Source organism: Eublepharis macularius, chromosome 16 (assembly GCF_028583425.1).
Source record: "Eublepharis macularius isolate TG4126 chromosome 16, MPM_Emac_v1.0, whole genome shotgun sequence".
NCBI lineage: Eukaryota > Metazoa > Chordata > Lepidosauria > Squamata > Eublepharidae > Eublepharis > Eublepharis macularius.
Window position 1 is genome coordinate 2,768,964 of NC_072805.1, and position 527,206 is coordinate 3,296,169.

Sequence of the window (527,206 nt, forward strand, 5' to 3'; positions counted from 1 at the left end):
TTTTGCCTTCCTCTGGGCATTGAGTAGGAAGGGCTCCGGGGTAGAGGAGGTAGCTTTGAATTTCTGGCATTATGCAGGTAGTTGTACTAGATGACCCTGGGGGAGGTCCCTTCCAGCTCTGTGTAAAAGACCCTGACCCGTCACTCCAGAGACTGTTGCCAGTCAGAGTAGGCAATACTGACCTTGGTAGACCAGGGGTCAGATTCACTATAAGGCCGCTTCCTGTGTTCACGGCTACACTCAAACCCTCTATTTATGGCATGCAGCAAATTATTATTTAGAGAACTTGTATTCTGCCTTCCCAGAACCTGCTTGAGGTGGCATTTGGCTGATTTTGCCATCAACATCTTCAATAAAATCTACTTGATATTTGGGAGGAAATAAAAATAGTTTACTGATATTTTGCTAAAACAGTAAGTGCAGTGTTCAAGGGAGGTTAAATAAGTGTTAAAGGTACAACTTTTTAAACAAACATAGGATCCAATTAAAGATGTTTTCTTTTGCTTTAATGGAAGAGTTATGCATGTAGTTAATTGATTCAGATAATGAGGCTTAAAATTGTTTAACTACATCTGGATCCTGTGCAACATTTGCGAATTAAAAAAGCAGCTGATTTAAAGCCATCATATCAAGCCTCAAGAAAATTATCTCCGATTGCCCTGCAGGAACCATAGACGCAAAGGCAACTTTGCTCATTAAATAAATCAGATCTAGATATACTTTCTATTTAGATTTAGATATAAGCAACATTTTATCCTTGCAACTTGCAACTTTTACAATCAAGGTGGTTTACTTTGATCATAGCTGGGTTGAAGTATAGAACTAGATTTCCAAGAAGCTATTCTTGATTCTCTGGTTCACACAATTTTCTGCTAGTGAACAGATAATAAACATAGAGGGGTGTGCGAGTGAGCCTTGGACTAGTAGCCTCTGCATGCCCACTGACTGACTGTGATTTGTGCATAATGCATTTTGATAGTATGCCCCACCCATGTCATTGGTCTACTCTGTATGCAACTGACAGGTCACATGTATACATCCTTCACATCTTAAGAAGTGTGTGCATGACTCAGAGACTTGTGCCTATTCTCCCCGTTGTATAGCCCTGACACACTGCAGGAACTATGTGGACGAGACCCCCGTTTTACTCACGTGTATGAATTATATGAAAATGCCTACGTTCACATATGACAGCTGGCATGGTGCTCAGCTCGCACCACTTAAAGAACATTCACCTCATGTGCCCAGTGCAGAAGCTCAGGGGCATGAGAAGAAAAAATCAGAGCTTTGAGAGGATCCTCAGGTTGTTTTTTTAAGTGGATGGTGAACTGGAGAAGCGTCCCTGTGCTCCTCCAACCACATGAAAACAAACATTAAGCCACTAGTAATGTAAGAACAAGGGCTACACTGCTGCTACTTAGAACATGAAACCATTTTTGCACCATTAACAATGTGGTTCCCCAATCCACTTTGATCACGCATTTCCAGTAAGAACATATTTTCATATAAATTCCCTCTCTGGTCCCCCTTCCCGGAAATGCCTGTCAGGCCATTTGCAGGGCAGAACCAGAAGACAGGAAGCAGGGGTTATGCTCCCCTCCCCACTGCCATCCCTAAATTTTCCCTTCAAAGGATCCCTGCTTCTGGATTTGCATGAATTAGGAAAACAAGAGGTTGGGAGCCCTCTATTAACCAGTCTCCACGGACAAGAGATCACCTCCCAGATTTCCCTTTTTTATTTCCTTTTATTGCAATACGTTGGGTGCCTCCGTGCCTATATCTTAGCAATTAGTTCCTCCTCTAGTGAGTAGGCTGTTCCTAAACATATAATACAAAAAAGGTCAGGCAAGTGACAGTCTCATCTGATGCTAACTGCAACCTATTTTTCTGCCATCTTCATCAAGAAGGGCATGCAGAATTTCTTACTGCTGTGTATACTAAAATATTAACACAGTATGGCATTTATGATGGCCTTGGCAGGTTTTTGACCTGAGCTAGGAAAAGCTCTGTAACAACCACAACATGCTTTCCTGAGCATCGTCAGCATTGTCAATTTTATCTAAAGAGCTGAACAGAATAGTAAGCACAGAGTTGGTTTGTCTATTATGTGTACTTGGGTCATTGTCTAGGGAGCCACAGCTAGAAGGCCACCAAAAGGGGCTTGTGGCAGGCGTGGATATCAGTTGTCAGGTCTCTGCAAGAGCAAACCGGAGGAGCTGTGGGTGTGGAGGATGGCGGACACTTACCTATGCACATGCACAAAGTGCATGCGTGCACAATACTGGCAAATCATGCCATTTTTGGTGCAATGCGGAAGATACAGTTCATGCTGGGGGATGATTCTCTAAAAATTGGCCCAAACTGATTTTTAGAGAATCAGCCCCTGGCACAACTCGTGGCTTCTGCATTGGGTTCGAAAATTATGTCATTTGCTGGCGCCACAGGTAGGCTCATGTGCACTTCATGCACCTGGCTCCAGCCTGCCTCCCCGTTTCCCAGTGCCTTGTCCCCACCCCCAGCATGGGACTGGCATCCCAACCCAATATCCAGAGTCCGTCTGTGGGGCCAGGCCAGGCTTTCCGCGGCACCAGAACCAGCCTCGTTGACAGGTAGTGCCACCAGCCCTACTGAGAAAAGAGGACTGCTTGGTGGCTTCCTAGCCAGCAAAAGCTGCCAATGCACCGGGGGTGGGTGGGGTGGGGGGAGGCCTACTCTCCTGGCCTGTTAGGCTTCCCAGCTGCCTGCCGATGGTGGGCAATCTTCCGGGGCTTTGCCCCCTTGCTTGCTGGTTGCTAGTGATGGGTGGGGGGCTGCAAACCTCCCTGGTGGTCACCTGCCACTGGCAAGCAACCCAGGAAGCACACGCTGGGCTCACTCCCTGAGGGGCGTGGCCATGCTCCCGTGCTTTACTGGGGCCAATTTTGGGCCCCCATTGGGCTGCATTGGCAGTGACCTGCATAATTACATCCCTTCCCGGAAGGGATGCCATCGCAGGAGCATCGGCAGCGTACGCACGCACACACAGAAGACTCTCCCAGTTACTGCCAGTTACTGGGAGGGCATAGTGACCTGGCAACCCTATGGCTGCTCTCCCCCAACACTAGGATCAGTGGTATTACAGCAGCGGCAGGGTCTAACCTGCAGTGCCAATCTCTGAGGATGGTTTGGCCTCAACAGAGAGCACGGCAGCCCTGGGCATGCCTATGCATCCGCTGCCAAGTGGGGTTCAACCTGCTTATTCAACCTGCTTCCCCATCACTGGGATTTGTGACATTACAACTGCAGGCCCCCTAACATCCAGCCTCTGCCCGCTGGGCCTGTCCATGGGGCTCAGCAGCTGTGTCACCCCTGAGAGGGGGGAGAAGAAGGGTGAGAGGAGCGAAGAGCTGCTGGTGCCTGCCTAGCCAGCTGCTAAGGCCAGGGGCCCCACGTGGCGGGAGGGCACACTTTATTGGGTCCAGAGGGGCCCAGCCCAGGCTGCAACCCCCATTACTGAGAGGAAAAAGCGAGAATAAACTGGATACATCATCGTGCCTAAAGATATTTATAGAAACACATTTCCTTGTATCTATATATCTATTTTGAGATTTGGTAGAGCCAATCAGAAGCAGTGTTAGCACAGCAATCTCAAGCCTCCTGGGCCTATCAAGAACTACCAGTCCCAGAATTACATTTGCATGGGCAGGAGGCAGGACATGGTGTTGTCAGATCCCAGCAGGAGGGGGGAAAACCCACACTCACCTTTCCATTGCTCCAGAGCAGTGTGATGATGTCACTTGCGGGAAGTGACATCATTGCGCAGGCCCAGGACCGAGCATGTGCGCTTCACAACAGGCTGTTTGGGGCCAAAATGGGCTGCTGAGAAGAGTGCACATGCTCTTAGTGTAGCACGATGATGGAGTGATGTCGTCATGCTGCCCTGGAAGTGCGCTCGGGAGGCCTGATTCCCTGTCTTTCCCCTGCTGGCCAGGTGAGTGGTGGCAGGGGGGAAGGAGGGAACGGGGGATCCCCTGCCGCCCCCAAGGAACCTGGGATCCCTAGGGGGACACCTGGTGAGAAGGGCAAAGCAAAGCACCATGAGATAGTGGGAGCAAGTGCTGTTGCTTCTTCTGGTAGGATATGCAGGCCCAAAACATATGTCTCTAATTCACATACAGTCATTAACATACATGCTCCTTGCTGTCATGTCTGGTGATGGCTATAAAGGCAAACCAGGCAGCCAGAAATGTAATGGGGTAAAAGAAATGGAACAAAAAGAAGCAAAAAGACACCAATCTATCTTCCAGTTTCTCACATCAGAAAAGGCAACAGTACATTAACTGAGGAAGTGGATGAACAAAATCGAGATGAAAATGATTTCAATACAGACACTGAATCAGTGACAACTAATTTTTAGTGAAGTGTGTATAGCTCTTCTTTGCACACTGCCAGTGACTGTGGAAGAAGCGGAAAGAAGTTTTAGCAACCCAGCACTCATCTAAAGCTGCAGGCCGTCTTCTACGATGGGACAAGAAGGGCTATGCCAAATAGCGAGCCAGTTCTGCCAAAGCAATGGCGGTATGGATTTAAGCCATATACCTGTTGCCTCTATTAATCTTAAGCTGGGACTTAGTCAGAAAAAATTGTGTTTAAGGTTTACTGGACACAACAGTACCTTTTTAGCAAAGGACAGTGTCCAATTGCTGGAATTGTAACTTACAAAGATGCATCTTTTAAGCATATGCATTGGATATATCCAGTTATTTGTTCCTTTTGGGAGGAAGTCATTACTTACATTAATTTTGTATTAAAATTCTCATTTATTTTTTAGGTGGTTTATGTACTTTTAGGCTATTTACCTATCTCATGGAACCTAATCAACGGTCCACAAAAATGAACCCTCCGTGTCCCTACCGTTGCTAAAAGACTACAGCATTGGAAAGACAAAAACCAACTTCCCGTAACTCATTGGACTGAGGACCTTATAAATTTATGAGCATTTGAATGCGTCACATATAGATGACAGTTTTTAGGTATCTGGAGATCTTTTATAGAAGATTACGTATAGAACAGCTAGCATTGCGGGTTTTTGTTCTCTTTCTTTTTTTGCCTAAAATTTTTAAAAATAGACACCTTGAGAAATTGACTGAGGGGTATAGTTCATGATTTTGCAATGAAAAATGCCAAGAAAATAAAATTTTAAGTGGACTAATTTTTGCAGCCGTGTTTGTCCATTATAATTTTTGTTAAGACATTGATAGGATAACCCCCTTTTAAGTTACAAAATAGTTAGCAGATTTTTAGGATTCACAGAGTGAGTTTTATTATTAAACAAAAATTGCAAAGCAGGCATTTTTCAGAAAAGTAGAATATGTAACAGCAACATCATAACTAAAACGTCCTTTTTCACAGTTCATGATATTGTATGTATGGGAAGACGGGCTATGTTAGTGCATGTGTTGTGTGTGTGTGATTTTAAAAGTTTGTAGAGGGCCCCAAAATGATGCTTGGGCCCTGGCTGAGCCACACCCTCCTGGGGGCAATCTGCCGGTAGCCTGTGCTGTTGCGTGCGGCACGTGAGCAGAGAAGCTGTACAAGGAGGCCCTGCTACTTTAAATACTATTCAGTCAGTGAGAGAAACATATTCCTGTCATGTTTTTGATGTTTTTAATTGTCACTTTTCTCTTTGTTGAATTGGACACCAAAGTCATAATTTACCTGAGGCACTGAAAACCCTTGGGCCAGCCCTGAATAAGCACTAGGCTTGTCAACTTCCTGGAGAAAGGATTTGGCTCCTTTTACTAGAAGCTTAATGGGATGCTATTTACCCTGTGCTGTTATTTACTTCCATACCACGAAAAGATTCAACTGCCCATTCCCACTAATTAAGCCTCTATTAAAGGGATAGGGCCCATTCCTCCTGGCCTGTTGGCAACCCTAATAAGCATTCCTTCCTTTATACTTCTTTTTAGATTGCAGTGGAGAGTCCCTTTAGCATTCAGGGGACTTTTGAAATCACTCTGTGGAATTTTTGCCGTACGTACTGGGATTTTTCTCCTTCTAACGGAGACTGTTACTGTAGTTTTGGGGAACTCCAGTATTATAGAGAAAGGCTTTAATTGACTGGGGCGGGGGGATTTATCTGTAGTCCTATGAATTAAGGGCATTTTTGTGGCTTTCTTTTTATTCTGATAAGTTAATATAAAAGGAATTTAAAAACAACATTAAAGAAAGATGGGCTCTCTCCTCACTGGCAACAGGGAACTTTTGTATTGTTCCCACTTATGTTAAAATATCAAAAGTCCAGCTGATATTGTGATAATACATGGGTTTCTTTAATTGCTTAATTGGGTAAAACGCATATGGTTAATCAACTTTAAAACATTTATGATTTTAATATAATAAATCCCCAGTCCTGGAAGCTTCTTTCCTGCTTATCTTTTTAGTAGGAAGTAGGAGGGGAGCTTTTGTTGCATCATCTTGACAAATATATTTGCAAACTGGAATTTAGAAGGAAACTGTGTCATTCTAAGGCTGCATAATTAGGGTTAAATAGTTCACCTTGAAACACTGTGGTTCTTTGCAGTAATGTTAGCTTTTGTATTGGTGCAATGTGTACATACCAAAACAACTGCATGTGCTCCAAGAGAAAGAAAAGCCAAAAACTGAAGAAGTTATCCATAAACCACGTCAAGCCAACAGACCTGAGCACTAATGCCGTGGATGCAAAAGACAACACAAAATGCCATTAAGCAACAAAACACACAAGTATAAAATTAAAATGTCTAGGTGCACTCAATTATATTAAATCATTCATGGTTATTACAAGCAGTTGATTCCTATCAAGCATGGAAGTCCTATTTGACTACTGAAGACTCAAATGTCTTAATTAACCATCTGTCAAAGCACCAGAGAGCAACACCTGGAAAACAGAGACACATCATGTACTTGGGTGATTCCATGTTTTTGATGTGCTGAGTCAAATCTATTATCCAACCACCCCTTGGTCAGCTTGATCCAATATACCCAACCTCTCTGTTGTTATATGTTGTTCCTTGATTGTAACTGTTTCCAACTGTCAACATTATTCGTTTTGAAAAGACCTGATATAATAGGTTATATTACAGATTTAATGATGAACATTTGGGACATAACTTGTCAGGAATAGCTGGTCTGCAAATGTCACTGGTGAGGAACTTTAAGATCATTCAGGTCAGTTTCCAGTCAGGTACATGTTCTTGGTTGGACCACTGAAGGCATTAATGAACTTCCAGGTTTAAAGGAAGAAGTGTGCTGAGACGACCTGCCCGCAACCACTCCAGCAGCTGTCTTAGAAGAGACATTTCAGACCCCTCCCAGAGGCAGATGGCCTCGGCTCCAAGGCTAACTCCTTATTTGACTGTATAATCCTTTTGCACACTCTCTGCCAGAAACCCCAGGTCTCTTCAGGGATCGTCTGCCACTCCAACCACTATACACACACAGAGGCAAAGAAAAACTTACTTGTAATCATCTCTTAGATTCATAGTCATCTGTACACATACTAATATTTGACGACTATATGACAGAAATACCCCTTCTGAACCTGGAGCATTTGGCTAAGCCCCGATTATGATAGGTTCAAATCTCAGGGCTTAAACAGACATGAAAAAGATAATAGATCTTGGTCTGTCTGGAACACGCAGGCTGCAGGCTCTTCACCTTGACAGTGCTAATAGTGGAGGAGGGTGGGAGGCAGGGTGGCCAGTCCCACCATCTTAAATCCAGGGGGCAGAGGGTTGGGGTGGGGGGAAGGCCCCATTTGTCTTCAGTTACACTGTGCAAGGCTTCCAGTAAGATCACTTCCAGTTCAAACCAGAAGCAATTTTGTTTGGGGCTGAGTCCTGCTGGTGTCATTGGAAGCGCTGCAGAGTACACACGTGCCATTTCGCCATGTATTCTGGCCAGCCTCCCCGCACCTTCCCCCCCTCCCCAGCTGGCCAGGTGAGTGGTGGCAGGGGGCTCCTCCACCCCCAGTAGGGGGTCTAGCAATGCAAGTGGCATGACTGGTTTTGAAGAGCAAAACTGAGTGGAGGTTGACGGCTTAAACGCCTTATTTCTTCCCCACAGAAAACCATGGCAAACTGAGGCTACAGGAACCTGCTATTTGCACTTTATGGACAGAGGGATCTTGTCTGATCTTTATCTTTTCTGTTTGAGTCATATAGCTCCCTTGGTGACCTTGGCTGAGTTTCTCTCAGCCTAACTTATCTCATAAGGTTGATGTAAGGACAGAACAGGGAAAGGAGGCCACAACACACCACCCTGAGTGACTTAAAGTCAATGAGCAGGAAATTATATAAATAAATCATAAATAAATGTATAAATAATTTTTTTTTAAAATTCTGCTCTGAGGTCTGTAATGTTCCTCTTCAAAAGGGTTTTCAGACAACATTTGAACGAAGTGTAATATTAGTACTTCATTATGTTCAAGAAATGCATATATAGTAACATAGAAGCATAGTCATCGTGGCCATAAATTAATAATTGAAATTGTTCAGAGCCAACCAATTAATTTGTACTCAGCACATCAAAAACACATAGAAATAAGAAAACAATTATTTGATCTATTTTCTATCACCATCAAAACCCCCAGCATTTTGCACCCCAAATACCAATCTTTTATCACACAATTTCAATTTACTACAAGTGTGGGATAAATAGAAGTTACAATTGTAAAGTGATGTAGCAATCCAGTAAAGAAGAAGTGAGTTTGCAAACAGAACATTTCTGGTTGTGGGAGAAAAAAGCTCTGAGGATAACCCCCGTTTCCCAAAGCAAGCACAGATCTACTCCCCCACCCCGTACAAACAGAGCTCTGGACCATGGCTTCTGTCTTAGAAAAGACAGTATGAGCTGAATGGTATTTATATTAACTACAGAGATAATAGGAATATTTCCACAAATAGAATCATACACCTGTATATTTATACATTGTACTTTTTAAGATATTTCACCAAGGCAAGAAAACTGATTACTCTTTTTTTTCTTTGAATCTCTTCTATCTTATTTAACAATTATTAGAAAAACCAAAACTGTCTATAGTTCCCTCATTGTACTTGTAGAATTATAAACTATGAGAATTTTGAATAATGTTATAGCAGGATGGATAAAATATTAGACCATGGAATTAGATCTTGCCTAAACCATTAAACAAAAGAATTAAATACCTAGTAAAATAGGTATGTTTATTATAATTATCCCTATTCCTCCCTCCCTTCTTTTGGTTTATGCCTAGAACAATGTCTCCACAAAAATATCAATGGGAAACAATGAAATTTAGGTTTTCCACATAAAATCTCACATATTCAAGTGCAATTCAAAATCCAAACATTATTTATACTATGCGCTCCCTTCTGTCTTCACTCTTCTTTGCAGGTAGTTTCTTTGACCATAATTAATAGCTTTCTTCTTTGCTTAGAAGAAAATCTTTCCTACCTTAGAGAAGTTTAAGAAAATACATTTTCTAAAATGAATGCTTTCTAATGATAAACTGAAGAAAAACTAGTGCTGACACAAATTTGGATCATAATCTAGACGAACTCTGGAATCCAAAATTATTTTTCTCTGATATAAAAAAAATCTCATTCAGCATACTTTAGATCATCAAACATTACAGTTATTCTTCAAAATAACAATTTAAAATAAAGACCGCAGAAGAGCCTCCAAATTAGCAAAATTTTTCTACTGTCAGAGTTCATACAATATTTGAAAGGAATGCAAAGAACAATAAAAAAATTTTAAAGCATGAGGAAAACTACTTGTATGGACGTAGAAATCTAGAAACTTTTGATCGCAATAACTTTATAAATGATCTTGGAAACATTTCCTTTGATTCTTGAGCAGTGTACTTGAAATAGTTTTGTGGATGTGCCAAGACATCAAAAAGCGCTTTAATCAGTTTCTTGTCCTGTAGGAGAAAATAGAGACTTGTATTGATAGAGAGAAAGTGTGAGCACGTACGTGGCTCCATGTTTAATAGTGATCAGCAGCACAGAGATTTGGTTCCACCCCCCACCCCCTTCAGCTGGCCATATGATGCACATGCTCCTCCCATCGTGAATTTTAGACAGCTCTCCAATCCCATATTGGTTCATAGCCATCATAGCTAAAACAATTAGATCTAATCAATTTAAAAAGTTGGCAGCTTGGCATTGCTGAATTATGGAGGTTTACCAACTTTTAAAATTTCTTGATGATTTTCCGATGCATATAATCGACCGTCTCGAACAATGTCCTCTATTAACTGTTGATAATCTTCTGAAAAGCAAACAAGGAGAAACATTCCAGTATGTTCAATCAGTTTCAATCACCACATGGAAAACAAGTGACTGGCAAGTATCCTTTCCTACTGATCCTTAAATGAATAAATAATCCTCCAGAGAAACTAATGGCCCCTAGTTTGTATTCAGAAAAGAGATAAGCGACTAATTCTTATGGGAGGGAGTCAGCAGTTAAAGAAGGTTCTCTCAATTTTTAACCATAGCTAAAAGATTAAGAAACACTGCCTCTATACAAGGCCTTACTAAAGTCCACGAGATTTATCCAGAGTAACTGTTCTGTGAAGAAAAGGGCTGTTATATATAATTTGAGATAAATAAAGTACAATAAAGTATTTTATATTAAAATCATCATGAGTACACTCTGTGTTACACAGAAGTAATATCCTATTTTTTTAAAAAAACCTTAATATTAAAAAGTTAAACAATAACACTAAGAGTAGGAAACTTCTCAGATAGTGATACATATATATATATACATATGGAAATACACACATGCACATACACAGATTACTGATACTGGTGCAATAAAAATCAAATAAAGAATAGAAAATATTTGGTCATCCACATATCTAACCAATAAGGACACAAGTACATACCACTGTGTGAATTTTTATCCCTAGCACTATTTTTCTTCTTGTGAGTATTTATTATTAGTGCATGGACATATATAACAGAAAGACAGAAAAGGATGCCAACGTTACCATCATAAGTCACATAAGGCACTTGGAATCCTTTGCCGCTGTTCCCTTCATTGGATCTGAACTGAATCCACAACTTTCGTGAACGGGAGGTGAATGCTATCGGTCTCTCGTAAGTCTGGCATGTTTCATAGGTGGTAACTGATGTGGGTGAAGCTACAATATAAAAACAAATGTACGAAAAATATTATCTTCTCATTTCCAAGGAATGCTGTGTATCAGCTCTCTCAAACCCTAGCATTTTTAGTAAACAAACGTACAGAGCTGCCTTCTGTTTCAGGCTATTACTCCAACTAGCCCAGGGCTGCATATTCTGACGAGCAGCACTCTTCAAAGTATCAACAAAGGTCTTTGCTAGCCCTGCTAGCTAAGATCCTTTAACAGGAGATACTGGAAAAAGAACAGCTGGGGCCTTCTTTGTGCAGAGCAGGTCCTCTCTCACTGACCTAAGAGGTCTCTCCAGTCAGAGACCAGATCTCTAATCCACAACCAGCCACCCTGCAATTAATAACTGATGAGGAAGACACGTTACTTTCCTGGAACTGGTGTTACTTGACTGGTCATCATCACTGCCATCACACAGGCTCTGTGCCTGTACAGAACAGCTTCGGAATAATCCAGAGCTCTAGTCAGAGAATCAGCACTTAACTTCCTTCTCTTGAAGGAGAGCTTTGACCTGTGATTGTGTAACTTTTGTACTGTTTGGTTTAAGGCTCAGGTCGAGTGAATTTATTGTTAATAAAAAAGGAGAACGTTGCCTTACCCTGCAGGTCCCAAGGTGGGTAGAAATGAGCACCTCAAGCTAGTTTCATTGAATTAGGTGGGGATCTTTAAAAAACCTATTATTTTATTAATGTGAAAAAGAATTAAAAAAACAGAAGAAAAGAGAACAGAAGAAAAAAAAGAGAAAAAAGAGAACAGCGATGGCTACAAAAACACTATTGGAAACAACTACAGGAGAAACTCCTCCAAGGACAAAACAAAAGTAATAAACTCTCCAACAATCATATATAAAGTGCAAGTGCTCAAGGTGAAAATATTGCTCTCAATAAATATATCATAAATAACACCAAAATCATGAGATATTAATTATATAAAAATTCAGTTCCCCAATGCGTAAATACCAACTCTCACAGCCCGTTACTCAGCCTGATCTAAGAATCCACTCCCTCAGAGCCTCTGTCCTTCTGGTAGTTAAGTCTAGATGTTCTAATAATCTTCAAAGAACTACTGAAGCTAGAAGCCCAATAGATTTTTAGATTGTCTAAGCCCACGAGGACTCAGTGATGACGAGATAGATTTTACATGCTTTTTATGAGTGGGCGTTTCCCCCTTTAAGTTTCAAGAGAGCGGTAACGAGCGTTCCCTTTAAATACTGAGGAAATGGGCATATTGGTACGGATTTTGACTATCAGCCTTTTACCAACATGGTTAAGCAGTGAATGAGTCCACAATAGAGTCAGTTTAACAACTCAGGATTTCATTGATACTTTATTGTTCTTAGGCATAGAGTTTGATTGAAAATATGCTCTTTTGTAATGTTATTTTGTAAGTATTTTCTGTGGCTCCTGAGGAAGCACATTGAAACAGGCCGAGTACAAGCTGGCTGGCTCGTTGGCCGCTAGCTTTCTGATTTCACAAGGCAACTGCTACACTGGATGTACAAACTGCCACATCGTTCATGGGTTGCAGGATTGCATCTGTAAAACAAGAACAAAGAATAATATTATTGTATGGACTTGATTATTATACTTACCTTAAGCGCATCTCAGAATCACTGGATATGTGATTTATTGTGATAGTTGGTATTTATGTATTGTGGAACTGCATTTTTATATAATGCCTCATGATATTGGTGTTATTTATGATATATTTATTGAGAGTGATATTTTCACCGTGAGCACTTACATTTTAAATATATATGATTGTTGGAGAGTTTACTATTGTTTTGTCCTTGAAGGAGTTTCTCCTGTAGTTGTTTCCATCTTGGGGTCCAGGACTGCCTTTTGTCTATATAGAATGTTACAAAAACATTGCTGGCAAATTTATACCATAATAGCTATAAAAGACTTGCAAATATCTAAAAATAAGTCCATACGCAATTGCCTTCTATATGTGATACGTTCAAATGATATTAAGTTTATAAGCTATTCAATCCAATGATTTACCAAAGGTGGGCTTTTGTCTTTCCAAGGCTGAAGTATAAATCTTTTAGCAACAGTAAGGGCACAGAGGGTCAATTTCCAGTGACTATCGGTTAGATTCCAAGAGACAGGCAAGTAGTTTAACAGTGCATGAACATCCTCAAAAATAAGCAAATTTCTTAACACAATATTAATATAACTAATAACTTCCTCCCCAAAGGGCTGAATGACTAAACATGTCCAGAGAATATGCTCAAGAGATGCATTTTGTGAATTACACCACCAGTAGTTAGACACTGTGCTTAAGTCTTTAGTAAAGAGATGCTGTGGTGTCCAATATACCCTAAACATAATTTTTGCTGAATAAGATGCAACTTAAGATCCATAGCAGCAGCAGGTACATGACTTGAAACCGTACCCTATTGCTTTAGCAAAACTGGACGCTCCAGATCATTATTCCATTCATCTCTAAGGCTCTGTGTATCATATTTATTAACCGAATTCAAATATCTATATACAAATATTGTAGATTTTACTTTCTGTATTGATTAAATAAGAATCTCCAAAAGTGGGGGAGATTCTGAAGCACTCAAAGCACAAATGTTGCAAATATAAATATTGCCATTCAGTAAAAGTCAGCAATACAGAGGGCAGTTACAGGTAGAGAATGACAACCAAAGCAACAATCGCCCACAACAACACTTTACCTACTATTACTCAATGTTCTTCACACAAGTGCAAATGCAACCGTGTAACTGTTTATGATTATCGTACAAAAGCCCCTAGTATCGGGCAAAGAAACCTCGATACAATGTTTCAATGTTTGCAAATTTACAGAACAGAGTACATAACGTAATATACATAAACATATAGGAGGTTATGCACGAATAACAATCTTCTGTTATATCCCAATTCCTTGGGGGAAACAATATATATTCCCAATTCCTTGGGGAAAACAATATATATACAGTTCTTTCTTAGTAGGGTGACCACTGTAAATTAATCCATGTAAGGCTTGTCTTCAGCCCAACGATAAGTTTCAAAAACCGAAGAACTTGTAACTTGGGGAATCCCGTAGAAATTGACTCGGGTAAATCCCCCTCCAAAATTTCCCAACAGGACTCCGGATACTCTCCTGTTTCGGCACACGTCTTTTTCACGGGAAATTTATGTTCTTCTGTAAAATAAAGATCAATATATACAATACCACCAAGATTATCTCTAAAGTATATGTTACATCCCCCTACAAAATTCCACTCACTAATACACAGCACATCAATTTCACGACCACTTTTCTCACTTGGTCTTAAGCTGGTGTGGAACAACCCCAAGGGCGTATACTTAAAAGGGCAGTCGTTTCTCTCATTAGTCAGGAACTAAATATACTTAAAGGTACAGGTTCCCTTCATGCACTTGAAGGAAAGAAACACTTCACAAAAAGCATGAGTAGTCTATCGAGGCATTCAGACCCTCATTCCCAGTACTGTCCAGTTCAAAAATCCAGAACGCCTCCTTCCTGAGTAATTCTTTATTAAAGTCCTTGGACCGAACCACCTGAACAACTTGCAGCACTGAGAATCTGAATTGTCTCTCATTAGTATGTCAATCCAAAAAGTGCTGCATGAGTGGAGCCTCTAGACACCTATTTCTTGTCCTAGAAATATGCTCCTGGATCTGAACCTTGACTGACCTATTCGTGCTCCCTATGTAAATCCTGGGTCAACTACAATCAATAATAGAAACCACCCCCACAGTACTACAGGTCGAGAAGTGATCCAGGTGAACTATCCTATCAGACAAAGCAACTTTAAAGACAGGTCCCGTGGCAGCCAGGTCACAAATGTTACAATGCCCTAGGGGGCATTTCCGATGCGGGAATTGTAACATTTGTGACCTGGCTGCCACTGGACAGTACTGGGAATGAGGGTCTGAATGCCTCGATAGACTACTCATGCTTTTTGTGAAGTGTTTCTTTCCTTCAAGTGCATGAAGGGAACCTGTACCTTTAAGTATATTTAGTTCCTGACTAATGAGAGAAACGACTGCCCTTTTAAGTATACGCCCTTGGGGTTGTTCCACACCAGCTTAAGACCAAGTGAGAAAAGTGGTCGTGAAATTGATGTGCTGTGTATAAGTGAGTGGAATTTTGTAGGGGGATGTAACATATACTTTAGAGATAATCTTGGTGGTATTGTATATATTGATCTTTATTTTACAGAAGAACATAAATTTCCCATGAAAAAGACGTGTGCCGAAACAGGAGAGTATCCGGAGTCCTGTTGGGAAATTTTGGAGGGGGATTTACCCGAGTCAATTTCTACGGGATTCCCCAAGTTACAAGTTCTTCGGTTTTTGAAACTCATCGTTGGGCTGAAGACAAGCCTTACATGGATTAATTTACAGAGGGCTGAAGACAAGCCTTACATGGATTAATTTACAGTGGTCACCCTACTAAGAAAGAACTGTATATATATTGTTTTCCCCAAGGAATTGGGAATATATATTGTTTTCCCCAAGGAATTGGGATATAACAGAAGATTGTTATTCGTGCATAACCTCCTATATGTTTATGTATATTACGTTATGTACTCTGTTCTGTAAATCTGCAAACATTGAACCATTGTATCGAGGTTTCTTTGCCCGATACTAGGGGCTTTTGTACGATAATCATAAACAGTTACACTGTTGCATTTGCACTTGTGTGAAGAACATTGAGTAATAGTTGGTAAAGTGTTGTTGTGGGGATTGTTGCTTTGGTTGTCATTCAGTAAAAGTTGGCAAATCATATTTAGACCTCAGTTGAAAAAATGACAAGAACTCATCATCGTAACCTATCAATTGATCTAAAGTAAAAATTCCCTTATATGTCCAAGCCTTCCATAATAAAGATTTATTCCCATTTTTTAAGTCTGCATTTGACCATAATGTTAGTTTAGCTTGTGAGAACAGTTGTGATATTATATGCCATACTTCTCTAGCTGCAGAAATTGTTGGAGGAACAAAATTCATTTTAACATAAGTAGACTGTAATGCACTTAAAAAGTGGTTCCAAAAAAGAGGCCTCCAAAAGAACCCACGATGGATGCTCCAATTGAGGGGCGGGATCCCATAATTTGTACACGCTAACAAATATGCCTGATGGATAAGCACTAAGGTTCAGAAGACCGCGTCCTCATTTATTGAAAGTTTCTTCCTCTTTAAAGAAATCTTGGGTGTGTTGAACCCCACATAAATTTCTGAAACAAAGTATTAATTTTATGAAGGTATCTACAAGGTATACAAAAAGGGACTGCACGCATAACATATATAATTCAAGGTATAATATTCATTTTGAGGTGATTCATCAGTCCCTCTACCTCTTGCCTTTGAATTGCACTGAAAGACAAACCAAATAGAGGTTTGTCATCCAAAATGAGCTCACACCTCCCCTCCCCTGGGGCCATAACTGGAGAGGCAAACTTCTTCTTTGCGGCAGGTTTGTCAGACATGGAGGTGGATTGTAAGCCAGGTTCTATAGAGGAGCGAAAAGCCAAGGTAAGGTTCAGAGACAGGCAAAAAAATCCATAGGGTGTGTCATAGTCAGGAATCCATAATGCATCCTAGGGGTGCACTGGGAGGCAAAAACAGCCCTAGAGAGGCAACACCCTCAGATAGGGTTACCTGTCTTCAGTAGGGCTAGGAGTTCTCTCAGCAGTGCCAGCTGCTGAAGTGGTTCCTCCAAGTAGTGGATCCTGAGCCCACCTGTTGCCTCAGTGGTGCTGCTCCATGTGGCGGGGGGGGGGAGAGCGAAGAGGCATTAGAGAACCAGCAGCTGCTACTCTAAGCTGAAGGATTCTGGGCATCCATTCCTTCTTCCCTTTTTGCCCATCTCCAGAGCCACCTCACTTGGCTTCCATTCTCTGCTCATCTCACTTTCCCTCAACAGCAGTGACGCCCCCTCTTTCCCAACATATTTCCCAATAGAAGATAGCCACACATTGGCCCATTGTGATGGCAGTGCTGGTGGGCTACGGAGCCTCCACCTCTGAGAAGAGCCCCACTAGACCTGATGTGGGGCTTGGGCAGTTGACTTGCAGTAGTGGCGGCTGCTGGGCTTAGACAATTGACTCACGATGGCTGCTCCCACCAGCCCCATGTAGGACTTCATTCACCAGCTTGCAGAGACGGCCTGCCTTGTGTATGGCAAGCCCCCTTGCTTGGGGCTGGGGTGGCCTTAGCAGGGGCAGCAACCCAAAAAGGCTCCAAAGGACCAGCATAGTCTTAACATTGCCAACACCTTGCTCAGACCGAAGGGCTGACCCTGGAGGCGGCAGCGTCATAGTTCCAGTTCAGCTCTTATTGGACCTTCTAGTCAACTGATCCCTGCCATTCCCACAGGTAGGTGCGCCTCAAGCTGCTGATGTGCGTCACCCGACTCCATGCTTCCCTTGCTGACCGCCTTGAGAGAGCTGCTGACCCTGAAGTCAAGCAGCTCCGACAACACAGAGAACGAGGCTCCAGGTCTTGGGCTGAGCCCCCAGAACTCCTGAGTGCCAGCTGTTTGGCTGGAGCTCTGGACTACTCTGATGTTGCTCTGGTGCAGGTGCAAAACCCATATGTGGTACTGACAGAGACTATGAAGAAAACAAAGGGATGCCAAAGCCACTGGAAAAATTAGGACCAAATATTACAGAGCTAAATTGAGCCTGTGGCAATTTAGTTCTATCTGCTGCCAGTCTCAAAGATATATGCATACACCATAGATTTGCTTTGTTTTGGAGCAATGTCTATTCCAGTTCCTCAGCTGAGAAATAAGCATCTCTATCTGCTTGTTTGGGATCCAAATGAGATTATTTGGGGGAGGGTGGAAATTAAGTTGGAGAATGGTCACACCAGGTCTCCTACAGGGTTGGAGGCTACAGATGACCATGGTAATGATAACTGGGGAGAGCTAAGAAACGGCCGCATGGCAGAAAGAGGTTCTGGGGAATGCTTAGCAGCAGCCATTCAACACATCACTGGGAGAGCAGCTCAGCCTCAGTCAAGCTCCTCCATTGCACATTCCCATCTCCTGCGTGCATCAGAGGCTGAGCTGGCATTGCACCACTGGCTCTCCTTCCCCTTGCAGCCCCAAATACCCAGCCTCTTCATGGGCTAGGAGTGGCCTGCTGGGGCACTGAAATGGGTCGAGTCCATTCCTGGGTCGCGTCCGTTATGGATCCACATTCTCCTTGGGCGCTGGTCTGGTTTCTGGGGACATTACACCGACTCACCGCTTTTCCTCATTACTAAGACGTCACCACATTCATCTTCAATGGGAAGAAATATCTCAGGAACCACAATGAGAATCCGCCTCTTGGGTGGTGGGCTGATGTTCCAAGTACATTCAACATTGGCTGGATAATCCCCAGGGTAGTTGGGAGACTCAACGTAACCTGTGTAGTCTCCAAGTTCCCCTCCACACTGCTGATCTATGAAGGAGAAAAGAGAAGAGGGTCAGTTCTGGGGGCAGCTGGGCTGCTCTGCTGGTTTTTCAGGCCTCTCTTTGAAAGGACGGTTGTGCTCAGAATGAGTAGAATTAAGTGCACTGATCTTTAAAAATTATTATAAATAATAACAATCACAATAACTTCTCTGGGTGCCTTACATTTTTACAGTTGATTAATCCATCAAAACAATCTATTTAAAAACTTTTGATTGCTTGAACAGTTATCCCTGATAATAAGGCAGCACATTATAAAATAATATTAATTATCTTTAGGACTAAGCCTAACTGGGAAGAGAGAAATTTCCTTCCATCTCTCTCTTTCCCTTCCTGCTGCCTGGCAATGATGTTCCGGAAAGAGCCCCCCCCCCAGCCCCGCCCCACCCCCCGGCCGACGCCCTCAGCGGCATCGTCATGTCATCTCCATATATTGAGGGACAGAAAGTGTTTTCATTCCAAAACACAGCAAGACCTGTTTGAAAATTAAACATGTCTGCTCAGGGCTGCAAAGAGCAGCAGACTGGAACAACTGAGAAAAGCTATCCTGAAAGTGCTAGAAATGTTTGCCCTGGAACAGTCAGCATAACTCCTGTAATTTTTAGTACAATTACTTACAATATTCTTGTGTTTCAGGCACACTCTTAGAAAAGGCATGACTCGGCACTCACACACAAGACAGAATGCCTCTTGTAAGACTGCGCTTGCGGAAACTTTACAGAGGGATTATCTGAAAACACAGAAAATGCTTCTCCTGAACTACTATTCTATTTGCATGTATTTTAGTCATTGCTTATACAAGTAATTAACTATGATCACTTAATCAAGTGACAAGACTGTATATGTACATACTGTAAGGATCTGCCAAGCAATGCTCAAGTAAGCTGCCATCTTTGCCAGGAATAACGGTTATATGAAGCAGTTAGAGGTTCCAAAGCATGGCTAACTTCCAAGCCCCCTCCCCCCCAATCTCACAGGCGGGACGGAGTTTGGACATGACAAGGGGCACCAGACACTTGACACACATAAACAAAGAGAAGCACCCACACCCCTGATACTAGTTTTATATGGTCATGTAAAAGGTTCCGCTGAGAATATCTATCCACCACCACAGAGACTGACCATGCACAGCATTCAACCCTCTTAAAGACGTAGATTCCAATTTATGTTTTAGGGAATGTTTGTTTTCTTCAGAATTTTACTACGTTTCCCCTAGAAGATCAATTAGGTGAACAAACTCTCTGATAGCTTGCCTCCCATTATAGTTCTTCAACCTGCACTGTTAGGCGTGTTGGCATAGCCTACAGCACACGATCCAATGGTGAGGCTAACAGGTAGAGATGGGCACGGACCGCATTACGAACCCATGAAATTGGCAATTTTGAAAAAGCGGATTTTAAGCAGATTTTTCAGGTCATGATGTTAGTAAGACTTCCTCATGAAAACCGATAGATTTTCTGACAGGCATGGATTGTGTTTTTTGCTTTTTGGTGTTTCTATTCAGACCAACAGCTGTAAACAATATCTAGTTACACAGTCAATAAAACTTTGTCTTCCAGATGGTCTATGACTGTGTGACCAGGTTTCAGTTTTATCAGTTTAGGGGTTCTATTTTTTGAAGGACAAAAACATAGGAGTATAACTTACTTTTACAGTGTGTAACATTAGTAGAGCCATCAAAGTCAGTACTGGTGTTCCCAGGGCAGGTGAGGCAGTAGTTCTGCCCGAATTCGGGTTGGTAGGCTCCGACAGGGCACCGGATACATCTGTGGGTCGTAGAATCGTAGTGGTGGCCAGGAGAACAATGAACTGTGTGGTGGGAAGTCATGTTATTTCCCGTTTTTCAATACATTAAAGATGAAACCACAAAGAATGGAGTAAAAATTAGCAGTTACGTGTTATATGAAATACAGGGCGCTACTGTGGAAAAGAGCCGTCCCGTTTTGAGTGACCCCTGCTCCCTTGTCATGATTACTGTAATATTTGCTTCACATCCTAAACTCAACTTATTATTCTTTGCACTTGCCTCCGGGCCGTTTCTCCAGTTGCAGCTGGCAGAAGCAGGGAAATGGTCAGGGTAAAAGTGCCAAGCCTGAAAGGTGCTGTATTTCCTGACTTGCATGTGTCTGTGAACTCCTGAAAGCCCTGTGTGTTTCTTACAAATGGGGGGCCCAGACTTACCTGTGCCACCCGTTGCCGCCGGCGGACGGAGGAGCGGGGATCGCGCCGGCTGCATTGCTTGCTGACTCGCCCGGCATGCCCCGGGTGAGCCAGCGACCAATCGGTTCAAACTTCGGGCCAGCCAATCGCGGCGGCCCGGAGTCAAACCGACGGTGGGCGGGGCTGGCCATGGGGGGCTCCTGCGGCGGTCTCCTCCAAGGTCCGGCGGCTGGGTATTTAGCTGGCCGCTGGACCTGCTCCCGCCCACTTCGTCTTCGGAAAGCGGACACCCATCCTCCTCTCCCTGTTCTTTTGATTGTTTATTGTCACAGCTTTTAGGCGGTTGGGCATTGGGTCGGATCCCATTTGTTGGGGAGCCGGGCCCTCAGTCGCAGGCTCCCCAGGGAGGGGATTCCCATAAGGAATCTTGGGAGGGAATTATGAAGGCACGCCCAGCTCGGGGGCTGCCGGGGCATTCTCCCTCCCAGGTGGCAGGGGGATCACCAAGGGTGTACACCAGGTGACCTCCCCCCCTTTACAATGCCACTCCTTGGTTCCCCCCCCTCAGCCGGTGTCTGGGGGGGGCGGGGGGTCATCGGCTGGCAGGCGGGTCAGCCGATGCAGTTCAGAGGATCCGATCCACATGCTGCGCCAATACTCCTGTTGCTTTGTCATGTTAATAAAGTTGTGGCCATTTTTTACCCAGCCGGTGTGTGTGTGTTGTTATTTAGCTGCGCGTCCCTTCCTGCTCCTCTTCCTCTCAGCCATAGGCGGTAACTTGTAGTCCACCACAAGTCCTTATATTTTTTACCCACAAATGCAAGATACCATCTAAGGCATCTACTTAATACCAAGTTACAAACTGCAGCTGCTACAGAATGTCACAATCACATCGTTCACTGCTTCCAGCTACAGAGACCTCAGTTCACTGGTGTCGGTGTCAGAATAACTCCATCGGTTTCTCCCTGTTCAGGGCTCCATTCAAAGTGCAAACTAGAAACTTGAATATCATAAAAAGTTTCAGAACAGGATGTGCATTTTCTGTATTTTCCTGTCTTTGGCATTCATGGCCTGAGGCCTGGATTCATCTCCTCCCACTTCCCGTTTTTATCTGCTTGGAAGCGCACAGCGTGCCAAACAGACAGTCTTTCTGGTTCTGGGTAAAGATGTTTTTCTTCCTTTAGGCTTTTAGATGAGTTGTTTTCTCCCGTACCCTTTTGGTCTGGGGTCTTTGGCTTTAGACGGTGGGTTTTTTTCTTGTGGTTTGCATTTTTTTATTCCTTGCTTCTTAGGATGTACACACACACACACACACACACAATAAATATATAGATATAGATATAGATATAGATATAGATATAGATATAGATATAGATATAGATATAGATATAGATATAGATATAGATATAGATATAGATATAGATAAAAATCAGGATAATCAATTGCTAAATATATACATATAACAATTGATTATCATTCTTATTTTCATTGTTGTAGTTATTTTTTTAGCTGTCCAGGAACTGGGTTGTTGACTAAGGAGCTGAGTATTTAAATTATGAATTTTTAAAATAATTTATTGTTTATTTGAGCAGTTGTTGTAAAATTGCTTGCGCACAAGAAAAAGGGCATATAAAGTTTTAAATAAATCTCAAATAAGTATCACCTCAGGTTTCTTCAAAATCCAGTGCTATCGTATAGTCAGTACACATGTCTGAGATGCCATGCACGAAGGGTCAAACTAAGTGTGACAGTGAACTCATGGGTACCACAGGTTCGCTGTCGCCATTTTGAAGTGATTGTAAAATGCTGTGAGGCCACAGCACAGAGCGCTTCCCCTCCCGTGTGCTTTTTCAAGGGCCAAAATAGCTGCGTGTGTGTATGCGCATGTGTGCAGGCTCCCATGGCTGTTGAACAGCACTTGAAAAGGCACAGGGGAGGAAGAGCTCTGCGCCGTGGGCCTGTTCAGGATGGAGCCCTTACAACACTTTAAAATCACTTTAAAAGGGCAACAGTGAACCTGTGGCAGCACAAGTTTGCAGTCATATTTAGTTTAGCTCTGGTTGCCAGGTCTCCTTACCCTCCCGAAGTGCGTGCGTGCGTGCTCCTGGCAGGCGTGATGATGTCACTTCCAGAAGTGACGCCTTTGTGCTGGTGGTGGGCGTGCTCCTGCCAATCTGGGCCCCTGTGAAGCGCGGGAGTTTGCCTGCTGCTGGGCCTGATGACGTCACTTAAGGAAGTGAGGTCATTTGCCCAGCAGTGGGAGTCCACCTGCTGCTCACTGGTGCGAGAGGTTTTTTGCCTCCTGGACCCTTTCACCTGCCAGCCAGGTGAGTAGCAGTGGGGGGGGGGGCAGGCAGAGGCTGTGAGCGGGGATCCTCCGCCCCAGCTGAGGGACCTGGTAGCCCTAAGTTTGGCCCTAAGTGTCTGTGACAGATTTGAACATGCCTTTTATAGAAGACACACGTCACAAAGCCCCTGCTTACACTCATTCCTGGAGTATGCGAACAGGCAAGTATTGCGTGGGACTGGCGCAATGACAGGCAAGAGGGAGTAAGTGTGCATTTTTCTACCTGAAGCTGTTTGCTTATTGAATTGTTTGAGGTTTGTCTTTCTGAAGCTTGTTTGCTGTGTGCTTATTGTCCTGGAGGGAGGGGCATCTTCCGCTAGAGCTGAATCACTGCCAAGTTGTCTGGACCTTGGAGGTGCAAACTCCTTGGCAGATAAAACCTCTGTGAAAAGTAGCGCTTGGGCAATAAATAACCCCTGTGAAAGTAAAGGAGTAATCCCAGCTGAGTGTGTATTTGAGAGTACACACACCAGGACTTTCCTCATGCGCTTTAAACCTTTATTTTTGCAGAGGAGGGTAGAAGGAAAATAAAACGTTAGACATGGAACAGAACAAAATACTAGGGGCGGGTAGGAGCGGCTGGTGAATCCTGGGCTTGGACTGAGCCTCAGAGGTCCAGGCTGAGTCACCAGAAATCTATTTGCCGGTCTTACTTCCAAACCTACCTTTTGTTTCACAATCCTGAAACGTCACTGCACCTTCATATTTTGTCAGTAGTCCTCCACCACAAGGAAAACAGAGGGTCCTTCCTGGCTCAGGTTGGTATGTGCCAAGTGGGCAGAGTCTACAAGGTTTAAAGCCATCAGAAGAAAAATATCCAGGAGAACACTGCCCTAGAAATTAAAAATGTTCTGTTGCATTATTCAGCCTAACTTTGTATGGAAATATAACACAGATATTCATTATACCATGAATGTTTTTGAATGTCATAATTACCATTTATTGCACTGGCATAAAATGGTCGAAGCTCTTTATTTTCTGTTTAAAGGGAATTTCTTTTATGAAGGAGTACTCCATCATGTAAGCTTCTATCTGTATTCCAAAGCGAATAGCCCAAACACTTATCATATCAATGAGAACTAGATCTTTATTTGCATGGATATGATTTTAAGACATGATATTTTAAGACACACAGTTTAACCTACATGTGTACAAGACTGCTGCACTCCCCCCATAACTTACAACATTCATCTTGAAGGTTGTTCAAATGCCAATCATTTCCAAGTAATGTCAGAAATGTCCAATGTAGTCAACGCTCAATGTTCCCAAACACTCACTTTTCTTTTAAAAAGTAAATGTAAAAGTATTTTACATACACCAAATGATAGTCACACACCCCTCCCCCACCCAAAGTATGATTGTTCCAAGTAACATTAAAAAGACTATAAAGATGAGTGGTTCTCTCTCTCTCATATTAGGATCATGGCTGCCAAAAGCCATCCCTGGATGTTTATCAAGGACTTCTTAATAAGAAGCAGAGCAAAGCTGTCAAGAGCCATCAGAAATCCCCAGGCCTCTAGCCAGACCTAACCCAAACATATGAAACCACGTTATATGATCAATTCAACACCACGAACATCCCAAGGTAAACAAGTCCCTTGCAAGAGTGTTACTCTGAGGACCCTCCCTTCTTGGCATCCCTGAAGAAGAGTAATGGCAGATAATTCTTCTTGACCACAACAAGTGATCTCTCTTTGGAATGCACGGCTGGAGGAAAGTGTGGCGTACATTCTAGGGCAGACATCTTGTTTCTGGGAGCTGCTATGACAGTTTTAAAGGGAAGGATAGAAACAGAGAGCTGGAAAGTACACCAAGCTTCATCTATTCCAAACCCCTGCACATTGCAGGAAATTCACAGCTACCTCCCCCAGTGGCCATTTCTCTATGCCCAGAAAACCTCCAGGAATCCCAGCCAATCTGATCTGGAGGAAAATTCCTTCTTGGCCCCCTAAGTGGCCATCGAGCATGTAAGAAATGGCTCATCCCTTCACACCCTCCCTCTCCCAATCTGCCTAAATTCATACTGAGTTATCATCCACAGGCCCTTGTGGATGATGTTGTCATCATCATCATTGTTGTTATTATTATCATCATCATGTGGATGATGATGATAATAACAACAATAATTGCACTCTTCTAAACAGAGTAGTGCCTCACCCAGAGCGGTGAACAAGTTAATGTTATTATTATCCCCATAAAACAGCAGAGGAGTTGGGTCTTAGAGGAGTGGCTTCCCCAAGGCCACCTGCTGAGCTCATGGCAGTAGTGGGATTTGAACCAGTAGAGTGCTGATTTGGAGCCGGACCGCTTAACCACTGTGCTACAGCAGCTCTGACAGGACCCGCTCCTGGAGCAAGTGAAAAGGAGGAGCAAACAGGAAGCTTTGTGTGGGGGTAAACAAATGGTAATACCAAGGGTGTCGCTTGTGCTTGGTTTGATTTGGTAGTTTCCCCCCCCCCTTTCCCTGTGTCTGTTGAGTGAGGTGAGTCACCTACTTTGAGTTGGTTGGGGTGGGATCTGAAGTTACACAACTGTATAAATAGCCTCACAAACCTAGTGAGCTTGTGATCTGGAATGAGTCAACAGGGAGTTTTGTGTGGAAGTATGGAAGGGAGTTTGGAAGGAGTGCAGGAAAGACTAGTCGACTTCCTATGTGGATTGAAACAACATGGCGGAGGTAGCTGAGGTAGTCTGTGCCATGTGTGTCTTCTTATCTGAGGGTAGTGGAAATCATATTCTTAGCAAGTGTAAGCTGGTAGCCCTCCTGGAGGAGAAGATACAAGGGCCCGAGGCATGCCTATCCACACTCCAGCTTATCAGGGATGGTGAGGAGAAGTTTTTGGGGAAAACACATGAAGCACTTTTGGGAGGGCAACAGGAGGAGGAAGTGATAGGAAAAGGAAGAACACCAAATACGGGAAGAAGGCAAGCAGAAGAAAGGGAGTCACAGGAGCAGGAAAATCAGGAGGACCTCCCCTCAGATACTGACTCTGGACTATTGGAACGAGGACTGCTGCCCAAGGCTCCACAAAGCAGCACTGAAGGAGAGCAGAGAGCGACTTCTAACTGAATGGAGTGACGGGTCACTGGCAAGTGACCTTCTGCCTACCCCTGCTCAAGGGGACACCCAGTTCATACAAAAACGTACGTGGCCCAACAGACCTGGTTAGTGCTGTATTTAACTGACTATGCATCCTAGGACATGTCCCAGAATCTTCTACAATGCGTAGAGTTTCCAGAGCAGATGTGCCAAGATTTCTTGGCAGGCAATAAACGAAAACTGACAGAAAGTTTGATCTACAAGGCAGGCCATTGCATAATACCTCCTCACCGTCCATCCCTTATTTCTGCATGTACTTTTTATAAACAAATGACACTTGCCTCCACATTCTGACATGTGCTGTGCACCGGCCACTCCCTGTCCCTCACTGCTTGGGCATGGCTCACAAGAGAGTTGGCCTTCGGTCTCCTGGAAAGTTCCAGGTGAGCAAGGAATGCATTGATCGTGTTCTCCACTGTAATAGGTGCCCGTGCGGCAGGTAACTGGGAATATAAAATGTAAATAAAAATCAAGCATCTTCATTCCTTCTACTAAGGCTTTACTTAACCTTTCCTTTGGGGCAGAAGATCTTAAACCAGACTGGAGTCCCTTTGAATTCTCTGCAAAAGATGGAAAGCTCACACGTAAGTGTTGCCCTCCTGCCTGTGCTGGCTGTACTGTGAAAATGGTCATTGTATCTAGGATGAGTCTGGTGCCTCCCATCTGCCTTAGATTTTGCAGGGAAGATCTCGGGGCTTGGAACAAGACTGTTTGAGACTGGCATCGAAATTTATTGGTTTTTTAAAATTTTTAAATTTATTTATGTCATTTATGGTCCTCCTTTCTCACTGAGACTCAAGGTGGATTACACAACAGGGTGGGGGACTAAAAAGAAGGCTCCTTTTGAAATCTATGGAAATGAATGAACAAGAGAATCTGAAAAAGAAGAAGAAATGAGCTGAAGAAGTAAGCTGTGGCTCACGAAGCTCGTACCCTACCACAAATTTTGTTAGCTTTGTAGGTGCTACGGGACTCTCACTCTTTTCTGCTGCAAGAGAATAAAGACTCTGAAGAGGTATACTAACTTTAAGAAAGAAAATGAATATTATGGAACAAAATGACACACATACAACGGAATAAAAGTTCCGTGTACATTTGCTATTGATGCTGCATGGGGAAATCTGTATGCCAGTTAGACCTGGAGAACACAGAAGAAGCCTGCAAATGTCTCTGTTTGGTGGCGGTTGTGCCCAAGCGGCCCCTCAGTGCCAAGCACTGTGCTTTGGATCTTACCACACTTGCCGTCCTGTTGCATTTGCCCTGTCCTGCATGGTCCATGTCCTTCAGGGACTACTTTGGCTGCCTTCTGAGCCACTTCATACTCTGTCCCAGAAAATTCAATGTAAAATTGCTGCTTGGTGATAGATTTCCTCAAGGTTTTGATTGCTGTTTGTAGCTTCTGCTCCATCTTTTTCCGCAAACAATCAACATTACAAGTGTCTAGGTGGAGAAATGATAAGAAAACTAGAAACAACTGATTTCAGAGGGGACAAATTGAGATAGATCCAAGTATGACTTGACAGAAAATATTTATTTCATTATTTGGAAAATTTCTATGTCACCTCTCCAGGGAACCTGCTAGTGAGCTAGCTAAACAAACAAACAAATAAATCCTCCTCTGAAGTTTGCTTCCTTCCAATCAGCTTTCTGCTATGGCAGTTATTCTGTTGTATATCAGGACTGAATCCAGGGCTTTTTTTCAGCAGGAACGTGGTGGAACGGAGTTCCGGCACTTCTTGAAAATAGTCACATGGCCAGTGGCCCCGCCCCCTGATCTCCAGACAGAGGGGAGTTTAGCTGGCATGGAGGGCAATCTAAACTCCCCTCTGTCTGGAGATCAGGGGGCGGGGCCACTGGCCATGTGACCATTTTCACCGAGGGCGATTGAAACTTTAAAAAACTCCCCCCTTGTTCCAGTTGACCCAAAGTGACATCATTGTGTGGTCCTGGGAGCGTGCATGCACTTTGTGCATGCGCATGTGGTAACAGGGGTACCACTTCCTGCCAAGAGTTGCCCCTTGTGCTGGCAAACCGACTGAGTTCCACCACCTCTTTTCCCAGAAAAAAAGCCTTGATTGAATCACATCTGATCTAGAGATCTGCCAGCATTTCCTGTCCTCTAACATCACCAATTGTGTCTTTGCATGAGTTACATGAGAAAGCTTGAATCCATGGATGATTCAGAAAAAAAAGCCTCGGCTGTCAGAAGTCTGGGGAATAACAAGCTGTGGGGACACTTCCCTGATCACGCCCCACTGAACCAAAATGCACTTGTACTTTCGTAGTACTTTTGCGGCTCCCATTCATTTCAACGGAGCCTGTGCAGAGGCATTCTTGGTTGGTTGAGAACTTTTTTAAAAAGTCTCTTTGTGTTACTTATTGGGGTGTTTTTTCATTTAACTTTTAGCCTTAACTGTGCATAATGTTCCATGAGTATATTTTTTAAAAAATCAAGTAATGGCAAAGATTACAGGCAGTCCATGTGCACATTTCTTTCTTAAATCAGGCCCACCCCCCTAACATTTTTTAGCCTGTGGGCACCCTTGGAATTCTGACACTAGGTGTATGATGGACAGGACCGGCTCCAGCTCTGCCTCTCTGAGAACCAACCAATGAGAAGGGGCAGAATGCTGAGCCAATGACAGTTGGAATCAGTTGGAGAGAATGAGAAGAAGAGAGGTGGGTTTGGGATACTGCTAGAAAGGTTTACAGCCAGAAAGATAGTTGGCTGTAAATCCACTTTGATACATCGTAACCTTCCCTGTTTAACTGCAGTTTATTTATGAGTTAAATATATTTTGCTTCTGTTTTAACTCTGGATGGAATGAAGTTGTTGGCTGAGGGGAATAAAAGCACACACACAAACCTCAGACACTCTGGTCATGACAAATGCACCAATATAGTTTAAATAAATGGTGGCAGTGCTTAAAGAGAAAATAAACTCTAAGCTCACTTTCCCCAATAGCACTGGGCAGTAGCTGGGTGAGGGGAAGTAAATACAGGGAAAGGGCTGCCTGTCTGGTTGAGCCTCTGGAAGAGGAGGGAGGGGACCCTGTGAGGATTTGGGTCAGGGCTCTCTGCCTGCTAAATTGGAGGTTAGACAGGTGGTGTGTGCACTGCCCATTACTGCCTGGGAAACCCCCAAACCTGTGCAGGGAGTTTTAGAGTGAATAGCGAGGTGGGAAAGGCAGGTCTCCATAAGGTGGTAAGAACAACCACATGTCAGGCAGGCCTGTGACCTGCCTGCCATACTCAGTGTTGTCTTTTATGGGGGGGGGGGGGCGGGATGGACGGTTTGTAGTTGCTTTGCTGTTCTCTTGCTATTTTCTCTGCTGCTGCTGCTGCTCTGCACTCAACTGTCTTATCTGTAGGTGTGGTGGGGTATGGAGCTTGAGACGCCTGGGAACCAGCCGAATGACCTTGGAGCCTCGGTGCTTGCATCTCTTCCCCCTTCCAGCTTTCCTGCTAGGAAACACGTGCCAAGCCTAATGGACTTCTGATTTAAAAAAAGGGGTAGGAGAGTATAACTAGCCCACTGCCCCTTGCCCTGGTATTCCTGGCATTTGCTTTGTACTGTGGTAATCTCATAATAAAGACCTTTTACTCATTCAGCCTGGTCTGATGACGTGAAGCAGTCTAAGAGAATCCCAGGCAGAGCCTGACACCACAAAATGGGTGCCATGGGAGGTGGAGCCAACCACAAAATGGCTTCCATGAGATAAAAGCTACAAGTGCAGTGGATAAGAGGAGTAATTTTTTAAAAAACGCACTAGGAAAGAGCAATGAGGGAGAGAATAAAACCAGCACTGTAGTCATAGCTGCTACTGAAACAATGTTATTTTAATTTGCCCAGCCAATCAGGTCTCCAATGGCAAGTCAGAAGCCCTGCTGGCAACAGCCCCGCCTGGCCCCACCCACTTTCTAAAAACACTTGGTGGACACCAGGAAAGGTGTTGGTGGGTGCCATGGCGCCCATGGGGCACCATGTTGGGGACCCCTGGCTTAGATTGTATAACAAGAGAAAGACTTGTAAAGCTGGGTTCAGACAACACTTTTTGCCAGACAGCAAGTCTCACAGAGCTTAAGCTGTTTGAACTCAGGCCTCTTTGTAAACGACTTCTTTCCTCACCTTCCAACTCCAGCCATCTTTTGGCGCATAGACTCTGCTTGGCAGCCCACAGATGTGTGCATCAGGAGATGTGGATTGGGGAATGAAGAGAAGACACAAACAGGGCCTCTCGAGGTCACTCCCCAGACCCTCCAGCCAGACACACCTCTCTCAGTCCTGCCTCTCTGCTGTTTCTGCACTTTGCTTTGGCCTCCCTCTGCTGCATGCTTTTGAAGATGTGCCGCCACTTTATTCTGCGTTAGACCATGGGCCATTGGGGTCACTCTTGTCTACTCTACCTGGCAGTGGATTTCCAGAGAGTCTTTCCCAGTTCTGCTACTTGAGATGCTTTTAACTGGAAATGCTAGGGAATAAAGCTGGGATCTTCTGCCTTCCAAGCTTGACCATTGAGCTACAGCCATTCTTCTCAATGGAACTTTGCGTTCTTCTCCAGGGATTCCTTCCCTTCCCACCAGTATAGTGAGTCCACTAATCTCTGGCTCAGGTGGTCATCACTGACATGTTTTTATACATTAATTTTGGTGACTGCATCAATTCAAAAGGTCTCCCAAATTCGAGGGCTTATTGTTTTGGGATTCTCTCCCCCTCCCTTTTCTCTAAGAAATCGTATTTTATACAAACCTGGAAGTTTCCTGTGTTCTGAACATTAAATTATAGCTGTGATTTGGCCCCCGTGTGTAGCAGAATCAGAATCTAGGAGGCAGCTGTACAGACTGGAGCAAGTTCAGGCCTTAATGGTCCAGAAGGACAGGATGTGTCCCTTCACTTTCTCTCACACAACTGACTGGTTATCATTCATTCCAGTGGGGAAATCTGCATGGCTAGATGGGGGAACAAACACTGCTCTCTCCTCCTGAGTTTCAACTGCTCAGCTCTCACCAGCAGAGGAGGCAAGATGTAAGTGCAGTACATGCGTGCCCCCACGCGATCCATCCCATGACAGGCATGACACTCTGGTGACAATCACGAGAACAAGCATACTTGATCTGCAGTGGCTGCATATGCCATTCTTTTTGCAGGAAGCCTAACCTGAGACTTCCTCAGACTTCAGCTCCATTTCAAACTCAGCGGTGATATGGGACACTTCCTTGGACGGGGATTTTCGGCCACGGCGTTTCTTCTTTGAAGAGTCACACTTGAGGTTCACAAAAGTCACCTGGCAGTTGTCTGTGCAAGGGAATTGCCCTCCTTTGCATCACAGAAGCAACATAGAAAAGAAAACAAGGCAGGAAGTGGCAGCAGGGACATTATGGGACACGGAGTGCCAATGCCATAGGATCTGGGTGAGCCAAACCATGCTTATCCAAAACGTCTGCTCATCCACATGCAGTGCATCCTCACAAGAAATTCATACCCCAACGCATCCTACTGGGGAGGGAATATGTGTACTGGAATGTTTTCCTCTGTGGGCACATAGCAATCTGCAGCAGTACTGTGGTCAGGAAACTGGGTGGGGGGAGGATTAACCCCCCCGACACACACCATTGTCCAAATCCAAACCACCCCACCCCACAAGTACTGTTCTCACTTAAAGTTATGATAGAAAACCCATTCCTATAGCCCAACATGTCTGTTCCTCTCTTCCCAGACTCTGCAATGTCCAGTTATCTGTTCCCACTGCCAGCCGCCAGCCGAGACCTAACAAGCAACACCCACCACCTTCACTGGCCTAAACAGGGCGGATTATCTGAAGATTACCTGTCATGACTGGCATCTTCGTTCATTTTCAGCAGGACAGTCCCATGCAAAATGGAAGTCACATTGTATTGCCAATCTAGCCTGAAAATGGCAAGTCCCCCCCCCCAAAGAAAAGGAAATTTTTTATGCATATGTGTTTTGAACTCCCCCCTCACACATACACATACCTGTAGCTACCTGCTGCTTCCCAGCATCTTTATTTTTTTCTTTGATACGTGGCTTTAAGTGACACTTTGCATCCTTGATTTTAAAACGAACCTTCTGCTTGATAGGTGGGGACAATATGTCTGAGAACAGAAAATAAAATATGTTATAATTTGTGCTATGTTTTAGGAAACCTGAAGACAGGTCTAGACTTTTATTTTTTTTGCTGTTTGTTTGTTTGTTTGTTTGTTTGTTTTTTGCAGAGTAAGGGGAGGTACTCTACAGAGCTTGCTCTACTCCATCGTTCCTTTGTTCTGAATGGAACTCTTCCACATTAAGCAACATTTGTTTGTTTCATGTATTGTCGAAGGCTTTCACGGCCGGAGAACGATGGTTGTTGGGGGTTTTCCGGGCTGTATTGCCAAGACCACGGCAATACAGCCCGGAAAACCCCCAACAACCATTTGTTTGTTTGTTTGTTTGTTTGTGTTATTTATAGTCCACCTTCCTGACTGAGAGTCAAGACTGATTACACAGAGTACATTATTACAATCAATAACTTGGATGTTCAAAAAACAATAAAATATGATATGGATTGCAGAAATTTGAAAAAAGTAGAAATCCAATACAGAGCTGAAATAATGGTGAAATAAATCCTAAGCAATTTAACATGACATATTAAACAATGTGGAATTATCCAGTAGGAACATACTTAGAGCTACAAACAGTACATAGTAGCATAGTCCCTATGTTATCTGGAATGGTCTCCTTGCGAGTGAATAGAGTGGGGGAATTAGCAAGCAAGGAAGGTAGCTATGTGAGAGGCCGGTAACCATGGGATCTTTCTCACCAATAATTTACGGAGTCCTTTCCCAAGGATACACACACATGAAGCCGGTGTTCTTAATTAAAGGATAGTTGTTTTATTTGAGAGGCAAATGCATACACACATGATTGCACGCAAACACACAAGAGGCCTAGGAAAAGCAGTAGTGAAGGTGGAATAGATCTGGGGGTTGCAAGGCGATAATTACCTATCTGGAGAGCAGCGAAGTCTGTGGAGGGAGAGCTTCAAATGCCAGCTTTCTTGGCCAGGAGAGCAAGAGGCTTAGGGCAAACCTCAATGGAACAGTGCTTTGGATCCGATAAGTGCGTACAATTTGAATGGGGCTGGGTCACTACCTTTATAGGTAAAACGTGCCCTGAGGTGGGAGAACCTACCTAGTTGTTAGAACAATGACTCCAACGGCCAGTTCCTGGGATCAACAAAAGGGTTGATTACCTTGATTGGTAGCTGCCGGGGTGTGTGAAAGAGAATGCAAAATTTGTTCTAGCGCTGCACAAAGGGGCAGTTTGTTAATGAAGTCCACTGGAGCTAAGTTGATGAATTTAGTTGGGGAATTTACCTGCCCAGGAACGAACTGTGAATACTTATGAATGTCATTTGATTAGCTCCTCAATCAAGGACAGGAGATATATCATCACAGAAGGAGGGAAAGGAATGTGTTAAGTGGGGTGACTCTACAAGACCTTTGTTGAACTGGATTCCTTTAGGGGCTGAGGAGACTGCAAAACTAATCACCGCAAATCTCTCTGCATTCCTATGCAGCATTCTATTCATGCCTGGGTCTCCCGGGTGGGACTCAGCAACTGTTAGCTGGAGATCCTCTGGCTGCAATGCAAACTGCCATTTTAAATCCAGCGGCCTGGTGCCGTTTAATATCACAGGCAGCCATGTCAAAATGGCTATTAAAAATAGCAGAGGCCGGGCCGACTGCTTACACCTATCCCTTTATCGAAGCATCTCTGTGAAACATTTCCCATTACCTGTGTAAAAAGCTCTCCTGAATAATTTGGTTTTGCAGAGTTTATGGACAACCAGGATAGTGAGAGCTTTCCTGGCCTCTTCAGGCAGGCTATTCCATAACATGGGGTCACCAGAGAGAATGTGCGTGCACGAGCAGCCGTTGATTTTGCCCATTTACAGGATGGCAGTAAAAAAAGCGGAGAGAGATGTCATGCTGGCTATGATGGTCCCAATCAGAGCAGATGTTTGATTACATCACCTCCTGGGAAGAGAATCCCGGTGTTAGATAGACATTCCGTTATTTTGAATGTCTATCCCTATCAGAGTAAATATATAAATTGGACCCCTAAGTGGAGAGCTAGGCAAAACCTCCAATTTCTTCTGAATCTATCTCATGTTGACCTAAAGTGTGTTGGGCGAATGCCTGGTGTTGTTTGTTCTGGCAGGATTTTCCACTCACCTAGAATACCATCATTGCTTCAGGCAGAAGAGGAAAGACTTAGGACTTTTGGTATAGTGGTAACAAACTTTTTCCGGGACCCCACGGTCAGGCCCCTGATCTGGTACAAGAACTCTTTAAAGCTACCAACTTTAAGTAATAATTCAGGGAAGGAAGCTAGAAGGTTCAGGAGAAAACCAGATGACCATTTAACCTTGATTGGAGAAGGCATGGTTGAGCAGAGATCCCAGGGACATATCAGGGGTCCCCGGTCGGAGTGCATCTAACCACCCCTGTTGCCCCTGACCCCAAGCTGGAGATCCATGTGGGCTCAGGTGAAGTGGTATTGGACACGACCGAAGCCAGCCGCTTCTCCTCCTTTAGCTTCCACGCTCCCTCTGAGCAGGATAAAATGATTAAAAGGGTTTGCTATTCGCAGGAAAATCTGGAGAAATTCAGGGAGAAACCTAATAGTGAATCCTGTTGAAGTTGTTTCTACCCTTCTCCAGTCAATTCAACTCCATCTCCAACTCATGGAATCTGAGGAGTGCCAATGCAGGATTCCACGCCCCTAGAATCTAAGGTTACAATCCAGAAGGGGAACGGTTGCATTACGACAGATTCTAGCACCATTACACAGATCCCTCAGCAATGACTGGAGAATTCTATTAAGCGGGATACCTGGAATACTGCAAGGGGAGGAGCTCAAATGCAAATTCCAGGAGCTGAACATGAGCATTTTATTATTCTGCTCCAGGAAACTTGGTGCCTGCCTGCTTAGTTTCAAATGGGTTGCCCCTAGGAGACATTCAGGTTTATGAACTTCCTCCTCTGGCACTTGCAGTGTACCTGAAGTCTCTTGTTGTAGTGTCAACTTATCTTCCCTCCTTTTCAAGCAATGATAGGCTGAATAATTGTTCGACTAGTCTGGGGAACTTTCTCCGTGACTAGCTTAATAATTGCTGGCAATTTCAATGCATGTATTGGCATTCGAGATGAGGTTTGGCTGCTGAAAGGAGAGACGGAAAATCCCTTTGGAGATAGGTTACCCTTTATTCTATGATAGAAGCTCTAAGGACAGTAAAATCAACCAGTCAGGACTGAGGAGGCTGCATTTAAAATTGGAACATGATCTGGTAGTGCTCAATGATAGAAAGGGAATGGATAAATTCTGAGACTGTTTTTCTCCCCTCAAGGATGTAGCCTGATTATTTTCTTATTTCTCCTGCACTACTCACTTTTGCTGCTAATTTACAGGTGGTCCTTATCTTGGTAGCAACCACCTGTCGGTTACACTTTCCTTGGTGGGTTTGTCAGGGGAATTTTTTCCAGAGCACCAGGCTCCCCTCTTGAGGGCCCAGAATACACTCAGACCAGTCCGATGGAACAGGTGCCAAGGAAAAGTGGTTGTTCTTTTGGACTTGTTAGATTTTCTGGAATTTACCACACACCAGGAATGCTCCCTTGGAATTCCTTCTGGGCATGTCGGACAGGATTGTGGAACTACTGAAGCCAACCGTAGCCAGTGACCAAAGGGTGAACATGAAACTACCTCTGCCTGGCAGTAAGAACTGGTTTGATAGAGAATGTTAATCTCTCAAATGCCTAATAACTCAAGATCATTATAAGCTGAGGAGAACCAAAGCTCCCAAACATACATTGAGCTGACCCAGATAAAAAGGAAATTTTAAAAAGTGGTAGGAGATAAAAAGTATGAAGAAATTAGACAGGGATGAAACTCTCTAATTCTTGCCTCTCAAAAAAAAGATTCAAAATTTTTACGGCCCGTGGTCTCCACTGCTATGGGAGGAAGGAAGGAAGGAAGGAAGGAAGGAAGGAAGGAAGGAAGGAAGGAAGGAGAGGGACTTCTGCATCCCTCCAGCTCTTTGGGAAGAATATTATGCTAACTTGTTCTATGATCCACCAATGAACGAAGAGCCCCTGTGGGAGCAAGGGACACTCCCAGCCTGGCTTAGAGTCTTGCCTGAGGAGATAGAGACCTTCAGTTAGAAACTTAAGCCAGGGAAGACCCCTGGGCCTCATTTGATTACCTCTGAAGTCCTTTGCTCTAATACTGGATGGTGGGCCCAATGTCTGGCACCTATTTTTACATTGATTAACAACACCTACCTAACAACACAGGCAATATGCCTAGATCTTGGCACCAAGCCATAATTGTGTCAGTTCATGAAAAAGGAGACAAACTCAATCCAGCCAACCAATTAGCCAATTGGACTTCCTGTTTGGGATCCATGGAGGTCTAACGCAGCTCCACTTGCGGAGCTGACCGGACTGCCGTTTTAACCGGCCGGCGGGGTGAAAATAGCCCGCGGCCGACTGCTCTCAGGCGGGGAGCAGGCAAAGAACGCTCAAGACCCTAGGGTGAGCTAGATCTCGGACGAGGGGGGGCTCTATACAACGAGTCTCCCCCCGATCCTTGAGGTCCCACCTTGCGACGGGTCGGCTATAATCTCTGCGGCAGTTTTGGGGCCAATTCGGCTGGCATAAGACCTACATACCCAAGCATCGATTGGGGGAAGAAGCTGAGAGGAGAACTTAAAATCGAAACAGCGATTACAACCCGAGAAAAGTGAAGAGAAGGTAAAGATCATTATCTTCTGAGACGGGACAGATTGATAAAAACAGAGAGGAAAAAAAGTAGATTTTTAAACTGCAACAGACTAGTGAAAAGGAGGGGAAGACTCGGCAGGAATCGAATTTAAAAAGAGACTAAGTTTAAAGAAGTTATTAAAGAAATGGGACTATTGTTTTGAATACCTGTGGCTTTGGAGCTGTGAGAAAAAGACACCATCGCGAGATCTGCTGTGGGAAGACGGGAGACAGGAAGTGCGTAATAACAATAGAGTGGCTGGAGAGAAGCGGCCCTTGCTGGAGGGCAGGAAGTAGGGAATCGCCATTTTTGAAAGGGGAAGGGTCGCGGCTTCAGCGGAAGAGGAAGTAGGCCATCTTGGATTACAAAATCATAGAGAAACCATAGAGAAAAGACGCCCGACATTTTGGACTCTTTAAAATTTAATTTCTATAAGAAGACCGGGACATTTAAAATAGAAAAACGTTAAATTTTACGCCACGGAGTTAAGGAAGAGAGCGGATTCGTGGGAGCGAGCTAAAGCAAGCCCCACGATGTCAAAAAAAGAGTGGCAATCGGCAATAGAAAACCTGGATAAAAACCTGGACAAAAAACTTTTAGATATGATTAAAGAAAAACAGGTTTTTACTTACCATAACTGTTGTTCATCTAGGTCTTCCGTGCAGGCACACATGGGACTGCGCACGCGCAGGCCTGCCGATCCGGACATTTCCAAGCTCAAAAAATTCACCACCAGGGGGCGCTCTCGCCTCCCACCGCGCAAGCGCGGCAATTTCCCGCCGAAAAACGGCTCCCAAGAGGCAGAGCGTCCCCCCACATACCCTCAGTTCCTTTCTCGCCGCTGTCTACAAGGAAAAAATACCAAAAGACTCAGCGGGGAAGGAGGGAGGGCATGTGTGCCTGCACGGAAGACCTAGATGAACAACAGTTATGGTAAGTAAAAACCTGTTTTTCATCTACGGTCTTCCAGTGCAGTCCCACATGGGAAGATTACAAAGCTTAACGCCAGGGAGGTGGCATTACCTAAGAAAAAACACAATTAGACACTGTATTCATGTCCTTTATTAATCTATTCAGTTATTTATTTATTTATTTTTAATGAAATTCACAAAAACATGGATTGCAACACTGCAGTTCCCACTAAAGATTCCTTCCTATCCAGGATATCCAAAGCGTAGTGCTTTATAAACGTGTCAGCCGAGGCCCACGTTGCTGCCCTGCAAATATCATGGAGAGGGACCCCCCTCAGCAGGGCCGCAGAAGACGCCTGCGCCCTAGTAGAGTGAGCACGTACACCCAGAGGGCAAGGTTGATTTGCTGCAGCATAGCAGGTCCAAATTGTTTGAACCACCCAACGAGAAATGGTGCAAGATGACGCTTTCTTACCCTTATTGGGCCCTGCATAACACACAAATAAATTAGAGTCACGCCTAAATGGTTTCACCCTGTCCAGATAAAACAGGAGTGCCCTGCGAACATCCAAGGAATGCAACGCCCTATCAGCTTCCGTAGATTGGTCAGGGAAAAACACCGGTAAAGTAATATCTTGGGAAAGATGAAACCTTGATACCACCTTTGGCAAAAACTCCACCTTCGTCCTCAAAACAACCTTCTCTTTATGGACCTTTAGGTAAGGGGGTTCATGAGACAAAGCTGCCAATTCCCCCACCCTCCTGGCCGAGGTGATAGCCACCAGAAAAACGACCTTCTGAGACAAAAGTCGAAGAGGACAAGTGGCCAAGGGCTCAAACGGTTTTCCCATCAATCGAGACAACACCAGAGGCAATGACCACTGGGGAACGATAGCTGTCACTGGGGGGAAGAGGTTATTCAGACCCTTCAGGAACATCTTCGCAATCGGATGAGAAAAAACCGATCTCTGATCAATGGGAGGATGAAAGGCTGAGATAGCCGCCAAATAGACTTTTACGGAGCTATTAGCCAAACCCCTCTGTTTGACCTCCCACAAAAAATCTAATATTTCCGGCAACGAAGCCTGAAATGGATGCGATCCCTTTTGTTGACACCACAAAGAAAACTTTTCCCACTTAAACACATATGACTGTCTGGTGGAAAAACGCCTAGCGTTCTCTAAAACATTAGTTACATCAACCGAAAAAAAGGGCCTTGTGTGATCAGCCAAGCTGTGAGCTTGAGCCTCTCGATATCGTGATGTAACACTCCCCTCCAAATCAGCAGGTCCGGCACCGCCGGCAACTGAATCCACTGCGCCTGGAGCCTCCAGAGGGCGTGAAACCACGGTTGGCGTGGCCAAAAAGGGGCTATCAGTATGACCGACGCTCCGTCTCTCTGAATCTTGCTGACGACTCTGGTCAACAGCGGAAACGGGGGGAACGCATACATCAGGGGACCCGACCACCCAAGTTGAAATGCGTCCCCACGAGACCCTAGGCCTACTCCTCCCCTGGAGCAATACTTTTGGACTTTGCAATTCTCTTCCGAGGCGAAGAGATCCACTTCCGGGAACCCCCATCGGGAGAAAACAGCGAGCAGATATTTGTCCTGCAGGGACCACTCGTGATTGTCCCTGTCCAATCTGCTCAGATGATCCGCCATAGAATTCTCGGCCCCTGGTATGTGTATTGCCTGGAGCCACACCGAATGTTCTATGGCCCAAGTCCACAACTTCTTTGCCTCTGCACACAGGGACATGGACGCCGTGCCCCCCTGTTTGTTCACGTAAAACATTGCTGTCGTATTGTCCGTCAAGATCTGGACGGACTTGTTCTGTACCGTATCTGAAAAGGAAATCAAAGCGAGTAAGATCGCTCTCAACTCAAGCAGATTAATATGCTCAATACATTCTAGTTCAGACCATACCCCATGGGCATACAATCCCTCACAATGAGCACCCCACCCCAACAGTGAGGCATCCGTTGTAATAGTGATTTGAGGTTGTTTATAACCAAACTCAACACCCTTCATAAGATTGGCGTCAGACAACCACCAATCCAGCGACCGCAGAACCTGTCTGGGGACGGAAAATTTCCTGTCCTGGGAATCCCGTTCAGGGGAGTAAACAGAATTGAACCACGTCTGTAGGTCTCTCATAAAAAGCCTGGCAAGGGGGACCACAGCCGTCGTGGACGCCATGCATCCCAACAAACCCTGAAGGAACCGTGCCGGCTGGTAACGGCATCTCCTCAATTTACGAACAAGGGTCTTAATCTTTGATGCCCTCTCCTCAGGTAGGAAACCCATGTTCCTAACACCATCTAGTACCACTCCTATAAAAAGGAGGGACCTTACCGGGGTCAATTTAGATTTCTTCTGGTTGACAACAAGACCCAACTGAAGACATACAGATAAGGTGAGAGCGATCTGCCTATCGACCTCCTCAGGGGAGTGTCCCACCAATAACCAATCGTCTAAATACGGGAAAATGCAACATCCCTGGAGTCTCAAATGGGCCACCACAACCGCCATGCATTTTGTAAATACCCTCGGTGCGGTAGCCAAACCGAAGGGCAAGACCCTGTATTGAAAAACCTTGGTACCACACGTAAACCGGAGGTACCTCTTGTGATCGGAAAAAATTGAAATGTGAAAATAAGCGTCCTTGAGGTCAAGGACGGCAAACCATGAATACGAGGGTAACAGTGTTAAGACCGTCTGTAATGTTACCATCTTAAACTTCCTAGTTCGAACCAGCTTATTTAGTTTTCTGAGATCTAGGATAGGCCGGAGACCTCCATCCTTTTTCTCAACCATAAAAAGGGGAGAATAAAACCCCAACCAGGATGATGTGCCAGGGACTTCCTCAATAGCCCCTTTAATCAACAATGCAGAAATCTCAGATAACACCTCTTGTGAAGGTGGTTGAGAAATAAACACAGGGAGACTCAAGGAAGGTAAATCCAAAAATTCAACTTTATAACCTTTTTCAACTATTGATAAAACCCAACTGTCCGAACAAATAGAACACCATGCAGCCTTGTAAGTGCTCAGCCTGGTCCCGAAAATGGGGTCAGGGCTCTGTAACTGTCAGAATTGTTTATTTGCTTGAGGTAGGTCTTTAGCCTGTCGCTGTTGTGAACTGGCTCTACCCCTCTGATTTTGCCGGCGCCGGTAAAAAGAAGGCTGAGGACTTTGATAATTTCTGCGGGATTGGTACGCATACCCGAAGTATGGTTGGTATCTTTGCTGCCGATTTCGTTGAAAAGGCCTATAATATGGACGAGAGGCCTGCTGAGGATTCTGGTGGAGCACGCCGTAAGAACGTGCAGTCAGGCGGTCCGTCCTCTTCTTTGAAAGGAACTCATCCGTTTTTTCAGAAAACAGTAACGTTCCTTCAAAGGGGAGATCTTCTACTCTATTCCTAGTCTCAGGAGGCAGCGCCGTGGTCCTCAACCAGGCGTGACGACGCAAAACTACTGCCGAGAGGAGTGACCTGGCCGAGGTGTCCGCCATGCTTCTGCTTGCATTGATCTGGTGGCGAGACAGCCGTACCGCCTCCTCCTGTATTACCCGCAGGAAGATCCTCTGATCTTCTGGGAGCTTTGGTACGAAGGCAGCTACTTTTTTCCAAAGCAACAATTGGTATGCGGCCATCATCGCTGCATAGTTTGCTATCTTGATCCCAAAGGCAGCCGAAGTATAGAATTTTCTGCCTAAAGCATCAATCTTTCGGCTGTCCTTATCGACTGGTGTGGAAACAGAACCTTGTCTAGGTCTAGTTTGCATCTCTTCAGTAACTAGAGATGATGGAGGTGGATGTGTCGATAGAAAAGGATGAGCGTCATCTCTAAGACGATAGAGATTTTCAACCTTACGATTAGTGGCGGGCGTAGAGGCCGGTTTAGACTGAAGGCCCTTCCACAAATCCACAAATCCATCAATCAAAGGAAAAGCCACTGTCGGAGTGGATCCTGAGTAGATGTGCTGTAAAATCTTGTCCGTAAATTTGGACTCGGTTGCAGAAATTTCAAGGTCCAGAGCTTTGGCCATGCGCTGTAACAGGTCATTATACGCCCTGAAATCATCCGTAGGAGAAGCCTCATCAGTGGGGCCAATTTCTCTGTCAGGCGAATCAGAGATTGGTGAATCACTATAATGCCGACGAGACCTATGGAAGTCGGTATCAGAAGGGAGAGGTGTTCTGCGATAGTCCCCATAAGACCTCCACGAAGGCGACCTGGGGCTCTCCTGATAAGGTCGGTCCGAGATTGGGGAGGCTCTCTCACTGTAATACGATCCAGCCGGATCATCGCTGAGGCGATCGTCCCGCGACCGACTTCGATAGGAACGTGGACTGCGCCTGCGGGGTCGACCCCTGCGACTGCCCGATGAAGCAGATGATCGTGCCTCTCTCGAAGTCGACCTCGGGCGCCCCGTCGGAGTGGAGGGTTTGTCCAAAACGATAACATCACCCACTGGACTGGAACGCTGAATGAAACCTCGGGGCGAGCCACGATCAGCCGAATCCGCACGTCGGTCCTCAGCCGGAACCGCTTGCAACGGTTCCGAAGAGGGAGCGGTAGGAGTCACAATAAGACTTTCCAAGACTGCCGTGTCCTTTTTAGAAGAGTGTTTCCGCTTCTTCTTTTTCTTTTCAATAGTCGGTTCCGGAGCCTTCGACGCCGAGGATGGTTCCGATGTTCTCGGAACCGACAAAGGCACAGCCGGCGCGGATGTTGGAACCGTTTTCGGAACCGAAGGAGGTCGGTGTCGCTCCGAGGGTTTATGAGCCGATGGCGCCGAGGCCACAGATGAAGTCGAGGGTCGACGGTTCCGACTCGCCTTCGAGCCCGACGATCTCCGACCAGAAGCTGCCGGTTCCGACGCGCTCCGGGATGACGTGGTCGGGGGCTCAGAAGCCCTCGGTTCCGAGCGGCTGGGAGAAGGACGGGAACGCGAAGTTCTCGAAGATGTGGAACCCGGGCCAGATCTATGGGCCGCAGAACTCGGGCCTGGCCTAATGGAATCACCAGTCGCGCCCGGTGGATCGTGGACTTCCATTGCCCGCTTCCAAAGAGAAGCATGCAGCCGGCCTGCTCTCTCCGCCCTAGCCTTGGAGGTGAAGGCTCGGCAGTGTTTGCAAGCCTGCGTATTATGGGTTTCCCCCAGGCAGTACAAACAATGAGCGTGGCCATCAGACCGAGTCATTTTTCTATCGCATGACTCACATCTCTTGAAGAGGGCAGTGTCCGACATAGCGAAGAGCTGGAAAGAACCTTCTCGATCGGCGGCGAAAAAGGAACTGAGGGTATGTGGGGGGACGCTCTGCCTCTTGGGAGCCGTTTTTCGGCGGGAAATTGCCGCGCTTGCGCGGTGGGAGGCGAGAGCGCCCCCTGGTGGTGAATTTTTTGAGCTTGGAAATGTCTGGATCGGCAGGCCTGCGCGTGCGCAGTCCCATGTGGGACTGCACTGGAAGACCGTAGATGAACTTAAGGACACGATTTTTTACCATCTGGCAGAAAAATATATGATTTCAAATTGTTCCTTATATGTTGCTTTTCTTGATCTACGAGCAGCTTTTGATTCTGTACCAAGAAACCAGCTATGGAGCAAGTTGAGAACCACTTCCATCAATTGCAGACTGTTGTGGTTAATCAAAAGACTGTATGAGGCCTCTTATGCACGTGTTCGCTATAGCAAATGGGGTCATTTGTCTGGATCCTTCCCTTTGTAGAGAGGAGCCTGTCAGGGTTCAGATGGGATTCTCTGGTTTGATGTTGGTTCCCTTGCTTTAGCTTGGTTCTCTTGGGTTTTGTTGGTTCAGCTTGCATGGGACTTGCATTGGGATGGGCTTTTGGCCAGGCTTTGGGGTTGCCCCTTTGCTTAAGGTTTCTTGGCCTTTGAAAGCTTTGGAATGTTTTCCCTCATAGGAAACAACAGCAAGTGGCTCAGGGCACCTTGTTCAGGATCGTATAGAATTGGACCCTTGGCTCCAATCTTTCTGAAACATGGGGGAGTCTTTAGTGGACAGGCAGGACTAGGGTTGCTTGAAAAATGCCACCCCCAGCCCCTTGGATAGTTTTCTTCATACAGAATAATGCCTAAATATATTCAGGATTCTCTAATAAAATCAAAGCCAATTAGAGAATCTGACCCAGATATCAGGAATACCAAATATTTAAGGCATTCCTGATATTTGGATCTTAATTATACCATTTTTTTCGCTGCACACAGTAGGGAATATCTATGTAGAGTGCATTACAGTAGTCTAGTCGAGATTTTACCATAGCATGGATCCAGGCATGGATTCAGATGATACAAAATCAATTACAACACTCATAACCTGGTGCCAAAACTCAAAATATTCTGAAATGTGCAAAATTACTGCTACACCCAATACATATACAGCCACAGGAGCTGTAAGCTCAGTTCATACAATTTTCAAGGGACTGTGCCTTTCAAGGAAGCACAGTTCAAAGTGCTCACTTGCATCCAAAGATCCTTAATTAGCAGTGCAGGAAATATACAATGTTCCTTTATTTTGATTCTGCAAGTCTCTAGTTTCAAAACGGGTGTGGTCCTTCAAGCTCCAATCATCCAGTCCCCAAAAGTGGAGAAAAATTTTGGGGTAGCCCAACAGGCTGCTAGCTCTGTTAAATCCTGTTTCGTCAATTCTTTTTCAAGGAGATGACACATATTCCATATTTCATTTCCAATATACGTTGAGTCTGTATCATACAAGATGTTTCCCATATTGTCTTCTCCACTAACAGGAAGCACTCTGCCTACAGACCTTAGTCTGTATGAAATGAAATATGGAAATGTGTAATCTCCTTGAAAAAGAGATTATCTTTGAACCCACCAAGCTTAAGAAATAGTGTGAAATAGTGTGAAACCAATATGCGTCATGTACTAATAAAGGGGGGGGGGTGTTCACCCCAGAGTATATGTGATTTCTATATATCTCAAACTTATCCTCAGGGCCACATAGTCCCACAAAGGAGTCTAATGCTACTCATTAGCCTACTCATGGCAGTCATGGGATTCAAACAAGCAGGGTCCCCATTAGGTAAAGTAAAAAAATAGATACATTAATTAAATAAATGGACTGCAGACACAAACCAAGGATAGTGGCTCCTGGAGGTGTATATGGAAATAAGAGCCTCTGAGTGCAGCACACAATGAGTCTGTCTTGCCACTAAAGATCAACTGCGGGGGGGGGGGTTGGTGGGGAGAAAATAACTTGGGGACTGAATTCTCCAGGCTCCTGAATTCCACAAGAGCTCTCAGCCTTAGGGGGTATCATCTATGACACCCGAGACTATAGGTGGCGGGGAGTCTCTTCTCTCATCAGAGACAGCCTGCACTTACCTGCACAGCTGGGAAATGTCATGTTTCGTTTCTGGCTTGACTTGCTCTGGTGGACTGGTATGCCACAGCTCACTGAATAACTGTTTTCAGAATCTGAGCAGAAATTGAAACAAAAAGAAAATTTCAAAAGTACACACATGGGAAATCCACTAACTACTTTTCTTGGTATTTTCTGCCTGAGCTATGACACCAGTTTTGTCCAACTGCATTCACTGTAACCATGCATGAAGCACCTACTTTGTCATCACAGAAGATTCTGTAAACATTTCAGGGTATTGAATGTTGTTATCCACCCTGAGCCTGCTTGCGGGGAGGGTGGAATATAAATACGATAAAATAAATAAATAAATAAACGTACCCGACTTGTTTTGTGACAGCTAAATCCGTCAACATTGCAAACCACAAATAATAAGCCATGATGTCCCAGAAATAATTTACCTACCTTATTCTTATTTCCTTTTTTCAGACATAATAAGCCGATCGACAGAAAACCAAGATGGTACAAACAAGAGAGTATCGCGATTGTGAGTAGCTAGCAATAAGTTTACCCCGCAAAATCGTACTAAGTATTGTTTATAATGTTCACTAAAAACAACAGTATGAAAACAGTTAAATCAAAATCTTATATTTACTTGTAACAATTGTGTGCATACTTCTATATTGGCATATATATTTAAATCCAACTATAAAGTTTATATTCCATACCAACAAGGAGAAAGCCTCTTAAAGTGCCATGTACATAAATAAACTGCTCATACAGAGGTAACATATATTCAAATAGTAAAGTGCTAGTGCTCCAATATTTGCTCCAATAGAAGGTCCTCAATTCATCGACAACATATTGCACAAAAGCCAATAAAGTGCAAATGCATAGACTATAAATAACAAATAAAATTAATAAAATAAATTGTAGGATATGGGTTAGTTGAGGGAAATACGTGGCTCATCTCTCAACTACCAGGATGTGGAGCCACTTGAACAAGCATTACTAGAATTGCTTCTTTGGGGGTACAGACAGTTGGGTGTAGCACGGCTGCCGGCAAGCCAGGAGCAGGGTTCTCCCACTACCACCTCTGGTGTTTTCCCCCACAGGTGTCTGGCCAGAAAGGGGCAACGAGCATCTCTGATGAAGATGTTTGTTGTGGGTGGCACTAGTGTGCCAAGAGGGAGAGCTAGTTTGGTGTAGTGGTTCAGAGCGCAGGACGCTAATCTGGAGAAACGGGGTTTGATCCCCCACTCCTCCACTTGAAGCCAGCTGGGTGACCTTGGGCCAGTCACAGCTTTCTCAGAGCTCTCTCAGCCCCACCCACCTCACAGGGTGATTGTCGTGAGGATAATCAAAACACACTTTGCAAACTGCTCTGAGTGGATGTTAAGTTGTCCTGAAGGACGGTATATAGATCAAATGTTGTTATTATTATTACTCTTGTCACTATTGATGACCACAAGGGGCCAGCCCCCAACAGCCACACTTCTACCTGCCTTTTACTCAGGAGGGAGATTGTTCCATGGTTCCTACACAAATATATGGAGGTTTTAGAAAAGTTTTTTTATGATATTCCTGTGCGTGGCCCCCAAAATAACAAGAAACAAGGTGAGTAGAGAATCTTGATGGTCCTGTGAGAAAACAGTCAACTGTGGAAGGGAAACCAGTTAACAATGGAGAGAAAATCGATCACCCTCTGCCACCTGCAATCTCTGTTGCCAGGGCAATTTCACACACAATCACACCAGCAACCGGATCTCCACAGAAGAACACGGAAGCAGCCCTGAAGAGGGTATCTGCGTGCCAATTCCACTCCCTCTGCTTGTCAGCTTAAAATGCCTCCTCCCTCCCAGGAAATGTAGCTTGCTCTGAAACAGATCTGGCCTGTTTTATCATAAAATTATATGAATTGGCCTGTAATAGCGGGGGACAAACTCCAGTTTGCCAAGGTACATTTAGATGTACCAGAATCTTAAGAGCTAAGGTAAATCAGAAAGCATTCAAACAAACTCCATGAGCCAGAGGCAGTGGGGGGAATAGGGCCGCACATGAGCACAGCAGCTAAGTGACTTTGTGCCCGGTCAGAGTCTGACTGGAGCTTGGCATGCTGTCTGAACGCAGCTGAAGTGCCTCCATTCTGCCACCTTTCATCTGAGGAAGTGTGAGAGAATTTTCAGTTTGCATAACCGGTGCCTACTGAGGGGGCCTTGCTCAGAGCTCCCAAATCCTGAAGCGAGGAACTGCCTGGAACTACTTCGTTCCAAACCAGGCTAAAGTATAAATGAAATCAACAACTGATTTATATTTCCCTGGTAACAAGAAATCTCAGGATGAGTGGTGGAGTATTGCTATTCTCCTGAAAAAGGGGGGAAGATGAAGAAGCATTCCCTGTGCAAAGTATGATAATGTGGTATCGTGGTCAGTCTTTGCCACTTAGGGCATTTATACAAGTTTTCACAGAATCACAGAGTTGGAAGGGGCCATACAGACCTCCTAGTCCAACCCCCTGCCCAATGCAGGATGAGCCTAAAGCATCCCTGACCAATATTCATCCAGCCTCTTCTTGAAAACTGCCAGTGAACGGGAGCTCACCACCTCCCTAGGCAGCTGATTCCACCTTTGCACTACTCTGACCGTGAAAAAGTTTTTCCTAGTATGCAGCCAGTACCTTTCTGCATGTAATTTAAGCCTGTTGCTTCAAGTCCTATTGTCTATTGCCAGCTGGAACAGCTCCTTGCCCTCCTCCAAATGACAGCCTTTCAAATATTTAAAGAGAGCAATCATGTTCCCCCTCAATCTTGGTGGTTCCTGGCCCCAAGGAGGCCCGCCTAGCCTCGACTAGAGCCAGGGCCTTTTTGGTCCTGGCTCCCACCTGGTGGAACGCTCTGTCTGCTGAGATCAGGGCCCGGCAGGACCTACTTCCTCCGGGCCTGCAAGACAGAGTTGTTCCTCCAGGCATATGGCTGAGGCTGGGCCTCTGCCAGTCTGAAAAAAGGGGTGTATAAATCTTAACCCTCCCTGTGAAGGCTATCCACCATCCTGTTTTAAATGTGCATTAAAAGAAATATACTGCTGTTTTAATGTAGATTAATTTTTATTGTATTTTAATATGTTGTTATCCGCCCTGAGCCTGCTCGGGGGGAGGGCGGAATAGAAATTTGAAAACAAACAAACAAACAAATAAATAAATCTCCTCTTCTCCAAACAAAACATTCCCAAGGCCCTCAGCCTCTCCTCGTAGGGCTCAGTCTCCAGACCCCTGATCATCCTTGTTGCTCTCTCAATTTTTTCCACATCCTTTTTGAAGTGAGGCCTCCAGAACTGCACACAGCACTCCAGGTGCAGCCTGACCAAGGCGGTATAGAGAGGGACTGTGACCTCCTGCCATTTCAAAGCACTGGCCAACACCAACAGTTTTGGTGTTAAGTAAGCCATTCTTTATACTCAATGAATGCTTAAGACATTAGGCAAGGAAGGGATTAATTCTGTCAATTAGGGAAACAAACAAAAATGTTCTGTACCAACCTGGAACAAAAAGTGCATTAGATGGGCATGATAAGAAACAGCTCTCAAGTCCTCCAGATTTGCTGCACACCAACCAAGCGCTTGGAGCCACCTTGCTGTTCGGAAGGCATTTCACCATCTCTGAGGAAAAAGCAAAAGGAGGTCTGATACAGCTCAGGTGAAATAGGAGTGTTACAGGCCAGCTCTGCCCAGTTTGCAAGCCAAGCCAGGCTGAACTCTGCCCACCAGGCATGCTGCAGCCTGCCAACTGCCACCCCTTTTCTCAGCTTGTCCAGCAACCTATTTCACACAATGGCCAGTCAGTTGCCGTAGAGGGCCAATGAACAGGGCAGAGAGGCCCTGATGCTATCTCCTATGAGTACTCGGTCCCGGAGCTTTACTGTCTCGACAAACGGAGGTTCCCTTTAGTTACTACAGCTAGCAGCCACTGTCGGGCCTGTCCTCCATGAATCTAATAGACCCCTGTTCAAGCAATCCATGCTTGCGGCCCCTACTACATCCTCTGGCAGTGAATTTCATAATTTAATTACTCATACAGTGAAGAAGCATTTCCTTTTCCAGTCCTGAATCTATGGCTCATCAACTTGTTTGGGAGATCCTGAGTGCTAGAATTTGGAGAAGGGGAGGAGGACTTGTATCCTCTTTCTCTTCTCTATGCATGATTTTATAAACCTCTGTCATGCCCCCTTTAGTCGTGGTTTTCCTAGACTAAAAAATTCTCAAACTCTTCAGCCTTTCCTCACAGAAAAGGTGTTCCATATCCCATAAACAACTTTGTCATAGTTTTTCCAGCTTTGTAATATCTTTTTCAAGATCCAGCAACCAGACCCAGTATTCCAAATGGGTTTATAGAGCATGGGCTGTTTTATTTTCAATTCCTTCCCTAATTCCTAACATGGAGTTTGCCTTTTCACCACTCTTCACACTGAGTTGACATTTTCATTGAGCTACAACCCCCAAGATTTCTTTCTCTCTCAGTCCTCGCTAGTTCAGACCTCATCAGCATTTATGTATTTATTTGACTTCTGTGCTGCCTCTCCATCATGGTTAGGGCTCGAGGCAGTCTACAACATAAGATATAAAATAAACAATACTTAAAAATAAATAGTCTAAAGTACAACAAACAATATTAAAGCAGCATAAATACAAACATTAAAATCGATAATAGAATGTAAAACCAATACAAACATTAAAACCCATAAATCCCAAAGAACAGCACCATCACTATGTCAAATTCATGACCGTTGCCCAAAATAGATCAGTCGTGCAGTCAAGCCAATGACAACATCAATACCAGCATCCAAATGCCAGACAAAACATCTCTGCTTTAAAGTTAGAATTTTTTTATTCTAATGAACTTCACCTCATACTCAACATTGAACTTAATTTGCCAGATCCATATAGAAAAGTTCCTGCATGTGAAAAGTTAACATCAAGGAAATTTTTCTAGTCTCTCTTTCTCCTTAGTCAGCTTGGTGTCCATGCTGGGCAGGAAGAAGTCTTCAGCACTTTTGGAGTTGCTCTTTATAAATATCAGCCATAGAGTTTTACTCTGCTTTACAATGATCTAAAAACAACAACAGCAACACCCAGTGTTTGGTGGTGTGTGATAAGCAGGACAATGAGCAAGGGAAGATTCAGATCTCAGGCTGTAACAAACAACCTTAAGAAGCAAGGAAGTAGGATATACTAATGCCACAACAACTCTGAGATGCCAAGTCCAGTAATAAAAGTTGGTGCATGTGGCACTTGCTTGAGGAACATTGAACCTGTTACATGAAATGTTATCAATTTAGGAAAGAAACATTGGCCACCGGACTCACCTGGGGGCCAGGTTGCTGCCATGGAGGAGGTTGGAGCATGGCAGCCACCAGGCACCTGGGCGAGCCTGCAAGCCAATCAAATGTGAAATTCCAGCCGTCCTATCAAAGGACAAGCTGGTGGGGGGTGGGGCCAGGACCAGACCTCAGAGAGGCAGTCTTCTCTCTGGTCCGGCAGCCAAGTATTTAAGAAGCTGCAACCCCGCCTCCCTGTACTTTGCTCTCCAGCAAAGGGAGCACACAGGAAGAGAAGCTCTCAGTGGAGGCAAGAGCAAGTGCAGGAAGGCCAAGTGGAGCGTCCAAACTTCGGGAAGCTGCTGAAAGCAGGAGCGAGGAGGAAGGGGATAGGGGCTTGCACAACTCCTTGTGGAGAGGCGCAAATGGGAGACCGGGTGTTTGGGCCCAGGACAAGCAGCAGGGCCCCCTCAAAACATGTCGGAGCTCCCAGGGCTGGAGCCCGTTCCAGGGCTGGGGTATCTAGTGTCTCTTCCTCATCTTCCTCCCCCGCCAGGAGGGGGAGTAGGCCAAAGGAACCCCCACCCCCTTGGAGACCACTCTCCTGGCAGCAAGCCTTCCAGGGTTTGGCCTACCTCCAGGGGGCCTGGGGGTGCTGGGCAGGCAATCAGGGCTGGGAGGCAGCAAAAGGATTCTGAGGGGCGGGGGAGGTTACATAGGGCCTCTCCAGTGGTCACTAAGGCTACTAATCAAGAACTCTCTCCCAGTTTGTTGCAGAGTGTCACCAGGGCAATCAAGGTGCTCACAGCTCAGGTAGAGCACTTGGGGAACTCCAGGCCTGTGGTGGCCTTGCCCACCTTGGAGCCTGTTGAAGTCCCCCAACTCAAGATTAGCAAGCCAACAAAGCGAGGGAGATCAGCAGTCGGGCAGAGGGCCACGAGGTCTCCTAGCCACAGTGCAAACAGCTCCTGCAGCCAGGAACAGCAGCGCCCCTCCAAGAGAAGGAAAGCATCTCAAAGGAAGTCACAGTGGCACAGGCGGTGTGAGGAGGAATCAGACAGCGAAGGAAGCTCAGGTGAGTCCTCATCTTCTGAGGAAGAGGCCCCTGGGGACGAGTATTGGGAGGTAGCAGCTATGGTTCCTGGCCTCCCAGCCTTTGTCCAGCAGCATTGGTTAGGCAGCCAAAAAGGGGATGATCCTCAGGTGTAGGAAGCCACTCAGTCACAGGACCCCCCCCCACTTCTCACCCTTCACAGATTATGAGGACCCCCCCCCTCCAGATTCATCTGTTGTGTAAGGTGCGGGAAAGAATCCTTGACTGCTTTCCCTAATCAGACCAGAAGCAGAGGATGGGAGGTGCGCACTCCAGGCAGGACAAAAAAGGAGCAAAAAGGTCGCAGTTGAGCGCACTTTCCATAACTGGTTGGAGGGTTTCACAGTATACATGGGGGTGCTACAGGCGGCCTACCCCAAAAGGGGCTGGCACTTGACTAACCATCTGGAGAATGTCCTGCGGGCCCAGGCCCTGGCTGGAGATATAGCTACCATGGATTATGATGAGGTTTCTGTAAGAGGGCCTCTCATAGTCCCAGGGCCAGGTGCGACCTCATCAACCAAAAGCTGTGGTTCTGGCTGGTAGGGCCCCACATGAAAGGGAAGAGTGATGGTTCCCGCGGGGGACGGTGGATGGGGCGCAGGGATAAACCCAAGGGCTTGTGCTGGGAGTTCAACTACGTAGGTACCAGCAGCCAAAATGCCGCTATGAACATATTTGTGATGTTTGCGGAGGCCTCCATTCCCATCCCTCGTGCCCACGCAGCTCTTTGCCTTCCCAGTCCTTTCAGGGTGGTCAATCCTCCAACAGGGAGGGAGGATCAAACACCACCGCTGCCCAACTTACTGGCGGCAGTAATTAACCCAGGCTCTGGTGCTTTGAACTTAGCACACACCCCAGTAAGGCTGGACGCTCTCCGCCCCCTCCTCTCGTTACCCCAACAGAGAGGCTGCCCACTATCTTCTGCAGGGTTTTTAGGCTGGGTTTCATATTCCGTTTTCTGGCCCCCACTTAGGTATGACCTCCGGCAATCTTAAATCCGCCTTGGAATTGCCGGAGATCATGGCAGCCAAGATAGCCAAAGAAGTAGCTGCTGGCCACGTCGCAGGCCCGTTCTTACACCCTCCCCTACCTAACCTTAGAGTCTCTCCATTAGGAATAGTTCCCAAAAAAGCCCCTGGGGAGTATCGGCTAATTCATCACCTGTCATACCCTAGGGGTCCATCGGTCAACGAGTCCATCCCCCCTGAATTTTGCTTGGTAAAATATGCCTCCTTTGATCATGCTGTACGTTTGGTTAGATCATGCGGTCCTGGGGCACTTATAGCCAAGTGTGATGTGCAGTTGGCCTTTCGCCTGCTGCCTGTCCACCCCCTCAATCATTGCTTGCTAGGTTTTAAATTTCGGAGCAGTTGGTATGTGGACAAGGCCATGCCCACGGGGTGCTCGGTGGCTTGTGCTGCCTTTGAGACTTTCAGAACTTTTATTGAATGGGCTGCCAAGGATCATATGGGTTCTCCACATATCACTCATTACCTGGACGATTTTCTGATCATGGCCTCTTCTGGCAGCTCAGCTTGCGCTAATAATCTTGCCACATTGCAGGCCCTGGCCAATGATTTGGGGGTCCCTCTTGCCCGCGAGAAAATTGAAGGCACGTCTTCCTGTCTCACTTACCTGGGGATCAAGTTGACTTGATGGCTGGGCTTTCCTGGCTCCCCGCTGACAAGCTAAGTTGCTTGCAAGATCTCATTACTCTGACCCTATTTCTCAAAAAATGCACCTTAAGGGAGCTTCAGTCCAATATCGGTCATCTGAATTTTGCATGCAGGGTGGTTTCTCCTGAGTAGGCCTTTTGTGCTCAGCTTTCCAGGGCCTGTGGGGGGGGGGCTTTCTCCCTGCATCACCACATCAGACTCTCCAGGGGCATCAAAGAGGATCTTTCAGTCTGGCTTGATTTTCTGGCAGGCTATAATGGCGTTTCCTTATAGCAGGATTCATGGGACTTGGGTGCTGAGTTACAAGTCCATTCTGATGCTGCAGGCAGCCTTGGGTTCAAGGTTTACTTCAAGGGGCACTGGTGCACCCAGGGCTGGCCCCCCTCTTGGGCAGAGATGGGTATTCTCAGGGACCTCACCTTTTTAGAGCTGTTCCTCATCCTGGTGGCTGTGGCTGTCTGGCGGGAGCACCTCCTGGATCATCTTTTGGTGCAACAATCAAGCCACGGTCAGGATAATTAACAAACAGTCCTCTTGCTTTGAGCGGGTCATGCGCCTGGTTTGCTGTTTCGTGTTAATCTGCTTGGCATCTAACATCACATTTTCAGCCCATCATGTAGCAGGTGTGGATAATGGCATTGTGGATGCCTTGTCTCGATTCAAGATGGAAAGGTTCTTTGCCCTCACCCCCTCAGACCTCTCTTGACGGGGGGAACCAAGGAGCGACATTAAGGGGAAGATCACACACGTCAGCTAAATAAGGGCAGTTGTGCGCTGCTGATTTTTAATAGATCTGTTGGCAGCGTTTGACACAGTTGACCATTTGGTCCTGGTCAACCAACTCGCCTCACTGGGGATAAGAGCTACCGCTTGATGGTAAGAGCTACCGCTCGCTCCATCCAACCCACCCTAGTAAAAAAGCTCATTATGGGGAAAAAAGATACAACAGGCTCTAATAAGGGGAGGGTGGGCAGGTGGGCATTCCCTCCTACTCCCATCACTGATCCTGGCTGGATGAAAGTGGGGAGGGGGCCGGGCATGGCCACCTCCTCTGTGCCTGATCTCTGCCAAGTGAAGGGGGTAGGCACTGCCACCTGCTCTGCACCTGCTCCCGGTTGGGTGAAAGAGAGGCAGGCATTGTTACCTGCTCTGCTCCTGATCCTGGCTGGGTGAAGTAGCGGGGGGCATTGCCTCCTGCTTCGCACCTGATTCCAGATGGGTGAAGTGGGAGGGGGCATTGCCACTTGCTCTGTGTCTGATCCCAGCCAGGTGAAGGTGGGAAGGCATTACCTTCTGCTTTGCGCCTGATCCAGGCCAGATGAAGGGGGGCAGGCATTGGCTCATGCTCTGCTCCTGATCCCGGCCAGGTGAATGGGGCAGGCTTGCCACCTGCTCTTAGTCTGATCTCAACCAGGTTAAGGGGGGCAGGCATTGCCTCCTGCTCCACTGCTGATCTCGGCCGGGTGAAGGGGGGAGCAGGCATTGCCACTTGCTTTGCTCCTGATCTGAGCTTGGTGAAGGAGAATGGACATTGCCACCTGCTCCACTCATGATCCCAGCTGAGTGATGGTGGAGGGTGGGCATTGCTACCTACTCCATTCCTGATCCTAGCTGGGTAAAGGGTGGGTCAGCATTGCAACCTGCTCCGCATCTGATCCCAGCCAGGTGAAGGGGGCAGGCATTACCTCCTGCTCTGTGCCTGATCCAGGCCAGGTGAAGTTGGGCAGGCATTGCCTCATGCTCTGCTCCTGATGCCAGCCAGGTGACGGGGGCAGGCATTGCCACCTGCTCCTTGTCTGATCTCAACCGGGTTAAGGGGGGCAGGCATTACCACTTGCTCTACTCCTGATCCCAGCAGGATGAAGGGGGGGGTGAGCATTTCCTCCTGCTCCATGGCTGATCCCAGCCGGGTGAAGGGGGGAAGGCATTACCCCCTGCTCTGTGCATGATCCAGGCCAGGTGAAGGGGATAGGCATTGCCTCATGCTCCGCTCCTGATCCCAGCTGGATGAAAGGGGGCATTTCCTTCTGCTCTGTGGCTGATCCTGGCCAAGTGAAGGGGTGGGTGGGCATTGTTGCCTGCTCCACGGTTAATCCCAGCCGTGTGAAGACAGGGGGTGGGCATTGCCACCTGCTTTGCTCCTGATCCCAGCTGGTTTAAGATGGGGGTCGGGGATTGCCACCTGCTCCACTCCTAATTCCAGCTAGGTGAAGGTGGGGGTGAGCATTGCCACCTGCTCCATGCCTAATACCACCTGGATGAAGATGGGGTGCAGGCATTGCTACCTGCTCTGCTTCTAATCTCGTCTGGGTGAAGGGGGATGGGCATTGCCACCTTCTCCACTCCTGATCCCAGCTGGGTAAACGGTGGGCCAGCATTGCCACCTTTTCTGCTCCTGATCTCAGCTGGGTGAAGGCAGCGGGTGGGCATTGCCCCCTGCTCCACTTCTGATCTCAGCTAGGTGAAGATGGGAAATGGGCGTTGCCACCTGCTTTTCTTCTGATCCCAGCTGGGTTAAGTGGGACCAGGCATTGCCACTTGCTCCACTCCTGATCCCAGCTGGGTGAAGATGGGAGATGGGCATTGCCACCTGCATTGCTTCTGATCCCAGCTGGGTTAATTGGGACCAGGCATTGCCACTTGCTCCACTCCTGATCTCAGCTAGGTGAAGACGGGAAATGGGTGTTGCCACCTGCTTTTCTTCTGATCCCAGCTGGGTTAAGTGGGACCAGGCATTGCCACTTGCTCCACTCCTGATCCCAGCTGGGTGAAGATGGGAGATGGGCATTGCCACCTGCATTGCTTCTGATCCCAGCTGGGTTAATTGGGACCAGGCATTGCCACTTGCTCCACTCCTGATCCCAGCTAGGTGAAGATGGGAGATGGGCATTGCCACCTGCTTTGTTTCCGATCCCAGATGGGTTAAGATGGGAGTCTGGCATTGCCAGCTGCTCCACTCCTGATCCCAGCTGGGTGAAGGTGGAGGTGGGGATTGCCACCTGCTCTGCTTCTGATCTCAGCTGGGTGAAAGTGGTGGGCAGGCATTGCCGCCTGCTCCATGCCTGATCCCAGCCTGAGCTTCCTGCTGTGGTGTGCTCTCTGGAGATCTGGCTGCCTTATCTGGGCTTCCCTTCTCAACAGCGCCCTCTGAAGGCATGCCAGGGTTAGAAGTGAGTTGTCTTGAATATGCTTAACCTTTTATATAGTAGGATATATGCATCCCCTAGCAGATGTTAGGAGGTTTGGGACTGGATGACACCAATATGCTGATAACACCCAACTATACCTTCTACTTGATAGGCACCCAGAAGTAGATATCTCTTCCTTGGCCCAATACCTGGATGCTGTGGTAGAATGGCTATGGGGTAGCTGGCTGAAGTTAAATTCTTTGAAAACTGAAGTCCTGTGGCTGTGAATAATTTCAACTGTGGGGAATTTGCCACTCCCATTACTCAATGGAGCCCAGGTTTCTGCTGCAGACTCTTGAGATGGGGGGGGGCTTGATTCTAAGCTTTCCAAGGAGAAAAAAGGTGTCCATGGTGGCTAAAACAGCACTTTTTCATCTTTCAACTCTTCCCATATCATCTCAATCCAACTTTGCCACACTGACCCATGTGACAGTCACCTCTTGTTTAGACTACTGCAAATTTGTCTATCTAGGGCTATCACTGAAGATGCTCCAGAGACTTCAGGTAGTGCAGAATGTGGCTACTAGCTTGCTGACCAAGTCACCACGGTCAGCTTATATAAGACTGATTTTGAAGCAGCTGCATGGGTTACCCATTAGACTCCAGATCCAATTCAAGGTGGGTCTTTAATGTCCTTCATGGTCTGAGACCCGCATACCTTTTGGTACACCTCTCCCACTCCCAGAGGCAGTGAAGGATTGTGAGAGAATCCGTCCCCTCTGGAGCAATCTCCACTGCCTCAGGCATGCAAGACTATCTCCCCTTCCAGAGCTTTTACCCTGCTGCCCTCGCTGCTTAAAACTTTAAATTAACCGCACCTCTGCGGGGCAAAGACTCTGGAAGGAGAGATGACAGAGGTGGTGGAGGACTGTGAGAGAATCTGTTCCCTCTGGAGTGATCTCCTTCGGCTCTGTCATTTAAAACTAAGCTTCCTGGCTAACACTGTCTCTCCCAACACGTGAAGAATGTGTGTCAAAAGTATTGTGTAGAGAGACTCTCAGTGTGAGAAACAAAAGCAAATTACTGATGGCACACTTGCATGGAGTGTGCCATCTTTGTTTTCCTCCCGGAAGAGAAAATGGACTTCACTATCAGGCTTTTGGAGGAGAAGATTCAGAGCCTAGAGGATCATCAACCTTCAGGAAATCAAGGAAGGAGAGGATTTTATTGAGAAGAGCCTGGGGGCTCTGCACAAGCATCAAGAAATAAGTTGAACTTTAAAGGGTCTGCACTATCTAGCTTTGTAAGACTTATTCTTGTTAGCTGTGTAGCAACAGAGACCTTATCAGATCTATCTAAAGATAAAACCTGCTGAGAGAGATTTATCTTTTATAATACAATGAATATATAGTAGGTTTGATATTTGATCACTTAACAGCAAACCAAGAAGAAACTTTTTAGAGAGTTAATGATGTTTAATAAGAAATAACCCTTTTAATTTTAAGAAGTGAAGAACTTTATGTTGCCCCTTGTCTCAGGTTACAGAAGGGGATATGGTATAGAGGCAGAGAGGTAGAGATGACAGGGTATGTGCATCCCCACCTTCCTACTCTGCTGGGGCTATCCCTTTGATCCCTTTGTTACTCTCAGGGACTTCCTTCTTCTCTCTCACTTGAACACACCCTTATTCTCCATCTAGCAACCATGGAGGATGCAAGGGTTGCTTCCTGCATTCGCCAGCATCCTAGTTTAGATAGAATAGACTAGATCTCTTCTCTTTCCTATCCTATCCTAACTGGAGCTCCTGAATAAAGGACTCTTAATTTCTTTACTGTCTCAGAATGCTATGAAAGGTTTGGAAGCCCAATATACACTCAAAAAATCTAGAACTCCTCTGACAGACCCTTCAACAAAAGCCTAGCTACTGTTTAACATGCCACTTTTACAGAGAAAGTGACAGATACAAACAGATTAATATAACTTTAACATGAGCCCCGTGGCACAGAGTGGTAAGCAGCAGTACTGCAGCCCAAGCTCTGCTCACGACCTGAGTTCAATCCTGGCGGAAGCTAGATTCAGGTAGTCGGCTCAAGGTTGACTCAGCCTTCCATCCTTCCGAGGTCAGTAAAATGAGTACCCAGTTTCCTGGGGGCAAAGTGTAGATGACTGGGGAAGGCAGTAGCAAACCACCCCATAAAAAGTCTGCCAAAAAAAGTTGTGATGTGACATCCCCCCATGGGTCAGTAATGACTCGGTGCTTGCACAGGGGACTACCTTTACCTTTAACATGTTATTAGGGATGTGCGTTTCGGCATTCTGAATGCCGAAAGAATGCCGAAACAAAAGTGTTTCGGCATTCTTCAAGAATCCCGAAACGTTTCGGGGAATGCCGAAACGTTTCGGGATTGCCGAAAGAAAAACCCGAAACGTTTCGGGATTCTTTCGGCATTCTTTCGGCATTCGAGAATCGCCATTTTGATTTTGCTAGCCGTTTGCCTTAGCAAGCGGCTAGCAAAATCCTGCTGGAAGCAAAGGCTTCCTGCAGGCTCTTAGAAGAGGGGAGGGGGGGAGAAGGAGTGAATCACTCACTCCTTCTGTCACCCCCCACCCCTCTTGCAAAGGAGGATAGGGAATCCTGCTTTGCCTTGCAAATGCAAGGTGCAAGCATTGCATTGCACTTTGCATTTGCAAAGCAGCAGAGATTCCCGCCAAAACTAACAGGTAGGGGAGGGGGAGCAGGAGGAGGGTGGCTCTTGGAGTGTGGGTGGGGAAAGGCAGGGGACTGGGGACTTTAGGAGTCACCAATCCCACTGCTGCATTCTCATGCCAGCCAATAGATTTAAATCTTTGGCTGAGGCTGCAGCAGGGGATTTAAATTTGGAGCAAGACTGTCTGGAACACTTCTGTTGCTGCTGCTGCTGAGCTGTGACCGAGAGAGGAGAAGAAGAGAGACTGCACCTGGAGCCTGGAGGACATCTGCCTGGAGGATCAACTGTGCTGGACATCCTGAGAGGACACCTGGTAGGCCTTTTTAAAATTTTTGTAAATTTTTTTGATGCTGGGCAATGTGCTGCTGTGGCCTGCCTCTGCAAAAAGGTGTTGCAGTTTATTCTTGGCATGGCCTGGGGGACAGGTTGGGCAGACAATGTTTGATGGTGGGGTGGGGGTTTCAGCATTGGTTGTTGTGCTTGCCTTCTTTAAGCTTGATCCACTGTTTTAAGATTAAAACAAGAGTGTGCCAGCTTTGGGCCTACACAGGCCAGAAGCCTTTCTTCTGGCTGGCTCTCACAGTTGTGCTCCACAATCTGGAATGGTGTGGCTTGCTTTTCTGTGTCTGGTCCCCTGCTTGCAAGGATTCCCAACAGGCTCCGTCCTGATCAACTGTGCCAGCCTGTGGGCCACACACAGGTATGGCCTGGGGGACAGGTTGGGCAGACAATGTTTGATGGTGGGGGGGGGGGTTTCAGCATTGGTTGTTGTGCTTGCCTTCTTTAAGCTTGATCCACTGTTTGAAGATTAAAACAAGAGTGTGCCAGCTTTGGGCCTACACAGGCCAGAAGCCTTTCTTCTGGCTGGCTCTCACAGTTGTGCTTCACAATCTGGAATGGTGTGGCTTGCCTTTCTGTGTCTGGTCCCCTGCTTGCAAGGATTCCCAACAGGCTCCGTCCTGATCAACTGTGCCAGCCTGTGGGCCACACACAGGTATGGCCTGGGGGACAGGTTGGGCAGACAATGTTTGATGGTGGGGGGGGGGGGTTTCAGCATTGGTTGTTGTGCTTGCCTTCTTTAAGCTTGATCCACTGTTTTAAGATTAAAAACAGAGTGTGCCAGCTTTGGGCCTACACAGGCCAGAAGCCTTTCTTCTGGCTGGCTCTCACAGTTGTGCCTCACAATCTGGAATGGTGTGGCTTGCCTTTCTGTGTCTGGTCCCCTGCTAGCAAGGATTCCCAACAGGCTCCGTCCTGATCAACTGTGCCAGCCTGTGGGCCACACACAGGTATGGCCTGGGGGACAGGTTGGGCAGACAATGTTTGATGGTGGGGGGGGGGGGTTTCAGCATTGGTTGTTGTGCTTGCCTTCTTTAAGCTTGATCCACTGTTTGAAGATTAAAACCAGAGTGTGCCAGCTTCGGGCCTACACAGGCCAGAAGCCTTTCTTCTGGCTGGCTCTCACAGTTGTGCTTCACAATCTGGAATGGTGTGGCTTGCCTTTCTGTGTCTGGTCCCCTGCTAGCAAGGATTCCCAACAGGCTCCGTCCTGATCAACTGTGCCAGCCTGTGGGCCACACACAGGTATGGCCTGGGGGACAGGTTGGGCAGACAATCTTTGATGGTGGGGGGGGGGGGTTTCAGCATTGGTTGCTGTGCTTGCCTTCTTTAAGCTTGATCCACTGTTTTAAGATTAAAACCAGAGTGTGCCAGCTTCGGGCCTACACAGGCCAGAAGCCTTTCTTCTGGCTGGCTCTCACAGTTGTGCTTCACAATCTGGAATGGTGTGGCTTGCCTTTCTGTGTCTGGTCCCCTGCTAGCAAGGATTCCCAACAGGCTCCGTCCTGATCAACTGTGCCAGCCTGTGGGCCACACACAGGTATGGCCTGGGGGACAGGTTGGGCAGACAATCTTTGATGGTGGGGGGGGGGGGGTTCAGCATTGGTTGTTGTGCTTGCCTTCTTTAAGCTTGATCCACTGTTTGAAGATTAAAACCAGAGTGTGCCAGCTTCGGGCCTACACAGGCCAGAAGCCTTTCTTCTGGCTGGCTCTCACAGTTGTGCTTCACAATCTGGAATGGTGTGGCTTGCCTTTCTGTGTCTGGTCCCCTGCTAGCAAGGATTCCCAACAGGCTCCGTCCTGATCAACTGTGCCAGCCTGTGGGCCACACACAGGTATGGCCTGGGGGACAGGTTGGGCAGACAATGTTTGATGGTGGGGGGGGGGTTTTCAGCATTGGTTGTTGTGCTTGCCTTCTTTAAGCTTGATCCACTGTTTTAAGATTAAAACCAGAGTGTGCCAGCTTTGGGCCTACACAGGCCAGAAGCCTTTCTTCTGGCTGGCTCTCACAGTTGTGCTTCACAATCTGGAATGGTGTGGCTTGCCTTTCTGTGTCTGGTCCCCTGCTAGCAAGGATTCCCAACAGGCTCCGTCCTGATCAACTGTGCCAGCCTGTGGGCCACACACAGGTATGGCCTGGGGGACAGGTTGGGCAGACAATGTTTGATGGTGGGGGGGGGGGGGTTTCAGCATTGGTTGTTGTGCTTGCCTTCTTTAAGCTTGATCCACTGTTTGAAGATTAAAACCAGAGTGTGCCAGCTTCGGGCCTACACAGGCCAGAAGCCTTTCTTCTGGCTGGCTCTCACAGTTGTGCTTCACAATCTGGAATGGTGTGGCTTGCCTTTCTGTGTCTGGTCCCCTGCTAGCAAGGATTCCCAACAGGCTCCGTCCTGATCAACTGTGCCAGCCTGTGGGCCACACACAGGTATGGCCTGGGGGACAGGTTGGGCAGACAATGTTTGATGGTGGGGGGGGGGGGTTTCAGCATTGGTTGTTGTGCTTGCCTTCTTTAAGCTTGATCCACTGTTTTAAGATTAAAACCAGAGTGTGCCAGCTTTGGGCCTACACAGGCCAGAAGCCTTTCTTCTGGCTGGCTCTCACAGTTGTGCTTCACAATCTGGAATGGTGTGGCTTGCCTTTCTGTGTCTGGTCCCCTGCTAGCAAGGATTCCCAACAGGCTCCGTCCTGATCAACTGTGCCAGCCTGTGGGCCACACACAGGTATGGCCTGGGGGACAGGTTGGGCAGACAATCTTTGATGGTGGGGGGGGGGGGGTTTCAGCATTGGTTGTTGTGCTTGCCTTCTTTAAGCTTGATCCACTGTTTTAAGATTAAAACCAGAGTGTGCCAGCTTTGGGCCTACACAGGCCAGAAGCCTTTCTTCTGGCTGGCTCTCACAGTTGTGCTTCACAATCTGGAATGGTGTGGCTTGCCTTTCTGTGTCTGGTCCCCTGCTAGCAAGGATTCCCAACAGGCTCCGTCCTGATCAACTGTGCCAGCCTGTGGGCCACACACAGGTATGGCCTGGGGGACAGGTTGGGCAGACAATGTTTGATGGTGGGGGGGGGGGGTTCAGCATTGGTTGTTGTGCTTGCCTTCTTTAAGCTTGATCCACTGTTTGAAGATTAAAACCAGAGTGTGCCAGCTTCGGGCCTACACAGGCCAGAAGCCTTTCTTCTGGCTGGCTCTCACAGTTGTGCTTCACAATCTGGAATGGTGTGGCTTGCTGTTCTGTGTCTGGTCCCCTGCTAGCAAGGATTCCCAACAGGCTCCGTCCTGATCAACTGTGCCAGCCTGTGGGCCACACACAGGTATGCTGCTTTGGCCAAGGTAACCCTTTTTGGTTGCTGGCCTGGCACTCACAGTTGTGCTCCACAATCTGGAATGGTGTGGCTTGCGTTTCTGTGTCTGGTCCCCTGCTTGCAAGGATTCCCAACAGGCTCCGTCCTGATCAACTGTGCCAGCCTTCGGCCCACACACAGGCCTGCTGCTCCGGCTTTGGTAACCCTTCCCGTTTGCTGGCCTGGCACTCACTGTTTTGCTTCACATTCAGGTTGTTTATCGTTGGTGGACCTCTTCTGGACTGGACTGCACTTGGTGGACATCGGCCTGCAGATCTCTGCGTGGAGGATCAACATTGCTGGACATCTGCACTGGTGGACTGGTAGGGTTGTTGTTAAATTTGGTTTTTGAGCTTATGTCTGCTGCTGTGCCTACCTGCGAGCATATGCTTTGGCTCTGTCTTTATGGCTTGGGCCGGGGGGGGGGGCATTTTCTGGTTGGGCAAGAGGATATTGTTTGGGGGTTAGGGGGGCCAGCATTGATCGCAGTGCCAGCTTTCTTTCATGTTTCATTTTTCAAGTTTGAGTGTGGGGTGGGCATGAACTGCTGTTTCACAGGACTAAAAAATGAGTGTGCCAGCTTCTGGCCTGCACAGGCCAGAAGCTCTGCTGGGTGGATGTGTTTTGTTTTGCTGCTGGTTGGCCCTAGCCTTTAAGGGGGGGGGGCTGACTTGGCTTGTGCAACGGGGCCTTGAATTTTGGGGTTGCGTGTGCGGCGTGTGGTGTTGACTCTGCTAACATTTCCAATTTTCTTGACAGCATCGTGGAGGAGAGGAGGACCAGCTGCAAGACCGCCTGAACATCGCTGGACTGCAGGACTGGTGTTAGTGTGAGCGAGTCCGGGTTGACATTTGGGTGGCCTTGGGGGTGGGTTCTTGCTAGCTTGGGAGGGGGGAGGCTCATCTTCAAAACACCACATCCACACCCCACACCGACATACCACAGATACATCGGTCCCGCTAAATAGTGTCTCTTAGGTAGGTAGGCCAGTTGGTAGGTGATCAGTGGATAATTGCCCTCAACATAATTATTAGGGAAACCGAGCCTAGTTTTTTTTAAAAAACTAAATAGGGACTCAGCAGGGAAAGCATTAGTGAGTGAGTGTTAGGTTTGAATTCTATATATATATATATATATATATAAAAATTTGTAATAGCTGTCAATAGGCTTCCCATTAGTGCCCCCATAACTAGGGTTCCACTGCCCATCTCTGGCACACGTGGTGGTGCCAGGCCGGCCCGGGCATACTAGTGTGTGAGTGTTTAAGGCTTCGTCACCTGTTATTGGGGTTTAGGGCCAGCTCAATTCCAGAGGAATTCAGCTGATTGGCAGGCTCAGGTTCCCTGACATAAATAGGGTTGCTTAAAAAGGCACTTGATTGTTCATCTCCAAGTCACAGAGCCACTAGAAACACAGATTTATAGCAGGTTAGTTAGGTCTTGAAAACAAAGTTGACCTTTGTTTTCTAAATCTTTTCTGATTAGTTAGGGTTGAATTTGGGAGGGGAAAGTATGTCAGAGAGGAAAGCAGAGAGGGGACCCGGGGGAAAGGCTAGGGAGAAATCTAGAGGGGAGGAGGGGAGGGGGGACTGCTGCGGCAGCCCCTCCATCTGAGCGGAGGAGGCCCTCCCCTGCGCTGCTGCCGTTCACCAGCCTGGCTTCTGGTGACAGGAAGAGGGTTCGCAAGACTCTCTTTCCTGAGGCAGCTGCTGGAGGGCCACCCCCAACCCGGGTGCGTGAGGCAGGGGCTGGCACTGGGCAGGGGCCTGCTGCTGAGGCTCCTCCTCCTCCAGTGGTTGCGAGCCAGCTGCTGGAGGAGGGGCAGCATGTGGTGTCTCCTGGGATGGGCGCGGAGCACATGACTTTCCCTGCGCTCCCGCTCACCCCAGGAACCCGGAGGATGTTGGAGGAACTGCCCGTGAGACCCCCCCTGGGGCGGTCCACCCCAGTTTCCTCTGAGGCCAGCAGCAGGCCTCTCGCGGCTGTGCAGGAGGAGAGGACGCGGGAGGAAGAGGCAGAGACTGTGGTGGAAGAGCCCACATCTCTGCCCCTTCAGCCTCGTCCATCCCCACCTGCCCGGCCGAGAGTGGGACACGGTGTGTCCGGCCAGAGCACCTCACAGGAGGTGCCGCAGGGTGGTCCCGAACGCGCTTCTCCTGGGAAGCGTGGGATGCCCTTTTCCTCCGAACTCTGGAAGCACTTCCAGACAACGGAGGATCCCCGAGCAGCCCTGTGCCTGCATTGTAGGCAGCGCGTCAGCCGTGGCAAAGATGTGTGGCATCTCTCCACGTCTGGGATGAGGTACCATATGAAGAGGCACCACCAGGCGGTGCTTCTTCGGGAGGAGGGTTCGAGTGGCGCCGCACGGCCGCCAGCTAGCCAGAAGGAGGCAGGCTCCTCTGGTGCTCTCCCCCCAAGGGTACCTGCAGGAAAGGGACGCCAAGCCTCTCTCCCGGAGATGCTTGGTATGCAGGGCGCTAGTGTGCCCAGAGAGGGGATCCGGAGGGCGAGCAGGCGCATCACGCGCCACATCGTCAACATGATAGCAGTGGATGGGCAACCGTATTCCGTAGTTGAAGACTTCGGCTTCTCAGGGCTGCTCCAAGATTGCTTTCCCTGGTACGCCGTCCCTGCTCGCACGTCGTTGAGCAGATCGGTGGTGCCCTCGTTTTACAGGGCTGCCAGGGATCATGTGAAGGCACAGCTGTCCCGGGTTGCCGGGAGAACTGTGCACTTCACATCGGACATCTGGACCTGCCCAAGTGTGCAGCAAGCGTACCTCTCGCTTACTGCTCACTGGTGGGAACCCGAGTCGGTTCTGGGTGGGGGCCGGGGGGAGGTGCCTAGCACAGCTAGACAGGGAAGGATGCGAGACCGCCAGGCCGGCTACTGCAAGGCCTTGCTTCACGCCGAGGTGCTCGACGTGTCCCACACGGCGGAGAACATCGCTGCCACCTTAAGGAGACAGTTGGACGAGTGGATAGGCCAGGGACCCGCCACCGTGGGATGCATGGTGACGGACGGTGGCAAGAACATGAGGGCAGCGGCGCATCTAGTGAGCCGAGAGAGCGTCTACTGTGCCGCTCACAAGCTTCACCTAGTGGTGAGAGATGCGCTGGGGTTGGGCTCCTCGAAGGAACCCGTGGATACCCGGACCCGTGAACTCCAGTTACTTGTCCAGAAATGTCGGAGGCTCACGGGTCACTTCTCGCGCAGCGTGAAGGCCACGCACGAACTGCGCCAGACACAGGTCAGGACAGGTGTGCCAGAGCACGCTCTGATCACTGACGTCAGCACTCGCTGGAACTCCACCTGCGCCATGCTTGAGCGCTTGGTGGAGCAGCAGGCCGCACTCCACGCGTGGCTCTCCGAGCACCGCGGTGCGAGTCAGGTGGGTGAGTTCAACCGGGAGGATTGGCTCACCATCACCCAGACAGTGGAGGTCCTGAAGCCCTTCAAGGACTTCACTGTGGCGGTCTCGTCAGACACGGCGACCCTCGGTCTGGTCATTCCCCTGGTGCACACGCTCCAGAGGAATCTGGCCACCCTTGCAGACCGGGTCGCGCCCCGTGCTGACCTTGTTCCAGCGGTGCGCGCATTAGTGAGAAGGCTGCAGCAGGGCATAGCTGCCAGGCTAACTCCTCTCACTAAGGAAGAGTCATACATGTTGGCGACCATGTGTGACCCGCGCATAAAGGGCACTTTCGCCGAGCGGGACGGGAACCTCACCCAAGCCAGAGACGGGCTCTGCTCTTGGGTGAGGCGCAGGCAGGCCAAGAGGGGACGCCTGTCGACAGGGGGGACGCAAGAGGGGCCCTGCCGTGCGGGTCCCTCTGACGCCCCCTCTGCGCAGGCCCCCCCCGAGGCCACCACCGGAGTGCCGATGGAGATGGAGATGCTCCGGTGGGCCCTCGTCCCCTCTGGGGTCGTGAGGACCGTGAGAGAGGATCCGGCGGAGGCGATGGTCAGGGACTACCTCGCGGAGCCCTGCGAGTCGCTCTCCACCGATCCGCTCAGCTACTGGGCCAGGAAGGAGTCGGTCTGGCCGGACCTCTCCCTCGAGGCGCAGCGGCTGCTCTCATGCCCTCCGACGAGCGTGGAGAGCGAGCGCGTCTTTTCACATGCGGGCGACATTGTCGGCCCACATCGCACTCGCCTTCTCCCATGGAGAGTCGAGCGTACCTTGAAGGCTCATTCACTGACTTTCCCCCTTCGGGGTGATAGGTGAGAGTGGGGGATCCCCCACCAAGGGGAAACGGATCCCTAATTGTGTCTGAGGTTGTGGAAATCAAATGGGTCATATTGCTTCTGTCTTTGAGGGACTTACATGCACATTATATTTAACTCCAGATTTCTTGATTGTCAAGGAATGCATGTGGTGGGGGGTGGGGGGAAGGGTGGGAGAAGGGCCCCTGAGGGTGAGGGTGGCATTTGGCATGCAAAATGCCACCCCTGGCAAGACAAGCCTCTCCCAGCTGTCAGTGGTAGAGATGAGAGCAGAGCACCCACTTGGGGAGGCCATGAAATGGCCCCCCCAAGTGGGAGCAGGCTGAGCCTTGGTGGGGGGATGGGAGGAAGGGTGGGAGAAGGGCCCCAGAGGGTTGGGGGGGGGATTTTGTTGCAGTGGTTCCCCCCCATTAAGTCGTTTTATGGAGGGAGAGTTGTATTAGGCTGGTAGTTATTATGATCATCTTCTGTTTCCATGCCCTGTTGTGCCCGCTCACTATGTGACCTGTTGTAATGTTCAAAACTTTACTGTTTGTCCATTTCAAAAAAAAAAATGTGTTTAAGATTCTCTGATGTGTAGTTAATTGTGTTGTGTTGTGCTATGAGGGACAATAAGTGTAATATGTTGTGATTTGTTGACCACTTGTAATTTGAAAATGAGAAAATAAAGGTTTTTTAAACTTAATGATTGTGTGTCTGTGTTCCCTTCTTTGATGGGAGGTTGGTTCCCAGCATAGGGAACAATGGGGCAGGCTGGCCAGCCTTCTCTGCGGGTGGTGGGGGGGTCAGGGGGGTGGTTGTCTGTGTGCCAGGGCAGGTGCTCTTTCCCAGGGACGATTTGGCACTGCCACCATTGTGGCACCCCTTGTCTGTGCAGAACTGCCCTGGGAAAGAGAGTTTAGGGGTTCCCAAAAGGGGAGGGCAGGCCAGCCTGTTCCTGGGGTTATGGTGGGTGTGGGGCAGGTGGGGGTTGATTTGGGTCTGTGAGGGGCTACTGGGGGGATTTGGGTCTGTGTGTGGCAGCTGGGGGGGAATTGGGTTTGTGTGGGGCTGTGAAGGGTGGACTTTAGGGGCTGAGAGCACCTACTTGGGGAGGCCATGAAATGGCCCCCCCAAGTGGGAGCAGGCTGAGCCTTGGTGGGGGGTGGGAGGAGGGGTGGGAGAAGGGCCCCAGAGGGTTGGGGGGCATTTTGCATGCAAAATGCCACCCCTGGCAACACAAGCCTCCCCCAGCTGTCAGTGGTAGAGATTAGAGCACCTACTTGGGGAGGCCATGAAATGGCCCCCCCAAGTGGGAGCAGGCTGAGCCTCGGTGGGGGGTGGGAGGAGGGGTGGGAGAAGGGCCCCTGAGGGCTGGGGGGCATTTTGCATGCAAAATGCCACCCCTGGCAAAGGAAGCCTGCTTCTTCATTTTTTCCCCATAGGAAATAATGAAGAAGATGCTCCTTTATGGGAGGATGGGGGGACCTGCTTTGGGGGGCCATAACATGGCCCCCCAAAGTCCAATCTGTCTGAAACTTGGGTGGGTGTTAGAGAAGGGTTAGAGGAAGGTCCCCACCAATTTTGGGCTTATTTGGTGGGAAAATGCCTCCTCCAGGCGTCCTGAAAGACGGAGGCATTTTCCCAGCAAAAAAACCCGAAAGAATCCCGAAAGAATGCCGAAATAATGCCGAATCCCGAATCCCGAAAGAGATTCTTGTTTCGGCATTCGGCTAATGCCGGTAGAGAATCTTGTTTCGGGTAATCCCGAAACAAGAAAGCCGAAAGTTTTTTCCTTGCACACCCCTACATGTTATTGTCCTGTCCTCTAGATAAAATATTTGGTCTCCACAATATGTCAGGTCTTGCCAGGTACTTCTCCCAAACACTTTTCTGCATCACTCCAGTGTATGAGTTAAAAATGTTTATTTAGAGTAAATACCAGTTTCAAGATATTGTAACAAGGGAATTGACTGGAATGACCAAAGGTGAGAAAGTTAGATCCATTATAGGCTAATGTCTCCTCCCACCCAGCAGGAAGAAGAGGCAGTTAGGAGTTTTGGCACACATCGCCTGGGAAGAAGGGAGGGAGAAGAAGAGGAGCTAGGTTCAGTCTCTGCAGTGGACCCAAGGTCACTTTCCCAGGCATCTGCAGGAGCTCGTAACCAAAACACCTTGCCTGGAAGATAAGCAGTTAGCAACAGGTTTACATGGTTCTGGTACTCACTGCATCCACTCAGAGGCAGCGGAAGATAAGCAGTTAGCAACAGGTTTACACAGTTCTGGTGCTCTCTGCACCCCCTCAGAGGCACTGAGACAAAATACATATGATGCATGACAGATATGCTGAAAGCCTATCTGACAAAACGTAATAGTAAAATGTAAAATGGAATATACTTGGAAGGTGATGGTGTCGACAGAAGGCCCCTTTCCAGTCACCTGCATGGAATGTGCCATGTTTGTTTTCCTCCCGAAAGAGAAGATGGACTTCACTTGTCAGAAGTGTAAGCTGGTCAGTCTTTTGGAGGAGAAGATTCAGAGCCTAGAGGAGAGGATCACCACCCTTCAGGAAATCAAGGAAGGGGAGGATTTTATTGAGAAGAGCCTGGGGGCTCTGCACAAGCATGAAGAAATAAGTCCAACAGAAGAAGGAAGAGTTGATCTCACTTCTGAGCCTCCTCTCAGTTCTGCAGTACAAACTGGAAGACATGGGCTAAGGCGACACTCTGGTCCACTGGAGCTTAAGAATCATTTTGAGGTGCTTGAGATGGTGACGGAGATGCGAGTGGAAGGAAAACCACAAAAACCTTGAGAAGGGAGAGAAGAGGGCATGGAGCCACATGGAACTGGAAGAAAACAGGAGGTGGCGGTCATTGGGGACTCTCTGTTCATGGGTATGGAAAACAGAGTTGCGCTTACCGTAACTACTGTTCATTGACGTCTTCTGTGCAGACACACATGGGACTGCGCCTGCGCAGGCCTGCCGACCAGATTTTTCTTTACTAGTCAATGTCCACTAGGGGGCGCACGTCCGATCCAATGCGCATGCGCGGCAGTTTCCCGCCCGAGCGACATTGGGTGACGTCGCCCCCTTCCCCTCAGTTTCTCCTTTGCCGCCGAATGTCTTCACAATACCTGGAAGAACACAGCGGGGTAGGAGGGAGGGTTGTGTGTCTGCACAGAAGACGTCAATGAACAGTAGCTACAGTAAGCGCAACTCTGTTTTCACTGTCCGTCTTCTGTGCAGCCCCACATGGGAGACTCACAAGCCACTTAACCAGGAGGTGGGCATGTCTTCTCACTGAAAAAGACTGAAGCACTGCTTGACCCACAGCAGCCTCTTTCCGTTCCCACACATCTAGTGCGTAATGTTTGACAAACGTGTCAGAAGACGACCACGTTGCAGCCCTGCAGATGTCTTGCAAGGGCACGCCCCTGAGGAAGGCCGCAGATGCAGCTTGCGCCCTGGTGGAATGAGCTTTTATTTCCAAGGTGCAAGGTAACTTAGCATGAGAGTAGCATGCCCTAATAGCTTGGGTAACCCAGCGAGAAATTGATTGAGCTGTAGCAGCCCTTCCCTTCCTGGGCCCATAGTAGCACACAAATAGTTGTTTGGCACATCTAAACTGTGACGTACGGTGTAGGTAAAATAAAATAGCCCTTCTCACATCTAAGGAATGCAGGGCTCTTTCAGGATTATCAGAAGGATCAAGAAACAAAGTAGGTAGGACAATGTCCTGTGAGGTATGGAACTGAGTGGAGACTTTAGGTCTAAAACGAAGGTCAGGTCTCAGGACCACTTTATTTTGATGGACCTTCAAGAAGGGGGGATCACATCTTAGGGCCACCAGTTCGCTAACCCTACGGGCAGAAGTAACAGCTATCAAAAAGGCCACCTTCCAAAACAACCATTTCAATTCACAAGTAGCCAGTGGTTCGAAAGGCAACTTCATAAGCCCAGTCAACACCACCTGCAGTGACCACTGGGGAACAATATCTTTAACTTGTGGGTACATGTTATATAACCCCCTTAAGAAAGACTTTGACAAACTGTGGGAGAACACAGTCTTCCCATCGATCTTAGGGTGGAAGGCCGAAATGGCAGCCAAATAAACTTTAATAGAGGAATTAGAGAGTCCTCCGTCCTTTAGAGACAGGAGGAACTCAAACACAGAAGACAATTGGCAATCCCAAACATTTAAGCCGATGTCAGTAGCCCAGGCCTCAAAACGCTTCCATTTAGCTGAATAGGACCTCCGAGTGGTGTCTCTCCGCGCGTTTAACAAGATTTCAGCTACCCTGTCAGACATCCCTTCCGCCCCTGAATGTGCCAAGCAGTGAGGTTGAGTTTGGGTAGGTCGTGATACCACACCCCTTCATCGGACAGAAGGTCCGGATTCAGAGGGAACTGACAATATGACCCTTGAGACAGCTGCATGACATGCTGGAACCAAGTTTGTCTGTGTCGCGCACAGGGCTGGGCACAGCAGGCAGGAGGCTCACTGGTACTGCAGGGCTGAACACAGCAGGCAGGAGTTCAGTATTGCAAGACAGCAAACCAGGGTCCAGGAGTCAGGCCAGGTGCCAGGGTCAGGCTATCAGTCAGGGAGTGAGAGAGCGGCAGGCAGAAGAGTAGTCAATAGGCAGGCCAAGGTCAAGTCCAAACAAGCAGTAGAGCAAGGTACACGAACGTCCAGGTAGCAGGGAGTGGCGAGCTGAGTTGCTTCCACGCTTGGTCTTCTCAGCGTCTTCCTTTATTGCTGTTCTAATGAGGGCCAGCTGTTGCCTCTCCCTCGAACAGCTCTGCCCGGCGTTGTGCTATTAGCCGGCTACTCCTCCGCCTTTCCAGAAACGCTGCCTTATCTCTAAGTTTCCTCCTTTCAGCTGGCCCCAGAGGCTCGGATTTCGCTCTAGCCCTGGGGGAGTCTTTGTCTCTTACAGCCTCTGTGGAGGTTTCTGGCTGTTCCTCGTCCCTGACAGTCTCTGCAGAAGCTCCAGGCTGTTCCTGCTGAATTCCCTCTGGAGCAGCAGCAGTAGTTTCTGACTGCTCCTCCTCTCCCATAGCTTCTGCAGGGGCTTCCGACTCCAGAGGAGATTCTGCTGGCCCTTCCTGCTCATCCTCTGAGGAGGACTCTGAGGCAGTAGGTAAGGTGGCCAGTCGGGGCTGGGGCTGACTCATGACACCATCCCCCCTCCCAAGGCCCCCTCCACCCAAGGGTCCGGGTTTGCTAGGGTAGGTCCGATGGAATTGGCGGATGAAGCGGGGTGCGTGGAGGTTCTCGGCCGGTTCCCATGATCTATCCTCGGGTCCATAGCCCTTCCATTCCACCAGGTACTGCAGACGGCCCTGGTGCCAGCGAGAGTCCACGAGCCGTTCTACCTCGTACTCTTCCTGTCCGTCCACCAGGACCGGGGGAGGCGGTGGTACAGGTTCACGGAGGGGGTGTGGAGGTGCTACCGGGGTGAGCAGGGAGCGATGGAACACGGGGTGGATCCGGAGTGTCGGCGGGAGCTCCAATTGGTAGGCAACAGGATTGATCTGGGCAGTAATTCGGTAGGGCCCGATGAACCGGTGGTCCAATTTCTGGGAGGGCCGCTGTGACCGAATGTGCCGAGTGGAAAGCCACACCGAGTCCCCCACCTTCAAAGGGTCCCCTTCCCGCCGTCGCCGGTCCGCGGTTGCTTTGTAGGCCCGTTTGGCGCGGTCTAACTGTTCCCGCAGAACCAGGTGTAGGGCCTGCAGCTCCTGGACAAAGTCATCTGCTGACGGTACTGATGAGTTTGGCGTTGTTCTGGGAAAGTAACGTGGGTGGCGTCCGTAGGTGGCCAGGAACGGGGTCTGGCGTGTGGAGGCGTGCACTGAATTGTTATACGCAAACTCGGCCATGGCTAGGAGGTCTGCCCAATCATCCTGCTGGTAGTTTATATAGCAGCGCAGGTATTGCTCCAACGTGGCATTGGTCCGCTCCGTCTGCCCATCGGACTGTGGATGATGGGCCGAGGACAGGTGAACCTGGGTTCCGAGCAGTGTCTGGAGGGCCTTCCAGAAACGTGAAGTAAATTGCACCCCCCGATCTGAGACCAGGTGCCAGGGAATCCCATGGTGCCGGAACACGTTTTGGACATACTGGTATGCCAAATCTTTGGCTGTAGGCAGCGATGGGCAAGGTACGAAGTGGGCCAGCTTGGTGAACAGGTCAACAAACACCGCAATGCATGTATGCCCTTTAGAGGGTGGCAGGTCCGTGACAAAATCCATGGAAACAGTTTCCCAGGGCCCCTCGGGTGTGGGCAGCGGTTGTAACAGTCCTGTTGGCTTCCCTGGAAGGTCTTTGGCCCGCCGGCATGTATCGCAGGACTGCACGTAGCGAAACACGTCCACCTGCATACGGGGCCACCAGAAATCCCTGGACAATAGGTGCAAGGTCTTGTATCTCCCAAAGTGACCAGCTGCTAGGGTGTCATGAGCAAGCTGCAGTGCCTCCCCTCGTAGAGCACCTGGGGGAACATAGACTCGGCCTTCATATGTAAGGAGGCTCTGTTGCAGGAGGTAGCCTGGGGGGTCTGGCTGCGCGGGGTCCTGTAGTCCCTGGGTGATGCGTTGTGTCCAGGGGTCCGTGCTTTGAGCTTGCCGGATCCGATCCCGCAGGGCATCTGGGGCATTGGTGGCTGCAAAGCACTCAGGAGCCAGAATGGTTGTGGCTGGCGGCTTCTCTCCTGCCTGCCGGCTGAATTCAGGTTTCCGGGACAGGGCATCCGCCAACTTGTTCTGTGAGCCAGGGATGTATTGGATAGTAAATTGAAAGAGGGAGAAGAACAACGCCCATCGGATTTGGCGTTGCGTTAGGTTTCGGGTGGTTTGCAGATGTTCTAGGTTACGGTGGTCTGTATATACCACCACCGGGTGCCGAGCTCCCTCCAAATGGTGCCGCCAGGTCTCAAAGGCAGCCTTGATGGCCAACAGCTCCCTCTCCCAGATAGTGTAATTCCGCTCGGCTGGGGTGAGCTGTCGGGAGTAGAAGGCACATGGTTGGGACACCTCGTGGGAGGAGCGTTTTTGTGCTAAGACTGCCCCCAAAGCGGTGTCAGAGGCGTCAGCCTGCACTATGAACGGGAGGCTCGGATCTGGGTATACAAGGACCGGTCCAGTCGTAAACCGGGTCTTCAGGGTTTGAAAGGCCTGTTGGGCTTCCGGGGTCCATTGGAATGGCAGGCGGGGCCGTGTCAATCGGGTCAAGGGGACGGCTAGTGCAGCAAAGTCAGGGATGAACTGTCGGTAGTAGTTTGCAAACCCTAAGAAGCGCTGAACCTCTTTACGGTTTCGGGGAGCCTGCCAGGAGAGTACCGCCTCGACCTTAGCGGGATCCATCTGTACTCCTTGGTTGGACACTCGGTGTCCCAGGAACTCAACTTCTTCCCGGTCAAATTCGCATTTCTCGAGCTTGGCATACAACCCATGCTGTCTAAGTCTCTCCAACACAGAACACACATGCTCCCCATGCCTGGCAGGGTTGCGGGAGTAAATCAGAATGTCATCCAGGTACACGATGACATAGTGGTCGAGGAGGTCCCGGAACACGTCGTTGATGAAACGATGGAAGACCGCTGGCGCGTTACATAGGCCAAAGGGCATTACCAGGTACTCGAACTGGCCGCAACGAGTCCCAAAAGCTGTCTTCCATTCATCCCCTGACCGTATCCGGATGAGGTTATATGCTCCCCGCAGGTCTAGTTTAGTGAACCGAGTTGCTCCTCGGAGCCGCTCTAAGAGGTCAGGGATCAGAGGTAGTGGGTAGCGGTCTCTGACTGTAATCTGGTTAAGGGCCCGGTAATCGTTGCATAACCGCAAGTCCCCTCCCTTCTTTTTGACAAACAGGACTGGTGCAGATGTCGGAGAGGCTGAGGGTCGGATAAACCTCCGCGCTAGGTTTTTTGCCAAAAAGTCCTTGAGGGCCACTCGTTCTGGCTCCGACAACGAGTACAGGCGTCCGCTGGGGAGGGGTTTATCAGGAATCAGGTTGATGGCACAATCGTAGGGTCTGTGCGGAGGTAGTTGATCAGCCTTCTCCTCGAACACGTCTGCGAACTCTGCATAGCGGGGCGGCAGCAGGGATCCCTGGACCTTGGCATCTGCGCTGGCGAGCAGCTTCGGGAGGGGATCCGGCTTCCTGGTCGGGAACTGGACGACTTGGCGCTTCCAGTCGATGAGCGGGTTGCTGCCCACGAGCCAGGTCAGCCCCAGCACCACCGAGAAGTGCGGCATGCAGACTACGTCGAACTGGACGCGGTCCCGGTGGCCTTCCACAACTACCTCCACCAGCTCAGTCTCGTGGGTTACTGGACCGGATTTCAGTAGCCGCCCGTCGATGGCCTCCACTAGGGCAGCAACGGGTTTTTCATGCAACAGGATGTGGTGCTGATGGGCAAACTGCCGGTCCATGAAACTCCGGGAAGCGCCGGAGTCGACCATGGCGCGGGTTTCCACGCGCCGCCCGTCTGGCAACTGGATTTCTAGGTGGAGGAGGAGGTGTCCCCCTCCAACGTCAAGGGCCCCATTGGTGTAAACCTCTCGCCCCGGTCCGCGTGGGTCCGCGAGCCTGGGCCGGTCTTTTGCGGCACCTTCTGGGTGGCGCTTTTCCGGGCAGGCGTTGGCATAGTGGCCGGCCCCGCCGCAGTACAAGCACAGCCCCTGGGTGCGTCGCCTTGCTTTCTCTGCGGCCGTAAGACGGGGTCGGGCGCCGCCCAGCTGCATGGGCTCCTCCCCTTCCGCCCCCTTAGGAGCAGTGGGGGCGGAGGAGGGGCCTGCAGGCACCGGCCGGGGCACCCTTCCCCACCAGGCCCCTTCACTGCGCGCCTGTCTCCGGGCTTCCAGGCGCTGGTCAATGCGCTGGCACAGCACAACAAGGTTTTGAAGGGAACTGGGGCGTTCCGTTTGGGCTAGCTCATCTGCAACCTCATCAGACAAGCCCTCTATGAACTGGTCCTGCAGCGCTGCCTCGTTCCACGCAAGGTCCTGAGCCAGTAACTGGAATTCCGTCGCGTAGGTGGCCACGGACCCCCGTCCCTGACGGAGCCGTCGGATGCGCCGGTTGGCGCTCTCAGCCTTAACGGGGTTGGCGAAAGTTTGCTGGAGCCGCTCCACAAACCCAGTGTAGTCTTGCAGCAGCGGCGATGATTCCAGGAGCAGAGGGGTAGACCATTTGGCCGCCTGGCCTTTCAAGAGACTCAGGATGAAGCCCACCTTGGTCTTATCATCAGGAAAGTCTCGGGGGCGCAGGCTGATGTACAGCTGGCACTGGGCTAGGAAGACAGGAAACTCCTCCACATTGCCCGCAAACTTTTCTGGTGGACTCACCGGGCACTTGGGCGTGGCCGGCGGCGGCACTGCCGCAGCTTGCTGCTGAAGCTGTTGCTGGAGCTGAGCCACAGCATTGCTCAGTTGGGTTACCGTCTGCTGCAGCGTCTGGTTCTGAGCTACAAGTGCAGCAGCTGTGGCTGCATTCATGCTGCCAGTATCTGCTGAGTTGTGGGTGGAAGCAACGTGTCGCGCACAGGGCTGGGCACAGCAGGCAGGAGGCTCACTGGTACTGCAGGGCTGAACACAGCAGGCAGGAGTTCAGTATTGCAAGACAGCAAACCAGGGTCCAGGAGTCAGGCCAGGTGCCAGGGTCAGGCTATCAGTCAGGGAGTGAGAGAGCGGCAGGCAGAAGAGTAGTCAATAGGCAGGCCAAGGTCAAGTCCAAACAAGCAGTAGAGCAAGGTACACGAACGTCCAGGTAGCAGGGAGTGGCGAGCTGAGTTGCTTCCACGCTTGGTCTTCTCAGCGTCTTCCTTTATTGCTGTTCTAATGAGGGCCAGCTGTTGCCTCTCCCTCGAACAGCTCTGCCCGGCGTTGTGCTATTAGCCGGCTACTCCTCCGCCTTTCCAGAAACGCTGCCTTATCTCTAAGTTTCCTCCTTTCAGCTGGCCCCAGAGGCTCGGATTTCGCTCTAGCCCTGGGGGAGTCTTTGTCTCTTACAGCCTCTGTGGAGGTTTCTGGCTGTTCCTCGTCCCTGACAGTCTCTGCAGAAGCTCCAGGCTGTTCCTGCTGAATTCCCTCTGGAGCAGCAGCAGTAGTTTCTGACTGCTCCTCCTCTCCCATAGCTTCTGCAGGGGCTTCCGACTCCAGAGGAGATTCTGCTGGCCCTTCCTGCTCATCCTCTGAGGAGGACTCTGAGGCAGTAGGTAAGGTGGCCAGTCGGGGCTGGGGCTGACTCATGACAGTCTGGGCCAAAAGGGAGCTACTAGAATTATGCGAGGCCCATCCCTTTGAATTTTGCTGACCACTCGGGCTAACAGTGGGAAAGGAGGGAAGGCATAAAACAGGTGCCCTGTCCAGCGTATCTGAAACGCGTCCCCTAGGGAATGATAACCGAGACCTCCCCTGGAACAAAACTGCAGGGCCTTCTTGTTGGCCACTGAAGCAAAAAGGTCTACGTCTGGGAACCCCCAGTCCAAAAAGATGGTATTCAGGTAGGAGTCTGCTATGGTCCACTCGTAATTGTCGGATCGCATTCAACTCAATTTGTCTGCGATCACATTCGTGGTGCCTGGAATATGGACTGCATGAAGAAATATGTCCCTCTCCATGGCCCAGTTCCAAATTCGACTGGTCTCGTCGCAGAGTGCCTTGGAAGTAGTGCCCCCTTGCTTGTTCAGGTAGAACATCGTGGTGCAATTGTCCGTGAGCACCTGAACGGACTTCTGCCGTAGCGTGTCTGCGAAAGCAATAAGGGCATAACGTACCGCTTTCAGTTCTAGCAGGTTAATATGATCACTCCTATCCTGCTCTGACCAAATCCCATGTGCCCTCAGGGACCCACACTGGGCCCCCCATCCTATCGTGGAGGCGTCGGTCGAAATGGTAATATCAGTGTGGACCGAACCAAAACCCACTCCACGTAAAAGATTAGGCTCACTAAGCCACCATTGCAATGAACGAAGGACCCCTCTGGGAATGGAATACCGTTTGTTCTGGGACCCATGTTCAAAATCGTGAACAGAAAGGAACCATAACTGAAGAGGTCGCATGTGCAACCGGGCCATAGGGGTAACTGCCGTAGAAGAAGCCATAAGGCCGAGCAGCTTCTGTATAGCTGTGACCGACTGAAACCTACACCTCAAAAAGAGGTTTACCATTCTGCCAATTTTTAATGCACGGTCCCTGGGTAGAAAGCCCCTATTTACCACGCCATCCAGTTCCATACCAATAAAAAGTATTCTCCTGGATGGCGTAAGGTTAGATTTCTTTAGGTTGACCAAAAGTCCCAACCGGAAACAGGTACAGAGGGCAGTATCAATTTGGGCCCGAAGGGCATCAGCAGAGGGAGCCGCCAACAGCCAATCATCAAGGTAGGGATAGATGGTACACCCTTGTTCCCTCAAATAGGCCACCACCACAGCCATACATTTCGAAAAGACTCGAGGGGCTGATGATAGGCCGAACGGAAGCACCTGGTAGTGGTAGATCCTATTATTACAAAGGAATCTAAGGTACTTCCTATGGTCAGGATGGATGGCGATGTGAAAGTACGCGTCCCTGAGGTCCAGAACAGCGAACCACATGCCCTCCGGCATTAATTGGAGGACTGTATTCAAGGTAAGCATCCGGAACGGTTTAAAGAGAACGAATTTATTCAATTCTCTTAGATCTAAGATGGGCCGGACACCTCCGTCCTTCTTGTCTACAAGGAACATCCTAGAATAAAACCCCCAGGAGGAGTCTTGTGAAAGCACCTCCTGCACCGCTCCTTTATGCAGAAGTTCTACAACCTCCGCCTGTAACTTATCAGAAAAGGAGTGCACTGCATAATCAGGAAGAGACAACACGGGGTAAGCATCAAACTGAATTTTATATCCAACAGCTATAACGTTAAGAACCCAACTATCACGGGTAATTTCTGCCCAAGCAGAGGCAAAACGAGCCAACCTGCTCCCAAAAACAACAGACTGTTCCACTTCTAGTCAGAACTGCTTGGGTTGAGTTGCTGACTCTTTGGCATCAGAGCCCTGATGCCCGCGTCGTGGACGGTAACTAGGCCTTCTGCGCTGAAAAGTATTCGCAGGTGGCTGGGGCAGTCTGTAGGACCCATAACGCGGATACGGCTGGTATCTGTGTTGCCGACCACGGTAGCCTTGGAACGAGCGGTACTGGTAACGATTATCGTTGAACTGCCTGGGTGGAAGGATCCCGTAGGAACGAGCCGTCAGCCGGTCTTTACGCTTCTGCGAAAGATACTCATCCGTTCTGGCGGAAAAGAGGGATTGGCCCTCAAAAGGCAGGTTCTCCACTTTGTTACGCGTCTCCACAGGGAGTGCCGTAGTGCGGAGCCACGAATGCCTGCGAAGCACGATGGAGGATGCCAACGCCCTTGCAGAGGTGTCCACCGTGTCACGGCCAGCGTTGATTTGCTGTCGTGATAGCCGAAGCGCTTCATCAAGCACCACCTTGGCCAAAACCTTTTGATCGGTAGGAAGCTTCTCCATGAAGACTGCCATACGATTCCATAGGAAGATCTGATAAGCCCCCATAATGGCCGAATAATTAGAGATTTTTAAGGTGAGAGCCGCAGACGAGTACAACTTCTTGCCCAGTGAATCCAGCTTCCTGCTTTCCTTGTCAGTCGGCACAATGTGGGGACCCTGGCGATGACGGATTTGCATTTCTTCAGTAACAAGGGAAGAGGGAGGTGGGTGAGCAAAAAGATACGTACAGACGTCATCTCTGGTTTTATATAAGGCTTCCAGTTTCCGAGATGTCGGGTAAACCGTTGATGGTTTCTCACAGATTGTGTTAATTATGTCCACCAAACCCTCTGTAAACGGGAACGAGATGCTCTGCGGATTCCCAGATTGGACATATTGCAGGATCTTATCCTTTGGTTTCGGGTCCACTGACGAAATGTCGATGTCCAGGGAACGGGCCATACGGACCATCTGTTCCGTATAGAGCCTATAATCATCCGTTGGTGAAATACGACCAGTCCCGATAACAATGTCCTCTGGCAATGGGTCAGATGGAGGACTAGGACTCGGATCTTGATAAGGATCGCCCTGCTGACAAGGGGACCCCCGTCCGGGGGACCCATAATGGGAGAATTCACTTCGTACGTCACCCCAATACTCTCTGCCAAGGGATGGAGAATACGACCAGTGCGATCTCGCATAGAGGGAACCTTCTCCCTCAAAGCCTCTCCAAGGTGAACGATAGAGTAGATCCTCTCCACTGGTGGGCCCACCGTGCACCCAGGCACGGGAAGGAAGAGGTGAAGCATCAGGCAGGTCACCATCCTCACCTGCAGAATGGGGAGACGGAGGAGACAGGTGTGGAGATGGAGTCGTAGGCCTCTCCCAGAACACCTCGTCAGTTTGGGCAGAAGTCGATTGTATGTGCTTCGATTTCTTCTTGGTCTTTTTGCCAGTCGGAGCCGGTAGGGCACGTTCGCAGTCACGACTCCGAGGCATCGGATCCGAAGATGTTAATGGATCGGAAGCATTTGGATCCGGCCGAGCAGGAAGGTTCGCAGCGAGGCTGGGGCGAGTCGGGTCGGCTTGCTTCAGAACCGACGACGACGATTGCCGTGTCGGATCCGATGGTTCAGGAACCGACCCAGCAGGGATGTTCGGAACCGACGATGTCCTCTTCTGCACCTTCGGTGCCGATGGAGGAGGTGGTTCCGACCTCGAGGGAGACCTGGACCGATGACGACGCTTCCGAGTCGGATCCGACTTCAACAGCCTCCCGCGATCAGAGGTGGATCCGACGGTGGTGTTCGGATCTGAGGTCGGAGCCGGCGCTTGACGGGGCTGATCAGGAGAACGGGAGCGGGGAGTGGAGATGGAGCTACGGGCAGGTTGTAGGGGCACCGATGTCTCGACCGTCCCGCTAACTGGCGATGGCCCTTTTTGAGGGGTACTCGGGGCCCCAGACGCATTCATAGCCCTTTTCCAAAGCAGGGCGTTCAACCTATTTGCCCTCTCAGCCCTGGCCTTAGGCGTAAAGCGCCAGCAATGCTCACACTTCTCCACGATATGACCTTCTCCCAAACACTCCAGGCAAACGGAGTGACTATCCGTCCTCGTCATCTTCATAGCACAAGTCGAACAGCGTTTGAACAAGGTCTTGTCAGCCATCTCTTCAAACAACGATTCTCCTCACAGAAAAGTAACTTCTTCACAGCGGACAGCTAGCTGCTAACCGGTCGGCGGCAAAGAAGAAACTGAGGGGAAGGGGGCGACGTCACCCAATGTCGCTCGGGCGGGAAACTGCCGCGCATGCGCATTGGATCAGACGTGCGCCCCCTAGTGGACATTGACTAGTAAAGAAAAATCCGGTCAGCAGGCCTGCGCAGGCGCAGTCCCATGTGGGGCTGCACAGAAGACGGACAGTGAACGTCAAGTGTCCAGGCCAGATCCCCTACTCCGACAGATGTGTTGTTTGCCAGGAGCCAGAATTCAGGATATTACAGACAGACTGCCGAAACTGATCAGACTGACTGATCAGTACCCATTTGTGCTGGTTCATGTGGGAACTAATGACATGGCCGTGAATACCATCACAAAAATTAAAGAGGACTATGAAGCTCTTGGAAGGCAGTTGAAGACAGTGGAGGCACAAGTGGTATTCTCTTCTATCCTTCCTGTCAAAGGAAGAGGAATGCAAAGGGAGCAAACTATACTTGAGGTGAATTGTTGGCTGAGGTTGTGGCACCGGCAGGAGTGCTTTGGGTTCTGGGACCACAGGATAAGTTTCCTTAGAGAAGGCCTTCTAGCACATGATGGGATTCACCTCTCAAAGTGAGGGAAGAAAATGTTTGGAAAGAACCTGGAGAGTTTCATCAGGAGAGCTTTAAACTGATGCCACAAGGGGAAGGGGATGATCAACAAGGGGATTTCAATGAAGAAGTGATAACAGCGGGGGCCCACCTGAGTAGGACAGATCAAACAAAGGTACAAGGCTACAAGTGCCTATATACTAATGTCCGAAGTATTGGTAATAAGAAGGAAGAGCTTGAGCTTCTCCTGCAAACAGAGGGCAACAACATACTAGGAATTACTGAGACTTGGTGGGATGATTCCTATAACTGGAATGTGGTAGTGGATGGGTACGAGTTGTTCAAGAAAAACTGGAAGGATAGAAGAGGAAGCAGAGTAGTATTGTATGTGAGGAGAGGGCTTGATTGTCAGCAAGTTCTGGAGAATGTGGTTGACAGCCTGATGGAAAGTATATGGGTGGAAATAAGGGGAGGAAGGACAAAGGGCATTGTTGTTGGAGTCTGCTACAGACCGCCTGACCAGGGAGAGGAAATGGATGCTGTCCTCCTTGAACAGATTGGTATCCAGACATCAGAACCTTATAATTATGGGTGACTTCAACTTCCCGATGTGTGCTGGGAGACAAGCTCAGCAAAGTGACAAGACTCATGAAACTTCCTGACTTGCTTGGCTGATAACTTCCTTTTTCAAAAGGTGGAGGAAGCTACAAGGGGCTCAGCCATACTAGACTTAATATTAACCAATAGGGAAAAATTGGCAGAGGGGGTGAAGGTGGTGAGGCCCTTAGGGGGAATTGACCATGTCCTCCTTGAATTCCAGATGCTGTGGGGGGCCAAAGAAGTTCATAGCCAGACTCATAGGTTAGATGTTTGTAGGGTCAACTTCAATGAACTCAGAGGCTTGATGAAAGTCATTCCATGGGGGAGTGTGCTGGAAGGAAAAGGAGCAAGTGAAGGGTGGGCTCTTCTCAAACATGAGCTTTTGCAAGCTCAAGCCCTCACTATTCCAGCAAGATGAAAACATGGTAAGGGCTCCAAGAAACCAATGTGGATGAACAGAGAACTCCAGAATAAGCTAATGGAGAAAAAGGAAATGTTCAGGAAACTGAGAGAAGGAAAGACCTCTAAAGAGGAATATATGAGGGTTACCAGATACTGCAGATCAGCCATTAGAGAAGCCAAAGCTCAGTATGAGCTGGGTCTGGCCAGGGGGCTTGCTACAATAAGAAAAAACTTCTACAGATATGTGAGAAGCAAACACAAGGTAAAAGAGGCAATTGGACCGCTGTCGGGAGTAGAATAAGAAAGTCTGATGGAGGACAGAGAAAAAGCAGACAAGCTTAATGACTTTTTTGTCTTTGTTTTCTCCCTGAAGAATTTGAGCCCATCTAGAGATGGTAGTAGATATGACAGGACACCTGGGGGGCTAGTTGACATTGACAGAGAGGTTGTGGAGAGGCACCTGGCTGCACTGGATGAATATAAATCCCCTGGGCCGGATGGTGTGCACCCAAGAGTGCTAAAAGAACTTTCTAGAGAACTTGCAGAGCTTCTGTCCATCATCTTCAAGGCCTCCTGGAGGACTAGGGATGTGCCACAAGATTGGAGAATGTTAACCCAATCTTTAAGAAAGGTAAGAAGGATGACCTGGGAAACTACAGGCCGGTCAGTCTGACTTCTGTTGCTGGGAAGATATTAGAGCAGATTTTAAAGGGATCGAACTGTAAGCATCTGAAGGACCACTTAGTGATCCGGGGAAGTCAACATGGTTTTGTCCCCAACAGATCTTGTCAAACCAACCTGGTTTCCTTTACCTAGATTTCAGTAAAGCTTTTGATAAGGTCTCCCATGACATTCTAATGGGTAAACTGGAAGACTGTGGACTGGACTATAGGACAGTTTGGTGGACAGGGAACTGGTTTTTTGCCACTGCATCATACTGAACTGGTTCTTTGATCAAGTGATGAGCTTACTGGATCGTGGAAACTCTGTCAACATCGAGGGACTTCTGGCTTGGGATCCATGAAGGTCTAACGCAGTTCAGGGAGCTGAGCTGTCTGTGCTGCTGTTTGTAGGGGCTGGAGGGGCGCAAATTGCCCATAGCCCCCTGTTCTCAGGCGGAGAACAAGCAAGTACGCTCAAGACCTCGAGAGTGCATTGACCTTGGGTGTGAGGGGGGGGGGTCTACGCAATGATCCCCCACCCACCCTTGAGGTCCCACTCGAAGACAGGCAGCCAAGATCTCTGCAGTGGCTCTGGAGTCATTTTCTGACATAAGACCCTCATGCCCAAGCTTCAGCAACACAAAGAAGTACTTTGAATCGATTGGATAATTGAAGCAGTGATTACAACCCAAGAAAAACGTCTAAGAAGGTAAAGATTGCTATCTCTCAGTACGGGACAGATTACAATAAGAAATAAAGTGATAAAGAGAATTAGAAAGCTGTGAGAGACTTAATAAATAATTGAGAAAGTTCCGGCAAATAAATTGCTAAGAAGTGACTTTTTAAAGAGAAGTTAGAGCGGAAAAATGAATATTGTTTACATACCTGCGGCTTGGAGGAGATAGTGGACTGTGAGAAAGTTTCAGTATCGTGAGAGCTGCTGTGCAACGGAGAGGAACAGGAAGTGCGTCACAACCATAAAGAGACGGGTGAGAAGCGGCTTGTAACCAACGGAAGTGGAATATCACCATTTTGAAGAAGGGCAGAGTTTTGACTTCAAGGAAAAAGGAAGTAGGACATCTTGGACAAGGGTAATGGCGGCTGCCTCAAATAAGATCATAGAGAAAAGACGCCCGCCATTTTGGATTTAGTAAACACTAACTTTTGGAAAAACAATTTAAATTTGGACTTTTAAAAAGAAAAGAAAAGAACAAATTTGTGCCACGGAGTTAAGGAAAAGAGCAGACTTGTGGGAGCGAAGTAAAGCTAGCCCCACGATGTCGAAAAAGGACTGGCAGACGGCACTGGAAAATTTAGATAGAAAAGTTACAGAGGGAAATAAAGAGATGGAGAAAAAAGTCATGGAAGGAAATAAAGAGCTTAAAGATATGATGCAAGAGATGGCAAAAAATTTGAAGGACTTTAAAGAGGCATTTAAATCGGAGAAGGCAGAGCTATCTAAAAATATGGACCAAGTCCAAACAGACCTACAAGTCACACAGCAGAGAGCTATTGCAGTAGAAAACGCGGCTGACACTTTGGCGGATGTGCACAGAACGGAGATGAGAGGAGTGAAGGGAAGAATGGCCGTAGCTGAATGTAAACAAATGGAAAAACAACTCAGATTTCATGGAATCCCGGAAGTTTTGGAAAAATCAACCCAAGAGCATATTACAGAAATTTTGGCAGGTTACCTGGACAAAGAGGAAGTGGAAATAGCAGCTCTTCTGGATGTGGCATACAGGATTAATTCAAAATTTGCGGCTCAAAAGAACCTACCAAGAGATATGATTGTGCAATTTACAACTAGAAGCATCAGAGAGTCAATTGTGAGTAAACAATTTCAAGATCCATTAGAAGTCGACGGGAAAGCGGTGAGAATCATGAAAGACCTGCCCAGATCGGTGTTGCTGGAGAGGAAAAAGTACAGAGAGCTGGTCCAGATGTTAAAAGACTTGAAAATTAGATATAGATGGGAAATACCTGAAGGGCTGGCTTTCGAATTTGGTGGAACTAGGAGGAATATCAGATCTGGTCAGGAGATGGAAACGTTTATTAAAGACAATGAAAAAGACTTACCAAAGAGTGCTAAAATTTGATCATGGAGTGTAAAATTATATCTTGGAATGTAAATGGACTAACTTCACCTTCTAAACGCTAGATTATATTCCACTGGCTTTTAAAACAAAAATGTAATATAGTATGTTTGCAAGAGACACATATTAAAAAGCAGGATGTAAAATATTTAAAACTTGCAAAACTTGGAAACGAATTTGCAGCGGCTTCCAAAAAGAAGAAGAGGGGAGTTGTATTGTATATAAAGGAAGAGCTGCAGCCTAAATTAGTTTTATGTGATACAGAAGCCAGGTTTATATCAGTGGAAATAATTTGGAATTCAAAGAAGACCTTGGTGATTGGAATTTATGTGCCTAACGGTGCAAAAGAAAAATTTTTCAAGGATTTACAGAAACAGTTAGACGAACTGACCTATGATCAAATAATTCTGGCAGGTGACTTCAATGGAGTTACAAACTTGGAAGAAGACAAGAAATCTAAAAGTGCACATAAAAAAAGAGGACTTTTGCCAAAATCTTTTTTTGCGATTAAAGAACAAGAAAGTCTGGAGGATGTATGGAGGAGACAAAACCCCAAACATAGACAATATACATTTTATTCAGTAAGACACTTTACATTATCAAGAATTGACATGATCTGGGCCTCCAAGGAACTGGCGTTATGGACTAAGGATGTGGAGATAATGCACAAGGTAGGCTCAGATCATAATCCAGTTATGTGGAAATTTGGGAAAAATACTAAAAGAAGAGGATGGAGGATAAATGAGGATTTGATGCAGATAGAAGATAATATGGCATTGCTACGAAGATAGACCAAGTTCTTTATACAATATAACATGAATAAGGACGTGCCAACTCACAAGGTATGGGACACATACAAAGCTGTGACAAGAGGAATATTAATGGACTTAAATGCAAGAGACAGAAGGAGAAAGGAAGAAAAGAGACATGAAATTATGGAAAAAATTAAAGCCAAAGAGATACAACTTAAGAAAAGACCAGGGAAGAAGAAAATATACCAGGATATAAAAATTCTGCAAGAACAACTGACGGCAATGAATAATAAAGAATTGGAGTGGAATTTGAAAAAAATGAATCAAAAACTATTTGAGGGTGCAAACAAACCTGGGAAATATCTAGCTTGGCAATTAAAAAAGAAAAAAGAGAAGAAAACTATAATTAAAATCCGAGAAGAGGATAAAATACTGTTGGATCAACCAGCTATTAGTAAAGCTTTTTTAAAACTCTATGCAAAATTGTACCAAAAAAAGGAGGTGAACAGAGACTCAATAGCGGAATATTTGGAGAAAATGAAGCTTCCAATGATGTCAGAGGAATGGAAAGAAAAGTTAAACAGAGAAGTGACAGAGGAAGAAATAAAAGAAGCTATACAATCAACTAAATTAGGGAAAGCACCAGGTCCGGATGGAATAACGGCAAAGTTCTATAAAATGATGGCTAATGAATTGGCACCTTTTTAAAGAGAGGTAATGAATGAAATCTTGCAAGGCCAAAGGATTCCTGACTCATGGAACGAAGCCAACATATCGTTGATTCCGAAAGATGGACAAGATCTGACTAATGTCAAAAATTATTGGCCAATTTTGTTGTTGAATAATAATTACAAGATATTTGCAAAAATTTGGGCGGAGAGGTTAAAGGGATGGCTGTTGGAATTTATTGCAGAAGAACAGGCTGGATTTTTACCTAATAGACAAATTAAGGATAACCTAAGGACAGTAATAAACGCTACTGAATACTATGAAAAGCATTGTGATAGGGAAGTTGGTTTCTTCTTCGTGGACGCGGAAAAAGCATTTGACAATCTGAATTGGGACTTTATGTTTGCCACTATGGAAAAGCTGCAAATGGGAGAAAAGTTCATACAAGCAGTGAAAGAAATGTATAAAGACCAGTGTGCAGCGATTGTAGTGAATGATGATTTGACCAAAAAACTGAAAATAAGCAAAGGTACAAGACAGGGCTGCCCTTTGTCTCCATTGTTGTTTATTCTGATTTTGGAAATGTTGTTGATTCAAATACGAGAGGACGATACAATTCGAGGCATAAAAATAAAGGAATTTTCCTACAAAGTCAGAGCATTTGCGGATGATGTAATGGTAATAGTAGAAGATCCAATAGACAACATGCCAAAAATAATAGATAAAATAAAGGAATTTGGAGACTTGGCTGGATTTTATGTGAATAAAAAGAAGTCGAAGATATTGTGTAAGAATATGACAAAGCAAAAACAGCAAGAACTAATGGAGATAATGGATTGTGAAGTAACCAATAAAGTGAAGTATCTAGGTATTGAGCTGACTGCGAAAAATATAGACTTATTTAAAAATAATTATGAGAAACTGTGGCTACAAATAGAAAGAGATTTGATAAAATGGAATAAATTAAACTTGTCATGGTTGGGAAGAATAGCAGCAATCAAGATGAATGTGTTACCACGTGTGATGTTTTTGTTGCAAACAATCCCAATTATCCAAGACTTCAAACAATTTGATAAATGGCAAAGGAAAATCTCAGACTTTGTGTGGGCAGGCAAGAAACCCCGTGTGAAAATGAAAGTATTACAAGATTCGAAAGAAAGAGGTGGACTGCAACTGCCAAATATAAGATTATACTACGAAGCAATATGTTTGGTATGGTTAAAAGATTGGATAATACTAAAAGTCCGTAAATTGCTGGCTTTGGAGGGACATAAAAAACTGTTTGGATGGCATGCATATCTGTGGTATGACAAAGTAAAAGCGGACTCTATGTTTTTGCATCATTATATTAGAAGAAGCCTTTTCACAATCTGGAAGAAATACAAGGACTATATGGAAGATGGTATCCCCTCATGGGTGGTACCATACGAAGTAATAGATCCGAGAGCTGTTTATAATGAACAACAATGTTTAACCTATAAAGAGATAACAATAATGGAACATAAAAGTTTAAAAATAAAAACGCAAGAAGAGTTATCTCCTCATTATGGATGGTTTCAATATAGGCAAATCAGAGATCTTTACAACTCGGACTGTTCAAAAGGAGGAATAAGATTGGAAAAGTCGGAAGTAGAAGAAGTGATTTTACAAGAAGGTAAAAAAGAAATCTCGAAAATTTATAAAATACTTCTAAAATGGCACACGGAAGATGAAACAGTTAAAGTCCAGATGGTGAAATGGGCAATAAATTTTCATAAAGAAATAACAATGGAAGCTTGGGAGCATTTGTGGAAAAATACACTGAAGATTTCAACTTGTACAAATATTAAAGAGAATGTATGTAAAATGATGTACAGGTGGTATCTAACACCAAAGAAAATTGCGCGAGGAAATACTAATATGTCAGACAGATGCTGGAAATGTAAAAAGCATGAAGGATCATTATACCATATGTGGTGGACTTGTGAGGTAGCTAAGCAATACTGGGGAGATATAATTGAAGTAATTAATGAGGTTTTGCAAACCCAAATAAATAAGAACCCAGAATTGCTGCTACTGAACTTGGGAATGGAAGATGTTCCAATGCAGTACAGAACATTGTTATTTTACATGACTACAGCAGCAAGACTTTTATATGCGCAGAAATGGAAAGTACAAGAAATACCAACTACAGAAGATTGGATTTACAAATTGCTGTACATGGCTGAGATGGATAAAATGACAAGAAAACTCAAAGACCTTGATCCAGGAGAATATATTGCAGATTGGGGGAAATTGAAACAATATCTAGAAAAAAAATGGGATGTGAAAGGAGGACTGTGGCAGTTTGAGAACTATTAATTTGTGATTTCTTAAATAGAAGAGAGAAGTAACTTTACCATTAATGGGAAAATTTAGCTATTAATTAACCTAAGCTAGTATTACTATTAAGAGACTATCAAAAATATACAGTTTAAACAGTGATGCAGAGAATGGATATATTAGTGGATTTGATAGAGTATATATAAGAGAATTTGAATATGCTTAGAGTAAGAGATATAATACATATATGATTTAGAAGAATTTAATGGAAAATAAGTTAAGTAATAAAATAGGTTAAGGGTTGGAAAGCTGTTGGAAGTCTATAAAGAGGGGGGAGGGAAAGGGTGGGGGCTGAAATAAATAAGGTATGATGGGGAGTGTATGTAATAACTATGTACTCACCAACAAAAAAATTTTTAAAAAAAGAAACTCTGTCAATGTGATTTACCTGGATTTCAGTAAAGCTTTTGATAAGGTTTCCCATGACATTCTAATGGGTAAACTGGAAGACTGTGGACTGGACTATAGGACAGTTTGGTGGATAAAGAACTGGTTAGAGGACCACACCCAAAGAGCGGTGGTCAATGCCGTTTCATCAGATTGGAGGGAGGTGTCCAGTGAGGTGCCACAGGACTTGGTTTTGGGCCCAGTACTTTTCAATATTTTTATCAATGATCTGGATGAAGGGGCAAAAGGGCTACTCATTAAATTTGCTGATGATACCAAATTGGGAGGAATGGCAAACACCCAAGAAGACAGAGTTAAAATTCAACAAGACCTGAATACTCTGGAGAAGTGGGTGGTTGTGAACAGGATGCAATTCAACATAGGTAAGCGCACAGTGTGACATCTGGGCCACAAAAATGTGAAGCACAAATATAGGATGGGGGATACATTTCAAGAGAGTAGTGTATGCAAAAGAGATCTTGGAGTAAGAGTGGACTGTAAACTAAATATGAGCAGTCAGTGTGATGCGGTGACAAAAAAGGCAAACTCAGTCTTGGGTTGTATCAAAAGGACCATTGCATCGAAATCACAGGAGGTCATAGTCACTCTCTATATTGCCTTGGTCAGGCCACACCTGGAGTACTATATGCAGTTCTGGAGGCCTCCCTTCAAAAAGGATGTAGACAAAATTGAGAGGGTGCAGAAAAGAGCGACGAGAATGATGAGGGGTCTGGAGACTGAGCCCTACGAGGAAAGGCTGACGGCCTCGGGAACGTTTAGTTTGGAGAAGAGGAGGTTGAGGGGGGACATGATTGCTCTGTTTAAATATTTGAAAGACTGTCATTTGGAAGAGGGCAAGGAGCTGTTCCAGTTAGCAGCAGAGGATAGGAGTCAAAGCAACAGGCTTAAATTACATGCAGAAAGGTACTGGCTGGATACTAGGAAAAACTTTTTCACAGTCAGAGGTGAAAGGTGGAATCAGCTGCCTAAGGAGGTGGAGAGCTCCCCTTCCCTGGCAGTTTTCAAGAAAAGGCTGGATGAATATTTTCCAGGGATGTTTTAGGCTCATCCTGCATTGGGCAGGAGGTTGGACTAGAAGGTCTGTATGGCCCCTCCCAACTCTGTGATTCTGTAATAGTAAGATAACGTGTGCAGTAAAAATACAGCTTGATATGTCTCATTAATTTTTCCAGCAAGATTAAATTTGGCTCTCATTCACAATTAAAAGAGCAATAAATCTATGTTTCTTCAGCTACACTAATGAACTGCCAGGATAAAAGCAAAGTTGTACTTTCATCCTGACCAGCTGGTGAACTTCTACAGTGGTTATCAGAGCCACCTAAGAACATACATGATTAGCATGAATATATATATATGATTTAAAAATCAAATATGTTGAAGATCTAATGAAGCCTAAATAATACATGCAAATGAAAAAGCCTCAAATATTTCCAGTACTGCAGCATGTCAGACTATGCAGTGTACTTGCCTGACGTTCTGGACTGAGTCTGTTACCTTTCAAAAATGGAGATTTTTGAAATCTGAGCATACACTGTGCGCTTATGGGATATTCCATCACCCACCCATGAATGCTTCCATCTTTTTCATTTCTGCAGCTAAATACGGTGCATGATGATGATTTGTAGCTCACCATGGTTAGAGAAAGTGCCAGTTAGAAGTACCTTTGGAAAGTGCCATTGGTGCTAACCACGTTTAGTATACCTGCCAAAAGAGGTCATCTGTGCCATGAATTAAGGGCAGGGGGGGGGATTTTCATGTGATGGGAGGGAAGGGAGGAAGAAAGAGGGACCTTGTGAACCTCTGAGGCACTCCAATCCCCTAGCCTGGATTACAAGAGTGCATAGCAAGTCTTCTTTCTATGAGCATTTTTTAAAGTAAAGCAGGGAAAATGCCAACTATGAAATATTGCATACCAACACAATCCTTTTTATTCCAGTGTAATTTCTTCCCAGGTGGACAAACACATTCATAATTTCCCATTGTGTTCAGGCACCCATATTCACAGCTCCCATTGTTGATGCTGCATTCATCGATATCTGAAAGAATATTGAAATGAATTAATGTTATATTGAGATGATGTACTATAATATACATGAACGATACTGGAAAAGTAACATATGCTACCTGTGGGTATCCCCTCACATGATACATCACCTTGGGAGTCTTTCAAATTAAATGCCTGTTTATGCTATCGAAAATTTCTGTAACATGCTCTTTTACCTGGGCAACCTCACAATAAAGGGAACAGCTGCACGGTCCATTTTGACTTTTTCAAAATTGGTGTTAACTGTCAGGATTTTCCTCAAAAAAGTGCTGAGCTCAAGACACTTCATCAATTCCCATGTTCCTTTATTGGGAGCTGTGAACTTTAAATGTATCTGAAATTGGTTTATGTTGATAGTGGAGCCATGCTCATGGGCTTCTGCTTGGCAAAGATAAATTTTAAGAAAGGAGTTTGACATCTCAGTGGAAAAAGCCTTAAACCTTATATGAGCCCCTCAACTCACCATAAAATATCTCAGTCAGGTTTTTTTTATTATGGCTCACAAGCCATACAGAAGGAGAAAAAAAAAACAAGAAGAAAACCCAGTTATATGAATACCAAGAATACTCTTTCAACATAAATCATCAGTCTAATACAACTGACAGTCTAGCAAAAACATTAATAACACCATCTCTGCCCATATTTCCATTGCAGAGTATAGAAACTTCCTACAGATACAGTAGTTTTCTATTCATCCATGTCAATATAATTCTCAGAGTCTGCTGCTCAGAAAAACAGGATTTTTTAATCAGCCGACAGAGGTTCCAATAATTCAAGGTGTGTCTGTAATGTAAAATCTACAATGGAATAGCACATAAACCAGAGATCCTATTGAGTTATTAGAGCAGGGATAGATGGAATATTTTTGTATCTTCCTATCATCAGTGTAGATGGTAGCACATTAAATCTACCTCTCATGAAAGCTTGGCAGACAGTCGTATCTTGGGATGGTTAATATTGATAGATAACATGCATATTGATGTGGGATCATTGGTGCCAAACTAAATAGAAGAACACACTCCATTGTTTGACCAATGTTTCTTGAAAATCCATATCCATACCCTTTATGTGGTCAATAATTGCTAGAGTAGCTTTACTTAGCTCCATGGATTGTAAAATAAGGGGAAAGACTGAAACAGGTCCACTTCTTGTGGGTTAAGCCAAGCTGAAATGTAAGAATTTGTCATTAGACTGTTTAATCACCAAGGAACAGAAACGGACCCTACATCTAAGGACTGTTGGCCAAACCAGATTTATAAGTATGGTTTGAGAGCCATGCATGATACACACCTAGGCACTTTGAGAACTGTTCTCAAAATTTTAGATTATATTAATTCAATAGAAGAAGTAACTGCTTGTAGACAAACTGGTGCTGCATATAAAATCTGATTTCAGAATCAGAATCAATTTATAGGTATGTATTGTTGAAGGCTTTCACGGCCGGAGAACGATGGTTGTTGTGGGTTTTCCGGGCTGTATTGCCGTGGTCTTGGCATTGTAGTTCCTGACGTTTCGCCAGCAGCTGTGGCTGGCATCTTCAGAGGTGTAGCACCAAAAGACAGAGATCTCTCAGTGTCACAGTGTCACACATCTTTTCCACACTGTGACACTGAGAGATCTCTGTCTTTTGGTGCTACACCTCTGAAGATGCCAGCCACAGCTGCTGGCGAAACGTCAGGAACTACAATGCCAAGACCACGGCAATACAGCCCAGAAAACCCACAACAACCAATTTATAGGTAGTTACAAAATTACAAAAATCCCACTAAATGAAATACAGTACAGATTTACCAATACACAAAGAGAGATCAACTAAAACAAAAGTTAATTAGAACCAAAATTGAATATGCTGACTACAGATTCAGGTAACATCCTCTTTCTTTAGTGTTAGATCTTATCATAATAGCAATGGTGAAGAGTAAAACTCTATACGTTACATGTACATCAGTATTAGAAAGCAGAAATATAATTTTCTCAGCGTCTGTATATGAGGCTAGACAAGATAAAATTCCTGCCAAAAACTTAGGGTCAGAATATACGGAGCAAAAGAGGATATAATGAGGTAAATCCTCTAATGAGCGAGAGCCACAAATACAGCCTTTGTGCAATGAGTTTGAGAATAGTGACTGAACAATATTGCTGAGGGCATAAATTGGCATAAATTGCTGAGGGCATAAATTGGAACTGCAATAAAGTAATGGACACTCCAAGGTTATGTTTGGAAATGTTAACAACATATGGAGTTTGAAAGTGATCAAATTTAATATATTTAAACCACAGTACTGCTTTTGAGTTTAGAATTAAAGAGTGATCAATCAATCATTGGAGTTAAAAATCCAGTCCCTAAGTTGGGGATAGGTAGCTGGTGATCTTATAAGATAGTCAGGGTTAGAGTACCTTAAAAATATCATTAAGGCTGAAGATCATTGGTCAACAAAATATTAAAAGATTGTTGACTAAGTGAATCATGTCGAAGATTTTTGTTCTTTAACCAATATTTTATAATGGTCAAATGCACCCAAGCTCTACAGGAGGCAATACCAGATTCAGCTCTCAACAAGGCCATGGGAGCCTCCGTGAGGAGAGCTAGGATATGTCTTAAGAATTTATTCTGAACTTCAATACTAGATAGATTTCTCTCACTCCATCCCCAAACTTTAACTCCATAAAGGAGATGGCCAATGACTTTGCTCTGAAATAATGTAAAAACTGGGTCAATAAGGTGTCTACTCTTTGAACAGTAGAAACTCAAAACAGACCCTATCATTCTTAGCGCTGAAGATTTTACCATTGCCAAATGAGGTTCCAGTTTAAGGTCTCTCTAAATGTAACACCAAGATATTTAAAGGAATTGCATTGATTAATAGGGTTACCATGGATACTCCAGGAGGACAATTTTGCCCTTTTCCTAAAGACTATTACTTTTGTCTTTTCAAAGTTGATATTAAGAGTTTCTTCCTTGCAATAAAGCCCTAATTGATGTAATAATAATAACCTTCATAGACCAATTTTGGTCTGAGAGATTAATACCATATTGTCTTCATAGAGCAAGATAAAGATTTTTTGTTGACCCAGAGAAGGGGGAACAAAATGGGGAGCCGGATAAATTCTCAATTATATTATTAATATACAAATTAAATAGTAAAGGGGCCAGCACACATTCCTGCTTCACACCCTTACCAATAACGATTCTATCTGTTAGCGAGCCAGAAGTTCCAATTCTAATTTGGGTGGAAGTGCCGCTGTGTAATTCCTGTAGTAAAAAAAGTAAACGTATTCAAGCCTGTCAACTTTACCCACAGGCAGAATCTATCGATAGAATCAAATGCTGTGGCCAAATTGATGAATGCTGCATATAAAGCCTTCAAATGACCATGAATAACCAAATATGCCAATTGATAGTGTTTGGCAATGGTCGGTAGTCCCTAGGCCCTTTCTAAAACCTACTTGAACTGGGTGAATAATGTGCTTCTGAGCTATTCTGTCTTCTAGGTTAGAAAGCAAGCATTTGCGATTTAATTTAGCCGCAATATCAAGCAAACTTCTGGGTCTGTAATTTTGTGGAATTGATCTGTCCCCTTTTTTATGAATGGGAACAATAATGCTTCATTTCCAACCAGAGGGAATTAAACCTGTGTCAAACCTGATTTACAATCTTAGTGGTAAATAATAGGAGGAGACAGGGGATATACTATGCATCTGCCATAAAAAGGAATTTCATGATCGCTCCAATTTCCCTTTTAGCCTTTGCTACCATTGATTCAATATGCAATTTCCTTCATAATTCTTCATCAAAAATAACCCCTATTTATATTAAATAATCATTGAGTTGTAAGGGCCTTACACATCATATAGTCCAACCCCCTAACCAATGCAAGAACAGCCTAAAGCATCCCCGACAAGTACAGTTGGATCATTTTGAAAAGTAAATTAGGTTTTATATAGTACAAATCAATTAATGGACATACAGTAAAATATGTAAGCAGAGTTACTCCAGTCTAAGCCCATTGACTTCAATGGGCTTAAATTAGAGTAACTCTTTTTAGGATTTCACTGATAAAGTGAACAAGTGAAAAATTTGCCACTTGAGAAACCGCATATTAATGAAAAGTGAATATAAACTAGATTAACTGTTCCCATCCCCAACCTAAAGTTTGTATGGCAGAGAAATGAATGTTATTAGGAAAAACGTTGAAAATATTTCGGAACACATCAAAATTAATTTAAATGAGCATGCAATCCAGAGCGGGCAGGAATATGTGTGGCATTCTGTATGGCTGTCTAATAAAGAGACTGTCCTTTATGTTGGAAGAGAAGGACTTAACGCTGTCTCTTAGCCTCAGACTCCAGAAGGGTATTATAGAGAGACAGAGAGATCAGGACGTCTGTATCCCTTTCTACTGCTCTGCTGCTGTCCTTTGATGTTTAGATGGCTACTCTCAGGGGACCTGTCCTTCCTTCTGGTCCTTCACTGTCTCTCTTCTCCATTTTCCCTCCAATATAGAAAAAACTGATTAAGTTGTATTTCCTGGAAGTAGGCAAGTATAACACCTACTTTCTGTATCTCCTCAGTTGGGGCCGACATATCAGGAGAGAAAGCTGAGATTGACAGAGCTCTGTAAATAAGTTGTTACCATAAAGTTTAAAGTTTGTTCAAAGACTGTGTGTGTGTTGAATATAAAAATAGAGAGATAACACACTTTAAAACACGGTGGCAATACTGACTGAATCCAAGGTGGAAGACTGGCAAGCAATCTGTGAGTACACCTATAAAAAGGGAAAAAAGAAAGGGAAAATGGATGTCTGAAACCACCAGGGACATTGAACCTCCAAGCCTTGAACTTAGCCCAGGCATGGAAGACCTGGAAAGAGGAATTTAATTTGTATGTGGATATTGATATGGCAGATAGGAGAAGGATGTGAAAGTGAAACTGTTTTCATACCTTATTGGAGAAAAAGGGAGGGAAGTAAGGTAAACATTGTGTGCAAATATTCCCCAAGCACAGTGTAATTTGATTACAATATTGGCCTGTTTTGATGCCTATTGCAACTCCAGAAAGAAAGAAACGGTAAAAAGGTACAATTTTTTTTACCCATAATCAAGCAATGGAGGAAGGCATTAATGAGTATTGCACATATTTCAAAATACTTGCAGCCAGCTGCAACTTTGGAGATACACAACAACAACAACATTCGATTTATATACTGCCCTTCAGGACAACTTAATCCCCTCTCAGAGTGGTTTACAAAGCATGTTATTATTTTTTTTTTTTGAAAAATTTTTATTGGGTTAGAATCCATTATTTCCACATTTACATTCAATTTTCCCCAATTTTTTCATCTCTAACCCCCTCCCTTTCCCCCCCTTTTTGTTGACTTCCAACAGCTTTCCAACCCTTTGTCCCCTTTCCCTTACTTTTATTAGCTTCCTCTATCTAAAACAAATATATATTCTCCATTATTCTAAGCAGTACATCCTTAACTATTTTTAACATTATATGCCCAAACTGTAAGCCTTTGTTTCCATCTTAGATAAACAATTTATCCCAATTTTTCAATTTCAGGTATTTCTATATATCATAAACCATATAGATCATACATTCATTTATATCAAACAATTTGACTTATTCTCTATATATATTACTCATTCTATCTTTTTATAATAGTTCTATATATCTCTCCTCACGTAGTCAATCAATTTGACCCATCTATATCTTCAGACATTCAGTTTGGTACAAAACTTGTCAGAAAAAAAAAAAGAAAATATTGTTAGTTAATCGCTCCTTATATTTAGTCCTTATAATTAATTATTTTCTCTATGTTCTGTTTGTTAACCTATATATATCTATATATATGTCAATCTATTAATCTGACTGCTTATTAATTCACATTTATCTCTTCTCCCCCCGGTAAAGTCTCCCCCCTCTACTTCAATACTTCAGTAGTTCTCAAACTGCCACAGTTTTCCTCCCACCTCCCATTTCTTCTCCAGGTATTGTTTCAGCTTCTCCCAGTCTGTGTTGAACTGCCCTGAGTCCAGATCTCTCAATTTTCTTGTCATCTTGTCCATTTCAGCCATATACAGCAATTTGTAAGTCCAATCTTCAATAGTTGGCACTTCTTGTACTTTCCATTTTTGCGCATACAAGAGTCTAGCTGCTGCTGTCATATAAAATATCAACGTCCTGTGTTGGGCTGGAATTCCCTCCATTCCCAAGTTCAGTAGCAGGAGTTCTGGGTTCTTATTAATTTGAAATTGTAAAATTTCACTCATTTCTCTTATTATTTCCCCCCAGTACTGCCTGGCTACCTCACACGACCACCACATATGATAGAGGGAGCCCTCATGCTTCTTACATTTCCAGCATTTATTAGAAGTATTCGAATTCCCTAGCGCAATCTTCTTTGGTGTCATGTACCAACGATAGATCATTTTATAAATGTTCTCTTTGATATTAATACATGTCGTTGTCTTCATTGTAGTTTTCCACAAGTATTCCCATGCCTCCATTGTTATTTCTTTATTAAAGTTTATAGCCCATTTCACCATTTGTGTTTTAACTATCTCATCCTCGGTATACCACTTCAACAGTACTTGGTATACCTTGGATATTCTTTTCTTATCTTCTTTAAGAAGGGTCTGCTCTAGTTCCGAATTCTCTATTCGTATACCTCCCTTTACAGAGTCCGAATTATATAAGTCTCTGATCTGTCTATACTGGAACCAATCGTAGTTAGGTGATAGTTCCTCTTGTGTCTTTATTCTAAGTTTGGATGCTTCAGTTTTAGTTATTTCTTTATACGTTAAACATTGTTGTTCATTATCAACAGCTCTCGGGTCTATCACCTCATATGGAACCACCCACAAAGGGGTTCCTTCTTGTAGATAAATTCTGTACTTCTTCCAGATTATGTATAGACTTCTCCGAACAAAGTGATGCAGGAACATCGAGTTGACCTTTACTTTGTCATGCCATAAATATGCGTGCCATCCAAATATTTTTTTATATCCCTCTAGGGCTAATAGTTTCTTGTTCTTTAATGTCATCCATTCTTTCAACCAAACTAGGCAGATTGCATCATGATAAAGTCTCAGATTGGGCAGTTGCATTCCGCCTCTTTCCTTTGCATCTTGTAAAACTTTCACTTTCACTCGAGGCTTCTTGCCTGCCCAAACAAAATCTGATATTTTCCTCTGCCATTTTTCAAATTGTTTGGAGTCTCTGATGATTGGTATTGTCTGTAGCAAAAACATTACTCTTGGTAACACATTCATCTTAACTGCTGCAATCCTGCCCAACCATGACAAATTCAATCTATTCCATTTAATCAAGTCTCTCTCTATCTGAGTCCATAGTTTTTCATAATTGTTTTTGAATAGATCTATGTTCTTTGCAGTTAATTCGACTCCCAAATATTTCACTTTACTTGTTACTTCACAATCCGTTGTTTCCATTAACAATTGTTGTTTCTGCTTAGTCATATTTTTGCATAATATCTTTGACTTCTTTTTGTTAATGAAGAAACCTGCCAAGTCTCCAAACTCCTTGATCTTATCTATCACTCTTGGCATGTTCTCCAATGGGTCCTCTACAATTAACATTATGTCATCCGCAAATGCTCTGACCTTGTATGAATAGTCCTTTATTTTTATTCCACGAATTTCATCATCTTGACGTATTTGTATCATCAGAATCTCCAATACTAAAATGAACAACAATGGAGATAACGGGCAACCTTGTCTTGTTCCTTTACTTATCGTCAATTTCTTGGTCAATTCATCATTCACCACAATTGCTGCAGTCTGGTCTCTATAAATTTCCTTAATTGCTCTGATGAATCTTTCTCCCAATTGTAGCTTTTCCATAGTGGCAAACATAAAGTCCCAGTTTAAATTGTCAAACGCTTTTTCAGCGTCAACAAAGAAGAAACCAACCTCTTTGTCACAACGCTTGTCATAATATTCAATAGCATTGATCACTGTCCTTAAGTTGTCTCTTATTTGTCTGTCTGGCAAAAAGCCTGCTTGTTCCTCCTCTATGACTTCCGAGAGCCACCCCTTCAATCTCTCCGCCAATATCTTCGCAAAAATTTTGTAGTCATTGTTGAGTAGCGATATAGGTCTATAATTTTTCACATTAGTCAGGTCTTGGCCCTCTTTTGGGATCAATGATATATTCGCTTCACTCCAAGTTTCTGGAATCCTTTGATCCCTTAAAACCCCATTCATCACCTCTTTTAGGAATGGTGCCAGTTCATTAGCCATTGTCTTATAGAATTTAGCCGTAAGTCCATCTGGCCCTGGCGCCGTTCCTAGATTTGCAGATTGTATTGCCTTACTTATTTCCTCGTCAGTTACTTCACTATTCAACTTATTTCTCCAAGCTTCCGAGATTTCTGGAAGTTTGGTTTTCTCCAAATATGACGCTATTGATTCTTTGTTTACTTCTTTTTTATTATACAGCTTAGCGTAAAATTTATAAAAGGCTCTACTAATGGTAGCCTGCTCCAAATACGTTTTGTTATCTTCGCAAATTTTATTTATTATCTTCTTTTCCCTTTTCTTCTTCAATTGCCATGCCAGGTACTTCCCAGGTTTATTAGCACCCTCAAACGCTTTTTGATTCAGTCTTTTGAGATTCCACTCCAATTCTTTATTGCTCATTGCTGTTAGCTGTTCTTGAAGTATTTTAATTTCCTGGTATACCTTCTTTTTCCCTGGTCTCTTTTTTAGCTGTATTTCTTTGGCTTTTATTTTCTCCTCAATCTCTTGTCTTTTCTCCTCTTTCTTCTTTCTTGCTCTACCATTTAAGTCCATTAGTATGCCCCTTACAACCGCCTTGTAAGCATCCCAAACTTTATTGGTTGGTACTTCTTTATTCACGTTGTATTGTATAAAAAACTTTGTCTCTCTTCTCAGTATTTCCATATTCTCTCTTTCCTGTAACAAGTCCTCATTTATTCTCCATGCTTTCCTTTTTCTCTTTTTTCCAAATTTCCACATAATTGGGTTGTGATCTGAGCCTACCATAGGCATTATTTCTACCTCCTTAGTCCATAATGCTAAGTCTTTTGAGGCCCAGATCATATCAATTCTTGATAATGTAGAATGCCTTGCAGAATAAAAGGTAAACTGTCTGCTTTTAGGATATTCTCTCCTCCATACATCTTCAAGAGTCTCTTGTTGAATCAACTCAAAAAAAAGCTTTGGTAATAGTCCTCTTTTCTTTTGTGCCGTTGTAGTCTTTTTGTCTAGTTCCAAGTCTGTCACTCCATTGAAGTCTCCAGCAAGAATTATCTGGTCGTATGCAAGATCGTCTAAATGCTTCCTTAAATCCTCAAAGAAGCTTTCTTTTGCACCGTTAGGTGCATAAAGTCCGACTACCAACACTCTCTTTGAATTCCAAATACATTCCACTGCTACAAATCTAGCTTCCACATCTCTCATAACAAATTTTGGCTGTAGCTCCTCTTTTATGTACAACACCACTCCTCTTTTTTTCTTGTTGGAGGCCGCTACATATTCTTTGCCCAATTTTCCAGATTTTAAATATTTTACATCCTGCTTTCTGATATGGGTCTCTTGCAAACAAACAATGTCACATTTTTGTTTTAGTAGCCAGTGAAAAGTATTTTTCCTCTTATTCGGTGAGTTTAGTCCATTTACATTCCAAGATAATACTTTACACTCCATACTCATGATCTTGTTGGTAAGTCTTTTTCATTGTCCTTAATAAATCGCTCCATCTCTCGCTCAGATCTGATGCGTTTTTTGGCCCCTCCAAACTCAAAGGACACTCCTTCCGGTAACTCCTATCTGTACCTGATTTTCATGTCCTTCAAAATCTGAATTAGCACTTTATATTTTTTCCGGTCCAGTAACACTGATCTGGGCAGTTCCTTCATTATAATAATCGTCTTGCCATCAATCTCCAATGGATCTTGAAACTGTTTTGTCACAATCCTCTCTTTCATATTTCGTGTTGTAAACTGCACAATCACATCTCTTGGTAGTTTCCTCTGGGTTGCTATTCTCGAATTCACACGGTATGCCACATCTAGGATAGCCACAACTTCCTCCTCCTCCTTCCCCAGGTACTCAGCCAACACCTCAGTCATCTGTTCTTGCGCTGACTTTCCTTCCACTTCTGGCAAGCCACGAAAACGTAGCTGCTTCTCCATATGTTTAGTTTCTGCAACTGACATTCTCCCCTTCACCAATCTCATCTCTGTTTGTTGCGTGTCTGCTAAATTCTCCATCGCGTCTTCTACTGTTTTAACTCTCTGCTGCGTTCCTTGTAATTCATTTCGTATTGTTTCCATACCTTTTTTCACTTCTGACAGCTCCGATTTTACTGTCTGTGTAACCTCTTTAACCTCTTTTATCAGCTCCAATTTCGTGTCCTTAAGTTCTTTAATCATATCTAAAAGTTTTTTGTCCAGGTTTTTATCCAGGTTTTCTATTGCCGATTGCCACTCTTTTTTTGACATTGTGGGGCTTGCTTTAGCTCGCTCCCACGAATCCGCTCTCTTCCTTAACTCCGTGGCGTAAAATTTAACGTTTTTCTATTTTAAATGTCCCGGTCTTCTTATAGAAATTAAGTTTTAAAGAGTCCAAAATGTCGGGCGTCTTTTCTCTATGGTTTCTCTATGATTTTGTAATCCAAGATGGCCTACTTCCTCTTCCGCTGAAGCCGCGACCCTTCCCCTTTCAAAAATGGCGATTCCCTACTTCCTGCCCTCCAGCAAGGGCCGCTTCTCTCCAGCCACTCTATTGTTATTACGCACTTCCTGTCTCCCGTCTTCCCACAGCAGATCTCGCGATGGTGTCTTTTTCTCACAGCTCCAAAGCCACAGGTATTCAAAACAATAGTCCCATTTCTTTAATAACTTCTTTAAACTTAGTCTCTTTTTAAATTCGATTCCTGCCGAGTCTTCCCCTCCTTTTCACTAGTCTGTTGCAGTTTAAAAATCTACTTTTTTTCCTCTCTGTTTTTATCAATCTGTCCCGTCTCAGAAGATAATGATCTTTACCTTCTCTTCACTTTTCTCGGGTTGTAATCGCTGTTTCGATTTTAAGTTCTCCTCTCAGCTTCTTCCCCCAATCGATGCTTGGGTATGTAGGTCTTATGCCAGCCGAATTGGCCCCAAAACTGCCGCAGAGATTATAGCCGACCCGTCGCAAGGTGGGACCTCAAGGATCGGGGGGAGACTCGTTGTGTAAAGCCCCCCCTCGTCCGAGATCTAGCTCACCCTAGGGTCTTGAGCGTTCTTTGCCTGCTCCCCGCCTGAGAGCAGTCGGCCGCGGGCTATTTTCACCCCGCCGGCCGGTTAAAACGGCAGTCCGGTCAGCTCCGCAAGTGGAGCTGCGTTAGACCTCCATGGATCCCAAACAGGAAGTCCCCACAAAGCATGTTATTATTATCTCCATAACAAAACACCCTGTGAGGTGGGTGGGGCTGAGAGAGCTCCTAGAAGCTGTGACTGACCCAAGGACACCCAGCTGACTACAAGTGGAGGAGTGGGGAATCAAACTCAGTTCTCCAGTGCTCTTAACCACTACACTAAACTGGCTCTCTGACACACAGCAGTAAAGAATTGAGCAGTAAACCACCGTAAATACTAAACATAGTGGAGAGGTTATATAGAAGTTAAATAAATAAAAATAAAATATATAACTGATAGAAGATAGAATAGTATGTGGCGTTCAGGACACATGAGTACGAGAATGATTGCTGAGGGAAGCTGATTTGACCTTAGAGAAAAGTTTGGAGATAAGTAGGGCTGCTGCATAGTCTAAAGACAGGACCAGAATCCTGGAGGAAGAGATACTGGAGCCAGCACATGAAGTCCAACAGAGAGAGAGAGGGAGAAACCAAACACAAGAACAACAGAGAGAGTCAAGCAAAGGCACAGACTGTAACCACTTCTGCACTGGGGACATAACTCCACCCTCTCCCAGAAGTCAAGCCGAAATGCATGGAATTGGCTTGTCTGGGTCATTGTCTGGGTTAGTATGGTGCCCTTCTTTAAAGTCTGCACTGTGTCAAAATGCATCGGGATCCATGAATGTTGCCACTTTTGTCACTGATACCATCATTGGTGACGTCACAGCATCACCCTTTCCCCTTTTTTTTGCCCATGTGCTGAACTGATGCATCACTGGAATGCTGGATAAACCTGTTTCCCAGATTTCTCCCTTTCTGCCTCTCTCTTTGTTGATCTTGACTGGCTGGTTGAGCTGCGTCCTCTTTTTTAAATTTTTAAAGCCAGAATTTCTAGAAGCCCTACCCGCCTCCCATTGCCCACAAACAAGCCTTGGTACCATTCTTTAAAAAAAAAAAAAGCTAAATTGATGCGTCAGTGGTTTTGAACACAAATGTTATGGACAAGAAGAAGTTGCTCTCAAAGTGTGGACTTTTCAGACTTGCAGGTGCTGATGGTGTGCGAGCCAGGCTCTTTAAAAAAATTCCTCTGAGCAGCTTGCAAAGTGCCTCAAACACCTTCAAACTTCTGCTATATCTCTCTCTGCAGTGCCTTCGGTGGGGATAATGGGGGGGGGAGGGACCGACAAACCAAAATGCTTGTTCAAAAGCTTTATTCAAAAAGCACAAATAACGGCTGTGTGTGTGTGGGGGGGGCAGAATAAGCAACAAAAAAGCAATGGGGAATCCTTCTCCTCCTGTGCACTTCGAAACCATCAGTGCATCAATCCAACGCTAGATTTAAAAAAAACAGATGGAAGAGGAAAGAGGAGCGGAGGGACAGAAAGGAGGGGAGAGTGAGTGGCTGGATTGACAGCAGTGGCCAATCACAATGAAGTGAGCTGGTGGAGAATGGGAGGGGGCAGAAGGGGATGGAACACTAAAAGACAGAACGAAGAGTGTACATGGGAAAACAGCAGACTGGGAAATTGATTTTTTTTAAAGAAGTAAGAGTATAAGTGCTCCTAGGAAAGCTGCAAAAAATGCATGATAGCCAGAATGACTTCTCATGGCAACAAATAGGGTGCAGATGGTCACAAAGAAATCGGCTGCAGTATGGGCACTAAACTGGCAAAACTGGCCCATGCAGAAGAGGTTTATAATAAGAGGCATGCCAGCAACCAGCAGAGATCACAGGAGGGGACAGGACTGGAGTCTATGCCACCTGCAGAAAGTAATGAATAAATATTGCAATACAGTCCATCTTTAAGGAAAAAAACAGGGTTGCACCTACCTGTAACTTGTTCATTGAGTGTTCTTCTGTGCAGGCACAGGGAACTGCGCATGCACAGGCTAGCCACGGACATATTAAAGCTCCAAAAGGCGCGAGACACTCACCCCGCCTTTTCGCATGCTTTTTTGAGTGGTCACGGCTATAAAAGGCAGGGCAAGTAGATCCCTCCCTCAATTCACTTGGCTGCTGGTGAAGAAGGAGAAATTAGCATATTTAAAGGGCACATGGCAGGGAAAGGAGGGAGGGATGTGTGCCTGCAGAGAAGAATACTTGATGAACAACAGTTACAGGTAGGTGCAATCCTGTTTTCATCTTTGTGTCTTCTGTGCAGTCCCACATGGGAGAGTAGTGAGCTAATTTACACAGGAGGCGGGCCTGTTGCTCATCATAATCGAAAAAACTTTTCAGGACTGCTTTGCTGACTGCAGCATCCCTTCTGGATTCTATGTCAATTGCATAATGTCTAATAAAAGTGGATGGCGTTGACCAAGCGGCCGCTTTGCATAAGTCCAAAAGTGGAACGCCTAAACTAAATGCTGATGAAGTAGATTGTGCTCTAGTAGAATGTGCCCTAATATTCAAAGGGCAGGGTTGTTTGGATTGTTTATAACACTCTTTAATGAGCCGTCATCAGTCAGTCAATCTTTATTACGGTCATAGACTGTAATATCATAATGAGCCATACCAACCAGTTGGAGATGGTTTGAGCAGTGGCCTTCTGTCCTTTTTCAGCTCCCCTGAAGGAGACAAATAGGTTAGAGTCCTTTCTGAAGGCAAAAGTCCTGTCCAGGAAAAAAACAGTGCACGTTTGATGTCCAGTGTGTGTAGGTGTCTATCAGCCTCCATAGATGGTGAAGGACAAAACACTGGCAGAGTGATGTCTTGGTTGAGGTGAAAAGCAGAAATTACCTTGGGACAGAACTGGAGGCTGGGGCAAAGAACCACTTTGTTTGCAAACATTCTGAAGAAAGGTGGATCGTACTTCAGTGCTTGCAGTTCACTCACCCTTTTAGCTAATGTTACGGCCACTAAGAAGGCCGTTTTAGCTATCAGGAATTTGAGAGGACAGGTAGCTAAAGGCTCAAAATGTTTATGCATGAGAATTGCTAAAACCAAAGACAAGCTTCACTGGGGAGTGGAGGATAAACATTAGCCAACCCCTTAAGGAAGGATTTGCATTCCGGCTGGAAGAAGAGGGACCTCCCCTTCACCCCATTATGTGAGGCCAAGATGGCCGATGAATTAGAGTCCCTGGTCCTTTAAGAGAATCAGATAGTTGAAGGGACTTCCGGTTGCATCGTGGTGAAGATCAGTTCAGCCTTGGAGGTGCTCTCCAGAGGTAAACTGAGCTGCCCCGTCAGGGAGATTTTTACATCTTAAACAGGCACCTGGAGGGTGCTTGTCAGCTGGGGATCAATTATTTGGTCACTTTTGTCAGTTACAGCTGATAGGCCAACAAGCTGGGAACGCTGGAATTGTGTAGTTAAAATTAGCAATCTTTCTGCTGCTTGAGATGTGATTTACATCTACATCTCAACATCTGATCTGTGAGTTTAATTGTCAAGAACTGCCAAGATAGGGACTCTACATCACTGTTACTCGAAAGAAGTTAAAAAAGGGGAAGGAGGAGGGAGTGAAACCCCCCTCCCCCCCTTTTTGGAGTGGCTTTCAGCTGAATAGAGATACATTTTTGCTTTTACTTTCCCTTTCCTTATGGATTAAATTTTTACCCTGAAATAGAGGAAGCATAGAGTTATCTACTCAGAAGATTTTGAAGTGGGTACAGCTTTTTGTTTTTTCTTCTCCTTGTTCTTTACTTAAACTTTCCCTTTTGGAGATTGAGGACCCATGGAGCCTTTTCTATGGGCTGTGTTAGATCGGTTGGAACATTAAGTGTCTGAACTGCTACTATATTTGTATACCCTGGGAGAAATCCTAGTTTCATTCCTTTTTTCTTTGGCTGGAATAAAAGAAGATTGTGAAAAGATTTGTGATTGAACGCTTTGGTTCTTACATTAGGAGGGATCTAGGATGGCATTTCCTTGCATGAGAAAGAAATATTATGGAGTGAAGACCTTCCTTTTGTGATCCTACACTGCCCCCTTCTGGACAATTTTTAAATTGGTAGAAATAATTTTTTCCTGTTCTATCTTTAAAATTGCCATGGATGGGGGTGAATTATGCTTTTGGTAACAATGGGGGAGATGAAATAACAGAAGTGGTTTAAATATTGAATATTTGAACACCTAATATTAATAACTGAAAGAGTGATGAAATAAGAATTAAGAGTTTAAGTTAATTGATGATAGGCTGACTAAAAATAATTGTGTGACATAAAGTGTTCCTATTTAGAGATAATAAGTAAGCAAGGGAAAAAAGTAGGTTCTTCATCTTCTGCTCCCCTCTCTTCTACACAGGCAAAATCAACCATGTTAATGACCAGTGAAATAGAGACAGAATTGCAGAAGAATTTGAAAACTATGTTTCAGACAAGTATGAAGAAAATTAATAGTACACCAGCTCAGGTGGTTGAACAAATGAAGAATTTAAATACAGAAGTGGTGGAACTTAAAGGGAAAATGAATAATTTCCAGACACAACTGGCTGAAAGTAAACACATAACTCAGGATATGGCTGAGCAAATTAAAGCAGTGGATATAAAGAGTGAGACAACCATGCAGAGTAGAAGAAGTAGCCTCTCAACAAGACACCACTTGGAAATCCTTAATGGGTTTAGAAATGGAAAGAGCTGCACACATGTTAAGATGTCAGAATGTAACAGAACATAGAGATGAAGATCTGAGGGTGGAATTGACTGAGACGCTGGCTGAGCTTTTGGAAGAAAACTCAGAGGAGATTGCCAGAGAAATCAATTTAATATATAGAGTTAACTCATTGTATGCAAATAAGAAAAATGTTCCAAGAAAAGTCCATATTAAATTCACAAGACGCACAACCAGAGACCGCATTCTGAGAACATTGTGTGATAAACCACTCAAGATTCAAGAGAAGGAGATAAGAGTCCTGAAAGAAGTTCCATGGAAAATAAGACAAAAACGGACAAAAACAGAAGTATATACCTCTAACTTCTAAATTAAATGAAGACTCAATCACTTTTTTAAAATTGACTCGATTCACAAGATGGAGAATTTTATGGAAAGATATGGAAGGAAATGTAAGCAAGTAGACAGCAGGAAAATGAGACCAAGGGCTGGAAAAGGAGCAGAGAAAGATGGAGAAACCTCAACACAAGATTACTCAACAGCATCAGAGGAAGAAGAAGGGTCCCCAAAGACAAAAACCTCAAGTTACAAACCAAAATCGCAGAGAGTGACAAGAAGAAATAAAGAAGATAGTAACAAAGAAAGCATATAATGGAGGGGAAACCTATAAAAATCTTTTCAATCAACATTAATGGACTAAACTCACCAGAAAAAAGGAAAAGTTTCAAACAATTAAAAATTCTGAATCCGGATGTTACCTGTCTGCAAGAAACACATGTAAGAAAGAAAGATCAGCATTATTTGACATGTAAAAAGCTTGGCGATACCTTTTTTACTGCAGATTCAATTAAGAAAAGAGGCATAGTAGCCTATGTTAAAAAAGACCTGAAACCAAATTTGATATATTTGGCTGAAGATGGAAGACTATTAATGGCTGAGATGGTTGGTGTGGATTTTCCGGGCTGTATTGCCGTGGTCTTGGCATTGTAGTTCCTGATGGAAATGTCACAGGAACTACAATGCCAAGACCACGGCAATACAGCCCGGAAAATCCACAACAATCATTGTTCTCTGGCCATGAAAGCCTTCGACAATAATGGCTGAGATGTTTATTAGAGAGAAGAAGATGCTACTGGTAATGATATATGCACCAAATAACCACCAGGAAATTTTTTTATCAGAATTTAAATGAAGTCTTGACAAGATTTGACTATATGGACATATACTTAATAGGAGATTTTAATGCGGTATTTGACCAAGACTTGGATAGGAAGACAACAAAGAAATGTAAGAATTCAAAAGGCTTTCTCCCAAGATCTGTTTTTAGATTGGCAGAATATAAATTGATTGATGCACGGAGACTAAGAAACCCAACAGGAAGAGACTGTACATTTTTTCAGACTGTCATAAGTCTTGGTCTACAGTAGATATGTGTTGGACCTCAAGAAGCCTAGTGTAAGAAGTTAGAGATGTTGATATACTTCCCAGAACACATGCGGATCATAATCCCTTATTACTGAAAACAGCAGATGTACCAGAGAGATTTAGATGGGAGATTAAATATACAACTGCTGAAGAATAAAAAATTTCTGCAAGATGTAAAGGAAGAAATGAAGCACCATCTCCATCAAAACATAAACCCGGAAACTCACTTGAATATAATTTGGGATGCAAGCAAAGCATACTGCAGAGGGCTGGCGATAAGGTATGCAGCAAAGCGAAGAAGGGAGAAGCAGCAACGATATAAAGAGATAATGGAAAACTCGGAAAAGAAAGAAAAAGATTTTTTAAAAGACCCCTCGAATGTAAACTTAAAAAGTAATATTAAGGTTTTGCAAAATCAAATAAATTTACTATTAATGGAAGAGACTGCACAAAACATTAAATTTGCTAAACAAAATTTTTTTGAACATGCAAATAAATCAGGGAGATGGTTAGCTTATAAACTTAGAAAGGAGAAAGAAAGGAGACTTATCCATAGTTTGTATGATGATACAAAGAGAGAAAAGACGTGAAAGGAAGAAATAAAGAAAGTGGTGGAAACCTTCTATAAACAACTATACAGTAAAGATGAAATCTCAGTAGAAATCCAAAAACAGTATCTACAGAAACAAAAGTTACCTAAGATATCAGAGGAAAAGAGGAAATGGTTGAATGATCTGTTCACAAGTGATGGAAATAGTGGAGGCAATACAGAAACAAAATAATGGGAAAACTCCTGGACCAGATGGACTTCCAGCAGAGTACTATAAAGCACTATATGTTATTATTTTGCCTTATAAAAATATGATTACCATAGCACTAGAAGAAACATCTCTGCCTGAAACATGAATGGAGGCAACGATTTCATTAATACATAAAGAAGGAACAGACATGAAGGAAATTAAGAACTACAGACCTATCTCCCTGCTCAATTGTGATTACAAAATATTTGCTACAATACTAGCTACAAGATTGAAAAAAGTATTACCTGATATAATACATCCGGATCAGACAGGTTTTCTTCCCAAAAGACAATTGAGAAACAATATTAGAATGGCTTTAAATTTATTGGAATATTATGAAGCTCATCTGGAAAAGTAAATGGCTATGGTGTTTTTGGATGCTGAAAAAGCTTTTGATAATGTTAATTGGCAATTCTTTATTGAACAAATGAAATAAATGGATTTTGGAACAGGATTTATAAAAGCTATTGAAGCTATATATAAGAAACAGAAGGCAAAAATAATTATTAATAATGAACTGACAGAAGCGATATCAATAGAAAAAGGAACAAGACAAGGCTGTCCTCTCTCACCATTAATATTTATCTTGATGCAGGAAATATTGGCAAGAACAGCAAGAAAAGACCCTGAAATAAATGGAACATCCATCAAAGGCCATAAATACAAACTACAAGCCCCATCGTAAGAATATGGGTTGAAGGAAATCCATGTGTAGCAACAAGCTGGGGGTTCTAAGGCTACTGAAGGTAAGAAGAACCCTTTGTGCCTGGTGATGATGATTCTTCATTACAGCACTTAGCCAGTACATTTACCATAGGAATTTGTGCCTGGTGTGTATTATTAAGAGGCTCGACTGAAATTAAGTCATTAACTGGTATGTTCTCATGTAGAAGGGCCTTTAGATGACGATTGGCCCATCTTACTGAGTTCCAAGGTAACATTTTGCTTCTATAGCTGTGAAGAGTCAGGCACGCTTTGCAAGACTGTAGCTTTAACAGAGCTTGTGCCTTCTCAGTTCGCGTCCACCAAGCCTTGCCCTTGTTAACACTCCTTTTTTGGAGAAGAGGCCGTTTTTCAGTCATGGACCCAACAGAGACTGCTTTAGCCTTAGTGTGCCATGACAATTTCTGGGTTAAGTTGAATAAGTTGGTCAATTTTACTTTCAGATATTTCCAGTCTTTCAAAAATAAGCCCCACAGTTTTCACTGTTAGTTGCATAGAATCAGAGAGCATATCATTAGGATTTCTGTTGTTAATGAGTCCAGAGTCTTTTACTGATATTTGGGGCCTGTAAGATTTAACTCCCTTCTCAGCTGCGCAATTAGTATCTTCTAAGTTTACAAGGGGAATGAAGTGATTAGAGGTTGGGAAGACAGATCAGTGGAGGTGAGCTCGGCATAAAAAAATCATCCATTTTGGTCTGTTTGCTTGGTAGGAGAGAGGAAACATCCTTTGCACCATGGGCTCTTTTTATTGTTCCCATCACTTGGAGGAAGCAACTCCCACAAACTCCGGCTGGTGAGAGGAGTCAAAACAAACCACTAACGACTGGCCAAGCTCTCAATGAGAGTATTTTAGCTTCAGTTAATAAGCCACAGCACTCTCAGCTGCAGGCTCTCAGAGCTAGCCCAGGCTGACTGTCGGAAAAGAAAAGCACACCAATGAACTAGAGCCACTAATCATTGTCTCAACGTCCTTGAGATTTAACGAGCAACTAAGCTCGACTCAGGCACTTACCTTACAGCTTGAAGAAAACAGGAGTATGAGCAGCATGCCAGTGCTACCACTTAAGACACCATCTTGACTCTTCATCAGGAAATCCATGTAAATGGACCATTCATAATTCTGGTCTTTGGACCGACTCAGGGCATCTTCTAGAGTGTTGTCTTCTCCCGCAATATAGATAGCTATAAGGGAGATCTGATATTGACTAGCCCATTCCCAAATCAGGTGGATTCTCAGGAGAGGGACAGAGAAACCGTGCCTCCCTGCTTGTTCAGATAATACATGGCAGTTGTGTTGTCCGTGAACATTCTTGCCCCTGACAAGGTATAGAAAGGCTTTCAGAGCAAACCGTATAGCCCTTAGTTCCAGAAGGTTGATGTGTAACTTTGACTTGTGTTGAGACTAGAGACTATTCACTTGACTGTCTCTGGAATAAACCCCCAACCCAACAGAGAAGTGTCTGTGTAGATGGAGAGGTGAATGGGGCTGGAACAGAATGGAGTCCCCACCATTAGGTTCCATTTGTTGTTCCACCAAGCCAGGGATCTTTGTACAATCCTCGGAACCGAAAACTGCTTCTACGGGTTCTGGTATTGTGGATGGAAAACCCTAACAAACCAATTTTGCAACAGCTAGAGCTGGAGTCTGTCACACGGAACTATCAATGTCAGAGAGGCCATAAAACCTAACAGTTTGGGGAGTTCTTTTACACGTTGGAGTCTGAAAAAGCACACTTTGTTCAGTTATTCGGAACCGAGTTATTCATTCCTTGGCGGGAAAGCCCAAGCTAGTATGGAGTCCAACACTGTACTGGTATCTTTCGGAACTGCATTGGAACTGAAGGTACTTTCTATAAGAAGCATGGATTGGGACATGGAAATATGTGTCCTTTAGATCCACAGTAACGAACCAACAGTGTTTTTCCAAAAGAGGCAAAACATCTTTTAATGATAACATTTGGAACTTTTTCTGAACCAGAAACATATTTACAAAGTGAAGATCTAAGATGGGCAAGAGCGCCCTGACTTTTTGTCTATCATAAAATAATGGGAGTAAACCCCCTCAGAACCGGGGGATGTCACCCTCTCTATAACCGGTTTCAGTAGTAGGCTCTGCACTTTGTTCACCAAAAGTGCTTGAGACAAGGGGAGGAGGGTTGGGCTGCGGAGGAATGTTCAGGGGAATGGATTTGAACTCTAGGGAGTAACCTTCCTGAACTACTGACAGTACCCAGAGTTCTTGGGTAATTTTCTCCCATGCACGTAGGGGCAAGGATTGACCAACCAGGAGGGGGAAAGATGGCTTGGCGTCAAAAACACTGGTGGTGCGTGACTGCTCTCTTGGGAAATTAGAACCCTCTTTAGACTTATGATGGTAGTATCTCCATCTGAGCTGATTGGAAGAAACGGTAGATGGAGCATGCTGCTGGTTCCGAGGTAGGTGTTGGTTAGGTTGAGACAGGAACTGATTGTACCTGGGGTTGTAATGAGGGTAGGGTCTAGGAGGGAACTGGTGTTTGTATGGAACAATCGGGGTAATCCCTAAGGACTAAGACTAAGGTAGGGCCCAATCTTGTCCCACAGGAACAGTTGGTATCTGGCCATAATGGCCTCATAATTACCAATATGGAAATTTAGGGCAGAAGAAGCATAAACCTTTCTCTCTAATATATCTAGCTTTCTGCCTTCTTTATCTGTAGGGGCAGAATGACCAGCATCTCGTGGGAGGACCTTGCTCTGTAAGATCTCCATAACAATGGAGTTAGCAGGAGGGTGAATGAACAGAAAACCAGCCCTGTCTTGCTTGGTTCTATATAAGTTGTCTAACTTTTTTGAAGTTGCTGGCGCAGATGCTGAAGTCAACCAAATGTCCTTCGTGACATCTATCATTCCCTGCATAATAGGGAATGCCACAGGGCCCGTTGCCTCAGAGTGGAGAACTTTGAAGACTGGATCTGGTGAAGTTGGAGCTGAACAAGTCACCTCAATCTCCAATGACCTTGCTATTCTGACTAGTTGTTCAGAGTAGAGGTGAATGTCCTCAGTGGGAGAAACAGCAGAGTCCTCTGTTATACATTCAGGAGGTGATGGCTCAGATGTGAAGTTGGAACCACAGTTGGAGCTGTCATCAGGATGCGTTGGTGGATCAAGTGTTGGTTCCGCAGCCCTGGTGTCTTTGGGAACCATTGGAAGAACTGAGGGTGGTCTCATCTTTGTGATCGAGGAGCAAGGATCCGGAGGGTAGTACTCATCATGAAGGAAGTAGTGAGGCAGCAGGTAAAGGCCCAGAGATATTTCAATTCTGGAGGCATAATAATGATAGGGCGACTCATAAGGGTATGGAACAACTGTGATTTTTAATGACCTCCATACAACTCTCGTGTCAGTCGGAGCCAAAGAAACTGCTTCCTTCTGTGTAGTTCGTATTGGAGAAGGCGCAAGTGGGGATAATGGCATTCCCAGTTTTGAGAGGTCTGGGATTTCACTGTTTAGTATAGCAGGAATGGAGGCTGAATGTTTCCTTGGAGTTGGAGAAGGAGTTCTTTGAACCACAGGTGGGCTGGAAGCTGCAGAGGTGGAAGGAACCAAAGCTGAAGATCACTTTTTCTTGTATGGCTTCAAAGTTGGGTGTGTTTCAGTATGCCTCAACTTGGCCTTTTTTGACAGTGGCTCAGAAGAAAACCGAGATGGGCCAGAATCGTTCTGAACCGACTGGTTTGTATTGATGGCACTTGTAGCCGAAGTAGAAGGAACCAACTGGTTCTTATTGTCGGCACTTTTAGCCGAAATTGGAGGTACTGAGGAGGCCTTTCTGGGCACTGTGGTCCTTTATTAGCAGCCTTTGAGATTTTGGAGTTGGAAACACCATGGATGGCTGACTTCCATAATGCTGCTTTTAGGCACGATGCCCTCTCATGCCTGGCTTTCGGCGTGAACTGTTTGCAGATACCATAGCGCAAGGTTATCGTTTGCCTCTCCTAGGCATGTTAGGCATTTATCGTGTCCATCGGACTGGGCCATCTTGGAACTACACTTGAGACACTTCTTGAAAAGTGCCTTCAAAGACATCTTTTCGCTTTCTATCTTCTTGCTCGGATTCAAAGAGGAGCTTGAAGCATGTCCTTTGGCGGCGGCTAAAGAAGAACTAAGAGAGGGATCCACTTGCCCTACCTTTTATAGTTGTGCCCACTCAAAAAAGCACACAAAAAGGTCGGACAAGCATCTCGCTGCTTTTTGAGCTTTGATATGTCTACAGCTGGCCTGCGCATGTGCAGTTCCCATGTGGGACTGCACAGAAGACACGACAAAGAACAAGAGATTGCACCAAAGACATGTCTTGAGAACAGATGAAACTTCCAGTGGCTATGTAATTAAGAGACTAGCAACAAAGCCCGTTTTTTCAAAAAGGCCCTAGAAAACCCAGGAACACTGTGGCACCCTCCAGAGGGATGGGCCGGCTTGCCTGGCCTGCCCCCTGCAGCAGCGCCCTTCAGAGGGCTGGGCTGGCTCTCCTGGCCTCCTCCCTGCGGTGCTCCTGTGCTGCCAGTACAGCTTGTCTTTTATATAGAAAATTTAGTACACCCTAAAGATTATGTCTAATATAATAAAGAAAATGGACGTAGCAATAGAGAAAAAACTGATCAAATTGTTGTTTCTGGGAGGAACCAGGAAGTAGACAAGTGTAACACCCACTTTTTGTATCTCTTAAGTCAGGGCCTGTGTAGGAGAGTACAAGACTGACAGAGCTCTGTTAATGTTAATGTCATAACGTTTAAAGTTTGTTCAAAGACTGAGTGTGTTTAATATAAACACAGAGATAACTAGGGATTCCAGATCTTCCAGTTGGGGGTGGGGATCTCCTGCTCCCACCCTCCACTTCCTGCCACCACTCACCTGGTTGGCTGGCAGAGAGGAAAGGTGGGCCTCTTGGGCACTGCCCCGAGAGTGCTCCCACGCTTCACAGTGGGCCCAAATCAGCCCACTACAAAGCATGTGCGTGCTCCCGCACCTGTGTGATTACATCACTTCCCAGAACTGACTTCATTGCATGGGAGCGTGCACTGTGCACACACAAGGAGCATTATGGGGGTGGCACGAAGATGAGTGCTGGGTCCCCAGCCACCGAGAGGGTAAAAGGACCTGGCAACCCCAGAGATAACACTCTTTGAAACAACCATGACAGCAGGATATGCTTCCGGCATCTCTCTCCATTCTAGCACAGCTAGTTCGATTACAATGCTATCTATCTTATTCTAATCTATACGATTCTGAATGGAGCTCCTTTAAATAAAGGTCTCGTACTGCTTTACTAAAAATAAAAGTAGGCTCCGTGAGATTCTTTGTTCCTCAGCAGCCAACACATGGTTCTGCTGTGCTGGGTGCATCTCTACAAATACTTTATGAGCGTATTAATGTCAGAGGTGAATTAGCTAGGACAATGGTACAAATCCTGGGCATTTCCCATCACCCTACAGTTCCTCATGATTAGAAATAAAATGTAAGAAAAGGCTGAGAGTTTTTAATAGCGGCTTTAATAGTGGCTTCTTATGTGGAAATGGACTGCTGAAGCTCTTCATGGGATGGAGGTAAGTAACGTCACCTGGCAAAAAACATGCAATTAAGCCTCTACTAAAGGGACAGGACATTTTTCTCCAAGCTGGTTGGCAACTACAGCTAAATGGTAATTCTTCTTCAGATATAATTAATTCTATCCTATAGCAAGTGCTAAGTGCTGATCTATGAAACGAAAGCTGCTGTTTGTCAGCCCTGATTCTGACTGTCTAGTTGATGCTTGGCTGTTTACCATCCTTGGCACAACTTGCTGTAATTTCCTACGAGCTTTTAGTTGATAATTACTGGCTTTTAGCACTGATCTGTGGTAACAACTGAGGAAAACAGTTGTATTAAGGAGCTCACTCCATGCAGAAAGGTGTCTCTATAGCCTTTTAAATCCTTATTTTCCAGGTAGCAAAAATCTTGTTAAAAGGAATCTACCCACTGATTGAGAATTTTGCTTATGCTATTGTCTTCTATGAATATCTAGAAAAACTGAGGCATGATCCACTTAGAAGAGATCTTTAGAGGCAACTAGAAAGATCCCTATAATTGTGATCAACTTCAGCCAAAGGAGTAGGCTGGAAGTGCCATACTACCCCATGCTTTTGAAACAGTGCTAGATTTAGTTTCCAACCCGCAGGCACCTCATCTTTCCGCCCTTGTTGGGCATGGGGTCTGTATTCAAGTTTTGTCCCTTCATAGCTGCATCTAATACCACTGCACATTTACTTTCCCCATGGAACTGAAGGGGGCCAGTGAGAACTGAGCCAGCTCTAACTTGCATGCCCATATTTTCGGTTCGATTACTTACATTTATTTAGTTGGGTAGCTATATATTCTGCTTTTCTCCACAATGGAATTTACAACATTCTTCCTTCCTTTTAACCTGACATTTTACTCCCTGTGAGGTAGGTTAGTCCAAGATTCCTGTCATCTTTGGAGGCCCTGTTCCTCTGAGGCTAGACGCAATGTGGCAACCTGAGAATTGGCTTTCCTAGTCGTAGTGTCAAAACACTGGAGACTTGACTGCCTCCTTCTATTGCTGTCTTCTGCCAATGGGTGAAGACTTTTTGTTCAGTTTGGTGTGCTCCTAACAACTGTTATTGCCCTCCCCCACTCTATTCTTGGTGTTGTGGTTTGTATGTGAGTTTTTATTTAATTGTTTTTATACAATCTTAAATATTTTAAATTTCAATTGTTTAAAATGTTGTTTTCATTTTTTAATGTTCTTTCTATCCCTATTTGGATAGAAAGGAGGCACATAAATGTTTTAGACAGACAGGTAAGAGTAACTGGTCCAAGGTCATCCCCCGATCTTCATGGCAGAATGGGAATTTACACCTGGGTCTCCTGGATCCCAGTTTGACACTCTACTTGCTTCACCATACTGGTTCACATGCTTTATTCTGTCATTTGGTCATACTGGTATGTGATAGGACCTAGGAACTAGGTTTTATGCATATAAATGTAGTAGAATTTCCAGGATAATGAGACCAGCCCAGAGATTCTGGGTTCTTTTCTTTGAGACACTTGGTAAAAAGACCCATAATCTTAGATAAATATGAAGGACTGCTCAATAGGCAGATTATTCATACTTGAGCAGCCATTCCAGCTGCTTCTGGCTGTGAAATATGCAGCCCACAACAACTTCCTCATTCTAATCAGCATCAGATGAGGCGGCTGAGAGAGCCCTTCTTAGCAAAGGGAGTTAACAGAGCTGCTCCAGAAGGTCTGAAAGGGCTTTGTTTCTTTTGGGACCACCGTGGCATACTAGGAGGACCGTAGGCGTGGGTCAGTCCATTCCCTTTTCTGCTGCATACACTTAGCCAGCTTTACTAACCCACTCTTGTTATTTCAATTTGGAGTGATAACAGCTGAAACAATTATTTGCAAATATTCAGAATGTCAAATGAGACATTCAGTTTTGCTTTTTAGTTTTATCTCAATGTTTGTAAGTTAAGGCCTAGATCTTCTAAGTGGATCTTCCTCACTTTCCCCTTCTCCCAGCAACAACTTATGACCCCTGAAAAGGCTGGAGGGGGGGGGTGGATTGAGGGACCATGCTTGGTGAAAGAGGCTTTACTGAAGAAAGAGGGAGGACTATTTCCCCCCATTCCCCCTCCTCCTGGTTCCCCCATGCCATCTGTTTTTTTAGCCATGAGCCCTCTCTGCCTCAGAAATCAAAGGGGACAGATAGGAAAGGAGAATCCGCCCCTGCCGCTCTCATGCTCCAGGCTGCTTAACATCTCTCAATCATTTCAATACTGGCAGCCACAAATAATCACATTCTTGCATATTATTTTCAGATATCTTCAAATACTAGGTAGCATTACTTTTCAACTAATAAATACTTTAATATATCCAGTGTTAAATATAAAAGAGGGGCCTTGTGGGGAAGGGCCTTATCCCTGTGCCTGACACACATCCCCCCCCGCCGCACCCCCCCAGTTTTGTCAACCCCTTTCCTTGCCACCCTTCCCCCTGCTGGGCTTTGTTTTTGCCTCACCTCTACCCTTTTTGTCCACTTTTCCTCCCTCATGCCCTGCTGGCTCCCCTTCTTCTCTCCCCCTTCATCTCCTCATCTGCTATTGTGTGCCTTGATGATGTTGTTTTAGGTTGTTTAGGTCAGTAAAGTAGCTTTGCAAGATCTCAAACATTGCAGATTTTATTGGCCAATGGAAATTAAATAGTAGGATATCAAGTATTTGGGGAAGATTAATTTAAGCATTAAAAGAATATCTGGCAAATACGTTACATTTGCACAGGAGAATGTTGAGGAGAAGTGTCAGTCCCTGGCAGTTGGGTCCCCAAGTTCTCCACAGTTAACACACAGGTGTTCCAATTGAAGTAATTTTCAGTACAAGGTGTATCGACAGTTGAAAATTGGCAGAAGTGATGTATGTGGGGTTGGCAATATTAGTTATAGGGAATCTTCCCACCTTAGGACAGATGACCGTTAAGGGGGGTTAGTTGGAGTAAAAACCTTATTTAGATCAAGCAGTGAGAAAGAGGGACTTATCTTTGGTTCCCAGGCAGAGCACACCAAGAGCCAGCTTTGGCTGGCTGTCAAGGACACTAACTCAGCGGAGCGAGAAAGAGAAAGTAAACATTGCAAGAGAACAGGCACGGAGCAATAAAAAACTTCCCCCACTCTCAGGAGCCATAGACAGAACACACATACATTCATGGCAGATATACAGGGGCATATATGACAAGAAATATTGGGATTAAATTAATTTTCCATCTCCGTTTCTTGACTTGCAGAGGTTTCCAGGATTAGTTAGCAATTACAGCATCCACGTTGTGTGTCAAAGCTCTTCTGGCATCCCCCCTCCCCCTGGCCAAAACAATGTTTTAAGAAAAGATATGGCATAGTAAAGTACATGCAAATGGATGTATTAAAAAAGACTCTCCAAACCTCCACAGTGTGTCATTCCATACAACGTATAACCTTTATGGCAGAGGCACTCAAAAGTTCCTGGGTAGTTGATGCAGATGTGGTCACAGGTCCTTTCAAATGAACATTCATCTATGTCTTGGTTCAGAGTAAAAGAAAAAAAATGTGAGAAACTGTGTGATGCTGACAGGTGAAATTAAACACTTGTTGCCACACACACACACCCCAATCAGCATTTTTCAACTACCTGTCAAGAATATATTACAAATTGGAAAGATGTGAACAAGGTTTCTTAAAGGGAATGCTTGTGGCAACACATAATAAAACAACTGAGACATGAGTTCTTCACATGAGGCAGTGAACATGTCTATTCCTTCTCAGAGAGAAATAGCATGTTAATGAAAAAAGAGAACTGAACAAGTCATGTCTTTAGGGTGGCAATACATATTTTAACCACAGGGTGTCACTATTGGATTTCTTTTCTGTATCGGACATGAGATGCAATTTCAGAAGGTTGTTTGATTCTTAGTATTCATAAGGATTCATAAAAAGCAACACGGTTATTTTTGTGTTGCAAGTCAACAACCTGCACTAAAACAATAATGCTTTCCATACATTTATGATTCTCAAATAGTGCTTTCCCCATCCTGAAAAATGATGCCTCTCTCTCAGGAGCCCTGGGTGGAAGACCTTTCCTTGCCTACAGACAGACCCCCAACCTGAAACGACTTCTCACCCACAATCATGAATCGGCCAGCAGAGTCACCAGCACAGGTACCAGGCCCTGCAACAGACCCAGATGCCAGCTCTGCCCCTATATCTACCCAGGGAATACAATTACAGGACCCAAAGCCGTCAACTGTGCTATCTCTGGCTCTTACAGCTGCTCATCCTCCAACGTGATATATGCCCTCATGTGCCAACAATGTCCATCTGCTCTGTACATTGGACAAACCAGCCAACCTCTGCGCAAAAGAATAAATGGACACAAATCTGACATTAAAAATGGCAACGTCCAGAAACCAGTGGGAGGACACTTCAATCTACCAGGACATTCCATAAAGGACTTAAAGGTCACTGTAGTTCAACAGAAACCTTTCAAAAACAGAATCCAACAGGAAGCTGCTGAATTGGAATTCATATGTAAATTTGACTCAGTCAGGCTGGGATTGAATAGAGACTATGAATGGTTATCTCATTATCAGAAGTGACTGATTTCATTATCAGAAGCAAACTGATCTCCATATCAGAAGCTACTGTTTGCATCTACTCCCCCCTCCCCTCTCCACCTATATATCTGACCAGTTTCTTCTTGCCCTCCATGCATCTGACGAAGAGAACTGTGATTCTCGAAAGCTTATGCTACAATAAAGTGGGTTAGTCTTAAAGGTGCTACTGGACTCTTTTTGATTTTGCTACTACAGACTAACACGGCTCACTCCTCTGCATCTCTGCTTTCCCCACGTGTTTGACATGATCCTCAGACACTCTCAAGCTTACCTTCACAGTGTCCATGCAAGGAAAACTGGTGTTGATGATGATCTGCCTGCTGCAGGTCAGAGCTGAGACTGAGAGATCCCCTCTAATAACAGACTGGTTACTAAGTTGATGGCTGGGACTGGAGAGCTTCTTGGTACTCAGCTCTCAACCACTGATTATGATTAGCTTTTAATTATACAGGCAAGACTTCAATTTGTTTCATGTTGCTTTCCTTTCCATAGAGAACCTTGGGAGTTATGGCACTATATGTATGTGTGCCCGTGTGTGTGTGTGTAAAAATCATTCAGTTTTCATTAATCTTTAGTATTTTCTGAGAGAAGTGATGATAAAATTAAACTAGTAAAAGAAATAAAATTTGTAGTGTAGAGAAGACAGTGGGGCAGAACCTGCCAGCTGGTTATGGACTGGAGGCCCCCCATTGAAGCTGCCTATCTGGAACGGCCTGCTGGGTAGACAGCACAGGTGCCCAGCCATGAGGGCCGCCGTGGGGTTTCAACAAAATACTGATCAGACTTCATTGATCAAAAACATTTTATTTGTTTGTTTAAAGCAGTTGTATGCCATTTTCCTACCCAAATAGGGTCCTCAAGACAGCAAACATTAAAATGTTTTTTAAAATTTAAAGCATTTTAAAATAATTTAAATTTAGAATAACATTTTAAATAGTATAAAATCACATTCAATAAACACACACTCATACAAATACAATACGGGAAGTTCGCTGTGTATTCTACTTGCAGGGATCATAGCATGCGCACGTGGGTTCTGCCTTGCAGAATCTAGTTTCTGACAGAATTTAATTTTTTCTCAGACTCAGAGGCTGTTGTGCTCCCCCTTGGGCAAACAAAAGGGGCTAAAGATACGTAGAGTTGCTGGCTCTCCACTTTTGAACTAGACTGTCCAGTATTTAAGCTATCTGTCCAGGAAATAAATTTAGAAAATAACGAACGGAACTCCAGGCCTCAGCCTCCAGTTAGCAATAGCCGGGGACAACAGTTGTGGCTCAGGCTGGGGTTGGCTCCGTTGCCTCTCTTTTTGCTGTCCTGGCCACTGCCGCTGGCAAGAGCATGGGACGGGGCTGCTGCTGCTCAGATGGTGAGAGGAGTGGGCTCCAGTGGCTGCCCCTCTCTTCCCTTGTCCCATGCCGCAAGCCGTCTGTCCCTCATGTGCAAGGCTGGCTGCCACTGCTTCTGTCTACTACAAGGCAGTACATGCACCACATGCTCTTTGGGCCAAACTAGATGTGATAAAGAGTTTTAAAAATGCTGTGAGGGCCCAACCCCTACACAGTGGCAGGCTAAGGTGCTCCCTCCCCCCGCCTTTTTCAAGTGCTGAAATGGCCGGTCTCCCATTTTTGGGGAGCAGCCTGTCATGTCTGTACCCCTACATCCATAACATTGCTCTATGTGTTAAACATTGCTAATACTGTACCTTGTTGAACCATTGCTAATGCTGTAATGCTGTACCTTGTTTGCATTTTGCAAATGCATTAACACTTGTTTCTCTAACAGCCTGAGAACCCGGCTGTGTTATCTCGTTTCTTTGAAGCTCACAGAAGTGACCTTGTACTGTCTGAAGTGTTACAGTTTACTTTCATGCATTCCCAGACCCTTTCCCGCACAAACCTGTGGTCTAGCTGGGAGTGGGGGGGAATGAGTGGGTATTTAGAGTTGTACTTTCCTCAAGTCTCTATTCCTATCAAGGAAGTATGTACTGCTGAGATGCTTTTTTGTTTCTGAGTAACTCTATGGAAATATATATGGAAAAGATTGGATTTCTGAATAAAACCATTTAACCAAGAGCTTGGACTTGTTGCAATGGTGCAGAGATCTGTCTACCATATCCTGTCATCCATAGCCTGACACAGCCATTCATGAGTTATATGTGTTAGAGAACAATAATACATTGGCATGTTGTCTCATGACTAGCCAGAGGGAGAAGGGTTTGCTTTATTTATTTAAAACATTTCTATGCTGTCTTTCCACCCATTTCAGTGTCTCTAAGGTAGGTGAGAGGAGCTTAATTGGAACAACCAACCTGGAACCATGAATTAACATTTGCATATCTCTTTAACACCACAGAGATCAGTTAAGACATAGGGGAAGAGGATTGCTTGTTTCAACCTATCTGATTTTCCCAGTGCTTAGATGCTATACTAATGTGTGGTTCTTTTTACTTCTGTATCGTTTCTATACTTGAAGATAACCCCTCCCCCCAAAATTGGAGTTATTGGATCTTTGTAACCATGAAATCAACTCATGCCTGAATCATGCTTACCGAAGTATAAGAGAAGCAAGGAGCACTGGCTTAACTAAGAGTACCTCCAAAATGGCTGATGCAAGAAGATTCAAATTGTTTAGATAGAGTCTGGCTCAGGCTGACAGACTGCAATTCCAGTAGAGGCCTGTGGTGGCAGCAGAGAGCCAGGATCTTGAGCTTGAGCAGGATCAAGTAGGGATGTGCGCTTCGGGTATCCAATTTGGGTTTTTTACCCGAATCGGGCTCGGTTTAGAAAGATTCAGAAATACCGAAGCAAAGCTTTCTGAAGCGATTCGGATTGCTTCAGAAAGCTTCGGGGCAGCTGGGAGCAGTACTTTGCCAGCTGTTTGCATTTGCAAACAGCCAGTAAAATTCTGAGGCTAAATCAAGCTTCCCGCGCTTTCTTAGGAGAGGGGAGGGGGGAGAAGGAGTGAGTGACTCACTACAACCTCCTCCTTACCCCTCCCATCTTGTAAAAAAAGGCAGGAAGCTTTGAATTAGCTTCAGAAATTTGCTGGCTGTTTGCAATGCAAGCAGGCAGCCTGCAAAGTTTGCAGAGATTCCTGCCTAATTTATAGGATGGAAGGGGTGAGAAGGGGTGAGTGAGTCCTAGAGGGAGGAGGGAGGGGGATCAGGGAAGGGAGGGGGGAGTTAGGAGTGTCCCATCCTACTGCTGCATCCTCCTTCCAGCCAATGGATTCTCTGGAAGGAGATGCAACAAGGGATTTAAATTGGAGGCTTGCCTTTTGGCCAGGCCACAATTTTCCTTGGCTTACATAGAAACTTGAGAGCACTTCCACTGGGACTCTCTGTCTCCATTGTTGGCTGGCCTGCTGGTGCTGGAGGACTTCACTGAGGAAGAGAAGACTTCACCTGGAGGATTCCTGCCTGCCTGTCTGACCATCGCTGGACTGCAGGACTGGTAAGAGATTCAATGACTCACAGGGTTTTCTCGGGGGGGGGGGTTGGTTGGTTGTCTGGGTGGATGGGGGGAAGGGGAGGGATTGTTTTTAAAAAGTTAATTTAAATTAATCTTTATTGGGGGGAGGGATTCTTGCATCTTTGTGTGTGCGTGTGTGGGAGGGCCTTTATTTAAAGGTTTATAGTTTAGTTGGGGCTTTTATTTTCCAGTTGCTGTTGGGGGTGGGGGTTAAAGGTTTAAAGGGTTTGGGGCTTGACGGGGGGGGGAACCGTTCCTGTTTAGTGTGTTTTAAAAGTTTGCTGTTGGGGGAGTTTGAAGTTTTTTTTACTGTTTTTGGTGGTGGTGTGGGAGACTGTTCCTGGTTTGATTTGGTTTTAAAGTTCACTGTCAGTGGTTTGAGTGGTGTTCCAACTGTTGTTGTGGGGAGGGAACTGTTCCTGCTTTGATTTTGTTTTAAAGTTCATTGTTGGGGGGGTTGAGTTCTGTTCCAGCTGTTGGTGAGAGGGGGGAACAGGTATTGTTTTAAGTGTGTGTGTGTGTGTGTGTGTGTGTGTTTGGGAGTTGTAGGTAGGGTTCAGGTGGGGGCTTGCTTGTGGGTTCTGATTTTATTTGCTGTGTTTAAGTGGTTGGGCCTGAGTTTTTAATTTCAATTTAATTTGGTTATTGCTTCTTTGCTCTCTCTCTCTCTCTCTCTCTGTTGGGGAGTTGTGGGTGTGATTAAGAGGGGGCTTGCTTGGGGGTTCTGGTTTAAATTGGTGTGGTTAACTGGTTGGGCCTGAGTTTTTAATTTCAATTTAATTTGGATATTGCTTCTTTGCTCCGTGTGTGTAAGTGTGTGTGTGTGTAGGGGATTTGGGGTTCAGAGGGGGCTTGCTTGGGCATTTTGATGGCTTTTACTGTTGTTAGTTGTATTGCAGATTTACAGTTGTTGTTAGAGTTGGTGTTATTTACAGCTGGTGTTTTACAGTTAAGGTTTGTTGTTTGCTACTGTTGTTCTATTGGTTTGTAGTTATAGCAGTGTTTGGTAAGTTTGGTTTGGTTTCCTTAGAGAAATTAGTTTTGATTTAAATAGTGGACTTGGGAGTTAGGTAGGCTACTGGTAGGCTTCTGTCATTTAATAATATTGCCCTCTAAAATAAATTGTTAGGGAACGAAGGCTAGTTCTCCCCATTAAATAGGCTTCTGTAGGAGAAGATTATATAAATAGGCTGCCCAATAGTAGTTCCTTAAGTAGGGTTTCCCTGCCCACCTCTGGCCCCCTTGGAGCCAGGCTGGGCATGGGCTTTCCTTTATATTGGGGTTTAGGGCCAGCTTCATTCCTGAAGAGGAATTCAGCTGTTGTTGTGTAGGTTTAGGTTCCCAAAACTAAATAGGGCCGTTTAAAAAAATATTTGACTGACCATCTCCAGTAGTAACAGAGCCACAAGAAACATAGATTTAGAAATAGGTAGATAGGTTTTGAAATTAAATTGTAAATTTGGGTTTTTTTTATAGAAACTTAAAAACAGGTAGTTAGTGTAGGTTCAAGGAGGGGAAAGAATGACAGATAGGAAAGCTGAGAGGGGCCCTGGGGGAAAAGCTAGAGGTAAGTCTAGAGGGGTGGAGGGGAGGGGGTGGGGGAGTGCTGCAGCTATCCCCCCATCTGAGCGGAGGATGGGGTATCCCCCCTGAGCTGCTGCCATTCACTAGCCTGGCTTCTGGTGACAGGAAGAGGGTTTGCAAGGCCCTCTTTCCTGAGGCAGCTGCTGGAGGGGCGCCCCAGGTGACTGAGGCAGGGGCTGGCACTGGGTGGGGGGCTGCTGCTGAGGCTCCCCCTTCTCCAGCTGTTGAGACCCAGGAGCTGAAGGAGTGGCACCATGTGGTGTCTCCTGGGATGGGTGTGGGGCACGTGACTTTTCCTGCGCTCCTGCTCACCCCAGGGACCCATCAGATGTTGGAGGAACTGCAGGAGGAACCCCCTGCTGGGCAGTCCTCCCCTGTTTTCTCTGAGGCCAGCAGCAGGCCTATCATGGCTGTGCAGGAGGAGAGGGTGCTAAAGGAAGAGGAAGAGAGTGTGGTGGAAGAGCCCACATCTCTGCCCCTTCATCCTCATCCATCTCCAACTGCCCAGCTGAGAGCGTGACATGGTGTGTCTGCCCCGAGCACTTCACAGGAGGTGTCTACGGGGGGGGGCATAAGCACCTCCCCTGCGTGGCATAGGGCCCCCATTACCTCCGTTATCTGGAGTCATTTTCAGAGAAAGGAGGACCCCTGGTTTGCCCAATGCCAGCATTGTAGACAACAGATCAGTCGCAGGAGGGATATGAAACACCTCTCCACGTCTGGAATGCAGAACCACCTGAAGAGGCAACACCAGGTGGTGCTTCTTTGGGGGGATAGTTCAAGTGGCACCACATGGATGCCAGCTAGCTAGAAGGAGGCAGGCTCCTCTGGTGCTCTCCCTCCATGGGTTCCTGTAGGGCAGGGACGCCAAGCCTCTCTGACGGAAATGCTTGGGGGGATCCAGAAGGCAAGCCAGCAGATCACGCGCCACATCATCAACATGATAGCAGTAGATGGTGAGCCATTCTCCTTAGCTGACCACTTTGGCTTCCAGGGGCTGCTCTGTGATGCCTATCCCTGGTACACAATCCCTGCTCGCACTATGTTGAGCAGGACCGTGGTGCCCTTTTTTCAGGGCTGCCAGGGACCACATGAAGGCACATGCTGCCGGGAGAACTGTGCACTTCATGTCCAACAGCTGGACCTGCTCTAGTGTGTAGCATGAGTACCTCTCGCTTACTTCTTACTGGTGGCAACCTGAAGACCTTCAGGGTGGGGACGAGGTGTCCAGTGTTAGGCAGGGACGGATGGGAGACTGCTGGGCTGGCTACTGCAAGGCCTTGCTCCACGCTGAGGTTCTTGACATGTCACACATGGTGGAGAACATCATGGCCACCTTCAGGAGGGAGTTAGACGGCTGGATAGGCGAGGGCACTGTCACCATGGGATTCACGGTGATGGATGGTAGCCAAAACATGAGGGCAGCGGCACGGCAGGTGAGCCATGTGTGCATTTACTGTGTGACTCACAAACTTCACCTAGTGAAGTTTGTGAGCTGCGCTTGGGGTGGGCTCCTCCCTGGAACCCCAGGACCCCACAACTTGTGGCCTCCAGCATCTCCTACAGAAATGTCGGAGGCTCACGGGTCACTTTTTGCACAGTGTGAAGTCCACTCAAACTGCGCAAGAAGCAGGCCAGCACAGGCGTGCTGGAGCATGTCCTGATCTCTGACATAGTCACTCGCTGGAACTCCACCTGTGCCATGCTGGAGCGCTTGGTGGAGCAGCAGGCCGCTCTCGAGGCGTGGCTCTCAGAGAGCGACGCTTGGAGGCAGGAAGGTGAATTCAGCCAGGAGGATTGGCTCACTGTCTCCCAGACAGTGGAGATCTTGAAGCCCTTTAGGGTCTTCACTGTAGTGGTCTCGTCTGACACAGCGACCCTGGGTCTGGTCATTCCTCTGGTGCACATGCTCCAGAGTTCATTGGCTTTCTTTGTGGACACAGATGCACCATGTGCAGACACTGTTCCAGCGGTGCACATGCGCACTCATGAGAAGGCTGCAGCAGGGCATAGCCGCCAGGCTAATGCCTCTCATGCAGAAGGAGTCGTACATGTTGGCGACCATGTGTGACCTGCGCATTAAGGGCACTTTCGCCGAGTGGAACGGGAACCTCACCCAAGCCAGAGATGCCCTCTGTGAGGGGGTGAGGCATAGGCAGGCCAATAGGGGCTGCCTGTCATCAGAGGGGACGGGCGAGGAGCTCAGCTCTGCGGGTCCCTCTCGTGCCCCTTCTGAGCAAGCGCCCCCTGTGGCCACCGCTGGGATGTCCATAAAGATGAGATGCTCCAGCGGGCCCTCAGCCCCACTGGGATCATGAGTCGTGTGAGAGAGGATTCAGCGGAGGCAGTGGTCAGGGATTACCTTGTGGAGCCCTGCAAGTTGCTGTCCACCGATCCGCTGAGCTACTGAGCCAAGAAGGAGGTGGTCTGACCGGACCTCTCCCTCGAGGCGCAGTGGCTCCTCTCATGCCCTCCGATGAGTGTGGAGAACAAGCACGTCTTTTCCTATGTGGCAACATTGTCAGCCCACATCGCACTCGCCTTCTCCCACAGAGAGTTGAGCAGTTGGTCTTCCTGAAGGTCAACTCTCGGCTCTTCGATTTCTCAGGAGTGGACTTCCAGAGTGACTGAGGTGAGCCCTCCTTGTGGCCTGCATCCTCTGCGAGTCTGGCATCTGGGGAATCGTGCTCTTCCCTACATGTAGAAGTAGATTAAAAAATCCAGCAGAAGGAGAGTGGAACTCAGTGGCAGAGGGAATGTACCCTGCAATTTGGCCTCTCCCCCTCCCCCAACCAGGAATTAAAAAAATGACCCAAATCTGTCACAGACCCTGTAGGCACAAATTTATTTTGATAATTAACAACATGCCCCAGAAATGTTGATTGTCATTGGAGGGAGAAATAGATTAGATAGGGACTGGTTAGGTTAGGGAGACTTATAGCACACTAGCTATGCTGCTGTTTAATGTTGTTGCTTGCTGTTAAACTGTTCATGTTGAAGGAGGGGGGGAGGAGTGGAGCAGGTAGGGATGGTGCGGGTGGGGGCCAGCTGATGATGAAGGCTACATCACTGCCTCACAGGTGGCTTCCAGTTCAGCCTGAAGCTGGCGGGGGGGGGGAACCTCCGCAACCGTGCTCCGCAAATGCCATTGTGTTGTGCTTGTGGCTAGGTACTGTTCTGCTCTGTGGTGTTTCCACACTGGCTGGACTGAAAGCCCAGCTGCAGGAAATGACAATGGTTCTGCTGGACTAAGTTGCAAGAGTGTCCCCCAGTTCAGTTGGTTTGGGTGGAATGGATGTGTGACACTATGGTTTGGTTCCCTTGAAGTCACTATAGTTATGTTCGGGGTGGGGTATAAATGTTGTACTGCTGTAGTTGTATGCTGTCTCCCACCCTCAGTCCAGGAACTCCAAGAAATAAATTGTTTTTGCAAGCAGTTGTGTGTGTGTTTGATTCTCTGGCGTGAGGATAGTTGTGGTACTGTCTAGGAGACTGTTATGATGTGACATTAGTGTCACGTGCCTTTAATGCTGTCACTGAAAGCTAAAAAATAAAAAAAATTGAACTTAATTCAATGTGTGTGTGTGTGCTATTCTCTGGTGTGAAGGTAAGTTCCCATCATAGGGAACAATGGGGAGTGGCTGGCCAGCCTGCCCTGGGGGGGGGTGGGGGTGGAACTTGGGGATGCATGTATGTGGTTCAGGTGAGCTTTCCCAGGGACGAGTTTGCACTCAGGAGTGTGCCTCCTGCTGAGGCACCCCTGGCCTGTGCATAATTGCCCTGGGAAAGAAATTTTAAAAGTTCTCGTCATACAGAACAATGGGGTGTGACTGGCCAGCCTGCCCTGGGGGTGGTGGGGAACTTGGGGGTGCATGTCTTTGGGTCTGTGGGCCTGCTAGGGGGTAGATTGAATGGGGGATTATGCCTGTGGCCATGGATGCCACGTTCCATGTGTTCCTGGTGTGGGAGTCTGCATTTTCCTACAACAGGAACCAATGGAGAGTGGCTGGCCAGTTACTGCAGGGGTGGTTAATTTGGGGGGGGGCAGGTGTAGTTCTGAGGGGCTGCTTGGGGTGTGTAGTAGCTGGACTGTGGCTGCGGCCAATGGCAGCCACAATCCATGTGTTTCTGCTGTGTGGGAGTTTTCCCCACAGTAGAAATAAAATGGTGTGGTGGGAGAACCACGTTTCAGGGGCCATAACATGCCCCCCCAAAGTGCTATCTCCCTGAAACTTGGGGAGAGCATGGTAGGACAGGTAGGAGCAGGTCCGCTGAAAATTAGGTGCATTTTGTTTTCAAAGTGCCACCCAAAGCCACATAGAAAGGCTCTTTGTTTTTCCCCATAGGGAATAGTGAGAGTGGAGGAGGATAGGGGCACCTTCTTTGGGAGGCCATAAAATGGCCCCCCAAAGTGCAATCTCCCTGAAACTTGGGGGTTGGTGGGAGGAGAGGTAGCAGCAGATCCCCTGAAAATCGGGGGCATTTTGCTTGCAAAATGTGATCCCAAGCCACCTAGAAAGCCTCCTTGTTTTTCCCCATAGGGAATAATGGAGAGTGGAGGAGGATGGGGCACCTTCTTTGGGGGGCCATAACATGGCCCCTCGAGGTCCAATCGTTCTGAAACTTGGGGGGTCGTTAGAGGAGAGTTAGGAGAAGGTCCCCACCAAGTTTGGTTTGCTTCGTAAAGAAAATGCCCCCCCCCAGGCTCCCGGAAAGCCGGGAGCATGTTCCCCATTGAAAATAACAGCCAAATGCCCAATCTGAGACTTTATCATGATGCAATCTGCCTAGTTTGGCTAAAAGACTGGATGACATTAAAGAATAAGAAACTATTAGCCCTAGAGGGATATAAAAAATTTTTTGGATGGCACGCATACCTATGGCATGACAAAGTAAAGGTCAACTCGATGTTCCTGCATCATTTTGTAAGGAGAAGTCTATATACAATCTGGAAGAAGTACAGAACTTACCTACAAGAGGGAACCCCCTTGTGGGTGGTTCCATATGAGGTGATAGATCCGAGAGCTGTGGATAATGAACAACAATGTTTAACGTACAAAGAAATAACTAAGATTGAAGTATCTAAACTTAGAATAAAGACGCAAGAGGAACTATCACCTAACTATGATTGGTTCCAGTATAGACAGATTAGAGACTTATACAACTCGGACTTTGCAAAAGGGGGCATACGAACAGAGAACTCGGAACTAGAGCAGACCCTTCTTAAAGAAGACAAGAAAAGAATATCCAAGGTATACCAAGTACTGTTGAAATGGTATACTGAGGATGAGATAGTTAAAACACAGATGGTGAAATGGGCTATAAATTTCAATAAAGAAATAACAATGGAGGCATGGGGATACTTGTGGAAAACTACAATGAAGACAACGACATGCATTAATATTAAAGAGAACATTTTCAAAATGATCTATCGTTGGTACATGACACCAAAGAAGATTGCGCTAGGGAACTTGAATACTTCTAATAAATGCTGGAAATGTAAGAAACATGAGGGCTCCCTCTATCATATGTGGTGGTCGTGTGAGGTAGCTAGGCAGTTCTGGGGGGAAATAATAAGAGAAATGAGTGAAATTTTACAGTTTCAAATAAATAAGAACCCAGAACTCCTGCTGCTAAACTTGGGAATGGAGGGAATTCCAGCCCATCATAGGACGTTGATTTTTTATATGACTGCAGCAGCTAGACTTTTGTACGCGCAGAAATGGAAAGTACAAGAAGTGCCAACTATTGAAGATTGGATTTACAAATTGCTGTATATGGCTGAAATGGACAAGATGACAAGAAAACTGAGAGATCTGGACTCAGGGCAGTTTAACACAGACTGGGAGAAGCTGAAACAATATCTGGAGAAGAAATGGGAGGTGGGAGGAAAACTGTGGCAGTTTGAGAACTACTGAAGTATAATAAAAGTATAAAAGAGAGGGGTGACTTTACCGGGGGAGGAAGAGAAATGTGAATTTATAAGCAGTTAGATTAATTGATTGAGATATATATAGATATGTATAGGTTAACTGATAGAACATTGATAGAGAATAATTAATGATAAGGTTTAAACATGAGGATTGAGTAAATAACAATATTTTCTTTCTTTGATAAGATTTATATGCACCAAACTGAATGTACAGAAGAGTTAAATTGATTGATTATGCGAGGAGTTATATAGAATTACCATAAAAAGTTGAAATGAGTAATATATAGAGAACAAATCAAATTGTTTGATTTAAATGTGGGAAATTTTTATGGTTTATGATATATAGGTTTATATAGAAATATTCAAAACTGGAAAATGGGATAAATTGTTTATCTAAAGACGTATAGTTTGGGTGTATAATAAGTAAAGGAGTTAAAGATGTACTGCTTAATATAATGGAGAATGTATATCTGTTTTAGACAGAGGAATTTAATAGAAGTAAGGGAAAAGGGACAGAGGGTGGGAAAGCTGTTGGAAGTCAACAAAAGGGGGGGAAAGGGAGGGGGTTAGAAACGAAAAATTAGGGGAAAATTGACTGTAATGTAAAAATAAAAATGTTCTAACCCAATAAAAAAATTTTCAAAAAAAAAAAAAGAAAAGAAAATAACAGCCAAATCTTTACAAAGCAAACCCAAATTCCCTGTATTCTGAATTTTTTTCCTGATTCGGGTAATCCAAATTGGGAAATCCAAATCACCCTGGCTCTGCACGCCCCTAGGATCAAGTGGTGAGGAGGCATCTCCATCCTGGGGCCTAGCAGATTATGACCAATTCCAAAAGTATAAGCCCCTCATTCCCAGTGATTAAAAAAGGGCACCATACCATCTTTATCACCTTTTAGTCTGACCCGTTTACCTCAGTCTTTCGTGGCTAATATGACTGCTAACCTCCAGGTGGTGGCTGAAGATCTCCCAGAATTACAACTGATCTCCAGATTAAGGAGATCCATTCCCTTGGAGAAAATGGAGGCCGTGGAGGGTGGAGTCTATGGCATTAGATCTCTGCTGAGGTCCCTCCCCTCCCCAAACCCCACCTTCTCCAGGCCCACCTCCAAGTCTCCTGGAATTTTCCTAACTGGAGGTGGTAACCCTACTGACTGAGTTTTGTTTTATTGACTTGTATTGGTTTTAATTGTTTCTGGAATTGTAGTTTTTATCATCTTGGAATTTTACTGCTGTTGTTGAATTCTTGTAATTAATGTGACTTTATGATGTTTCCTTCTGTTTGCTTTTTATTGTTTTTGCTTGTGTCTCTTTGAATGCCCCTTGAGGCAGGAAAGTGGCATATACATTTTTTAAAAAATAAATAAACCAACTTCTAGAAGTGACCTTTCCCTGTAAAGTTGCCAACTCCAGCCTGGAAGATTTCTGTATATTTGAGGGCAGTGCCAGGGGAGCGCACAGTTTTGGGGACAGAACTCAGCAGGGATGTGGTACCACAGAGTCTGCCCTTTCCTTTAGGGAACGGATCTCTGTAAATTGGAAATCTGTTGGAATTTCAGGACAACTCCTGGCCCCACCTGGAAGCTGGCAAGCCTACTCTCTTGGCCAATATGCAAAGAAATACTTGGCTATGCCCTGCGACGTGGACATGTCTGGTAAGATTCCCCCCCATTCCCCCCCCCCATTTCTCAGAGTGCTTTTGAAAGTCGAAATCTATTTGCCACAAGGCACAGAGAGAGGCTGGCTAAGAAACCTAAGCCTGGAGCCACCCTGGGCATGCAGAAGTAGTTGTGGGTCTATATTTTGCACAGAAAAACATCATGTTTATTTTCAGCCTGGTTTGGAAAAAAAACTGACACCCCCAATGCATAGAGTCCTCTGCAGAGACAGCATTAATCAAGTAATAAGATAATTTCTTTATAAGTTACATTGTGTTGACAACGACGACATTTTTATGGCTGCAATCTGTGACAGTCGTTTTTTAAAAATCACCTGATTAGTTTTGCACTGAATGGAGTCATGTGAATTTGATGTTACACACATGCTAAAATAAAAACATGAATTTTGTGCATACCCCATTAAAGAAACAACTTCGTTCAGAATTGCTACATATCTTCACGAGCTCCTATTAATAGCAATAGATTGAAGTGAAGAATTTGTTAGCATGAATAGATTTCTTATCCTCAGAAGGTTTTTTTGTTTTACTTGAAAAAAAGTTTTCACCTTTCATGAGTATTTTTTAGTCTGTGACAACATCTATTGAAGCATAAAGGCCAGAACAAGAGCCCATAGGCAGGCAGAAAGGAACTGGGCGCTGGGATCTTTCCTTCTGGCTCTACTTTTTATGCAAATATACAGGGATTTCTTCCCTAAAGTTTACAGCACAATCCTACACATGTTTACTCCAATGTAAATCCTACTATGTAAAGTTGGACTTGTACCAAGAAAGCATGTAGAAGGACTGAAGCCAAAATTATTACCAAATTCTGGAAAAGTCCATGTTTTGCATAACAGCACCAAAGACCATTCCTGTTAATTTCATTACTCTATTATTATGGAATTAAACATTTAGAACACATTCTGGAAAATAAATCATCCATCTTATAGGCAGAAAAAGTTCAAGATTCTTTAGCTAATAATAAGATAATAAATGAACTCAAAACTCACGCAGAGCAGATGTATCAAAAAAGTGAGCCATGCTGCAGGAGAATTGAAACATTGGAAGAGTGTTCAAAATACTTCTGAAACAGCTGATCGTGAAAGATCACATGCATCATCGTCTCTATTTAATGTGGACAGAGGCCCAAGATGATGGCCATTTCCACGTGCGTTATCTGCCCCACTGCTGTCGGGATGTGTGTTCCCCCCCCACCCTGCTTCCCCTCAGCACCTTCCAGGGTTCCCCCTGCTTTACCTACTGTCCAGGGATGACTTCCTGGCTCCTCAGATGTGGCCACAGCCCGGCTGCCAGACCACCTCCAACAGAGCAGGGAAGTGCCCCAGTTGAGAACTGGGGGAGGGATACAAGGGGGGCTCCAACTGCAGGCCAGGGAGGCGTAGAGACGTTGTCAGAGGTGGGTGTGTGAGTGTGGGAGAGAGAGGGACCGGTGGTCTCTGAGGGAGCATGGGGGCCTGGGTAATATTACCTGGCCTCTTGCCCCTTTATCTGAGGCCTGCAGGAGCCCCCTGCAAGATGGCTGACAGGCAAGGGGCAGCCCCCCACCCCTCCTTAAAGCTCACATTACTTTTCTGTGAAACTTTGGGAAGGATTGTTGTAAAACCTGGATGTCTGCTGTGTGGCTGGGAAAGTTTCGATTTTCCCACCCACGTGGCAGCCATTTTCCTTGGCCTTGTGCCTGTGGTAGTCATCTCCTCTCACCACCACTTGGCACCTTTTTTGTTTTCAAATGAGAAAGCAAATGCTGTTATATTGTATAACACAGTATCTGTAACACTTTATCAGAATTACCAGTTCTCTCTCTCTCTCTTTTTTTAAAGTAAGCCCCGGCTTCTTTCACTGTGGAGATATGAGGGGAAAGGCTTATCTCTACAAAAAAAAGGGCTATATACTTACTTTTTCTAAAAAAGGGAGAAAGAGAAAACTGTGGAATTAGGGTACCTGATATATTACATTATATCACTATTATAATATTTAATTGATTTTTTAAAAAAAACTGTGAAAAGGCCCTGTTGGCTGGGAATGGTGGTTATTGTTGCTGCCAAGAAACTGGGGCAGGGAAACGGCAGGGAAACCTGCCACAGATATTGCCAGCCAGACCACCTGAACTTGTCCCTGTGTAGAGACCTCCAGTGTGAGAAAAGCAAAGCAGTACTCAGGAGATAAAACATTTTGCATGGGTTTGGGAGCGAGTGGAGAAGAAATGCCTGAAGGTGGCTCCTCTGCTGCCTACCTTCTGGGCCCACAGGTGACCCAGTCCTAAGAATGTCTCTTTCTGAAAAAGAAGGGGGGACTAAATACTTTAAGCTATGTTTTTATAATAACCAGTGAATACTTTCACCGCATACTTGGAACCGTGCAATATTTATTTAGGCTGTTTATCAGTTCCCTTTCCACCTTGGAAAAGGGCTAGAAGCAGATAGGAGCTATGAACACGACAAACAAGTCAAGCAAAGCCAGTTATGAAGCCCGTTGCTCTGAGTGCTTTCTTGTTATTTAAGTTGCACAAAGAGGTATGAAGAATGAAAGTCAACACCAAATCAATACAAGTTGTCTTCTTAGCCTTAAGAACGGAACTATACAGTTGACTGTCAATCAAGGTATTGAGGCATCCACAATCCAGGGATTTTAATCAAAGAAAACGTTTTAAGGCATGTAGACTTGAATTAAAGGAGAAAAGATACTGGCTAACAACCGTTGTAGTGACTTGTCTTTTTAGGGTAAGTGTATGTATGTGTTTCTGTTCACTGGACAGATGTATCTGGTCTGGTTTTTATAATAATGAGGATATTAAAAGAAGCATTTTAATCTTTCAAAAGCAGCACTGACTTGCCTTGTTCATTCTCTCTCTCTCTCTCTCTCTCTCTCTCTCTCTCTCTCTCTCTCACTCACACACACACACACAGAGCAGCTCTTTGGCTAGTGCCCTGATATCTGGCAATGCTGTCTAGGCTATACCCGGTGCCAAGCATTTTCTGCAGTCTATTGTGAAATTCAGCAGTGACCATAGAAAAAAGAAAACTATTTCAAGCATTTACTCAACAGTAAAGGAAGGCCATTAGGGATTAAAGGAAGGACACTGGAATTTCTCTTCCACCCCTCTTTGGATTTTAGTACACACATTTAGTACATTGATTTTAGTCAATGCTGATTTCAAGCACCTCTTAGATTTATTCAGGGATTTGATTGCCACTTAAAAAAACCCGCCACCTCATGACCCTTTTAACCTTACCTCCCCGGCTTTCTCCCTCTGAAGTCATTTTCCTCTGCTAGGCTAAAGGGTGTTTACCGGAATTTCATCTGGCTGTGAGGAAGACCTCTGATGAGAAGGGAAGGCAGAGGTGGCCGAAGGCTTTGAAGCTCGTCCCCCTGCTTCACCAGAGACGGGGTCAGGCTCTCTTTTCAAGCCAACCACCTTGCTGCCCACAGGGGCAGCTCAACCCTTCTGTGTGGGCTTATCAAAAAGCCCTGCCTGGCTCTCTGACAGAGCATCTGCCTTCCCCCCCCCCAAGCCCCCAAGCCCTGCGAGACCCGCTCCCTTTCAGGGAGTAGCTGCAGACGCTCCAGTTAATTGTGCCTGGGCACCAGTAAACGCCCCCCCCCCACACACACACACTGTGGACTTCTGCTCAGTGTTGTTCAGTGCTTGGAAGGGGCCTTGGTCTGAATATGCTGGGTGGTGACTACCTACCAAGAACCTGCCGGATGGTTCCCGGCCTGCCATGAGACACACGGCACAGGAAATGAGAAGCCTGGGAGGGAGGGAGGGGTTGGCCACTGGCTGAGGACAGACCAATGGGAGACCTCTTTTAGCAAAGCAGAGAGGATGAAGGGGAAGATGCGGCTTCGAGATGAGAGTGCACGCATGAAAAAAGGAGGGAGGACAACAGTATTCTAAAAATATATTTTACAAATAGTGTGGCCATAAGCTAGACAGGGGAACTGGTGTAGCCTCCAGTATGCAGCTTTCTATGGGACATACTAGTGACTTAGATGTGATATCCCACTCCCAGTGCAGCAACACGGAAGATGTGTGTGCTTGCATTTGAGGGAGAGAGAAAACATCCAAGAAAATATATGGTTTCACCATAGCAACATCCTTGTCATTTTGGTTTGGCTCTTGTAGTTGTGACTTAATGATTCATTAGAGGAGATTAGAGGGGAGAAGGGGGGCACAGCACTGGAAACCTGGACTGGGCACAAAATGTCTTCTGATGACTCCGAGTTCTGACCGAGGGGTCCGGACTCACGGCAGCTGGTGTGACAAGGCCCCCGAAAAGACCAGCGTTACCTTTGCTCCTTCTCATGCTGCTGTTTACCTTAAATGCTAACAGCTTTGACTCATCAGTAGCCTGCAAGGTGCTAAATGGAAGGACTAATAGTGAGAACAGAGAGCCTTTCACGTCTGAGACGGTGGTGGGTCTCCAGACCGATCTGAGACTGGCCAAAAATCATTACCGTCTGACGGCTGCTTTGTGGCCTGAGCTGTCAGTCCACAAGCAGGCAAGTCACCAAAACCACGAGCATAATTAGTGTTGCTGCTGTGACTGGAAAGGATAGAGGCTTCAATAAAGGAGGTTCAAGGTCATGGACTTAGACTGATGGCCAGGGAAAAATGAGAACCTACCCTCTTGTTCCCAGGAGTGGCTTCTTTAGTTCACTGCTAAGGAAACTCACATGTAGATAGTGGTACCCTAGCAATATTTCTGCCTTTCTAAAAAAACCCCAGGACTTTAAAGAAGCCCTCAGAGGTGTGTGTGAGGAGAGTGGTGCCTGTGTGGGCTGGATCTCAAGAGAAGAACACGCCGTCCAGTCCATCTCTTGTCCCCGCCGTTCCCCTTTCTCGGTGGCCCTTGTGCTGAAAGGGTTTTAGGTTCATGAATCTTTAGGTTAAAGAGAGAAGCTGTCATGGAATCTAAAGTAAGATAATATGCCATCAGAAAGTTCCTTTAGGAAAAAAAATGGTCAGTCCACTTGAAGTGAATGTGTAATTTTTTCTTCCATTAGAAGCCGCAAACACACCTTCCGATTACATACAAAAAACTGGCATGACTTTTTTGTACACATTCAGTTTTAAAATAGTTATTTTCTGTTTTCCTTCCTTCCTCTCAAGTTTTACCTGCTATTTGTGCCACCCACAGAGTGCTGGGCCACAGTGGAAATCTTTGCCAGAGGTTCTCTGAGGGGCATTCCAGAAACCCATCCATCCACGGTTCGTGAGCAGCATCAGGAGTCCATAGTGCAAGTTATCCCCCTCCCCGCCAAATTCACCCTTAAAAAACTGTAGGCACATAATATAGTTTCCCTGTATACTTGAGGTAACAACTGTTATTTTTAGATAATTTATTTTGTATATTCAGATACCTCATGATTAACAAGGCAATCTTCAAATATCACTATAACCCAATCCAACAAAATAGCTGCATTAAAAATTAAACTGCCTCTCAAAGGCCCCAGCAGCAATAATAAACAAATAATGACATTTAATAAACAAGTGAAATTAAACAATAGGTATCAGCAATCAAATCTGGGATTCATGGATAGACCGATATTGGTGTTCCCAGTTAATCTCTTGTTCCGTTGCAGGGTGGCACCCCGAAAGGCCCTGCTCAGATGAATGAAGCTGTAGTGGCAGAGCATAGCAAGAGGAGTGATCCCGAAGATATGTCCAAAGCCAAAGAAGGCTTAAGGCCCAGAAGTATGTGATAATCAGTACCTTGAATTGAAATAATGCACAGTCAACTGACCAATAGGCATGCTCCATCTAACTCTTGATAACACTGGTGACTCTGGGTTGGCTTCAAGGGCAGACCCTACCTTATAGGGCTAGATCCCAGACCATCACTCCCCCAGGTTCTCCCCCTGCATTTGAGAGCAGCAGAGATGGCAGCCCTGTGATGATGACATGAGGGATTGCCAGCCCTTTTTGCAGCTTCTGGGCCTGAGCACATACAGTGCTTTGCAGGATTGAGGCTCAATCAATTCCTGGCTAGAGGAAGCCCAGAAACAGGTGGGGACTCTTGCTTTCTAGGATCCTTAGCCCTATTTTGGTCTATCAGAGTCTTATATTAGCAGGATTGTGGCCTCAGCCATTGTCTTACTCAGAAAGACAGATACAGCCTTCAGCTATAGTGCAGACTCCTGCTCATGAAGAGTCTGTAGCTCACCCAGCTGCCAAAGCCAGAACATGAGGAAGATCTGAACTGATAAGCTGGAATGTATGGGAAGAGTATCCAGACATCAGGACCTTATAATTATGGGTGACTTCAACTTCCCCGGTGTGTGCTGGGAGACAAGCTCAGCAAAGCGACAAGAATCACACAACTTCCTGACCTGCCTGGCTGATATATTCCTTTTTCAAATGGTGGAGGAAGCTACAAGGGGCTCGGCCATACTAGACTTGATATTAACCAACAGGGAAGAATTGGTAGATGGGATGAAGGTGGTGGGGACCTCAGGGGGAAGTGACCATGTCCTCCTTGAATTCCAGTTGCTGGGGGGGGGGCAAGGAAGTTTGCAGCCAGACTCGTAGGTTAGATTTTTGTAGGGCCGACTTCAATGAACTCAGAGGCTTGATGAGACTCATTCCGTGGGGGAGTGTGCTGGAAGGGAAAGGAGCGAGTGAAGGGTGAGCTCTTCTCAAACATGAGCTTTTGCAAGCTCAAGCCCTCACTATTCCAGCAAGACAGAAACATGGGCCGTTTCCACACGGCTTACTGTTGCTCGTAACAACCCGGAAGATCACGCAAAAACCACGGAAGATCACATTTTCTCGCGCGAGATTTGTGCGATGTCACATGATGTCGCGCAAATCTCACGTGAGAAAACGCAATCTTCTGCGTTTTTTGTGCCATCTTCCGGGTTGTTACGAGCAGTGGTAAGCCGTGTGGAAACGGCCATGGTAAGGGCTCCAAGAAACCGATGTGGAGGAATAGAGAACTCCAGAATACGCTAAGGGAGAAAAAGGGAGGACAGACCTCTAAAGAGGAGTATATGAGGATTACTAGGCACAACAGATCCGCCATCAGAGAAGCCAAAGATCAGTGCTGGGTCTGGCCGGGGGGGGGGGCTCGCTACAATAAGAAAAACTTTTACAGATATGCGAGAAGCAAATGCAAGGTAAAGAGGCAATTGGACCACTGTTGGGTGGAAAAGGAGAAACTGTGAGATAGAACAGAAGCAGACAGGCCGAATGACTTTTTTGCCTCTGTTTTCTCCCTGAAGAACTCGAGCCTGTCTAGATATGGTAGAAGACAAGATAGGACACCTGGGGGGCTAGTTGACATTGACAGAGAGATTGTGGAGAGGCACCTGGCTGCACTGGATGAATACAAATCCCCTGAGCCAGATGGTGTGCACCCAAGAGTGCTCACAGAAATTTCTAGAGAACTTGCAGAGCCTCTGTCCATCATCTTCAAGGACTCCTGGAGGACTGGGGATGTGCCATAAGATTGGAGAAGAGCGAATGTTATCCCACTTCAGAGCCAATATGCTGATAGGTCAACAAACAATATTCAGTTTTGTGTCCTGCATCACCACATGACACATCCACTCATCCTATGGTTAAGAATCTGAGACGTGGGTCAAGCCAGTTCTGAATTTACAGAAAATGTTTATACTTTCAGAACCTGCCAAATTTAGAATTTATCATCTTTGGCCTTAGAATGCCACATCACTGGAGATCTTAGTAGGAATTTTGCCTGAACAAATGAGGTGTATCATTATGCAGTCTTAAATGCTGATCGACAGGAAAGAAATGTTTTAAAATGCCTTTTTCTTCTTGCTTCCAATATAAATAAGCTGCTGATTTGTTTTGTTATTTTAAAAATAGCATTAATAAAGAGGTAATTAAAACATTATCCAATGATTTAAAGTAGATTTCCCAGAACAGAATCCAGTTTGTTCTGGTTCCAAAATTTGCTGCTCTGACACCCAAGCACCAAGTTTATTCGTTAAGCGTCCTGCACAAAGTTTCCCAGCAATAGACAGGAGGCGAATGGGACTGTAATTACTTGGGAGTTGGGAATTCCCTTTTTTTAATATTGGCACCTATATCGCATTCGTCCAAGCATCCGGCATTAACCCTGTCTTGTCTATTTCAGTAAACAGAGTGGCCAAAGAGGGAGCCCACCACTCTGAGAATGCCTTGAAAAATTCAAAAAGAGTCCAGTAGCACCTTTAAGACTAACCAATTTTATTATAGCATAAGCTTTCGAGAATCAAGTTCTCTTCGTCAGATGCCTGATCAGGCATCTGACGAAGAGAACTTGATTCTCGAAAGCTTATGCTATAATAAAATTGGTTAGTCTTAAAGGTGCTACTGGACTCTTTTTGATTTTGCTACTACAGACTAACACGGCTAACTCCTCTGGATCTATGACCTTGAAAAATTCAGGTGGATTTGCGCCCGGCCCGGGGGCCTTCCTGGGCTTAAGGTGCTCAGTGTGGGATTCTGCCTACTCAGGCTGTACCGGAGGCCATTCAGGGCAATCACCCAGATTGAGAGGAGTTTCCTCTGATAAGCTAGCTCCTCTTTTATAGAAGATTGACAGGAAGTAATTATGCCACTTATTTGCAGTAATAGGACTATTTAAGGCCACCTTCTTATCCAAAGAGTCTGAGACCAAAGCCCAGAATATCTTTTTGTCATTATTTGTGGCCTGAAGAAGATCCCAACATTTTTGTGTAAAAGCTCTTTGTTTGTTTCTAAGGGTTTGTTCTCAGATGACAGCTGATGCGGGAATGTGGGACCAGGATATTCTCTGCCACCCCACCCTCCGAGCTCCTGCTTAATCCCACTGGCTGTGAGACCTTGTTCATTACATCTTCAACCTGCTGAAATTTGTATGAAAGGCTCAGGAGTGAGCTTTGGAAGTTGGAGCAACATGGAGTTGGATGAGGACTCTTAGCACAAAAGGTCTCCATGAATGCTGCATGGCACAGAGTCCCACTAGCACCTTCCTCTGTCAGGTCATGGTTCTTGACACACTTAGAACGTTTTAATTCGATAGAAAGGTCCAGCAAAAGAGAAGCTCACATGACTAGGAGATAAAAAGAAAACGGGTGTTTGTTTAAATGTGTGACTGCAACAAAGAACACTACCTTCTCTTTAGAAAAGAATACAAACACATCCCTTTCCCCTTGTTCAACACAATTCCATCTGAATACAAAGTGAAACACGGGCCCCCTTGTCACCTTCTGGATGGGACAGAATCCCCTCTCATCCTTGAGTTTCTTCCCCTGAGTAATTCATGCAAATATAAAAGAGTTATGGTTGAGGAGAAAAGAATGTGTGTGTACGTGTGTGTGTGTGTGTATGGAGTGGGGGTGGTGACGACTCCATATTAGGACAGTGGGAATGAGGCGAAGGAAGGGTGTGGCAGGGCAGGGATGGAGAGGAAACATCCCAGACTAGGAACACCAAGAGGTTTTCCTCATCAGGAGATCCTGGGGGACTCACTCTGGTTTGGCACTTACTTCCCATCAACATGACTGTAGATGCATTGGATGTTTCAGAATTGCTTGCTATCTTCTCTCATTACTACAAGATGTGTCAAGGCAGGGGAGAAGGGCAAGCAGAGAACCTGTAGGTGTCAAAGGCTGTCCCGGTTCTGCCTGGAGTCCTCTGGTTCTGTCACCTCTCCTCAGAACAGACTGAACCCAGAAGCCTTCCTCATGTTCTGCTCCAGAGGATGGACTTCCTACCTGACCACCACGATCCCAGTTCAAATATGGGGTTTGTGTGGGCTTGGGTAAAAATGTACTTTAAGATCTATTTGTGTTTGGACGTAACACCTTCTTTCTTCAATGAAAGCAACCCGTGTAGCCCTCCTCCGCCTGTCCTCTGGCTGCCCTCGTGCTTGGCTTTAGAGGACTGCACCCGTACAAGACGGCTCACCACATTTCCATCCAGGAATGAAAGTTCAATAAATCTGTTCTTTTCAGGATTTCAAGTTTATAATCCATCTGTGCCCAATTTCCATTCCTTTCACATAATAAAGCACCCAAAATAATTCTAAACAGATGAAATGCTAAGTGTAACAGCAAAAAACCAAGGCTACCCACTCTCTGGTTTTTGTGCAAAAAATTCTGGAAACATTTTTCTTTTGATGCATGCAACCAACCTTTCTTCTCACTTAATTTTCAATTCCTCTTTTTCCCTCTCTAGTCAAATGATAAGAATTATCAGCTTTTACTGTTTTTTCTTATTCATATATTTTGCAACTGTAAACCTGTAAAGGATATTTAAAAAACCCTTTCCCTTGTGATGTTCATCCCATTCCCTGCCTCAGAAGTTTATGGAGTTTATGTTTAGGTGGTTTGAAATCAAAACTCATTAGTGGAGGGAGACCCCAAAAGCTTTCTTCCCTGCGAGTGTGATGTAACTCTCAGAATGCCACGGGAATTCTCGGACCTTTTGAGTTTCATGTGAAATTATCACAGAATTCTCCAGGTGGATTGTTGAGTTGTCCAACTACCAGCTTTACATACTAAATGCACATTCTGACTCTTATAAACAAATATATCTTATGAGAACAGAAATTCCCCTTCAATAACGGGCAGTGCAATCCTAAACAGGTCTACTCAGACTCGATGGGACTTAATCCGCAGAAAAGCGTTCTTAGGGGTGCAGCCCGTATTCCCTAGACTAGACCTTTGCAAGCCAGGAAAACATCTTGGCTGGAGCTCTTCTTTCTGAAAGGCTGGCTTTCCACAAGCAGTGGGTTTCCCTCTTTCCTGACAAGACCCAGCACTGTTCTCCCCCTTCGCAGCTCAGCTTGGATTACTAAAGGCATCTCTGCCTGTATTCCAAAGTGGTATAGCCTCAAGAGAGCAGTACCACATGTTTTTTTCCTGAACATGTTAATCTTGTAAAATTTTATAAAAGAGTACCATAAATTCAAGCTTTTATTTACCACGCAAATGAAACAGAACAGAATTAAATGGTAGTAGTTAACAGAATGGCCCAGGCTAGCGCCATCTTTTTAGATCTCAAAAGCTAAGCAGGGTCAGCCTTGGCTCGTACTTAGATGGGAGACCACCAAGAAGTCCAGGTTCGCTTTACAGAGGCAGGCAACAGTGCCTTTGTTCATCTCTTATATGGAAAACTCTACAGGGTTGCTATAAATCTGCTGTGACTTGATGGCATTTTACACATACACACACAGTTAACTGGACAAAAACAAATGTAAAAATAAAAAAACAGTCACATCATCTTTCAATACACAGACAATAAAATCTTTATGATTCAGACTATGGTAAAAATTAAAGCATCTAAAATAATCTGCCACAAGCCTCTAAATAGAACATTTAAAATGTCTTGCTTATTAGCTGCCAGAAAAAATGGAAATTTATAAATTGACACAGCGAGTAACCTCAAACCACTCTTGCTCCAGCCATTTCAAACAACAGCTACTGAAAACATTCTGTCAGTAAAGAAAGTAACATAATACAGGTGATTTGTGGTTGGCTGGTTCCTTGATCTCTATTAGCTTCCCATCATTCAACATCAGCAGTCCTGCCAACAGTCTAAGTTAACCAAAATTATCTCCCAAGTGAAAAAAAAAATTAAAGCGCAATGAGCCTGGTGTGGTTTCCTTTCTGCAAGACCCGCCATTTCTTTTCCCTCTTCCCCCATTTAGAGCCTGCTAAAACAGCGCCTGGCACAGACCTCTGTAGCAAAGTCAAAACAGATTTCGCTAACCACTTTCACCACAAAGAACACATGTGAAAGAGCAGAGGAAACTTGGGTAGGCATTCCAAATTACTGTAAGGAATCCTAAAGCATGCTATCTTATTAACTTGTTCCCCTTACACCGTCTTGGCATGCATCCCTCTCCTAGCTAATCTAGAAAAATAATCTGATTCTAATCATTCTTTTCTTAGATCAACAGAGCCATTGGAAACAATCCTAACAACATTCAGGAAAAATAATACCAGGTTATCTGACATTTTTATACAGACTCAGTCTTTGAAAATGACAACAGTGGCTTTTGTCTCATGTCTGATGTTTGCAATCAAAGCATAGAAGCCTATATATTTTAATTGATTAGATTATATAACTTGTATAACAATATATATATTCTATTTCACATATAGCATGATTCCTACCATATTACAGCACAGCTAAAAATATCTTAAATGAACATTAGCTGGAAATGGAACCAAGCTACCATGTCAGGAGGTTGGCTATCCTGCCTACGTGCAGACTTTCCAATAGAAGGTATCTTGGGTTACATTGTCGAAGGCTTTCATGGCTGGAGAACGATGGTTGTTGTGGATTTTCTGGGCTGTATAGCCGTGGTGTTGGCATTGTAGTTCCTGACGTTTCGCCAGCAGCTGTGACTGGCATCTTCAGAGGTGTAGCACCAAAAGGCAGAGATCTCAGTGTCACAGTGTGGAGAAGATGTTGGCAGGTAATTATATAAATGAACTCAGGAAGGTGGGTTTGGGCTGAGTCATCCTGTAAGAGTTTCCCAGGGTGTGGAATGCCAATGGAATGCTAATACTTCACTGTATCCTGACGATGTTCTTTTGCATATGGATTGGTGCTTGATATGCTAATCTTCTCTGCAGGGCTATGGTAGGATGTAGAGTATTTTGTTAGTCTGGTGTTTTTCAGGACTGGAAACCATGCTCTATTCATTCTTAAAATCTCTTCTTTCCTGTTGAAATTGTGCTTATGCTTATGAATTCCAACGGCTTCCCTGTGCAATCTGACGAAGCAGTTGGAAATGTTGTCCAGTATTTTAGTGTCCTGAAATAGGATACTGTGTCCTGTTTCGGTTAGGCTATGTTCAGCCACTGCTGATTTTTCTGGATGGCCAAGTCTGCAGTGTCTTTCATGTTCTTTTATTCTTGTCTGGATGCTACTCTGTGTGGTCCTGATGTAAACTTGTCCACAGCTGCAGGGTATGTGGTATACTCCTGCAGAGGTGAGGGGGTCTCTACTGTCTTTTGCTGATCGTAGCATCTGTTGTATTTTTCTGGTGGGTCTGAATACCGTTTGTAAGTTGTGCTTTTTCATAAGCTTTCCCATCTGATCAGTGATTCCTTTGATATACGGCAAAAACACTTTTCCTGTGGGAGACTGTTTTTCCTTAGTTGTTTGATTTATCCTTCGTTTAATCGCTCTTCTTATTTCATTTCTGGAGTAGCCATTTGCTTGAAGTGCGTGGTTTAGATGATTAGTTTCATCGTTGAGAAAGTATGGTTCACTTATCCGTCTTGCATGGTTTACTAATGTTTTTATTATGCCTCTTTTCTGTCGAGGGTGGTGATTGGAGTTTTTGTGTAAGTACCGATCCATGTGAGTTGGTTTCCTGTAGACCTTGTGACCTAACTGAAAGTTTGCTTTGAGGATGACAAGGGTATCTAGAAATGGAAGTTTACCCTCGATTTCTTCCTCCATGGTGAATTGTATGTTCAGCTGGATATTGCTGAGGTGGTTTAAAAACTCTATCAATTCTTCCTTACCATGGCTCCAAATGATAAAGGTATCATCCACGAACCGGAACCACGATGTAGGCTTGTGGGGTGCTGATTCTAGAGCTGTCTTTTCAAAATGTTCCATGTAGAAGTTTGCTATAACTGGGCTGAGCAGGCTTCCCATGGCCACCCCATCCATCTGTTCATAGAATTCGTTATCCCACTGGAAGTAACTGGTTGTCAGACAATGGTGGAATAAGGCTGTTACATCCTCTGGAAAAATCTGATTAATCAGTACAATAGTGTCTTTTACCGGAACCTTAGTAAACAGGGATACAACATCAAAACTGACGAGTATGTCCTGTGGATTGAGATTTAGAGAACTGATTTTGTTGATGAAATGTGCTGAATCTTTGATGTAAGATGTGGTTTTTCCAATGTGGTCCTGTAGAAGATTGGCCAGATGTTTAGCTAATTCATGTGTCGGTGAACCAATGGCACTCATGATGAGTCAGAGTGGGACTGAATCCTTATGAATTTTAGGGAGTCCATATAGTCGTGGTGGCTGTGCTTCAGTCTTGCATAGTTTTATGTGCATGTTGGGATGAAGTGAGGAATTTTTGATCAGCGCATTTGTTAGCCTGGTGATTTTGTGGGTTGGATCTCATTTTAGTTTTTTGTAGGTGGAAGGGTCCAGGAGTTCCTTAATCTTCCTTTTGTATTCTTCTGTTTTCATGATCACTGTGGCATTGCCTATGTCAGCTGGTAGAATAATGATGTCTGGATCCGCATTGAGGGTCTTGATGGCGTTCCTCTCCTTGTGTGTTATGTTGCTGGTGGGAAGCTTTGCCTTCCGTAGAATCCTGGCCATCTCTCCTCTTATTTCCTCGGCTTCTTATTTCCTCTCCTTCCTTATTTCCTCTTTCATAAGCATAAGCACAATTTCAACAGGAAAGAAGAGACTTTAAGAATGAATAGAACATGGTTTCCAGTCCTGAAAAACACCAGACTAACAAAATACTCTACATTCTATAATAGCCCTGCAGAGAAGATTAGCATATCAAACACCAATCCATATGCAAAAGAACCTCCTCAGGATACAGTGAAGCCTCCCTCCATTAGCATTCCACACCCTGGGAAACTCTTACAGGATGACTCAGCCCAAACCCACCTTCCTGAGTTCATTTATATAATTACCTGCCAACATCTTCTCCACACTGTGACACTGAGAGATCTCTGTCTTCTGGTGCTACACCTCTGAAGATGCCAGTCACAGCTGCTGGCGAAATGTCAGGAACTACAATGCCAACACCATGGCTATACAGCCCAGAAAATCCACAACTATCTTGGGTTATTTCCATCACACAACAGACATTCAAAGCAAATAGAATTTGTTCTTAGTCTTGTCAAGAATGAAATGATGGCTGGTGAATTAGGCATAACATAAAGACTACAACAGGCAGGGAGTGTTCTGATTTGTTATCCAAAGGAGAAATGCCAGTGGTGCAGACCGTATTTTGCACTTCATCCCATATCTGTCTGTGAACTGTGACTCATGAATGTTCATGTTGAAATCAATTGTTAATTTTTAAGGTGCCAATGAACTTGTATTTTATTTTGTTTCATCTAATTTCATACAGACAGCCTTAGAAAACGTTCAAAATTTTCACTGTCACCTGGCTCATGTGCTATCACTGATTTAAAAGAAAAAAGCGAAATATCAAAGAAATAATTAAAGGAGTATTACCTTGGCAGGTTCGCTCATCTGTTAAAAGTTTATAGCCTTTCTGACAGCTGCATTCAAAACTGCCCACCGTGTTTCGGCAGAAATGGTCACAGCCGCCTTTGTTCATCAGACATTCATCTATATCTGTTGAAAACATGAGAAAAAGGAATGGAACAAAACATCAATTCACTTTTTGGAAAAAAAGAAGAGAAATGTGATTCATTCCCCTTCAAAGACTAACAATTCTTAAGACTTAATATTTGAGCTGTTCCAGTCTTCCAAAACACTGCCTATGAGACATTCCTGAAGAATAGATTTACATTATGAATCCCACTGCTACCATGAGCTCAGTGGGTAAACCACTCCTCTCAGCACCAGCACCCCTGTTGTATTGTGGGGATAATAATAACACTAACTTGTTCACTACTCTGGGTGAGGCACTAATCTGTCTAGAAGAGTGGTGTTATAAGCACAGTTATTATTATTGTTGTTGTTGTTAATTAAATGTGAACCAGAAGAACTGTGAGTTCATACCAGAGGAAGCTATGAAAACATTATTCTTGTAACCAAAAGAAAGGAGACATCTAGATGGATAGCTGATGAAATTCTTAAAATAGATAAAGATATACAAGAAGGAAGAGTAAAAGGTGACAGAAATAGAATCAGAATTCTAAATGCAGCTTTTCAGGGACTTGCACACAGAGACAAAGAGAACTATTATAATAACCAGTGCAAAGAAACAGAAAAAAATAACAATAAAGGAAGAACAAGAGATCTATACCACAAGATCTAACAAAACCAAAGGGAAATTCAAAACACAACTAGGGATGCTGAAAGATCAACACAAAAATACAATATTTGATCAGGACAAAATAAAGAAAAGATGGAAGCAACAAACTGAAGAACTTATACAGACGAGATGAAAAGATGAGATTCCTTCGAATAAGAACTTTTTGATGAAGAACTTGCAGTTTTGGAGAGTGAAGTAAAAGGGGCATTCAAAGCAATTGGGAGAAACAAATCACCTGATGGGATATCAACAGAGCTATTTCAGGCTATGGAAACTGAGTCCATCAAAATCTTAACAAGAATCTGTCAATAAATATGAAAATCAAAACAATGACCCACGGACTGAAAATGTTCAGTCTACATCCCAATTCCAAAAAAATGAGATGTCAAAGATTGCAGCAACTATCAGACCATTACCAATTTCCCATGCAAGCAAAGTGATACTCAGCTTCTTACAGCTGAGACCCTTACTATATATAGAAAAAGAAATGCCATAACTTCCAGCAGGATTCAGAAAAGGCAGAGGCATTAGAGATTTTATTGCAAATTCACGTTGTTTAGTGGAACATACAAGAAAATTTCAGAAGAAAAATCAGTTTGTGTTTTAGGCTTTCGACTATGTGGATGACAAAAAACTATGGATGATATTAAAAAAATGGGTGTGCCACACAACATCTGATTGCTTTGATGCACAACTTGTACTCTGGACAAGACTACTGTTAGGACAGCATATGGGGGAAAAGAATGGTTTCCAATTGGCAAAAGTGTCAGACAAGATGTATTTTATCTCTCCATCCATTCAATATACATATGGAAAGCTGGATTAGATTTAGATGAAGGTGGCATGAAAATTGGTAGAAGGAATATGAACTATCTGAGATACATAGATGACACCACATTACTGGCAGCAAACAGTAGGCTTAAAATGACCATTGATGTAGGTTGTAGAAGAAAATGCCAATGCAGGATTATAGCTGAACATCAAGAAGATAAAAGTAATAGCTACTGAGGAATTACATTACCCTAAAGATAACAATAAAAAACTAAAATTGTTTGAGATTTTCTATCCCTTGGCTCAATCATCAACCAAAAGGGAGACTGCGGCCAAGAAATCAGGATGTTTTCCATTTTTTTCTTAGATGCCAAAAAGGCTTTTGACAGGGTAAAACTTTTTCTGTTTGTCAGCAGTTTGGATTTAGAGAAAACTTTATGAATTGGGCTTATGCCCATTCAACCATAAGATTAAACATACACAACACATTATTAAATCAGATCCCAATAGAGAGGGGTGTTAAATAAGGATGTCCTCTCTCAGCTAACTTATTTGGGAGATAGTAATAGGTTTAGAAAATTTAAAACACATAGAGAATAAGTTTAAAACAGTAATTAGGGACATTAAAAATAAGTAAAACCTGTGCAATCCTATGAATTTTCCGGGTTGGGTTGTGCCAATACTGTAAAAATGATGATTATGTCCAAGTTGATCTATCTTTTAGCTAATTTGCCTGTAGAAATCTCTGGAAAAAATAGTAAGAAAATGGCAGAATTTGCTTTCTGGATTTATTTGGGAGGGAAAGATACCTAGGATTAGTCAATCAATTTTTGCAAAATAAGTTAGACAAAGGCAACTTGTCCATTCCTAGTATCTGCTGGTACCACGATGCTGCAAAATTAATGCAGCAGGCATGTTGGTTTTATAGACACACAGATTGTAAAGATTAGTCTGAAGTTGCAGTTGAACAATCATATGTCTTTTATGGGTGACATATCATATCATCCATTATCATATGCCACTTTTATGGATGAAAAAAACAGGAGAGGGAAAGAATTTACAATCATGATAACCTTGTCATTAATAACTTTTTGTGTTGTTGGGATAAATACAAGGTCAAAGTGTCCCTAGGTATCTCCCCTCTAGCATCAGCAGTGAGAGATCTAGGTTGAGCTCAGAGATACCAACTTCGTTCCCTTCCTAAGTGAGAGAGAGATGGGTCAGACACATGACTGTCTTATAGAAAACAATGCAGTAATACCCTATGAAGCTGTTAGAGCGAAAATTAAGGGTCAAATCAACCTGATCAAATATCTTCATGTTAAGAGGGATAGCCATGCTCTTTCTGTAGCAGTAGAAAAGAGCAAAAGTCCAGCAGCACCTATAAGACTAACAAAATTTGTGGAAGGGTATGAGCCTTTGTGAACCTTTTGTTAGTCTTCATGTTAAGAGGTTTTTGACCTTTACAGTATTGAGAAGGGAAGGCCTTAAACAATATTCTGAGCTGGAAAAAAAATCTTAGTCAATGGTGAAAAGTATCTACTGCCACACAAACATGATTTGATTCTTGGAATGTGTGGTCAAGGCATTACTTAAAGAAATGCAGGCTTGTTCCATATGTTGTGCTTTGTCTATGTGCACATTGGGTAAAAATAGCTAATTGTTTGAATAAAGGGATGAGAATTGCTATACCATTATCATCTGAAATTTCTCTGTTGAAGAACTTTTCCAATAATATGAGGTTTTACAAGATTATCTTACACCAGGACAATTGCGAGATTGGTTTTCACTAGACATTGGAACAAAAACTCATATCCAAACATTAAAGACTGGCTCAATAAAATGGAAGAATCTTTTATTCTGGTTAAGTTAAAGTTTTTACAGAGAGGAAAAAAATTGGAACAAATCAAACCATTGTGGATTTTTTATATATCTCAGTTTGAACACAATTTGTGTTCAATCAAATCATATAATTTGTAGAATTATAAATGTGTAGAATTTACGATTTGGGTATTGTTCAGTGGCTAATGTCTATTTGCTGAAAATTAAAATAAAAAAAAGAGAGAGATACTTAGATGGGCTGCAATGAAGGAATGAGAAGAGATCCTTAAGAATAAGGAAGTGTCAGGAGATCAAGATAATTCATACTATAGTATTATCCATTACTATGTATGGATGAGCAAACTGGACAATATAGAAGGCATGCAAAAAGAAAATTGATCAATTTGAAATGTGGTACTACAGGAGAGTTATACAGACACCATAGATCCACAAAAAAGCAAATAAACATAATCTAGAACAAATCAAGCCTGAATTCTCCCTAGAAACTAAAATGAGGAAATTGAGGATATTGTATTTGGTCACATCATGAGAAGACTCACTGGAAAAGATAATAATGCTAGGAAAAGTTGAAGGTAGTAGGAAAAGAAACACATAGAAACATACAGCTGAAAAGCACTCCAAGGGTCATCTAGTCCAGCCACCTGCACAACTCACTGCTAATCATCCCCTACCGCCCCAGTGACCCTGCTTAATGCCCAGAGGAAGGCAGAAAACTTCCAGGATCCTTGGACTAATCTAGCCTGGAGAACTATTTCTTTCTGACCCCAGATTGATGATTGGCATTACTCTGGGCACATAAGACAGGACTACGAGAGCTGAGCACTGGCTCATTCCTTCCAGCTGTCCCTCTTGCATTCTACTTGTTCATACTGAGTCATAGAATCAGCATTGCTGACAGTTTTCCATCTAGTCTCTGTTTTAAAACCTCCTACTAAGGAGATCCCACCACGTCCCAAGGAAGCCTGCTCCACTGAAGAACCATTATAACTGTCAGGAAGTTCTTCCTAATGTTTAGCCAAAAACTTTTTTGGTTCTGGTCTGACCATTTGCATCCATATGGGCAATGGGAGGCTGGTGCCCTGGGCAAAGAATACACAACACACACAGAGCATGGATGAAACGGGCCACAAGTTTATTGATTACAGCCATTGGAGCATTGGCAAGGCACAGGACAACAGATCCACTGCATTGAGTGGCCCTTTGCAATGGTCACCTCCCCAGGCCAGCTAACTAAAGTATGGCCCCAACACAAGGCAGTCATGCTGTCAAGCCACAAGGCTGCCTCGTGCCTGCAGCCCTGGTGCCTGCAATGGGGAACTCGGAACACTGCCAAGGCACCCAACCACCCTTCTGCCACTGATTGGACTCCAAAGGGTAGAGGACCCTTGGGAACGGGGCACCATCCTTCCCAGTCTCATCCAGAAGCTCAAAGGGTCAGGACCAGGCCAGGAAGAGAGTGAGACATCCCTCAAGTGGTGCTCTGGGATTCACCCAGGCACTGGGGATGGGGTTAGCAGGGTGGATTCCCTCCCACCAGCAGGCAATTCTAAAGCGAAAGAGTGTACTGTCCAATGCTCCCGTGCTAAAGAATCCTGACTTCAGTAGGCCCTTCATAGCCCACATGGAAGCTTCCAGATCAGGACTAGGCACCGTCTTGTCTCAGGACATGGACCATTGGAAACACCCACTGACCTTCCTTAGTCAAAAGCAGAATGCAACTATGTGACATTGGAAAAGGAAGCCCTAGACATGAAATGGGCCATTGGTGCCCTTCAATACTACTTAACCAATAATCCCTTCAAGTTGGTCACTGACCATGAACTCTTGCTCTGGAGGTTCAGAATGAAAGATCCATGGGTGCTGTGGTGGATCTTCTCCCTCTTTCCTTTTACTTTCACTCTGGATGCCTCCACACAAACACTGACTACATGTCAAAGATGTATGAGGAGACTGACTCCTTACCAGAGTTCTCCAGGACGGTGTGTGTCTGTCTGGGAATGGCACCTCTGCCTGCCCCAGACTTAGCACCCTGAAGCCCCAGCCAGCCCTGTGGTACTGCGACCAAACCACAGCTCCTGACTGTGGCCTCCCTGATTCGCTGAGCAGAGGCCCAGGAGCCCGCAGCTCACCTCAGGATGATGACCAAGGGATGATGTATGGCGATGAGTGAGCAGCCAACATAGGCAGCAGACAAGAGCTGGGCAACAAAGTGTGGGAGGCGCCTCTGGGTCTGCAGCCTGTGGTCACGCCGGTGACTACCCGAGAACCTAGAAGATTGCCACGGTACCTGTCTGCCCTTCTGCTACTGATTGGATGCTGAAGGACAGAGGGAACATAGTACCATCCCTCCCAGCCTCATCCAGAAGCCCAGAGGGAGGTTTCCAGGCTAAGAGGAGGGTGGAATGTCCCTCAGGCACTACTCCAACCCCTGGCTCTGAGACTGGCCCAGGAGTTGGGGTGGGGATACGGGGTGGGGAGGAGGATATAAGGAACTGGGAGGAGGATATAAGGTGGAGTCACAAAGCAGGCCACAGAGGATCTAGGAGGAGCTGTCTTTGGCCAGAGAGAGTGTGAGGGAAGCAGATGGCAACTTTCCTCTGAGGGTGTTGCAGAGTCTTTGGGTGATGCAACCTTGCCCGGCACCTCTGCAAAAACCCTTGCCAGATGGGCAGGAGACCAACCCCATACCTGGAGAGGGCTCACACTCTTCTATCCCTTCATCCATGTCTTTTATAAAGATGTTAAAGAACACAGGGCCCATGACAGATCCCTGAGGCACTCTACTTGTCACTTCTCTCCAAGTGGATGAGGAAGCACTTACCAGCATTCTTGGGGTTGACCAATCTGTTGACCAATCTGTTCACAAATGCACCTAACAGCAGTAGCGTCACATTTTACCAACTTGTAAACATGAATATCATGCAAAACTTTATCAAAAGTGTAATGATTTCAAGTAAACGTGTGCATTTAAATGCTTGGTGAGATAGGTAAAGAGTGGGGGTGAAAGAGAGAGATGAGAGAGTGATATGATAGGTTGATGACTGAGAGGGTGGATGGAGTGAATACAGTTTAGACTGAAAGTGGAGAGCAAAAGTGGCAGTCAGAAGAAGGCAGGCTGGCTGTGTGCTGCCTGAATATGTTGAAGTGTTTATGAGAGAAATATGGCCTGTGTGGAACCTGAACTGAGCATGTTTGTGAAAGGACACTCAGTCAGGGGAAGAGAGGCCAGCTGTGGGCTGCCTGAGCAGGTTTAATATTTCTGTGAATAAGAGTGAGAGAAAGCAGGCAAGCTGTGTGCTGCCTGAGTACCTTCAAGCACGTCTGTGAGAAATATTGAGTCAGAGAAAGAGGCTGTGTGAGAAGCCTTAGAAGAGATCTGTGTGAATGAGTTTAAATGAAGTAACTTTAAGAACCAAGAACTACTTTTATGAAACCGATATGCTTCTTTACTAAATAAAAGTTTATTTTGTTTTGTTATATCCCAGAGTAGCTGGCATTGCTATATCCCATTCCTATCCGCAGGGACACACAGAACCACTAAGGAGCCTGACGCTTAGGCACGTTACAAAAAGGAAAACTTAAATAAAATATCTTGGAATATAATACTCCTGGTGGCAGCAAACTACCCAGAGGGTGTTAAGGGAAAGATTAAAGGCAAAATCTACCCTAGAGAAAGTAAGAGTCATAACAAAAAGCTTTACTGAAATCAAGATAAATTGTGTCCACAGCATTCCCCTGATCCACTAAAGTAGTAACTATCAAAAAAGGAGGCAAGGCTAATCTGACATGACTTGTTCTTGAGGAACCTATGCTGGTTCTTTGTAACTACAGTATTCTTTTCTAAATGCTCAAGGACTGACTACTTGATGATTTGTTCTAGAAGTTTTACAGGTGTGGATGTCAAGCTGACAGGTTGGGAGTTACAGGGATCCTCTTTTTTCCCCTTCTTGAACATGACATTTGTCCCCCTCCAATTTTCTGGCACTTCACCTCATCTCCATAAATTCTCAATTATAGACAGATTCAAAATTCCCAAGAAGACCCAACATGGATGGACTCAATAAATTGATTCAGGATACTCTCCCAGGATGAGGTGGACAGGATCCTGTATGCTGTGAAGCCTAGCATGCGTCCATTGGACCCGTGACCATCATGGCCAGTAAAGACCGGCGGTGCCAGGATATGGGCCCCCCTGGCTAATATCATTAACTGTTTCTGAGTTCCGGGACTTTCTCAGGTTCATTAAAAGGGGCAGTGGTACAGCTCTTATTGAAGAAACCATCTGGATCCAGCAAATTACCATCCAATCTCGAATCTTCCATTTCTTGGTAAGGTAATTGAGAAGGCAGTGGCTGAACAGCTCCAGGTGTTCTTGGAAGGTTCTTCTACCCTGGATCCATTTCAGTCCGGCTTCCACCCTGGCCAAGGGCCAGAGATGGTGCTCATCACCCTCACCGGTCATCCTCACAGATGATCTTCATCAGCACTTGGATTGGGGTGGGTTAGCATTGCTCCTACTCTTAGATCTTACATCTGTGTTTGACACGGTCGACTATGATCTTTTGACCCACTGCCTCGCTGGCATGGGGATTTGTGTCGTGGCCTTGCAGTTGCTGGCCTCCTTTCTCCACAGTTGTGGACGGTGATTGGTGCTTGGGGTGTAGATTTTTTATGCTCCCCTTTGGTGTGCAGCATCCCTCAGGGGATGATCCTCTTCCCGATGTTGTTTAACATCTATATGCGCCCCCTTGCCCAAGTGTTCAATAGTTTTAGGCTGGGTTGCCACCAGTATGTTAATGACACTCAGCTCTATCTGTTAATGGACAGCCAACAACACACCACACTGGACACCTTGGCCAGGGGGTTGGATGTCATAGAGACATGGCTGAGACAGGGTTGCTTGAAATTGAATCTTCTGATGACCAATCCTTCATCTGGGTTGTGGAAAGATAAGTTTGGAGACCCATCTCCCATCCCTTGATGGAGTGCAGTTAATGCCTATATCAATGGTGAAGAATCTGGGGGTGATCCCAGAGGTCACACTTTCAGTGGAGGCCCAGGTCACTGCAGATGCCTGGTCTGCATCTTTTCTCTTGAGAAGGTCAGGCAGCTTGCACCCTATCTCTCCTCCCAGGATTTAGCTTTGGTGATCCATGCAACCGTCACCTCCTGGCTGGACTATTGTAACTTGCTTTACACAGGGTGTCGTGGGCCAACCTTGGCAGGGCTCCCTGCCTGCTGGTGAATCCTTCTTGGAGGATGAGGGGATGGAGTGGCCAGAAGAACCAGCAGCAGTGCCATCTGCAGCACCAGAGGAGCCATCGACGGAGCAGCAGCCTGGATCCTTTGAGGAACTGCGCAGGGAGGAGGAAGAACTGACAACCTGGAGACCCGAGTCTCCCAAGCCGGCCGCAAGGCGGAGGACTCGGGCAAGGGAGGCTGTATGGGAAAGGTGCAGGATTGCACGCCTACAGGTGCAGCATTGAACGGGGCTGCTCTCTGAGAGCGAAGCACCACAATCAGGTGAAGAGGAAACACTTGCCCCTCAGTCTCAGACACTGAAATGAGCCTAAAAGGAAGACACTGGACAGAGCTCAGGGTGGGAGCAACTTCGTTCACCACTCCCTGTGACCAGTAGCTCTGTGACTGGAAGTGCTGATCCTGCCTTGTACCCTGACCCTCCTCAGCTTGAACACCTGATTCTTGACCTTGGATTCGTCTTGTATTCCCACTCGCCTGCCCCTGGTTTGACTGACTTCTCGGCTTCTGACACTGGCTTGGCCTCTGGAATTTCTCTCACTTGCTCCTTTGGTAGACTGACCTCCCAGCTCTCGACTTCAGCTCGTCTTAGGACACTAGCTTACCTGCACTCCGTGGGACTGCTTGGACCACTGGGATTCCACCTCGACACCCCAGTGCCCGGGACAGGTGTTCCTAGCCCCAAGCATGACACATTGCTCCAACCCCTACACATCACCATCACAACCCCCAGGCAGCATGGACACGGGGGCAGCTGCGGCTTTGATGGCTCAGAATAAGGCACTGCAGCAGGTAGACCAGCTGACCAACACAGTGGCCCAGCTGCAGCAGCAGCAGCAGCAGCAAGCTCTGGTGACTGAACTGTCTCCTCAAGCCACTCTCAAATGCCGAGTGAGCCCGCCGGAAAAGTTTGCTGGAAACGTTGAGGAGTTTCCTGTCTTCCTGGTCCAGTGTCAGCTATACATCAGCCTGCACCCCTGAGATTTCTTGGATGACTGGACCAAGGTGGGGTTCATCCTGAGCCTGCTGAAAGGGCAGGCTGTTAAGTGGTCCAACCCACTTCTCTTTGAACCATCGCTGCTGCTACAATATTATGTGGGGCTTATGGAGCAGCTCCAGACAACATTTGCCAACCCTGTCAGTGCTGAAAACGCCAACTGGCGGATCCACTGGCTCCACAAGGGTGGGGCACAGTGGCCACCTACACTGCGGAGTTTCAGCTCCTGGCTCAGGACCTGTTCTGGAATGAGGTGGCGTTGATGGATCAGTTTGTAGAATGGCTTTCTGATGAGGTTCTTGATGAGCTGGCCTGCACCGAACGCCCCTCCACACTCCAAGCCGTTGTGGTGCTATGTCAAAGCATCTATCAATGCCTGGAGGCTTGCAAACAGACCCGCAGAGAGGCAACTCGGAGAGTGGAAACACCCTGGTTGTTCCCAGCCCTAAGCAGCCCAGCCCCAGCTGCCCCTGGGGCTATGGGTGTGGGAGAACAGACGCAGGTAGGAGGTGCGCGGCCATGCCTGACGGCCACAGAGAAAACACGGAGGTGCACACTTATACTGCGGAGGTACCAGACATTGCTTGCTCCTGCCCTGGAAAATGCCACCCAGGGCCATCAGCAAAAGACAGGCCTCGGCTTGCAGCAGCCAGCCTGGGCGAGACATCTGCACCAACGGGGTCCTCGACACTGGGGGGAAACATCTCCACCTCCCACCTTCTAACGGACTGAAGGTGCCTGAAGACCAGTGCCATGATCGACTCCGGTGCATCCCGGTGCTTCATGGACTACAGCACCAGATACTCACGCGGGAGAAACAAGTCAGCTCCCTGATGGAGGCCATCAATGGGCACCTCCTCAAATCAGATCTGGTAACCCATGAGACCGAGGCCATGGGGGGTCATCACTGAAGGTCACCAGGACCAGCTCCGGTTTGATCTGGTGTGCATGCCACACTTCCTGGTTGTTCTGGGCCTGACCTGGATCACAGATAACAACCCCACGATTGTCTGGGAGCACCAGACGGTCTGGTTTAACTCAGCCTCACCAGACTCTGCCTCAGGACTGCTTGCTGTCTGTAGTCTGAGCCAAGGAGGGCCCTCTCTTCCACCCCACTACACTCAGTTCAAGGATGTGTTTGAAGAAAGGGGGGCGACCAGCTACCTCCATACCAGGCCTATGACTGTGCCAGTAGCCTGATGCCCAACAAACCCCTACCAAAGGGCTGCCTCGTAATCGGAACCTGAGCGGCTGGCCCTCCAGGACTTCCTGTCCAAGAACCTGAAGAGAAGGTTCATCTGGCCCTCCACCTCTCCCACGTTGGCCCCAGTCCTGTTTGTAAAAAAGAAGGGAGGGGAGCTCATGCCGTGCCATGACTATCGTGCAGTCAACCAGATCACAGCTCGGGACCGCTACCCACTCCCATTAATCCCTGAGCTCCTAGACTGGCTCTAGCGGGTGATCCAGTTCACCAAACCTGACCTTTGGGGGGCATACAACTTGATCAGGATCCGCACTGGAGATGAATGGAAGACCACCTTCGGGATGCGCTATGACAAATTTGAATATCTCATAATGCCATTTGGCTTTACAACACTCCCTTGGTCTTCCAGAGGTTCATAAATGATGTGTTCTGAAACCTGTTGTACTATTACATCATCATGTACCTTGATGATATCCTCGTGTACGCCCATGTTCCCACCAGACATACGGAACATGTCATATATACCTCCTGCATATCTGCCATGAATGTATATGGGCTCTGCCTCTGATCTCTGAGAGTATAGGAAGTTCTTTATTGCTGAAACACCAGTAGGTTATCTCGCAAATGTTTACTTTCTCTTTCTTGCTCTGCTGGGTCATGTCTGAGCCCCATCCATGCCAATTTTTATTCTGTTCTGCTTAACACAACGTATCTTGCTATAACTCAACATCTCTTTGCTACTGTCATAATTATTTCTTTCTCAGGCTTTCACAGGTGTTTATCTGTTGGACGGTAACAGCTCTCAATGTTTATGACCTTGTGCTCATTCCCAGACAGTGCTATGTCTTGCTACCTAGTAACTCAACGTGATATACAAATATGTGAAACGTTCTTACACCAAGAGAGTGCCAAAGTATTGTTTATGGTTGGGAGGGGGGAAAGGAGTAAACTAGAATGTTAAAAGAGAACTTTCTCTCACATGATGTCATTCCTATCAACTTCTTGGAGCGAAAAGCTCCAAGGATCATAAGGATCGCACTATCAACTTCTGATGCTGCTTAGATGTCTACCTTGCTTTTAAGTAGTCCTATGGACCTGTATATGGAAATGATCTGATTTCTGAATAAAAGCCATTTGACCAAGCACTTGTGTCTTGCTGCAATGGTCCAGAGATTTGTCTGCTGTATCCTGTCATCCATAGCCTGATAGCTGAGCCAGTGTCCTTGACTGCCAGCTGAATGGCTCAAAGTGTATCCTTCTTGAGAACCTAAGATAAGTTCATATTTCTCACTGTCTACTCTAAATCAATCTCTCACTCCAACACCCCCCCCCATTAACGGTCCTCTTTCCCATGGCAGGAATATTTCCTATAACTAATATTGCTAGCCCCACATATGTCACTTCTGCCAATTCCATAGTCCAAGCACGTTGTACTGCATGGATCTCTAATAAAGTTACTTCAACTGGAACACCTGTGTGTTAACTGTGGAGAACTTGGGGATTTAACTGCCAAGGACTGACATTCTGGCAGAAGTCCCTTTTTCTCCTCTGGACCCAACATCCTGAAGTCGAGCTACTGGTGATATGCTGTACGAGACCGACCAAGGAACTGCAGAGCCCCCAGAGGGACAGTTACTCAACCTAGAATCAGACCAGACCTATGGAAATGGGGCAACTGGAGGAACCCCAGTTGGATTACTGCCCAGCCTCAGCATCACTGGCTTAGAGTTCAGGGCGATCCTGGAGAGGAGGATGGATTATGAGAACTGGCCAGTAATCACCCTGAGGGAATGGGTGCCCCAGATGTCAATCTGCCAGCAGACTGGGGAAGAGTTCCTGGAAGAACTGGATGAACGCTTTAGGGGGAATGCGGCTGGAAATAAAGGGACCCTAGGCGACCTCGTGGGACCTTGAGAGCAGATTGGTGTGGAGGAGGCTCAGCAAACCTGGGAGGAGATTGGGCATCAGCTTCGCTCTGCCAGTCTCGGTATGTTGAGGGCTAATGCCTACTTCCGAACGATAGGGGTGAACCAGGAGGAAGTATGGCTGAATCCCTATGACACCCCAGTAGAACCTCTAAGCAAGGATGAGACAAGCATGACTGCGACAGGCTCTCCCAGAGACTGACTCTGAGCAGTGGCAAGCTGTATGGGGGTAGATGAATGAACTGAAAAGGGACCTGGCACAAGTGGTGAGAGGACCACAAGACATGATGTGCCATACATCCATGACGGGAGTGCCTCAGGGCCCAGGGCCTGACAGAGATGGAATTAGGGGGGACTGAGGAGGTGGGCCACCCAGGTGCCCTCCTCCCCCTGTTCCTTCACAGAGAAGTGCGGTTGGGCCCCTGGGGAGACCATCAGGCACTCCCCCACTGAGATGGGGACCATTAGCAATGTGGCAGCCAGAAGCACCGGTGTGGCCAATAGGATTTCCCGTGAATCTTCAGCTGCCAGCCTGAAGCCTGGCCATCCCGCTGCCTGGAGGTATACCAATTGGAGCACCACTACAACCCATGCCGCCAGCTCAGCCTCCCCCCACTTTACTGCCACTAGGGATACCAGTAGCACCAGGACACCTAGTTATTCCGCCACCCAGGGGGGTGCTGATGGGAGTACTGCTACAACCCATGCCGCCGGTTCAACCTCTCCCAGCTTTGCCATCAATAGGGATGCCGGCCACACCAGGAGGGGTCCCTCATGCAAGAGTGCCCCAACAGGGACTACAGAAATTAGAGGCCCATTTTAATAGGGACCTCAAAGAACTAGGATATTTTATCATGCAAGTGATGGAATTTTTCCGAGCATGGGGCCACACCTTCCCGAACGACCCCAGCCGGATCAGCCACCTGGGATCCTAGCTGGATGGTTCGGCAGCTAAGTGGTATGTCACCCAATATGAGGCCGGGGGCCCGGAGCTTCAGAACTTCAAAGTGTTCAGATGAGTGTTGAGGATCCAGTTTGAGGACCCGTTGGAAGGAGAACGGGCCCGGACGCAACTGAAGCGGATGCGGCAAGGGAACTGTCCAGTCTGCGAATACACGGCAGAATTCAGGCAGTATGCAGCGAAGGCGTGTGACTGGTCTGAAAGTGTCAAAATCGAATTTTTCTGGGCTAGCCTGAACCCAGACTTGGTGGCCAAAGCGTTGATGCAAGACGATCCTGCCACCCTGATGTGATGGCTCCAACTTGCCTGTGAGGTCAAAAACCAAGACCAGGTGGTGAACCTCATAAAGATGCCACACCAGTCAACTGCTAAGAAAACCCCCTTGGGACTGGGAAGGAAAGAGAAGAAGACCTTCGACCTCCACCACCTGGACATGGAGCGAGCTACCTGCACAAGAAAGGGATTATGTCTACAATGTGGAGGAGTTGACCATTTTGCCACTAAATGCCCGGGGAGCAGAAAGGAGCAGATGGAGGGGAACTGCTCAGCAAAACCTGCCACCTGACAGGCCACCAAGCCACCGAAAAGAGCTCCTAAAAAGAGAAGCCAAGTGGCAACCAGCCTCAACGCTACAGAGGGGTCAAGTGAGGAACCCTCAGAAGAAGAAACTCCTGACCAGCCGGCAGGAAATGCCAGTGACCTGTCGTGAGGAGGCCCTGGTGACAGATCCTGCAGGAGCTGCCACCGCCCGAGGTGAGCCCAAAAGGGGCCTTACTTTTACATGCCAGTGATTATAGTTAACCCTCCACAGGGGACCCACATTCGAGTGCGGGCCTTAATTGACTCTTGATGCACTTGGGTTTTGATTGCCCCAGCTCTAGTCACATGATTGGGGCTGAACATGTGTAAATTAAACCACCCCACAGTATTTGAACAAATGGACGGGTCCCAAATGAAAGAAGCCCCGGGTAATGTAGAAACTGAGATAGTCCCAGTGGGATTAGGTAACCATTGGGAAGCCAGAACTTTTGTAGTAACTGATGCCACCAAATTCCCATTAGTGTTGGGAATATAGTGGCTATGGGACCATGATTCATATGTGAAGTGGAAAACCAGAGAACTATGTTTTGTGGGGAGGGGCATTGTTGAAGTCATGTACGGAACCCAGAGTGGGGACTTAGCGTACTCCCCACCCCCGAGAGTGCTCTACTAACTCAGGAAGAGATGGAGCAAATTCCCCCTGAATTCCAGGACTTGAGCCATGTGTTTGGTGAGGAGGAAGCTGATGAACTTCCCGCCCACAGGGCTACTAACTGTGCCATAGAGCTAATCCCAGTCCAAAAACTGCCAAGGGGAAAACTTTACTCAATGAGCCCAGGGGAGCATGAGGAATTGCGTAAATTCATTGACAAAAATCTGGCCAGAGGATTCACCTGCCCGGCCAGCTCCCCTCATGTAGCACCAGTACTGTTCTGCAAAAAGAAGGATGGGGGGTTACAATTGTGTACTGATTATAGGGAGATTAATATTGTGTCAATGTCCAATGCTTACACCATCCCCCTGATTAGAGACTTGTTGGGAGTGGTGTCTCAAGGGAACATTTTTTTGAAACTAGATTTATGAGACACATACTTCCGAGTGAGAATAAAGGAGGGGGATGAATGGAAAACAGCAACACACAGCAACACAACACACAGCAAAACAGCAACACACAGCAACACAGCACACAGAATAAAGGAGGGGGATGAATTGGACTACACACAGCAACACACAGCAACGACCTTTAATGGCATAAATAATACAGACGGAACAGAAGAAATGTTGTAGAATAAGTTCATCGGGCAGCACAATCGTGTCCCTAGACAGCAAAATTATCTCGAGATACAGCACAGTCATAGGAGGCTTTATAAAATATTACCCTTGACTTCCACACACAAGCCAAGAATTCAGCAACGGATAGAGTTATTGCTGGACTCTTGTCTGCTAAGAAAAATTTTAGATCCTTATCCAAAAAATCCCTCTGCACAGGAAAAAGGGGACGAATCAATAAACTATGTATAACAGAATATTTGGGGCAGCGAAAAAAAATATGTGAGATTGAATCAGGTTCCATCAGAGTACAGTCACACAGTCTATCCCTATACGGAATACCCCCGTATCTGCCTGTGACCACTGCTGAGGGAAAGAGATTGAACCTTGCTAACATAAAAGCCCTCCTAAACACTGGGTTTATCAGATCAACAATATACGCCGCCATGGAGGTTAGCCAACTTCTATAGACCATTCATAAAAAAACTTTGCTCAAATTTCCTTACCCTTAACTGACGTTGAAAACCAAGGGTAAAGGACTACAAGAGGTGAAGCCCAGTGCTATATTAAATTAAATTGGACTAAAGAGTGCCAAGAGGCTTTTGAGCATCTAAAAACTTTATTCATTTCAGAGCTAGTCCTACGTCACCCCAATGAAAATCGGAAGTTTGTTGTACAGGTAGACGCAAGTGACGTGGCCATGGGAGGAGTTATCTTACAGGCAGATGAGGACACTGCTGAGTCAGTATCCTTGACTGCCAGCTGAAACAGGCTCGAAGTGTATCCTTCTTGAGAACCTAAGATACGTTCATCTTTCTCACTGTCTATTCTAAAACAATGTCTCACTCCAACCCCCCCTCCATTAACGGTCCTCTTTCCCAAGGCGGGAATATTCCCTATACCTAACATTGCTAGCCCCACATATGTCACTTCTGCCAATTCCACTGTCTAAGCACCTTGTACTGAATGGATCTCTAATAAAGTTACTTCAACTGGAACACCTGTGCGTTAACTGTAGAGAACTTGGGAATTTAACTGCCAGGGATTCACAGAACATGTCTGTACGGTACTTGACCATCTCAGGCAGCACGGGCTGTATACCAAACTCAAAAAGGGCAAGTTCGAATGGGATGAAGTGGATTTCTTTGGGCACCACATTCTGCCCATAGCCTCCAGATGGACCCCTCCAAGGTTGATGCTGTGCTGTCCTGGCAGGCCTCCCAAAACTGGAAAGATGTCCAGCAGTTCATCAGGTAGGCAAAATACTACCGGCAGTTCATTTCAGGCTTTGCGAAGCTGGCTGTCCCTTTGACCCAACTAGTGCAGATGTGGGTCCCATTCACATGGGGCCCAGAGGCCGGACAGGCCTTCCAAGCCCTCAAGAACTGCTTTGCTACTGGTCCAGTCCTGCGGTACCCGATCCTAACCATTCCTTCATCGTAGAGGTGGATGTTTCTGACACTGCCCTGGGAGCCGTCCTAGCTCAGAGAGACTCCCCCAATGGCCCACTGCGGTCCTGTGCCTTCTACTCCCGCCAACGCACATCCGCAGAGTGGAACTTCACTATTTGGGAGAGGGAGTTGTTGGCGATCAAAGCCATGTTTGAAACGTGGTTTCTGTGCACTCGGACCATCGCAATCTGGAGCATCTCCAGACCACCTGAAACCTGAACCAACACCAGATCCGGTGGGCCTTGTTCTTTGCCCGATTTCAGTTCACCATCTGTTATATTCCCGGCACCCAGAACAAGCAGGCCGATGCCCTGTCCTGAAAGCCTGAGTTTACTCGGTGGCGGGGGGACCCCCAGCAGCCACTACGATTCTTCCCCCCGAGGTCTTCGTGTCTGCAGCAGAGCCTGCTTCACTACAGCTCCAGATCTAACAAGTGCAGCAAGAGGTCCCATGGGCTCAGCGCACCTAGTTCAGCTCCTGCAAGACCCTGACCAGCCAGATCCACCTGGGTACTGTCTGCAACAAGGGATACCGACTCACAATGATTGCACCTAAGTCCTCCCTGGGAACTTGCGATGGGAGGCGCTGGAGTTGGCCCATGATGCCCCACCAGCAGAGCACTTTGGGTGGTACAAGACCCTGCATCTACTCTACCGGGAGTTCTGGTGGCCACAGGTGCAGGGGGATGTGACCAGCTATGTCTGATCCTGTGAAGTGTGCAGATGGGCCAAAGAGGTACCTAGGAAACCAACCAGCCTGTTGCACCTGCTACCGTCGGCAACAAGCCCTTGGACTTCATCACAGCCCTCCCCTTGTCCCGTGGACATACCTGCATAGCAGTGGTGGTCGACCTCTTTACCAAAATGGCACACTTGGCATCCTGTCCCGCATCATCCTCAGCCAAAATGGCATCCTGTCCCACACCATCCTCAGCCAAAAAACCTGCATGCCTCAATCTGCACCCCATTTTCTGACTGCATGGGGTCCCCAAGCACTTGATCTCAGACTGGGAGGTACAGCTTTTCGGCTCTGGTGCTAGCCTGGCGGAATGCTCTCCCTATGGAGATCTGGGCCCTGTGGGATTTATTATAATTCTGCAGGCCCTGTAAGATGGAGATATTCCATTGGGCCTATGGCTGAGATGCTGGAGATCTGTTCTTCCTGACTGCCATGCTTTTTATCCATTTTTTTGCCTATTCTCTGCCATGCCATGCCAGCTCAGAGGTGACTGGTAGATTTAGCTCACTGCCTGCATTTTATGGCTTTGTTACAGCCTTTTGGGGTCTGATGCAGACACCTTTCTTACTTACTGATTGTATGTGATTTATTGAGCTTGATGTGTATTTTAACTTAGTTTGATTTATTATTGTTGTGACCCACCCTGAGCCTGCATGTGGGGAGGGCTATAAATGTTGCATCATAGTTACAGCAAGCGTATATGCAGCCTGTAGCAAGTAGGTCCCGCTGTACTGAGTATGTTCCAAGTAAGCCTATTTAAAAGATTTTCTTCAACAAGGCTGAAGCAAATATATATAGAATTTTGTAATCAGTAATTGTGAAAAAGATTTCCTCCCCCCCACCCCAAGTTTTAATTTTCCTCTCTGATACAGCAAAGGAAACTCAACTCTGAGTCTAACAGGTCTATCCTGAGGGATCAGCCAGAGCCAAGTTCTTACACTGATCCAATAGGCATCACTACCCTCCCTTCTCTGTCCCCACCAGCCACCACTGAGCTCCACACCAAGCTTCACCTATGCTTGGCATCAGATATCAGGCACTTTTGTGATGTCTTTGGAAACTGGAACCTTCAAACTAGTGGACAAGTTGGTGCTGTTAACTGCAAAAACAATCTGAATTGCATAATCATACAATGTCTCTATTTCTTTCCAAACACAACACAGCGCATCTAACCAGGCCAATGGTCATGTTTGTTTTTCTTCCCGTAGTTATAAATAAAGCCTTCTTGTGAGACGTGAAAACCACAAGAGTTTGCTGAAAATGTTTTTCTCATACAAATATAGATTCATTCAAGACATTTTGAATTGTGTGAAGGGTATTAGAAGTGCATTTTTTGTATTGAAGTTGCTTGTGAGCCCCTGTCCTGCCTGCGGCTCTGGGCCCACCTTCAGCTGTGGCTCCCTCTATGAGGGCGATCCCTCTCTGTCAGATCTAGGTAGGGGCAGGGGTTAAAGTCACCCATCTCTGCCTCCTACCTTGCTGGGCTCTGGCTCCTTTTCCCTCTCTCTGGGCCTCCTCCAGTTGCCTCAGCTGTCTCCTCCCCGGCTTGCCTGGGAGCACCCTTTATATTCCTTTTCCTCCACCACCCTAGCCAATCTCAGAACCTCTCTCATTCCTCTTTCTCTTGGTCCCCTGATGGGTCTGGCCTTCTTACCAACCCATCCTTCTGTCTCCCCAGCAACTCCTGTGTTGGCTCTGCCCCCTTGAGACCCCCCTCTGAATCCCTCCCTCACCCCTCTCTCCACCTCTCTGGTATGGCACGGCGCCTTCCACCTGAGCAGGGTCTGGAGCCCGTCCCAGCTGGCCCTTTCCCGCTGGACTGGCAGCTGCACTGTGGGGCTGGGTGGAGGGTGTCATCGTCAGGGCCTCTTGTGGCCCCCAGCCTATCAGCTGTAAGGACAGCTGCTGTGCCACTCCAAGCATCAGCTGAGCGGCAGCAGCGGATAGCTTCTGAGTAGCGGCAGTGGACAGCTTCTGTGAGGGCGGCTTCCCCTGGCTCTCCTCTCCTTGGGCCAAGCATCCTGACCATCATTGTGCCTCTCTCCTGGGTCATGCACTGGTGAACAAGGCGGTTGGGCTGGGGCTCCTGAGTGGTGGGCTCCCAGGGAGGGAGGGTGGCATCTGCACCAACTCCGGCTGCACCGGACATTGCTTTTACATAATTAAAAAAATAGAAGTAAATCACATATCATGAGAAGACCAAGGACCCAGTTACCTTCATATTAATTGTTATACAAAATATTAGGCACAGTTGAGTACATGATCCTGCTCTCTATTAAATGAGACCTTTGATCCATCAAGGCCAGACCTGTCTCCTTTGGCGGCAGCTCCCTGGGGGAGGTGGTGTAGTGGTTAAGAGCGGCAGGACTCTAATCTGGAGAACCGGGTTTGATTCCCCACTCCTCCACTTGAAGCCAGCTGGGTGACCTTGGGTCAGTCACAGCTTCTTGGAGCTCTCTCAGCCCCACCTACCTCACAGGGTGATAGTCGTGAGGATAATAATAACATACTTTGGGCATTAAGTTTTCCTGAACAGTATAAATCAAATGTTATTATATTATTATACTAACTTGATACCTGTGCGTCGCTACGGTATTTAACTACTTTAAATCCAGTTATAATACTTATGGGTATGTAACTTTTTTTGGTTTGTGGTTTTGTTTTATTTTTTGGAGTTGGTTTTGTAGTATATTAGCATAGTACCTGAGTTTCACAAGGGTGTTTGAATACAGCAAAGTATGTTGATGCTGAAAACTGATGAAGTAAATTTCAAAATGTAACATTTATTGTTTGGCCAAGTACATGCCAATTAATCAAGAATATATCAAGAGGTTTGGACAACGGATGTGTATTCTATGACACCAATGGCTCCTTAGAACAACTATCTGAAAGAGATTGACTCACAAATCCTTATTCACCACCACCATCAAAGTTCTCTACTGCCCCGGATATCAAAATTGTCTCTTGGAATGTGGCCGGCTGGTGGAACAAGGCCAAAGATGCTGAATTTATAAGTTACCTTAAGGGTTTTGATGTCATATTACTTCAAGAAACGTGGTCTCAAGGCCAAGTTCAGCTGGAAGGCTTTAGGTCTTACTCCCTTCCAGCTTTTAGGACTAATGCAAGAGGTCGATTCCAAGTTGGTCTCTCTCTACTGGTTTCTTTACATCTAAACTCAGAACCTATTATTTTACAGGATAGCTCTATGGAGCAGGTTATTAAGCTTGTCTTTGACAAATGTTCATTAATTGTTGTAAATATATATGTACCTTCATCCCTAGGAAATTTGTCCCTTTCCCAACATTGGGAACGATTGGCCATACTTATGGAGGAATTGGAAAGGAAATTTCCTTCTACTGAGATTATTTTAGCGGGTGATTTTAATGCAAGAGTAGGCAAAGATTGTAGAATTTTTTTTCAAAGTTTTTGGAATTAACCAAGATGACACTCTCCCACCTATTTTCTGCCATACAAGATATTCCAAGGACAGCCTCTTAAACTCCGCAGGTATTTATTTCGCCAAATTCTGTACACAATATAATAGAATCTGGCTAAATGGTCTAGCTACCTTTCCAAATTCTGGAGAATTTACTTTTGTTTCAAGAAGGGGCTGTAGTGTAATTGACTACGTCTTGGTCTCCCCCTCACTGAAACCTTATGTTAAAGACTTCACCCTGGGTGATTTTATTATTAGTGACCATCTTCCTCTTATTTTGACTCTTCACAACTCCTTCACAAACTCTCTTGGTAATCCTGTTCTAGAACTTTCTGAGACTGATTTACTTCCTAGAATATTCTGGAATGGCTGCATAGAATGGGAGACTCAGCAACTTTTAAAATCAGGTCCTCTTTTGGAGTATAGGTCTTCTCTAATAAGTGCAACTGATCCTATAGTATCCGTGTCAGCCTACAACTCCCTAATATCTCATATATCTGGATCTTTATGTGTGAGACCTGGAACCCTGAACAGGGGGATGATTAAACAGGTAAATCATGTAAACTCATGGTTTGACAGAGAATGCAGGGAAGTAAAAACTCTGTTACGTAGTGTCTATAGTTATTATCGTGACTCAAAGGCCCCAACTCTGCCGCCTGAATATTTTAACCTTAAGAATCAACTGCATCAGCTTACCAAAAAAAGGAGGTATGAATACATTAAGACTCAATGGGACGAGCTATATTATGCCTCGACCTTAAAGAACTCAACAAAATTTTGGGCTATAGTCTCGGGTGCATTTCGTGCTGACAATCCCTCTATGTCTGCCATTTCCTCTTATGTTTGGTTCCAGTATTTCTCATCATTATTCTCTCAAGAGCAAATTTGTACTGCTGATCCATCTGAGTCTTCTTTAATTGATTTACCTGACTGGCCACCAGTGGCACCAGAGGAAATCAAAGAATTAATCCTGCAACTGAAATCGGGAAAGGCCCCTGGCCCTGATGCCATCCCCTCTGAAATTTTAAAATTAGACCCGGACTGGTGGGCTGCCCTCCTTGCATCTCTGTTTACAATAGTAGACAGAACAGGCATAATTCCTACGGTGTGGCTGAACACAATAGTGGTCCCATTATATAAAAAGGGCGACCATACTAACCCTGCCAATTATAGGCCAATTAGTCTACTCTCCATAATGGGCAAGCTATACACTAAGCACTTATTGGCCAAGCTTAATTTCTGGATGACACAGAAGCGTATTTTAGGCCCTGAACAGCTGGGCTTCTGTAAAGGGAAGACCACGTTTGACCACTGTATCACCCTATCCCATCTAATTAATAAGTACACCGTGAGAACTAATCTGAAATTATTCGTGGCCTTTCTGGACTTAAAGGGAGCATTTGACTCAGTTAACAGGGATCTTCTTTGGACCAAATTAGAGCAGTTAAATATGGACAATTATTATTAAAAGACTTCTTATGCTTATTAAGAAATTATATACCTCAAACACCTGCCAGATTAAGTGCTCATTAGCAGGCACACTGACTCCAAAGATTCCTGTTGACAAGGGTGTCAAACAAGGTTGTATTTTAGCTCCCTTTTTATTTAATCTTTTTCTCAGTGACCTTGCTGGACACCTCTCTGATGCTGACTGTCATAGCCCAAAACTTGGTGTGACCCATGTGCCTCTGCTTCTATACGCTGATGATACAGTTTTGATGTCTTGCTCTAGAATTGGCTTAAGACGCTTGCTGACTCGCTGTATCGACTTCTTTGCTAAAAACAAGCTTCAACTGAACTATGACAAGTCAAAAGTCATAGTCTTCTCTAAAACTTGGAGACCATATAAATGGGCCATGGATGGGAAGGAGATAGAACAAGTTAAATATTACAAATACCTAGGTATCTATTTTCAATATAATGCGACTTGGTTCACCCACCGCAAGTCTGCAGCGAAGACAGCTGACATTAGTACTTCAGCTATAGCACTTTTTTTCACCAGAGGTAATCAATTTGTACCATCTGCTTCCAAAATATTTAAGTCCAAAGTGATTCCACAACTATTGTATGGCATTCCGATTTGGATTAGGGCCTTTGACCGGGTCATTGAACGTGTCCAATCTAAATTTCTGAGAAAAATCCTGGGCCTACCGAAGTGTGTTCCATATGCAGTCATTTGCTTAGAAACTGGCTTAATTTTAGTGGAAACGAGGGCATGGCTTATGACATTTAAATACTGGCTACGGTTACATTATAATTCTGACCCTGGGAGCTTTACATATCAAATGCTTTCAGAGTCCTATGTGTCAAACTGGTCAGCGTATATCATGGAAAAAATGGAAGGCATGGGTATATCTGTGGACTCACTGTCTATGTTAACATCAAATGCTGCATTTCATCAAATTAAGAGTAGGTTGCTAGATATCGAGCGCCAGAAGTTATATAGCTTGGCTACTAAAACCTGCTCTCCCCTGAGCTTTGAAGTTCCCCTCACTGTAGGGAGGATGGCTCCATATTTATCCTCCCTGCAGGTGCCCCAACTTCGTAGAGCTTTTTCTTTGGCCAGGTGCAATGCTATGCCTTCGGCTATTCTACATGGCAGATTTAACAGGATAAACTATTCAGCTAGATGCTGTCTATGTGAACAAAAATGTGTTGAGTCAGTTACTCATGTCCTTTTGCACTGTCATTTGTACGCTGGTATACGTCAAACATACTTAAAAGCTGTCTTAACTAGTATGATGGATTGTTCTGACTCGCTCAAAGTCCATAGACTGTTGAACGATTCCCTTCATGATGTAACCGAGAAGGTGGCTGAGTTTCTCCATTTTGCCTTGAAGTTGCGTCAAAGGATATCACGGAGTTAAGCTCTAAATGTATTTTTGTATTTGTAATACAGCAATCTTTTAACTTTGTTCTTTCCTTTTGTAAGTGGATAACTTGAATTGCTGCTATATGCCAATAAAGGCTAACTTGACTTGAGATTTTAAAAGGAAAAGATTGTAGTGCAACAAATAAAGTGAAAAATACGTACAGCCTTTTTTTTCTACTGAAGGACCTCTTTGTAGACTTGATTGGTGGTTTTCCCCTCCAGTGCGAGGATCACCAGGCTGCTTGGTGAGCACACTCTCCAGCAGGCCATGTAGAACTGCCTATGTGAGAAGCAGTCCTCCCTCAAGTCAATTCCTGCCACCTTCAGTATCTCCCCCTGGGACTTGTTGATCATCATAGCAAAGCAGACCTTCAGGGGGAACTGCAGTCTCTTGAACTCGAAGAGGTTATCTGATGGCATGAATGGTATGCGTGGTATGAACACCGACTCCCCCCGAGCACTGCCGGTGAAAAATGTGGCCTCAATGATGTTCATGTGGAGGGCTTTCACTCGTAGTCTGGTGCCATTGCAGAATTAAGGTGGGCTGAGGATCTGGAGCAGCATCACTGGAGCCTCCACTCTGAGGAGAAGCTTGTGGGCTAGGAAGCCAGGAGGGCTGAGCATGTTGAGGAACTCCACAGGGTAGTGGACCGTGTCATTCATTTGCACAGATCTGTTCTCCATTTCTCCCCTTCGAGGAAGTTGTGTTTCATTAATGATGGCAGCCTTGTTGTTCTTGTGGGTCAGAAAGGGACGCTTGCACAGCCAGTCCATGGACTTCTCCATGATAGTGATGATATCAGGGTATATTGTGGCTGTTAGGCCTACTAGGGTCATCACTACTGTGCCCAGGCCTGCAGGGATGGTCACCTTTCCCTTGGATTCAGGACATTCTCCATCCCCTATTTTTAGTAGGAGTTCAGAGAATTCCCCAGTGGATACATCGCCTCTCAAGTGGACCCTCATGTTCTTTCTTAGTGAGTGTTTCCTGATGAGGGGCCAGAGATACAACACCTTGATACACATGGTAACCTTGTCAACTCGAGTTCCCCTTGGGACTACTGGCAGAGTCTGCCAGAAGTCTCCAGCAAACAGCCCAGTGACTCTCCCTGTCACTCTCTCATTGCCCCTGACATCTTTGAGGGTTATGTTCAGTGCCTCAAAACACCCGTTGTGTGCCATGGTGTTCTCATCCCAAACACTGAGCTTACAGTTCCACAGCAGTTCGGCCATGTTGCTTTGTTTTGAGATGCTGAACAGGGATGTTTCTGCATGGATGAGGTTAAGAGGCAGCTTGAAGGTAGCGAAGGATCATATGCCATGCCTGACTGAGCCTTGACCTTCCATGGAAGTGAGCACCTCTCTACTCGTCTTCCAGGATTGCTTTCTCATAGGGAGACTCTGCTGCTCTGTGCACCTCAGAGTGATCTTGCTGGTACTTGGCCACTGCTGCTCGATGCACCGCAGGAGTAGGATGTGCATATTTCTTTGCTGCATCTCTAAGTTGCTTCCTCCTTTTAGCATTGATGTATCTTGCAGGACATCTGCCACAAGGCTTCTTGGAAGCAGAAAGAAATGATGGCTGCAAGAGGTGTCAGGTGGAATTGGACTGAGGGAGGGTTGGTGTTGTGGGCACTTCAGCAGGTTCATGTGAGAGTTTCACATTGAAATGGCCCCTAGAAATGTCCCTATGAACATTAAAAAACTCAGTTGCCATAATGACTTTTATATAAAATCCCATTTCAGGAGTCACAGCCATCTGGGCTCTGAGAAGGAACAGAAAAGGGAGCTGCTAGAGTGGTGAGTCTTTTTTGGTTGCCTTCCCTAACTGCTGGGGGAATTAGCAGAGGTTGCTGTGTGGGAGGACAGTGTTTGGGGCTGTGTGAGTGGGTAGAGCCTGCTGTAAAGTGGTGCCAGTTGGGGTAAGTGTTTCTGTTTGTCTTTTTTGCCTGAGTTGGAGCTAATTGCAGAGGATGTATTGTCGAAGGCTTTCATGGCTGGAGAACGATGGTTGTTGTGGATTTTCCGGGCTGTATAGCCGTGGTCTTGGCATTGTAGTTCCTGACATTTCGCCAGTAGCTGTGACTGGCATCTTCAGAGGTGTAGCACCAAAAGGCAGAGATCTCTCAGTGTCACAGTGCAGAGGAAATTGTTACTAATTGAAGAGTGTCTGTTTTGCCTGGGGCTAACTGCTGACCCCACCATCTACTGAGTGAGCCTTGAATGAATTAGCCACCTCCTCACCAGAGGCACATCAAAGACATCTGGGCTCTGAGAAGGAGAAGGAAAGGAAGCAGCTGGAAGTGTACTATTGGAATATACTTGGAGGGCAATGATGTCGACAGAAGGCCCCTTTCCAGTCACCTGCATGGAGTGTGCCCATGTTTGTTTTCCTCCCGAAAGAGAAGACAGACTTCACTTGTCAGAAGTGTAAGCTGGTCAGGCTTTTGGAGTAGAAGATTCAGAGCCTGGAGGAGAGGATCGCCACCCTTCAGGAAATCAAGGAAGGGGAGGATTTTATTGAGAAGAGCCTGAGAGATCTGCACAAGCATGAAGAAGTAAGTCCAAGAGAAGAAGGAAGAGTCCATCTCCCTTCTGAGCCTCCTCTCAGTTCTGCAGTACAAACCGGAAGACATGGACTAAGGCAATGTTTTGGTCCACTGGCGCTCAAGAATCATTTTGAGGTGCTTGAGATGGTGACGGACATGAGAGTGGAAGGAGAACCACAAAAACCTGGAAGAGGGAGTGAAGAGGGCATGGGGCCACGTAGAAGTGGAAGAAAACAGAAGGTGGTGGGCATCGGGGACTCTCTGCTCAGGGGTATGGAACGTCATGTGTCCAGGCCAGATCCCCTATGCCTAGAGATGTGTTGCTTGCCAGGAATCAGAATTCAGGATATTATAGACCAACTGCCAAACCTGATCAGACTGACTGATCAATACCCGTTTGTGCTGGTTCATGTGGGAACTAATGGCACACCCGCGAATACCATCACAAGAATTAAAGAGGACTGCTCTTGGAAGGCAGTTGAAGACAGTGGAGGCACAGGTGGTATTCTCTTCTATCCTGCTTGTCAAAGGAAGAGGAATGCCAAGGGAGCAGACCATACTCGAGGTGAAACGTTGGCTGAGGTGGTGGTTGTCAGGTCCAGTATATATCTAAACTATACTGACTCCATTTTCTAATGCTTTTAGTGTTTAAGTGTTTTCTCCTCAGGTGCACCAGTTCCCAAGCAGCATTCCCACCAGAGGAGACTGTTTTGTCTAACACCGTTCCACCAAGCATTGGCCTTGAAGGAGAGCAGCTTCCCAGGACTGAAAGATGTTGTTTTGAGAACTGTGGGGGGAGGCTGTTCCAGATGGGTATTGTTACTCTGTATCCTATGCTTGCTCTTCATTGGTAACAATGATCATGTACCATCCTGAGTCTCCTATTCAGGAGAGTGGACTATAATGGACCTTTTCTGCAATAAAGCTTCCTTTGCTAGACATTGGACTGTTTCTTGCTTCTAAAGGGAATCTAGCAGAGAGTGCCTTATCTAGCCACAGTCTGACATTTTGTTACCAATCATGTCTGAGTCGGGCCCAGCGGAATCCAAGGTTGTCCCGGACAGGGATCCTTTGTTTGATCCGTATGCGTCTCCCGACAATCAACCGGTGCAAGCCCAAGATTCCCAGGAGCTGGGAGCAACCGGGAACGGAACCGGAGCCTCCACTTCCACCCTGCCTCTCATTGACTTCAGTACTCGGAACGAGACCGAAAGCGACCTCGGGGCAAGGCCGAAAGCAACCGCTCTCCCCTTGATCTCGGTACCCACCCCGTCGGAGTGGGGAGCCAGACCCCGAGAAACCAGAGAGCGCCGGGCAGGTGGACTCCATCCACGAGTCTCGATGGACGGGCGCCGAAGCCTAGAAACCGTCCCGGAGCTAGATAGCAGCCAACCATGGTGATATTGGAACAGGACGTTTGAGCAGACGGAGGGGGACACGTCTCGCCGCGGCGCCCTGAGTTGGGATTATTCCGAACTTGCTCCGTGGAAAGAGCCAACGGAAGTCCCTGAACAAAGTTGGGAGCAGATACAAGGTCGCACCTATGCGGTAGATACCAGCATCTCGGCCGTGACGGGTATGGCCAAGGGAATTCTAGCCGCGAGGTCGCGAATAGTCCAAGGGGACCCTCCTCCGTGGGGCCCTTTCTCCCCGGTGAGTACCACGAACGAAGGTTCCCTGAGCGAACAACCGGGGCCAAGTCGAATGCAGCAGTTAGAAGCTAAGCTGATGGATATGGAAGAAAGTTTGGCTCACGCCATTCATTTAATTTCCTCAATGGGAGCAGGAGAAAGACTGTCTCCTGAAGAGATGGCGATACAGATAGCTACCCTCCAAAGTGTCATCTCCTATCCGATGGAGGAAGTTCAGCAGCGGTCGTCATCTACCGGCGAGGGGGGCACCTATCCTGGCGAATCGGGAGAACAACCCAAGGAACTTCCCACACAGCGGGAAATTCCACCGAGAAGGGATAACCCGGTTGTGCCACCCAGTGAGACTCCCATCGAACCTCCTATCACGGGAGGGGATGTGCCGCCAGACGAGACCCCCGTTGAGAGACCTACGGAAGGGGAGGAAAAGCCAAGTGATACACCGGTGATACCCCCCCATACTTCTCCTATAACGGTCCGGCCGGACCAAGCGGGAGCACCCGCGGCTCCATCCGGGGAGGGAGCCCCTGGTCAACCGCGAGAAACTATTCCCGTCGGGCAACCTTCGGGAGACGGTCTACCAGCGCCACGAGGCCAGCCGATGCTTCCCGGAATAACAACGCCTGGAGGGGCAAGCCCGCGCGGCCTTCCACCCGTTCGACCCTCGCCGCTGCGGCCCCTCTCACCTCGACCGCGGCTCATACCGTTGCAGCAGCCCCAGGACCAGCCCGTCTTACCACCTCCGAATCAACCGGGAAGGCCTGCACCTCTACGGCACCTCCAACCCCCTCCTCCGCGGCCGATCTCCACTCAACCACACCAGCCGCCTCCACCTCGACAGCTGCCGCCAACGCCTCCTGTGTTACCAACCAGGCCACGATTGCCGCCACCTACTCGCCCGCCACTACAGCCTCCGGCCCAACCGAGACCACCCCCGACAGCTCCACCACGGCAACCTCCGCCGGCACCGCCGGTCCAACCGCCGCCAGTACAGCCGCCGCCGTTGCCCCGACCGAGACTCCAGTTACCTCCTCCCGCGCCCCAGGAGCAATTAAGACTGCCGATGGACTTCTACCCAGCGCCTGCTCCGAGACAAGAACTCCCGATGGGCTGGGTGAAGTTGGAAGCCACCTTCGATGGGGATCCCTCCAAACTGGGATTTTTTTTGGTACAAGTGGTACAGTTTTTCAACCGGTGGGGGCACCTTTTTGGCAGTGAGGCCAGCCAAATTGAACATCTTGGATCTCGTTTACAGGGCAAGGCAGCAGATTGGTATGTAGGACTGTACAATGTTGGGGCCCCAGAACTTGATACTCTCCAGGGGTTAGTGGATGCCATCCGGGCACAATATGAAGACCCCTTAGAGGAAACCCGGGCCCGAACAGAATTGCAAGCCGTCAAACAAGGCAGCATGTCAGCCAGAGACTATGTCACAAAATTCCGGCAATTAGCAGCCAAGTGCCCCAGGTGTGAGGAGTCCACAAAAATTATTCTGTTCAAACAAGGACTTAATCCGAGACTTTTGGACAGAGCCCTCATGCAAGACAATCCCCCTACGCTGTTAGGTTGGATTCAACTTGTTTGTGAAGTGGAGAACCGCATTTTAGAAGTCCGTTTGGTTGAGCAACAACAACAAACGGGACAAAGAAAACCATTGACCTTACAGAAGGGAGCACGGGGAGCTGGCTACGCCACCCGTGGAGCGAGAGATGCTAGATGGCAACAAGGGCTGTGTTTGCAATGCGGACAGGCTGGTCACTTTGCAGCACAATGCCCCTACCGGCCTGTGCAAAGACCTCCGCTTCAATTACGGCGTCCAACCCTTGCTCCGTTCCCTATGCTTCAACGCCCGACTCCAGCTCCACGAGCAAACAGAGGCCGCGGCGCTTCCCAAAGGCCAGCCTCAGAGAGAGGGCTGGAAGCGGAAGAAGTTATGGAATACGATCCCGCTTCCCCATCTGCAGAAGTCAATCCAGAAAGTCCCCAGTCGGGAAACGAGATGGATCTGTCGTAAAAGGGCCCAAACGACAGATCCGCCCCAAGCCCGTCCCTGCACGGAACCGGCCACCTGGGTCCATTTTATTCATGCCAGTGACTTTAATCAACCCAGAGAGAAAAATGCACATTCGGGTGCAAGCTCTTATTGACTCGGGCTGCTCAAGAGACATCATAGCCCCAGCTCTAGTCAATGGACTGGTCTTACCAACTCGGGATTTACAAAATCCAGTAATCTTTGAACAAATGGATGGTACCAACATGAATCCAGTCACGACCGAAACCATCCCGGTGATCACAGGCATGGGACAACATTGGGAAAAGAGGTCCTTTGTCATCAGTTCTACTGCCAAGTACCCGTTAATTCTAGGCAGCAAATGGCTATGTGATCACAATCCCTACATAGACTGGGCTCAAGGATGTATTACCTTCAGTCATACCAACTGTAAAAATCACCGTTGGAATCAAAACTGGGGCGAAGACCCAACTTATAAAGAAAAGGCTCTCCTCACCCAAGAAGAAGTCAATCAAATACCAGAACCATACTGGCCTTTTCTAAATGCTTTTTCTGAGGAGGAAGCTGATACTCTACCCCCGCACCGACGAACGGACTGTGCGGTGGAAATTTTACCCGGAGCCTCACTGCCTAAAGGACGACTCTATCCCATGAGTCTCCATGAACGTGAAGAGCTCCGGAAATTCATCGACACCAACCTCCAACGAGGGTTCATCCGCCCAGCTTCTAGCCCCCACGCCGCTCCAGTTCTCTTCGTGAAAAAGAAGGATGGGGGACTCAGACTGTGCACGGATTTTCGAGGACTGAATGCAGTGTCCACCAACAACGCCTATCCTATACCGCTCATCCGAGACCTTCTCAACGTCGTGGCCCAAGGTAAGATCTTTACGAAATTAGATCTAAAAGATGCTTACTTCCACGTTCGTATCAAGGCAGGAGATGAGTGGAAAACCGCGTTTAATACGCCCCTCGGACAATATGAATACTTAGTTATGCCTTTTGGATTGACGGGAGCCCCGTCTGTGTTCATGTCCATGATAAACGAAGTTCTACATGAATTTCTGTACAAAGGGGTGGTGGTGTACCTTGATGATGTTTTAATTTATTCTGACACCGAGGAAGAACATATTCAGATGGTACAAAAGGTCCTAGCCACCCTGATGAAGAATAAACTGCCCATCAAATTGTCCAAATGTGAATTCCATAAAGCCGAACTCACTTACCTTGGGTATTGTATCTCCCAAGAGGGGCTGAAAATGGATCCAGCCAAAATACAGGCGATCCAGGATTGGCAAACACCCACCACCCGCAAAGAACTGCAATCCTTCCTGGGTTTTGCCAACTTCTATAGAGACTTCATAGCAAATTTCGCCCAAATCACACTCCCCTTAACGGAATTGCTGAAAACCAAAGATAAAGGGGACCAAGCCAAAAAACCCTCTTCTAAACTACAATGGACCCCCGATTGCCAAACGGCCTTCGAATGCCTTAAAAAGCAATTCGTAACGGAACCCATCCTCTCCCACCCCAACGAACAGTCCCCCTTCATAGTACAGGTCGACGCCAGCGATACGGCGATAGGGGGGGTTTTGCTACAGAAGGGGGAGGATGGGAAATTGCGGCCTTGTGCATTCTTGTCTAGAAAGTTCTCGGAGGCGGAAAGGAATTGGAATGTGTGGGAGAAGGAGGCCTTTGCCGTGAAAGCAGCCCTTACTAACTGGAGGCATTGGCTGGAGGGGGCGAGATACCCTTTCGAGGTCTGGACAGATCATAAAAACTTGGAGGCCCTCCGAAGCCCACGCAGACTGAATGCCAAGCAATTGCGGTGGGCGGAATTCTTTTCCAAATTCAACTTCACCCTCAATTATCTCCCGGGCAAAACTAACTTTTTGGCGGACGCCCTGTCGCGCATGCCCCAACATAAGAGCAAACGGGCGGAGACTGTCGACACGGTCTTCTCGCCTACACAACTTGGGGGCGTGGTGACTACTCGCAGCCGTGCTAAGCAGCCCCTCCCAGCCAACCAAGAATGGAAATCGAAACTTAAAACTGAAGTGGAAAAGGAGGGGGATAAAGCTCCGCGAAACAAACTAACCCAATCCCCACAGGGGGATTGGCTAGCTGGGAGCAAGTTTTATGTCCCAGACAGCCTTAAGCTGGAAGTCTTGCAGCGCTGTCATGATGCTCCCACTGCTGGACATTATGGGTACCTGAAAACTTTACACCTAGTTCAAAGACAATTCTGGTGGCCGGGCATGCGCAAAGACATTTCCCAATACGTTAGTTCCTGCCCTGTTTGCCTCAGCGCAAAAACTAGAAAAGGGAAACCTCCGGGTCTCCTGCAACCATTGGAAACGCCGAACAGGCCCTGGGAAGTAATCTCCATGGACTTTATCACTGATCTACCTATTTCAAAGGGACATAATTGTATTTTAGTTGTGGTAGATCTGTTCTCCAAACAAGCCCATTTTATCCCTTGTACTGCTATACCCTCCGCTCGAAAACTAGCGGATCTGTTTCTAAAACACATCGTAAAATTACATTCTTTTCCGTCCAAGGTGATTTCGGATCGCGGCGGACAGTTCGTTGCCAACTTCTGGCGGGAGCTTTTGAAAATGTTGAATATTGAGCAAGGCATCAGTTCAAGCCACCACCCACAAACCGACGGGCAATCCGAAAAAACAAACCAAATATTAGAACAGTTCCTTCGTTGCTACATCAATTTTCAACAAGATAACTGGGTGGACCTTCTCCCTCTAGCCGAATTCTCCTATAACAACAGTGTACACGCTTCAACGGGAGAAGCCCCCTTCAAAATTGTATACGGGACTCACTTCAATCCCTTCCCATTGGACGCACCCCCTCTCCATTCCTCTAAATTGCCAGATGTATCCTCATGGTGGGGGGAGGCGGTGCAGCAGTGGACTATTATTAAGAAACACCTTGAAAAAGCCAAACTGGATTACAAAAAATACGCAGATCGCCATCGTGTGGCCGAATGGGAATTACAACCAGGAGATCATGTGTATATTTCCACAAAAAACCTAAAGCTAGCTCAGACCAGCCGCAAGCTCGCTCTGAAATTCTTAGGACCTTTTCCTGTGCGCAAGGTAATAAATAAAGTGACTGTTGCTGTAACTTTGCCCAAGAATCTGCGCCATGTGCATGATACGTTCCATGTCAGCCTTTTGAAGAAAGCTCCCACCGACAACAAATGGCATATCAAAGCTCCACCCATTCCAACTCTAATTGACGACCAAATCCACTATGAGGTACAACAAATTTTGGACTCTAAACTCAAGCGAAATCAGCTTTTTTACCTCATTAGGTGGAAGGACTTTGATTCTGGTTACGATGAATGGGTGAACTCTGCACATGTTCATGCTCCTAGATTAACCAAAGCTTTTCATACTCGCTACCCATATAAACCAGGGGGGGATCTATTTTAAGGGGGGCAGAAATGTCAGGTCCAGTATATATCTAAACTATACTGACTCCATTTTCTAATGCTTTTAGTGTTTAAGTGTTTTCTCCTCAGGTGCACCAGTTCCCAAGCAGCATTCCCACCAGAGGAGACTGTTTTGTCTAACACCGTTCCACCAAGCATTGGCCTTGAAGGAGAGCAGCTTCCCAGGACTGAAAGATGTTGTTTTGAGAACTGTGGGGGGAGGCTGTTCCAGATGGGTATTGTTACTCTGTATCCTATGCTTGCTCTTCATTGGTAACAATGATCATGTACCATCCTGAGTCTCCTATTCAGGAGAGTGGACTATAATGGACCTTTTCTGCAATAAAGCTTCCTTTGCTAGACATTGGACTGTTTCTTGCTTCTAAAGGGAATCTAGCAGAGAGTGCCTTATCTAGCCACAGTCTGACAGTGGTGCCAGCAGGAGCGCTTTGGGTTTTGGGACCACAGGATAAGTTTCCTTATAGAAGGCCTTCAAGCACATGATGGGCTTCACCTCTCAAGGGCTTCACCTTTGGAAGAACCTGGAGAGTTTCATTAGGAGGGCTTTAAACTGATGCCGCAGGGTGAAGGGGATGATCAACAAGGGGATTTCAATGAAGAAGTGATAACAGCGGGGGCCCACCTGAGTAGGACAGATTAAAGAAAGGTATAAGGCTACAAGTGCCTATATACCAATGCCCGAAGTCTGGGTAATAAGGATGAGCATGAGCTTCTCTTGCAAACAGAGGGCTACGATATAGTAGGAATTACTGAGACTTGGTGGGATGATTCCCATGGCTGGAATGTGGTAGTGGATGGGTACAAGTCATTCAAGAAAAACTGGAAGGGTAGATGCGGAGTGACATTGTATGTGAGGAGAGGGTTTGATTGTCAGCAAGTTCTGGAGAATGTGGTTGACAGTCCAGCAGAGAGTATATGGGTGGAAATAAGGGAAGGACAAAGGGTATTGTTGTTGGAGTCTGCTACAAACCACCTGACCAGGGAGAGGAAATGGTTACTGCCCTCCTAGAACAGATTGGTAGAGGACAGAACCTTATAATTATGGGTGACTTCAACTTCCTGATGTGTGCTGGGAGACAATCTCAGCAAAGCAACAAGACTCATGAAACTTCCTGCTCTGCCTGGCCGATAAGTTCCTTTTTTAAATGGTGGAGGAAAGTACAAGGGACTCGGCCATACTAGACTTAATATTAACCAACAAGGAAGAATTGGTAGATGGGGTGAAGGTAGTGGGGACCTTAGGGGGAAGTGACCATGTCCTCCTTGAATTCCAGTTGCTGTGGGGGGCCAAGGAAGTTTGCAGCCAGACGCATAGGTTAGATTTTGGTAGGGTCGACTTCAATGAACTCAGAGGCTTGGTGAGAGTCATTTCGTGGGGAGTGTGCAGGGAGGGAAAGGAGCGAGTGAAGGTTGGGCTCTTCTCAAACATGAGCTTTTGCAAGCTCAAGCCCTCACTATTCCAGCAAGACAGAAACATGGCAAGGGCTCCAAGAAACGGATGTGGATGAACAGAGAGCTCCAGAATAAGCTAATGGAGAAAAAGGAAATGTTCAGGAAATGGAGAAAAGGACAGACCTCTAAAGAGTATATGAGGGTTCCTAGGTACTGCAGATCAGCCATCAGAGAAGTCAAAGCTCAGTATGAAATAAGAATAAGAAAAACTTCTACAGATATGTGAGAAACAAATGCAAGGTAAAAGAGGCAATTGGACCGCTGTTGGGAGTGGAAGGAGAAACTCTGATGTAGGACAGAGTAAAAGCAGAGAGGCTTAATGACTTTTTTGCCTCTCTTTTCTCCCTGAAGAAATTGAGCCCATCTAGAGATTGTAGTAGACACAACAGGACACCTGGGGGGTTAGTTGACATTGTCAGAGAGGTTGTGGAGAGGCACCTGGCTGCACTGGAGGAATACAAATCCCCTGGACCAGATGGGGTGCACCCAAGAGTGCTCAAAGAGCATTCTAGAGAACTTGCAGAGCCTCTGTCCATCATCTTCAAGGCCTCCTGGAGGACTTTGGATGTGCCACAAAATTGGAGAAGAGCGAATATTATCCCAATCTTTAAGAAAGGGAAGAAGGATGACCCGGGAAACTGCAGGTCGGTCAGTTTGACTTCTGTTGCTGGGAAGATATTAGAGCAGATTTTAAAGGGATCGATCTGGAAGCATCTGAAGGACCGCTTAGTGATCTGGGGAAGTCAACATGGTTTTGTCCCCAACCTGCTTTCCTTCTTTGATCGAGTGACGAGTTTACTGGATTGTGGGAACTCTGTCGACATGATTTATCTAGATTTCAGTAAAGCTTTTCATAAGGTTCCCCATGACATTCTAATGAGTAAATTGAAAAACTGCGTACTGGACTATAGGACAGTTCGGTGGATAGGAAACTGGTTAGAGGACTGCACCCAAAGAATGGTGGTCAGTGGCATTTTATCCAATTGGAGGGAGGTGTCCAGTGGGGTGCCACAGGGCTCGGCTTTAGGCCCGGTACTTTTCAATATTTTTATCAATGATCTGGATGAAGGGGTAAGCGCGCTACTCATTAAATTTGCTGATGATACCAAATTGGGAGGAGTGGCAAACACCCAAGAAGATAGAGTTAAAATTCAACAAGACCTGAATACTCTGGAGAAGTGGGTGGTTGTGAACAGGATGCAATTCAACATAAATAAGTGCAGAGTATTACATCTGGGCCACAAAAAAGTGAAGCACAAATACAGGATGGGGGATACACTTCTGGGTAGCAGTTTATGCGAAAGAGATCTTGGAGTAAGAGTGGACTGTAAATTAAATATGAGTAGTCAGTGTGATGCGGTGGCAAAAAAGGCAAACTCAGTCTTGGGTTGTATCAAAAGGGCCATTGCATCGAAATCGCAGGTCATAGTCCCTCTCTATACTGCCTTAGCCACACCTGGAGTACTGTGTGCATTTCTGAAGGCCTCACCACAAAAAGGATGTGGACAAAATCGAGAGGGTGCAGAAGAGAGCGACGAGAATGATCAGGGGTCTGAAGACTGAGCTCTACGAGGAAAGGCTGAGGGCCTTGGGAATGTTTAGTTTGGAGAAAAGGAAATTGAGCGGGGGACATGATTGTTCTCTTTAAATATCTAAAAGGCTGTCTTTTGGAGGAGGGCAAGGAGCTATTCAAGTTGGCAGCAGACAATAGGACTCTAAGCAACCGGCTTAAATTACATGCAGGAAGGTACCGTCTGGATATTAGGAAAAACTTTTTCACGGTCAGAGTAGTTCAAAGGTGGAATCAGCTGCCTAGGGAAGTGGTGAGCTCCCCTTCACTGGCAGTTTTGAAGAAGAGGCTGGATGAATATTTGTCAGGGATGCTTTAGGCTCATCCTGCCTTGGGAAGGGGGTTGGACTAGAAGGTCTGTATGGCCCCTTCCAACTCTGTGACTCTGTGATTCTGAGTCTTGTACTGTCTTTCTTCAGCTGTCTGCAGTTTCCTTTACCTGCTTTTCACCTCAGAACACAGAGTTCCACAGCTTACTAATGGGGGGGGGGTGCAGGGAGGCAGGAGTCTGCCAGCCACACAGGAAAGCCAGGTCCCACAGGGAGATTGGCAACCCTAGAGGGGAAGACCGGGAAGTATATTTTTACCTCAGGACACATTCAATGACTGCCAACTGCAACTGCATACCATTTAGAATGTCGAGATGATTACCAATCCGGCCACATATGCAGTTGCAGTTGTTGGTGGTGGGGAGCAGCCTGTCAGCCACACAGGGAAGCTGTATCCCTATGGGAAAACACATTTTACCCCTTTTTAGGCAAATTTCTTAAAATCCCATAGTGAGTCTTCCCATCATGAAAAGAACGTTCTCCCCAAATTTCATGTTTCTAGATGGGCTGGGTGTTGATGAGTCAGTCAGGACACTTGTCTTTATATATAGAGACTAGTTTGATACCCATGCTTCGCTATGGAATTTAACTACTTTAAATCCAGTTATAATACTTACGGGTAAGCAAGATTTTTTGGTTTGTGTGTATGTTTAGTTGGTTTTGTAGTATAATAGCATAGTACCTGGTTGTTCCTAATGTAGTTCAACCTCTCAGTCTCTATTTTGGTGTACATGTCAATCAAAAATTGACTGAAGAGGGAATGGAAGTACACCAGATGGTTGATCTCCTCTTGCCTGACCATGATGCAGTAGGAGTAGAATTCCACTGCAGAGACTGTCTTCTTAAGGGGCAACATGGTGTTGGGGTTGTGCTGAGGCAGGACAGTAGAGTACTCATCCTCGCCTTGGCAGAACAGGAATGGGTACTGCAGGGTGTTGTACAACTTGTGGATCTCGCTGATGTGCCACAGAGTGTTGCTGCGGCTGTGCAACACGGTATCTCACTGCTGAAATTGCTGACCAACAATCACCAGAACCACCTCATGTGCTGTTGGTGAATTGAAATGACCTACATGAGTGTCAGCATGTTTTTTATCTGCATAGATGATGACTTTGAATATTTTGCAGGTTGGAGGTACCATGTCCAGGGTGGTCTTCAGGTCCTTTATGTAGCTGTTGACATCATGTGTAGCATCCTCTGCAGTTGTTTGACCAATTCCTGTTTGACATCAATAAAGTTGCTGCACCTCAAGCATGATTCCTTTTTGTCCTTGCCTACTAAACAGATTTGCAGGAATTGGGCTTCCTGTGGAGGTGTGGCCAGCAGACTTCTGATCGAGTGATACACCTGTCCCTGAACTTTGAAGGTTGGCATGAAGCTGTCTCATAGTATCTGCTTGGCCCTGAATTATATCATATTGAAGCAGCCATTACACTTCCGTACACGCTCTTTGAAATGGACATGGTCAGGGTGGCTGCCCATTACCGGGTTGTAGAGAGGTTGGGGGCAGAGGTTTGAAGGGTGGGAGTGGCATGTTGCCATTGCTGCAACACATGCCAAGGGCCTCCTCCTTCCACTTGAGGTCACTGCAGTCCTTGCATTTGTGGGTTGTGATATCCAGAGATAAAGTGCTGTTTACCTCATAAGCCACATCAGGATCATATGCCATGCCTGACTGAGCCTTGACCTTCCATGGAAGTGAGCGCCTCTCTACCTGTCTTCCAGGATTGCTTTGCTCATAGAGAGACTCTGCTGCTGTTCACCTCAGAGTGATCTTGCTGGTACTTGGCCACTGCTGCTCGATGCACTGCAGGAGTAGGATGTGCATATTTCTTTGCTGCATCTCTAAGTTGCTTCCTCCTTTTAGTGTTGGTATATCTCGCACAACGTCTGCTAGGAGGCTTCTTGGGAGCGGTAAGAGGTGATGGCTGTGAGAGGTGTGAGGTGGAGTTGGACTGAGGGAGGAATGGTGTGGTGGTAGTGTTGCCAGGTCCAAGTTGGAAAATTCCTGGTGACTTGGGTGGTGGAGCCTGGAGAGGGTGTGGTTTGAGGAAGGGGAGGAGCCTCAGTGGGCTTTTTATCATAGAGTTCACACTTCAGAGCAGCCATTTTCTCCAGGGAACTGGTTTCAGTTGCCTGGAGATCAGCTGTAATTCTGGGATATCTCCAGCTACCACCTGGAGGCTGGCAACCCTATATGGTGGGCACTTTGGCAGGTTCATGTGAGAGACTCACATTGAAATGGCCCCTAGAAAGGTTGTGCACCATTTCCCCATGAACATTTAAAAACTCAGTTGCCATACTGATTTTTATATAAAGTCCCTATTCAGGAGTCTTGTGCCGTCTTTCTTCAACTGTCTGCAGTTTCCTTCATCTGATTTTTACCTCAGAATACAGAGTTCCACAGCTGACCAGTCAGAGAGGGGGAGGGGTGCAACCAGGCAGGCCCCACAGTAGGGCTGTCAGGTCCAGTTTGGGAAATTTCTGGAGATTTTAGGTTTGGAGTCTGGATAGAGTGGGGTTTGGGGAGGGGAGGGGCCTCAGAATGGTATAATACCATACAGTCCACTCTCCAAAGCTGCCATTTCCTCCAGGGGAACTGACCTCTGGCACCTGGAGAGCAGTTGTAATTCCAGGAGGTCTCCAGCCACCCCGTGAAGGCTGGCAACCCTACACCACAGGGAGATTGGCAAACCGAGTGAACTTTTAGGGGAAGATTGGGAGGTGCATTTTACCTCCGGACACATTCAATGACTCACTTAGCAACTGTTTAGAATGTTGGGTTGAGCCCCAATCAAGCCACATATGCAAATGTCTTTGAAAAGCTGGCCCAATCAGGGGAGAGAGGCTGAGCTGGCAGTTGGGAATGGGAGGGAAGCAGGCTGCAGCCTGCCAGCCACACAGGGAAACTGTATCCCTATGGGAAAACATATTTTACCCCTTTTTACCCCTTAGGGGGCAAATTTCTTAAAATCTTTTCTTAGTAAGCCTCTACATCACAAAAGGAACGTTCTCCCCAAATTTCACATTTCTAGGTCCAGGGGTTTGGACTGGGCGTTGATGAGTTAGTCACGACACGTCTTTATATATATAATTATATCACCTCTTTCTGGTGACCTTCTGCATGTCGATGAGTTGCTCCGCTACTGAGCCACAGCCCTTGACCTGACCTTGTTTTCATCAACAGCTATATTAATATTATAAATACTTAAGAACATTCAAAAATACAAAATAATATTTGTCATTATAAATATTTTCAAACTAGTGAGAGGCGAAAGCACATACAGAAATTCATTAGGTGCAAGTAATGAGCATTGTGTTACAGGCAGTCCCACCGGATGGCACAATCATACTGGTGTGGCACAAGCACCACTTGTAAGCATCCTGAGCCATTTCAGATGAAGAAAAGGGCAAACCTAGCATAAACTACGCAGCCCAAATTATCTAATGCATGTGTTGGATTCCCTAGCAGCCCCAGAGACACCCACCCACCAAGGAGCGGCATGTTGCAGATGCTCCTGGGAGTGGGACACATGGATGCAGTTAACCATTACCCAGTGTTGCAACACAGGCAGAGCACCAGAAGGCAGGGAGAAAACAGCTGCCAGCTCTGCAACTCCCAAGGAGGACAGTGGCAAGAGCGGCAGGAGACCTGTAAATCACACTGTTGAGAGGCATGTCCTATTGGATGCCAGCAGTGATATGAGGGCAGTCTGTAACAAGGAGACCCTTCTCCCTTGCAACAGCATACCTGTGCCCCGTTGAACTGCCCCCAAAGATATCTCCTGCTGTGATCTATGTGATGGCACAGTGCCTGTTTTTATGAAAGATGTTAAGGCAATGTGATAAAATACCTGGACCAAGTGTTTTGCCACAGGGAAGCTGTTACCCCAATGACGACCCATCTCTTAATGACCTGGGTTTAGGGGGTACCCATTATATGGTGCCACCTTCCTCCAAGAGTTAAGTACAGCCCAGGTCCATGGACTTGAGACATTAGAACCACACTGGCTGCAGAGGAATTCAGTGCTCTGAAAGTACAGCCTGGGGTCCTCCCCTGGCAAGGAAACATGTCAAGGCTTGGGTGCCACTGGCCTCACTCTCTCCCCCTCCTGTCAGGTCTGACATAAGTTCCTTGTGTGTTCTAACCAGAGAGACTCCATTTTAATCCTGTCAGTGTTTTAAGCTCTTCTTTTGAAGGTGACAAGCAGTCCAGTAACAGTTATCTCAAAGAAGAGGAATGTTTTGACTACAGTTTTCCAGCCCTGGGAAAGTTTCACTCTCTCAGCTTCAAGCCGTTTGTTTTGAGAACTGTGGGGGGAGGATGGGAATTGCTGGGCTATGCTATTCTGTAAACCTCTACCTCCATTCGTAACAATACCCGTGTACCAGCCAAGATATTGCATCTTGGCCAGTGGACTATAATGGTTGTTTATATTCAGTAAAATCTTTTGAAACCAATGGACTCATGTCTAATTGCAAGAGATAGTCTGGATTGCAACTTTTAATAAGCCACAGTCTGACATTGAATTCAAGTGTGATCCTCGTGATCGCTGGAGCTTCTCATGCTCCGCAGAACGAGCTGGGCCACCCCACAAGACCCTTTAGATTCCCTACAGGGTTTGGTAGATGCGCTCCGAGCGCAATACGAAGACCCACTAGAGGAAAGTAGAGCCCGAACGGAATTACAATCGATCAGGCAAGGTAGCATGTCGGCTAGGGACTATGTTACAAAATTCCAACAGCTAGCTGCCAAATGCTCAAGGTGTGAGGAAACCACCAAAATAATTATGTTCAAGCAAGGCATGAATCCCAGACTGTTGGACCGAGCCCTTATGCAAGATAATCCTCCCACACTCTTGGGTTGGATTCAACTAGCTTGTGAAGTAGAGAACCGAATGCAAGAAGTGCGCTTGGTTGAGCAACAGCAATCGGCCAGCCGGCGAACCTCCATAATTGTTAGAGGGGGCAGAGGGGCAGGATACGCAGCTAGAGGAGCGAGAGATGCTAGATGGCAACAAGGACTGTGTCTACATTGTGGCCAAAGCGGTCACTTCACAGCGCAATGTCCACTCCGGCCTGTGCAGAGAACTCCGTTCCCGCCAAGGCATCTGACCCCTGCCACCCTTCCCCAGGTGTCCCGCCCAACGCCTGCTCCGCGAACTTCGCGAGGGAGAGGTATGTTCAGAAGAAATCCTCCCGAAAAGGGATTAGAGCTAGAGGAAATTATGGACTTTGACCCAACCGCTCTAATCAGGGAAGAAGCACCAGAAAGTCCTAATTTGGGAAACGAGATGGATCTGTCGTAAACAGACCCAAACGGCAGATCAAAACTCAGTCAGTTCCCATAGTGGATAGACCTCAAGGGTCCATACTATTCATGCCTGTTACATTAGTCAATCCGGAACGAAAGACTCATATTCGGGTGCAAGCGCTTATTGACTCTGGGTGCTCCAGAGATATAATTGCACCAGCTCTAGTGAACGGATTAGTGCTTCCAATAAAAGAACTTGAAAATCCAGTCATTTTTGAACAGATGGATGGCACTAATATGAATCCAGTCACTACTGAAACAGTACCTGTCATTACAGGCATGGGGCAACATTGGGAGACAAGATCATTTGTAATTAGCTCTACAGCAAAATACCCGTTAATTTTGGGAAGCAGATGGTTGTGGGACCACAACCCAGACATTAATTGGGCAGCTGGAAGCATCACCTTCAAAACAGATAGCTGCAAAACCCATCGTTGGGACCAGAATTGGGGTAATAATCCTACCCTCATAGAACAAGCACTCCTGACCCAGGAGGAAATTAACCAAATACCTAAACAGTACAGAGCCTACTTACAAGCTTTCACCGAGGAAGAGGCCAACACCTTACCTCCCCATTGGAGAACTGATTGTGCAGTGGAACTCATCCCGGGAGCCACATTACCCAAAGGTAGACTTTATCCCATGAGCCCAAATGAAAGAGAGGAGCTTTGAAAATTCATTGACACTAATCTTCAAAGGGGATTCATCCGACCAGCAAACAGCCCCCATGCAGCACTAGTATTGTTTGTTAAAAAGAAAGATGGAGGATTGCGACTGTGCACTGACTTCAGAGGACTTAATGCAGTCTCCTCCACAAACGCCTATCCCATACCTCTCATTAGGGATCTACTCAACGTCGTGGCGCAAGGTAAGATCTTCACAAAATTGGACTTAAAAGATGCTTATTTCCATGTTTGTATACGAGAGGGGGGTGAGTGGAAAACCGCGTTCAATACGCCATTGGGACAATATGAATATTTAGTTATGCCTTTTGGCTTGGCCGGGGCCCCTTCGGTTTTCATGTCCATGATCAATGAAGTACTGCACAAATTTTTGTATAAGGGAGTAGTTGTTTACCTAGATGATGTGTTAATTTACTCTGAATCTGAAGAAGAACATGTTCGCCTAGTGCAACAAGTATTAACTACTCTCATGTGTAATAATTTGCCCATCAAATTGTCTAAATGTGAATTTCACAAAACTGAACTTACTTACTTGGGATATTGCATCTCAAAAGATGGGCTAAGAATGGACCCAGGCAAAGTGAAAGCCGTTCAAGACTGGCAAACCCCCACAACTCGTAAAGAACTGCAATCCTTCCTGGGGTTTGCCAATTTCTATAGAGAATTTATACAAAATTTTGCCCAAATAACTCTCCCCCTCACTGAACTCCTAAAGACTAAAGACAAAGGGAAGCAAGCTAAAAAACCAAAAGCTAAATTGAATTGGACACCACAATGCCAATTAGCCTTTAATCAATTAAAGCAGCAATTCATATCCGAACCAGTGCTGCAACACCCCGATGAAAATCACCCATTCATAGTGCAGGTGGACGCCAGCGATACGGCGATTGGGGGTGTCCTTCTCCAGCGGGGGACAGACAATATCCTCAAGCCTTGTGCATACCTTTCGCGTAAATTTTCTGAAGCGGAAAGGAATTGGAATGTTTGGGAGAAGGAGGCATTTGCTGTAAAAGCAGCACTCTCCACTTGGAGGCATTGGCTAGAAGGGGCGTGCCATCCGTTTGAGGTTTGGACAGATCACAAAAATTTAGAAGCGTTACGCAGTCCTCGAAGACTCAACGCCAAACAGCTAAGATGGGCGGAATACTTTTCAAAATTCAATTTCACTCTCCAATTCTTGCCGGGCAAAACTAACTTCCTGGCAGATGCACTTTCGCGCATGCCCCAACATAAAAGCAAGCGGGAGGAGACAATAGACACAGTATTTTCGCCTACCCAACTGGGGTGTGTGGTTACTACGCGCAGTCGCGCAGCACAACCTCCTCAGACAGACAATGGGTGGAGACAAAAACTGAAAAGCAAAGTCAAAAAGGTGGGGGACAATATGCCCAAAGAGAAATTAGTTCAATCCGAACAAGGGGAATGGCTTTGGGGTGATCGATTTTATGTACCAAAGAGTTTAAGAAAAGAAGTGCTGCACCGCTGTCATGATGCCCCGACAGCCGGCCATTACGGATATTTAAAAACACTTCATCTGGTCCAGAGACAATTTTGGTGGCCAGGCATGCGCAAAGACATTTCACAATATGTAGCTTCGTGTCCCATTTGCCTCAGCGCCAAAACGCGAAAGGGTAAACCTCCTGGACTTTTGCAGCCCCTTGAAACTCCGAGTAGACCATGGGAAGTTATTTCTATGGATTTCATCACAGATGCTATTCTGTACCTTAACCTCTACCTCCATTCGTAACAATACCCGTGTACCAGCCAAGATATTGCATCTTGGCCAGTGGACTATAATGGTTGTTTATATTCAGTAAAATCTTTTGAAACCAATGGACTCATGTCTAATTGCAAGAGATAGTCTGGATTGCAACTTTTAATAAGCCACAGTCTGACACCTCCCACCTCACTTTATGGGCATAGGAATTACATCTGCTGTTCCAATAGTGAGTCAAATCACTTTAAGTCACATCAACAGGAAGGGTTCCCATGAAAAACCTGAAATAGACCAGTAAATCTCCGAGTCTGATAAAGCTTGCAGTTCCTTGCAATGGGAAACCCTGCACTCCAAATTATGCATGGAATATTGTTGGATTTCAGGGTTAACAGTCTCAGACATTTTAGGTAATTAAATTTCCAATCAGGCCCCCCTGCTATCACATTCTTCAGGGTTTAGTGACCATGAAACCCTTGCAGGATTGGACCAAACCCTATGGCACAGAAGTCTAAATGTGAAAACACGTGTTCTACCTGATAAGTCAAATCCCTGCTTGAGTGTGCATTCCTCAGATAAACTTTGGATTTTGGTCCAGTTACCCAGTCTGCATGGTAGCTATCAAATGGGCAAAAAAAGCAGTACCATGATGGTAAACACCTGGATTTCAATAAAAACATGCTTAGAATCACAGCCCTAATAACAATGTTAATGGGCCATGAGCCGGTTGATGCTTCAGATTGTACTAAATTCAGAAGCTTTAAGTAGTAGAATGTAAAACCAGGTGACTTAAGATACGTTACTTGGCTGCAGATTGGCAAGAGGGAACTCACGGATTCTCAAATAGCTAGAACAACCTGGCTTGTATCAGGTGTGTCTGTTTGTGTACAGGTGTCTACACAACTATAAAGTAATAAACTGTCAAAGCAAAAAAAAAGTAAATTATAGATTTTCAGAATCACCTGTTTTCATAAAAGTTATGTGACTACTAAGAAATAAGTCACATTATATTATTCAATGGGGCTAACTCCCAGGAAAGCGTTCCTAGGATTGGAGTTTATGCATCACCTTTAGCTGATTGTTCAAATGCATACAGAGTTTATTGATTTGGCAACTTGTTTTTACCACAGGCCATGTTTATTTATTTAATCAGATTTATATCCTGCCCTCCCAGCGAATGGGCTCAGGGCAGCTAACAACAAAAGAAAGCAATATACATTAAAAACCATAAACAAATACTTAAAAGCTCAATACTGTCAGGGTCATGGTCCCTGCCATAAGCTATACTTTACAAGCTTCATGGTCTTAGCAGCCCCTGCCATACTTTAGGGACTTAATGTTAACTGTTATACTGGAGCTTGATATTCATTGACATACTGTGTAAAATCTTGGATGTAAAAGATCCAGTTAGTTGACATGGTTTCCTCTCTGCAGGCTGGTCTGGGAAAGCAGGCAAGAAACTAAGTTTAACTTTTAGCAAGAAAGCTGTTGCCATAGATACATAACCTTGATGTTCTGGACTTTATAAAAACATTCTCTTAGCTCGCATTCCTGTAGCTATGTACTGTAGCTAGACTCCTTCCCATATTCGCTGTACACAGAAGGGGGGAATGGGGGCGGGAAACGGGGCTGTGCTTAAATGTCTATATATGCTGAGTATTAGAAGCCAGATTTTATTCCTAATAAAGAACATTTTGGGATGCTGAACTGGGGATTATCAATAAAGCTGTAACTCATGCAGTCTTGGACTCTTGCAGTGAAGTTATTGAGATTTAACTGGCAGATCCTTTCAGATAGCTAGAAACGATTCCTCACACCTGAGAGCTGGACCTAAGTAACCATTGGTACTACACTGCCAACAGGGGAAAACCTTGAAGACCCCACTGATAGGTGTGGGCCCAATGCAGATGCATTGGCTGCAGGAGGGACACTGCCCTGGATTGGACTCCCCAGAAGAAGTCCCAGTGGCCTGGAGTTATTGGAACATACCCTGCGGGGATGGACTCCTTGTGTGGCATTGGCCAGCAGGAGGATGGAACAACGGGACCATTGGGGGGCCAACTGTTTGCACAGACACTTGATCGGGGAGAGGATATCCTCAAGGACATCAAGAACCTGACAGAGGACGGATTCGGTTTCGTTTTCTCCGCCATGTCGGACGCTCCTCTTCGCTGGCTCGAGAGGAAGCGGCCGAGCACCCTGTCTGGGCGGCTGATCTGCGAAGATTAGCCCCCAAAACTCCCAGTGAGGGAGGCTGGGTCCGGGACGCTGCGGGAAGAGCCCCCTGGAATCAATGCGGGGGGTTAATTGCCCGTTTGTCCCTACGGAGGCCGGCGGACGTGCGCGGCACCTCGAGTGCTGCCGGGCCATGAGAAACGGCAAAGAGCAGAACTAGGCGAGAGCCTACAAGTAAGCGAATTCCTTCTGTTATTACAAGCGTACGTGAAGGAGAGGTGAGATCTGAAGCTAAGAAGGCTCACTCTTCCCCTTTGCTGAGTCTCAAAATTTGGTTAGCGCCCCCCCCCCCAAATGGCAACAAAAAAACAAAGCCCTGCCCTTGGCAAGTCAGTTTCGGCTGCCTTAAAGGGAGAATCGCTGGAGGAAATTGTACGGAGGGCGGTTGGTGAAGCTATAAAACCCTTTGTTGACAAGCTGAATGAAACAGATCAAAGGGTGGGCTTAATTGAGAGCGAAGTGAAAACCATCAAGGAAGCAGCGGGGGGGGCAGAGAAGTCTGCTCGGGAAAGTGCGTCACTCGTGAAGGCTACGAATAAAGAGCTTAAACTGGTGGAGAATCAGTTGATCGGGCTACAAGTGGAACGAACACAGACAATTTTGCGCCTCCAGAATGTGAAAGAGGAGGAAAACGAGGACTTACGGGGTCTTGTCTCGGAACTATTGGCGACACCCGCGAGGGCAACTAAAGAAGAAGTTAAAAGCGCCATTTTGGAAGCCCGTCGGGCTACTTCAAAGTATGCAATGAAGCGTCAGTTGCCGCGCGAGATCATCATCGATTTTTCATCTAAGAGGATCCGGGACACTATCCTATACAATTCATACAATGCGGATTTGGACTTCTTGGGCAACAAAATTAAGATATTGAAAGACGTCCCATTTCTAGTCCGGAAAAGACGTTTTAAGTATAAAAAGTTCGCAGCTCTTCTGAGAGAACGTGGAATAAAGTACAAATGGTTATTTCCGGAAGGAATCTGGTTCACCCATAAAGATCAAGCCTTTAAGATATTATCAGAAGATCAACTAAGGGATTTTGAGGACAGGAACCCAGAATTCCAGTGCACCAAGCAAGACGAAAAGGAGAAGTCTGAGGGGGAGGGGGAGGAAACGAGCACTGCGGCTGCAGTTGCGCAGAGAGAACTCCGTCCGGGACCCAGGAGGGGAAGAAAAATTTAACTTGAAATTAAATTGTAATTTGCATTTAGTAAGGTCAACCACTCCATCAATATAATATAAAGCTTTAACTTTTGAATAATGGCAGTATGAAGGGAAAACAGAAATGTAGTGTTTAGTGTTTAGTGTTTGTAGGGTACCTTCCCCTTTTTTCCACCCCTCCCTCCCTCTCTCTTCTTTCTCTCCTCTTTCCTATCCCTTGTGTTATTGTAGTCTTTTGTAGTTACTGTTCTGTAGGGTATGTATGTATGTAGTAGTTGTATGTTAGATATTGAAAATAAAAAATTATATAGAAAAAAAAAAGAACCTGACAGAGGACAAACTTGAAGACCCTGCAGAGGAGCACGGGCCCAATGCAAGTGTGTTGGCTGAGGGAGGGGTGCTGCCCCAATTCATTCCCCCAAGAAGTGATCTTAAGCCACCTGGGATTGTTGGAAGGCCCCTAAGAGGCATTGGCCCCACCAGTGGCGTTGGCCGGGGGGGGGGGAATGGAACAATGAGACCGTCGACGGGGTCAACTGTTTGAACCTCCATTAGATCAGGGAGGGGAGGACCTGGACAAGGAACTAGAGATGGAAGAATGACTGGGGCCAACCTTCAGAGAAGAAATACAAGTACTTTGGGCCAAGGTGGGAATATTGTGGAATGATGTGTATACGTTGATGGGAAGTCTCATTTGCATGAATACGTGCATAGAAAATATACAACAGCAACTACTAGCTGCTGTCCCTCCAGGACAAGCTGTCCACCATGCCTGCTTCCCTGGATAGGCAAGGAGCCCTGGTGTCTAAGGATGGGCAAAGAGCCCAACTGCCAGTGCAGCCACCGATTCAACCTGTTCTCCTGGGAGGAGTCCTGATACTGCAGCTGAGAGGGATCTTGATGCAGCTGCCAGGATCTCTACTCCAACAGCCATTGGAGCTATGCAAGCTGGAAGCTCGCTTTGAAGGAAACCCTGAAGAACTGGGGTACTTCTTAGTGCAAGCAGTAGTGTTCCTGAGAGAATGAGGTCACACCTTTCATGACGAAGCCAGCTGGATGAGTTATCTAAGTTCCCGGTTGGAGGGAGCAGCAGCAAAATGGTATGTCCAATCTACACAGCCAAACCGCCAGAACTGCAGAGTGTGAGAGCTTTCCTGTGTGCACTTAAAGCACAATATGAAGACCCCCTTGAAGAGGAGCGGGCTAGGACTAAGCTGAAGGGCATGAGGCAAGGGAATTGGTCAGTGCGAGAGTTCGCAATGGATTTTAGAGCACATGCGCCAAGGTGCAAGATTGGAATGAGTCAGTGAAGATGGAATTCTTCCATGCCAGCTTGAACCCAGATTCAGTGGCTAAGGCCATGATCCAAGATGACCCATGTACCCTACCTGGGTGGATCCAGTTAGCGTGTGAGATTGCAAACCAAGAGCAAGTGGTGAAATTGCTTCGTCTCCAGCATCAGGCGGTACTAGGGTGAGGGGCAATGGACTACTGATGAAACACGTCCATGACAGCCTCCTTAACGTAAAAGGAGTGGAGGAGGCGGCAAGGATTGTGCCTGCAATGTGGGACTACTGGTCACTTTGCCAAGGTATGCCCCAGTGAGAAAAAAGCCCTTTCTGAGAAGGAACCGAGTTCCAAGCAAGAATCATCAGGCTGCCTGAAGCCCAGAGGAGCAACAAAGTGACCCTGTGAGGAGGCGGTGGTGGCTGGAGTGGATGGAAGGACTGATAACTCAATCAGCCATGACAGGGAATTGGCACTGATGGCAGGAAACAGCGGAGACCTGCTGTGAAGGGCACCAAACCGCAGGTCACAGAGAAGCTGGTGCCACAAATGGTGAGACCACAAGGAATTTTGTTTTTCATCCCTATCACCTTAGTAAAACCAAAGAAGGGGACTCATATCAGGGTTTGGGCCTTAATAGACTCGGGGTACAGCAGAGAATTATTTACTCCTGCTCTAGTTACGGGGTTGAGACTTAACCTGGTGAAGTTACCAGAGCCTATTAAGTTTGAGTAGATGGATGGAATCCTCATGAAGGGGGCCTCTCCCATTTATGAGACTGAGTTAACCCCACTGGGGATGGGAAGTCATTGGGAGGAAAGGGCTTTTATATTAAGTCCAGCCCTAAGTTCCTGGCGGTGTTAGGAGTGCATTGGCTCCAGGATCATGAACCGTACATCCAGTGGAAAGTGGGGCAAATGTGTTTCCTGGCAGAAGATTGTAAACAGCATGTGCGGGATCTTAAGTGGGGGCCCCACCCTCCAACAATGCCTGAGACTCATCCAGGATGAAATTAAGGAGATTCCCCTCAAGTATCAGGACTTGAGGCAAGTGTTTGAGAAGGGGGAGGCTGATGATCCACAGATTGCGCCATTGAGCTGATTCCTAAATAGACTCTTCCCAAGGGGAAGCTGTAACAGCTCCAGTAGGCAGAATTCTTTTCAAAGTTTCAATTTACATTCAAACACCTCCCCAGGATATCAAATTTCCTAGCAGACACTCTGTCCTGCCTCCCATAACATGAGAGCCAATGGGTGGAGATTGTAGACATGATGTTCACACCAGCACAGCTGGGAGGGGCTGTAGTGACAGGACAGCACACGCGCAACCCCATCTAACCCCTGGTTAGAAACCGTCAAAGAGGAGCTGAGAAGAGAAGGGCTCCAGATCCTCTCATGAAAGAGAAGAATGGATGCTGGTATAGAAATGGCAAACTATACATACGGGAAATCCTTTGTGGGGAAGAGCTAAAAAAATGTCATGATGATAAACTGGCCGGTCATTTCAGGTTTGTCAAGACCTTAAATTTAGTTCAGAGACTATTTTGGCAGCCAGGAATGAGGAAAGACATTTCTCAATACGTGTGCTTCAATTTCCCAATTTGCTTAACGGGGGGAAAGGGGGGGGGGACCTCTGGGATTATTGTAACCACTAGAAACTCCTTCTGGACCCTGGTCTACAGTTTCTATGGACTCTATTACTGACCTTCCTCCCAGCAAGGGGAAGACTGTGATCCTGGTGGTGGTAGATTCGTTTTCAAAGCAAGGCCACTTCGTGGCATGTTCTAAGCTGTCCACAGCAAAGAAGCTGGCTACGCTGTTTATGCAAAATGTGGTGTGACTGCACTCTTTCCCCGATAAGGTGATCTCGGATAGAGGAAGTCAATTTGTTGCCAATTTTTGGCGGGAGCTTCTGAAAGTGACCGGAAATGAGCAAGTGCTTGGAATGCTGAACTGGAGATTACCAATAAAGCTGTAACTCATGCAGTCTTGGACTCTTGCAGTGAAGTTATTCAGATTCAACTGGCAGATCCTTACAAATACAATGCACAGTATAACGTTCACCAGGGCTGAAAAGACTCTAGCCCTGGTCGACACCAGACAAATGTCCCATGGGCCAGGGACCACCAAAAGCAGCTTATCCACAGAGTGTAAGGCCCTATGGGGAAGATAGTGGGAGAGGCGGTCCCATAGGTATGCAGGTCCCAGTCCATGAAGGGCTTTAAACACTAAAACAAGCACCTTGAACTGGATCCAGAACTGAACTGGGAGCCAGAGCAGCTGGCACAGCACAGGATGGATATGTGCTCGAAATGACATCCCAGTAAGGGTATCTGCTGCTGTGTTCTGTATCAGTTGTATCTTCTTGATCAAGCACAAGGGCAGCCCAGCATGAAGTGAGTTATAGTAATCCAGCCTGGAGGTGACCATTGCATGGATTACTAACACCAGGTCCTGGGGCGAGACATAAGGAGCCAATTGAATGACCTGCTGGAGATAAAAAAAGGCAGATCTGGCAACGGCTGTGACCTGGGCCTCCATAGAAAGAGTGGCATCCAGGAACATGCCCAGACTCTTCACCATTGACAATGGCAATAGTGGCATGCTACCGAGGTTGGGATCTCACATCCATCACCCCACAACCTAGGTACAGAACCTCTGTCTTCAGAGGATTCAACTTCAAGAGACTCTAACGTAACCATTCCGCCATGGTGTCCAGACACATAGCCAAGGAATCTGAGGCGGCATCTAGTTGGTTGTCCATCAATAAACAGAACTGGATGGCATCTGCATACTGGTGACAACCCAGCCCAAAACTATGAACTACCTGGGAAAGGTAGTATATATAGATGTTAAACAGAATTGGGGAAAGAATTGCCTTCCGAGGGATGCCATGCACCAATGGTTGGCGAGCGGACATCTGTTCCCCTAGTGCCACCCTCTGTTCCTGACTATGGAGAAAGGAATGCAGCCACTGCAAGGCTGTCCCATAAATTCCCATGGCAGTGAGGCAGTAGGTCAGAAGATCACAACTGACCGTGTCAAACACTACTGTAAGATCTAGGAATATCAGCAACGCTGACCCGTCCCGATCCAGGTGTCACTGCATGGAAAGCCAGGAGAGTGGGAGGTTTCCATAATGTGGGGAGGCACTACAGAAAATGCACACGTATGGGCAGCTGAGGATTTTGCCCATTTGCAGGCTGGCAGCTGCAGAGGGTTTTGCTCAGATGAGCGAAGCTGCCATGGCAGATCACACTTCCATAGACATGAGGGGCCAAGGCCATGAAGGAATTTGTACGTAATAGTCAAAACATTGAATTAAGCCTGGTAACTGATGGGTAGCCAATGTAGTGAATGCAGACTGGGAGTAATATGAATGTTCAATCAAGTTGTTGATTATAATCGAGCTGCAGCCTTCTGCACCAAGTGGAGTCTCTGAGTTGACTTTGAGGAGAGACGTATGTAGACTGCATTACAGTAACCAAGTCTTGATATTACCATTCTGTGGATCCAGGTGGCCATATTGGTCATGTCAAGGTGGGGGGGCATCTTCCAGGCTAGACTGAGTTTGCGGAAGGCATTTTTTGCAACTGCATCAACTTGCTTCTGTAGCAGCACCACTCGGTTCAGTATAACCTCTAAGATCTTAACGCAATCTTCAAGGGTCAGCTGTACCTCATCAGAAGTGGAGAGCACAATATCCTTCAGGATCTCTGTCTTCCCAACAAGTATCACTTCCGTCCTGTCTGGGTTCAGTTTCAATTTGTTCGCTTTCAGCTATTTGACCACAGCTGTCAGGCAGTGACTCCAGCCCTCCACTGCATCACTAGGGGATTTGGATAAAGAGATATAAAGCTAGCATCATCATTCACATATTGCTGACATCCAATTCCATAACTATGAATGATTTCTCTTGAAGGCTTTACAGAAAGGTCGAGTAACATAGGGGGATAAGATTGCACCCTGTGGAACTCTACAAGCTAATTGAAGACAGCTGGTCTCCAACAGCAACCTTTTGAGTCCATTACATGAGGAATGATTTAAACCAATCCAAGGCACATCCCCTGACACCCACTTCTGCCTCCAGACACCTCCGTAGGATAGCATGATCTATTGGCTACAGATAGATCCAGGAGTAGCATTTGATAAACCATACAACAGGGCATACGTTTTTGTCTACATTTCTGCTTTCTGCCTTAAAGAACTGTCAGACACTGTAAAAAAACCAGTAGTACAATACTTTTTATTAGGACCAACCCAAAATTTCACAAATTTGTGAGAAAACTTTTTCTCTACAACTTTCCACCAAGCTGAGTGCTAAATGGAAGAAAAACCTCCTACAATTTTCAGATGGAGTGTCATGTATGTAAGCATCCATGCCATTGTTGTTCTGCATTGTTGTGTTCTGCAAGCATCCATGCCATTGTTGTGTTCTGCATTTTATACTGTGTGATATAAGCATCCATGCCATTGTTGTGTTCTGCATCTTACACTGCATCTTAAACTCATACTGATATAATGTCAAGGCTAAATACTGCATCTTATGCATTTTATGTAAGTCCACCTGAGGGTGTCTAGACTGCTAATACTAATTCCCAGAGGAGCAAGTGGCCTCTTTGTTGTCTCTAAGAAATATGCGCTTTCATTTCTGAGTGTCCTTGGACTGAAGCTGCAGCTATGTACTGAAATGTATCTTTTTCACAGGAGAGAATGATTCCACTCTGTCTAGACTAAACTACTTTGTTCCCATGTAACTTTTTGGGTTTTTGCGCCTGAATGCAAATGGGCCAGAGGGTGGGAGAGCGTCCCCTATAATTAGTAGTCCTATTGTTTGAATAATCACTTCTGTCAACTTTTACCCATGAGTGCACACCTGAATGGAATAGATCTCTAAATAAAGTTTCTTCAACCAATGCACCTGCCTGCTTGCTGTGAGGGGCTTGGGGATCTAACTGCCAGGGACTGCCACCCTAGGACTGACACAAAGCTTAGGTAGAGTTATGCAGACACAAAGAAGTCAAGCTATTTAATGTTCAAAAAGACCATATGTAGCATTAAAAACTGTTGGGATGAAAAATGGAATGGCGCCCTTATTCGAAAATACAGAAGCCAGATGTAATTTGGATCTCTCTGTGTACAGCTGTTATCTCTGATGACAAGTTGTTCCCTAACACATTTTTTCAGGAGTATGTTGTCCTCAGAGTAGATAGCACTTATGCTCTGCTAAGCCATGAGTTAGGAATGCTTCCAAATTCTCCTCTCTCCAATATCCTCCCTACCCCAAGATGTTTAAAAGGTTTCATTGCTTTTAAATAAATTGAGAAATATGCTCACCAGGATATATTCTAGCAATAGCAAGAACATTTATATTTTTCTACTAACTAAAAAAACAGCAAATATGACTACACAATCATATGCTGAAAAAATCCATGTTTTAATACACACTCACACTCATTTGCATGGCACATCTCAACAGGGGAAAAAAATCAACTGAACAAAAGGAACAGTTCGTGTGGCAAGAAGAAACCGCACAAGTTCCCTCCTCATAATTAATTACAGGAATTCTCCATAGGAAATTGGAACACAGATTAAGTTAATTCTTAATGACAGAACTATGGAACTCCTTGTACCCCAAGTTCAAATTTGAAATGCTAATAAAACTACTCTTTAATATTGTCAGAATGATATAAGGTACATAGCAGATATTATTTCAATGCTGCAAAATCACATAATCTACTCTTTTTATGCCTCTTGCATAAAAATATATTATCCAGAATCTAGGTTAATTCTATTTTAGTTCATTTTTTCACACTTCATCACAATAAACTTTCTCAATTGAAGTGAATGGGAGAAAGGAAGGAATACAGTATAGTAGAGGACAAATTTATCTTGTTTTTGAGGGGGAAATTCACCCAGATTTTTTTTCCTCCAAATTTTGTTATGGTAAAATAATCTTATGAATTTATTCCAAATATAAAGATTATAACCCCCTCTTGGATACACACCTTAATGCAATGAGGGGATCTGAGCATGTCAGTAAAGCTGACAGCAATACAGTTAGGAGCGCAGGCTTGGTCAAGAGTCTAAACCCCTGGAAGAGTCACTCCAGGAAGAATGGTCAAAGTTGAGACACCAGATGAAGATGCATCCACCCCCTTCAGGAATCAACGGTCACATCAGCAGAAGTGAACTGAATGTTCCAATGGTGATGGGAGTGGAAGAATCCTTGAAGGTTAGCTACTGGGCAGCAGCAGTAGTGGAAGGTGACACTGATGGAGGATCTTTCACAGACAATGGCAGTGTCACTTCAACTAACCCTGGTTAGTACTGTGAAGCGGAAGAAGGCAATAGTAAACCACTTCTGCTAATCTCTTACCTTGAAAACCCTATGATGAGACAATCCAAAATGAAAAACATATGGTGCTGGAAGACAGGACCCCCAGGTCAGATGGCACTCAATTGGCTACTGGGGAAGAGCTGAGGACAAGTACGAATAGCACTATTCTTAATGATGGGACTGGATTAAAGCTGAAAGGACGTCCAGTTGCAGACATGAATAGATACAAAAGGAATGTCCAGGGCTGTGTGACACACATAATAGGAACATGGAACATGAGAAGTATGAAAACAGGTAAGCTAGAAATCGTAAAACAAGAAATGGAACGTTTAAACATTGCGGTCCTGGGTGAATGAATGAATTTTATTGTAACGGTCATTAGACCAGCGATACAGATAAAATCAGGACGTAAAACGAGATAAAATACGTTGTTTAAAATTCATATACTTCAAGTAAGATATACAAGCACCTGTCCCATTATCTTATTATATAATTGAATATTGTTTGTAGGTTGTGCTTTTTCACAGTATTCAGACCCACCAGAAAAATACAACAGATGCTACAATCAGCAAAAGACAGTAGAGACCCCCTCACCTCTGCAGGAGTATACCACATACCCTGCAGCTGTGGACAAGTTTACATCGGGACCACACAGCGTAGCATGCAGACAAGAATAAAAGAACATGAAAGACACTGCAGACTTGGCCATCCAGAAAAATCAGCAGTGGCTGAACATAGCCTAACTCAAACAGGACACAGTATCTTATTCCAGGACACTAAAATACTGGACAACATTTCCAACTACTTTGTCAGATTGCACAGGGAAGCCATTGAAATTCATAAGCCCAAGCACAACTTCAACAGGAAAGACTTTAAGAATGAATAGAGCATGGTTTCCAGTCCTGAAAAAACACCAGGCTAACATTCTACATCTTACAATAGCCCTGCAGATAAGATTAGCATATCAAGCACCATCCATATGCAAAAGAACATCCTCAGGATACAGTGAAGCATTAGCATTCCATTAGCATTCTACACCCTGGGAAACTCTTACAGCATGATGCAACCCAAACCCACCTTCCTGAGTAGATATAAATTACCTGCTAACATCTTCTCCACAGTATGACACTGAGAGATCTCTGTCTATCGATGCTACACCTCAGAAGATGCCAGTCACAGCTGCTGGCAAAACATCAGGAACTACAATGCCAAGACCACGGTGATACAGCCTGGAAAATCCACAACAACCACCTAATCAGAACAGCTAGAAATAATAGAAATCTGAGAGCATTCTGGGAGTTGGTTAGTTCTATTTACATTCTTATTCCATATTTCTTCACATATCTGGGAGAAATATTTTGTTAATATTTTTCTAGTTCTCGTAGTAACAATGATTATCAGAGCAACTGGAATCTAGTTGAACTACCAGAGTGGCCCCCTATTTAACCCTCCAAAATTAGTTTCTTAATTTCTCAAATGAAAAATGGGAAGGCCCTCTGTGCAGATTTAATCCTTTCAGAACTTTTTAAAGCCAGTATCTTTTGATAGAAGGATATACTGGCAACTGTTTTCACTCAGATAAATGCGTCAGGAGTTATGCCATCTGTTTGGAGACATACCATCATAATACTAGTTTATAAGGGCCAATTAGCCTTCTGTCAATGGCGTGGAAGTTCCATGCCCTTTCTCTTTATTTATCTGGACTGGCTGAAAACTAATAAAATCTCAGGAAGGGAACAGGCTGGTTTCAGGAGAGGGGCTGGTACAGATGACCATCTCTTGACATTACAGTTCTTAATCAATAAATATACAACCAAGAGTTGGGATTCTTGAAGTTGGCTTTGACAGTGTACCCCATGCCAGATTGTGGCACAAGCTAAAACAAACATCTATGTTCAAGAGACTTTTGGCTTTCATTGAGATTCTGTATTAAACCACCAATATGCAGGGTAGATGGACAACTTTCCAACACAATCTCCTTATAGCACATAGTGCATCAAGGGAGTGTGCTCGCCCCTTTATTTTTTAATTTATATATTAATGATACAATTCCTGCAGTTTCCACCCAAGATTGTTGTTCTTCATTTATTGCTAATGTTAACGTTCCTATTTTACTTTTTGCTGATGATGCTGTTTTTCTATCAAGAACAACATCAGGACTCTCCTCTTTGATAAAGACTTTTGTTTCTTACAGTCTAGAAGGAAGCCTGAGTATCAAAAACCCAATGGTTGTTGTCTTTAGTAAGAAATCTCATGTACATCTCAAGAGGCAAATTCATGTTAATAACATCAAGGAGGTTCTCCATTTTAAGTATCTAGGGGTCTGGTTTGATCCGAAATTAACTGAGTCAGTGCAAGCTGCTCAGGTTAAAAGATTGGCTACGTGGACAACAAATATCGTTTGTTGTTTCTTTTATTCATCTGGGGTTCAATACATTCCAACTGCCATTAAACTCTTCAACCCCACGGTGGCCATGCAAAGCTTACATGGAACTGATATCTGAATTGATAAAATAGGAGAGTCCTTTGATTCAACTCTTTTTAAAGTCCTATGTTCCACCTCTGGAATGCCAAACTGTGTAGTGGGAGTGGCCCTTGGCACCAAATTGAGACAATCATCTCTTGAAACTCAGGCTTGAATGAAGGCTTTCCCCTTAAAAGTTACAGTTATGCACTCTGACTTCCAAGAAGGCTGACTTGGTTTGATCAGAGAGGATTCTTATGTTTCCAATTGGGATAAACTTGTAGAGCAACAACTTCAGCTTCTTAACCTTCCCTTGAACTCCCTCCATTCAGTCACCAGAAAAGAAGCTATAAGCATGATTAAGAAATGTTTATTTAAGTATGATTACAACTAGGGGTGTGCACTGGGGAAAAATTCGGCTTTCTCGCTTCAGGGTTTGGGTCTTTAAATCACATCAGTATGCTCCATAAAGACTTAGAGCATACCAAAGTGAGGGGGGAAGTTTTGTCCCAGCCCCCCACCCTCACCCCCTTAGCTCCCCCATCCCCCACCCCACTTACCTCACTGGGATGGGAGGGATGCGCAGCTAGGCAGTGGGAGGTTGCGCTGCCACCGCCTCCACCGCCACACAGGCCAGCGAGGCAGCGGAGAAAGCCCAGAGCTGGTGCATGCGCTGCCGCCGCCTCCTCCACAGGAGGAGGTCGTGTGATGAATGGACTATTTCAGTGCAGATGGGAGCTGGTAGATATGGGGAATTTATCAAAGATGATAAGTATCTGCAAAGTATGCTTCCTAGCTATCTAACCTCTAGCATCCTGAGATTTGATGATGCAGAATCTCCTATTTCCCCCACCACTTCCCTAATACTATGCAATACCAGATCAGTGAGGCACAAAACTGCTCAACTTGCCAGGATATTACAAGAAGAGAGAATTAACCTAGTTTGCATAACAGAGATGTGTGTTATATGCTGTCAAGTCACCTCGGACATATGGTGGTCCAAAGAATGAGAGACCTCCAAAATGTCCTATCATCGAATCACATATTGGGCCAAACTTATAAACTTTTACTTTAATATGACACAGAAACAGAACAAGTTAAAACTTGTATGATGCAATGGATGAAAAATTAGGAGAAGAAATAACATTTCAACAGTGGGAAAACTTATGGACCAAAAGCATAAAATTTACAGCAAGTCAAACACTAAGAGAAACTGTTAACAAGATGTTCTTTAGATGGTACATTACACCAAAAGATATTGAAAAAACGAATAAGAAATACGTAGGGTTATATTGGAAGTAGGGGTGTGCAGTTCGGGTTTTGGAAAACCCGAAAAAACCCGAATCACCCCGATTCGGGTTGATTTGGAGAAACCCAAATCAATTCAGAGAAACCCGAATCGATTCGGGTTTTCCGAATCACCATAACCCGAATCGATTCGGGTTGATTCGGATTGATTCAGGTTTTTCAATGGGAAAATGCCTCCGTCTTCCCAGATGCCTGGGGGAGGCATTTTCCCACCAAATCAAGCCAAAATTGGTGGGGACCTTCCTCTAACTCCCCTCTAACAACCCCCCAAGATTCAGAACGATTGGACTTTGGGGGGCCATGTTATGGCCCCCCAAACCAGGTCCCCCCATCCTCACCTAAGAAAGGGATAAGTGAGCTTCTTTTTAGCTTGCTGCTGCTAATCTTCATTATTTCCTATGGGGGGGAAATGAAGAGGCAGGCTTCCTTTGCCAGGGGTGGCATTTTGCATGCAAAATGCCCCCCAACCCTCAGGGGCCCTTCTCCCACCTCTACTCCCACCCCCCACCAAGGCTCAGCCTGCTCCCACTTGGGGGGGAGCATTTCATGGCCTCCCCAAGTAGGTGCTCTCAGCCCCCAAAGTCCACCCCTTACAGCCCCACACAAACCCAATTCCCCCCCAGCTGCCACACACAGACCCAAATCCCCACATTAGCCCCTCACAGACCCAAATCCACTCCCAGCAGCCTCACAACCATAACCCCAGGAACAGGCTGGCAAAGGCCAGCCCTCTCCCTTTGTTCCCTATGCTGGGAACTTCTAAACTCTCTTTCTGTGCTGGAATGCAGGCAGGGAGACAGCCACGAGCCTCTCCAGCAGTCCAAGTTCAAACAAGCTGATAAGGGAGTGAGCCAGGAGCGTAGTCCAAGGAGCCGAAATGCGGGAGTCAGAGCCGAAAAGCAGTCAGAGCAGAATGGAGTCGCAGTGGAACCAGGCGGGTCTGTGCGCAGGTGCTTCTGCACCGAAGGAGAGGGCGTCCTGGCTTAAGAGTTCTCACCTGCAGGACGGGGCTGCACTCTGTTACAACTCAAGGTCATTCCGATGCTGCTTGAGTGCCTGAAGCCTTGCACTTTGCCTCCTTTCCTGTGCAGCAAGCCGCTGCCTCCCTCTGCGCTGCCTATCAGGTTCGGGGGAGCTAGGTGGGGATGTTACCCTAGCCTCAGGAGCTGGTGCAGGTAAAGGGGCAGCTTCTGTCCCTGAGTCTGCCCTGGATTCCCCAACCTGCTCTGGCAGGGATTCCTGCTGCTCCAGTCCCTGCTGGTTTTCCAAGCAGCTGATGCTGGAGGAGCTTGGAGTATTCCCACTCCTGTCGTCCTCCCCAAGGTCTTCGTCCTCCGAGAACTCAGAGGCCACGACACTTTCCCTGGGCAATTCTGCACAGCCCAGGGGTGCCACAATGGTGGGCACACTTCTGAGTGCCAGCTGGTCCCTGTGAAAGAGCACCTGAACCACAGACACCCTCCCTCAAATTCCCCCACCACCTACAGAGATGGCTGGCCAGCCAGCCCCATTGTTCCCTATGATGGGAATCAACTGCACAACAAAGAATAAAACATGAACAACACAAAATAACGTTTAAAAAAAATTATTTTCTCCCTTTCAAAGAACAAGTAGGCAAAGCATTATGACACATTACACCAGCAGTCCCCCACACAGAAAAATAACACAACTCACTTAACATCAGAGAATCACAAAAGCACAATTCCTGTCCTGCTGCCATGCCCTTTGGTGTGCCCCCCTGCTGTGTAACCTAAAGCTGTTCAAGAAATAAAGTGTTTTTGACAGGAATTGTGCTTTTGTGATTCTCTGATGTTAAGTGAGAGTTGTGTTATTTTTCTGTGTGGGGGACTGCTGGTGTAATGTGTCATAATGCTTTGCCTACTTGTACTTTGAAAGGGAGAAAATAATTTTTTAAAAACTTTATTTTGTGTTGTTCGTGTTTTATTCTTTGTTGTGCAGTTGGTTCCCATCATAGGGAACAATGGGGCTGGCTGGCCAGCTATCTCTGTAGGTGGTGGGGGAATTTGAGGGAGGGTGTCTGTGGTTCAGGTGCTCTTTCACAGGGACCAGCTGGCACTCAGAAGTGTGCCCACCATTGTGGCACCCCTGGGCTGTGCAGAATTGCCCAGGGAAAGAGAGTTTAGAAGTTCCCAGCATAGGGAACAAAGGGAGAGGGCTGGCCTTTGCCAGCCTGTTCCTGGGGTTATGGGTGTGGGGCTGCTGGGAGTGGATTTGGGTCTGTGAGGGGCTAATGTGGGGATTTGGGTCTGTGTGTGGCAGCTGGGGGGGAATTGAGTTTGTGTGGGGCTGTAAGGGGTGGACTTTGGGGGCTGAGAGCACCTACTTGGGGAGGCCATGAAATGCTCCCCCCCCCAAGTGGGAGCAGGCTGAGCCTTGGTGGGGGGGGGAGTAGAGGTGGGAGAAGGGCCCCTGAGGGTTGAGGGGCATTTTGCATGCGAAATGCCACCCCTGGCAAAGGAAGCCTGCCTCTTCATTTTTTCCCCATAGGAAAAAATGAATGAAGATCAGCAGCAGCAACCTAAAGCTATGCCCTTTTTTAAGGCGAGGATAGGGGGGCCTGGTTTGGGGGGCCATAACATGGCCCCCCAAAGTCCAATCGTTCTGAATCTTGGGGGGTTGTTAGAGGGGAGTTAGAGGAAGGCCCCACCAAATTTGGGGTGATTCGGTGGGAAAATGCCTCCCCCAGGGGAGGCTTTTTCCTATTGAAAAAAAACCGAATCAACCCGAATCAATCCAAATCGGTAAACCCGAATCAGCTGGGCGATTCAGGTTTCTGCTAAACCCGAATCGGCCTCTCGATTCGGGTTTAGCAGATTCAGAAAACACGAATCAGGGTGCCTTTGCACACCCCTAGTTGGAAGTGTAAGGAAGTAAATGGTTCCTTTTATCATATGTGGTGGACATATAAAAACAATAAAAAATTCTGGAAAGACATACACGCAGAGATTCAGAAGATTCTGAAAATTAATTTCACTATGAAACTTCAGACTATGTTGTTGGGAATAATACCAGATAATGTTGATAGAACACTACATGAACTACTCCAGTATATGTTGACGGCAGCAAGAGTCATAATGGTGAGCAAATGGAGAGAAGGAGAATGCCCAACCAGAGAAATTTAGAAGGACAAAATGTCAGAATACGTGGTGATGGCAAAATGGACTAAGACCATAAATAGAAGGCCTATTAAAGAATTTGAAGAGAAATGGGGAAAATATATTGATTCTAGCAAATAAAACTTATAAGATGTTTTAGTTATATAAATCTGAGAATGACTGCATATTGACAAATTTTATAATTTGATTAGAAGCTAATTAGTTGTATAAAGATATTTAGTAGAATATACTGTATAATATTCAATTCAATTCAAGTACCTTTAGACTGTATAATATTGAAATGTTTGTGAAAAGTTAATATTGTTATTGTTAAACTAAGTAAAAGGCAATGATAAACAGAGGGGAAATAAGGATTTTTTCCCTCATCCTTTAAGATAAGGAGTAGAAATAGGTTAGAATCTTTAATAGTATTTTATATCAATATTACTAAAGGCTGTGACAATTAGTTATATTAAGTAATAAGCAATGTTATTGTTAATAAGTATCATTGTTAAAAATGGAAAGAATAAGTCAAGGTAATAATGGAATAATGAGTTTTTTATTATCAAAATAATGAGTAGAAATAGGTTTGAGTTTTGTGTGTGTAGCATATGTGGAAAAATACTAATAAGGCTTAATTGTTTTTATTATTACCTTGATATCAACAAAGATTAAGATTTTTATTATCATGAGTCAGCCTTGCCCTGTGCTCAGTGAAGAGTTATCAGACGAAGAGCTGCCTGCAGTTCACACCCCCACTGACCCAGCTGCAGCTGACCTTGAGTTTGATGAACAGCAATTGCTGGCTAATCAATCAGCACAGCCTTCAGCTGTAACAGACTCAGCTGCAGAAGGCCACTCCTCCCCTCCCTTTTCGCTGACACCCTTACAGCGCCAGCGCTGTCAGAGATGGGTAGAGCTGCAAGAACGCAGGAGTGCACGACTCATGAGTCAGTGGGAACTGTCAAACAACCAGGATGAATGAGTGAGGTCAGGATGTCTACCTAGTGAGTGGCTGACAGTTTAGCTCAGTTATAGCAAAGTCCTGCTGTAAAAACAGCTGGAAGGAGCAGCAGTTTGTGGAAGCAGCTAGTACACTTCATGGCTGCTCCACTGGCCTGGCTATTACTCAAGCACTGGAACGCAGACCCCTGGACTGAACTTGACTTGTGGCTTCTCTGGAACTCTGACCCTTGGACTGTACTTGACTCTTGGCTTCTCTGGAACTCTGAACCTTGGAGTGAACCTGACTTGTGGCTTTTCTGGAACACTGACCCTTGGACTGGGCTCTATTTATTCTTTGCTCCCTGGTCATGACTGGCCTCTGCACTCTGGCCTCTGGGGGACTATGCCAGTACATCTATACTCTGTATTTTAATAATTCTTGTAGCACATAGCTTTATATTTGTCTTGTTTGTCCCCTTCCCCTTATTTTTTTTCCTGTACTTCCCTTTTGTTTTTAATAAAAATAAAAAAAATAAAAAACCCAAAAAACCAAAATGTTCTATCATTAACAGACTTCTGCAAACTGGAAGACATGGCTTCTTTTATGGAGTCAAGCCATCTCATTCTAGGTCTCCCTCTTTTCCTACTGCCTTCCACTTTTCCTAGCGTTATTGACTTTTTCAGAGAATCTTGTCTTCTCATGATGCAACCAAAGTATGATAACCTCAGTTTTATCATTTTAGGTTCTAGGGAAAATTCAGGATTGATTTGATCTAGAACTCGTTTGTCTTTTGGGCCATCCATGGTATCTGCAAAACTCTCCTCCAGCATCACATTTCAAATGAATCAATTTTCTTCCTGTCAGCTTTCTTCACTATCCAACTTTCACATCCATATATAGTAATGGGGAATACCATAGTTTGGATTATCTTGATCTCGGTTCCCAGAGAAACATCTTTACCTTTGAGGATCTTATCTAGCTCCCTCACAATCACTCTTCCAAGTCTCAATCTTCTTCTAATTTCTTCATTGCAGTCTCCCTTTTGGTTGATGATTGAGCCACAGAAGAGAAAATTGTGAGGTGGGAAAGGTTGGGTTAGGTGGGGAAGGTTGGGTCAGGAGGGGAAGTGGGTGGGGTGGGCTGGTGAAGTTAATAATAAAGTTTAAATTCTCTAGTTTACTGAGTGGAGGGAGGGGGAAAATAATTTTTAAAATCATCATAGATTGTGAGATTAAATGAATTGTTTTTTCGTAAATCAGCCTTAATTACTTCTATTACTTCATTGTGGAAATCTTATTGCAATATTGCAATATTAAACCATATAAATAAAATTATTGATAAGAGCAAACATAAGTTCCAAAATGTTGAAAGTTATTTCTGTAAATATTAGAGGAATACACAATAGAGTCAAGCATAGGAGGTTTCTCACACAAGTTAAATGGAACAAACCAGATATTTTATTTATTCAGGAGACACACCAAAAAGATGCTAGCCATCCTATCTTGAATACTCCTTTTTTTGATCAGCAGTACCAGGCACCAGACAATTCTAAATCAAGGGGAGTAGTGGTTTTGCTTTTTGGTCAGATGCGTTTTTTTTGGAGGCTACGGAAAAGGATGAGTTTGGGAGATACATTTTTATTAAAGGTTGGAGTAGACGGTGCAAGTTAATGTTAGCATCTGTATACGCACCAAATAGAGGACAAAGAGAATTCCTAAATGAGATTTTAGATAAGCTTAGAATATTCCAGGAAGGGAACACTATTATTGGAACAGACTTAAATTCAGTTATGGATTTAGTTCTAGACAAAATGAACTTGAAAAAGCATGACAAAGTAAAAGGAAGGAAATCTAGTTTGACACCAGTGGCTAAACTCCTCCAGAAAGCTGATTTATTTGGTATATGGAGATATTTATATCCCAATGCTAGAGATTTTTCATACTATTCCCCCAGACATCATACTCATACCCAAATTGATTTTATATTAGTTTCGAGATCACTATTGGGCAACCTTTCATCAGTAGATATCGGTTCTAAAATTTTAACTGATCATTAATGGATATATTGCTATTTAAATAAAATGCATGGGGAAGTCAGTGAAGCCAGGTGGTCTCTTGATGCGTGGAAACCAGTATTAAGAGGGGAATTAATTAAATTGATTGCAACTTTAAAAAAGGAAAAACAACGAACTAGAGAAGTAATATTTAAACAGATAAATCAGCTAGAAAAACAATATAAACGGGGGGGGGGATCCTCGAAAGTATATTGTAAATTAATAGCGGAAAGGAAGCTGCTAGATATTTTGGAAATTTACTAAATCCAAAAGAATTTGATATTTACTAAACAAAAATTTTAGTCTAGGTCGGCTAAATCCTTAAAGATTTTAGCCTGGAAATTACAAACACATATACATTCTAGAACTATTCACCAGCTTAGGAGTAGAGATGGATGTATTAAAACTGTCTCTAAAGATATAACTACCATTTTTAAGGATTATTATACCAACCTTTATTCTTCTATAAATCCAGACCATAATGAAATTAAAGATTTCTTATTAAATCAAAATGATATTTTTTCTATTTCTCCTGAGGATAGGGAATGATTAGATCTCCCCATCACTAAACAAGAGGTGTTAGATGCTACATCTCGTATGAAAAATAATTCTGCTCCAGGGGAAGATGGGTACCCTGCCGAATTTTATAAATCATTTAAGAATATTTTAGTTAAACACCTAGTCTCCGCATGCAATTCTATACTCTCAACTGGCACCGTTCCTCCTTCCTGGTCGTATGCCACACTGGTTCCAATATACAAACAAGAGAAAGACCCAACAAATCCAGCCTCATATAGGCTTATTGTGCTTTTAAATAATGATTATAAAATCTTCACATCTATCTTGGCAAAGAGGTGGAAAAATTATTCCTAAACATATACAGTTAGATCAAATGGTATTTATGCCTGGTCGAAATATATCTGATAATACAAGAAGAACTTTTAATGTAATTCATTATTGTAAAATAACTAAAATGGAGGCACTATTATTTAGTTTAGATATGCAAAAAGCCTTTGATACTATTGAAAAATCATATTTTCATCAACTTCTTTCTAAGATGGGTTTGGGACCTAACCAACAGAGAGCTATCCAAGCCCTATATAAGAATAACTTAGTGTAAGTTAAAGTTAATAATACAAGATCTCAAATCTTTCAGATTGTAAGGGGTACCCGTCAGGGTTGCCCCTTATCCCCTCTTCTTTTTGCCCTATCTATGGAACCACTGGCTGCCATAAAGATATTAAAGGAGTTAGGATAGGTGACATAGAGCATAAGCTTTCTCCTTTTGCCGGTGATGTGGTGTTGTATATTACATCTCCAATTGAATCCAATCCTCCCCTGCTCTCTCTTTTGGAACAGTTTGGATGGATTTCTGGCCTGAAGTTAAATGTACAACAATCAGAAATATACCCAATTAACCTATCCCACGACACCGTTGTAGATATTAAAAAGGCTTTCCCCTTTACTTGGATCACAGAAAGCTGGAAATACCTTGGTATTAAAGTCCCAATTGATTTCTCTAAGATCATTAAATATAATTATGATGTATTGTTCAAAGATATCTCTAATAAATTTGTGCAATGGAATAAGTTACATCTTTCATGGGCAGACAGATTGGCAATTTTAAAAACATTTGCCCTCCCTAAATTTCTTTACTTTATACGGATGATATCAACTGAACTTCCAGAATCCAAACTGGCAAAATAGCAAAAGTCTTTTAATAATTTCTTCGGGGGGGGGATTAATTTCCATACTTTGTGTAGACCCACTAAAATGGAAGCTCTATTTATGCCCAATTTAAAATTTTATTACTGGACTGCTCAAATGACTCAATTATTACAACCTTTATATTCCAGCCCAGAAGATAAATGGGTGACTATAGAATCAGTCTATGCATTACCCCTACCATTACCAGGAACAATAAGGTCAAAACCAAATCTTAGATCTCACACAGTTGCTTCAAATCGAATTTTGAGCTACACTCTTAAAATCTGGGACAGACTCAAGACGAGACTAACTTCTCCCCTCTCCCCTGTCTTGAGTGTTTTAAATCTACACTGGCTCCCATAGGGTAGCGACTTTAAATCTTTTCTATCATGGCAACAGGTAGGTCTGGATAAACCCACTCAGTGGTTTGAAGATAATGCAGTTTAACTAAGGAAGAGGTAGAATCGAAACTGCATATATCTGTCCATTGGTTCCATTACCTTCAGGTTTGTAACATCATGCTGAAAATAAACCCCAAGAAAATTACATTTAAACCTTTGACTGCTTTTGAGACCATTATAGATAAATATAGTTTAAATATAAGGGGTCTTCTCTTTCGCATTTATAAAATTATTTTGGATACCTATCTTCCATCTCCTCCAACTTATGTAAGTAAGTGGACAAAGACTTTATCAACAGATTTGTCTTTAGACGATTGGGACAAGATATGGCAGTCTCCATCAAATTTGTCTCCAATTTTGTGTTAAAACTCATTTTTTTAAACTTATAGCAAATTGGTACATGACACCTATTCGTCTCCATAGAATTGACACTAAATACACTCCATATTGTTAGAAAAACTGTGGCCACTTGGGAACATATTTTCATCTATGGTGGGAATATCCGGAGGTAGCAAATTTTTGGTTAAAGGTTAGGAATCAAATTGTGGAGTGGTCGGGAGTGGATATTCCTCTTAGTCCTGAAATTTTGCTTTTAGATCCCGCAAAATTTACACTTGAAACATGGTACGATAGGATTTGGGAGAGTTATATTATGTCTCAAATTACCCCCAAAGCATTTTTTATGAGAGATTCGTTACTTTCTAAATTTAACCATTTGCAAATTTATTGGGATCAAGTTATTGTTTATTTTAGAATTAATAATGTTATTGCAAATTGTTCAGATTATAAAGTATGGATGTCCAATTAAATAAGTTTGTTCTATCTCCTACAAATATTGGATTCTGGAATTTGTAAATGTTGGTATTAGATAAAAGATTAATATTGAAACTATTAGTACTCTATTGTGTAGCTACTTTATTTTTTGTATTTGGGTACTTCAGGTTGAATGTTGGTCTATTGATTTATAAACTTATCTCACAATCTATTGGTCCCTTTTTTCTAATGCGTGACTTGTAATTGTAATTGTAATGTTTGTTAAAGATTCAAAGTTAATGAAATTATTTGAAAAAAAATCAATTTCCTCAAGTTTAAAATTCTGTAATTCCTCAGTGGTCATTAATTTTGTCTTCTTGATGTTCAGCTGTAATCCTGCTTTGGCACTTTCTCCTTTAACCTTCATCAGTAGTCATTTCAAGTGTTTACTATTTTCCACCAGTAATGTGGTGTCATCTGCATATTTCAAATTGTTAATGTTCCTTCCACCAATTTTCACTCCACCTTCTTCTAGATCTAATCCAGCCTTATGAGATCTTCTGTGTATAAGTTAAATCGACAGGGAGATAATATGCATCCTTGTCTGACACTTTTGCCAACTGAAAACCATTCTGTTTCCCCATATTCTGTCCTGACAGTAGCCTCTTGCTCAGAGTACAGTTTGCGCATCAAAATAATCAGTTGTTGTGGCACTCCCATTCCTTTTAACACTCTCCATAGCTTTTCATGGTCCATACAGTCAAAAGCTTTGCTGTAATCTATAAAACACAGGTTGATTTTCTTCTGAAATTCCATAGTATGTTTCATTAGCCATCATAAATTTGCAATGTGATCTCTAGTGCCTCTTCTTTTTCTGAATACAGCTTGAACATCTGGCATTTCTCCTTCCATATATGGTAAGAGTCTTTGCTATAGAATTTTGAGCATCACTTTGCTTGCATGAGAAATTAGTGTAATAGTCCAATAGTTGTGGCACTCTTTGGCATCCCTTTTTTGGAACTGGAATGTACCTGAGCGTTGCCAGTCCGTGGGCCACTGTTTTGTTTTCCATATTTGTTGACAGATTTTTGTTAAGCTTTTGATAGACTCCATTTCTGTCACTTGAAATAGCTCTGTTGGTATTCCATCTGCTCCAGGTGCTTTCTTCCTCTCAATTGCTTTGAGTGCAGTTTTCACTTCACTTTCTAAGGTTTCTGGTTCTTCATCAAAAGATTCTTCGTTGAAGGTATGTCATCCATCCATCTCTTTTGTGTAGCTCTTCAGTGTATTGTTTCCATCTTTCCTTTATTTTAACCTGATCAGATACTGTATTTCCATGTTGATCTTTCAGCATCACGAGCCATGGCTTGAATTTCCCTTTGATTTCTCAGATATTTGGGAACCGATCTTTTATTCTTCCTTTTTTAAAATTGTCTTCTATTTTTTGCACTGGTTATTATAATAGTTTCTGTGTCTCTGTGTGCAAGTCACTGAAAAGCTGCATTTAGACTTTGACCCTATTTCTGTCACCTTTTGCTTCTCGTCTATCTTTAGCAATTTTAAGTTTCCTCAGTCATCCATGTAGGTTTCTCCTTTCTTTTGGCTATAGGAATAGTCTGTGCACATTCTTCCTTGATAATATCTCTGGTTTCAGTCCATAGTTCTTCAAGCTCATAATCAATTAAACTTAATATTGCAAATCTGTTCTTATATGGTCTTTAAATTCTTCAGGAATATTGTTTAAATTGTATTTTAGCACTATGATTCTTTTAGAGTTTTTCTTCAGCTTTATTCTAATTTTTGCTATTAGCAACTCATGATCTGTATTACAATCAGCTCCTGGTCTTGTTTTAACAAAGAGACTAGAGCTTCTCCATATTCTTCTTCCAATTATGTAATCTATTTGGTTCCTGTATAGGTCACCCAGTGATTTCCACATATACAATCGTCTTTTTGCTTGCCTGAAGCTGTAAGGAGCCTGCCAGGATTTTACAAAAAAACTCCACTGGTTGGTTTAATGAAGATTTATTATAAAAATCCAGTTCAAAGTATAATGAAGAGTTGGTTCGGAATGGCACATTATCAACAAACAGTAGTACATGTAGCTCAAAGTACTGGCCCCCCTTTCTGGGGGTTGGACATTCGGCCTGTGAGAACCTAGGCACTCAAGGTCGACTTGTCAGCGCTCCCAGCGCTCCAGGTTAAACATCCTCTGATGTTTGCATGTGTGAACAATCGGTCATTGACCTCCTCTCCCTGACTCTCATGTTGTGGTAACCTTGATAATGCGTCTGCCAGGAAATTTGACTTCCCAGGGAGATGTTTTAGAGTGAAATGAAACTTAGAGAAAAATTCTGCCCACCTCATATGCTTTGCCCCTAGTTTCCTAGGCATTTTTAGATACTCCAAATTTTTATGATCTGTCCACACTTCAAATGGAATTTTGGCCCCTTCCAGCCAATGTCTCCATGTGGAAAGCTAGTTTTATTGCTGCTGCCTCTTTTTCCCAGATGGACCAGTGCCTCTCTGCATCTGAAAACTTTTTTGACACACATCCACAGGGATACAATTCTCCATCTGCCCTCTCTTAGAAAATTATTCCTGCCATGGTGCTGTCTGATGCATCCACTTGTACAATAAATTGTTTATTCTTATCTGGGTTGCTGAGGATGGGTTCTGTGCTAAACATTTCCTTCAGTTTGTCAAATGCTTCTTGGCACTCCTCATGCCATGCCAGATTTGCATTTGGTTTAGCAGCTGCTGCCCCTTGTCCTTGTTTTTTAACAGCTCAGTGAGAGGCAAAGTGATGGTGGAAAATTGCTTAATGAAAAGTCTATAAAAGTTAGCAAAGCCCAAGAAAGATTGTAATTGCTTTCAGGTGCTGGGTGCCTCCCATTCTTTTACACCTTGCACCTTGCCAGAGTCCATACTTATCCTTTTGTTGGACACCTGATACCCCAAATAATCCAATTCTGTCTTGTGAAATTCACATTTGGACAACTTTACATAAAGTTTGTTTTGATGCAAGGTGGTTGACACCTCTCTGACCAAATGTATATGAGACTCCAAACTTTCACTATACAGAAGAATATCATCTAGATAAACAATAACCCCTTTATATAGGAACTTGTGTAACACTTCATTTATTAAGTTCATAAAAACAGAAGGAGCCCCTTGCAAGCCGAAAGGCATCACCAAATATTCAAATTGACCCAGGGAAGTATTAAAGGCAGTTTTCCATTCATCCCCTGCCTTTATTCTCACTCTGTAGTACACCTCCCATAGGTCTAATTTCGTGAAGATTTTGCCCTGGGCCAGCACTCCCAGTAGATCTTTTATGAGAGGCAAGGGTAGGCATTAGACACAGAAACAGCATTGAGGCCCTGAAAATCAGTGTATAGTCTTAAGCCTCCATCCATTTTTTTGCAAAACAGTACCAGGGCTGCATGGGGAGAATTGGCTGGTCTGATAAAACACCTCTGCAGGTTTTTATCAATGAACTTACAAAGTTCCTCTCTCTCCGCTGGGCTCATCGTATACAACTTTCCTTTGGGAGGACTCTGCCCTTGAATCAATTCTGTTGCACAGTCAGTAGGGCAGTGGGGGGAAGCTCATTTGCTTTCTCCTCCTCAAAAACTTGCTTCAAATCATGATACTCCTGGGGTATAGTAGCCAAGTCCTCTTGGGTTAAACACACACTCTCCTGAATGGAGGGGGGAGTCGCCCCCCACTTTGTATTCCAAACATGCTCTTGGCATCCCTTGGCCGGGAAACATATACTTCCATCTTTCTACTGTATGAAAGGATCATGATCAAAAAGCCATCTCACTCCTAGGACCACTGGAAATTTTTGCTGTGGGGCTTATAACAAAAACTCTCTCTTCTCAGTGGTTACCCATTCCCATAGGGGTTAGCTCAGTCTCATTCAAGTAAGGGCCTCCTTTCATAGGGGATCCATCCATTTCCTCAAATTGAATGGGCTCAGTCAATATCCTTAAGCTTAACCCCAACCCCGTGGCTAAAGCAGGAGCAAGGAGGTCCCTGCTGCATCCTGAACCAATTAGAGCTCTAACTCTTATGTGAGTTCCTCTCTAGGGATGCACTAAAGTGATGGGAATAAAAAACAAGGCCCCTTTGGGTCTCACCATCAAAGTTGGCATCGACGTTGTCTTGACCTGCTGATGGGTGCCCTTTACAGAAGGTCTCCGTCATTTCCCGTCACCTTATCCTCCTCCTCATTGTTTTTACTCCCTGCGGCTTGTAAATCCATCAGGTCTCCACTCATTGCTGCTGAAGCTTTCCTCTTGGGCCCCGCCAGCTCATCCCCTCTTCTGGCAGGACGTCTCAAGCCTCTCCGGCTCTGGCCTCGTTTTATGGGTTGGGCTGTTGTTGGCATTCTTCCCCTGGAGCATTCGGCCGCAAAATGCCCGGCTCCCCCACACTTCAAACAGAGCCCTGGTTCCCAGAGCCTCTCCTTCTCAGTCAAGGGGAGATTGTCTCTCCTCCCCTGCTTGTAATCCTCTTCACGCACCATCCCAGCGCAGCTTCTCCCAGCTCTCCATGGCTGTCCTGCTTGATGCTGAAGATGAGCAGTTTGACCACTTGCTCTCCATTCTCAATTTCACACGCTAGTTGGATCCATCCCAGCAGTGTTCTTGGGTCATCTTGGATCATTGCTTTGGTTACTAAATCTAGGTTCAACCCAGCATGGAAAAATTCCACTTTTACTGATTCTGCCCACTATGGAACTTTAGCTGCACAAGCTCTGAATTCGGCTGCAATTTATCTGATCAACCTCTTGCCTTGCCGCAAGCACTTCATTTTTGTCCTTGCTCTCTCCCGTTTCAGGGGATCCTCATACTGCATATGCAAGGCACGAAGAAAATCCCTCACACTCTTTAGCTCTGGGGCTTGCGCAGAGTACAGAGTCACAAACCACTTTGCTGCCTCTCCCCCCAGCCTGGAACCCAAGTAGCTCACCCGGCTCTCTTCATCTGGGAAAGAGGCACCCCATACATGCAGAAAATCCACTGCTTGCACCAAGTAATACCTGAGTTCCTCCGGGTCTCCATCAAACCATGCTTTTAATTCCCTTCTCCCCCAAACTTGCTGGGGCTGCATTCCTGGTTGCCCTGCAGGACCAGGTACAATAGGCTTTCCCGACGGTACCCCTGGCTGACATGGTCCATCAGGGGCTCCCTGCCTGTCGGGAGGAGGGGGTGGCTGATCCTCGGCGACCCCTGGCTGCTCAGGTTGGAGGGCTGCTTGCAACAACTCCTGCACCTCCCGCATGAAGGTGTCCATGTCCCTTCGCAGCTCCCCCATCTCCACCTGAAGCTGGTGTACTGTCCCTTCAGCCTTATCACCCTCTCCTTCCTTTTCATCCAGTTGAAGGTCAGCCATCTCTTCTGTCAGATAACTTGGTCGGGAAGCTGTGCCCTCCAATGATCTTTCCGGTCCAGTCCCCTACTGGCAGACGATGATCTGGGGGCCCATTGCACAGGAGTTCCTTCCATCAAAGTTTTATAGTCCAAAGGCTGCCAGACAGATCCTGGTCGTGGCCTCACTACCTTTGCCAATGCCTCAGCATTGGGCCCCCACCCTCTGGCAGTCCCTCATTCCCGGCATCCGCTCCTATTCCAGCATCGCCCAGGCAGCAGGGTTCAACAGGCTCTGGGGTTCATGTACGCAGAGTTGGAGAAGGAAAAAGGTTTCGTAACAAACTGTAAGGACCCTGCCAGGATTTTACACAAAACTCCACTGGTTGGTCTAATGAAGCTTTATTATAAAAATCCAGTTCAAAGTATAATGGAGACTTTGTTCAGAATGACACAGTATCAACAAACATTCGTACATGTAGCTCAAAGTACTGGCCCACCTGTCTGGGGGCTGGGCATTTTGCTCATGAGAACTTAGGCACTCAAGGTCAACTTGTTGGAAGATCCTCTGAAGGGAAAAGAAACTACAGCTGTCTGATCCCCCCTGACATGGGGAGGGCGGAGAGGAAGTTAGATGCCAACCTCCTGACAGAAGCATGTTAGTAATGAACAGGTTGTTGGCTTCACAACATTCTATGGGTTACTCTCCTGCTTCGTTTCATGATCCTATCCCAATTTTGCCCACATTTGATTCTGCTTTGTCTCCTACTTTCCCCACATTTGATTCTGCTTTGTCTCCTACTTTTGCATTCCTACTTTTGCATTCCAATCACCTATGATTATCAGCATATCTTGTTTAGGTATGTGATCAATTTAATCTTGGATACTTTCATAAAAGTTTTCGATTTCTCCCTCCTCAGCATCTGTATTTGAGGCATAAACTTGAATGATGGCTATGTTAATAGGCTTTCCCTGAAGTCTGATTGATATTACTCGGTCAGACTTTGCATTGTAGCTCTTGACTGCTTGTGCTATGTCTTGCCTCACTATTAAAGCAAAACCATTTCTTTTGATTTTGTCATTTCCACAGTAAAGCACTTTGTGGTTTTCTGACTGAATATGTCCTGAGTCAGTCCACATTAGTTCACTCACACCCAGGACTGCAATGTTTAAATGTTCCATTTCTTGTGTTACAATTTCAAGCTTACCTGGCTTCATAGTTCTCACATCCTATGTTCCTATTATGTGTGCTGCACAGCTCTGGACATTCCTTTTGCATCTATTCATGTCCACAACTTGATGTCCTTTCGGCTTTAATCTAGTACTATCATTAAGAATAGCACTATTCGTGTCCTTGGCTCTTCCCCAGTAGCCAACTGAATGCCATCAGACCTGGGGATCCTGTCTTCCAGCACTATATCTTTTTTCATTTTGGATTGTCTCATCATAGGGTTTTCAAGTTAAGAGACTAGCAGAAGTGGTTTACCATTGCCTTCTTCTGCTTCGCAATACTAACCAGGGTTAGCTGATGTGACACCGCCATTGTCTGTGAAAGATTTCTGCTGCTGCTCTATAGCTGGCCTTCAAGAATTCCTCTGCTCCCATCACCATTCGAACAGTCAGTCAGCTGATGTGACCGCTGATTCCTGAAGGGGGAGAATGGAAGATTTATACTTACCGTGAAGCTTCCTTTCTTGGTGGTCCAGGAGTGGGGCAGTCATCACTAGTGGGTAGCTCCTCCTCCATCTCTTTCGCAGGGGCCGGACAAAACTTGCGATCCTTGGGGGAGGGGCTCCCAGGATTCCTCAGTTCCTTTTCAAGCCCTCGTCCATTTCACCAAGATTCCGCATCAGTTTTCCTTTTCCTGCTATATAGAACTATAGTAACAGCTGATCAACGTGACCAATCCAACAGAAAGAACCGCTCCAATGCACAAATTAATTCAAACTATGGTAAACCCCCGTTTCTTAACATTAGTTTAACATCTGAGTTATGAACCCCCATTCCTTTCCCTTTTTTTTTAAATTTAGGGTGGGTACTGACTGCCCCACTCCTGGACCACCAAGAAAAGAAGCTTCATGGTAAGTATAAATCTTCCATTCTCCTGTGGTCCGGAGTGGGGCAGTCATCACTAGTGGGATATATGCTTAGCAGTGTTCCCTCAGGGCGGGTATTCTACTGGTCCAAAACTTGCTGTAGCACCCTCCTGCCAAAGGCTGCTTCCGCAGAAGCCAACTGATCTATTCTATAGTGTTTGGTGAACATATGTACAGATTTCCAGGTTGCCGCTCTGCATATTTTCTCTAAAGAGGGGAAAGACCTATAAGCTGCCGAAGTAGCCGCCCCTCTAACGGAGTGGGCTATGATCCCCTCAGGAGGTGGAAGGTTCCTGGATTTGTATGCCAACTCAATACACTCCCTAATCCATCTGCTTAAGTGTAGACGGGGAAACCTTCTTGCCCATAGAGCCACTTTTAAAGGAGACAAACATGCTCTCCACCTTACGAAAAGAGCTAGTTCTGTCTAAATAAAAACTCAGTGCCCTTCTAACATCTAACTTGTGCCATTCCTTTTCCTTCGATGCTTGGGGTTGGCACAGAAGGAGGGCAGGACGATGTCTTCCCCCCTATGAAAAGATGAGTTAACCTTCGGTATAAAGGTGGGTCTGTCCTTAAGACTACCCTGTCCTGATGAAAGACATACAGTTCCCTGCTTACTGAGAGTGCCCCTAACTCAGATACCCTCCTAGCTGAAGTCAGTCCTACTAGGAAGATAGTCTTGAGGGACAGGATCTTCAAAGAGCAGGTAGCCATTGGCTCGAAAGGTTCCCTGGTGAGTGCCTTTAGCACCACGTTAAGGTTCCACGTTGGAAAACGGTGAACTTGAGGCGGATTTAGCAGCATAGTCCCCCTCAGGAATCTCTTCACATGAGGATGTGAGGTGAGGGAGGTACCAGACTTGGAACCTCTAATGGCCGATATTGCCGCTACTTGCCACTTGAGGGTACTAGTACTCAGTCCCTTTTCCAGTCCGTCCTGTAGAAAAATGAGGATCTGTTTCACGTGCGCCGAGATGGGGTCCAGGCTTCTGCAGTCACACCAGTTTGCGAACGATTTCCATGTCTTGTTATAACTCCTATTAGTAGAACTCTTCCTCGAGGCCAACATAGCAGCGATCACCGTCTCGGAGTAACCTAACTCCATGAGCTGTCCATGTTCAACCGCCAGGCCGTCAGCCTCAACGATGCCGGATTCGGGTGCTGGATTTCTCCTTGGGACAACAGATCCTCTCTGAGTGGCAGAGTCCACGGTTCCGAATGTGACAACCTCATTAGGTCTTGGAACCACGGCCTCCTTGGCCAGAATGGTGCGATTAGGATAACATTCGCCCTCTGTTCCAGGATTTTCTGCAGCACCTTGGGTATGAGCTTTGTTGGAGGGAACGCGTATAGGAGTGTTTGTGGCCATTCCTGGCTTAGCGCATCCGTTCCCTTCGCTTCCTGTTCTTTGAACCTCGAGAAGAATTGTGGTACCCTTCTGTTGGCTAGCATGGCAAAGAGATCCATCTCCGGGGCACCGAACCTGTGGCATAACAGAGAGAACACCTGTTTGTTCAGTGTCCATTCCGCCTGATCTACTATGTTTCGGCTCAGCCAGTCTGCCACCGAGTTTTTCTGACCCGCTATGTGGCTCGCCTTTATTGAACTGATGTTTCTTTCTGCCCAGGTGAATATCTCGTTCGCCACTGCCATCAGGTGCTTGGATCTCATGCCTCCTTGCCTGTTTATGTAGGCCTTTGCCGTCATGTTGTCGGTGTTTACCCGGACATGTTTGTCCCTTAGATCTTCCGTGATCTCCAGTAACCCGTTTCTCACAGCCTTGAGTTCCAGTAGGTTTATGCTGGCTTCTCTTTCTTCGTGGAGCCACAGTCCCTGTGCCATCCTGTCCTTGGTGTGCGCTCCCCACCCCTTCAGGCTGGCATCCATCATCATCACTACTCTGTTTGGTTCCCTGAGCGGAGAGCCCTCCGTGAACCTGGCTGGAACCAGCCACCAGTCCAGTTCCCTGAATAATGCTTGGGGAACCTCCACAATTCTGTGCCATCTTTGAGCTATGGCCTTTTGATGGGGGCGCAGGAACCTCTGAATTGGTCTGGTATGAAACCTGGCCCACTGTAGAGCATCTTGGCAAGACACCATCATGCCTTGAAGCTTGGCCAGCTGCATAACCTCCACCCGTTGTTTTGATTGTATCTCCCTCATTAGGGAGAGAATTTTCATCCATCTCTCCGGGGACACGTAGGTCTTGCCTACGACTGTGTCCACAACCATCCCCAGGTGAACAATTCTCTGCGATGGTATAAGGATGCTTTTCTGACGGTTTATGATGAAGCCATGACTCTCTAGATAGCTGATAGTTGTTGCTACAGCTGTCTCTGCTGACTGAAGGGATGGTGCCTTTATCAGGATGTCGTCGAGGTACGGGGACAGGGCTACTCCTTGGACTCTAAGGAAGGCCACCAAGGTGACCAGTACTTTGGTAAACACCCTCGGAGATGATTTCAGGCCGAAGGGAAGGGCTCTGTACTGGTAGTGCCTCCCGTCGTAGGCGAAACGCAGGTATTTTCTGTGATCTTGCCAGATAGGGATGTGTAAATAGGCCTCTGAGAGATCTATTGATGCGAGGAAGTCTCCCTGCTGGATGGCCGCCGCGGTAGACTTCATCGTTTCCATTTTGAATTTCCTGGATCTTATGTGAAAATTCAGCCATTTGAGATCTAAAATGGCCCTGACTTCTCCATTCTTCTTCGGTACGATGAAGAATATTGAGTACACTCCCTGCTTCCTGCACCATTTTGGCACTGGTTCTATCGCCTTGATTTGCAGAAGGTGACTGATGGCCCCTTTTATTTCCCTGTGCTTCGTCTGTGATCGGTTTCGAGACACCTGGATGAAGCGTCTGTGAGGAGTTTTCTCCAATTCCAAGGAGTAGCCCATGGATACTGTTTCCAGTATCCATCGATCTGATACAGTCCTCTCCCATTGTGACGCGAAGGCCTGAAGGCGTCCCCCGACTTGTTCCGCTTTCCCGGGGTGCGGATAGTCATGCCTGGTTATTTTTCTTCTGCCCCTTGGGCTGGAAGGAGGACTTCCTGAAGGTAAAGGATCTGTTGTCTGATCTGTGTCTCGGCTGCCAGCGGCTTTTGAAGGGTCTGTCTGAATGCTGTCTAGTAGGTCTTTTGAGATCCCGAAAGGACTGCTTCCATTTATACTTGGGGTCTTTCCTCTTTGAAGGTAGAACTTTCTTCTTTTCTGCATTCTCTACTAGGTACTTGTCTAGGGCATCACCAAAAAGTTTTTCTCCCGAATATGGTATCGCTGCCACCTTGCTGCGTGCTGGAGGGTCCACGTCCCAATTCCTCAACCACGTGTTCCGTCTTGCCGCAACGTTGAAACCCATAGCCCTGGGTGGCGTCTGCTGCGAAGGCTGCCGCCAGGGCTATCTTCTTCACTTCATTCTTTATCTCTTTAGGTACTTCCCTGCCGGCTGCTGCCAAGTCTGAGGCCCAGGTGTAGGCTGCTCTCGCGAACAGGGACCCAGTAGCCGAGGATCTCAGAGATGCCGCTGATGCCTCAAAGTTCCTACGCAGGGCCTGCTCGATTTTCTTATCAGAAGGATCCTTTGGCATACCTTCCGCGTCCATGGGAAGTACCGAGGTGGTTGCCAGACTGGTTACTGGATCATCTACAATAGGAAGCTTGATTTTCCTTGCATCATCTGGACCTAGGGAATAAAACTTGTGAAAAATAGATTGATAGAGTTTAGGCTTTGCAGGGTTATCCCACTCCATCCTCAGAACATCATGGAAAATTGCAGGTAGAGGCACTCCTGACGATTTGGGTCCCATCTTTGGCAGCGCTCTCTCCAGGCCTTGTGGGTAGGGAGTTTCTGTCTCTGACTTTCCTGTAGCAGGTGTTGATATTTCTAGGGTCCTTAGTAGCTTTGCCAGTAATTTAGAATACATATCAGGTGGGAAGAGTCTGGGTTGCATTTTATCCATATCCACCTCTTCCTCCTCTGACAACTCCCCTTCCTCACTCCCTGATGATTGTGGAGATAATTCTGAACTCCCCAGGGATTCTTCTGACTCACTGGATATTTCATCTAACCACTCGCTGGACTTTCTCTTTTTTGGATTAATCTTGGTGGAAGACTGTAATTTCCTTTTCCCTTTAGAGGTGCTAGGTTCTTGTCTGTCTCTTTTCTGGTTAGCTGTGTGGCCTTTACGGTCCTTAACAGCATTATCAATTCCTTTTTTAATTTCTGCTTGTAGCCAGGCCAAGATGTTTGCTTTAGCCTCAGGGCCTGCAAGATCAGGGTCACTACTTCCTGAAGGTCCCCCTTGGGTAATGTGGAGCTGTGTTAACCTTTCTGGGGAGTCCATGGCATTAAGGTCTGACTCCATCTGCTTTTCTTTGTTACTGGCCTGGAACGCCATTCCCGCCAAAAACCTTCCTCCTAAAGTGAAAGTAAGCGTGGGCGGGAATTAGAAAGAACGGCCGCGTTTCCCTCCAATTTTTTCCCCTTCATACCCCTCTGGAGCACTCAGGGGCTTCTTGCTATCACCCAGCTCTACCAAGCCGGCAGCAGATCTACTCATTCTAAACGCGAAGGGAACCCTGCCGCTTGGAGCGACTCCGCTTCCCCCCCGTTTCACTCACAACCACCTAGGCTCTGTCTGAGGCCCACCTGGTTAAAACGACTCCCCCCCCCACTTTTCAGAGGCTTGAAAACACCTCTTCGCAGGTTTTAACTCACAGATCCCTGTGCTTGGCGCATTTTCGAGGCCTCCACCATCTCGGAGCTCTTTTGGCTTCCTGAAGGATGCACGTCCACAGCATCGGCTCCCACCGCTCTCTCCAAGCCTCAGCATGAGCCGGGTCCTAGCTATCTAGGATCGTCGGCCCTGCGCTCGCTTTCGCAGCTCCCATGCCACTGACGGCCTATTCCAGCAGGGGGGGGGTTGGAGGACTGAGCCTTCCTTTCCCCAGCGAGCCCACGCCTGTCCCGCTGTCTTCTGTTTATTTTAGGATCGCAGCTCTTCAGAGCTCAGAAGTCCGTGTCCGCCTGCTGAGCAGGGCCGGAAAAAACTGAGGAATCCTGGGAGCCCCTCCCCCAAGGATCGCAAGTTTTGTCCGGCCCCTGCGAAAGAGATGGAGGAGGAGCTACCCACTAGTGATGACTGCCCCACTCTGGACCACAGGAGAATGCATCTTAGTCTGGTGTCTCAGCTTTGACCATTCTGCCTTGAGTGACTCTTCTAGGGGTTTAGACTCTTGAACAAGCCTGTGCTGCTGACTGTATTGCTCCCAGCTTTACTGACACACTCAAATCCACTCATCACATTAAGGTGTGTATCCAAGAGGGGGTTATAGTCTTTATATTTAGAATAAGTTCATAAGATTATTTTACCATAACAAAATTGGGAGGAAAAAAATCTGGTTGATTTTTTCCCTCAAAAACAAGGTAAATTTATCCTCTACTATACTGTATACCTTCCTTTCTCCCACTATCTTGGATTGAGAAAGTTTATTGTGATGAAGTGTGAAAAAATGAACTAAAATAGAATCAACAATCTGGATACTGGATTATATATTTTTATGCAAGAGGCATGCCCAGGACTTTTTTTCTGGGAAAATAGGTAGTGGAACTCAGTGGTACCATATGCGGGCGCGCAAAGTACGTGCACACTCCTGGGACCACAAGATGATGTCACTTCTGGGAAGTGACATCATTGCACTGGGCGTGGCCATCCCAGGAGCATGCCCGCAATTCGAGTCTGCTCGCCTCACCTCCCCAGCTCGATTCGGGCCCAATTCTGGCTGTTTTGGGCACGTTTCAGCCATTTTGGGCCTGCCGGGCATAGGAGTTCTCCTCACCCAACTGCTGCCAGGCATAGGAGTTCTCACCCAGCAGCAGCTTGATCCTGGCCATTTAGGGCTTGATCCTGGCCATTTCAGGCCCCTTTTGGGCTTGTTTCAGCCCAATTTAGATCTGAAATGGCTAGGATCGGGCCACTGCCAGGCGGGGAATGTTCCCCTGCCTGGTAGCAGCCCGATCCTGGCTGTTTCAGGCCCAATCCTGTCTGTTTTGGGCCTGTTTTGGCCATTTTGGGCCCCTTTTGGCCCAATTCAGCCTGAAATGGCCAGAATCGGGCCGCTGTTGTGAGGGAGAGTCTTTCCCCGCTGGGAAGAGGCCTGATCCCGGCTGTTTCTGGCCTGATCCTGGCCATTTCAGGCCCGATTCTGGCAGTTTCTGGCCCATTTCAGCCATTTTGAGTCCAAAACGGCCTGGATCTGGCCCAAAACGGCCAAGAGAGGGGGAGCAGTTTTAAGAACTCCTGGAATGCCCTTCCAGAGCATTCAGGCAGAAAAAAAGCCCTGGCATACCAATACAGCTATTTCAAGCTACAGAAATGGAGTCTCAACTTTTACCATCCTGCCTTGAGCTACTCTTTCTGGAGTTTAGACTCTTGATGAAGTCTGTGCTCCTGACTGTGTTGTTCTCAAGCTTCACTGACACAGTCAAATCCCCTCACCATGTTAAGGCATGTATCCAATAGGAGGAATACGGACATTTTTGGAAGAAAACGTAACAACAACAACAACATTCGATTTATATACTACCCTTCAGGATGACTTAACACCCATTCAGAGCGATTTACAAAGTATGCCATCATTATCCCCACAACAACAAACACCCTGTGAGGTGGGTGGGGCTGAGAGAGCTCCGAAAGAGCTGTGACTGACCCAAGGTCACCCAGCTAGTTCCAAGTGGAGGAGTGGGGAATCAAACCCGGTTCTCCAGATTAGAGTCCCACGCTCTTAACTACTACACCAAACTGGCTCTGTGTTGGTCCAAACTAATTTCACTTGTTTATGTGGTGCTCCACCAACCCTGCTCAGGTGTCCAGCGAGGAAGGGATGCTATTAACCTCCGTGAGGCCTTCAACATCCAGACTCCCAGAACAAACTATGGCTGGCATTGAATGTATGCTCCTTAAATTTGGATCTAAGGATTATTCTGCTTGTTTACTGGTTGCCTAGTTCTCCAGTAAGCACCCTTCAAGAGTTGGCAGATGTACTCTCAGACATGGTGCTGGAGACACCTAAAGCAATTGTTCTGGGTGACTTCAACATTCCTGTTCAATATTCCTGGGGAAAGATGGCCCAGGATTTTACAGCCTCCTTGGCAGCCCCAGGTCTCTTTCAAATAGTGAATGGCTCCACAGTGAAAGAGGCCACACCGCAGACTTAATCTTTTGCCCTGAGAATTTGAGGAGAGGTCTTTTTTTCAGGATTAGAGTTTGAGCCTAAACCATGGTCTGGCCATTAGTTACTCCAGGCAAGGGTCATGTATGCCAGCATACCTGTCATGATTGCATTCTGCATTTTGTACTGGTCATTTCTGTTTTCCAGAGTTATATGCTGTATTCTGTGTAGATGATCTGAGAGTGCCTTAACTGCATACATTAATTGCAGGAGAGTCAGTGGGGCTTCTCCGTTATCTGTCAAAAACAGGTACTTTCACTTATTCCAGCAAGTGTTCTTGAAGGCGAGCTGCTAGCAACAAACACTGTATCTTTCCCCAGAGACTGGGATATTTTCCTTTGTACTTTATGTAGCCTAAACTAATCTGTTCCCATGTAACTTCTTTGGGGTTTCACGCCAGAATGTCAACAGACCCCGAAGGGCGGGAAGTTTCCCTATAATTAGTAATGCCTTTGTTTGAATTGTCACTTCTGCCAATTACCACCTTTGTGTGAACATCCTGAACTGTACGGATCTCAATAAAGTCACTTCAACTGGAACACCTGCATATTAACTGTGGAGGCCTTGACAGACCTAACTGCCAGGGACTGCCAGGGACACTGTTGGGATTTTAGCAAATCTCATGAAAGAGTTAAACTGTTGTTTATGTTTACCTAGAGATAGCTAGTTTACATAAGATCACCTAGCTGTCAAGTAGTTTCTCCTGCTATAGCAAAGGGGACTTGTATGCTTAATGAAGGGATTTAGGATTGATTATTGGATGATCAGTTTTATTGGAGTGCAATTCACATTCCAACACATAATCAGGTTGTCATTGCAGCTAACCAGTTGTTTTTAGACCACCAGAATGTAGAGATGTAGAAGCTAAGTTAGCTATTCATTGTTTTCTAACCAATGTAACTTTTTTTACCCTATATGTAGTAAATCTCTTTTCTTAGAAGCTAAAACACACACATCTGTGGTTCTTATTTCCGCTGTGCAATTAATTACTTTGCAACTACTCTTAATTTCTAACAGACACTCATTAAAATGTTCCACCCACAAAGGCTCATGGATCATTCTAGCTTTCAAAATGCTCTGAGGGATTTTAGAATTCCAAACACATGTTCTGTTGACGCTGTGGTGGGAGCATGGAATATGAAGCTCCTTGAAGCTATTGACAAGATTGCTTCAACACAGATATTATCTAATCGGCTATTATTGGATCCTGTGGCAAATTTTTCTGGTGCATGTCTGACTCAAATGGTGCACAGATTAAATTTAGCCACAATGAATGGTTTGTCACCTCGTGATTGCCCAGGCCAGTTTATCTACTGGTCTAGCTTAAAGCACTCAACAATTGACTATATTCTAATTTCCCATGATTTGCATGACAGTGATATTAAATTCAAGATGGATGTAAGAGCAGAAAGTGACCATTTACCTCTTAACTTTAGTTTGGTAGGGGACTTTAGGACCCTCTAAGGATAGAGATAGGATGGAAATCGGCATAACGGAGCAGCCTGGGAGGATGAGAATTAAATGGGGTACTCAGCTCAATGAGGAATTTCTCACCTGGATGCAGACAGAAGAAGGAAAATTAATCTCCTGTGCACTAATGACAACTGCAGACGATGAGGTTACCTTATTAAAACCATATAATATGCTTATCTCAAAGCTTACGTTTCTTTTATTGAGACCTGGCAGTTTCAAAGATGGAGGGAAATCATATAATAAAAAATGGTTTGATCACAAGTGTGTACAAGCTAAGATAAAACTCATAGAGTGCTTTAAATAATTCCAATTAAATCCCAACCCAAACACAAAATCTGAAACTCAATTAAAGAAGAGGGACTATAAAAACTTATTGAAGGAAAAAAGACAGCGGCTGCACATCTTATGTGGAAGTCACTTATTACGGATACCAAAAAAAAGATAATGTAAGTTTTTGGAAAATGATTTCTAGTACCCAAAGCTAATACCATGGCAGGCATTATACAAGTGGGAATTTGAGAAAGACACTTTACTGCCTTGTATGAGGATCAACAGTAGACATCACCTCTTGCCAATTTCTTAGAAAATATTCCAACATGGCTGCCACTGGTCAATGTAAGCAAGATTACTTCGTTGATATGGCAGTTGAGAAATGGGAAAGCCCTGGGAAGTGCTTTTATTGTAGCAGAACTCAAAGCACACATAGATTGGTGGGCTCTGATATTGGCCAATCTTTTCATGTATATAGATTTAACAGCTCAAATACTGATGGTTTGGGGCTTAGCTGTTATAGTGCCCATATATAAAAAAGGGAGTAGATCCGATCTGAATAATTATAGAACTATTAGTCTTTTGAATGCTATCTGTAAATTATATGCCAAGCATTTATGCCTGAAGTTGTGCAAGTGGTTAGAGCAAGAGAACTTATTAGAAATTGAAAAAGTGGGCTTTACTCAAGGCCATACAACTCTAGACCATTGTTTAGTCCTAGATTATCTTATCCATAAATGTGCAGTCTTCCAGGAGTAACCTACATGCAGCATTTGTGGATCTCAGGGCAGCCTTTGACACTATTTCGTGTGAAAGATTATGGGCAAAGTTGGGAGGTACATCTATTGACAAAAGGTTGTTAACACTTGATGATTAAACTTCACGAGAACAATAATCTCCAGATAAGATATACGCGAGATGGTAAATTATCAAAAAAAATCTAGTGCAAAAGTGAGTCACACAAGGCTGTCTGCTTGCACACTTTTTACTTAACATGTACGTGAATACTCTGATCCAGTGTCTACACACAACAGATGTTCATACCCCTAGCTTCTCAGGAGAGGAAAAGGTGCCAATTTTGATGTACACAGATGTACTTCTGTTACAAACTAAAGTTGGCTTAAAGCACGCTCTTAAAAATTTAGTCACCAATGTGGTATAGAATTGTTAACAATTAATTATTTGAAAACTAAAATCTTACATTTCAGCTGATGTTTTAGGAGGGTAAACTGGAAAATCAATGGAAATACCACTGATCAGGTTAAAACATTCCAATATCTAGAAGTTACTTTTACACGTAATGCCAATTTTATGGCACACATGGTTTCATCAGTCAATGCTGCAGAAAAGAGTGCTAATGCTATTCTTAGATTTTTTTTTTTAAAGAGGGCTCAGGCTTTATACCTGTGGCCCTAAAGCTCTTTCAAGCAAAATCTTTAGCTCAATTTTTATATGGGTCACAAATTGGTCTGATTTCTAATGTTAAGACCCTTGAATCTGTTCAATCCAAATTTCTTAGATCTTTGTTTAATGCACCTAGATGTACCCCTAATGTTGTTCTTAGGCAAGAAGCTGGTTTACCCAGAGTAGAGCTTAAAATTTGGGAATATGTGATTTGTGGGCTGGGACAATTAAGAAAGGAAGCTTTTCAGATCCACAAAATTATTGACCTATCATCTTATTGTCCGTCTATGTCTCATTCCTGCATAATAAGCTAACTTATTGGATCAATTCATCCAACATTTTGGGAACAGAACAAGCTTGTTTATATAAAAAACAATCCCCAGAAGAACATAGTTCAGTTTTATGAATGCTTGTGAAAAATACACCACAGTAAAATGGGGTACTTTCTTTGCAGCATTTATGGATTGAAAACGAGCATTTAATTTAAGTACAAGAGAACGACACTGGAATAAACTAGAAAAATACTTAATACTCAAGGTTACTATGGTTAATCCAACTATATTCCAACTCCTCAGCCCATGTTCAAACGGGAATTTTAGGACAGCTAACACAAGAAATTCCCCAAAACAAGGGGGTTAGGCAAGGATGTTCATTGGCCCCTCTTCTGTTCAATTTATAAATAAATGATCTAGCTATTTTCTTAGCTCCCCGCTTAGCTCCCCGCTTGTCACATGCTCTTTCTCGCTCCCTGATAGGCCTTTCTCTGAATATTATCTAAATGAGGGACTTTCTATAAATACACAGAAATCTAAAATCATGTCTTTTCCAAAGCAAGAAATATTCCTGAATATAAAGGGCAAGTTAATTAAAAGATAGTTGATCAAGTTAGACAATTTGATTATCTGGGTATTATATTTCAAGCAAATCATATCTGGAAATTACATCTGAAAAATATTAAACACAAAGTGAAAGTTCCCAGCAATGCTTTAATTAACTTTTTCATACTTGGGGTGGGAATTTTACACCTGGAGCAATTAAAACGTATAATGCCAAAGTCAATAAAAATCAAGGTTGCAGAGGCAGGCAATGGCAAACCACCTCTGTTAGTCTCTTGCCATGAAAGCCCCACCAGGGGTCACCATACGTCAACTCTGACTTGAGGGCTCTCACCACCACCAATTCCCTAAATATTATATGATATTGGGATTTTGATTGATGCAATAGATGAATCAATTGACCAACTACTAATGCAATTTCTCGGCAGAATGTCAAACATGCCAAATTGTGTGTCCGGGGTAACCCTCAGAGTGGATCAAAATCAGAAATCTTTGGAAGTTTTAGCGTGGCAAAGATAATTTCTGCTATATCAAAAGATGCTTATGATCAATGAGGGGCTGCTAAGTTTTATCAGTTTTGCCACTGTTCTCATGAAAAAAGGTCAGCGAAAATAGATTCAGTCGTTGGGCTTTAACGCAAATAATGTATGAGATAAAAGGAATCAAGTTAGCTGTGACATCCTTGGATTTCAGTAGTACACAGGAGAGAGCACGATGTGTATGCTCATTGGCTAACCCCTCCAATTCTATTACATTATATGACTTTTTCTTAACGGTGCCCCACTATAGAAGAGTGTTTATGTTAGCTAGGCTAAACACAGAATCACAGAGTTGGAAGTGGCCATACAGACCTTCTAGTCCAACCCCCTGCCCAAGGCAGGATGAGCCTAAAGCATCCCTGACAAATATTCATCCAGCCTCTTCTTGAAGACTGCCAGTGAAGGGGAGCTCACCACCTCCCTAGGCAGCTGATTCCACCTTTGAACTACTCTGACCAGGAAAAAGTTTTCCCTTTCTGCATGTAATTTAAGCCCGTTTCTTCGAGTCCTATCCTCTGCTGCCAACTGGAACAGCTCCTTTCCCTCCTCCAAATGACAGCCTTTCAGATATTTAAAGAGAGCAGTCATGTCCCCCCTCAATCTCTTCTTCTCCAAACTAAACACCTTTCTGTTATGCTGGTATACCTTATTCAGATAGACTGTATAAATGTGGAGACGGTCAAATTGAGACTTTGGAGCACAGTTTGTTCTTTTGTCACTTTTGAGAGTACTTCAGGAAGAAACATTTAGGTCAGTATTTTGGTCACATTATGAGAAGACAAGATTCTCTGGAAAAGCGACTAATGCTAGGAAAAGTAAAAAGCAGTAGGAAAAGAAGAAGACCTAAAATGAGATGGCTTGATTCAATAAAAGAAGTGATGTACTCCAGTTTGCAAGATCTGAGCAAGTCTGTTAATGATAGGACGTTTTGGAGGTCTTTCATTCATAGGGTCGCCATAGGTTGGAGGCAACTTGTTGGCACATAACACACACACATTTTATAAACTATCTCCTTCTCAGAGATTAATTCAAATGTTACTATTAGATAATGATAAAAGGATCGCATTGTTGGTTGCTAAATTTTTGTTGGTGGCAATTAAATGTAAAAGGAGGTAAAAAGGGTTGTTTCAGTGGGATGTTGCCTGTGGCCAGTTGGCCGTTGAAGCAATATCATTTAATGAACTCCCCCATATCTATGGGGCTCCTCCTCTCCTTGTGCGTCACCATGGCAGCTTCACTCATCTGAACAGTGCCTTCTGCTGGTGCCACCCTGCAAATGGGCAACATCAAAACTGCTTGTACAGGTGTATTCTCTGTTTTGTCCTTATGGAATGGCTTGCCTGATGAGGTTAGGGGGGCTCCCTCTCTTCTGGCTTTCTGTGAACTATGTAAAACTGAACTATTCAGGAGGACTTTTTTATAGATCGTAGGATTGTACATTGTTTATTGAATGTCTCTGCTGTTGATAGTATTGACTTACACTGTGAAATCCTCTTAACTGAATCTTGTTAAGAAACATTGGTCTATAACTAACTAACTATTATTTTTGTCATATACCAGTTTTGTATTCAGATCTGGGTTTTGGTGGGGATTCCAAAATTATCTGGCTTTATTATTTCCTACGGGGTAATCTTTCTGGGTGGGCTGGAGGGGCTGATTTTCACTCAAGTTACAACAAAATTGCACTGCAGTGAGGTCTGCATGTCCTCTAAAGATCTCCTTCCCCAATTCTCAAGTAGATTAGGTTAAGGGTCTCAGTTCTGTAGGCTCTTGAAAAAGGTGCCCCCAGCTACTATGTATTGTTTCATATGGGGGGGGGGGATCCAATGCTTTCCTCTAGGCATAGAAGCCTTAGCAAAACACACAAGAACAACTACTGACCAGAAGTCTCCTAATGCAAAAAGAAGTAACCAAGTCCAGCAGAACGAAATTCAAACCAGAAAATCCCAGCAGAACCAACAGAATCACAGAACCTTAGAACTGAAAGGGGCCATACAGACGTTCTAGTCCAATCCTTTGCCCAATGCAGGATGAGCCTAAAGCATACCTGACAAATATTCATTCAGCCTCTTCTTGAAAACTGCCAGTGAAGGGGAGCTCACCACCTCCCTAGGCAGCTACTTCCACCTTTGAACTACTCTTAACTGTGAAAAAGTTTTTCCTAATATCCAGCTGGTATCTTTTTGTATGTAATTTAAGCCCATTGCTTTGGGTCCTATCCTCTGCTGCCAACTGGAACAGCTCCTTGCCATCTTCCAGATGACAGCCTTTCAAATATTTAAAGAGAGATTGATTGATTAATAGATTACATTTATAGCCCACCCTCCCCGTGATCAGGCTCAGGGTGGGTTACAGCAATAGATTGATTACAGTGTAAAACAGTAAAATCACATCTCAACATAGCAGTATACATTTCAGTATCTCAGATGGGGCACCGTTCTTCTTTCCCTGCACACCATACACACGAGGAAAGAGGGCAGAGTTGCAGATTGGTAAACTCTCTAACTCCCAAGTGTATGGGGGGGACCATATAGCCCCCCCCACTAGTAGGATGTCAGGGCTTGCTGCAGCTGCTGCTGAGCGTGGCACTGGGCAGTCTGCTCCTGATGTCACAGGGGGGGGCAGGGATACTGCAGGACCATGCTCTGTGGAAGGAGGAGCAGTATACATCACCCTGACTCCCTCTCAATCCACTCACTGGCCTGCTCAACCTGGCCTGCTCACCCCCTGCATCTTCCACCATCTCTTCTTCCCAGTACTCTCCTTCAAGCCTCCACTCTCCTTCTTGCCTTTTCCTTGGCTCTACTCCATCACTCCTCCTCAAACCCACCACCTCAGGGCTCTTTCCAGCCAGCTTTTATAGGGCTTCCTTCTACTGTCCCACCCCTCTTCCAGCCTGGTCTTGGGTTGCACCAAGCAGTTGCAGCTGGGGTAGCTGATCTGGCTCCGCTGACCAGCACCAGCTGTGCCTTGTTCTCTGGCTGCCCAGCCTCCCTGCCTTGGCTGATTGCTGAAGGCATGCCCAGCTGCAGTCCCCTGGCTAGCAGCCCGGCCTCCCTGGTTGGATTGATGGCTGAAGGTGGGTCCAGCTGCGGCTCCTTGGCTGGTTGCCCAGGGCTTCCTGCAGAGTGCCTCCAATAGCCCCACCTGGAGTGGCTTGGCTTTTGGCAACTCCTGGGCCAGGCTACTATTTTCTAGCTGGGGCGTGGCTTTGGGCTGTTGGGGCTGCTGCTTCTCCTCCTCAGGTAAGGGCTTTGGGTGGGTGACTGCTGGGCCCCCAATCCCTCTGCCCTTGCTCCCTTCTGCCTTGCCTAGCCCCCTTTCCTTCCCCAGGGGAGTGGGACTAGCTGGCCTCCCTCTGCCTCCCCCTGCCATCTGAGGCCCTGGGCCTTTGCCCTTTCCCCCTGGCACAGGCAGGTTCTGGCTCCGTTTGCCCGTGAGAGGGGTTGATCTGCTGTCCCCTGGCTGCCCCCTCTGCTTGCCAGTCAGGCCGGTTGACCTGCTGTCTGACCGGTTGACCTGCTGTCCGCTGGCTGACCGGTTGACCTGCTGTCTGCTGGCTGCCTCCTCCGTTTGCCCGTCAGCCCGGTTGACCTGCTGTTCCCTCTTGTCAAGTCTGGGGGCTGGGGCTCAGACCCCAGACACAGGAGACTGGCAGGGAGCCTACTCAGAATGGATCCAAGTGCTGGCCTCAACCATATGCCTGGTGGAATATCTCTGTTTTATAGGCTTGCTGAAAAGATATAAGGTCTTGGCGGGCCCAAGTGTCTTCCAACAGAGTTTCACTAGGTCGGGGCCAGGACAGAAAACACCCTGGTCCTGGTCGAAGCTAACTGAGACTCCCTAGGGCCAGGGACCACCAGTAGGTGTTTATCTGCCAATCTAAGGGCTCTCTGGAGTACATATGGGGAGAGGCGGTCCCTCAGGTATGCTGGTCCCAGTCCATTTAGAGCTTTATAGGTCAAGATCAAAAACCTGAACATGATCCAGAACTCCATGGGGAGCCAATGTAGCTGCTGCAGAGTTGGGGTCACATGTGCCCTGAATGAAGTTTCTGTCAGGACACGAGCAGCAGCATTTTGGACCCGCTGCAATTTCTGGGTCAAACCCAAGGTAAGCCCTGCGTAAAGCAAGTTACAATAATCTAATCTGGAGGTGACCATTGCATGGATCACTGTCATTAGGTCATGGGTTGAGAGATAAGGGGAAAGCTGCCTGGCCTGTCGGAGGTGGAAAAAGGCAGTATGGGCAGCTGCTGCGACCTGGACCTCCATAGGCAAGGAGGAATCCAGCATCATGCCAAGACTGATGAGATGGGCACAAGTGGTGCCCCATCAAAGGCCAGCAGCTGAATCCCCACATCTACTCCCCCACAGCCCAAGTACAGGACCTCCGTCTTCATGGGGATCAACTTTAGTCTGCTCTGCTTCACCCATCCAGACACAGCCCCCAATGCTCTAATTAGAGCATCGGGAGCAGAGCCAGGCCGTCCATCCATCAACAGATACAACTGGGTGTCATCCATATACTGATGGCAACCCAGTCCAAAATTCCATGCCAGCTGGGCGAGAGGGCGTATATAAAGATTGAAGAACAAGGGGGAGAGTAACACCCCCTGCGGGATGATGCACACTAATGGTTGGCATGCTGATAACCTCTCCCCCAGCGCCACTCTCTGTCCCCGACCATGGAGAAAAGAGAGAAGCCACTGCAAGGCAGTCCCTCGAATCCCCACATCAGCGAGGTGGTGGGTCAACAGATCATGGTCGACCATGTTGAACGCTGCTGAGAGACTAGCAATAGCAGTAGCGCTGACCCACCCTGGTCCAGATGACTACAGATATTGTCTGTGAGGGCGACCAACACTGTCTCAGTCCCGTGGCCCGGGCAGAAACCGGACTGGAATGTGTCCAGGACCAATGCATCTTCCAGGAAGCACTGTAGGTGCTCCACCACCACTCGCTCAACCATCTTACCCAGAAACAGGAGGTTCGAGACTGGGTGGTAATTGGATGGATTGGTGGGGTCCAAAGTTGGTTATTTCAGAAGGGCTTCCTTTAACACCATGGGAAAACCCCCAGAGCTCAACAATAGATTGGTAATAGCCTCCAATGGGGCCTTCAGCCCATCAACACTGGCCTTAACCAGCACGAGGGGCAGGAGTCCAAGGGGCACGTAGTAGACCTCACCAGCTGCAGGATCCTGTCAACATTCTCCTGGGAGACCAGACCAAAGTGATCCAAGATTGAGCCAGAAGTTGTCCAAGGGGACTCCAGTTCCTTTACTGTATCAACCGTGGCCGGCAGGTTGCTGCGGAGGGACAAGACTTTATCCGCAAAAATGCTCCCCAAAGCCTCACAGCTAATGGCTGAATTTCTAATTTGGAAGTCTCCCTGCGAGAGGGAAACCAAAGACTGAACTACCTGAAATAATTTCATCAGGCATGAGCTTGCAGAAGCTATGGAGGCCTCATAATAATCTTTCTTTGCTGCCTTCACAGCCACCTCATAGGCCTTCATAAACACTGTATAAGATGATCTTCCCTCTTCACTCTGATTCTGCCGCCACACTCGATCCAGCCATCTCAGTTCTTGTTTAAGCTGCCGTAGCTACTCTGTATACCAGGAGGCTAGTCCGGCATGGGAACGGAGAAGACGACAGGGAACAATTTCATTGATGGCTTCGGAGAGATGGTCATGCCAGTCCTCCACCGGCCAATCTAATGAACCACCAGGGGGCATCGGACCCTGCATTCTGGAAAACAATTGGATCCATTAGTCTCTGCAGGCGAGCATAAATCAGCTCACTGCCTATGCAGGAAGGGGCTGGCACACCCAGATGGGCCTTCAGGGCAGACTGGTCTGACCATGGCACGGCCTCAATGGCATCAAGGTCCACCTGAATCTCCATCCCAAAGATTAGATCTAGTGTGTGGCCTGCTTGATGCACGGGAGCTGAAACAAATTGGGAGAGCCCTAGTGCTGCCATGGATGACACCCTGTCCGAAGCCTGTAAGGAGACGGCACCATCGACGTGGATGTTGAAATCACCCAAGACTAACAGCTTAGGGTGCTCCAAAGCCCACCCCGCCACCACCTCCAACAGGATTGACAGGGTAGCTGCTGGTGTGCTAGGTGGTTAGTACACCAGACAAATAGCCAAACTCTCCTCAGCACCCCACGTCAGGCCAACACAATCACACAGAATCACAGAGTTGGAAGGGGCCATACAGACCTTCTAGTCCAACCCCCTGCCCAAGGCAGGATGAGCCTAAAGCATCCCTGACAAATATTCATCCAGCCTCTTCTTGAAAATTGCCAGTGAAGGGGAGCTCACCACCTCCTTAGGCAGCTGATTCCACCTTTGAAACTACTCTGACTGTGATCTAATAAATACAAGGATGCATATAAAAGGATGCATATCTTTGATCTCTATCTTTTAGTTTCTGTATAGAGACATAATTCTTACTGAGAATTCTCTCCCTTTTGGTGGGCAAAAAGGCTGACTATCTTGCGTAACTGGGGGGCTGTTACAATATAGTCACTCTAATTCGTAAGTGGCTGGGCCTCCCCAAAGGGACAACTGGGACAATAGCATGGGTAGTAGTGGGGTCTCCACTGATTCCACTTCATAGAATCATAGACTTGGAAGGGATCTCCAGGGTCTAGTCATCTAATCCAACCCCCTGCTCAATGCAGGAAATTCACAACTACCTCCTGATGTGTAAGGAATCCTGCACTGGTTGATGAACATAGACAGTGGACCTGTAGGTCTGTTTTTTAATTCACTTGAGCTTCTTTTTAGATGTTAACTATTTGAACTTTTGTCCCGATAACAAATGAAAGGGAGCTCCTGGACAAATCACTGGAGGAGGGAATTACCAAGTTTTCCTTAATTAACACAGCTGAAAAGTAAATGGGAGTGGGCTTAGCAAAGCTCCATCTGCACCTTCCATAACGAGAGATCTGGGAGGCATCCCCCAGTGGGCACAAATGCTCTCTGGCTGGAAAGCAAAGGCAGGATTCAATAGACTTCTGTCCTGACACTTCCTCTTTTTATCTGTGCAGCTTCCCATAACATTAGCTCCTGGTAGATCTATTCTGAAAAGATCCTCAAGGCTGTGAACTGATCAATCAACTTGCAAAACAGATGTTTTTGTCCTGACGCTTTTGTATTTGAAATAATTAGGTTTAAAAAAACCGAAAGTTCCACCCCCATCTTAATTTCAAATAAAGAAATATTACTAAATGTATTTTTGATCTTCATCCCATCTTTCCTCCAAGAAGCTCAGAGCAATGCATATGGTTCTTCCCTTCATCGTAATGGTTCTGTGAGGTAGGTTAGGCTGAGGGGAAGTGGTTGGCCCACTCAGCGAGCTTCTATAACAGAGTGGGAAACGGAATTCTCACTTCCCCAGTACAAGTTAAATGTTTCGCAATACTGGCATAAATGTAAGCACAAACAAAAAAAGGATTCTATTTCTTTAAAAATTTCAGAGGATTTTTTTTAAAAAATCAGGCTTGTCAAAGTAATGTTGAGCTAAATACAAAACGGCAGAATTTAGTACATAAAACTACATGATGAAAAACAAGTAAGGAAAATGGCGTAGCTGCTCCAGTAAAGACACACAGGAGTGCCTGCCACGAGAGTGCTGCAGGGGCAGTCCCCACTGCATTCCCCACAGATCAGCGTCCCGTGTGGAGAGGGGGCAGCTGGATGAGAGAGGCTCCTGACTGCCCCCGCCCATGGTGCTGTTTTCCCCACACACACTCCCCACTGGCACTGCAGGGAAGGAGCTCCCCAGCTACAGCCAGTGCCTGGGAAACAGGTCACCTTCTATGCCCAAATACCCGAACGGCCTGGCAGGAGGAGAGTCCCTCTCTGCTGCAGTCCTCCTGTACGTTCAGCTTAATTCCTTTTCATATTTGGGGGATTTTTTAAAGTTGGAACTTCTGTTTTTCCTGCTGGTCTCCTCCTTCTTGCCACTCATTGCTCACTTTCTGGGTTAATTTATGTGGCATATTTTTATTTTCCTTCAATACCCAACTAAGTTACTGTTAGTCTTCTTCAGTTGCCCTTCCCCGCTCACAAAGCAAGTAACAATGCATCCAAGTATTTCAGCACCCAAGTGCCACCATTTTTCTGCTCACCAAAGCCAAACGATAGAGATTTGTTTCAAGGAAGTGTATTCCATAGCTGGGTAACCATGACAATGAGACAGAAGGAGCAAGGCATGTTTGCTTAAAAACCTCTCCAGTCACATAACCTCTGAGTAACACCCCTCTGATTAAACACCTTCTGTGAAAAGATGGGCTCTTAAACTGAAAAAACAAAACACACTCCCTTTGCAGAGCCACTGTGGTACAAAGACACCTAAACAAGGATACAAGAGATTATCCCCATTTTTACTTTAGGCAAAGATGCAACATGCTTATAAAGGAGGATTAAAGAATGAATACTCTGTAGGCACTTTTCTTAGTAAAACTCATCTTTCTGGTTCTCCAACTTAATAAAGGGTTTCAGGAATTGGTGCTGTTTAGAAACATCAAGATGTAAAGTTGAAATTTCTGTTTTTGCTGCATATATTTCTTTAAAACATTTATAAGCTCAAGTTTCTCCCGGCTAACTGCGCAGAGGCATGCCCAGGCCACAAGAAGGGCAATTCAAAATTAGCAACTTCATTTAAAAGAACCTGTTTCTAGGTTTTGTGCCTGGTGTTTTATATCTGCTGCTTTGTTTGGGACTTACCATTGATTATAGTTTGCTTTATTTATTTGTCCTGTTGTAAGAAGCCTTCTCAAGAACCCCAAAAAGGGAAGGAATAATAAATATAGTTTGCTAATGAAGGATCCTGTGTGTCGTACTGGCCAGTGTGTTAAGAGTGCCAGTCTAAGATTTGGGAGACCCAGGGACGAGTGTGCATTCTGCCACGAAGCCCACCTTAGACCTGTCACTTTCTGACAGTCTCACCAATGTCACAAGGTTGTTGTGACTGTAACAGAGTGAAGGGATCACAGCATATACGGCTCTGAGCTCCTTGGAGGAAGGGTAAGATTACAAAGTGCCAGCTAGATCTTTAGTGGACTTGAAAAACAGTATAAATCCAATGCAGCAACTGAACTGCTCAGAAAATCATGTATATTGTATTGCTACTGTCTAATGACAGAATACAGTAACATATGGTCACAGATATAATTAAAAATACTGGGGAAATGTTGCTGGATTTGACCAAAAAGACTGTAGATGTCTTTGCACATAGAAACAGGACTGGCCCAGCGCTGTAGTTAGACATGCCACAAAGGGAGTCTAGGGGTCTAGATTAGAACAGAACAGTCTTGGAGAGAGGTATGAAACAGAGGAGTAGCACAGCTGTATGGCCTTGTGTAGATTAGAAGAGCCATCTAATTCATATTAATAGATACTCTGGTTGAGGACCAGGTGCAGAGAGCATCTGAGAATGACAGGAATAGCCAACTTCATAGAAGTGGAGATAGAATTCAAGGATAGGTGTATTGGCTGAGGGCCAAAAGTTATTCATATTTATGAGAAACTTGTAGTTGCTAATTTTACATAGACTTTGTTAAGATAAAATGTAGCAAGAACAAGTTAATAATTGTATATGCTTTAAGAAGATACTCTTATCTGGTGCTTGAAGTTGTAAGATATTTATTTATGTGAATTGAATTGAATTGAATTTATATTTCACTATCCCTGCAAGCAGACTCAGAGCAAATCACAACAATATAATAAATACAATAATAAAAACACAGCAGCACAAAATATAAAATCAAGCAATAATATAGTACTTTAAAACAGCTGTGCACATATTGCATCACCCGTTCAACATTGAACAAACCTGTGGGGCAGGTTGGCCAGCTACCAGATGGATACAGAGAACACATGCCCCCCCCCCATGGCAGGAGGCCGGTTGGATGGCTCGTCTGCCTCAACCACCATGTGCCTGGAGGAATATCTCTGTCTTTCCAGGCCTGGCAGAAAGATAGCAGATCTGAGTGAGCTCCAGTTTCCACAGTCAGAGAGTTCTATCAGGTTAGTGCCAAAAAGGCCCTGGCACTGGCCAAGGCAAGGTGAACCTCCGTGAGGCCAGGGACCACCAGTAGCCTCCAGGGAACATACGGTGAGAGGTGGTCCCGCAGGTATGCCAGTCCCAGTCTGCTAAGGGCCTTAAAGATTAAGACCAGAACCTTGAACCTGATTCGGAACTCCACTGGAGGGCAATGCAACTGGCGCAAACTGGTATTATACATGACTGACACAATTGTTTAGAATTGCTCAGTCCTTGGTCTCCCTGAAGACTCAAATCCTTCTTCCAGGCACAAGCCTGCTGGACGAGAGGGCACCTAACGACCATTCTGAGGTAGGCTGCTGCTGTTCTCTCCCAGGATGCCCTCACATGGGGGGGGGGCTTGTGCCTGGAAGGATTTGCGTGGCCACAAGATGAGGATCATTTGGGGGGAGTTGAGCAACCTCAAGATCGATAGGAAGCAAGTGATGGGAGGCCTACAGGAGGTGATGCACCACCTGCCCGTCCCCAGACCACTGACCAGACCAGGGCCGAGTGGAGTCCCCATGGCCCCACCAAGACAAACCCCGGTGGCCCTACCACCCACAAGAGCACCCGCCACTCCACTAGGGACACCTTGTGCCACCCTGCAATCTCCATGAAGGCTGGTAGCCCCACTGGGGGCTCCGGTGGTCCCACCAGGAGTTCCTCCTCCCACTGGATGGTGCAAACTAGAGGCCCATTTTGAAGGGGACCCCGAGGAATTAAGATTTTTCTTGGTACAAGCGATGGAATTCTTCCAAGAGTGGGGTCACACCTTCCCGAATGAACACAGCCGAGCAAGCCATTTGGGCTCGTGGTTGGGTGGCCCAGCTGCCAAGTGGTATGTCACCCTGTACGAAGCCAGAGCCCCAGAGCTGAATGATTTGGAAGCATTTGTGTGGGCCCTCCGAGCTCAATTCAAGGACCTACTAGAAGAGGAGCGGGCCAGAATCAAGCTGAAATGGATAAGACAAGGCAACTGGCCCATGCAAAGGATGGGGGGCTGAGACTTTGTACTGATTATAGGGGGATCAATGCAGTGTCAATGTCCAATGCCTACCCCATTCCCTTCATCAAGGATCTCTTGAGTGTGGTTGCCCAAGGGAAGATCTTTTCTAAATTGGACTTAAGAGATGCGTACTTTTGAGTAAGAATCAAAGAGGGGGACGAATGGAAAACTGCCTTCAACACCCCTTTGGGACAGTTTGAATACCGGGTCATGCCTTTCAGATTACAAGGAGCACCTGGGTTTTTTATGAATTTAATTAACGAGGCTTTGCATAAATACTTGTACAAATACAGGTATACCTGTGTGGTGGTTTATCTTGATGACGTGTTGATCTATTCACAAGATTATGAGTCCCATGTCAAATTGGTATGAAAGGTCCTGAAAGTTCTATTGGACAATAATTTACCTGCAAAGCTATCCAAATGTGACTTTCACAAAGAGGAACTGGATTTCCTAGGGTATAGAATATTGGGAAAACCAATAAACACTGTGCTGTAAACTGGCAATGAACAATGCAAAGTTTACTCTTACAATACTTGACAAATTAAAATAAGGCGTGTACAGGCAGATATACAATCAAATGAAAGTCATTCTCAATATATAGGAAACTTTCTTCCCACTGTTTCTTCCCACCACCGGGCAGACGAATTATTTCAGGGTCTGTCTCGGTGTTGGAACCCCTGGCACAATTTTTGGATGAACATTTAAGACCCTTTGTACACCAAACACCCTCATATATTAAAGATAGTAAGCATCTCATTCAAGTCATAGAAGGGGTATCAGTTCCTGGTGACTCTGTTTTGCTCACAGTTGATGTGAGAGCATTATCTACTAATATTCCCCATGAAGAGATTAGACTTGATGTGGAGGATTTACTAGAACAACGAACAGATAAATTAGTGCCCACTTATTTTCTTCTTGAATTACTGGATATCATATTAGAAAAAAATTATTTTAGATATGCAGATGATTTTTATTTTCAACATAGAGGTGTTGCCATGGGCAGTCCTTGTGCACCAAGTTTGGCCAATGTCTTTATGAAGGATTTTGAGAAGAATTATTTTTACTCTTCAGACAATCCCTTCAGGAACTCTATTTTTATTTTTAGGTGATTTGTGGATGATTTATTTTTTGTGTATGAGAAAGGAAAGGAGATCACACATTTTTTGGAATGGATTAATACTATTCACCCCACCATTAAGTGGGGGTAAATTCCATAAGGTCAGGATCAATTATTTGGACACCATCATTTATAAGGAATCCAATAACAGATTGAACACTGATCATAATGCTCTATTACATTATAGCTCTTCGCATCCTTCTTTCTTACGAAATAACTTGCCCTATAGGCAGTTTTTGAGAATAAAGAGAAATTCCACCACATCCCAGGATTATAGGAAAGATTCTGAGACACTTCAAACACAACTAATTACTAGGAGGTATCCAGTCCACATAATTAGAGCAGCTAGAAGAAGGACTGATAATATTGATAGGAAGGAATTATTAAGGGAGAAGCCATCATCTAGAAGTAACAACATTTCATGTGCATTAGATTTTTCTCCCTTGGCTGTGGCCATTAAAAATATCATACACATACATTGGCATTTAGTGACTAGTCTACCAGGATGCAAGGAGAAGCCAAAAATAGGTGTTAGGAGGAATAGAAGCATTAGAGACTTTCTGGTTAGAGCAGATACAGCTATTATAGAGGAGAGATGTAAGCCAAATAAATTAACAGGTCACTTTAAATGTGGTCAGGGCTGTGCTGCCTGTAAGCTTGTTGTAGAACTAAAAGAATATACACACCCTCAGAAGGGATATACCATCACATTAAAAGATTTCTCCAACTGTGAATCTAAAACCGTTGTATATTTAGCTTTCTGCCCATGTGGCCCCTATTATTTAGGCATGAGTAAGGAAAATTAAAGTAAGGATGTTAGAACATGCGTCTAGGATCAAGAATCAAATTGTAGAGGCTCCTTTAGTGCAGCATTTTTTAGATAAACAACATGTCGCTGAAGACTTAAGGTATTTTGTAATGTATAAATATTACCCTAATCCCTACAATCTAAAGGATATAAAAAAGACATTGTTACAAAAAGAAACGCAGTACATATATGAATACAAGACTTATGCACCTTATGGTCTCAATAACAAGGTAGATTATACTCCCTTCATTTAATGGTATCTGTTGCTTTAAGCAACAAGTGTAATTGATTAGAATGTGGATTTAACCATGACAATAGAGGCAAAGACAGGCAGGTTTCTGGAGCTACCAACTGGGCTGCATTGAAGGCAAGGGAGAGGTGGAACCCTCTAAAGTAGGAGCAAGCTCACAAGTCATATGTTTGTTGCGTGTAGGGTGAGTTTATTATTGCAAAATAAGTTTTCTCTCTATATATGTATGTAAAGATTATTTCTCTAGTTCATGTTATTTTTTACACAGCTATTGTGAAACGCGACTCTGAGGAAGGCATTGAAACACATGCTATAACCAGATGTGTGTAGGTTGTGTATTCATTAACAGCATTACAGAAGATGAAAGACTGAAACAGTGGGAAGTTTCCTGTATATTGAGAATGACTTTCATTTGATTGTATATCTGCCTGTACATGCCTTATTTTAATTTGTCAAGTATTGTAAGAGTAAACTTTGCATTGTTAATTGCCAGTTTACAGCACGGTGTTTATTGGTTTTCTCTGTATTCACACCATGGTCCAGCTGTATTCTTTTGGTGTTGTATAGAATATTGGGGCAGGGACTGAAAATGGAACCTGCTAAGATACAAGCGGTAGTGGGATGGGAACCCCCCCAAACAAGGAGACAATTACAATTGTTCCTGGGCTTTGCTAACTTTTACTGACTGTGGGATAAAGAGGCCTCAGCTGTTAAATTAGCCCTAAGTACCTGGAGGCACTGGTTAGAAGGGGCTAAGGAGCCATTTGAAAGTATGGACAGATCATAAAAATTTAGACATGCTGCAGATCCCACGTGGACTGAGTGCCAAACAATTGCGCTAGGCAGAGTTCTTCTCCAAGTTAATTTTGTGTTAAAACACCTCCCTGGGAAATCTAATTTTCTAGCAGACGCCCTTTCTCACATGCCCCAACATGACAGCATGAGGGAGGAAAGAGTGGACACAATGTTCTCACCAGCACAGTTGGGGGGAGCGGTGACTACCTGAAGTCACGCAAAGTATGCCAAATATAATATTGACCAGATGGGGTGGGAGGAAACGGTACAAAGAGAGACAGAAAAAGAGGGGGAAGAACTGCTAAAAAAGGAACTGGAAAAAGGTGAAAATAGCAGCTGGTACTGACAAGGTAAAATGTACATCCCAGCTAGCTTTAGAGGGGAAGTTTTAAAGAACTGTCATGATTCCAAGCTAGCTGGACATTTTGGGTATGTGAAAACATTGCACTTAGTGCAGAGACAGTTTTGGTGGCCCAATATGAGATGAGACATTGCTCAATATGAGACATTTCTCAATACCCGAACTGCTGAGTTCCCCCCCTCTCCTGGTGGATGGACAGCCACATTATGAAAGATATTTTGGACTCTAAATTAAAACATGGAGAACAATTTTACTTGATTCAATGGGTTCACTTGGATAAAAGTAATGTGGAATGGGTAAAAGCCTCTAATGTTAAAGCCCCCAAACTTGTATGCAAATTTCATAAAACATATCCGGGGGTCTTCATTGTGATCCATAGCGATTGTTCCCGTCACAGATCCGAGCCCGGCTGCACACCGTCGGAGCCGACCGTCGCCAGTTCCAGCTACTCTTCCTTCTCCGGTGTATTCCATTCAGAGTCGGCGCCGTTCTGAAGCGGGGAGCGTCGGTTCCAGGCACTCCCTGGAGTCTCGGCACCGACAGGCCTCATACATCCCTCCGGCCTACCATTGCCAGTGGAAGGGGGCCCCTGTCGGGTTCGACTACTTGGAACCGAGGCCATCCACCTCGAGGCAAGGTTGGCTGCCTCCACCCTTCCAAGGAGAAGAGTCGATACTTGGTTCCGATGAGGAGGGGGGCTGAGAGTGTCGGGGACTACAGGTCGGAGTCGTGGTCGGAACCGTCCCCAGATGACAACGTGGTGCCGGGCACCAGATCCCCCTATGAGGATCTTCGGATCTACGCAGATCAGATGGCTCGCATGGCACAGGCGCTTGAAATGGATATTTCCTCGGCCACTCCGCAGACGAAGGACAAGCTTCTGCGTCGGATCTACGGAGACAACCCTGCTACGGTTGGTTTCCCCATGCTGGAGGGTGTAGGGGAGATAGTGGAGAAGGCGTGGAAGGTGCCCTGTGACCAACCTGCTACATCTAAAAGAATTGAGCAGATGTATAAAATCAAGCAGGGCACCTGGCAGTCGTTGGTGAAACACCCTCCACCCTCCTCATTGGTTGCTGAGGAGATCCAGCCTCGTCGGTCGGATCCCTCGTCCGTACCCCCAGATAAAGAGGGCAGGAAGATCGATGCCATGGGCAGGCACCAGTATTCTATCTCCTCCTTGGGCCTTCGGATAGCCAACTACCAGACCATCATGGCTGGCTATCAATTATATCTCTGGGAGAAGCTGGCTGCCTACGCCGGGGATTTGCCTGCTGACAAGAAGGCAGTGGTGTCCCTGCTGCAGACAGAAGCCATCCGTTTGTCCAAGCAGCAGATGAATGCTGGGAGCCACGTTGCTGACACTGCTGCACGTGGAATGGCTTCAGCGGTGGTCCTCAGACGCCACTCTTGGCTCAGATCGACGGCTCTCTCACAGGAAGTGAGATCAAGAATCGAGGGCCTGCCTTTTGAAGGGGACTCTTTGTTCTCCACGACCACTGATGAGGCGCTGAAGAAAAAGAAAGAGGACAGGCAGACTGCCCGGTCGTTAGGACTGGCCCCAGTGGACAAGCCTGCTTCCAGGCCTCGATACGCTGCAAGGTACACTCCGTACCACCATCAGGGCAGATACCAGCGGCCCTATTACCAGCAGTACCCTGCCTACTCTCAGCGCCACTACACTCCTGCACAACAGCCCAGGAGGCGTAAGCCTTTCAAGCCCCGCATGCCTCAGCCCCCGGCCCAGCAGAGAGATCAGCAGGGGCCTGGGAGGCAGTACTGACGGGGCGATCCAGCCGCATCCTTGAACTTTGCAGACAGGCTGAAGCCTTTCCTGTTTGACTGGGAGTCAATAACATATGACTCATGGGTCTTAACAATCGTTGATGAAGGATACGGGCTGGAATTCTTAGAGCTGCCTAGGTGTAGCTCACCTCTAACGGCCGTTAATAATACTATGGCAGAGCTGGATGCGGAAATAGTGTCGCTCTTGGCCAAGGGTGCCGTGGAAGAGGTGGCCTATGACGGGTCTGAGAGAGGCTTCTTCTCTCGGTTCTACTTGGTCCCCAAGAAGGATGGGGGTTTACGCCCCATTCTAGATTTAAGGGGTCTTAATGCCTTTATGAGGGTGACTAAGTTCAAGATGGTCACGCTGTCAGCTGTAATCACCTTGCTAAAGAGAGGGGATTGGTTTGCTGTCCTCGATTTGAAGGACGCCTATTTCCATGTGGGAATACGAGAGTAGCACAGGAAATACCTGAGCTTCGTCTACCAGCGAAGGGTGTTCCGTTATAGGGTGCTCCCCTTCGGTCTATCCACGGCGCCACGGGTATTTACCAAGTGTGTGGCTCCTGTGGTCTCCTTCCTTCGGGAGGAGGGCTGTTCCATCTTTCCATACCTCGATGACTGGCTCATCATGGCTGATTCAGAGGCTAAGCTGTTGCAAGATGTGGAATTAGTACTGAGCACTTGCAAATGCTTGGGGCTTCTGGTAAATTTTGAGAAATCTAAACTGGTGCCCAACCGAAAGGTCTCCTATATTGGGGCAATTTTAGACTCTGTAGAGGGTAAGGCACTGCTCCCCCTTGAGAGGGCTAAATCTCTGAAGGGTCTGGTATCCATGTTTAAAAGGAACCGGTTCCAATCTGTTCGCACCATCCAGTGTTTATTGGGGCATATGGCAGCGGCCACCTCTGTGGTCCCCTTTGCTAGACTGCGTATGCGCCTGCTTCAGAATTGGTTCGTGAGGAAGTATGACGCCTTACGTCATCCTCCGTCTCTCAAGTTGTCCATACCTAGGGCTATTCTATCCTCCCTTGACTGGTGGATGTCAGATGACAACTTGTTTAAGGCAACCCTGTTTGGTTACCAGCATCCTGAGGTTACAGTGACCACTGATGCGTCCCTAATAGGATGGGGTGCTTACTGTGGTACTGCATGCGTACAAGATGTTTGGACAGAAAGGGAAAAGAACCTGCACATTAATGTACTTGAGTTAAGGGCTATTCGTTTTGCACTTGTGTCCTTTACAGCACTTCTACAAAACCGTCAGGTGCAGACGGACAACACGACTGCCATTTATTACCTAAACCAGCAAGGGGGCACGGCATCTATGATTCTCTGCAGGGAGGCCACGCTCGTTTGGCACTGGGCGATCCAGAATGGTGTGATGCTTCGGGCTATACACGTAGCGGGATCAGACAACGTTCAGGCAGATGCCCTGAGCAGGGTGCACATGTTGGACCACGAGTGGGAATTGAGCGCAGAGTACATTGGGCCGATCTTCCAAATGTGGGGGCATCCGGACATAGATTTGTTCGCAACTTCAGCAAACACCAAGGCCCAGATATTTTGTTCAAGGGCAGGGAGCGACCCCCTCTCTATTGGGGATGCCTTCCAGTTTACGTGGACCCACAGGTTGCACTATATGTTTCCACCATTCCCACTAATATCGAGGGTGCTGTGCAAAATAGAAAACGACAATGCAGATTGCATTCTGGTGGCACCCTTCTGGCCGAGACAGGTATGGTTCCCCAAACTACTGCAGATGTCCAATCGGACATATGTGAGTCTGCCTCCCCAGCAGGATCTCCTGTGGAACGGGAACCTGCTCCACCACGAACCAAAAAAGCTGCACCTGACTGTCTGGCGGATCCAACCCCACCTGTAGTGTTTTCAGAGCAGGTGGAGAAGGTCTTGCTGAATGCAAGGAAGCCGTCCACTAGACGGGCCTATGAGGCTAAGTGGCGTAGGTTTGAGGCTTGGGCACTTGCTAAGGAAGTGGTGCCTGCCAGTAGCCCCTTGGGGCTCATATTTGACTACTTATGTCAGTTGAGGGACCAAGGGTTAAGAGTTACCTCCCTTAAGGTCCATCTTGCGGCTATTTCCGCTTTTCATGATCGGGTAGACGGTAGCACAGTGTTCTCACACTGCAAATCTTGTCAGTTCCTGAAGGGGATGTTTAATCTTTACCCGCCTGTGTCACCCCCTGTGCCTCAATGGTCTCTATCCCTGGTGCTGTCGAGGCTGATGTTGCCTCCATTTGAGCCGTTAGCCACATGCCCTTTGGACTTGTTGTCCTACAAGGTAGCGTTTTTGGTGGCTATAACGTCTGCCAGGAGGGTTAGTGAGTTGTCAGCACTTAGGGCTGACCCACCTTTCCTTCTATTCCACAGTAATAGGGTGGTCCTGCGGCCATGCCTTAAGTTCCTGCCAAAGGTGGTGTCTGCCTTTCACCTGTCGCAGGATATTTTGCTGCCTGCGTTTTTTCCACAGCCATCATCCAAAGGGGAAAAGGCCCTTCACACCTTAGATTTGAAGACGGCCTTGGCTTTCTATTTAGATAGGACAAAGGACTTCTGTAATGGTCCCCATTTGTTTGTCTGTTTTGGAGCCAAGGACAAGGGCCACAGAGCATCTTCACAGACCCTGTCACGGTGGATTGTGTCGGCCATTAGTAAGGCCTATACTCTGGCTGGGGTGGCTTGCCCGCTTCGGGTCAGAGCCCATTCCACACGGTCTCAAGCAGCCTCTTCGGCACTCATCGGGGTGTGCTGCTGGTTAATATCTGTAAGGCAGCTACGTGGTCCTCTGCTGACACATTTGTCAAGCACTATGCTATGGATGTCAATGCAGAGCAAGAGGTTTCTGTTGCCAAGGCTGTCCTTCACTCCCTTTTTTCCTAAAGGGATACTGGAGGGTATCATTGTAATAACTGACAGTACACATGTATATATGTATATATGTATATTTATTGAACAAATTAAATGTTACTGTACAATGATTTATTTATTTATTGGTCCTGGTACTAGGACTGTTGTTATATAATAAAATTGAGTTGGATTTCACCCCACCTTCCTTATTGTGTGAAGCTTGGTACTCTCCCATGTGTGGAAGCACAGAAGAACAAAGATGAAAACAGGGTTAACATACCTGTAACTTATGTTCATCGAGTTCTTCTGTGCTGACACACATCCCTCCCTCCTGCCCCGCTGTGAATTCCAATGCTGAATTACAATACGTATGATAACAATGATAAGAATTGGTGATTTGGACGGTTATGCCTATGTGTATTGGATAGCGGCGGCAAGGGAGAACTGAGGGAAGGGGCCGTTGGTTGCTGGAAGGACATGTGACCGTTTGGGCGGGGAAACGGTTGCTGAGGCGCGCGACAAACGGCCCCTTCAGAGCTATGGAAGCGATAAAGAATTCTCCAGCGGCTGGCCTGCGCAGTCCCCATGTGTGTCAGCACAGAAGAACTCGATGAACATAAGTGAAAGTAGTTGGCACCCTGGGTAGCACTGACCATGTAATTTTGCAATTTACAGTCTTGGGGAAGCGAAAAGCTGTATGTAGTCAGATATATAGGTTGGACTTCAGGAAAGCAAATTTTCACAAACTGAAAGTTATGCTGGGTAGAATCCCATGGTCAGAAATACTTAAGGAGAAGGGAGTTCAAGAGGGGTAGGAGTTTCTTAAAGGTGAAATATGGAAGGCACAATTACAAACAATTCCTATGAGAAGAAAAAAAAGGAGGAACCTAAAGAAGCCAAGATGGCTTCATAAACAGCTTTCTAATGAATTGAGAAATAAAAAAGGCTCATTTAGGAAATGGAAGGATGGCCTTATATCCAAGGATGAAGATAAACAAATAACCAATGCTTGTAGGGAGAGTGTTAGAAAAGCTAAAGCTCAGTATGAGCTTCAGCTAGCAAGAGATGCTAAAAACAAAAAAGGGTTCTTTGTTTATGTTCAAAGTAAGGAAAAAAGCAAGGACATGGTAGGCCCATTGCAGGGATAGGAAAGTGAAACTGTAACAGGCAATAAAGAGAGGGCAGAACTGCTCAATTCTTACTTTTCCTCAGTCTTGTCCTGAGAGGGAAATGGTGCTCAACATGGCAATAACAGAACACATGATGGAGGAAGGGAGTTACAGCCTAGGATCAGCATAGAGGGAGTACGTAAACTCCTAGTTTCTTTAAACAGAACCAAGTCCTCAGGACCAGATGAATTGCACCCAATAATCAATAACCACTGACACCACTCCACAACCCATGGTACACACTCAAAACAGTTCCAGCCAAATTACACCACACAATATAATGGCAGCAATCCATCTTAATCACAAATCATTCTACAACTATGTGTATCAACAAACCAGCCCTTTTTTCCCCACTAGCCTGGCAACCCAGGCCACAACAATCATACCCAAGAAGAAAACAGAAGGACCACCTCATTCATCCATCTCATCCTTCCATTTGAACATAACAATAACAGCACAGCATGTAACATCTATAATTAGCTAGACTGACAACAGTAGGCAGTGTCTTCATCAACTACTATATACAGAATGAACAATAAAATCTCAGACAGATGGAAGGGCTTCCCATCTCCAGTAGTCCGATGTGTCAAAAAAGATCTAAATTCTACCCCACACGGTGTCCCTTGGTATAGGTAGTTGGTAGATTCCAGCTGTTCTGATTCCTCTCTGACAGTCTCCTGTGGTGGCCAATGGCCTCCAATGGCCTCCGATGCTTCCAGTACAGCTCACAAATCACATAGTCCATGGAGGCATCCAACACCCAACAGTCTCCGATGGCCTCTGGCAGCCCCCTGAATGGCTCCAAGGGTTCCAAGTCCTCCACAGTCCTCTCGAGGTTCCCAAGGTGTCCTAAGTCAGTTGTGGTCCCTGAATATTCAAAACAGCTCACTAAAGCAGAGGCAGCAAGGGGGTTAGCCAGCTCCGCAGAACGTGGAGCTGTAGCCGGTCTCAGCATGCAACTCCAGCTGCAGGTTCCAGACTTCATCTCCTCTAGAAGGCTACCAGAGCTCATCCCTCCACTGTAGCCAGTGGAACTGACACAGACTAGTTACTACCCCAGCACAGACTAAACCAGATGATGAACCACTGGGACACTGGCCTCTCAGACCCACCAATGCAGCTCCAGGAAGGTTCTGGTGTCCAGCAAGCAGCAAACAGTGTCTGGTGTTCAGCTTTAATTTCTGAAGTATCGGACCTGATGGTATGCGCTGGGATACAACTCCTTAGGAAGGGGAGTCTGGCGTCTGCCATAGATGGCAAAAATCAACAAAACAAAGCTAAGCAGTACACACCATAATGGAATAATTCCCTCAAACTTGTGTGGTGGGTAGCTGATAGAACAAAGGAAGGGCAATTAAAAACTTAAATGGCAGGAGCAGCTGCCAATGCTCCTGCCCGTGCTGGCACGTTAGTTGGTATTCTTGGTAGCATGTTGTTGACTCTCCGGAGCTGATTCTGTATCGAAATAAATTGATACAGGAGGAGGATCTTGGTGACATGTTAGTTGGTATTCAATTAGTTAGCCAAGAATGTGAGCCCTTTTGAAACAGATCAGTTAGTTGTTATTATTAGGGGATTATTATTATTATTTTAAGTATTATTTTTATTTTATAAACATTACATTACAAATACAAGGCTGCTATAAAGTACAATATTGTGAATCAGCATATATTAACACTATTATAGTCTACAAGATAAGAGATAGTGTAACGTGATTATAATATCTAACAGCAGATGAAACATTAGTGATTACAGTGCAACAGATTCTTTTAATTTAAAGATACAAAGGAAAGGTGCCTGGGAGGATGAATATCATTGCATGTTAAGTAATAAAAAAAGGGAACCATTTAGAGAAGAAAACAGTTTATTTTGGGTAGTGTTGTGATTGATACAAGCTGTCATAGATTTTCTCTTGAATATAGTGATCCCATACTTTCAGCATCCAATTTTCAATTGTGGGGATTTTTGGGGATTTACAATTGGAAGCTATTAATGATTTAGCTGCTGACAATAAACTTTGTATTAAGTCTTTTCTAATAGTGGGAACCATAATGGGATCCCATTGATCTAAAAAAATCAATTTAGGGTCGAATGGAATTGTATAGCCTGTGATCACTTTTATTTGTTTTAGGATTTCTGTCCAAAATTTTTTTAGTTGAGGGCATTCCCACCAACAATATGCGAATGAACCAGTAGAACCACAGCCTTTCCAACATAGTGGTGGGTTTGGGGGTGATATTAATGAAAGCTTCTTAGGTGTTATATAGCATCTATGGAGTATTTTGTATGATTGGATTTTAGTTGTGACAGTACTAGTGGTGAATATATTTGAGGACCAGATTTTTTTCCATTGGTTTGTTGTAATTTCTGATTTACAATCCTGTTGCCAGTCGTGTTGGTACTTCTGTATTTTATGTTTATATGTATTTAGGAGTAAATTGTATAGTTTAGATATTAGGCCCTTTTGCAGTAAATGCGTATGGTTTAAGAGGTGTTCAAATTTTGTCATGGGTATACTAAGGATGTTTTTTATATTGATTTGGTTCATCATATGTGCAAGTTGATGATACATGAACCACTGGATTCTTTGTTTTAGTTGGTCTATTTTGCTCAAAATATTTGTTCTTGATGATATATCCATTATACGTATTGTCTTATTCTGTTGCCACATGTTCATAAATGCTTTTGATTGTCCAGGTGGAAACCATTTTTGACCGAGGAATGATGAAAATCTTGATGTATTTGGCAAGATTTTGTGTCTATATTGGTCCCATATGTTCAGAATGGCTTCTAGAAACGGATTATTTTTAATTATTGTTGGGCAGTCTTTTTTGTCATTCCATATAATATTTTGTATCATGATAGGTTTGTCGTCTGGTAGTGACGTTTTAACCCAATCTATGGGTTCTGAAATATTCAAAATTTGTATTATGTTAAGTAGTCTAATTGAAGCTTGATATATTTCTAAATCCGGGTAGTTAAATCCTCCTTGTGAATGTTTTAACCTAAGTGTACCAAAGGCAATTCTTGGTTTCTTTTTATTCCATAAAAAATTATTTAAAATGCTCTGCCAACGTTTTAGTGTTTTAAGAGGGATTTTTAATGGGATCGCTCTCATAAGAAAAAGGAATTTGGGAATAACAAAGGTTTTTATTAGGTGGTATCTGTTGGTATAGTTATGCCTAGGTATGAGATTTTATTAGGAGCCCATTGGTAGTTAGAATATTTTTTTATCAAGTTGATGGTATTGGTTTGTAAGTACACTGGGAGTAGTTGTGATTTAGACTGATTAATAGATAGGCCTGAAATCATACTGAAGTTTGTTAATGTAACCTGTGTTTTATTGAGTTTGCTGGGTCTGTAAGGTAAACCAACATATTGTCTGCAAAAATACTAAGTTTAAAATTATGAAGTTTCGTGTCTATGCCGTGTATATTGTCGTTGTCTCTAATAGCTATAGCAAGAGGTTCTATAGTTAAAGCAAACAAAATGGGGGATAATGGGCAACCTTGTCTGGTGCCTCTCTGAATATAAATTCTATTGGAGATTTGGTCATTAATTTTAATTTGTGTTGAGGCTTAGGGGATTATTTTGAAACCATATGAGAAGCTGAACTGATTGAGAGCGTCTTCCTAGAAGGTGTTCCTTGACTGTGACCTACTTATCTTTTGGTAAAATACTTTCTTGGACTCATGTAATTGCTCTCCTTTAATGATGTATGTAGTTATAAAGGACAGTATGATTTTCTGTTGATTGAGCTAATATTAATACTGAATAAATGTTTTAATAGAAAGGCTTAGAATGGAAGCAGAGACTCTGTAATTGTATTACTTGTCTATAATACCAAGTAACAAACTTAAAATGTTATTTGTGGTATACTTCACTAGGAGTGAAATGATTTGATACAGGGAAGCTAACTAGCTGCTTAGGGCTTCTTAAGGGCACATCCATATCTGAAATAGGCTTGACCAGAGTCATCCAGAACAACACAACAAAATACATAACTGTGCAAAACACCAGACTGAAGATGAGACAGAAGGGTTGCTGCGGTAGGCTTGCCCCACAGCTCTTGTGCTGCTCCCTCCGGAGGATGAAAGAGCCTGCAAGCAGTACCATGTCATCAGCCACAGCCTCCTTGACAGACATTCAGGCACCTCTGAGTCTAAAGATCATTTGTTGACAGGGCTTAATAGTTCCAAGCTGTTTTGGAAGTCAGTCTTAGATGAACAATTGGCTACAAATACAATAAATGCACCTCCAAAGACAATGATTTACAAGAAAAGTCTGCAACAACAGTCCATAGAAAAACCATGAGCGTTAGCAATGACAATTCATTTTAATAAATACATTGTTTAAACCAGAGTTGCTGGGGGGGGGAATGGGACCTCATAGATGATGTAGATGGTAGATCCTTCCTGAATGTCTGAATTACTGATGAAATGAAGCTAATACACCAGAGAAGAGTGAAGGCCTAAATATCTACAAAAACTTTGCAGCTAAGCAAGATGTACTGTCTACTGAACAATACAGGTCCTCTCCTTGTTCATAAAAATTCTACAACTGGAAAACTGATACAACCACATGAGCCACAAACTTACATTTCAATTTGCACGTTACCGTGGAGTTCTGTAATTATTTGTAATGCCATATTTTTTGATGATAGCAAACTTCACCTTAAGCTCTTACATAATCATGATCCTAGGACTTAAAATGGCTTAGGAACAGCCTTTAAGATCACAGAATCACAGAGTTGGAAGGGGCCATACAGACCTTCTAGTCCAACCCCCTGCCCAACGCAGGATGAGCCTATATACAGTTCAGATATATACAGTTCAGCTGTGATCTTAGAAGTATTTCACGGAGAAGGGCTGGACCCTTGCCTGATGGCATAAATAGCTCCACCAACAAAACAAAGGCTGAGCTGGAAAAACTGCCTGTTTTCATACAGATTCATACATTCATAAACATTTCAGTATCTGTCATGATGGCCCAATTGGAATCTGTAAGTTGGCTTCATGGATTTATTGTTTCTAACTATTCTTTGCCCTACCCTCCTCCTTCTGCCAACTCTGTTATAAATGTTGTATGTATATTTGTAAACAAAAAAAGGTAAAGAGGAGACTAGTGGTACCTTAAATAACTAAATAATGGGATTCCAACTGATTACAGGTGTTAAGTAGCTTAACAAACCTTGTGATTGGTCTCTGTATTTTTCTTGATTAGATCTGAATTTTATGTAAATGCATTTCATCCTCTGCATCCCTTGACACAGATGCTTGTTTATTTTTCCACCTTCTATATACAATCCTAGCTACTGCATTGCATCTGAAGAAGTGGGATCTAGGCCACGAAAGTTCATGCTGAAATAAAGTCTTGTTAGTCTTCAAAGTGCCTTTGCATCATGTCAATTTTTGCAACAACAGACTACAGTTCCTCTGGAATTATGCAGGCAAACAGTTTATATTAGATTTTGAACAAGTAAATAATAATCTCTAGATGCCTTGGTTTTCAAGACCATCACTTGGGAATACAGACTTTTCCAAGTTGCCCCTGAAACAAACAGAACAATAAACGCACATTCCCCAGTTTCTTAAACATCATGTAAAACTTAAAATATAGAAAGTTTTTAGCAGATGGGCAAACATGGTTCCCCACATAATTGTGCAACAGGCGCAGTAGAACACTTGAAAGAAAACGAGAGACATTTCTTGTAACTAAAATCCAGAGGGCTAGCAGTGCACTAGAAGGGTGGAGAACATAGAGACTTTCTACTTCTACTGCCTGTGCCATGTAAGCCCAGCTATGTGGATTAGATATCTGCTAATTTAACCTCTAGGATGAAAGCTGCTAAATGGAAATGATGCATTGCAAAGCAAACAGAAGCTAACCTTTGCATGTTTTCCCATCAGACTGCAGGGTAAATCCAACCGGGCAACTGCAGCGAACTCCAGTCGCTGTATCCTTGCAAGTACGGTCACAGCCTCCGTTATTGACAGCGCATGTTTCTGTGGGATGAAAGAGATAAGAGAATAAAGGGAGGGGGAGAGAGAGGTAACAATACTTTCTAGCCATCCCAGTGTTCAGTGTAATGTTACCAAGCCATGCAAACATGTAAAGAGGCAACATCGCTTACAACTACGCCATTTTTCACAAGGGTCTGAAGGCCATTTTGAATTTCAACCCTCTAGCTTAATCCCATGCATGCTGATTTGGAAGTAAGGCTGATAGAATTCAATATGGCTTACAAATAAGCATGCACAGAATTGCAGCTTTACTGGAATATAAATCCTATTAAAAATAGAGGAACTTACTTCAGCAAACACATCTGTGTGATGTCATATAAGCCAAAAAACCTGAGCAACCCATAAAGCATGCATTCATTACTGTAATCTGTAGGACAGTAAATTATATACACAGATTTGAAAGGCCATAATTTTTTTTAAACAGGCCTTTTAAAGCAGAGTTGAACAAGTATATGTAAGTCCTACATATACTGTAGGGAGGTGCAACCCTATGGTATTGGTGAAGCTTACTTCCAAATTATACACTGAATGACTTGTCAGCTTTACAATATCAATTTTGGGGAAACAAAAGCTCTTGATAAACTTCTGAATTTAGGAAGAAAAGCAGCAGAAAAACAATGTTCACTTTAAGTCAACAATTTCAAATCCTTTATTTCACAGGAAGAGTTAATAGAAAATGGACTGCATTCTTTGCTTTGACAGGAATCTACACACCCAATCTGTTCTTACTAAACTACAAGCAAAAGGCATCTGGGTTTTGTCCACTTAAGGCTTTTTGCAAACGGAAAGGAGTTTGGAGTGGGTAGTGATGGCATAATTGAGGTCACTGAACCAATTCCAAGCTGTGGCACTGAAATTTCCCAGTGCTTGTAGGATGTTAAATGGCAGTTGGGCAAACAGGGACAGGATTTTTTTTTCTTTATAATAATATAAACAAATATTGGCAATCTATTGATAAAATGTGCGCCTTTATTTGAAAAGTGATAGTAAGTGCCTAGTACTTGTGAAGTAAATAGTAAACAACAGCCTGAATGGACGGTCTGTCTTGTAAGTTGTTGTCTGAAAGAAGACATCGCTGTGCTGATTTTATGAATGGGACGGAAGTGTGTCTTTGTCCTACAGAGTGGGCTGGCCTTGGATACGATGACCTCAGGGACCTTGTTCCTCTCTTCCCGGGTGGTGGTAACATCAGATGACCTCCTGCAGCCTGCATTTCCCTGAAGCCAATGCAGTGACAATGGAGGAGGAACTCATGGAGCATGAGTTGTACCGGTGGCGGTACAACTGCAGGAATTCCTGAATGATGCTCTAGTCCTGGACCCATTCCAGTCTGGCTTCCGTCCTGGCCATGGGACGGAGACAGCCTTGGTTGCCCTCACAGACGACCTTCGCAGGCATCTGGATCGAGGCGGGTCAGCGCTGCTTGTGTTACTTGATCTCACAGCAGCGTTTGACATGGTTGACTATGATTTGTTGGCCAGCCGCCTTGCCAACGTGGGGATTAGGGGGACAGCCTTACAGTGGCTGGTCTCCTTTCTCCAGGGTCGGGGACAGAGGGTGGCGCTCGGGGGAGATCTATCGCCCCGTCACCCTTTGGTGTGCGGAGTTCCCCAAGGGGCGATACTCTCCCCGATGTTATTTAACATCTATATGTGCCCCCTCGCCCAGTTGGTGCGGAGGCTTGGGCTGGGTTGTCATCAATACGCGGATGACACCCAACTTTTTCTGTTGATGGACGGCCGGCCAGACACGGCCCCAGACAATCTGGCCAGAGCTTTGGAGGCTGTGACGGCATGGTTGAAACAGAGCAGGCTGAAATTGAACCCAGTGAAGACGGAGGTCCTGCAGCTGGGACGGGGGCTGCCAGATGTTGGGATCCAGCTCCCTGCCCTGGATGGTAAAGAGTCTGGGGGTGCTCCTGGATGCCTCCCTATCGATGGAGGCCCAGGTCACGGCGGTTGCCAAGTCTGCATTTTTCCATCTTCGTCAGATCAGGCAACCTGCCCCCTACCTGACGCCCCAGGACCTGGCTACAGTGATCCATGCAACGGTCACCTCCAGGCTAGATTACTGTAACTCACTCTACGCTGGGCTACCCCTGGGCCTGATCCGGAAACTACAACTGGTCCAGAATATGGCAGCACGGGTCCTGACTGGTATACCTTACCAGTCACACATCACACCTGTCCTGTGCCAGCTGCACTGGCTTCCGGTTGAATTTCGAATCAGGTTCAAAGTGTTGGTTCTTACCTTTAAAGCCCTGAGTGGGTTGGGACCGGCATATCTTCGGGACCGCCTCTCCCTGTACGTTCCCCAGAGATCGCTTCGATCAGCGAATAAATATTTACTTGTGGTGCCCGGCTCTAAGGAAGCCCGCCTCGCTTCAACCAGGGCCAGGGCCTTTTCAGTCCTGGCCCCAGCCTGGTGGAACGCTCTGTCAATGGAAACCCGGGCCCAGCGGGACATATTATCGTTCCGCCGGGCCTGTAAGACAGAGCTGTTCCGCCAGGCGTTTGGTGATTGAAGGGGGCGGTGCCATGTCGGCCTCCCACCTTTGGGGTGGGGAAGGTTCTCCCCACCACTGCACCTTGTTAATTTGTTTTATTATTTGTATATTGATTTTAGTTTTTGTTTTTATCGATTTTAACTGTTCACCGCCCAGAGCCCCTGGGGATGGGCGGTATATAAATTGAAAAAATAAATAAAATAAAAATGATGACAACAGGAAAGGAAGAGACACAAGGCTGGCAGTCACACACGGCCCACAAGGTCTAGTTTGGCCCCTTGGAAGAGTAGTCCACACAGCCAGAGAAAGGGAGCTCTTCCGATATCAACTGTTTTGGGGCCCTATGGAAAATATTTCCAAATCCTTTTATAATGTTTTTCTTTACACTCATTTGATCCGAACGGAATTCTAGTTTCTACGGTGATTTTTTTTTGCAGTGCATCACCGCTATAAAGCTAACTGCTAATTCAAATCCCCCACTGCCACTTTTCTGCTGCAGCTCTACATCAAACGACTCCCCCCATGGGGGTTGCAAATGCACATTTGAGAGAGAGAGAGAGAGGGAGAGGGAGAGGGAGAGAGAATGGCTTCTGACAACCATGTGGTAGATAATCTACACATTTCATGCCTATTTGACAGGATTAATACCACACACTTCACAAGGAATATACTGTTCTTTGGGAGTACTAGCTCCTCCATTCCTGGATTTGCCATAATGTGAAGCACCAAATATGACTCACTTCGATGGTTGTTGTGGGTTTTCCGGGCTGTATTGCCGTGGTCTTGGCATTGTAGTTCCTGACGTTTCGCCAGCAACTGTGGCTGGCATCTTCAGAGGTGTAGCACCAAAAGACAGAGATCTCTCAGTGTCACAGTGTGGAAAAGATGTTGGCAGGTCATTTATATCTACTCAGGAGGGGTGGGGTTGAGCTGAGTCATCCTGTAAGAGTTTCCCAGGGTGTGGAATGCTAATGGCCTCCCACCATTAGCATTCCCGCCTCCCGCCATTAGCATTCCTGCCTCCCGCCATTAGCATTCCACACCCTGGGAAACTCTTACAGGATGACTCAGCCCAAACCCACCCCTCCTGAGTAGATATAAATGACCTGCCAACATCTTTTCCACACTGTGACACTGAGAGATCTCTGTCTTTTGGTGCTACACCTCTGAAGATGCCAGCCACAGCTGCTGGCGAAACATCAGGAACTACAATGCCAAAACCACGGCAATACAGCCTGGAAAACCCACAACAACCATCGTTCTCCGGCCGTGAAAGCCTTCGACGATACATGACTCACTTCATTCATCATATGTGGTCTTCAGATGAACATATTTTTATAAATCTGTAACCTGTTGCCAGGATGCCACTAATGAAATCTGTGGTTCTGAATGAAAGTTACATCCAAGTAAATACTGTGATTCAGCAGTTCCAATAGATATGCATGGCCTCAAAAAGAGCAAAGTGTCAGGCAGGCAAGACAGCTCGCCTGCCATGACTGGGAATGCATGTCTACTGGGGGAGGGGGGGAATGGGCTTTCTTCCTGTCGTGTAGCTTCCTTCGCTATGCCTCTACTTTGCTAAGAGACCTTATTAGTGCAGCTGTGTGGGAACCAGGCGTGTGAATTTTGGCTAGGCATCTCTTGCAGAACTTGCACTGACTTCAACTGACTTGTTTGGACTGGGTGGGGGGAATTGGAGTATAACCTCTCGGGGAAGACTGTACTTCAACATTCTGGGCAATCTCTATGTAACAGAGCACTTCTAGGGAGTTTTATCTGAATAAAGACCTTTGACTCCTGCAACCGTGTTGGATGAAGTGGAGAGTATAGACACAGGGTTCACATGGGGACCATTCACCAACGATGAAAGGAAACGTTTATTCTTTTCCTCAGGTACCACATTTCTGCTGTTCTCATCTGGATTCAGTTTCATGGGCAAATTAAATATTGCCTTTAAATATTGCTGCACACTGAAGGCCTTTGCAGAAAAATAGCTAACTGTTGACTTAGAACTGTCTAGAAAATATATAGAGCACCCTGTATATATTGTAACATTGTCTATATAAGTAAACATTTGCTGATGAAGGGCCTGTCTTCATACTATATGAAAGAAAACACTATGTGGTACCAGGAGAGAACAAGAGACCCATGGCTGCCTCAACTGAAAGATGAAGCAATTGAAAACACCTAGAAATTACAGATTGATTATGAAATCTATAAATGGCTGGAAGCATTTGGTACAGAAATTCAACCTGGTTATCAAGGCATGCTCATGAAATTCCAAGGAAGATGTCCAAAAGGTGGCAATATTTTTAAATATTACAGGCAGTGAAGCTGTCTCATTTAATTTCTGGCTATTAACAAAACAATTATGATTTGATCATTTAAAAGTTTAAATATTTACCAAAAGAAGATGAGATTTATGAAACACAAATTTGCAGAGGAGTCACAAGTGGATCCATCCTTGGCAGCATTAGATTACAGAACTACACCGTTAGAATGAGTTATTTATTTATTTAAGGAATATGTATATGCTGCCCCTCCAAAAACCAGTACCTTAACAGTAAAAACTAATACTGTAAGACCATAAAAACAACACACATTTTCAATTTTAAAAAGAAGTGAACTAAGCAACATAAAATAAATAAGAAGCCTGAAGAAAATCTGTAAACCAAACTACAGCGCATAAACCACCCAAAAGATAAACTTCCTTGTGTGCTCAATGTCTGTACCCCTGCCTCATTGTTTCAAGCACCTTAGTCAATCACGGGGCATTCTTGGCTCTGCAGGGACAGTGTGATCAGGTGCAATTAGGGCTCTTTTTCAGCTGGAACGCGGGGAAACGGAGTTCCGGAACCTCTTGAAAATGGTCACATGGCTGGTGGCCCCGCCCCCTGATCTCCAGACAGAGGGGAGTTGAGATTGCCCTCTGTGCCGCAATGTGGCGTGGAGGGCAATCTAAACTGTCTGGAGTTCAGGGGGCAGGGCCACCAACCATGTGACCATTTTCTCCGAGGGCAACCCACTGAGCTCCACCACCGCTTTTCCCAGAAAAAAAGCTCTGGGTACAATCATGTCCACCACTGGGTCATGTCTGCATTCTACTGATTTACCAAGGTTGTGACAGGAACGTCAGCCTTGCAGACTGGAGAATCCCTGAGAGACGCCAGGAAACTCTCCAGATCAATCAGCTTTCTGGGGCAGGCCTTTCTAATCCTCCCCTCAGCAGAGGTCCCACAATAACACAGCAGGTGATATCAAAGACCTCAATATGAGAACCTATGGCCCAGAATAGACACTATGGTCCAGAGTAGAATCATCATAGAATCATAGAGTTGGAAGGGGCCATACAGACCATCTAGTCCAACCCCCTGCCAAGTGCAGGATCAGCCTAAAGCACCTCTGGACCTTGGTCTTGACTCAGTATAAGGCAGCATCACATCTGTTCAGTCTATTCCTTACACTATGTACCTACTGTAGGTAAAATAAACATGTACTCCATCAATGGACCCTTAAAAGTTCTTGATTTTTACTGGGCCACACCCTGTATTTGCTCAATACATTCCTAGTTTCCTTATAAAAACCACTTTCTGATGTTTGATTCTACTCACAAATCTTGCTCATGAAAATAGCTATTAAAATCATGATAAGGCACCCCAGATATGGCCTGATAAAACATTGCAGTCAGCAATTAATCATATGGTTGTGGATCTGTTTATGAAACGTCCTTTAGGATAGTTCATCAGTATCAGACAAACAGTTCTTAAGCAAGATGGGTAGCCATGTTAGTCTGTCTGTAGCAGTGTAACAAAATTAGTGGTAGGGTATGAGCTTTCATAAGCCACAGCTCACTTCTTCAGTACTTAAGCAGTGATACCACAGCTTGCTGGGTAACATGCAGTGAAACTGCATATTCACAGAAAATTTGCCTGATCCTCTAGAACAAAGCATGACTGCAGAGATTGTGGCCAGCCAGTCATCCGAAGTTATCCAGGCCACTCACCATAATGAAGCTATTCTGTCCACTGGCAGCCTTCTGCACTCACTGGTCTCCACTGATCCTGACCAGAAGCTGGATGAAGTAATTCTTACCTCCTCCTTTTTAAAAAGTGTGGCATGCTGTGTAATGGTGAAAATTGGAAAACTGATGACTAATATGGAGTGGTAGCTGCATGAAACTTTGACAACTGTGTTCTTTGAGAAAGAGTTTGGAAACGGATACAATGGTGATCTGGACCTTCCGTTAGAATAATGATGTCACAGAATTATCAATGTACACCTAAAGAATACACGCAAAGGTCTACTTGTGATCTGTGAACTACACAGTTTATTGGAACCAAATTTTGGACTATACCCAATTCCAGTTGGAATATAAGGCGAGCTTGTATGAAATAATTAATGTGTACATGGTGCTAGGAAGCATTTGCACTTTAATACCTGTTGCAATATTAATAGAGCACTTGAAGCACTGGACACTTTATGTATGGACTTTGGAGCATATATGACGCCTGCAAAATATTTTTTCCTAGAACTGGTTACATGTGGTATAGTTCTGTTAAATTATGCAATTACTGTAAATAAAATAGGGAGACATTGTTATTGCACGGGAAATTGTGTTTTGTTGCTGTGTATGCCACTAGGGCTGTGCAATCCAGGTCCAGGTCCTGGAAAAAAAGCTTGATTTTTGCCAATTTGGCAAAATCCAGCTTTCCTGGAACGTATTAACCCGGTTTTATTTAATTTATATTTAAATGATTGATCCGGCTCCCTTGATAAAAACTGTCACCCACCCTGTTTAGCTGACCTAGAGATCCCACTCTTACTATATGCTGATGACGCAGTTTTGCTGTCCCACTCTTGCATTGGACTCCAGAGACTTTTGAATAGTTTTGCCAACTACTGTCATTCTGAAGATCTAGAAATTAATTATGGTAAATGTAAAGTACTTCTTTTTCAGAAGAAAAGGAATCTTCCCTTATATCAATGGTTCACTGATAATATTTGAATACCTGAGAATAGGTTTTCACATATAATTTGAGCTGGTTCTCTGATCAAAAAGCCATGCTGAAGAAAGCAGGACTTTATCCTGAAGGTATCCTAAACTTTTTTAGGTATTGTGGGGGATGACATATACCTGGGGCAATCTAAGGTTTTAATATGAAAATTGTCCCTATTCTGCTCTTCAGGGCAGTTATCCGGATCCAGTTAGTCAAAGAATCTTTAGATCTTCACTTACTTCGCTTCCTTTGAAGCTGACTAACGTACCAGCTGAAGTGTCGCTGGAGTGTCTCTACAAGCGGAATTGGGTCATTCAGGTTTGGAGGCTAGAGCTTGTCAACTAGCCTTTAATTTACAACTTCAAGTGCTCAATAGTAACTCCAGATATCTATCCTTATTAAAAGCAGATTCTGATATTTCCTCTTGATCTAAGATTCTAGATACAAAATTTTATCTTATTGGACTAAATCCAGACACTATTCAGGGCCTGGAACTCTCAGTTGTTAAGTCCTATATCAAGAAGAATATCCAAGAAAGGGATTATCTGAGTACACCGTCACATGCTTGTAGGGTTTGTTCCTCTTTATTTTTTGGTATTCCTCCACTAAAATAATTGCTTTCTTATGCTTTTTATCTAACTACCCCAAATTATTTTAGAGCTTTCTTATTAACTCGATTGAATATGCAGCCTACTCCAGTTATAAAGGGAAGGTTGAGAAAGATTCCTTACTCAGACTGTGCCTGTTCCTAGGGGAAAATTGGTACTTTAATACATATTTTGTTGGAGTGCCTTCTTTTCAGCAGCCTCAGAAATAGGTTTTTAACACACTACCAAGATAATTTTTCATCCGTGTTTTATCATAATCTAGTTTTACTCCATTTATCTGATAGATCTTAACATTTTCCCCTTGCTGTTGCAAGATTTTTTCATTGGTTTAGTGTTGTGTCCAGATGATACTACTTAACTGGTTTTGACAGCTCAAGACTTTTAGTCAAGGAGCTTTAATTAGATTAAAGGAAAAAATCGTATTGGATAATCCCAGATCTGATCTGGGTACCTAGATTGAGAGCCCTAAATAAATACGGATAAATCCGGGTAAATTCAGGAAATGAGGCTTGGCTGTTACTCTTCCTGTTTTCTTGCAGAGAAATAGCATTTCCTGCCATTTTTTGCTGGATGGGGAGGAGTGAGGGGGGAGTGAGGCAGAGCTCTCCTTCTCTTGCCAATGGGATTTTTTTCTGAAAAGGAGACAGCCTTGTTAAAATTGCCCTGCAAGGAGTTTTAAAAGCAGGCTTGCCTCAGAGCAGCCTCCATTTTGTGTGGTCTGGCCTTGGAGACTGCTGCTGCTGCTGGCTGTCTTTGGTCTGGCTTTCTTTTGGAGTGGATTTGCTGCCTACACTAACTACTGCTGCTGCACTGATGCCTGGAGGAAGAGAAAAGAGATCTGACCTGGGCCAGGAGGAGGACTTCTGCCTGGCTTAAGAGTTGTAGACTCACTGGGGTTTTCCTATCTTGGGAGAAGGGGGTTGGCCTGGTCTCTAGGAGGGATATGGTGGGGTTGGGGGGAGAGAAAAGTTTGGTCTTAAAGTTTACCATTCAAAAACTGCTTTTGCTGTTGTGGGCGGCGGGGGTGCTTTGGCTTTTGAACTTTGTTTTGGAATTACACAGCTGCTGTTCATTTTTGGTTATTGTTCTTCTGAGGAGGGTTCTGCTTTTTCCTGTTCCTGGGGTGCTTTAGCTTAACTTTGGTAGTGGCATTATACAGCTGTTAAATTTCTTGCCACTAGTGGGGTTTTGGTCTGTGTTCCTGTTAGATAATCAGACAGTAAACTTTTCAAAAAGCTTTTTAACATTGGCTAGTTGTAGGTCTTGTTATGGCACTTTAGTTATGGCCAGGCACTTTAGAAGTTGTTTGTTTTTGTTTGTAGTATAGGTTCTGGGGGGTTGCTTAATTTCTCCTGAAGAGAAATAAAGCTGCTTGCTCATGTAGATAGTTATTAATACCTTGTACTAAATAAGACCTTTTAAAAAGAGATTTGTCCATCTCCAGCTTAGAGCCAAAACCATTAGCAAGCTTTTAGAGTAGGTAGGTACTGTTGTAGTCAGAGGAGGTTTTTAAAAATTCCAATTTTTGGCTAGTTGTTTTGCATAGGTTGGTACATTTTTGCAGGGGACAGAAAATGAGTGAGAGAAGAGTGGAGAGGGGGGCCTAGAGAAAGATGAGGACTAAAACTAGAGGGGTGAAGGGGAGGGGGAGGGCTGCAGCTCTCCCTCCACCTGTGCAGAGGAGGCCTGCCCTGACACAGCCATCATCTACCAGCCCAGCCTCCAGCTGCGCTCGTGTCAGCAAGAGGGTTCATCAGGCCTTCTTTGCTGAGGTGGCTGCAGAAGCACCAACCACACAGGTGCCTGAGGCAGGAGCTGACACTGGGCAGGAGCCTGTTGCTGAGGCTCCCTCTCCTCCAGCTGCTGAGACCCAGCTATGGGAGGAGCAGCAGCATGAAGAATCTTTTGGGGTGGGCTTGGGGTGTGTGAGTTTTCTATCCCTCAAGCTCACCCCAGTCACCAAGAGGATGCTGGAGGAACTGGCAGAGTGGCCCACCACCTGTGAGCCTTCTCCAGTTTTGTCTGAGGCCAGCAGTAGTCCTTTCAGAGTGAGGAGGAGGAGAGGATGTGGACCCTCATAGCTCAACCCCTTTGCCCTCAGCCATCTCCTTCTTCTCCTTCCCCCCAGATATGGTGTGCCTAACAGGAGACATCTCCTGGGGTGCTCATAGCTTCAGAGCCGTGTGGGTGCCCCTACACTTCTGAAGTCTGGGAGCACAATGTAAATCCTGGGTCAGTCGGTGGAAAGACCTCCATCATCTCTCCACATCCAGCCTCAGAAACCACTTGAAGAAGCATCACTAGCCGGTGGTTCTTCGGGCACCACATGGCTGCCCGCAAGCAAGCAGGTGAGTTGTCTTGTGACCTCCTCTGGCGCTCTCCCCCCCCCCCCAGGTCCCCAGTAGGGAAGGGATTCAATACATCTTTGACGGAGATGTTTGGTGGGGTGGTAGTGTGCCAAGAGAGAGGATCCGGAGGGCATTGAAACGTGTCACTCAGAAAATTGCCAACATGATTGTGACAGATAGGCACCCATTTTCCATGGTCGAAGGCAGCTGTCAGTCCTTGGCAGGTAGAATCCCCAAGTCCTCCACAGCAAACACACAGGTGGATTGGTTCAAGTAACTTTATTAGAGATCTGTCAAGTTCAAGGTGCTCAGACAAGCGAATTGGCAGAAGTGACGTTAATGGGGTGGGTGATGTTATAGGGAAAGTTCCCGCCATCAGAATAAGGACCAAAAGGGTCAGGCGCGAAAGAGCCCGGGGGGTGGGGGTGAAAGGGAGAAGCTAGGTTTAGGCTAGACAGAACAAAAAATGAAATCATCCCAGTTCCCAAGAAGGATACATTTCAAGCAGGCTGCAGCCAGCCTTCAAGGCCACAGTAATCCATGCAATGGTCACCTCTAGGCTAGACTACTGCAACTCACTCTACGCTGGGCTGCCCTTGGGCCTGACCCGGAAGTTACAGCTGGTCCAGAATGCAGCGGCATGCATCCTTACTGGAACACTAATCCGAGCGCACATTCATCCTGTGCTGTGCCAGCTGCACTAGCTCCCAGTGGAGTTCCGGATCTGGTTTGGTGTTTAAAGCTCTTCACGGACTGGGACCTGCATACCTGTGGGACCACCTCTTCCATTACGTCCCCTGCAGGGTGTTGCGCTTTGCAGACAAGCAACTCCTGGTGGCCCCCAGCACGAAGGACATCTGTCTGGCTTCAACCAGGGCCAGGGCTTTTTCTTCCCTGGCCCCGGCCTGGTGGAACGCTCTCCTGCTGGAGATCTGGGCCCTGCGGGACCTATTAGTTTTTCACGGCCTGTAAAACGGAGATGTTCCACCAGGCCTTTGGCTGAGTGCCATCGGGTGTCCCCCTTCTTCCATCTAAGACCACCACTTCTTCTGGGGCTGCCCTTGGCCAGACATCTGCCTGGCCTCAACCAGGGCCAGGGCTTTTTCTTCCCTGGCCCCGGCCTGGTGGAACGCTCTCCTGCTGGAGATCCGGGCCCTGCGGGACCTGTTACAGTTTTTCACGGCCTGTAAAACGGAGATGTTCCACCAGGCCTTTGGCTGAGTGCCAGCGGGTGTCCCCCTTCTTTCATCTAAGACCACCACTTCTTCTGGGGTTGCCCTTGGCCATCTGCTATGCCTGTATACGGACTCCGAATATTTGTCTAAATAGCGTGCTCCTGGACTATTTTAATGATTTTTTAAAAAATTATTGTTGATTTTATGTTTTTGTGATTTTAATGTATTTTTTTAATGTTGTTAGCCACCCTGAGACCATTTGTGGGGAGGGCGGGGTATAAATCGAATAAATAAATAAATAAATAAATAAATAAATAAATAAGGACACTTCCTGAAGGCACCGGGAAAAAGAAAGTAAATACTTGTGAGATAACCTACTGTCTTAACATCAATAAGAAACTTCTCATGCCCTCAGAGGGCCAGTACATAACACAAAGTACATTCATGGCAGATATGCAGACAGGCATATAGGACAGTAGTGGCTTCCGTGGGCTGCTTCAAGAAATCTGTTCTTGGTATATGACCCCTGCTCACATCATGCTGAGAAAGGCCATGGTACCCTCTTTTTTCAGGGCTGCCAAGGACTATGTGCAGGCACAGTTTTCACATGCTACTGGGAGAACTGTGCACTTTACATTGGATCTGCTCTCAGCGTACTTCTAGCTGACTGCGCACTGGTGGCAATCCAATGACCATCCGGGTGGGGGTGGAACAACCAGCATCACGCAGGGTCATATGGGGCGGGGGGGGGGGGGAGAAGCAGACCTGTTACTGCCGGGTTTTGCTCCCCACTGAGCTTTTTGATGAGGTGCACACTGATGCCAACATCACTGTCATCGAAGAGGCAATTACTGGTCTGGGTAAGCAGGGACATCACCACCGGGTATGTAGTGCAAATATCAAGGCAGTGGCAGCAGAAGTGGGCCTCAAGTACATTTACTGTGTGGCCCACAAATTTCACCTCATGGTGAAGGACACGCTTGGTTTGGGTTCCTCTGAGGAACCTGCAGAGAACCCCACAACTCTTGCGTTCCAGTGTCTCTTCTAGAGACGTCGGCATTTCACAAGTCACTTCTCATGCAGTGTGAAAACCAACTGCACCAGAAGCATGCCAAGACAGGTGTGCCAGAGCATTGCCTCATCGATGATGCTGTCACTCATTGAAACTCCACCCATGCCATGCTTGAGTGATTGGTGGAGCAGCAGGCTGCCTTCATGCTGTGGCTCTCAGAGAGCAACGCTTGGAGGTAGGAGGGTGAGTTCGGACAAAGGCACTGGCTTATCAAGATCCTTAGGCCCTTTAAGGACTTCACCGTCGCAGTTTCATTAGCTATGATGACCTGGTCTGGGCATGACTCTGCTCCATCAGTTTCAGAGAAAAATGGCTTCCTTCCTGGATCCAGACGCAGAACATGCAGACCTTGTTCCAGCAGTGTGCGTCCTTGTGAGAAGGCTGCAACCTCTCACTGAGAAGGAGTCATACATGTTGGCAATCATGTGCGACCCGTGCATCAAGGGCAGCATCACCAAGTGACGCTCACCAGCTTGAGAGGAGCTCTCTCAGTGGGTGTGGTGTTCACAGGCCAAGAGAAGCAGTCTACCAGCAGAGGGCACTGCCCCTTCTCAGCAGGCTCCTCCTACTGCCACTCCAGAGATGTCCTTGAATATGGAGGCCATCAGGGAAACACATGACTCCTCTGGAAAAGTGAGTCAGGTGAGCCAGTATTTGGGAGAGGCAACAGTCAGGGACTATCTTTCAGAGCCCTGTGAATTGCTTTCCACTGATCCTCTGAGCTACTGGGCTAAGAAAGAGGCACTCTGGCCAGGCCTCTCTCTCTCTCTCACAAGTGGGCCGAGCGATCCTGCCTTTTCCCACGTGGGCAACATTGTCAGCTCACACTGCACTTGCCTGGTCCCCTAGAGAGTTGAGCAGTTGTTCTTCCTGAAGGTCAACTTGCTGCTCTCCAATTGCCCAGCTCTAGACTTTCAGAGTACATGAAGTGAGCTCACGTGCCTGCATCCTCTGTGAGTCTGTGTTGAGGAGTAGAGGAAAAGGCTTTTCTCAAGACTTAAAAGTTAATGTAGAAAACCAGCAAGAGGGACAGTTGATCCAGCTGGTGCAACATGAAACATACATCCCAATTTGAAACACCCCTACAGCCCCAAAATACCAACCCGTCACAAATCTGTGCAGAAAACTGAGAAAAGCAGACCCAGAAATGTTGTTGTCTTGCCACTGGGCTGGGAAGATTCTTAGATATTAGGGAAAGTAGAGACTGTGAGTGACACACTATGTTTCACAAACTTGTACAGGCAAACCCACAGACACACCCAGATGAAGCTACAGAATGCTGTTGCTTACTGTTATGTATACAAAGTTTTGTTCTAATGTTAACTTTTCTCATTGCAGGGGTGGGAGGGATGGCTAGTGATAAAGAGCTGCCACATCCTGCAGCTTGAGGCTCCCCTGAGCCAGTGGGAGTGGCTGCAGAGAGAGGAGAACTTGGGTTTCCCAAAATTACCCCTCACTCTAATTTTTAGCCTGAAGCCAAGTGGGATCCATCTTATACAACAACTGTGCTTGCTTGCCATTGCTTTGTGCTTGTGGCTGGGTACTTGCTTGGTTCCGTTCCAGCACTGGCTCTGGGTTCTGCCTGGCTGCTATGAATGACACTGGTTCTGTTGGGCTAAGTTGCAACAGTGTCCCTTACTTTAGTTTGCTTTGGGTGGAGTGGACATGATTATCTGGTTTCAGGTTGGTCCCCTTGCTTCACTTTGGTTCTTAAGGGATTCAATTAATACTGAATGTTCAGGATTTTTACTGATTTATCAATTACATATTCTTTTATTGTCCTGTCTGTATCTGTCAACTGAAAATGGTTTATCGGTTTCATTTAGTTTTAAATTTTATTGTTCTGACTGTTACTTAAGTATATTCAAAAGGGGCTTACTCCCAGGAAAATGTTCCTAAAATAGCACATTATGCTAAGTCTGCAAATTTATTTGTTTTTTAAAAGTTGCTAAATTTATCACTACACAACTACAGCATACCTCCTTTTAAAAAATATTTTAAAATTTTTACATGAAAGGAAAAAAAAATAAAAAATAAGTTTCATACATAATAGAAAAAATGTATGACATAATTAGTGAGAATTCTACACATAAGCATCCACGGAAGGTTTCCAAATATCTAAAAATAAATCCACCTGCTGTTGTCTATATGCCATACAAATATAGATAAAGTTGTAGGATCCTCCATCCACTGAATTACGGGAGGTGTGCATTTTTCTCTCCAATGTGGTAATATGTCTTTTAGCCACAGCAAGGGCATAGAGGGTCCATTTTTGTTGACCATCAGATTTCAGGATACAGGTAGGTGACTGAAAAATATGTAAATACCTTCAATGACCAATGGGCATTCTATTACAAAATTAATATGAGTAATAACTTCATCCCCAAAAGGTTGAATAACTGGATCTAGGCAGAGCAAATACTTAAGAGATACACCCTGTAAACTAAAGTGCCAGCAGTTAGACACTGTACTTAGTCCTTTACTATTAAGGAGCTGCAGTGTCCAAATACCCTAAACATAGGTCAAATCCACATTCACCCATTACCCGCATGTTTATCGGATATCTTCCGTTTGCCTCCAATCCGCGATTTTTTCCTCTTCGTTCACATTCCTGCTTCCAATCCGTATTTCTCGCGCGTCCCTCCGGTCACACGGCCGCTCAAAAACCGCTTTTTTGGGCGGGACCTTTTTTCCCCGCCCATTTTTATTTTATTTTTTTTTAGCACACTTTTCCGTTATTTCGATCTTGCCTTATAAAGAAACATCATTGACGATAATGATGCCTCTCTTTCCCCCACTGACAGCACTGATGGCTCTCTCCCGTTTCTTTTTTGGAAATTTGGAAGCATGTGGGAAGCTTTCGTGGGCATTTCCTATGCAGAACAGTTCAGTGCCTGAATTTTACTGAAGTTTCACTTCCTTGGAGTATCATTATTTCAATATTTCATAATTTCGATATTACAGTAATATAAAATAAAAAAAATAAAAAACAGTTAAAAAGGAAGTTTCGCGAGTCCGTTCTGAGGATGGATTCACCCCAAAATGATTTTTCAAACTACCAGATTTGATTCAGAAACAGCATAATCAATAAATCCAATGCTATGAAGTCAAAAACAGTCTTTTTCAGACTATGGAGCATTTACAAGTTGAATCAGCCAATAGGAACTCTCGGAACGGCCGGAGAGACAGGAAGGGGCGTGGTTTTTTAAAAAACCACGTAAATTGCGCATTGGCCCATTCACGGCCACCGTGAAACTCCCGTTGAAAACCTGTGACCACATATTCGGGAGAAATGCGAATGAAATGCGTCTGTTTAATGAGGTAATGTGACCAGCACGCGGGATTGCGTGGGGAATGCAGGGAACATGCAACTTAGAATGAGTAATGTGGATTTGACCATAATTCTTTGCTGAATAAGTCACAGCTTGAGAGTTACATAAGTAGAAGGTATAGCATTTAAGGACTTATCCTATTGCTTTAGCAAAACTGGGCACTGTAACTCATTTCATTCATTCCTAAGATTCTGCATATTGTATTTATTAACTGAATCAAATATTTATAAACAAGTATTCTAGGTTTTGTTTTTTTGCATAGATTCAACGAGAATTTCTGTCCTGCAACTGGTTGGCTGAACTCTTCAGGAGTCAGTCAGTCACTTGGCTGGCCGGCCTCAGGGGTGCAGAGTGTCTGGGGCTGGAGGCTGGGAGAACAGGCCTTGCATTAGTGGACTGGTTGATCCGGCAATGCATCCCTCTCAAGCCTCAGGCTAAATAGGCTGGAAGCCAATCTGGCTTGGCTGTATCTATGGGCAGGTGCTGAGGCTCTTAGAATCATAGAATCACAGGGTTGGAAGGGACCTCTAGGGTCATCTAGTCCAACCCCTGCACAATGCAGGAAATTCAAAACTAACCCCCCGACTGCCCCAGTGACCCCCAGCTCCACGCCCAGAAGATGGCAAAACACCTCTAGGATCCGTAGCCAAACTGGCCTGTGGAAAATTGCTACCTGACCCCAAGGTGGCGATTAGCATTACCATGGGCATGTAAGAATGGCCACGAGAACTAGGCACTGATGTAACCCATTCTGCCCTCCCCCTCATGATCTGCCCAGGTTCACAGAATCAGCATTGCTGTCAGATGGCCATCTGGCTTCTGCTTAAAAACCTCCAAAGGAGAGCCCACCACCTCCCGGGGAAGCCTGTTCCACTGAGGGACCGCTCTAACTGTCAGGAAGTTCTTCCTAATGTTTAGCTGAAAACTCTATTGATTTAATTTCATCCCATTGGTTCTGGTCCAACTTTCTGGGGCAATGGAAAACAACTCCATACCATCCTCTATATGACAGCCTTTTAAGTACTTGAAGATGGTTATCATATCACCTCTCTGTCGTCTTCCTCTCTAGGCTAAACATACCAAGTTCCTCAACCTTTACTCATAGGGTTGGTCTCCAGACCCCTCCCCATCTTCATTGCCCTCCTCTGGACACATTCCAGCATGTCTATATCCTTCTGAAAATATGATGCCCAAAACTGAACACAATACTCTAGGTGAGGTCTAATCAGAGCAGACTAGAACAATACCATCACTCTGCGTGATCTAGACACTCTGCTTCTGTTGATACAGCCCCAAACGGCATTTGCCTTTTTAGCTAGCACATCACACTGCTGACTCATGTTCAGTGTATGGTCTACTAAGACCCCTAGATCCTTTTCGCACATACTACAGTCAAGATGAGTCTCCCCCATCCCATAATTATGCATTTTTCCTACCTACTTGACTTGACTACCTAAATGCAGAACTTTGCATTTATCTCTGTTCAAATTCATTTTATTTTAGCCCAGTTTTCCAGCATGTCAAACTTGAGGCTTTGTTGAGCTCTGGCCAGGATTCTGCAAGGAATCACCATTCCCAGCAATTTTCCGTGGATCTACAGGGAGACAGCACACAGCCAGTCTGGCACGTCACCTCCTTCATGTCACCTCAGCTTGGGCCCTGCTGCTGCCACTCCTGCAGAGCGGAAAATGGTTCTGGGATCCCATGGGCCTGGGTTCAAGTCCTGCCTGGCAGGGGTTAGTGGTTATCTTGGGGGCCGGCAGCAAGGGTTCCCTTGCAGGCTTCTGCTGGCACTTGGTCAGAAGCCGTTGCTGCAGCTTCCTGCTCTCCCTAACCCTGTTGGTCCTCCTGGTTTCCTGGCCTTGGCTCCTCAGGCTCTTCCTCTGAGGTCTCCAGGTCCAACTCACTGGCTTGGTCAGGGGCTGGCATGACCGTTTCCAAAAGTAGGGGAGACTCTGAAGCACTCAATACTGCAGGGCCATACTTGGATACCAACAAAAGTTGTGGCTGTAAATATTGCTATTAAACAAAAGTTGACAAATTGTATCTAAACCTCAGCTGAGAAAATGACAAAAACTCAGGGCTTTTTATCAGTGGGAACGCGGTGGAACGGAGTTCCAGCATCTCTTAAAAATGGTCACATAATGGCCATGTGACCATTTTCGCCAAGGGCAATTTAAACTTTAAAAAACTCCCCCCTTAGAAAATCAAGGCATTTTTAGAACAACAGGAATGTTTTCAAAAATTATCCAGACAACACAGAGAGACGTTAGAGAAACCAATAACTGTGGAAGAAGTGCAAGACGTAATATCACAATTGAGACCTAATAAGGCTCCGGGGCAGGATGGCTTTACAGTAGAATTTTTAAGACCTTTGCCAGAGACCTAACTCCGTTTTTTTACTCAACTATGTAATAATATAATGGAATCTGGGAAGATGCCTTTAACTTGGAATGAAGCAGTCATTATTACCATTCCAAAAGAAGACAAGGATAGGAGTTTGCCGACTTCTTATCGTCCAATTTCGCTTTTAAATATTGATTATAAAATTTTTCCAAGGTCCTTGCTAATAGACTTAAAGATATAATTACTAATTATATAAACCCCAATCAAACAGGCTTTATCCCTAATAGGTCCATTATGGACAATATTAGACGGCTTTTAAATATTATAGCCTTTTCCCAATCCCAGGCACAGGAATCGGCACATATATCAATTGACCTGGAAAAAGCCTTTGATAGTGTTGAATTCCCATTTCTTCACACTGTTCTAGAGGTTATGGATTTTGGCCCAAGGTTTAGGAACTTAGTCAATGCCTTATATGCATCTCCGACCGCAAAACTACAGATTAATAATTGTTTGAGTGACCTTTTCCCCTTATCTAAAGGAACAAGGCAAGGCTGCCCTCTGTCCCCTTTTCTTTTTGCTTTAGTGATTGAACCATTAGCCATTTTAATTAGGAGGCACAAAAAGGTTGACGGTATTAGGAGGGGTAGAAAATAAAATTAGTCTATATGCAGATGATTTAATACTATATATATCAGATTTAGAAAACTCTATTCCAACTTTAATGGATATTTTCACTCAATTTCAGGATCTTTCTGGTCTGAAGATTAATTTTAGCAAGTCATTCCTAGTACCTATTAGCATCTGTAGAGAAACGAAAGAACAACTAGGTCCCCAGATTCCTTTTTCTTGGAAGGATACCAAATGGAAATATCTTGGGGTACAAATTCCAGCTAGATTGGGTCTTAATGATTTAATCTCTGTTAATTTTGAAACGATACATAAGGAAACTAAAAGACAACTGGAAAAGTTGCATAAACAGTGCTTTTCATAAACTGACAGATTGCAAATAATTAAGAGTTTTATATTACCTAAATATTTGTTTTTATTTCGGGCTTTACCTATACCTATTCCTAAAAAATCTATATCTAAATGGCAATCTTCAATGACAGAATTTTTTTGGTCTTACAAACCCCCGAGAATTAAATTCAGTGTGATTTCTAACCCCAAAGTACAAGGTGGCCTAAATTTTCCAAATTTGCAACTTTATTATGAAGCAGCCATATTAACGGCACTGCTTAGAGTAATTATGTTCAATCCAGATGAACAAACAAGCTGGCAACATATTGAAGAGACCTTTTGTGACAATTCTAGAATTGTTTTTGAATTTACCAACAGATAGAACACCCCTAGTCCAAAAAAATCAATTTTTAAGGACATCTTTGAAAATTTGGGATAAATATAGAAGTGAACTTCTTCCCTTAACTTCCAGATATGCCTCCTATACTAATCAATCTTGGTTCCCTCCTGCTCAAGGGAATTCTCCTTTTAGACGAAGGTACCTTAAAGGCTTTGTTAGATTGGTGGACTTTATTTCAAATGGTCGAATCCTTTCCAAACCAGATATAGAGGCTGCAATGCAAGAAAGTATATCTTGGTTAAATTATTATCAGATTAGACATATTCTAGAAACCCTAGGTATAGTGCGAAATTGGGCAATGTCATTAACTGCTCTAGAAGCACTATTTAAGCAAAGTGAGAGAGGCCATAAAGGTCTCCTATCTAAGATCTATAAAGTACTATTATCAACATGTAATAAACCTATTATAACAGCTGAAAGAGCTTGGATTGCAGATTGTGAAGGTAGAATTTCCAAAGAGGAGTTTGAAAAAGCATGGAAGGCCCCAAGTTTTAATTCTAAAATGTTAACAATTCACTTTAACTCATTTAAGATATTACATAGAAGCTATTTAACTCCAATGAGAATTGCTAAATTTCAAAAGAAATTGAACTTAAAATGTTGGAAAGGTTGTGGACAGACAGGAGACTTTTTACATTGTTTTTGGCTTTGCCTCACCATTAAAAGGTTCTGGAATAAAGTATTATTGCAAATAGAAAGTATAGTAGGCCAACAGATTCCAAGAAACCCAGAAAACATTTTTCTAGAAATAGATTTGTTAAAACAAGTAGATAAAAACAAGCTTGTTACAATAACAACTTTGTTAGCAATTGCTAGGATAGAGATTGCTAAGAAATGGAGAAATAAGAAAGGGCCCTCACTACAAAATTGGTATGATTCCATCTGGAACCATTTTATATTGGGTAAAGTGCTCTACAGGCATTCAGAATTTGGAAGCCTATCGAAAAAATTTCCAAGCAATATGGTTTCCTATTGTGCAATTTTTGCAGGAAAAAGAAATTGTTTCTTCTAACATTCATTGTCAAGAACTATTGAATTTCTAAATATATGGAACTCCTTAGGAATTGTCATATTTTGAGTTTTGTATGGTTGTTTTAAGTTAATGTGGAATGGGTTTTGTATGGTTATGTTTTAAGTTAATGTGGAATAAATTTATTATTAAATTAAAAAAAAACCTCCCCCCTTGTTCCAGCTGACCCAAAGTGACGTCATTGTGTGGTCCTGAGTTCCACCACCTCTTTCCCCAGAAAAAAAAAGCCCTGCAAAAACTCATCATCATAACCTACCAATTGATCTGAAATAAAAATCCCCCTATCTTTCCAAGCCTTCCATAGACAAAATTTCCTCCCAATTTTTATCACACCCCCACTGTAAAAGAATGGAGAAGAAAGAAAAAGACACTGGTTCTTGCCTGAATACTGTTGGGGGGCAGCTGTGAAGAAGAGCAAGCCCCACTGCTCCCGCCAGAGCCGGGCATGGCAACACAGCTCCTTCCCTGCTTGTGTGAAGCCCAAGGAAGGAGGGGCAGGGAAGGCAGTGTGGCAGGAAGTGATCCTGTGGGGAGGGAGGGAGGGAGGAACAGGCAGCTTATTCTTTCATTTATTATCATTCTGTGTCCTGCATCAGGTGGATCCTGTGTCAGTCCCAATTGTGCCTGATGCCACGGCATAGTCAAACTGAGGTTTCCTTCTTCAGTCCCTTTGTATTCCAACTTAAGGGAAGAGGGGTTACCCTCGTCTAAATGTTTGGTCTGCTATCTTCCCTTGAATGATCTGGCATATCTTGTGTAGGAAGGGGTCTTAGACTCTCGAAAGGACTGAAACCTCTTGAATTTTCTTCTTCTTCTTTTCTTTGTCGTGACTGGAAAAAAACCAGTCAGAATATCCAATTTCAGCAGAACAGCAATAATCAAGTTGTCTGTCATCAAATGATTGCAAAATAGTAGAGTCCAGTAGCACCTTAAAGACTAACCAACTTTATTGTAGCATAAGCTTTCGAGAATCACAGTTCTCTTCGTCAGATGCAGGATGATTGGAGGATCCAATGTTCAAATTTGATACTAGACAAGCAACCTCCCCCCTCGCCGTGGCCTAGCCCCCCCAGACCTATAGAAACTCTCTGCAAATAAACAGTGTAGCTGTGGAAAATTAGTTTATCCATTAACCAGGTCTCCTGAAGGAGTAAGATATCAAAAAAAGCTAAAAACACTTTAGTATTAGTACAATAGATTCTGCCACAGTGGGGGAGAGTCTTGCAAACTGGGCAAGAACCAATAGACTTTGCAGGGATTGTACTGCTGGAAAGGGGAATAGCGTTTTTAATTACTCCCGTGCAGTTCGTGGATGACCAAATAGTTCCCTCAATAACACAGGTTCCGGTAGTAGCAACAAGAATAGAGGGAAGGAGTATCATACTACCTTCCCCCCTAGTGACTGCACCGAATATACCATCCCGGGGAGTAGGGATGGGTCCATATAGGAGAGCACAATCATTGTCCGTTCCCCCAATTGTGGCCGGCGCAGGGGCGCCAACTACCACAATGGGGATGAGAGTGCCAACGAACTTACAGAGTCAAACTCCCCTACCAGTACTGACAATTTCCACTTTACCACCCCAGGGGGAATGGGGACCCAACAAGGGGGGGACCAAGTCAAGAGGGGCCCCACAGCCGTTGAACATACCTCTGATCATGAGAGGTGCAGGGGCTCCAAGTGCCACAACGGGGATGAGAGTGTCAAGGAACCTACCGGTTCAAGTTCAAGCAAGCACAAGTTCAGTTGTTGTCAGAGGGATGAGTGTACACCAATCAGGCCAACCACAAGGAACCCCCATCATTGTCCCAATGGGAACAGGAGTACAAATAGGACACCTGCAAGTAGGGGGGGGTCCTCAAATGAACGTCCCTCAAGGAGTACAAATAGGACCTCTGCAAGAGGGGGATCCTCCAATGAATCTCCCACAAGGAGTCCCAAGAATCCAAGCACAAGCCTTTCAACCACAGTATGGAGGGATACCGCAAGCTGCTCCAATGGGCTACGGAGCAAATGGAGCCTACTAGATACCTTATGTTGCGCCAGGACACATGCAACGACCCCCCTTTGGAGTGGCCCCGATCCAGCAGGCGGTGGGGTACCAGGGAGCAGGAGCTCTCACAGCGGGATTGCAGCAAGGGTGGTTCAAATGGGAAGCCACGTTTGATGGAAACCCCAGGAACCCAGGATTTTTTATAGTACAAGTCATGAAGTTTTTCCAAGATTGGGGACATTTGTTTCCTTTGGAACACAGTCAGGTGAGTCACCTGGAATCTTGAATGGAAGTGGCAGCAGCTGAATTGTATGTGACCCTGCATAACATGGGAGCACCTGAGCTGCATGACTTAAATGAATGACTTAAATGCTCAAAGCCCAATTTGATGACACACTGGAAGGGGAGAGAGCTAGAACAAAGCTCAGAACCAGACAGGGGTCCAGAACCGTCAGGGAATACGCTGCCAAATTTAGACAACTAGCCACCAAAGTACAGGGCTACCATGAGGAAGTAAAAATTGAACTTTTCCGAAATGGATTAAATGCCGACTTGCTAGATAGAGCATTAATGCAGGATGAGCCACAAACCGTATTAGGTGGGATCCAGTTGGCATGTGAGGTCGAAAATAGAACTCAAGTGGTAAAACTTGTTAGGATGCAGCAGCACGCTGGGGCGAGGAGACCGACCACTGCAGACAGTGGCCGTGCTGTGCTGGGTCCAAAAGCTCCTATCTCCATGACTGGGAGAGAAGCACGATGGAGACATGGGCTATGCCTCAACTGTGGGGGCATGGGACATTTTGCAGCACAATGCCCCATAAGACTGGTGCAGGGGGGAAAGAGCCAAAGCGTACCAAACCCACAGGGCCCCCTAAACCGCCGGTTGGAAACTGGGCCCCAAATGTGGGAAGCCAGTTTGGATGCTGAGGAGAGTCCTGAAATGATCAAGTCTTTAGGGGGAAGTGATCAAGTCTTCCTTTTGCTGTGAAGTACCAGGGGAGTTTGTAGCCAAACACACAGGTTAGATTTTAGTAGGGCAAACTTTAATAAACTTAGAGATATGGGCCGTTTCCACACATCCTTATAGGCATGGCCCACCCACCAAACTCTGGCAGCTTTTCCTCAGACTTCCTCATGTCTACAATTGCAAAACTTATGCATACTGTTTCATTACTGCCTTTTCTGTGTGTTTACTGGGAACACAGTTTCTCTAGTGTTTTCCTTTGCTGTGGGTTGATACTAGAGCAGCTTTTTTCCATTCTTTGGCATATGAATGCTTAAAAGTGCTCTGACGAATCCTACCATATCGTCCCAGTTCCTTTCTTGAAGCTCTTTCCTTTCAGTTCAGCCTTGGAAGCCTCATTGCAAAATGAGCTTAATGCAATTGCACATGTGCCAAGTTAAAAAAAAAATTGAAAGGGAAGTGGGTGATTTCAGGCTATGATAATGCAAGTGCCCGACCTTCCCACCAAAACAACTTTCCTTAGGGACTATTTGGATGCTGTCCTGTGACCTCACAATGCAAGGTAAGCACTTGTGGGGAGTGTGTGTGGAAGATGACTTGCCAGAGTGACTCAGTAAAAAAACACACCTAAAGTGGAAAAGGGCAGGAATGATGGGCTGGGAGGAAACGGCCATGGTGAGAGTTATTCCATGGGGAGGCAAAGGAGTGAGTGAAAGGGGGGAATCTCCTAAAAGAAGAGCTCTTCCAGGCTCAAGCTATCATCATTCCAATAAGACGGAAATGTAGTAGAGGAACTAAGAAGCCAATGTGGATGAACAGAGAGCTCTGTGACGAGCCAAGGCAGAAAAAGGAGCTATTCATGAAATGGAAGGAAGGAAATGCAAGAGTAACTAGGGGTAGCTAGAGGTAAGGAGGAGTAACTAGGGATAGCTAGGCACTGCAGGGCAGCAGTCAGAGGTCAAAGCTCAGAATGAACTGCTATTGGCCTGGAAGGCTTGCCACAACAAAAAGCAGATATTAAATGTATCAATCGCTACCTTGGGGCCAGATAGCAATTTTCCACAGGCCACTTTGGCTAGGGATACTGGAGGTGTTTTGCCATCTTCTGGGCATGGAGCAGGGGTCACTGGGGCAGTTGGGGGGGTAGTTGTGAATTTCCTGCATTGTGCAGGGGGTTGGACTAGATGACTAGAGTTCCCTTCCAATCCTATGATTCCATGATTCTAATCTGTAAGCATCTGACAGATAGCACATGGTGATACAGGAAAGTTAGCATGGATTTGTCCCCAACAAGTCCTGCTAGACCAATCTCATCTCTTGATGTGCTAATCTTCTCTGCGGGGCTATTTTCGGGTATAGAGTGTTTTGTTAGCCTGGTGTGTTTCAGAACTGGAAACCATGCTAATCAAGTACCAATCCATATGCAAAAGAACCTCCTCAGGATACAGTGAAGCCTCCCGCCATTAGCATTCCATACCCTAGGAAACTCTTACAGGATGACTCAGCCCAACCCCACCCCTCCTGAGCAGATATAAATGACCTGCCAACATCTTTTCCACACTGTGACACTGAGAGATCTCTGTCTTTTGGTGCTACACCTCTGAAGATGCCAGCCACAGCTGCTGGCGAAACGTCAGGAACTACAATGCCAAGACCATGGCAATACAGCCCGGAATACCCACAACAACCATTGTTCTCCGGCCGTGAAAGCCTTCGACAATACAAATTAATTATTATTTTTAAATAGTAAATTTAAAATTATGATTTTAGTTAAAATGATAAAACTGTAGTAGATTCTATATTTAACAGGCATTCACAATCACTTCAGGACAAGACAGCAAAATAAATAAATAGGTCATAAATAAGTAGCAGATAAGATGAGAATGAGAGCAGTAAAATTTGGATTTTAAAACAGCCAGCCAATGAAGAAGCTGGAAAATGAACAAGCAAGGAGGGATCCAGTCCAAATTTAACCACCTAGCCAGTAAAAGTGAACTGATGTCAGCAATACAATGTATGAGTTGTTCTGGAGTGTGCAAAGTCTGCTACATCATTTGTGACAGCATCATTGTTATCTAGTGATGGTTTTTAAAGTAGTGGGCAAATAATCATCTCTGCCAGCAAAGATCACCATTCAGGGTGATCATGGTCATTCTGTCCCAAACCTGGATCTGAATCTAAATAGAAAGGGTCTCTGTAATCCGTCTCCTCCAACACTGCTTGAAGCTGTGTACCACCACTCACTCAAGCCCATTGCCGCCAAAAGGAGTGTTTGCCACTGGGCAGTAACTGTTCAGTTCAGTGAGGTCCAGGGATGCCTTCTTCAGGATGCCTCTTTTAAAGCTATCAGAAGTTACGACACCCTCCTACAGAGAGGCATTTATTATTTCCTGGCCCCACTCAATCAACCCAGCCTGGCTTGACAACAACAGCCACCAAGAGTAATGGTTGCATCTAAATGCGGTGGGTCACACAGTTCTAAACAGCTTTTCAGGCCTCACCAACTGAAATTCATTCACATAACTAGGAGCAGGCTATGCTCCAATGGTATCCTGAGACTGAACCAACTAGAATCAGTCCAAGGTGCATCCTTTGGTGCCTATTTCTGTTAACAGAGTTGAAAGGACAGCCCTTCTTCCTACCCATTCCAATCATCTACGGTCAGATGGTCATAGGGTTGGGAGGGACCTCTATGGTTATCTAGTCCAACTCCCTGCACAATGCAGGAAATTCACAAATACCTCATCCTCCCCTACCATGTGGAATCACGGCGGATGTGAGCAATTTCATCTCCAAAATACATCACAAAAGAGTCACAACACGCCTGTATGTTTTCCAGGTCTACATCCTCCAAGTCCTCTTCACAATCTGGAAAAGATTTGCTGTACAGCATTGTGTGGATACAGTGGTGGCAGAGAATTGTGCTTGCTTTGCTGCCATATTTGCCACATGAGTCATTAGTCTCATGTCCCCAGCATAAAATTGGGACACTGGGTAACAAAGATCCCGATGAATGCCATGGAGGCTCAACAGACCACGATCATGGCATCTCCCCTCCAACAAAGCCTGGGCTAATGCTCTACCTGGAAGCCTGGGGGGCTAAGCTGAGAGAGAGCCAGCCCCCCCTCTTAACCCACCTGGGTCTTTCTAACGCATACCAGGTTGGCCTCCTCTCATTCAGCAGAGATGTTTTTACTGGAAGCTGACCTGGAATTCAGTAGCAGTAGCATTTTCAGGCTCTGGAGGTGATTAGCAAGATAGCCAAGATCCCTTTGGCTAGAAGAAGGATTTTAAGGAGGGACAGACCCAAGCTCCATCACTTCATTCAGGGAGCAAACATTTGAGATCTCCAAGTTAAGAACCTGGCTCCAATTAACTTAAGTGAAACTAGAATGTAGTAATCTATCCCTCTGTGTGTATGTGTGGAAATTGTCCCTTATATCCAAATGAATGAGGAAGAAGTTAAGTGCAGGAGCACCAAGTGCACTTAGGAGCTTGCAAGCAGCTCCGGTGCGAAGTGGACACAGGATGTCCTTTGGGATAAAAGCACTGGAAGTCCAGCTACAGCTACATTCACATTGATTAGTTGGGCCTTGTTATCTTGACACAAACGACAGTTATGTTTTTTTTTTTGAAAAATTTTTATTGGGTTAGAATCCATTATTTCCACATTTACATTCAATTTTCCCCAATTTTTTCATCTCTAACCCCCTCCCTTCCCCCCCCTTTTTGTTGACTTCCAACAGCTTTCCAACCCTTTGTCCCCTTTCCCTTACTTTTATTAGCTTCCTCTATCTAAAACAAATATATATTCTCCATTATTCTAAGCAGTACATCCTTAACTATTTTTAACATTATATGCCCAAACTGTAAGCCTTTGTTTCCATCTTAGATAAACAATTTATCCCAATTTTTCAATTTCAGGTATTTCTATATATCATAAACCATATAGATCATACATTCGTTTATATCAAACAATTTGACTTATTCTCTATATATATTACTCATTCTATCTTTTTATAATAGTTCTATATATCTATCCTCACGTAGTCAATCAATTTGACCCATCTATATCTTCAGACATTCAGTTTGGTACAAAACTTATCAGAAAAAAAAGAAAATATTGTTAGTTAATCGCTCCTTATATTTAGTCCTTATAATTAATTATTTTCTCTATGTTCTGTTTGTTAACCTATATATATCTATATATATGTCAATCTATTAATCTGACTGCTTATTAATTCACATTTATCTCTTCTCCCCCCGGTAAAGTCTCCCCCCTCTACTTCAATACTTCAGTAGTTCTCAAACTGCCACAGTTTTCCTCCCACCTCCCATTTCTTCTCCAGGTATTGTTTCAGCTTCTCCCAGTCTGTGTTGAACTGCCCTGAGTCCAGATCTCTCAATTTTCTTGTCATCTTGTCCATTTCAGCCATATACAGCAATTTGTAAGTCCAATCTTCAATAGTTGGCACTTCTTGTACTTTCCATTTTTGCGCATACAAAAGTCTAGCTGCTGCTGTCATATAAAATATCAACGTCCTGTGTTGGGCTGGAATTCCCTCCATTCCCAAGTTCAGTAGCAGGAGTTCTGGGTTCTTATTAATTTGAAATTGTAAAATTTCACTCATTTCTCTTATTATTTCCCCCCAGTACTGCCTGGCTACCTCACACGACCACCACATATGATAGAGGGAGCCCTCATGCTTCTTACATTTCCAGCATTTATTAGAAGTATTCAAATTCCCTAGCGCAATCTTCTTTGGTGTCATGTACCAACGATAGATCATTTTATAAATGTTCTCTTTGATATTAATACATGTCGTTGTCTTCATTGTAGTTTTCCACAAGTATTCCCATGCCTCCATTGTTATTTCTTTATTAAAGTTTATAGCCCATTTCACCATTTGTGTTTTAACTATCTCATCCTCGGTATACCACTTCAACAGTACTTGGTATACCTTGGATATTCTTTTCTTATCTTCTTTAAGAAGGGTCTGCTCTAGTTCCGAATTCTCTATTCGTATACCTCCCTTTACAGAGTCCGAATTATATAAGTCTCTGATCTGTCTATACTGGAACCAATCGTAGTTAGGTGATAGTTCCTCTTGTGTCTTTATTCTAAGTTTGGATGCTTCAGTTTTAGTTATTTCTTTATACGTTAAACATTGTTGTTCATTATCAACAGCTCTCGGGTCTATCACCTCATATGGAACCACCCACAAAGGGGTTCCTTCTTGTAGATAAATTCTGTACTTCTTCCAGATTATGTATAGACTTCTCCGAACAAAGTGATGCAGGAACATCGAGTTGACCTTTACTTTGTCATGCCATAAATATGCGTGCCATCCAAATATTTTTTTATATCCCTCTAGGGCTAATAGTTTCTTGTTCTTTAATGTCATCCATTCTTTCAACCAAACTAGGCAGATTGCATCATGATAAAGTCTCAGATTGGGCAGTTGCATTCCGCCTCTTTCCTTTGCATCTTGTAAAACTTTCACTTTCACTCGAGGCTTCTTGCCTGCCCAAACAAAATCTGATATTTTCCTCTGCCATTTTTCAAATTGTTTGGAGTCTCTGATGATTGGTATTGTCTGTAGCAAAAACATTACTCTTGGTAACACATTCATCTTAACTGCTGCAATCCTGCCCAACCATGACAAATTCAATCTATTCCATTTAATCAAGTCTCTCTCTGTCTGAGTCCATAGTTTTTCATAATTGTTTTTGAATAGATCTATGTTCTTTGCAGTTAATTCGACTCCCAAATATTTCACTTTACTTGTTACTTCACAATCCGTTGTTTCCATTAACAATTGTTGTTTCTGCTTAGTCATATTTTTGCATAATATCTTTGACTTCTTTTTGTTAATGAAGAAACCTGCCAAGTCTCCAAACTCCTTGATCTTATCTATCACTCTTGGCATGTTCTCCAATGGGTCCTCTACAATTAACATTATGTCATCCGCAAATGCTCTGACCTTGTATGAATAGTCCTTTATTTTTAATCCACGAATTTCATCATCTTGACGTATTTGTATCATCAGAATCTCCAATACTAAAATGAACAACAATGGAGATAACGGGCAACCTTGTCTTGTTCCTTTACTTATCGTCAATTTCTTGGTCAATTCATCATTCACCACAATTGCTGCAGTACAAACGACAGTTATGTAAAACACCTGGATGGATGTATACAAGCATGAACAGGTACAAAGTACCAAGAATACATTATGGATTTCAAGAAAACACACTCATAAACCACTCCATCAATAATGCAAATCTTGCATTATTTAATGCAAGATTTGCTTGCATTTCGCCGGTCCTGTAAGACAGAGCTATTCCGCCAGGCATATGGATGACACCGGGCGGTGCCCCCCCCCCCGTGGAGGGGGGGTTAACCATCGCCCCTATGCAAACACAGAGGCATGTATGAACCACTATGCAGTATGAACTGTAATATATAATGCTTTTAAATGTTTTTAAATGTATTATTTAATGCTTTTAAATGTTTTTAATGGTTGGGTGATGTTTGTATTTGTTATCCGCCCTGAGCCTGCGAAAGCGGGGAGGGCGGAATATAAATTAAATTAAATTAAATTAAATTAAATTAAATTAAATTAAATTAAATTAAATCATATTCCTGCAAGAAAAGAAGTTCAGCTGAGTTTGCCCATTGGGCTTCATTCAATCATTTTTCACATTCAACAAAAATGGCTTTAAAATTCACAGACGATGGCAAATCTGTTTCTCCTTTAGTCTTCTTTTCCAGTCATCATTCCCAAACCCTCTCTTAAAGGAGAGCTTCAATACAATATATGCCTGTTTCTCAGAATTAAACAGAATAAATCCTAACGAGTTCAATGGAATTTACTTCCCAGTAAGCATGCTTAAATGCAGACATACTCCTTTGTAAAGCTCTAATTCTATGCACTGCTGTATCTAGGAATAAATCTCACTGTGATCAAGAGGAGCAGTAGGCTTGAGCTAAAAGAGACAGACCATCACTTGCTGCAAGGCACACATACTAAGACATCAGCACCACGAACTACCCAGCCCAGCCTTATACATATTTACCTATCACAAAGTTATGTCCTACTATCTTCAGTGGGGCTTATTCCCAGGAGAGCATGCTTCAGGCTATTGCTGTCTTCATGGAAATATTTGTTTCAGAGTAATTGTCGGGCAGTAATGTGCTGTAAATGGACAGTGGAACCAGATTGTCTGAGCTGACAAGTCCGAATCAATCAGTGGAGTCCAAAGTTTTACAAAAAAATGCACTTAATCACCTCTACTTTTTCTCTCCCCCCTCACACATACATATGCTTACACACAAGCAGCACAAAAAGATGACAACACAGAAGTCATGGGACAGAAAGAGACATGCAGAGAGAAAATATATGGGCAAAACAGAAACACATGTGGAGGGCAAGGGGGCACAGTAGACACCAAAAGGACATGAGAACATTTTAGGTTTAAAGGGGAGACACACAGGTGTGCTTGCAAAGGGGAGCAGAGAAAGAGAAAAGACACAGAGGAACCATGGAAGCACACAGGGGTTACTTGCCCTCTATTCCTGCTAAGCCTGTTGACATCACATTCAGAGCTGGTCTGTCCAATAAGCACACCTAGGCAATTGCCTAGGGCACCAGAGGTGGAGGGGGGGGGTCAATCCGCCCTGTTGCCCTTACCCACTACCTGCTGGCCTACCTGCAGCACTGGAGTCTGCCATGGCAAGCAACAGCTCAGGGAGGAGCCCACAGCCCCAGCTCCAGGGCAGGGGGGCAGGGCTGCCCCGGCCTCTTTATCTGGCCCTTTACCTCCTTCCCTTGACACCTGCTCTTCCTTCTTCCCTCACTGGTGGAGCCAGGAGGTGGCCAAGAGGCAGGCACAGCTTCCTGCCACGGAGCAGAGGACAAGGAGGGATGGTGCCACCTCACCATGCAATGATGGAGAGGAAGGCAGAGGAGGTAGCTTGGGCACCTCAAAGTCTTCAGTCGGCTCTGATCACATTGCTTTGGGGCCAAATTGGACACTGGTCACTCTGGGCTTGCAGGAGCACACAGAGGGAGGAGGCTGTGCTCGCTGCCACCCCTGCTTTTGACACAGACCTGTGCGCAGCAGCTGAACACCGAGGTCATGCTGCCTGAGCTGCAACACTCTGTGCCTGTGCAGAGAATATTTGGGGAGCTTCTACCAAAGCAAATTCAGTGCTGGACTGCAGGCACTCAGCAGCTACTTTCAAGCCATCACATTAACATGTATGCAAGCAGCCTAGTTGAATGTTGGAGCTGGTATGTTTACTTGTGAGGAAGCCCTTTGGATTCTGCCATCCACTTCTCCCACCCACAGATGTAAGAAGCCATCTTCCTAAAGCCTTAAAAATACAGGTCTGATAAAGAAACAAGCTGAATTGTAGGCACAAAAGTACACACTTTTTTTTAAAAAAAGCTGGAAATCTTTTTATATGAACAAAGAACTGCAGAGGCAACAATCAATTATGGAAGGTAACCAACTTTGGTGCAGAATGTAACCAACTAGAATGTAACTAACCAATTAAATAGCACTGCAGGGGATCCGGGTTTTTTTCAATGTATCTGTTCCATTCTATGCTAAGTAAATTCAACACTAGCACAACACACAATTTTTGCACTGGATCCTTGCTTGCAGCCTTGCCTGCCTGGTGCAGGGACACGCATTAGTGGGCTTCTGACTGAGCTCTGCCTGAAAGGAGGCACCCAGCCCAGGCCGGCAGCACAGGTGCGTCTCCTCCCCAGTCATCACTGTCAAAGGACCAAATGCTCTGCATCAGTCCTTGTGGATTAAAGGCACGGTCTTTTTTTGCACAGTTTTGAATGAAGAGTGCACCTGAGAGCTTGATAACTATCAAAGAGGAAAAATCCTTTGAATAATTTTGACTCTTAAGGAGATAAAACTCTTGAAACAATAGTACAAATGTTTTAATCAAAAGTATAATTAAACTATAAAAGTGCTTTAAAAAATCACCCAGTATAAATACACTGAAAAGGCATCAATCATCTTATAACACCAACATCCAAAAATAAATTGAATGGTAACTTTAACTTCTATGATCCATAAAGGGTCACTTCACATGTAATAAGCAGATTTACAACCAGGTAAGTAAGATAAATAGCAAAAACTTCTTGCTCTGCACCAAAAAGCATTTCAACACTGTAGCAATAATATTAGAAGGAAAGAAAAATAGTGTTTAAAATGGAAAATGAACTTTTTGATAGAAGATCAGGATTAAAAACAAACTGAACTAAATACACACATGAATAAATTAAGAACAAAAATAATTTTAGAAATACCCCACCCTACAAACACAGACAAAAGTTGAGAGCACATCAAAGGATAGTGGAAGAAATGTGTTACCCATGAGTAGCCGCCGTTTCACCCGCTTGTCCACATCAGCTACTGACGTGGCATTGAACTCAGAGCTGTCAATTGCAGCCTCATCCTTCTCTAAAACACAAAGTAAGGGACAAACATGGAGCAGTCGGTTAATGAGAGGCCCAATTTCCCACTGCTGAAGACAGTTCCTTGGCTGGGTTCAACCGAAGCCAAGAAGTATGAAGAACAAGACTCAGGTCCAATAGCACCTTAAAGAACAACTAGATTTCCAGGGTATGAGCTTTTGAGAGTCAGAACTCCCTTTGTCAGACACAACTTTATGAAAGCACTAAAATCCCATGTAGAAAGTTAATTCCATTTGAAATCCCGAAACAAATCAAAATGAGTGGGAAGGAGAGAGTGGAGGAATGGGGCAGAAGAAAATGATAATGAAAACAAATAAACAGCTAGCCAACACATATTGAGCCGGTCTCACAGTAGTAGTACACAAAACACAAAAGAGGAGGAGTATGAGATTGGTGTTAATTAAGGGGATGAAAATGAGAAGATATCTAGTTCAGCAAACTGTTAGACATTTTAGGTGATGCAGGCTGAGAGATGCCAGCTCTAGAACAAGCTCTTGACAAAATACTGGGCACAGAAAGGCAGAGCTTAAAAGGTCTGGTGATGGAGGGACAGGGGGAAAGGACAGTTTTGTGCACAGTGACACAGTGTATAAAGACCAAACAAACAAACAAAAACTGCATGCAAACTAAAAACATTAAAATATCAAATTAAACAGAAGCAAATTTAAAAATAAAAACATTAAGTTGGGCAGTGCTGGTTGCCTGCTTGTCTATGAAACACAACTAACTAAACATTCAATGCTAGAAAAAAAGATGCTGCAGGAATAATCTAGTAATTTTAGCAGCATGCAGTAAAGCAAAGAGTGGCATCAAGCAAAGGCTCACATGTCGTTTTCAAAGTCCTGCGTGTGGCAAGCTCATATTCAGCATTACAAGGGTGCTGACTTGGGCAACATCTAGTGAGAACGATCCATAAGCAGATAATAAGGAGGTAGCAAGGAGAAGGCCTGGAAAAAACAGAAAAGTACAAGGGGGGAAAGCACAGATTTTTCCCTCCATTTTTTTCTGACAGAAAAAATTGTGAAATACTGGGGAGCACTGAAAAAAATCTCCCATGAAATATTTTCTTTTCAAATGGGAGGAACTCTTCTTAAGGCAAGAGTTTTTTCCTAATTTAAAATGTATAGGAGGACCTTCTCAATTGTTCCAGTGGAAAAATTGGGAAATTTGGGGGAGCACAAAAAACCTCCCCTATGAAATACTTTCTCTGTTTGATTGAGAAAACCCTTTTCTTAAAAAGCATTTCAGTCATTCAAAATGTGTGGCATGAAAAAGACTCAGGATTTTTTTTCAGGTTCCCAGTAGAGAAAATGAGAAATTTTGGGGAGCATCGAGAAGACACTCCTATGAAATATTTTTGCTCTTGAAACGTGTGAAATGCTTTTGGAAAAAAGTATAGCAAAAAAGTTTGAGGGGTTTTTTTTTCAATTTTTCTGGTGGAAAAACTGGGAAATTTGAGAGAACACTGAAAAAAAGCTCCTAAGATATTTTTCTGCAAAATGCAACATTCAAGAATATCTTTTAAAAATGTAAATAATGTAAACGTAAATATAAATGTAAAAAGGATACCTTTTAAAAATGTAAGTAATATATCTAATTAATATGCTATATGTCTCATTACAATAGATTACTGAAGGGTTAAGTGTTTTCAATGTTATTGTTTAACTTGATGTATAAATATACTGTAGTTCTATCTATTGTGACTATATTAGTGTGGTTCTGTACAATTAACATACTTTCTTTTTTTTTCACTACAGAATTTGTTTTCTACCTCCAATGTGTATTTTTTCTTACCAGTCAGAAGGCAAAAATCACATACATGTATGATGGTAGTATAGGGAGCAGTGTACTGGGCATATTTTCATTTTTTTCTTATAGAAAAGGAAAACATTTATACTTTTCAATTCCATAAATACGCCAAATAGTACACTTTTATGTGCTAAGTTATATATGATGCATTTTATGTTGTTCAATCAGTAAAAGAAATTTAGGATTGACAGAAAAGGTAGTATTACATATAATTCAATTTCCCCCAAATTTCTGTCACCCCACAATAGCCCCTCAGTTTTGGATTTTTGCCTTGGCAACAAAATGTCTGGACATTTTACGTATCTATAAGAAGCTGAGCATAACATCTTGCGCAGGGGGAAAAAGCAACGTGGGAAGCAGAGGTTAGGTGATTAAAACAGTTTCCATGGGACGGAGAATTGCATTTAATAAGAAAAATATCAAGCACAAGTGGAAACTTTTCCCACGCCACAGACATAAGAGGCTAAGTCAAGGAAACGAAGACAACATGCGTTAGCTAACTGGCTTCTAATGCACCATTGCAGCAGATGTTTGCATCCTTGCTGTGATGTCCAAGTAACAGCAAACAACACAGTGAGAGAGAGGAGTAGAAAAGGAACCAGAAGAGGGTGGAGGCAGCTGGCAGCTTGACCAGTGACACTACATGGTTTGAACCGGAACAAGACATTTTTCTAGGAAGAAAACCATGTTCTAGATGGGATCAGGCTGCAATAGAGGCTTTGGTTTGAGATTTTTCATTTTTCTTTTAATTTTTATCTGTAAATAATTAATAAGAATCGGGTATCAGACAAGACAGGCAATCAGGAACCATCACCAAAAAGCAGGAATAAAAATGAAAAAAAATTAAACAAAAAAAAATCTGACAGGAAAAACTACTCAGAAGAAGGAAGTAAAAAAAACCAACACAAGCAGCAATATGTGACTTACATCACAGGAAATGTAGCATGGAGTCATACTATAAAGTAACATGGCAAGGATGGAGGGGGAAATGCCATGTATGACAGTTTTTATACATGTCAGACCAAGCAAATATCACCGTGAATTTAGAGGGCAGTGATATTTAGCATTATACATTCATTTATCAGGTTGCTCAAGAAAACCTATTCCTGCACTTTCGATTCTGCAACAGTTCCACATACGTCACCCACACTGGCCCTTGGCAGTTGAATCTCATGCAGTTTTGGTTGCAGATACGAGTCAAATATAACACTAGAGAACCCCCCCCCCCCAAAGGATGTATTCTAACAGCTACATTGTGCGTTGTTACTAAAGGCACAATGGACCAGCGCTGTTGACTCCATTCATGATGCACCAGATGTGAACAAGAAGTGGTTGAACCGCGTCCCTTTTAGGATCAAGTCTGTTGGCTATTCATAAATTGATTGAAAAGCACTTAATTTCTTCAGCTCAATCAATTTCAAGTCAGAAATAGGTTTGTCACATTTTTCCACAGATGTCAATAAACGTCCCGGTCACCATAAATATATTCACACCTTTGGATCATGAATCAAAATTTTATTTTTAATTAGGGAAGTAATGAATGCTTTCTGAATTTGAATGAGTTCAATTAAATCTTATTTAGTTCACATAATTTGATATTGAAAATGTATTTCCTTTAATATATCTCTGTCATATTCCTGTAGACTCAAAAATTTCATAATTAAAATGCTTTCAAGTTTTGCCTGTCAAATTCTGCCAAGCGAAATTCTAAATGATGAGCAAATTCAGTCAACATTAAGCCCATTTAAGCCCCATTGACTTCAGTGGCCAAGAAGTAAACTCACCATGATTAATTTTCCCACTGAAATCAGCTGGCAGTTACATTAACTTGGCTAAATCATGCCCCGTATTTTTATAGAATACAGAGAAAGAAACGAGAGTGATCGCCTAACTATGGGCTCTGTCCAGAAGCAGAAACCTTTTTAGAAGCTGTTGGTTTCAATAGGAAACACTAGTTGTCCACTGAAATGGATAGTACCCAGATATGGGCTGGGGTCCAGGGAACAACATTTCCTTGAAAGACCTGGGGACTCTGGATTCTACACGCATCTAAGGGGCAGGGAAGGAAAAGAAGTGCGTGTGTGTGTGGGGTGTGTGTGTGTGTGTTCTCATCTGCCTGCCAGCTGACTAGCTGGTTTTCACCACCAATAAAATGAGCCTTTGCAGCAGCAGCAGCAGCAGCAGGTGCTGAGCTGGAGGGAAGAGAAGAGGACACGGGAAGAATTCTCCCCCAGCTGGGATATGCAATGTGAGCCACGGAAAATGTCTGGGGTACAAAGCAGAGAATGCCCAGTTTCAGCCGGGTCTCTCTTTGGAAGGATCACGGGAAGGATCGTGACCGCTGACAATGCTTCCTGTGGTTACATTTCTCTAATTGTCTTGAAACTGAAAATCAACAGAAAAAAAGATGACAGAGCCTGTAAAAATTACGGGGCAAGACATGGCCAAGGTAAAGTCTTCTTTATTTCAGCAAGAGACGTAAGCCTGTACTTAAGTCTCTCTAGTAAAATCAGTGGCATTGAGACCTTCGACTGGATAATGGATATTTTACGCTTAGAATTTGGCATACAATCTGAAAGCACCCCCATACACAATTAAACAACACCTACAATAACAGGAAACCGAAAATACATCTAAATAATTCTATGTCTGTAAATACAGTAAGGAAACTTCCTGATTTTCAGAACGCTTATAGGATGGTGCGAAATTGTCATACTATCAGGTAACATTACTTCTGCAGAAGAAATTTTCTTCTGCTTTTCAATTTATTTATTTATTTATTTATGTAAGCTGCTTTGGGTCTCAATTGGGGCGAATGCTGGGATATAAATGAAGTAAATAAGTAAATAAATGAATAAATAAATAAATTGTATACCCTACTTTTTGCCCAATGGAGGCCCAAACCGGCTCATGTCATTTTCCTCTTGTTCATTTTATCATCACAACAACCCTATGAGGTAGGCTAGGCTGAGTGTGTGCAACTGGCCCAAGGTCACCCAGAAAGCATCCAAGGCAGAATGAAATGAAATCCTGCCCTCAAGTCACAGCTGACTTATGGTGACCCCTCCCCCGGTAGGATTTTCAAGAAAAGAGACTAACAGAGGTGGTTTGCCATTGCCTACCTCTGTAGCTCTCGTCTTCCTTGGAGGTCACCCATCCAATTATTAACCAAGGCTGACCCTGCTTAGCTTCTGTCAAGATCAGGCTCTCCTGAGCTATCCAGGGCAGAGCGGAGATTCAAATCTGCCTCTTTCAGATCCTAGTCTGGCCCTCGAACCACTATATCACACTGGCCCTCCTGTCACCCACTTCCAGACTACCATATGCTTTGGTCATGGCCAAGCCGCTCGCCCTTGAACTCCATCTGTTCCACTGCCTGGGCAGCCCTCATGAGTGCTGAGGCTGCCATAACGGAGTTTATGGTGATCAGACGAGGCAGCAGCTCCTGTATTCCTTTTTCTATGAACACAAGACAAAGGGCTTAAACAACTGCTACCTCTACTGCTAAGCTCTAGTGCCACTTAATTACTCAATTAATAAAGATGCTGCTCTCTTTGATACAACTCACCAGATGACAACCGGCCAAGTCACATATGCGGCAGACCACATGAGCCTCCACGAATTATGCGGCCAAAAGGGTATGGCGACAGCCAGTCCCTACATGTCCTGATAGATTTTCAGCACAATCCTAAGCGTGCATTGAAACAAATGGGCTCAGAAGGAACTAACTCTGCTTACAATGATGCTCTTAATCATGAAAAACAACTCATCTTTTTCGGAGTTAAGATCTACCAGAACCACACGGGGAGCCGGGGCTTTTTTTCAGCTGGAACACAGTGGAACGGAGTTCCGGAACCTCTTGAAAATGCTCACATGGCTGGTGGCCCCGCCCCCTGATCTCGAGACAGAGGGGAGTTTAGATTGCCCTCTGTGCCAATGGTGTGGAGGGCCATCTCAACTCCCCTCTGTCTGGAGATCAGGGGGCGGGGCCACCAGCCATGTGACCATTTTCTCTGAGGGCAACCCACTGGATTCCACCACCTCTTTTCCCAGAAAAAAAAGCCCTGGAGCCACTCATATAACTGGGCTAACATGAGGCTCCAGCAATAAAAATGGGCCCATGCATGGCTCACTACAAGGCATAGCCCTTCTAGTCGAAGTGATGGAGGACTCACAGGTGTTTCTGCCGCAATAAGTTTGGTGAGTAGCCAAGGGGTGACTGGAGGCCAGTTTTATTTTGCTGCCTCAGACCGACAAGGTTCCCTTCTGCAATGATCACCTCTGGAAATGTTTCTGAAAATTTCTCTCATGATAAGATTAACGCATGTTCCCCAACTGTCCGAGGGGTGTATATATATGTGTGTGTTCGTGCATGTGAACACATTTGCATATAAAAGGCAATACTATGGATAACAAAATATTCCCGATATAACCTTCCTCATTCCTGTTTGTCTTACTTATGTTATGACTTTGTCCCTAAACAAGTAGCGAGAGGGGAAGCCAACCCCACTACTCCTGAGGCCCAGCAATAAAGAAAACACACATGTAGAGTATGTACATGCATTCAGACACAATCAAAATGTGCTCCCACGGACACACAATTAAACAAGTAGTTATAAGTGACAAACTCTTAAGGAAATGTTTTAGAGCTTTTGATTTTTGGCTTTTATTATCTTTACAGTCTTAATCGTATACAAGAAGCTTTCCCCAGACATACTTCCATGCTATCCATACCCACTGGCAAGATTTCAAAGCGGTACTCACCGATGCATGTCCGACCATCTGAGTGCAGGGCATACTTCTGGTGACAGCCACACACAGGACCAGTCTCTGCGTCATCACAGGTATGTTGGCAGCCTCCATTTCCATAGTTACAGGTTACTAGTTATTCCCCCCAAAATATGTGTATATACATATGCATAAATAAAACAACAATGAAATCAATTAGTTTCTGATGATTTCTTAGCACATATAAGTAGTTTTTTTTAAAAAGTATTGCATAACACAACCTCATTCATATACATATAGCTGTTTCCACAGCCTCCTAGCCATCTTTCACCCCATTTTCCTAAGTTGCTATTAGACAGCAACTAAGCATCTCTACTAGACACAGTGGTAATGCAGCTGGAGCATGCTGAGGGGCTACACTCTCCCCCATGCCCAACTTCTATGCACGTGAAGTTTCCTCTTCACAGGATCTGATGTGTTTATGCCCCAACTAATGTAATCTACACCTTCCATTTTTCCAGGAGGAGATTGTATATTTGGAATGTATGTGTGTAGACAGGACTTCAAGAATATTGATGCTGTACAAGATGAGGGGGCAGGGGCAAGAGGCAAAATCCTGAAACCCATCATTATATGTGGAGAAGCTACAAAGGCAACAGGCAGACTGACTGACTGACCGCACAAAAACCAAGGCAAAGACAGTTGTGTCATTAAACACCAGAGTTTCCACAACCATGACACATGCATATAACACTGTGTAGTGAATGCTGCAGCGTAACAGTGCAGATCTCATTTTTGCCTGGAACTGACCTGGTAGCCTTAAACTATTATTTCGGCCTTAGTCCCATATAAGGTTGCCAACTCTAGGATGAGAAAATCCCGAAGATTTGGTGGTTAAGCCTAGGGAAGATGGGGATTGAGAAGGGGAAGGGCCTTATAGTGCCATACAGTCCACCCTCCAAAGTAGCCACTTTGTTCACAGCAACTGATCTCTGTAGTCTGGAGATCGGCTGTAATTCTGAGAAATCTCCAGGCCCCACCTGGAGGCTGGCAACACTAATCACACATCTGTAATGTAGGAATAAGAGTAATATTACTAGCCTTGAAAAGGGTGTTGCAAGATTTGCTGCAATATTGAACAAAATTAACAATTACAGAAACTGCAACTTATACCTCAACTAATCATAATACCTTTAGAAAACTTCTGAAAAGACTTTATACACACTCACACAGACACACAAACACCCATGTTCATATAAGGTTTCCCAACTGCTGAGAGAAAAATGTTGTATCCTATTTAGACATGGGCACAAACAGCATTACGAACGCAAAAAAACCATGAACAGCCCGTTCATCTGTTCGTGAGGCCCCATTGTAAACAAACAAGTGGTCGTCGCAAGCCTGGTTTGCTGCGTTCGTCCGCTGTTCATGAAGCCAGACAGTCAGGCACCTTCAATCAATTCCCTTGGCAACGGAGGCAGGGACTGCCTGTCTGCACTCCTTCTGTTGCCCTGGAAACCCCAATCTAAGCCCAACGTAGCTTGATGGGCAGGTCTTCCTTCCAAGTGTGGAGCTCCAAATTGGTTACAATTGGTTACATGGGAGCAGACACTAGGGGGGGGAGGGGTGATGTTCTGTAGCCATGGGCACTCCAATCTCATCTCTGCAAACCCTGTTAGGCAGTTCTGACTGCTTTTCCCTATGAGACCTCTGCTTATCAAAGGGCACTGTGCTTCCAGTTCTGGCTTTCAGTTTCAGCAGGCAGTGGAGTGAGACAGAGCTGTTGCTAGCCTTTTGGGAGAAAGACAAGGAGAGTGCATTGCAGCTGGGATTTTTTCTGTGTGCGGTGGGTGGGATAGGGATCTATCCCCTCTGGGTCCAGGGCTGCTGCCAGGCTCTGGTGCCAAGCTCAGAGGGCACCTTAGCTGAGGGCTCACATTGATTATTATTACTATCAGTGCCTGATCTGGTCAGGTTTCTGGGAGTGCTGGGCTAGGGCTCTACCCCCTCCCTCTGGTTCCAGGGCTGCTGCCAGGCCCTGGGGCCAAGTTCAGTGGGCACCTTGGCTGAGGGCTCACCCTGATTTATTAGTGCCTGATCTGGTCAGGTATCTGGGAGTGCTGGGCTAGGGCTCTACCCCCTCCCTCTGGTTCCAGGGCTGCTGCAAGGCCCTGGGGCCAAGCTCAGTGGGCACCTCAGCTGATACGGTTGTGCTGCATGGCCCAATGCTGCCTCCCCGAGCCCACCAGGCCCGGCAGCCACACTCATCACCCACATCCTGGTCTGCGCAGGAAAGTACAGTGCAGTACTCTGAGGCCGGGCAGGCGGGCGGGCACATGGTAGGTGCTGACAGCAAGCGGCCAGATCCCCTGCCCCACCAGGCCCGGCGGCCGCACTCATCACTCACGTCCCTGTCTGGGCAAGAAAGTACAGAGGCCTGGCGGGTGGGCAGGCACATGGTGGGTGCCGCCGACGAGTGGCCAGACCCCCCGCCCCCTAGAGGGGAGGCAGCCCGCCACCACCTCACCAAACCCACCAAACCTAGTGGCCGCACTCATCACCCACGTTGCAGTCTGCGCCGGAAAGTACAGTGCAGTACTCTGAGGCCTGGTGGTTGGGCGGGCACATGGGGGTGCTGCTGGCGAGCGGCCGGACCCTCCGCCCCCTAGAGGGGAGGTGGCCCGCCTTCGAGTCCTCCACTTGTAAACGTGGCCAAAGTCAACTGATGGCTCCAATTGTATCGAATGGGAGTTTCCTGGGGGTGTCAGATTTGGGAATGTATAAGTCCATGATTCGTATTGCAATCTACACCAAACTTCGGTGATGGCTGGAGGGGAGCCTGCTGAACACTCCTTGTGAATATGCGCTCTCTAAGTCCAACGGGGGCCATTCTGGCCCCCGCGAACAACAAACATGTTCATTAATGGGACATGTTCATTACTATTCATCTGTTTGTGTTCGTCAACGGCAACAAACTACGAACAGCGTGTTCATTTTTTCCCCCGTTCGTGTCCATGTCTAATCCTATTAACCAAGGCTCAATGGGAATATTTACCAGGTGATGTTATTGACCTACATGCCATGAAATTCTTCAGTTGCTGTTTCCTACACATTAAGCCTCTGTTAAAGGGACAGGACATTTTTTCCAGGGCTGTCAGCAACCATCATTGATATGCACAGAAATTTTGTGAATGACTGAAAAAAATTGACATTTCCACATTTTTGGCAAGCCAGAGAATGCTGATGATAGGTATCTGTCAACACCAACCTGTGCATCTCTGAGCATCCACAATATTGATCTGGGATTGTCAATGTTCAAAGCGTTTCAGACTTTCACTGCAATGTATACATACAACATTGCATGTGTACACATGTGCATATGCTCTGTGTCAAAATGACACGATGAGAAACCTACAATTAGATCAAACCTCAGGAGCTGGAAAATTCTAAGAGTAAGGCTGAGACCATAGAACACTTTCCTGGGAGTAAGCCCTACCGAACAAAAGACTTATTTATGAGTAGACCAGTTTGGGACAGCATTCACTCTCCCCTTTTTCCTACTTCCTTCTCACCAACCTTTGCGTGCCTCCATGTCTTCACCTTTCCCCCTCTGGCAGCCTCTCCCCTATGGCCCAACCGCATGGTGCCAACTGAGCTGGGTCCAGTTGCATGGTAGGGAATCTGCAAGGACTTGAAAGGGGTACTACACTTTATCATGTGTCCTCTTCCCCAAATTATATCCTTACATCATTTTCCTTTCCTATGTACTACCTTCACAGCAAACCTGAGAGGGAGGTTAGGCTGAGGGTGTATGGCTGGATATAAGTCACCCAGTGAATTTTCACCGCAGAGCGAAGATTTGAGTCTCCCAGATCCTACTCTGAAACTCTAATAATTACACTACACTGCCTTTGGGGGGGGGCAGCTATTGAACAGCAGCCAGCAGCAGGGCATGGGTGAGTCATGCAAGCCATGTGGTATGAAGTTGCCTGGTGGTTGCTTCTGGGCCTGGCCCAATGAATCCTTCTTCAAAGGCCAAAATTGGCCTGGAAAGGGTCATGTTCCCTCCCCCTGCTTTTTACTGACAGAAATCAGACCTGGAAAACTGTTATGGTTACCTAGCAACAGCCACTGAGGTTATCTGGTTTTTAAAGCTACAAGTACTTCTTTAATCATTTTTTTAAATTTAAGTTTTATTGGAAAAATTGTATTGTGAACAACTCACTACAAGTTACATAATATACATCGCGTTATATAGATCTTAATCGTTAAGTTAACAAAATGTAATTAAATTAACGATGATTCTCCATTTTGGGTTTTTTTTAACCATACCTATGTATTTTTTTTTTTAGATTTGAGATTTTTCTGCAAACTTGGGGCATTTTTCATGTATGTAGGAAGGTCTGTCTTGTCCTTTCACAGCCCCAGTCTCCAGATTTAACTATCCTCAGATTAGGGCCACTTGACTATTAGTATATAAAATTCCTGGCATCAAGGACTGGAAATCTGAATATTGGGATGCATAAGAATATCATTACCAGTCAAACGGCCTCTTTTAACTGGGAATGCAGAATACAAACTTCTTATTTAATAAATTAAATAAACTTATGTTAACATTTCATATCAGGATCTTCTGGAGTCTTTGAAGAGTCTGGCACAGATCTATTTCAGAATAGCAGCCAGATGGTCTAATGTGTAATCCAGAAAAGAAAGGTAAGCACTCTCCAAATATAGGTTTGACAGCTTTTTTCATCATCTCTAAATTACCCCAAGTATCTGAGGACACAGTAACTTCTCCAAGGCCACAGCGGACCAAGAATTCCAGAAACAGGATCCACCATGCTGGATTAGCCGTCTTCTGCATGGGCAGAGTCAGAGAAGTGGGAACCACTGAAGAGATGCTTAAAATGTTTGCCACATAGTACTCATATGTTGAGGAAGTCACCTGTTGCCTCCGTCTCCATCTTTAAGCCCAACATTACCACCACACCACTTCCCAGTGGATACAGAGAACTGTTTGAAGCAACATGATGGGATTCAGGTGATGGATACAAGATTCTAATCCTTGATCAGCTATAGCAGCCATCACCTCTCATCCTATTTGACAAGGAACATTTTTGCCCCTACAGAAACCGGTGGGCTGCCTTGTGTCCTGTGGCCCTAGGACAGCTATTTATGTACTGCCCACTCTCTCATGGAAGACAGCGGGCCTTAAGAGCTGCAGAGAGGGGGCCTTCTGGTAGCCTCACGGGTGTGTACTCAGTGAGGCTGAAAGAGGAGGTGGGGTGATGGGCAGTGGAGCCCAGGTACAGGCAGTGGCAGCAGAATAGAAGTGATGCAACAGAGGTGGGTTGCCAACCTCCAGGTGGTACCTGTAGATCTCCTGGAATTACAACTGATCTCCAGATGACAGAGATTGGCTCCCCTAAAGAAAATGGCTGCTTTGGAGGGTGGGATCTGGCATTATAGCCCACTGAGGACCCCCCTCTCCACAAATGTCACCCTTCCCAGGTTCCACCCCCAAACCTCCAGTAATTTCCCAACTGGGAGCTGGCAATCAGAGACAGAAAGGGTGACGGCAGTGTCACTGCAGCGGTGGGTATAATTCTCCTCAGGATTGCGATGGAAGCTTAATCAAAATCATATGTGGCAGTTTACCATATTCTATAAATGTGTGCAGGCTGTGCTATGCTCAGGGTTCAAGTGATGCTCTGGGGTACATCTTTAATGTGGGCTGAATTACATAACAGCTATTAAACAATGACGAGGTTATTAACCTTTCAGTGATGGTGACGCCTGCCCTGGCCAAGGCCATGCTGCCCTTCCCCACTGTGGAGGACCTGTTAGGCCTCGGACTGGAGAGGGGAGGCTGGCCTCATCCAAGAGGAGTTGTACCTTTAAGTCTGGGGCAGGTCTCCTCACTTACAATTGGAGTACAATCTTTCCTCCTCAACTCATTGCGTTCCTGCAATTAATCCATTGCCTTTGTAACAAATTTGATGCAGATGCACTTGCAGCTTCTTGACAGACCGTCTTTTGGGGCTGATACAGAATCATCACCAAAATCACACTAATCTTTGTATGCCTATTTGAAATCTGATCATGAACTTATAGCTGAAGAACTGCAACAGAACTGGAATACACAAAACAACCTGGCAAGATATACTGTATAATGTTTAGCAACATTCTTTAGACCTTAGATTGCCAATAATGCAAAACAAAATTATTCTCTGCAATTACTAGACATCAAGTAGATTCCTTAAAATTGGGGTTATCAGACTCGGATAGGTGTTGGAGATGTCAACACATATGTCATGGGTATGTCAGACTATCAGGCATTTTTGGTTAGAACTTAATAGACTAATTATTTTACACTAGACTGCTCACTAGATAGTAATCTAGTTCTTGCAATATTGAGGTAGTTTACAATATTGGGATTAGCTGGTTGCTTTAGGGCTGAGCAGTAGGTTTGGCCAAGTTCAGAGCCAAGGTGGACTCCCTACAAGTTTTAGTAGACTACTGGCTGGCAGCAATTCCCACCAGAGGAAGGTTGTTTATCTGAAAATAAATTAATAATAAAAACTCGTACCTTTGTCTGATTACTTTTGGGGGGGGGTGAAATTGTCAAATAGAATTTTAAACATGAGATCAGTAGGAAAACTCAATGAGCATCTTAAAGCATCTATTAATGAAGGAGTTTGCCTAGCCCAGCTGCTTATTGGCTAAATAATAATAGTAACAACAACTTTCGATTTATATACCGCCCTTCAGGATAACACCCACTCAGAGTGGTTTACAAAGTATGTTATTATTATCCCCATAACAACAATCACCCTGTGAGGTAGGTGGGGCTGAGAGAGCTTCCGAAGAGCTGTGACTGACCCAAGGTCACCCAGCTGGCTTCAAGCAGAGGAGTGGGGGACTGGAGAAACAATCTGCTCCTTCTCAAACAGAGAACTTAAGAGGGAGTAGCCATCTGTTTCTCCCTTCCATCTCAAAGTGAGAACTTGAGAGAGTAGCTATTTGCTTCTTCCCACTACAAACTGAGAACTTGGAGAGAGTAGCCATTTACTTCTCCCCACCACACTCCAAATTGAAAGTTTGGGCTGTGAAGAACAGAAGTAGATTCCCATTCTCCAATTGCCCAAGCTATCAGTTTAAGAACTACAGAATTTATTCTTCCAAACTCTCAGTTGCAGGGTTGGGGAGGGAGGGAAAGTGGATCTCCCCCTCCCACCCCCGTTAGCTGATAAACTATCATGTAACTATTAATCAAATATGCCTATTATACTGTTAGTTATTAACAATTCATTGTAACAATAATGCCTTTTAAGACATTACAGAAAAAACAATGCCTCAAAATATTCACTGGTTAAAGTGGATTTTTTCACCAAGTCATTTTCCATGAGATATTCCACCACTGGAAACCAATATTCCAAAGGTATGATTTGTAATTGGGTCATTTTGTTTGTGTGATCGGACTTGGGTGTCACCAGTACGCTGATGACACCCAGTTATATCTGTTGACGGGTGGCCAGCCTAGCTCACCCCCAGATGTCCTGGAGCATGCCTTTCTTTGAAGCCGTGGGTGGATGGTTGAAACAGAGTCAGTTGAAATTAAATCCTACGAAGATGGAGATCCTGTACTTGAGTCACGAACACGTTCATTTGGGACCCTGACTTCCTGTTCTTGACGGGGCGGTACTTGTACTGGCCCCAAGAGTCAGGAGCCTGGGAGTGATCCTGGATGCCTCCTTGAATATGGAGGCTCAGGTAGCTGTGGTTGCCTGGTCTTTTCTCTTCCATCTTCAGCAGACCAGGCAACTTGCCCTTTATTTCTCGACCCACGACTTAACTGCAGTGATTCAAGCAACGGTCACCTCTAGGTTAGACTACTTGAACACGCTCTGCACAGGGCTTCCCTTGAATCTGATTCGGTGGTTGCAGCTGATCCAAAATGCAGCGGTGCATGTCATCACCGGAGTGCCAAGAAGTGCTGATGCTGTGCCAGCTGCATTACCAGTAGAGTACCAAATCAAATTCAAGGTTTTGGTATTAACCTATAAAGCCCTATGCGGACTGGGACCTGTGTATCTTCGGGACCGCCTCTCCCCATATGTACCCCAGAGGACGCTTCGATCTAGTGATAAACAGCTACTAATGATTGTCATGTCTGAGCCCCATCCATGCCAATTTTAATGATCCTTTTGTTCTAAACCAATGTATCCTGCTATAACTCGATGTCATTTTACCAATTCCATAACTATTTCTTGCACAGACTATCTCAGGTGTTTATTTAACAAACTGCAACAGCTTCCAGTGTTTCTGATCTTGTATGCTACTCCCTCAGACTTTGCTATGTCTTGTTTTCTAGTGACTCAACTTGATATTACAAATATGTGAAACGTTCTCACACAAGAAGAGCGCCAAAATCTTGTTTATGATTGGGAGGGGGGAAAGGAACAGACTTAAATGTTAAAAGAGAAGTCTCTCTCACTTTATGTAATTCCTGTCAACTTTTACTCTTGCTGCTTAGATGCGTACCTTGCTTCTGAGTAGCTCTATGGACATATATATGGAAATGATCTGATTTCTGAAAAAAAGCCATTTAACCAAGTATCTGTGTCTTGCTGCAATGGTCCAGGGAATCTGTCTACCATATCCTGTCATCCATAGCCTGACAATGATCCCTGGCCCCAGGGAGGTCCATCTAGCATGGACCAGAGCCAGGGCATTCTTGGTCCTTGCTCTAATATGGTGGAACGCTCTGTCTAATGAGACCAGGGCCCAGCCAGATTTGCTATCATTCCGCCGGACCTGTAAGACAGAGTTGTTCCGCTAGGCGTTTGATGCTGGGTAGGGCCCTCGATGGCTGAAATAGGGGAGAACAGGGCCCTCCTTATTGAACATTCACCTCCAAAAAAGAAGTTTCCTCCATCTTTCAGTGACGGTTGGAAATGGATTACTGAACTGTTTTGTGCTGCTGTGTTTGTTTTTTAAATATTTATACTGTATCTATTACATTTTTAAACTGTGGTTGTAATTTTAATGTATACAAATGTGATCTGCCCTGAGCCTGCCGGTGCAGGGAGGATGGAATATAAATTTAAAGAAATAAATAAATCAGAAAGTTTCTCCATAGTGAAGCAGTCCCAAACACTAATGAGCCAGGTGGAGATTTGAGGTATAGTTTTTTTCTTTCCAGAAAAAGGCTCTAGTTGATTTGGCTGCTGATAGCAAAGCGGCTCCCAAGTTCATGTAAGAGAACGGAATTGTTTTGTCGTGCCAATAGTTAAGAAGTATAGTCTCTGGCTTCATAAGCACAGTGTAGTTAGTTAGTCATTGATTTTATTATTTTCTACACATTCCAGCAGTGAATATAGGTGCTCCTCTGGCCACAGTTTCCAGCAGTTGGGATATAGTTCAGGGTTTATATAATGTAGTTTAACAGGCATTACATACCAGTGGGTCATGATTTTCATAGTTTGCAATTTTATATTAATAATTTTGGTTGTTAATATATAAGATTCCCAAGTATCTTTCTGCTAAACTCAAGGTGGCAGTCTCTATGCCACAAGATTTGATGTGAACAGTTTATATTTTGTGAAGCTGGTTAAGATGTTGTAAATTTTAGTTAGTGTACCTTTATTCTTGCTTGCATCATGTGTTATCAAATCCTCAAGGGTAGTATTTGGTTTTCCTAGAACTTCTTTGATGTTAGAATCTTTCAGTAAGTGTTTTATTTGTAAGTATTCAAACCAAGGGAGTTTTATCTTTGCTTTCTCTTCTAGTTTTGATTTTTCCAATAAAGTTTTGTTTTTTGTCAAATCACACAACCTTGTTATATTGCCTGATTTCCAATGATGAAAAGATTCTTTGGTACTAGCAGGTATGAATCAAGCCTGGTTCAAAAAAATTGAAAATTTGGGTATAGAGGGCAATAATTTGAGTTTCATCTTATCCCAGATTTGGAGAATAGCTCCTAAGAATCGATTGCCTCTTATGGATGATGCTCTTTGAGATGGTATATTCCAGATGCAAGATTGAATATTTTTGTGGTTTGTATAGTTTGCTCTATGTTTCACCAATCTACTGAGTAGGAGGTGCTCAACATTAATAATATAATTTTAACTGCATTGCTTCATGGTAATTTTTAAGATCAGGCAAGTGTAAGCCTCCTAGTTTAGGAGATCTTTTTAGGACAGTGTTCGCTATCCTAGGTCTTTTGCCATTCCAGATAAATTTCAGTATTTTATGTAGCCAATTTTAAAATTCTTTGTCTGGTATAGCAATTGGGATTGATCTAAAATAAAACAGAAATTTAGGAAAGATCATTGATTTGATGATGTTTAGCCTTTCTAGTAAGGCTAAACATCCATATCAGGCTAAGATCCTGATCAGTCCAATGGTCTAAGACACTTGATATGGAGTGTGCTAGGGCTCTGTAATTAAATTTTAGTAAGTCTTGTTGCCAGTGGACCCCCCCCCCCACACACACACACCATTATGGAGCCTGCTATGGACTATGTCACCTTCCTGCCTTGCTGTTCTAAGATTCTGCCAAGAACTCTGTTAGGGGCAGCATTGTCCATGCCTGCCTCCTGCCTCTCTGCTGATATGGACTGTGTCACCAACACCTGTTTCTTCCCTCCCTGGACACAAACCATACCTGGGCCTGGAACAATGCCACTAGCAGCACAGTGCCATCTGGGAGGACCCTCCACGAGCCTGGCCAGGCACCCCCTGGTCAGTTCCCGCAGGGAGCTCCTTGCAGGATGGCCACTGGGTCTGCCCCCGCCACTGGGCAGCCTGCCAGCCAGCCCACGATGTGCGCCAGGGGAGAAGCCGTGTTCCCAGGCAGCAGAGAGAGTCACCGTGGACAGTTTGTTCTGAGGCTGCTATTCCAAGACCAGGGTCCTGTCACGTTCACAGAGTCCAGCCTCGCCCTGATATGCATATTGCTGGAAGCCGCCCTGAGAAGGGAAACTATGTGCCAACTGTCCAGAACGCCTAAGGGATGCATATCAATACAGCCATCGCATTCCAGGTAGATCCCATCAAGACAACTCCAGCTTCCTGACAGATCCAATCAACCCACCCGGCACTCCCTCCCCTCCTTTGTCCCCCCTTCCTAAGGTGTCCCAATCATACATTCAGACTCTAAAGTGACCCATTAGCTGTAGTCAGAGAACCATCAAGCTTTTGTTTCCCCTCCTGAGAACCACCTGGAAGGCCCCGGCCTCAGGGTATATTTTTGGATACTTAAGCAGGCTCTGCCTGCCATGAGGTGTGCGCCATTCCTCTCCCGACTCTGATCGTCACACTGTGTATCTAGTGCAGGCATTAGATACTGCCCCGCTTCGCTGCTACCGTCTCTGCTTCTTGCTGTGATCAGGTGAATTATCATGCTGTTCCATCGATCTCATAGAATCATAGAATCATAGAGTTGGAAGGGGCCATACAGACCATCTAGTCCAACCCCCTGCCCAGTGCAGGATCAGCCTAAAGCATCTCTGACAAGTATTCATCCAGCCTCTTCTTGAAAACTGCCAGTGAGGGGGAGCTCACCACCTCCCTAGGCAGCTGATTCCACTTTTGAACTACTCTGACCGTGAAAAAGTTTTTCCTAATATCCAGCCGGTACCTTTCTGCATGTAGTTTTAGCCCATTGCTTTGCGTCCTACCCTCTGCTGCCAACTGGAACAGCTCCTTGCCCTCCTCCAAATGACAGCCTTTCAAAGATTTAAAGAGAGCAATCATGTCCCCCCTCAACCTCCTCTTCTCCAAACTAAACATTCCCAAGGCCCTCAGCCTTTCCTCGTAGGGCTCAGTCTCCAGACCCCTGATCATTCTTGTCGCTCTCCTCTGCACCCTCGCCATTTTGTCCACATCCTTTTTGAAGTGAAGCCAAACTGCACACAATACTCCAGATGTGGCCTGACCAAGGCAGTATAGAGAGGGGCTATGACTTCCTGCGATTTCGATGCTATGGCCCCTTTGATACAACCCAGGATTGAATTAGCCTTTTTTGCCACTGCATCACACTGACTGCTCATATTTAGTTTACAGTCCACTCTTACCCCAAGATCCCTTTCACATATACTACTGCCCAGAAGTGTATCCCCCATCCAGTATTTGTGCTTCCCATTTTTGTGGCCCAGATGTAATACTGTGCACTTGTCTTTGTTGAATTGCATCCTATTCACAGCTGCCCACTTCTCCAGAGTATTCAGGTCTTGTTGAATTTTAATTCTGTCTTCTTGGGTGATTGCTACCGCTCCCAATTTGGTATCATCAGCAAATTTAATGAGCAGCCCTTCCACTCCTTCATCCACATCATTGATAAAAATATTGAAAAGTACCGGGCCCAAAACCGAGCCCTGCGGCACCCCACTGGACACCTCCCTCCAATCTGATGAAACGCCATTGACCACCACTCTTTGAGTGCGGTCCTCCAGCCAGATCCCTATCCACTGAACTGTCCTATAGTCTACTCCACAGTCTTCCAGTTTGCCCATCAGAATGTCATGGGGGAACTTAGCAAAAGCTTTACTGAAATCCAGATAAATCACGTCAACAGAGTTCCTCCGATCCAGTAAGCTGGTCAGTCAATCAAAGAAGGAAACCAGGTCGGTCTGGCAAGATCTGTTAGAAACAAAACCATGCTGACTTCCCCGGATCACTGAGTGGTCCTTCAGATGCTTACAGACTGATCCCTTTAAAATCTGTTCTAATATCTTCTCAGCAACAGAAGTCAGATTGACTGGCCTGTAGTTTCCCAGGTCATCCTTCCTCCCTTTCTTAAAGATTGGGATAACATTCGCTCTTCTCCAATCTTGTGGCACATCCCCAGTCCTCCAGGAGGCCTTGAAGAAGATGGACAGGGGTTCTGCAAGTTCTCTGGAAAGTTCTTTCAGCACTCTTGGGTGCACCCCATCCGGCCCAGGGGATTTGTATTCATCCAGTGCAGCCAGATGCCTCTCCACTACCTCTCTGTCAATGTCAATTAGCCACTCAGGTGTCCTGCCACATTTTCTACTATCTCTAGATGTGCCTGAGTTCTTCAGGGAGAAAACAGAGGCAAAAAAGTCATTAAACCTGCCTGCGTTTTCTCTGTCCTCCATCAGAGTTTCTCCATCTACTCCCAACAGCGGTCCAATTGCCTTTTTTACCTTGAGTTTGCTTCTCACGTATCCGTAGAAGTTTTTCTTATTGTAGCGAGCCCTCCTGGCCAGACCCAGCTCGTACTGAGCTTTGGCCTCTCTGATGGCTGATCTGCAGTACCTAGTAACCCTCATATACTCCTCTTTAGAGGTCTGTCCTTCTCTCCATTTCCTGAACATTTCCTTTTTCTCCCTTAGCTTATTCTGGAGCTCTCTGTGCATCCACATCGGTTTCTTGGAGCACTTACCATGTTTCTGTCTTGCTGGGATAGTGAGGGCTTGAGCTTGCAAAAGCTCGTGTTTGAGAATGGCCCACCCTTCACTCACTCCTTTCCCTTCCAGCACACTCCCCCACGGAATGACTCTCATGAAGCCTCTGAGTTCATCAAAGTTGGCCCTACGAAAATCTAACCTACGAGTCTGGCTATGAACTTCCTTGGCTCCCCACAGCAACTGGAATTCAAGAAGGACATGGTCACTTCCCCCTAAGGTCCCCACCACCTTCATCTCATCTACCAATTTTTCCCTGTTGGTTAATATCAAGTCTAGTATGGCCGAACACCTTGTAGCTTCCTCCGCCTTTTGAAAAAGGAAGTTATCAGCCAGGCAGGTCAGGAAATTGCGTGATTCTTGACGCTTTGCTGAGCCTGTCTCCCAGCACTCATCGGGGAAGTTGAAGTCACCCATAATTACAAGGTTCTGATGTCTGGATACTCTGCCAATCTGTTCAAAGAGGGCAGCATCCATTTCTTCTCGCTGGTCAGGTGGTCTGTAGCAGACTCCAACAATAATACCCTTTGTCCTTCCTCCTCTTATTTCTACTCATATACTTTCCACTGGGCTGTCTGCCCCATTCTCCATAACTTCTTGACAATCAAGCCCTCTCCTCACATACAACGCCACTCCACCTCCTCTTCTACACTTCCGGTTTTTCTTGAACAACTCATACCCATCCACTAGCACATTCCAGTCAAGTGGGTACCTGCAAGTGGGTCTCACTTGCAGGTACCCAAATGGGTATCTCAAGTATCTCAAGTGGGTACCTGCAAATGCAAACGGCTCTATTTTTCTAACCTTTATTTCTTAGCCCTTGTATGTCTCTTGTATGTTTGTGTTATTGTAGGCTTATGCAACATCTTGGTAAACACATTTTGTATTGATTAGTCGCCTCCTTTTGACAGAGACTTCCAGTTTGGCTAATGGCGGGCTGAAGCAATCCAGCGAGCTGGACCATCAAGAGTGACTGTTTTGGGCAGGCCAGGTGCTCAGATCACCGGCTGCCACTCCTCTCCAGGTAGGAGAGGAGCCAGAACGCTACAAGTTCCAGAGAGAGTGAGATCTCAGCAGGGGGGAGGGTCCAGGATGATGGATCTCCCACATCGCTTTGAGGTACTCTCGAAGAAGGACGAGCTAACATCTCTGCAGCACTCTTTGAGTCGTTGTTCGGCATAAGCCCGCCAGGACCCAAGCTTCAGAACCAGATTTGGCTAATGGGTAACGAATGAGGCAGCACGAAAGACCCAAACGGAACAAATCGAGGTAAAAGATTTTTATCTGGCTTTCGGATTTAAAAAGAGAAGGAAAATCTCTACTAAAAATGAAAACTGTGGACTGAGATGACAGAATAAGCCAGGAGCAAGACATCTTGAAGGAAGATTTGAAATTTGAAAGATTATAAAGCGTAAAAGAAGAGAAAATAACTTTTGTTTATGCATACTTGAGGTATGGAGAGAGATAGCTGGCTGTGAGAAAAGGGGAGGAGGTGGAGGAACGGCTGAGTAAATATCGCGAGAGAACGGAGCAAGAAGAACACTGAGCGGAACTGCCTAGAGAGGCTTGATTTGGAAAACAGGAAGAAGGAAGCAAAGCAGCAAAGAAGTCCCTGAAGAAGCAACGCGAGATATAGCAGCGAGAAGGCAAGAGGAAGGGGATATTCATCACTTTGAACTACCTTAAAGTTGCCATAGAGACTCTCCGCCCGATATCTGGTGAGATTAAAATAATACGAATATTTTAAAGCAAAAGATAAAGAAGATGTCGGGGGGGAGAAATCTAGTGTAAATTTGAAGAGAGTGGAGAAGAAACGGCAGGCTGCTATGTGATCAGCTATAAAATCGTTGGGAGAAAAGTTGCAGAGGGACATAAAGCGTTGATACAATTTATTCGGGAAACGAACGAAAGTTTAATTAAAACTATTAAGGATATATTTAAAATAGTTGTGGAATTGAAAGATGAAGAGCAAGCAACTAGGCAGACAACTCAAGAAGACGAGCAGGCAGCAGAAATTGATTACAAAACAGCAGGATGTAAACAACAAAAACGCGAGGGATGAGGAGAAACGGAGCAGTACTTGCAAGAAGAACTGAATGAAGATTCATCAGGATTTTTAAAGATTCAAGTGCAAGGATTAACAACAAGCATGAAAGAGAGAGCCATCCCCAGTTACTTCAAGTGGAAGAAGCTACCAAGTGATAGAAGAATTCAAGTGAAGAAGAAAGCCGATAAAAGTAATACGAATACAAGAATCAAGCTACAAGTGGGAGTTACTTAAAAGACTAAGGCCACAGTTTAAAGTTTGAAGAGTTTATTTTTCATTTCTTAGAAGTGGGATGTATGGGGCTTTTAAGGTTAAAAGTCAATTGAAGAATTAGTAAATTAGGATAAAGTGAATAACGGAAATGTAATGTATAGTTAACTAGGTAATTGATATTAAATAAATTTATATATAAAACGGTAGAAGGAATTAAGAGGAAGGTAAAATTGTTAATAGTTTTTTTATTGTTTGTCTATTTGTAGAATTGGGATGTATGATGCAAATGAAATGTCGTGAGCTAAATGAAGAAATTAGCAAATTAAGACAAATGGAAAAATTGGGAAATGTAATGGAAAGTTAACTATGCAAATTGATACTAAGCAAATTTACATATAACTGTAGAAGGAACTAAGAGAAAGGTTAAACTGTTAATTTTAATCTATAGTGTTATTTGGGAAAATATTAAGCTAAATGTATTTAGATTAAAAAAATGGGAATTATAAATGAATGGTTTGAAGAAATGTATATGAGCAAAAGAAATATGTTCTGATGGCTTTTTAATAGCTTATTAATAGTGGTACTAAGTAATGGTAAGTTAGGATTTTACCTCTAGTTAGTAGGGATAAAGGAAAAGTAATAAAGAACAAATGATAAGAAAATACGGGACCGTATTGCTGTCGGGAGTCTGCACAGAAAAGGGGGGAGGGGGAGGGGTTGGGATGCATTTAGGGACAAAGGGGGAAATGTATTTGTAAGATATGAATGAATTGTATGTCAATCCATCCAATAAAAATTGTTAAAAAAAAAAAAGATTAGTCGCCTCCTCTTTATTGTGTGAGCAATCCAGAAGTTGGACTCTGGTATACATTGGTAAAGATCGCACTAACTTAAGCCAAACTGCTTGCTAATTTCCCCTTAAAATAGCAGTTCTGGTAACATCTTTGAGGTCTTGAGGTATTTTTTACCCCTAGATGATTTAAGTATTTTGTTATCCATTTAAATGGGTATGTATTTCTAATGGACTTTTCTTGAGTAGGAGATATATTTATAGGTTATAATTCACATTTAGCTTGATTTATGATTAGTCCTAAGAACCGTCCAAATTCTTCCAATATTTTTTCTAGATTGTTTAATGATGTTGGCTCAGTTAGATAGAGAACCATGTCATCCACAAACATCCTCAATTTGTATTCACGTTGATCAATTTGTACTCCTTTAATTGCCGAATTATGCCTGATGCAGGTTGCCAGAGGCTCAATTTGGATGGGAAAAAGTAGCAGGGATAAGGGGCAGTCTTGTCTCATGCCTTGATGTAGGCCAAGGATTTCAGATTCTAAGCTGTTAATTTTCAACTAAGTTTTTGGATTAACATACATAATTTGTATCACAAGTAAAAATCTTGGGCCAAAGCCCATAGATCATAATAATGAGCATAGGAATTTTATTTCTAGGCCATCAAAGGCTTTTTGGGATGTCTAGGGCTAATTTGAGGGCTTGTTCGTGGTTATTTTTGCAATGATTAATAATACTCAAAGTTTTACAGAAGTTATCTGTCAGTTGCCTTCTTTGGCAATCAGCCTGTTTGGTCCTGGTGGATATAGTTTATGTATTCGTTTAATCTGGCTGCCAAAACTGCTGTGTAGATCTTTGCATGCTGATTCAAATAGGGTTTAGATCTGTATGATGATGCAATTAGATGGATTATTGTCTTGGTTTGAAAATACTATCAGAGTGGATACTATTGCTGAAGTTTGTGGTTGTAAGCCTGTGTCCATGATAAAGTTGCATGCCTCTGCGAGGTGTTTTGGTAATATGTGGGCGTCTTTTTTATAAAATTCTGATGAATAACTGTCACCTCCTGGAGTTTTATTGTTTTTTAGGGGTTTTATAACATTTATAATTTCGAGGTCTGTTATGGGCTGTGCCGGATCAATTTTGAAAGGTAGTCTTAAATTTGCCAGAAAATCATCAATAGATTCCTGTGTTGGGTTATTTGATTTATATAAATTTGCATAAAATTTGGTAAAGATTTCTATGATTTTGTTCATGGAAGATTGTATAATGCCTTTTGAGTCTCTGATAAAGTTTATGAATCTGTTAGATGTCTTTTGTTTGACTCTCCTAGAGAGTAGATGCAATGATTTTGAGGTCTTCTGTCAGTATTTTTGCTTATGAATAACAGTGTTGCAATTACTTGTAACTGTTGTTCATCTAGGTCTTTGTGCAGGCACACACTGGGATTGCACAGGCGCAGGCCAGCCATCAGGAAAGATTTGAAAGCTCTCAAAGAGTAGGAGACACTCCTTGCAGCTACACGCATGCGTGGAAGCTTCCTGCCAAATTCCATGTTGCTGGGCAGAGCAATCCCCCTTCCCTCAGTTTCTCCTAGGCTGCTGCAAGATAAGGAAATTCTCATAGTGGGGTAGGACAGAGGAAATGTGTGCCTGCACAAAGACCTAGACAAACAACAGCTACAGGTAAGTGCAACACTGTTTTCATTGTCGGTCTTCAGTGCAGTCCCACATTGGGAGAATAGCAAGCTATTCACCAGTCGAGAAGTGTGTGAGATGATCAGGAGAAAAGTGAATGAAGGACAGCTGTCCCCGCTGCTGTCTCCTTTCTGGCATTCACATCCATGGAGTAATGGCATATAAATGTATCTGTCATATATGCGCCTGCATATCTGCCATGAATGTATATGGGCTCTGCCTCGGGTCCCTGAGAGTATGGGAAGTTCTTTATTGCTGCAATGCCAGCAAGTTATCTCGAAAATGTTTACTGTCTCTTTCTCGCTCCGTTGAGTCTGTGTCCTTGACTGTCAGCTGAAACTGCCTCAAATGTGTCCTTCTTGAGAACCAGAGATAAGTTTATCTTTCTCACTGTCTACTCTAAAACAATGTCTCACTCCAACTCCCCCCCCCCCGCCATTAACAGTCCTCTTTCCCAATGCGGGAAGATTCCCTATAACTAACATTGCTAGCCCTACATACGTCACTTTGGCCAATTCCACTGTCTATGCACCTTGTACTGAATGGATCTCTAATAAAGTTACTTCAACTGGAACACCTGTGTGTTAACTGTGGAGAACGTGGGGACCTAACTGACAGGGACTTACAGTATCTGTTGATGACCAGGCGGCTGCTTGACAGATATCTTGGGGCGGAGTCTCTTGCAGGAAGGCAGTTGAGGAAGACTGTGCTCTGCTGGAGTGTGCTCTGGTGGTCACTAGACAGGGAACCTTGGCTGAGAAGTAACAACGTCCGATGGCTGCCATGATCCATCTGGAAAGTGATTGGTTAGCTACCTGAAGACACTTACGAGGGCCCAAATAACATAAAAATAGGGCCTTGGACTTTTTGAATGACTTTGTCCTATTAACATAATATAATAAAGCCCTCTTAACATCTAATTTGTGTAATGTGCGTTTTGCTTCCGAGGATGGGTTTGGGAAGAGGACTGGTAAGACAACCTTTTGATGTAAGTGGAATCTGGATATGACCTTAGGGAGGAATTCTAGACTGGGATACAAAATAACCCTTTCTTCAAAAAGTTGGAGGAAAGGTGGGTCTATTTCAAGGCCGCAAGCTCACCCACCCTCCTCAGAGAAGCGACAGCTACAAGGAGGGCTACCTTCCAGGATAGCAGGTTAAGGTCACAGCTAGCCAGTGGTTCGAAGGGAGGTAATGTAAGTTGTCCCAATACTAATGAGTGGCTCCACTGAGGCAAGGGAGGTGCTCTAGGTGGGACGGTGTTAAGGACGCCCTCCAGGAATTGTTTAGATCGCTGATGGAAAAAAACTGTCATGCTGTCCACAGGTTCATGGAATGCTGAGATGGTGGCCAGGTGAACTGTGATGGACAAGGCAGAAAGACCCTTCATAAGAAGTGACACCAGGTAGTCTAAACTCAGATAATAATGGACAGAAAAAGGGAGAGAAGCTAGTGTGCGCTACCCAGGATGAAAAATGTGACCATTTATGGTTGTATGAGGATCTTGGGGAAGCTTTCTGAGCATTCAGTATGATCCCTGGAGAAGAGAGCGCCTACGGGAGTAGAAGCCATGCTGTGGATTTGAGGGTAGTGACATTGTGGTGTAGGATCCAGCCTCTGTGGATGAGGTCTGGTGCATCTAGAAGATGTATGTAGGAGCCCTGGGCCACTTCCCAAAGTGTGGGAACCAGTCTCTGCGAGGCAAAAAGGGAGTGATCAGGATGCAGTGTGTTCTGTATTGTTTGATTCTGCCAAATACCCTGGGTCTTAGGAAAATGGGGGGAGGGAGCATAGAACAGTCCTCGATCCCAGGGGATTTGAAAGGATTTGAAAGAAATCCCTCTGGATTTCTGATCCAGTCCCCTTCCCCCACCATGAAGCAGAAGGTTCTAGCCTTGGTGTTTTGAGATGTTGCGAACAAGTCCCAGTGTTTCCCATCTCTGAAAAATGTGACAAAAGTAAGTGGGGTTGATGGACCACTTGTGATGAGGTTTGAACACCCTGCTTAGAGTTTCTGCCTTGCTGTTTACCATGCCCACAATATGGATTGCTTGTGGTGAGACGTTGTGCTCTATGGTCCAGTGCCAAAACTGTGATTCCTCTGAGTAGAGAGTCAACAAAGCTGTTCTCCCTTGTTTGTTCAAATAACAGAGGGCTGTTGTGTTGTCTGTGTGGACCTGGACCCTGTTGCCCCCTAGGAGATCTGCAAAGGAATTGTCCTCAACTCCAGTACATTTATGTGCACATCCTTTCAGACTCTGACCATTTTCCCTGAGTGGAGAGGTCTCCACAATGCACCTCCCACCCTCTAAGGGAGGTGTCAGTGGTGATGGAAACATCTGGTAACTGAAGTCCAAAATATGTTCCCTTAAAGAGGTTCATGACGACTGACCTGATGATTGAACTGGGGATGGAGAGCTTTCTCTGTTCTGAGTCTCTAAGTGGGTCGAAATACCTAATGAACCAGTTTTGCAGGGGTCTCATATAGAGGTGGGCAAAAGGTGTGACACCAGTGATGGATGCCATGAACCCTAGGAGTCTCTGAATAAGCACAGCTGGTTGGAAACGGTTCTTCTGGAACCTGGTTAGTAAAGCCTGTAGGGATCGTGCCCTATCTGTGGGTACGAAGGCTTTCCCTAATGCAGTGTCCAACCTTGCCCCTATGAACTGCATGTTCTAAGTTGGCGTAAGGGGTGACAGAGGGCTACGATACAGTAGGAATTACTGAGACTTGGAATGTGGTAGTGGATGGGTACAAGTTGTTCAAGAAAAACTGGAAGGGTAGAAGAGGAGGCGGAGTGGCATTGTATGTGAGGAGAGGGCTTCATTGTCAGCAAGTTCTGGAGAATGTGGTTGACAGCCCAGTGGAAAGTATGCGGGTGGAAATAAGGGGAGGAAGGACAAAGGGTATTGTTGTTGGAGTCTGCTACAGACTGCCTGACCAGGAAGAGGAAATGGATGCTGCCCTCCTTGAACAGATTGGTAGAGTATCCAGACATCAGAACCTTATAATTATGGGTGACTTCAACTTCCCTGATGTGTGCTGGGAGACAAGCTTAGCAAAGCGACAAGACTCACACAACTTCCTGACTTGCCTGGCCGATAATTTCCTTTTTCATATGGTGGAGGAAGCTACAAGGGGCTCTGCCATACTAGACTTAATATTAACCAACAGGGAAGAATTGGGAGATGGGGTGAAGGTGGTGGGGACTTCAGGAGGAAGTGACCATGTCCTCCTTGAATTCCAGTTGCTGTGGGGGGCCAAGGAAGTTCATAGCCAGACTCATTGGTTAGATTTTCAAAGGGCTGACTTAAATGAACACAGAGGCTTGATGAGAGTCATTCTGTGGGGGAGTGTGCTGGAAGGGAAAGGAGCAATTTCAATTCTGGGAAATATGCCTTCTTCTAAGTCCAATATCTGAGCCAGCCAATTTGTTAGAAATACGGCTAAGTCTGTTGTTCCTTCAACTGCATCATCAAATCCTCTGAATTTGAGGTTCTTGTATCTTAATTTTATTATCTAGATCTATCAGTTTTTTCCTGGACCAGCTTTCATTGGTTTGCAGGGTACATCCTCCTGCATGATCAGGCTTAATTCCATGGCCATTTCTGCTGTCTAAGTGACCTGCTGTAGCTATTCTTTTATTTCTTTGTTGTTGGTTAATAGGGTACTTTTTCTACCCTATTTGCAATTTTATTTTCTAGTTGTTCTATTTTAGCCAAAATTTCAATGTCAAGTATTTGCATATCTTGTTCTTGGCCATCTTCTCTTCTGTTGGTGGCCATTTTAGGTGAGCTGTTGTTTCTCATGTCATTCGTTTCTCTAGCTTTTCCTGGGGGGAAGAAAGCCTTGAACCAGCATGGGAGGCTTACCTTTAGCTTTGCTTGCCTTGTCCATGCTCTTTATTGAATTTTGCATTGTCTGAGCTTTGTTTCTGCCTGAAGCGGTGGATCGGAGGTTGGAGCTCCAATGTAGGTGTCTGCCATTGACTTGTGCGGCACCCCCCAAACAGTGTTTCTTTTCTGCTCACCTGAATCTTGCAGCTTCCACTGCTACCCCAGCAACAATTTGGGGTGGGAAGAGGAGAAAAGGAAACAGCTGGGATTCTGATTACCCTCCCTCAGAAGGATGGGCTGCAGAAAACTTTCTAGGCTGAGAGATCAGAAGAACCCAATTTCCAGATGTTCCCTACAATTAGCTGAGAGTTGGCTTCTGATTTTCCCCCACACCCCCTTGTCCTTTGCTGGGTACTCAACGGAATTTCCCTAGCAGGAAATTAAAAGTTGACTCCCATCAGCTAGAAGTTGGCTTCTGATGGTTTCTATGAATAGATGTGAACAAACAGCAAATAACCAGAGATTGTTGATTAATTGGCTGATCACCACTGGTAAACAGAATGTGAATGGAACCAGTAAATACTCCTACAGGCCTCCTCTAATGTAAGTGGATTTTCCTACAATGGAGAAGCTCCTTAAGAGAGCCAGTTTGGTGTAGTGGTTAAGAGCATGGGACTAATCTGGAGAACCAGGTTTGATTCCCCACTCCTCTGCTTGAAGCCAGCTGGGTGACCTTGGATCTGTCACAGCTTCTCAGAGCTCTCTCAGCCCCACCCACCTCACAGGTTGTTTTGTTGTGGGGATAATAACATACTTTGTAAACCGCTCTGAGTGGGCATTAAGTTGTCCTGAAGGGTGGTGTATAAATCGAATGCTGTTGTTGTTATAAACTGGAGAAGTTCCCGTATGGTTAGGGCACCACCCAGTGCTTTTATCTAAACTAGTGAGGAGGTAGGGGGGTTGCTTTTTCCTGCATGAGGTAGTAAGTTACTCTATCATTTTCAGATTTGGGCAGTGATTTGTTCAGTACTGTGTTTCCTATCTGGAATTTCAGTATTCGTGCCTTTAGCAATCTCCCTTTATCTCCATCTTGTACCATGGGTGCAGGACTTGTCCTGCCATCCATTGCCATCCTTACATTAGATAGCTAATTATATATTTTTTTAATTTTTATTTATTTATTTTCGGTTTTTATTCTGCCCTCCCCACATTTCCAGCAGGCTCATGGCGGATTACAAGATACATAAAGGTTAAAATATATAAAACAATTATTATAATTAACGATTCTAAAAATATCACATTTACACAATTAAAATACAATCATAAATTATAAATATCAGCATAGCGGCACAGAATTCGACTGATCAAAAATTTAAAACAACTTCAGAGCACCTCTGCATTAATTTTTTTTTTAAATGGGGGGGTATTGGTGGTGGGGGAGGGCCTCATCAACCGGCCAGGAGGGCTTCACCTAGCACTGCCCATATGCCTGGCAGAAGAGCTCCATCTTGCAGGCCCGGCAAAAGGATAACAAATCTTGCCGGGCCTTAGTCTCCTCGGACAGAGCGTTCCACCAGGCTGGGGCCAGGATCGAAAAGGCCCTGGCCCTGGTCGATGCCAGGCGAGCCTCCCTGGGGCCAGGGACCTTTAACAGGTGTTTCTCACTGGAACAGAGAGTCCTCTGGGGTTCATATGGGGAGAGGCGGTCCCACAGTTACGCCGGTCCCAGTCCACATAGGGCTTTATAGGTTAATACTAAAACCTTGAACCTGATTTGGTACTCCACTGGTAGCCAGCGCAGCTGATGCAGTGCCGGTGTTATATGCTCACGCATCGGCAGGCCAGTGATAACATGTGCCACCGCATTCTGCACCAGCTGTAACTGCCGGATCAGGTTCAGGGGAAGCCCTGCATAGAGCGCGTTACAGTAGTCTAACCTAGAGGTGACCATTGCTTGGACCACTGTAGTCAAGTCGTGGGACAAAAGATAGGGGACAAGCTGCCTGGCCTGTTGAAGATAGAAAAATGAGGACCTGGCGAGCGCCGTGATCTGAGCCTCAATGAGGCATCCAGAATCACCCCCAGGCTCCTGACTCTCGGGGCTGGCATAAGCAGCGCCCCCTCGAGTGCAGGAAGCCGGGGGCCAAATCCATGTTTCCGTGACTCAAGTACAGGATCTCCGTCTTTGCAGGGTTTAGCCTCAGCCGACTTTGTCTCAACCATCCAGCCGTGGCTTCAAAAGCCTGCTCCAGGACATCTGGGGTAGATTCAGGCTGGCCGGCCATCAGCAGATATAGCTGAGTTTCATCCACATATTGGTGACACCCAAGCCTGAAACTCTGCACCAACTGGGCAAGGGGGCGCGTATAGATGTTAAACAGCAAAGGGGAGAGTATCGCCCCCTGTGGCATACCACATACTAGTGGCCAGCGGGACAATAACTTATCCCCTAGCACCACCCTCTGTCCCTGACTATGAAGAAAGGAGACAAGCCACTGTAGTGCTGTCCCCTGAATTCTCAAGTCAGCGAGGCGGTGGGTCAAAAGATCATAGTCGACCGGATTAAACGCCGCTGAAAGGTCTAATAAAATCAGCAGCACCGATCCACCTCAATCCAGGTGTCTGCGGAGATCGTCTGTGAGGGCGACCAGCAGTGTCTCCACCGTGTGTCCTGGGCAGAACCCAGACTGGAAGGGATCTAGGGCCAAGGTCTCCTTCAGGAAATTCTGCAGTTGGTTCTCCGCCACCCGCTCAATCACCTTACCCAGAAACAGGAGGTTCGAGACCAGGCGGTAACTGAGTGGGTCGGCTGGATCCAATGATGGCTTCTTTAAAAGAGGCCTCACCATAGCCTCCTTAAGTGCTCTGGGGAAAACCCCAGAGTACAGGGACAGGTTGATAATGGCCTCCAAGGAATCCCGTAATCCATCAACACTGGCTTTCACCAGCCATGACGGACACGGGTCCAGGAGGCATGTGGTAGGCCTCACTCCCTGCAGAATCCTGTCCACCTCTTCCCCAGAAAGGGGACTGAAGTGATCAAATATCACCCCCAAAGACGGCCAAGGGGCCTCTAGTTCACATAGTGTCAACTGTGGCCGGTAAATTGCGATGGCGAGACAAGATTTTATCAGCAAAAAAGCTCACAAAAGCCTCACAGCTTATGGCCGAATTCAAATCTTTTTGGTCTCTACCTGGAAAGGAGACCAACAAACAAACCAGAATGAACAATTTAGCTTGCAGGGGGGGAGTGGCATGCCCAGCTGAGCCTCCAGAACCACGTGGTCTGACCACGGCACAAATTCAACTTTATCCAGAACCACATCCAATCCCACCCCGAAGATCAAATCCAGCGTGTGGCCTGCTTTATGTGTGGGGGCCAATACAAACTGGGAGAGTCCCAGGGTTGCCATGGCTGACACCAGGTCCATCGCCTGTGCAGAAGTGGCATCATCAGCGTGGACATTGATAGTGATCTATTACTCTTCTTTCCTATTCAGTATGAAGTTCCTACAATAAAGAACTCATTTCTTTTCTAAAGGTTAACCAAGGTGCGCACTCTGATGCACACTGAACACAAGCTTCTACACCCCATGTTCCTCTGTATACTGTACTACTCTGCTGACAGGTTCTGGGGCCCAGGATTATGGGTGACAGAAAGGAGGTATACTATGGGTGCTGAGTGCTTTACTAAGAAAGTAGAAGCCGGCGGGGACACTAACCGAATAATAGCCCTGGCCAATACAATTTAAATTGAGAGTGAGGATTAAAAAGGATTAGAAAGAGAAAGTGAGCTCAAAGCTTTCAGAGAACAAACGGAAGTAACTCTGAATGATGCTGCTGCTGCTGCTGGCAGCCAAAGTCCCAGTGCTCCCTCTGGGGATAGAGAGAGGTTGAGCACAGGACGAAAAGGAAATCTCCTGCCTGGAGGTTGGCACTCACTTATCAAGTTGAAAACCAGGAATTATTTGTCTTGGAACCTTTCCTCAAAATTCAAAGACTCTGGAAGGTTACTACTCAGAACCCTCCCTCTGATCATACCGAGAAAGAAGTTTCTCTCTCTCATGCACACTCTGAAGGCAAGTTCCTATGCCGCACGTGTCTTTGCTGACAAGGAGGACAAGCATAGGGATTGCCAATTCCATTAATTACAATAATGCTGAAGAAAACAATTTGAAGAGGTTCCTGAATAACAAAAGTCTATTAAAATATTCTTATCACCCTTTTAAAATATTCAGTTCTTTAATAAACATTTTAAGATTTTGTTTTTGTTCTACGTTGCTCTCAATATGTGACTATTTTGCCTACTAACTAATAAGGCATACTAATGAAAAGGATATTTTAAATTTAAGGATAGGTGATGGTGGTCGAAAACAAGGTAATAGACTGCAGTCTGTCTTAGCAGCAGCCAAGCGGACAGGAACAAGTAAAATCTAATGCTCCCTCCCATCAATACAGTAGCATGGTGGCTCTAAAGAAACTACAGAATCAGTATATCTAATTCTGGACAATGGTCCCAGAGTGCAGATTTTAAAAAATCCACACAAAATCCCGAGGTTTGCAAAAAAAATATGAAAACTGAAAAACGGTTACAGGGATCTAAATTCACTCCCCTCTCCTCCCCCTAAAAGTGAAAGTGAGATCGAGTGATTTCTAAAGCTGATAGACCCCATCTTGGGGTCTGCCTAGCTACCCCCATGATGCATTGGTTGGGTCAGGCCAGGGGGTGCGGGAGGTGGAAGCCAAAGCTACCACCTCCAGCAGGGAAAACTGGGGGAGAAGGGTGTTGAGCACCAGCAGAGTTTATGCTGGGATGGCTCTCTCCCAGCCCAAACACCGCCAGCTCTGAGCAACCTGTAAGATCGTTTGTCAAGGCTGGCTGGACAAGAGGTTTTGGGGATGAGGAGGGAAATAAGAAGCAAGCTGGGAGAGACATGTGCTGAGTGCCGGTGAGCCTGGCTTCTTCGTACCCTCAGCACCACTGGCGCTGAGCACACAACACCCCCGGTCAGCTTCTTCTTGCCCTCCTGTCTGTTGAGGAGGGGAAGGAACAAGGGGGCAGAGGGAGGAATAGGAGGAGAAAAGCAGAATGGTGCAGGAGGAACTGGGGACCGGTTGGGCGCAATGGCGGAGAAGGAGGGTACAGAAGTCTGGAGAAAGCAGGAGTCAGAGGCTGGGGCAGAAGGTGGCCACCAGCAAGGGAATCTCCCCTTTGGGTCTGTGTTTGTATATCATGCAATTGAGAGCAGTCTAGAAATTAACGTTGACAATTTTTGAGAAGTCAAGATGAGAGAAATATAAATTTTTATTTTGCAGATCTTTTACTTGGTGTTTGTTGATAATTCCTTCTTCCAATCAAATCCTCTAGGACAGAATTTGGCAGTTTTCTGCTAGTTGATTGATATGGTCTTCATGGAATGTTCACAAATGTGGAATGTTCTTTATTCTCACACAATTTTTATCTTACCACTCAACCCAAAGGCATTGTGGTGGCTAATGCAGCAACTTAAAACACATATAAAAGTCAATAGATGGACATTATAATCACAAAAAAACCCCAGACACATTCATCATCCAAATATCTTTGCATGGGTCTCTAGATCTTAGTCACACCAACTGTTCCATTAGGTACACCAATGCTTCGAAATATCTAAAAAAGATACAGTTTCTAGGACGAAGATCACAACTCTCATGGTTCCTAACAGGAGCAATGGAAAATGTTCTGTCTATTATACGTGCGGGTTCACTCACACTAACCAGAACTGACCGTATGGGAGAAGATTTTGGCAGTCTGGAAAAACTGCAGACTGTGCCATGCAGAGAGGCGCCATCATCACCATGTTCCATAGGTGGTGGCTACGTAAGTGGCCACCTACTAGAGTCAGGCAAGCCCAACTTCAAATTAAAATTGCTGTAGGATCGCTGTGGAATTTTCTGACCCTACATCAAAGTCCATGGGAGGAAAGGGTTGTTTAGTAGATTAACCCATGATTACTCTTGAGTTTTCCCACTCTTGCTTTTATTTAAATTACAAACAAAACCTAAATAACACTCTGACCACCTCTTCCCATTTGTCAATTTCATTCAACCTCAAACCTATGACTGATATAAATATCATTTACTCAGAAACGGGTGGCCTGCAGCAAGCCCTGTTCATTGAGCACCTTCAGTTACTATTTCCCACTTACAGAAAAAAAATGTAAGCAAAACCCTCAGGTCAATACAAGCAAGTCAACCTCCTGATTTTTAAAAAGAAAATAAAAACGTGAAAAATAAGAAAAACAGGTCATTTGAAATTTAATTTGTATCTACCTACATTTGCAGTCCTTCTGGTTTTTGGCAAGTTCAAAGCCAGGCCTACATTCACAGGCAACCCCACCTTTTGGTGTCTCTCGGCAGATATGTGCACACCCATGATCTTTGTTCATACAGTTCATACCCTCTGGAAAGAGAAAGAAAACAGACAATGCTGAGAACAGGATTTAAATGACAGTCCACTCTTTAAGCACACTCATAAAACTCATTATCATCTTTCCCAGTGCAGAAAGTATCCATCCCTCTTTTCCAATTTTTGCTCAGTAGAAAGTTAGAGGGCAGCTGCTGCAAAACCTGCTTCCTTAGAATAGGAAGAGCTAGAGACTTATGGTGCTTTTTGAGATGTCTTTATTTAGAAGCATACATTGAATATAGAAGGCAGGCATACAACGGTTTAGAGTGAAGTCTACAGAACTCCACTAGCTTTCCAAAGAAGCTGAGAAGCATCAGCCTGAAGGTTCTGCTTCCTCTCCATTCCTGAGGGTTTCTGTTCCTTTTGACCTTACCTTTCCAACCAAAATGAGGTCCAAGGGATGGGTTAAATTTTTTAATTTTTTTGATTCCTAACAACCCCCTCCAACTGCTAGCCCATGCTACCGAGAACAAACTTTGGGACAGCTGCCAGGGCAGTTGTCAGAGTCCTGAGGGAGGTCTCCAGGATGGAGACAGATAGCCAGGGGTGGTCGCAAGCTACCGAAGGGTGTCTTCAGCAGCCTACCTTGCAAGGAGAGTTGGCGAGAAATAGTTAACGACTTTCTACCCAGTCTCCCAGTTGGGAGTTGTGTGCCATTGAAAGCATCTTGCTGGGGGACTGGGAAGGAAGCATTATACTTGCCTCATAGGATTGTGGTGGGGATATAACAGAGGAGAGGAGACCATTGTAAGCCACTTCGGGTCCCCATTAGGGAGAAAGGCAGAGTATAAATGAAGTAAATAAAATTAAAACCTGTTATAGCTTTTCTTCCCCAAATATACTCCTGGAAGTCCTTAATGAACAGGATCAGGCTCTGCAGCCGATGGGGGGAAATCTTCCACAGGTACTGTGTTTTTTCATCAGGGATGTGGCCCAGGTCCAAAGGTTATGGGGTCCTAATCAAGCGATCCCCTTTCCAGCTTTATTCTCCACCCCCCAAAATAAGGGTTTTCTTTTCACTGCCACCACCTTAATAGGAATGAGAGTTTTGTCATCTACATGCTATTTCTGCAGCTTAAGTCGCCTTAGATGTAGGAGGAAACTTTGAAACGTTACCATTAGGGTTAGGGTTCGTAACTGTAGTAACTATAGTAACTGTAGTAACTATAAACCATTAGAATTCATGACCTCCATAACATCAATTTCAGAAAAACTTTACTTTTACACAAATATGCAATAATATGTAATAATTCCCTCAGCACACCGTGTTTAAAGGTTTGAAAGTTTTATTGAACAAAAGCAGGGCCTTCCCTGGCCTCTGCTTGGTAGAGAACAAACAGCCCACAACAAGAAGGGAAAATGAAACCAAAACTACTACACAGGCTTTTCGGCCTAAAGGGATCAGGGGAAAAATACTAAACAGTTCAACAATGGAAAACAGTTCAATAAGGGAACACCACCAAATTCACAACTTGCCCCGATATAACAGTAACTATAAACCATTAGAATTTATGACCTCCGTAACATCAATTTCAGAAAAAGAAAACTTTACTTTTACACAAATATGCAGCAATTGGTTATAATAAAGGAAATGCATATTTTTGAGCAAAATCTGAGTAACAAATACTGAGCAAAGAAAAACAATGAATGAGAACTGTATCCTCTTCCTTTAGGACTAAAACTTAACATATGAGCTAAGAAACAGTCATCCTGAACTTTTCAGATTTCTGTTTCAAGCCATGTTCAGGCCTAACATTCTCAGCCTCTTGCACTGAAGCCTCATTCTCATCTCTTCAAAACAGCAGCCTTGCTGTCTCCAGTGTAAAAGTATTCACAAAGGACAGCATTCTTCCTATATAGTTAAAATACTGTAATGTGCTCTGCGTGGGGCTGCCTTTTAAAACTGTCCAGAAATGGTTAAAAATGGGGTAGCCAGGCTATTGTCAGGGTTGGGTTATAGGGAACCTATTACTCCTGTGTTGAACAATCTGCACTGGCTAAGGGCTGCTTTTAAGATCCCAAATGTTTGGGGGGCCAGGGCCTATCCAGCCCAACAATTAAGATCTGGCTCTCAAGCCTGTTCTCTGTGCTATAGTAGTCTTGAGAGGTGAGGCAGGTGGCAGCTAGAGTCAGAGCATTTTCTGTGGTGGCTCTTCGCCTCTGGAACTTCCTCCTCCTCAAAGCTCGTCTGGCACCTACTTTATTTTCTTTGGGGTGCCAGGCCAAAAATATATCTCTTTATTCAGGCTTTTAATTAGGGGATTTATCTTGCCTGCTTTTAAACAGTTGGCTTCTGTTTTATGGATAGTTTTTATGCAGAGCAATGGAAGTAACTTCTTTTGACCCCATTCCAGCTCCTATAGTTGAATAACCATACAAACATAATACGGAAGGGGGAACCTATTAATTAATAATCTAATTTCTAGCTGCAGCTGTTCCTTTATGAAGCCATGGAGTACTGAAAGTGACCTCATCATCTCTCCAAAGGGAAATGACAAAACAAATGTTTGAATTTTAGGCAGAGACATTTTTACATTATGTTTTCCTTCCTTTTAAAATAATCTGTATGGATAATAGCTTACCCTTCCTTAATTTTTTAAAAAGTAAATACTTGAAACACAGTTCCAAAGCTTCTCAGGGCATCAGTGCTCGGGGCATCCAGTCTGCTGGATACTCCCAGAAGCCTGGAGAGGTTTGAAGCACAAATGTCAAAAACTTTTTATGGAACAAGCTGAAAACCTAGGACTGAAGAGGCAGGAAATGAATCATGGGAACACATCCTGTTTTTGAAATCCTGCCACTCACATCAGAGAATCAAATATTATACCTATGAACATCAGGTGCCAAACCCTAATTAGTGGTTTTAAAGCAGTAATCTATTGCTCAGTTAGGATTTTAAAAAATGGGTTTTAGTTAAAGCTGCACTGAATATTCTCCAACTTTAATTTTTAGACACCATCTCCAGCAGCCATTTATATTGTCTAGATATTCATCTTTTCCTCATTGTTGCCCTCCGTGGTTCCTACCTGCTCCTTGGAATTAGTCAAATGGGTGATCCTACTTAATCAGGGATCCGATCAGTGAACATTGTATGGCTTGGAGTTAATGCTTAATCTGCACTCGGTGAACATTCAGAGGTTAAACTAAAAGTAACTGGCTAAGTTTTGATGTGTTAGGTTTCTGGTCAGCTTTAATTTGATTGTAAACTGCTTTGAACAATAAAGAAAGTGGAATAGAAATATAATAAACAAATATGAACAGACTTGGGGGCTACCCTTGAAGAGTGGAAGCTGCAGCTAGTGTAGAATGCTGTGGTTAGATGGCTGATTGGGATGAGCTACCAGGCACATGGGACGCCACTATTACATCCATTATACGGCCAACCGATCCAATTCCAAGCCCAATTCATAGTGTTGGTTTTGTCCTCTAAAGTCCTACACAGCTTCAGACCAGGGGATCTGAAGGACCATCGTCTGCCATACATTCCTGCATGGGAGTTAAGATCTCAGTGAGAGGCCCTCCTGACCATCTTATTGACCAAAGAAGTTTGTCTGGTGGGTACATGAGAGAAGGCCTTTTCAACGACAGTCCCACGATTATGGAACAATCTCCCCAGAGAAGTACATCTAGTTCCTTCACTTTCCATCTTTAGGAGGAAGCTGGAGACAGTTTTATTTAGAATTGCATTTGATTGGTTCAGTATTTATTGATAGTTTTAGAGTCTGATTTTAAATTGAGGCCTCTCCAGAGCACACCAGCAGGAAGGAGAATGGTCTGCCAAGCCATTCAAGCTCCAGACAGACAAATTTCACCATGCTGGAGGTTGTATTACTTCTGTTTCATAGCCTGGTGCCTGGTGGGGTGCGTGCCGGTGGGCAGGCGTGTCGGTCTGCAGTAGAACAGCAGGATTCAAGGCCAGGGACAACTTCAAGGCCAACAAGACTTCCAGGGAGCAAGTTTTCAAGTGTTAAAGCTTTTTCTTCAAATATCTCAGTGAGGTACTTGTTATTTATAGTCCATTTAACACAGTGATTTTTGAGGTACTTATGATTGATAATTTCCTTGTCTCACTGATTGTGATGATGTAATCATTTGAGTCTGCCTTTGCTCCTTGGTGTAGTACTTGTTAAATAATAACTTACATTCTTGTTTAGCTAACGTTTAATTATCTATGTAATTTATATGGAAGATGAATTTTAAAATTAATTTGCAAAAAAACTATTGCATGTATTTCAATTTCCCCGCATATGCTGGGGTAGGGTGGGGGTTTCTGTGGCTTCAAAATTTCTAGAAATTTTAAATATTTTCAATAAATCTAATGTACTATGTATTTTTATATAGGAATCATCTTTTTCCTTCTCCAACTCTGAACCCCAAAGCCTGTTGAATCCTATTTTTATATAGGAATCATCTTTTTCCTTCTCCAACTCTGAACCCCAAAGCCTGTTGAATCCTGCTGCCTGAGCGATGGCTGGAAGAAGAGCTGATGCTGGGAATGGGGGACTGCCAAAGAACAAGTTGGGACCTAAAGAACCCACCAAAGAGCATGGACCAAACACAGATGCATTGGAAAGTACAGCGAGACTCTGTACAGGAGCTTCCTGTTAGCCTATCGACTACTGAGCCTTGATGGAAGGGACTCCGGTGCAGTGGGCCCCTCGTGTAACATCTGCCAGGCGGGAGCTGGATTTGAAAGGTCATTGGAGGGCTCAGCTCTACAGACCAAGTTCTATCTGTCAGGTTCTGACTATGTTTTATGTATCTTCAAACCAAAGGGACTCCATTTTAATCTTGTCAGTATTGTCAGTACTTCTGTTGCAGGTGGCAAGCAGTTCGCTGGAACATCACAGAGAGAAGAAGAATGTTATGTCTACAACTTTTCCAGCCTTGGGAAGCTTTCACTTTCTCACCCTCAGGCCGTTTGTTTTGAGAACTGTGGGGGAGGAGGGGGCCTACAAAGGATTGCTATTCTGTACCTTTGCTTTTGCCTGTCATTCGTAACAATACTTCAATATCAGCCAAGATCCTTGTATCTTGGATTGTGGACTATAATGGTTGTTTATATTCAGTAAACCTTTGAAATCGATGGACTCTTGTCTCATTGCAAGGGGAATTCTGGATTGCAACTTTTAGCAAGCCACAGTCTGACATTTTGTTACGAATCACATCTGTTCCAATGCCCTGGCCGGAGGAGACGGATACCAAGGCCGCACCCAACAGGGACCCTTTGTTTGATCCATATGTCTCTAACACGGAAGGACTGGAACTTGCTACTTCAAGGCAACCCGTTCGGGGGGGAACGGAGTCAAATCGTGCAACAGTGTATACCCTCGCACCCGACAGAGCTGGCACCCAGGAAGTCCGGAGGGACTGGAGAGCTCGACCAAGGGCGACGGCAGAGCCCCTGATATCGTTGCCTACACCGAGGCAGTGGGGTTCGAGACCAAGAGAGACGAGGGAGAGGAGAGCGAGCACGGTATTTACCAGGTCACAGATGGATGGGAAAAGGACTGTCGGTTCATCAATGGAGCGGTCCAGTAGCCAGCCGTGGTATTACTGGAATAGAGAATCTGACCAGTTGGAGTGGGACCCAAGAGGTACCGAAAGCACCCAGGTTTGGGAAACTACCCGTCGCGATCTGATAAGTTGGGACTAAGTTGAAGTTGCCCCGTGGACGGGGCAGCGCGAGTCAAGTAATCATAGTTGGCAGCAATTACAGAGCCGCACATTAGTGGTGGATGCTGGGATCTCGGCAATAATGGGCCTAACGAAAGGGATCCTGGCTGGCATATTGGAGGAAGGGGAGGATACCGGGGCCGCTGGAATGGGAGAGATTCGGCCTTGGCCCCGAGCAACCACCTCCTCCGAAGGATATACAGACATCACACAATCCTCAGCAGAGATGCCCCAGGAACCGCCATAAGAGGATGTCGATACTACAGTACCAGGACACGTACAAAGGTTGGAAGACAGAATCAGCAGCATGGAGGAGAGTTTGGCACATGCAGTACACTTGCTGTCAGTGCTGGTTGTAGAAGGACGAGGAGAGGAGCCTCCGCAAGAAGGTGGGGAACCCCCTAGAGTTTCGATCGGTCGAGGGGTAGCAGCTCTCCAGAGGGTTCTACCTGGATTACGTCCAGCACAAGGTCAGGTCCCCCCTCAGGATTGGCAATGGCTGCTCTTGCTGGAGGGTGATCAGCAAGAACCAGTGATGCCACCGCCTGACCAACCTCAAGACCCACCGGATGAGATACCAGAGGGGCCCCCTCCAGATGCCCCGCCAGGGCCCCCGGGAGATGACGGAGGGGAAGGACCGCCAGATCAACCTCCTGCTCAGCCGCAAGAGCTGCCAATTCTCCCAGGAGAACAACCTGTGCAGCCGCAGGAGCTTCCTCCGGGACTCCCACCACCGCAAGAGCAGCCGCCTCATCAACCTCTTCCACGGGGTCCAGCACCAAGGCAAGTACCGCAAGGTCCTCCATCCCTGAGACCACAGGGCCCCCCTCCACTTACACAGGGTCCTCCGGCTCCAAGACCGCAAGGCCACAGGGTCTTCCTCCTCCGAGACCGTGGGGGCCCCCCGCAACCAAGACCCCAACAACCCCTAATGCAACCTGTTCCGCGACGACCCGATGTACGGCCGGAACAGAGACCAGCGCCTTTACAGTACTACCCGCTACCATCACCGGTTGCCAGACCTCAAGTGCTACTGATGGGATGGGTGAAGCTGGAAGCTACGTTCGACGGGGATCCCGCGAAACTGGGATTTTTTTGGGTACAAGCGCTTCAATTTTTTTATCGTTGGGGACATTTGTTCGAAGATGAGGCCAGTCAAATCGAACACCTGGGATCCAGGTTGCAAGGAAAAGCGGCAGAATGGTATGCAACGTTATATGAATTGGGGGCCCCAGAATTAGATTCCTTACAAGGATTGGTAGCAGCCCTCCGAGCTCAATATGAAGACCCATTGGAAGAGGGTAGAGCCCAAACGGAATTACAAACCATTAGACAAGGTAATATGTTGGCCAGAGATTATGTTACTAAATTCCGACAGCTGGCCACCAAATGCCCAAGGTGTGAGGAATCTACAAAAATAATTTTGTTTAAACAAGGCATGAATCCCAAATTGCTGGATCGGGCCCTTATGCAGGATAATCCCCCCACACTTTTGGGCTGGATTCAATTGGCATGTGAAGTAGAAAACCGAATGCAGGAAATACGGCTCGTGGAGCAACAGCAAGCGACAGGGCACCGACGGACTTCAATAATTGTGAGAGGGGGAAGGGGAGCAGGATACGCAGCCAGGGGAGCGAGGGAAGCTAGATGGCAACAAGGACTGTGCCTACATTGTGGCCAAAGCGGTCACTACGCAGCACAACGTCCACTCAGGCCTGTGCAACGAACTCCGTTCCAACCACGGCGTACAGCCTCTACCACCCTTCCCCCGCCATACCGCCCAACGCCAGCTCCACGAACTGCGAGAGGGCGAGGTTCTTCCCGAAGAAATCCTCCCGAGAAAGGATTAGAGCTTGAAGAAATTATGGAACTTGATTCAACCGCTCTAATCGGAGAAGGAGGACCCGAGAGCCCCAGTTCGGGAAACGAAATGGATCTGTCGTAAACGGACCCAAACGGCAGATCAAAAAGCAGTCCGTTCCCATAGTGGAAAGACCTCGAGGGTCCATATTATTCATGCCTGTCACATTAGTCAATCCTGAAAGAAAGACTCATATTCGTGTGCAAGCTCTCATTCATTCTGGATGCTCCAGAGACATTATTGCACCCGCTCTAGTGAATGGACTAGTACTTCCAATGAAAGAACTAGAGACTCCAGTTATTTTTGAACAAATGGATGGTACTAACATGAACCCAGTTACCACTGAAACAATACCTGTGATCACTGGAATGGGACAACATTGGGAGATGAGATCATTTGTGATTAGCTCTACAGCTAAATACCCCTTGATTTTAGGGAGCAGGTGGTTATGGGACCACAACCCAGACATCGATTGGCCAGCTGGAAGCATTATTTTTAAACATGATAGCTGCAAAAATCATCGTTGGGACCAAAATTGGGGTAACAATCCTACCCTCATGGAACAGGCACTTCTAACCCAGGAAGAAATCAATCAAATACCTAAGGAATATCGAGCTTATCTGCAAGCCTTCACAGAAGAAGAGGCTAACACTTTACCTCCCCATAGGAGGACAGATTGTGCAGTAGAAATCATTCCCGGAGCCACCTTGCCCAAAGGCAGATTATATCCAATGAGCCCTATAGAAAGAGAGGAGCTCCGCAAATTTATTGACACTAATCTAGAAAGAGGATTTATCCGGCCAGCAAATAGTCCTCATGCCGTTCCAGTACTGTTTGTTAAAAAAAAGGATGGAGGATTAAGACTATGCACTGATTTCAGAGGACTTAATGCAGTCTCCTCCACAAATGCCTATACCATACCTTTCATCAGAGACCTACTCAACGTCATGGCACAAGGTAAGATCTTCACAAAATTGGACTTAAAAGATGCTTACTTCCATGTTCGTATAAGAGAGGGGGATGAATGGAAAACCGTGTTCAATACGCCCTTAGGACAGTATGAATATTTAGTCATGCCTTTTGGCCTGGCTGGGGCACCTTCAGTTTTCATGTCCATGATCAATGAAGTATTACATGAATTTTTATATAAAGGAGTAGTCCTTTACTTGGATGATGTATTGATTTATTCTGAAACAGAGGAAGAACATGTACATTTAGTTCAACAAGTATTAACTACTCTAATGTGCAACAAGTTGCCCATCAAATTATCTAAATGTGAATTTCACAAAACTGAACTCAGTTATTTAGGATACTGCATTTCAAAAGATGGGCTAAAAATGGATCCAGGCAAAGTTAAAGCAGTTCAAGAATGGCAAACCCCCACAAATCATAAAGAACTGCAATCATTTCTGGTGTTTGCTAATTTCTACAGAGAATTTATACAAAACTTTGCCCAAATATCTCTTCCCCTTACAGAACTACTAAAAACAAAAAACAAAGGGGAACAAGCCAAAAAGCCAACCGCTAAAATAATATGGACACCACAATGCCAATTAGCTTTTGATCTCTTAAAGCAGCAATTCATATCTGAACCAGTGCTGCAACACCCCGATGAAAATCGCCCATTCATAGTACAGGTAGATGCCAGTGATGCGGCGATTGGGGGCATTCTTCTCCAACGGGGAGAGGATAATAGTCTTAAACCTTGTGCTTATCTATCTCGAAAATTTTCTGAATCAGAAAGAAATTGGAATGTCTGGGAAAAGGAAGCTTTTGCAGTTAAAGCAGCACTCTCCTCTTGGAGGCATTGGCTAGAAGGGGCCCGCCATCCTTTCGAAGTTTGGACAGATCACAAAAACTTAGAAGCTTTTGTCCGGGGTCTGAGCCCCAGCCCCCAGACTTGACAAGAGGGAACAGCAGGTCAACCGGGCTGACGGGCAAACAGAGGGGGCAGCCAGCAGCCAGCAGGTCAACCGGTCAGCCAGCAGGCAGTAGGTCAACCGGTCTGACTGGCAAGCAGAGGGGGCAGCCTGGGGACAGCAGGTCATCCCCTCCCACGGGCAAATGGAGCCAGAACCTGCCGGCGCCAGGGGCAAGAGGCAAAGGCCCAGGGCCTCAGGAGTCAGGGGGAGACAGAGAGAAGCCAGCGAGTCCCACTCCCCTGGGGAAGGAAAGGGGACTAGGCAAGGCAGAAGGGGGCAAGGGCAGAGGGATTGGGGGCCCAGCAGTCACCCACCCAAAGACCTTACCTAAGGAGGAGAAGCAGCAGCAGCCCCAACAGCCCAAAGCCACGCCCCAGCTAGAAAATAGTAGCCTGGCCCAGGAGTTGCCAGAAGCCAAGCCACTCCAGGTGGGGCTATTGGAGGCACTCTGCAGGAAGCCCTGGGCAACCAGCCAAGGAGCCGCAGCTGGACCCACCTTCAGCCATCAGCTCAGCCAGGGAGGCCGAGCTGCTAGCCAGGGGACTGCAGCTGGACAAGCCTTCAGCAATCAGCCAAGGCAGGGAGGCTGGGCAGCCAGGGAACAAGGCACAGCTGGTGCTGGTCAGTGGGGCCAGATCAGCTACCCCAGCTGCAACTGCTTGGTGCAGCCCAAGACTGGGCTGGAAGAGGGGTGGGGCAGTAGAAGGAAGCCCTATAAAAGCTGGCTGGGAAGAGCCCTGTGGTGGTGGATGTGAGTAAGGAGTGATAATGTGGAGTGAGAGCGGTGCAATGCAAGAGTGGAGGTTTGGAGGAGAGTTCTGGAAGGAGGGGATGAAGAAGGACACAGGGGGCAAGCAGGCCAGGTTGAGCAGGCCAGCGAGTGGACTGAGAGGGAGTCTGGGTGAGGTATACCGCCCCTCCTTTCACAGAGCAGGGTCCTGCAGCATCCCTGGCCCCCCTATGACGTCAGGAGCAGACCGCCCAATGCCACGCCCAGCGGCAGCGGCGGCAAGCCCTGACAAGTTGGTGGCCCGTACGGGGAAAGCCGTTCCGACGCAGGCGCCAGTCAAAGGGATGTATCCCAATGCCGTAGCCCCAGCAGACCTCAGACTGTGGCTGGAGGAATGCTTGGACAGGATGTGGAGGAAGTTGGAGGCGGCCTTCCAAACAGCTCAGGCAGAGCTAATGCAGGCCGTGGAGCAGCGGATGCAAGCCTGCACACCCACAGCCTCCTCGCCAGTGGTATGTGCGTTGGCTTGGGAAAGTAACCCACCACCTGGCAAGCAGGTGCTGAGTCTATGCGCCACCGTGAGGATAGGCCAGCTGATCCTACAAGCCCTGTTGGACTCCGGGAGTGCAGTCTCAGCAATTCGGCCCCAACTCCTCCCAGCTGCCACCCCAGTGCACCGCTGGATCCCGGTGACGGATGTGATGGGCCGCACCCAGCCGTACCCTACGGCCCTAATCACGGTAGAGTACCTAGGGGTCTGCCACCAAATGGAAGTTGCCCAGGTAGCTCACCTACCCGTGCCAATGCTGCTGGGAAGAGATGCCCCGGGGTTCTTCAGGCTCCTCCAGCAGGCAGCGAAGAAATCGGGAAGAGACGCCCCAGGGATCGCCAGGCCTCGGCGGGAGGCGGCACGGGAATTGACAGACCCACAAGTTGCCACCACTCTGCAAGTGGAGGAGGCCGACGACCCGGGAGAGGGTCCCTCCACCAGACCAGGGGCAGAACCACGGACTGAAGACCCAGCTGGACCCCCAGCAGATCGCCCATTCTGTGATGCCCAAGGGGCAGATGAGTCCTTGCAGCGCTTGCGAGAGACAGCCGTTCGTGAGGAGGAGCAGGTGCGGGATGAACGGAGGTCCCAACGGCTCCCTCGCATTGAGAAGCAAGGAGGGGTTTGGGTTCGCATAGCTCGTGCCCCGAATGGCCAGGGAGAGGTCCGCCAACTACTTGTGCCAGCAGGCTATCGGCCGGAGGTCCTCCGCACCGCCCATGAGCACACTTGGGCCGGGCACCTGGGGCACCACAAGACCCTGAGGAAGATCCTCGAGCGTTTCTTCTGGCCCTCGGTGAATGCGGACGTGAAGGCATACTGCCGCTCATGCCCCACCTGCCAGAGGGTGGCAGCGAGACGCCCGCCAAAGGCCCCTCTTTCCCCGCTGCCAGTGATGGGGGTGCCCTTCCAGCGGATAGCGATGGACTTTATCGGCCCACTGCCACGCACACCCCGGGGCTACCGTTTTGCCCTGGTGATCGTGGACTACGCCACACGTTTCCCGGAGGTCATTCCTTTGAAAACTATGCAGACCCCGGGGGTGGTCCGGGCGTTGTCCAAGCTGTTCGCAATGGTGGGGCTGCCCAGCGAAATCTTGACAGACCGGGGAGGGCCCTTCCGAGCAAAGGCCATGCGTCAGCTCTGTCAGAACTTGGGGATCCGGCAGGTGTTCACCTCTGCCTACCACCCCCAAACAGATGGATTGGCAGAGCGCCTGAATCAGACTGTTAAGGAGGCCCTGAAAAAGATGACGCATGACAAACCTCACCAGTGGGACCTGTATATCGACCCCCTGATGTTTGCCCTCCGAGAGACCACCCAGGCCTCCACTGGCTTTAGCCCATTTGAACTGCTGTATGGGCGAAAGCCACGAGGAATGTTCTCCCGCCTGGTGGAGCAATGGGGCCCCCAAGCCAGCCCCCCAGCCCCCCCAGTCCAGGAGTACGTGAGCCAACTCCGCGAGCGGGTGCAGCAGTTCCAAGCAGAAGCAGGCCGACGGCTGGCCCACGCCCAGACACACCAGAAGGCCGCGTACGACCGGGGTACGCGACAGAGAACCTTCCAGCTGGGGGAGAAGGTCCTCGTCCACCGCACAGTTTTTCCCAGGGAGGAGGGGGACCCCTGGCGAGGCCCCTATGTGGTGACAAAGGTACTAGGACCTACCACCTATGAGGTCCAGTGTGGGCCTCGTCGACGCCAGAGGAAGACGCTCCACGTGAACCTGCTGAAGAGGTGGTACGAGCGGGACAGCGAGGAGTGCCAGCTGGCGGAGGACCCCCTGGAACTCCCTTCCAGTGAGCTGCCGTGGACCACAGAAGGCCCAGAATTCGAGGAGCCCAAGGTGGACCCCCAGCTCGACCCAACTCAGCGGGCCCAGCTACAGGCTCTATGGGCCCGGGTACCAGGCGTCTTCTCCCGCAGACCAGGTAGCACCAGCCTGATACAGCATGCCATCCCAACCGAGCCAGGGCAGGCGGCTCGGGCTACGTGGCGACCCATCCCTAGAAAGCGGTGGGAGGCGGTGGAAAAGGAGACGGACGAGATGCTCCAGCTGGGGGTGATTGAGCCCTCACAGAGTGCCTGGAGGAGTCCAATAGTCTTGGTGCCCAAGCCGGACGGGACCACCCGCTTCTGCGTCGATTACCGAGAGCTGAATAAGGTGGCCAAGTTCGACGCCTATCCCATGCCCCGAGCAGATGTGCTGGTGGATCACCTGGGGTCCGCTCGCTACCTGTCAGCTCTCGATTTAACCAAGGGGTACTGGCAGGTGCCCGTGCGACCTGAAGATCGGGAGAAAACAGCCTTCGCCACTCCCCAAGGTCTTTTTCAATTTAAGAAAATGCCTTTCGGGCTCCATGGTGCAGCAGCCACGTTCCAGCGACTAGTGGACCAGGTGCTGGGCAAGTGCCGGGCATACGCTATGGCCTACATTGACGACATCATTGTCTTTAGCCCGGACTGGCCCACCCATCTCCAGCACCTGGAGTCAGTCTTGAGAGCCCTTCAACAGGCCGGACTGCGGGCCAACCCAAAGAAAAGCCACCTGGGGTTCCGGGAACTCCAATACCTGGGCTTTGTGGTCGGGGGAGGACGAGTCAGGCCACCACCGGACAAGGTGGCCTCAATAGCCGACGCCCCACAGCCCAAGACCAAGAAGCAGGTTCGGCGATTCCTAGGACTGCTGGGGTATTACGGGCGGTTCATCCCCCACTTTGCCTCCCGAGCGGCACCCCTGACAGACAGCTTGAGGAAGGGGCTGCCCAACCAAGTCCGGTGGACCCCAGAACTAGAGGCAGCTTTTAAGGACCTGCGGTCAGCCCTCTCCAATGCCACTGCCCTATGGAACCCAGACTTTGACCGGCCCTTCACACTGGCCACGGACGCCTCGGACACCGGCCTCGGGGCCGTGCTGACCCAGGAGCGGGATGGCGTGGATGTCCCAATTCTATTCCTAAGCCGGAAGCTCCAGCCCGCCGAGAAGCGCTACGCCACAGTGGAGCGGGAGGCCCTAGCGGTCAAGTGGGCGGTTGGGGCCCTGCAGTACTACCTGGCCAACAACCCCTTTGTACTGCTGACAGACCATGCACCCCTGCAGTGGCTCCATCGCATGAAGGCGCACAACCCCAGGGTGCTGCGGTGGTACCTCTCCCTCCTACCCTTCCAATTCACCGTCAAATACCGCCAGGGGGCGCGGCATGTGGACGCGGACTTCATGTCCCGCATGTTCGAGGCTGAACCGGACCCCCACAACTCAAAGCCAAGCGGGGAGGTGTGTCCGGGGTCTGAGCCCCAGCCCCCAGACTTGACAAGAGGGAACAGCAGGTCAACCGGGCTGACGGGCAAACAGAGGGGGCAGCCAGCAGCCAGCAGGTCAACCGGTCAGCCAGCAGGCAGTAGGTCAACCGGTCTGACTGGCAAGCAGAGGGGGCAGCCTGGGGACAGCAGGTCATCCCCTCCCACGGGCAAATGGAGCCAGAACCTGCCGGCGCCAGGGGCAAGAGGCAAAGGCCCAGGGCCTCAGGAGAGGGGGAGAGAGAGAAGCCAGCGAGTCCCACTCCCCTGGGGAAGGAAAGGGGACTAGGCAAGGCAGAAGGGGGCAAGGGCAGAGGGATTGGGGGCCCAGCAGTCACCCACCCAAAGACCTTACCTAAGGAGGAGAAGCAGCAGCAGCCCCAACAGCCCAAAGCCACGCCCCAGCTAGAAAATAGTAGCCTGGCCCAGGAGTTGCCAGAAGCCAAGCCACTCCAGGTGGGGCTATTGGAGGCACTCTGCAGGAAGCCCTGGGCAACCAGCCAAGGAGCCGCAGCTGGACCCACCTTCAGCCATCAGCTCAGCCAGGGAGGCCGAGCTGCTAGCCAGGGGACTGCAGCTGGACAAGCCTTCAGCAATCAGCCAAGGCAGGGAGGCTGGGCAGCCAGGGAACAAGGCACAGCTGGTGCTGGTCAGTGGGGCCAGATCAGCTACCCCAGCTGCAACTGCTTGGTGCAGCCCAAGACTGGGCTGGAAGAGGGGTGGGGCAGTAGAAGGAAGCCCTATAAAAGCTGGCTGGGAAGAGCCCTGTGGTGGTGGATGTGAGTAAGGAGTGATAATGTGGAGTGAGAGCGGTGCAATGCAAGAGTGGAGGTTTGGAGGAGAGTTCTGGAAGGAGGGGATGAAGAAGGACACAGGGGGCAAGCAGGCCAGGTTGAGCAGGCCAGCGAGTGGACTGAGAGGGAGTCTGGGTGAGGTATACCGCCCCTCCTTTCACAGAGCAGGGTCCTGCAGCATCCCTGGCCCCCCTATGACGTCAGGAGCAGACCGCCCAATGCCACGCCCAGCGGCAGCGGCGGCAAGCCCTGACAGCTTTACAGAGCCCTAGGAGGCTAAATGCCAAACAAGTACGATGGGCGGAATACTTTTCAAAATTCAATTTCACCCTCAAATTCTTGCCTGGTAAAACGAATTTCCTCGCAGACGCGCTATCGCGCATGCCCCAACTCAGAAGTCGGAGGGAGGAGACAGTGGATACTGTATTTTCGCCTACGCAACTAGGAGGTGTGGTTACGACGCGCAGTCGCGCAACGCAACCTCCTCAGTCAGATCAGGGGTGGAGACAAAAACTGAAAAGTGAAGTGGAAAAGGAGGGGGAAAATGTACCCAAAGAGAAACTAAATCAATCTGCACAAGGGGAGTGGCTTTGGGGTGATCGATTCTATGTACCAGCTAGTTTAAGAAAAGAAGTATTGCAACGCTGTCATGATGCCCCAACTGCAGGCCATTACGGATATTTAAAAACTCTCCATTTAGTATTAAGACAATTTTGGTAGCTGGGCTTGCGCAAAGATGTCTCCCAATATGTGGCCTCCTGCCCCATTTGCCTCAGTGCCAAGACACGGAAAGGCAAGCCCCCCGGACTTTTACAACCCCTTGAAACCCCACGCAGACCGTGGGAAATCATTTCTATGGACTTCATCACAGATTTACCCCCCTCCAGAAACCACACCTGTATATTGGTCGTAGTGGATCTATTTTCAAAACAAGCCCACTTCATTCCTTGTACACCTATACCATCAGCAAAAAGATTAGTGGACATTTTTCTGAAGCATATTGTAAAACTACATTCTTTTCCATCGAAGATGATCTCCGACCGCGGCAGACAGTTTGTTGCCAACTTCTGGTGGGAGCTTCTCCAACTTATGGGTGTTGAACAAGGCTTAAGCTCCGCCCACCATCCACAAACCGACGGGCAATCGGAAAAAACTAATCAACTACTGGAACAATTCCTCAGATGCTACATCAATTTTCAACAAGATAATTGGAGTGATTTATGCCCTTAGCAGAATTTTCCTACAACAACAGTGTACATGTTTCTACTGGAGAAACACCCTTCAAAGTGGTTTATGGCTATGATTTTAAACCCTTTCCTTTTGAAGCTCTTCCCCCCCTGACAGCTCCTAAAGATGTGTTAGAATGGTGGGGGGAAGCGGCGCAACATTGGACTCTTATTCAAAAACATCTTAACAAAGCCAAACAGGATTATAAGAAATACGCTGATCGCCATCGTGTGGCCGAATGGGAATTACAGCCAGGAGATCTTGTATATTTGTCCACAAAAAAATTAAGAGTAGCACAAACAAGTCGTAAATTAGTGTTAAAATTTCTGGGACCTTTTCCTGTTCGCAAAGTAATCAACAACGTTACTGTAGCTCTTGATTTGCCAAAGAATTTACGCCACGTACATCCCATCTTCCACATCAGTCTGCTGAAAAAGGTCCCTCCTGCAAATCAATGGCACACCCGTGCTCCTCCCATACCTACCTTGATTGATGATCAAATCCATTATGAAGTACAAGAGATTTTGGACTCTAAAGTTAAACATAATAAGCTGTTTTACCTCATCAGGTGGAAGGACTTTGACTCTGGGCATGATGAGTGGGTGGAGTCTATTCATGTTCATGCTCCTAAATTGTTAAAAGCATTTCATACTTTGTATCCTCTCAAACCTGGGGGAGGAATATTTTAGGGGGGGGCAGAATGTCAGGTTCTGACTATGTTTTATGTATCTTCAAACCAAAGGGACTCCATTTTAATCTTGTCAGTATTGTCAGTACTTCTGTTGCAGGTGGCAAGCAGTTTGCTGGAACATCACAGAGAGAAGAAGAATGTTATGTCTACAACTTTTCCAGCCTTGGGAAGCTTTCACTTTCTCACCCTCAGGCCGTTTGTTTTGAGAACTGTGGGGGAGGATGGGGCCTACAGGGAATTGCTATTCTGTACCTTTGCTTTTGCCTGTCATTCATAACAATACTTCAATATCAGCCAAGATCCTTGTATCTTGGATTGTGGACTATAATGGTTGTTTATATTCAGTAAACCTTTGAAATCGATGGACTCTTGTCTCATTGCAAGGGGAATTCTGGATTGCAACTTTTAGCAAGCCACAGTCTGACACTATCATGGGACTGATGTCCAACCTCCATGTGGATGAAGAGGATGAAGAGGTAGGGGGGAGGGGGAGAGAAGGCTGTGTAGGACATATACCAACTTCAGGCTGAAATGAGTGAGCTGAGAAGGGACATGCACACATTCATGAGGAATGTGCAAGAGTTGTTACAGGTGGCACTCCAGCCAGTGCAGCCAAGAGACCTGGATGAACAGCAGCAGCCACCACCACTCATCCACGGGTAGGAAGCCCCAAGACTTCCAGATGGAGCAGTTCAGCTGAGTGGACAGGTGCCACTGGGACTGCCTGCACAGCCTGTCCACCCTGGTCCATTGCCGCCTCCACAGCTGCCAGGAGGGCAGGCGCCACTGGGACCCCCTGTGCCACCGCTGCAGCTGCCCCAGCAGTTGAGGGGCCAGAGAAAATTAGACGCCCACTTTGAAGGAGACCCAGAAGAGTTCGGATTTTTGGTTTACAACAGCGGCTTGAGTTGTTGCAACATTTGCTCTATTGTTTATTATTACTTCCATTTTGAATCCATTTCATTGTGCCTAAGCAAGATGCATTACAATAGTTGAATTACTTTCTCATTGTGTACTATATTTAGTTTAATTTGTTTCCTTCACGTGTAGCACTCTACTCATTTGTATACCAACTCTTCAGGGAAGCAGGCAAGTGCCATGAGGGCTGTCAATGTCGTTCACATATGAAAAGACACCCTCATTCTGTACACTCATTGAAGGGCATAAGTGGCGCCTCTGAGCCTCAAGAGAGAGGTCCGGCCAGACTGTCTTTTTCTTGGCCAAATAGCTCAGAGGACAAGTAGAAAGCAACTTGCAGGATTCTGAATGTCCCTGACTATTGTGTCTGCCAAATCCTTGCTCATGCTCCTCATGTTCCCAAAGGGGTCAGGTACATCCAGAGACATCTCAGGGGTAACCATGGGGGGGAAACTGTTGAGAAGAGGTGGTGCAGGGAATAGCAGGACTGGTCCCCCCTATGTCTCCTCTGCTAGTAGGGTGCCCCTTCTGTCCTGTGTACACTACACCTGCTGAGAGAGCTCTTCTCCGAAGACAGTGAGCTTCCCAGGTCACAACCAGTCACCAACATGTACAGCTCCTTTTCACTGAAAGGTTGCAGCCTTCTCACAAGCATGCACAGTGCTTGTCTTCCTGGGTCCAGGAAGAAGGCCATCATCATCTGAAATGTCTGCACCAGAGGACTAGCCAGATCCAGGGTTGCTGTGTCAGATGAGATTGTGATAGTGAATTCCTTTAACCAGTGAGCCTACGGCTCTCAAACCAGGCAAAAGTCCTCCAGCAGGCACAGGTCTCTTCCTCCAGGCAGCAGTGCAACAAGCAGCAAATCCACCAGTAAATGCAAAAGGGCAAAGCAGGCCAGACCAGAAAGAACCACCAGCAGCAGTCTCTGTCCAAGGCCGGACCACACAAAATGGGGGCTGCTCTCAGACAAACCTTCTTTTTAACTCTTGCTGGGCAATTTGCAAAAGGCTCTCTCCTTCTCAGAGAATCCCAAGGGCCATATTAGATTAATTTACTCACGGAACAGTTAGGATTTTTAAAAATCTAATCTGATTGGTCTGGGATGTCCCATATCTGAAGTTAAAAAGATCTACCAAATGAGCCTCTCAAATGTTATGTAAGATGTCTGCTGCAAATAGGCGGAAGGAGGAGGATATGGAGAAGGAAAGGGAGGGGGACAGGATTTATAAGAAGAATAATGGTACCCCATGCCCTGTTCTTTCATCCTTGACTCTGGAACATAATAATATTGTGGATGAGGAAGTATAAGGAGACAGTAGCAGGGCAGTCTATGAAGCAAGTAGAGCAGAAGGAACTAGGCTGTACTTGTGAACAAATTAGACAGAAATCAGTGTTCTAAATGTCAGTGTTATGAGATTCAGGGAGTATATCTGTCAACACAGAACTGTACTGAGCAATGAGCTGCTGTTTGAAATTTAAAAATGCAATCAAATAAGCATTTTCTTAGATGATTCCACAAACAAAGAAACCACAGAGGAACGTGTTATTTATTTAAGATATTTAAAGGGTGCATCCCCTAGAACAGACCACAGCCCAGCTCTGGTTGAAGAAATTGAAAAATTAGTTCTGGTTGGCAAACTGCAAAATGTCTTGTTGGAGTTGGGGAGAGATGGTCCTGCTGTGATGGTTGCCTCTGAAAAGTACTTGTTACAAGAATGAAGTTTGATACTATATTACATTTGTCTGGTTTTTTTTAAAAAAAATATTTGAAACATTAAATGCCTATTGGAAGTATACATGATTTTGAGAAAACTATAATTTTTATACAGACTCACTTAAAAGATTAAGAGAACTGAGCACAGCAAATAAGATCAAGAAATTACAGTAGCTACAGTAGCCCCGTGGTGCAGAGTGGTAAGCTGCAGTCCTGCAGCCCAAGCTCTGCTTACAACCTGAGTTTGATCCTGGCGGAAGCCGGGTTCAGGTAGCCAGTTCAAGGTTGACTCAGCCTTCTATCCTTCCGAGGTCTGTAAAATGAGTACCCAGTTTCCTGGGGGTAACGTGTAGATGACTGGGGAAGGCAATGGCAAACCACCCCGTAAAAAGCATGGAAAGAAAACGTCGTGATGTGACGTCCCCCCATGGGTCAGTAATGACTCGGTGCTTGCACAGGGGACTACCTTTACCCTTACCTACATTAAGTGAGATGGGTGCACTGGGAACAATAACAAAGAACTGGGGAAGTGGTATTTTTCACTTTGAAGATATGGTTGCCAGCTGTCCAGTTTCTTCTTGTTTTCTTTAAATTTTTTCTCATTATATTTGAAGGATAGAGATTGTATTAATGAGATTGTATTAATGAGCTGAGTTGCTTCATGAAGATAGTTAATCTATTCTGAGGGGGCTGTTGTTTACTACCTATCTAACTACCATGACGAGATCTAAAAAATGCTACTGGTCGAGACTAGATACTTGGCTCAAAGAAAGACTTCTAAACAACTTAGGACTGATGAACTGCTTAACTCACCAAAGACTGGAAGTGATAATCATGTCATTTTGGCTATTCCTGCTTCAAATAGATGTTTGACACTGAAGGAGTCCTGTTACTGATTCCTCGTCAGTGCTTGTGTCTGAAATTTGTATAGTGTCCAAGAAAACTTGCTCAACTGTGAAGCAGGGAATTGTTTGGGAAATACTTTGTCCAATAATCAACCTGACTTATAACAATTGCAAGCAAATTTCCTAAAATTTATTATGAACCCATGTCTCCTAACTGCTAAAACCAGTCATTTCAATTTTTGAGCAGCTGGCTAACATTATTAAGCAGATTTGCTTAGTAACTCTCTCAATGCTTTTGTTCAGAAATAAGCATGAATGAAGGCTCATATTTTTCCTTAGTGCCTGAGCTAACAAGGAAGAGTATCCCTGGGAGGAAAAGCAAGGACAGAGAAAGAGAACCCCATAATTTTTAAGGGCTATCAGTAATAGAAATTAAGGATGGATTTTACAAATTTATTTATTTATTTTATTTATGTCATTTATAGTCCACCTTTCTCACTGAGACTCAAGTTAATCAAGTTGTTACAAATTGCTTCTAACAAAATAAAAAAAACAAATCCAAGAGGGGGTGGTCCCAAGCAGAATGAGACAAGGCGATGAATAGGACCACGTGAAGCAATGCAGTGATAAATAAGGTTTTAATGTTCTCTTCTTCAAAACTCAAATATGTCGTGCCTTATATTTGAGTTTTGAAGAAGAGAACATTAAAACCTTATTTATCACTGCATTGCTTCACGTGGTCCTATTCATCGCCTTGTCTCATTCTAACAAAATAAAGGCAAGTGAGATTCACAAAAAGTAATTAAAATTTCTCTGAGTAAACTGTACGAAAACAACTTCACTATATTAATTTAACCAATGTGAATTGGCTTCTAAGTCGATCTGCTTTTGTGAGAACTGAGCTGGCATCCAGTCATTTCTCTGTACCATTTAGGCTTCTCAGAATGAGCAATTTCCTTGCTACTTATCAAATATTTCTTGTCAGTCTTTGGAGATCCAGCCATTGATTACAACTCCTTTGCTTCCCGTTTGGGGGGAAATTTTCCTTAATTAAGTGCTCTGTTCCTGGTGGTGCTAATGGGATGCCTTCTACGTCTGCTGTTGCAATGCCCAGATCACTGTTTTTTCCACTTCTCACCTATCTGCTAGACATCAGCCATCTTGCTCTGCTGAGAAATCCTTGGGTTTCTTAGCATGGGGAGTAAGCCTGGGACCCTATAAGGTTCCTTCCCTATCAGTATAAGCTGATAGTGTTACTGGAAGAAAAAGAGAAGTGCCTGGAGGAACAGATTAGTGCCCTTCAAGAGAACAAAGAAGGAGAAGATTTAATCGACAAAAGTCTTCAGGTCCTGCAAAGAGATGGGGAGAGCGGTGGAAGAGACAATAAAACAAAATATTTTCCTAATGAACCTCCTCAGAGATTGATAGCACAAGCCAGAAGGGGCAGAACAAGACAGCACTCAGTGCCACCGGAGTTGAGAAATTGATCCCAGGCCCCAACTGATGTGACAGAATCACTGCCTGATGTACAACAACAAGGACAAGAAAGAACAAGAATGGGTGCCATGGAGCTACAAACAACATTAGAAGGCAACGGAAAGTCTTGGTGATTGGTGACTCTCTGCTAAGGAGTTCAGAACGTCATGTGTCCAGGCCTGAACCCAAGGCCCGAGAGGTGTATTGCTTGCCAGGGGTGAAGATCAAGGATAACACAGACCAGATGGCCAAGCTAGTCAAAACAACAGACCATTACCCATTTGTGATGGTCCATGTGGGAACAAATGACACAACAATGAACACCACTAAATACATTAGGGGTGACTATGAAGTCCTTGGGAAGAAACTGAAAAGAATAGGGGCACAGGTGGTAGTCTCTTTGATCCTGCCCTACTTTTTCTTGAAGATGACCTCCACTTGTTGAGGACAGGGAAAAACGTATTTGGAAGGGACCTGGGGAGATTTCTTAGGAAGGCTTTCAACTGACATCACAGGAGAACGGAGACAACTGGTTTAGGAATTTCAGGGAAGAAGGAGAACAAATAAAAGATGTCTACTTGGGAATGCCAGGTCAAAGAGGAGGAAAGCTGCAAGGCTTCTGGTGCCTATATACCAATATCCAGAGCTTGAAAATAAGGAGGAGGAACTTGATGTACTAATGCAAATGAAAAGATACTGAATGAAACTTAAATGAACTGAAAATGAAACTTAGTAAGCATTACAGAAACTTGGTGGGATGATACCATAATTGGAATATAATTGTGCATGGGTATGAGTTATTCAAGAAGAACAGGAAGTGTCATAGAAGAGGTGGAGTGGTGATGTATGTGAGGAAGGCTTGATTGTCAGGAAATACTGGAGGAGAGTGACAACATAGTGGAAAGTGGCTGAGTGAAGTAAGGAAGGGAAGGAAAAGCAGAATTGTGGTTGTGGTCTGTTAACTGATAGCCTAACCAAGGGGATGAGGTGGATTCTGCTATCTGTGAACCGATTAATAGAGTATCAAAAAAAACATGACCTCGTAGTTATCAGAGACTTTAACTTCCCTGATGTCTTTTGGGAGGCTAACTCTGCTCTGTGTCCAGGGTTATGCAATCTCCTGACCTGCCTGGCCAACAACTTCCTTTCTCAAATGGTAAAGGAAGCAATGAGGAGCTCAGCCATACCAGACTTGATATTAACCAACAAGAAGGAGTTGGTTGATGAACTAAAGATGGTGGGAACCTTAGGGAGAAGTGATCACATCCTCCTAGAATTCCCTTTGCTGCTGGGTACCAAAGAAGCTTGTAACTAGAATCAAAGATTAGATTTTAGTAGGGCAAATTTTAATAAACAGAGATAGAGTGACTCCTGGGACAAGAATGCTGGAAGGGACAGTAGTGAGTGAAAGTTGGGCTCTACTAAAAGAAAACCTCTTGCAGGCTAAGATAATCACCATTCCAGCAAGACAGAAATGCGGTAGAGGATTTAAGTAGCCAGTGTGAATAAACAAAGAGCAATGTGATGAGCTAAGGAGGAAAAATGAGATGTTCAAGAAATGAAAGGAAGGAAACGCATCCAAAGAAAAGTATCTAGGGGTAGCTAGGAACTGTAGGGCAGCCATCAGAGAGGCCAAAGTTCAGAATGAGCTGAGACTGGACAAAGGGGCTTTCCACAACAAAACCATGTTCTTCAGAAAAGTGAGGAACAAAATGAAGGTGAAGGGGCTGGTACCCCTATTGCTGGGTAACAATGAAGAAACTCTTGACAGAGGACAGAGAGAAGGCAGAAAGGTCAATGTACCTACTTTACCTCAGTTTTCTCCCTAAAGACGAGAACATTTCCACCTAGAGACCGCAGTTGGTAAAGCATGGCTTCTTCAGAACCATTGTTTGATAAGAGCAGAGAAGTTATGGAGAAGCCCCTGGCTGCACTCAATGTATAGAAATCCCTTGTGCCAGATAGGGTGAACACAAGAGTGCTTAATAAACTTCCAAAAGAGCTTGCTGTAAGGATGCCAGGCAACTCTCAAGAGACTTCACTTCATGAGTAAAACTTCTTTATTGATAAGATGCCAGTATCATACACTTACACCATCTTTGCTAGAACTGGCAGCTGCAGACAAGTATCAAGCAGATATAGGTTCCCCAAGGCTACTCTTAATTCCCTCCCCTTCTCCTAACAGTCCTCCAACTCTGCAGACAGGAAAACAGGCTGTGTGATTCATGGACTGCTCAAGGTCAAGCAGGCCCCAGGCTCAGGAGAGATTACAACAGGAACAACTCCTGTTCCCAGTTTCCAACCCCAGGTTCAAATAATAGAATCACCCCAACAGCATCAGCTTCAGCTGCAGGGGGGTACTGAATATGACAGGTGATCTTGAGCACCTGATATTCTGCTCCTCCCCCGAAGATCAATTCCCCGCCCCCCGCCGCCGCCAGTTTCCCCGGTTACTTATATTATGGAAAGCTCAAACCAGTTTCTTGGCTCTCACATCAGTAGACTTAACCCATTCAGCCTGGCTTTTTAGAAAATGTTTCAATTGAATTAGGTAGTACAGCACCACCCTCTTCCATTTGGAGTCTAAAATGAGTTCGACCTCCTGATGGGGCTGTCCATCTATAAAGATTGGAAGTGGGGCCACGGGGTCAGGGGGCCACTTGTCAGGTCCAGGGTCCTTTCTGAGGAGGCTGAAATGGAAAACTGGGTGCACATGCCTCAATTTTTTTGGCAATTCTAGTTCCACAGTAACATTGTTGACCATACGGATTACTTTGAAAGGACCCAGGTACTTCCATCCTAGTTTTTTGCTGGGTTGTGCTCCTTTCAAATTCTTTGTGGATTTGTAAACACTGTCTCCCACTTTCAGGTCCCAAGGGGGTGAACGTCTTTTATCGGCCTGGAGTTTATCGGTAATGTTTGCTTCACTACATCCCAATGTGGCACAATTTTAGTCCTTCAAATCAGCCCCCTTGATGTCTAGGTCTGTGCCTAGCATTGGCAGAGGCTTCGCTTCAAAACCTTGAGTCACTTGGAAGGCTGTTTTCCCCATGGAGCTGTGTAGGCTATTATTGTAGCAATATTCTGCATAAGACAAGAACTCCACCCAGTCATCTTGTTGACAGTTGATATAACATCTCAGGAACTGTTCCAGTATCTAATTAGTACGTTCTGTTTGTCTATCCATCTCTGGATGATACCTGGACTCAATCCCTGCTTGATTCCTGTTACCTTCACGAGCTCCTGCCAAAAGTTGGCAACGAATCAACTCCCCGTCAGAAATTATCTTGTTTGGGAAAGAGTGTAAATGTACCACATTCTACATGAATAGGGCAACTAGTTTCTTTGCTGTGGGGAGTTTGGAGCAGGGGATGAAATGTGCTTGTTTGGAGAATAAATCAACCACTACTAAAATTATAGTTTTTCCTTTAGAGGGGAGAAGGTCGGTGATGAAATCCATGGAGATGGTAGACCAAGGTCGTGGGGGGGGGGGGTGGTCTCTAGAGGTTGTAAGAGACCTGGAGACTCCCCCCAGTCTTTTCCCCATCAAACAAATGGGGCAACTGGACACATGTTGAGATATGTCTTTCCTCATTCCTGGCCACCAGAATTGCCTCTGTGTTAAATACAACATTTTTATGAACCCGAAGTGCTCTGCTGTTTTGTCATCATGATATTTTTTCAATACCTTCCCCCTCAGGGCTGCTGGCAAGTACAATTTGCCCTGTTGGTACCAGCATCCATTCTCCCCTTCTCTGGAGAATCTTGCAAACCCTCCTCGCCCTCCTTTTCCTTCCCTGTTTTGACTGTCTCCAGCCACGAGTTCAATGGAGAAGCGAGGAGTTTTCGTGTTTGCCTGCGCGTCAGTACTGCCCATCCCAACTATGTGGGTGTGAAGACACTGTCAACAATGTCCTCTCTCTGACTTTTGCGTTGAAGGAGGCAGGACAGAGCATCTGCTAAGAAATTTGATTTCCCTGGGAGATGCTTGAGTGTGAATTGAAACTCTGAGAAGAACTCTGCACACCCGAGCTGCTTTGCCTCCAACCTGCGGGGTGATCTAACTGCTTCTAGATTTTTATGATCAGTCCAAATCTCAGAGTATTTTTGCCCCTTCCAGCCAATGTCAACAAGTGGATTGGGCTAACTTGATGGCTGCTGCTTCCTTGTCCCAAACCAACCAGTGACTTTCTGAAAACTTTTTGGACACATAAGCGCAGGGGTGTAGCTCCCCATTAGAACCCTCTTGTAAAATCACTCCCCTCCCCGCTGGCCACATCATTTTCATCTGGGTGGCATAACACAGGTTCAGAGATGCACAGGGTTTTTAACCTCTCAAATTGATGAAAATAACAGGTTTTAAGGTTGAAAAAATGGTAAAATATTTAAATATCACGCTGACAGGTGTCAGGCTGTTGGCATCTGCCATCTGTCCAAGGGTGGGGGATGGTGTAGCTGGGTTTCTCTTTCAAGGTTGTGCAGCTGGGAGCCTGGCCAATTGGCCGCCTGAATGCCCAACCACCAAAAGGGGGGGGGGACAAGTTATCTCTGAAGTATATGTGTGACTGTTTTTTATGTGCCTTATTCCTAACAAAGCCTTTGTAATATCACGACACTAGGTCTTACAATAAAGCTTCAAAAAAAAAGCCAGTGGAGTCTTTTTGTAATTCCTCAGCAGGATCCTTACAGTTTGTTAGGAATCACAGAATCACAGAGTTGGAAGGGGCCATACAGTCCTTCTAGTCCAACCCCCTGCCCAATGCAGGATGAGCCTAAAGCATCCCTGACAAAGATTCATCCAGCCGCTGCCAGTGAAGGGGGAGCTCACCACCTCCCTAGGCAGCTGATTCCACCTCTGAACTACTCTGACCGTGAAAAAGTTTTTCCTAATATCCCACTGGTACCTTTCTGCATGTAATTTGAGCCTGTTGCTTCGAGTCCTATCCTCTGCTGCCAACTGGAACAGCTCCTTGCCCTCTTCCAAATGACAGCATTTCAAATATTTAAAGAGAGCAATCATGTCCCCCCCCTCAATCTCCTTTTCTCCAAACTAAACATTCTCAAGGCCCTCAGCCTTTCCTCGCAGGGCTCAGTCTCCAGACCCCTGACCATCCTCACCGCTCTCTTCTGCACTCTCTCAATTTTGTCCACATCCTTTTTGTATTGAGGCCTCCAGAACTGCATACAGTACTCCAGGTGCGGCCTGATCAAGGCAGTACAGGGAGGGACTATGACCTCATGCGATTTCGATGCAATGGCCCTTTTGATACAACCCAAGGCTGAGTTTACCTTTTTTGCCACCGCATCACACTGACTGCTCATATTTAGTTTACAGTCCACTCTTACCCCAAAATCTCTTTCGCGTACACCACTACCCAGAAGTAGGGTAGGACTGAGTTTGAGTCACCATCCACAAAAAGATGGACAAAGTGAAAGACCAAATTAAGTGTTGGAGTAATTTTTAAGGTGATACATCAATTACCAACAAGATAATTGGATGGACTATCTTCCTTTTGCTGAAAACTGTTACAACAACAGTGTACACAGTTCTAGTGGAACTATCCCCTTTAAAGCGACTCAGGGATGTGAAGGAAAACCCATGCCCTTTCTGGACCAAGCTGCTATGGAAAAAGGGGGGGCTGATGGAGACGGGTTGAAGAAGGGAGGGGAGGGAGAAGGAGTGCTACCAGAACATCAAACGAGCTGGCTGCTGAGAGGCCTAGAGACATGGCCCATGCAGAGATGTTTCTGGGGCCATTGGGAGAGGCATAGAGATGCAGCCATGGACAGACGATCCCGGGGAGCCTGACTGGGTGAGAAGCCATTGGGAATTGGGGGGACCATGGGCTGGAAGTTAGAGGCTCTGTATCTACCTGGCACTCAACATGGAGGCCTCCGGAGATCGTTGGAGACCTCAGAGAAAGTGCCAAGTGCGGAGCTTCTGCAAATACTGAGAGCTGAAGAGGCCTGAGAAACCTCAAACCAGCTGAGTAAGACTTAATCAGATCTAATAGGACCTCCAAACATCATGAACCGGAATTATCTGGGAATCTTTGTGGCTCCAGATGGCACAGGGATGGTGTTAGATGACATTTGGCTGGCACTGGAGCTGTTGGAGGGTCCTTTTTTGGCCCTGGAAAGTGACTGAGGAAGGAAGTGTGTTTATGGTCGGCCCTGAAGCTTGAAAGATGCTTGAGCTGTAAATAACTAACACCAGGGTAGTTCAAAGAGTCAGGAAGAGTCACAGCTGACTAGCCAGTCAATGGTAACATCATGGACTAAAGGCACTGAGGAACAAAAGAGGTAGCTACAAATAAAGATGGTGCCGACCCACTGCTAAAGTTCTTTCAAGGAGGAGAAATAACCATGTCTGAATTTTGACTGGCCAAGTTATTCCATGCATTGCTGACTGGAAACTTACCATTAGAGCGGTGAATACAGGTGTGCTGGTTATCGCTCAGGAAAAAACCTTCTTTGCATTGGCATTCATAACTCCCCATAGTGTTGACACAAATCTGTTGGCAGCCACCATTGTTATCCAGACATTCATCAACATCTAGGAAAATAAATTTTAATGAGGACTGTTAACATAAATTTCTATTAATGGCTACAATAAAACAAAAATAATAAATACAAATAACAAAAACATAACACAGTCCAAAAAGACCTCAAAAGAAATAAAATATACTTTAACTACACATTACATCTCAGTTCAAACATGTAAAAATACCAAAATTAGTTACACTGTTGCCTAGCCGCCACCCCATCTGTGACTTTTGCATCTCTAGAGCTGAGGTGCAGATGAAATCCTCCCGTTCTGATATTAAAGGCAACATTTCACATTAAGGGCAGGTATGTCTCAGGGCCCTTTGAGGAGGAAACAGAACGACTGCCTGAAGGCTACAGGGGAACATTAATCAAGAGTCTTTTGTGTGACTCTCCAAAGCTCCTCACATCCATCTCCATGAGTTTGCAGGATAATAACCAAGACTCCTAGGCTCTCTCTTACAATACAAGCTTCCTAGTGATTCAATAAAAATCTCAGGAAGACCCAGCAGTCCTTCTCAAGACCACTGTCACAAGTCTGGGCCACTCTTCTTCACGCCCACGACTCGACCACCTGCTTCCAGATCCATTTCTTTTCTCTATTACATCAGCCTAGTACTCTTCTCTGGTACCCCCCGTCCAATGAATGCCCAGATTCTGACCCTCATACCAATGGGGTCTCAGATTCTAATAAGAAAAAATGGAGTTACCATATATATTAGAAATACAAATGTTAATGTTGAGCACGTTTTACAAGACAAGGACGGTAGATATAGCTTTGTTAAAGGACCAAATGGTCACAACTGGTTCTATGCTACTAGCAAAAGCCAACGAAAGTTTTATCAAGAGATTTCTAATATATTGATATCTTTTGGAAAGGGGAGTGTATATATAACAGGGGATTTTAAAACCACAATGGGCAATGCAGCAGACAAGTCAGAACATAGGTGAAAAGAAAGCAGAACTTTAAGGACGGATTTTAGTGATTAACTGAAGTTTTTCAAGCTAAATAAATGTGGGGTCTTGTAACTAAATATTTTATTTGCATATTCATAAATTGTATTTTAGGCTCGACCTGTATTTAACTGCAAAGTCTGATTGATTGATTGATTGATTGATTGATTACATTTATAGCCCGCCTTCCCCACGAGCGGGCTCAGGGTGGGTTACAGCAACAGGTAAATTACAATGTAAAACAGATAAAACAGTAAAATCACATCTCAACACAGCAGTATACATTTCAGTATTCCAGATGGGGCATCATTCCCCTTTCCCTGCACACCATACACACGGGGAAGGAGGGCGGAGGTGCAGGTTGGTAAACTCTAACTTGTAAATTGGAGAAAATGTGTAATGCAGATTACATGGATAATATTCAAAATACTTAAAAATATCAAACTCTAATATAATTGGATGCTCAACAACACATTGTTGCAGGATAAAGCAGAAAATATAAGATGAGCTGGAATTTTATTTTAGTGCAAACAATGCTGAAATATTTCCAGCATCACTGTTTGGGAAGCCATTTATTAAGGGGGTCCCTGTAGGTTGGAAAGAGACAATGAAGGCACTTCTAGAATACAATTGTATTCTAGAAGAGAAGTTGAAAGTTTGGTCAATGCAAATTTATCCCCTTTCATATTACATAGGCACTGATTTTCTCTGAAAGGTTTAACCCATTACTAACAGGAGGCAGTGGACAAGGGTCTTATGATAGGAAATAGGACTAGATGAATGGACTTGCTTAGTGCTCTTGCTTAGTTTACTGTAGAGGAAGAATATATTTTTAATTTTTTAAATTATTTTATTAATGCAAAACGAAAACAAAAAAAGCAAACAGAAAAAAAAGAAAACAGGGCTGGCTACAAAAACACTTTTTGCAAATCCTATACATAAAAGCTGAGGCATATTAGTGACAACTCACCTTTTATCCTGACGCTGCACCTCCCCTCTGGCTCTGCAGGCCCCTCGGAGGCTGAGGGGCCTGCAGGGCCACAGTGCGCCTGCGCCAGGATGGTATATTCTGTGCCATATTTCTCTTGCTGCAGAGATTGTAGGAGGAACAAAATCTATATTAACTTAAGTAAACCCTAATGCATTCCACTTAAAAAGTGGTTTCAAAAAAGAGGCCTCTGAGAGAGCCCAAGATGGATTGAGAGAAGCAATCCCAATAATTTGTACATGTTAACAAATATGCCTGATGATAAGCACTGAGTCCTGGAAAACCAAATCCTCCTTCATTAATTGAAAGTTGCATCCTCTTTAAAGGAATCTTAGGTGCTGATGAACCCCAGAAAATTTCCAAAACAAAGTATTAACTTTATGACTATATCTACAAGGTATATGAAAAGGGATTTCACACATAACATACATAATTTGAGGTATAATGTTCATTTTCAGTTTATATACTTTACCCCATAATGACAAGTTTAGGGTTGCCCATCTATCCAAATCCAAGGATATACCTGAGATCAGCTTAGTAAAATTCAACAAAATCATGTACTTAATAATCCTTGGGATCAATATTCCAAGAAAAGTAATTGCATCTGGGCACCATCGAAAATGTCCACCAGTACTTACACGCTGTGACATATTTTCTCCCAATGGCATCAGTTCTGATTTTGTCCAATTAACTAGATGACCAGACAGATCACCAAAGTTATTAATCAACTCACTAATTCAGAAATTGAAGACTGAGGTTCTGAAATAAATGATAAACCATCTGCATATAAATTATTTTAAATTCTAAAGATGTATGTATAAATCCATGTATATACTTTGTCTAATAGCACAAGCCAGAGGTTCCAAACATATATCAAAAATGAGCAGAGAAAGAGGATAACCTTGCCTAGTACCTTTTTCAAGAGGGAATGGTGCAGAAAAAATACCATTGGTCTGTACCCTAGATCTAGGAGATGAATACAAAATTTAGCCAAATATAGATAACGTGGCAAAAATAAATTTCCAATATATTTTGTCAAAAGCTTTTTCCGCATCAACTGAAAGAACAGCAACTTCATCAGATCTCTTTCTATTTAATACAATCACTTTAGCAACCAATCTAAGATTATCAGATACTTGTCAGTTTTGTATAAATCCTACCTGGTCTACTTGTACCAAAATTCTTTTTTTTAAGTAAAGATTTTATTTTAAAATAAATGATATAAAAATAGAAAGTGCAGAGAAACTTATACAAGCACTACATTTGAATTTAGATTAAGGGAATAGAAAGATATATTCAGATTACATAACAGCACAACTAAATTATATAACTCTCATCCCCTCTCCTTAGTTGCTTATACCCAAACTTAAATTTCAATAATTTTTAATCAGTCATTTCTCCTGTTTTATCTTTGTAACATAATTACCTTAATTTATCTTAGTTTTAACCTAAGTAATGAAAGAAATTCTTTCCATTTTTTCCAGAATTCCACTACTGGTCTCTTGTGCACATAAGAAGTTAATTTGGCCATTGATGCATATTCGTACATCTTGTCTTTCCACTCTGGCATGTCAGGGCACAAATCTGTTTTCCATATCGCAGCATATAGTACTCTTGCAGCTGTCACCATGCACCAGAAAAGATCTCCCTGTTCTTTTGTAACATTATTTGGTAAAATGTTTAATAGCATATTTTGGGGGTTTAGCTCAAACCTGAGCTTGAGAATCTTGTGCATCTCCACGTGTATCTTTATCCAATATGTTCGTGCTTTTTCACATGTCCACCAAATGTGATAAAATGTTGCATCCATGCACTGACATTTTCAACACTGTCCACTATAGTCCTTACTAATTCTCGTGATATCTTTGGGGGTAGTATACCATTTAAAGAATATTTTATACCAGTTCTCTCTTAAAAACTGACAATCTGTAAATTTAATATATTTAGTCCATAGATTTTCCCATTGATTCATGGGGATAGTTTCTCCAAAGTTATCCATCCATTTTAACATACAGATTATAACTTGCTCCATTTCTGTGTGGTATTGCAGTAAAATTTTGTAAATTTCCCCTAGTAAATGCTTCAGGTCACCACTTATTAATGATCCAAATTCTGTTTTTTATCTTAATTTGCCGCCTTGTTTGAGAGTTTGTTCTTTAAACCTAGATACTGTTTGGTGATACGTCAACCATGGAATATTTTTCCTTTGAGCTTGAATTACTTGCCAAGTTTTCACATTTCCTTGCTTGTCTATCATAGATTCATAGCTAAGATGATCAATTCTATTTCTGGTGGCATTGTCACAAGTGAGCATTTACTGGCAACATCAATGGAGAGACTGGTGGGCTCAATCTATTTCTGCATTGAATGTATTTTAAATAGTCTATCTCTTAGTATATGGACCCTGTTCTGCTTTTGAATAGATTTTAGTGATTTCTTAAGCTATAAATAATTATGAATGCCTTCTTTAGTGTCCATTGTCTCCAATTTGATGTGTCTTCTTCTCAGATTTATAATCCAATTGGTTATCCAACCCAATGCCGCTTGACAATACAGTTTAATATTTGGTACTGCCAATCCTCCTCATTTTTGTCATCCTGTAATATTTTAAATTTTATCCTTGGCTTCCTCCTTTTCCATATGAAATCATTTATTACTTTCTGCCACTTGTTTAAAATCTTTTGATCTATATGAATTGGAACCATCTGAAACAGGAAATTCAATTTTGGTAGTGTATTCATTTTAACAGCAGAGATTCTTCCTAGCCATGAAACATTCAATTTTTCCCATCTTTGCAAGTCTTCAGTAATGCTTGTCCACAGTTTTTGATAATTATATAGTTTCTCATTTTGTGTTGATATGTTTATTCCTAGATATTTTAGAGGCTTTATAGTGATAGCACAGTCCACTAGTTTTCCAATCTCTTCTCGTTCCTCTGTTATTGTCGAAAGTAACATTATATCTTTTTTCTTTTTGTTCAGTTTATATCCAGAGTACAGTCCAAATTTTACTATTTATTCCTTTACATAAATCAAGGAGTTGTTTGGATTTGTCACTGATATAACCACATCATCCACATAGCTTTTCATTTTATATATCTCTTTCCCCTCCTTTATTCCATTGATTTTACTGTCTTGCCTAATGTCAGGCAGGCAAGCCAGCCTGCCTGCCATAACTGTGAATGCATATCTACTGGGTGGGGGCGCTTTCTTCCTGTAGTGTAACTTTCTTGTATCTGGGTTGTGCTTTGCAGACAGGTGTTATCAGTCTGGGAAACGACTTTGGGGGATTACGCTTGGCATCTTTTTCAGGACTTTTGCTGACTTCAACTGACTTGTTTGAACTGGGGGGAAGGGAACTGGGGGTATAATCTCTTGGGGAAAACTTTGCTTCAGCATTCCAGGCAATCTCTATGTCTTCGTGCACTTCTAAGGGAGTTTTATCTGAATAAAGACCTTTAACTCATACAACTGTGTTGGATGAAGAGGAGAGTCTGAGAAAATCTAGCCAAGCCTGACATTTTGCCTGGAATCACTTCAGTCTTCAGAACCAGGGGAAGCCAGTGAGATTCCCTACAACCTTTGGAACCCCCACCCCGACCTTGGTCTGTAGTATCCGTGGACTTCATCACTAACCGTCCACCAAGCAAATGGAAAACATTGATAGTGGATTTGTTTTCCAAACAAGCCCATTTTGTTCCATGCTCTAAGTTGCCAACAGCCAAAACGTTGGCCACGTTGTCCATGCAGCATGTAGTAAGACTCCATTCATTTCTTGACAAAGACCAATGGGCAATCTTAAAGGGTTAATAAAGTCTTGGAGCAGTTTTTAAGGTGTTACATTAATTATCAACAAGATAATTGGACTGATTTTCTAGCATTTGCAGACTATTGTTACAACAGTAGCGTTCATAGTTCTATGGGAGAATCCCCATTCAAGATCACACAGGGCTTTGAAAGCAAACCCTTGCTGCTTGTGAAAGACCCCCACCTGGGAGTGGGGGGAGATCTCAGTACTTGGTGGAACTCTGTCATGGAACAGTGAGATCTAATAACAAAAACCCTGGAGAAAGCCAAACAGGATTACAAAAAACATGCAGACCATAAACGTTCTCCCCCCCCCCCGCTTCCCGGGGATTAAAAACCTGGAGATTAGGTTTATGTGTCCACAAAAAATCTCAAGGGAGAACAACCAAGCAAAAAGTTGGGATGGAAATACATCGGACCTTATAAAATCCTCAAAGTAATTAATGGCGTGGCTGTTAAACTCGACCTGCCAAAGAATTTAAGACACACAAACCCAGTATTCCACTGCAGCTTGTTGAAGAAAGCCCCAGAGGCAAACACCTGGCACCCAAAATCTGGACACCCCCTCCTCATGGTGGATGGACAGTCTCATCATGAAATGGAAGAGGTGTTGGACTCAAAATGGAAAAGAGGAATATTATTTTACCGGATAAAATAGAAGTACTTTGACCAGGGACAAAGGGGTGGGACCCCAAAACATCAGCCAGCGGGAAGAAGTGGTAGACACAATATTTTCCCTCACCCAGCTGGGAGGGGCCATGATTACCAGAAACCAAGCAGCAAAGGTAGACTGCCTTCCCCCCTGGAATGGGAAGAGAAAATCAAGGCAGAATGGTACAGCTATATCTAGTTGTACTATTGTATTGTTCATTAATAGGTGTGTTGCTGCCACCAGGCAAAGAGTGCTGCTATTTTTATATGATGTTTTAATGTTTTAATATGGAACGTTTTTAAATGATTTTAAGGTTGTTATACACCCTGAGCCCACTTGTGGGGAGGACAGAATACAAATATGATATAAATAATAAATAAATAAAAAGGAAGGGGAGGGAATCGTCCTGAGGACTTAGAAATAGGAGAAAATGATTGTTGGTATAAGAACAACAAAATGTATATCCTGCCGGGACTATGGAGAGATACTGAAACACTGTCTTGATGCCAAGTTGGCTGGACATCTAGGTTATTTTAAAAAACTGCACTTAATACAAAGGCAGTTTTGGCGGCCAGGACTGCAGAAGGATGTATCACAATATGTATCCACGGGCCAGGCCTGTTTAATGGGCAAAAGGAGGCGGGGGGAACCTCCAGGACTACTACAACCTCTGGAACCCCCCCTCCCCCGACCCTGGTCTGTAGTATCCATGGACTTCATCACTGACCTTCCACTGAGCAAAGGGAAAACAGTGATTTAGGTGGTGGTGGATTTGTTTTCCAAACAAGCCCATTTCATTTCGTGCTCTAAGTTGCTAACAGCCAAAAAATTGGCCACATTGTTCATGCAGCATGTAGTAAGTCTCCATTCATTTCCTGACAAAGTAATATTGGATTGGGACCCACAATTCATTGCCAAGTTTTGGCCGGAGCTGATGGAAGTAACAGGCATGACTCAAGGGTTGAGTTCAGCGTACCATCCCGAGCCTGACGGGCAATTCAAAAGGGTTAATCAAGTCTTGGAACATTTTTTAAGGTGTTACATTAATTATCAATAAGATAATTGGACTGATTTTCTAGCGTTTGCAGAGTATTGTTACAACAGTGTTCATAGCTCTATGGGAGCATCCCCATACAAGATCACACAGGGCTTTGAAGGCAAACTCTTGGTGTTTGTGAAGGACCCCTGCCCGGGAGTTGGGGGTGGGATCTCAGTACTTGGTGGAACTCTATCGTGGAACAGTGAGATCTAATAACAAAAACCCTGGAGAAAGCCAAACAGGATTACAAAAAACATGCAGACCATAAACGTTCTCTCCCCCCCGCCCCTTCCCGGGGATTAAAAACCTGGAGATTAGGTTTATGTGTCCACAAAAAATCTCAAGGGAGAACAACTGAGCAAAAAGTTGGGATGGAAATACATCGGACCTTATAAGATCCTCAAAATAATTAATTAATTCTGCCAAAGAATTTAAGACACACAAACCCAGTATTCTACTGCAGCTTGTTGAAGAAAGCCCCAGAGGCAAACACCTGGCACCTAAAATCTGGACACCCCCTCCCCTCATGGTGGATGGACAGTCTCATCATGAAATGGAAGAGGTGTTGGACTCAAAATGGAAAAGAGGAATATTATTTTACCTGATAAAATAGAAGTACTTTGACCAGGGTCAAAATGAATGGGTTCAAGTTAAATATGTAAATGCTAAAAAACTCATCAAAGCTTTTCACAAACATTATCCAGAGAAACTGAGGTAGGGGTGATCTTGTTATAGATGTAGTTGGGGAGGGGGGTAATGTCAGGCAGGCAAGCCAACCTGCCTACCATAACTGTGATTGTATATCTACTGGGGGGGGGGCTTTCTTCCTGTAGTGTAACTTTCTTGTATCTTGGTTGCACTTTGCAGAGAGGTGTTATCAGTCTGGGAAACGACCTTGGGGAATTAAGCTTGCCAGCTTTTTCAGGACTTTCGCTGACTTCAACTGACTTATTTGAACTGGTGGGACTGGGGATATAACCTCTCGGGGAAGACTTTGCTTCAGCATTCCAGGCAACCTCTATGTATTTGTGCACTTCTAGGGAGTTTTGTCTGAATAAAGACCATTAACTCATACAACCATGTTGGATGAAGTGGAGAGTCTGAGAGAATCCCCTAGCCAGGCCTGACACCTAATTCTTACCACCAGAATTTCCAAGGCAATAATGAACAGTGATGGTGATATTGGGCATTCCTGTCATGTTCCTTTTGTTATTTCAGTTTTCTCCATAAATGAACCATTGACTAGGATTGCGGCTTGCTGGTTGGTGTAGATACTTTGCATCCAATTCAAGGAGTCAGTCCCATAATTTATTCTTTGCAGTGCTTTCGTAAGACATTTCTAAGACATATTATCGAACGCTTTTTCAGCATCTAGAAACATAAAGGAAAACAAAAACAAGAAGCCGTGATATCCTAACTAATATATAATGTATAATTCAATTCAATATATTAAACATTATTCCACACAAACTGAAAAGTGGTGAATATATACATATATACATATGGGGTGGTTACATATACATAAGGCAAGACATCTTACAAAATAATAGTCAACCAGAATTCCTATATAGTATTAAAATGCTACTGCCTGAAATTGACAAGAATGTCTACAAAGTAACCACCATTCAGTCCAAGCATATTTTTCTTGACGGTGCAAGTGAAAAAGGTCTTCAACAACAATCTCACAATAAATAATCTTCTAAGACAAAATAGGTGTATATGGTCTTGTGCAATATAATACGATGGAGATAATGAGTAGCAACAACGATGGAAGACGGATGCTGAAGGCATTTAATTGAATGACTGTTTGGATATGTATATGTTGGATTCTGATATAACGACTGCCAGGATGAAGAGATGAAACCGGCAGATTGCTGGCTTCCCGTTGCAGTTGTTTATATTACCATCGTTGGTGAGACTGATGTTGAAGACCTTTTTCACTTGCACCGTCAAGAAAAATATGCTTGGACTGAATGGTGGTTACTTTGTAGACATTCTTGTCAATTTCAGGCAGTAGCATTTTAATACTATATAGGAATTCTGGTTGACTATTATTTTGTAAGATGTCTTGCCTTATGTATATGTAACCACCCCATATGTATATATGTATATATTCACCACTTTTCAGTTTGTTTGGAATAATGTTTAATATATTGAATTGAATTATACATTATATATTAGTTAGGATATCACGGCTTCTTGTTTTTGTTTTCCTTGTTGATTACCGTGATACTCTCTGTTTTGCTTGGCCTCTAGAAACACAAATGCAGTTTTTTCGCCCTTCCTTCTTGAAGATTCAATTGCATTGAGATATCTGATGTTGTCTTTCATGTATCTCTTTGGCACAAAACCTGTTTGATCTTCATGGATTACTTCTGAGATACATCTTCTTAATCTTTCTGCCATTACTGTTATAAATATATTATAATCTACATTCAGTAAAGAGATGGGTCTGCATGATTGTGGTATTAATGGATCATTCCCCTCTTTATGTATTAAAGTTATGTTTCTTGCCACATCCGTGTTAGGAACTTCCTATCTTGTATCTCCTTCATCACTTTTTGTAGGGGTATATATATCCTTGTCTGGGGTCTGAGGTTCAGCTCCTGGACTTGCCAAGAGGAACAGGCGGGGCACAACCAGGAGACAGCTACTCTACTTCCCTGACAGACCAGGTCCCAAACTTGCTAGCAACAAAGGGAGGTAAAGAAGCACCCAAGCCTCAGAGGGCTAGAAGGGGCAGGTGGAAGCCAGGTAGCCCCATCATCCGCTGGGAGGCTGAGAGCCCAGGCAGGGAGAGTGAGGACAATTGGGAGGGGATCAGACCAGAGGGAGGAAGCCCAGGAAGCAGGGACAGCTAGCCAGTAGCAAGACAGTCAGCAGCCTTACCTGCAGTAGAGAAAGGGCAGCATAGGGCCATGCCCCACCCTGCAGGCAAACTGGAAGGAATCAGCCAGAACCAGGTGGGTCTGAAAGCAAAGCAGCCACAGGTGGAGCTGCCTGAGGCCCTTAGCAAAGACAGCCAAGGCAGCCAGCAAAGCATCCACAGGTGTGACTGCCTACGACAGCGAAGGCTGTGGCTAGGGTGCTGGGGCCATGGCTGGGAAGTGTTGCCAGGAAGGGGCGAAGGGATGTAAGGGAAATCCACCCACAGGGCAGGGTGGGTTGTTGTGTAGGAGTGTGGTGGAAAGAGAGAATTAGTGAGCAGTGGAGAGGAGGGGGAGGAGAGAAGACGAAGAGGGGGGGGGAGGAGGAGGAGGAGGAGGAGGAGGAGGAAGACCGACAGCTGGATGGGGGCAGCTGTCATGGAAGGCAGCTGGGACAAGGTCAGGTTGAGGGGAACTGCGAGTGGACTGAGAGGGTGTGAGGGTGGGGTATACCCCCACTTCCACAGAGCAGGATCCCACATATTCCCTGAAGGTCCTTTAAGGCGGAGGTCAGGCAGGCCGGCGTCTCACAGGTTGGGACCCTTGGCAGAACCTGACAATCCTCAAAGCATTTATAGTAGGCAGCTGTCAGCCCATCCGGACCAGGAGCCTTTGCTACCTTTAGTTTTTTGATGGCAAAGTTAATTTCTTGCATTGTTATTGCTTGATTAACATATTTCTATGATTGGTTGCAAACTCTTTGATTGGTGTCTCTTGCAAATATTTCTCCATCTCTTCTTTTATGGCTCCTTCTTTGTAGAGGTTAGAAAAGAAAGTTCTAATTTGGTCTTTCATTTTTTGCTCTTTGTAGATTACTTGATTGAACGTGTACCAAAGTTCTAATAACTTTTTGAATTCTCTTAGCAAGAATGGCAAGAATATCTTACTGTCCACATTTATCAAAGAAATAGGTCAAAATTTTTCACATTCAATATGGTCTTGTCTATGTGTTCATCTCCGAGGCTGCCATCCCAAGAGCTGCTCACAGCCATTCAGACCCCTAGTATCCTTCCCTGGGGAGATCAAACCACCTACTTTGTTTAATACCGTCCTGTTTCCGGGTTCTTTTTCTTCTCTGGGTGAATTTTCACACAGCTGTCAGAAGCTCAAGTTGCAGGCTTATATATGTTGTGGTTTATCAATATAGATGAACATGTGTGAAGTCACAGTAACTCTCATAAGGCAACAGCAAGGTGACCAAAAAACACTTGTTTCCTGTTGAACTAGCTAACTAAATACTGAATAAGTTAAACTGCCTTTTCCCCTAGAAGAAACTTAAGCATTCTCTACCTTCAGTAGCTTTCCTATGCTCCCTCTTCTTTCTGCCCTGAGGAGCCAACTTCCCACACGCTGTCAGCCAATCAAGGGCCACTCCGCTATCCCTGTTGCTAGGCTACGGCAAGACTCCCTTCCCCCAAAGGGCGCCAAGCAGAAATAGGCCTTCACGAACTTAGGAGTCTGAACAATGCACTCAAATTAGGTGTGTCTATGTGGCTGGCCGAGACAGGTCTTTGCCAGGCTTTGGAATGACAGTAATATAAGCATCCTGCAGTGAGACTGGCAATGCATCAGATTGAAAAATCTTATTGTACAACTGATATAATTTCGGAATTTAAAAATCTGAATAGGTCTTATACCATCCAATAGGAAACACATCTGGCCCTGAAGATTTTCCAGTGCTCATGTTCATTCTCACCACCTTAATTTCATTCATATGCAAAGGTTGCTGAGTAATATCGAAACATGGTAGATTAAGGTGAGAGACCAATTTTCCTGAAGGTTCATTTTGTCCTTACTATACAGTTTAGAGCAAAACTTTTGAAACTGTAGATTTTTTCAGTAAAGGCTGCCATGGCAAGGCATACTCCCTAATGCAAGCCGAGCTTATCCCAGAGAAAGCCCAACAGAACCAAACTGAAGTCCAAGAATGGAATCCCTGCAGAACCAAAGTGAAGCGAGGGGACCAACATCGCACTAGAGAACCACGTCCATTCCACTCAAACGAAACTGAAGCAAGGGACACTCTTGCAACTTAGCCCAACAGAAGCAAACTGAACCAAGGGAACGGCTTGTGTTCGTGGCTGGGCACTGCTTGGTTCTGTTCTGTGGTGTTCTCCCACTGGCTGCATCCAGAACCTGGCTGCTGTGAATGGCCCTGGTTCTGTTGAAAAATGACACTCTTCAGCTCACCAGATTGATTTCCCAAAAGGAAACAATGGCCAAATTTACAAAATTTTACCAAATTATTTCAGTAAAAAATATCTGGAATACAGAATCTGAGTTGGTATTCAGGATTTTGATTCAGAACAGCTGAATTCCACACAGTTAGTCCAATTTTGCTATTTTAAATCAAATTCTAAACCAAATTGCATATCCCCACTAATATCTGCCAGTCTGTTTGGACGGGAAGAGTTTTCACTCGTGCTCAACTTTGCAAAACATCGTAGGAGTTTTTCCCATTAAGTTTGTTTTTCATGAATTAAAAAATAAAGCAAAAAAGTTAAAAACAGAATTGTATAGAACAGTGAGAAGCACCTAAAGAAAGAACACTCAGATCACGCTGGGCAAAAAATCTGGACAGTTTCCAGAATGGGGTGGGGGGGCTGTGTCAGAAAAGCCCTTTCATGGACTTCCAACTAGGCGACTGCATCCTGCCCCGATTGGCTGCCTTCATGTGCTCGAGCAACTAAATGCTGGCAAGCACAGCTAGTATGCAGTTGCAAAACTGTCAGCAAGCAGTTCAAAGTCTTCGCTGCCAAACCAAACAAATTGCCGTCACCCTGATCTCAGCTGTCACTGTAGCAAGTTTGTTGGTTGAAGGTGTTTGCCAAAAAATTCACAGCATCCTGACTGCAGATACAACCCTGATTGGACTGCAACTCTCAGATGCATATACAGTATTTTTTTTCCTTTTCAAGTGCCTTGGAGGGAGGGTTCAATTAGCAGGATTGACTAGTTAAACCCTCTTTCCTCTCACATGTGGTGACAAATTGGAGGCAGCCATGATTGTAACTTGCTTTCTGTGAGGAACAGAAATTTAAGATCCTCACACATCTGTTTTGGCCCTAAGGACGTGTGTCTGCTAGGACTGCCAACTTTGGGTTGGGAAATTCCTGGAGATTTGGGGGTAGAAACTGGGGAGAGGAGAGTTTGGGGGAGAGAAGTACCTCAGCAGGGTATAATGCCACAGAGTCCACCTTCTAAAGCAGCCATTTTCTCCAGGTGAACTCATCTCTGTAGTCCGAAGATCTCCACGCCTGGAGGTTGGCAACCCTAGTGCCTGCCCTTTATGCCTTACGCTTTTGCTGCAGACCATAGTAGAGAAATGCCAGTGGTAGCACAGCAAGCATGACTGCTGTGTAAAATACGGAGGCCCTCAGCCTGAGGGTGGTGGTATGGTGCCAGTCACACAAGATGCCACACAACTGGATTCAGTGATGCAGAAATAAATTATTATATAGAAGGGGATGAAGCAAGAGACCAATCTTTTCATTTCCTCTAACAAATATTTTGTGTTTATACAACATACCAAGCCTTCCAAAAGTTGTTTAGTTTCTGTTAACAATGTACAGTACTTTCTGACAGAAACAAGATCTAACTGAGTTGTTGGACAAAGTCAAGATAAACAAACGCCAGCAACAGAACCACTCACTTGTGAGGCTTGCGGCCCACATACTACACACAGCGGCCATCCAAAGACTAGAAAAACAAAACTCAAAAATCATCACAAAAACATTGCTCTCTTTAATCATGGCAGTGATTATGCAATCTTAAACCAATTAATGCAGCAATTTTCTTGACGTTTTACATCTGGAAGCTTATGAAATGATTTCCTATATGATGGTAAATCTTTCTCAGGATATCTGTGGTGTGATTATACTGATAATTTTTTAAAAAAGGAGAATCCAAGTAAACCACATTTTGTGCCAACTTTTAAAGCAATGTGGTTCCCACTTGCCTGAAGTGGGTGTGGATTTGGCCTCAGCCCACTCCTACAGAAATGGCATGTTGGGCATTGGCGCAACACTGGTTGGAGGCCACAGTGCCGGGGGCGGGGGGGGCCACTTCAAGCCCACTTCACCCTCAGAGGCAATGGGACTGGCATGCTTTGGGATGGTTTGGGCCTTTCCATGAGCAAAGTCAGGGACTGGATGGCCATAGAAGACTGGTGGAGTCCAGAGTGGCAAATTCTGGCAAGTTGCAGGGGAGAGCACAGGCTTTGACGGTTTTGCCCTCCTGTCTTTGGGGCTTTAGCACAGCCACATCTTCCTAGTGCAAAGTGTTGCTGGGCTGCAGCTCTAGCAGCGGGCAGTTGTACCCCAATCGTTGCTTCATTCGAGGCGGGCTTGGGCTAAGGAGGCTTATGGGAAGGTTGGATCTTTGGCAGTGGGTCAGGGAATTAACAAAGATGGAAGGGAATACTAGGAGCTGTAGTGGTTCTTACAGGATAGACCCAGGTATCCCCTTGCAACTTTGGCATAACCCCCTCTTCCTCCTGCCAGTACACCCTTTTCTCCCTATTCACAAAGCTTCATTAATCTACCTCTTCTGTTTTGTCACTGGACTTGCTGATAGAATTGCCAAGAATGTACAGGTAGGGCACAAAATTAGTATGCAGTAGAGCCCAAGCTGATAAGAAGCCCGGGGTGGGGGGTAGATTGGAAGTGATTCCAATAAAGGGTTTGTGTGAAGTGAGTAATTAAATTGGAACAAGATGTCATATAAGCCGGCAAAAGACGGGGTGAGTCTTGATAAAGGCCCTCAGCAAAAGAGACAACCAATCCAGTTATCTTCATCAACACATGACAGAGGTTCCAATATCTGCAAATGGATTACCAGAATAGAAGCAGAGGAGAAATCCTGATGCCTTAAGGGGGTGCTGGGAAAAGGTTCGGAACAGAGCACTCCTGCAGCAACGCTCAAACCATAATTTGTTGTGGGATTTATCTCACAGATTAGCAAGACGGGAGAAAGTGTGTTGTGGTTCAGCAGTGGAGGCTTCGTCATGTGTGAAGATAAGTACACAGTACGTCACAGGCTGTTGCCGCTCCGCCCAGTGAATAGGAAACAAATTGTTTGGGTGGCTGGGTGTACAGTAGTTTGGCGCACACTGGGACTCTAGGATGCACTCAGGTGCTCCACCAGATTACATGGAGCACTGGCCAGGCCTGTTGCCCTCCGTAAGCGACACTGCACTGCAGTTTTCCATAGTAGGTGAAGAACCTGTCAGGAGGTTGGCATCTAACTTCCTCCCCACCCGCCCCTTGCCAGGGGGGATGATACAGCTGTAGTTTCTTTTTCCTTTCAGGCCAAACATCCTCTGTTTAGCCTGCTGACAAGTCGACCTTGAGGGCCTAGATTCCCACAGGCAGAATGTCCAGCCCCCAGACAGGGGGGCCAGTACTTGGAGCTACATGTACTACTGTTTGTTGATACTGTGTCATTCCGAACAAAATCTCCGTTAAACCTTGAACTAGATTTTTATAATAAAGTTCCATTAAACCAACCAGTGGAGTTTTGTGTAAAATCCTGGCAGGGTCCTTACAGAACCACAGCAAGGGGCACACCTTTTTGCCCACCCTTAGTAACATTCCTTCTCTGGGGAACTGCTGTGTTTCCAAGAACACAGTTTAAAAACCACTATTCTGCAGATGAAGAAGCTTTAGCAGTGTAAACCGTGGCAGTCCTTCCATGCCTTGTTTTCTCTGCCATGGGGCATGTGCCAGGGCAAGCAGAATCTAGGGTTAGAGATCAGGCAGCCCAAGCCAAAGACGATCCAAATTCACATTTATTTAATTTGGTATATAACCAGCACAAGTCTCTACAGCAAAACCAGAGTAACAGAATAAATAAAGACACACTAAAATTCAAGCTATAAAAATACATTAAAACCTATCTACAAGATTTACTTTAAAATTTCCCACCTTCTCTATAGAGATTAAAATCAAAGTAAAAAGATACTCGTTCTCATAAGTCCCTGGCCTCCCAGCTACATTAGGCTTTGTCTTTACGAATCTTGTGGGCTATAGCTAAAAATCTGGCACAATTCAGTATGTATTGGGGATTGGGATCGAAAAGGAGCTTTTGGCATATTCTCTCATCTGTAAGCCCATAAAGCCTCTTTAATAAGGGATAAATAAGCTTTACTCTGCTGTCCTCATAGAACCTACAGTGCAATAATACGTGATCCAAGCCAAAGATGCTCTGGGGTCCTCTAAATACATTATGTTACAGTTATGTGGGACAAAATATTGCTAAATCATAAGCATTTTGTAAAATACATTAAAATAAGAGCAGATCCAGTACAAGTCCCCAGGTCAAATCTGACTCAGCCAATACTTTTCCCTTTGGGGAACTCAGCACCTTCTTAATAATAACAATAATAATATTTGATTTATATACCGCCCTTCAGGATAACTTACAGAATCAGATTCGGTTTCGTTTTTCCAGCCATGTCGGACGTTCCTCTCCGCAGGTCCAGGGGGAACTGTCTGAGCAGCCTGACCGGGCGGTTGACCCGTGAGGGTTAAGCCCCAGGACTCCTAGTGAGGGAGCCTGGATCCGGGGCGCCGCAGGAAGAACCCCCTGGAAGTAATGCAGGGGGTAAATTGCCTGCTTGCTCCAACGGAGGCCGGCAGACTTGCGCAGCACCGCGTGTGCTGCCGGGCCATGGAGAACGGCAATAAGCAGATTTAAGGTGAAGACCTGTAAGTAAGCGAATCCCTTCTGATTTTTAAGCGTATGCGAAGGATCGGTGGGAATTGAAGCTAAAAAGGCGCAGACTTCTTCCCCTGCACCGAGTTTCGGAACTTAGTTGGCGTCCCCCCCCCCCTAAGATGGCTACGAGAAAGCAGAGCCCAGCAATGAATAAATCGGTGATGGCAACGTTACAGGGGAAGGGGGAAACGCTGGAAGAGTTGGTGAGACAAGCAGTTTTCGATGCTGTGCAGCCCTTTGTAGCGAAACTGAATGAAATGGGGCAAAAGGTTGATTCAGTGGAGAACGAGGTGAAAGCCATTAAAGAAACAGCGACCGGAGCAGAGCAGTCTGCACACGAGAACGCAGTACTCATGAAAGCAACAAGCAAGGAAGTGAAGCTTTTGGAGAATCAAATAACAGGATTACAAGTGGACCGTGCCCAAACGGTATTGCGTCTTCAAAATGTAAAAGAAGAGCAAAGTGAAAATTTAAAAGATTTGGTGTCTGGACTTTTGGCGCCATTCGCAAAGGCAACTAAAGAAGAGATAAAAAACGATATTTTGGAAGTCCGGCGGACATCTTCAAAGTATGCAACGAAGCGGCAGCTGCCTCGCGAGATTATTATTGACTTTTCATCTAAGAAGACTCGGGACACCATCTTAGACAATTCGTATAATGTGGACTTGGATTATTTGGGCAATAAGGTTAAAATATTGAAGGATGTTCCATTTTTGGCTCGTAAAAGAAGATTCAAGTATAAAGGACTTGCGGCTTTCTTGAGGAAATGTGATATAAAATATAAATGGCTGTTTCCAGAAGGCGTCTGGTTCAGATATAAAGATTAAACTTACAAGATCACATCGGACGCGCAGCTGACAGACTTTTTGTTCAACCATCAGGAGTTTCAGCAGGAAGAAAGTTCGAAGTCTGAAGGGGAAAGTGGGGGGGAGGAAAGAGCGGGCGCAGCTGCTCCAGCTGCGCAGAGAGAATTGAGACCGAGACGCAAGAGGGGGGGAAGAAGTCCTGATCCTGAATATAATCTGTATTGTATAAGACCTACCAATCTGATAGCATATTAGAAAGTTAACTTTTAAGAAAAATTGCAGCATGAAGGGAATACAAGACATGTAGTGTAGTGTTTGTTGTTTGTATGTTGATTTTTCCTTTTCCCAGTTCTCCCTTCCCTTTTTTTTCCCCCTCCCCTTTATACTTTTGTAGTCTTCTGTAGTTTTTTTATGTTAGATATTAAAAAATAATAAAAAAAACTTTTTAAAAAAGGATAACTTACAGAATCACAGAGATGGAAGGGGCCATACAGACCTTCTAGTCCAACCCCTTGCCCAAGGCAGGATGAGCCTAAAGCATCCCTGACCAATATTCATCCAACCTCTTCTTGAAAACTGCCAGTGAAGTGGAGCTCACCACCTTCCTAGGCAGCTGATTCCACCTTTGAACTACTCTGACCGTGAAAAAGTTCTTCCTAATATCCAGCCAGTACCTTTCTGCATGTAATTTAAGCCCCTTGCTTCAAGTTCTATCCTCTGCTGCCAACTGGAACAGCTCCTTGCCCTCCTCCAAATGACAGCCTTTCAAATATTTAGAGAGAGCAATCATGCCCCCCCTCAATCTCCTCTTCTCCAAATTAAACATTCCCAAGGCCCTCAGCCTTTCCTCATAGGGCTCAGTCTCCAGACCCCTCATCATCCTCGTCGCTCTCGTCTGCACCGTCTCGATTTTGTCACATCCTTTTTGAAGTGAGGCCTCCAGAACTGCACACAATACTCCAGGTGTGGCCTGACCAAGGCAGTACAGAGAGGGGCTATGACCCCCTGCGATTTCGACGCTATGGCCCCTTTGATACAACCCAGGATTGAATTAGCCTTTTTTGCCACCGCATCACACTGACTGCTCATATTCAGTTTACAGTCCACTCTTACCCCAAGATCCCTTTCACATAGACTACTGCCCAGAAGTGTATCCCCCATCCAGTATTTGTGCTTCTCATTTTTGTGGCCCAGATGTAATACTGTGCACTTATCTATGTTGAATTGCATCCAGTTCACAACCGCCCACTTCTCCAGAGTATTCAGGTCTTGTTGAATTTTAACTCTATCTTCTTGTGTGTTTGCCACTCCTCCCAATTTGGTATCATCAGCAAATTTAACTTAACACCCACTCAGAGCGGTTTACAAAGTACGTCATTATTATCCCCACCAATACAAGGAAGTGTGCCAACACAGCTATTATTATTATTGCAGCACAAGTAAATAATACAATCAATGTAATCCGTATAAACACAACAGTTTCGATTCCATTCAATACAATGTGGCTGCAAACTTGTTCCAATGGAATGAGAGAGTCAAGTCCCATATGTTAACGGAGCCTCTTTATCACAGGCTGCAAACGGTGCCAATTGAAGTTAATCGGTGGCGTCCAAGATTTATGAACTCCAAGGTGGCGACGAGCTATACCGGTCTATTCCTTTCGGCTCGTTTCAAAACCAGTTCTTCATCAGGCCACCAGTGTCCTACAATTTATATCACAAGCTATCAGAAATCAGCCCAATATTGGCTGCCCCTGCATTGCCGTCTGCCAGTTCATACTTACAGTTAATCAAAGTATTTCGTATCCAAACTCAAAAAGCATTCCGGTTAACATTCAGGTTTAACATTTACAGATCCAGCTCCCGAGTTAGGTGCGGGGGGCGTAGATATCCACCATTAAATACAAGCCACTAAATCAATTATCAATTACCATACAATTAATTAATTTAAAGACATATCAGTACCAGATACATTTATTTCAAATGACTAATGTCTAAGAGGGACCTTAACGAGGGAAGGGGGGGGGAAAAGGCAAAGGAGAAAGAAAAACAGGAAAGAAGAGAGAAGGAGGAAGAAAGAAGAAAAAAACCACAGTATAAAAAGAAAAAGGAGCCAGAAAAGGGGGAGGGAGCAAGGAGAGGGGGGGGGGGAAAGGGAGGGGAAGAAAACGGAGAAAGAAAGCGAAAAGAAAGAAAGCCAAAAACCAGAAACAGGGGGAGAAAGGAGCAGGGGAAGGAATGCCAGTTCATACTTACAGTTAAAGTATTTCGTATCCAAACTCAAAAAACATTCCAGTTCACATTCAGGTTTACATTTACAGATCCAGCTCCCGAGTTAGGTGCGGGGGGCGTGGATATCCACCATTAAATACAAGCCACTAGGTCAATTGTCAATTACCATACAATTAATTGATTTAAAATCATATCAGTACCAGATACATTCATTTCAAATGACTAATGTCTGAGTAGGACCTTAACAAGGGAAGGGGGGGGGGAAGGAAAAACAAAAGAGAAAGAAAAGAGAAAGAAGAAGAAAGAAGAGGAGAGAACACAATATGAAAAGAAAAAGGAGCCAGAAAAAGGGGGGGGGGAGAAGGAGAGAGAAGAGGGGGGGGAAGGAGGGGGAGAAAACGAAGTAAAAAAAGGGGGGCGAGAAGAGAGAAAGCCAAAGACCAGAAACGGGAGGAAAAAGGGGAGCGGGGGGAAGGACACGTATGGATCTGGAAGGAGGGAGATGCTTATATGTTTTTATGTTTTACGCATGAGGTTTAAAGGAACACCGAGTAGTCAATATCGTTATTCAAACCCTCTGGGAACATAGTATCTAATCTAAAGATCCATCTTATCTCTGCTTGGAGGAGCATACGTTTATTAAAACCAGGGCTCTTTACCACTTCTAAAACAGAGAATCTGAAACTTCTATCCCCTCCGTGTTTCTTTCGAAGATGTTGGTAAAGGGGTGTGTCTTCGCTATGGGTTTTAACCCTTGAGAGGTGTTCCTGAATGCGAAGGCGCACACAGCGGCTAGTGCAGCCTACGTATGACATTGGACAACAGCATTGTAAGAGATACACTACATTGTGTGTATTGCAAGTAGAAAAGTCTCTTGGCTTTATTGGATACTGTATCTTGGGGAACTTCAGCGTGTTAAGATCTGCACTGAGGGCGCACACACTACAGTGGCCGCAAGGAAAGTGTCCAAGTGGTAAATTGGTTTGCTTGGCTCGGTCCGCGAGGTCCGAGTGTACTAGAAGAGTGTACTAGAGGAGTGTACTCCCCCCCCCTCTCCTTGCTCCCTCCCCCTTTTCTGGCTCCTTTTTCTTTTTATACTGTGGTTTTTTTCTTCTTTCTTCCTCCTTCTCTCCTTTCCTGTTTTTCTTTCTCCTTTGCCTTCCCCCCCCCTTCCCTCGTTAAGGTCCCTCTTAGACATTAGTCATTTGAAATAAATGTATCTGGTACTGATATGTCTTTAAATTAATTAATTGTATGGTAATTGATAATTGATTTAGTGGCTTGTATTTAATGGTGGATATCTACGCCCCCCGCACCTAACTCGGGAGCTGGATCTGTAAATGTTAAACCTGAATGTTAACCGGAATGCTTTTTGAGTTTGGATACGAAATACTTTGATTAACTGTAAGTATGAACTGGCAGACGGCAATGCAGGGGCAGCCAATATTGGGCTGATTTCTGATAGCTTGTGATATAAATTGTAGGACACTGGTGGCCTGATGAAGAACTGGTTTTGAAACGAGCCGAAAGGAATAGACCGGTATAGCTCGTCGCCACCTTGGAGTTCATAAATCTTGGACGCCACCGATTAACTTCAATTGGCACCGTTTGCAGCCTGTGATAAAGAGGCTCCGTTAACATATGGGACTTGACTCTCTCATTCCATTGGAACAAGTTTGCAGCCACATTGTATTGAATGGAATCGAAACTGTTGTGTTTATACGGATTACATTGATTGTATTATTTACTTGTGCTGCAATAATAATAATAGCTGTGTTGGCACACTTCCTTGTATTGGTGTGTACTTAACTATTGTGGAAGTGTAATCTTCTCCCTTTGTTTTGATTATTATCCCCACGGCAAAAGGACAGGGGGAACGGTCCCAAACTCCAAGGCAAAAGGCACACTAAAGACACGCCAAAAGACCGCTGCTGCAATCCAAAGCTTTATTCACAAGTGCTGAGGGTCAAATCAAGAAGACAGGGGAGCACCCACACTCTCTGGCTGCTCCCAGCGGGAGATTGGCAACGGGTTTGCCTGGCTAAATTGTCCCATTTCGCAAAGCTCACAGCTTCATCAAAAGCCACAAATAAATTCTACAATTAAATATACAATACATATGTTGGTTACATCACAAACTGAAACAAAACAATGTACATTTTATTTTAAACAGTGTAACAAAATTTCAATAGAGATTGCAACAAAACATTACCTTAGTGTAAAGCAAGACAATGGCCCCTAATGGTCTTAACCAGGAGATAGATTTCACCCCATTTCTGGGGTAGCTTTCTAATGCAAAATTGCAACAGACAAGACGATTTGCAAAAGCTGCTGCTGCCGCTGGCTTTCTCTGGCTCTTCAGGCAGCGATTCTAACAGAGAGGGTAAGGAACAGAAGGAAAAGGGGCGGGGGAGAGGGACTTCAGTTCCCAGAAAGACTTGCGAAAACGATCAAGAGTCCTTCACGTGAAAAATGTCACTTGTAGCTTGGCTCTAAGACTGCTGCCATTAATTCAGGAAAGGCTACCAGAAGGAAGACTGAGTGATTTTGGAATGTGCTGTGGTTCCAGACAGCCCTTGATTACAATGTCAACCTCCTCGTCACTCCTCGTATCATCAGGGTAGAAGTTCTGCAGGACATGAGAAGAAGGAAACTATGGTGGCTTGAAGTTCAGATTGGCCAGAGCTTCCAGACATCTGACTGCTTCTGATAATATTGTTCCTCTGATTTGCTGGCTTGACAGTAATGATGCTATGACAGTAATGATAAAGTAATGCGCAAACTACTCGGCCGGCCTCTCTGCTGTGGCCTTGGTTCACTGTTTAGCTGAGACAACCTGCCCTCTCTACTCTAATGAATTCCTGACAAGGTGTATTAACATCACACATTGTCATTTGGATTTGGTTTAAATTTTCATATCTTGTATTATATTATTGATTTTATATTGTATTTTATGTTATTCGAATATTATTAATGTTGTTAACCATCCTGAGCCCACTTGCGGGAAGGGTGGGCTAAAAATGCAATAAATTAAATTAATCAAGATTATGCTGTTGGCAATCATCATGTCCATCACCTGTTCAAGAGTCTTTCCTAGTATCTGGGACCCTGATATTTGGGTCAGATTCTCTATTCTGATGCAGTGTTATTTGGGAATTCCGGATATATTCAGCCATTATTCCCTATGGGGGAAAACTATTTTGGGGGAGCTGGGAGGTATTTTTCAAGCAAAACTCCACCAAAATTGCAGGGGCTCTAGTCCTTCCTGTCCACTAAAGACCCCCAAGTTTTAAGAAGATTGAGCCCAGGAGTCAATTATGTTGGCAAGGTGACCTCAGCCACTCTCCATTATTTTCTTATGGAAGAAAAATTCCAATACTTTCCAGAACAAAGAAACCTTAACCAAACACACAGGGGCTAACCGCTGGGAGGTTGCCCACCACCAGCAGACCCCTGGCTAAAAGTCAGTCCCAATGCAAGCTGAACCAACAAAGCCCAACAGAACAAATGTTGAACCAGAGAATCCCATCAGACCTATTGTCAAACCAGAGAATCTCAACAGAAACAAACTGAAGCAAGGGACACTATTGCAAGCCCAACAGAACCAGGGTCACTCACAGAAGCCAGGCAGAACTTAGGGCCAATATGGGAACACCACAGAACAGAACCAAGTACCAACACATGAACCACCAACCTGGCACAAGGTAACACCAAGCAAAAACAGTTGTTGTCACTCACTGGCTCAGAGGAGCCTAGAGAGAGCTGTGAAGCTGTCCTTCCCCACTGGCCCGCCTGTTCCCTCCTATAGCTGCAAAGAGGAAAGTTAACATGATACATGAACAACACAACAACATTCACTAGCTTTATTTGGGGTGTTTCTGTGGGTTTACTTCTGTTTTAATTTAAAATTGGCACAAATGGTGTCAAATTCTCCCCCTAACATCTCTCTGAACCCTCCTGTTACAGTGCCAAGAGAACATTTTTGGAGCTGCTTTTAACTTTCTGTACAGAATTGTGCCAAGGTCCAAGGAGTGTGCTGGCTGGGCTGGTGTTTCTTTGGTGGTAAGGCGATTCCAAGTTGGAGTATGCATTTTACAGAGTTTCAACTGGATGAAGTTTAACTTTGGGAAGAGCACTTTTCCCCACCTTCCCAGCACAGACTGACAGAGGATGCAGGCCACAAGGCTGACTCACTTCGCTCTGAAAGTCCAGACGTGGGAAATTGAAGAGTGCCAAGTTGACTTTCAGGAAGACCAACTTCTCAACCCTCCAGGGGAGCAGGGGAGCGCAATGGGGGCTGACAATGTCATTCACATGGGAGAAGACACACTCACTTTGCACATGTGTTGGAAGGTGTAAGAGGAATCCCTGAACCACGAGAGAGAGGTCTGGCCAGACCACCTCTTTCTTGGCCCAGTAGCTCAGAAGACAACCAGCAGGGCTTAAAGATAGTCCCTGACTTTTGTCTCTGCTGAATCCATGCTCATGGCCTCATATTCCCAGAGGAGCCAAGCGCCTCCCAACTGGCCACCATCTCCATGGACATCTCAGTAGTGGCTGTGGGGGAACTTGCTAACAAGGGGAGGTGCAAAGAACAGCAGAGCTGGTCTCCTCCTCCTCCCCATCTGATGGCAGGGTGCCCCTTCTGGCCTGCATATACTGAACCCACTGAGAGAGCTCGTTTCTCAAGGTGTTGTGCTTCCAAGCCCACTTGGCAATGCTGCTCTTGATGTTTGGCATGACCCAGGGTTGCCATGCCAAGATGAGACCACGATGGTGAAGTCTGTAAGGGGTCTAAAGATCTTGACTACCTAGGAGGTGGTCAGTCAGGCCTTTTGGCTGAACTGACCCTCCCCTTTCCATGTGTCACTCTCCGAGAGTCACATAGTGAGGGCGGCCTGCTGCTCCACCAAACGATCGAGCATGTCATGGGTGGAGTCCCAGAGGATGCTCATGTCACTGATCTGGGAATGCTCTGGCATGCCTGTGAGCACCTCGCTCTGGCAAAGTTGCAAAGTAGTTTTCACGCTGCACAAGGAGTGACCTGAGATAAACCAGCATCTCATGATGAGACACTGGAACTCCTCAAAGAACCCAGACCCAAAGCGCCCTTCGCCCTAAAGTGAAGTTTTTAGGCCATGCGGTAAAGGCAGTTGAGGCCCACTTGCTCTGCTGCTGCCTAGGTGTTTGTGCTGCCACCAGTCACCATGTATCCCGTGGTGGTGCCCCTGCCTACGCACTGCACTAATTGCTTCTCAATAGCAACAGTGATGTTGTCCGCTGTGTGCGGAGCAAAACCTTGGGGTAGCCGGCCCAGCAGTCCCCCCCCCTCACCTTACACTGGTCATCCCACCACCAACCAGGTCATCTGGTTGCCACCAGTGTGTAGTTATTTTTTATTTATTTATTTATATTTCAATTTATATACCGCCCATCCTCAGGGGCTCTGGGCGGTGAACAGTTTAAAATCAATAAAAACAAGAAAACAACAATACTAAGTTAGACTGAGGGCAGATCCAGATGCCCAATGTGAAGTGCACAATTCTCCCAGCAGTGTGGGAGAAATATGCCTTCACATACTCCTTGGCAGTCCCATAAAGGTAGGGCACCATGGTCCCGCTCAGCATGGTGTGAGAAGGGGGCATGTGCCAAGGACAGACTTCTTGGAGCAGCCTATTGAAGCTGACATCCTCTACCATGGAAAAGGGATATCCATCTAGAGCGATCATCTAACCGATGACGTGAGTGACCTTCTTCTTTGCCCTCCGGATCCCCCCTCTTGGCACACTGGTGCCTTCCCCACCAAGCATCTCCCTTCCCTACAGGAGACCTGAGGGGAGAGCTCTAGAGAAAGGACGACCCCACTCCTGGCTTACTAACAGCTGAGTGGCACCAGCCTCTCCCCCCCCCCGGCAAAGAAGCCCCGCCTGGTAGTGCTTCTTCAAGTGTTTCCTGAGTTCAACAGTTGAGAGATGAGCCAGGTCATTCCATCGACTAATACATGCCCTACACAGCGGACACTGTACATAGTGAAAGGGGAATCCTCCATCTTCTGGAAATGCTCCCGGAAGGCGTGGATGTAGGGACATCCACGCTGCCCTGCAGCTGCAGACACCCCAGGAGCCGCTGCTTGTGAGGCACTCAGAGCACACACACCATGTCAGGGGGTGGGGGGCAGGGTGGATAAAAATCAATGGTTTTTTTTAAAAAGTAAAAAAAATCGGATTTTTTAAATTTAAATCGGATTTTTTTTATTTAAATCGGGTTTTTTTTATTTAAATCGGATTTTCTTAATTAAAATGCTTTTTGAGGAAAATATATTACCATCCAAAGGTTATTCCATCATGAAATAAAGATTAGTTTTTAATTATGTAGAATAAGGCTGTATATGTTTAATTTTTTTGGTAAATAAATTCCATTAATCCATTCACAATGTCATGCTCTTCCAGAGGTTTTTGTAAGATTATTGGGCAGTTTCTCTGCCTACAAGATATTATCACAGATGCTTGGTTTTGCAGTTCTCAAAACTGAATTTCTGTCAGCTCAGCAGAGATCACATGCCTCTTCTTCACAGCAAAAATGTTATAACATGAACAGAGTTGAGAAAAAGACCTTAATCCTATTGTTCTACAAACCTATGAAGACCGAATCAACCCCTTCAGTGCTAAGTTTCAAGAAGTTCAGTGAACAGAAACAATATTTTTCTGATTGTTTGGAGTGGAATAGATCTGCACAAGAAGAAACTAAGTGTGAGGAGGGAGGGGCAAGCAGTACAAAATGAAAGTGAAACTTTTTGAGCACAATACTGCTCAAGTCTTTGGATCTTTTGTGTGTATGACCTGAGGTTTATCACATTCTTTCCTTGGAGGAAAAAACCTATAATGGCAGCAGGCCGTAAAAGAGACCCAGTTTGGGAATACTTTAATGAAGTTCCTTTACCTATCGGTAAGGCAGGCATCTACTTGCATATTAAAGTTATACCAGCAAGAATTAGTCTTTATGTAGAAAACTATGATTTAAATCAAGCCTTAATGACTAGTGATTTAAATCGTGATTTAAATCAGTTTGATTTAAATCAAATCCACCCTGGTGGGGGGAGAAAGAGATGGCCGAGGGCGAAGGGATTGATATGGCAGCAGACAGGGGGCATTTCCTCAGTCTCTTCCTCTTCTGCCACTTCCATCCTCTCTTCCTGCCTCTTTCTCAAAGGCTTGCTACTGATCTTAGAGGAAACCAGGGAAGGCTCACCGGGGCAAACTTATCCTCTAGTTCCGTCAGCATCCTCTAGGTCTCCGGGGTGAACTCGAGGACCGGAGGACTCACAGTCTTCAAGTCCACCCCAAAAGACACCTCATGCCGCTCCTCCTCAAGGGCCCCTTAACCTGACATACTGTTCAGGCAACACAGGTTCCCAAAAGGGATCTTTTAAATCCTAGGCAGGAAAATGATACTTCCAGGGAAAAAGAACTGGTCATGAAATAATATGTACATATTAAGATATTTTATTGATACATAGGCTTAACAAGAGTTTCTTCCCACCATTCACATAAATGAACGTTCATAATTCAGCAGTTTCCCCTTTACAGAAAGAAATTTCAAGAATAAATCAAGCTTATCTTAGCTACTAATCCTATGCAATACATAATCATAATGCCATGATCTTACCAATCACAGAGAGAGAGGGAGAGAGAGCAGTCTTGCAAGGAAATGGCCTAGTCGTACCGAAGACTCCTCCAAGCAGTCAATGCCTGGCTTCCTCTGGTAAAACTTCCTTTCCCCTTTTGCACCGCAGTGCACATACCCATCCTCCACGACTAGACCTTTCTATCCTTATACTCTAAATCATGGGTCCATCCCTATGACTTTAGGATTAGTGGACCAATCATAAAACTCCAAGCCTCCCTGTCAGAGCCACATGATCATGTCATCGCTTTTGGATTCTCACCAACTTGCTGTCCGGGGGGACATGTTGACACTTGGCATAAATTCTTTACATAGGTACCCCCTTTCTCTCTGAAAACACACAAGTCCCTTGTGCCTTCAAAAGTTCTACTTCTTATGCCCGGTTAAGTCAGAGAATTCTGACCTCATGCTGATTCAGGACTATTCCCCAGCCCTTGATCTAGTATTCGCATCAATCAAATACAGAACTATTTCTCTGAGACACGTCAATTTGACTTTGCTTTCAGCTCAACAAGACCTATTCATCTGACAGCCTGCTGTTTAGGCCCAAAAATCAAGCCCAAAAGCCTGCACTAAGGTATGTTCTGACAATCTGAATTTATCTATACATTGGACTAAACTTTGCTGTCTAACACCCTGCTGGACTCTTCCTCCCCATTTCTCGTTCTGCCCCCACTAGTACTACTGTTAGAGTTAGCCTGGTTAAGCTGCGCTGCTCTAACATACTACAGCACTACCATACTCACCCACACATTTTTTCGTGTTTTTTTTTCTTTTCAGCACCAAGCCAAATCTGACTAGCCTATTCTAAAAGCTGGCTAATTGTTGTGAGCCAGAAAAATGTCCTATTATTAAAAAGCCTTATTTAGGTTGTATGATATTAACTAACTTTACACTAGTGAGAAGTTTTATTCTTCTTCAAGACTCAAGCAACTCCCTGAAACCCAGACTAGTATAGGTCAGCTTACAAACACTTCTTTTCTAGAGCACCTGGCCTGGCTTCACTGAAGCCAAAAGTCCAAGAGCAAGGTGAGCAGTCTAGTTAAATTTTTTTAATATGGGTGGCCTCTCTATCTATTTGAAAAAGGAAAGTTTAAAGGGAAAAGAGCACTACCCATGAACCCTTCTTAATGCCTACACAGGCCTTTCTTGGGAAAAACTCTGTGGGTCTCTAAGCTGAAATTTTTTTTAAAAAAAGAAGGGCTAAACCTAGCCTATGTTAAAACCTCCCAAAATGTTTACATAGCAACAACTTACTCAAAAAGAACAACCCAAGAAAAGAGCACCCCCAAACTTCACTAGCTAACAATCACCACGCTGAACAACGCTCCTCTTACAGTTAAAAAGCACCCCCTCCCCCAACCGGTCAGCAACTAGTCTCAAAAATAAACAGGAACGTGGCACACCTTAAACCGGGGGGGGGGGGAAGCAATCCCCTCAAGAACAGGCAGCAACTAAGCAACACATTATCAAAAATACCCTCCCCCCCCAACAGGAAATCTAGTCTAAAATATAAACAGCAACAAGGAACTCTTAAAACCAGAGAAAAAGCAACACCCCACCACAACAACATTCAGTGACTCTTAACGGCAAATAAATAAAAATAAGAAAAACAATTCCACAACAGCAAAAGCAATTATTAAATATAAACTTCAGTTTAAAAATGCTGGCCTCTCCCCCCACCCCCACCCCCCACCTTGCCCTACCTCTCCCCAATCCAAGGCCAACCCCACTTACCCAAAAAAGCAGGGGCGGGGGGAACAAAAGTCTCTAAGACTCTCAAACTCACCCAAGCAGTTGTGTCCATCATGAGCCAGCATGAATCCATCGTAGCACGTGCACCGGTAGTTTCCTGGGATGTTGATACATTCATGCACACAACCTCCGTTGTAGAAATCATTTTCACACTCATCTATGTCTAAGAACAGAGAAAGGGTAAACCACCAGTTTGGATTAGCAAAAGAACACTCTGCCAGATATAGCCATGAGAATGTGTGAGAAAGGACACCATTTTAAAGAAGGATCCCTTTAGAAACGGCCTGGCATTCTTTTTCCAGATTAAGCTGCCTCTAACAGCATCAAAACTTCCACTGATGAGGGAGTACCTTAAAAAAAATTGTCAAGAAGAAAACCAAACTAGAGATGTCAAGTATTTCAGAAGAGGCCTGGCATGTGGGTCACTGCCTGCTAGTAGACAGAATTATAAATTCTCCCACAACACAGTTTTTGTCATTGAGTGACTGGCAAGAATACTCTTGGAACAAAAACCACAGTTCACAGAGGAAATGATTTTGCCGCCATTGACTCTGTAGACACAGAAGTGCCAGCCATGTGATGACTTATTTCGAAAGCAGGATTCATGGGGCGGTTGAGAGTAACTTCTGCAAAAAGGCAGGCTCTTGCCCCAAGGAGCTTCCAGCCTACATTTCAGCAGAAGGCTCTGCTCAGAAAGACATCCTTGAAATTCAAAGAGTGTAAACTCCCACGGGGAAGAAAAAACGCCAAAGAGCGCTCTCAGACCACTGCTTTCCAACGACGTGATCAAGTGGAGCGCAAGTGGAGCGCAAGTGAACAGGGAGGAATACATGTGAGTCTGTTCACTTGCAGTTCAAGTGTAATCCGTCACTTCTAGCTTGGCCCTCAATGAGCCAAGCAACTTCGTTTGGACGATCTCATCTCATGGACTGAGGCAGTAAGTGACCTTTCAAACTTTACTACTCCAAATGAATATGCAGTTTTAGAGACGGAGCGTAACACCCAGATATCTCAGGGAAATCCTCCCACTCCAGTCTCAGAACTGTCTCCTAAGGGGAACAAAATGAGATTGCAAACCTCCCTAAACACAGGAAAATATAAGGAGACAGAGGACTTCTAAAGCCCTATGGAAAGCTACTTACTAGGCTTCATAGGAGACCACTGTATTTACACAGGACAAACAATACTGGCCACTTCCCAGCAACTGGACTCTATAACTTGCAAAGATTCCTTTCCACTAACTTCAGCACTAACTTAACCTCCCCCCTTTATCTGGGTCTGCAGCTCCCATCCAAGGGAATAAATCCAGCTTGGGAAAAGTGACCTGAATCAGCACGAGGGAAGAGAAAATAAGGCAGGAGCTGAAGGGAAGAGTGAGCAAAGAGATCCCAGCATATCAGGTCGTTTGCAAAGGAACCAAAGTGCCCTGTTTATAGCAGAGAACCGTATAAGCAGTGGACGCTGGACAAACAGAAGAACAATTCTGGACTCCCTGAGCCGGATCTTACACACAGAGCCCCAGTCGATTTAGATGAAATTGAAAGACTCGCTCGGATCTCCCATAACATGAAGATCCTTTGCAAACTTAACAGCCCTTTAATACTAACAATGCTTTTAAAAATGAGAAGATTTTTAGATACCTTTAAAATCTCAGTCAGCAGAGTTTATCACGAAGAGAAAATGACCTCACTTTTATCTCTCAACCATGACCCTCCCATGCCTGCAATCTCTGCAACTACAAGCATAGCAAGGTCTGGCTCTCAGCCAACACAACTGCCAGAACACACAGAAAACGATCTACTAGGAAGCCAGAGGAAGCTCAGTCTGTAAGAAAGTCAGAGGATTTGGAATCTACTGTATTAAATTTAGGTAAAGGTAGTCCCCTGTGCAAGCACCGAGTCATTGCCTTCCCCAGTCAGCTACACTTTAACCCCAGGAACCTGGGTACTCATTTTACTGACCTCGTAAGGATGGAAGGCTGAATCAACCTTGAGCCGGCTGTCTGAACCCGGCTTCCACCAGGATCGAACTCGGGTCGTGAGAAGAGCTTGGACTGCAGTACTGCACCTTACCACTCTGCGCCACGGGGCTCCTTTACCCTACCTTTTATATTAAATTTTAAAAGATACTTACAAGACCTTCAGTCTAGAGCTATTTCCATAGCCAGCTCCCAATGGAGGGAAGATGTGGAAAAGACCTCTAGCCAAAGCACAACAGAACCTCCAAAAGAAACACAAAACTGTATGACCACTGGACACTCATCAATCTCCCGAAAGCTCTTGGAGATAAAATCCCCACTATTCAAAGGTATCTCTACAGACAGAGATGAACTATTGAGTACATTGCCAGCAGGGAACGAGCTACTCGTTGATCTCCCTCTAGAGAAAGATCACAGAACCAGGCTTACTCAACCCTCAGATTCCACAGAAGAAATGCTTACACGAAACCCTAGTTCAGACCCCCTTTCACCAAATATACTTGTGTCAAATGTTTCAGTTCTTAGCCAAACAGCTGACAAGACTGATTTTTTAAACTGAGTGAGCCACAATCTGCAAGCAGCACTCTCTCGGGACAGATTAAAATCCTCAAATGGAACAGGATTATGTCAGATCCTGAAACTTTTCCATTCCTGACAAACTTTGACTGCATTATCATGCAGGAATTCTGGCTCTGCAATCCCTGAGAACTGAACAGGTATAGCTCCTTCCACTTACCTGTCCAGAAGCAAAAAGGGTGCTCCAACGGGGGCCTAGTCTGCTTCATTTCAAGTAACTTGGACAAACCCTCTCTCCTTCTCCCCTGCCCTATAAGCTCGGCAATGGCAGTTAAGATCGCCACAAGCCCAAAGGAAGTCTTGCAGGCAACAGGCTACTTCCCTCCCCAAACCACCAAGACACTCGATGGGTGACCTTAGAGGACTATTTATTGGATCTACAAAGCAGTTATCCTCCGGCAATCATGACGGGGGGGGGGGGAGGCACTTCAATGCCAGAATTGGTTTAAACAACAATGAACTACACCTGACTTGAATACTGGCCTAACCTATCCCAAAGGACAGCCTTCTAAATGAAGATGGTCCAGAAAATCAGCTTAAGCTGCTATGAAAATGCTGCACACCACTAAAGCGCAAAACTTGAAAAGGAAGATGATGGTGGAACAAGACTGCCAATCAGCACTGGAATCCATGACACTGCTCACTAAACTGCATGGCCTAGTCCTGCTGAACTCCAAGGAAAGGAAGCAGAAATCAAACCATCCTTATCACCATACAAAGAGCTGGTTCAACAAGGACTGCAGGAAGGCCAAAACCCAAGTTAAGCGGGACTATAAGCTCTTCAGGCACGGCAATACTAAACCATCACAAAGCATTCATAGGTACGAGCCAGAAGGGAATATAAAACCACACTGAAGCAGAAAAAACGCCAGTCTATGAAATCTCTGTGGGACATGATAATTGCAGCTGCCAAAGGGAAATCCAGTGTATCTTTATGGCACCTAATTACACCAATACTGAAGCTACGATGCAACACTGCAACCCCCATAACGTCAACTACCTGGGAGAAACATTCTAAAAACTTCTATAAGAAATGTAATGTCGAACCAGAATTGGACTTTGAAATCAATCTCAAGCAAGTTCCAAAACGGGAACCTGTTACTTGTCTCAAGGTAGTTGAATTGATCAAAGCTTTGAAAACAGGGAAGTCCCCGGGCCTGGACGTGTTCCCTGCCGAGCTTCTGAAGGTAGCCCCCAGTTGGTGGGCTCAAGTGCTTGCACCTCTATCCACATGGGTAAACTCGAATGGAATTATACCAGACACCTGGGAAACATCACTGATTACACCCATCTACAAAAAAAGCAATAAAACTGATCCAAGCAATTATCGACCAATCAGCCTCCTGGCAATAATTGGCAAACTGTATGCATCTCTTTTACAAAAAAAATAGTTGGATTGGATAGATAAAGAGGAAGTGCTGGGGGAGAAACAAGCTGGCTTTAGAAAGGGCCACTCTTGTGTGGACCACTGCTTTACGCTTGCCTCACTGGTAAGCAAATATGTACTCGATGCGCCTGGCTCCCTGAATGCAGCATTTATTAACCTAAGGGCTGCCTAAGGGCTGCCCTATGCAAGACTATGGAACAAACTTAACGCTGCACATCTACCCAAGAGATTGTTAAAGTTGATAATGAACCACTACTCCGAAAATGTATTACATGTCAAACTAAACAAACTGGGATCTATATCAAACCAAATACCTATCCAAAGAGACATACGCCAGGGCTGTGTTCTTGCACCTCATCAATTCAACCTATATTTAAATGATTTTGTTCCAGGCTTGCCAGGCATCTCCATCCACGCACCACGCTTGGGCAACTGCCCAGTACCTGCCATGCTGTATGCTGATGACGTTGCCTTGCTCTCCAGAACCCAGTTCGGTCTGAAGCGAGTTATTAAAGCATTTATTGCCTGTTACAGTAATGAACTCTTGGAGATAAACGAAGACATTTCCAAAATCATGGTGTTCTCAAAGTCAACAAAATGATTAAACAACAAATGGAAAATTGGTGCATACGAATTACAATTGGTCAACAAATTCAGATATCTAGGAATCGTCTTCCAGTCAAATTTATCCTGGTCCAAGCATATTCAGTATCATACACAGAAAATCGGCTTAGCTCTACTGGCTTCAAGGCTTCAAGGAAATTCTTCTTTATTCAAGAAGCTCAATATGTACCAGCACTTTTGAAGGCATACAAGGCTCTTTTAATACCACGCATACTACTATGTGGCTCCCCGATCTGGTTCCTGGGCCCAATCGAACAACTTAAGCTCCAGTTAACCTTCTCCCAGAAAATTCTTGCTCTGCCACCATGTATAGCCTCCACAGTCATACAACTTGAATTGGGCCTTCCAAAAATCTCAACACTGATCTGGGGTGGGGGGCGTGGCATCTGTGCAAGATGGATGCATATTGAAGGAGCTCCAGCTCTCCCCCGCCTGGAAGCATGTAAATAAAGCTTTTTAAAGCTTAAAGTTTGAGAAGGCTATGAAAAAGCAGGGGCTGATGAAGAAAAAATCACCAACAAAAGCAGTTAAGTGCTTGCAAAACCTCTTTGAAGGAGCTGACTTTGAAGTGCAGAAAAGCCAAGGCCTGGAAAGCAAAACAAACATGGCCGAGGGAATACTGGAAGCTAGTGCAGAGGTAAATAAACAGCTTTTACTCTTACCTAAACAAATAGCACAGCTTGAACAGTCACTCTTAAAACAAATGTCGGCTTTAATACAGCCCCTTTCAATGCAGTTGGCAGACATTAAACTAGAGCTCAGTAAAACAAATGCAAAAGTTGAAAATGCCCTGGATTTGGCTCTTATGTCGCAGAGGGATATTCGTGAGCTCCAAGATACCTCTGACTCTCATGAAATGAGGCTAATTAACCTTGAAGTGGCTGCCCGAAGAAACAATTTGAAGATAAGAAACATAGAAGAGTTGCAATCTATTAATGATAACTTAATCACAATGCTAACTAAATGGTTCTCCGAACTGCTCAATTTACCTAACGATGCAGAGCTAACCATCACTAAGGCTTTTCGACTGGGATCTGAGCAGGCTGCCAAAAAGAGAAATCTTCCAAGAGATATCATTGTGGAAATTGCAGACCACAAAATACGCAAGCAACTAATGGATGTGACCAGAGTCAAAAGCCCACTTCTTTTCAACGAAAAGCCAGCTTACATCTTTCCTGATTTACCGGGTGAAGTGTTGTCCAAAAGGAAGGACTTAAAATCAGTCACTTTAGCCTTGCAAAGAGCTAACATTCGTTACAGATGGAGCAACTTTATTAAACTCTCTGTCATGCATAATGGAAAACAACTGATTGCTTCAAATTTAGATGAGGCTGAACAATTGCTGCAGAACTTGCATGTGGAGACTCCGATGGATGTCAGCAAGTATAGTCAAAAAAGAAAATTTCCAACACCTTCTCCTCAAAAAGGGAGTAAAATCCCTATTCTGGACAACTAATTAAGAACAACAAAAAAGAATTAAGCTTAATGTGGGAATGTGTTTTTGAGTTTAGTCAACAGTTGAGGTGGAAATTCTCTGCACGTTAATGTTCATCTTATTTTTCCAGGTGGGGGGAGCCTAGGGTGGTTTCTTCAGTGTGGCTCCTGTTGGGTTGATAGTTCCAAAGGGTTGGTTTTTTACCAAATAGCTAGTGTGTGCAGTAACACACTAGTCCAAGTGAACTATAACTGTTTTTTTTTCCTTATAAAAATTTCTACAGTTTTATAGCTTTGAGCTGTTACTAATAAGATTTGGGGGAGGGAAGAGGGGTATACTGTTATAGGGTTAAGGGGAATTGTATTGTGGAGGGTCTTGTTACTATAAAAGTTAATTAGTTTAAGTAGTGATCTTTAATTTTTTTTTTTACATTTGCTAGAACTCAGCCTCTAAAGTGCACCAGTGTAAAAATATTTTATTTTATAGCTGCAAATTAAAATATTGCTTATTGTATATCTAAGCTGCTAGCTTAGTGTTCTTTGGCTTCTGTTGAGTTAGTTTTTAAGGGTTGGGTTTTTTTTTCTCTCTCAACAAATAGCTAGTGCGTGAAGTAACACACTAGTCCACGTGATTTATAATTGTCTTTTTATTTTTTCTTACTCAAGTTTTTATAGCTTCATATTTTTATATTTTTAATGCTCTGTTACTAATAAGAACTGGGGGAGGGAAAGGGAAATAGTATTAACGGATTATATAAAAGTGATTTTTGTTTTTTATAAAAGTTAATTAGTTTAAATAGTGTTTTTATAGATTCCTTTCTACAACGCTTGATAGAGCTTAGTTGTTTGTTTTTTGAGATTTAAAATGTATTAGAGCAAAAATACTTAATTCTACTGTCACAAATCAAAATATTGCTTACTGCAATCTTTGTATCTAAGCTTACTAGCTTAGTATTTTTAGTACTGCTTTAATTTTAATTTTGGCAAAGAAACATAAAAAAGAGGGGGGGAAGAAAAGAGGAGGAAAAAAGAGAAGATTAGCTATTTCTAAGTTGAAGAAGTGTTTAATTTTTGGTCGTTAATAAGTATCTGATAAGTTATTTGAGAACTATTTTTTCTTATAACAAACAAAAATAGATATGGCAGACCATCTCAAAGTTATTTCCTTTAATGTACGTGGCCTTGGAAATCCGATTAAGAGAAAACGAATTATTTCTGAATTATCTAAAACAGGTTCAGACATTATTTTACTACAAGAAACTCATTTTGATTCTAAACATACAAAAAACTTGAAGTCTAATCGTTATCATTTACAATACCATGCAGTTGGGACTTCCAAAGCAAGAGGGGTGTCTATCCTTATTTCAAAAACTTTACCATTTCAACTTAATGACTTAATTAGAGACTCTAAGGGCAGGTTTCTATTCATTAAGGGTACAATTGAAAACCAGCTATACACCTTTGGTTCTATATATGCACCTAACCAGGACCAACTAACATTTATAAAAAATTCTTTAGACAAATTTACACAATTTAGTGAAGGCATTCAGATTTTAGGGGGAGATTTAAATTATATAATAAATTATAAACTAGATAGATCTAGACCCAAACAGAAGACATCTAAATATAAGAATGACTACTCCGGTCTAGCACGCCTTTTAGAGAACAATAACCTGGTTGATATTTGGAGGTATCAACACAAAAATGAAAAAGATTTTACCTATTTTTCTTCAAAATACAACATTTACACTAGAATTGATTATTTATTAGTTTCTGATTCAATTACAGACAATATAGTCAGCTCTGAATTAGGTAATATTACCTTGTCAGATCATGCATGGGTCAAATGTTCATTACAAATCAGTCCAAATTTTTTCAAACCAAAATTTTGGTCATTCAATAAGTCCTTAATTACCAATCAAACAACAGTCACAGAAATTAACAAGATTATAGAATTAGCTATCATTGATAATAAAACAGAAAACATTTCACCAAGCATACTTTGGGATACAGTGAAAGTTGTTACAAGGGGACATTTAATATCTCTTTCAGCACATATTAATAAACAAAGAAATATCCTTAAACAGGAACTCCAAGAGAATATAAAAATGTTAGAAGCTACCCATAAAAGAACATGCAGTAAAAAAATTTATAAAAAATTACTATCTCAACGTAAATTACTTGAATCATTAGATATCAATAAAATCCAAAAAAAGCTACAATACGTTAAAATAAATTACTGGTTCAATTCACCCAAATTTTCTAGACTTTTGTCCCACAAGATCAAAGACAAAGAGACACAAAGGTGCATTAAGAAAATAATCGACACTAAGGGAGTAGCTCACACCACAACAAAAGAGATTTTGAATGTTTTTGAGGATTACTATACTCAGTTATATACATCCAAAAAACCAAATCAGAAGTCTATTTTGCAATTTTTACAGTCACTAGCAAATTTAAAAAAACTGGACACTAAGCATCAATCTCTTTTAGATAGCCCAATTACTCAACAGGAAATATCAGAAGCAATAAAATCATTGCCAAATAATAAATCGCCAGGTCCTGATGGATTTCCATCAGAATATTACAAAAAATTTATCATGCTTATAAGCAAACCTTTAACTGAAGTTTGTAATGAAGTTTTAGAATGTGGTAAGATGCCTCCTTCTTGGACAAATGCTTCAATTACTGTAATACCAAAACAGGGCAGAGATGTTACCAACCCGGGGTCTTATAGACCCATATCCCTTTTAAACCAAGATTATAAAATCTTCACTATGGTTCTAACTAAAAGGATAAATTCATTCATTTCCCACTATATTCACCAGGACCAATCTGGTTTTATTCCATCTAGAGACCTGACTAACAATATTTACAAAACTCTAAACTTAATCTCATACTGCCAAACAAATAATATAGAGTCTGCTTTTATTTCTCTCGACATTGAAAAAGCTTTTGATTCCATTGAGATCCAATATCTTAAATCAGTGTTAAAACATATGTGTTTTGGTGATAAATTTCTAAGAATGATAGGCACGATTTACTCACAAAATACAGCTCAAATTAAAATCAATGGTTTTTTTTCAAATAAAATTGCCATTCAGAGAGGTACGAGACAAGGTTGCCCACTTTCCCCCATTTTATTTATTTTGGCTATGGAACCCTTAGCAGAGACTGTTAGGAATGACACCCAAATACAAGGGATTACCACCAAAATTTACAACTTTAAATTAAGCCTTTTTGCTGATGACCTATTGCTCTATTTGGTAAATCCAATTAAATCGATTATTCCCCTACAGGAGACACTAACAAAATTCAGTAATATTTCAGGGTTAACAATTAACCAAATGAAATCTCAATTGCTCCCAGTCTATATTCAAAAAGATTCAATTACCCATCTAAAAAAAATCTGTAATTATCGTTGGGTCTCTAAATACATAAAATATTTGGGCATTAATATCTCTACAGATTTGAAGCAACTGTTTAAACTAAACCATAATGCAGTTATAGAACAAATAAAATTGAACTTAGGCAAATGGAACAAATTAAATCTCTCTTGGTTTGAAAGGTATCATATAATTAAAACATTTATTCTGCCAAAACTTTTATTTCTTATGAGAGCAATTCCACTCAAGATCCCGCAGAAAACGATGAAAAATTGGCAAAGTTTGTTAAATAAATTTTTATGGAACTATAAAAAACAGAGAATTGCTTTTACCACACTCCGACTGAAATATGGGAAAGGGGGTTTTAATTACCCAGACCTTAACACATACCAAGTAGCTACCAGGTTATTGAATGTAGTCCAGATTTTACGAACCCCAACTTCTTTGAATTGGGTTACAACGATACATCCTAATTATGCACCTCTTGTAATACAGAATTTAATATGGAATGTTAAAAATGATCATTTATGCAAATTGATAAATAATCCTTTTTTAGTGGATATACTGAGCATATGGTCTCAATACAAAAAAAAGATTTTGCCAAAATTATCCCGGTTTTCATCCTTTTTAGGACAAACATGGTTTCCCCCAGGCCAATCTAATTCTTTTATGTCTTTCTGGCAACAACAGAATTTAACTCGTTTAATTGATATATCCACAAGTACAGGTTTTTTAGGTAAACAAGACTTAGAACATAAATTACAACAAAAAATGCAATGGTTTACTTATCTTCAACTTTCTCACATGATGTATCAAATTGGAATTAAACAAATCCTTAGTAACCCTATGACAGAATTTGAACAGCTCTTAAATCAAACAGATTGGACACAAAAAGGTTTGATATCCAAACTTTATAATTTGCTTCTTAATACCTTTGAATTAAAACCTCAGAAATATCAGCTAGACTGGCAAACCGATTGTGGATCTGTAATTCCCCCAGCCCAATGGGAAAAAATTTGGTCTTCTAATATAAGAGATTCTCGCATAATAAACAACAGAATTCAAGCTTATAAAATTATCCACAGATGTTATTTAACACCAAAGAGACTCTCATTATTTTCACAAACTCAGTCACCTTATTGTTGGAAAAGATGTAATTTGATAGGTTCTTTCAATCATTGCTGGTGGAATTGTCCCCTAGTTAAAAACTATTGGATAGAGATTTTAAAGAATATAAAAGAAATAACAGGTTATGAAATACCCTTTGATATTAAGCTAATTTTTCTAAATCAATGGGACAACATAGATATCCCAAGCATTAGGAAAGAATTAATTAATGACCTCCTAATGGTCGGAAAATCCCTTTTGGCAGCTAACTGGAAGTCCCCCAAGATCCCATCTATCGACAGTTGGTTTTCCAGAGTCTGGGATTATTATATCCAAGAGAAAGTTTATGATTCTATTTATATATCTCAGCATTTTCCAAAAGAAACTGATTTTATGACAAAATGGCTCCCTTTCTTTGACTACTTATTAACCAATGATATACACCCTCCAAAGCACTTATTGTTTGTCTCATGGTGTTTCTGAGCAATATGTTTGGTTTCATACAAACTGTAAAGAACCTCCCTCTCTGCTTAGGTATATTGCAATTCTCTAAGCAAATTTTCTTTTTCCTTTGTTAATATTATATTTGAAAACTGGTAGTATATTATAAGCTATCTGTTTTTTCTTGTATTATAGTTGACTTTAATATTGTGTAATTTGTTTTCCTGTTTACGCATTGTATGTTGTTTTTTTAAAGTTAATAAAAAGTTTATTTAAAAAAAAAAAAAAAAAAAAAAAAAAAAAAAACACTGATCTGGAAAGCCATAGTCATCTTCTAATACAGAGGATCTTCCAGTCTTCACTAAATCAGCAGCCCAAGAGTGCTGTTGGTCAAGGTGGAACAAAACTGTGGACATGGAAACGAACAAATTAGGTTCATGGAATGAGAACTACTTATAGAGAAGCTGCTAAAACAGGACTGGGATTCTCTTCTAAAAGATGCAGCATGAAAATGCTGTACATGGGAATTAAATATCCTGCTTTCTTCCATCTTCAACAGACCAGGCAGCTTGCCCCTTATCTTTCTGCCCATGACTTAACGACAGTGATCCAGGCAACGGTCACCTCTAGGATAGACTACTGTAACACACTCTATGCGGGGTTCCCTTGAGTCTGATCCGGCGGTTGCAGCTGGTTCAAAATGCAGTGGCACGTGTCATCACCGGGTGCCTAGTAGTGCACATATAGCACCGGTATTGCGCCAGCTGCATTGATGCCAAGGGAGTACCGAACCAGATTCATGGTTTTAGTACCTATGCGGACAGGGACCAACGTATCTGTGGGACCACCTCTCCCTGTATGTGCCCCAGAGGACGCTTCAATCAGGTGACAAACTACTTTGTCATCCTGAGGCCAAATGGCCTACCTAGTCAGTTTCCTGCTCCTGATACATTTCACAAAATTCTTTTAAAAATGTTTTTTAAAATGTTTTAATGTTTTTAGCAATTCACTCCAAAAATGTTTTTTTTTCTCACTCTGGAGAAATGTATTATACTTTGGGGCTTTGGACTGTTCCAGAACTTTCAAATATAGTTTTAACTTGTTTCTCTTTCTTTGAGACAAGATCCAACATGAGTGGGGGAGAACTGAAGGTGGTCCACCCCATACCTAGCCAGACTTTTCAGATGCTAATAGCCTCCTGGGCTGAAGACAATGGAATGGCCAGCTCCCACCTCTGGCTAGAGAGAATGACACCACAGGGAACAGAGATTTGGGAGGTTTAAAGTGCTAGAAAGTCTCTTCCTGTAGATTTCAGGAATAGTTTCTTTGACCCCCCCCCTCTCCTCTGGGGTGGGCCAGTAGAGTTAATAAAATTAAAAGGGAGTCAGTCTCTCTGGCTGATTCCTTCTCAGCAGGAGATCTGAGACCTGGGCTCCTGCTGGTGGCATCCATTGCCATATGAAGGACTGCAGGCCTGCCCTAAGACTCCAAGGTAATGGGAAGCTATTAACACCCTGTAACTTCCAAGTTAAAGAACTTGACTTAGGATAAGATCAGCTGCAGCATTTACAGGGTAAGGGACAAAGGAATTGCATGTTTACACCTTTCTTTGTAATCCTTGCTGCTGTGCTGAGAGTATGCATGTGAACATCTTTTTAATAAATGCTTTATAATTTTTAATGCTAGTAGCTGTCCTCTGTTCCACATAGACTTCGGGCTCTCAAACATGCTATTTAAATGGGCATCAGAAGGGTGTAGTGTATTGGCAAACTGCAAATCCCTCAGTGGTGCACAAGCGCAGTAAGCAGTCCCCATACTAAGCAAAATCAAAAAGAGTCCAGTAGCACCTTTAAGACTAACCAATTTTATTGTAGCATAAGCTTTCGAGAATCACGTTCTCTTCGTCAGATGCATGGAGGGCAGAAGGAAACTGGTCAAATATAGAGGAGGAGAGGGGGGAGGGGAGGAGGAGAGGGGGGATGTAAACAACTCCTTTGATATGGAGATACAGACAGCTCCTTTTGGTGTGGGGATCAGTTTGCTTGTGTAAAGGTTCAAAGGAGTTTGCCGTGTTAGAACCACTACTATACTTAAGATTCCTGGATGACATCTTCATCATTTGGACCCATGGGAAGGAAGCCCTTGAGAGATTTCATCAGGACTTCAACAACTTTCACCCTACTATCAACCTAAGCCTGGACCACTCTACACAACAGGTACACTTCCTGGACACCACTGTACAACTACATAATGGATGGATAAATACCACCTTATACCAGAAACCAACAGACCGATACTCATATCTACATGCCTCCAGCCACCACCCTAAACATATCACTCGGTCTATAGTCTACAGCCAAGCCTTACATTACAACCATATCTGCTCCAATGCTCTCGACTGAGACTCACACTTAAGAGATTTACAACAAGCATTTTTGGGGCTACAGTACCCACCAAATGAAGTGAGGAAACAAATCAACAGGGTCAGACTAGTACCCAGAAACAGCCTGCTCCAGGACAAACCTAAAGGAACTAACAACAGAACACCGCTGGTTGTCACTAGGGGTGTGCAAGCCAAAAATTTTCGGCTATAGCCGAAAGTAGAAAGCCGAAAGAAGATTCTCTATCGTTAAAGCCGAAAGCCGAAACAAGAATCTCTTTCGGCTTTCGGCTTTCGGGATTCTTTAGGCATTATTTCGGCATTCTTTCAGCTTTTTTCTAAGGGAAAATGCCTCCGTCTTCCAGGACGCCTGGAGGAGGCATTTTCCCACCGAATAAGCCCAAAATTGGTGGGGACCTTCCTCTAACCCTTCTCTAACAACCACCCAAGTTTCAGACAGATTGAACTTTGGGGGGCCATGTTATGGCCCCCCAAAGCAGGTCCCCCCATCATCCCATAAGAAAGCGAAGGAGCAGCATATTGTTAGCATGCTGCTGCTAATCTTTCTTCATTATTTCCTATGGGGGAAAAATGAAGAGGCAAGCTTCCTTTGCCAGGGGTGGCATTTTGCATGCAAAATGCCCCCAAGCCCTCAGGGGCCCTTCTCCCACCCCTCCTCCCACCCCCCACCAAGGCTCAGCCTGCTCCCACTTGGGGGGGCCATTTCATGGCCTCCCCAAGTAGGTGCTCTAATCTCTACCACTGAAAGCTGGGGGAGGCTTGTGTTGCCAGGGGTGGCATTTTGCATGCAAAATGCCCCCCAACCCTCTGGGGCCCTTCTCCCACCCCTCCTCCCACCCCCCACCAAGGCTCAGCCTGCTCCCACTTGGGGGGGGGCATTTCATGGCCTCCCCAAGTAGGTACTCTGCTCTCATCTCTACCACTGACAGCTGGGAGAGGCTTGTCTTGCCAGGGGTGGCATTTTGCATGCAAAATGCCCCCCAGCCCTCTGGGGCCCTTCTCCCACCCTTCCTCCCACCCCCCACCAAGGCTCAGACTGCTCCTACTTGGGGGGGCCATTTCATGGCCTCCCCAAGTAGGTCCTCTCAGCCCCTAAAGTCCACCCCTTACAGCCCCACACAAACCCAATTCCCCCCCAGCTGCCACACACAGACCCAAATCCCCACATTAGCCCCTCACAGACCCAAATCCACCCCCACCTGCCCCACACCCATAACCCCAGGAACAGGCTGGCAAAGGCCAGCCCTCTCCCTTTGTTCCCTATGCTGGGAACTTCTAAACTCTCTTTCCCTGGGCAATTCTGCACAGCCCAGGGGTGCCACAATGGTGGGCACACTTCTGAGTGCCAGCTGGTCCCTGTGAAAGAGCACCTGAACCACAGACACCCTCCCTCAAATTCCCCCACCACCTACAGAGATGGCTGGCCAGCCAGCCCCATTGTTCCCTATGATGGGAACCAACTGCACAACAAAGAATAAAACAAGAACAACACAAAATAAAGTTTTAAAAAAATTATTTTCTCCCTTCCAAAGTACAAGTAGGCAAAGCATTATGACACATTACACCAGCAGTCCCCCACACAGAAAAATTAAAACAAAACTCACTTAACATCAGAGAATCACAAAACACGATTCCTGTCAAAAACACTTTATTTCTTGAACAGCTTTAGGTTACACAGCAGGGGGGAACACCAAAGGGCATGGCAGCACTATCTTACACAAAAATAACACAACTCACTTAACATCAGAGAATCACAAAACACGATTCCTGTCAAAAACACTTTATTTCTTGAACAGCTTTAGGTTACACAGCAGGGGGGAACACCAAAGGGCATGGCAGCACTATCTTACACAAAAATAACACAACTCACTTAACATCAGAGAATCACAAAAGCACAATTCCTGTCAAAAACACTTTATTTCTTGAACAGCTTTAGGCTACACAGCAGGGGGGGAACACCAAAGGGCATGGAAGCAGTATCTTACACAAAAATAACACAACTCACTTCACATTAAAGAATCACCCCAAAAAATTGCTGTCAAAAGCACTTTATTTCTGTAACTGCGTTAGGTTACACAGTAGGAAGGCACCACAGAGCAGGAAAGCAGTGTACTACACAAAAATAACACAACTCACTTCACATCAGAGAATCACACAAACACAATTGCTGTCAAAAACAGTGAAGTGGGTTGTATCATTTTTTGTAGTACATTGCTATCATGCCCTGTTGTGTCCTCCTACTGTGTAACCTAAAGCTGTTCAAGAAATAAAGTGTTTTTGCCAGGAATTGTGTTTTTGTGATTCTCTAGTGTTAAGTGTGTTGTGTTATTTTTGTGTAAGATAGTGCTGCCATGCCCTTTGGTGTTCCCCCCTGCTGTGTAACCTAAAGCTGTTCAAGAAATAAAGTGTTTTTGCCAGGAATTGTGTTTTTGTGATTCTCTGATGTTAAGTGAGTTGTGTTATTTTTGTGTAAGATAGTGCTGCCATGCCCTTTGGTGTTCCCCCCTGCTGTGTAACCTAAAGCTGTTCAAGAAATAAAGTGTTTTTGACAGGAATCATGCTTTGTGATTCTCTGATGTTAAGTGAGTTGTGTTATTTTTCTGTGTGGGGGACTGCTGGTGTAATGTGTCATAATGCTTTGCCTACTTGTACTTTGGAAGGGAGAAAAAAAATTTAAAACTTTATTTTGTGTTGTTCTTGTTTTATTCTTTGTTGTGCAGTTGGTTCCCATCATAGGGAACAATGGGGCTGGCTGGCCAGCCATCTCTGTAGGTGGTGGGGGAATTTGAGGGAGGGTGTCTGTGGTTCAGGTGCTCTTTCACAGGGACCAGCTGGCACTCAGAAGTGTGCCCACCATTGTGGCACCCCTGGGCTGTGCAGAATTGCCCAGGGAAAGAGAGTTTAGAAGTTCCCAGCATAGGGAACAAAGGGAGAGGGCTGGCCTTTGCCAGCCTGTTCCTGGGGTTATGGGTGTGGGGCAGGTGGGGGTGGATTTGGGTCTGTGAGGGGCTAATGTGGGGATTTGGGTCTGCGTGTGGCAGCTGGGGGGGAATTGGGTTTGTGTGGGGCTGTAAGGGGTGGACTTTAGGGGCTGAGAGGACCTACTTGGGGAGGCCATGAAATGGCCCCCCCAAGTGGGAGCAGTCTGAGCCTTGGTGGGGGGTGGGAGGAAGGGTGAGAGAAGGGCCCCAGAGGGCTGGGGGGCATTTTGTATGCAAAATGCCACCCCTGGCAACACAAGCCTCCCCCAGCTTTCAGTGGTAGAGATTAGAGCACCTACTTGGGGAGGCCATGAAATGGCCCCCCCAAGTGGGAGCAGGCTGAGCCTTGGTGGGGGGTGGGAGGAGGGGTGGGAGAAGGGCCCCTGAGGGTGAGGGGGCATTTTGCATGCAAAATGCCACCCCTGGCAAAGGAAGCCTGCTTCTTCATTTTTTCCCCATAGGAAATAATGAAGAAAGATTAGCAGCAGCATGCTAACAATATGCTGCTCCTTCGCTTTCTTATGGGAGGATGGGGGGACCTGCTTTTGGGGGCCATAGCATGGCCCCCCAAAGTCCAATCTGTCTGAAACTTGGGTGGTTGTTAGAGAAAGGTTAGAGGAAGGTCCCCACCAATTTTGGGCTTATTCGGTGGGAAAATGCCTCCCCCAGACGTCCGGGAAGACGGAGGCATTTTCCCATTGAAAAGCCGAAAGAAAGCCGAAAGAATCCCGAAACGTTTCGGCTTTTTTCTTTCGGCTACCCGAAACGTTTCGGCATTCCCCGAAACGTTTCGGCATTCCCCGAAAGAAGCCGAAACACTTTTATTTCGGCATTCTTTCGGCATTCTGAATGCCGAAACGCACATCCCTAGTTGTCACCTATAGCTCCCAGCTCAAACCCACCCAACGTATCATCAGTGAGCTACAACCCATCCTGGAAAATGATACCTCTCTCTCAGAAGCCCTGGGTGGAAGACCTTTCCTTGCCTACAGACAGCCCCCCAACCTTAAGCGACTTCTCACTTACAATAATGAATCGGCCAGCAGAGTCACCAGCACAGGTACCAGGCCCTGCAACAGACCCAGATGCCAGCTCTGCCCCTATATCTACCCAGGGAATACAATTACAGGACCCAATGGCATCAACTACACTGTCTCTGGCTCTTACAGCTGCTCATCCTCCAATCTGATATATGCCCTCATGTGCCAACAATGTCCTTCTGCTCTGTACATTGGACAAACCAGCCAACCTCTACGCAAAAGAATAAATGGACACAAATCTGACATTAGAAATGGCAACGTCCAGAAACCAGTGGGAGAACACTTCAGTCTACCAGGACATTCCATTGAAGACTTAAAGGTCGCTGTAGTTCAACAGAAACCTTTCAAAAACAAAATCCAACGGGAAGCTGCTGAATTGGAATTCATATGCAAATTTGACTCTGTCAAGCTGGGACTGAATAGGGACTATGAATGGTTATCACATTATCACAGGTAACAGATTTCCTTTACAGAGGCGGGGTCAGGGGGAGTCCAGTGGCACCTGGCGTGGGCTTTCGAGGACCACAGTTCTCTTTGTCAGATGCATCTGGTGGGGAGGACTGTGGTTATCGAAGGCTTGTGCTGCAGAGGAATTGTATGGTCTTGGTGGTGCTGCTGAACTCTTTTTGATTTTGCTACTACAGACTAACACGGCAAACTCCTTTGAACCTTTACACAAGCAAACTGATCCCCACATCAAAAGGAGCTGTTTGCATCTCCATATCAAAGGAGTTGTTTACATCCCCCCTCTCCTCCTCCCCTCCCCTCTCCTCCTCTATATTTGACCAGTTTCCTTCTGCCCTCCATGCATCTGACAAAGAGAACGTGATTCTCGAAAGCTTATGCTACAATAAAATTGGTTAGTCTTAAAGGTGTTACTGGACTCTTTTTGATTTTGCTACTACAGACTAACACGGCTAACTCCTCTGGATCATACTAAGCAAATGTTGGAGAGCTGGAGGTCCTGGTCTTCTCAATGGGCAATTCCTTATATAGGCCAGGTGGTGGCAGTGGAATACTCAAAGCAAGAGTGAAACCCCCTTTGAGAGTACAGAGACTCAGGAGAGTGGCACATTGCCAGATGGAGATTTGGACTGCCACTGGTACCCATATTTGCTGCAGGGCAAAGCAAAGAAGTGCCTGCAAGTCAGTGGGTCTGCTCTGCCACACTCCCCTTGTTGGCAACTTGCCAGAACCTGTGCTCCTTTTTTTGCACCTCAATTGAGCAAGCCTTTCCCTTTTTGAATGAAAATATTGTTGACTTTTATGTGATCCATGGAAGCATCCTTTTAGACTCAGTGGTACCTTTCCCGATTTAAGGCAAGCATTCCATCTGAGCCTCAATTAGTGTAGTTTTTTAAAAATAGTTTCCAGGCATTCTGGAAGGACATGATTCTCTTAATTCTTCCTTTAAGGTTCCTTCTGACTAGTCTCTCCTTTCTTAAAATTTAATTTATTTAAAACATGTCTAAGCACAGGGCATTTTTTCAGGGGGAACGCGGGGGAACGGAGTTCTGAAACCTCTTGAAAATGGTCACATGGCTGGTGGCCCCGCCCCCTGATCTCCAGACAGAGGGGAGTTTAGATTGCCCTCTGCACCACTTAGCAGCGCGGAGGGCAATCTAAACTCCCCTCTGTCTGGAGATCAGGGGGCGGGGCCACCAGCCATGTGACCATTTTCTCCGAGGGCAACCCTCTGAGTTCCACCACCTCTTTTCCCAGAAAAAAAAGCCCTGTCTAAGCATACACCAAGCCAAACAGAGAAGTCTTAACCTACTGGTGGAGGACAATGATAGTGGGAGACAGACAGTCTTCCTGGGGAGGGAGTTCCAAGGTATCAACACCCCAACTGAGGATGTCCTTTTTTGGGTTTCCATCTGTCTAACATCAAATGGGGAGGGTACCCAAGCCAGGGCTTCTAAACATGACTATAATGGATGGGTGGGAGTAAGGGGTTCTTCAGGTATGCTGGCCCCAAGTCACACCTTCTCAGCCTATGAGGATCAAAGGGAAGAGAAGAAAATAACATAAGCCATTACAGGTCCCCACTGGGGAGAAAAGGAGGGAATAAACAAACAAACAAGACTGCCAAGGAGAGGGAACCCACCACATCCCTAAGCAGCTGGTTAACATGAAGAAGAGTTTCCTAATGTCCAGCTGGTACCTTCTCTCCTGTAGTTTAAACCCATTATTTCCAGCCCTATCCTCTGTTGCCAACAGGAACAGCTCCTTTCCCTACCCTAAGTGACAGCCTTTTAAATATTTAAAGGAAGTTATCATGTCTCCCCTCAACCTCCTCCAAACTGAACATCCCCAAGTCCCTCCCTATTTCCTTGCAGGGCTTGGTCTCCAGGCTCTCCTCCGCATCTGCCTCAATTTGTCCACATCCTTTTTGAAATGTGGCTTCCAGAACTGCACACAATACTCCAAGTGAGGACAATGACATCCTGTGATTTGGATGTTATACTTTTGTTGATACACCCCAAGATTCGTTCGCCTTTTTTGCTGCTGCGCCACACTGACTGCTCATATTTACAGCCCCAGCCCCAGGGTTTCTGGCTCTGCGCACACGGCTCCGGACTGCGTGATGACATCATCACATGATGACATCATCATGCAGTGCCACCGGTAGGTGGCTGGGGCGGAGCGAGGAGGCCACCCGCGCACCGCATGCTGCCCTGGCCGCCTGTCGTTCCTGGCCCGTGTCTGCTGTGCCCGCCTGGGGGCGGGCAGCAGCGACGGCGCAGGGCTGGCTGGCAGCGGTGCGGGGTTGGCCGGCAGCAGCACGAGGCTGGCCGGCGGTGGTGCGGGACGCACGCCTCCCTCCCCCAGGGCCCCCTCCGGCACCCCCTCCAGCCCCACAGCCCCCTCATGGCCTCAACAGTGGCGCCAGCCCTGCATATTTAGCTTTGCATCCACCTGTATCCCCAGATCTTGTTCACACACACTGCTACCCAAAAGCGCATCCCTCACCCAGTATGCATGCTTTCAATTTTTTTTGTTACCCAGGTGCCGAATCTGGCACATGTTCACAGGGCCAGCTCTTCAATTGAGGCAGAGCCATCCCCCACCTCAGGCGCTAAACTCTGAAGGAGGCACCATGCCGGCTGGCTGGAGTTCCCTGCAGTGTGCGCGCTCCCGTGCACTCGTGCAGGAATTCTCCTCTCTTGGAGCAAGGTATTTCTTCTGGAGTGCAGAAGGGCAGCCTTGTCTTCCTGCTCAGCCAGCGCCTGAGGAGCTTTGAGTTCATCCCCATCAGCGGGGACATTTCTCTCTCTGCCTTTTTCCTCCTCCTCCTCCTCTCTCTCAATTTAAGCCTTGGCCGAAGCTTCCAGGAGCAAGAGACCCTCTAGCTGGCTGGGGAGCAGCAAGCTCCCATCTGACCTTTTGTTCCCCTTCCTCCCTCTTTTCTTTCTTACCTTCCCCCCCATCCCTGCCATGTACTAAAAGGAATGACAGGGGGATTGCCCATTGGAAATAATAGGAGAGGCTTGAAGGCCCATTGGAGATAATGGGAGCCAGGGATGCCAATTTACTTGCCTGGGCTCCATTGAAATGCATCACAACACAAAAAAAGTTGCAAAGAAAATGTGGAATGGATTTTCCATAAAGGTCTCTGGGACCAGATGGAATACTCTGGGAGTGGAATGACAGCCCCCCGAGTGCAATGACAGTCCCTGGCTGTAGAGTTTGTGCTCCAGGACCAGAAAGACTGGTTTCGGAGTGGAATGACAGTCCGTGGAATAGGCTCAGTGCTCTGGGACTGGAAGGACAGCCCCCAGAGTGCAGTGCAATGACAGCCCCTGGGAGTAGAAGCAGCGTTCTGGGACTGGAATGACAGGCACCAGACTGGAATGACAGACCCTGGGAGGAACAGAAGTGTTCTGGGACTGGAATGACAACTCCCAGAGTGCAATGACAGCCCCTCAGAGCAGAATCTGTACTCTGGGAAGGAATGACAGGTTGCACAGTGGAATGACAGCCCCTGGGAGTAGAGAAGCATTCTTAGAGTGGAATTACAGGCACCACAATGGAATGACAGCCCCTGGGAGTAGCTGAAGTTTTCTTGGACTGGAATGACAGCCCCAGAGTGGAATGACAGCCCCCAGGAATAGAATCTGTGCTCAGGGACTGGAATGACAAGTCAAAGAGTGGAATGACTGCTCCTGGGAATAGGGTCAGGGCTCTGGGACTGGAATGACACCCCCTGTCATTCCACACCCACTGCCATTCCAGTCCCAGTCCACTGATTCTTCTCCCAGGGACTGACATTCCACTTTGGGGCCTGTGTTGATAGATCAAGATGGGCAGCTGTTTGTCTGTAGCAGTAGAAAAAAGCAAGAGTCCAGTAGCACCTATAAGACTAACAAAATTTGTGGTAGGGTATGAGCTTTCATGAGCCACAGCTTCGCTATTGGACTCTTGCACTTTTTTTGTGTTGTAATGCATTTCAATGGAGCCTAGGCAAGTAAATTGGCATTCCTGGCTCCCATTTTCTCAAATGAGCCTTCAAGCCTCTCCCATTATTTCCAATGGGCAATCCTGTCATTCCTTTTAGTACATCCCTTTCCCCCTCCCCAGCTGGCATCAGTTCTACTTCTCATCTTTCCTCAGGCTTTCTTTTGAGGGGGGGCTGCTTTCGGTGGAAAGAGTGGCTGGATGTGTGTGCACTGCCACAGAGGAAGGAGGAAGTGAGGTGAGACACATACAATTGCCTTTCAGTCCCTGTGCGACAAGTAGGAGCAAATCACTATTGTTGGGTTTAAAGTTGTTTTAAATTCTATTACTTTCCTCCCCCACTTCTCCCTTTCATTCTCCCTCCCCCTTCCTATTCTCCTATCTCAATGCTGCTCCCCCTACACTCCAGCAGAGTAGTGCCCCGCACTGCGCCCCCCTCTTTATCACCTTCCTTCTCTCATTCCCTAGTTTACATATATCACCCCACCTTCCCCCTGTCCCCCAATAGGGGAGTTTAGATTGCCCTCCACGCCGCTCAGCGTGGAGTTTAGCGGCGCGGAGGGCAATCTAAACACCCCTCTGTCTGGAGATCAGGGGGTGGGGCCACCAGCCATGTGACCATTTTCAAGAGGTTCCAGAACTCTGTTCCACCGTGTTCCTTCTGAAAAAAAGCCCAGGTTATGGGTAGAATTACAAATAACTTTTTTTTTTAGACTAAGATAAATTTCTCCCCTCAAGGGTATAAAGATACATGGGCTCCTGTGGTACGCTATTTAAATGACTAAGAAGTTATATCTTCAAGTTGGGAATGACTTCAGATAACATAAGGGGAAATTTGGTTATTAGGATGTTTTAAAATTAGGAAATTTTAAAATTTTTATTGCATGTGCCTATTTTTGTATTTGTTATCTTGTATGTGATATTTTTTTTAAATAAGACATATTTTTTAAAAGTCTTAGAAACCTCCTCCCCTGCAAAATCTCAGTGCAGGCTGAACTGCAGACAGCGCTACACAACCGGCCAGAATCAGGGGTCCGCCCACAGTCATCTTCAAAGTTCCCAACAGCAGTCTAGGGGCGTGAGCATTAACTCCGTTCTGTATCTGTTCTCTGTTTTGTACTTATTTCTTTCCTGTAAATTACTGGAGGGATTTAATAAATCTGCTTTCCTTCCATGTCTGTGTGTTTATTATCTTCAAATCCAGAAGACCCATGTGCTCCTTGGCAAAATACCCTTCACACCATTGTCCAGATCATTTATAAAAATATTGAAAAGCACTAAGCTCAGAACAGAGCCCTGGACACCTCCCTCCAATCAGATGTTCTGCCATTGACAACTACTCTTTGGGTGTGGTTATCCAACGAATTCCCTATCCATCTAACTTTCCTAGAATCCAGTCCACAGTCCACCAATTTATCCATCAAAACGTCACGAGAACCTTGTCAAAAGCTTTACTGAAATCCAGATCAACTACATCGACAGCATTCCCACGATCCAGTAAGCCTGTCACTCAGTCATGGAAGGAGATGAGGTTGGTCTGGCAGGACCTGTTGGGGACAAATCCGTGCTGATTTCCCCTGGATCACTATGTTTCAGTTCATTCAGCTTAACAGCCCATAGACCATACAATCTAACAAAGTTTAAGAATTAAAAATAACAGTTAAAGAAAAACTTGCCACATCCACAATGCAGCTTTTATAAGGACTACTCAGTAACAGTCTGAATTTTGACAAGTCATGAATGTTTGAATGCCTCAATAGTCATTTTTTTAAAAATCTCTCTCTGGCTAGTTCATGCTTTGGACAGTGAAGGAAGGTATGGGACAGTGAGTCAACTTCCGCCAAAGGGCAGTCACAGAAGTGCTGGTCCGAGGGTATCTTGAGGAAGCAGCCCTTCATCTGGGCTGTCGGCAATGCGTTGCAACTTGCAATCATGTACACCCACTTCAGTTTTGGAACTACCAGCAGACTGAGGTAATGAGGCAGGACAAACTGGGCAGAATATTTAATTCCCATGTAGAGCAGGGAGCATTTTCATGCCATGTCCCTTTGAAGGGAGTCCCAGTCCTGTTTAAACAGCTTCCCTATAAGTAGCTCTCGTCTTTTCCCTGTTAAAGCTCTTGGGGCCCATAAACCTAATTGGTTCATTTTCATGTCCACAGTTTTGTTCCACCTTGACCAACAGCGCTCTTGGGCTGCTGATTTAGTGAAGACTGGAAGATCCTCTGTATTAGAAGATGACTATGGCTTTCCAGATCAGTGTCGAGACTTTTGGAAGGCCCAATTCAAGTTGTATGACTGTGGAGGCTATACGTGGTGGCAGAGCAAGAATTTTCTGGGAGAAGGTTAACTGGAGCTTGTCAAGTTGTTCTATTGGGCTGACGAACCAGATCTGGGAACTATATAGTATGCGAGGTATCACAAGAGCCTTGTACTCCTTCAAAAGTGCTGGTATATACTGAGCTCCTTGAATAAAATAGAATTTCCTTAGAGCCAATAAAGCTAGGCCGGTTTTCTGTGTAAGATGTTGAATATGCTTGGACCAAGATAAGTTTGTCTGGAAGGTGATTCCTAGATATCTGAATCCGTTGACCTGTTGTAATTCGTATGCAACAGTTTTCTATTTGTTGTTTAATCGTTTTGTTGACTTTGAAAACAGCATGATTTTAGATTTGTCTTCGTTTATCTCCAAGAGTTCGTTGTTACAATAGGCAATAAATACTTTTATAACTCGCTTTAGGCCAATCTGGATTCTGGAGAGCAAAACAAGGTGATCAGCGTATAGAAAGGTGGGCACTGGGCAGTTGCCCAAGCATGGCGCGTGGGTGCAGATGCCTTACAAGCTTGGAACAAAGTCATTTAAATATAGATTGAATAGATGAGGTGCAAGAACACAGACCTGGCTTATGCATCTTTGGATAGGTATTTGGCTTGATATAGATCCCAGTTTGTTTAATTTGACATGTAATATATTTTTGGAGAAGAAGGTTCATTATCAGCTTTAATCAGCTCTTGGGTAGACATGTGGCATTAAGTTTGTTCCATAGTCTTGCATAGGACATGGAATCAAAGGCGGCCCTTAGGTCAATAAATGCTGCATATAGGGAGCCAGGTGTGTCTAACACATATTTACTTACCTGCGAGGCAAGTGTAAAGCAGCGGTCCACGCAAGAGTCTAAAGCCAGCTTTTTCATCTCCTAGTACCTCCTCTTTATCTTTACCTCCACTATCTTCTCTCCTCCTACCAGCTCCATATCCCCTCCCATTTCGCCCCTTCATTTTCTCCTTCCCACTCACCAAACCATCTTTCATTTACCTGCCATTTTCTCTATTTATTATTTATTTACTTCCCCAATGGGGACTCAAAGCCACTTGCATCATTCTCCTTTCCTCCATTTTATTCTCAAAAAAATCCTGTGAGGCAGGTCAGGCCAAGAATCTGTGACGAGCCCAAAGGCATCCGGGGAGCTTCCACAGCCGTGCGAACTTAGTCCTCCCAAATCCTAGTCTACCACTCTAACCACTACATGGACTGCCTCCAAATATAGAGGTCTAATTCAGGCATCAAAAGTAAAAATAATTTAACAGTATTTGTGCAATCTACACTGGACAGTGTCTGAACTTGAGAAATAAAGTATACCCTATTTAGACTTTCCCCTCTGTACAGCATTGTGATGGATGAAAGATTTGTGTGTCCCCCCCACCCCCGCCAAGCATAAAAGGTACATGTTTAGTAACAATGATAATATGATTTCCCATAAAACAAAGAAACTATATACTGAGTGAACATATTAGCTCCTCTTCTTTCCAGTGGGATAGAAAGACGCCCTTGAATAAAATATTCCTTTTTATTTATTTATGGAACTATAAACTATTTATAAGTATTTTGATATATGACGTGTAGGCTATTAAGTTAAAGGGAAAGGAAATACGGTCTTTGTAAAAATGGATTCATTTTGGCATTATACATTACAGCCTTGCAACTGACATGATTTTTTAAAAAGAAAGAAAATCAATTAAAGATACACCACCTGCCCTTTTGTTTTTATTGCCTTCCAGTTGTTGTGATGTTTTCAAGATGATGGCTCAAGGGTGAAGGGCACAATCTACAGAGGCCAGGGGATGTTCAACAGATTTCCCTGAACCTGATCACTTGGATAAAAACTCCTTTCAAAAAGTATAAGGCTGTCCTATTTCACTTTGAATGAGACCATAAAGATCTTTGATACTGGGTGACCCAAGCAGGGAAACATGTTGACAGACACAGACGTGCAAGCATCCCCATGAGATGCCGGCCAATGAGAACCAAGCCAGCCGGCGTCTTGCATGGAGAACAGGGTTTGCCAGGCCATGGGGCGGGGGGAGGGGTGGTACAAGGGAGCATGGCAGAATATTGGGGGATACAATATTATAAAAGCAACATTTTTAAAATCCATATAAAAGAATTGATGATGTAAAATTAAGCACTGTCATCTATTCCAAAGGCTTGGCCTGCTTCGTCAGCCAACCCCAAATTCAAGCAGGTCAGGTACAACATTTCCACACCACACCACTTTGGGGGCACACCCATCCCAAGATCATGGTCTCTGTATTCCATTTACTAGGAAGACTGCTTGATCACCAATGCCCACTAGGCAGTCACCTTCAGCTGTATAAAATCCCCAAGGAAATGGACATTTTTTCCCTTTGCACAGCCTCAGATGTACCGTGAATGGTCTAGCTTAAATGAGTATTATTTATAGCTTTAGAAGGCAGATAGTTATTTACAGTCTTAACATTAAACAATATTATTAGACAATTACTTTCTCATTTTCACCCCTGCAGGGATTAGTATCCTGATCCTAAGCACATTTATAAGGAGTTAAGTCTGACTGAATTTGGCTGAGAAAGGGGAGGGGGAAGAGCTGGCTGCCAGAGGTCTGAGCTTAACCCCCAAGCATTCACAGAGTGTCAACTCAACATTTACAGCAGAGAACTCTCTTAAACATATATTTATGTAAAATGTCATTTCAACACATATTTATTTAAAATATTTATTGGCCGCCTTTCTTCCAAAGGTGCTCAAAGCAGCTTCCAATGAAAATATCCAAAACAGCAGTAAAAAAACTGAGTTAAAACACAGTTGAAAATGCATTTAAAAGCTGTCCTAAATAAAACAATCTTCAGCTCCCACCTGAAGCTAGAGAGAAGGGGGCCAAGTGCACCTCCCTGGGGGAGACTGTTCCACAGTTGCAGGACTGCTCTCAAAAAAGCCCTCTCCCCTGGAAGTACCAAGCGGAGCTTCTTCGGATGTTGGGACCATCAGGAGGGCCTCTCCCTGTGATCTCAGTTCCTGGGCCGGTTTGTACGGGGAAAGTCCCTCAGATACCCTCGTCCCGAGCCCTGTAGAGCTTTTAGGGTAGAACCCGCCCCTTGAATTGGACTCGGAGCAAATCAGTTGCCAGTGTGGCTGCTGCCAATCAGGGTTGCAAGGCTGCCAGGGAGTGCATGGTGGTAAGGGGCCCTCAAAGTGCAGCAGGGGCCTTGCTGGCCAAAAGGTGTGTGTGTGTGTGTGTGTGTGTGTGTGTGTGTGTGTGTGTGTGTGTGTGTGTGTGTGTGTGTGTGTGTGGAGCAACCAGCCCACGCAAGCGGCCCATCCCTTGTGATCCAGTCTGAGGGGGCAAAATCTATGCTGTCAGGCTGCCTCAGGGCTACTCTCATCTTGTCCCTGTGTCTTTCCACAGCCCTGCTCCATACGGCTGTTGTCGATGGCAAGGCTGCCACTGGTATCCCTGTACGGACTGCTTGTGGGTTAGAGTCCTGCCCGCTGGCCAAAACATGAGCTTTGTCTTCTTGCCAGCAGCCTCCCTATTAGGAATCCAGCCCAGGGATCATGTTTGCCACAAGGATGCCTTCAACCCAAGAAGGTATTTTGGCAGGAATGCCTTTTCTGGAGGAGCAGCTTGTGTTCCCTTGTTGCTGTCTGCATCCCAGTTGCCTGGCAAAAGTCTAGTGCTTCCAAGACATGAATCCTTGTTTGGGAGAGATCTTGGCCTGCCTTGGATGAGTAAGCTACAGGACCATAAAGAAAGATGCTCTGGGTAGAATGGTCCTGTTGCCTTCTCTGTGTATGTGCCTGACTAAAGCGGGCTTAGTTGCAGGTGCAGATTTGAATTCACGTCTCCAGAGTTTCCTGAAGTGTCTTCACTCCAGGGCTCTTGTGGCCATGCCATGGTGGCTCCCTCCAAGGGAGGTCTTTGTGTTCCCTCTGCCCCATCCTTTGGTGTGTTCTGTTCCGCGTATGGGTGGCAGTGCCCTGACATCAGGGATCTTTGGCCATATCAGCATGTGCCAGTTGGCTGTCTCTATCTACCTGTCACAGGGGCATTAATGGCCCAGCATTCCATGATGAATGGCTTCCAGTTGGGGATTCTCCAGTCTCCACTGCAATTGCTGCATTTCCTGCATTTTATTAGCAGGTGTTCTCGTCAATGTCACATATTTCTCCTCTGGAGAGGACACAGAAGACTGTCTAGCAGGGTCAACACCAGTCTTCAGATTGGATTTCTTGCAGCAAAAAGCACCTCTTACGGCATCTCAAAGACATTCATTCATTCAATGTCATTCATTCATTCAATGTCATTCATTCATTCATTCATTCATTCATTCATTCATTCATTCATTCATTCAATGTCATTCATTCATTCATTCATTCAATGTCATTCATTCATTCATTCATTCATTCATTCATTCAATGTCATTCATTCATTCATTCATTCATTCATTCATTCATTCATTCAATGTCATTCATTCAATGTCATTCATTCATTCATTCATTCATTCATTCAATGTCATTTATATTTCACCTTCTTCCCCAAAGGGGATCACTCTTCTCTCCTCGATTTTATCCCCACAACAAACCCATGAGGTAGGTTAGGATGAGAGTTTCTGACGGGTCCAAGGTGGTCCCAGCAAGCGTCAATGGCAGAACGGGGTATCAAATTCAGGTTGCCCCAATCCTAGTCCATCGCTGCTCTAGCCACTACACCACATTAGATCCTACTTATTATATCATAAGCTTGCATGGGCTTGATGCTATTTCCTATCAATTCACCTTGACACACATTTGCAATTTTACTTGCTTATAACTGATCAAACAGTGTAATGATACTTCTGTGAATTTCACATGCCAGTAATGCCCAAAGTGGTGTCGCTTCCTCGCAGTTCCAGAGTTTCCTGCTCCCAGACATTCCACAGAAGCAGTTTTATATCCAGAAAATATGACAAAAATCACATAGAGGGGACTTTTTGCTTTTCTAATGTATTATCCATGATAATGAAAAGCAGTATAAAGCCTAAATTACTCTCTAAAGGTATTCAAGCTTTCAAGCAAGTTGTTTGAAAAAGGTGCACTGGGCTGTTAAGGTTGGCTGTTCCTGGTTATATTTTTAATTAAGAGTAGAGCAGACCAACTCAAGCAATAATTTGATCTTTTCAGTTAGTAATCCTCTATTAAAAACAAAGCAATTAAAGTTAAATGGATTGAGGTAGTTAAAGCTCTGTCCCATCTCAAAGAACATAATAGCAGCATGTCAGGGGCTAATTCAGACCAGAAGACAACTGTTTCAAACGAGACTGCATTTTCTTGTTAATAACAGGGTTGCGTTTATGTTTCACCAAAGACCAGTATATTTGTAAACTATATTCAACAGAACATAAATCTGGGGAGTGACAGTATTATGCCCGAGAGAGGAACTACTCAGCTCTGTCATTATGCTCCAGCCTTCTTCCCTACTCACAGTTTTATAACCTAATATAAATTATGAGGTTGAGACCAAAGCAAAACAGATGTTATGAAGTGATTAAGATTTTCTGGGTTAGGTGACCCTTATTGCAGTGGATCTGCGCTTACAGGTGGTCTCAAAGATCACGTTAAAAACAGAGATTCCGTTTCCTTGAAGTTGCTGATGAAGCAAACTGACTTTCAGTATCAGCTTAAATACTTAATCTGAAATATAGCTCACCCCCACTTCTTGTGTGCAAACGACTGCAATGTAAAACTTGGAGGAAAGCAATGATCTTGAAATGAAATGTAGCAGAGTTCCAAATCGCTTACACATTCTTTGATTCAAACGTGTACCGAAACGGGTTTCCTGTTGTGAAACAAAAGGGAAAAGAGAGGTGCTCCTACATCCAGAGGAGACTGTGCTACCCACCAGGGGTATATAAGAGCGGTTTGCCCAAATATCCAAGATTCCAGAGCAGAATTGGTACTCAGTGCGTGAGGAAAGCACCAGGAGTAGGAGGCTGAATTTAAATTAAAAATTTAATTTAGCACTCAGGATTGGTGGGGAAATTTGCTGGTATAAAGCAAAGGTTGCCTCTCCCTTCCAGTTTTACCCAGCTAGTGAACTGGCAAAGGGGGTCTGGAGAATGCTTCTTCCCTCTGAACACTAACAAACAGAGAAGGATTGGACTTCTGTCCTCTTTCACCATGACAATTCCATAGGGCCCAGGACACCCCAGCAGCTCCAAGGAGCAAAATACAGCGTCACTAGCCCATGTGAACCAGCCCCCTACCAGGGTCAGTTCAACACCCCAGCAAAACAAATGGCTCCCTGGATTGCCAAATCAGTAGGGATGGCATGGGCAGAAGAGAGCGCCTTCCCCGCACTCCTGCTACTTGGCTTGGATGTAAGACAGCTCCTTTGGCACCTTGTAGTGCTGCCCCATGCAGGGGATGGGGGCTTGGGGGCACAAAGATGCCTTGAGTTGCCCCAGTACCAGCTACAGGGCAGTATCTGAGCCAGCCATTTGCCCGTTCTAGCGACAATTAGCTCCAACATCTCTTGATTGGGCTTGACTGCTTCCAAGCATCTTGGCCTTTCATGGTTTGGATCCGAGCAAGAGCCCGACAGTGTTGGTGTTGACAATGAGGCTCTAGATGTTTGGACCTGGAGCACTGTTGGATCCCAGATGGTGCTGTTGGATCTGAGGGGCTCGTAGCGCTTGGGTTCAAGGCGCTTGTCAGGGTTGGATCTGACTGGTCAGTGAGCTCCGATAAAGTAGAGGATTTCACTGTTCGGCTACTGGTAGCAGAGCGCGCCCATTCCCATAAAACTGCCTTGAGGTTGGTGGCTCCTTAGGGGTGATCTTTGGAAGCAAAGACTTGGCAGATTTTGTATGTACTCACATTATGCCCCTCTCCGAAGCAAGTTAGACAGTGAATGAACATCCATTCTGGTCACCTTAGTGCTGCACTTCATGCACTTTTTAAAAGTTGCCTTTATTAGCCATGCTTACGATTTCTTCCAATCTTCTCTTCTCTCTGTTCCAGATAAAGAAAGTGGCACGGGAGGCTTGAGGCAACAAAGAGGAACTTGCTACAGACAGTCCTCTTCAACTGGTGGCAAAAGAGAGAGAAGGGGCTCGTTTCAGTGGGAAACGACCACTCATGGGGGGGGCACCTTCCTCTATAGTTTTAAAGCTACAGAACCTACCAATTGGCAGGCCTGCACATGCACAACCTATGTGGGATTTCAGAGAAGACCAACAATGAACTTGCCTTTGCCAAATTACAATAGCAAAAGTTGGGGCTTGCTGTCCTTGTGGGGAAAGATTCCCAGTTCTGGGGTCTTGTGTCCTCAAGTCTGGGAAAAGTTTCACCTCTATTGGAAGCCCAAATCTTGGCTAAAAACAGGCTTGCTTATTTCAGTCAGATCTTCAGGGCCCTCCACACCTTAGCAAATGAGAGGTTTGGGCAGGTTCTCTTTTCTGGTTTATCTATCCTGCCCTAGTGGCCCCCATTTCATCTGCAGAGAGTAAGAACATTATTTCTTCCCTCTCATCTGGCAAAGTATCCTGGGAGGACATGGTCCCTCCAGAGGTCGTTCAAGCTTTTTCCAGATTAGTAGGCTTCCATATTTGCCCAGATTAACTTAACTGGGATTTGTCCCTTCAGGTGGAATCCAAGCATTGTACTCACTATATTGCACAACTGTAGTAAACAGGTTCCCTGCAACTATTGCCTGATAAGCCTGTTGGATATAACTTCTGAATGGTACTGTAAATATTTTCTGGGTAAGCCGGAAAAATAAGAAACCTCCAATCAAATCCACCACAGCAAGCAGGCTTGAGAAAACAGCACCGCACCATCAACTACTGCCTGATCTTTTACAATCTAGCCTCACAATGTACCAAGGGGGCTGTAAAACATCTGTCTGCAGCTTCTGTGGGTTTAACAGCTGCATTTAATTTAGCTGACAGAAATCGGTTTTGGCTAGTCAGGGACAAACATCAACAAACATCTGGTTTGCTGTTGCTAGAACTGCACAGCAACGTATTTGGGCAATTCTGATTCCCTAACAGAGATCTCAGACCTCGTAGAGGTGAAACAGGGGTACGTTTCAGCCCCATTACTTTTAAAATTCCACCTCACTGACACTGTCGACAGGCTGTCAGGGCCAGAGCCATTTCCACCTTCACTTGGCCCATACAGGGAAGTATCCATACATCTGTACATGGATGTCCTGGTTTTGCGGGCTCTCAAGTAGTGGCCTAAAGAGGATACTGCATAGGCTCAGCAACTTCTGAGAATCTTTAAACTTTAATCATGCCAAGACTAAGGTGATTATTTTGAGGGGAAAGCCTCATAAATCCCAATGGTGCATGGATTGCATTGTTATTGATCATTGTAGCTGTTTTAAAATCTTGGGGTAAGAATGTGAAACCCCAGGGCTTTTTTTCAGGGGGAACGTGGTGGAACGGAGTTCCGGCACCTCTTAAAAATACTTGGCAATAGTGCTTGAAAATAATATGCTTTCAAAGAAACCCATGTGTTTCTTCCTCATTTCCCTCTTAAGAGTTCCGCCACCTCTTTTCCCAGAAAAAAACCCCTGTGAAACCGTATTTTGGAATGGCCACCTGGTGATAAGAAAATCCTTAGTCTTGAAAATAATTGGGCCTATTCTGAAATTCTATCATACAAAAGGTAGATTTCTAATTAATCTCAACCTGAAATTGCCCAGCTACTATACAGAGTAGAAATTTGGGGTTAAGTACAAAATTCCTTTCTAAAAAGGATTCCAGTTATGCCTTGGGGTACTTCAGTGACCCTACTGTGGGCTGAAGTTGGCCTTCCCTCTGTTAGGACCCAAGGACATGTCGCCTTAATCAAATATTGAAGAAAATTGAAGAATTCAAGCCAACTCTCAAGGCAATGATTTATACTGATGAAGAAAGACACCTTTTGGGCTGCCAGTTATACTGGAATCCTTCATCACTAATTCATTATCAGCTGAACCTCAGTGTGTCCCTCCGAACAGCTCTAAACTTCGAGATTGGGTATTCAGTTTTGATGCCATGTTAGGCACATCGTCTCCAGTTCCTTATTTGCTCCAGGGTTTAGATCAATTCAGAAATATCATATTAGAGCTTCGTGAAAAGGCAGTGACAGCAAATGGCTGTCTCCTGGCTGCATGTTCTACAGAGTAATTTTTATAGTGTTTTTATCCTATTTGGCTTGGGTTGCATATTTTATTTGTAGTTGTTTATACAATTGTTTTTGTCTTATCGTTTGTTACGGCCTTTGGCCAATTGCAATAAATTCGAGTACAAGTATATTAGAGCTTCGTAACTTTTACAAACTCAGCATTGCTTTTACAGCTATCCGTATTCAAACTATGTCAACAGCTATGTTAACAGGACAATACATGCAAACACCTGTTGCCCAGTATTTATGGAGCCCCAGGACTGGGGGATCTTCCTCATTGCATCTTTTTTTTGCCCCCTCTTGCAAGCATCTAAATTCAAAATTTCTTGAAGTTATCTTGGTCCATCTAAATCCATGTTTGGTGGCAGAAAACATAATTTCTCTTTTATCTGATACTAGCTTGATGCCCGTGCTTCGCTACAGTATTTAACTACTTTAAATCCAGTTATAATATTTATGGGTATGTAAAGTTTTTTGGTGTGGGGGGGGGGGTTGAGTGGGTTTTATAGTATAATAGCATAGTACCTGAGCTTCACAAAAGTGTTTGAATAAAGCGAAGCATGTTGATGCCTAAAACTGATGAAGTGAATTTTGAAATGTAACATTTATTGAAGAGATTTTTAAAAGGAAAAGGTTGTAGTGCAATAAATAAAGTGAAAAATACGTACAACCTTTTTTTTCTACTGAAGGACCTCTTTGTAGACCTCATTGGTGGTTTCCCCACAATTTGAAGCCCCACTTTGAGGAGAAGCTTGTGGGCTGGGAAGCCAAGAGGGTTGACCATGTTGAGGAACTCCACAAGGTAGTGGACCGCATCATCCATTTGCACCACTGAGTCCACAGATCTGTACTCCATTTCTGCCCCTTCGAGTGAGTTAAGTTACATTTCATTCATGATGGCAGCCTTGTCTTTCTTGGGAGTCAGAGCGGCACAGTTGCACAGCCCGTCCATGGACTTCTTCATGATAGTGACGATATCAGGGTACATTGTGGCTGTTAGGTCTGCTAGGGTTGTCACTACTGTGCCCAGGCCTGCAGGGATGGTCACCTTTCCCTTGGACTTGGGACTTGCTGGTACATGCCCACTGCTGCTCAGTGCACCGCAGGAGTACAATGTGCATATTTCTTTGCCTCATCTCTAAGTTGCTTCCTCCTTTTAGCATCGGTATATCTTGCACAACGTCTGCCAGGAGGCTTCTTGGGGGCAGCAAGAGGTGATGGCTAGAAGAGGTGTGAGGTGGAGTTGGACTGAGGGAGGGGTGGTGTGGTGGGCCCTTTCGTAGGTTCATGTGAGAGGTTCGCATTGAAATGCCCCCTAGAAAGGTCATGCACCATCTCCCCATGATCATTTAAAAACTCAGCTGCCATACTGACTTTTATATAAAACCCCTTTTCAGGAGTCTTGTACTGTTTTTCTTCAACTTTCTGCAGTTTCCTTGACCTAATTTTTTACCTCAGAACACAGTTCCACACATTCTCCCACCTCCCACAGCATGAAAGCTAACAGGAGAAGATTATAGACACTATGTTCATACCAACCCAGCTGGGAGAGGCGGTAGTAACACAGCAGCAGGCGCACAACATCCCCCACTCCATGTCCAACCCCTGGTTGGAAAATATCAAGGCAGAACTGAAAAAGGAGGGGGAGCAGAGATTACAAGATCCTCTGGTAAAGGGCGAGGATGGATGCTGGTATAGAAATGGCAAGCTGTACATGCCAGAGGCCCTCAGAGGGGAAGTACTGAAAAAATGTAATGATGATAAACTAGCTGGACATTTTGGGTTTGTAAAAACATAGCACAGCGTCACTTTTGGTGGCCTAGGATGCGAAAAGATGTCTCCCAATATGTGACTGATTGTCAGACCTGTTTGATGGGGAAGAAACGGGAGGAATCCGCTAGAAACCCCTACCTGGCCCTGGTCAAAGATTTCTATGGACTTCATCATGGACTTACCTCCTAGCAAGGGGGAACTTGTGATTTTAGTGGTGGTGGATTTATTCTCAAAACAAGCTTACTTTGTACCATGTTCCAAAATGCCCACAGCAAAAAAGCTGGCTTCTCTTTTCATACAGAATGTAGTACATTTGCACTCTTTTCCCCAGAAGATAAATTCTGATCATGGGAGCCAATTTGTTGCCCAGTGGAGGGGGGAGATTTAAGAGACTGGTGGAGTAAGATAACAGCTCAATGGGAGCTAGTGAAACAAACCCTGGAGAAAGCTAAGCAAGATTATAAGGTCCAAGCGGACAGGAAACACTCCCCTCCTTGCGAGGTGAAACCTGGCGACGCTGTTTATGTTTCAGCTAAGAACTTCAGAGGAGAACCACCAAGTAAGAAGCTGTATTGGAAATATCTAGAACCTTTTAAAGTAACCAGACTGATTAACAATGTAACTGTAGAACTAGACCTACCTAAAAACCTGAGACATGTCCATTCAGTGTTCCATTTTAGTCTTCTAAAGAAAGACCCTGGACCAGACAAGTGGCATCCAGAACCAGTGGTTCCCCCCCCCCGCCACCATCATGGTTGAGGACCAACCACATCATGAGGTCAAACAAATATTGGACTCTAAGTGGAAAAGAGGTGTATTGTTTTATCTGACCCAGTGGAAACACTTTACAAAAAGCCAGGCTGAATGGATTAAATCCACTGATGTTAAATGCTAATAGATTGGTTAAAGCCTTCCACATAAAGTACCCGGACAAACCAGGGGGACCTTAAATTTGGGGGGGGGGCAGGATGTCAGAGTCTTGGCGCCCCCTGCCATGCTTCACTCCTGCTGAAAGCTGGCATGAAGGGCTTGGACACTAATGCTGAACTCTAATACTGTTTGAACTCTGATGTTAGCTACTGTAGGTGCCTGCTCTCTCTCACTGTCCCGGGAATGCTTAGCGGTCTGTTTGCCAGAGAAGAACCGCTGTCATGGATACTTAACCTTGGAGCTCCTGAACTTTCTAAAACATCTCCATTCCTAGTTGCTTTGCTTGTTACTTTACGCATGGGGGATGGGAAGTGGGAACTGAAGAAAGCTGGCAGTTAAGGGGGTGGAGACTGGTTTGTAGTATAGGCTTGGGGTTTGGCGTAGGTTTTCATTCCTGGCAATGTAGCTGTACTAGATTGCTGAACTCATGGATTATCAATAAAGCTTCAACTCATGCAGTTCTGGCTTCATGCAGTGAAGTCATTGAGATCTACGTTTCAGGACCTGACCGTAATTCACCTTGGATCTCAATGATAAAGCCCGACTATAAATAAATAAATACACTTCCACGTAAGTGAGACACACAGAGAGCCAATGCTATTAGCAGTGCCCCCATGAAAATAGGGGAGGGTATTCATTTAATTTATGGCTGACTCACATACTTACTGCCAGCAATAAATGACTAGAATGTATATAGTCCCTCTAGCTTTATTAACACCTTACTATTTTTAAGAAGCCTGAGTGACTCCAAGAGAAGCCAAACATGCGGAAAAGCTGCAACCACATGACATACTCAGAACAGGGTTTTAAAGTCACCCTATGGTCAGCACAACCGATGTCTGCTTTGCAGTTACTACTACGCAATACAGCTGTAAATTTGCATTAATCATTTCAGGAATCTATTACAAGAAACACTTGCAAAGCAATCAAAATGGGGAGGGGGATTTGAGAAAAATAAGAGTACAGTTAACCTTACCTTCACATTGTTTTCCTTCTCCTTTATAACCTGGTTTGCAGATGCATTTGTAGGACTTTGGAGTGTTTTGACAAATTGCATCAATATGGCAGTCATCTGTCCCTTCCGTACACTCATCAGTATCTGTGACCACAGAACATTAAAGAAAAAGAAGAAAAGAACCAATGACAAAGGATTTTCTGAAATTCTTTGAGATATTCCCGTTATTTTTCTGCGGAAAATTTTCAATTTCTAAAAGTTCAGTGAGTAGTATCTTACTTCGCTAGGAGCAGAAATTGTGGATTCACCATATTCTTCTGCATTTCTGTGGCTATTTCTCACCCCTAGAAAAATCAGACCCACAGCTGTGGGACTTGCCTGGAGGATAGGGGGCTGGAGTGAGAGGAGAAAGAGTTGAAATCGACCCTTCTTCCACTTCTGCAAAAGCATCTCCGCTGAGAGGAGGAGACTACTTCATTCCTATCTCCCTCCTGGCTCCTTACACCAGTTTTTCTACGTGGAGGCCACCATGTGGATGAGAAAGTCCAAATCTCCCAGGTTCCGCCCACATTGATGCCATTTCCCCTATCACCAGAGGGCTTTTTAAAAATTTGCAGTTGAATATTGTTATAGAATTATAATGTCATCTCTTTAGCAATCTCTTTAGCAGGTTCTCTGAATATCCAGTTTTTCATAGAATCATAGAATCATAGAGTTGGAAGGGGCCATACAGACCATCTAGTCCAACCCCCTGCCCAGAAGTAGTGGGTCCATAGCCCCTTTCATTACAGGGATACAAGAGGAAAGGCAAATCTCTCCAAGGAAAGGCTCTAGAGATATTTTAAATGTGAAAGCTAGAATTTCACATGAGACTGCTTTATCAGACCACTGATCCATCAAAATTAGTACTGTCTAATCAGACTGGCAACAACCCTACATAGTATCAGGTCAAGATCTTCTGATTTACCTAAAACCTGATCTTTTTAACTGGAGATGTTGGGTAGTAAATCAGGAACCTTCTCCAAGCCACGCAGACTGAGCCCTCCCAAAATCATGACCTCTTCAGGCCATTTCCACACAGGATATCTGCCCCAGATTCATTGCTTTTTTCCTGCTTCCCCACATCATATTAGTGCATTCATGTATGTTGTCCTGGAGACTCCAATCTTTCTGAAACCTGCCTTGCTGCAAAGTTTTTGGAAAGATCACAGTAAAGCGCATGCACGGCCTGCTATGTGGGGGTGGGGAAGTGCGGATTTCCCCACCCACATGACAGCCATTTTCCTTGACGTTGTCCCTACAGTAGCCATTTCCACCACCCCCAAACACACCAGGGAGCTTTTTTTGTTGAATTTTTTAAACCAGAAACAGAGTATCATTATATCAATACGTGTAACAGGTTCTCTGAATCCCAGCTTTCCATTTTGGAGATATTCAGGGAAAAGTATGTTTCTGCAAGGGAAGGGGTTAGAAACATGCTGTTTTAAAAATGAAAAATAAAGCTTTCAGAACCTGTTAAATATATTGTACAACATTATAGTAATATAATAATATTCAATTGTTGATTCTTTTTAAAAAATGAAAAAGCCTCAGGGACCCAGAGGAGGAGAGATGGCCTTTGCTGGGGGACTGCAGTAGGGGAACTCCAGGGGATCCTCACACGGGCACGCTCCTTTGCTGCTGTGGTATATCAGCAGCCACACCAGCCCCCTTGCTATTTGCCCACTGGCGGACAAATCCCCACTGACCCTTCCCCATGCCCAATGTTGCTCAACTGACCAGTGGAGGGAAATGGGGGGAAGGGCATTGGCAACACATCGACATCACTTCCAGGTGGAAACAAGAAATTATGTCAGCTACTCTCTAGGAATCTTCCTGATCTCTATGATCTTTACCACAGAGATCATGTGAAATCCTAAAGCGTTGGGGATGCCACTTCAGGGTTCAAAAGCCTCCCAGAGTTTACAAGCATGCACCTGCCAACCCTAGGGAAACCACAGAAGCCGATCCCCCTGTGGAAACCACCCCAGGTAATCTGACAGACAGATAATTAAAACTCTATAATGATATTCAATTGCCTTAAAGAAAAACTGGAAAAGCTCTGTGGAGGGAGGGCAGCCTTGGGGGACTGGGAGACAAAATGCAGGGAAACCAGCCATCTGGAAGCCTTAGAGGGTGTAGAAGAGAGCGAGGAAGATGATCAGGGGTCTGGAGATTGATCCCTACGAGGAAATATTTGAAAGGCTGTCATTTGGAGGAGGGCAAGGAGCTGTTCCAGTTGGCAGCAGAGGATAGGACTTGAAGCAATGGGCTAAAACTACATGCAGAAAGGTACCGGCTGGATATTAGGAAAAACTTTTTCACGGTCAGAATAGTTCAAAGGTGGCATCAGCTGCCTAGGGAGGTGGTGAGCTCCCCCTCACTGGCAGTTTTCAAGAAGAGGCTGGATGAATATTGGTCAGGGCTCATCCTGCACTGGGCAGGGGGTTGTGATTGCAACTCTGTGGCAATCCAACTCTGTGATTGCCACTGTGCTATACTGGCAGCTGCAGCACACCAGGGAAACCACCAAGCCTGCGACCCCACGTGGAAAACACCTAAGTGATGCTACAGAGAGAAACACTCCAGTGGCATCCACAGAAATAAGCTAAACCCTGCTGAAATAGATGAGAGAACCACACCCATGGCTTATGATGCACAGTGTGTTACAATCAGTGCATCATCAGTTTTCAGTACCCTTGGGGGTCTCTTCAATTTCATAAAGTAAGCTGCATATCATACTGTCTTTAATTTTTATTTTATTTATTTTATTTTTGTTATTTATAGCCTGCATTTCTCATTGAGTCTCAAGGCATAAGTCAGTACAGTCAATTCCAAACACATTTCAATAAACATGTAATAGCATATATAAATGCAAATTTGCAAAGATTTAAATCAGCATAAATCCAATAATGTTAAGAAATGCTGAAACAGAGCATAAAGCAATTCTAAAACTGGCATATTAAAGAACACAGGGACTACCTGTAGGATCACATTTACAGCAGCAGTAGCGAAGAGTCTGCAGTCACTCCCTAGGCCTACACTAATGCAGGTCTTTGAGACTGCTTCCTCATCTTATAGCCCGATCACTAAAAATAACTTCCACATAAAGCTTTGAATTTGTTTGAATACAAAATTTAAAGCACACATTAATTTTTCCCAATCACGCATTTCAGTTCCAGTGTTTGTTGATATTGGTTCATTAAATTAACATGGGGATACTTAAAAAAAAACCATTCATTTCAAAAAATACACACAGCAAAAGAGAAAAAATATACAGAAAAAAGAAATCATGTAACATAGAATACAAACATTCATAAAGAGGAAATGGGTAGGTCTTTCTCCTATATCTTAAAGGCTCTGCCGGTGCCAGGGTTTCTGGCGCCCGTGGCTGCCACCACCCCGTGTGCACGCGCGCCTCGGACAGCATGATGACATCACCACGTGATGATGTCATCATGCAGCAAAGCTGGGCCCATTGGCAGGCTGGTGGCTGGGGCAGCGTGTGGAGGCTGCCCACGCACCGCACGCCACCCCAGCTGCCTGCCGTGCCTGGCCCGCAGCTGCTGCATCTGGCCGGGGGAGTGTCGCAGCAGTGGCGGTGCGAGGCTAGCAGGCTGCAGCAGCTGCAGGCCAGCCACGCCAGCTCCGTGGTACGCACCTCTGCCCCGGCACCCCCACCAGCGCCCCTTCTGGCCCCGCGGCGCCCGCCTCACCGCCTCAATGGTGGCACCGGCCCTGCTTAAAGGGCCATTGTCCAGGCCTCTGCGTAATAAACATATCTCAGCAATACAACTGCAACAGATAGGACTGGCTCCAGCTCCGCCTCTCCTGAGGAACAGCGAATGGGAGCGGGCAGAATGCTAGGCCAATGGGAGTGAGTGTCCCTTGGAGGGGAAAGGAGGCTCTTGGGAGTTGCTGTGGGAGAAGGTACTTTGCTACTGCTGCTGTAAGTGTGATCCCGCAGGTAGTTCCTGTGTTCTTTAATATACCAGTTTTGTGACCTTGCTAAAGGAGGCAGCAGAAAGATAGCTGGCTGTTAATCCGTTCTGTTACACTGAAACATTCTCTGTTTAACTCCAATTTCCTTATTAGTTTAAAATCTGTTCACTCCTATGTTTCATTTGGTAAATAAAGTTTATTTTTGTTTTGTTTAACGCTGGCTGATTTGAAACCGTTAGCTGAGGGGAAATATGACACGTACAGGCCTCAAACCATCTGGTCATGACCAACGGGCCAAGTTTAAATGGTGGCAGTGTATATATAGGGAAAGTACCTCTCCAAGTTCTCTTTCTGTTGGAAGGGGAGGATTCAACGCTCTCCTTTTCCTCAGGTTTCAGAAGGGAACAAACCAAAGAGTTAGAAAGATAGAGAGGTCAGGGCACTCTGATTACTGTTTACTACTATCACTGTCTTTTGGTATGTAGATTGCTATTCTCAGGATTTCCTCCTCCTGACTTCCTCCCTCTCACTTACCATCTTTGTTCCAGGCAACATCTTTCTCCTTCTCCCTCCATCTTGGCAGCATGGATGCAGGCCTTGTCCTGCCATCCATGTCCATCCTTAGACAAGATAAGTAGTTAGGATCTGTCTCTTCTCCTTTCCTATCAGAGTATGGAGTTCCTACAATAAGGAACTCTCATTTCTTTTCTAAATATAAAGCCAGTGTATGATTTATTATTTTCTCTTCAGCACACACACCAGCCAGCAGAATGAGCTCACAAACACCTATATCATGCTTCCTAAGCCAAACGACAGACTCTGCTAATGGCCTGAACACGGAATCCTTAAATTAGGTTTCTGGGGCCTATATAATGATTTATTTATCACCTTTCCCCCCCAATAGCCCTGAGCTGCAGCTGGGTGAGGGGAGTTAAATAGAGGGAAGGAGCTGCCTGTCTGGTGGAGCCTCTAGAAGAGAAAGGAGGGTGACCCTGTGAGGATTTGGGTCAGGGCTCTCTGCCTGCTATAGAGAAGGCTAGACAGGTGATGGGTGGAAACCCAGCCTTTAGCTGTCTGGGACGCCCCGAACCTTTGAAAGGAGGTTTGGAGTAGGTGTGAAAGGCTGTGTGAGAGAGTTGTCACCATAACAACCTCTGGAAGTTTAAGTGCTTCTCAGTAATTCAAAAGGTGATTTTACTCTGAGATGATCAAAAATTTGTCAGCAATATCTCAAATAGATCACCACAGTGCTGGAAGAACTGTGGTAATATTGGCACCTTTTATCATTGCTGGTGGGAGTGCCCCCAAATACAAATCTTTTGGACAAAAGTGTTAGAAAATATTAAGATCATAACAGGCTTTTTGGTCCCTCTACATCCAGAAATAATACTATTTGATCAATGGGTCTCTATGGAAATATCTACGGTTAGTAAAGAGCTAATCAGCACACTATTAGTGGTGGCTAAATCATTAATTGCAAGAAATTGGAAATCTCCAGAAGTTCCAACAATAGACACTTGGAAAACTAGAACCTTTGACCACTACATTCAAGAGAAAATCTATGATAGCATTTTTGGAGCTGAACATTTCCCTAGAGAAACAAACTTTGCAACCAAATGGGACCCAATTATTGAATATATGTCTAGAGATAACTTATTACAATAATCTGATAATGAGTAAAATTAGACTGCATTCATACAGCTATTACCTAACAAAACCTATGATTAGTAAAATACCTACCTGGAGATGAATACAAGGGCACACTGTAAAGTGCTTTTGATATCTGCAAATAATCTTTTGAAACTTCTTTGAACGAGCAATGTATTTCTTTGTCATCTTTACTACTAATTGTGTATGTACCTAATCCCTCATGTAAGGAGATTACTTGACTAGTAATCACTAGTCAAGCTTTTACATTCTATGTAAATAGTTGGTTTGTTATTTATTATTTGTTATTAATAAAAAAAAGGGGGGAAGTATCTGATTTGGAAACTGCAAAAGTTTAATCCCACTGATTTTAAAAACTGCATCATCATCAGATCTTTACCATCATCAAATTTCTGCCAGTCAACCATATCTGCCAACACCGAAGCCTTATATAGTTTGATGGAAGGTGCTCCTAGTCCTCTCTCATTACTGCATGTACCATAGTTTTCCTTACCACACTTAGAGACTTGTTTTCCCAAGTTGTGAGGATAAAGAGTTTAACTAATAAATGTATATTATTAAAGAGCAATAGTATTCATAATTATGCGTTAATTTTAACACTAGCAAGTCTATCCAGCCAACAGACAAGAGGTGTCAAACACCAATTCATTTTGTACTTCTCCATTTTGTCACAATTGTACTACTCAATAAGATCAAGATTTTCATGTGGGCCAGATTTTTAAACACCAAATTAGGTGCGTTTTCCCCATGGAACAGAATAAATTCTGTTGATAATATGATAAGTGAAACTAAAACCCAACCATTCAAATTTTTCAAAATTGACCTTATATCCTGATACCGAACTGAATAAATGAATCAAGTACGAATAAAATATTTTGGTTTGGTCAAGGTAAGAGATACATTCTCTGCATATAAACAAATATGTGATGTTTGCTTTCCCAGATATTTTAACATTGTTCCTAATTGCTAATGTCAGAGTTTCAATAATTAAAAACAAATAGCAAAGACAAAAGAGGTCCACCCCGATGAGTGCCTTTAAAAGAGAAAATCTATCTGAACCAGAGGTGTGCGCGTCAGGCTTCCGAACTGGGTAAAACGCCCAAATCGAGCCCGATTCGGAAAGATTTGGGATTTCGCAAAATGTCAAAGCAAAGCTTTCTGAAGCGATTTGGATTGCTTCAGAAAGCTTCGGGAGCAGCCAGCAGCAAACAGCCAGTAAAGTTCTGCTGCTTTCAAGCTTCCCGTTCTTTTTTACCAGAGGGAAGGGGGAGAAGGACTGAGTGACTCCCTACAACCTCCTCATTCCCATTCCCATCTGGTAAAAAAAGGTAGGAAGCTTGAAAGCAGAAGTTTTGCTGTTTACAAAGTTGGAAACAGCAAGAAAAGTGCTGCTTTCGGGAGATTCCCGCCTGTTTTTACCAGATGGGAAGGGAAAGGAGGGTAACACAGTGCAAGGGGGAGGAGGGGGAATCAGAGAAGGGAGGGGAGAGTTAGGAGTGTCCAATCTCTGCAGCATTTCTTCTTCTAGCCAATGGGGATTCTCTGGAAAGAGTGCCTTTTTTGAAATGTTGCAGGGATTTAAATTGGAGGTTTGCCTTTTACCAGTTTCCATTTTGCCCTGGCCTAGAGAGCGACATTGAGACTTCCTGCTGGATTCTCTGTGTCTGTGGCGGTCTGGGACTCTTGGCTGGCCTGCCTGCCTGCATCTGGACTGACTGCATGGATTTGGGTGACTCATCCCTGGACTTGTGCTTCTGGACCACTGTGCCTGGAGACTGGTAGGAGAGTCACCGACTCACTGGATTTTCTCGTTGGGAGGAGGGGGTTGGTTTGTTGTCTTGGTGGGGGGAAAGGGAAGGGAAATTTTCTTAAGCTTTTATTTTATTTTTTCTTTAATTTTTTTTCTGAGTTGTTTATTGCTGCCTTGAGTGTGTGTGTATGGTGGCCTTTGGTTTGAGGGGCTGGGGCATTGGGTGTGGGGGTTTGCCTGGCTTGCTGGGGCTGAATGTTTTTGCTTGGCTACAGTTTGTGTGAATTTGGTTTTAAATTGATGTTTACTGGGGGTTTTTACAAATACATTTTAAGTTTTCTGTGTCTCTGGCTTGTTTTAGGGGGGCAGTTCTGGGCCTTTATCTGCGCTTGTCTAGAGTGTATGAATTTGGTTTAAGATTGGTGTTTTTTGGTATCTGTGCATTTTAAGTTTTCTGTGTCTCTGGCTTGTTGGGGGGAGGGTTTCTGGGCCTGTGTATTTGGGGGCCTTGCAGATTGTTCCTGTTTCTTTTGGGGGAGTGAATTATCTTGGGGGGTGTTGTCTAGTTTTGAAGTTCTTGTTGGGAGGCTGCTGGATTTAAAGTTCTTGGGGGGCTGCTGTTGGCTAGTTCTGAAGTTCTTTTGGGGGGCCTGTTCTTTTGAAGTTCTTGGGGGGCTGTTTGCTGGTTTTGAAGTTCTTGAGGGCTGCTGTTGGGATAGTTTTGAAGTTCCTGTTGGGGGGGGGCTATTGTTTTGAAGTTCTTGGGGGGGCTGTTGTTGGTTGTTTTTGAAGTTGAAGTTTGGTCTTTGGAGAAGACTTGGCATTTACAGTTGGTGTTGTTCAGTTTACAGTTGGTGTTTTACAGTTTGGGGTTGTTAATTGTTTTGTTGGTTGGGGAGGTGTTTGTAGGTATAGTGGTGTTTGGGTAGTGTTCTTTGGGTTTCCGAGAGTACTGTTCTCACTTAGTTTTAAATAGTGTTGTTATAAGGTAGGCTAGTTGTAGGCCGGTGTCATTGTACATTTGCCCTCTAAACTAAATTGTTGGGACTAAAGGCTACTTTTCTCTGTTTAATAGGCTTGGGTAGGAAAGGGTTTCATGAGAGGAAAGGGGTAGGAAAGGGGTTCACCTGAGCGGAGAAGGCCCTCCTCAGCACTGCCGTCATTCACCAGCCTGGCTTCTGGTGACAGCAAGAGGCCCTCTTTGCTGAGGCAGCTGATGGAGTGCCACCCCCAACTCAGATGTCTGAGGTAGGAGCTTACACTGAGTGGGGGCCTGCTGCTGAGGCTCCCCCTCCTCCAGCAGTTGAAAACCAGCTGCAGGAGGAGGGGCAACATGAGGAATCTTTGGGGGTGGATGTGGGGAATGTGACTGTTCCATCACTCATGCTCACCCCAGGGACTTGGAGGATGTTGGAGGAACTGGCAGAGAGCCCCGCCATCGGCATGACTTCCCTGTTTTCTCTGAGGCCAGCAGCAGGCCTCTCACAGCTATGCAGCAGGAGAGGGTGCTAGAAGAAGAGGAAGAGACTGTGGTTGAGGAGCCCACATCTCTACCTCTTCATCCTTAGTCATCTTTGACTGCCAAGCTGAGGCACAGTGTGTCTGCCCCAAGCACCTCACAGAAGGTTTCTCCTGGGGGGCCCGTAAGTGCAGCTCCTGTGCAGCATTGGGCCCCCATTACCTCTAATATCTGGGAGCACTTCCAGAGAGTGGAGGAGCCCTGGTTTGCCCATTGCAAGCATTGTAGAATACGGATCAGTTGAGGGAGGGATGTGAACCATCTCTCCACGTCTGGCATGAGGAACCACATGAAGAGGCAACACCAGGTAGTGCTTCTTCGGAGGGAGAGTTCAAGTGGCACCACACGGCTGCCAGCTAGCCAGCAGGAGGCAGACTCCTTTGGTGCTCTTCCCTCATGGTTTCCTGTAGGGTAGGGATGCCAAGCCTCTATTATGGAGATGCTAGGTACGCAGGGCACTAGTGTGCCCAAAGGGGGGATCTAGTTTGTGAGCAGGCATGTGACATGCTTGATCTTGGACATGATCACCGTAGACGGTCAGCCATTCTCCGTAGTGGACAACTTCAGCTTCCAAGGGCTGCTCCATAATGCCTATCCCTGGTACATGATCCCTGTTCGCATGACGTTGAGCAGGACCGTGGAGCCCTCGTTTTAACAACAACAACAACAACAACATTCAATTTATATCCCACCCTTCAGGACAACTTAATGCCCACTCAGAGCAGTTTACAAAGTATGTTACTATTATCCCCACAACAAAATACCCTGTGAGGTGGGTGGGGTTGAGAGAGCTCCAGAGAACTGTGACTAGCCCAAGGTCACCCAGCAAGCAGAGGAGTGGGGAATCAAACCCGGCTCTCCAGATTAGAGTCCCGAGCTCTTAACCGCTACAGCAAACTGGCTTTTATAGGGCTGCCAAGGACCACGTGAAGGCACAGTTGTCCCTCGCTGCTGGGAGAACTGTGCACTTCAAGTCCGACATATGGACCTGCTCTAGTGTGCAGCATGCATACCTGTCGCTTACTGCTCACTGGAGGCAACCCAAGGACCTTCAGCACAGGGGTGGGGTTCCCAGTGTTAGGCAGGGACAGATGGGAGATCGCCAGGCCAGCTACTGCAAGGCTCTGCTCTGCATCGAGGTTCTTGACATGTTGCACATGGCAGAGAACATCACAGCCACCTTGAGGAGGAAGTTAGAAGACTTAGGCAAGGGCAGCATCACCATGGGATGCATGGTAATAGACGGTAGTGCAAACATGAGGGCAGTGGTGGCACAGGTGGGCCAGGAGCACATTTACTCTGTGGCCCACAAACTTCATCTCATGGTGAAGGGTGCGCTTGGTTTGGGCTCCTCCAGGGAACCCCAGGACCCCACAACTTGTGAGCTCCAGTATCTCCTGCAGATATGTCGGAGACTCATGAATCACTTCTTGCGCAGTGTGAGGTCCACTCACAAACTGTGCCAGAAGTAGGCCTGGACAGGCGTGCTGGAGCATCGCCTGATCTCTGACATTGTCATTTGCTGGAAGTCCACCTGTGTCATGCTTGAGTGCTTGGTGGAGCAGCAGGCTTCCCTCAAGGTGTGGCTCTCGGAGAGCGATGTTTGGAGGCAGGAGGGTGAGTTCAGCCAAGAAGATTGGCTCACAATCTCCCAGATAGTGGAGGTCCCAAAGCCCTTCAAGGACTTCATTGTGGTGGTCTCGTCTGAAACAGCAACCCTGGGTCTGGTCACTCCTTTGTTGCACATGCTCCAGAGTTCAATGGCCTCCTTTGTGGACCCAAATGTGCATCGTGCAGACTTGGTTCCAGGAGTGCGTGCACTCATGAAAAGGCTGCAGCAGGGCATTGCTGCCAGGGTAAAGGCTCTCAAAGATGAAGAGTCGTACATGTTGGCAACCATGCATGACCTGTGCATTAAGGGCATTTTCGCCAAGCAGGACGGGAACCTCTCAAGCACCAGAGATGCCCTCTGTCTGCGGGTGAGACTTAGGCAGGCCAAGAGGGGCCGGCTGTGAACAGAGGGGACAGACCCCGCTGGTCTTTGGAGATTTCCAATCCAATTACTAACCAAGTCTGACCCTGCTTAGCTTCTGAAATCTGATGAGACTGGGCTTGCTTGGACTATTCGGGTTAAGGAAGTAAGAATCTTACAGAAATGTATTATCTGGTTAAAAAATTAACTTAGGAAAATCAGTATTCATTGGTTTAGACAAATTAATAAAGTAATATTTGCTTTTTGCATTTCTAACAGGTGCCAAGTAGCAAAAATCTGGTGTGACATAGCTGTGTGTGGGGGGAGGGGGATCTATTTTACTATAGAGAATATACTGTTAAACAATTTGCAAACATATATTTTTGAAAATAGAGTCCTATCTCAAAAATTGGCAAAGATCAAAATCTTGCGGCAGAAAAAATATTAGTGGTAAAGATTAAAATATTGCCCAGGACTCTATTTGTCTTTTTAAATATCCCTCTTAACTGCCTTCTGAAATTTTTTAATAATGTTCATGCAGCAATTAATAAACTTATTCTGAATTATTAAGCATCCAAGAGCAGGAAATAAGATGTTTTAGCTACCATATTCTAAATAAGTAGTAACAGTTCCAAATATTGAAACATCCTATAAAGCAGCAAGATTGGTGATCCTATCATTATGGCTTGGAACATCAAACAGATGAGCATTGTTACTATTCTTTCCACCTGGATGTGTTTGAGGGAAAGAAGAAAAAACAGTTGCACCCTATCACATATGGGAGGAAATAATTTAATTTGGGGATAAATTCAGGCTACAAATATCACCTTAATGTCCCAACTGAAGTAAATTATTGACCATCCTGATTTTAAGATGGCCAGGTAAGCTGGTAATTTTTCTGTATGGGAAAGATATGGCTTGACTAATTGATACATTTTTAGTTACTCATTCAATAATATCATTTTAGTGTACTACAAGAAAAACGTAGCCCACAAGAGATCAACCAATATCAATACATAAAGTTAAGGAATTTTATACAGAGTCAGGATATGAAGTTAATACAGTTTTTTACCAATTTAGTTTTCAATAACTTTCAAATTCTAATCAGGAACAGACCATCATGCCATACCATTTAATTTGCACGCTTCAAAATAGTATTTTATAAAAGGGAACATCCAAACCTCCATTCTGCACCCTTTGATATAAAATGTCTGCTGCAACTCTTGAGGGATTCTCTTTCCAAATAAACCAAAGAATCATCCTCTGCTACACTTCTATTACTTTTGACTTTACTATTATAGGTATATTCATAAAAAGAAACAAAATTATGATTAATACAGACATTTTTATAGTTGAAATTCTACCTAACCAAGAGGAATTTTACTTCAAAACTTCAAATGTCTCCAATCCTGAAATACATTTTTATGATTAAATTCTGTTATTTTATACATATGTTCTTGTACTCAAATACCTAGATATCTAATAAGCTAGAAATGCCAAGATATACCAGAGATTTTTGCTACATCACTCTTTCAGATAAATATATATTTACTGCCATCCAAGAAGATTTTTAAAAAATGTATTCTATAACCAGACAAGCCAGAAAACTGGTCCAAAATATTCAACAAGGCCGGCATGGAAATAAACTACAGTGAGTGCTAGAACATCTGCAAATAAAGTTTACCATGTTCTCTCCTTAGCTGCATACCCTTGATGTCTGCAAAATTCCTAAGTGCAACAGCTAATGATTCTATCATAGAAACAAACAACAATGAGGATAAAGAACAATCCTGCTTTGACTCCCTATGGAAATTTATCTCTTCTGATAGTTCATTTTTAACTACAATTCTTGCTCTGGGAATCTTACACATAAGTGATATCCAGGGAGTAAACAGACAACATGTAAGGTTCTGCCAAGTAACTTTCAGAAACTTCACTGCATGAGTCCAGGAACTGCATGAATTAAATTATTCTATTTGATAAGCTACTAGTTCATTCACTGTTGCATTCTTTGCCAGGAATTGCGCTTTTCTACAAGCACATAACGTTTATAGGATTATAAGCCCAGACCCAAAGTCCCCACTCCCCTTCAGGAAACAGTTAACTAAGTTTAATAGACAAACAGCAAAACACAGCAGAGAGGTTGTGAGAGCTTCCCAGCCTCCCAGATGAGAAAGATAAACTGCAGGCTAAGAAAGAGATAAGAGCAGGCTGCTACATTCCAAGCAGAGAACAATTTATAGCAGCAGAGCTACCTAGAATTAAACAATCCTTACAGAGTTACACAGGGTTACAAAGAACCAACCAGACCTTGCAAAGCATCACAGGAGACATCCTGACTAAAGGTGAGCACGAATCACAATATGAAGCAAAAAACCGCACAAACCAGGCTGATTAGTGGTTTGTGAAAACGTGATTCGTGGGACCACGTTTTCCATGACCTGCACAACTTTTTTGACCCAGTTCGTGCGAGTCATCAGCAGTCTGTAAAGCCAGACAGGCTGGTGCTGCTGATCATGTATGAAACTGACAGCCACCGTTCTCCTGCTGCTCGGCCAAGAGAACGGGGGCTGTCAGTTTGACAGACCCAGTGCTGGGCTCAGCCCATGGACTGCAGCCGACCCGGGGTGAGTGAGCTGTCAGCCCCCTTCTCCTGCCACCCGGGAGGCAGGAGAACGGGGCTGTCAGTTTCACAGACCCCTCACCAGGTTCAGCCGATGGGCTGAACCTGGCACAGGGTGAGTGAAGCTGACAGCCCTATTCTCCTGCCGATGGGAGCAGCAGGAGAAGGGGGCTGTCTGTTTCAAATGTCTGGCATGGGCTTCAGCAGCCGGCACCAGGCGTTTGAAATTCCACGAACCATGAACCGATTCATGCCCTAAGAAAAGGTTGTGGAAGTTCGAGGTTTCTGGTTCGTGGAATGCGATGAACCACGAATCATGTGGTTCTTTTTTTTTGGTTCATGCCCATGTCTAATCCTGACACAACACTGCTTTCATAAAATCCCATTCTCCATGGTCAAAAGCCTTTCCATCATCATAAAAAAAAATCCTGTTTCTTGTTTTGTATTTTGAACATGATTCATAACCATAAATAATCTTTCTAAATTTTGTACCATAAGTCTACCCTTAATGAATCCAGTCCAATCTTGAACTATGATTTTAGAAATAACTGTGAAGTCTTTGAAAAATTAAAGCAGACGAAAGCTTAAAATCTTGATTCAAAAGAGATATAGGTTGATATAAGTTTATATCCAAGGAACATTTTCCTGGTTTCAATACTAAAGTTATCTTAGCCTCTTTCCATGATGGAGAAATCTGTTGATATTATTTAATAAGATAGTAAATGAACTTTCAATTGAATCCATAAACTGCTTATAAAACTCTGGGATAAATTCATCAGATCCCAATATTTTACTATTTTTAAGATTGTTAATTAACACATCTACTTCAGACTCAGTAAAAGGAGCTTCTAATACAATGTATTGTCGAAGGCTTTCATGGATGGAGAATGATGGTTGTTGTGGGTTTTCCGGGCTGTATTGCCATGGTCTTGGCATTGTAGTTTCTGACGTTTTACCAGCAGCTGTGGCTGGCATCTTCAGAGGTGTAGCACCACGGCAATACAGCCCGGAAAACCCACAACAACCAGCTTCTAATACAGTTCTAATACAGTTCTAATACAGTTATATCTTCAGAGGTTAATTTAGGGACATTAATTTTGGAAGGAAATATATCAATTCCTGACATAACAGGGTTATCCGATATATACATTTGTGATGGATAGGGCTGGTTCCAGCTCTTTCTCTCCAGGGAAACAGCCAATGAGAGCTAGTGGAATGCTGGGCCAGTGACAGTTGAAAGCCCACTGGAAGATAGTTACTGAGAGAAAAGGTTTTGAGGCTGCTAAGGAGAAGCAGCAGAGATAGTTGGCTGTTAATCTGTTCTAATACATTGAAATATTCCCCGTTTAGCAAAAATAGATACGTGTTTTGAAATCATTCACTCAAGTTCTATGTTGTAAATAAAAGTTATTCTTGTTTTAGTTTTAACCCCAACTGGCTTGAAATAGTTGGTTGTTGTGGGTTTTCCGGGCTGTATTGCTGTGGTCTTGGCATTGTAGTTCCTGACGTTTCGCCAGCAGCTGTGGCTGGCATCTTCAGAGGTGTAGCACCAAAGTCTTTTGGTGCTACACCTCTGAAGATGCCAGCCACAGCTGCTGGCGAAACGTCAGGAACTACAATGCCAAGACCATGGCAATACAGCCCGGAAAACCCACAACAACCATCGTTCTCCGGCCGTGAAAGCCTTCGACAATACATGGCTTGAAATTGTTGGCTGAGGGAAAATATCACCCACACAAACCTCTAACACTCTGGTCACTAACAATGGGCCAATATATTTAATCTAAAGGGTGGCAGTGTATATTAGAGGAAGTAAAACTTTGAGTTCCCTTTCCCCAGTAGCTCTGGACAGTAACTGGGTAAGGGGAAAAAAATGGGCTGCCTGTCTGGTGGAGCCTCTGGGAAGAGGAGAGAAGGGACCTGGTGTGGATTCAGTTCAGGGCTTCTTATCTGATAGAGGTTAGACAGGTGGCATGCTGTGACTGCCCTTAACCTCCTGCGAAGCCCTCAAATCTGTATTAGGGAGGTTTAATGTGGGTGGTGGTATATAAGGGGGGGGGGTCACAACATCTTACAATAATATTTCATAAAATGAGTAAGAATTTCTTTCATACGAGTAAAATCTCTGTTATTAACAGAGATCTTAGCTAAAGATTTTTTTCTGTTCATGTTTCAATAGTTTGGCCAATAACTTCACAGGCTTATCACTAAAGAGTAACCTACAACTAAAGCCAGAGACGTGCCTACTGAGTTTAATGGATACTTCAATAGAAAGTGAATTTGGAATTTTAATCAGATATATGACAACGGCTACAAGAATAATTTATGCACAATATTGGAAATCGGACAAGCTTCCAACAGTAGATGATTGGTTAGTGAAGATGTTGGAGATTTCAGAAATGGCAAAATTAATGGGGTTGTTGAGAGATAAAAGAACAATTTTGTGAAGATCTGGAAACCTTTCATGGACTTTCTGTATGTGAAAGAGAAGTCAGATTTAGTGATCTGTGGATTTGAAAATTAGAATTTTATGGCAGGCATTAAATATTATGCTGAAATATGGAGGTAATGGGGATATCTTCTCATTAAGGTTGAATTTCTATATTTAGTAAAGATAAAGGTAATACGAAAGAACTATTGACTAAGTAACGAGTTTAACAAAGTTCTATAAAGTGTGTTACTTGGTATGTCTTCCTCCCCGCTTCCCTCCCTTCCTATTTTTTTTATATCTGTTGTCCATGTTAATTTTTGTTTGTTGTAATAAAATAAAAATAAGAAAAATTAAAGACAAAAACTGTAACAGTTCACAAACAGGAATGGATTTTAAAAGAATAAAGTATATAAAAATGAAAAAAAAATTATCCAGCTGGTATCTAGCTCCACACACATCGTCTAGGATTTATGATCCGCCAATCGATACGCACTGGAGGTCTCAGTCTGCTTGTGCAGATCCATATCCATTCATGTTTGGAACTGAGTTGGAACTTATGATGATGTCACTTCTGGAAGTGACATCACCAGCACTACAGCCAGTAAGTCCAACCCCCCCCCACACACACCCTTTACTCTTCCCTGCATAAATCATATTCAAGAATCATTTTTTCTGTCTATCAGGGCTAGAATCATGTTATTATAAAAAACATGCAACAGTTCTTATAGCATATAAAGTTTCTAGGCACTCTAATTGTCAATGGAGTTTAGGCATTTGGAAGATATGTGGGAAATGACAAATCTAAATATTGATGAGTTTTTCCTCCGACAATGACACTTTGAACTTGGTAACAAGCCATCTAAGCAATTAGCTTGGATTTTACAGAGAGAAAGAAGGAAAAGCTTGATTATTTTTGTTATAGTAAACAGGGGGAAATTACATTAAAATATAATAGATCGGTATTAAAAGTTTTATGAGAAATTATATACATCTGAACAATCTAGGAACTATTTTTTAAAAAAAATTCTTTAAAAGATTTTCAAAAACAAAGGTAACCCAACAAGATATGAATTTTTTAGAAGCGGCCTTCAGTATAGTAGCTGTTAATAAGAAGCTACAGTAAATGAATAAATAAAACCTCAGGATTAGATTGTTTTACTTTTGAGTTTTATAAACTTTTCTTAGATAACATCAAAACTCATTTGACAGTAACTAATGAGCCATTTTACAAAAAAATGTCCCTAACTCTTGGAAAGAACCACCCAAACTGAAATAGGCTTGAACCGTCACCAGCTCTTTTGGGGAGCTGGCAAGCCTCTGAGCTTGTGCAGAGTTCTAGCAAATACCTGAGCAGAAGGCTCAAGGGTGAGGTCACATTGACACAGCTGAGCTTTACTAAAGAAATATCTTTATTGGATTACAATTTATTAGATTACAATTTATTGGATTACAATTTATTAGAGTACAAAAGATAGAGAGTACACAATATATAGGAAGTAGGGTTGCCAGGCCCCCTCCATCTCCCAGCGGGAGATTGGGGCCTGGCTCTTACCTGAGGGGGGGGGTGCACGCGCTCCTGCAAGTGTGATGACATCACTTAGTGACATCACCACACAGCCCGTTTGGGCGCGGATCGGGCCCGTTGTGGGCCCCTGCGGAGCACAGGAGCATTCCTGCGCTCCGCAGGGGCCCACAACGGGCCCAATCCACATCAAAACGGGCCCAATCCGTGCCCATTTTGGCAAAGATCGGGTCCATTTTGGTGCGGATCGGGCCTGTTTAAGGCCCCTGTGGAGCATGGGAGTGTTCCTGCGCTCTGCAGGGGCCCACAACGGGCCCGATCTGCGCCAAAACGGGCCCGATCCGTGCCCGTTTTGGCATGGATCGGGCCCGTTTTGCCATGGATTGCGTCCATTGTTGGCCCTTGTGGAGCGCAGGAACACTCCCGCGCTCCACAGGGCCCCCGATCCAGGCCAAAACAGGCCTGATCCTGGCTGCTGCTGTGCGTGGAGCGCGCAGCACCACAGGGCATTGTGGAGCGCATTGAAGGTGCGTGCCCCCCCACTGGCCAGGTAGGTGGGGGCGGGGGTGGGAGGGTGGGGGCAGGGGATCCCCCACCCCCACCGGGGGTCTGGCAGCCCTAATAGGAAGTTACCATGCATTTGCACTAAGCTTGGCAGCTAATACAAAGGAAAGAAAAGGCAAAAGACTGATATCGAATTATACCTTTAGAATGACCTGGACATCCCCTGCAAGGGTGTGTGTTTGTCCAGGGGTGGGGGTGGGGGATAGGAAACAGAGGTAAATCCGCCTCTAGTGACCTCTTCTATCCATCCCCATGAACCACATGCACATGCGCACGCAGACATGGTGTTTTGCCATCTTCTGGGCATGCAGTAAGGGTCACTGGGTGTTTGTGGGGGGAGGTAACTGTGAATTTCCTGAATTGTGAAGGGGGTGGACTAGATGACCCTAAAGGTCTCTTCCAACCCTATGATTCTATGATTCCATGAAAAGGCGGCAGACCCCTTTTTGTGCCCTCATTTCCCAAGGAGGTAAGAGTTCCCTCCTTTAAAACCAGTCTCTTCCAAACTCCGTGGTGAGCTGGCCCCTTATCACATCAGCCTTGTCTCTCATGCCTCTGGTTCCATGACGATACCAAAAGGCTTGAGCACATCCCTTGATCTATCCCAGGGTGTCAGAGCAAACACTGCTTATTATTACCTGCCCTGTTTATTATCTTGCCCGTCCTGCTTTCGCAGGGTTGGATTTGGAAAGGTGAATCGCAGGCCAGTTTGATATAAAACGGCCTGTGCCCCCAACATGACACCCTCCCCATTAAGCTAGGTAACAGGGCGGAAATACAGAGATTTCTGCCTGTCTTCAACCCAGCACTACACACAAGTGGAAAAAATACAAAAAAAACATCAATATAAAGTAGCAGAGCTTTCCCAGAACAGTCACAAACAGTAGATCTCGTTGCTCTTTAAGGCGCTACTGAAACCAGATCTTATTTTTAAAAAATATTAACATATTAATAATTTTGATAGATACACAGCAGAAAATTGAGAACATCAAAAAACAAATGCGTCAATGGAAGGTTAGTAATGATCAGATCAGATCAGATTCGTTTTATTGTATATGGCCATTGGCCTTCACAATATCAAAACACTCTCGAATATCAGTATAATACATAATCAAAATGATCAGGTAATCAAACACTTCAAAACCACATAAAATGCCCTACCAAAAAAAAACTTTAAAATTAATAAAACCTTCTAAAAGCAGTGAATCAATGGCTGATTCCTTTGCTCTGATCTTCCTAGCAGCTAAAGCAAGAAGCGCCAGTCTTAGGGAAATACAAGAATCCTTGTCGGAGAGCATGGTAACAATCTTATCAGAGACAGACAAGGGACGTAGAGCAAGCAAGATCTTAGCCAGGAATTTGTTCCTAGGTTCTGTGTATAAAGGGCAAGCCAGGGTATAATGAGGGAGGCCCTCCACCGAATGACCACATATACAGATGCGTTGGCCAACTGGCGTCTTTTTATATCGACCCGCTAGCATCTCCGTAGGCATTGTTTGAAAGCGCAATGAGGTAAAGGTCCTCCTAAGATTATACGCAGTTATGTTGGTTAAGTAGGAGGCCTTACAATGATCTTTTTTAATCATATTAAAACAAGGGGCAAGGATAGTAATGAGCTACTAACAAACTCCGTCTACTCAGTACTGTCTACTGGTGTTGAGTCTGCAAGGTTTCTGGAAGAAGTCTTGCCCAGTCCTTTCCCCACTATAATTCTGGGCTAGACAAACAAATGATCAGAATGAGGCCACTCCCTATGCCCATATGGCATTGGCTCACTAAAGGGATACTAATTTTCCACCAATTAGTTTATTTTGCTCAACTATCTTGTTGTGCCTGTCATCCTGCTAGCTAAGACTGTTTTAATTGGAGATGCCAGGTACTGAACCTAGAACTTGATGTATGAAAGGTATGCATTCTACCCTAACCATGACCCTTCCTTTAATTTTCATGTAAAAACAACAAAAAGTGTAATCCTAATTCTGGACAAATCACTGAGAGAAAAAATCTGATAAGTGTTAACTGATTATTAGACTTAGTTTTACCGTATTTTTTATTGTCAGAGCATTGTGGTTGCCTCAGACTAAAAAGCAGAGAGATGGTAAGCAGTGTTAGAACAAGATCTGGGAGACCCAGGTTCAAATCCCCACTCTGCCATGAAAACTTGCTGGGTTACCTTGACATTCTCACCTAATCTACCTCACAGGGTTGTTGTGGGGATAAATGGAGGAAAGGAGAACCATGTTAACAGCTTTGGATACTTATTAGGGTGAAAGTTAAAGCATAAATTAAACAAACAAGTAAGCTCACTGGGTGACCTTGAGCCAGTCACACACTCTCAGCCTACCCCACAGAGTTTTTGTGTTGACAAAATGAAAGGGGAGACCCATGTATGCCAACCTGACTTCCCTAGAGGAAGGCTGGAATATAATTATACTTGACAGGTATAAATTTACAGTTAAAGTAGTAGTTATCGATGCAGTTCTCAGACATTAATTTCACAGTAGCTGAAACTTCAAACCCATTATAGTCCTTCAGGGTTTATGTCTGACACAGTAAGGTATAGCACACAGAACGCTGATCTTGGGAAGAGAAGCCTGAGTTCAAATCCCAACTCAGCAATGCTGTTTGGTGGCTACCCAAGGCTCAGTCACCACTGCTCAGCCAAACCTACTTCACAGGGACATCCCATGCTACCCTGCCCTCCCCAGTGCAAAACGCACATTCCAATTACCAGAATATTTTGCATTGAGAAATTACAGTGGGTGCATATTATTATAAAGGCAGAACCCCTACATTACTGAAGGATATTGCAGTGAGAAAATGTTACTTTCCCATGTTGTTTACCTTTTGAAAGAGAGAGAAATGCTGCACTGAGGCTGTTAATGATGATGACAATATGTCAGCTGAATGAAGATGCAGCTGTTGAAGTTGGGGAAATGCTCCCTGTCATTTCATTGCATTGATTTAGAAAAATGACGGTCAGCAGAAGCAGCTGTCAAGCTGCCAAGGGGGAAGGGGCTGAGAATCAGCTGACCTTCTGGAAAAACTCTCTGACAGCTAAGCGTTGGGAAACCTCGGTGTTCGTGGAAGAAAGTGGCCCAAGGCCACTGATTACTGTCTAGCATGCCCTTATTAAGAGAGTATCCTTGAAATGGGTTTCCTCATAATTTAATGCCAGAAACCCATCTGGGGCTCTTTGGCTGCATATCCATTAGAAATAATATTATGGCTTACCATTTACTCTCTAAAACTAGGATCCAATAAAAGCAAAGAATTACATTTATGCATGAATGACGAAAGGGGGGTTCAGAATAAAAGAAGAGACTTCTCTGCCATCCACGTCCAGTGTGTTTCACACTAATTAGATTAACAAAACCTCAGAAAAGGCTCGCCAAAGTAAAAAGCATTTTGATTGTTAGCTTGAAATCCTAACACTAATGGTTTCAGAAATGCTCACTCGGCCATCTCCAGGATAAAACAAGGATTCGTCTCCTTCACCTAGTAGGAGAGATGGGGGGGGCACTGGGGGAATAATCAGAAATTGCATCCAGGCACACGCAAGTGTATGTTGTAAAGGGAAGAAAGATAAAGAAAAAGCAGAGAAAGATTGTTATTCTTGGTGATCTTCCTCTAGGAATACTTAAAAGGTAAAAAGACGTAACATGGAAGAAATGTTATTTTTCCAAAACATGAGAGAGAGAAAAGTTTGCTTGCCTTTCCACCACTGAAATTTTTATTTATTTATTTACTTAATTAGATTTATATTCTGCCCTCCCCACAATAGCAGGTTCAGGGCGGATTACATACAATATAAAACATGAAAAGAGAGAGAGAGAGAGAGAGAGAGAGAGACTTAAAAACAGAATTAAAATCACATAAGTATTATAAATATTTAAAACAGTGTGGCAGCACTTCTCAAAGAAGAATCCGCCACCCAGTCCTCTCCACAGATGTTTAACAGAGAGGCTGGGCGGAGAAAACATCTGATAGGGAGGGCAGATTTTCCTCAATGGAAACGAGGGGGAAAGAATAGATTTAATTGGTTTCTTTCTTTTGATTTATTTTAGCAACTGAACTACCTGATATACTTGCATCCAGGCACACCACTATATACTCAGGCAGGAAGAGAGTGAAGCAGGGGGTGATGCCTTTGTTGAAAGTGTCTCTGTTTATACTTTTTGACTCATTAAAAGGCACAACCAGCTCTCGCATCAGGCTCAGCAGAAGTGACAGCTGGACCCCTTTCCAAGGCCATCAAAAACTCCAACTGCATTGATCCCAAAGGGGACATCTCACCGCAACCACAGGATGCCAGAGAGTCAGGCATATGAATGATTCAAATGGAAAGACCAAACCTTATGGCAAAGACACCCCCTGTGGCACTGCTCCCTCTAGGATGCAGAGACTGGGGGAGCGGGGGTCCAATTCTCTTCCCTATTTCTAGGTGCATAATTTGCTTTTTAGGGAAAGAGAAAATGTAGTTAGGATTTCAAGATCTATAACCGTGTATCCCAGACTTCAGGTGGCCAATGAACACTTTTTTCCTGAAGTAAAATTGGTTGTCTTTCCGTTCTTCTGCATGAAAAGAGTGACTGACTCTCGGAGAAGCCCCTTCTGCTTCCATTTCAGCATGAGCCACTGTTCTGGGCATGCCACCTCTGAGGACGGGTCATGTTGCTGTACCTCTGCATCAGGACTGACCTAAATGGGTTCAAGGCAGGGGCAGACTGGAATTACCCACCTCCAGCTGAGGCTGACTGGATGAAGGCATTGATTGTGCAGTCAACCATGCAGAGAGGCAGGGAGCGGTCTCACAGAAAGTTGCAATTATTTTTTTCTTGCAGTATAGGAGTGTGTCCCAGGACACAAACTGCAGCCAACAGAGAGGGTAATAATGACACCAGTGATACCACTAAAAGGGCAGAGGACAGGTTCGATATAAGCATTTCCTCCCAATACACTTGCCCTCTCTGTTCTGAATCCAAGCAAAGTATTAAGAGTCATCATGAGCATAGACGAGGACTTGCTGGAGCATCTCATTTTCCCCTCCCTCACCATGTCCTCTTTCCCTCCCTTGCCTCCCACAGCCTCTCCCCCTTTTCCTGCTCCTTCTTTCCTTCCCACCCACCCACCTTCTGCCCTGCATCTTCAGCTGTCCATCCCCCCCCCCCCCACCGCAGCCTCTGCCCTACGGCCCATTTACACGGTGCTGGCTGAGCCAGGTCCAGTTACATGGTAGGGAACCTGCAAGTCCTTGCAGGAGGTGCTTCTCTTTCCCCCGTATCCCCCTTCCCCACGCTTTTCCTCCTTCCCTCCTCCTAGTGGCCTCCATATGCTCACTTTTCTCTAGGCCCTTTTCACCTCCAAGCCCACTATCTTTTATCCGCCGCTCATTTTCACCTATATTTATTAATTTGCTTCATTTATATACTTCCTTTCTTTCTCCACAATGGGGATTCAAAGATGCTTACGTCATTATCCTTGCCTCTGTATCATTCTCACAACAACCCTGAGAGGTAGGTTGAGCTGAGAGTGGGTGATTCAGACCCGGGCCTCCCAGATCCTACTCTGAGATTCTATCCACTACACGATATCAGCTTTTAGGAGGGGGAGCTGATGTTGAATGGTAGCAAGCAGCTGAGCCTGGGCGACTCGTGCAGGCCAAATCATCCAGGGGTGGGTTCTGGGCATGGCCCCAGTGAAGCCCAAACGGCCCTGGAAAGGGCCCTGCCCCCTCCCCTTGCCTTTTACGATAGCTAAACTGTTATGGTTGCCCAGCAACAGCCACTGAGGGAATCTGGTTAAAACTACGGGGGCTCTTTTTATCATTTTGGGTTTTTTTTAACACACACCTCAACGATTTTTTTTAGATATCATATTTTTTATGCAATCAGGGGCATTTTCCCGGTTTCTCAGGGGATCGGTCTAGCCGGTTCACAGCTTCAGATGGAGTCCGGAGTTTTACGTCTCCACACAACAGAGCCACTCGGCTATCGATACATAAGAGAGCCCCGAGGACGATGTTTCCAGCAGGGAACTGCGAGAGGAAAGCTGTGGGGGGGGGGACCCGCAGCCCCACCACGAACGTCTCCGGCTCGGGCCGTGGTCCGTCGAAAGAGGTCGACCCGCAGAGCGGCGCCTCCCCGCGCCCCGCGCCCGAGGAAAGAACTTGGCCTCCTTCGCCCCCGCGAGCCCCGCTCCGCTCCGCTCCGCTCCGCTCCGCGCCCGCCCGCCACTTTTCGCGCCCCCTCCTGGAAGGGACCCCCCCCCCCGCACGCCCCTTCGTGGCAGCCGCGAGCGCGAGAGGGCGGGCAGGGCAGGGCGAGGCAGGGCAGCCCGCGCGTCTCTTACCTGCCACTGCCGCCCCGCCGCCTTCGGCCCGCCTGCCCAGCTGGAGGAGGACGACGACGAGGGCCAGGGACAAGCGCCATGCCCAGCACGCGGCGCCCATGACAGCCGGGAGAGGCAGCGGCGCCGGGGCTGGCGGGCGGGCGGGCGGGCAGTCGGCGGCTCTCCTCGCCCAGCAGACGCGCGGCGGGCCGGCCGAGCACCGCTTCGGCTGACGCGCTGACAGCGCCCCGGGGATTGGCGGAGGCGGCGGCCGGGGGCGGGGCCGGCCGCGGCGAGGGCCAATCGCTCCTCGGGCTGCGGCGGCGGGGCAGCCGGGCCGGCCGGCGGGGCTTGGAGTGCCGCCCGGCTCGTGCTGGAAGGGGAGCCCGGACGCCCGCCCGAGGGCGCCGGGCAGGTGAGGGCGCGGAGGCGCCGGTCGGGCAAGGCAGGGCGGGGGCTCCGGCGCGAAGGCGGCGGCGCCGCCTCGGCAGCCGCCCCGACGCCCGCATTCCAGCCCTCATAGGGTCGTCGTGAAGGCGTCCGAGACGGGCCGGTCAGCGGGCCGAAGCAACCCCGCGCCCCGCCGGATACGCTCAGAGACCGCGCGGAGGGGGGAGCGGCGCGGCTGCTGCGAAGGCGCCGGGCAGCGGCCGAGGGAGGGCCGGCGGCCTGGGGGCTCCCGCCCGCCTTTCTCGCCCCGAAGCGGCTTCCCGGGAAGCCGGCGAGCCTCGCGCGCTTCGCCTCCTCTCGCCGGAGACGCGCCCGGTGCTGGAGGGGACGGGACCGGCGGCGCTCCCCCGGGCGAGCCTCTGCGCGCTGGCCGGGGTGAACGGGGGCGGCTTCTCCTCCCCCCCCCCCCCCGGGGCTGCGGCTCCTGGGCCTGCGAGGGGCCCCGGGGAGTGCCGGGCTCTGAAGCAGCGCCGCCCGCCCGGGCCGAGGGCCTCGAAGCCAAGGCGCCGTCCGACCTCCCCGGCGACCCGTCCCCGCCAGCCCCGGCCCAAAGAAAGGGCCTTTGTGGGCCTCTTTGCTGCAGGGGCCTGAACCGCCGCCACCCCCGGGGGACTGAGGCGCTCCCCCAGGGAGGTGGCGGGAGGCCCGCGGCTGATCCGGCCCCAGAACCTCCCCTGCCTTGTGCCGGAGCCGGGCGGCTGCTGCGGCTGCTTCCTCCGCCGTCCTCCTCTCTCCTTGCGCCGCCGCCTCGCCTCGCCGGGCCCTGCGCACCTCGGGCGGGCAGAGCTCAGCCTTCAGTCCGAGGGGCCCCACGGGGAGGCGTCTCGGTGCTCTGGGCGGCCAAGGCGCCCCCGGCCTGCCTCGGAGCTAAATCCGGCTGAGAATGTGTCCGTGGCAGGAGGGCCCCGCAGGGAGTTTCCACGGCAGACCCGGGTTCGAGATCCTCGTCTGAAACTAACCACTACTCCTCACTTGCGTGTGTGGTCTGGTAGCTGCAAGCAGCCAGGCCCCAGGGAGTCATGCGGGTTGCAGGGTAGCTGCTGCTGGGCCTGTGAGTCCACCTTCAAAGGCTGAAACGGCCCTGGAAAGAAAGGGACCTTTTTTTGGCCTTTGGCTGGCTTTAGAATTAGATATATTGATTTTTTTCCAGTATGAAATACTTCCTCCCCTTTGCCTCACAACTACCTATGAGATAGTTTAGGCTGTGTGTGTGACTGGCCCAAATCAACATACTAAGCTTCATGGCTAAGGGAGGAAGTGAACTCTGGTCTTCCCAGGCTTAGGGCAACACTTAACAACTACACTTATCACATACTAAATTATTCGCCACATGAATTTCAGAATCCAAAGTAAACACTGGATTCTCAAATATCCTGTTCCAGAAATGTGAAAGAGTTTGGTTGAAGTAGGGTTCAGGACAGCAGAATCATCTCACTTTCCACATTTGGGGAACCAGACTTATGCCTCACCCCACCCCCTATACAAATGCACAGAAACAAACAAAAATGGCTAAAGACAGAAAATGAGAAAATTATCACTTCTCTTTAAACTTAAGCAATGTCAACATGGGTTCTGTGTAAACCTTTGCAGATGTCTCATTTACTCTTCACTTTTTGTATTCCATTCTTTTCTCAGAATAAAAAATTATCTTGCCCGTTCAAGAATGAATTTCTTGGGTTCCTTGTTGGAAATCTGGAAATGCATGTTGTGAAGCTTTCTTCCACACGCCATAGAAATTAATTTTTTTTAAAGGTTAGATTGGAAAATGGACTTTACCGTAGTCTTCAAACTACATTTGTCGTAGCTCCTTTAATGAAAATACCCAGTTCAATATAGAGATTAGACTAGGATCAAGAAGACCCCCAGGTTCTAGTCTCCATTCTGCAATGAAGCTTGCTGGGTGACTTTGGGCCAGTTGCTCACTCTCCGCCTAACCAACCTCACAGAGTTGTGAGGCTAAAATCAAGGCGGGAAGAACATGTATGCTGCCCAGATCTCCTTGGAGAAAGGATGGATATTGGCAAAAAATAGCCACCTAAATTCACTTGGGAAGAATACCAGCACAAGGTAAAATGTAATCATATGTAACAAAGAAATAATGTCCTTAAAATTCCTCTCCAACAAATTATGTATGCTTACTCAATACATTGATATTCCCATAACAATGAAATGATTTGATATCTTTAAAATTCTCATGATTTTTAATAACCCAAGTCAAAAGAAATCCATTCTGCTGTGTGTGATACGTAATTAGGATTGAGAAATATTTCTTCTTGCTATGGTTGATGTGTAATTAGGAAAAGAAATATTTATTAACCAATAAATTCTACTCTAGATCTATCATGTAAAAGTTACATTAAGCCATTTCTCACTTTACCTGTTGCATTTATATTTTAATACAGATTTTTATTATTTAAGTTTTTCTCCGCTATATTGCAGATTTGTGCAATTATGAAAAAATAAAGTGTTTCTGAGGTTCCCCTCTCTCTGCTAATGCTTCCTATAGATACCTTCTTTATACAGCCCGAGGGAAAGCTACCTAGTACCTTAGAGCTCCATCTAGTGATTTTCAGTGCATGTGAAGCAGGAATTTCAGGTTTCAAACAAACGTGTACATCTTTTTTAAATTTTTTAATTTGTTCTTTATTAGTGTAAAAACATAACAAAAATAAGAGAAACGAGAAAAAATAGGAAAAGAAAGAAAATAGTGCTTGCTGCAAAAACACTATTAGCAAATCTATACATAAATATCTATAAAAGATTTCCAAATATCTAAAAATAAGTCCATGTACAGTTGCCTTCTGTATGCAATACATTCCAAATGTTGATAAGTTTATAAGGTCTCCAATCCAGTGATTTACAGGAACTGGGTTTTTGTCTTTCCAGTGTTGAAGTATAAGGCTTTTAGCAACTGTAAGGGCACAGAGGTTCCATTTCCGTTGAACATCAGTTAGATTCCATGAGACAGGCAAGTAGTTTAACAATGCATTAACATCCTCAAAAATAAATGAGTTTTCTAACACAAACCTAATATACTTACTAACTTTCTCCCAAAAGGGTCAAATGAATAAACATATCCGAACAGATGCATTTTGTGAATTACACCGCCAACCATTAGACACTGCGCTTAGATCATTATTTAAAAGGTGCTGTGGTGTCTACTATGTCGTAAACATAATATTTTGCTGAATAAGTTGCAGCTTAAGATCAATAGCTGCAACAAGTATATAGCTTAAGGCCTTATCCCATTGCTTTAGCAAAATTGGATGCTCCAGATCATTATTCCATTCATCTCTAAAATTCTGTTTATCATATTTATTAACTGACCTCACATCTTAATGATCACTCAGCAGATAATAACTACAAAGATTGTGGATTGTGCTTCTGGCATGATTGAGACTAGGGGTGTGCAACAAAAAAAGAGTCGGTTTCCTGCTTTGGAATTTCTGAAGCAGGGGGAAAGAGCTCATTGACCCACTTTGGTATGCTCCATAAAGATTTGGAGCACACGGGAAAGCAACACTTTTTCTTGCCGCATGCAAGTGGCAAGAAAAGTATTGGGTTCAAACTTCCCACCCCACCGCTTATTTCTCCCTATGGGAGGAGGAGAGCTGAAGCAAGCGGACTCGGAGTTTGAAAGCTTACAAGCGGCATGGAAAGGAATACTTTAAATTTCAAACTGGGTGCCTGCTTGCTTAAGCTGATGGGCAGGGAAGGAGGCTCCTTCCCTGCCTGTCAGCTGAAGCAGTGTCAGGCCTGGCTAGGGGATTCTTTCAGACTCTCCATTTCATCAAACACAGTTATGAGTTAAAGGTCTTTATCAGATATCCCTAGAAGTGTTCTGGTATATAGTAATTGCCTGGAATGCTGAAACAAAGTCTTCCTCGAGAGGTCATATCCCGGTCCCCTCCCCCCAGTCCAAACAAGTCAGTCGCAGTCAGTGAAAGTCCTGAAAAAGATGCACAGCTGAATTTCTCAAGGTTGGTTTCCAGACGTTCCCAGCTGTACTGATAAGACCTTTCAGCAAAGCATAGCCAAGATACAGTGAAGGAGGAAAGCTACACTACAGGAAGAAAGCCAATCCCCCTAGTAGATATGCATTCATAGTTATGGCAGGCAGGCTGGCTTGCCTGCTTGACATTATCCCCCACCAAAACTACATCTATAATAGGATCACCCCTCCCTCGGTTTCTCTGGATAACATTTGTGAAAAGCTTTGATGAGTCTTTTAGCTTTTACATCTTTAGCTTGAACTCAATCATTTTGACCCAGGTCAAAATACTTTTGTCTTATAAGGTAAAATAATTTTCCTCTTCTCCATTTTGAATCCAACACCTCTTCCACTTCATGATGAGGCTGTCCATCCACCATAAGTGGGGGAGGAACTCCAGATTTCGGGTGCCAGGTGTTTGCCTCCAGGCCTTTTTTCAACAAGCTGCAGTGGAATACTGGGTTTATGTGTCTTAAATTCTTTGGCGGGTCTAGTTTAACACCCACCCCATTTATTAGTTCAAGGATTTTATAAGATCTGATGTACTTCCATCCCAACTTTTTGCTCGGTTGTTCTCCCTTGAGATTTTTTGTGGAATCACAAACCTCACGGTTTCAGATCCCAGGGAGGGGGGAGCATTTACGGTCTGCATGTTTTTTTGTAATCCTGTTTGGCTTTTCCAGGGTTTTTGTTATTAGATCCCACTGTTCCACGATAGAGTTCCACCAAGTACTGAGATCCCACCCCCAACTCCCGGGCAGGGGTCCTTCACAAACGCCAAGAGTTTGCCTTCAAAGCCCTGTGTGATCTTGTATGGGGATGCTCCCATAGAGCTATGAACACTGTTGTAACAATACTCTGCAAACGCTAGAAAATCAGTCCAATTATCTTATTGATAATTATTGTAACACCTTAAAAAGTGTTCCAAGGCTTGATTAACCCCTTCGGATTGCCCGTCAGGCTCGGGATGGTACGCTGAACTCAACCCTTGAGTCATGCCTGTTACTTCCATCAGCTCCGGCCAAAACTTGGCAATGAATTGTGGGTCCCAATCCAATATTACTTTGTCAGGAAATGAATGGAGACTTACTACGTGCTGCATGAACAATGTGGCCAGTTTTTTGGCTGTTGGCAACTTAGAGCACGAAATGAAATGGGCTTGTTTGGAAAACAAATCCACCACCACCTAAATCACTGTTTTCCCTTTGCTCGGTGGAAGGTCAGTGATGAAGTCCATGGATACTACAGACCAGGGTCAGGGGAGGGGGGGGTTCCAGAGGTTGTAGTAGTCCTGGAGGTTCCCCCCGCCTCCTTTTGCCCATTAAACAGGCCTGACCCGTGGATACATATTGTGATACATCCTTCTGCAGTCCTGGCCGCCAAAACTGCCTTTGTATTAAGTGCAGTTTTTTTAAATAACCTAGATGTCCAGCCAACTTGGCATCATGACAGTGTTTCAGTATCTCTTCATAGTCCCGGCAGGATATACATTTTGTTGTTCTTATACCAACAATCATTTTCTCCCATTTCTAAGTCCTCAGGACGATTCCCTCCCCTTCCTTTTTATTTATTTATTATTTATATCATATTTGTATTCTGCCCTCCCCACAAGCGGGCTCAGGGCGTATAACAACCTTAAAATCATTTAAAAACGTTCCATATTAAAACATTAAAACATCATATAAAAATAGCAGCACTCTTTGCCTGGTGGCAGCAACACACCTATTAACGAACAATACAATAGTACAACTAGATATAGCTGCACCATTCTGCCTTGATTTTCTCTTCCCATTCCAGGGGGGAAGAGGGGGGGAAGGCATCTGCCTTTGCTGCTTGGTTTCTGGTAATCATGGCCCCTCCCAGCTGGGTGAGGGAAAATATTGTATCTACCACTTCTTCCCGCTGGCTGATGTTTTGGGGGAGGCGGGGAAATGCATCTGCCAGAAAATTTGATTTCCCAGGGAAATGTTTAATCATAAAGTTGAATTGTGAGAAAAACTCCACCCATTGCAGCTGCTTGGCTTCTAGTCTGCAAGGCTCTTGCAATGCTTCCAGATTTCTGTGGTTAGTCCACACCTCAAACGGCACCTTAGCCCCCTCCAGCCAGTGTCTCCACATACTTAGGGCCTGTTTGACCACTGCCACTTCCTTGTCCCATACCACCCAATTCCTTTCCTGTATCACGAACGGGCAGCTCTCATCTAGATGGCGCAACACAGGTTCAGAGGTGAAGCGAGTTTTTAGCTCCTCAAAGGCTGTTTGACACTCCTTAGACCAGGCTAGTTTGGCGCTTGGTTTCACTTTTCCAGCACCCTTCCTTTTAGCTTTTAGTAAGTCTGTAAGCGGCAAGGCTACTTGAGCAAAATTTTTTATGAAGGGTCAGTGGAAGTTAGCAAACCCCAGAAACGACCGTAGCTGCCACCGTGTTTTAGGGGCAACCCCGTCACAAATACAGGGGCAATCAAGTCTCTGCTGCACCCCGAGTCAATCAAGGCCCTTACCCTGATGTTCGTTCCCCTCCAGGGTTTTAACAAGGTGACCACTATGAAAAACAACGCTCCCTTAGGCCTCACCCTTTGCGGCACCGGGACTTCCACGACCCGCCAATTGGTGACCTACACAGCAGGTCTCCACTGTTTCCCGTCAGTGATTTTGGCTCTTCATTGTCCAACGAGAGCTCTTCACTTACGATGTCCCTTCCTTCCTCTGGTGCCATGGCCACTGATGTGGCTTCCTTCCTGGAAGTAGGTCGGGGCTGCCCCTTCGAGCGCCTTTTTGGTAGCCTCCTCAGCTTCAGGTCCATCTCCAGGCTGCTCTTACCTTCACCCAGACACTCAGTGGCAAAGTGGCCCATTTCCCGCATCTCAAGCACAGCCCTTGTCTCATTCTCTGATCTCTCTCAAGGGATGTTGGCTCATGGCCTCCCTTGCTCCCGGTGTCGGGCATCTGCCAATCCTTTCTGCTGACCAGTCTGATGCTGCAACTTCAGCAACTTCACTATTTGCTCCCAATTTTCAACCTCGCAAGCCAGTTGGATCCAGCCTAGGAGGGTTTGAGGGTCATCTTGCACCATCGTTTTGGCCACCAGATCGGGGTTCAGGCCAGCTCAGAAAAATTTATCTTCACTCCTTCCCAGACATTCCCAGCTGTACTGATAAGACCTCTCAGCAAAGAGTAGCCAAGATACAGTAAAGGAAGAAAGCTACACTTCGTACTCTTGGACGGGACGGTTGCCCTGCCTTATCCGCCTCAGGCGGGTTCTCACCCTCTCCTCCTCGAGAGGGTCATCATACTGCTCCTTAAGTGCCTGGATGAACATCTCTGGGCACCTGCTCGCTTCAGCTGATGGATGGGGTCCCTGCCTGTCAGCTGAAGCAGCTGAAGTTTGAAAGCTCCTGTTTTTGTGCCACTTGCACAAAACTCTCCTCCCCCTCCCATTGGGGGAAAAAGCGGTAGCGCAGGAAGTTTGAAAGCAAACAGTACCTTCTGACTGCAAATCAAACAGCCAGAAAAGTGTTGTGTGCTGCTCCCGCTTGACCCAAAGCTTTTTGAATCGGACCCGATTCTGCAGGTTTTCCCGAATTGGAATCCTGAATCACACACCCCAATTGAGACCACTGCTCACATTTTGTTACTTTATAAACATTCATCTTAATTTTGGTATCTTTAGATTCTTCCTTTTTTGAGCAAATACCAATTGGTTATTGAGCCTCAAGTAGTATCCTTTTTGCTGGATGATGCTAACCCTGCAGTTATACAATCTGTAGCCAAGTTTTTAACCTTTGTAGTATCCTTGAGACATTCCTTTGTTATGGGATAGTTATGTATTGCTGCTATAATTTTATTTATTATTCTCTGCTTGTGATTGATGTACGATCTGTATTTTATAAATATTGTACTGTTTGGTTTAAGACCTCAGGTTGAAAGAGCTTATTGTTAAAAAAGAAAAAGCTTAGATTGAAAGTATTTGTATAGGCTTAGACTGCACCTTATGTTAAATATAATCATGATGCTTAACATGTTTGCTTTTTTAAATTGAGAAATGTGTAACTAAAAAGCTACAATAGATTTGTTAGGCTTTAAGGTGCCACAAGACTCTCTTGCCTAGTTCTCAGATATGGTAAACCTGGGTCTGGACTTTATCACATTCAGTTTCAAAATGGAACACTCTATTCAAAAAGAAACAAATACACAGAGCCGGTGCTGCGTAGTGGTTAGAGCACTGGACTATGTTCAAATCCCCCTTCTGCTATCAAAGCTTGCTGGGTGACCTTGGACCAATCACACACACTCAGAGGATAAAATATAGTAGAGAATAATCTAAATCTCTTTGGGTCCCCGACAGGGAGAAAAATGGAGTATAATTTAAATAAATAATTAAAACAAAGCCTTCTGCACATGTCAGGGAGAAGAGCTCCAGTGTGGTCATTTCCTTGGCATGTTAGTTTTCTATGCATTCTATGTGTAAAGATCTCTGCCCAGGTGTTCGTGCTATGTTATGCCCCCCCTTCAAAGGTTGAATAAAGCTGAGGTGGGGGACAAGTGGAAAGAGATTGAGAGAAACTGACATGAACCAGCAGTTGTAGCAAAATGTGCCACACTAATATTTACATTTTGTCCCTGGAGACCATAATATGATCAGGAACTCGGTGGTTTTGCTTTTGAAAAGATATACAATAACAGTATAGCCCTGACCTGGATAGCCCAGGAGAGCCTGATCTTATCAGATCTCGGAAGCTAAGCAGGGTCGGCCTTGGTTAGTAATTGGATGGGAGACCTCCAACGAAGACCAGGGTTGCAGAGGCAGGCAAATGTCAACCACCTCTGTTAGTCTCTTGCCATGAAATCCTTGCCAGGGGTCGCCATAAGGCAGCTCTGACTTGAGGGCATTATCCACCACCACGTTAGCAGTATAAAGAAAACTTAACCTATTTTTAGCTTTGTCTGTTGAATTTCTACCTGCTGCACAACTATTTTAAACCCAGAAACCTCTATATGTATTTGTATGTATTAAAGGGAGGAGGGGGAATGTGATATATTAGAGCTATCATGTTAGATTAGGATTGGATAGACTGGTTAGGGTTGTCTCATTAATAGAGGCTTAATAGGATCTTATTTACCTTTATGCCATTAAGTTTCAACAGCTCATTTGCACACATAAGCTTATATTAAAGGGAGGGGGCATTTTTCTTTTTTATCATGTGGGTGTGGACGTGCACATGTTGGTCAACAATTTTTTATGAAGTATGTCTAATATTTTTGTTGAAACCATCTGGCAACCCTAGATATAATGCCATAGAATCCATCCTCTGAAGCAGCCGTTTTTTTCTGTAACCTGGAGATCAGTTGTAATTCCAGGAAATTTCTGGCTACCACCTGGAGGCTGGTAACCTTTGATGGAGAAATAAGAGAGTTGGTAGACATCTTGGGTACTTCCTTGTATTAGGTCTGACGGAACTCTCTGCTTAGCTACAAGGAGGTTTCTCCTTAGCTTGCTGTTCCTCCCAGCTTCAAATGCCCCCACTGTGCAATGTGCTTTCCCAGCATCTGTCACTGAATGGAAGCTCTGTCTCAGAAGTCACACTGCTCCATGCTATCTGGCTCCTGCCCATGGGACCTAGTTGTTGCAGCCAGTACTATGCTTCAGCCTTTCTGTCCCTCAATTATCCTCCTCACAGAGTACTACCTCCTTGGCAGGTAGTGCTCTGCATCCTTCCCAGTGAGCTCTGTGGGTTCTGTTGCACTCAAGCATGACAGGGCGGTGCAATTCCTTTTGATTTTCAAAGCAGGCTTGTCTAATTGTTATGGAAATCAAAAGGCATGTTTGGGAAGCCCTGAAACTTGGCGGGTGAAAAGGGGAAGAGCAGATGCTGCTCAGATGGCACACTTCTTTGCACAGTTTTTGGAAGAAGTTTCAAATATCTGTGGTCATTCACTGGTCAGTCCAAAACTGGGCTCAGTACAGTGGCACAATCTCTCCCACCAGGCCCATCAGAGTGAGTGGATGCTAAATGCAAAGAAAAAAAGAAAGAGAAAGTGACCGCAGTACAGCAGGTAAATATAGCAGTCTACATCCGGTACCAATCTACAGCATTCTTACATTTCAAATCATTTTTCTAGGTTTAATAAACATCATAAAATTACATAATGCCACCATAATTCAGGGATTATCATGGAATCTTATTTATCCACTCATGCACGTATTTGCTGGTAAATCTAGAAACAAATCTTAAGCAACAAGGTGTTAGTTTGAGTCCTGAATGTTTTCTTTAAAAAGAGATTATGCAAGAGATCTAGACTAAACATTAAAAGGGTTGAACTAGCTCTGCCAGTTCCCATGCCTTTCTTGACCTGGCATTGTTCAAGATATGTGCTTATTATCAAGGTACAACGACAGCTAATTAGGACCATGCTGCATTCTTAACAAAGGGAGGTCTTGAAATTCAAATGAGGCATCTCTCAAAACAGAGATTGCCTTTCATCTATGTAGGGTTTTTTCCCCACAGAAGCAAATTTGGCAGAATTGTGGAGATTTTAAAACTGATATGTGCTAAAAATTGTTTAGCTGAAAATGGGACACTTACAACAATTTCCAGAGATATATGCTGTTTTACAAAAGCAGACATTGCAGTTTATTCTACTATTTATCAAAAATCAGCCAACCATTATCTTGTTGCCAACAGGATAATAATCAAGATAATACTATTTCAGCGGTTAAAGCCAAGTTACAAATGTGCTGCACATTAAAACAAAGCACTAAGTAAAAGAGAATACAATGGATAAAAATGATAGTTTACTTTTCCCCCAATGCTCCTGTTTTCACAATTCTAGTGCAAGCCTAGAGTTCAATTCTCACCATCTGGGATTGCTATATGTAACTATCATTTAAATTTTTAAGGGATTTTTCAAATCCAAATAATTGAAGAATTCATTATTTTCTTTGGAAGGAGATATACAGAAACTGATGGAAGGGGGATTGCTGGAATAGGAGTGGGAGAAGTTGTTGTTAACAATAGTTAGATACTTTTCTACCACATCTACAAAGACTAGCAAGAATAAATGTGGACACTTGACTATGGGGAAACACAGATGGAGGAACCCTCCATCCAAGCATGATTATAGTTCAGCAGGTGAGGCAAGGCAAACATTTCTATGAAGTCTTAAAAATGAACATTAAGTAACATTCAATATTTTATTGTTTATGCCCGAGAGTTAAAGTGGTTTCATCATCAGCTTCATAGTTTTAACAATCTGCTTCTGAACAAAGAAATCAAAATGTTTACAAAGACAACGTATATGTGACGTCAAGTCCGAGAAAGGGCCCAAACTGCATCATCTGTGTAGAGCAATTCTTCCTTTAAAAACACATCCATCTCTATAGCATCCATCTATTTCTACCCAGTGATTTTGGGACTCTTCTGCTTCGTCTCCCCCTGCCTTCTCCCCCTTCCCTTTATAAGAATATTGTTTTGAAGTCAGCCAATGAAACATGTTTTATTTAAGTAGTATATTCCTGCAGCAATAGATTCTTTGAAGAACTAAAGGCTGTAGAGCACTTCATTAGTTCCACACAATGAAAGAATAGCACAATTGAAGGAGGTCTCTAAGGGAGAAGGGCGTGAAAATTGGAAATCCGTCTGCTCACTTGCAAAAAAACGTTGTGGATTTGCTATATAAAGCACAGCAACCTCCATTCAAGTCCACTGAGAAAAGGGTTTGCCACTCAATCCTCTTATCGTGGACAATGTAATAAAACCAGAGGGGCTGTTTTAAAGTAGATCTGTGCATTCCACATTTGGATTGAGGTGCAATGGACTGTTTAAATTGCTATTTACATTTCCAGCTGTTTTACCAGTGATTTGCCCATCTTAATAGCTCTTTAAGCTTTCAAACAAGAAAATAGCAATTCTCACGACTCAAAGAAGAAACCATGGTTATTTCAGTCTGCCTCTATTGTAAACGGTTTAACTCCCACTGTCTGTATAAATGCCTTTCTGTTTATACTACTTCCTTTTTTCAATCTCTTGCTAATTTCTGAAGTTTATCCCTTTATCTTTTTAATTTTTACATTATATATTTTAGTAACATAAGAAGTCTTTCCTGATGCTGCTGATTCAATCAAGCAAAGGCCGGCAAGCCGCCACTTTGTTTCCTCAGAGAGGCCTAAGCCAGCCAGAAAATGAAAATCGAGACTAATCTTCCACTAGTTATTGGAGAGTTGGGCCAGTGTTAAATGCTCCGCAGTGATTGGAAATTGCGTATCTATTTACCCACTTCTCTTTTGAGGTACATCAAACATGACCAGGGAATGATTTAAGCCTCTACTTCTACTGGATGTTTAAGGGCTGGGAGAAAGGGCAAAATGACAGACTGCTTTTCAAATTTTTCTCAGATCAAGACTGCAAAGTAAAATATATACTGTGAATCTATAAAACACCAGTGTGATTCCATTAGAACTAGAAACCATTAATTAACATCAACTTTTTTTAAACCCTCATCCTTCCCAGAGCCTGCCCTAATCAAAATTGTAGTATTTGTATTTTATTTTTTTATTTATACCTTCGATTTATATTCCGCCCTCCTCACACACAGGTTTGAGGTGGGTTACAACAATATTAAACGTACAATATTGTATTAAGTCTAAATGTTTTCTGTGCTTAATAAATCATTGTCAAGATCAATAGCTGTGCTAACAATAAAGTTTAGACCTTGCAGAAAGTGTTAACTGAAATTTATATTAAGGTTTCCAAAGCTGCCACCATTCAGGCTACTCCCTGGAAGGAAATTCGATGTGCCATATTTTGCTCTTGACCCTAGAATGAAGATACCACCAGAAAAGTTAAATTAGTTTTCATGATCACTATTTTACATAATTATTAGTAACCCTTTCTTTGAGGGTTACCACTTGAGGGTAGTCTTTAATGGCTGCCAATATGTCTGCAATCCCATCATAATTCCAAACTCAACTGGCATCCTTGCCTGCATGGAAACCTGTGCCTCAAAGTGCCAAGGCCGCCTCCCCTCATTGTACAACAATGAAAGGTTCTGCTCATATCCCCTCGTCAACCCCATAGCTTCACAGCTAGTGAAGAGAGGGCTTGGAAAAAACCTCCTTGGGTTATAGATGCCTCAGGGTGCCCTTGTCATAGCAATCCGATCACCTCTAGTTAGCCTTAACCAATTCCGAAGGATCAGGTCTAATCAGCAGCATAGTGTGCCTGTAGAGGGCCCAGGGCAAGGGAAGCCCTCGCTCCCTGGCCTGCGCAATGATGTCACTTTCAGTGACATCATTGCACAGGATGTGGCTGCCCCATCCTTTGCAGCTGCCCAAATGCTTTGGGAGGCCACTTTCGCCACTTGTGGCTGACAGGGCTGCCAGCTCGCTGGGCGCCGAGGGCCGGCTACCCCATTAGCCACAAGCGGCGAAAGCGGCTTCCCAAAGGGCGCGATGGCGCAGATGGCTGCAGCAGAGCAGAGACTGTGCCGCACCCTTCGGAAGGCTGCCCGCACTGCCTGTGCGCTGATGGGGTGGCCAGCTGGCTGGGCGCTGAGTCGGCCTTCCTGCAACGGGCCGAGCTCGCTGTGGCTGCCTGCTGCAGGAAGGCCGACTCAGCGCCCAGCAACGCAGCTGCCCCATCCGCGTGTGGGTGGCTCGGGCAGCCTCCCCAAGGGCACGGCACAGTCTCTTGTGCCCCCCTCCACACACACGAATTTTGCATCCAGGACAACTGCCCCTCTTGCCCTCCCCACGCTATGCCACTGGGTCTAATGATAAAAAAAATAAGAAGGTAAGGCTGCAGAGTGATGCTCTTGTGTAGCAAGGAAACATCCCAGGGTCCCAGAGAAAGAACAATGGAGATGGCAGTCTCTTCACAAACAGGGAGGAAGAGACCACCGTCACATTTTGGCTGGCAAAGCAGCGATAGTTACAGGAGCCGGCACAGAAGAGTATTTTTAAAAATTATTGTCAAGTCCTTGAATTCGAGGTGAGTCCAGGATGAGCCTCAATGAATTTCCTGGCTCTGACTGAGTTTTGGGGGGGATCCCCAGAAGGGCAAAAACTGGTTATTGTATCCAGGCAGGGGAATATCCTGAATGGACAAAAGGGCTAGGAAGGGGAGGCTGAACCCCAGCCTGAGGCAAGGCAGTGAAAGGCTGGCTGAGAGTAATTAGATTTTGCGTTCAGGAGGACTTGCATTGGCTGATGAAATCACACTGATAGATGAAGATGGGTGCCTGGCTTTGTGCCCTCCAAGTCAGTCTCCCATCTAAGGTTTCGGCCACTTCTTAGCATAACCTGTCTAAGGAGTGCCTTGACCTCCCCTTCTCCGAAGTTCCTGAAATTGCTGCCAAGGTGAATTCAGCAAAGATGGAGTCAGGGGACACAGCACATGTCTAGGAAGGAGGACCTTGGTAACAAGAGGGGGGGGGAGTTCTCTCTGTTCACTTTCTCCACCCCTGCATCATGTCCCCCTCAGTTGTGTCAGCTGTCAGTTGTCTTTTTTTCCAAGCTGAAGTGTCCCAGATTCCTCATAGGAAAGGTGCTCCAACACTTTGATCATCTTTCTTGCTCCCTTCTGTACTTTTTTCCAGCTCTGCAATGTCCTTTTTGAGATATGGTGAGATAGGGTGCAAGGACTGTACACAGTACTCCAGATGTGGCTGCACCATAGATTTAAACAGAGCATTATCATACTGGTCGTATTCAGTCCCTTCTTAATAGTCCTCACCACTGGAGTTTGCCTTTTTCATTACTGCTGTACACGGAGTTGATATTTTCATCAAGTTGTCTACTATATTCTCGAGATCTCTTCCCCTGACATTCAGCTAGTTTAGAACCCATCAAGATATGTTTAAAGTCAGAATGTTTTGTTCCAGTTTAAAACCTGCTACATTGAACTTAATTTGCTCACTCATCCAATTTAGATAAAGTGGGGACAGGAAGGGTGGGCTGAAACATCCGTTCCATGTCTTTCCTCAGTTGGCTGCATCTGTCCAGCACTACAGTCTCATGTCCCAATACTAATGATTTCTGGGCATTTAAAAATAGTCCATCAAGGAATAGAAAACATTCATATTTTCTAATTTTCTAATTTCCCCCCTACAAATTGTTGGAAGAAGCAATGTGTGGTGTTCAAAGAGAAAGAGAAGACTCTGCAGGAGGCAGGAAGGGATAGTCGGATGGGAACATGAGGTTAGCAGTAGCGCCTCTCTCTCAACTGTCGTTTCCTTGTCTCCAGATTTCACAGGCCATGTCTCAGGACCTCTCTCTCTCAGCCAGCTAGACGTCTCTCTCTCTACTTGACTATCAAGCATGTTAGTTCCAAAATAAACTTTCTTTACTCCTTAATCAGTTTGTGTGACTATTTTTGTGTATACACTCTGCCAACACAAATAGGTATACATTCTGTATTTTGGAAAATTCACAGGAATGAGTCTACAATAAAGGGCACTGAACGTTACAATTAAAAGATGAAAGATGCTTATTTATTTGACTCATAACATCGATAACTAGAATAATCTATATCTAGAAAACAGGCAGAGGCTGGCCCACTCTCTCCCTAATACTTCATCAAATTAAAACTTTCCATACTCTACAAACTTAGCTCTGAGTTCCAAAGGCCAGTGCAAACACGCAGGCTTTTGGGTCAACCTGCTTGTTATGATTTCTTCTGTGTTTATTTTGAAAGACTGTTTTCCATTTCCAAATGCAGTGGGCGGGGCAGTTTTTCTAGGAGAAGAGTAGAATGGTGGCAGAAGCATTCTTTAATTATTTCTTTCCCTGTTGAAAATTATAACCCTTGTCTTTTACCTCCTTCTGGAAAAATCTTTATTTTTTTCCCCCAAGCAGAGGTATAAGCAGCTTGAGATCAGCTTTTTTCACAAGAAAATGGCAGGGAAGGAAGGAAGTAAACGTGACAGCTCCCTTCCCCTTGCCATTCTTCTTGAAAAATCAGCCCCAGTCCCAGCATTTGGAAAAGTAAAACAGTCTTTTAAAATGAGCACAGAAGAAAATGTAACAGGTAGCTTGACACCATTTCTGCAAGGTGCTTGATATGATGAGGCTGTAACGTGATAAAGCATGATTAATAAGTTTGTTATTGGTATTTTGGTAGTGGCATGGAGGGCAATCTAAACTCCCCTCTGTCTGGAGATCAGGGGGTGGGGCCACCAACCATGTGACCATTTTCTCCGAAGGCAACCCACTGAGTTCCACCACCTCTTTCCCCAGAAAAAAAGCCCTGCCAACAAAAACCGGAACCCCAGTCAAGTTTTGGCCCATTATTGGTTTCAGAATTGGGAAATCCCATTCAGAATATACTGCAACACTGTCGTGGAGAAAACAGGTTCCTTAACAAAAGGCTGGATAATGACATTGGCCAGAGCATGATCAAAGGGAGTAAGGAACAGAACAGATGAGGCGATTTTTTTACTTGCCCCACATGTGATAAGCTGTGTGTGGGGTGGGGTTTGACATTGCTGTAGGCCCCCGCCCCGGGGGTGTTCACTGAGCAACATATAAATCGAGGAACATTAGCAGCTCCCCCACTGAAATTTGGAAATGTGACACCACAGCCTTTTTGCTGGAATGACTTTACAGCGTGAGTGACCCAGACATGAGCAATGCTTTTTTCAGAGAGGTGGTGGAGTTAAAGTGAAACCTCTTCATGTTCAAAAAAGGTTTTATTAACTCAAAAGATTTGATCATCAAGAAGAGGAAATTCAGAAAACTATTTACAAGATGTGCCAAACTTTTTACAAGATACAAAGGCTGTTACCAGTGGAGCACTCTCGGATGTCAAGAGCGAGCTCACAGCCACCCACTGCCCCTTGCCGTGAAGTTTGCCAAGGCTTCCCACACCACCTTTCCCTCCTCCAGGTGCCTGCAGAGAGAAACTCTTGCACTTCCCTTGCCAGCAAGACCGGTGCTGACTCTGTCAGATTACCTAATACTGCATGACCCTTTGCCTCGCAGATTGTGCAACACAATGCAAGTAGTGATGATGGACACCACGTTTTGTTCTTGAGCCCTCAGATGTGTGGCAAGACACTTCCAACACAATTTCGACCTCCCAAAAGCACATTCAACAGTGTTGTGGGCACAGCTCAGACACGTGTCAGTGTTGCTGAGTCTCGTTCTCAGCAGTGCTTCTAAATGACTTCATCAGCCAGCGCCTCATGGGGTAAGCTCCATCAGAGATCACAACAGGAGGCACCAGCACCCCATCCAAAGTTAGACATGGATTCCTGGGCACCAGGGACTCCACATCCATGGCAGCACAGAACGCGGAGTTGGTGAACACGAAGGCATCGTAGTTTTTTTCCACTCCATCCCACCTCTGCATCTATGAACCTGCTGGAGTGGTCCACTGTTCCCTACAGCAAGATGGAAGAGTAGTTCTTCCAATTCCCATATTGTTCAGGTCTTCCCCTGGGCACACATATGGGAATATACATGCCATCAATGGCACCTATGCAGTGCAGGAACCCCAGCCATCGGAAACTGTCCATTATCTGCATGAAAAACGTATGAAGAGGTTTTATCAGAGCATGTTGCTGTATGAACAGCACAAAGATAATCAGCATGGTCCCCCACAAAAGAATTTAATAAAAAGCTGTTTGCTGAAGCGAGCTGTTCAGGGAGAACTTCACATTTTCAGTAGCATTAGTTTGTTATATTGATATTCTCCTATCTTTAATGTTCGACTCCCCTTTGTCACATTTTCACCGAGGCAAACTATTTTGAAAGAAGTTCAACCTCCACCACGAAACAGAACTCCATGACTGACGTCACCACAGTTGAGTGTTCAATCCCGAAGAGGTTGCTGGTCACTTGGTAGCTGGATGTACTTGCAAGGCACCACACAGCAACAGCCACTCGTTTCTCTACTGACAAAAGCACACACATTGTGATTGTCTGCTGCTGCAGACACGGGCGAAGCGCCTCCACCAGCTCCATGAAAGTCTCTTTTGTCATTCTGAAGCGATGCATCCGTTGTCAATCATCCCATCGGTGCAACACAACGTGGTCCCACCATTCCATGCTTCTCGGATACACCCAGCAATCTCTGGGCTCCTCCAACTCTGCCAATGCATACCATCATTGACGCATCCAGGTTCCCTGCGATGTCCCCAGCCTCTGACGAAAGGTGGCTCACCGTTTTGAAAATACCAGTAATCAGGTGGCAGCCCTTCTCCTTTGGCTCATGTGCCTTTGATATGTGAGGAACAAATTTGCCGTGCAACGAAGCATAGTGACCATAACTTGAACCATCATGAGTGAAATCACATCCTGAGGAACCATGCTGGTGACTCTTTGGAGCAGATAACCTCCGTTAACAAAAGGGTCTTTAGTGGTGATTTGAATTGGCAAAGTTATTTCAAATTTGCCTGCCAGAACAACGAACTTATTAATCTTGAGTCGACTATGATGAGCAAAGAATAAGCCAATCACAGGCACCAAAGGAGGAGGGGTTGTTTCCAATTTTAAAGCAATGCAACATTGATATAGCACAAATCTTGGGGTTTTTTTAAAAGGGGGAAGAACGGAATCTGCCATCATCGCTGACGAAAGTAAAAGGCTCCGCCCAATATCCTGCTTTCCTCACGGACATGTGAACAACTGATAGCTCCACGCAGATGCTCTAAGAGTGGGAATGTGAACACCCAATTAATGATAGCATGATCAACTCGACTGCCATCAATGCACGAGAAAAGCGGAAGGTGAGTGCGTGTGGATTCAGCCCTTATCTCTGTCTTCAAGGGTGTTTGCCACTCCTCCCAGTTTGGTGTCATCTGCAAATTTAATGAGTAATCCCTTCACATCCTTATCCAGATCATTTATAAAAATATTGAAAAGTACTGGGCCCAGAACCGAGCTCTGTGGCACTCCACTGGACACCTCCCTCCAAGCAGATGTGATGCCATTGACAACTACTCTTTGGGTGTGGTTATCCAGCCAGTTCCTTATCCTTCTAGCTATCCTAGAGTCCAGTCCACAGTCCACCAGTTTACCCATCAGAACATTGTTGGGACTCTAGTCAAAAGCTATACTAAAATCCAGATAAACTAGATCGACAGCATTCCTGTGATCCAGAAAGCAGTATTAGAGAGAGAACAAGTAACTTGCTACCCCAGCCAGATCTCTCAGCTCCAGCTTGCAGAGCCCACTGCGATGTGTAGAACCTGTTAAGCACCACCAACTGAATATAATTGTGTCCTCACAGAGTCCGGTAGCACCTTAAAGACCAACTAGATTTAACACTCTCAAAAAGCTCTTGACTAATGGCCATGAGAGAGTGACAGAAGGGGAAAGGTGCCAATATGAGTAGGACCTTTGAAAATGTGTACTTTCCCATGCAGATGACATGCTAGCATGCTTGGACTGTGTTCTTTAAGAAAAGAGACTCCTGAGTTGTGAAAGAGCTTATCAATAACATGGAAAGCCTGTAAATGGATGATGAAAGAAAGAAGACATCATGTGGATGCCCCCAAGGACAGTGCTCCGGTTTGGGAGCCAAGACAGAGGAAGACATCCACGTGGAAGCAACCAGGATATTCTGACCCAGGGATCACAAGGTAAAATAAAAAATGTTGTTGCTAACATAACGAACAGCACAATAATACCAACTATTTCTGCTTACTCAGTGTGCAAAAGCAGGCTCAACTATTGCTCTTAGTTTGTCCTCATCATCAATATAATATTCGGAGACCACTACAGGAAACCTGCTATAGTCCACCAATCTCTCCATTAATGTCACCAATTAACGCCTATTATGATGTAGCCTTGAGAAACAGAACTGATCAATTTAGCTATGAATCAATGATAGACAAAGAAGGAAACATAAAAACCTTGCAAGAATTCCAGGCCCAAAGCAAAAATGTTCCATGTCTGACTTATTACAAAATAGTATCAAGATTGAAGGATCAAATTCTTAAAGAAGACAGCAGGCTGAGAGAATTATTAATATCCGGAGACTTGTTGCATCTCTTGGGGAAGATCTACAAAATGTCATTGCAATACCACACAGAATGGAGCAAATTAAAACTTGTATGATAAAATGGATGCAAAATTTTGGGGAAACTATTCTGATGGATTTATGGGAAAAGTTATGGACTAAAGATATAAAATTTAAGAGAAAATTAGTATAAAATGTTCTTTAGATGGTACTCAACTCCCAAAGATATTGCGAGAATTAGTAAGGGCTATAGTGGACATTGTTGGAAATGTCAGAGCATGGATGCAACATTTTACCATATGTGGTGGACTTGCAAGGAAACATGAAAATATTGGATAAAGATGCATGATGAGATGCAAAAGTATGCTTTTAAATATTTTACCAATTAATGTGAGAAAAGAACAAGGAGATCTCTTCTGTTACATGGTGACGGCAGCAAGAGTATTATTCACAGCAAAATGGAAAACACCCTTTATTGGACACCCAATACCCCAAATAATCCAAGGGGATAGCTCAGTCTCATTCAAGCCGGGGCCTCCTTTCATAGTGGATCCGTCCATTTCCTCAAATTGAACGGGCTCAGTCAATATCCTCAAGCTTAACCCCAACCCCGTGGCTAAAGCAGGAGCAAGGAGGTCTCTGCTGCATCCTGAACCAATTAGAGCTCTAACTCTTACGTGAGTTCCTCTCTGGGGATGCACTAAGGTGATGGGAATAAAAAACAAGGACCCCTTGGGTCTCACCATCGAAATTGGCACCGATGTTTTCTTCTTGACCTGCCGACAGGTGCCCTTTACAGCAGGACTTTGTCGTTTCCAGCCACCTTGTCCTCCTTCTCATTGCATTCACTCCCTGCAGCTTGTAAATTCACCCGCTCACCACTCATTGCCGCTGTCACATTCCTCCCGGGTGCCGCGGGCTCATCCCTTCTCCTGGCAGGGCATCTCAAGCCTCTCTGGCTCTGGCCCTGAGGTGTACAGGTGGTGCTGTTGTGGGTACTCTTCCATTGGGGCATTCAGTCGCAAAATGCCTGGCTCCTCCACACTTTAAACAATGCCCTTGTTCCCAGCGCCTCTCCCTCTCAGTTAAGGGTAGATTCTCTCTCCTCCCTGCTCGTAATCCTCTTCACATGCCATCCCTGCGTGGCTGCTCCCAGGTCTCCCTGGCTGTCCTGCCTGATGCTGAAGACGAAGCAGCATGGCCACTTGCTCTCGGTTCTTGATTTCACAGGCCAATTGGATCCATCCCAGCAGAGTTCTAGGGTCATCCTGGATAATTGTTTTGGCAACTAAATCTGGGGTTAGCCCTGCACAGAAAAATTCCACGTTTACTGATTCTGCTCACTCTGGAACTTTAGAAGCGCAGGCTCTGAATCTGGCCGCCTATTGTCTTATCAACCTCTTGCCTTGCCGCAAGCACTTCATTTTTGTCCTTGCTCTCTCCCCTTTCAGGGGATCCTCATACTGCGTATGCAAGGCACGAAGAAAACCCCTCACACTCTTTAGCTCTGGGGCTTGTACAGAGTAGAGAGTCACAAACCACTTTGCTGCCTCTCCCCCCAGCCTGGAACCCAAGTAGCTCACCCGTCTCTCTTCATCTGGGAAGGAGGCACCCCACACATGTAGAAACGCAGCCATTTGCACCAGAAAACACCCGTGTTCCTCTGGGTCTCCGTCATAATGTGCTTCTAATTTCCTTCTTCCTCAGACTTGCTGGGGCAGCATTCCTGGTTGCCTAGGAGGCTGCAAAGGTCCATGTATAATAGGCTGTCCCAATGGCACCTGAACCCTAGCTGACATGGTCCACCTGCCTGTCAGGAGGAGGGGGTGGCCGATGCTGATCCTCGGCGACCCCTGGCTGCTCAGGTTGGAGGGCTGCTTGCAACAACTCCTGCACCTCCCGCATGAAGGTGTCCGTGTCCCTTCGCAGCTCCCCCCCATCTCCGCCTGAAGCTGGTGTACCGTCCCTTCAGCCTTATCCCCCTCTCCTTCCTGTTCATCCAGTTGAAGGTCAGCCATCTCTGCCGTCAGATAACTTGGTCCGTGAAGCTGAGCCCTCCGACGATCTTTCCAATCCAGTCGCCTTCTGACAGACGATGATCTGGGGGCCCATTGCATAGGAGTTCCTTCCATCAAAGTTTTATAGTCCAAAGGCTGCCAGACAGACCCTGGCCGTGGCCTCACTACCTTTGCCAATGCCTCAGCATTGGGCCCCCCATCTGTGATGGGGTCTTTAAGTTCCAACTCGCCTTCTGGCAGTCCCCCATTCCCGGCATCCGCTCCTCTTCCAGCCATCGCCCAGGCAGCAGGGTTCAACGGACTCTGGGGTTCATGTACGCAGAGTTGGAGAAGGAAAAGAGGGTTCCTAACAAACTGTAAGGACCCTGCCAGGATATTTTACAAAAAAACTCCGCTGGTTGGTTTTATAAAGCTTTATTATAAAAATCCAGTTCAAGGTATAAGGGAGACTTTGTTAGGAATGACACAGTATCAACAAACATTAGTACGTGTAGCCCCTCTGTCCTGACCCCCCTTCCTGGGGGTTGGACATTCTGCCTGTGAGAATCTAGGCAATCAAGGTCGACTTGTCACAAAGTTAAACAGAGGATGTTTAGCTTGAAAGGGAAAAGAAACTACAGCTGTCTCATCCCCCCCAGACCAGGGGGGGGGAGGTGGATGCCAACCTCCTGACAACTATACTTCCTTTTTTTAAAAAATAAAAATTTATACTTAAAAAACAAGGAAATCTGCTATATTTGCATAACACTTCAACAGGCCTCAGATATTAAGAGAGATTCTCTTAATTCCTCTTTACCCAGTCTCTCCCTGAAATCCAACAACCTGTTTCTTTCCCCCTTTTTAGGAATTTGGCATCTGTTTTGAATTCCATGTGAAGAAAGGAGGGGGCAGGAAGGGAAGTTCTGCAAAATTTCAGGTTTTTACTCTACAGATACTAAAGCACCATTTTGTGGTATGTATCATAAAACAACTGCAAGGACTCAAGTTACACAAGGGTTAATGATTTCTCTTGCAAAAGAAACAAAAAAGAAATCCCTCTTTTAAGAGAGAAAAAAAAGCGTAGGAGGAATCAATGGGTATATCTAAAGAAATTAATTTTTAGAAAAAGAAGTTCCAGGGCATCAGTTTTGGAAACACACCCTCCAAGTCCCCCCACCCAGCATTCCCAGTCTGCCTTCCAAGTAAAAGCATCTATACCTTGACAGCTGAGTGTCAACAAACATGCAGTTATATTCCAGATACCTAAATCTGGTGCTCTTCCATGAACACCCAGAGGCCATTTGAAATCAGAATTTACACAACCTAATGTATTCTCTGCAAACAAGATTATTAGATATAAAGAATTGTTAGATGATAAAGGGACATTAAAAACAAAAGAGGAACTACAAAATCAAGGTAATAATTTGGAGTGGTGGTCAAGAATACAGATTGAGTCCAGATATAATAAAGATAAAAGAATGGGAGGTTTCTGTTTAGAACAAAAAGATTTTGAAAAACTGTTGTGTGAAACAGATGAAAAATTGATTAAGAAAATGTATATCTTTTTAATGCAATTGAAAGAGAATGAAGGGGTGGAGAAATGTAAAACTTTATGGGCATGGAATTTAGGCGGTAATATCGACCCAGCACAGTGGAATAAGATACGGAAAGAGAATGTCAAAATAACGAAATCTGTCACATTTAAAGAGAATCTATGCAAGATGTTTCATAGATGGTATCTAACACCAGATAGATTGGCTAAAATGTATAAAAATATGTCAAATAAGTGCTGGAAATGTAAAAATTGTATAGGGACATTTTTTCATATGTGGTGGTCTTGTAAAGAGGTGCATAGATTTTGGATAATGGTGCATACCTTAATATAAAATATTTTGCAGATTGCAATTCCCCTCAAACCTGAATCCTTCTTGTTACATTGTATGCCAGATATGAACAGATAACAGAAACACCTGATAATTCATATAGTAACGGTGGCCAGAATTTTACTAGCGTCCTATTGGAAACGACCAACAATACCACAGCAAGAGGAGTTAATAGCAAAGATAATGGAAACTGCAGAAATGGACAAATTAACTTTGTTAATGAAAGGACAAATGGAAGAAGGCTTTTCCGTGCCATGGGACCCCTTCTACAAATGGATGAAGAATAAATATAACGATTAAATGTAATGTAATATTAAGGCAATACTATATGATATAACAGATCTCACAGTTAAAGATGTATTAAGAGGAAAATATAATGTGGAGAACTAGAATATTGATACAAGCAAGCGTAAGGATAGATGTCTCACGCTCTACATGCTTATTCTTTCTTCTTCTTCTTTTCCTGTATGAAAACCAATAAATATATATATATGAAATCAGAACACTGGACTAGGTAGGTGTTTCTCTGACCCAGCAAGGCTATTTGCACTCTTATGTTCATGAGATTTCCTTTTCAGGTCCAAAACATTCTCGAGTGACGTCACTCACTACTGTTGCAGCTTTTAATCTCTGTGAGGATATTTCTTTTTCTCTCTCCCATATTTTGGGCCCTTACATGTGGTTTTGTAAAAACTGAACAGACTGCTTATTCATATTCTTCAAAGGAATATTAAGCTCTATAAATTCCAAATAATTAAATGCCAATTATTTCAATTTACTGTTGACATTGGGTGGGACAAGTGATTGTCAAAGGATAGCTTCCCATTGTTTTGTCCTCTAAACTTCGAAAAAAATACCAGGGCAAATAATGCTCTCTTTGATCCAGGGGAACTTTTTGTCATCAAAGTGGCTATTTAGTGTGCAGAGAAGCAAAGCCAGTTAAAGGAAGGAAAGTAGGTTACTGCATAGAGAGAGCAGAGGTAAGCAAGTGACCTAACTATATGACTACCAGGAAGAACGGAGGGCAAAGAACTGAGAAGAGGCGAAAAGGAAGCCTGAGAATTGCATTCTGGGGACAAACAAGGAAATGACATTTTGCAGAAGATGGTAGTAACTCTTTCTGACTGCCTTTCCCACATGCTGTTAATGTAGAAGCTTCAAATTGTATACACCAGGCATTACATATTCCAGCAGCCCTTTTAGCTTACAAGTCCACAAAATTAATCTTCTTGCATTCATATCCTTTGGTAAGTGGCTCGGTAAGCATGTCTTCCATCATTTCATCTGTGGGACAATTCTGTGGCTTAACAAGCCGTTTGTCTTGCATGTCTCCTATTAGATGACACTTCACATTTATATGAGTTCTCAAAGTGACCTTTTCTGTCAGTGAGAGATGTATACATCCCTGGCTGTCTTTAAATAGCACTACTACCACTTCTGGGTAGTGGTGTATGCAAAAGAGATCTTGGGGCAAGAGTGGACTGTAAACTCAATATGAGCAGTCAGTGTGACGCGGTGGCAAAAAAGGCTAATTCAATCCTGGGTTGTATCAAAAGGGCCATTGCATCGAAATCGCAGGAGGTCATAGTCCCTCTCTATACTGCCTTGGTCAGGCCGTACCTGCAGTACTGTGTGCAGTTCTGGAGGCCTCACTTCAAAAAGGATGTGGACAAAATCGGGAGGCCCCACATCACAGCCACCTGGGCTCTGAGAAGGAGCAGGAAAGGGACCTGCAGCTAGAAGAGCACTCTTGGAACGTCCGTGGAAGGTGATGATGTCGACAGAAGGCCCCTTTCCAGTCACCTGCATGGAGTGTGCCATGTTTGTTTTCCTCCCGGAAGAGAAGACAGACTTCACTTATCGGAAGTGTAAGCTGGTCAGGCATTTGGAGGAGAAGATTCAGAGCCTGGAGGAGAGGATCACCACCCTTCAGGAAATCAAGGGAGGGGAGGATTTTATTGAGAAGAGGGGGGGGGCTCTGCACAAGCATGAAGAAGTAAGTCCAAGAGAAGAAGGAAGAGTCCATCTCACTTCTGAGCCTCCTCTCAGTTCTGCAGTACAAACCGGAAGACTTGGACTCAGGCGATGCTCTGGTCCATTGGAGCTCAAGAATTGTTTTGAGGTGCTTGAGATGGTGATGGAGACAAGAGTGGAAGGAGAACCACAAAAACCTTGAGAAGGGAGTGAAGAGGGCATGGAGCCACACGGAAGTGGAAAAAAATGTAGGTGATGGTCATCAGGGACTCTCTGCTCAGGGGTATGGAATGTCATCTGTCCAGGCCACATCCCCTATTCTGAGAGATGTGTTGCTTACTGGGAGCCAGAATTCAGAATATTACAGACCGACTGCCAAAACTGATCAGAGCAACTCATCAGTACCCGTTTGTGCTGATGCATGTAAGAACGAATGACACTGCCATGAATACCATCTCAAGAATTAAAAAGGACTATGAAGCACTTGGAAGGCAGTTGAAGACAGTGGGGGCACAGGTGGTATTTTCTTCTGCCCTTCCTGTCAAAGTAAGAGGAATGCCAAGGGAACAGACCATACTAGAGGTGAAGTGTTGGCTGAGGTGGTGGTGCCGGCAGGAGTGCTTTGGGTTCTGGGACCACGGGTTAAGTTTTCTTAGAGAAGGCCTTCTAGCACATGATGGGCTTCACCTCTCAAGGTCAGGGAAGAAAATGTTTGGAAAGAACCTGGAGAGCTTCATCAGGAGAGCTTTAAACTGATGCCTCAAGGGGAAGTGGATGATCAACAAGGGGATTTCAATGAAGAAGTGATAACGAGGGCCCACCTGAGTAGGACAGATCAAACAAAGGTACAAGGCTACAAGTGCCTATATAACAATGTTTGAAGTACCTGTATGGGTAATAAGAAAGACGAGCTTGAGTTTCTCTTGCAAACAGAGGGCTACAATATAGTAGGAATGACTGAGACTTGGTGGGATGGTTCCCATGACTGGAATGTGGTATTGGATGGGTACGAGTTGTTCAAGAAAAACTGGAAGGGTAGAAGAGGAGGCAGAGTGGGATTAGATGTGAGGAGAGGGCTTGATTGTCATCAAGTTCTGGAGAATGTGGTTGACAGCCCGGTGGAAAGTATATGGGTGGCAATAAGGAGAAGAAGGAAAAAGGGTATTGTTGGAGTCTGCTACAGACCGCCTGACCAGGGAGAGGAAATGGATGCTGCCCTCCTTGAACAGATTGGTAGAGTATCCAGACATCAGAACCTTATAATTATGGGTGACTTCAACTTCCCTGATGTGTGCTGGGAGACAAGCTCAGCAAAGCAACAAGACTCACACAAGTTCCTGACCTGCCTGGCCAATAACTCCCTCTTTCAAATGGCAGAAGCTACAAGGGGCTCGGCTATACTAGACTTAATATTAACCAACAGGGAAGATGGTTGTTGTGGGTTTTCCGGGCCAGGACACTGAGAGATCTCTGTCTTTTGGTGCTACACCTCTGAAGATGCCAGCCACAGCTGCTGGCGAAACGTCAGGAACTACAATGCCAAGACCACGGCAATACAGCCCGGAAAACCCACAACAACCATCGTTCTCCGGCCGTGAAAGCCTTCGACAATACATCAACAGGGAAGAACTGGTAGATGGGATGAAGGTGGTGGGGACCTTAGGGGAAGTGACCAAGTCCTCCTTGAATTCCAGTTGCTGTGGGGGGCTAGGAAAGTTCATAGCCAGACTCATAGTTTAGATTTTTGTAGGGCTGACTCAGAGGCTTGCTGAGAGTCATTCAATGGGGGGGGGGGAGTGTGCTGGAAGGGAAAGGAGCAAGTGAAGGGTGGGCTCTTCTCAAACATGAGTTTTTGCAAGCTCAAGTCCTCACTATTCCAGCAAGACGGAAACATGGTAAGGGCTCCAAGAAACTGATGTGGATGAAAAGAGAGCTCCAGAATAAGCTAAGGGAGAAAAAGGACATGTTCAGGAAATGGAGAGAAGGACAGACCTCTGAAGAGGAATATATGAGGGTTACTAGGTACTGCAGATCAGCCATCAGAGAAGCCAAAGCTCAGTATGAGCTGGGTCTGGCCAGGAGGGCTCGCTACAATAAGAAAAACTTCTACAGATATGTGATAAGCAAACACAAGATAAAAAAGGCAATTGGAATGCTGTTGGGAGTAGAAGAAGAAAGTCTGATGGAGGACAGAGAAAAAGCAGACAGGCTTAATGCCTTTTTAGCCTCTGTTTTCTCCCTGAAGAACTTGAGCCCATCTAGAGATGGTAGTAGACACGACAGGACACCTGGGGGGTTAGTTGACATTGACAGAGAGGTTGTGGAGAGGCACCTGGCTGCACTGGATGAATACAGATCCCCTGGGCCGGATGGGGTGCACCCAAGAGTGCTGAAAGAACTTTCTAGAGAACTTGGAGAACCCCTGTCTATCATCTTCAAGGCCTCCTGGAAGACTGGGGATGTGCCACAAGATTGGAGAAGAGCAAATGTTATCCCAATCTTTAAGAAAGGGAAGAAGGATGACCCAGGAAACTACAGGCCGGTCAGTCTGACTTCTGTTGCTGGGAAGATATTAGAGCATATTTTAAAGGGATCAATCTGTAAGCATCTAAAGGACTGCTTAGTGATCCGGGGAAGTCAACATGGTTTTGTCCCCAACAGATCTTGTCAGACCAACCTGGTTTCCTTCTTTGATCAAGTGACCAGCTTACTGGATCATGGGAACTCTGTCAACGTGATTTACCTGGATTTTAGTAAAGCTTCTGATAAGGTTCCCCATGGCATTCTAATGGGTAAACTGAAAGACTGTGGACTAGACTATAGGACAATTCGGTGGGTAGGGAACTGGTTAGAGGACCGCACTCAAAGAGTGGTGGTCAATGGCGTTTCATCAGATTGGAGGTAGGTGTCCAGTGGGGTGCCACAGGGCTCGGTTTTGGGCCTGATTCTTTTCAATATTTTTATCAATGATCTGGGTGAAGGGGTAAACAGGTTACTCATTAAATTTGCTGATGATGCCAAATTGGGAGGAGTGGCCAACACCCAAGAAGATAGAGTTAAAATTCAACAAGACCTGAATACTCTGGAGAAGTGGGCGGTTGTGAACAGGATGCAATTCAACATAGATAAGTGCACAGTATTACATCTGGGCCATAAAAATGTGAAGCACAAATACAGGATGGTGGATACACTTCTGAATAGTAGTGTATGTGAAAGAGATCTTGGAGTAAGAGTGGACTGTAAACTCAATATGAGCAGTCAGTGTGATGCGGTGGCAAAAAAGGCAAACTCAGTCTTGGGTTGTATCGAAAAGGCCATTGCATCAAAATCGCAGGAGGTCATAGTCCCTCTCTATACTGCCTTGGTCAGGCCGCACCTGGAGTAGTGTGTGCAGTTCTGGAGGCCTTGTAGTGGAAATCACGGAAGAGGGGTGTATTCCAAGGAGATAGTCGTCCCATAGTCTGTCCATCTTGCCTAAAGAGCCATCTTTGGCCTGTATATGCCCTCTAAGATGTGCCTTGTGCTGATTCCTGCTGATGAAAGCTCTGACCTTGAGATTGGATTCTCCCCATCCCAGGCACAGTGCAGTGAGGGATGTATCCATTAGGCACCTGGATTAAGGTTGTGGGTAACATCACATCTTGACTAAGGGAGGACCAGGCAATCAGGCCTTAGATGGGTGCCAGGCGGTTAGCCTTATCAGTTAAGCTTAGATCACCCCAGGTATGGATGGAATACCTCCTGAAGCATTAAAAGAGAATGTGGGCGCAGTTTCTTGCAACCCTGTTTACATATATAGACCAAACTGGCTGAATTCCAAAGCAGTGGGGGACTGCTATTGTGGTCCCTATATTTAAGACGGGCAACAAAAATGAGCCAGCAAACTATAGGGCCATAAGTCTCTTAAACATCATCAGTAAAATATACACAAGGCACCTTTTAGATGAAATATGGTTAGAACAGGAAGAAATCATTCCACTGGAACAGGCAGGTTTTAGGGTAGGGATGTTGATGGTTGAGCACTGCCTGGTGCTTCAACAGTTGATAGAAAAATATTCTGCCGAAGGTCCAACTTCTCTATATGCTGCCTTCATTGATTTGAAAGCTACGTGGGAGAGTATCACAAAAAATTACAAGCCCAAAAGAAATTCATGAAGCCTAACTAACGTCAACAATAAAGAATCACCACTTATACAATTCAATCACATGTAATTATGGTATAATAAACTGTAATATAATGTTGTGTATTATATATACATCCAGCTACACATCATCACCTCAGCTGCATCAATAAATAATACAGTACATCAATTGGTTAAGGAAGGTCACAAAGTGCTACGTGCTAAACCTTGCTCATACAACTCATTACCAACCATCTAAATATTTTCTTAAAGTGCAAGGTGCTAAAGCAGGAAATAGTTCATTCCAGCACAATGTGCCTCACAAATGTTCCTCCAGTGATAGACTGTTTTTGAAGCTGCCGGGGGAGTTAGGAAGAGAAGGAGCAGTCCAACCACGGACGAGCCATCTGACGGATGGACCGGTTCCTGAAAAAAACGTTTCGGTTCTTCTTCAAAGATGGCAAGATGATATCAAAATGGGTGTTGACACTTTTCTTAATTTGTTCCTAAAGTAATTACATGGGTACATTGTAATATACACATTCGGAAACAACAACATTGTTTTATATTCCTAATCATACTTACAATCAGTATGATAACTCCACACATGCGTCAACCCCTCTCCTTCATGAAGATCAAATGCAGTAGCGTGCGTATAGACAATTGCAAAGGGACCGTTTTATACAACACCAAGTAATTAACCACTTAATGTTGTTTAAAGAGATATACCAGCCGGTAACCTCCATGACGGTAACAGGAGGAATCAGTAATGGTAAAAGGAAAAACCCTTAAAGGTAACAGGAAAAGTCATTACTTACATTCAGACCCCCCGGGGCCAATGTATGTAATCTATATACCCAAAATGTTTCTTTTCTGTGGATATCAGTAGCAACAGCTGTACAGAGTTCTATGATCAGTCCATACTTCAAACGGCACCTTAGCCCGCTCCAGCCAGTGCCTCCACGTACTTAGGGCCTGTTTGACCGCTGCCACTTCCTTGTCCCGCACCTTAGCCCGCTCCAGCCAGTGCCTCCACGTACTTAGGGCCTGTTTGACCGCTGCCACTTCCTTGTCCCACACCACCCAATTCCTCTCTGCCTCCAAATGTTTTTTGGACACATAAGCAACGGGGTGCATTTTCCCATCCTCCCCCTCCTGCAGGAGGACTCTTCCCGTAGCGACATCGCTCGCATCCACCTGTATCACGAACGGGCAGCTCTTATCAGGATGGCGTAGTACAGGTTCAGAGGTGAAGCATGTTTTTAGCTCCTCAAAGGCCGTTTGGCACTCCTTAGACCAGGCTAGTTTGGTGCTCGGTTTCACTTTCCCAGCGCCCTTCCCTTTGGTTTTTAGTAAGTCTGTAAGTGGCAAGGCAACTTGAGCAGATTTTTTTAAATGAAGGGTCAGTGGAAGTTTGCAAACCCCAGAAACGACTGTAGCTGCCACCATGTTTTAGGGGCCCCACTTGGTGTCCCATACATGTCTTTGGCAAGCTTCAGAAGGGAAGCACAGCTTGCCAGCCTTCCACCTCACATAGGGGTCATGGTCCCATAACCATCTTACTCCCAACACCAGAGGGAACTTGGGGTCTGGACTGACCACAAAAGTCCTTTCTTCCCAATGTCCCCCCATTTCTACTGGGGTGGGCTTAGTTTCATAACTAGGGGGAATCCCCTTCATGATCATCCCATCCATCTGCTCAAACACCAGACGCTTGGGTAGTTTCGTCACCTCCAGACCCAGCCCTGTCACTAGCACAGGGGCTAATCAAGTATATGCTGCACCCAAAGTCAATCAAAGCCCTTACCCTTATATTTGTCCCCCTCTGGGGGTTTAACAAGGTGACCACTATGAAAAACAATGCTCCCTTTGGTCTCACCCTATGTGGCACCGGAACTTATGCGACCCGCCAGCTGGTGCCCTTCACAGCTGGTCTCCCCCGTTTCCCATCAGTGGTCCCGGCTCCCCCTTGCAGCCCCATGAGGGTTCTCCACTCGAGTTGTCTTTCTCCTCGTCTTGCACAGTGGGCGCCACTGCCGTTTCCTTCCTGGCAGTTGATCGGGGCTTCACCTTCGAGCACCCCCCTGACAGCCTCCTCGGCTTTGGCTTTCTCCCTGACTGGGTCTTTTCCTCACCTGACCGTTCTGCAGCGAAGTGCCTGCTTCCCCACACCTTGGGAACTGACACTGTTTCACTCTCTGACCTTTTTTGCTCAGGGCAATGCTGACTTGCAACCTCCCTTGCTCCTGGGGTCATGCTGCCGGTACGCTTCCCTGCTGGCCGGTTCGGTGCTGTCACCTCAGTAACTTCACTATTTGCTCCCAATTCTCAATCTCACAAGCTAGTTGAATCCATCCCAGGAGCGTTTTGGGGTCATTTTCACCATTGCTTTTTCCACCCGAGAGGTTATACCCCCAGTCCACTCCCCCCAGCCCAAACAAGTCAGTTGAAGTCAGTGAAAGTCTTACAAAAGATGCAAAGCTGAATTTCCCATGGCTGGTTCCTACACATTTCCAGCTGTACTGATAAGGCCTCTTAGTAAAGCATAGCTGAGTACAGTGAAGGAAGAAGGTCCACCCCCACCCACCCCGCAGTAGATATGCATTCACAGTTATGGCAGCAGGCTGGCTTGCCTGCCTGACAGATTGCCTCCTGGGCTGTTAGTAATGGCTGGACTCCTTGATCTGCATCAAAGCAGGAATGACAGAGTAACTGTGAGAATTACTAATGTGACTAAACATAATATGGTAGTGAAACCAAATCAAAGGGTGGCTGACCTATTTGAAGCTAAGCTTGTGGGACAAACTAGACCCACATCTGCAGAAGCTGGGCTCGACCCAGCTTCAATCATTGGAGACTCTTCAATACCAGACGCCTGGAAAGATCGTCTAAGAGAGAAAATATGCCAAAGACCCAATGTATTTTCATTGCATAAGTGGGACATTGGAGCAGCCAAGGGTGAGGAACATCATATCCATTTGACAGATCTGTCTCCTTTCTGCGAGTGCTCATGGAGGATTGCGCTCTCTGAGATTGAGGATGTGAGGCAACATCTGCATGAGTTACAAGTCAATGGCATCATCACAGAATCATGTGGTCCCTATACCTCCCCAATAGTGGTAGTGAGAAAGAAGAATGGAAAGATAAGAATGTGTGTGAACTACCGTACACTGAACAAGCATACTAAACCAGATCAGTACACCATGCCTCGGGTGCAGATGTATTAGACTGCCTGGCAGGAAGCCAGTGGTTTTCTGTTTTGGACCTTCGAAGTGGGTATTACCAGATACTTTTAGCTCCTAAAGATAAAGAGAAGACAGCTTTCATATGCCCTCTGGGTTTTTACCACTTTGAAAGAATGCCTCAAAGTATTTCTGGAGCCCCTGCTACTTTCCAAAGGCTTATGGAAAAGGTGATAGGAGACATGGATCTCTTACAAGTATTGTTCTACTTAGATGATTTTATAGTATTTGGGAAAACACTGGAGGAACATGAGGAGAGGCTCTTGAAAGTGTTGGACCGGCTGGAAGCCCATGGATTGAAAGTGTCTCTTGACGAATGCCAGTTTTGCCAGACCTCAGTCAAATATGTTGGACACATAGTTTCCCAAGATGGTATCAGCACAGATCCAGACAAAATTAATGCCCTGCTGAATTGGCCCAGGCCTCGGCATTACAAAGATTTGAAAACTTTTCTTGGATTCACTGGATATTATAGGCAGTTTGTGCGTGGATATTCAGCTATTGTGAAACCTCTGAATGATCTAACTAGAGGATACCAATCCAGCAAAATGAGCCCTCGAAGGAAGCAAAAGACACGAATAGCCAAAGGGAGGCCAGGGAGCTTGTATTATGATTCAGTAGAGCCATTTTGTGGCAGATGGGATAAAAACTGTGAAACGGCCTTTAAAGAAATTATCCATCGTCTGACTGAAGCTCTAGTGTTGGCCTTTGCAGACCCAAGTAAGCCCTTCATTTTACATACAGATGCGAGCACATGTGGACTCGGAGCCGTGCTCTATCAAGAAACTGATGGGGAAAAAAGACCTATTGTTTTTACAAGTAGAGGGCTTACTGACAGTGAGACCAAGTATATCATATTCATAAATTGGAGTTTTTAGCCTTAAAGTGGGCTGTCACTGAGAAGTTCCGGGATTATCTGTATGGTAGCAAGTTTCAAGTTTGGACAGACAATAATCTCTTTAATTACATACTTACCACTGCAAAGCTAGATGCTACGGGCCAAAGATGGGTGGCTGCACTTTCTGATTATAATTTCAGTCTTCACTACCAGGCTGGACGAGTAAATGTAGATGCAGATGCCCTATCTCGGCAGTCTCACAAGGATGAATGGACCGTGGTCCCTGAGGAGGGAGTGCGAGCGCTGTCTAGCAGGAGTGAAATAGAATCACCTGGACTCATGGAAGGGTGTGTTGCCGAGCATTTAGGCCTTCCCCCCGAGGCAGTGCCATCTATATCTGTGAACCTTATTTCCCTTCAGCAGACACTTTTGCCTCACTTTAATTTAGAAGACTGGAGAGAAGCCCAACACCAAGATGCAGAAATAAGGAAGGTTCTCCCTTTTCTTCAGAGGACCAGTAAACGCCTGCCTTGTACAGGAGCTGCTCTTCTGTTGCAGGAACGAGACAAATTAAAGGTAACTGATGGGGTGTTGAATCGCATAACATTAGACCCAGTAAATGGGCAGTGTAAACATCTCGTATTACCTCGAAGGTATAGACCAGCAACAATGAGAGCCCAGCATGATGGTTTAGGACATCTGGGGTCTGAATAAACACTGGATCTCCTCAGAAGGTGATTTTATTAGCCTCAGATGGCTCAGGACGTTGCCCAGAAATGTGCAACCTGTGCCCAGTGTGTTCAGTGAAAGACCCTGCCTACTCACGTCACCTTCTTAGAGAATATTAACACAACAGGGCCCATGGTGCTGGTGTGCATCGATTTTTTGTCTGTAGAGTCACAGACTAGAAACTATGGAAATATATTGGTGGTGACAGACCATTTTACACGTCACACCCAGGCATATCCCACCAGAGATCAGAAGACCAGCACCGTACCCAAGGTATTGTGGGGAAATTATTATTATTATTATTATTATTATTATTATTATTATTATTATTATTATTATTTATAGCCAGCCAGCCCTGCAAGTGGGCTCAGGGTGGGTTACAGCAATAGATAGCAAGGAAGAGCAAAGAGCGGAGAACAGCACTCTAGTATGGAGCTGCCCTACTTCATCCTGCCAGGAGAAAAGGGGTGTCATATATGCCATCCTGCATATCTGCCATAAATGTATTCTGTGCTGATCCTCTGAGGGCATGGGAAGTTTCTTATTGATGCTGATCCTCTGAGGGCATGGTAAGTTTCTTACCGATGCTAAGCCAGTCGGTTTTCTTGCAAGTATTTACTTTCTCTTTCCCTGCCACTTTGAGCAAGTGTCCTTGAAGGCCAGCTGCAGCCAGCTCAAGATGTATCCTTCTTGGGAACTGAGATGATTTCATTCTCTGCTCTGTCTAGCCTAAACCTATTTTCTCCCCTCCTACACCCCTGGCTCCTTCGCACCGGAACATTAACGGTCACTGTCCCAAGGGCGAGAATCTTCCCTATAACTAACACTACCAACCCCATTTACGTCACTTCTGCCAATTCCGTTGTCTGAACACATTGAACTTGATGGATCTCTAATAAAGTTACTTCAACCAATACACCTCTGTGATTGCTGTGGAGAACTGTTGGGGGATCTACCTGCTAGGGACTGACAAGGGGAACTGCTCCTAGGGCAACAAGCAAGCTCCAGGATTCATGCAGCCTCTTCACAAAAAGAGTCCTGCTGTGGTGAGGCCTTCTGGATATTTTTGCAACGTTATTCCAGGCATAGCCTCTGGCTAAACCCACAGAACTATCTGCACGCTCTACCAAGTGGATTGTGAGTAGGACTCTGCCCTGGGGTCACTGGTTACTGACCCAGTATTGATATCTTTGGGAATGAATTCATAGTTGTGTTCTATTTAAATAAATTGAATGTACATTTTGAATTTGTAAACATATATCTAGACATTGAACCTGGCTCTCAGGTCTCTGGGGTTACATAAGCCTTCTGGGAACAACACAGGCTCTTTTAAACAACACGTCTTGATTTTATTTGGAGAAATCAGAATAAGAAGGGAAGGTGGATGCTATTACTTGCAAGGAAGAAATAAAGAAACAGAATGTCATACTTGAGAAAATAGCTTTCATGCACGGGGAAGAACGCAAAACAGCTAAAACTGCACAGAAAGCTAATGCCACATGAATAAACTGGTTCCCTTGCTGAGTGGTTTATAGATCCTGAGCCATGTCAGCCTGACCAAGGCCTGTCTGGCAAGGGACTTCCTCTTCACTTCTCTACTCCTCAAAAAATCTCCCTTCAGGTTTCTTTGTTTTTTTCCTATCATCACACAGCCTTGCATAGCTAGATACTCTCTTTCTTGCACTAGATGGTGCTAAACTCGTTAGTTGTTTCCTTTTGAAAAAGAAACCCTCTTTCCCTCTGTAGTGTTTCGTGATTTGCTGTTCTATTTCATTTCTTGCTAGAGAGATTGCCCAAAAGAATTGCCTGAATTTGGAACTTAATTATTACACAAAATCAACGGGTACCAGGGTGGGTCTCATGAGATGGCCACTCTGTGGCATTGTATATAGGATGCTGATTAAAAGACATTTAAATCATACTAAAACTTGTGTGAAAGTTCTAACATGCTGGTAGTGCTGTAAATTAATGATGATAATAGTAGAAAAACTGAAGTTACAAAAGGATTTCTTAATTTATTATGACTTCTAATGAATAATATTGGATCTAATACTCTTGTTCCTTACTCTGTACAAGAATACAACTGAATATAAAACAATCAGCTCTTGAAAACAAAGTGGTCACTTTTCATAAAATACTAAAATTATATACAGATAAAAATTGGGGTACGGATGATTTAATAGGGGATACCTAGTTGGATACCTAGGGGATACCTAGTTGGAATTCTGTTCTTGGACTTCCCATGTCAATTTGTGTGTTCTAAACACAAAATGGTATTAAAATTTGCAATAAAAAGGGTGAATTGCTCTTGGTTGCAGGAGAAAGTCATTCTTTGTTCAGCTTCTTTTATGGACACTGCCTGTTGTGTTTGCAATGCTTCAGTGTGATCTTGTGATTCCTTCAGTTCTTTGTGTTGTTCTTTTATCTCTTGAACGCTTTTTTTATTTTCTTCAATTTTTTTCGTTATTTCTTGCAATCCAATTGAAACCTCAGTCTTTAAATTTTGTATATCCTTTCTGATTCCAGAAAATGATTCATCTGTATTTTGAAATTGAGTTGACAGATCTCGGGCCTCTTTCCCAACAGGATTTGTTATCATTTCACCAGGCCTGCAAGACAGAGATGTTGCCCCAGGCATATGGTTGAGGATGGGCTTGGCCTCCCCCGGCTGATAAAATGGCGGAAGAATATAAGATCTGAACCCACCCTACTAGGGTTGTCCACCACCTTGCTTTTAAGTAGCATTTACTGACTGCTGCCATCTGGTTATTATACTGTTGTATACTGTCTGATTGAATTGAATGTTTTTAAACCTTTTATGATTTTATATTGTATATTTTAATGTGTTTTAAATTGTTGTAATCCACTCTGAGCCCCTTGTGGGGAGGGCATAATAAAAATCCAAAGTCAATAAAATAAAATAAACCTACAGCCTATGCTGGATTGTGACACTTTCCTCATACAAGTCCTGGGGGGTGGGGTGGGGGTGACTTTTTCTTTTTTACAGACAGCCTGCAAACCTGAAACAACTACTTGTCAGGTTCGGCCAAGGGCACCACCTGGTGAGATGCTGGCCTGCCTGCCCTCTGCCTTTAAAGACCTTCAGGGATGTTAAGTTCTGCCCAGGGCACCACCTGGTGAGATGCTGGCCTGCCTGCCCTCCTCCTTAAAGGACCTTCAGGGAATATGTGGGATCCTGCTCTGTGGAAGGAGGGGGGGCATACTTCACCCTCACACCCTCTCAGTCCACTTGCAGGTCCCCTCAACCTGACCTTGTCCTGGCAGCCTTCCATGACAGCTGCCCTCATCCAGCTGTTGGCCTTACCCCTCCTCCTCATCTCCTCTCCACTGCACGTGCGCGTGCGCGTGCGCGTGCGCGTGCGCGTGCGCGTGCGCGTGCGCGTGCGCGTGCGCGTGCGCGTGCGCGTGCGCGTGCGCGTGCGCGTGCGCGTGCGCGTGCGCGTGCGCGTGCGCGCTCTCTCACTCTCTCTCCCTACTCCATCACACTCCTACACAAACCACACCCTATGGGTGGGCTTCCCTTATATCCTGTCCCTCATTCCAGGCTCCATCTGCCAGGCCATACCGCTCTTTTGCCTCCTAGCTTTGGCCTGGGCTGCCTCAAGCAGTTGCACCTGGGGTAGCTTGTTTGGCTGCGTTGGACAGCTACAGCTGTGCTCTCTTGGCTGGCTGCCAAGCTTCCTCTGATCTGAGTTTCCAGCAGCCTCAGCTGGTCTCTATTACTCCCTTCCTCCCTGTTTGCAGCTTGGGGCATGGCCTTGTGCTGCTTCTACTGTCCGGTCGGTAAGGTAGCTGTCTGGCTGGCTGAGGGCTGGCTATCCCTATTTCTTGTGCAGGGCTGTTAGCTTCCCACTGGAGGGTGGGCCTGGCTGGCTTCCACCTGCTCCTTCTGACCCTCTGGGACTTGTGTGCTTCTTTCTCTCCCTTGGGTGCTGGCAGGTTCTGGCCCTGGGGGCTGTTGGGGCAGCTGCCTCCCAGCTGCCTCCTGTCCCCTTCTCCTGGCAAGTCTGGGGGTTGAGCCACAGACTCCGGACACTGCTCACCCACAATGATAAACTACTTAACACTAACATGGACTCTGGTACTAAGGCCCACAACAAACCAAGATGCCAATTTTGCTCTCATATCAATCCGAGTAACATCATCAGTGGACCCAACATCATCAAGCCATACCATCTCAGGTTCATACTCCTGCTCATCCTCCAATGTGATTTATGCCATCATATGTCAGCAACGCCCCTCTACTCTCGACATTGGACAAACTGGTCAGCCCCTTTTACAAAGAATTAATGGATATAAGTCTGACATCAGGAACCAAAACATTCAAAAACCAGTGGGGAAACATTTTAACCTTCTGGGACATTCAGTTGCTGCTTAAAGTAGCAGTTATCCTGTAGAGGAGTTTCAAAGGGAGATTAGAAAGAGAGAATGCTGAATTGCAACGGATAACAAAGCTCAAGATAATGCATCCGCCTGGACTGAATCAAGACCTAGGGTTCCTGTCTCATTACCAATGCTGATTTCTCCACACCTACTACCTCTCTGCATACCCCACCCTATTCAATCATGCCTGCCTTTGTTATTCACCAGCTATTATCATTTGGCTTCTGTAATCACTCCACTCTCCAAGATATAAGGACAGATGGACTCACATTCTAGCTGTAAATGAAGAAGTGAGCTGTGGCTCACGAAAGCTCATACTCTACCACTAATTTTGTTATTCTTATAGGTGCTACTGGACTCTTGCTCTTTTCTACTATTAGTGTATCCTGGAATTACTCAAGTGTATCCCAAAGATATGCTGGTTGTTACAGCTGGCAGGGTGGGGAGTCTGTGTGTGTGTGTGTACGTCTGAGGGCAGCTTTATTTTGCCACTGTTCTTTGCCTTATATGGGGGAAGAAGCTTTTCCATGAAAAGACACTGAACACCTCATATAGTATATGTGGAGAAACACCCTTTTGTTTGTGGAGTTAACTTTCTATGGGCTGCAGAGGGGAAGGGCCAGATCCAGAGTAGAATGTGATTGGAGAGAGAGAGAGTCGGTTGATGAGGAGGTGGACAGTTGAGGGAAGGAGGGCTCTGAGGGGAGAGGTAGATCTAACGTAACCTGAGGTAACAAAGGATCGTGCCTGCCCTACCCAACATCTAATTAGGGCATGAGTGTAGAGAAGCAGAGGGAGAGTGAGTAGGGGTTTCTTTTTATGTTGTATTATTCCTTCCGTTCACTGTATATTTGCGTGTGTATAGTTAGAAGTTAAATAAATGATTTTCTAAATTTATGAAGGAAGAAAGATCTTCTGTTCCACATAGTCCCCCAACCGCTTGGGCCCACTAGCAGAGGAGGGAGGTTAGGAGGCTGTCCCGCCTAACTGGGACCCCATACAGGGACAGTGGTGGCAGCAACTACCCGGAGGCAGAAAAGTGAGACGGCACCTCCAGGTGCTAGGCTAGGCAAGGGAGGGGTAGGCAGAGCGGGGTCTACCAGTTAAGAAAAAAAAGAAGGGAGAGGTCCCGTTTCACCACAGTATATAACATTTATTCTTTATTGTGCATCATGCTGTCCAGAGTTATTTTCCATTCACATGAAAAATTCATCCCAGCGTTCCTCAGTTTGTTCAATACAAAGCATTTTCTGTAGCACAGACAGTCCTGGCTACACTTACTAGCTCCATGCAATATCAAAAAATCAGAGTAAATAATTCTTACCAACTCCAATAGGCAATGAGACTCGAAAGATGAAGACTAAATCCCCCAAACTGGCTTATGGGTTCTCAGTTGGCAGTACCTAAAGGGACCAGAAAAGGGGGAAAAGGAATCCCATAGACCTTTCTTTCTCATCTTCATCAGTATAATCTCTCTTATCCCCTGGATTTGGGGACCAATCAAATTCCAAATCTTCCCTCACGTCCAAGCTGTGTGATCAACTTAGCAGTCATTCGGGTGGAATTTGCCAGTTGGAGGGTCTTCTAAATGCCACGCTGCAACCATTTATGCTTCTCCCATGGGCCCCACTCCAAGGATGTCACCGACATTTCCCACAATTTCTTCCACTTGCAGTTCATCCTACTTGAGTGTCTTACCTTTAATATCATTAGTGATACAAGAATAACTTGAGGATATTATGTCTTAACAAGCATGTATAGAATTTAGCAGCTCAGTTAAAAGCATAATTAGAATATAATTAAGTCGTAAGCAGTTATATGATTTTGCTAAATCTATGAATGAAAAATAAGAACCCCGTGTCGCAGAGTGGTAACAGTTTCAGTGATGGCAACAGATTATTGAATGTGTGTGTTTATCCTGAGATTACCAGTTGAACAACAACCTGAAAGATGTCTGTAATTCTTTACACCTTTTAGGTTTTACCCTGAGCCCCTTCTGAAGTTACTTGTGCAAAAAAAAAAAAAAAAGTACCCAGACATCCTGTTGTCAAAATGCACATTTTATGTTTCCAGCCGAAGGCTACCATGGACTGCTACTCTCTTTAGAAGTATGTATCCGTGCCCTGTAGATGCATGCAGGAAATCTTCTCTGGAAAATGTGGATTGTGCCCTGGATAGCCCAGGGTAGCCCGATCTGGACAGATCTCAGAAGCCAAGCCCGGCCAGCCCTGGCTAGTGCATGGATGGGGGACCACCAAGGAAGTCCAGGGTTGCTGTGCCGAGGCAAGCAACGGCAAACCACCTCTCAACATCTCTTACCTTGAAAACCCTCTCAGGGGTCTCCGTAAATCAGCTGCAACTTCAGGCCAAGAAAAGTGGACGTGGCCTGGGAGCTTTGCCATTGATGTGCAAAGACATAGAGGGACTCAAAGGGAGGCCTTGCTGGTCTAATATATCCTCCAAAGAGGAGCCTTCATTGGAAACAACGGCTGCGTAGAGTTCCTTGCTGGCACCTTAAAGTGAATTTTAGTGCTTGATTTGACAAAGTGTCATATCTGATGGGCTAGAAAGTTGACTTTTTCTGTCTGGAGCAAGGACAACATTATTCTCCAGTATGTTTCAGTGAGATGCAAGTAGATATGGATTTCACTTGAGTCTAGTGTTACTGTTCACAAAATCAAAAAGAGTCCAGTAGCACCTTTAAGACTAACCAATTTTATTGTAGCATAAGCTTTCGAGAATCAAGTTCTCTTCGTCAGATGCCTGATACAGATACTGGCCAGTATCTGTATCAGGCATCTGACGAAGAGAACTTGATTCTCGAAAGCTCATGCTACAATAAAATTGGTTAGTCTTAAAGGTGCTACTGGACTCTTTTTGATTTTGCTACCACAGACTAACACGGCTAACTCCTCTGCATCTATGACTGTTCACAAAGAATCGAAATGGAGCATTATGATGGAAAAGAGCTATTTTACTGGAGCTTCTGAACATTAGTCCAACGTTTACCCAACTGAAAGAGGATTTTCAGCAACAAAATCCTTTAGCTTTCTTGCCTTAGCTTTTTGTGGAGGAGGGAAAAAAATTTAATTCCTGAGTTTACATCTAATTTTAAGCCACCTCTCTTTCTGAATTTTCTGATATTTACAACACTTGAACAATGTGCACATTTCACTTTAGCTTTTGTATCAGATGCAACAAGACAAAAGTTTCAATGGCACTGGTTTTAAAGAGATTGGAAGATTGTGGATTTGAAAAGAATACAGAATCACCTCTTAAATACATGAGTATACCATGTTATGCCTGCCATGATAATTCAAAAAAATGTACAATTACCCCCCCCCCGACTTGTTCATTTGATTTAGACATCTTTGAATGAATAAATGTCTGCATTTAACACATCAAAACTGTAAACATTTATAACATCATTTTGTTGAAGAAGCAATTTCCCTTTAGTAAGCTTAATATGATACATAATACATACAAAAAGTACCAATGTATCTCTGTATAATGAAGATTGTACTAAAAAGTTCTTTTAAAATGTAAAATGCTAGATTCCTTAAAGCACGTCTAGAAGACCTTTATCCCAAATTGCCTTTGCCCTTCATCCATTCATACTTCTCCAGATTGTCCATAAAATGTATTTGTGTAATTTTGCACATGCTTTGCAGGGGACACAAAGCTGTGAATGTTGTACTGCAGACTCCCGGTCAATGTCATGCAACAATCATGTGTTCCTTGGAGTAGGCAAATCAATAACTATAGGAGGATTCAGTGGCTGATAATTCACTGTGCACACAGAGGCATTCACATATGTTGTACTTCCATCAGCCATCACTCCATAACCTAAACACAAACGAAATCATCGCTGTTAGTAATAGTCTCTTTCTAATGCTTCAAGATTAAATTGTGGGGTTTAGGAAAGCCAAGAATTCCAAAGCAGTTATTGGCTGGGGAGGGTTTTTCTGCAGCCCCCTTGGCTCGCTAGTTCAGCTGGGAAAAAGCTCCAGAGCCACTGGGCAGCCTTTTCCTTAAGGATGTTAGTTTATTTGCTTTAGTAGCCCCGTGGCACAGAGTTGTTAGCAGCAGTACTGCAGCCCAAGCTCTGCTCACAACGTGAGTTCGATCCTGGCGGAAGCAGGGTTCAGGTAGCCGGCTCAAGGTTGACTCAGCCTTCCATCCTTCCGAGGTCAGTAAAATGAGTACCCAGTTTCCTGGGGGTAAAGTTTAGATGACTGCAGAAGGCAATGGCAAACCACCCCGTAACAAAAAGTCTGCCAAGAAAAAGTTGTGATGTGACGTCCCTCCCATGGGTCAGTAATGACTTGGTGCTTGCACAGGGCACTACCTTTACCTTTTATGACTGAAAAACACCTTTTAAATTTTCTAAAATGCTATAAAATCTTCAGCCACCAGGTGGCATTGAATCCAAACAAATTACTCTAAGTCTTGGAATCTATCCAGAATCCTTGAAAAGTTCGAACACTTTACTTTCTGTGGTTTTAAATTCCATAGTGGGAACTCACTCTCTCTCCCTCAGAACATGTTATCTTTCAAAGGACTATAGATTTTGCTAAATAAACTTCAAACTGGGGATGACGATGACAGAAGAATGCCAACCTGCCCCTCCCTAAAGTCCACCTCAACAACAACAACAAACAACAACAAACAACAACAACAACAACAACAACAACAACTGCACTTAGATACTGCTCTTCTAGACAGATTAGCACCCCACCCAAAGTGGTGAACAAGTTAGTGTTACTATTATCCCTCAGGCAGATTAAACTAAAGGGCCATTCTCCCTGAGGACTTTGGGGCCTCCTCCCCGAATAATTTGACCCTAATGAACGAATCAGTCGCCAAGATAATGAGCAATGGACTGAGCCCAGCTAGACCCTTCTCTTATCTGAATGACGGTACAGGAAGGTTTCTGTTCTCTCCTTAATCTTGTTATTCACTCGACCTTACATCTGTTTCTTGAAGCCTCCTCCTGGAAGTATTTTAAACTTCCATGCAAACACAGAAAACTCTCCTTTTCAATATCAGCTTCATCCCTACTTTACTCTCCAGAATTAGGTTTTCTGAGAGCCTTAATGCAGAACAGGATGCAGCAGGTGATCAGCCTTATCACAGACCCACCACCCTCCCAGAGGCAGCCACCCGTCACTTCCAGTCATTTGTTTACTTATCATCGCCCCCCTTGTGACCTGCACAATCCATCTGTATTATTATAAATGAAGCCCCCAAATCTCCAATACTTTGCAGCAGTTTTTCCAGCTACTGCCCATGTGTGGCACAGGTTCCTTGGAGACGAGAGCTGGTCTCTGTCTCTACACCCCACTCTTCTGCTTTTCACATCAGGACTATACAGGTATTAACAGGCTCCACCTGTTTTCGACACTGTTACGGTTATGCCAATAAAGGTTCTGTCTCCGCCAGACAGGCTGCAAGTCCTTTTGTTTTCCCTAATAGATAGATCCTGTGAGGGAAAGATTTTTCAGGGCCTCCGTGTGTATAGATATTTGGGTAACATCCACTAAGGAACTAAGTACCAGGTGGAAAGGTTATGTCCCATAGCTGTGAGCGCAGATACCTACTCGGCTCCCCTGATTTCTTCTCCATCACTTCACGGGCTTTCATCAGAGGCCAGAGGCAGGCAGCCATGGTGCGAGGCATCAGGGCACAACACACTCTCAGGCATTGCAACCCAGTGTCATGTATGCCAGCATACCTGCCAATATTGCGTTTTGCTGTTTTTGCTGATCATAACTGTTTGCTAAAGTTGTATTCTGTTATATCATCTGAGTGTGTGTAAACTGCTAATATGAAATGCAGGAGAGCCAGTGGGGCCACTCCATTATCTGTTGAAAATATTTACTTTCACTTTTCTAGCAAGTGTCCTTGGAGCCGAGCTGCGATGTATCTTTTCCTAGAGACTGGGATATTTTCACTTTGTACTCTGTCTAGCCTAAACTAATCAGTTCCCATGTAACTTCTTTGGGTTTTTGCGCCAGAATGTCAATGGACCCGAAGGGTGGGAAGTTTCCCTATAATTAGTAATGCCTTTGTTTGAATTGTCACTTCTAGCTGGAATTCCCCTGTTTGCAGGCCAAACTGCCATTTTAATCTAGGGGTCTTGTGATTTTATATCACAGGTAGCTATATTAAATAGCTATTAAAGATGGCGGAGGCTGGGCTGACTACTTACACCAGAGCTGCCTACATCATTCTCCTCCCTTTTATCCTCACAGCAATCCTATTAGATGGGTTAGGCAGAGAGTGTGTGACTGGTCCAAGGGCACCGAGAAAGTTACTAGGACTAAAGTTCAGACCTGCAGGTCTGAGATCCTAGTCTGACATTCTAACCATTACACCACACTAGCTGTAACCAAACCTCTTTTATTAGGACCAATCAATATGACACAAGTCAGGATGCAAGCTTCTGAGTTCCCCAGGACTCTGCATCAGTGTCTGTTATATAACAAAATGGGGAGGGAGCCCATGTCTTTGGCTGTGATGTTAAGATTCAAATAAGAAATGTTAGTGTGCAAAGGTAGGGTTGCCAGGTCCCTCTTCCCTCCCGGTGGTGGTGGTGGTACCTGGAACTTACCATGTGCTAGCAGTGGGTCTCTCAGTGCATGCACAATTATGTCATTTCTGGTGGTGACATCATTGTGCCAGATGCACGGGCACTCCCGCACTCTGCACAGGGCCAATTCAGCCTGTTTGGGACCAAAACTGGCCCCAAATGAAGTGTGGGAGCATTCAAGCAGCCGGTGCAACAACATTACTCCTGGAAGTTATGTAATTGTGCCCCACGGAAAACGTGCATTACGCGTGTTCCCAGGGTGCCTGCTGGTGGTGGATGATCTCCAGGAGAACGATGGTTGTTGTGGGTTTTCCGGGCTGTATTGCCGTGGTCTTGGCATTGTAGTTCCTGATGTTTCGCCAGCAGCTGTGGCTGGCATCTTCAGAGGTGTAGCACCAAAAGACAGAGATCTCTCAGTGTCACAGTGTGGAAAAGATGTAGGTCATTTGTATCTACTCAGGAGGGGTGGGGTTGAGCTGAGTCATCCTGTAAGAGTTTCCCAGGGTGTGGAATGCTAATGGCGGGAGGCTTCACTGTGTCCTGAGGAGGTTCTTTTGCATATGGATTGGTACTTGATGTGCTAATCTTCTCTGCAGGGCTATTGTCGGGGATAGAATGTTTTGTTAGCCTGGTGTTTTTCAGAACTGGAAACCATGCTCTGTTCATTCTTAAGGTTTCTTCTTTCCTGTTGAAGTTTTGCTTATGCTTGTGAATTTCAATGGCTTCCCTGTGCAGTCTGACAAAGTAGTTGGAAGTGTTGTCCAGTATTTTGGTGTCCTGGAATAAGATACTGTGCCCTGTTTGCGTTAGGCTATGTTCAGCCACTGCTGATTTTTCAGGTTGTCCAAGTCTGCAGTGTCTTTCATGTTCTTTTATTCTTGTCTGGATGCTGCGCTTTGTGGTCCCGATGTAAACTTGTCCACAGCTGCAGGGTATACGGTATACTCCTGCAGAGGTGAGGGGGTCTCTACTGTCTTTTGCTGATCGTAGCATCTGTTGTATTTTTCGGGTGGGTCTGAATACTGCTTGAAGGTTATGCTTTTTCATAAGCTTTCCCATCTGATCAGTAATTCCTTTGATATATGGCAAAAACACTTTTCCTGTAGGAGACTGTTTTTCCTTGGTTGTTTGATTCATCCTGGGTTTGATTGCTCTTCGGATTTCATTTCTGGAGTAGCCATTTGCCTGAAGTGCGTGGTTTAGATGATTAATTTCCTCATTGAGAAAGTGCGGCTCACATATCCGTCTTGCACGATCCATTAATGTTTTCATTATGCCTCTTTTCTGTCGGGGGTGGTGATTGGAGTTTTTGTGTAAGTACCGATCAGTGTGAGTTGGTTTCCTGTAGACCTTGTGACCTAACTGAAAGTTTGCTTTGCGGATGACCAAGGTATCCAGGAATGGGAGTTTTCCCTCGATTTCTTTCTCCATTGTGAATTGTATGTTCAGGTGGATGTTGTTGAGATGATTCAAAAACCCCATCAATTCTTCCTCCCCATGGCTCCAAATGATAAATGTATCATCCACAAACCGGAACCATACACTAGGCTTGTGGGGTGCTGATTCTAGAGCTGTTTTTTCAAAATGTTCCATGTAGAAGTTTGCTATAACTGGGCTGAGTGGGCTCCCCATGGCCACCCCATCCATCTGTTCTTAGAATTCGTTGTCCCATTGGAAGTAACTGGTTGTCAGACAATGGTGGAATAAGGCTGTTACATCCTCTGGGAAAATCTGATTAATAAGTGCAATAGTGTCTTTTACTGGAACCTTGGTAAACAGGGATACAACATCAAAACTGACCATTGTCAGTTTTAGGAACAGATGGATGGGGTGGCCATGGGGAGCCCACTCAGCCCAGTTATAGCAAACTTCTACATGGAACATTTTGAAAAAACAGCTCTAGAATCAGCACCCCACAAGCCTAGTGTATGGTTCCGGTTTGTGGATGATACATTTATCATTTGGAGCCATGGGGAGGAAGAATTGATGGGGTTTTTGAATCATCTCAACAACATCCACCTGAACATACAATTCACAATGGAGAAAGAAATCGAGGGAAAACTCCCATTCCTGGATACCTTGGTCATCCGCAAAGCAAACTTTCAGTTAGGTCACAATGTCTACAGGAAACCAACTCACACTGATCGGTACTTACACAAAAACTCCAATCACCACCCCCGACAGAAAAGAGGCATAATGAAAACATTAATGGATCGTGCAAGACGGATATGTGAGCCGCACTTTCTCAATGAGGAAATTAATCATCTAAACCACGCACTTCAGGCAAATGGCTACTCCAGAAATGAAATCCGAAGAGCAATCAAACCCAGGATGAATCAAACAACCAAGGAAAAACAGTCTCCTACAGGAAAAGTGTTTTTGCCATATATCAAAGGAATTACTGATCAGATGGGAAAGCTTATGAAAAAGCATAACCTTCAAGCAGTATTCAGACCCACCCGAAAAATACAACAGATGCTACGATCAGCAAAAGACAGTAGAGACCCCCTCACCTCTGCAGGAGTATACCGTATACCCTGCAGCTGTGGACAAGTTTACATCGGGACCACAAAGCGCAGCATCCAGACAAGAATAAAAGAACATGAAAGACACTGCAGACTTGGACAACCTGAAAAATCAGCAGTGGCTGAACATAGCCTAACGCAAACAGGGCACAGTATCTTATTCCAGGACACCAAAATACTGGACAACACTTCCAACTACTTTGTCAGACTGCACAGGGAAGCCATTGAAATTCACAAGCATAAGCAAAACTTCAACAGGAAAGAAGAAACCTTAAGAATGAACAGAGCATGGTTTCCAGTTCTGAAAAACACCAGGCTAACAAAACATTCTATCCCCGACAATAGCCCTGCAGAGAAGATTAGCACATCAAGTACCAATCCATATGCAAAAGAACCTCCTCAGGACACAGTGAAGCCTCCCGCCATTAGCATTCCACACCCTGGGAAACTCTTACAGGATGACTCAGCTCAACCCCACCCCTCCTGAGTAGATACAAATGACCTACATCTTTTCCACACTGTGACACTGAGAGATCTCTGTCTTTTGGTGCTACACCTCTGAAGATGCCAGCCACAGCTGCTGGCGAAACATCAGGAACTACAATGCCAAGACCACGGCAATACAGCCCGGAAAACCCACAACAACCATCATTCTCCGGCCGTGAAAGCCTTCGACAATACATTTATCTCCAGGAGGCTGGCCACTTCTTGCCGATCACTGGCGGATTGGCAGGCAAGGAGTCAACCCCCAGGAGTTTGCACCTGGAAACCCTATGCGAAGGAGAGAGCTTAGAGCAGCCCAATTGTTATTTGGATCTAGGATCCTAACTATAGTAACTTGGACTATTTTAATGACTGTTTTAGGATTCCCATTGATTTTATAGTTGATGACTAATTTATTGTATTTTATGGATGACTAGCAACAAAGCCCATTGTGGGAAAAAATACAATGGGCTCTACAAAGGGGAGGATGGGCAGGCAGGCATTCCCTTCTCCTCCATCACTGATCCCAGTCGGTGAAGGAAGGGGGAGGGCATTGTCATCTGCTCCATGCCTGATCTCGACGATGTGAAAGGGTGGTGGGCTTTGCTATCTGCTCCATGCCTGATATAGGCTGGTTAAGGGGGGACAGGCATTGCCACCTGCTCCGCTCCTGATCCCAGCTGGGAGAAAGGGGAAACGGGCATTGTCTCCTGCTCTGCGCCTGACTATGGCTGGGTGAAGGGGGGCAGGCATTGCCACCTGCTCCAAGCATGATCCCAGCTGGGTGAAGGGGGGTAGGCATTGCCACCTGCTCCTCACTGGGTGAAAGGAGGAGTGGGCATTGCCTCATGCTCCGTGCCTGATCCTGACAGGGAAAGGCAGGCAGCAGGCTTCACCTGCTCTGCTCCTGATCCCAGCTGGGTGAAGGGGGTGCAGGCATTGCCACCTGCTCCGCTCCTGATTCAAGCAGGTTGAAGGCGTGGGGAGCATTGCTGACTGCTTGGTGCCTGACTCTGGCAGGGTGAAGATGGGGTGGGCATTGATGCCTGCTTAGTGCCTTATTCTGGTAGACTGAAGAGGGTGGCATTGCCACCTGCTCTGTTTCTTGTCACAGCTGGGGGAACAGAAGGGCACTACCTCCTGCTCTGTGCCTGATCCCAGCCCGGTGAAAGCACAAGTTGTGGATTGCCACCTGCTCCACTCCTAATTAGAGATAGGCATGAACCGAAATATGAACCAAAATTAAGCACGAACCAGGCCAGTTCGTGGTTCGTGAACCACGGTTCGTCAGATCCCATTTCTGACTAACCACCACGAACTTTTAAGCTGGTTCATTTGGTTTGTTTTTTGGTTTGTCACTGCAGACAGCCCGGTGCCAATCAATCAGTTTCCTAGGCAACAGGGGATGGACTTCCTGCAGACCTTCTGCAGACCTGGAAGTGACTTTCTGCTGACCCGGAAGTGACGATTTTCTGACCTGGATGTGACATTTTCACGAACCAAATGAACCAGTTCATGAACCAGGGGCAGGTTCGTGAAAGTTCATGGTTCGTGAAATTTGACGAACCATGAACCGCATGGTTTGGGTTTTATTCGGTTCATGCCCATCTCTACTCCTGATCCCAACTGGGTGATGGAGGAGGCGAGCATTGCCACCTGCTCCACTCCAGATCCCAGCTGGGTGAAGGGGGTAGGACATTGCCATGTGATCTGCTCCTGATCCCAGCCAGGAGAAGGAGGCCGGGCATTGCCATCTGATCTGCTCTTGATCCCAGCTGGGTGAAGGGGGCAGGCATTGTCACCTGCTCCACTCCTAATACCAGCTGGGTTAAGGTGGGGTGGGCATTGCTACCATCTCTGCTCCTAATACCAGCTGGGTTAAGGTGGCTGTGGGCGTTTCCCCCTCCTCTGCTCCTGATCCCAGCTGAGTGAAGGCAGGGGTGAGCATTGTCATCTACTCTGCTCCCAATCCCAACTGGGTGAAGGTGAGGGGTGGGCATTGCCACCTGCTCCGCTCCTAATACCAGCTGGGTTAAAGTAGGGGGTGGGCCTTGCCACCTGCTCCACTCCTTATATCAGCTGGGTGAAGACAGGGGGCAGGCATTGCCACCTGCTCCCATCCTGATCCCAGCATGTTCTTCCCTCCTCAGCAGCGCCCTCTGGTGATGCACCAGAGTAGGAAGTGAGCCATCTTGAATATGCTTACTCAATTATATAGTAAAGATGTGAGCTGCCCTGAGCCCATTCATCGGGAGGACGGGGTATAAATCAAATAAAATAAATAAAATAAATAATTAAAAAATAGGAGCTAGACCCAAAACTTAGGTGCCAGGCTCATTATTCAGTCTTCCCAAGGTATCACTAGAGCTCACTGGGTGGTGAAAGTTGTTTCTGGAAATGCTGAGCTGTGTAAGTTGTTAATTTTTAGACATTCCTCCAACCTTGAAAAATAGGCTCGTGGCTAGGGTGGAGGGAACAGGACTCCAAACGCTCGGTAATACCACCCATTATGCTTGCCTCTCAACTTTCTAATTAATCCTTTTACTACACATAAAGCAAATAATCTGCAGTCTGCAAGTCTATACATACTTACCTAAGAACAATCTTTTTAAGGCTTAGTTTACTTCCAAGTAAACAAGCATAGGATTATCTTGACAAGTCAAAAAGAGGATGGGGGAGGGAGACCCCTTCCTGATAGTACAATTCTATTCAGAGCTCAGTGCCAGCATCAGCAACAGGCAGGATGAGACCCAGGCCAAGCTCCTCACCCCCCCGCTACAAAATGACTGTGTTTCTTATCTCACATTGCAACCAAACTTCACACTGCAGTAAAGAGGGAACTCCTTATTACGATTTGGTGCAGTTTTGTGCAGTGGTTACGAGCAGCAAGACTCTAATCTGAAGAACCAGATTTGATTCCCTGGCCAGCTGGTTGACCTTGGGTCAGTTACAACTCTCCTAGGGCTCTCTCAGCCCCACCCACCTCACAGGGTGATTGTTGTGCGGATACTAATAACATACTTTGTAAACCGCTTTGAGTGGGCATTAACTTGTCCTGAAGGGTGGTATATAAATCGAATGTTGTTGTTATTTATGGCAACTTTATTATTTTATGGTGATGGATTATTTGAGAAAGTGGAGGCTCAGATAAGCGCTCACTAAGGTGCCAAAGGACAATTTACCCACTGGATTCTCATACACTCCCCTCTCTTTGTTAACAGCAAATCAATGGACAACAAGGAGAATTTTTTGGAATTTGTGCATGACACAACAGGAAAAGGTCTTGGCAAGCATTGTGTTGGGCAAAGTTACATAAAAGTATACATTGTTGATGTCTAATATTTGTGGCCAATGCTATAATAATGGTGCCAAAGGAGTGCAAGCCATTGTTCCTGGGAAAATAATCTCCAGATGTTCTTTGCAGCTTGCAGTCCTCACAGCTGGTACCTTGTGTTGATGGGTGCTTCAGCCACAACACTGAAATTGGGTCCCAATTCCTTATTTGCAGTTCCAAATACAAATATTGGGGGAAACTGACAAGTTCTGCACCCCAAAATAAAGTATGGAGGAGCACATATCATATATGCACACACACACATATCGCTTCCATGTTTAGGGGACTCTGGACAGGCACAGCTCCCTTCCTGGCCGAGGGAAGTTGGCAACACACGTCCAGACGTCCTCTTCATTTCTGGCAGTTCAATAACATCTGCGTTGAACGACAAGCCCATTCCTTCCTGTTTGCTTGTCTGTGGATGACAGTAGCTCCTCACTCACTTACCTGCAGGGCTGCCCTTTCACACATCCTGGAGGGTGGCCTCTGACTCTGAGCAGGTAAGAATGGGGTGGCCCAGGTGCCCAGGCTCCAGGTGCCTCCATACTTTTGTGTGGCTCTGCTGCCCAAAAGAGCAGAGGTCCAGTGGTATCTTAGAGGCTCTGACCCCCTCCCCCTCTTCTCCCCCTCAAATTCACTGCAGGCAGCAGGGCGGGACTTGCAGTGCCGTGTTTGACACAGGGGGTGCCTTGGAGGACTCTCATTCTCCAACAGTGCTGCTGGCATCTGATAAACCAGGCAGAAGACTGCTGCATGCAGGGGAGGGGTGAGATTGATGCCAGAATGTGGGGGAGGATGTGGAGCGACGTTCCAGGATCCCTTGGGCTCCTCCCTGACAGGGCCAGACCACTCTCCCTTTGGCTGTTTGCAGAGGCAGGAGTGGACTTAGGGAGTCTTGTTTGGGGGATGAGCAGTCTCTCTGGTCCCAGGGGCTGTCATTCTATTCTGGGGGCTGCCATCCCAGCACTGAAGCATGTCAGATGCACCCTGCTTACCTGCCATATATGTCTATTGCACTCTGTGTTATATTCTGGGCCTCTGAGAATGTGTAGAGGAATATCTGTGTAGCCGTCTAACTGTGTAGCTGTGAATAACTTATCTTGCAGGTGGCTACTTTCAATTTCTTGACTGGCATGGGAAAGTGTCCTTGAAGTGTCGGTCGGAGCCGTATCTCCCTGAGACATGAAACGAGCTCATCCTCCTCTTCCCCTCCCCCCAACCCCATCCAACCTCCTAGGCCCGGCGTGCCTAAATTCTAACGGTCCTTATCCCAGGGTGGGAATCCTGCCCTATAACTAACATTGGTTTCCCCCTTTTCGTCACTTCTGCCAATGCTGTTGTCTGAGCGCACTGATACTGATGGATCTCTAACAAAGAAACTTTAACTGGACTCTTGGAGTGTCTGCAGTGAAATGACTGGGGATCTCACTGTCAGAGGCTGACAATGCACAACTCTCGAGCCCTCCCCGCATTTTCCTTGTGTGTTTCCGATGCAGTGATGTATTTCACTGCAAGTTGATGGGCATTCGTGCCTCCCATCATAACCAATGGGCCTTCGAGCCTCACCTGTTGTTTCCAATTGGCATTCACATCATGCATTTCTGATGCCCCCCCTTGCTTGCCTCTAAGGAACTGCCTCTCTGAGACTTTGGGGGGGGGCTGGTCCTAAGTGCCAGGGGCCACAGGTATGACCCTTGCTGAGACCCGATGCCTTTCCAGTCTTACTTCTCTGGGAGGGGGTTCATGTTTCTCAAAGCAGCAGCGGGGGAGTTTGTGAGTGAGCGTTGGTTCAGCTTCCAGCCTGGCCCTAGTTGGAAACGGGAGTTGTGTGAGCAGATGGGCAGGTGCCCTGTCTGCACCTTTAGTTTAACTCCCCCTCCCCAGGCAGAGCTCCTCTTGGGGTGGGCACCTCTATTGGGGCGTGGCAAGCCCAATCATGGGGGTCTTTCTGCCCTGTGCACCCACTGTCTGCGGGGGTGGGGGAGAGTAGCATTGGCATCTGCCAACAGCAAACGTGGCCCGGCCTGTGGAATGGCTACGCCTCTTCCTGCCACTCCCGGTGCTGTCAACTTCAGCCACTCTGCAGTTGGTCGATTCTGCCAGTGTTGCTGGGGCAACTACAGTGCTTTCTCTTGGCCGCACCTGGCCACACCGGCTGGGCTTGCCACGCCGACACTGCATACTCACAAAAGTCCTTTGGGAGCGGCTGAGTGGCACCAGAAATCCAAGGGTGGCAGCATGGCAGCGGGAAGCCGAGGCTCGGGATTGCACTGTCAATGTCCAACTTAACAAAAAAGACTGAACCCACCACCAAAGAGCTGCTCCCCTAACAATTAGTAACTCTTTCTAGGATTGCTCTGCAAGTATATCAAAGGCTACTTATAGGTACAACAATAATAGCAGGGATGGCTGTCCTTCTGTCCAGCTTTAAATGAAGATCACCCACCAGCGCAACTAAAGCCATTTGGCCCGAATACGTATTGAAGTGGGTCCGGGGCAGATCTCTCACCCCAAAGCTCCTGGAGCTGTACCACCACCACTTGCTCTAGCTCCTTCCCAAGAAAATGTAGGTGGAGGCTGTCCTGTAACTGGCCACCTTGGCCGTAGCCAGTGCAAGTTTTTTAAAGCAGAGGTCTAAGAACGGCTTCCTTCAAAGGCTTCCCTCAGTGAAGAATGAATCATTACAGCCAAAACCCCAGTTTCCTTTTCTTGGCAAGATTTCAAAACCCGGGATGGGCATAGCTCAAGAGCCCGAGTGGCGCGTCTCATGCTTTCAGGGCCCTGCCCGCATCTGTTGGCAAGATCTCCCAGTGCAAAAGGACGAGCAGGAGCTGCTGCTGACACATCAAGTTCTGTATCTGCTCTCAACTTGGCCCCCCAGCAAGAAAAGGTGAGAGAGATTTTGTCAGCAAAGAACTTCACAAAACAGTCACAACTAGGGACAAAATTAACATTATTTACATTGTTGAACTTAGATGCTTGCCCTGAACCACTTTAAGCAATTGAGAGAAATGAGATTCCGCTGACGCAATTTGCAGAGGAAAAACACCTGTTCCTCACTGCCCTCCTGTCCACCTCATGGCCTCAGCCTGCAAATGGGCTCTTCAGACGTCTGCCGATCAACAACCCACCGGACTGTTACTTGTTAATAATGAAAAGGCCCCTAGTTCAAATACTACCCTGAAGCTGCACTTCCAACAACACTTTGCTGATAGTCAACCTTTTAGAATACACGAGGGGACTTACTTCCAAATAAACCTGCTCAGGACAGTTCAGTTTAATGGACTGAGCAGACAGTTGGGTGTAACACAAAAGAATGCAGCATTACATGTAATGTTGTTCTGATATTTAACTGAGCTAATGGAATGTGCTTTTTCCATCTACCAGCGACAAACAATAATTAGCTTGGGTGGCAGGGAGAGAGAAAGGGAACCGGCCTGCATGAAGAACATACGATAATTATTATTTCTGTTAAAACAACAGAATAAAGCAATGCTTGTTACCACATGGTTTCATTTTGAAATTTAAGAATATGAGACTCAGATTAATGCCTTATTTGGCACTTTACTTTACTTTGGCTGTTTAGGAAGCTGTTCTTTGCTGTATCATATCCTAGAGAATTTATACTGCCTTCTAACACTCCTATCATTTTGAAAATACCCATTCACACTGGATTTCCACACACAAACTTCTCCAGTAAGTTATGCATAAGTGCACCTACAATTTGGATCATGAACCTACAAGAAGAGAAGAGTGGATTTAGCCCTTCACTGTGGTTTTCAGGGAACAAGGCAATTGGGCTGCCCTCCCCCTTAAGGCTGTTAATGAGGAGGAGCCCAGTTTTAATAAGTAAATCTGAGCTGGGGCTGGGAAACAGTGCCACCCCAGAAAACGGAAAAAGAGGACCGATCCAGAATGCACGGCGCAAAGCATCTTCCCTTTCTAGTTTCCTGTTCTTTTTAGTTTTTTATAGGCATTCTCCAGACTTTGTTACTACGAGGTAAGGGATGTAAGAATTTTATGCGTTCACACATGAACATATGAAGGCACCTTATACTGAATCAGACCTTTGGTCCATCAGTCATCACTGGCCGTGGTTCTCCAGGGCTAAGGCAGAGGTCTTTCACATTACCTATTACCCAATCCTTTTTTTAACTGGAGATGCTGGGGGTTGAACTGGGCCAATTGGGTGCTCCAGCACGGAGCCACAGCTCATACAGGCGCTCCCCTCTCTTCCATTCCTCCGTGGCATCAATTCATATTGCAGCTCCACATGCATGAATTTGCCTTTGACAGATCAATGATATACAATATCTTTCATAAACGTTTTGTACTTACTTTTCTCTGAAGAAATAAAGATGTATCAGGTTGTGTCACCTCAGGATGCCGGGGGAGGTTCATTTGAATCTTCCCCCAACCAAAAATGCATACACAGAGAAAGGTAGCACCTCAGGGAGATAGTGATACCCAAAAGCAATGTTACACACGTGTAGGCATCCCCACAAATGCAAACACGAGACCCAGGTTTGGGGATCTTCAGCCTATGTATAGAGATACCCGAGGGATGAAGAGGGTGCTGGAGGGATTAGAGGAGAGACAGAAGGAGAGGCTGGAGGTGGTGCAAGAAAAAGAGACGGAGGAATGTCCCAGGGTGCTGCCACCAAAACCCCTCCTCTCAGGCATCTCTTGGTGCCCCACTTAGACACAGCATGTCTGGCCAAAGCCCCTTCACAGGAGGCAACTCCAGGGGTGTTCATAGCTGCTAGTCTGTTTGGGCGCCCCTAAAACCTCCATGGTCTGGAATCACTTCCAGAGGATGAAGAATCCCTATTATGCAGAGTGTCCAGATCAATCAAAGGAAAGACGTGGATGACTCATCTCATCTCTCAACTACTGGCCTCAGGAGCCATTGGCAGTGTTTCTTTGAGGGAGGGGGCAGGGAGGTTGGTGCCACATGCCACCAGCAAGCCAAGAGGGAGTTGTTCTGCACCACCTCTGGCGATCCCCCCCACCCCACAAGGATTAGGCCTGTTAACAGACAGTATTTAATTCGTTCATAAGTGATACGAAATTGGGGGTGAGCAATGCCACGGCCAGATTTGCAGATACTGAAGTGTTCAGGATACGTTGAAAACCAAGGCAATTTGTGAGGAGCTCTAGGAAAATGTCTTTGCATTGGATGAGTGGGTAGTAATGTGGCAAATGAAGTTCATTGTAGGTAAGTGTAAGGTGAACACACTGGAACTAAAAGTTAAGTATATGGTGATGTGGTATGAATTGTCCAAAAGTGAGAGGGAAAGTGATCTTGGAGCTGTAATGCAGAGCTTGGTGAATATGTTGAGAGGAAACTGGGGAACCCATACCCTGGGTCCCTGGTGTGAGTGCAAGGTCTGGAAGACTAATGTCCCCCAAATCCCCCTGAAAGGATACCTTATGCTGCTGCTGCACAACAGCTGGAGGAAAGGGAGCCTCAGCAGCAGCCCCTGCCCAGTGCTAGCTTCTGCCTCAGGCATCCGCTCAGGCAGCACTCTTGCGACCTCATCAGTAAAGAGGACCTTGCTAGGTCTCTTGCTGTCACTGGCCAAGCCAGAGGCCAGGGTGGTGGAAGGCAGTTGTGCTGGGGCAGTCTTATGGAGCTGCAGCCCTCCCCTTCCCTCCACCCTGCTACTCTTCTGTTTTGCCTTTTCCCCAGGGCCCCATTGGACTCCTGGGGGTCCTGGCTCATTCTGTCCCATTAGTATTACTGGATCTTTCAGAGCAGGCCCAGCTGAACTGTGCTACACTCACTAACACAGCTTGAACCCACAGAATTTTGCTCCCCCCGTTTTTTTCACTTTTAACCCATAGGCAAGTATCGGGTTTTTGTTTGTTTTAAAGCGTTCTGACTACCTACTCTAAAAGCTCTAAAATGGTTGTGAACCTAACCTGGGAATGAAAATATGTTCTCTTTTTTCTTTCTTTCTCTGTTGGTTTTCTGGTTGAGATGGCAGAGTAATCCGAAGCAACGCTGTGCCACTCCTGTCTCTTCTGAGTGTTGTTTGTTTGATTTGGACCTGTCTCATTTGATACAGCGGTAATTTGCCTTCACTTTACTGTTTTGTTACTTTGTCATCATTTTGTGATAAGTGGGTTTTTAACATATAAAAGGCTAAACGTATTGCCAACGACTCACTTTTTATCCTTTCACATGCACAGTATGCAGTGCATGTGCAGTACGCGCGGATAAGAAGCGAGCAGGGGCAAAATGGTTTGCTTCCCTGCCACCTCCTCAGAGCCTCCACAGGCGGCAGAAGAGAGAAGGCCCGGCGCCGTAACACTGGGCCTTCCTGCTGTCTTGGGACTTTCAGAGGTCCAGGAAGACCCGGCCCAGCAACAGGTAGACCCAGTGCTGCAGCACCAAGCCTTCCTGCCATCGAGGAGCCCACCGCCACTGTCCACCACCGCCAAGAAGGCTGCCACAGCCCGCCACCACTGAGGAGCCCGCCCCTGCCATTGAGGGGCCCGCCCACCTGCTGCTCAGCTGGGCAGGGAGAAAGCAGGGTGAACCCGCTTTCTTCGTACTCAGCTGATCCATGGGCAACAGGGGAGGTGGCAGCAGAGCCTGCCCACCTGCCACTCAGCTGAGCAGAAAGAAAGCTGGGCGAATCCACTTTCTCCCTGTCCAGTTGATCAGCAGGCAGCTGGGGGTGGGGGGTGGGGGGTCTTGGGAAGGCCCAGCGTGGCTCTCTGGAAGGTCAGGAAGGATCGGCACAATGGGCCAGGAGGAGCACGATTGGCAGCCGCAGCCACACCTCAGGCCGTCAAGCTGGCAGGGGCCAGGTGGAGAGCGGGAGGGTGGGAGGGAAGGCCCTGGGTCTGAGGCTGCCCCAGCCGGCATCTGGAGCATAGTGCCTGGGCTACTCCCCCCTCCCTCCCTCCCTCCCTCCAGACAGCTGCACTCAGCTGCGCAGAGCCTGGTGAAGCCCAGCCCCTCCCAGCCCTCCTCCGTCCCTGCAGGCATCCCCGTGATTCCCAGGAGGAGAGGCTTGCCAAGTTTTTTTAAAAAAATAATTCTATTTTTATTATTTTTTCCAGATAAGAAAGAAAAACAGATAAAAAGGAGCAATAAAGTGTTCAGTACAGTTCAGTACAGTTTCAGTAGGCTTGCTTAACTCTGCATTATAATTCTCCAAGGCTTCTAATTAATCTCAATAAGATTTACAACTGTAAGTTCTGATATTTCATACATTGTTGCCATCATGTTGGATTCTATTCTGTACATTTATTATATATCCATTCATAAAAGGGATTCCAAGGTGTAAAGAAGTCTTCTTCCACTTGTCCATTCAATATAGAAGTTAATTTGTCCATTTCTGCAGTTTCCATTATCTTCTCTATTAATTCCTCCTGTTTGGGTATCACTTGTCATTTCTAGTTAGACGCAAATAGAATTCTAGCTGCAGTTATTACATGAATAGTAAAATGCACCTGTTCTTTGTCTATGTCCGGTATACAATTTAACAAAAAGCTCTCTGGTTTGAGAGCAATTGAAATTTGTAATACAGTTTGTATCAAGGCATGCACCATTATCCAATACTTATGCACCTCCTTACAGGACCACCACATATGGAAAAATGTTCCTGTATGTTTCCCACATTTCCAACATTTATTTGACACATTTTTATACATTTTGGCCAATCTATCTGGTGTTAAATACCACCTGTAAAACATCTTATATAAGTTCTCTTTGAACGCAACAGATTTAGTTATTTTTACATTCACTTTCCATATCTTGCTCCATTGTGCTGGGTCAATGTTATTTCCTGGATTCTGCATCCATAAAGTTTTACATTTTTCCACCCCTTCATTCCTTTTCATTTGCATTAAAAAAGATACATTTTCTTAATTAGTTTTTCATCTGAGTCACATAATAATTTTTCAAAATCTTTTTGCTCTAGATAAAAACCGCCCAATTTCTTGTCTTTATTATAGCTAGATTCAATTTGTGCTCTTGACCACCAATCCAAATTAATACCTTGATTTAATAGATCCTCTTTTGTTTTTAATACTCCTTTATTATCTAAGAGTTCTTTATACCTAACAACTTTATCCATAGAAAATACATTTGGCTGAGTAAATGCTTCTAGTGGGGAGACCCATTGTGGGATTTTCTCAAATATTTGCAGTACAATTCTTTCCCACGTCGTTATGAGAGATTTTATCAGGTAGTTTTTAAAGTATTTGTGTCCAGTTACTTTTCCGTACCATATAAACGCATGCCATCCTAACGGTAAATCATGACCTTCCGAGCTAGAAATCTTGGAATTTCCAATGAAATCTATTCTCTTATCCAAACTATGCAACACGCTTGATAGTAAGTTCTCCAGTCAGGTAGAGCCAGGCCTGCGTTCTCTTTTAGACCTTGAAGCGTTTTCAGCTTAATTCTTGGTTTCTTTCCTTGGCAAATAAATTTGCTTATATTTTTATTAAGTTCTTCAAAGAATGACATATTAATATTTATCAGAATAGTTTAGAAAAGTAATATTATACGTGGTAATATGTTCATTTTAATAGTCTCAATCCTTCCCATTAATGAGAGTTGTAATCCTTTCCATCTCTCTAGGTCTCTTTATTTCTTGTAGAAGCTTCATGTAGTTTTTTTATTAATGAACTACATCTCACGGTCAATTATATTCCCAGGTATTTTACTTTCTTTTCCAATTGAAATCCTGTCATTCTAGTCAATTCCATTTTTTGCTGTATAGTCATATTTTTAGTTATCACTTTTGTTTTTTGGTAGTTGATCTTCATTCCCGCCATCTTTCCATATTCCTTTAAATGTTTCATTAGATGTTCTATTGATTCTCTTGGTTCTTCTAGTAGAAATAGCAGGTCATCTGCAAATGCTTGCAACTTATATCTCTGTCCTCTCACCGATGTTCCTTTTATTGCAATACCCTTTCTTATTGCTCTTGCTAATGTTTCTTGCATCAGAATGAATATTAATGGTGACAATGGACAGCCTTGTCTCATTCTTTTTTCTATGGGGATTCATTCTGTAAAATCATCGTTCAAAATTATTTTTGCTTTCTGTTTCTTATATATAGCTTCAATAGCTTTTATGAATTCTGTTCCAAAGTCCATTTCTTTCATCTGCTCAATAAAGAATTGCCAATTAACATTATCGAACGCTTTCTCCGCGTCAAGAAATATCATTGCCATCTGTTTTTCCGAGTGAGCTTCATAATACTTTAATAAATTTAGAGCCACTCTGATATTATTTCTCAATTGTCTTTTGGGAAGGAAGCCTGTCTGGTCTGGATGTATTATTTCCAGTAGTATTTTTTAAAATCTTGTAGCTAATATTGTAGCAAATATTTTATAATCACAATTAAGCAGGGAGATGGGTCTATAATTTTTAATCTCTTTTGCGTCTGTTCCTTCTTTATGTATTAGAGAGATCATTGCTTCTGTCCATGACTCCGGTACAGATGTTTCTTCTACTACTGTAGCAATCATCTTCTTATATGGTACGACAATAACATCTTCTAAAGCCTCATAATATTCTGCTGGCAATCCATCTGGTCCAGGGGTTTTCCCGTTGTTGCATTTCTGTATTGCCTCTACTATCTCCATCACTGTAAATGGTTCATTTAGCCTTTTTCTTTCCTCATCTGATAATTTTGGTAGTTCTTGCTTTTGTAAGTACTCCTTTTGGATTTCTAGTGAGATCTCCTCTTTTTTATATAGGTGTTTATAGAAGTCCTCCACCACTTTTTCATTTCCTCTTTTCTTGTCTTTCCCCTTTTTAATTCATCATACGGACAATGTACGTATATCTTCTTTTTCCTTTCTAAGTTTGTAAGCTAACCATCTCCCTGATTTATTTGCTTGTTCAAAATAATTTTGCTTAGCAAATTTAATGTTCTCTGCAATCTCCTCAGTCAGCAATAAGTTAATTTGGTTCTGTAGAATTTTAATATTATTTTTTAAGCTTCCATTCGAGGGATCTTTTTTAAAGTCTTTTTCTTTTTTTTCCAGGTTTCCCATCATTTCCTTATAACATTGTTGCTTCTCTCTTTTCTGTCTTGTGGCATATCTTATAGCTAATCCTCTGAAATATGCTTCACTAGCATCCCAGACAATATTCATGTGTACTTCATGATTCATATTTTGCTGAAAATAATTTTTCATTTCCTCTTTGACATCATTACTGAATTTTTTATTCTTTAGTAACTGTGCATTCAGTTTCCATCTGAATTTCCTTGTTGTTCCTGCCATTTTCACCAATATGGGATTATGGTCCGCAAAAGTCCTTGGTAATATGTCCACATCTCTTACTTCTTGTACTAAAGTTGAGGATGTCCAACACATATCAGTTCTCGATCAAGATTTGTGACAGTCTGAGTAGAATGCATAGTCTCTTCCTGCTGGGTTCCTTGTTCTTCACGCATCAATCAGTTTATATTCCTCTGCCAATCTAAGAAAGGATCTTGGTAGAGGTGCTTTAGCGTGAGGCTTGCCAAGTTTGGGGGGGGGAGACCTGGCATGTGTCTAGGCGTTCAACCCCCTTGACACTGTTCCAAGTGCTGCTCACAGCCACTCACACCCCCAGCAGCTCTCCCGGAGGGTTGAACTACCTGGGCTGTTTAAGACCTCCCAGTCTCCGGGTTCTTCACTCTGGGTGGATTTGCACAGAGCTGGTTAGAAACTCCAGACAGGCTTAAATATAATGTTGTTTATTAGCTTAGGAGAGTGTATGCAGGGTTGCAGGAACCACTCTATAAAGCAGAAGCAAAAGGCAATAAAATAACAAAAAACCTTCTTTATTTCTTGACTAAAACTATCTATCTAAACATAAAGCTTGCTAGCTTGCATTTCTCTGAAGAGGCTTGAGGGCCCATACTCACAACAAAGTCCATAAACCATGCCAGGCAGTTCTGGTCATCTCAGTCCTGACATGGAGCAAAGTCTCTCACATGCTGATAGAATAAGATAGCATAGAATGATGATGAGATGAGAGATGGAAGATGGAAGAGAATGCAGTGAGGAGCCATCTTTTTCTAGTAATGTCAGCCAATCGGAGCACACTTCACTATCAGTGTTGCTAGCCTCAGAACAAGAAAGGAGCACATGAGGAGCCAAGACTCCCTTGTGCCTCAAGTACACCTGGTCTGAACAACAGCTCACAGGTGCACTTAATTAACTAGGCTGCACATTCCATTCCCAGGATGACAAGCCCGAACTGGGCTTGTGAGATCTTTGGAGCCTGAACCAATGTACTCAAATGGGCTTGATGTGGCTCTCCTAGACAGCATGGCTTCCAAAAGAGGCGCATAGAGAAGCCCTCAGGAGGACTTGGCAGGGCAGCAGCAGCCAGCCAGGGATGTACTAAAAGGAATGACAGGATTGCCCACTGAAAATAACAGGAGAGGCTGGAGAAAATGGGAGCCCAGAATGCCAATTTACTTGCATGGGCTCCATTGAAAAGCACTGCAGCACAAAAAAGTTGCAAAGAAAATGCAGAATGGATTTTCCAGAAAGGTCTGTGGGCCCAGATAGTCTGGGACTGGTAATAGCAGAAGTGTTCTTGGACTGGAATTACAGGTTGCGGAGTAGAATGACTGTTGCTGGGAAAAGGCTTTCCCCTAAATCCTCAGTGAGTACCACAGTGAGTATATTTTGTTTTGCTTTTCTATTGGCCTGCTGGATGTCACATGGTTGCGTTGCCATAGCAGCGCTCTGCCCATCACTGTCAGCCCTGCCAATCATCAGGGACTGTGGGCTCTTACCACTATGTCCAAAGGTGGATGGGAGAGAAACGGGGAGGAGGGAGGGAGCCAGCCAGAGAGGCAGGCGAGCAGAGGGAAGCCCCCGTGAGCGCAGGCAAACAAGGGTGTGCATCTCTCTGTGTGCTAATGTTTGAAACTCCTCATGTCGGCGCTGCCACTTCTCTCCCCATCTCTGCCCCTCAGCGATAACCCTCGCCATTCCCCCCTCTGAATGCTTGGTCAGAAAATGCACAAGGCATGGCGCATCTATTTTGTTTGGCCAGGGTGTACAATGGGAAGCAAAAAGCAACTGCAGTCTTTAACAGCCCACTTTAAACTAATGGATCAGAGACAGGGAAAGGAAGTTTTTTAAAAAAGAAAAGAAGCTGGGCCGGCCTGGGCTCTGCGTTGGGTTAAAGGGCTCCTAACATGATTTGCATGTAGTTGCACTTCATTCTCCCTATCTGAATACTAATAGCACTGGTGGTGGGGGGGGGGGGGAAGCTAGATGAGATCATTAGGCCCATCCTCAGGCCGCTAGCCCTGCCAGGAGCAGCCGCTCAAAACCATGCATGCTGAGATGGAGAGAAGGGAGAGGGAAAGCGGAGCGCTTCCGAGTGCTTCTTCCCCTAGCAGAAGAGCTGCTCAAGGCAACTTTCAACGCCAAACTTGGCAGAAGCAACCTCCCGCTGCTTCCGCAGCTGCTGCAGGGCCTTGGGAGGGCAAGGCGGCCCTACAAGGGCAATGGCAGGGCCTGGCCTGAGAGGCCACTTGCTGCTGGGAAGGGGCCCGCTGAATCCGCTTTCTAGAGCCCGTTGTATTTGTTCACACAACAAGCATTGTTTCTAGTAATCTTAAAACTATGTAATGAAAAAGATACAATGATGCTTGCCTCCCCTGAGCTGGTGCAAATGCTCAAGAAGAAATAATTCCTTTGCTGAAAAAAATATGGGCTCAGCTGGAAAAACAATCTGAGCAACTAAAACAACTTTCTGCTAACAATAAAGCAATTGATAATCCAATTCAACCATTTTGGGGATCTATTAAACAGGAGTATGGGAATCCAACAAATAGAGACTAAAATTGCTGCCTTGGAAGACCAAATGGTTACTCATTAAAGAATTGTTTCAGCTTCATACAATGTTTTGTCCAGCTGAATATCTCAGCTTGAGAGTTTGACTCCTCAATTTAATCTTTGTGACCTTGGTCTTTCAGAGCAGTCTGAAAAGGTGGACAGAAAAAGGTGGCAGAATTCAAGGAAAAGCTGCTTTGTGAGCTCTTGCAGCTTCCATCTTACTATCAGTTGCAGATTGAACGAGTTTACAGGATTCCCCATGCAACAAGCTGTGCAAACAAGCCAGCCCCAGTAACTGTCCAGGTTCTAAGAGTGTCAGTATCTGTTCGATGGATCTTTTCAAAATATCCACCCCGATCAGACCAGGCAGAGACAGATTTGGTAAACGGTTTTATTCAGGAATTCCAGTACAACCAACTAACATAAGGCAATTGCCGAGAATGACCGTTTAACTGTAACAAGGCTGACTATATACTCCTTGCCCCTCCCCTTTTTCTATGGAATGGAACTTTTGGCTTTGACAGCCTTTCAACGCTAGAAAACTAAACTGCAGCTATGTAACTTCCCTACCTTCTTTGACCAACAGGTTAACCCCTGTCAAACGTTAAACTGCAACTATGTAACTTCTCTACCTTCTATGCCAGACAGATTAACCCGTTTGATATTCTGCCCCCCTTATTTTTAACTCCCCCTCGGTTTATCTGGATATCGTTTGTGAAACTCCTTAACTAACTTTGGAGGTTTAACATTTTCCACTGTGACCCACTCTTGGTGACTTTGATTAAAATGTTTCCACTGCACAAGGTATAATAATGTCCCACGTTTGTGTTTTGAATCCAAAATGGATTCTACTTCATGATGAGGCTGGCCATTCATCATCAAAGGGGGGGGAGTCCCCAGGCCTGGATGCCACTGGTCCTGATCTGGTGCCCTGTTTAGGAGGATGCAATAGAAAATGGGGTGGACATTTTTTAAATTCTTTGGCAGCTTTAATTTTACTGTTACTCCATTAACGACTTCTATTATTTCAAATGGGCCTACGAACTTCCAACCTAATTTTTTTACTAGACTGTTCTTTGTAGATACAAATACCCGTCCCCCTACTTTTAAGTCCCATTGAGGCGAGCGCTTCCTGTCTGCTTGGGACTTGTAGTCCTCTTTTGCTTTTCTCAAGGTTTGTGAAATTAGGTCCCACTGTTCTACAATTCCTCTCCACCAGTTGTGGAGTTCGGTTTTCTCCTCTCCTCCTTTCTCTGGAGGAGTCTCTCTAATAAATGGCATCGCCTTGTCCTCAAACCCTTGGGTGATCTTGAAAGGCGACACTCCTGTAGAGCTGTGAATGCTGTTATTATAATAGTATTCAGCAAAAGCTAAATATTCTGTCCAATTATCCTGCTGATAGTTTATATAGCATCTTAGAAATTGTTCCTACACCTGATTGACTCTTTCTGTCTGCCCGTCTGTTTCTGGATGGAATCTCAATGACATCCCTTGGGTGATGCTGGTCACTTCTATTAACCGCTTCCAAAATTTGGCATTAACTGTGGGCCTCTATCCGAAATTACTTTCTCAGGGAAAGAGTGAAGCCTCACTACATGCAACATGAACAGACTGGCTAGCTTCTTGGCTGTGGGTTGCTTGGCACAAGGGACAAAATGGGCCTGTTTAGAGAACAGGTCCTCCACTACTCAAATCACTGTCTTTCCTTTATTCAGAGGAAGATCTATGATAAAATCCATTGATATCACAGATGAAGATGGAGGGGAATTCTCCATTGGTTGTAAGAATCCTGGTGGTTTTCTCCCTCTTGGTTTTCCCATTAAGCACACGACAGGTGGCCACATATTGGGACACATCCTTCCTCATTTTGGGCCACCAGAACTGCCTTTGGGTTAGATTCAATGTTTTGAGGTAGCGAAAATGGCCTGCTAGCTTACTACCATGGCATTTTTTTAATACTTCTCCCCTCAGTCCCGGTGGGATATACATCTTCCCTTTTTGATACCAACATCCATTTATTCCATTTTCCAATTGCTCTGGTAATCCCTCCCCTGGTTCTTTTTCTAGTTCTCTCTTTACCCTCTTGTTCCAATCCATGGAAAGGGCCAGCAGCGGGAAAGTCCCCTTTCTAATTTGGTTCCTAGTAACTACTGCCCCCCCATTGGGCCAGAGAAAACATTGTGTCTACCACCTCCTTTCTCTGGCTGGCATGCTGTGGGAGGTGAGACAGGGCATCTGCCAAAAAATTTGATTTCCACGGGAAGTGTTAAAGGTGAAATTAAATTGGGAGAAAAACTCCGCCCATCTTAACTGCTTTGCTCTCCGTCTATGCAGCTTTCTCAAGGCTTCCAGGTTCCTGTGGTGTGTCCACACCTCGAAAGGTACCCTGGCCCCTTCTAATCAATGTCTCCATGTGCCTAAATCCAGTTTAACAGCGGCTGCCTCCTTATCCCAGACCGCCCAGTGCCACTCGGTGTCTGAAAAGTTTTTTGATATGTAAGCACACGGATGCATCTTCCTTCTTCCCCTTCTTGTAATAAAAGTCCTCCCATAGCTACATCACTAGCATCTACCTGTATTACAAACTTACAAGCTTCATTTGGGTGATGCAACACTGGCTCAGAGGTAAACCTAGATTTTTATTCCGTAAATGCTCTCTAGCATTCCCCAGACCATACTAACTTTGCACTTGGTTTAGTTCCATTCGGGCCTTTCTCTTTGGTTTTTAGTCAGGGAGTGGTAGTGCAACTTGGGCAAAATTTCTAATAAAGGGTCTACAAAAATTCACGAATCCCAAGAAGGATTGCAATTGTCTCCTAGTTCGTGAACACTTCTGCAGCCCCTTGTAGACCAAATGGCATTACTCTGTACTCGAATTGTGCCAGTGGGGTGTTAAAGGCTGTTTTCCATTCATCACCCTTTTTAAACTGTACCCTGAGATATGCATCACGTAAGTCTAGTTTTGTGAATACCTTTCCTTGGGCTACTGTCCCCAAGATATCCCTAATGAGTGGGAGGGGGTAGGCATTGGACATGGAGACCACATTAATTCCCCAATAATCAGTACACAACCTCAACCCCCCATCCATTTCCCCCCTGAATCATACTGGTGCAATGTGGGGAGATTTCACTGGGCGGCTAAAACCCCTAGCTAGGTTTTTATTTATGAACTTGCATAACTCCTCCCTCTCCCTTAAACTCATGGAATACAGTTTCCCTTTTGGTAGCTTCCCCCCCAGGATCAGTTCAATTGCACAATCACTTGACCAATGAGGGGACAGTTCGTCCACCTTTCCTTCTTCGAACACTTTGCTCAGGTCCCGATATTCTGGAGGAATCTTATCCCTCTATTCCATGGTTAAACATGCAGTTTTGGTGAGAGGACGGGGTTGGGACCCCCACTAGTCACTCCACGTATGTTTATGACAATGTTTTGAGGGGAAATCCAGCTTGCCTGCTTTCCACTTGACATATGGCCATCTCACCCCTAGCACCAGCAGAACTTTGTGGCTGGGCTGACCACAAAAGTCCTGTCCTCCCAATGGGTGCCCCATCCCCATCAGAATTGGTTCAGTTTCAAACCCCGGGGGGTTCCCTTCATAACCGTACCAGACATCCAGGTCTGTCTGTGGTGTTCCCCCGGGCCCCCTCACCTCCCCTGCCTTTAGCTTGGGTTCCTTCTGCTGGGTTCCTTGGTCTCCTTCGGATTTCACCAGATTGTCCTTCCCTGGCTCAACTGCCATTTCGCAGGGGCCAATGACGTGTCCTCTGGGGTCCAGAGGAGGAAAAGTTGATTCTCGGCAAAATATCAATTTCTGTTCAATGGATCTTCTCAAAATATCCTCCCCGATCAGACCAGGCAGAGACAGATTCAGTAAACGGATGTTTTTAAATTCAGGAATTCCAGTACAACCAACTAACATAAGGCAATTGCTGAGAACGACCGTTTAACTGTAACAATGCTGACTATATACTCCTTGCCCCTCCCCTTTTTCTATGGAATGGAACTTTTGGCTTTGACAGCCTTTCAACGCTAGAAAACTAAACTGCAGCTATGTAACTTCCCTACCTTCTTTGACCAACAGGTTAACCCCTGTCAAACATTAAACTGCAACTATGTAACTTCTCTACCTTCTATGCCAGACAGGCTAACCCGTCTGACAAAGAGTGAGTGTGAATGACGGTCATCTGCACTTGGCAAGAGAGAAAAAGAACCTGTACTAGGGTCCCAACAAAAAGCGGATCATGCTTTACCCAGATTATACTAAAGAAGTGTTGATACACAACACTTCACAATTCACAAAAGCAAGAAGCCTTACAAAAGATATGGATTTGCAGTATTTTATAAAATACCAGGCCATCTTCTGTTTCCTTTAACAAGGTCAAATTAAGAAGTTTCAGATTATGAATTCTGCAGAATCATTTGTTATTGCCTATGGGATTTAACCCCCTTTCTCTGCTACAACTGTACCAGAGTCTTGCATAGTCAAACAAACAGCTTATGATTACACAAAAAACATTAAGACCGTTTGTACACATATAAATGAATCTGGCTTGAAACTCTGTCTCCTCCTTTCCCCCAATGTTTGCAATATTTTGACTTAATAAAGCCAGCCTGGTGATCACAGCCTGGGCTCATCGCAATCCTGTGTATTTTTTAATCTTTCTAAGCATTTCTAGGCTTTAGGCAGATAAATGTTCTATAAATGTCTCTAAATGTCTATCTAATTACATATAGGGGAGTGGCCAGTATTGTGGAGCATTTTACTAGGGGGCAAAGGGTTTTTTTTCCTTTTAAAACTTTTTCATCTTGTTGTAAACCCTTTGCTTTCTCTAGCTGGCCCTGTCCTTCCCCTACTTTGAGGCAAAATCTTCCTCCCAAAGCACATGAAACTGTCTCCTGGGCTGGGAAGCCTTCAGTAGCACTTTTGTGCCTGTAACTTAGCATTCTTCATTGTCCCACCCTAAAGGAACACATAGGTTGTGATGCTACCCAGCCAAGTTGAAGTAGAAGGAAAGACAGGGGTTTACGTTTCCCTTAGAAATGAAACTGGCACACGAGACTTACTGAAGTTTAAAAGACAACAAAGTTTATTCACAGGTAGGTTGGATAGGCAGAGGTGTAGGCAGGGACTTAGAAGCTTCAGTAAGTAGGTGGCTTTTGCACAGATTCCTTCACTCGTGTGAGGCACAAAACACTTGCTATGGTTGAGTTTCTTACGGTTGCTGACTTAGATGAGAGAGGTTAGTGTTATCAGACTTGACCTATTTAAAGTGCAGTTCCTCCTTTGTCACCCTCTTTCAGATCAGGTGCTCCAATTTATGCACACACAGCACTTTTACTGCAGACCTCAGGGTACTTCACTGAGTTAAAACCCTCCCCAGATACTGGTATAGAATTATTGTTGTACCTATTCTGTCTGTTTTAGTAATGTTTGTGGTCGACATACTACTTTATTACTCTTTGAGAAATATTTCATTGTGATCTTTTGCATTTACTCCATGATAAGAGAATTGGGCTTTGTTGACTGGATATACTATTTTCAAAGTTTATATTCAAAGTGATTCCATAGAATGTTAAGGACCCGAGGGACTCTACGGGCAGCACAATCCTGAGGCCCACTGTGCGGCTGGCGCCCGTGTGCCTGTGTCCTTGCTGCACTGCCCTTCCACTTCTGAAGGACTTCTGCAGGAGAGCCACATTGGCAGCTGAGCCCAGGAAGGTGCGGCCAGAGACTACCAAGAGCGCCCACCCCACTGTTCCTCTGACAATGCTACTGCCCATCCCCCAATAGTCGAGCCACCCCATGACAGGTGTGTGAATGGCAAGCAAAGGTGTGATCCCCACTGCCCATCGGCTCCTCCATTCTCCCCCACCGGAGAGCAGGCAATCTCCCCACAGACACAACACCCACATTGAGGCACCCGTTCAAGGGGAATCCATCCAGGGGGAACCCTGATCCTGCAGGGACGGCCCCTGTCACCGATTGTGCAGGGAAGCCTTCCGCTTCTCTGGGTCTGCTGGTGGTGCCCAGTTGCCCTACATGATCTGGGTAGCTGGACTCTTGCCGTGGAGCAGGGATTGTGCTCTGGTCATGGCACCTGCAGCCTCATGACACCCTCCCACACTGTCATCATGTGGCCTGATAGGCAGAGCCGGTGTCCCTCACCCAGCTGCACATGTGGGTGCAAGGGAGGTGGTCTTCTCCCCATCCCCAACCACCCAGCTGCCACAAAGGATCTCAATATGCAGGTGAGGGGGCGGTCCTGGTGACAACTGCTCTTGGCTGTGCCCTGCCAGGGAGGCAGCTCGCTGCAAGCAAAAGGACCCTCTGGAAATGGTGGGCACGGAGATCAGGAGTGGGAGGCTCATCCAGCTTGGGCAGTCTTTGGGCTACCTGGGCTGGCCCAATTGAGACTGTTAACCCTGTGAGAGCTGGTGAGAGCTTGCACCCTCATATGCATGCGCCTTCATCTCTGGACCAGTATTCCATGTGGAACCATGATCCAGGTGGGACAGTGGCCCCTCCATTTCTTTCTTTTCTTCAGTACTCCCTGGGTTAATGGTCCCAGTTAGAATGGGTTAATGATGGGCAGCCACCTGTCCAGACTCCCACTTTCACTGGTGAAGAGAAGAACCCCCTGGGGTGGGGAGTTCCCCCCTCTGGGCATACGTGCCTGGCATGTGGACTGGTCTGCTCCCCCTTGCGGATCAGCCCCACCCCCAGGCCACCATGGCCATCTGCCTGGCACCTCAGACCCCAGCGGTGCTGAAAGGGGCTGATAGCCCTCCCCCTGCTCTCAGGCAAGACCCCGCATCCCACCCCATTTGCCTCCCTGTCATGTGAGAAGGGCCAGTTTTAATGGAGGGAGCATGTGGTGGCTGACCCCACAAAATCAATGGCCCCCACTCCATTGGGGGGGGGCACAGGCAACCCAATGAGACAGAGGTGCCTGGTGGATCTTTGGTGCTGCCATTTCCCTGGCAGGCCAGGGTGAAGAACCATCCCCAGGGATGAGCCATGGGGCTGTCCCAGGAGGATGTAGGGAGTGGGGGAGGGAGCTGCTGTCACCCGTAGGCAAGCAAAGAAGCAGGGAGGCACTAGTTGTTCAACACAGACTTTATTGAACTGCCAACAATGAAGAGTATGTCTGGCCACGTGTTGCCACCTTTCCTTGGCCAGGACAAGAGTTGCCATAGCCAAGTACTGGCAGAGGAGCAGGGCGGAGCAGCACCAGGTCGCTGTGCCATTGTAGCATTGGGAGTTACACTGGCATAAGTCTAGGATATGCCTGTGTAACTCCTAGTTGGCATCCAGACCCCCCGCCCCCCCAGGATTGCACTGTATGTGTTAAAGGTTATCTCTAAATTAAAAATTCTTAATGCGGATATGGCTTTTTAAAAAGAGACTGATATAATGGCAAAGAAGAGTAAGCTATTTAGATGCTGGACTGGAGAGCTGTTACATATACATTTACCCAATCTAAGAGTGTTGCTATATTGATACATAAATAGTTGTCTTTTCAGGTTCAGCAAGCGGTAACAGACCCAAATTGTCATTTTATTATATTGGTAGTAAAAAGTTCTGATCCTATTGTAGTTATTAATGTGCATGGCCCAAACGTGGATTCTCCTCCTATGTTTCATCAGTTTTTCAGCAACTTGGTAAATCTTGCATAAGATTATTTGTTGGTCGGGGGAGATTTTAATCAAATTCTAGATACAGTCCTAGTTCAAAGTACACCCCAGTGAAAAGAATATTCCTTGATGAGGTCTACACTTAAAGCTTATATGAGTGAATTAGGTTTGATTGATTCTTGGTGTATGGTGCACTCAAATAATAAGAGGTTATACCTTTATTTCTTCTCTGCATCATAACTGTTTTTGACTATATTATTTTCTTGTTTCTGCTGTTTTTATGCCTCAGAAGAAAATTTGTGCTATAGATGTAATTGTTATTTCCAACCATGCCCCTATTTCATCGGCCCTTCGGTTTCCAGACTGGGTTAAATCACCCAGTCTATGGCATCTTAATGTTTCTCTGCTCAGTTATTAAACTTTCAAAACACAGATTGTAGCTGAGCTTTCAGAGTATTGTAATACTAACCAAGGAACTGCTGGTACTTGTGCTACTGAATGGGAAGCTTGCAAAGCTTTTATCAGAGGAAGGATTATTTCATGTTTCTCACAAGAAGAAGCTTAAGAGAAAGGGAAAAAAACATTGTGAAAAATACACTGAAATGTTTGTTAAATCAATTTACTTCATCTCCCACTCCATATCTTTTCACTCACTGGTGGAAGACAATGATAAAGGGAGACAGACAGCTCTCTGCGGGGAGGGAGGGAGTTCCAGTGTTTTGACACTGTGATCAAGACGGCCCTTGCCCAGGTTGCCACCTATCTAGCCTCAGCTGGTGAGGGTGCCCAAAGCAGGACCTCTGAAGACGAGTAGAGTAGGTTCACATGAGAGCAAATGGTCTGGAAGGTATGCTGACCCCAAGCCATATAGGGCTTTAAATGTCAATACCTGCAGCACCTTGAATTGGACCTGGAAGCAAGTTAGGAGCCAATGTAGATGGAACAAGAACTAAAATAATAATAATAACAATATTTGATTGTCCCTTCAGGACAACTTAATGCCCACTCAGAGCAGTTTACAAAGTATGTTATTATTATCCCAACAATCACCCTGTGAGGTGGGTGGGGCGGAGAGAGCTCCAGAGAACTGTAACTAGCCCAAGTCCACCCAGCTGTCTTCAAGTGGAGGAGTGGGGAATCAAACCCGGCTCTCCAGATTTGAGTCCCGCGCTCTTAACCACTACACCAAACTGGCTCTCAATGATATGGTACTCACTCCAATCAGAGCTTGGGCCACTGCACAGTGTACCAACTCTAGCTTCTCGACAGTCTTTAGGGGCAGGCCCACATAGAGCACATAGCAGTAATCTAAGCTTAGTTCTTCCCTCTCCACCAAAGCTGTCCCTCAACTTCCAGGTGACGAGACAACACTCATATTTTCAGGATCAGGGAAAGTATAATCCTTCTTTCCCAATATAATCTTTCTCCCTTCTCTTGATATTTCAGCCAAACAATATTCACTTTCCCTTTGAGGAGCGTCTGCAAGACTCCTTCGTTAAATCATTCACTCAAGCTTATTTCCTTGTTTAAGTATTCCTTTCCCCTTGAAACACACAATAAAATCCCCCTGCCTCAACCAACTCTGAGCTGCAACAGATCCTTTCTCTCAATCTCTCCCTAAGCTCCAGTTATTTCTCTTCCTCATGGATTTTATGCAGAAATGCATGGGTAGTTTCTGTTATAACTGGTTGTAAGTGGGAAATATACTTAGATAAAGATATACAAAAAGCTTTTAGAAATACAAAAACTTAAAAAAATAATATATTAAATCTCAATTTCGCCATCTGAGGATACTTAAATCCAGAGACTGAAGCTATAAATGGACAAGACAGATCTTTCTACAAACCTGAAAAAAACCCTCAGATTTGCAGAAAAATCTGAAAACATTTTTTTTTTAAAAAAGGGCTTACAACCCACCAAGTTATAGAAGGAGTACTTGTAGCTTTAAAAAATGGATGACCTCAGTGGCTGTTGCTTGACAGCCACAACAGTTTTGTTGGTATTCCAGACTTGGGTTTTGACAATAAAAGGTAGGGGAAGGGGCGGGGCCCCTTTCCGGGGCTGTTTTGGACTAATCAGAGCCAGGCCCACCAGCCTCCATAGAGTGACATGATACCACCCAACTTGCATGACTCATCCAGTGTGGTATAGTGGTTAGAGTTTCAGACTAGAGCCCCATGTGAGCCCCATGTGAGCTGGCAAAGGAGAAGGTGGCATCCAGCCCATCTGAGGCATGGTGGGGAAGATGACAACTAGGGATGTACAATTCAGATTCGGTAATCACTTTAAAATATCAGATTCTTGACAGTGCTGCCCCCTTTCTCCAATCCTTTTTATTATTGCTATTGAACCTCTAGCAGAATCAATACGGAGAAATAATCTAATCCAGGGGATAGTAATTAACCAAAAAACATACAAATTAAGCTTATTTGCTGATGACCTCTTACTTTACATTACACATCTGATAAAGTCCCTACCAAAGTTCCAGATAGAACTAACAAGTTTTGGACAAATTTCAGGACTTACAATAAATCATGCTAAACCTCGCATACTACCAATAAACATAACTGAGCCAACAAAAATCTTGATTAACCAGCAACATAAATATCAATGGGCTCATCTACACCTGTCTTATTTAGGAGTAAACATCTCATCCAATATAAATCAGCTTATCCAAATTAACCACCTACCTAAGATAAAGGAAATCAAATCTAATTTACACAAGTGGAATAAACAACATCTATCCTGGTATGAGCGATATCACCTAATAAAATCATTTATACTACCAAAACTATTATTTTTATTTAGAACAATACCCATTTATATCCCTCTAAAAATATTAAAGCAATGGCAAACTATAATAAACCAATTCCTATGGCAATACAAACACCCCAGGATTGCCTTCACCATAATCAAAAAGAAAAGACTCCAAGGAGGTTTTACTATCCTGACCTAGAATTATACAATGCAGCTACCAGACAAACACAATCTACATACTACAAGAAAATGGACATACAGATTGAATTAATATATCCACAGCATCACCCCAAAACAGTACAAGATGTAATTTGGTCTACCCAGAAAAGCCGCCAGGCAACAATATCGCACAATATTTTTCTTGTCGCAATACTCAAAATTTGGGACAAATACAAAAATAAACTGATTCCAAAAATCTCTCATTATGCTACTATTGCATCAGAAGAAGTCTTATCTCCCAGATACACCTTACCTCTTTTAGGGAACAGAGAACTGCAAAAAAAAATGTGTTTAATAGACATAGCTTCTAAAGATGGCCTTCTTGAAAAATCTAAATTAGAAACAAAAATTTCTCACAATATACCATGGTTTCTTTACTTCCAACTTTCTTACTTTTCAAAAGATGTAAAATTAAAAGCAATAATGAACAAATTAAAAATGGAATTAGAGCAACTATTAGATACTCCCGAATTTACTTGCAAAGGTTTAGTCTCCAAAGTGTATAACATACTGTCAGGCAGGCAAGCCAGCCTGCCTGCCATACCCGTGAATGTATATCTACTGGAGGGTGGGTGGGTAGTAGTGTAGTGTTCTTCCTTCACTGTATCTTGGCTATGCTTTGCTTGGGTTGAGTGGTGTTATCAGTGCAGCTGGGACTCAGTGTCTGGGAACCGACCTTGGGAAACTCAGTTCTGCATCTCTTCCAGGACTTTCACGCTTCGCAGCTCTGCACCAACTTCAACTCTTTTTTGAACTGGGGGGAGGGGACTGGAGGTATAACCTCTCGGGGAAGACTTGGCTTTGGCATTCCAGGCAATTACTATTTATAAGTTCACTTCTAGGGAGCAATCTCTAATAAAGACCTTTAACTCGTACAACTGTGTTTGATAAAGTGGAGAGTCTGAGAGAATCCCCTAGCCAGGCCTGCAGTTTTTGCAAGATTGGTTTTTTTCATTGATTTACCTTTGGATGGACTTTTTCCTCACGTTGTCCTTTGTTGTACTTTGCACATCTACTTTTCAATGGTTTGTGGGTCCAGGAATTTC

General features: G+C 45.0%; 1 protein-coding gene across 4 annotated transcripts; it reads right to left on the reverse strand.

The window, feature by feature from the left end:
- Positions 1 to 8,517: 8,517 nt before the first annotated feature.
- SCUBE1 (signal peptide, CUB domain and EGF like domain containing 1) lies at positions 8,518 to 450,365 on the reverse strand. Of its 4 annotated transcripts, none has more exons than XM_055000433.1 (22): positions 450,220 to 450,365; positions 425,860 to 425,982; positions 388,933 to 389,061; positions 359,216 to 359,350; positions 330,962 to 331,087; positions 302,660 to 302,776; positions 262,715 to 262,831; positions 148,828 to 148,950; positions 119,779 to 119,895; positions 91,783 to 91,905; positions 48,840 to 48,959; positions 45,329 to 45,421; positions 32,206 to 32,325; positions 31,370 to 31,528; positions 27,445 to 27,651; positions 26,493 to 26,654; positions 23,777 to 23,944; positions 20,252 to 20,413; positions 18,396 to 18,593; positions 11,003 to 11,155; positions 10,199 to 10,275; positions 8,518 to 9,928 (listed from the first exon to the last, which is right to left on the reverse strand). In XM_055000433.1, the coding sequence occupies exons 1-22, from the start codon at positions 450,317 to 450,319 to the stop codon at positions 9,776 to 9,778; spliced, it is 2,982 nt and encodes a 993-aa protein (XP_054856408.1). In that variant the 5' UTR covers positions 450,320 to 450,365; the 3' UTR covers positions 8,518 to 9,775. The 4 variants fall into 4 exon arrangements, with proteins under 4 accessions (XP_054856408.1, XP_054856407.1, XP_054856410.1 ...); XM_055000432.1 differs by having other exon boundaries at positions 10,199 to 10,278; XM_055000435.1 differs by lacking the exon at positions 119,779 to 119,895 and having other exon boundaries at positions 10,199 to 10,278.
- Positions 450,366 to 527,206: the final 76,841 nt, after the last annotated feature.

Coding starts and splice junctions, on each gene's coding strand:
- SCUBE1 (XM_055000432.1), bottom strand. CDS start 450,319: ATGGGCGCCGCGTGCTGGGCATGGCGCTTGTCCCTGGCCCTCGTCGTC. Junction 48,960..91,782: donor GAATAAAAAGGATTGTGTTG/GTATGCAATATT, acceptor CTTTTTCCTCAG/AGATGGTGAAATGCCTTCCG. Junction 18,594..20,251: donor TAATGTTACACACTGTAAAA/GTAAGTTATACT, acceptor TCTCCTTCATAG/ATCAGCAGTGTGGAGGGGAA.